The 516,485-nt window shown below is 43.1% G+C and overlaps 4 protein-coding genes, 1 non-coding gene and 4 pseudogenes across 18 annotated transcripts; 6 read left to right on the forward strand and 3 right to left on the reverse strand.

Annotated features, from left to right (window-relative positions):
- Nucleotides 1-324: 324 nt before the first annotated feature.
- On the forward strand, nt 325-85,988 carry KDM5B (lysine demethylase 5B). Of its 2 annotated transcripts, XM_074385022.1 has the most exons (29): nt 411-711; nt 30,649-30,726; nt 32,552-32,674; nt 34,036-34,206; nt 39,767-39,901; nt 40,950-40,975; nt 42,819-42,900; nt 43,287-43,383; nt 44,649-44,758; nt 47,050-47,208; nt 49,061-49,180; nt 51,635-51,793; nt 52,672-52,853; nt 55,514-55,676; nt 63,348-63,467; nt 65,167-65,361; nt 68,848-69,029; nt 69,190-69,314; nt 71,232-71,382; nt 71,535-71,649; nt 72,362-72,717; nt 73,282-73,420; nt 76,034-76,213; nt 77,154-77,312; nt 79,008-79,493; nt 80,929-81,040; nt 82,008-82,162; nt 83,354-83,674; nt 84,205-85,988. In XM_074385022.1, exons 1-29 carry the CDS (start codon nt 508-510, stop codon nt 84,340-84,342), a joined length of 4,743 nt encoding a protein of 1,580 aa, XP_074241123.1. In that variant the 5' UTR covers nt 411-507; the 3' UTR covers nt 84,343-85,988. The 2 variants fall into 2 exon arrangements, with proteins under 2 accessions (XP_003938338.1, XP_074241123.1); XM_003938289.3 differs by lacking the exons at nt 40,950-40,975; nt 42,819-42,900 and having other exon boundaries at nt 325-711.
- On the forward strand, nt 34,213-37,346 carry LOC120362725 (mitochondrial import inner membrane translocase subunit TIM14 pseudogene; annotated as a pseudogene).
- Nucleotides 85,989-102,355: 16,367 nt separating the features above from the next.
- On the forward strand, nt 102,356-224,326 carry SYT2 (synaptotagmin 2). 2 transcript variants are annotated; one of them, XM_074385032.1, is made up of 9 exons: nt 102,356-102,618; nt 207,345-207,545; nt 210,091-210,257; nt 211,848-211,967; nt 212,419-212,586; nt 212,920-213,087; nt 214,500-214,617; nt 215,604-215,737; nt 218,013-224,326. In XM_074385032.1, the coding sequence occupies exons 2-9, from the start codon at nt 207,362-207,364 to the stop codon at nt 218,217-218,219; spliced, it is 1,266 nt and encodes a 421-aa protein (XP_074241133.1). In that variant the 5' UTR covers nt 102,356-102,618; nt 207,345-207,361; the 3' UTR covers nt 218,220-224,326. The 2 variants fall into 2 exon arrangements, with proteins under 2 accessions (XP_074241133.1, XP_010347187.1); XM_010348885.3 differs by lacking the exon at nt 102,356-102,618 and adding an exon at nt 173,266-173,856.
- A 1,968-nt stretch (nt 224,327-226,294) lies between these two features.
- PPP1R12B (protein phosphatase 1 regulatory subunit 12B) lies at nt 226,295-483,060 on the reverse strand. 12 transcript variants are annotated; one of them, XM_074385027.1, is made up of 28 exons: nt 482,611-482,699; nt 462,494-462,594; nt 426,329-426,412; nt 422,410-422,540; nt 413,352-413,470; nt 409,801-409,960; nt 408,356-408,500; nt 406,496-406,570; nt 403,540-403,619; nt 402,739-402,878; nt 399,548-399,660; nt 395,624-395,827; nt 392,139-392,221; nt 390,363-390,488; nt 387,398-387,580; nt 383,103-383,285; nt 330,423-330,513; nt 325,245-325,451; nt 322,420-322,615; nt 322,219-322,331; nt 320,551-320,592; nt 256,037-256,053; nt 252,357-252,501; nt 250,737-250,841; nt 247,136-247,189; nt 245,769-245,819; nt 240,163-240,343; nt 234,092-234,179 (listed from the first exon to the last, which is right to left on the reverse strand). In XM_074385027.1, exons 4-27 carry the CDS (start codon nt 422,514-422,516, stop codon nt 240,209-240,211), a joined length of 2,874 nt encoding a protein of 957 aa, XP_074241128.1. In that variant the 5' UTR covers nt 422,517-422,540; nt 426,329-426,412; nt 462,494-462,594; nt 482,611-482,699; the 3' UTR covers nt 234,092-234,179; nt 240,163-240,208. The 12 variants fall into 12 exon arrangements, with proteins under 12 accessions (XP_074241124.1, XP_074241126.1, XP_010347184.1 ...); XM_074385026.1 differs by lacking the exon at nt 426,329-426,412; XM_074385028.1 differs by lacking the exon at nt 462,494-462,594 and having other exon boundaries at nt 482,611-482,675.
- On the forward strand, nt 289,878-289,996 carry LOC120362881 (small nucleolar RNA SNORA70; annotated as a pseudogene).
- LOC104652929 (peptidyl-prolyl cis-trans isomerase FKBP8 pseudogene) lies at nt 393,767-395,612 on the reverse strand (annotated as a pseudogene).
- LOC141581063 (HIG1 domain family member 1A, mitochondrial pseudogene) lies at nt 414,824-422,395 on the reverse strand (annotated as a pseudogene).
- Nucleotides 429,771-429,874, forward strand: LOC120362851 (U6 spliceosomal RNA). Its single transcript, XR_005578651.1, has one exon. It is a non-coding gene; the product is annotated as a U6 spliceosomal RNA (small nuclear RNA).
- A 12,183-nt stretch (nt 483,061-495,243) lies between the features above and the next one.
- Nucleotides 495,244-505,444, forward strand: UBE2T (ubiquitin conjugating enzyme E2 T). The gene is made up of 7 exons (XM_003938286.3): nt 495,244-495,308; nt 501,554-501,726; nt 502,315-502,384; nt 503,878-503,983; nt 504,083-504,181; nt 504,329-504,412; nt 505,142-505,444. Exons 2-7 carry the CDS (start codon nt 501,618-501,620, stop codon nt 505,262-505,264), a joined length of 591 nt encoding a protein of 196 aa, XP_003938335.1. The 5' UTR covers nt 495,244-495,308; nt 501,554-501,617; the 3' UTR covers nt 505,265-505,444.
- Nucleotides 505,445-516,485: the final 11,041 nt, after the last annotated feature.

Raw genomic sequence — 516,485 nt, forward strand, 5'->3', positions numbered from 1 at the left:
GGAAAATTCTTCTCCATTTCTAATACTCTTTCCAAAACCCCCTCCTGGGTTTTACTGCACCCACCACTGTGTACTGACATGATTGAATGATTGGCTTATGGGACTGAGCCTTTCTACCAGACTTAACTTCTTCAGGGCCGGAACTCTGAAACGTAGAACGTGTCCAATAAAAGTTGGCTCAGCTGAAACCCTAAGGATAAACTCCAGCCACGGCGAAAGGCGCGGCCCCGCCCGATTCGGGGGCGGGGCGGGGAGCCCTGCGCGGAGGGTGGGCGGCTGGGGGTGGGGTGGGACTCTTTTTCCTCGCCGTGGCGGCGGAGGCGCACGGCGTGGGCTTGCGGCGAGACGGCGTCGTCGGAGGCTGAAAAAGCCCGAGGTGCTGCCGTTGCCCGTACAACTCGGACGAGCTGTCGCCCGAGCTGCGTCTGCACGGGTCTCGGGCCGAGCGGAGCCCGCAGCCTCGGTCCCAGAGCCCACCCTGCCCTCGGTCCTGCCCAGCCTGCGGTGATGGAGCCGGCCACCGCGCTGCACCCGGGCCCGCGCCCGGCGCTGCCCCTCGGGGGCCCGGGCCCGCTGGGCGAGTTCTTGCCTCCCCCCGAGTGCCCGGTCTTCGAGCCCAGCTGGGAAGAGTTCGCGGACCCCTTCGCTTTCATCCACAAGATCCGGCCCATAGCCGAGCAGACTGGGATCTGTAAGGTGCGGCCGCCGCCGGTGAGTCACGCCAGCACCCCGGATCCAGCTCGCGGCTGGGGGAGGGAGCGGGGACGCGCGGGGCCGGGGAGGCCCGAGGCGCGGGGGTGGGGGAGCCGGTCGCCCCGCCGGCCTGGTCAAGTTTGGGGCTGCCTAGAAGGTCGCATTTGAGGCCGGGGGAGGAAGACGGGGGCTTCTCCAGGGTCGGAGATGAGGAGCGTGGGAGAACCAGGAGCTTCGGCGGTGCGGCTGGAGGGCCGGGTCGCCGCGGGGCTCTGGCGGCCGGGAGCACGGCCGGGGCCGGGAATTCGGGTTCGGTTCCGGATAGAGTGATGGCAGGAGCCGGGGGTGGTCGCGGGGGAGTTCCCTCACGGAGCCCGGCGGAGGCGCGGGCTGGAGGGGAGGACTGTGGGCCCGGCGAGGCTCGGCAGGCTGGTCCTCGCCTCCGCTCCCGGGGTGCGGGGGTGTGTGATGGGGTGGGGGTGGGGGTGGGGGACTTGCGAGTTGTCGTGCGAGGAGGAAAGTTTTCAATATGGCGGCGGGAGCCCCTGGTCCTTTGTGTGGTGGCGGCGTCGGCCCGGAGCGGCCCTCACCTGGGCGCCCCACCCTCCAGACCAGGGCACCCCTCCACCGCCTGGTCCCTGGGCCTCCAGGTGTCCCCCGGGCCGGGGTCAAGAAGGGGGCGGCCATCGCTGGCTGGGGGCGGGGAGGAGCCGCGGGTCCGGCCCTGGAGCGGATGTGTTGTGGGGGGCGTTAGTGTCTGGGGGACACTTTTGGGGCGGCGGTGGGCCCCATGCCCGCCCGCGCTCCGGAACGCACACACACCCAGCTTCTTCTGGCCCAGCCGCTGGGCTCCCCGGGGAGGCCTGGGCTGCGCTGGTGGGGACGGGGTCGGGGCGAGGCCGTGTTTGTAGGGGAATGTCAGACCGAGAGACCTCCGAAGATTTCGTGCTCGTTTCGCCCGGCCCTCAGCCGCCTGGCGCTGAAAGGCAGCCACCCACCGCGGCCCTTCCAGCCCTGTCTGCCGCGACTCGGACCTGGGGGCCGTGAGTGAGGGGTGGGTGCTGCCGAAACCATCCCTAACGGCTCCAACGTTCGCTGAGCAGAGCCCGGCCAACTCCTTCCCCCGTGGCCGGAACTGGGTGCGCTCCTGCACCTCTGGTGTTTGCCCACCTTTCGGGATGGTCTGAGTCCGAGTTGGCCTAAGCGGCGGTTGGACGGGCTGGGGCCGTTGGGAAGGGGGTTTAACTGCCTTTCCTACTCTTTAAGAGTCTTCTCCCCACTCTCCTCCCCCCGCCCCCCTCTCCTAAGTGGAGGAAGACCCCCTCCCATCCCTCTCTCCCTTAAGCATGGTCTTTGTAATGACATTTTGAGTTGTAGGGATTCGGTTTGTAATCGTTGTGTTTTGGAAAGCTGTTTTTAAGGGAGATCCCTGAAAATAAGGCTGCTTATCCCAACCCTTCCCCACCCCACATTAAAACATGGACACCTACTTTAGTTTTTCTTAAGCAAGTTTGAAAATGGAGGTGAAATATATGCTTCAGAAAATAACTGGCCAGGGAATATGAGGGAAACATTTGAAAATAGATCAATTTCTTACAGTGAAGTGGGCAAGGTTGATTCTTGCTGCTTGCGGGAAGTACGTTTTTTTTAGTGTAAAGAGGCCTGCAGAAGTTTTAACAGGGCTGGTTGGAGCTAAGGTTTTAATTCTTGAGTAATAGGTCATGTTTCACACAGTAGCAATGTTGCTTTAGGTCACAGGCTAGGTAAGGGTGAATATGAATATTGCACATTTGCATTAATAGGATTTTATTCAGAATTTGGGTAACTTGACTAAGTTCTTAGTAACCAAAATGAGGGGAGTCAGGTTCCTGGGAGGTGTCCTCCATGTTGGTATTGTGGTGTACCAGGGCTGGGGTAAATCCTTTATCTTGCTTTCTTGTTCTTTGCCTTTTAGAGGGCCCTTTTCCTGAAAAGATAGTATTGCTCTGGTTAGGCTTGGCTACCCATTTCCTCATCTTGGCTAGAATATTAATGGTGATCTTTGCAAAACGTGTAATTGAATTGCCTTTTTCCCACTCTGAATGTCAGACAGACATGATGGCCACCATTTTGTATTGAGAGCACTACATAGTACAGCCTGAGGAAAGGGGTTAAAGAGGCACCAAGAATCTACAGATACAACCAGTGCTCTGTTTTGGAGACCTCCTTTGTGTGGAGGGGGCTTGCTTCCTCCTTTGTTTAACAAACTCCTGTGCCAAATGGAAAGAGTTTGGGAGTATTTGTTGTTGATAAAACCACAAAAAGGGAAATCTTTCCAGAAGTTGTGCTCTTGAAGAGGGGTCTTGTTGGAACAAAGGCTTCTTAAGAGATGTAAACAGTCTTTGTTTTAGAAACTGTTTTGTTTTTAGGAAAGCTAACTGTGAACAAGTGGTTTCATATAGTTGATATATAGCAACAACAACAAAAAACGATGTGAAATATTTTCCATGGTGATAGCTGTATAATGTCTGCATTTCTGGAGGATTTTTGTTAACTGAGTTTTTGGAACACAAATGGTTATATTAGAAGGGGAATTGGGACTATTGGTATTTTACTTGTTAGAAGCTAAGGGGGAGCATAAAACATTTCTGTCTCCTTTTGTTCTTACCTTTGTAGCTTTACTAATGGTACTTAGTATAGCTTCAGTTTATAGCTGCTTTCTCAGTGAGGCTCCCAAAGTGCTTGGCTTCTGAAAACTTAGGGTGCTTACATTATTTCATTCGTGACAGCTTAGGGATTCTCAGAAATTTGAAAATAGAGTAAGCTAAATGTGAGAAAACGTAATTAAGTCAAGAAGACTATACCAACTCTGAGTTTGAAGTTTAATACAAACCTTTGTTTTAAATTATGTCAACTATGTAGGATAACTAGGCTTGTTTTCTGGACTGAGACCTTAAATTTACAATTAATCTGGCTTCTGGTTTTGTCATCTTTAAAACGCAAATTTTATTTGCTTCCGCAATACTGTACTTAAGATGTCTGTTTAAGGACAAATGATATTTTCCATATCACTTTGTGTTATTTGGAGATGAATAATTTTAAATGTGTAACTGTTAGGCAGAAAAATAGTTGGCTGCTCAGTAAATACTTAGTCTCTCAAATTTTGATAGGAATATGACTTTATCTTGCTTTCAAATGTCTAACATTTGGCCACAAATTCCACAGATTTCTTCATTGTGTCCAGAAAAGGTTTAAATCAAACCCCAGAGGGCACAAGAGACAAAAATTTTTCAGCTTTAACTTCTTGTAGTTACTAGTTTGACTCCTTCATCTTTATAGCTAAGTAAAAAACTGCCCTTAAATGTTTCAATAAGGTCAGCATCTTTGAGTGAGCCTATTGATTCCATTCTTAGAGAAGAGGGAGGAAGTTACTTCTTTGTGCTGTAGAAGTGTTAATGATACAGAGCTCATTTACTCCCATTCCAGCATATCATTCTCCCTAACTTTGGGTTTGATTGACTTAGGCCTAACCCTCTCTGTGTTTTCCCAATTTCTTTGGTGTCATGAAATCTTTCCCTCGTTGTGTTATCTTTGGCTACTTTAAAGTTTTAACGTTTGGAGAAAAGGCTTGGTAGAAACATCCTCGAGCAAAGGAAGAACTTATCACTCCTTAAGAAAAAATCACTTTGAAATATAATTCAAATACCGTACAGTTCACCAATTAATGATGTGCAATTTAGTGTTTTTTGATATTTTCAGTCACACAACCATCTCCACAATCAATTGTAGAACATTTTGTTCTCCCTCAAAAGAAACCCTGAACTCACTTGTAACTACTTTTTAAGGCAAATTTAGGACTATACTGCCCAGGAGAAAAACTTGGTAGGAGGTTGGATTAAGTCCTGCAGTTCCAGGTCACAAACATCTACCTTAATCAAAGCAAAAACAAACTTTATTTGTTGTAGTTATTGAATGGGTGTTTAGCTAATTTGACTTTGCCAGTGATTGGGCACATCAGTAGCCACAAATGTATCTACCCACATATAATTCTTAGTGAACTAATCAACAAAACTTGTAGACTTTAAAAATGGAACCTGAATGATATTGCAAATATATGAGTTGACAAAAGATTCAAGTCCCCTATCCTATCCCTGTTGGAAAAAAAGCCTTCCCTTATAGGATATGGTTTTAAACAGGCAATCTAAACTTTTTTTTTCTTTTTTTTTTTGAGACAGAGTCTCACTCTGTTGCCCAGGCTAGAGTGCAGTGGTGCGATCTTGGCTCACTGAAACCTCTGCCTCCTAGGTTCAGGTGATTCTTCTGCCTAGCCTCCCTAGTAGCTGGGACTACAGGCACATGCCACCACGCCCAGCTAGTTTTGTGTTTTTTTGTTTTTTTTTTTTGGTATAGATGGGGTTTTACCATCTTGGCCAGGCTGGTCTTGAACTCCTGACCTCATGATCCACCTGTGTTTGCCTCTCAAAGTGCTGGGATTACAGGCGTGAGCCACCAAGCCTGGCCCAATCTAAACTTTTGAAAGAGGGGGAAATGAACAGAGAATTACCTTTGAAAAACATTAATAAATGTTATCTATTAAAAGCCAGGGCTTGAAATTTCCTTTTTTTTTTTTTTGAGACGGAGTTTCGCTCTTGTTACCCAGGCTAGAGTGCAATGGTACGATCTCGGCTCACCACAACTTCCGCCTCCTGGGTTCAGGCAATTCTCCTGCCTCAGCCTCCTGAGTAGCTGGGATTATAGGCACGCGCCACCATGCCCAGCTAATTTTTTGTATTTTTAGTAGAGACGGGGTTTCACCATGTTGACCAGGATGGTCTCGATCTCTTGACCTCGTGATCCACCTGCCTCGGCCTCCCAAAGTGCTGGGATTACAGGCTTCAGCCACCGCGCCTGGCCTGAAATTTCCTTTTTTAAAAAAATTTCACTCTTGTCACCCAGGCTGGCATGCAGTGTTGCAATCAAGGCTCACTGCAGCTTCCACTTCTTGGGCCCAAGTGCTCCTCCCTCCTTAGCCTCCAAAAATTTTTAAATTTTTTGTCAGGACGGGGTTCCTTACTCTGTTTTTCGGGCTGGTCTTGAACTCCTGGCTTCAAGCAGTTCTCCTGCTTTGGCCTCCCAAATTGCTGGTATTGTAGGCATGAGCCAGCGCACCTGGTCTGAATTCTTTTGTTGAGATAACGATGAGAAAAATTAAAGAAAATAACCCCTGATGTTATTCTTTCTGTTTCTAGAGTAATTTTCTTTATGACCTGTTGTGCCTAGCCTTGGAGTATTAGAGTATTTCAGGTTGATAGATTAGTGAAAAATGGTATTATTGGTTTAAATTTATAAGTGGGTAGGAATCTGATAGGGAATTTTCTCTTAGATAAAAAATACAGGGCCAGGCACAGTGGCTCATGCCTGTAATCACAGCACTTCTGGATACCTAGGTGGGGAGATCGCTTGAGGTTAGGAGTTCGAGACCAGCCTGACCAACATGGTGAAATCCTGCCTCTACTAAACATACAAAAATTAGCTGGGCGTGGGGGCAGGCGCCTGTAATCTGTAATTCCAGCTACTCCAGAGGCTGAGGCAGGCAGAGACAGGTTGCAGTAGGCGGAGATGGCTCCTTTGCACTGCAGCCTGGGCGACACAGTGAAACTACATTAAGAAAAAAAAAAAAAAGAGGCCAGGTGCACTGGCTCATTCATGCCTGTAAGCCCAGCATTTTGGGAGGCCGAGGCGGGTGGATCATGAGGTTAGGAGTTTGAGAGCAGCCTGACCAACATGGTGAAACCCTGTCTCTACTAAAAATACAAAAATTAGCTGGGTGTGGTGGCGCACCTGTAGTCCCAGCTACTTGGGAGGCTGAGGCAGGCGAATTGCTTGAACCCAGGAGGCGGACGTTGCGGGACGCCATTGCCCTCCAGCCTGGGTAACAGAAGCGAAACTCTCTCTCAAAAAAACAAAAAACAAAAAACAAAAATTAGCCAGGCTTGGTGTCATGTGCCTGTAGGAGGCTGTGGCAGGAGAATTGCTTGAACCTGGGAGGCAGAGGTTGCAGTGAGCCAAAGATCACACCATTGCACTCTAGCCTGGACGACAGAGCAAGACTGTCTCAAACAAACCAAAAAATAAAAAAAGATCCTGTAAACTATTTGATTTAAAAAAAAAAAAAAGAATCCTGTTTAAATGCTGTAATGGGACCTTTTTGTAGACTTTTGTAACCTTTCATTGTTGCCCTAATTGGACCCCATTAAGGTTGTCTATAGAAAAGGATAAGGGAAAGCCCATGCCCCTAAAATGAAAGTGTCAATTAGGTCTCTGGTGTTTAGGGTTTTTGAAGCATGTGCATGTACTTCTTTCCAAATGCCATCTATAGGTTTGAAAAACCACTAACCGCCAGGCCGGGTGGCTCATCTCTGTAATCCCAGCACTTTGGGAGGCTGAGGCAGGCAGATCATGAGGTCAAAGATCGAGACCATCCTGGCCAACATGGTGAAACCTTGTATCCACTAAAATTATAGAAATTAGCTGTGCCTGGTGGCACGTGGTTGTAGTCCAGCTTCTCGGGAGGCTGAGGCAGGAGAATTACTTGAACCCAGAGGCGGAGGTTGCAGTGAGCTGAGATTGCACCACTGCACTCCAGGTTGTCTCAAAAAAAAAAAGCGACAACAACAACAAAAACCAACAAACAAAAAAAACCCCACTAACCTCGGAATACCTTGCTTTCATCGTTGGATAGTCCTCTCAGCTTCGTTTATGTTGAGATTGTGCGATTTTTTTTTTTTTTTCTAAGAGAATTAGATACTCTCTAATAAACCTGTTATAGTGCAGATCAGTGCCAGCCTCAAAAAATAAATAAAATTAGTTGGAATGAAGGTTGGGAACTGGAAGGCTACCCATTCTCAAATTTAAGTTTGGGTCTCTTTAAGGGGACTCACCCGAGGCATACTGACAGATGCCTTTGGGGTGAGTAGGTGGATGAGTTGATACCTTGGGGAAGCCATGTTCTTGGGCTGCTGCCATTAACTTTTGGTTAACGTTTGAGATACTAATAACTGGATTTATAAAATCCAGATTGTGAGAAACTTGTTTTAGACATGAGAATTGTATGCTATTGAGAAGTTTATAAGTATTTATTAATTGCCGTGTCCTTGGAAATGAGGTGACTTTTGTATACCTCCACAAATTCTTCAGAACTTTTTCTTTTTCTGTCATTATTGGATGAGTTCTTTGGTGAATTTGCTTTTTACAACCAAGTTTATGAACCAGACTAATGAAGAAAAGATGTGTCTAGGACAGTGAGGCATTTCAGTTCCATTATTGTAGGATGTTTGGAACAAAGATGCAGAATTTGACCGAATGCATTATTATTATTTTTTTCTTTTTCTTTTTCTCTCTTTCTTTCTTTTTTTTTTTTTTTTTTTTTTTAATCTGAGACGGAGTTTCGCTCTTATTACCCAGGCTGGAGTGCAGTGGTGCGATCTCGGCTCACTGCAACCTCCGCCTCCTGGGTTCAGGCAATTCTCCCGCCTCAGCCTCCTGAGTAGCTGGGATTACAGGCACGCGCCACCATGCCCAGCTAATTTTTTGTATATTTAGTAGAGACGGGGTTTCACCATGTTGACCAGGATGGTCTCGATCTCTTGACCTCGTGATCCACCCGCCTTGGCCTCCCAAAGTGCTGGGATTACAGCTGTGAGCCACTGCACCTGGCCTTGAATGCATTATTTTAAGTCCTTTCTCCACCACCATGATTTAAGACTCTCAAATCTTTTTTTTTTTTTTTTTTCCTGAGACAGAGTTTCACTCTTGTTACCCAGGCTGGAGTGCAATGGCGCGATCTCGGCTCACCGCAACCTCCGCCTCCTGGGTTCAGGCAATTCTCCTGCCTCAGCCTCCTGAGTAGCTGGGATTACAGGCACGTGCCACCATGCCCAGCTAATTTTTTGTATTTATAGTAGAGACAGGGTTTCACCATGTTGACCAGGATGGTCTCGATCTCTCGACCTTGTGATCCACCCGCCTCGGCCTCCCAAAGCGCTGGGATTACAAGCTTGAGCCACTGCGCCCGGCCAGACACTCAAATCTTTAACTGTAGACCATTCTTCTTAAAGCACCATCAGCATATATCTTGACATGCATGGCCTTAGAGTCATCCCATCTGTGCTGCTGATTTTTTTAAGCATTTAAGCTTTCTTTCTGATATTTCCTAATCATTTTGTTCTGCTAGAGCCATCACTTCCAGGGATTAAATAAAAAAATTTTATTATGAAAAATGTCAGCATACACAAAAGTGTAAAGAATAGTTACTTTAGTTATTTTCCTAGACAGAATAGCAGAAAGGGGGCCAGGCACAGTGGCTCACACCTGTAGCCCCAGTGCTTTAGAAGGCCTACAGGTGGATCACAAGGTCAAGAGATGGAGACCATCCTGGCCAACGTGGTGAAACCCTTGTCTACTAAAAATACAAAAATTAGCTGGGCGTAGTGGCACATGCCTGTAGTCCCAGCTACTTGGGAAGCTGAGGCAGGAGCATCACTTGAACCCGGGAGGCAGAGGTTGCAGTGAGCCAAGATTGTGCCATTGCACTCTAGCCTTGAGACAGAGCAAGACTGTATCTCCAAAAAAAAAAAAAAAAAAAAAAAGCAGAAAATGGAGTAGCAATATTGGGACTGAGAGAAAACTTGGAAAATTGATTTGTAAAAAAACAGGTTGGCTTGGCTTTTTTTCCTATGCAGGTTATAAGTGACATTTGCGCAATTAGGAGTGAGTTTTCTAGCCTTCAGTTCAGTGATGGTCACTTTGCCCAATTAGAATGGGGATAGTATTTCTCACTTTTAGTCAATGGCTTTGTTGCTTTGTTACACATTGTTAGGACCTGTCAAGTAACTTGACCAGCCCCAGGCCTATTCTTGGAACATGGTGGTGTGGGAGTCAGTTGGTGGGTGGAGGGCAGTCTCTGTTAACATCACTCCATTCTCTATCTTGTTGACATCACTCCATTCTCTATCTGTTCATTTTTGTATTGGCCAGACTTTATCTCAACTTTCCTTTCTTAGGAAGGGGCCTTCTGGCCAGAGTAAGTATTTAGCCTGACAGAACAGAACTGAGATCAGTAGTAACCAAGAAATAGAATGACGTTCTCAGGCATGGTGGCTCTCACCTGTAATCCCAGCATTTTGGGAGACTCGAGGCAGGAGGATCGCTTGAGGTCAGGAGTTTGAGATCAGCCTGGAAAACACAGTGAGACCCTATCTCTACAAGACAAAAAATTAGCTGAGAATGGTGCTGCACCTGTAGTCTCAGTTACTCGGGAGGCTGAGGTGGGAGGATGGCTTGAGCTCAGAAGTCCCAGGTTGCGGTAAGCCCTGATCATGCCATTGTACTTCAGCCTGGGCAGCAGAGCAAGACTTCGTTTCAAAAACAAAACAAAACAAAAGTCCCTTCCTGGAAAAGCAGTTTTAGGGAAATGAGAATTCGAAGAGTCTAATGAATTAATTACTGCTTAGATTTTAAGGTTCAATTAAAAAATTAGGTCATTGGAAAATATTTTTTACTAATAATTCCTTAAAATCTAAAGACTTCTCCCCGCTTCCCTGAAATAATAACTTCATTTTTCAGATAGGAGATGCCAGCAGACAGAAGGTCACATAATGAATGACCTTTTATAGCTTGTTGATTCCATTTCACATGGTAATCTCTTGTAAAATGCTGTGAAATTTAACTTACTCTGCAGAGATAAAAATGAGGTTTATCAAGGGGACTATGTGTATGTATATTTTTATTTATCACTGTTTTTTTTCTTTTAAATTAGTTTTCAAAAGTCAGTTCCTCTATTATGTAAAAAAGGACAGGAGAGGTATTTTCTAGGTTTTAAAAAATAGGTGTGTAGAGTCTTCAGTCTAATTACATCGTGACCTTGGACAAAGTCATTTTACTGCAACATATGCTTGTCATCTGCTATAAGGGGATCTGACACTGACCTAGGGCTGCTGTCCAGACTAATTAATTGATGGATTGCAAGGAGCTTAAATCCCAAAGCTTTATTTTCTCATTGCTAAGAAGAGTCTGGGGACAGATTTAGTGAGGCAAGGGTTAGTGCCAAATACACATCTCTCATTTTCCCATATAGTGAAGGGATTTCCCCACTCCCCCCGAAGGAGAGAATCTTGCTCTGTTGCCCAGGCTGGAGTGCAGTGGTGCAATCACAGCTCATTGTAGCCTTGACCTCCTGGGCTCAAGCTGTTCTCTTACCCTCAGCCTCCTGAATAGCTGGGACCACAGGTATATGTCTCCACACCCAGAATTATTATTTTTTATTTTTAGGGACAGGGTCTTGCTATGTTGCTCAGGCTGGTTCAAACTCCTGGCCTTAAGTAATCCTCCCACCTCAGCTTCCCAAAAGTGCTGGGAGCCACTGTACCTGGCTGTGAAGGGCTTTTTTTTTTTTTTTTTTTCTTGTTCTGTTGCCCAAACTGGAATGCAGTGGCACAATCACAGGTTCCTGCAGCCTTGTACTCCTGGGCTCAAGTGATACCACCACAGCCTCCCATTTAGTTGAGATTACAGGCATGCAACTCCATGCCTGGCTAATTTTTGAAATTTTTTTGTAGAGATGGTATCTCACTATGTTAGCCAGGCTGGCCATGAAGAGATGTTTTATTATTATTTTTTAAAGACGATTTCACCATGTTGGTTAGGCTAGTCTTGAACTCCCAACCTCAGGTGATCCGCCCACCTTGGCCTCCAAAGTGCTTGGATTACAGGCTTGGGCCACCACGCCCGGCTAGAAGAAATGTTTTGAAAGTGAAACTCTAAAAAGCAAAAGCCCATAAAACTAGAATATAACCAGCAAAGTGGCTCATGTCTGTAATCCCAGTGCTTGGGGAGGCGCAGGTGGGAGGATTGCTTGAGCACAGGAATTTGAGACCGGCCCAGGCAATGAGACCCTGTCTGTACAAAAGAAAAAAGCCCATGAAAAATAAAAACCAACTGAACAAAAAACCCTAGACTATATAGACTATAATCATTCTATTGGTTTTCTGTTCCTGAATCTTTCTCTTTTTTTAATATATATACATTTTTTTTTTTTACAGACGGTGTTTCACCATGTTGGTCAGGCTGATCTTGAACTCCTGACCTCAGGTGATCCACCTGCCTTGACCTCCAAAGTGCTTGGATTACAGGCATGAGCCATTATGCCCGGCCTTTTCTTTTTTCTTTTTTCTTTTTTTTTTTTTTAATAGAGATTGGGTTTCACCGTCTTGGCCAGGCTGGTCTTGAACTCCTGACCTCGTGATCCACCCATCTCGGCCTCCCAAAGTGGTAAGATTACAGGCATGAGCCACCACGCCTGGCTATTTTCCTTCCCTCTTTCTTTCTTTTTTTTTTTTTTTTTTTTTTTTTTGAGACAGAGTTTCGCTGTTGTTACCCAGGCTGGAGTGCAATGGCACGATCTCGGCTCACCGCAACCTCCGCCTCCTGGGTTCAAGCAATTCTCCTGCCTCAGCCTCCCGAGTAGCTGGGACTACAGGCACATGCCACCATGCCCAGCTAATTTTTGTATTTTTAGTAGAGACAGGGTTTCACCATGCTGACCAGGATAGTCTCGATCTCTTGACCTCGTGATCCACCTGCCTCAGCCTTCCAAAGTGCTGGGATTATAGGCGTGAGCCACCGCGCCCGGCCCCTCTTTCTTTCTTTTTCTTTCTTTCTCTCTCTCTCTCTCTCTTCCCCCCCCCCCCACCTTTCTTTTTTTTGAGACGGAGTCTGGCTCAGTCACCCAGGCTGGAGTGCAGTGGTGCAATCTCGGCTCACTGCAACTTCTGCCTCCCTGGTTCAAGCAATTCTCCTGCCTCAGCCTCTTGAGTAGCTGGGATTACAGGCACGCACCACCACGCCCAGCTAATTTTTGTATTTTCAGTAGAGATGGGGTATCACCATGTTGGCCAGGCTGGTCTCAAATTCCTGACCTCATGATCTGCCCGCTTCGGCCTCCCAAAGTGCTGGGACTACAGGCATGAACAATCCCGCTCAGCCTATTCAGGGTCTCCCTGTGTTGCCAGGTTGGAGTGCAATGTGATGTGATCTTGGCTCACTGCAACCTCTGCCTCCTGGGCTCAAGCCATACTTTCACCTCAGCCTCCCAAGTTGCTGGGACTACAGGTGTGCACTGTCATGTGCAGTTGTTTTTTGTATTCATTTTAATAGAGATGGGATTTCACCATTGTTGCCTAGGCTGGTCTTGAACTCTGGAGCTCAAGCAGTCCATCTGCATAGGCCTCCCAATGTGCTGGGATTACAGGCACAAGCCACCACGCTTGGCCTGTCCCTAAACAGATAAGTGAGATTAACATTTTTTAAAGGTAGAGCTGTTAAAAAGCGTTTCAGAAAATTTACAGATGCATCTGTATGTCTTGTGCAGTGTGTGTATATAGGCAGGAATTTTGTTTGGTGAGATTTGTGTTAAGGGTTTACAAGGATTTAAATTTCCCCTAATATGGGATGACCGATGTTGTGGAAGCCATGCAAATAGAAGGATATTGTACTTATCTAACATAATTTAAATAATCTCAATTAATATCTGACAGAAGCAGTCAATAGATGGAGTCTAAAAATTTTGTAATTATCCTACTTATAAAGTGGGGAGAAAAGTAGAAGAGGTGGCAGGAAAAATGTTTACTTAGATCTTTTAAGAAAATATCTTAGGACAAGAGCGAGCCCTCATATTTTATGCTTTCATTTAATTTATTAATTTTTGAGGTGTGGACTTAGGGAATTAACAGAGGTGGGGAGAAACTAGACCAGGTCCCAGGATTTCTTGGCTCCTTGAGGCAGGCCCAGCTACAGCAAACACAGGGAAACACAGTGGAGGGGCAGATAGCAGATTTGGTCTTATTTCAAATCATCAAATGTTTACGTATTTTAGTTAGGAGCAGACAGCCAGGCTTAGATTTATTTTACTTGCTATGTTCTTTATGTGCCCATAGGCAGATTTTTGTGCATTCTTGAGTTAATTTTTCCCACCTCACTAGCTTGACCAAATTGTAATGTTCAGAGAACTAAAGTCTAAACTTAGTGTGTCTCAAGCACTTGATTGGAATTTTTCATTAAGCACATATTCTTTTTTTTTTTTTTCTTTGAGACGGAGTTTCGCTCTTGTTACCCAGGCTGGAGTGCAATGGCGCGATCTCGGCTCACCGCAACCTCCGCCTCCTGGGTTCAGGCAATTCTCCTGCCTCAGCCTCCTGAGTAGCTGGGATTACAGGCACATGCCACCATGCCCAGCTAATTTTTTGTATTTTTAGTAGAGATGGGGTTTCACCATGTTGACCAGGATGGTCTCGATCTCTTGACCTCGTGATCCACCCGCCTCGGCCTCCCAAAGTGCTGGGATTACAGGCTTGAGCCACCGCGCCCGGCAGCACATATTCTTATAAGGCATTCATACTACAGGCTACAGATACTGAAATGTATTACTCTAATCACATTTCCCTAGAAACAAAGAACAAATCCCTATCAAACCCACATAATTATAAAGTCTTTAAGGCAGGATCCTCCCAGTTTTCTGTGGTTATACTAACTCATCATTTGGTGATATTTAAACCAGATGGTAATATCTTATTCTTACTAGGCTTTAACTTGGAAGAGATGGGAGGTAGGAGCGCTTAGCATTTGTATTCTGGGCCTGGCGTGGTGGCTCACGCCTGTAATCCCAGCACTTTGGGAGGCTGAGATGGGTGGATCACGAGGTCAAGAGATTGAGACTATCCTGGCCAACATGGTGAAACCCCTTCTCTACTAAAAACACAAAAAAATTAGCTGGGCATGGTGGTGTGTGCCTATAATCCCAACTGCTTGGGAGGCTGAGGCAGGAGAATCTCTGAACTAAGGTTACGGAGGTTGCAGTGAGCTGAGATCATGCCAGTGCACTACAGCCTGGTGACTGAGTGAGACTCCATCTCCAAAAAAAAAAAAATTTGTATTCTATTATTTTATGGGACAGTGGGGAAGGGATGGTTATAAGCATAGTTTATTATACAGAGAAATTTGAGTCTTACCTCCACTTTGTAAAATTCTAGGTCTTTAAACTTTTCCCTCTCTTAGAGAGGCTCTCATCCAATATGATGCATTTTGGACAAATTGAGAACACCCACCAGGTTTTCCAGTGGGAGGCTGGCTTCAGAAATTTGTAGTAGCGTAGGGTTTGGGGTCTTAAAAATTTTTACTTTGTTGCAGCTCATACTTCTGGGTTCCTCTATAGCTACTTTTTTTCTCTGCTAACATGGCTTTTCCCATCTTCCATTTCTAAAATATATTTTTCATTTACAGAATATATAATTGCTCATCAAGATTTTTTTGACAAGAACAAAGTTTAGAATTTGATTTAGGATTCTAAGATAGTTTGGTTTTGAGGGGTGACATTTGCCAGCTGGGAAATTAAAATTTTAAGGGAATAGAGCTTTTGTGGAAAGAATACTACTGTAGGAATTGAAACGTTGGGTTTATGGCATGTGTTCCATTATTTACATGTTATCCTTGAGCTCCTAACCTTAAGAGGGTCATGACTATTTTCAGAGCTTTATTCTGTTAACCTGCCTATTAAATGGACAACTTAAGATGTCAACCCTTCTTTACATAGTGAGGCCTAAAGAGGTAAGAAAACTTGCCCAAATCCTGGTGGAGCCAGGTTTGAACCTAGGCTGTGCAGTTCCTCAATTACTGCTCTTTTTTTTTTTTGGCCTTTTTTTTTTTTTTCCTTTTTGTGGAGAATGGGATCTTGCTATATTGCCCAGGCAGGTCTCGAACTCCTGGGCTCAAGCTATCCTCCTGCTTCTGCCTCCCTAAGAGCTTGGATTACAGGCGTGAGCCACAGCATCTGGCAGATCACTGCTCTTAACTACTGTATTGCCTCTTATATAACCATAGTAATGATACAGTTATGATTTTATGAGATTAATGGGAAATGATGATCTATTATTTTGGCTTATATACTTTCTATCCTGGTAGGTTCAGCAAAACAAAAACAACATATGTGTTAGTTTTTGCCGCTAAAGCAGATCCATTTTATAGAAAAGGAAACAAACTGAGCCTGAGAGAAGTGACTTTCCTAAGGTGACACAGCCTTGAGAGGACAAATCAGATGTTGCAAACTATGGCTCTTTATTCCCAAGTTCAGTGTTCTTCCTTCTAATTTCGTATATCATGGCTCTCTTCATAGATCACAGAAATTATCCTGCTTCTCTCTCTCATCTCCCCTTACAGTCTTTTTGAGTGCAGTCTTCTCTCTTCCTTCTGGCCACCCAAACTTAACTGCATTAATAAAAATAGTAAGCTGCATGTATAAAGTTATCAAAGTGCCATTTAGATTTGTGTGTTTTATCTACTTAACAGTATTTACGAGCTTATCCCATTCATGTGCTGTTTTTTTTTTTTTTTTTTTGAGGGTGGTAATTTCTTTATTGATTTTTTTTTTCTTAAATCAATTAATATCCATTATAAGACTTTAAACATACAGTAGGGTAAAAATAATATGTATAAAAACTCCTTTGCACTCCCCTCATTTAGTTCTGCTCCATAGAATTAACAATTGTTAATATTTTCTTGTTTATCCTTACATAATTCCATTTATTGGTAAGAATGGTGTCATAAAACTAGCCAGGTACAATGGCTCCTGCTTGTACCCACAGCATTTCTGGAGGCCAACGTGGGAAGACTGCTTGAGGGCAGGAGTTCAGGACCAGCCTCGGCAACACAGAGACCCCATCGCATATGTTTTTTCTTACGCTTTCTATTGGACATTTCTTTATTATATTTCTTCCTCCTTTTATAGAACCACTGACTTATCTGCTTATGTGTCATGCCAAATTCAAATGAGAGTGATAGACGCTCTTGTATTGTGGGGCACCTGTTTAACTTAAACTTTGCCCGGAGAGTGTCCGTGAGGGATTTGCTGGCAATCTTGTCTTGGGATACTGTTTCTGTTTTCTCATTTTCCGTTTTCCTTTTTTTTTTTTCCTGTTCATTGTCCAGGTCTTTTTCGATTTCCTCCTCTTTTTCTTGCTCTTCTTTCCGCCAGCTTCTCCTCCTCCTCTTGATTTCTGCTTTCCCTTTTGTTCATCTCCACTGTAATTTCCATTTGATTGTTCAGGATTTTGATCCCAGGGCATAGCTTGTTGTTTCTGTATAAAAAGATTTGAATCATCAGGGGCTTCTGAAATATCAGGATCTCTCTCCATGTTAAAAAAGTAGATTCTCCCACTTCCTGGACACCATCCCTTCCTGGGCCTGAGTCAGTGGCTGCTCTTTCAAAGCTTTCTTTCTTGTTCCTCTTTCCCCTACTGTTTTCTTTCTGACCCTGTGGTCTTTGAATCCTCATGTACTGTTAGTTGGTTGGCTCATTTATATCTAAATTCCTGGCTCATCAACTCCAGTGACCACTCAGCTTCACATTGGAAGAGTATTTAGGACTGGGCTCCCTATGTAAATGTACGTCTGCTTGCCATCTAAAGTCATTCTGGGGTTCATCCCAGGATAACTGAATTAGAATCTCACGTGGGCCTAAGTGTTTGAATTTTAAAAAGCTCCTTTGGGGCCGGGTGCGGTGGCTCACACCTATAATCCCAGCACTTTGGGAGGCCCAGGCGGGTAGATCACGAGGTCAAGAGATCGAGACCATCCTGGTCAACATGGTGAAACCCCATCTCTACTAAACATACAAAAAATTAGCTGGGCATGGTGGCGCGCACCTGTAGTGCCAGCTACTTGGGAGGCTGAGGCAGGAGAATTGCTTGAACCCAGGAGGCGGAGGTTGCGGTGAGCCGAGATTGCGCCATTGCACTCCCGCCTGGGTAACAAGAGCGAAACTCTGTCTCAAAAAAAAAAAAAGCTCCTTTGGTCATTATAAAGCTCTGCTAGGTTTGAGACCCACTGGTTTTTAGGTAATTTTATGACAGATTTAGGCAGCTAATATAAGCAATTCTCAAAAAAAAAAAATATATATATATATATAAGCCAAAATCTCCTCAAATATAGAAAACAATAAAAATAAAGAAAAAATTAAGGAATTATCTTACCTGTTGACTTCAAATTAATCAGAAATTTCTAAGTTCTACTACAGAAAACTAGGCAATTCTTTTTATCAGCTCTGTTGAATGAAGAAATGAATGGAGTCCTTGGCAGTGGTTGTAGGCTCAATTCAGTTCTTATTATTGATATGTCAGTAAGTGCATTGTGTTAAAGTTCTAGGGTTTCAGAAATAAACAGCTTTGACTTTAAAGGAACTCACCTCAAGTGATCTGCCCACTTCTGCCTCCCAAGGTGCTGGGATTACAGGTGTGAGCCATGGTGCCCGATCTGATTTTTGTTTGAAATATTTTTTGTAGAGACGAGGTTTTACCACGTTGCCCAGGCTGGTCTCAAACTTTCAGGATCAAGCAGTCCTCTTGGTTGGCCTCCCAAAGACCTGGGATTACAAACTTGAGCCACTGCACTTGGCCTGCCTTTCTTTTTATTATTTTATAGAGACGAGGTCTTGCTGTGTTGCCCAGGCGAGTGAGGTGGCGCCATTGTAGCTCACTGCAGTAACTGGGACTACAGGCATATGCCAGTATGCCTGGCTAACGTTTTAATATTTTGTAGAGATGGTATCTCACTGTGTTGCTCAGGCTTGCTTCTCTCTGTCTGTCTGTCTTCAGCCACCCAGGTAGCTGGAACTATAGGTGCATGCTACCATGCCTAACTAGTTAAAAAAAAATTATTTCTGTAGGATCTCGACATAGTGCCCAGGCTGGTCTTGAATTTGCCTTCCTTTCCTTTCCCTTCCCGTTTTCCCCTCCCCTTGACTTCCTTCCTCTTCCCCTCCCCTTCCCCTCCCCCTCTTCCCCTACTCTTTACAATACCTTCAACCTTCCCCTCCCTCTCCCCTCTCCCCCTCCCTTCCCTTCCTCCAGCCTCCTCCCCCTTCCCCCTCCTCTTGGATTCCCCCCTTTCCCTTCTCTTCCCTTCCCTTTCTATTCTTTTTCTCCTTTTTCCTTCCTTTTTCCTTTTTCTTTCCTTTCCCCTTTTCCCTTCCTCTCTTCTCCACGCCTTCCCCCCCTTTCCCTTTCCACTTCCCCTTCCCCCGCCCCCTTTCCTTTCCCCTTTCCCCTTTGCTTTCCCTTCCTTTCCTTTTCCTGCTCTCTCCTTTCCTTTCCTTTTCCTTTTCTTCTCTGTAACCCAGACTGGAGTACAGGGACGCCGTCTCAGCTCATTTCTTCTCCTTCCCCTACCTCCTCCCCATTCCCTTCCCTTCACTTCCCTTCCCTTCCCCTCCCTTCCCCTCACCTCCCCACTTTCCCTTCCCTTCCCTTTCTCTTTTTTTCCTTCTCTTCCCTTCCCTTTCCCTTTCCCTTTCTCCTTTCCTTTTCAATGGCCTCTCACTCTGTCAGCCAGGCTAGAGTGCAGTGGTACCATCTCAGCTCACTTGTCTTGGCTTACTTTGCAACCTCTGCCTCCTGGGCTCAAGTGATTAGCTGGGATTACAGCCGCCCACCACCGCACCCTGCTAATTTTTGTGTTTTCAGTAGAGATGGGGTTTCACCATGTTGGTCCAGGCTGGTCTCAAACTCCCGACCTCAAGTGATCCATCTGCCTTGGCCTCTCAGAGTGCTGGGCCTACTGACAATGAGCCATGTGCCCGGCCCTTCTTTCTGTCTTTCTTTTTTGAGACAGAGTCTCACTCTGTCGCCAGCCTGGAGTACAGTGGCGAAGTTTCAGCTCACTGTAACCTCAGCGTCCTGGCTTCAAGCTATTCTCCTGCCTCAGCCTCCCGAGTAGCTGCGATTACAGGCACTTGCCACTATACCCAGCTAATTTTTGCATTTTTAGTAGAGAAGGGGTTTCACAATGTTGGTCAGCTTGGTCTCAAACTCCTGACCTTGTGATCCACCCCACACCCAGCCCTTCTTAAATACAGTTGCAAATGTGTCATCTTTAGATGGGACATTGGCATAACAAAGATTTTGCGATCTTGTAGTATCTTCAGACTGATTTTTAGTCTCACTGCTGTTTTCTGACCCTGATGTTGAATATCCAGGAGTGATGACTAGTTTATACAGTTTATAAAGTTCTAAAGGTGCATGTGTTTACTGATTTAACAAGGCCTTAAAGTTAGGATGTGGAACGTTTACTCTGCCCTTGGTGCCCAGGTAGGTTTGGGTGTTGCTCAAGCAAGGTTGGGGGCAGAATCCAACCTGTTTCCTAAATCCCTTCTCCTGACAGACAAATCATTTTTGGAATCTTTTTAAAGTATGTATTTTTTGGAATCTTTTTAAGGTAATCTTTTCTTAACCTTGGCAGCCTCAGTTTTCTGCCAGAAATTTTTTCTTGCTGGGATTCTAGGTATGGAAAAAACACAGTCAAAACTACTTACTAAAGAATCTACTTGGGAAAAATGGTGACATTATATCTACTTGATTACAGCATGGCTTCATATAGGCATGCTGAAGTAATATGTGCACCAATTATAATTATGTAGGGAGAAAGATCTGAAGTGTCTTCTGATCCCATTCATTGACTGAAAGATCATAAAATGCCTGTGAATGACATGAAAGAAATAACGCTTTCCTGTTTAGAGGACATACAAATAAAGATTATTATTATTGCCAAGTTTTATTGAAAGTGGTGAAAGAGGAATTTGATGGGACTAATGCTTAAAAAGTAAATACCATGGTATATCCCTTTATTATTATTGTAATTTTATTTACTAATAGTCCATAGAAAAAGTGCTTTGCATTCCCAAATATTTAATATTCAGAAGCTAAAATAATCTTTGAAACACGATCTTTAAAACTGATAGCTTTCACCATGGCCTATCTGTAAAAGTCATAATTTTAATACAAGTTCTCATTCCTTGGTACTTATTTTTTTTTTTTTTTTTTTTTTGAGACAGAGTTTTACTCTTGTTACCCAGGCTGGAGTGCAATGGCGCGATGTCAGCTCACCGCAACCTCCGCCTCCTGGGTTCAGGCAATTCTCCTGCCTCAGCCTCCTGAGTAGCTGGGATTACAGGCACACGCCACCATGCCCAGCTCATTTTTTGTATTTTTAGTAGAGGCGGGGTTTCACCATGTTGACCAGGATGGTCTCGATCTCTCGACCTTGTGATCCACCTGCCTCGGCCTCCCAAAGTGCTGGGATTACAAGCTTGAGCCACCGTGCCCGGCCGGTACTTATTTTTAATAATGACTATTAAAAGTCCACAAATGATTGCGTTGGTATTTTCAGGGTCTTTTTGGTGATAGGACTTTAGGGAAGACTGGGTCGACCCAGGTGTAACTTTAATGTTGACATTGTACAAAAAGGTGGTCAGTAAATCACTATAAATGAATGGAGAATACACTGGAAGGGCTGTGTTTTAAATCTGGATGGACAGAGTTCTTTGGAAGGACTGATTGTATGGGGTGATCTGAAGGGCATCCACTAGGGCAGTTGTTTCAGGACCCTTGGAGGGTTCCCAAGACCCTTTCAGTGAGTCCAGGAGAACTTATCCCTTTCAAATAAATGTCGTGTGAGACCAGATTTACTTCACATTCTTTTAACCAAAACAATATACCACACCTGATTGCAGAAGAAATTAAAATCCAGTTTATTTATATTAAACCAGTCATTAGAGATTTTGCAAAATAATACAGTGCATTACAGATTAAAGACATAATTCATTTTAGAGATGTATCAGTTTTAATTTCTAATGTGATAAAAATCTATAGATACAATTTATGTAAATTAGCATTCTTTGAGGTCCTCAATTTTTAAGATTTTAAAGGAGTCCTAAGGCCAAAACGTTGAGTTACTGCAGTATTAAAAAGGAAAACTTGGTTGGGTGGGTGGCTCACAGCTGTAATCTTAGCACTTTGGGAGGTCAAGATTGGAGTATCCCTTGAGCCCAACAGTTTGAGACCAACTTAGGCAACATAGCAAGACCCTGACTCTACAAAAATTTGAAAATAAAAAATTAGCCTGATGTCGTGGCATGCATGTGTACTCAGAAGGCTGAGGTGGAGAATTGTATTAGCCTGGGAGTTTGAGGCTGCAGTGAGCTATGATTGTGCCACTGCACTCCAGCCTGGGGGACAGAGCAAAATCCTGTTTCAAAGAGAAAAATTAAAAAAAAAAAAAAAAAAAAGGAGGTGGGGGAAACTTGGTTCCACAAAGGCTTGACTCAGTAGGAGTAGAGCTAGGATCTGTAAGTGGTTTCTTCATGCTTATTTTTTGAAGAGGCCGTTGAAAAACCAGTAACAAGTTCAGCAAAACTTCAGTTATTCTTCATTCTTCACCAGTTTGTTGCTTCTATGAAATGATAATTTTAAAGTGTTTTCTAAAGGGGAAACAGTATCCCCATATAACCAATAGGAACCTAAGAACCAAAATATTGAAGTGGACTTTATTCTTTTTGAGACAGGCCAGGAGTTCAAGACCAGTCTAGGCAACATGGCAAGACCTCATCTCTACAAAAAAAACCCAATTAATCTTACATTAGTATGACACATTGGTTACAGTTATATTTCTTTTTTTTTTTTGAGACGGAGTTTCGCTCTTGTTATCCAGGCTGGAGTGCAATGGCGCGATCTTGGCTCACCGCAACCTCCGCCTCCTGGGTTCAGGCAATCCTCCTGCCTCAGCCTCCTGAGTAGCTGGGATTACAGGCACGCGCCACCATGCCCAGCTAATTTTTTGTATTTTGAGTAGAGACGGGGTTTCACTATGTTGACCAGGTTGGTTTCGATCTCTCGACCTTGTGATCCACCCGCCTCAACCTCCCAAAGTGCTGGGATTACAGGCTTGAGCCACCGCGCCTGGCCTAGTTATATTTCTTTTTCTGTTTTTTTTGGGGGAGGGGGCAGAGTCTTGTTCTTGTCACCCGGGCTGGAGTGCAGTGGCAGGATGTCAGCTCACTGCAGCCACTGCCTCCTGGGTTCAAGCAATTGTCCTGCCTCAGCCTCCTGAGTAGTTAGGATTATAGTTGCTTAGCTTTTGCCCCAATAAGAGAACATGCAGTCAAGAAGTTTTGTGTAGTAGGCACACAGGAAATGGCATGGTATTGGGTTGGTGCAAAAGAAATCATGGTTTTCCCACTTTTGCTTTTAATGGCAAAAACCACAGTTACTTTTGCACCAACCTAATAAATGTGAAATACTGCTGTTAAGGAACTATACATAGGTTTGCTAGCTACAGTAGTAACTTTTACTGTATGCAAGTTCAATTCCATTGCCGTCTGAGCAGCTCTACTCTCAGCATTGCTGTCTGCCTTTCCCCCTAACTGTATATCTAAAAAAAAAAAAAATCTTAGCTTCTTAAGCATGGAAATCTAACAGAATATGCTCTTATTTTAAACAGCAAGGTTGGGCTGGGTGTGGTGGCTCATACCTGTAATCCCAGCACTCTGGGAGGCCAAAGTGGGAGGATTGCTTGAGGCCAGGAGTTCGAGACCAACCTGTGCAACATAGTGAGACTCCATCTCTAAAACAAACAAAAAAAATTAGCTGGCCGTGGTAGTGTGCACCTGTAGTCCCAGGTACTCCGGAGGCTGAAGTGGGAGGATTACTTGAGCCCAGGAGATCAAGACTGCAAGTGAGCCAAGTTTATGCCACTGCGCTCTAGGCTGGATGACCTTGTCTCTTAACAGAAAAGCAAAGCAAAAACAAGCCTGGGCTAGACTTCTTGGAAACTAAAGCTTTGCAACATGAGTATTTTCCTAAGAAAAACCAACACTTTTTTTTTTGAAGGCGGGGGAAACAGAGTCTCGCTTTGTTGCCCAGGCTGGAGTGCAGTGGTGCAATCTCAGCCCACTGCAACCTCCACCTCCTGGGTTCAAGCATTTCTCATGCTCTGCCTCCTGAGTAGCTGAAACTACAGGCATGTACCACCACACCCAGCTAATTTTTGTATTTTTAGTAGAGACTGGGTTTCTCCATGTTGGCTAGGCTGGTCTTGAATTCCTGACCTCATGATATGCCTGCCTCGGCCTCCCAAAGTGCTGAGATTACAGGCCTGAGCCACCACACCTGGCCAAAACAAATATATTTTGACCATTTACTTAAATACAGTTAAGTCAATGCCAGGCACTTGTCTAAGGGGTTCTACCTGTATTATTTTACTTAAGCCTCACAGTTACCCCTTTATTCACATATGTAAGTTTCAAGGAACTTAACCTGGTACAAAGCCACACAGTAGTACCTGGATTTGCACTCACGCAGTGTGACTTGATAATTTATCCTCTTTGACAACTATTTTGATATACGAGGTAAAGGTAAATGGCATCACTGTGTTTTAAAAATGACCACTGAAGAAATAACAATGGGGAAATACAGAGGAACCCTTTAACCTGTGTTACAGTGGCTATGATAAAAAGTGCTAGTTGACAATTACATGCCAACTAGGGTTAGGTTGGAAGGATAGGTTCCTTAACGGCAAGGTTTAGAGGTCAGATGCTCCTTGAAAGTTGAGGTAGCAGCACTTTCTGTAGAGGAAAATTAATATTTTCAGAATTTAACAGTTATAATTGTTACTTTACAATTTAATGAAAAACCTTTATAATTGTAAAATCAAATATCACCATAGTCCTAAAAGGTAGCTTGCTTGCTTGCTTGCCTCCTTCCTTCCTTCCATCCCTCCATCCATCCGTCTTGACAGGATCATACTTTGTCATTTAGACTAGAGTGCAGTAGCGGAATCTCGGCTCACTGCAAACTCTGCCTCCTAGGTTCAAGCAGTTCTTGTGCCTCAGCCTCCTTAGCAGCTAGGATCACAGGTGTGCACCACAATTCCCAGCCAATTCTTGTATTTTTTATAGAGACTGGGTTTTGCCATGTTGGCCTGGCTGGTCTTTAACTCCTAGCCTCAAGGCCTGCCTGGGCCTCCCAGAGTGCTGGGATTACAGGCATGAGCCACTGTGCCTGGCCATATTTGGAAGATCTCGAATGCAATTCTTTGTATTACAGTTTTTCTGATAGACACCTATCAGTGAGTGGCAATTAGACTCCCTCAGAAGCTCATTGATAGTAACTCCTGCTTTTCTTTTTTAGGAGGAGTTTATAACGCTTGTGATATACCTGGTTCTACCTTTTGCATTCGTGCAGTTGTTTTAAGGGCATATAACTGACCTAAAACCATTCACTTGATGAGAAAGCAGTCTTGGCCAGGCATGGTGGCTCATGCCTGTAATCCCAGTAGATTGGGAGGCCGAGGTGGGCAGATCACAAGGTCAGGAGTTCGAGACTAGCCTGACCAACATAGTGAAACCTTCTCTTTACTAAAAATACAAAAATTAGCTGGGTGTGGTGGCACATGCCTGTAATCCCAGATACTCAGGAGGCTGAGGCAAGAGAATCCCCTGAACCCAGGAGGCGGAGGCTGCAGTGTACCAAGATCAGGCCACTGCACTCCAGGCTGCGCAACAGAGCAAGACTACCTATCGAGAAAAAAAAAAAGGAAAATCTTTGCAATCTATCCATCTGACAAAGGACTAATATTCAGAATTTATAAGGAACTTAAACAAATTTACAAGAAGAAAACCCTATCAAAAAGTGGGTGAAGGATATGAACAGACATTTCTCAAAAGACATTTATGCGGCCAACAAACATGAAAAAAAGCTAATTATCACTGGGCATTAGAGAAATGCAAATCAAAACCACAATGACATACCATCTCACACTGGTTAGAATGGCTATCATTAAAAAGTTGGGAGACAAGAGATGCTGTAGAGGATGTGGAGAAATAGAGCTTTTATACTGTTGGTGGGAGTGTAAATTAGTTCAACCATTGTGGAAGACAGCATGGCAATTCCTCAAGGATCTAGAACCAGAAATACCATTTGACCCAGCAATCCCATTACTGGGTATATACCCAAAGGATTATAAATCATTCTCCTGTAAAGACACATACATACATTTATTGCAGCACTGTTCACAGTAGCAAAGACTTGGAACAAAGCCAAAGGGCCATCAATGATAGACTGGATAAAGAAAGTATGGCACATATACACCATGGAATACTATGCAGCCATAAAAAAGAATGAATTCATGTCCTTTGCAGGGACATGGATGAAGCTGGAAACCATCATTCTCAGCAAACTAACACAGGAACAGGAAGCCAAACACCACATGTGGGAGTTGAACAATAAGAACACATGGACACAGGGATGGAAACATCACATACTGGGGCCTATGGGGGCGGGGTGGGAAGGCTATGGAAGGGATAGCTTTAGGAGAAATACCTAATGTAGAAGGCAGGTTGATGGGTACAGAAACCACCGTGGCACGTGTATACCTATGTAACAAACTTGCACGTTCTGCACATGTGTCCCAGAACTTAAAGTATATACTTACGTGTGTGTGTGTGTGTGTGTGTGTGTCTGTGTGTGTGTATGAAGAATAATAAAAAAGCTTTGTAAGAATCTAAAAAAAAATACATATCACATTTTCAGGCAGTTTTGAAAGTATGTTAAGTCAGCTGGGCACAGTGGCTCATGGGCGCCTGTAATCCCAGCACTTTGGGAGGCCGAGGTGGGCAGATCACCTGAGGTCAGGAGCTCGACCAGCCTGACCAATATGGTGAAACCCCATCTTAAAAAAAACAGAAAAAAGAAAGTACGTTAAGTCTAAATATTTGAACATTTACTTCTATATTCTGACACATTATTTTTGATATGCTTTTGATCTCAACTTAACCCAGATCAATTCATTTCTGAAAGCCAACAGCTTTTATAACATATTAGAAGCAAAGCTCTGAGCAATATAAAGGCTTCCGTTACCTTACTATAGAATATCAAGAAGCACTGTGAGTTCCTTTTGCTAGGTTGTGTTCTGTACAATTAAACAAACTACTTTAGCTTTTAGTTATTGAGCTAAACAAAAATAAATGGACTACTCTTTTCACTTGATAGGGGTAGTTTTTTTTAACTCTAGCAAAGTATAGTATGTTTTTAACTGACATTTTGAACATTAAACATAAAAAGGCAGTATAACTATGTTAAACACTTTAAGCCCTTACCCATAATTGCCTTTGCTTTTTAGCTTAACATTTTATCTTTCATTCCTAATGAGCATTTTTACTGAAGTCGTTGCTATCACTAAAAGAAACAAAATTTCATTTATATATTTATTTTAGAGCTAGGGTTGTGCTCTGATGCCCAGGCAGGAGTGCAGTGGCATAATCATAGCTCATTGTAAACTTGAATTCCTGGGCTTAAGTCATCCTCCTGCCATAGCTTCCTGAGTAGCTAGGACTACAGGTTTGTACCACTATGCCTTATTTTTAAATTTTTTGGCAGAGATAGGATAGAGACTGGTCTCAAACTGCTAGCTTCAAGTGATCCTCCTGCTGCTGCCTCCCAAAGTGCTGGGATTATAGGCATGAGCCACTGTGCCTGGCTGTCATTTTAATTCTAAACTAAAAGCAGTCTATAATGTTAAGTTCCAACAGTATAAAGTTGAAATGTTAAAAAGCCTCTTTTCTCTTATTATTGTGATATTATTTAAAATCTGCATATGTAAAACTGAACACAATATTGTTAGGTGGGAGCAAATGTAATTGTGGTTTTTGCCATACATGTGTATGTATGTAATGGCAAAGTTATGGCTTTTGCCATTACATACATACGTGTGTGTGTATATATATATTTTTTAGGAGTAGGAAAAGCTGCAATTATGTTTGCACCAACCTAATATATGTTTTTGTTCTAGTTTTTTTTTACTAATTGAAGCTTGGGTATCTTTCCGTATTTAGAACATCTAGATTTTTTTTTTTGAGATGGAGTCTCCTGTGCCAGGCTGGAGTACAGCGCTGCCATCTCAGCTCACTGCAACCTCTGACTCCCTGGATCAAACAATCGATCCTCCTGCCTCAGCTTCCCAAGTAGCTGGGATTACAGGCATGCGCCACCACGCCTGGCTAACTTTTGTATTTTTAGTAGAGATGAGGTTTTACCATGTTGGCCAGGATGGTCTCAATTTCCTGACCTTGTGATCCAGCGGCCTCAGCCTCCCAAAGTGCTGGGGTGACAGGCATGATCCACCGTGCCTGGCCAGATCTAAATATTTTTTATTAAAGCTTATTGGCATTTTATTGTTGGTTATAGATATACCAACATTTATTTAGCTTATTCTCTACTAATAGATACTTAAATTTTAATTTCAATCAATTTTTTTTTTTTTTTTTTTTTTTTTTGAGACGGAGTTTCGCTCTTGTTACCCAGGCTGGAGTGCAATGGCACGATCTCGGCTCACCGCAACCTCCGCCTCCCGGGTTCAGGCAATTCTCCTGCCTCAGCCTCCTGAGTAGCTGGGATTACAGGCACGCGCCACCATGCCCAGCTAATTTTTTTGGGTTTTTTAGTAGAGACGGGGTTTCACCATGTTGACCAGGATGGTCTCGATCTCTTGACCTTGTGATCCACCCGCCTCGGCCTCCCAAAGTGCTGGGATTACAAGCTTGAGCCACCGCGCCCGGCAATTTCAATCAATTTTGCAGTGAATTTCCTTTTGCCTATTTGTAAATTCCTGTCAGAAAATTGCTGGGTCACAGGGCATGCACTGTTAATCTGATAGGTAAAACAATGGGAGTTTGTATATTTCTTGAATTTTGAGTGAAGTTGGGCACCAGTGTTACGATTTGCCATTTTTCCCTTTTGGCTGTTAATACTATTTGCCCATTTTTCTGTAAGGTTATTATTATTGATTGGTATGAGCTGTTTATAAATCTAGCACTTTTAAATGCTATACAATATTCAGTATTGCTATAATACCATAATATACATTTCTAACATAATGCTAATTTCATTAATGTATTTTTTCCTTTATTTTATTATTTATTTACTTATTTATTTTTGAGATGGAGTCTCACTCTGTTGCCCAGGCTGGAGTGCAGTCATGTGATCTCGACACTGCAACCTTGGTCTACTGGGTTCAAGTGATTCTCCTGCCTCAGCCTCCCAAGTAGCTGGGTCTACAAGCATGTATCACCACGTCCAGTTAATTTTTTTTTGTATTTTTAGTAGAGACCGGGTTTCGCCATGTTGGCCAGTCTGGTCTCCTGACCTCAGGTGATCTGCCCACCTTGGCCTCCCAAAGTGCTGGGATTACAGTAGTGAGCCACTGCCCCTGGCCATTCATGTATTTTGTTAACTGTGGTTGAATTGTTTTCTTAGAATAAACTTGATATAAAATGGGTTTAAAGGCTGTGAATTTTCTCTTACTAATATAGTCACACAATCTGAAATAATTACATTTATTATTTAATAAATATTTAATCTATTTCAGATTACATTTAAAACAGGCAAGGATGCAAAAATTGCTTACAACCCAACCACTAAGGACAGCCTCCATTGTGAGCCCTTTTGCTCTAAATATCTTTCTAGTGTTTTATTTTTTTATTGTAAAGCCTATTTTCCCCCTCCTCTTAACATACATAGGGAAAATCTCCCCACATTAATAGAAATCTATATTACAGGGTACACTTTTCCTTTTTTGCTTTTTTCATTGAAAATGTACATAACATTAAATTTTTGCCATTGTAAACCTTTTTAAGGGTACAGTTCAGTGACATTGGGTACATTTACATTGTCGTACAACCATCACCATTGTTCACCTTCAGACCCTTTCATCATCCCAGACTGAAAACCTAGTAACTTATAATTTTTATACCTTTAGCTGGTCTCTTGTTGTGGACACTTGTTTCCAGTTTTCTCCCTTTATAGGTAACAATTCATTTATATATATATGATAGCAGTTCTTCCATGATAGAAAAATTGTCTAGAGAACAGTTGTCTATATGAGTACACACATTAAGGATGTTGTTGTTGTTTTTTGAGACAGAGTCTTGATCTGTTGCCCAGACTCGAGTGCAATGGTGCATTCTTGGCTCACTGCAACCTCTGCCTCCGAGGTTCAAGCGATTCTCCTGTCTCAGCCTCCTGAGTACTGGGACTACAGGCGCCCAACACCACACCTGGCTAATTTTTGTGCTTTTAGTAGAGATGGAGTTTCACCATATTTGTCAGACTGGTCTTACACTCCTGACCTCAGGTGATCACCCACCTCGGCCTTCTAAAATGCTGGGACTATAGGTGTGAGACACCGCACCTGGCCAAGGATGATTTTTAAGATTGGATTTGGATATCAGTTTTTCTCCCCCTGACACCACTGAAGAATTTACCCTCAATTTTAATTTATTTCTTTTTTTTCATTTTTTCATGTTTACCCTCAATTTTATAATAAAAGTTAATGTGGGTCAGGCTCGGTGGCTCACACCTGTAATCTCAGCACTTTGCGGGAGGCAAAGGTGGCAGAATTGCTTGAGCCCTAGAATTCAAGACTGATTTGGGCCATACGTGAACCTAGGCCTCGTCTCTAATAAAAAAACCTTTAAAAATTAGATGAATGTGGTCGTGTTCATCTGTGGTCCCAGATACTCAGGAGGCTGAGGTGGAAGATGGCTTGAGTTCAGAAGGCAGAGGTTGCCACAAGCTGTGATTGCGCCACCATACTTAAGCCTGGGCAACAGAGTGAGACCCTGTCCCAAAGAAAAAAAGAATTTAAAGAGTTAGTGTGACTGGAAAGTTAAATGTATTTTTAAAAATTATAGATAATATAGCTGTTAAATAAAAAATGAGATACTTCTGTGGTAATAAAGAAGTCAAAGTGTCTTTTGCCTAAGTCAGTGTTTTTTTTTTTTTTTTAAACAGTCTCAGTGACATTGCTCAGTGGGAAGGTTTGTGGGGAGAGGTGTATGTGTGATATATCATTTATTTGGGAAAGAGTGTTCATACGTATTTTGTTGCTTTCATGGACAAAAGATTGAGAAACTGCTACTCTATGTTCTATTTTGTTTGATTGGTTAGAATCAGATTTACCTAACTTGGGTTTTAATTTTAAAACAAATTTTTAAATGTCAAATACTTGTAAGTTATTCTAATAAGAGCCTTTGCTTTCTGCTAGGATTGGCAGCCACCATTTGCATGTGATGTTGATAAACTTCATTTTACGCCACGTATCCAGAGACTGAATGAATTGGAGGTAAGTGTTCTGTTTGCCTGTATTCCAGGGGAACCCTTTTTGAAATTACTAGGATGTATTAAAATTGTTATAGAATCACCAATATAAATCTGTTTTTAGATTTGTATTTGAGTAAATAAGAAAATTTCTTTGAATAGAGAGCAGGTCTTTAAAATACTGAATTGGCTAGGCATGGTGGCTCACACTTGTAATCTCAGCACTTTGGGAGGCTGAGGCAGGACGGTTGGCCTGGGCAACAAAGCAAGACCCCGTTTCTACCAAATAATAATTTAAAAAATTAGCTAAGTGTGGTGGCATGTGCCTGTAGTTCCAGCTACTCGGGAGGCTGAGGTGGGTGGATTGCTTCAGACTGGGAGGTCAAGACTATAGAGCCATGGTTGTGCCACTGCACTTGGCACTCCAGCCTGGGCAACAATATATATGTATTTACATATGTGAAGATACACACACACACACATACACACACACAATTCATACAATTGTATTTTTTTTGTAGGGATAAGTCTCCCTATGTTGCCTGGGCTGATCAAACTCCTGGACTCATTCAGTCCTCCTGCCTCCTCTGACTTCCAAAGCTGGGCATATAAAATTTGTTTACTTGCCATATAATTTTTTTTTTTTTTTTTTTTTTTTTTTGAGACGGAGCTTCGCTTGTTACCCAGGCTGGAGTGCAATGGCGCGATCTCGGCTCACCGCAACCTCTGCCTCCCGGTTTCAGGCAATTCTCCTGCCTCAGCCTCCTGAGTAGCTGGGATTACAGGCACGCGCCACCATGCCCAGCTAATTTTTTTGGGTTTTTTAGTAGAGACGGGGTTTCACCATGTTGACCAGGATGGTCTCGATCTCTTGACCTTGTGATCCACCCGCCTCGGCCTCCCAAAGTGCTGGGATTACAGGCTTGAGCCACCGCACCCGGCTACTTGCCATATAATTTTAAACAATGATAGGGAATTGTGCTTATAGCACTACTTAAGCTCCTTTCAGAGTTACTACTTACGTTGCAGCAAGGTATACTACTGAGTGTTTAACTACCTGTCTGTCATGTGGTAGGGACTGAATCAAATTTAAGTCAACTAAAATTTTAATTTTTTTGATACAGAGTCTCACTCTGTCACCAGGCTGTAGTGCAGCTGTACAATCCTGGCTCTCTGCAACCTCTGCCTCTTGGGTTCAAGTGATTTTCCTGCCTCAGCCTCCCAAGTAGCTGGGATTACAAGTGTATGCCATCAAACCTGGCTAATTTTTTGGTATTTTTAGTAGAGATGGGGTTCCACCGTTTTGCCTAGGCTGGTCTTCAACTCTTGACCTCATTATTATTTTTTGAGATGGAGTCTTGCTCTCTTGTCCAGGCTGGAATACAGTGACATGATCTTGGCTCACTGCAGCCTCTGCCTCCTCGGTTCAAGGGATTCTTCAGCCTCAGCCTCCTGAGTAGCTGGGTTTACAGGTGCACCCCACCCCACCTGGCTGAGTTTTATATTTTTAGTAGATAGGGAGTTTCACCATGTTGGCCAGGCTGGTCTCAAACTCCTGACCTCAGGTGATCTGCCCCCCTCGGCCTCCCAAAGTGCTGGGATTACAGGCATGAGCCATTGCACCTGGCCGGCCATGTATACTTATTTAACCAGCTTTATTTTGTGTATTTTTGGCTGTTTCTCATTGAATTTAGAAAGTGGTATTGTATGATTCTGCCGAAAGCATTGCATTTAAAAAGAAGTTTTTAAATGGTATTGTAATTAAATATTCTAAGAAAGAAAATATCACATGGGCAGGTAATAGGAACTTTAAGCTAAATGAGATGAAAACGCAATTCATTGTCTTTTAGGCTCAAACTCGTGTAAAATTGAATTTCTTGGACCAGATTGCAAAGTACTGGGAGTTACAGGGAAGTACTCTGAAAATTCCACATGTGGAGAGGAAGATCTTGGACTTATTTCAGCTTAATAAGGTAAAGGACTAATGACCATCTTACTCATTTAATAATCTTACTGACAGAATGAATTTGGTCTTCTTTGCCTTAAAAACAAACTTAGTGCTCAGCAAGGTGGCTTGCGCCTGTAATCTTAGCACTTTGGGAGGTTGAGATGGGAGGATTGCTTGAGCCCAGGAGTTTGGGAAACGTGGGTAAACCCTGTCTTGACAAAATACATTAGCCAGGCATGTTGGCATGTGCCTGTGGTACCAGCTTCCTAGGCGGCTAAGGTGGCAGGATCACTTGAGCCCAGGAGGTGGAGGCTGCAGTGAGCTGTGATTGCACTCCAGCCTGGGTAACTGAGTGAGACCCTGTTTCAAAAAAAAAAAGAGAAAACAAACTTGTTTTTTGAGATGTGTGAAATGAGATTCTCAAGTCAGTTGAGTGATGATGATCTGCTTCCCATGTCGTGAAGCCTTGTGGAATATTTTGCTGCCACCTGTTTTCGCAATTTTTGAACTTTACAAAAAGTCTGCACACTGTTTCTTTTTATTACAGATAAGGAAACTGAGGTTCAGGGTGATAAAGAAAAAGCTAAAAAAGCTGAACCATGGCCAGGCGTGGTGGTTCATGCTTATAATCCCAGCACTTTGGGAGGCAGAAGCGGGTGGATCACCTGAGGTTAGGAGTTTGAGACCAGCCTAACCAACATGAAGAAACCCCATCTCTACAAAAAATACAAAATTAGCCAGGCATGGTGGTGTATGCCTGTGATTCCAACTACTCGAAAGGCTGAGGCAGAGGAATCGCTTAAACCGGCAAGGCAGGGGTCGCAGTGAGCGGAGATCACGCCATTGTACTTCAGCCTAGGCAACAAGAGCAAAACTCTGTCTCAGGAAAAAATAAATAAATAAAATCTGAGCCATAATTCAATACCAGGCCCATTTAATTCTGAAATTTACATTATTTCCGTCAAACATGCTGGCATGCATCCTAGTCTTTAGTCTCTAGAGATTTATTTAAGAGTCCAAAGTAAGACCAAGTATTACAGCCCCTTCTTTGGTTAGAGATTTAGTTTTAGGTAATGTGGTTCTTTCCACATGATTGCTTTGAGGATGTGAGAAGTAGCTTAGAGGGGACAAAATGTTTATGGACCATGCTGTCAAGAGAGATGTTTAAATTTTCTAGTTTAAAATTAATTTTGTGTGTGTGTGTGTGTGTATGTGTTTGTGTTTGACTGGCCAAACTTTTTTTTTTTTTTTTGACCTTGATTTTGCAACCAAAAACATGTTTTTAAAAGGTAACCATAACCAAGAATATTTCCCTCTTGGAGTCATACTTAGGTGCGATTAGAGGTGACTTCCATATAGTTGTTTCTAATTTTGCTATTTTAACAGTTAGTTGCAGAAGAAGGTGGATTTGCAGTTGTTTGCAAGGATAGAAAATGGACCAAAATTGCTACCAAGATGGGGTTTGCTCCTGGCAAAGCAGTGGGCTCACATATCCGAGGACATTATGAACGAATCCTCAACCCCTACAACTTATTCCTGTCTGGAGACAGCTTAAGGGTGAGTTTGGAGACTAGTTTTATTTTACCACTTGTTGGTACATTGTCTTTCCAGGGAAATGATAAGGCATTGATTGTGTTTGGAAGACCTTCTTTTAGAAGACCTTTTTTTAGCGGGGCATGGTGGCTCATGCCTGTAATCCCAGCACTTTGGGAGGCCAAGGCGGGTAGATGACCTGAGGTCAGGAGTTTGAGACCAGCCTGGCCAACATGGAGAAACCCCGTCTGTACTAAAAATACAAAAAATAGCTGGGCATGGTGGTGGGTGCCTGTAATCCCAGCTACTTGGTAGGCTGAGGCAGGAGAATCGCTTGAACCTAGAAGGCGGAGGTTGCAGTGAGCTGAGATCACGTCACTTTACTCCAGCCTGGGCGAAACAGCAAGACTCCAAGACTCTCGTCTCCAAAAAAAAAATGAAGACCTGGCTCTGCTCCCGGCGTGCGGGCGGCAGCCGCGGCCTCTGCGCGGGAATGAGCCAGGCTCGCGGCAGAGGCCATGGCCAGTACAATGGTAGCAGTTGGACTGACCATTGCAGCTGCAGGATTTGCAGGCCGTTATGTTTTGCAAGCCGTGAAGCATATGGAGCCTCAAGTAAAACAAGTTTTTCAAAGTCTACCAAAATCTGCCTTCAGTGGTGGCTATTACAGAGGTGGGGTTGAACCCAAAATGACAAAACGGGAAGCAGCATTAATACTAGGTGTAAGCCCTACTGCCAATAAAGGGAAAATAAGAGATGCTCATCGACGAATTATGCTTTTAAATCATCCTGACAAAGGAGGATCTCCTTATATAGCAGCCAAAATAAATGAAGCTAAGGATCTACTAGAAGGTCAAGCTAAAAAATGAAGTAAATGTATCATGAATTTTAAGTACATATTACTTTATGTATATGAGTAATAACTTTTTATAATAAAATGCCTTAGAGTTACAGTTAAAAAAAAAAAAAAAAAGTGAAGACCTTGTTTTGTGGGGTTTTTTCTCCAGTGTTTTTGTTCTGCTTTGAGAGCCACTATACTTAGAAGTTTGTTTCTGGAATGAGTAAGATTCTGGAGGAAATTTTTTTTATTGTCAGAGCTGAAATTTTTATCAACTTCACTACAGGTGGTTTTTCTTTACAACAAGGAGTTATTATGTACTTGTTACAACTTTGCATTCACTTTAAATTTAAAGAATTTAAAGTATTTCTGGCTGTCATATGAAGGTATAAGCTGTGAAATAACTTGCCTACCTATTCTCTTTTCCAGCTAAGATTTCTAAGGAGATTGTCAGAATGTTGACACTGATAAAAGACAGGGGGTTTTATAATGTCACATAGCTAATGGTTTTCTTCCAGTAGTTCCTGTGTAGCCATGTTCATTTCCTGACGAAAATGGTATTTGTGAAATCCTTCACGTAAAAACTTTTAGATAAAACAATCCTATAAAAACTTCCATTTATTTTCAGGCCTTAGTAGAAAGAAGAGGGGTGTCATTATCCATTCATACCCTTTGAGTTATTCTAGGACTTACAGCAATGAGCCCTATAATTTAAGAATTGTTTTCTATGCTATAGAGAGGTAGGAACAGAATAACATAGTTTCTGAGGGGTAAATCACTAATCAAAGTCCAGTCCTAATATTACAGACAGACAGACAGACATACACAAAAACACACGTGCGCGCGCATGTGCGTGCGCGCACACACACCCACACCCACACACACACCCACACCATCGGTAATGCTTAAATCTGGCAGATGTTGTTTTTCTTCCCTCTCTCCCTTATTGATTCCAGGTGAATTTTCTTTTTAGCCTGGAAGAAAGTGGCTAATCTGACATTCAAAACCTTTTTTAAATTGTATTTTTTAATTTTTTTTTTTTAGTACATTGTATGAATGTTTAGTGACCCATGGATGAAATTGTTTAGAATATTGAATGTGGAACCTTTTTCCCTCTTATAGTCAAAGCTAGATAGAGTTGCCCATAGTAGATTAATTTTCTTTTCTTGAACTCTTTGTAAGTTCAAGAGGAAGTTACAGAGAAGAGAGAGAGAGGCCCTTTACTGCTGCTGTGCGGGCTGTAACCTTTAGAAATGTGACACTTATTATTTTTTTTTTTTGAGACGGAGTTTCGCTCTTGTTACCCAGGCTGGAGTGCAATGGCGCAGTCTCTGCTCACCGCAACCTCCGCCTCCTGGGTTCAAGCAATTCTCCTACCTCAGCCTCCGGAGTAGCTGCGATTACAGGCACGAGCCACCATGCCCAGCTAATTTTTGTATTTTTAGTAGAGACGGGGTTTGACCATGTTGACCAGGATGGTCTCGATCTCTTGACCTTGTGATCAACCCGCCTTGGCCTCCCAAAGTGCTGGGATTACAGGCGTGAGCCACCGCGCCCGGCCTAGAAATGTGTCACATACATACTTAAAAAGGCAATGTAGTTTTATAGTTAAAAAGCACTTAAGCATTTATACAAAGAGTCTGAATGGAATAAGTATTTAAAGGTACCCTTTTGTAACCATTGCATCTACAATATAGGTAAATATTTGTTGAGGGACTTAACTGTGTACCAGGGATGTTTTAGGAAGTGATACACATTCATTGCAGAAAGTTTAAAAACACCAGAGGAAAGTATGGCAAAAATAAAATCACTCGCAATACTTCTACCTGTTATTTCTCTTAGGGCTATTTTTATGCATACGTTTACAAATTGGAAGTGTACTTTTCACATACATCATTGCATCTTGGGTTTTTTTTACTTAACATATCATGAGCATTTGCTATATCATTGAATATTTTTTGAAGACATGATTTCTAATGACTGCAATCCATTTTTTATAGCTGGACTTTATTTTCAGTTATTCAATTGTTGAATGTTTAGTTCGGTTCTAGTTTTGTATTATAATATTATGATGAACATTCTTTGTATGTAAATTTTTATACCTGTTTCTGGTTTTTGAGATACTTAGTAGGGCAAGAATTGGAGAACATATAGTTATGAAAAACAGAGGTGTGCAGTGAAGGAGTTGTTGCAAAAGGGTGAACTGGAGTGTAAGTTAAATTTTGGGAAGCGGCTGGGCATGGTGGCTCACGCCTGTAATCCCAGCACTTTGGGAGGCCAAGGCTGGCAGATCACAAAGTCAAGAGATCGACACCATCCTGGCCAACATAGTGAAACCCCGTCTCTACTAAAAATACAAAAAATTAGCTGGGTGTGGTGGTATGTGTGCCTGTAGTCCCAGCTACTCAGGAGGGTGAGGCAGGAGAATTACTTGAACCCAGGAGGTGGAGGTTGCAGTGAGCCGTCCCACCTGGCGCTTGATGACAGAGCTCTGTCTCAAAAAAAAAAATTTTGGGGGGGAAGCTTAAGAAAAGTTGATACATTGTTATAATGGAACAGAGGCCTCAATCTTACATCATCATGTTTTCTGAATGTCTTAAGGGATTGCTCTGTCTTTGTGGGATGATGTGTTTATGGCATGATGATGATATTAATCGCTTCTAAGTCCTAGATTGTGCCTAGGACTAGTTTCTTGAGTAAAGGTTAAAATTAATGTCTGTGTATTAATAACATTAGATATAAAACTAACATATCATGTATTTTGAATTGTGGTTTAGAACAAAATATTAAAGCTCTTTGTATTTCTTCTAAAAAACTACAGGGTGTGATTTTCTTAGGTCTCCAGAAACCTTACAGAACCAAGCAGACCACAGATGGAAACACTGAGACTAACTAGTAGGAGATAGGAACCACATATATAGTATCTGTATTTGTGATCATCCACTTAACAGAATTTATGTGATTCAGCTCCGTTAGTATTTTCCTAATCTCTCATACCTTTGTGTCTCCAATAGAAAGTACATTGAATACATAGAGGGGATCAACTTAGATGATGAACTGGTTTTATTCCCCTCTGCATAATTTCATTAAACATACTCTAAATGCTCTATTGAAGACTTTTTACAGAAAAGAAGGCAATGTTCTATACTAATTTTTTTAAAAAATTAAATATTTATTTCAACTGTTATTAGTATTTAATTTGTCTCATAACTTTTTTGTTTTTGTTTTTGTTTTGAGACAGAGTCTTGCTCTGTCACCAAGGCTGAAGTGCATTGACACATTCTTGCTTCACTGCAACCTGCACCTCCCAATTTCAAGCAATTCTCCTTCATCAGCCTCCAGAGTAGCTGTGATTATGGCACGTGCCACTATGCTCAGATAATTTTTGTATTTTTTTAATTTCACCATGTTGCTTGGCTAAGCTAGTCTCAAACTCCTGACCTCAAGTGATCTACCTGCCTTAGCCTCCCAAAGTGCTGGTATTACAGGCATGAGCCACTGAGGCTGACCCAACTTTTTTCAGAATGTAAATGTTTTAACTGTTAGGAATATAATAGTTAACTTTTCTGTATCAAATCAAAGTGTAGGTTTAAGTAGAATGAGCAGAATATTTAATATTTATAGGATGCTGTTACCAGTGGTATATTTATTACTTGTTAACAAGTAATGAGTCAATATTTTTTGATAGTATATTTCTCAACTATTAGAAATAAACTTTATCCTTTTGTTGCTTTGTATGTTGTTCATCCCCCAATGTCTGTATTTCTGCAAATGTGAGAGAGAAAGGAGCCAGATCTTAGTAGTGAGATTTTAGGGTAGTAATGGTGCCCATAGTGTCAGTACTTTAGGAAGGTTATTATTTCCATGTATTTCTTTCCAAATATAGCTGCTGTAACACATCCCAGAGGGTTACTTTAGAACTTGCTTTTAAAAAGGTTTTTCATGATGTTGTGGGTCATCTTATGAAAGAGTAGTATTTAACTGAAATTCATATTGGCTCTAGTGGCAATATGTTTGTTGTGGTAATGTTATGTTGGCCTTGAATGTCCTCTAGCTTAGAATTAAACTAAAAAGAAAAACCAAAGCAAGAATAGATGCATTTCTGATCAGAACCAAAGTTATTACTCTGGGCTGCCAGTTGATCTTTGCCTTTTTAGTTAGACTTTGTTAGGGATATGCTGTAGTAAATGGAAACCCTAATGAGGGAGAATACTTCAGTCAAAAGACCTGTGTTTTCAATTCAGGCGGTATCTCTAGATGACAACTTTGCTAGTTACTATACAGTTATCTAGCAAACATATTGGATTCCCTATTTTTTAATTCCAAACACTTTTTTAAAATGAGATATTTTTAATATGGAAAACTGTTCTGGGAGCTTATAAGGGGCCTTTCTAACAATTTAGACCTATTAACTGACAATTGCAAGCAAAAAAATTCCGAATGGTTCAATGGGAATGCCTTGAGACTGCTATGGCCTGTTGTAACCTGATGATGTCAGCAATGAAAAGTCAAAGCAACACTACCTGTTAACATTTTTAAAAATCTTTTTTTTTTTTTTTTACCTGTATATGTGCACGTATGTGGTTGGTAACTGCAGACTTGTCTTTATTTTTATTTAGATTTTTTTAAATTGTAGGCTTGTTATGTTATCTACATAAATAGTTGTAAAATATACCTTAAAAATTCCACTGAATCTCTCCAAGATTAAAAAAAGAGGGAATTAATCAGTACAGTTGTTATTTCCAGTGTTTACAGAAGCCAAATCTGACCACAGACACCAAGGACAAGGAGTACAAACCCCATGATATTCCCCAGAGACAGTCTGTGCAGCCCTCGGAAACATGCCCCCCAGCCCGACGAGCAAAACGCATGAGAGCAGAGGTAAGAGCTTCGTGAGTTTGATGAGAAAGAATTCTCAAGCCCTAATACTAATGGCTGTCTGACGCTGGATTTCTCTTATGTGTATGTACTTTGTAGTTTTGAACCTTGTTAATCTCACAAAGGGATGCTGTTTGTATTCCAGCTTTTACACTTGGGTGAATTGTACCATCAAAGGGGTAAGGAATTGAAGAAATCTTTCAAAGTTTATGCTGCCGGGACAGATAGCTCCTTGTTATTAGTCAAGGCCTTAGGAAGAATTGGTGTTCTTGTCTTCTTACTTGGATTGCCCATTACCCTTACAAAGTTGGGTGATGTTTAATGAAGATTAAGGCTAGAAAGCCCGAAGATGAGGAGTTTTTTTAAACAGAGTGGTTAGAAGACAGTTAAAGCCACTTTTCTCATACTTCCTTTGTTTTTTTTTTTTTGGAAAGAGATAGAGGCTCACTCTATTGCACAGGCTGGAGTGCAGTGGTGTGATCTTGGTTGACTGCAACCTCTTTCTCCCAGGTTCAAGCAATTCTCCTGCCTCAGCCTCCGGAGTAGCTGGGACTACAGGCGCACGCTGCCATGCCCAGCTAATTTTTTTTTTATTTTAGTAGAGACAAGGTTTCACCATGTTGCCCAGCTTGGTCTCGAACCCCTGAGCTCAGGCGGTCTGCCCACCTTGTCCTCCCAAAGTGCTAGGATTATAGGCGTGAATCACCATGCCCGACCCACTTTTCTCAGACTTTTTATGGAATCAGTGGCACATATTTATGCTAAGCTGAAGAATTGGGCAGCCTCAGGGGGCACTGAATAAATAGGATGAGATAAAAGAGACACATGAGGGAAAGTCAGTAGGGAAAGATTGATAAGAAAGGATTTTATTTTCTTCTTCCTCTTCTTCATTTTAGAGATGTTCTTGCTACGTCTCCTAGTGTGGAGGGCCAATGGCATGATCTCACTGTAAGCTTCTAGGTTCAGATGATCCTGCCACCTCAGCCTCCTGAGTAGCTGGGACTACAGATGTATGCCACATGTGCCTACTTAATTAAAAGATTTTAGATAGAGACAAGATCTCACTGTGTTTCCCAGGCTGGAGAAGGATTATTTGCTTTAAGACTTTTCTGCAGCCGGGTGTGGTGATTCATGCCTGTAATTCCAGCACTTTGGGAGGCCCAGGTGGGTGGATCACCTGAGGTCAGGAGTTCAAAACCACCCTGACCAACAAAGTGAAACCTTGTCTCTTAAAAAAAAAACACTTTTCTGCTCTGAGAAGTTTTCCCTGGGAATGAAAGAATATTTTTCTAGTTATCTTGTTCCCATACCAGAGGTATAAAGATTTTGAGTTGGGCACTGCGGCTCATGCCTGTAATCCCAGCACTTTGGGAGGCCGAGGCGGGTGGATCACGAGGTCAAGAGATCGAGACCATCCTGGTCAACATGGTGAAACCCCGTCTCTACTAAAAATACAAAAATTAGCTGGGCATGGTTGCACACGCCTGTAGTCCCAGCTACTCGGGAGGCTGAGGCAGGAGAATTGCCTGAACCCAGGAGGCGGAGGTTGCGGTGAGCCGAGATTGCGCCATTGCACTCCAGCCTGGGTAACAACAGCGAAACTCCGTCTCCAAAAAAAAAAAAAAAAAGATTTTGGATTCCTGCCTAGCCTGATGGACATGTGAGTTTTAGGACTCAGTGATCACATATAGGTAACTGTTCAGAGCTGGGAAGCGTCATATTGCATTAATCATAGTAAATCAGTCACTGGTTTTTGATGATTATCAAAAATTTTAAAAAATCAGCCATTTTGTTTTCTGAAGAAATAAATAAGAATTGTTTTTCACTTGGTAAGTTGAGATAGGAAAAAAACATAGTGACTCCTTTTTTCTTAAGGAAGAAGACTGCCCAGAATAAGGAAAATATGGTTATTTGAAGCCCATAAGCATGTTTAAGAGTCATTAATCTATGAATCAGTTCTTTTTTGAGCATATTCTTGATCTTATAAATATATATGTAAGACGTGCCCCAGTGCTGTGGATGCCTGTGTCTGCCTCGATGACACCTGACAGTAATGATATTGCTCATGGAAGAAACTCTTTTTAGCAGTGGACATCCTTAATATGTATGAAGAAACAGGGGCAAAGTGAGAAAGTATAGTTCCTCAAATATTTCAGCATTACAGACCACTAAAAAATGGCTTTGTTTGCTTTACCAATAAGTATCAACACTTTAAGAAATAATAGAGATTGGCTTATACATTCTCAATGAGGAAGGAGTCCTTAACAGTTTAGTGATGTTAGAAGTGTAGTTTATAATAATAGTTTATTAAAATAATTTATGGAAAGTTATTGTGGAAGCCAAATTTTCTATAATTACTGGCAGACCTTGGAAGAGGTCAGCAAACTTTTAGAGGCTAATGGAATTGTGACATTTATATAACTACTTAGTGCCATTTGGCTTAGTGCGACAATTGAATAAAGCATTAAACAAATAGATAAGAACCAAGAACCTTCTAGGAGGAAAATAAGAGTTGTCCTGATTTTGAATAGAAACACTTCTCTCTCTCTCTTTTTTTTTTTTTGAGACAGAGACTGGCTCTTGTTGCCGAGGCTGAAGTGTAGTGGCATGATCTTGGCTTACTGTAACCTCTGCCTCCTGGTTCAAGCAATTCTCGTGCTTCAGCCTCCTGAGTAGCTGGGACCACAGGTGTGCGCCACAACACCTGGCTGATTTTTGTATTTTTAGTAGAGACAGGGTTTCACCATGATGGCCAGGCTGATCTCAAACTCCTGGTGTCAAGTGATCTGCCCACCTCAGCCTCCCAAATTGCTGGGATTATAGGTATGGGCCGTCTTGCCCAGCCACAATTTGTTCTTGATCCTTTGACTTTTTCCTACTTTTTTTTTTTTTTTTGACAGAGTCTTGCTCTGTCATCCAGGCTAGAGTGCAGTGGCACAATCTTGGCTCACTGCAACCTCCGTTTCCCAGGTTCAAGCGATTCTCCTGCCTTAGCCTCCCAAGTAGCTGGGATTACAGGTGTATGCCACCATGCCCAGCTAATTTTTTTTTTATTTTATTTTAGTAGAGACAAGGTTTCATTGTTGGCCAGGCTGATCTTGAATTTTGTCTGACCTCAAATGATCTGCCTGCCTCGGTCTCCCAAAGTGTTTCTATTACAGGTGTGAGTCACTGTGCCTGGCCAACTTTTCCCTATTTTGAAATTTCTCATCCATGCCTTAATAGTAGTTTCAAAGGTGAACTCTCTTCCCTAGAAAGAGAGAGATGTTTTGAATACCCTGTTAATAGAGACAATTTGTAGGATATAGTCACCTTGAGATTCCAGTTGGATTTTTAAAGAATATTTCTTCTTAAAGGAAATATTCATGTATATGACAATTTTTTTTAGGCCATGAATATTAAAATAGAACCCGAAGAGACAACAGAAGCCAGAACTCACAACCTGAGACGTCGAATGGGTTGTCCAACTCCAAAATTTGAAAGTGGTAAGAAAATTTATCCATGAATAGGAAAGTAAAAGTAAATAAAGTAAAATTAATTATTCGTAAAGTAAACATTATAAGCTGAAAAAGTCAATAGAAAAAAATTTAAAAGTAAAATATTAGCACAGCTATTGCATAGTAGCCACTGGGTTGGGCTTTGAGAAATAAAATCTTAATATATCAACAATGTCCTTGTTCTCATAATTAACTGACTAGTGGAAGAGAGAAACAGATGCTGTATGTATGCGTATTGGAAGTGTGGATGACTTTCTCACCTGTAGTGAGTTGCTACTTTGAAGTTTGAATCAATACAGTCATTGAAAAGAAGTAATTTGTGAAAAATACAGGTGTCTTTGACTAAATGTCTAATAGATCTATTTCAGTCAAGGCAAACAGACATGCTTCCTAAATCTGAATTGTAGTTAATTGCTTGCCTGGCTATGACTTGATGTAAGCCACTGAGAGGTGAATTTGAGATTCTTTTAAGAGAAATCTTATATCCTACATAGGAGGCACATACAAATTAAGAAGTTACTAAAATTTGCTCCACTTAAGCATTTGTGAGCTAGTGGAAAGGCAGCATAATGCAGTGGAAAGTAATAGAGATACAATATAAAGTAATACAGTAATCTTCGCCCAACTGCTGACTAGCTATTGTGACCTTAGAGGTATTTCTTGACTTACTTTAACATGAGTTTTCTTACCTTTGAAATGGGTTTGTTGTGAAGGATTAAATACTTTATGGAAAACATTTAGCCCACAACACCTACCACATGATAGTTCATTAATTGATAGCCAGTGTTTTAGCCAAACTTCTCAGGCTTCAGAATCAGGAATTTGGAGACCAGGAGGATGACCAGGAAGTCATCTTAGATCATGGAGAGATAATGTGTGATGAGCAGGTATAGTTGGTGAATTGTTGGTCTCTTACAGTCATGGCCAAGAGGAACTTTTTTTATGAGTATATATTATGTCTTAGTCTTAAGAAAACTCTAGCTCCTATTTTGAAAGCATACAAACTTGAGAGACGTCTCCAGACATAAACTAAATCTTGAAATTTAAATGACACAAGAGTTTGCACTTTTTCCAAGTAGTCAACATTTGAGCCCTTGAATAAAGTATACTGGGTGCTATTGCTACAAAAATGAAAACACACATGAAATGATGTTTGTGTACAGTGTGTGCATTGGGAGGGAGATGCTGAGGTGAGGGAGGAAGTGGAGAAAAGCATCATACAGAAATAGTTAATTTTGAATTGCCTCCTACAGAGAAAGAAACGAAGAGTAGCATCAAGCAAGAACCCATTGAGAGGAAAGATTATATTGTGGAAAATGAGAAGGAAAAGCCCAAGAGTCGATCTAAAAAAGCCACCAATGCTGTGAGTGACATCTCCCTTTCTCCTTTTTATTTTTTCCTTCTCTTCTCCTTTTTCTTCTTTTCCTTCTCCTTTCTTTAATCTACTTTACCCCCCAGTTTAAACTTTTGTGCCTTAAATAAGACTGTTTAATTTAGTGTTCGATAATAAAAAGATATTTTGAAGTCAGTTTCTAGTATTAGTTAATAAATGAAGAAATACATGATCCTATTATAAAGATGGTAGTAACATCTAGGGGGCATTGACTGCCATTTTTCTGCAATGCTTTTACTTTAGCACTAAATAATAATGAACTGTAATCTAGCTCATTATACATGGAATTGCTCGTAAATCACTAGCTCACTTCTACATGAGCTTAAGACTAGATCAAAAAATCCAAGTTAGGCCGGGCATGGTGGCTCACATCTGTAATCCTAGCACTTTGGGAGGCCGAGGCAGGCGGATCACCTGAAGTCAGGAGTTCAAGACCAGCCTGACCAACATGGTGAAACCCTGTCTCTTGAAAAAAAAAAAAAAAAAAAAAAAGTTAGTGTTTTTCAACTCTCCAGCTAGCAAAGGGAAGGAAGGAAATCAAAAGAAGGAATAAAAAAGGAAGAAGGAAGAGGAAGGAAGGAATGAAAGGAAAGTAGAGAAGGAAGGAAGACAAAAAGAACAAAGGAAAGCAGTTGTCGGGGGTAGGGAGGAGGACATGGCAGAGTTAGAGGGCTGGGAGCTGTTTACTTGTGGAAAACTTTTATTGAAAGTAAAGCCCGATGGCATTAGAAGGGATCTGGTGGTTCTTCTCTGCCACCTTCCGAGAGCCTGAAACAGTATTTTCTTTCTTGAAACTAGAAATTATTCTAATTGAATGTTCTCTCCATAAATATCATCCTCTGCCCTACCCTCTCTCCCGAATACAATCAGGAAACTGACAGAGCTAGATTTTTATTTACTACAATAAATAGACTGAAACAGTTAGACTCCCTGTTTAGTTGAATGTTCAGCTTTTCTAGTATTGAGTAATGTATTAGTTTGCTAGGGCTGCCATAAGGATGTGCCACAGACTGAGTGGCTTAAACAACAGAAATTTATTTTTTCACAGTTGTATAGGCTGGGAAATTTGAGATCAAGGTGTTGGCAGGGTTGATTTCTTCTGAGCCCTCTTTCCTTGGCTGTAGATGGCTGTTTTTCACATGGTCTTTCCTCTGTACATATCTTTGTCCTTATAAGGACACCAGTCATATTGGATGATTACCTCTTAAAGGAGTCATTTCCAAATATGGTCGCATTCTGAGGTACTGAGGGTTAGGACTTCAACATGTGAGTTTTGGGGGGCATACAGGGTACTCCATAACAAATAATAATATGCATTATCACTGGGCATTAGAGGAACTTCTTAACCATGGCCCCTTAATTAGAATTAAAAGTGGTAATTTATTTTAATTTTTTTAGAGATAGGGTCTCTGTCACCCAGGCTGGAGTACAGTGATGCAATCATAGCTACGGAGACCTTGAACTCCTGGGCTCCAGGGATCCTCTTGCCCCAGCCTCTTAAGTAGGTGGGACTATGGGTGTGCACCACCATGCCCAGCTAATTTTTTTTTTTTTTAATTTCTTGTAGAGACAATGTCTCACCAGATTGCCCAGCCTGGTCTCAAGTGCTGGCTTCAAGCAATCCTGCCAGGGCCTCCAGAAGTATTGGGATTATAAGCTTAAGCCACCGTGCCCGGCCTAAATTGGTAGTTTAATGTGGTTAATTGACTTTAAAACTGTTTTGTTTAAAATATGAAAAAATTGTATTTTTTCCTTCATAAATTCTACTTTTGGTTAGGTTGGTAATTTATTACTTATTATCTGGTATCTTTTTTTTTTTTTTCTGAGACGGTCTCTGTCACCCAGGCTAGAATGCAATGGTGTAATAAGGGCTCACTGCAACCTTGGCTTAGCAGGCTCAAGTGATCCTCCTGTCTCAACTCCCCAGGTGGCTGGGACTGTAGGCGTGCACTGCCATGCTTGGCATCTTGTTGTTTTAGAACCTGCTAAAAACTAGATCTTTAAATAACAAACTTTAAATGCGTGACAGTTGAGAAAGCTAGGAAGTTACACTTTAGATTTGGGTATGCATGAGGTATTGTGAAATATCCCTCATAGAAAGTGAAGCATTTTTATTTAAAATATTCCTTTTAGAGGTTGAAGCATTTGAAGCAGGATGAAGAGACTAGATTATGCCTCAGATTCATTTCATTCCTAGAATTTTAGAAAATCAGATAACAGCTCATAATTCCGTTGTTCTATACCCATTTTTACTGCTACAGGTGGACCTCTATGTCTGCCTCTTATGTGGCAGTGGCAATGATGAAGACCGGCTACTGTTGTGTGATGGCTGTGATGACAGTTACCATACCTTTTGCTTGATCCCACCTCTCCATGATGTTCCCAAGGGAGACTGGAGGTGTCCTAAGTGTTTGGCTCAGGTAAGAATTAATGGTAGAAGTAACATTAGAATTTTCTATAGGACATTTTTCTTTGCCTTTGAGTTTCAGGGACTCACTTTGTTGCCCAGGCTGGAGTGCGGTGGTACAAACACAGCTTACTGCAGACTCAATCTCCCTGGCTCAAGTGATTCTCCCACCTCAGCTCCCCAAGTAGCTGAGACTACAGGCCTATGCCATGACGCCTGGCTAGTTTTTGTATTTTTTTGTACAGAGGGGGTTTCACCATGTTGCTGGTTTCGAACTCCTGAATTCAAACAATCCTCCTGCCTCAGCCTTCCAGAGTGCTGGGATTATAGGCCTGAGCCACCTCACTTGGCCTGCCTTTGAGTTTTAGATTTGGCAATCGACAGTAGTGAAGCCTGTGAAGAAAACTGGGCTGGCCCTGAATAGGAAAGAGTTCTTAGAAGTGAGTTCCACAATATATATAGGTAGTTAAGAGACAGAAAATAATTTTTAATAACTATCTTATTGTTTATTTTTAAAATTTTCTTATAAAAAGGTCACATGCTCTTTGCAAGAATTACTAAAACACTGAACAACTTAAATGGTAAGGCTGTGATTTCACAAGGCATACATAACCACTGTTAATTTCTTGGTGTATAGTCATTCGGACTTTTTTCTATTTTAAGCAAATGGAGTTACATTATATAAGTAATTTTAGTAATTTGCTTATTTCATTTATAGAGACATTTTTATGTACCACTGGGATTACTGATGTTTTTAATTGTGCATGCTGTCATTGGCAAAATCTGAAAAGGATCTACCACTACCTTCATGAGGATTATTTATTTAGAGACAGGATCTCACTCTGTCACCCAGGCTGGAGTTCAGTGGTGTCATCTCAGCTCACTGCAACCTCCGCCTCCTGGGCTCAAGTGATCCTCCCCTCTCAGCCTCCTGGGCAGCTGGGACTACAGGCTTGTACTACCATTCCTGGCTAGTTTTTGTATTTTTAGTAGAAAAAGTGTTTGCCATGTTGTCCAGGCTGGTCTCAAATTCCTGAGGTCACACGATCCGCCTGCCTCAGCCTCCCAAAGTGCCAGGATTGCAGGTGTAAGCCACCATGCCCAGCCCTGAGGATTATTTTGTATTAATATTATGAAGCAGTCAGTCTATTACCCTTGTTAGGGTTGGATTATAATATAATAGTAAGAAGGTTTATGGATATAAAGTTTTGAGTGCTTTTCCATGTAGCTGTGTTACAACATAAGGGTATCTCCATCAATGGGAGGTTATTAGGCATGAGACAGGGCAGGGGGCCATGGGTGTTAGATGAATTATTTAGTACCTTGTAATAGAGATGACCTTATCAGTGGGTCTGGAATATTTAAGTCTGTTGGCTCACAAAGATCTAGGACAGCTTATATTGCCCCTGTTACCTTCCAGTATTAGGTTATAATAAAATATTGCTGGCCTCAAAGCCATTCTGTTTCCATCAAGTAGTTTATCTCTATTTTGATCTATTGTGTATTGATTTTATAGTTTTAACTCCCAAGATAACATTATTTCTCTCATTTATAGTATTGAAAACATTATTCGATTCTGAAGGAAGTCGAGTCTTTAGGTTGCCTCTTTATAAATACATAAATGTATCCAAGTTGTGGTTGTTAAAATTGACATTTTATTTGCTCATTAGCAAATGAATAAAATGTGTTTCATTGGCTTATTAAAACAACCACATTTTTCAGGCAGGTTTATTTTTATAATACAGACCTAGCATAGAAGTAAAATAAACAAAGTCTTGTTTTTTATCTGCCAGCTTGATGATTGATCAGGTATACTTGATATTTTCAAGTGTCATCTAGAACATAATTTTATTTTTTATTTTCAGGAATGTAGTAAGCCACAAGAAGCATTTGGCTTTGAACAAGCAGCCAGGGACTATACTCTCCGTACTTTTGGGGAAATGGCAGATGCATTCAAATCTGATTACTTCAACATGCCAGTCCATGTATGTACATATATACTGTTTTGACTTAGGATTCTAATAACTTTTGGAGAAAGTGTATCTGAAAACAGATTTTTAGTTGAGGCTCACTCTGGTAGGCATTATCACACAGAATGAAATCTTTAATTTGTTTTGTGGTATTTAAAATTTCACAACACTTTAAAAAGCATTCTAATTTTTTATTTGAAGATTTCTCTAAAGTTACCTCTTCCACACAGATCATACAGCAGAAGTAATAGAATACTAACAAAAAAAATCACCAGCAATGGTTTTGGCCCAACAAGTACGTATCCAATGGCTGCTGTGTGCCAAGGAGTGTACTGTGCATTGGGAACACATTTGTAGTTTATTACATAATCAATCATTAGTATTATAAAATTTCAGGATGAGTCAATTTTTAATTCCCCTTTATTCACTTTGAAGCATAAGCATGCTCCATTCAGCATTTAATACTCCATCAAATGAGTACACCAAAATGAAATGCTTTAATTCTGGATATTTAAGCTGTGATTTTTCTCACTACTAATAAAGCACTACAGCAAACCCTTCGTGCATGTAGAACTCTTTAGTTGGATTATTTTCTTGGGATAATTATTAAGGCCAGATGACAGTCATTCTTCCTCATTCCATCTCAGTCGCTATGTCAATTTATGGATCCCAGCATTATATGAGTGAACTTGCTTTTCCCTAACACCTCTAACATCAGCTATTAGTTACTTACAATATTTGCTTATATGTGGAATTAAATTTATACCTCATTTGAATTTTCAGTTTTCCTGACTTCCTTATGTGTTATAACATTTGCCCATACGTTTGCTTAACTGATCCTGGTGACTTGCATATAACCTCTTCTGTGGTTAATTTTACATTTTGATATAATATTAGATGGGGACATTGAGGGTTAGACATTTAAATGTTACCTGCCTCTGGATTTACACCAGATTAACAACAGATTGACATTTAGTCTGGTGACTCTTTATTCTAAGGGTGTGCTGCTACAAACTGCTCATATCCTGTATATTGGTGGTCCCCAACGTGTCTCTCCTCCCTCAGCCAAGGACAGATAGCAATCTGTGGCTTCTTAGGAACGGGGCGCATAGCAGGAGGTAATTGGTGGGCAAACATTACCACCTGAGCTCTGCCTCCTGTCAGATCAGCAGCAGCATTAGATTCTCATAGGAGTGCAAACTATTATTGTGAACTGCCCATGCAAGGCATCTAGGTTACATTTCTTATGAGAATGTAATCCCCCTCCCCACCAGCCCTCATGCCCTACCCTTCCCCATCCATGGAAAATTGCCTTCCATGAAACCCATCCCTGGTGCCAAAAACACAGGGACATTAGGGATCATTGCTATATACTCTCTCTCTCTCTCTCTCTTTTTTGAGACAGTTTTGCAGTGTCTCAGGGCTGGAGTGCAATGCCACGATCTCGGCTCGCTGCAACCTCCGCCTCCAGAGTTCAAGTAATTCTCTTGCCTCAGCCTCCTGAGTACCTGGGATTACCAGCACCCGGTACCACACCTGGCTAATTTTTTGTATTTTTAGTAGAGATGGCGTTTCTCCATGTTGGTCAGGCTGGTCTGGAACTCCCGACCTCAGGTGATCTGCCCACCTTGGCCTCCCAAAGTGCTGGGATTACAGGCGTGACCACCACACCTGGCCTATACTCTCTTTTTTTGTGTCGGTTGCCTACGTTACTCTCAGACATGTCCAGTGAAAAGAATGAAAGGATGGACTTAGGAAATATATTTGAATGCACCTCAGAGTATACAACATCATTGAAACAACAAACCATTATTATTATTTTTTTTTTTTTTGAGACGGAGTTTCGCCCTTGTTACCCAGGCTGGAGTGCAATGGCGCCATCTCGGCTCACTGCAACCTCCGCCTCCTGGGTTCCGGCAATTCTCCTGCCTCAGCCTCCTGAGTAGCTGGGATTACAGGCACATGCCACCATGCCCAGCTAATTTTTTGCACTTTTAGTAGAGACGGGGTTTCACCATGTTGACCAGGATGGTCTCGATCTCTCGACCTCGTGATCCACCCGCCTCGGCCTCCCAAAGTGCTGGGATTACAGGCTTGAGCCACCGCGCCCGGCAACAAACCATTATTATTACTATGCAGTTGTCAACTGTACAGTACAATATGTTATTCAAACACAACTAACCGTTATTACTATACAATTTATGTTACATATTTTGAAATACAAAAATATCTCCAGGTCATAAATAATTGCTTTCCTTGGCTCCCTTTTTACAGTTGTGTCCTGGCTGGTGATAGAGGAACATGAATTCCTTCTAGACTAGAGGTTTCCTGAATTGCCTAGGATCAGTTATAGAGCATTATAGATACAATTTTTCCTTAGGTTGCTCTTCTTTGATTCCCATCACTGAGCTTATCTAGTCAGGTTGGTCACAGACAATTTGTGAGGAAACTAATTTTTTCTATTTCCAGATGGTTCCCACAGAGCTTGTTGAAAAAGAATTTTGGAGACTGGTAAGCACTATTGAGGAGGATGTCACAGTGGAATATGGAGCTGACATTGCCTCAAAGGAATTTGGCAGTGGCTTTCCTGTCCGAGATGGGAAGATCAAACTCTCACCCGAGGAAGAGGTAGGCATATGAGTGGCTTGGAAATTGAGGTATTTATTGAAATTCTTTTTGGTTGGTTTGAAGTAACTTATTATTGCTTTTAGCAGATCCTTAATGACCAGATTTTTAGTGATTTCAAGAAAAGTAGAAAGCCTACAGAAGTGTGTCACTATATTGTGGTGATGGGGGAAAATTACTTGCCACCGTTTCTCTTTAGATTTTGTAACCTTGGTTTCTCCTTAAGAAAACCTAAAGGACTGGGACTAGGTCTATTTATTTTTGAACTTTAATGTTTTTGAGTATTCTTTTCCATACTAGCAAACTCCTATGAAGAGTTCTATTTCTATTTTGGTAGAGAAGTCCCTTTTTTTTTTTTTTTACTTGTTGGTGATTTTCTTTGGAAATACTACATATATTCAGAAAAGTACATAGTTATATGTATACAGCTTGAAGAATTTTCACAAACTGAACACACCCATGTAACCAGCACTAACTAAAACAAGAAATGGGACATTCCCAGCACCCCAGAAGCTCCTTTTTTGCCTGCTCTCCTTCACTACTTTCCTCTTTTAGGACAAGCTCTATGCCCTCAGGATAATCACTATCCTGACTTCTAACACTATAGATTTGTTTGACTGTTTTGAACTTTATACAAGTGGACTCATGGCTTATGTTCCTCTACATATGTTTTTAAAGACAGATACAAAACGATATACTGTATGAGTCCATTTATACAAAGCTCAAAACTGGACAAAACGAATCTTTGGGCATTCTAGAAGGTCAGTATGGTGGCCCCTCCTCTTTCACATTTCTTTTTTTATTCTGAGGGAAAATATTTTTAGCTGGCTTTTTGAAACGTATAGCTAAACCTTTATTCTCTTTTGTCTTCTTATTTTTAGGAGTATCTTGATAGTGGCTGGAATTTGAACAACATGCCAGTGATGGAGCAGTCTGTCCTTGCACATATTACTGCTGATATATGTGGCATGAAACTTCCTTGGTTGTATGTGGGAATGTGCTTTTCTTCATTCTGTTGGCATATTGAAGACCACTGGAGCTATTCAATTAACTACTTGCATTGGTGAGAAGTTCCAAAAAAAAAAAAAAAACCCCATGAATAGTATGCAAGCTGGATAGGTAAACTTTCCATTTCAGCGCCAATGTGTCTTAACTGTGTCTAAAGAGTAATGAGCTACTTTTTTCCTTTTTCAGCGCCAATGTGTCTTAACTGTGTCTAAAGAGTAATGAGCTACTTTTTTCCTTAAGATTTTTCACTTCTGTTAGAACAGGCATTCCTGACAAGTAAGACAGTGGTTCTTTTTTTTTTTTTTTTTTTTTTTTTTTGAGACGGAGTTTCCCTCTTGTTACCCAGGCTGGAGTGGAGTGCAATGGCGTGATCTCGGCTCACTGCAACCTCCGCCTCCTGGGTTCAGGCAATTCTCCTGCCTCAGCCTCCTGAGTAGCTGGGATTACAGGCACGCGCCACCATACCCAGCTATTTTTTTTGTATTTTTAGTAGAGACGGGGTTTCACCATGTTGACCAGGATGGTCTCGATCTCTTGACCTTGTGATCCACCCGCCTCGGCCTCCCAAAGTGCTGGGATTACAGGCATGAGCCATCGTGCCCGGCCAAGACAGTGGTTCTTAAGATTCCTAGAGTATCCATGAATTCCCTGAAATTGCGCGCATACACACACACACACACACACACACACACACACACACACACACCACACACTACTTTGCAAGAACAAAGTATTTCTGGGGGAAAAGGTAGCTTTTATCTGAAGTAAGGAAGTCTTTACTTAGGCCAGGCATGGTGGCTCATGCCTGTAATCCCAGCACTTTTGGGAGGCCAAGGTGGGCAGATCACCTGAGGTCAGGAGTTCCAGACCAGCCTGGTCACCGTGGTGAAACCCCATCTCTCCTGAAAATATAAAAATTAGCTGGGTGTGGTGGTGGGCGCCTGTAATTCCAGCTACTTGGGAGGCTGAGGGAGAACTGCTTACACCTGGAAGGCACAGGTTGCACTGAGCTGAGAGACTGCACCATTGCACTCCAGCCTGGGCAACAGAGTGAAACTCTGCCTCAAAACAAACACATAAAAGTAAGTCTTTACTTAGAGAAAAAGCGTACTCTAAGAAAAAGTTACTTTTACAATGGAAAATCTCATTTGGTGGCAGTGGTAGCTCGGATACCCCTTAAGGAGAAGTGTAAAGTACACTATAGTAGGTACCACAGTGTCCTCTAAGTCTGTGTGACTACCAGTCTTTCTTTTGTTGTGCTGATTCAAGTATCACTGCACAAAGTAGTGTGAGCCTTATCTTTGTGTGTGCATTGAGGGGGCAAGGCAAGAGGCATCTGCAGATAATTTAGGCTTCTTTACTTTTTAAACTCTTCAAGCCATTTCTCCACATCTGTTTTCTTCTCCTCTGCTTTTTTCTAAGTACAAAAATACTTGAAGATCTGTAACTCACTCAAATCCTCACACAAGGAATTTGAGGATGTACCACAATATAGAGAATTGGCGCATATATATATATATATATATATATATATATATATATATGTATGTAAAATTCTGCTTCTCTAGGCAATTGCTCCCAGCTGTAATCAAGATTGTATTTATCATACCTCAAAGGGATGTTACAAATTGTTTGATAATTTAAAGTGCTTTGAAGAATAAGAATTATTTAGAAATGCTAAATGCCATTCTTATTAGTGTTTAATTTAACCTCATCTGCCAGAATGGGCAAGGGAAAAGAAAACTGGTGAGTTCCCTTCCCTTGTCCATTGCTTTAGGAAACTGTGATAACAACATATCCTGAAGCGACTATGATACACCTTATATTCTTATAAATTCTATATATCGGCTGGGTATGGTGGCTTACGCCTGTAATTCCAGCACTTTGGGAGGCCGAAGCGGGCATATCACAAGGTCAGAAGTTCGAGACCAACCTGGTGAACATGGTGAAACCCCATCTCTACTAGAATACAAACATTAACCAGGTATCGTGGTGTACACCTGTAATCCCAGCTACTCAGGAGCCCGAGGCAGGAGAATTGCTTGAACCTGGGAGACAGAGGTTGCAGTGAGCTAAGATCACGCCATTGCCCTCCAGCCTGGGCAACACTCAGTCTCCAAAAAAACGGAGGGGAGAAATTCTAGATATCTGCATATCTGCATTTTCTAAAGAGTCAGATACAAATGGGAGGGGGAGAGGGACCTCAGATGCTGTTCATTCATACCTGAAGCGGGAAATGCGTTACATATGTCCATCACATTTTTAAAATTTATTTTTATTTTTTTTGAGATGGAATCTTGCTCTTGTTGCCTAGGATGGCATGCAATGGTGTGATCTCGGCTCACTGCAACCTCTGCTTCCTGGGTTCAGGCGAATCTTCTGCCACAGCCTCCCAAGTAGCTGGAATTCCAGGCACCTGCCACCATGCCTGGATAATTTTTGTATTTTTAGTAGTGATGGGGTTTCGCTATGTTGGCCAAGCTGGTTTCAAACTTGCTGACCTCGTGATATGCCAGCCTCAGCCTCCCAAAGGGCTGGGATTACAGGCGTGAGCCACCATGGCTGGCTCACATCATATTTCTAATGGTACTTCATCAGTTTGCACATTCTTTTGTAGTGTAGTCTTACAAAGCAGAGTCTGAAAAATATGAATTGATAACCCATTTTGTTTGTGTTGATATTGCAGATTGATTTACTTTTACAATCTGTTTCCAGGGGTGAGCCAAAAACTTGGTATGGAGTCCCAGGGTATGCTGCTGAGCAGCTAGAAAATGTCATGAAGAAACTAGCTCCAGAGCTCTTTGTGTCGCAGCCGGATCTCCTCCATCAGCTGGTGACCATTATGAACCCCAACACCCTGATGACTCATGAAGTGCCTGTATGTTCTGGGTTAATCCTCCTGCCACTAAAGCTTAATTCACCACTTCTCTTTTTCCCTTTTATTCACTTTTTTATGATGTTGATTTGGTTCTGTGTTTCCATAGCATAACTTGATAGCAGAAACGGCTGTTTTGTTGTGGTACTATGTATTTACTCAGTGGGACTGGATCCTCAGATACCATAAACACTAATTTGTTGCAGCTAATAACTAGATTGCCAAACAGCCTGGCATTGCAAGTAGTAATTACAATTCACTGGTTTTAGTACGTTTGTAAGTGAAAATTTATTTCAAGGACTTGAGTTTGTATTTTAGGGTTCCAGTCTAGACTGAAAAGTCTAGAGGTTGATCAATGAAATGGCAACTATACAGTTGTGGGACACCTAATGACAGGGATATGTTCTCAGAAATGCATTGTTAGGTGATTTCATTGTCATGTGAACTTTATGTACTTACACAGATCTAGATGTAGTTACGTACACACCTAAGCTATATGGTATAACCTCTTGCTGTTGGGCTACAAACCTGTACAGCATGTTACTGTACTGAATACCTTAGATAGATGAATGAACTCCTTGTGCATTTAGGAATTCATAATTGAAGGTAAAAGATAATGTTTATACACATAATGGAAGGGTCATTTGGTTTGACAGTGGTGCCAACTATGAGACTGATCTAATAACTTTACTGCGAATCAGAAAGGGCTTATAAATGAGATGACATCTGTAGTAGGAGCTGTAACTCTGATAAATTATCACGTTTGGCAGAGTTGGGGAAGGAGGAGGTATTCCAGGTACAAGAGATGGTGTTCCTGTGATGGGTAGTAGTCTTTAGACAGAACCCTGAAGACTGTATTACCACACAGATGGCTGGGCTCCACCTCCAGAATTTCTGATGCTGTTATTTTATTAGTCTGAGTGGGGCTTGAGAATTTACATTTCCAGCAAGTTCCTAGTGGGTGTTGATGCTCTTGTTCTAGGGGACCATACGCTGGGGAAGCATTAGTGTAGAGATATAGAGGCTTGAAAAGGAATCTAATATTACTATATAATAATAAGCTCAGTATAACAGTTTGTGTGCCTAGAGCAATATAGGTACTTTTGGCGTGATGGAGGTGGTAGGAAGAAGGGAATGATTGGAGCTAAGTTTGAGGTCCAAAATGAGGAAGAGTTCTGTATGTTATGAGATTCTTGAAATAGAGTGGTATTTCTTTAATTGGTGGTAAAAAGTACTATTTGGGGAGTAATAATATGTTAGGTTTTTTTTTTTTTTTTTTTTGAGACGGAGTTTCGCTCTTGGTTACCCAGGCTGGAGTGCAATGGCACGATCTTGGCTCACCACAACCTCCACCTCCTGGGTTCAGGCAATTCTCCTGCCTCAGCCTCCTGAGTAGCTGGGATTACAGGCACATGCCACCATGCCCAGCTAATTTTCTGTATTTTTAGTAGAGACGGGGTTTCACCATGTTGACCAGGATGGTCTCGATCTCTTGGCCTTGTGATCCGCCCGCCTCGGCCTCCCAAAGTGCTGGGATTACAGGCGTGAGCCACCGCGCCCGGCCATATTAGGATATTCTTAATTATAGCTGTATTTAAAAGTTGTACCTGATGGCTGATTAGGAGCAGCTCTGGATTCCAGCTCCCAGTGAGAGTGCAGAGGCCACTGCAGGTGATCCCTAGGCAAGCAGGGCCTGGAGTAGACCTCCAGCAGTCCTACAGCAGAGGGGCCTGACTGTTGGAAAACTAAGAAACAGAAAGAAATAACTTCATCATCAACAAATTGGACGACCACTTAGAGACCCCATCTGAAAGTCACCAACTACAAAAACCACAGGTAAATAAATTCACAAAGATGGGAAGAAACCAGCACAAAAAGGTTGAAAACACCGTAAACCAGAATGCCTCACCAGCAAGGGAACAAGCCTGGATGGAGAATGAATCTGATGAATTGACAGAAACAGACTTCAGAAGATGGGTAATAAGAAACTTCTGGGCCAGGCGCAGTGGCTCACGCCTGTAATCCCAGCACTTTGGGTGACCGAGGCGGGTGGATCACGAGGTCAAGAGATCGAGACCATTCTGGTCAACATGGTGAAACCCCATCTCTACCAAAAATACAAAAAATTAGCTGGGCATGGTGGCGCATGCCTGTAATCCCAGCTACTCAGGAGGCTGAGGCAGGAGAATTGCCTGAACCCAGGAGGTGGAGGTTGCGGTGAGCCGAGATCGCGCCATTGCACTCCAGCCTGGATAACAAGAGCGAAACTCCGTCTCAAAAAAAAAAAAAAGAAAAGAAAAGAAACTTCTGAGCTAAAAGAACATGTTCTAACCCAGTGCAAAGATACTAAGAACCTTGAAAAAAGGTCTGACAAAATGCTAACGAGAATAAACAGCTTAGAGAGGAATATAAATGAATAGATGGAGCTGAAAAACACAACACAAGAACTTCACAAAACATACACAAGTTTCAACAGCCGAATTGACCAAGCAGAAGAAAGGATATCAGAGGTCGAAGATCAACTCAATGAAACAAAACAAGAAGGCAAGATAAGAGTCAAAAGAAATGAACAAAGCCTCCAAGAAATATGGGACTATGTGAAAAGACCTAATCTACGTTTGATAGGTGTACCTGAATATGACGGAGAGAATGAATCCAAGCTGGAAAATACTCTTCAGGATATTATCCAGGAAAACTTCCCCAGCCTGTCAAGGAAGGCCAATATTCAAGTTCAGGAAATACAGAGAACACCACAAAGATATTCCTCAAGAAGAGCAACCCCAAGGCACATAATCGTCAGATTCACCAGGGTTGAAATGAAGGAGAAAATGCTAAGGGCAGCCAGAGAGAAAGAAAGGGAAGCCCACCAGACTCACAGCAGATCTCCCAGCAGAAACCCTACAAGATAGAAGAGAGTGGGGGCCAATATTCAGCATCTTTAAAGAAAAGAACTTTCAACCTAGAATTTCATATCCAGCCAAACTTAAGTTTCATAAGCGAAGGAGAAATAAAATTCTTTACGAACAAGCAATTACTCAGAGATTTAATCACCAGCAGGCCTGCTTTACAAGAGCTTCTGAAAGAAGCACTAAACATAGAAAGGAACAACCAGTACCAGCCACTCCAAAAACATAACAAATAGTAAAGAGCATAAACACAATGAAGAAACTGCATCAACTAATGGGCAAAAGAACCAGCTAGCATCAAAATGGCAGGATCAAATTCACACATAACAGTATTAACCCTAAATGTAAATAAATGTGCTAAAGGCCCCAGTCAAAAAGACACAGACTGGCAAATTGGATAAAAAGCCAAAACCTATCCGTGTGCTGTATCCAGGAAACCCATCTCACATGCAAGGATACACATAGGCTCAAAATAAAGGGTTGGAGAAAGATTTACCAAGCAAATGGAGAGTAAAAAAAAAGCAGAAGTTGAAATCCTAGTCTCTGATAAAATAGACTTTACACCAACAAAGATCAAAAGAGACAAAGAAGGCCATTATATAATGGTAAAAGGATCAATGCAACAAGAAGAGCTAACGATCCTAAATATATACGCACCCAATACAGGAGCACCCAGATACATAAAGCAAGTTCTTAATGACTTACAAAGACACTTAGACTCTTACACACAATAATAGTGGGAGACTATAACACTCCACTGTCAGTATTAGACAGATCAATGAGACAGAAAATTAACAAAGATATCCAGGACTTGAACTCAGACCTAGACCAAGCAAACCTAATGGACATTTACAGAACTCTCCACCCCAAATCCACAGAATATACATTATTCTAAGCACTACATCACACCTACTCTAAGATTGACCACATAATTGGAAGTAAACCACTCCTCAGCAAATGCAAAAGAACAGAAATCATAACAAATAGTCTCTCAGACCACAGTGCAATCAAGGTAGAACTCAGAATTCAGAAACTTAACTCAGAACCGCACAGCTTCATGGAAACTGAACAACTGGCTGTTGAATGTTGACTGGATAAACAATGAAATGAAGGCAGAAATAAAGATGTTCTTCTAAACCAGTGAGAACGAAGACACAACATACCAGAATCTCTGGGACACATTTAAAGCAGTGTCTAGAGGAAAATATATAGCAATAAATGCCCACATGAGAAGCAAGGAAAGATCTAAAATTGACACCCTATCGTAAAAATTGAAAGGGGTAGAGGAGCAAGATCAAAAAAACTCAAAACCTAGCAGAAGACAAGAAATAACTAAGATCAGAGCAGAACTGAAAGAGATAGAGACACAAAAAGCTCTTCAACAAAATCAATAAATCCAGGAGCTGGTTTCTTGAAAAGATCAATAAAATAGACTACTAGCCAGATTAATAAAAGAGAAAAGAGAGAATAATCGAATAAATGCAATAAAAAACAATAAAGGGGATATCACCACAGATTGCACAGAAATTCAAACCATCATCAGAGATTATTACAAACAGCTCTATGTACATAAACTAGTAAACCTGGAAGAAATGGATAAATTCCTGGACACTTGCATCCTCCCAAGCCTAAACCAGGAAGAAGTCGAAACCCTGAATAGACCAATAACAAGGGCTGAAGTTGAGACCACAATTAACAGCCTACCAACCAAAAAAAGCCTAGGTCCAGATGGATTCAGAGCCAAATTCTACCATACATACAAAGAGGAGCTGGTACCATTCCTTCTGAAACTATTCCAAACAATCCAAAAAGAGGGAATCCTTCCCAACTCATTTTATGAGACCATCATCATCCTGATACCAAAACCTGGCAGAGACTCAGCAAGAAAAAAAAAACTTCAGGCCAATATCCATTATGAACATAGATGCAAAAATATTCAATGAAATACTGGCAAACCAATTGCAACAGCACATCAAAAAGCTTATCCACCATGACCAAGTAGGCTTCATCCCAGGATGCAAGGCTGGTTCAACATACACACGTCTATAACCATAATTCACCACGTAAACAGAACCAAAGACAAAAACCACGATTATCTCAATGCAGAGAAGGCCTTTGACAAAATTCAACAGCCCTTTATGCTAAAAACTCTTAATAAACTAGGTATTGACAGAATGTATCTCAAAATAATAACTGTTTACAACAAACCCACAGCTAATATCATACTGAATGGGCAAAAACTGGAAGCATTCTCTTTGAAATGGGGCACTAGACAAGGATGCCCTCTCACCACTCCTATTCAATATAGTATTGGAAGTTCTAGCCAGAGCAACCAGGCAAGAAAAAGAAATAAAGGGTATTCAGTTAGGAAAGGAGGAAGTCAAATTGTCTCTATTTGTAGATGACATGATTGTGTTTAGAAGACCACATCGTCTCAGCCCAAAATCTCCCGAAACTGATAAGCAACGTCAGCAAAGTCTCAGGATACAAAAATCAATGTGCAAAAGTCACAAGCATTCCTATACACCAATAACAGACTTAAAGAGAGCCAAATCAAGAACAAACTGCTAGGCCAGGCATGGTGGCTCACACCTGTAATCTCAGCACTTTGGGAGGCCGAGGCAGGCGGATCACCTGAGGTCAGGAGTTCAAGACCAGCCTGGCCAATGTGGTGAAACCCTGTCTTTTAAAAAAAGAAACGAATTGCTATTCACAATTGCTACAAAGGGAATAAAGTACGTAGGAATACAACTAACAAAGGATGTAAAGGACCTCTTCAAGGAGAACTACAAACCACTGCTCAATGAAATAAGAGAGGACACAAACAGATGGAGAAACATTCCATGCTCATGGTTAGGAAGAATCAATATTGTGAAAATGGCCATACTGCCCTAAGTAATTTATGAATTCAACACTATGCCCGTCAAGCTACCAATGACCTTCTTCGCAGAACTGGAAAAAACCACCTTAAATCTCATGTGGAACCAAAAGAGAGTCCGCATAGCCAAGTAAATTCTAAGCAAAAAGAACAAAGCTGGAGGCCTCACACTACCTGACTTCAAACTATACTGCAAGGCTACAGTAATCAAAACAGCATGGTACTGGTACCAAAACAGAGATATAGACCAATGGAACAGAACAGAGGCCTCGGAGGCAACGCCACACATCTACAACCATCGGATCTTTGACGAACCTGACAAAAACAAGCAATGGGGAAAGGATTCCCTTTTTAATAAATGGTGTTGGGGAAAACTGGCTAGCCATGTGCAGAAAGCAGAAACTGGACCCCTCCCTGACACCTTACACTAAAATTAACTCCAGGTGGATTGAAGACCTAACACCATAAAAACCCTAGAATAAAACCTAGGCAAAACCATTAAGGACATAGGCATAGGCAAGGACTTCATGACTAAAACACCAAAAGCATTGGCAACAAAAGCCAAAATAGACAAATGGGACCTAATCAAACTCCAGAGCTTCTACACAGCAAAAGAAACAGTCATTAGAGTGAATTGGCAACCAAAAGAATGGGAAAAATTTTTTGCAATCTATACACATCTGACAAAGGGCTAATATCCAGAATCTACAAAGAACTAAAACAGATTTACAAGAATAAAACAAGCTCATTTAAAAGTGGGCAAAGGATATGAACAGACACTTTACAAAAGAAGACACGTATGAGGCCAAGAAACATATGAAAAACTGCTCATCATCACTGGTCATTAGAGAAATGCAAATCAAAACTACATTGAGATACCATCTCATGCCAGTTAGAATGACGATCATTAAAAACCCTGGAGACAACAGATGCTGGAGAGGATGTGGGGAAATAGGAACACTTTTACACTGTTGGTGGGAGTGTAAATTAGTTCTCAATCATTGTGGAAGACAGTGTGGCGATTCCTCAAGGACCTAGAAATAGAAATTCCATTTGACCCAGCAATTCCATTACTGGGTATATATCCAAAGGATTATAAATCATTCTGTTATAAGGACACATGCACACATATGTTCATTGCAGCACTGTTTATAATAGCAAAGACTTGGAACCAACCCAAATGCTCATCGATGATAGACTGGACAGGGAAAGTGTGGCACATATACACCATGGAATACTATGCAGCCATAAAAAACGATGAGTTCATGTCCTTTGTAGGGACATGGATGAACCTGGAAACCACCATTCTCAGCAAACTGCCACAAGAATAGAAAATCAAACGCCCCATGTTCTCACTTATAGGCGGGTGTTGAATAATGAGAACACATGGACACAGGGAGAGGAGCATCACACACTGGGGTCTGCCGGGGGGAACTAGGGGAGGGACAGTGCGGGGTAGGGAGTTGGGGAGGGATAACATGGGGAGAAATGCCAGCTGTAGGTGACGGGGAGGAAGGCAGCAAACCACACTGCCAGGTATGTACCTATGCAACAATCTTGCATGTTCTTCACATGTACCCCAAAACTTTAGTTGCATTAAAATATGTATTAATAAAAATAAAAGTTGTACCTTGTACCTTCATATGGCCAAATTTTTGTTTTGTGTTCAGATACTAATTAACTTTAATAGTCTGGGATACTGTTCCATCTTGTGACAGACATTAGTGTCTCGTCTCTAGGTGATATTCTACAGTAATTCGTTTTTTTGTGGCTCAATTTCAGAAAGCCGCCTTTTTGGGAAAATTATCTAATAGTCTATGTCCAGATTGTCTTTAGTAACAATGTCACTCTTTGAGAAATTCAAAAAATCTTCAATTTCTGTCTCTTTAGGTTTACCGAACTAATCAGTGTGCTGGAGAGTTTGTGATTACATTTCCAAGAGCCTACCACAGTGGTTTTAACCAGGGTTTTAATTTCGCTGAGGCTGTTAATTTCTGCACGGTTGATTGGGTATGTAATTACAATTTAGTGAGCCTTTTCAAATTTATTGTTTTTCTTGAGGAAATGGAATATAATGTTTTAAAATGTCATGTGGGCTGGGCGCAGTGGCTCACATGTGTAATCCCAGCACTTTGGGAGGCTGGGGCAGGTGGATCACCTGAAGTCAGGAGTTCGAGACCAGCTTGGACAGCATGGTGAAACCTTGTCTCTACTAAAAATACAAAAATTAGTCAGCCATGGTGATGGGTGCCTGTAATCCCAACTATACTTGGGACACTGAGGCGGGAGAATTGCTTAAACCCAGGAGGTGGAGGTTGCAGTAAGCCAAGGTCGTGCCATTGCACTCCAGCCTGGGTAACAGAGTGAGACTTTGTCTAAAAAAATAAATAAATGTCAAATGGATAGTTGCCTTGACCCATTCATTTCTGCTCAACTGGTCAGTCTGCAAATTGTTTACCAGTCCACAGAGGGATAAAGCACTTGTACCACAGTGTAACTCAACCATGAATTACCTAAGCGTACTGCTTAGTTCAGCTGACGTTTCTTCCTTTGTAGCAACACTTTCTTGATGAAGAAAGGACTGTTGATTTACATTCTGGCTGGGGCTCAGCATCTCATTGCAAACTGATAAATAATTCCAGGAAAAGTCTATACTTTGTATAGTACCAGCTTAAATTGTCTACAGTACAGCAATTTAAGGACACATTTCAGTTAGCTGTAAAGTTTTTTATAATTGTATTAATACTTTTCGTTTACCTAAAAAGATCTAGGTTAAGTGGTATTAAATCTGATCAATAATAATTTTGTTGCAATGATAATTGCTATATCTATATTTATTTCCCATTATGTAGTTTTTGGAGTATTATTCCCTGAAGTAGGTTGATCATACCAGTTCAGCACAATTATTTCAGAAAATATATAAGTTCATACTTCTAATTAGATTCTGCATTGTTGTAGATATTAATACATTGTTAATATATTGGGCCTTTAAAAAAAAAAAAAAAAAAAAAAAACACTTTTTGGCTGGGTGCAGTGGCTCACACCTGTAATGCTAGCACTTTGGGAGGCCGAGGTGGGTGGATCACCTGAGGTCAGGAGTTCAAGAACAGCCTGGCCATCATGGTGAAACCCCATCTTTAAAAAACAAAACAAAACAAAACAAAAAAACACTTCTTAATTAAGATATGTAACATGCCAGATCTTTGGGTTGCAAAGATAATTAAGTCCTAGGTCATAGGCTAAGAATCCTAATAGTCTGGAATTTTGTTTGTTTATTTTTTATTTTTGTTTAATTTTTTGAGACAGAGTCTCACTCTGTTACCCAGGCTGGAGTGCAGTAGTGCAGTTGTTGACCTTGCAACCTTGACCTCCCAGGCTCAAGCAGTCCTTCCACATCAGCCTCCTGAGTAGCTGGGACTACGGATGTGCACCACCACACCTGACTAATTTTTAAATTTTTTTGTAGAGATGGGATTTTACCATACTGCAGGCTGGTCTCCAATTCCTAGACTCAGGCAAGGCTGGACCTCCCAAAGTGTTGGAATTACAGGTGTGAGCCACCTGCCTGGCACAGAGTCTGGTTTTAGGGTTGGTAAATGATGTGTGTTATGACCCACAGTGTGTTTGGTAATTTGATAGTATGGGTCAGAAGTGTTTGGAAATATAAGAAAGAAGAATGTTATATGTTTATTTCTATCTTTTGATACAGCTGCCGTTAGGCCGACAGTGTGTGGAGCATTATCGCTTGCTTCATCGATATTGTGTGTTTTCCCACGATGAGATGATCTGCAAGATGGCTTCCAAGGCTGATGTACTAGATGTTGTAGTGGCTTCAACTGTTCAAAAAGACATGGCCATTATGATTGAGGATGAGAAAGCTTTAAGGGAAACTGTCCGTAAATTGGTAAGGCTTATGAAAATCCAACTGCATGTTGTCATTAGGTGTTAGTAAAATTCTTACACACTTTAATATCATTTTAAGCAGTCTTGTTAAAGCCTACTTTTTTTTAGGCCGTTTTAATAGATGTATAGTAGCATTTCGTGGCTTTAATTTTTATTCACTGTCTTATTTGCCACCTGTCGTCTGTCTCTTTGAAGTAGCTGTTAAATGTTTTGCCCTTTTAAAAAAAATGTTTTGTAGAGACAGGTTCTGACTGTGTTGCCCAGGCTAGTCTCAAACTCCTGGGTTCAAGCTACTCATCCCATTGTGCTGAGATTACAGGCGTGAGCCATAACACCTGGCTTGCCCTTTATTTTTTAAAAAGTTGAATTGTTTTAATAATTCTGTATGTATTCTGGATACCAGTTTTTTTTTTTTTTTTGAGGTGGAGTTTCACTCTTGTTACCCAGGCTGGAGTGCAATGGCGTGATCTTGGCTCACCGCAACCTCCACCTCCTGGGTTCAGGCAATTCTCCTGCCTCAGCCTCCTGAGTAGCTGGGATTACAGGCACGCGCCACCATGCCCGGCTAATTTTTTGTATTTTTAGTAGAGATGGGGTTTCACTGTGTTGACCAGGATGGTCTCGATCTCTTGACCTCGTGATCCACCCGCCTCGGCCTCCCAAAATGCTGGGATTACAGGCTTGAACCACCACGCCCGGCCCTACCAGTTTGTTTTTTAATCAGATAGGGGTTTTATTTTCTCCCAGTTTGTGGCTTGTCTTTGATTCTCCTACCAGTGTCTTTCAGCAAGCAGAAGTTTTTTATTTTGATGAAGTCCAGTTTGTTAATTATTTTCTTTTTGTTTTTTTGTTTTGTTTTTTTTTGAGACAGCGTTTCACTTTTGTTATGCAGGCTGGAGTGCAATGGCACGATCTCGGCTCACTGCAACCTCCGCCTCCTGGGTTCAGGCAATTCTCCTGCCTCAGCCTCCTGAGTAGCTGGGATTACAGGCACGCGCCACCATGCTCAGCTAATTTTTTGTATTTTTAGTGGAGATGGGGTTTCACCATGTTGACCAGGATGGTCTCGATCTCTTGACCTGGTGATCCACCCGCCTCAGCCTCCCAAAGTGCTGGGATTACAGGCTTGAGCCACCGTGCCCTTCCTTGTTAATTATTTTCTTGTGTGAATCATGTTTTTTTGGTTTCCTATTTAAGAAATCTTGCTTAATCCAAAGTTACAAAGATTTTCTCCTACAAAGTCATCTAGAATTTCTTAGTTCCACATTTTATATTTAAGTCTTTCAACTATTTCAAGTAATTTTTGTTTTTCAAAGTATGAGTCAAGGTTAATTTTTTTTGCATGTGGATATCTAGTTCTTCCAGTTTTTTCTTCAGAAAACTGTCTTTTCTTCATTAAATTGCTTTGGCACCTTTGTTGAAAATCAATTCACCCCATATGTATGGTCTATTTCTGGACTCTGTTGTATTCCGTTGATCTGTGCATCTAATTATCTTGCTAATACCAAATGTTTTTGATTGCTGTAGCTTTTTAAGAAGTCTTGAAATTAGGTAGTATGAGTCTTCCAACTTTGTTCTTTTTCAAAATTGTTTTGTCTCTTTTACTTTTTCATGTAAATTTTAGAATCAGCTTATTGATTTCTACCAAATCAGTTCCTGTTGGGGTTTTGATTGAGACTGCATTATGGTCTGGGGGATGATTGATATTTAATATTGAGTCGGCTGGGCGAAGTGGCTCACGCCTATAATCCCAGCACTTTGGGGGGCCAAGGTGGGCAGATCACGAGGTCAAGAGATTGAGACCATCCTAACCAACCTGGTGAAACGCTGTCTCTACTAAAAATACAAAAATTAGCTAGGTGTGGCAGCACGTGCCCATAATCCCAGCTACTTGGGAGGCTGAGGCAGGAGAATCCCTTGAACCTAGGATGCGGAGGCTACAGTGAGCCGAGATCATGCCGTTGCACTCTAGCCTGGGTGACAGAGCTAGACTCTATCTCAAAAAAAAAAAAAAAAAATTTGAGTCTTCCAGTTCTTAAACGTAGTATAATTTTATATTGCATGGTTTTTGGCACTGTTATAAATTGTACTTTTAAAACTTTGAATTTCCAATTGTTTATTGCTAGTATTTAAAGAGACAATTGACTTGTATATTGACCTTGTCTCCTGAGACCTTGCTAGAAAATACTTAATTTCCGCTAGCCTTTTCATGGATTCTTTTGGAATAACAGTATCTGCAAATAGTCGTACTAATTTTTTTTTTTTTAAATGTGCCTCTTTGGGGGCAGAATCCTAGAATATTGGCTCTCTGCAGCCCATTATAGTTTAACAGCAGGTCATCTACCTTCCCCTCTTATATTTTACAGTTGGGGAAAATAGTGCCCAGAGGATTTATGTGACTTACCGAAGTCTTACATCAAAAATAGTAGATCATTTTTAGAACTCTGTGACTAAATTTTTTTTCCAGATATGAAATTTACAAATTAAAATTGGGTATGAAGTACATGATTCATTGTCAAATCCATAGAGTTGGTCCTTAATCTTATTTTAAACAAAAATTTAAATCTCTCCATCCATGAAGTCCTTTTTAATGACCAATTCCAGAATAAAACCAGAATCTACTAATTAGCAATTTCCTTACCTTCCTCATCTTTGTTGGTCCATATAATGGACCAATGGAAATAGTTAAAATGTTAAAATACAGGATAAGAGAATAAAACAAGCCCAGTGGTTCATAAACTGACTGGCATTCTCAAAGTTGGATTAGGATCCAGTTTTAGATAAGGAAAAAAGGTGATAGAAGTTTGGTCTTTGAATGACAAAAGGTATATCCAAGTAGGGTTTCCTAGATGTATGGTGGTACAGATGATGTTGAAATTTACTGGTTCAAGACCTTATTTTTCCTGACAGTCTTTTAGTTAGGAAATGTTTTATTATGACTTTAGTCTTTCTTTCTATTGCACAAATTTTCTAACTATTCAGGTAATGACATCCTTTTAGATAACTTCCTGTAAAAAGCTGAGACCACTCAGCATCTTTCCAAACTCAGCAATTTCTGCATGAGTCTTTTCCACTTGTCCCATCGTCTTCCGTTTCATTTTTGTCCTTTTAATAGATTCTCTGTATTTCCTCAGAAGTAGGAAGCATATTCCTTTCTTTTGCTCTTATTTATACCAAAATGTGGACAAGGCTAGTTTGGAGTAGAGTAGACTGCTAACCTCAGTAGTTTTAGAGTCCTGTGATGTTCATACTGAGATCAAAATGGCCAAACCTAAGGACCTGCCTTGTGTAAAAAGGAGATCTCCCTAGACAAATGAAATTGCCTATATTTCCTAGGTCATTTGTTACCTTGTATGCCACACATTTTAAATGATGCATCCGTATTTTGGTAAGTTTTTTTTTTGAAACTCAAGTACTACTGCATGCTCATCTTGGGCTGGTGGATTATATTACCCTTTGGAGGTCTCTAAAGTACACTTTGTTTTAGGGCGTGATTGATTCAGAAAGAATGGATTTTGAGCTATTGCCAGATGATGAACGTCAGTGTGTAAAATGCAAAACTACATGCTTCATGTCTGCCATCTCCTGTTCTTGTAAACCTGGCCTGCTTGTTTGCCTGCATCATGTAAAAGAATTGTGTTCCTGTCCTCCTTATAAATATAAATTGCGGTAAGTAAGAATGATTTTTTTTGCCCCTATGGAAAACAGTTGATCCTTACTAAAATGCTCAATGACACCTAGTTCTAAGGCTGAAATGTTAAGTCTAAAACATCTAGTTTTTTTCCAAAGCTACACATGTCAAAGCTAAGTCTGGTGGTATTATTTCCAGGTATAGATACACACTGGATGATCTCTACCCTATGATGAATGCATTGAAACTTCGAGCAGAATCTTACAACGAATGGGCCTTGAATGTGAATGACGCTTTGGAGGCAAAGATCAACAAGAAGAAAAGTATGTGAAGCAGAAAGTGACTTGGTGATTGGCAAATTGGGGCTTATTGTGATGCAGTCAAATTAAAGTCAACAAAACATTGCTTTAAACAGCCTGACCTCGTCCTTAGCCCCTCTATACAGCCAGGTTTACAGAGCACTAGCAGAGAAAGTTTAAAATCATCAGTGGATAAGGCAGATAGATGCCCTTGCATCACAGTGAAATTTTGGTATATGAGTTGTGCAACATTGCTTATTTAACAAAAATAGTAGTGTTAGGAAACCTTTATTTTTGTCTCAGAAAAAGAAATTTCACATTTCATACAAAGCATTTGAAAGCTTCTTTTTAAAAAAACAAGACAAAACATCTGTGACATAGGCAGCGTGACACTAAATCGGAGTCTGAAATGATGGTTTATTACTACTTAGTTCTAATTAAGGTTAAGGTCCCTGGTACTTGTCAATACCTTTGAAAGTCACTGCTATCCTTTTTATCTCTCTTTATCTCTTATAAAAATAGAGTTGTTTTTTGTTTTTTGTTTATTTTAAGTTCAGGGGTACGTGAGCAGATTTGTTACATAGGGAAACTTGTGTCATGGGTGTTTTGTTGTACACATTATTTCATCACCCAGATATTAAGCTTAGTACCCATTATTTATTTTTCTGGATCCTCTTCCTTCCTCCTGCCCACCCTCCAATAGGCCCTACTGTCTGTTTTTCCCCTGTATGTGTCTATGAGTCTAGTGTGCTCTAGTAACTGAGCACACTAGTTACTCACTAACTGCAGAATAAAGTGCAGGACGAAGAAGTGGTTCAAGCCACAGTAAGATTTATATTTGCTTTTCTTTCTTTTTTTTTTAAGACAGGGTCTTGCTCTGTGACCTTGACTGGAGTTCGATGGCATGATCATGGCTCACTACATCCTTGAACTCCTGGGGTTTTTTTTTTTTTGAGATGGAGTTTCGCTCTCGTTACCCAGGCTGGAGTGCAATGGCGCCATCTCGGCTCACTGCAACCTCCGCCTCCTGGGTTCAGGCAATTCTCCTGCCTCAGCCTCCTGAGTAGCTGGGATTACAGGCACGCGCCACCATGCCCAGCTAATTTTTTGTATTTTTAGTAGAGACGGGGTTTCACCATGTTGACCAGGATGGTCTCGATCTCTTGACCTCGTGATCCACCCGCCTCGGCCTCCCAAAGTGCTGGGATTACAGGCTTGAGCCACCGCGCCTGGCCGAACTCCTGGGTTTAAGTGATCCTCTGTTTTAGACTTTCCAATAATTGGGACTACAGTTGTGTGCCATCACGCCTGGCTAAGGTCTTTAATTTTGTAGAGATGGGATCTTGCTGTGCTGACTGGGTACATAGGCATGAGCCACTGTACCCAGCCTAAAAACATGTGAGATCTTAATGTTTCCATATTTAAGTTCAACTTTAGGTACTCATTTAAAGAACTCCATGCTCAGCTGGGCTTGGTGGCTCATGCCTGTAACCCCAGCACTTTGGGAGGCCGAGGCAGGTGGATTACGAGGTCAGGGGTTTGAAACCAGCCTGGCCAACATAGTGAAACCTTTCTCTACTAAAAATACAAAAAGAAAATTGGCTGGGCCTGGTGGCAGATGCCTGTAGTCCTGGCTACTCTGGAGGCTGAGGCAGGAGAATTGTTTGAACCCAGGAGATGGAGGTTGCAGTGAGCTGAGGTAGCGCCCAGGTGACAGTGTGAGACTCCATCTCAAAAAAAAAAAAAAAAAAAAAATCTCCATGCTCAGCCCCAACCCCGCAAAAATCAAATCAACAAATTTATTAATAATTTAAAACATTGCAAGAATGTGTAAGTTACATTTCTAGACCAGAACTGGCAAAAGCAGTCTCCTCTGAATTTCATACCAGTAGTAATGATCGTAATGATTACAGAAAAGATGACTTTTTTCTTTATTCCTAGGCCTTGTCAGCTTCAAGGCTTTAATTGAAGAATCTGAAATGAAGAAATTCCCAGACAATGATCTTTTGCGACACCTTCGCTTAGTCACACAGGATGCAGAGAAGTGTGCCTCTGTTGCACAGCAATTGCTTAATGGCAAAAGGCAAACTAGGTATGTGCTTCTGACTGCATGAGTTTGGATTCCTTGGCACCTAGGTTTGGAAACCTGTTGTGACTCCTTCTGTCTTGAATTTCTGTGACCACCTGGGTGTGGTGGACATATATATGCTCTTATATGGCTTTCTTGGGCCTTTGTCTTTATAGATATCGATCTGGTGGAGGGAAATCCCAAACTCAGTTGACAGTGAATGAGCTTCGGCAGTTTGTAACACAGTTGTATGCTCTTCCATGTGTCCTCAGTCAAACACCATTGCTAAAGGTAACCATAGAGGGATGTGTGGGAGAATACTTGGGAAATCCTGTATTTTGTATATAAACTTGATTGACACTACTAAGTAATCTCCTTTGATGATTACTATGTACATTTATCTGCAGATGCTTTTAATAACACATTGAGTGGTATGTGTATAGAAAGAGATTATAGTAGGCCCACAGAGGGGAAATAAAGTTGGAAATTTTTTTTTTTTTTGAGACGGAGTTTCGCTCTTGTTACCCAGGCTGGAGTGCAATCGCGCGATCTCGGCTCACTGCAAACTCCGCCTCCTGGGTTCAGGCAATTCTCCTGCCTCAGCCTCCTGAGTAGCTGGGATTACAGGCATGTACCACCATGCCCAGCTGATTTTTTGTATTTTTAGTAGAGACGGGGTTTCACCATGTTGACCAGGATGGTCTCGATCTCTTGACCTGGTGATCCACCCGCCTCGGCCTCCCAAAGTGCTGGGATTACAGGCGTGAGCCACCGTGCCCGGCCAGGATGTTGGAAATTTTTACTTTGAAAGTGACCTCAGCTAGTTCAAGTTGGGATAAGCTCTCTGTTATAGTCACTTAGTGTTTGCTGTCAGTTGGCTTATGTATTAGAATTAAATGGGATGGTAAAGGATCTCATTGAATATGAGTTTAAGATTCTAAGTTTTAAAGAAGCCAATTACTGAGATTACTGTTTTGATGCAACAACCTGTATGTTTTTTTAGGATCTCTTGAATCGTGTAGAAGATTTTCAACAGCATAGTCAGAAACTACTCTCTGAGGAAATGCCTAGTGCTGCGGAGCTGCAGGACTTGCTAGATGTCAGCTTTGAATTTGATGTTGAACTTCCACAGCTTGCTGAGATGCGTATCCGTTTGGAACAGGCCCGTTGGCTGGAAGAGGTGCAGCAAGCTTGCCTTGACCCCAGCTCCCTTACTTTAGATGATATGAGACGTCTCATAGACCTAGGGGTAGGGCTGGCCCCATATTCAGCAGTGGAGAAGGCTATGGCCCGGCTGCAGGAACTGCTCACAGTGTCCGAGCACTGGGATGACAAAGCCAAGGGTCTCCTCAAGGCCAGGTAAAAAAGCAAACATTTCTCCTTCTTTGGGAAGGTTGGACAGTTATCTCCACCTTAAAAGCATAGAGCACAGTGATTGGTATATGGCAAGTGCTCGGTAGCTGTAGTTACTATGCATGCGGAAGATACGTAGAAATAGATGAGATACTTGGAGCTGCTTTGGGACCTGAATAAAATAATGTTAATTTTTTTTTTTTTTAATTTTACTGATTAGAAAATGAATAATTCAATTGGACACACCTTTTCTAGAGTTGGTTTAATGAAATTTCCCTGGATCCTGTTAAAATCCTGTCTTTGGGAGAGGAAAATATTTACAAATATGTGAAGCTTTTTAAACTCACAGCGTATATGGTTCCAAAGAGTCTTAAAGAGAAATGTCTGAGAGTTAATAGGAACTGTTCTGTAAGAAAACAGTGCAGATAATTTTCAACAAGAACAGACAATGTCATTTGAAAAAATTTATTTGCCATACTGAATTTTCTTTGACATGCTATCTTTTTGGTAACCATAAGAAAAATGAACCATCATATAAAATGCTTAGAAGGCTGTGTTTGCATTTTGTAGGCCACGGCATTCATTGAATAGCCTTGCTACGGCAGTAAAGGAGATTGAGGAGATCCCCGCCTATCTGCCCAATGGTGCAGCTCTGAAAGACTCAGTGCAGAGAGCCAGAGACTGGCTTCAGGATGTAGAGGCCCTGCAGGTTGGTTTAAAAAAGTATATATGGAATGTGTAAGTGCATCCATAAAGAGCAATATTGGAAAGTTGTGAAGAATATGTTGGATTTCACTGCACAGATTCAATATTTTAGGGGTTGACCAGAAGACTAATTCTATTCATACTTATTTGGATGTATTTACCAGCTATTATCCTGACCAGTTGTCTCAAATATTTAAAGCTTAGGTAATGTAACCAACTTTTTCTGGGATCTGGGGAGTCTTTCATAACAAACTTGAGTACTTGACTGCAGATTGAGGTCAAAGAGCTAACAATGAAAGCCGTGAGAGAAAGAGTCGTTTTCTGCTTTTTGATGTGTATTATTACCTCTTATTGGCTTGTCCACAACTTTGGAGTTCAAACAATCAGTAATAGCAGATTCAGTGAATCTAGTTATATGATTAAATGCCCAAACTAAAACCCAAGACCCAGAATTTTCATGAAGTAGTGACTTATATGTACCCTCCCAACCCTACAAAAGAAATAAATCCTACCCCGTTCCAAAGTAATGATCCAAAGTCATTTCCACCAAGTATTTATGGTCGTATTATACTAGATGTTATACTTATTGACCTGTATGTAAGTTTTTTTAAAAATTAACTTAACTTATGCCATTGTTAAGATACAAAAATAATGCAGTCTGTAATATGATTTTCCCAGTTTTCAGATGACTGGCTGAATGACTTAATTTGAAAAGTGTTTGACGGGGAATGTCTTCCTTTATCTTTCTTGTCCTCATAAACAAATAGGTCTTACTGACCTGTTGAGAAAAAAAAAGGCTCAAGTTCTGTTTTGTTGAAGCCTTCAGATTTTAGGCATAAAATACTATCTGTCTTTCTGAATATTTGGGTAATTTTAAGTGGTGCTAATTGGCTAGTCACTAACAAGAAGTACCAAACAGGACAATTCTAGACAAATATTTGCAACAAAACATCTGGGCATCTGTTCTTGTTAATAGGGAAAAAACATACCTTGTTTAAGGAAGTTGCATAATTAAGGACTGACTCCAGCAAGCCAAAGAAAAAAACCAAGAAAGTATTAACTATGGACATAAACTTCCTTAATGAGAGTGCTTGTCTGGTAGTTGGTTACTTCGTGATTGGTAGCAGCCAAAAGGTGTGGTCATGGCAATAAGGAGAGGCTGGCATATAAAATCAGAAAGCAAGGGCATGCTTCTAATGGGTTTATTTCCTTCATATTTTATATGTATATGCTACTTACTATGCTTGCAACAGTGCCATTAAGGGCAAAAGGCAAGTTTTGCTTCATTCCTGAAAAAGTAGCTTACATTTTTTTGCATGATATATTTAAGGACTAATAGACATGACTAACAACAAGGAACTACTTCATATTTAGTGGATTATTTATTTTTAAATGTTATACAGTATTCTGTTTTACGCATAGGAAGTACTCTGATATTTAAATTAAATATAGGAATAGCATGTAATTTATGAGTCACATTCTTAAGTGTCAATCAGAATATTTATGCCCTAACAGTTTGAATCCTGTAAGAATAAATATCAAAGGCAGTGAAGTAGCAACCTACCCCATCTTCCATAGTTGTCCCTAAAATGTCCCTTTATGGCTGTTTGTCTAATCCAGGAACGCACGTTGCACCTAATTGGCATCTCGTTAAGTTTCTTTTAATCTTGCAGTGTTTTCCTCCCCACCCCACTTTTTCTCATGTCACTGACAGTTATCCTATGGTATGCTCCACCTTCTGGGTTTGTCTGGTTGTTTCTTTGTGGAGTGTTCTATTCTCTGTATTTCCTATAAATTGGAAGTTAGTTTTAAAGCCCTGACATATCCAAGTTAAACATTTTTTAATGGAATGAATTAAAATGTCAGGTAGTATTGTATATTCTATATTGTGTCACAACAGGAGACATATTTGGATGACCCACCATTGGTGATGCTAAGTTTTACATTGTACTGGAGCAACACCAATCCATTTCATCCTCTCTACTCTCCTTCTAGTTTGGCTAGCTCTTTCTCAAAATATAGTTCCCAGACCAGCAGTATTAGCATTGGCAATAGCAGCTTCACCTGGGAACTTGTTAGAAGTGCAAATTTATGGATCTTCCTCTAACCTACTGACTTAGAATATTTGGGCATGGGACTAAGGAAACTGTCTTTAAATAAGGCTTCCAGATAATTCTTATGCATGCTAAAGTTTGAGAACCACTGGGCTGTCTCAACTCATATTTTAGTTTCCTGAATAATTTGTGTTGAGTTGCTTTAGTTCATCATTGGTGAGTGGATTGGAGTAAAATATTGTTTTGTTGCTTTTTATTTGTGTAATTCAGTGTGAAAGTCTTGAGTTAGTACAAACCTTCATTTCTGTTGAATTCCATCTTAAAAAAGAATAAAAACCACCACCAACAACAACAATAAAAAAAACCTCAAACTAGGTTATCTGAAGTATTTGTGTAATAAAGGAAAAAATGTCACTTCTACCCCCAACATCATTGGTCAGTTGGCAGTTTATTTAACATTTCTGAATTTAGCATGCTAAGATCATGAACCAATCTGAATTATGCCTTTTCTATTTTTCATAGAGGTATTCTTTTTTCCAAACTAGTGTAATTTTTCTTACTAGGCTGGAGGACGTGTGCCAGTGTTAGACACACTCATAGATCTTGTTACACGAGGCCGATCTATCCCGGTACATCTGAATTCTTTGCCAAGACTGGAATCCCTAGTAGCTGAGGTTCAGGCATGGAAAGAATGTGCTGTTAATACATTCTTGACTGAGAATTCTCCATATTCTCTCTTAGAGGTAAGTTTATAACCAGCTCATCTCCTAGTTTGGTAAAACATGCAGTTCATCATGTACAAAGATGACATCATAGATTAATCTATATTCTGTGAGTTGTTATTCCAGTAAAGCCAGGGTGATTCTTCTAATCTTCTGGTGAAGCAACCTTTAAATGTTTTCTTGATTCATTTAGGATAGCAGTTAGAATCCAAAGAAGAAAACCTTTTCCTGTTGGGTTAAATTCCTCTGTGTTGAAATTGGACTCTTAAACTTGGCCATGCTTCACCCACCTGAATTTAGTAAGCCTGATAAATGATCTCCCCCATCTTTTAAAAGTGCTTTAGGCCAGGCACAATGGCTCACGCCTGTAATCCTAGCACTTTGGGGAGGCCAAGGTGGGTGGATCACAAGGTCAGGAGTTCGAGACCAGCCTGGCCAATATGCTGAAGCCCTGTCTCTACTAAAAATAAAAAAATTAGCTGGGCATGGTGGTGTATGCCTGTAGTCCCAGCTACTCGGGAGGCTGAGGCAGAAGAATCACTTGAACCCAGGAGGGGGAGGTTGCAGTGAGCTGAGATCGTGTCACTGCACTCCAGCCTGGCGACAGAGTGAGACTCCATCTCCAAAAAAAAAAAAATGTGCTTTAGATGGACTTTTTGTATTTTCTGTAAGCTGTTGCTTGTGCATCATGACTGGGATCAGTCAGTCTATATCACATTTTTTTACTTGTTAATTGAATCAGGAATCAGTGGATCTTTCATGCACCTTCTTCCATCTTCCTTTTGTAAAGGAGAGTCTCAGCGTTGACTCCTGAGTCTCTTAGGAGAAGATGTTCTAAAGAGAATGTTCAGTACTAAGAAATGCACATCCTTTTTACTGCTTAGGCTTTTATTTTGGGACTTCTACCTAATGCTTTATCTGAAATTTATTTTACCATTGGTTGTGCTCTGTCCCACATTAGGTGCTGTGTCCTCGATGTGATATTGGCCTTTTGGGATTGAAAAGGAAGCAGAGAAAGTTAAAGGAGCCCTTGCCAAATGGAAAGAAAAAAAGCACCAAATTAGAGAGTCTGAGTGACCTGGAGAGAGCTTTAACTGAAAGCAAGGAGACTGCTTCAGCTGTATGTAGGGGTTTTTTCTTCTCCCTTCTGCATTGTAGAGGAGAATGATTTTTTCTGGTTTATAGGAATTTAGAGAAGGCAAGTAGAGTAACTTGGAAGTGCTCAGTTTTAATGAAAAGACTTTTCTGAAAATTGTCAAGTATAAGAGTTTTGAATGGTAAGATGCATAGATGTGTGAAAATTTCAGGATAGGCTTCCCAGTCAGTGTCTTGCAAGTGCAGAAACAGTCTTGTCAGTGCCTGTGGATTGATCCAGGAATGCTGACTAAAGATATTGGGCTAATATTAATAGACATACGGAACTGCAGTACCAATTTATTAATTTACAGTAAAGAAGGACATTGAAAAGTTTGCTGGATACTTTGATACTCCTCTCGAAGACCTTAACATCTCTGACCTGTGTTTAGTAAATAGTGTTCATTCAAAGATGATAGTTTCAAGACGATGAAGCAATGTGTAACCAATGTTACACATTGAACACCTTATCAGGATGAAAGAGGGATAGCTATGTGATGCTTTAAAAAAAAAAAAACCCCAACATGGGGTTTCACCATGTTGGTCAGGCTGGTCTTGAACTCCTGACCTCTGGTGATCCGCCTGCCTTGGCCTCCAAAGTGCTTGGATTACAAGCGTGAGCCACCACGCCTGGCCTATGTGATGCTTTTAATGGCACAAAGCATTGACCGTCCTACAGTGGGAATGTATACCGAATGGGTTCATCCTTGGATCCAGGCATCTTCTCCCATTGATTTTTTTTTGTAGCTGCCAAACCTCTTGTGAGAGACATTGGTTGCCTTGATTTATTTATGTATTTTGACACAGATGTTCTTTGGTGTATATTTGTATATTTGGTTGGGTTCTAGACAAATTTCTGCCATCAAAGGTCCTCCATTACATCTCTGGTTCATTTTTATAAAGACTAACTGAAAGTTACAGTCTCTCTCTCCCGAGATGTATATATGTGAGTTTGAAACTTTATATGCAGTATCTTTCATAGATTTAGTCTGTGCCCATCTTGTCTTTAGACCCCTGGTTTAAGAATTCTTCCTACACATGTTCTGTTAATTTGTGGTAGAACTCAAAGGTTAGTCATTTGCTTTCCATCTCTAAGCTGTGAGAAGTTACCTTGTTATCATATAATCCACACATATTACCTGTGTATTATATTTACAAAATTAAGTGGATTTTAAAAAAATTTTGTCCACAATGTTGTTCGTCTTTTTTTTTTTTTTTTAATATACCAAAGGTCTTTGGCTTTTAGGTTTTTTTGTTTGTTTGTTTTTTTAAGCGATAATGGAGAGTTTATTCTGGCCTTGTAAGGGTGCTTCATCTGGTGAATCGTGATGGATCTGAAAGTGGATAGATGTGATCATTAGAAACGGTTTAACTATGACACTTTTTTTTTTTTTTGAGAACTTGTCTACTATGTTTCAGGCAAAGTGCCCTTAACTTGTCATCTCAGTCCTGTGAGGTGTGCACTGTTACCACCTCTGTTTTACACATGCAGACATAAGAAATTTAGCCACAGTGGAATATGTAGCCCCAGGTCACTCACACAGCTTAGTACGAGGCAGAGTCAGGATTTGAATACAGTTAATCTACTCAGGATCCTATGCTCTTAACCACTGGGACTTTGACTTTTAGGGAAAGGCTGAGTTCTCTATGACATCATCCTTGATTGTTAACTCTTTTTCAGATGGCAACTCTTGGGGAAGCTCGCTTAAGGGAAATGGAAGCCTTGCAGTCTCTCAGACTTGCCAATGAAAGGAAATTGCTCTCGCCTGTCCACGATGTGGATATAAAAATCTGCCTATGTCAGAAGGCCCCAGCTGCCCCTATGATCCAGTGTGAACTCTGCAGGGATGCTTTCCACACCAGTTGTGTGGCGGTACCCAGTATTTCACAGGGCCCCCGAATCTGGCTTTGTCCCCATTGTCGGAGGTCAGAGAAACCTCCATTAGAGAAAATTCTGCCCCTGCTCGCCTCCCTGCAGCGTATCCGAGTTCGTCTTCCTGAGGGAGATGCACTTCGATATATGATTGAAAGAACCGTGAACTGGCAGCACAGAGCCCAGCAACTACTTTCATCAGGGAATCTTAAATTTGTGCAAGATCGAGTGGGCTCAGGACTGTTACATAGCAGATGGCAAGCCTCAGCAGGACAGGTGTCAGACACAAACAAGGTGAATCTGGACTTTTCTTGTTGGGTTATTGAAATTTTTGTAAAGCTCTGTACCTTTCTCTTGAACCTATAGCTTTGGTGTTGCTATTCCCTTGGTGATCACTTTACTGTTAGCAGCACCCACTTTACCTGTAGCTTCCCACTGCAAGAGCATACAGGTATCCCATATTGTTTTAGTGTCCTCTGCTCCTAATAGAAGTTGTTTCTCAGGCATTCTGTTTTTATAGAACACATCTTTACCTTTTCACAGATACAAATAATTTTTTCGTTAATATGTGTGCTGACCCATATATATTCTACATATACATATATGATGTATCTTTAAATATTTGCCTGACTAAAAAGTTTTTTTTCCTGCTTCTTCTCATGTAAGTAAATTAGTAGAAAGGGAAAGTGCTTCCTGCCTCTTACCTCTTTTTGGAAGATAAATTTTTGGAAGAAGTGTTTGAGCACTATGTTATTTCAGAGGAGAACTGGGTTTCACACCATTTGCAATCTTTCTGTTTTGACCATCACTGGATGGATAGAGTTTTCTATCATCCTCCTTAGGTGGCTGCCGTAAAAGAATGTGAAGACAACAAAAAAGAACAATCAGGAAGGCAGTATTCAATTTTTTTTAATAAGGTTAATCTGATGTTTTTTAATTTGATACATATTTTCATACCAGAGATATCACAACTCTCTTGTGCCGTATGAGCAGACACACATGGATTATATGAGTTAAATTGTTGCTAAGATCAGAGATGAGGACCGGAAAAAATAGTCTCTCTGTCCTGTTTGTTTCCTTGGTTTTTTATTTCTTTGCAGGCTTCCGAAATATAGTGCCTGACACATCGCAGATGATGAATCAAATATTTGTTGCATAGATGAGTTGTGGCATCTATACACACTCCCATAGTGGAGTCATTGGTGTTCTTTACCCAGGATGTGCTAGGAATTTACCTTTCTTTTTAAAGGGAAAGGACACAACTATTAATTATTAATTCGTGTTCAAAGAAGTGTTTCCCCAGCTCCTTTAAGAAAACACTAAGGAAGACAGGGAAGTGGTGATGGATGATTTCTGACAGGTCCTCATTTGGTTTACTCAGGGGGATACATATGTGTTCATTGTATTTTAATCTTCAATAAGGAGAATCAGAAAAAGATTAAAAGACTGTATGATTTGTTCTCACCCTGAGAAAATGGCTTATTTCCCAGTTGTCTTTATATCTCTGAAATCAGTCCAAGTAAAACTGGAAAGATTAAAGGCTTGGTCTTTGGGAGGATATGAGTTGATCTGGCCAGTTCTGAAATGCCAGGAGACTCTTCAGTAGGGGAAAATCAAGTTTTTTTTTCCCCGGTTGCCTGCCTGGGTAATGCAAGCTAGTGTCATTGGAGTAATGGGAGTATTTTTAATCCTGAAGAGATTTTATTATAAAACCTTTTCCCTCTATTAGGTATCTCAGCCCTCTGGCACAACATCATTTTCCTTGCCTGATGACTGGGACAACAGAACCTCATATTTGCACTCTCCCTTCTCTACTGGATGGAGTTGTATCCCCCTCCACGGTTTGTATTTTGTTATTATTATATTGAGGGCTGGATAGTAATGAGTTATCTTGTATTACTAGATTTTTGTTATAGATGATCATAAAAAAGGACTTTATGGCCAGGCATGGTGGCTCATGCCTAATCCTAGCACTTTGGGAGGCCAAGGTGGGTGTATCATCTGAGGTCAAGAGTTCAAGACCAGCCTGGCTGTCATGGTGAAACCCCATCTTTAAAAGCAAAAAAAAAAAAAAAAGGACTTTATGGTGAAATGCAGGATATATAGGCTATTATGTATTTGCAGAATAGGGAAGGGATCCTATTTGAAGGCTTCTAAATGGATAAATGGAAAGGAAAAGAGAGGAAGGCTTTATATCCATTGTCCTCAGGGATTAAAGGGTTCATGCCACACCAACTGATAATTAGACACTGGTGTCTAAGTCACAGGCTCCCTTGTTGCTTCATTACTTGGGAGGCTTGTGGAGAATCTTAGGGATAATCCACATTTGCTTGAGTCCTGATCCTTAGTCACAGCATCTCATTGTGTGTCTAGTAATGTGGTTAGAGCTCCTCAGTCTACTCAGACTTTTCATGCTGTGGGCCATCAGTTTGTTTCTATGCTTTTTTTTTTTTTTTCCTTTTTCTTTTTTGATGGCCTATAGACTTAAGTATCATCTGATGTTTCTATGCTTTCTATTAGAAGCCATCAAGGCAGAAGTACAATTTCTTCATTAGCAATAAGTTACATGAGAAGGGGATTTAGTGTAGAATTAATACTAGTAATCAGAAGACTTAGGAAATCTAGTTTTGGTTCTGTTTATTGTGGTTTTAGGCACATTAAGTAAACCTCACGTAAACTGAAGGTAATTTGCAATTTAAGGAGAGGGTAGTAGTATGAGGGGCAGTCCTTCTGTTTGTCCCATAGATCCAAATGTGAATGTGAAACACCCTTTGTTGTTAACATTTTGATTTGGTCTGTCTTTAACAGGCGTTAGTCCAGACGTGAATGAACTATTGATGGAAGCCCAGCTGCTCCAGGTATCCCTTCCTGAAATTCAGGAACTTTACCAGACTTTACTTGCAAAGCCAAGCCCTGCTCAGCAGACTGACAGAAGCTCACCAGTGAGACCCAGCAGTGAAAAGGTAAGTGTCTGAGAGGCTTCTGGGAAAGGCACAGTCTGGGGTGGAGGTATGCTTTTTAGTGTCATTCTATCTAAATAGTTTGGTGAATGAGATGGTATCTTTGATCCAGAAAAGGATGCAGACTCTGTACCTCACATTTCTGCTCCTAAAGCTGTCGGTGAGAAGGTAGGTGCTGGGTGTCATCTGCTACAGTTTGGGCATGCAACCTGGATTTTGTTCCTGTTTTAAGTCACTGTGTGAATATTTACTTTCTTTTTAGCAAATGCCTCCTCATCATTCCCAAGTGGTAATGGTGAGAAGCAGGGTTATTTTTCCCCTATAAGAGAAATAACTGTAAAGATGATTGGAAAGGCATTTTGGGATAAACTCTTAGAATCAAAGATATTCCTAGAGTCAACATTTTAACATGCTTTCTTGTACTCCTCCCAACCTAACAAGACAGCTGGTGTGAGGACTGGGTAATTAGACTGACCCATTTTGAATGCTGACTTACTTGAAGGATATTCCTTAATATTCTGTTTCTTAACATAGTTAAGGATACTGCTGCTGCCACTTCCTTCTAGTGAACTGACTGACCTATCACATTTAAGGCCCCTGAGAATACTACTGGGAAGCCTGAAGCTAAATTAGGGAAGAACTTCTCTAAAGATAGCATGAGGGCTAGTGTTGGCATTTAGAATTTCATTTTTCATTATGATACCAAGTAGTATGGCATGATCGTTGAATGTATTCAGTTAATACACCTTACTCCTATAAGGTGTGAAGGTATACATCCTTAAAGAAGGAAGATATCAGTGTGGTTCCTCAGGAGCCTGTAGGTCAAAGGATAGACTTAAACACCTAGACAGAAACGATAGTTAGTCATTCAGGGATTTAGTGAAAGGAAGACTTGGTGGCCCCCTCTCCATCTTCTGCCATTGGTTGGCTAATTTGAAGGCTGATCACGTCTTTAACATTCCTTTTCCCAGGGATCCTTTGTTAGCACTAACAGTGACAGGGGAAGGAAGTATGTTACACCCAAACTAGTTAAGACTGGGAGGGGAGTGGTTAAGATGCAGTTTTTTTTTTTTTTTTTTCTGTGTAGAGTGGGGGATCATCTGATTTCTAATTTACATGTCCTCTTTAGCTTCACTAGTTTTAGTAATAGGTGAACCATAGGCTAAAATTGAACTTTTCCTGTCTTCCATCCAGAATGACTGTTGCCGAGGGAAGCGAGATGGAATTAACAGTCTTGAGAGAAAACTGAAGAGACGCCTGGAAAGAGAGGGCCTCTCCAGTGAGCGGTGGGAACGAGTTAAGAAAATGCGGACCCCCAAAAAGAAGAAAATCAAACTGAGCCACCCCAAGGACATGAACAATTTCAAATTAGAGAGAGAGCGTAGCTATGAATTAGTTCGTTCTGCCGAAACTCATTCCCTGCCCTCAGACACATCCTATTCCGAACAGGAGGACTCTGAGGATGAAGATGCCATCTGCCCAGCTGTGAGCTGCCTGCAGCCAGAAGGAGATGAGGTCAGTGAGGTTTGGGCCATAGAGGACGTGCTTTCCCTTAACTCAGAAACCCTGTAAGCTAGACCTCATCTCGCTGGGTCTTTCTCTTCTGCTTATCTGCTTTGAGCTGATCTGAATGGATTGCTCAGCCCTCCCCCCACTGATATCTGTGCTCTTACCATCGTTCCTGGGTCTCCTCCCTTTTCTTGAAGAAACTCTTGTTCTTCCCTTTTTCCTTTTCTTGCTCTTCCAGCTTTCACCTTCCCGGCGCTAAGAAGGTGGGAGGGATGCTGATGTAATGCCCTTTGGCTTATCACAGGGCAGCGCTGTCTTTACCCCAAAGCAGACACGACTTGAAGAATGACTTTGACTCGGTTGCTTTGGCTAGGGGGCCAGCTACACTCATTTGGCTTAGCTGTTGTGCCAGAGGTCCCAGTGGTGCGACAGTGGCCGTTATTGGCTAACGGCCTGAATTTCTTGAGGCTGGACTGCCCACTTTTGAATCCATTTTTTTCCTCTGAAAACCCCATCTTCCTGCTCTTTGTAACCAGGTGGACTGGGTCCAGTGTGATGGCAGCTGCAATCAGTGGTTTCATCAGGTCTGTGTTGGTGTCTCCCCAGAGATGGCAGAGAAAGAAGACTACATCTGTGTGCGCTGTACTGTGAAGGACGCACCAAGCCGAAAGTAAAAACACAAAAACAGATACCCCCCCCCCACTACTTAATGTAATTCAGGACTCCAACCAAGAGGATTTCTTCAAATCTCAGCAAAGCTACAGGACTGGTACTCAAGCCAGCCTGTAAACGGTGCTATTTCTATTCCTTATGGGATCATTTTTCCAGGACTCTTTGAAGAAAAGAAAAAACAACTAAAAAAATTTTTGACACTTTTTGTATTTTTTCCTTAAGAGCTGTTTGTGGTTGTTGAGGTTTGAAAAGCTGACTGTTTTTTGCAGGGGTTCCCACCAATTTGGAAGGCATTGAAGCTTGCACCTTTTCATGTACAGCATTAAAATTTTACCTCTGTCTGGGATTTACCAGCTTAAGAGTCCAACTCACTTCCAGGGCCCAGAAGGGCGCCCACCGGAAATTCCAGTAAATCCTCATTTGAGGAGGCTCTCCCTTGTTTACTCCTTTACCAGATTGGGGACATTTTTAAGTTTTTCACTTTGGGGGGTTTTGTTTGTTTCTTCTTTTTCTTTATCCACTTTTCTTTTTCCTGATAGACTAGGTTTATTTATCTGAGCAATAACTTCCGTGTTGGTTTCCGTGGCTGGAATTAAAACAAAACAAAACAAACTTCCAAACAGTGTGTTGGTGCTTTAGCAACTGGTTGATGTACAGAACACAAATGTCTAGTTTCTAGTGTCACTGATGAACTAGTGATGTAGAAAAGAGACTTCTCTGTAAGTAATTGCCACAGCTGTATTTTGGCTTTCTCCCTGCCCCTTTCTTCTGCCCCTATTTTTTGGTAGCTTGTATCAAATGTTACAGTTTATATTGTGGAATAAATCCTTCATCCTAACATAACACTAAATGCTGATTATTTAGAGCCATTAGAGCATAGCTTCTTCTGCCCCTCTCCAGTATGGGCTTACACAGCCAGAAGGGGTTGCTTGCTTTTGCTTCTGCCCAACCGAGTTGCAGTGGCAGTGGATGTTAGCCTGCAAACAACATTAGGGGATTCTTCTTTTGTGTCCTGCTCTGTTTGGTGGACCATAGGCCTACAGCCCTCACTAACAAAGAACCCCTCTGTCTTTAAGGACTAGAACCTGTCTTTAAAGCCGTGCTCCTTTTGCTAAAGCTTTCTCAGAATGTTGGCAAATCACTTCAATCCTCAAATCAGTGCTCCTTGTGTAATGATGCCATTATTATATTTGAATTGACAGGAGAACTTGGTTTTAGGGTTAAGACGTTGGAAGGAAATCTAAGGAACATTAATCTTCGTAGAGTTCCAGGTTTAGTATATGTCTTGAGAGGAGACTTGTGAATTCCCAGGCTTTGCCTCCTGGTTCTCTTTCTCATTTCTTTCTAACCAGCTGTCATTACTGGCTATGGATAGCCTATAGCTATTTTCCTTGCTTTTCTTTTTTAAAGGGCTCTGTTCTGCAGTGGAGAAGACATTCCGGTGAACAGAACAGACTTTTGCTTACTTTTTCCTATTCTGTTGCCAATATTTGTTTTCCCCACATTCTACAGCCATAAACCTGAAGATGAGTAAATTGGTGGGTCTTTAATAAAACAACAACAAAAACAGCAGTTTGTGATATAGCAGAGATTTAAATGTACTCTCCCCTTTTATGCACTTCAAAAAATTAAATCTCTTTAAGAATGATTTCTAGTTGTCTGCAGTTTTCTGCAGTTGTTGTGATGTTTCTCCTCGTCTGATGGGGGTTCTGGGGCCAATAGTCTCCAGTCTGGAGAATAGTCTCCAGAGTACAATCTGGAATCATCGTGGTTTGGCCTTGTTAGTATTCAAATTCTTAGAACCTCCTTCCTCACCCCCAGCATTGAGATATGATGATCCCAACTGTCCCAATCCTTTCTTCTATTGAGAAATTAAGTTTAAAACAAGACTCTGCTGCCAGTATGAAGCCACTGCTTACTTAGAGAGCTTCTGCCATCTAGTACGCACAACCTCTGCCCCCATCCCCACTAGTTTGTCGTCTTCACCTGTGAGTGGTACACAGTCCCTGACAATAGCATCCTTGAGAAGATGGGATCTTTGTACCTCTGAGTGAGGCAGAAAAGGTAGGCATGTGTATATTTGAACCACGCCCTTGCTGGATGAGAACCACTGACCATTACATGTGATGATGCTGAAGTTAAAGAGAATGTCAGTTGCCCAAAGCTATACAACTAGTAAACAACGAAACCTGGGTTTTTTGTCTTCCAGTTCTCCTACAGTGTTGGTCCTACCTTGTACACCATCACACCATCAGTGAACACAGAGATACATTTACTTTCCAGTTTATGCCTTCTGTTTGTTTTGTTGTATCCCTAAAATAACTACAGACTGATGCTGTGATCTGAAAACCATGTTTCATTGTGTGTTAGCTCTGAAGCTGGCCTGTACCAGAGAAACCTCTGAATTTGTAGGGCAACATGATAAAATGCACACAGAAACTGACATTTCAGCTTCCATGTCAGTAGTCCTGCAGGTATGTAAGGTGGGAGAGGGGAAGGGCTGTGTTAAGTTAGAGCCTGAGCCAGGAGGAGGGTCAGTGGGTAAAGAGAATCTGGTGAACTCTGCACCAAAGGGTAGAGAAAGATTATGTAATTTGGACTAGCTTTACAGAAAGTTGACATCTTTACAGCTTCATTTCAGTATCCTGGGAGGTGGGATTCATTTTTCTATCTCAAGGGTAACATAAAGGAGAGATGCCACTGGTGGAGGTTGGTAAAAACCTGAATCTCCCTGCTTCCTTCTCCAGTGCAGAGCTTTAAGAAAATGACAATAAAGATCTTGAGGCTTTGGGTATTTTGGCAAAGTGTCTGAAATGTACCTGATTTTGCCATTATACCCACCATCAAAAGCAACGTGGCTCTTTGGGTGTTGGCGTAAGATTAGCCTGAGAATAGAGTAGATGTCTACCTGGAAGAGGGTGAAACATGGCTCTACCAATGCAGGTGGTACTCTGAAGGCCCTTTGTAATGGCTTTCCGCCTGTTTTTATTCCACTTAAAAATCTTGACAGATATTTGGCAGTCTGTTAAGACCTGCTTCTGGCTTAGAGCAGGCATTGATTGTTATTTAGTACCCGTGGGTGTTTTTCTGGGTTCAGTCTTGCCTATGTTTCTTGCCATATAGCACAGACCGGAATGGATTCCAGATGCTATATACCTGTACCAGGAGACAGAATTGGACAACAAGGATTTTAAGAGTCATTGCCCATTGTGATGCATTAAGCCAGAGCTGATTATTCATCATCAGACTAACTACATGCTAGTCCATGCTAGTGTCAGCCTATATTAAGAGTAGTCTTTCCTTGCCATAGAGCTGCAGAAAACACAATCCCTTCTGATGAAAAGTTGCTTCTTGGGAAGAAGAGGTGAGGAAAGCAATGAAGATCCAGTGTTGGCCTTTATTGAGCTATGTAAGAGGGTCGGGGGTCCCTCAATTCCTAGTTGACTATGAGGCAGCCGAGTGCTGGCTTCGCCCTCTTTGCCCCTCTCACCAGTCCTTTGCATGTGGCTCTCTTAAGCCTCTCAGCTTTCTCTTGGGAGGCTTCATGTGTAACTTATAACAAATGTTACTGAAAAGCTGCCTAAACAAACAAAATGTATATAGTAGGAATTTACATAAAGTAATACTGTTGTAAATCCTGTCTGAGGGTGTAAAGAATCAATTTGTAAAGTGTATATTTTCACTTCTCCCTTCAAGTTTGTATGAACAAGTTTTCGTGTTTCAATATTGCTTATATAGGAATGTACCTTACGTTTTTATCAGTATAAACAGAACATTTAAAGCCAGTCAACAGCAGCAGATAATCCAGCTCCCTGTTTGTGTTCTGGGTTAATTGTACAAGGATGAAGAAAGTGGTGAGTTTGGGTGAGTTTCTTATTTTCAGGATAACCGGCTGCATCGCAGTAATAGAATGGAATGCTCAGGTCATTTGACTTGTTCCAGGTGAGTGGAGGCCAAAGAATATTCTTTCTGCCTCCCTTGGATGGGAAAATTGAGAAATTTACAAGTTGCCCTAAAAAAAAAGTTGTCTTCCTGAGGAAACAAAAGTTATTTTCTCTATTTAATATAAATGTCGAAAGGCACCCCCTAAACACCAAAACTTTTAGCTCCTGGCAAACTTACCTAGCTAGAAGTTGGAGAGGAGTATAGTTGCAAACACTGCCTCCTTTCTGCCCCTGTCAGTACTTTTTCACTGACCATTATTCTACTGCGAACCCACACACTCAAAAGTTCCTTTTGTATATGATCAGGACGAGTAGTTCAACAGTTAATTAAAAAGTTAAATTAATGGATGAGAAAAATACATTTAACTTAAATCTTATGTATATTAGAGTTCTCAAACTCAAAAATTGAGAAAAATTACAGTTTGGGCATGAGGGACTTCATTCATAATAGGCAAAATGCATTAGCTATGATTTCAGCTTGTGCTTCTTAAAAATTATTTTTAAAGAATTTGCACAACAAAAGAATTTTTTTTTTTTTTGGTGACAGAGTTTCACCCTTGCCCAGGCTGGGGTACAGTGGCTCTATGTCAACTCACTGCAACCTCTGCCGACCAGGTTCAAGTGATTCTCCTGCCTTAGCTTCCCAAGTAGCTGGGATTACAGGCATGTGCCACTACGTCTGGCTAATTTTGTATTTTTATACAGACAGGGTTTCACCATGTTGACTAGGCTGATTTCAAACTCCTGACCTCAAGTGATCCACCTGCCCCAGCCTTCCAAAGTGAGCCACCATGCCTAGCCTACGAATTTGATTTTAGAATTCTAAATATTTACTCATTTTCTCTAATCTTTTGTAAGAATTCCACCCACCTAAACTGACAGTTTTACAAGTAAGTAACTCAATTTGGTTTTTATAAAAACAACTTCACACTCAAATTTCATTGGTTTACGTAATAGTCAATTAAAACATAGTTGATACAACAAGTTGACTAGTATGATTAGGAACGAATACTATGCGATGAGAATAAAAGAGAGCAGGCCACAGGTGTTCAGCAGGCTAAGACCATGAGTACATTTTACAGAAGGAATGTAGAGGAAGAGCGTAGGTTGATCCAAGTTGCTTAAGAGAGTATCAGTATCGTGTGTGGGGTATTGAGGGGCGACAGTTGGTTTTGGTTTTTTTTGAGACAGGGTCTTGCTCTTTCACCCAGTTTGGAGTACAGTGGCGTCATCACAGCTCACTGCAGCTTCCACCTCCCATGCTTCAAGTGATCCCCCCACCTCAGCCTCATAGGTAGCTGGGACTAGTGTGGGCTACCAAGCCTGGCTAATTCTTTTTAAAAACTTTTTTTTATAAAGACAGGGTCTCACTATGTTGTTTAGGTGGGTCTCAAACTCCTGGGCTCAGTGGGGGGATCATCCTGCCTCGGCCTCCTAAAGGCAAGAGAGTGTTTTAAAATCACTTGAGGCCGGGCGCGGTGGCTCAGGCCTGTAATCCCTGCACTCTGGGAGGCCGAGGCGGGTGGATCACGAGGTCAAGAGATCGAGACCATCCTGGCCAACATGGTGAAACCCGATCTCTACTAAAAAATACAAAAAAATTTAGCTGAGCATGGTAGCACACGCCTATAGTCCCAGCTACTTGGGAGGCTGAGGCAGGAGAATTGCCTGAACCTAGGAGGCAGAGGTTGCGGTGAGCCGAGATCACACCATTGCACTCCAGCCTGGCGTCTGGTGACAGAGTGAGACTCTTGTCTCAAAAAAAAAAAATAAATAAATAAAATCACTTGATCTGTCTCTTGCAAGACTTCTCTTTTTTAGACAAGTCTCACTCTGTTTCTGAGGCTGGAGTGCAGTGGCAAGATCTTGGCTCACTGCAACCTCCGCCTCCCGGGTTCAATTGATTCTCCTGCCTCAGCCTCTGGAATAGCTGGGATTACAGGTGCCCACCACCACACCCAGCTAATTTTTGTACTTTTAGTAGAGATAGGCCTGGCCTCGAACTCCTGACCCCAAGTGATCTGCCCACCTCGTCCTCCCAAAGTGCTGGGATTACAGACGTAAGCCACTGCACCTGGCCTCTTGCAAGACTTTCTAAGCTCCTAGATGGTTGCTATTTAAGATGCTCCATAGTTTCTGAAGCCATCCTAATTCACTGGCCAGTTATAGTACACTTGGAATTTTGTTCTTTTAATGCTGTGATCACCCATCATAGTCACTGTTCCTATTTCACAGGTGTGACAGATTAAGCAACACTTACCCAAGCCAGTAAGAGTATTGGCCCTGGAACTGGGGAACCTCCTTTGTCTCTGTTGCTGTCCCCACATTCCTTCTTGCTCCCAGCCAGCAGGGAATAGAGTAGGAAAATGTAGCTTAGGGTTTGACCTCTAGTCCCTGATTTTTTTTTTTTTTTTTTTTTTTTTTTTTTGTAGCCCTGGTTGTGAAGTAGTCTTATTTTTTAGAGATGTCTTGAAATCTAGCAGCCATGTTTAGCCTTGAAGTGGCCACCCTCAAATGGGCCAAAATGCCTCAAATGATTCTTTTCCTTTTCCCTCTTGAGACTGAGAACCCGTTGTCCTTAACATGGTGTGTTCCACAGACACCTCTGTATATTCACAGGCAATGTCACAGGAGGAGGGAGATCCTGGGCATAGGCTTTTGGACGTTGGCATGCCTTGGAAGGTTAGCAGAGGACATGGTGGACATGAGTGCCCACAGCCTGTTTCTATGCTCTCTTCATTTTCATACCACCCCACATTCCACTCAAACCCTCCAAGGAGCAAGAATGTACAACTTAAGTAGGTCTTAATGGATCAAGGAAAAGAATGTCCAGAAAGTTAAGCAGAGGGGAATTTGAAGGAAGAATAAGGCAGTATGACTGAATATGCAAGCACTTAGCTCCATATCCTTCCTTCCCATTGATTTCATTCAATATGTGTCCTTTGAACCACTGCTAAACTTAGGGCAACTCTGGCTGCCACTTCAGCTTGGCCACCAGATAGCACCATTTGGTTTCCATAAGTGCCATGTGTTCTTGCCATATTGATGGTTTGTCCTGGTGGACAGCAGGAGAGAAAAACATGACACTGAGTATAATAATTTTCAATGAGGTAAGGGTTGGGGACAGGATCGACAGGTATGATTACTGAAAGCTTTCTATGAGTCCAGAACGATGGGGTCCTTAGGGAAGCAGACATAGGAAGGGATCATTATCTTCTTTGCTAGCTGGCCTGTAGACTGAGCAATGAGGAATCAGTTGTGGAGGAGGTGTGACTTAAAACTGGGATATGGGTAGAAGTAGCTGAGCCAGACTCCAATCAATCTAACGTCCTTTTAATACCGTGACCTCTGTCACATCACTGACTTTAAAAAACAAAATACTTGTATAGCACTACCTAAGGTACTGTTCTTAAGGCTGGGTTTTTTTGGTTTTTTGTTTTGTTTTGTTTTGAGACAGTCTCTCTCTGTCCCCCAGGCTAGAGTGCAGTGGCATGATCTCTGCTTACTCTAACCTCCACCTCCCAGATTCCAACAATTCTCGTGCTTCAGCCTCCCGAGTAGCTGGGATTACAGGCATGTAACACCATGCTGGTTAATTTTTTTTTTTTTTTTGAGACAGAGTTTTGCTCGTTACCCAGGCTGGAGTGCAATGGCGCGATCTCGGCTCACCGCAGCCTTCGCCTCCTGGGTTCAGGCAATTCTCCTGCCTCAGCCTCCTGCTGGTTAATTTTTGTATTTTAGTAGAGATAGAATTTCACCTGGTCATGCTGATCTTGAACTCCTGGCCAACTCCTGACCTCAAGCGAATCCACTCCCCATGGCCTCCCAAAGTGCTGGGATTACGGGCATGAGCCACTGCGCCTGGTTGTCTTAGGGCTTCACATGTATTATTTAATCCTTGTAACACAGGTAATATTTCCCTGTGGGTGAGCGTGGAAGGCTGGAATTTGGATGCGAAATTGTGCCCTCACTTATAAGCTTAAAAAAAAAAATCTGCCTCAGGCCGGGCGCGGTGGCTCAAGCCTGTAATCCCAGCACTTTGGGAGGCCGAGGCGGGTGGATCACAAGGTCGAGAGATCGAGACCAACCTGGTCAACATGGTGAAACCCCGTCTCTACTAAAAATACAAAAAATTAGCTGGGCATGGTGGCGTGTGCCTGTAATCCCAGCTACTCAGGAGGCTGAGGCAGGAGAATTGCCTGAACCCAGGAGGCGGAGGTTGCGGTGAGCCGAGATCGCGCCATTGCACTCCAGCCTGGGTAACAAGAGCGAAACTCCGTCTCAAAAAAAAAAAAAAAAAAATCTGCCTCTATAGAATAATTTGTTAGCTTTAGAGTTCAAAATAGGAGCATGCTCCGTATCTACCAGATCTTTGGAGATAGGGGCAACTCCAGTGTTCTGAAAAGGAAGTCTGTGCCCAAGTCTGCTGCTCTTTTGCTCAGGAAAATAAATTAGTAGCCCAGTCTGAACTAATGGCAATCACAGTTATCTTTCTTGCTTCTAATATCAATTCCCTAATATACTGAAACCATAGGGTAGGGCAGGTTTTTGGAGAGGAACAGGATATTGGATAGGATATTGGAAAGGAAGTGGGTGTTTTCCAGGCCCTTCAGGACAAGCCAGCAGGAGCTTCTAATAAGCAACAGAAGAGGGCAGCAGAGGACCAGGATTGGGCTGCTTTCTCCTCCTAGTTCCCCACTCTGGGACCAGGTCCACGGGAGGGGAAGCAGTGGTGGAAAGATTTAAATATCCAAGGCAACCCTCCATTCCTTTTCTGGTCTGCAACTTGCTGTAAAGTTACACATCAGGATCTAATCTGCAGTGTTTTACCTCTCACAAAATTCTTTAGTTAGTTGTCTATGTCTGCTTCCTGTTTGAAGATTAAGTTGTAGATTTAATGTATTTTTTTAAAGTTTTTACTCTTTTTTCTGTTTGTTTTTTTTTAAATAAAGATAAGGTCTCACTATATTGCCCAGCCTGGTCTTTAACTCTTAGGCTCAATCTGTCTTCCTGCCTCAGCCTCCGAAAGTGCTGGGATTACAGGTGTGAGCCACCATGCCCAGCCTAATTTTTATCTTTTTAGTGATGGAGTCTTGCAGTTGCCCAGGCTGGACCGGGCTGTAGACCTAAGACTGAAGATCAGGCTTTGGATTCGCATTCTAACCTGAGGTGGAGCCAATTCCTAAGCCAGTGGTGATCCCAGTTATGTGCCTAGCATGCTAACCACCTCCTGCATTCTCAGCCCTGGACTAGGTTTCATAGCTTTATATAGAACATGGACACTACACTGTACCCAAGGAGCTTGAAATTTAATATAGATGGGAACTAAGTGAAAAAATGTTCCAAGTTTCTTGTTACAGTGTTCATGCACATTGTGATGGGGCTAGAGAAGAAGGCGCAGGGCTTAGGAAAGGTGAAAATTTGAGGTGACAATTGAACTAAGGTTATTGCCAAACTGGCCATGTGGCCTTGCCGAGGATGGAGGCTTGATATATTTAAAATAAGACTGGTTTACAAGGTCCCTAGGGTTACTTTGTCCTTACCTGCCCCTCCTCTCATAAGTCTGGTTTGACTGCAGCTCCCTAAATCACCACCTAAGGTAAGTCAGGGGCATTGGCTGCAAATTGTTCCAGTAATGGTTCTCTGACTAGGGACAGGCCTTGACTCAGTGGTTTCCTTTAATACTGAGGCTCGGTACATATTCTCTGGCTGCGTGAATGGAGAAGAACCACAGAAAAGCTCCCAGGAGTGCTCTGCACTTTCAGGGACCTCTGTGTGGCCAGAACAAGACGTACATCTAGGGCAAGCTGAGGAAGAAGGCATTTTTCATTAGCACACTTCATTATGAGAAATAATAAAAGCTAACCCAGCACTTAGTACGATGCCTGGCATTGCTCTGGATGCTTTGCACGTATTCACTCATTTCATCTTCACAATATCCCAGTGATATCAATACTATCGTGCCCATTGTACAGATGAGGAAATTGGGCTCCAGAGGTACATAGACATTCAGCTGGTATGTAGACATCCAGGATGCACCCAGACAGTCTGGCTCCTGAGGCTGAGCCCTGTAAACAGGATGAAGGCCTCTGAGTACTCTTGAGCTGCCGCTCAGATGTGTGGTTCCGCAAAGCAGTAAACCATTCCTAATGACTCCCCAACATAGCTGCTGATGGATGCCCAAAGGCTGTGGTTCTTCTCCCACAAGTAGTTGGGTGAGACTTATAGAAGCCTTCTTTTAGAGAACTGAGTGAACAATCTGTTTTTCCTAAACTGGTTTGGGTAATTCAGTCAAGTCAGAAATGCATTTCAGCTGCCTCTTTAAGGCTATGGTAACTGCTGCCCTCAGGGGCCTGCTGGGGGGTGGGTGGCAGCTCTACCATGGTACTCAGCTATCCCCAACTCCTCCACCCACCATCTGCAAAGTCACCTCAGTTGGGACCAAGGCCAGGAATATTGCGTTCCTGGCAACCACAGCAAATCTGTACAAGAAGACTTTAGTGATGGGGAACTGCATAAGCAAATGTATGAAAACTCTTAAGGTGCCTGGCCTGATGAGGGAAAGGAAACCATGGCATTAGGCACGTTGGACCCAAGGTAAGTTGCCCTTGGGAACAGCAGAACATTTTCAGCCAGAAGCTCCTAAAACCCAGATAAAAGACGCAACAATGCCGGGCACGTGGTTCACGTGTGTAATCCCAGCACTTTGGGAGGCCAAGGCAGGTGGATCACCTTAGGTCAGGAGTTCAAGACCAGTCTGGCCAACATGGTGAAACTCCATCTCTACTAAAAATACAAAAATTAGCCGGGCATAGTAGGAGGCACCTATAATCCCAGCTACTCAGGAGGCTGAAGTTGCTTGAACCCAGGAGGTGGAGGTTGCAGTGAGCTGAGATTGCACTGCTATACTCCAGCCGGGGCAACAGAGCAAGACTCAATCTCAAATAAGAAAAAGGACCCAACAAGCATGTGTTGCTTGTAGGTCTTACCATGTACACACATAGCTTCTTGAGTCTAGAGACCATGTACAATCAACGCCCCACAGCCAGGGTTTGGGGTGGTGAGGAACAGGATCTAACAAAGGCTGTTCAATCCTCGTTTTTAAACCTTTCTCAAGCCAGGCCCTAGACAGTAGGAGGAGGTAGGCAGCTATCCCGTGGCTTCTAGACTCACTGGGCTTCCTTGGGAAAGTCGTTCAACCTTTCTGGAACAAACAATGTGGAGAATCATCATTAGGCTTGCTGCCCTCTGGAGCCAGAAATAAGAGTTACTTAATATGCACTGAGCTCTGACTGGGCATCAGGTACTGTGCTAAGTATCAGATAACCTTAGCTGACTCTCACCACGCTGCTATGAAATGAAGTCACAACTCATGGCCTCTGAGAGGGGAGCTGAGATTGGAACTCAGGAAGTCTGGCTCCAGAATCCAAACTAGTGAGCACGACAGAACATTGTATGTGGCCTCCTTTGAGAAGTCAGCAAGGGAAGGGAACTTACAGGCCCTCTAACCCAACTCCAGCTGTGAGTGGTTTTTCTAAAGCATAAAATGGATCAAGTTGCTCCCATACTTAAGATTCCTTCAATGCTTTTCATTACCTTCTGAAGAAAATCCACACAGCTGGTCTACAGAATGTCATGAGCTTGCCTTCGCCTCTCATCTTTCCCTTCTCCCCAAACCTACCCCATACTCTAGATCCACTGTGCCCTTTTCATTTCCCTACGCCACATCATAGTAGCTACCTATTTTGTTAAGGCCCTGCTCACTGTTGATCACCATTATACTACTTAATCTTCACAACAATCCCTCAAAGTAGGTGGTGAGGTCTTCATTTAACAAATAAGGAAACTGAGGCTTTACAGCAGACACACAGCTTTCTGACTCCAACGCTTAAGCTCTTCAGTGAGTGCACAGTATACTTTTATCCCACTACTGCTGTCTTTGCCTGGAATGCCTTTTTCTTCATTGCCTCCCTAGAGAAGCAGTTCTTCCTTCAGAGATAGCTGAAAGGTTATTTCCTACCAGGTTGAGTTAGCGGTCTCCTCTTTGGTTCCCACAGCATCTTCTACTTTTCTTTTGGTACATGTATCTCACTCCCTGCATCAAGGAGGCTGTGAAGTCCTTCAAGTGTGTAAGTGTTCCCCTCCACGTTGCCTGCCCCTTATAGGGCTCCTGACAGATAATACCCTAGGTGGTGGTATTGGCACTCCTGCCGGGGCAGTTGGGTTTTTTTCTTTTCTTTTTGGGACAGAATTTTGCTCTTGTCGCCCAGGATGTGGTACAATCTCAGCTCACTGCAACCTTTGCCTTCCGGATTCAAGTGATTCTCCTGCCTCAGCCTCCCAAGTAGCTGAGATTATAGGTGCTCGCCACCGTGCCCAGCTAATTTTTCTATTTTTAGTAGAGACGGGTTTTCACCATGTTGGTCAGGCTGGTCTCAAACACCTGATCTCAAGTGATCCACCCGCCTCAACCTCCCAAGGTGCTGGGATTACAGGCTTGAGCCACCAGACTCAGCCGTAGTAAATGTTATTGGGATAGATGATGGGCACATGGACAAATATGAAGCTTAAGAGACTTGTTCCAGATTTGCTCCTGAGCTACAGAGAAGAGTGGCAGATGGACTTGGGATACCAAAGAAAGGACCGTATCAATCCTAGAGCTTCTTCCCCGCAGGTCTCTGCTGTGGCTTCTTGTGCTTCGGTGCTTGCCTTCCACACCTAGGGCACACCTCAAGGGCAGTTCTGTGACACAACTCCGATTTAGGGAGAGTTTTAATGGACACAGGGATATTAAAGCACCAGGGTTAATTATTCAGAAAATGTTTCAACTGATTTGCTTTTCATCTTCCCCCTGATGGGCAGCTTCAAAGCCTACAGTTGCCCTCTGGTAAGGAGAGACATCCTGCCCTTGTGTGATTAGTAGTCTGAGCCATTTGCTCTTCACATTCCACAAGGCAAGCACCTCAGAAGAACCTCCTCCTCTATGAGAGGGGTGAAAACTGAGGCTCAGCGAAACTTACCTGGGACATAGAACTGTGACGGGTGCTTCATTGCAGAAGGAAGAAGGGTCTGCTCTGGTGTTGTAGATTATTATTCCCTTTGAATCTGAGAAGGAAGAACAATCATTGTCACTATATGAAAAGACAAGGTCCTCATGATATTCTTTAGGATCTGAAAAAATTCTGTGGTTATTATTTGCATCCTAATGACTTTCTTCCATATGCCAGGTATGATCTTGAAACTTAAAAAAGTTTCTCCTCTAGGAGTGTAATATTATAGATCAGTAGTCCTCTGTCTTCCCTATTCTGTTGTATTTCAAAGTTTTATTTGAACTCAGTTGTTTTTTATTTTGTTCATTGAATAGAGAAATAATTATAGTCTACTTAAACAGCTTTCTGGAAGAGTTGGTCTTCACTGCCTGTTAGGAGACTAGGGTTTTTCTTTTTTAATTAAAACCTAGGATATCATGTAGATTACATGATATATGATAGTTATATTTATTTTGCTCATGTTTGATTTCTTTCCCGACATCTGATCAGTTCATGTCTTCCATACTGAAAGCATTTGAAGGTCAGGCTCAGTGCCTCGTGCTTCTTATCCCAGCACTTTGGGAGGCCGAAGTGGGAGAATCGCTTAAAGCCCAGGAATTCAAAACCAGCCTGGGCAACATAGGAAGTCCCTGTCTCTACACAGAATTAAAAAATAAGCAGGGCATGGTGGTGCATGCCTGTAGTCCCTGTTACTTGGGAGGCTGAGGCAGGAGGATCACTTGAGCCTCAAGGCTGCAGTGAGCCCTGATTGTGCCACTGCACTTGAAACTGAGTGACAGTGGCTGGGTGCAGTGGCTCACACCTGTAATTCTAGCACTTTGGGAAGCCAAGGTGGGCTGAGGTCAGGAGTTTAAGACCAGCCTGGCCATCATGGTGAAACCCCATTTAAAAAAAAAAAAAAACTGAGTGACAAAGCAAAACCCCCATCTCAAAAAAAGAAAAAAAGGAGGCCGGGTGCGGGGGCTCAAGCCTGTAATCCCAGCACTTTGGGAGGCCGAGGCGGGTGGATCACGAGGTCAAGAGATCAAGACCATCCCGGTCAACATGGTGAAACCCCATCTCTACTAATACAAAAAATTAGCTGGGCATGGTGGCACGTGCCTGTAATCCCAGCTACTGAGGAGGCTGAGGCAGGAGAATTGCCTGAACCCAGGAGGCGGAGGTTGCGGTGAGCCGAGATCGCGCCATTGCACTCCAGCCTGGGTAACAAGAGCGAAACTCCGTCTCAAAAAAAGAAAAAAAGGAAAGCATTTTATGAGATATCTAAGTTTGACTATTGTATAAAATACGTCACCGGGCGTTGTGGCTCATGCCTGTAATCCAAGCACTTTGGAGGCCAAGGTGGGCGGATCACCTGAGGTCGGGAGTTCAAGACCAGCCTGACCAACATGGTGAAACCCCGTCTTTATAAAATAAATAAATAAATAAAATATGTAATTGTTATTATTTGAGATGGAGTTTCACTCTTGCTGTCAGGCTAGAGTACAATAGTGAAATCTTGGCTCACTGCAACCCCCACCTCCGCCGGGCAAACGATTCTCCTGCCATGGCCTCCTGAGTAGCTTGGATTACAGGCGGCTGCCACTATGCCTGGCTAATTTTTGTATTTCTAGCAGAGACAAGGTTTCACCATGTTGACCAGGCTGGTCGCCCACCTCAGCCTCCTAAAGTGCTGGGATTACAGGTGTTAGCCACCATGCCTGGCCAGAAACATACTATCGAAGATTAAGTACTATAATGGCTATAAACACTGAGCAGGGCCTTAGCAAAATAGGTAGCCACTACTATTATGTGGCTTAGGGAAATGAAAATAGCTCAGTGGAGCTAGAGTATAGGGTAGTATAGGGTAACTTACATAAAAGATAAAATACATTTAAGCTTGGTTATGTCTACAAAATCAGATTAGAAGAAGAAAACCAAGACCTTTAGTGATAGGAATTGCATGTAAGTTTTAAAAACCATTTACTCAATTACAACCAGCAAAGCAGGCGTGTTTCAGAGGAGAATTTGGTCATTGTTTGCTTAATTGTCAGGAACAATATGAACTGCTCAGGAAGAATAATATGGGTATGCGAAGGAGGTGGGAGGACAGAACAACAGCTTTCTGAAGGAGGGTTTGTTTCTGTGTGTGTCAAGACAAAGCAGGAAATGGGAGCGAGCCAGAGCCAGCAGTGATAAAGACTCGCTCTCCTGTCCCAGCTCGTTTCTGTTTGCTCTAAGGAAGACAGTAGAGCTTGGAACCACTTTGCAAGGACGAAAACCTGACCAGCAGCAGCAGGGGAACAATCCATGCGTGAGGTAGTACAAGTGGACCTAGGATCAAGGATGGACGAAAATGGAATTCTTCAAGCAGAAGGCGGGTGGCAGGCAGGAAAAAGGTAGAGGGGCTGCTTTCAGTCCCCAGGGAAAGCTGTGATAGGGACAAGATGCTGCAGTTCCCTGCTCTGTCCTCTCTCCTCCCTAAAAGAAACAGAAAATGAAACCACCAGGAAGCACACTATTCAGCAGAAAGTGGTAAAACAATGTAATTGAGGGAGTTGTAGACTTCCTGAATAACTCTCAGTGTTAGCCCTCCCCTACCTTTTGTGGGTTCAAAATGATCTTGCTTGGAAACAGAGGGATTGCCCTGATGGCCCTGGATGGGCATGCAATTTAGTGATGTTGGTCTAAGATACTAGAGCCTCACTTTCTTTCTTTTTCTTTTTTTGAGACGGAGTTTCGCTGTTGTTACCCAGACTGGAGTGCAATGGCACGATCTCGGCTCACCGCAACCTCCGCCTCCTGGGTTCAAGCAATTCTCCTGACTAGAGGCTCACTTTCTACAATGATGAACAGTTGAAAAGCAAAGTATCTAATAATAGGCGGGGTGTGGAGGGGGTGGATGTCTTTTCCATTCTTTCCTCTTCCAGCTCCTGAAGCCTGGGGGAATAAGGGAATAAGCAAGAGGGATGCTGAGCTACTGATTAGGTTTGTAACCCAGACACCACTGGTCCTGATGAATTAAAAGAACATTAAGGCCGTAGCCAGGGACACCACATTTTTCATTTAACCAAATTGATTGCAGCATTGACTCTCCTAATAGCCTAGGAAGACAGGCTGGCTTCCTCTGATGTGCTCCGGAGAAGTTGGGGCCGCAGATTGACACAGGGCTTTAATCAGAACACTAAACAGCTAAGTCTGCTGCCTTGGAAGAGTTGAAGCGCATCAGGCCAGTTCCATAAGCTTGATTTTGTTCGAGGAGGCTGCAGCCCTCTCTCTGGCTGGAGTCCTGCAGATACTCGTTGTCAGTATGGGGAGCAGGACGGAGCGAATAGAGTAGAGCCAGCCCCTTTGGGGAAGCAACAAGTCCTGGAGCACACCTGGCTAAGGGTGGGGGCGGTGGGTACCCTCTTTGAATGTGAAGGTCTCATTCCTAGTCCATTGTAACTTGGCTCCCCACTTTCTCCACTGCCGTTGTTAGGGCAGCTCCACAGGAGAGGGGAAAGAACGTCTCTGCCTCAGGGGCTACGGGCACAGCTTCAGTGTCATTGAGGACTCCCCAGAGGTCTTCCCAGACCTCTTTTGTAACATCCACTCAGGTAGCAACCACTTGCCGCCTTGCTCTGAGGCGAGCCAAACTGGGAATAGTCTCCAGCTGGGGATGGTCTGCCAGTAGCACCTTCTATTATTGGCACAGTGATCTTGAAAAGCGCCCTCCACTGCCTCTTGTCTCTCCCAAGCTGGAATCCCACCTGTTCTTTGCATCTCTTCGTAATACATTCATTCCACCTCTCACTCACTCAGCAAGTATGTGTTGAAGACTGACCTCAGGTCATGTACGGTTTTGTACCCAAAAGAGAGGCAGGATGCTACAGTGCTATTATAAAAGTTAACTCCAGGCCAGGTGCAGTGGCTCACGCCTGTAATCCCAGCACTTTGAGAGGCTGAGGCAAGTGGATCCCTTGAGGTCAGGAGTTCGAGACCAGCCTGGCCAAACGGCGAAACCCCATCTCTACTAAGAATACAAAAATTAGGCCGGGTGTGGTGGTGCGTGTCTGTAATCCCAGCTGCTCTGGAGGCTGAGGCAGGAGAATCGCTTGAACCTAGAGGGCAGAGGTTGCGGTGAGCCGAGAGCATGTCACTGCACACTGCACTCCAGCCTGGGAAAGGGAGTGAGACTCATCTCAACAAAACAAAACAAGAACAAAGTTAACTCCAAAAGAGTTAAAGTGGATATTCAAATTGTGCTGTAAGGAAGTCCTGCTGCTGCCCTGGCAGCGCCTGGGTAGGTTAGGAAGGCCTCCACTTTGCCCTTGCCACCCTTCTCTTTCTCCCAGGCTCTTCCGAAATGCCACCACTTACTGTCTGCAGCTCCTTGGCCCAACGCACCATTCAGGGACTGTTTCCCCACCTGCAAACTGCCCAGCCATAATGCCCACCTTAAAGGGATGTCTCACACATTAAGCAAACGAATACATGTGAACGCCCTGACTTTAACAACCAGCGGCGCCCTCCTTTCCTTCCCACCGCCCTCCAGCTCTTCTCTCCTCGCCACCCTGCACTTCTTCCTCTCCCCTCCGCCGCTCTATTTCCAAAGGCCTCAGGCGCCATCTCCCAAGCATCCTCCTCTTTCTCACCCATCCTTTAGGCTCGGAAGCCCCCATTACCCAGGTGGCCACTCTAGGTAGCGGTGACCTAAGTGGGAAGGGGAGGAGGGGAGGCTAGGGGCTCAGGGCTCCCAAAATGGCTATGGGGGCGGGGGGGCTCCTGAGCCCGGTAATTTAATCTTGAGCTGCAGTGGGTTCGGGAAGTTGGGGAAAAGGTGGCTCGAAAGGAGACCGGCCCTCTGGGGTAGGGAGGATGGAGCCTCTTTCCAGTCCGCCTTCCTGCCGGGGAAGCCGCCTCCTTGACCTTGAATAGGAGGCGGGGGCGCCGAGCGCCGGGGGGCTGCGCAGAGAGGGCCCGTCCCGGGGGGCAGGCCCGCCCACGCCTCCTCGGGGCCGCCTCCGCCTTGGTTCCCGCCCTCCCGCGCCGCTCGGTCTCCTCCCCTCACTGCAGCGCTCGCCGCGCGCGCCCATCGATCAGGCCCCCTCCCTCCGCCGCCTCGGCGCAGACTGCTAAGCTCAGCAAGTCTTGCGGCAAAGGCACTTCGGAGCCGAGTTGGGGCAGCGGCGGAGCGGGGACTCCGCGCCCCAGGGGAACGGGCGCCCCTGCGAAGCCGTCGCCAGCGCCGCGTCCTTGCGGCCCGACGCCCCCTCAGCTCGGGGACCCCGGGTCTCTCCTGCCTCCTTCGGGTCGCCCTCCGGTAAGTCCACAGCCCCGCCGGTGGGGGCACGGACCTCCCTCCAAAGTTTCTCCTCTGCTGCCGCTGCGTCGAGGGCCACCGGGTGGTCCGGCTCCCGGGAGGTGAGCGGGGCTGGGGAAGTTTGAGGACGAGGGGCCGGGAGTCCGCACCGTCCTTTGGGGGAGTTTGGACGCGTCCAGAAGGAAGGTTCGTCCGGGGGAGCCGGACCTGAGGGGCGGGGAGCTCCTCTGCGGGACTGGGACTGGGGGTGGGGTGCAGATTTCCTTCCGCCGTCTCCCCGCGAGTTGCTGCAGAGAGGGGCGGGCCACGCGTCCCCCGCACCCGCCGGCTGTGCGCCCCCGCCCCTCTCTCCTGTCCCTGGGACGCCCCCACTCGCGTCTAGTCCAGCCCCCCGCCCGCCCCATTGGTCTCCAAGAAGGTTCTTTTGCCCCAGTCTCAAGCTGCGGGACTCCTGGCACCGCCGTCGTGGGAGGTTGGGGTGACGGGTGGTCTGGGCGCTGGGAGCCGGAGACCATGGGTCAGGGAGAGGTTGGGGAGACAGACCGCAGGGGCCATCTGGAGGCGAGGGGTACGAGGAGCTGGGGCCCTGGCCCGAGAGGGGGATGGAGGCGCCCCTCTTCTCTCTCCAAATCTCATGACTCAGCACGACCTAGGACGCCCCGTCCCTGCTTCAGCTCTGTCCCCAGGGCTGGGCTGGCAGCCTGGCGGGTGCTCACAGCCCGACTCCCCTTTCTAGACTCTTCCATGTAGCTTTCCCATTTGGGGTTCCCCTTTCCCTGCCTATGTTTCTTTCCCCACCTCTGGGGCACAGAGCTTTTAATTTTCAACTAAAAAGAGGAGCTTTATCGTTTCCCATCCCACTAAGCCAGGCCCCCTCCGCCTGCCTCCTCCTCGATTTTCATCTCCACATTCCACAGGTGCCTCCAGCATACCCCTAGCCCCCAGCTCGTGTGGGCTCTCTCCTGGCAGCGCAGCGTCCTCCCCCCTACCCCTAGCCGAGCTGGTGGTGTAGGTCCTCTCCCCGCAGCAGCGGGAGGAAGGGAGTACAAGGGCAGAGGAGGCCTGGCCCAGGAGGGGCCGCCGCAGTGGGGAGGGCAGGGCAGACGCCCCGGTGAGCAGGTAGCCCAGGTTGGGTTGGGGTACGAGGAGGAGGAAGTCCTTAGGATCTGGGGGCGCCGGGGAAGCCAGAAAGGCAAACTGGGGTCTGACTTGGAAAGCAGGAGTGCCCTTCTCTCTCCCCTACTGCTGCCGCCCTGAGAGGCCTCTCCCAGGTGGAGTAGATTGTTCTCCAACCAATCCAGCCAGCTCTCCATCACCTGGCACTTCATTAGAGGGGTTGACAGTGAGAAGCAGGGAAGCCCTGAATCCTTTCAACCATCTCTCCCTACTCAGGACCAAGTCCAGTTTTGGGGCTGCTTGAAACATCTCTGTGACCAGCAGAGATGCTGAAAAAAAAAAAAAAAATCACCGTGCCCAATGACCCTAGGCAGGCCGAGGGGTAGGTGGGAGGGGGCAGGGTGGCTCTGATGCAGTGGGACGTGCCTGGCGTCCTGGTCCTTTGGAACAAGAGCGGTGGCCTGGCAGGCACTGCAAGCTGCAGTGTGTGTCAGGGCCCTGGGGGTGAGTCAGCGTCAGGGGTCCAGCCAGACACACTGCGCCTAGGGAGTCCAGCTTCAACCCAGCTCCTCTCATGCCCCTGGGGAATGGCCAGTGCCCACTGAACCCCGACTCCTGGGCTCCTTTCCCTCTGGGTGGCCGCCTCTGCTCTGCTTGGCCGCCAGGCAGAAGCCTGGCTTCACCCTCTAGGACTCCCCCGAGACGGCTGGCTTTTTCTGGGGACTTCCTGGGCTTCATCCTTACCTTCTCCCCCCTTGTCTTGCCAAAGGAGAAGTTAGGGAGCTTGGGGAAAGCTGAGGAGAGGGAGGCAGAGGAAAGTGTCTAGGTTATAGTCTCACAGAGACCTGGCCCACCGTACCCTGGAGGAAGAGAGGCCAGACCACTCTGCCGTGAGTCCGTTTCGTTCTGCAGTCCGGGAGCTTGTGTCCAGGCAGCTTGGGTTTTCTTTCTGGGGAACGGGTGATTATGCAAGAACATTTCTTTTGCAGCTTTGGGGTCTGACATCTGCAGAACAGGACCAGGGAAAGCGTTGGTGTTTGTAAACATTGACCTTTTGCCCAGAGAAACTTGCCGCTGGCTTCGATTTGGGACTGAAGCTGGTTTCACCCTGGGCAAAGCATGTACCTTGCTGAAGACCTCACAGGGCCGGGGAAACCCTTTCTGGAGCTGGGTCTGGGCTGTCCTGCCCTCACACTGCAGCTAGAGCTCGTTCTTCCTCAGGCAACTTCCAGGCAGGTGTGACAGGGCTGTCCCTGATACGGCAGAGACCTGGGGGTGGGTGGGCTTTGGAGGTGGTTGGAGAAGCCTCTTCCCTGCCCTCCCCAACCCCAGGGGACCAGGCCACCCCAGTGTTCCCCAGCCCCTAGGCAAGCCTGACCTCTAGTCATTCTTTCTGCCTCCATCTGAACTTTGTCCTATCTCAATGGGGTCTCCTTTTTCTTCCCAGTCGGGCCTGTGCAGCCCTCTCAGGGGAGAGTAGATAAAAGGGCAGTGAGGGCACTGGAAGCAGGGGGACAGGGCAATAAAGACAGAGTGGGAGGAGGCTGGGGTTCATTTGGCTGGAAGAACGGCCATCATTCCCTTCCCTAGACAGAAACATCCTCATGGATAAATTAAGGCTGCAGATGAATAGAAACACGACTTCACTTGGGATTCACTCTGCGTACTTTCCTGATCTAGGCAAGTTCGAGCTGGAGCCAGACATCACTGAAGGTCCAGCTGGGGTGGTGGGGATACTCTTAAAGAACTGGAACGGCAAGCCAGAGGGAGCAGTAGGGGGCATTTCTTCAGTGCAGTGGTTAAATACGAAGCACCAAAGAACGGAGGCCGGGAGCTAGACAGGCCTGGGTTCAAATCCCAGGGCTGCTAAGTACAAAGTGTGAGACCTGATTTGCAACAAGTATTTTATTAGTGAGTACCTACCGTGTGCCACTGTTGTAGTCTCTGTGGGTGGGGAAGTGAGCACAGCGGTAGGTCCTACACGTTACTGAGCCACTCAGCATCTGTTCCGCATTTTGAGAATCTACTAGGCAATGGAGATTCAGGTGGCAACAAAATAGACCTGCTTCCTGCCCTCGTGGCACTTACGATCTAGTGAATACCACACAATTACAAAAAGAATTCATTATAACTAACAAGAGTTACGAAGGTATGTAGGATGCCTCAAGAGCACGTGACGGGATGACCTGGCAATGTCTGCAGAGTTGTCTCTATGAAACAGATAATGGTGCTTAACTCTCAGGGTAGCGTTGTAGAAGTGATAACTATTCGTGTTATTTTAGAAATGGTCCCCGGCCCATCGGACAGATGCAATTCTAAATTCCCCATGTGAATAATCCATCCATAGGCAACAAGTTGATTCTTCATCTTCTACTCGGTAAGAGAAGCTGGGATTCAGTTATGGGTTCTCCTGGGCTCCAGAAACCTGCGATGAATAATATAGTTTCGTTGGAGAAACATCAAGTCAGATTTTTTTCTAAGAGGCAGCATGGTGACTATAGCCAGATTGCCAGGGTTCATCCTGGTTCTGCCACTTGCTCTGATTCTGGGCAAGTTCATCATACTTTGTTTCTCAGTCTTCCCATCTGTAAAATGGAGCTAAAATTCGTATCTATGACATAGGTGGTTCTTGGTGAGGATGAAATGCATTAATTCCTGCAAAGGGTGTAGAACAGTGCCTGGCACAGGAGGAGTGCCACGTGAGTGCTTTCTGTTCTTGTGTGGCCTGTGGCTCCTTTCCTGCCTACACACAGAATGATGTCTTGGGTTCTCCAGCTGGAAGGAGCATTGTCCACCTTTGATGTTCTTAAAACTCAAGGGAAGGAGCTGCCATCACTCCACTGGTGGTCATTCCCGCATTTCACCCCTCTAACTTGGAGGCAGTTCTTCTTGATGCCTAACGAGTTGTTTCTTGCCAAAGCTTGGTTTCAGGGAAGGATTTGTCCCAGCAATCCTTCATTTTCATCCATGGAACTGACAGTTCAAGGAAGCAGCCAGAGCGATGGGTGAATTTGGACCCAGGCCTAGAGGGACCTGACAGTCACTGTGAGTCTGGAGAGCAGTTGAGCACCTAGTTGCCAGCCCCCTCCCCTAAAGAGGCTGGGTCTAAAATTAAACATCAAGAAGGAGGCCCCAGGCCAGGTGCGGTGGCTCACGCCTGTAATCCCAGCATTGTGGGAGGCTGAGGCGGGAGGATCATTTGAGCTCAGGAATTCCAGACTAGCCTGGACAATGTACAGAGACCCTGTCTCTATAAAAAAATGTAAAAATTAGCTGGACATGGTGGCACACCGGGCTAAGCAGGAGGATCGCGTGAGCCCAGGAGGTTGAGGCTGCAGTGAGCTATGGTCACTCCACTTCACTCCAGCCGGGAAGACAGTAAGACCTGGCCTCAAAACAAACAAACAAACAAAAAAGACTCCCAAATCCAGGACAAGATAACCGAGATCTTGCAGAAGCTTCCTCCTTGGATAATTTTCAGATGAGGATAAAGTTCCCCTGGCTGAGTGCCAGCGAGGAGGTTAGATTCGGAAGACGCCTCACACTTAGGGAAGTAGGATGTGAGTAGCTGGGTCCGTTAAAAGGCCAAGCAGTCCCCAGATCTGAAAGAAAGGGGAGTTACCTGCTGCTGTAAAGTCAGGAGAGGCCCTTGTTTGGTCACTTTAGCTGGGGACCTCAGGATTTCAGCTTTTACTGTCAGTAACACTAAGTGTCAGGTATAAGAAAGGGCAAAGCCAGCGTGCATCCTGCACAACCAGGAACCTGGGGCTCCCCGTTATGTGCCTCCCCGTGTGCCTCCGGGATAGAGCGGCTCACAAGGGTTGTCAGTCTCATCACTGCAGTCCTCTTGCTGCGCCATTGCTGTCCCCACTTGACAATGAAGGGCAAAGGCCCAGAGAAGTTATGTGGTTGCTCAGAATCCCCAGATCCTAGGCGCTTTGGGGAGCCTTGCAGGCCACAGCAGCTGAGTGGCCAGAACCCTTCCCCTTCTCCTTGCCCCTTCTCACCAGCTCTACGTATAGCACGAAGAGCCCAAGAATGCAGGTGTGGGTCCTTGGGATGAGGTCACTAGCGCACTGAGTAGAAGCAGGAGGCTGGGTGATTGAAGTCAGGCAGCAGCCTTTACAAAAATTAGGCAGTGATTCATTGGAGGAATTGAATCAGCTCTTCCTCCCTGGTATTGGGTTTCCTTGGGCTTCCGTGAGGGCTCTGGCACCTCCTTCAGGAACACCAGCTCTGAGGCAAGGAGGGAGGCCCCAGGGTGAGCAGACTTGAGTGCATGATGGGACACTCTGCTGAATCCGGACCTGCACCAGCCTCAGCACCCCTGTCTGTGATGGCATGCCGATGTCATCAGCACCAAAAGCCCCTGCAGGTTCCCAACTCGGCACTTAAACCGCTCCTCCGAAGCCCGGCAGCGGTGTGTGTATTGAGGGTTCTATGGGTGGGCTGGGGAGGAGAGCTCCTTGCAAAGGCAGGAGGAATGGGAGTTAGTTGGTGTGTGACTGCTTTTCTGCTTTGAAGACGCCAGATCTGAGAAGTCAGATCCCTGTGGAACTTACAGCCCAAAAGTCAATGCTTGTATGTAGGTGCAGCCAGAGTCTAAATTCAGCCTGAGCCAGAGCACCCCGTTCCTTCCTGATTTCCTACCTTCCTCCCCCTTTTCCTCTGCGTTCCACTCCGATGCGCTAAGCACCTACTCTGTAAAAGGTACCCGGGATCGTAAAGGGGAACTCAAAATAACCGTGTCTCCTCTCTCAGTCTGGGTGCTCCCCAGGGCCGGGACATGTGGTTCCTCCTCCTCTCCTGGGTCTCCCCAGCCCCCAAAGGAGAGCTCTGCAGCTGGGAGCATTGGTGGTGGCTGGTGCAGAGTGACAGGGCTCCCAGATGCTCTCCAACCCCAGGATAGCTGCCCGTCAGCACAAGGCTTTCCTCAGTCATGAAGCTTTCTTCACTTTCTCCCTCCCCCTGCAGAGAAACTAGAAGCCCAAGGGCCTCATCACTGGACACACTGGGACCAGGGGAGGACAGCAGCTGGGAGGGATGTCAGGAAGGTTCCCTCGAGGCATTTGTGAGGACCAGGTGCCTCTCAGTAAAGCAGGGAGTCCTCAGACCATGGAGAACTCTGGCAGGACTTCCCAAATTGGGTTGATACGGTGGCTCTGGAATTTAGTAATTAGGAAATACTGCAATTAGAGACGGAATTGACCCATTACTATTCCATGCATCTTAATACAGGGTGTAAGTGTAACTATGAGCTTGGCACTAGGGAGATGGGAAAATAGAAGTGAATGGAGAAATGGGATGAGGGAGGGAAGGGATGGGAGGAGCTTAACCCTTTCCATACCCAAGTAGACTGAAGGAACAGTCTGTGGGTGATGCCGGGTTGGGACGAGCCCAGCAGCATTTGTAAGAGGTGACCTAGGCAAAAATCACAGCCTCTTTCTGGGCCTTCTGCTTCTTTATCTCACATAGGATCAGATGCGGGACTTGGCAGGGGTTGGGAGAGTGGTAATGGAGAGCAAGAGAAAGAGGCTGCAGGGGAGAAGGGCTCTTCTCCCAGTTTCCTGCTCAGCTGTGGAGAAGCAGAAGAGGGTTGTAACCACCTGCAGTAGTGTGCGTGTGAGAGGAGAGGGTGCCTTGTACCTCATCTTCCCCTCCCCACGTGTTGCCCCCCGCTTCTTTTTACTCCCCTTTCTCCTGCTTTTAGCTTCATTTTCCTCTGAAGTCAAATGAGGCATTTGTGTTAGTGCAGGGCCGAGCTGGGTAGGGCTATGTGTATGGTTGGGGGGAGGTGTCAAAGGAGTGGTGGTAATTTCTTCACTTCCAGAGCAGAAATGGCTTCCCCAAGGCCAGCCAGTGCTCTGAGCTCCAAAGACCTTCCCAGAGAACCTCTGCTCCCTAAGGGCTGGATGGTGTGAGAGAAATCTCTTTTCCTCACCGTTAATTCCAGTCTGAACTAATGGTCCACATGCACTGGGCACGTCCTTCCTCTTCTGCAAAGTGACTGGGGAAGCAGCTTTTATGCTGTTTATAGAAAGGAAGCATTTTCTGGAGTGGGACTGCCCCTGCTTCTGCTACACCTTAACTCTCTAAAGGAGAGGAGAGCTGGGAAGGGGGCTTGGGCTGGTGGGGGTCTCTAAGGACCCTCCTTGTTTTCTGCCTCCTGTGCTTATTTGGAGAAAAGCTCTTTTAACAAATGTACAATTTTTTTTTTTAAGATGGAGCCTCCCTCTGTTGCCCAAGCTGGAGTCCAGTGGCACAATCTCAGCTTGCTGCAACCTCCGTCTCCCAGGTTCAAGTGATTCTCCTGTCCCAGCCTCCCAAGTAGCTGGGACTACAGGCGCACACCGCCATGGCTGGCTAATTTTTGTGTTTTTCGTAGAGACAGGGTTTCACTATGTTGGCCAGGCTGGTCTTGAACTCCTGACCTTGTGATCTGTCCACCTCAGCCTCTTGAAGTGCTCAGGTTACAGGCATGAGCCACCACTCCCAGCCAAATGCACAGTTCTTTACCTCTACCCCTTTTGGGGCTGTCTGGCCTCCCATTTTCATTGTTTGCCATGGATCTTTCATTGTACCAACTCAGATGGACCAAGTGACCAGCCCAGTCACGGGACCTGAGATGGGATATTAGGAGAGTGGGGTGGAGACCTGCAGCCAGGAGAGGGGATCACCTGCACCACACACTCCGAGTGCAGGAAGGATGAACAAGAACCTATTGGTTAAGGGCTCTGGGGTCTTGGAGGGAAGCAGACCTAGGGCTTAAATCATCCTCACCACTAGGAGCCAAGAGTTACAGGTAAGCCGGGCGCGGTGGCTCAAGCCTGTAATCCCAGCACTTTGGGAGGCCGAGGCGGGTGGATCACGAGGTCAAGAGATCGAGACCATCCCGGTCAACATAGTGAAACCCCGTCTCTACTAAAAATACAAAAAATTAGCTGGGCATGGTGGCACGTGCCTGTAATCCCAGCTACTCAGGAGGCTGAGGCAGGAGAATTGCCTGAACCCAGGAGGCGGAGGTTGCGATGAGCCGAGATCGCGCCATTGCACTCCAGCCTGGGTAACAAGAGCAAAACTCTGTCTCAAAAAAAAAAAAAAAAAAAAAAAAAGAGTTACAGGTAAACCCCAGGTCGGCTGTGGCTAGGATCAGTGTTAGCGGGAAGCATGGAGTTAATTGGCTGTGGGAGGGTTCCCTCTCTCAGTTTGACTCTCCCAGGAGGAGAAAAAGGCTTCACTTTAATAAGCTGTCCTGGTTTCAAATCAACCCTGGCATTGCAGGAGGCGAAGGGGGAAGCACAGCTGAGAAATTGGATTAGCTCTTTGATGCTGGGAACTGTGCTGGCGGCAGCGGCTGCTGCAGGAGGCAGGGAAGCATCGAGAACTGAGCCTGCCATTGGCAAACCAGTCCCAGATGTCTAAGGCTTCCCAGGGAGGCGTGCTCCGCCCCTATCAGGTTTCCTACTGGCAGAAGGCGGCAGGTGTGCCCTGGAGTGACAGTAATAGAAGGCCAGGTCACTACCACTGCAAGTCTCGAAGGTGTCTTCGGGCTTCCCCTGGAGTAGAGAATGAGCCCCAAAGACCTCAGGAGGTGAGACAGTGGGGAAAGGGGAGAGGAGAGGCCCTCACAGTCGCATGTTCTATAAAGCATAGCGGAACAGCTTGTGTGTGGCCGGGAGTCAGAGGGCCTAGGTTCAAACCAAGACTGCTACTTCATGCCCGCGTGTCCTTGGGAACAAGTTACTTAAACTTTCCTTTTCTTTTTCTTTCTTTCTTTCTTTCTTTTTTTTTTTTTTGAGACGGAGTTTTGCTCTTGTTGCCCAGGCTGGAGTGCAATAGTGGGATTTCACCTCACCACAACCTCTGCCTCCCAGGTTCAAGCAATTCTCCAGCCTCAGCCTCCTGAAGTAGGTGGGACTACAGGCATGTGCCACCATGCCCGGCTACTTTTGTATTTTAGACAGGGTTTCTCCATGTTGATCAGGCTGGTCTCGAACTGCAGACCTCAGGTGATCTGCCCACCTCGGCCTCCCATAGTGTTGGGATTACAGGCATGAGCCACTGCGCCTGGCCAAGTTAAACTTTCTGAACTTTGGAGTCCTCATCTGAAAATAGAGACAGTAACACACAGGGAACAGACCCTTGTGAAGGTTACATTACAGCGGTTCTCAAGGTGCAGGCCACAGGTCCCTGAGAGTCCCTAAGAATTTTCAGGGGGGGTCCATAAGGTCAGCGGTTTTCACAGTAGCACTAAAGTTATGTGCCATTCCCATGTTTGAGACTGATGGTGCTAAAGCAATGGCGGGCGAAGCTGCTGGCACCTTAGCATGAATCAAGATAATGGCATCACACTGTAACAGTCTGTGTTCTTCTACACCACATACCCGCTAAACAGAGTAATTGGTAAATGACAAAATGCCAGTTTCACTTAAGAATGTCTTTTTTTCGTGAAGCAGCTAAGATTATAATTGTATTGAACCTTGATTCTGGAGTGCGTATCTTTGTAATATTCTCTGTGATGGAATGAAAAGCACTTCTGCTTGTGGAAACACTGCACGATAGCTTCTCAAACAAGCAAGTGAACACCGCCAGTCTCCCTGTGCATCTGTTTGAGTTGCAGGCTGAACTAGCCATTTTTTCATGGGATACCATTTTATCTAAAAGCAACCGACAAACTCCTGTTATTCAAACTTGAGCGCTGAGCAGACATTTTTGCAAAAATGAATGAAGTGAGCTTATCACTTCCAGTAAAACAACTGACGGTATTTGTGGCCAATGAAAAAAGTCAAACTTTCAAGAAAAAATTAGAATTTTGGAAAACTCACACGTTACTATGAAAAGGACTTTTGTGATAGGATCGTTGGGAATATTAATAGGTGTGATTTGTTAATATTGTTTAATGAAATTCATCAATATTTGAAAGATTTGTACAACTCGGCAAGCTAGTCTCTTACAAATGATGAATGAATGATGTAACAAAATCCTGCAGAGAGGTGAACCTGCATTCTGAGAGTAAGGTTTCAGATTCCCTGCTGCAACTGATCTTGAAGAAAATACCACTTGTTGAGTGCTGATGTCATATCAAGGAAAAATATCCACAGTGATCCGAAAAGGCTTTATTAAATACCCCTCCCCTTTCCAGTTACGTATCTGAGGGTGGATTTTCTTTCATCTTTCAATGAAAGTAACGTATTGCAGACAGACCGAACACAGACGTTGATATAAGCCTTCAGCTACCTTCTAGTAAACCACACATTAAAGAGATTTGCAAAGATGTGAAACAAGGCGTTCTTCCTTCTTACTAGATATTTTACTAGAGAAACATCTAGATTTTTGTTGTCTTGGAAAACATAGTTGCTTCTTATTAAAATATGTTGTGTTAACACAGGCGTCCCCAAACTTTTTACACAGGGGGCCAGTTCACTGTCCCTCAGACCGTTGGAGGGCCACCACATACTGTGCTTCTCTCACTGACTGCCAATGAAAGAGGTGCCCCTTCCTGAAGTGCTGTGGGGGGCCGGATAAATGGCCTCAGGGGGCCACATGCGGCCCTTGGGCCGTAGTTTGGGGATGCCTGTGTTAACATGTAATGAGTTACTATTTTAAGCTGATAATTTAGAAATTTCTCAGTTTTAATTTTGAATATGGTAACTATGGATGGATCTAACTTACAGGAGCAGATGCTCTTGGAGGGTCCTCAATAAACAGGTCTTAGAACCAAAGGTTTGAGAACTGCTGTCCTAGGTGAAGCCCAGCCCAGAGCTGGGCACACAGTAAGTGCTTGGTAAGGACCGCATGCTCCCCCAGAGTGCCGGGCTTCCCAGGGTTTGGCGTCACAGGGCAGAACCTGGGGGGCATTCTCTGTATCTCAGAAGTCCAGGGTCAGCCTGGCAACCTTGCTGGGCAGGCTGCATGGAAGAGCCCGGCCCAGAGCTGCCCAGGATGGAGGGAGCCCAGGGAGCACCTAGCTCTTGGCTTCCATCCAGGTGGCCTCTGGCGATGAGGTTCCTTCCAGGGCTGCCTGGGGAGGGGAGCTTTTCTTGGAGAAAAGTTGGGAGAGAGGAGTATCCAGGGAGAGTGCCTCTCAACTGCGCCAACCCCTGCCTTCACCAGAGCAACCCTGTATTTATCTGCTTTGCGTATTGAGGTTCTTATACTGGAATTCTCTTAAGCTTCTGTTTAAAGGAAAGGGTTTGAGGCTTCCCAAAGATTTCAAAACTGTGTAGTCCAGGTCTTTATTTTAAAGACAAGGCCCAGAGAGGGAATGTGAGTTCTCAAAGAATAAATGGCAAGCAATCAACTCAACAGTGATCAAGGCAAAACTGACATGTGAGAGACCATGCTTGATGGAGCCTCTCAGCTGGTAGAGCCCAGTGCCCGTGCAGCAGCAACTCAGCAGATACTCATATGGATACAAAAGCTTCCTGTGTAGTCTCTCCTTTTATCTTTATAACAAGCCTGAGCTTTGTTGAGGTATAATTTTTATTTTTCGAGATGGAGTCTTGCTTTGTCGCCCAGACTGGAGTACAGTGGCATGATCTTGGCTCACTACAACCTCTACCTCCCTGGTTCAAGCAGTTCCCCTGCCTCAGCCTCCTGAGTAGCTGGGACTACAGGCGTGTGCCACGACACCTGGCTAAGTTTTTTGGATTTTTAGTAGAGACGGATGGGGTTTCACCACGTTGGCCAGGCTGGTCTCAAACTCCTGACCTCAGACAATCCGCCTGCCTCGGCCTCCCAAAGTGCTGAGATTACAGGCGTGAGCCACTGTGCCTGGCCTATTGAGGTATAATTTATAGATCATAATATTCACCTGGTTTAAGTGTACAATCCAGTGATTTTTTAGTAAATTTGCAATATTGGACAACTATCACTACGATCCAGTTTTAGAGCATGTGATATATTACCTCTATTTACAGGGAAAAATTGTCCCAGAAAGGTAAATAAACGTCCCCAAGGTTACACTGCTATTGGGTGGCAGAATCAACATCCAGATTCAAGTTTATCTTTCCCAGTGCCACACTCGCCTCATTCTGCACACTGTAAAGAAGGGAGTCAGGTGGTCCACTGCTTGGGAACCGTGGACAAATGCCCCAATGCAGGCTGGCATTCGTGGGACTCTCTCTAGAGCTGGTTGTGCCAGTCCAAATTTGGGCACTGGAGGCTGGGTGCAGTGGCTCACATCTGTAATCCCAGCACTCTGAGAGGCCAAGGCAGGAGGATGACTTGAGCCCAGGAGTTCAAGACCAGTCTGGGCAACATAGCAAGACCTCCATCTCTACAAATAATAATAAAAAAAGAAGGTGGACATGGTGGCATGCTTATATTCGCAGCTGCATGGGAGGCTGAGGTGAGAGGATCTCTTGAGCCCAGGAAGTGGAGGCTGCAGTGAGCCGAGGTCATGCCACTGCACTGTACTCCAGCCTGGGCAACAGAGCAAGACCCTGTGTCTCAAAAAAAAAAAAAGAAAAAGACAATTTGGTTACTGGCTCTATCCACACAGCTCTGGATGCAGAGGAAACCTGGATCCCAGCCCCCTCAGGACTTCAGTCCCCCACAAATGGGTCACCTGAGGTGCTTCCCTTAGCCTCTCTTTCCCAGGGGACCTAAAGCTCCTCACTAAGCAGGCCATCTAAGGGTTGCCTCCTGGGAAGTACAATCTCTAGGAAGTAAAATCAGTCCTTAACACTGGTGACCTCTAACTGTGAGGAAGTTCTTCCTTGTGTCTAGCCACATTCCTCTTGCTGTACTGAGTCCCTGTTTCCTGTCTTGCCTGGTGAGTCTGGGGATCGATTTCCTAGTTCAGAGACCACAGAGAAATGCTGAGAGCTGGATAGAGAGTCACAGACTGCCTGTCTGGACAATTGCCTGCTGTAGCTAACATTTAGCACCCTGATCTCCAAGGATGACTGCTCTTTTCTTTTTCTTTTTCTTTTTTTTTGAGACAGTCTTGCTCTGTCCCCCAAGCTGGAGTGCAGTGGTGATCTCAGCTCACTGCAACCTCTGCCTCCCAGGTTCAAGCAATTCTCCTGCCCTAGCCTCTCAAGTAGCTGGGATTACAGGCACGTGCCACCAGGCCTAGCTAATTTTTTCTATTTTTAGTAGAGAGGAGGTTTCACAGTGTTAGGTCTCCTGACCTCATGATCTGCCCGCCTCGGCCTCCCAAAGTGCTGGGATTACAGGTGTGAACCACTGCGCCCAGCAAGGATGACTGCTCTTTTCACAGGAAGGCCAGGCAGTCTTCATGTCTCTTCTGTGACTTTCATGGCTATGGCACTGAGAGAATGTGGTCAGTTCTTCCTGGGAGGATGAGTGTAGTGAAGGGCAGGGAGGCTCTGCAGGATGGTGGAAGAGCCACCTTCAGACGAGGTCAGGTGTCTACCCAGGCATACCTGGCATCTCTCTGTTCTTCAGCAGGCACAGGACTGGGTAATTGATTGCCCTGGCACGTGGCTCCTTCTCCAACTTGGCCAACCTTGAGTGTCCTGCTGTGCAGGCACCTCTCTGTAGGGGCTGCTTCTAGTGCCCATTTTGAACTAGGCCTGGGGAAAGACCCAGACATGGAAAAAGATGAAGGGGAGGGTATTCCCTGTGATGAGAGGGTTCACTTGAGCAGATTGAACTTTCCTTGGGGAGGGGTGGTGAGACTTTGGACGCTGCCCTGTGGAGGTCATCCAGCCAACACAGAAACCAGGACCCTGATCCTTCAGCCTCCCAGCACCCCTGCCGTGTTTTCTTTCCCTCTGGCTCCTCCTGTCCCTACCAAGGAGCTGTATTGCAGACAGACCCTGGGCCTGGCAGCTATCAGCAAGAAGAAATCAATAGCAAATGCAGAGGCAGGCTGGAGCAGTCTCTCTAGGGTAGGGTTTCTTTTTGTAATTTTAACATTTTATTTTTTCTAGCTCTATTGAGGTATAATGGACAAAAATGGTGTATATTTAAGATGTACAGGGTAATGATCTGACATACATATACCTTATGTGGTGATTATCACAGTCAAATTAATCAACATACCCATCAGCACACATAGGGGTGGGTGGGTGTGTATCAATGGTGAGGACACCTAAAGCAGATTGAGACCCCTGGGACTCTGAGTCCTGGGACACAGGCTCTGACTCTTTTCCTCTCCCAAATAAACTAGACAGCTTCCCCAAAAAGCCCCTTCCAGGGTCTTGTCCATTGGCCTGCTTTCAGAGAGCATTTCCTTCATGTGTGAGGTTCTCAGCGTGTTGGGACATTGGGCTGAGAGTAGGGAAGACTTGTACCTTTACACAAATTCATGCATAGATGCAAACAGACCTCACACACGGCTCTTGGCAGGTTGCCCGTGGGCAGAGGTGCCTCCCTCTCACATTCCTTGGAAAGTGAGGGTGAAATTGAACCTGAGGCCTTCTCTCCCAGAAGGAGACTGCCCAGGTGACACTGGCCCCCTCTCCTAGCCCGTGTGCCACTTCCTGGCGGGGCTCAGGACTGCTCTGGGTGGGATCCTAGGCTGGGTTCTGGCGTAGTGCCTTGTAGTTGCGTGGTTTGCTTGCAGACTTTGGACCTGTGGCTTCCCGCAACCATTGCTGCCTTTCCAGACCCTGTGGCTACTGCCATCTGCCATCAGGAGCCAGTGCTCTCAGTGAAGCTTGCTCAGCTGTGGCTGTTAGTGGAAGCCTTTCTGCAGTCAGCATTGGTTGGAGTTGTGGTCCTCGAAAGCAGGGGCTTGGTGGAAAGGTGAATGAGACCATGTGTCTGCAACCAAAACTTGGGACTCAGGTCACTGCCCTAACGACAGAGGTGGGGGAGAGGGTGATAAGGAAGAAAGGCATGGATGAAAGTAAACTCATTAAATCCTTGCACCAACATGAAGAGCTCATCTGATCCCCTCGCTTCAAATACATCCCATAGTGCTAAGATGCCTTTTTGTGTCCAAGGTGCTGTAGAGAAGGAAAATTCATGACATTACCTCTATTCCCTCCTCAATGTTGGGTCCAGGACTGGAAACTGGGACCTCCCGGCCTTGTAGCTTCTCATCTATGTGACACTGGCCAGGCCCCCGTGTGCCCCAGGACCACTCTTCCCCCGACTCCCACTTACTCATTCATCCAAGAAACACACATTTGTGGAGCAAGCACTCTGTGCAGACTGCAACCGTGATGAAGACAACAGACAGTTCCTACCCTCATGCCTCTTACAGGCAGAGGGAAGCAAGACATTAAACAAAAGAATAGCACAATTGTTTATTTAATTACAATTATGATCATTGGCATCAAGTCAAAAGTGCTTAATCCTCTGAGGGTTCATAATGGGGGCTTAGCAGGGCAGGGAACGTGGTGGGTGCATGACCACCATGATGCCTGGGCTGTGGGGGCACCTGGCATAGGCATCCTGGGTCTTTTCATGGAGTGTCAGTTCCACACTCTGGCACTGCCAGGGGTGTGTGCACCTGATACATGTGTTACATCACCCCTGGAAGGGCACGGTCAATAGGAAGAGTTCTGTGCTGGGAGGCAGGATTTGGGTTGTAAAAGGGACTGGAATTTCTGGCTCTGCCTCTAGTTCCCTAGGTGACCGTGAACTTGTCACTTTCCCTCCTTCCTCTGTTCCATCCTTTGTAAAATGAGCTTTGACTAGAAAAATCCCTGAAGTCCCTTCCCAGAGTCTTGGAAAAGCATTAGAGGTTTCCAAAGGCAAACTATAGTTTTTCCACTGGAGACTGAGAAAGGAATTTAGGAACAGGGCTGAAAACGCCACTCACTCCAGAGAACAGGAGGGAAGAGAAGAACAAGCCCAGAGTCAGGGGACCGTGGGGTCACAAATGGAGGAGCGCACATGGCAGATGCATCCCCAGGGAGTCTGGACTCGGGGATGGTCACATGGAGACTCAGGAGAAGGCTGTTGTCATTGCACTGAAGGCGCAGCTAGAGCAATGGTTGGTTGGGAATTGCAACAAGAAGAGTTTAAATTCGCTATTAGGCAGCGCTTTCTTGCTTATAGCACTGAGACAACTGGCAGGTGATTTAAAGAGGTGTAAGGGAGAGTGTCATATAGATGTTCCAGAAAACCAGAGAAAGAGTCTTTGAGAGGGAGATGTTTTGCGTGGAGGCAGGGGCGATGGATGACCTTACAAGGTCTCTTCCTCAGACAAGTCCATGAATCTCTTCTCCTCACGTTGCCACTGATGTCAGCGCTGTCTGGATGTCTGCGAGAGGAAGATGTCAGGTCCCCTTGGAAATGAATTTTTGACCATAAACTATCCCCAGTTCACATCTCCCGATGACACATGCGGCTAACTGTGCCGTTGTCACACTCAATCAAATCGAGTTCAGTAACACCTTTGCTCTCTTGTCCTGCTGTGAGATAAATATAGCTCTGAGAAGTGTATTAGTTGCTGACAGTATGGGAGCTGGGGAGGCTGAGTTTGGAGGCCAAGGGAGGCCATGGAGTTCATGTTTCAGACCTAGAAACAAGATCTGGAGATGGGTTCCTTGAGAGTGTGGGATTGGGCTGCTGTGAAGCCATTTTCTCAGGAGGCCCTGAGGCAGTTAATATCTCTAGATCAGAGGGATGGGTCAGACGCCCTCTGAAGGGTCTTTTGTGTCCTTGGACTTTTTGTTGTTACCAGTGGTTGCAGGTTTTCCCTGTGTGGGTGGAGGTGGGGGCATGTATTGCATTAATGTGATTACATTAATTTGCAGATTACAAAAGGTCCGGTGACACCTTGCTTCCCATTTCTACTGAAGAAGATGCTCTACACCTTCAAACAGTGGTTTACAGTGTCACAAAGGCATAGGATTAACCCATAACATGAAGGATTTTAGGTAGATATAAGGAGGAATTTTCAAACACTAAATATGGTTAGATATTACAACAGAAGACCAAGCAGGTGGCAAGACCCCCCTCAAAGAAAAGAGGAGTCTGGGATAGGATAAACATTGAGAAAAGATAAATCGACCATCAAGATTCCTTCCAGCCAAGGGTTTATATGTGTGTGGGTATAGACATATTGGAGAGAGGAATGTGTGCACAGTTGTCAACCAGTTAACTTAATATAAATGTATTACAGTGTCAGAGGAGAAGAGAAGGAGGAGGAGGAAAGGAAGGAGGAAGGGAGAGGAGAGAGGGAATAGAGGAAGAAGAGGAAAAAGGTGCAAAGAGAAAAAGGAGGAGGGGAAGGAAGAGGAGGTAGTGATGGTGAATAATGCTGGACATAATAGGGCTTAGCAGGGTGGAACCCCTTCCTTTATCAGTGCCATGATGTTATTGCTGGAGTCAGGGATGGTGTGTGGCTGTGTGTGTGTGTAAATTCATCGTCAGGAGACTTCAGTTATGATAGTCAAGCCTGCAGTAGGACAGGCAGGTGCCCCTAACCATGTGGGCAGGCTGCCCATTTAAATTCAGGATTCTGTGCATAGCCTACTAAAACAGCTCCTTTGTATGTGGTCTGTTTACACATGCTGAACATTTGCCCTGCCAGCAAGCCACAATCATCCACCCTCAATATTGAAGAGAGAGTGAAGAGTGCGAGCCTTGTGAAGAATGCAGCTTCTGTTCTTTCAGCGGGAATGCCAGTCTTGGGCTCAGGATAGACTCAGCTCCTTTTTTTCTAACACAAATCTGATATCATGGGGTATCTAAGGGTCTACACTAGAAAATGCATAAACCTCTGATATGGTTCGCATGCTTATCCCCTCCGTATCACTTGTTGAAATGTGATCCCCAATGTTGGAATTGTGGCCTGGGAGGTGTTTGGGTAATGGGGGCAGATCTCTCATGAATGGCTTGGTGTCTTCCTCATGGTAATGAGCGAGTTCTTGCTCTGAATTCATGCGAGATCTGGATGTTTAAAAGTGTGTGGTTCCAACCCCCACCTCGCTCCAGCTCTTGCCATGTGATGTGCCTGCTTCCCCTTCACCTTCCAGCATGACTGTGGGCTTCCTGAAGTCCTCACCAGAAGCAGATGCTGGTGCAATGCTTCCTATACAGCCTGAAGAACCATGAGCCAATTAAACCTTTTTAAAAAGTAACCTACCAGCCTCAGGCATTTCTTTATAGCAATGCAAAAATGAACTAACACAATCTCACCAATGGAGGAAGAATGGGCAGTACATCTATTTTTTTGATTCTGTCCCAAACTTGACTCCAGGGACGCACAGGAGGGTCACAGTCATGGTTCTGGACTTTGGAGGATGACCTTGAAAGATCTTAATTCCAAACCTCCAGCCTCTTGGCAGGACCAATCTAAATCACCCCAAATCCTGTTACATATGCTCCAAATTTCTCTTGGCCTTCCCTTTCAGTGGCTTCCTTCTCAGAAAGTTTCCCCTTTGGCTGTTTCAGTCATCAGTTTTTTTTTTCAGTCATCAGTCATGCTGTTTTCTCATATTCAGCTTCTCTGAAAGGACCTGTATCTCAGTTCCTGAGGGTCAGGTGGTCATGCTCAGATCAAGGTGATGAGTAGAAGTGAGAGGCTTACTTGAAGGATACCTGTCTTGAAACACGGTCTGCCTATTTACCTCTTTGGAGTTAGTCTTCGCCACCTTTACTTAAATGGTCTCTTGGATTGTGTTATCAATTTGCCCCTGAGTCCTCCGTAGCACCCTTGAAATTCTGGAAACCCCAACAGTATTTAGAAGTGCAAGCCATGGCTGCTCCAGATGGGGAGGTTCAGCACCACGGACAGAGCTCGGTGCTGCCCTCCTGCTGCTCACAGACAGGAGGGTTTAAAGCTTGAGTTGTCCTTTCAGCGGTGGCTCACGCCTGCAATCCCAGCATTTTGGGAGGCTGAGGTGGGTGGATCACGAGACAGTGAAGAGTGCGAGCCTTGTGAAGAACGCAGCTTCTATTCTTTCAGCGAGAATGCCAGTCTCGGGCTCAGGATAGACTCAGCTCCTTTTTTTCTAACACAAATCTGATATCACTACACATGTATCCCAGGGGTATCTAAGGATCTACACTAGAAAATGCATAAACCGCCGGGCGCGGTGGCTCAAGCCTGTAATCCCCGCACTTTGGAAGGCCGAGGCGGGTGGATCACGAGGTCGAGAGATCGAGACCATCCTGGTCAACGTGGTGAAACCCCGTCTCTACTAAAAATACAAAAAATTAGCTGGGCATGGTGGTGCGTGCCTGTAGTCCCAGCTACTCAGGAGGCTGAGGCAGGAGAATTGCCTGAACCCAGGAGGCGGAGGTTGCGGTGAGCCGAGATCGTGCCATTGCACTCCAGCCTGGGTAACAAGAGCGACACTCTGTCTCAAAAAAAAAAAAAAAAAAAAAAAAGAAAATGCATAAACCAGGCCGGGCACGGTGGCTCACGCCTGTAATCCCAGCACTTTGGGAGGCCGAGGCGGGTAGATCACGAGGTCAAGAGATCGAGACCATTCTGGTCAACATGGTGAAACCCCGTCTCTACTAAAAATACAAAAAATTAGTGAGCATGGTGGTGCACTCCTGTAGTCCCAGCTACTCGGGAGGCTGAGGCAGGAGACTTGCTTGAACCTAGGAGGTGGAGGTTGCGGTGAGCCGAGATCGTGCCATTGCACTCCAGCCTGGGTAAGAAGAGCGAAACTCCGTCTCAAATAAATAAATAAAAATAATAAAATGCATAAACCTCTGATATGGTTTGCATGCTTATCCCCTCCATATCGCTTGTTGAAATGTGATCCCCAATATTGGAATTGTGGCCTGGGGGTCGAGACCAGCCTGGCCAACATAATGAAACCCTATCTCTACTAAAAATATTTAAAAATTAGCCTGGCGTGGTGGTGGGCTCTTGTAATCCCAGCTACTTGGGAGGCTGAGGCAGAAGAATCGCTTGAACCCGGGAGGCAGAGATTGCAGTGAGCCAAGATTGTGCCACTGCACTCAAGCTCGGGCGACAGAGCAATACTCTGTCTCAAAAAAACAAAACAAAACAAAAACCCAAAGAATGGAATCCTCGGGTGATGGATGCATCAATGTCTCAGAAATCACCACAAAAGAACTTATTCTTGTGACCAAACACCACCTGTTCACCCAAAACCTATCGAAATTAAAAAAAAATTTAAGCTGAGTCCTATTAACTTCCCCCCCCACCCGCCTCCTGTCCGAATTAATTTTCCTCCTCCTCTTTCTTTTTCAGTAATATTTTGTAAACTTTTTTATGGAGAGAAGGTTTCACTATTTGCTCAGGCTGGTCTTGAACTCCTGGGCTCAAGTCATCTTCCCACTTCGGCCTCCCAAAATGCTGGGATTACAGGTGTGAGCCACTGTACCCAGCCCTAACTTTCCAATTTTGGAGGTAGAAGCTAGCTGGGAAGAAGACCAGTGTTGTATAACATTGTTTCTGCCCTTTAAGGATCTTAGCTAGGCCACCTCCTCTCTACAGGCCCCACTTTTTCATCTGTAAAATGAGAAGAATGAACTCTAAGCTCAATCACACTATGAGCCTGAGTGCCCATGATTGCCTTTCCCAGAAAGTCTTTAAAAGTAATCTCAACCTGCAAGGCCTGAGTTAGAGTGGGGCCAGTTTAACTTGTAGGTGATAGGAAGCCATGACCTCAGGTCCTGCAGTCTGGCAGTGTTCTCCCAAAGTCAGTGCCTTGCATCTTTCTCCAGCTTGTTGAAATGTTTAGAGCAGGCGACTCTTCCGTGTAATGTTTATTATCCCAGATACCTCATTGCCTCCCTCACTCACAGGCAAAATGCAGCCGGTCTTGGTGGGCTAGGCAGATTTTTGTGATGGGTAGTAGGTACGTGAGCTTAACTGGAGATAGACCTCCAAATAAGGCTGGAGTGCCTAGAGGGAAGCAACCTACATAGGAGTTAGAGGGGAGAACCAAGGCTTCTCTGTGTCAAGTCAGAGCAGGGTACCGAGCAGAGTACTGTGCTGGGCTCTCCCTCCCTCACTCTGTCGCAGTGACACCACCTCAGTAGGAGTGCTAGGCTGCAGTGGGAGCAGTCTGCAGTGGGAGGAGGAGGCATGGCTGGATAGAATGGCATGGAGCCAGATGTGAGTGGAGTGCTGGGCGGAGACTGGCAGTTCTCCAGAGCTCCGAGGGCTAGGGGTGCTTGATGGTGGGAGAGAGAATGGAGTGCCAGACGGCGGTTGTGTCCTTGAGTGCCTGTCACAGGGCTGCACCACATTTCTGGCCTCTTGGTTCATCTGAATAGGGTCATCCTCTGCTTCTAGGCTCCAGGAAACCTGCAGGGAGGAGGGAGATCTTCTCTGTCCTCTAGCTCTTTCTCTTCCCATTCATCTCTCTCTCCCTCTCTCTTTCTTCTCTCCTCCCTCTCCTCCCTCCGTCCCCCCTTCCCCCTCCCCCTGACAGGGTCTTGCTCTATTGCCCAAGCTGGAGTGTAGTGGCATGGTATCAGCTCACTGCAACCTCGACCTCCTGGGCTCAAGTGATCCTCCTGCCTTAGCCTCCCAATGAGCTGGAACTGCAGGTGCACGCCAATGCACTTGGCTAATTTTTAAAATGTTTCGTAGAGACAGGATCTCACTGTGTTGCCCAGGTCTGATCTTAAAATCCTGGGCTCAAGCGATCCTCCTGCTTTGGCCTCCCAAAGTGCTGGGACAGGTGTGAGTCACTGTGCCTGGCCGATCTGCATGTCTTCACCATGCCTCTCACCAACTGAAAATCCAAGCCTTTGTTGTTTTCTGGTGCAGGGCACTTAGCATGGGGCAGAAGGTGTAACTGTCATCCCTTTGGTCATAGAAAAGCCAACCCAGGCTCTGTATACTGAGTGGGATCACTTGAAATGCTCCACAACCTCTCAACACAAAAGGGGAAATTTTAGGCAATATTTGAGTTACCTCCTATCTCCCCTTTTGGAGAGAAGCTCCTGCTCTTAAGCTCCCCCCAGAAATGCCAAGTGCCCAGTTCTTGGGGGGTTGGGGACTCTGGACAAAGTGGAGGCAGATCCTTGCTTAGGAGAAGACTGTTGTGTGCATGTGTGAGTATGGGGAGAACTGGGGGCTTTAACCTCTAATACCAGGGATATCCACTAGTCAAGTCTAGCCCTGAAAATGATTGCCCAGACATGGGGACAATTCTGGGGCACAAGGCGAGCCCAGGGGAGCAAGCTGGTTCTACAGTCTTACTGCAGTGAGCCCAAAGCTTTGGGTCTTAGAGAGAATCTTACCTTCTACTAGGTCAAGGGAGCACAAGTTACAGGGAGACTGTTAGAATTGCCTTCCTTCACTCTTAGGAAGACAATTCTAACAGAGCAAGAACTTAGTCTGTTTTAGTTGTAAACCCAGTGCCTTATTCAGTACCTAGCACTTGGAAGCTACTTAGTAAATGGCTATTGAATGAATGTTGAAGAATTAGAACTGTCCAGACTCGGTGGCTTGCTGTAGGAGGGGTGAGCGCCTTGTCCTTGGGCAAGTCTCGGTAGAGGCCAAGGATCATTAAACTGTTAGGTTGTTGGAGGGACTCATGCAGCACTGATGGCTTGTGGGCTTGAGGCCTGTTTCCCTTTGACTCTGAGAAGCTATGTTCCTGTGACCTCTTTTGAAGAAAGGAGACCTCTAGAATGGAGCTGGATCAGGGCTGGCAGTGGGCATCTTACTCGGAGACATGCAGCCCAGTACTTTTTTGCCCAGCCACCTCTGCTACATCAATCTGCTGCCTGCCACGCGTGCTTGTCAAACTTGATAAAGAGAGCATGTCTATTTCCCTCTACTTGGAAATCTTGATTGTGAGGCTTCTATGTCCCCGGCTCAGCTTGGCCTGTGGCTTGTGATGGCCATCTGTTCAGTGGGGTGGTATCCATCTGATGACTGCATACACTTTTCAGAGGTGGGCGCTCAGTAGGACCCTGGGCGGGTAGGGTGTAGGAGAGATTGTTGGTTGCCTTCAGGGGGAGTGGAGGCAGAGTGGGTGTGGGTCTCAGCTCCAGCTGTTCCTTTGCTGAGTCCCCGGCTCTGGCCCTGATGGAGATGAATAATTGATGGTGACTAATGGATCATTGCTCCTATATGAAATATTCAGAAGGGACTGTGGCAGGTTTGTGTAATCAGATGTTTCATGCTGCCCTCCTGGTAGGTGTGGGACTCCTGAGTTTCCCTGACTCTCAGAGCTGTGGGGTGTTAGAGGGCCACTTCCCTAGAGAGAATTGGGTTTCCGGCAGGGGCAGCCTTCTCAGGTTGTACTTTACAGAGTTGAGGAGGGGCAAGGCCTTTAATTATGGGGACCTGACTTACCTACCTTGTTGAGGGTATCTACACAGCCCTGAGGAACTACCAGGAGGGATCACTAGTAGTAAAGGAGCAGCCTGCAGCCCTGGGATGTCTGAAGAGGGTCAGGAGGATGCTGATGTTGGACAGAGAACGTGTTAACCCGCTCCCCGACCATGGTTACTGTCCCTGGGCACTCAAAATAACCGTGTAGAACAGCCTCATTAAGCAGATGAGGAAGGGGAGCTCAGAGGGTTTAAATGACTTGCCTGAAGTCACACAGCTAGTGAGTTGTGGAACTGGACTCTTCCCCCAAGGCCACTCCACAGAGCTGTCTGTGAAGACAGTCCCTTGGTCTCTTCTTCCCAGTCCATGCCCATCTCATCCCCTCCTCACCTTCCCCACTGACTCTGTGGGAATGATGTTATGGGATCCCAGGATAGAATTGCAGCCACGAGCAGCCGTGTGCTTGATAGAGCTGGCTGGTCCGTGATGGGAACATCTCTGTGTGTGTGTGTGTGTGTGTGTGCATGCACGCGTGTGTGCACGTGCATGTGTGCACACGTGTTTGTGTTGAGGGAGGGTCTGAGGCTCATCCTTGCACCTGTGAGGTGGTGGGCTCAAGATGTGTGCTCAGGGGTATGTGTGCTAGTCTTCTTCCCTTCCTCAGGGGGTAGGGGCTAAGAGTGGTTCAGCCACACCAGCCCCTGCCTTTCCTGATCACAGCTCAGCAGGGAGGAGAGTGATCCCCTCCCTCATGGATCAGACCCAGGAATTCGGGGGTCTTAGGAGATTCAGTTTGGGGGCTGGTTCCTCACGGGGGTTGAAAGTTTCTTCCCTTGCTGGGGCTGCTCTGTGAGCTGTTAACCTTCCATGGATCTGCAGGCCACACACAGAACACCACGTCCTGACTCCCCGTTTGGATCTTTCCCCCACCACACTGTTTTCATGACTCCCGTCACTATCCGGGGCTGGGTGAGGAAGCTGCCCAGGGACATCTCCACTTTAGGGATGAACAGCTCAACTCAGACCATGCTTACCAGTTCTGAAAGACCCCACGGAAAGGGCCGGTGCCCTCAACCATCCCTTTCAGCATTTCACAAGCTCCTTCCACCATCAGGAAGTTCTTTCTACTCTCTAGTCAGAGACTTTCTTGCTGCAAACAAGTATGTCCTCTTGTTCCTTGGGCTGCAGATCTCTCTCTTCAAGGTCTCATGTAACATCGCAGGCGTGGGAGATGGATGAGTAATGCTTGCTTAACAGAGAGGAAAATGCAATTCAGGATTTTGGATTTAGAGCCAAATCCCTCTGTAGCTATCTCTCACCTCCAACTTGACACATTTCTCCACTCAATACCTGATTGCTGTCCAGGGGACTGAATTGGAGCATCCTTGCAGGGGGAACAGGGAGGACCTGCTGCTGTCCCCTGCCTCGTGCAGTCCCAGCCTGTTCCAGAGTCTCCACTGTGCCACCCTTGGGGGCAGGACAGAGCATAATGACAGGGCCGTCCCTGCTTAGGAATGAATAAAAACCTTAGTGAGCTTTCCCTATTTCCTCGCATTTCACCCTTCTGGGCTGGAGGAGAAAGACTGAGCCGCTATGGGAGGTCCCATTAGCCCATTTTGCAGATGAAGAAGCTGAAACTCAGAGATGAAAGGGGTGTGCCAGAGTTCACGTTGCAGAGTGGAGTATGAGAGGGTTTTGGGTCCTGTCCTGAAAGCTAGCCCCTGAGGATGGGGGGTGATAGTGACCAGAAAGCCAGAGTTTTCCTCACAAATGGGGTCTCTGCTCTTCTTCTCTGCCACAGGAGGGGCTGTGCTGACCAGATGGGCTGCAGCATGACAGAGGCCCATGCTGTCATCCAGGCCACCGCCTCCATCCCCTTAATGTGTCCTCAGAGTTGTGGTGACATTGTGAAAAGACATTTTTTTTTCCTTGCTTATTTCAGCTTCAGTTCAGTGTTAGGTACAAAGAACTTGGCAGATAGGAAGAGACAGGAGGAGAAAAAGGGTGGCTTTTATGTCTCAGATTCCCAAAGGGAAAAATTAGCAGAGGATCTATTCTTCAACAAAAACAAGGCTTTTCTTGAAGAATCCTTTAGATCCCCCCAGTCTGAGCCACATATGTGGTTGGCTATACCATTTATAAGGCTCCTTCTTTTTTTTTTTTTTTTTTTTTGAGACGGACTTTCACTCTTGTCACCCAGGCGGTAGTGCAATGGCGTGATCTCGGCTCATTGCAGTCTCCGTATAAGGCTCTTTCTCTCCAGCGTCTGGTCAAAGGGAGGTCTTCTCCCGCAGAGCTGCCTCTTCTATCCAACAGTCATGCCGTTTTCATGCTCAGCTGAAGGTCGACCACACATCCCACCCAGGACTAGGTTCTGCGGGGAGGAAGAGAACGGCCCCACGGAGTCAAGGCGCTGCTCTGTCTTTGAGCAGCATGCTAGAGATTGAGAGTAAGTCGTGTGGAGATGAAGAAAGTGTGGGGAGGCAGCAACACAAACCTGCCACAGGGATGGCGCACTTGGGGCCAGGTGGGGCCAGTTCACCCAAGGTGGGCTTTTGGAGTTCAGTGATGAAAAAAACAAGGGCTGGGCAGATGGGGGGAGGAGGCCCAGACAGGAGGGCTCTTGAGCTGGGCAAACACCGCAGTGACGCCTGTGAGAGTTCAGCCCTTCATTTAGAAAACATTTTATGGAGTACACACCTGGGGGGCAGGTATTTTGCTAAGTTATAGTGATATAAAAATACTTAAGACACAGCCCCTTCCCTCCACAAACTCACAGTCCAAGCACGTCACCAGGTCGTTTGAATCCAGATGAATAAGTGTGAAGATAAATTGACAGGCTGCAGCTCAGTGAGCGGGGAAGCTGTCAGTTCCACCCAAGGGAACCAGAGAAGACTTCACAGAGCAGGAGCTTGAGCTGGTGTTTGAAGAAAGAGTGGGCATTTTCCAGATGGACAAAGGGAAGAACATTGTTTCAAGCACAGGGAATGATGAGAATGAGGACACAGAAGTGTGACGCTCCCTGGTGGGCTTTGAAGAGCTGGAGAGGAAAGCAAACATGGGCGGAGGGGCATGCATTTGGCAGGGCATGAACAGTGATTTGGAGGGTGGTGTTAGGAAGAGGCAGGGAGCATCAGGGCCTGTTTGGGATGAAGCCGTAGGAGAGACGGAGGGTGGGAACTGGTCAGAGCAGTGGCTGTTCTCCACCCAGGGCCAGAGGTGCAGGGGAGGGATTTCAGGATGACTAGGATGATTTGTTCTTGGCCCCTCAGGAAGACCTGAGAGTGGGAAGCCCCCCGGCCCCCCACTATCATGCTACTTCTCTCCCAGGCCAGTGGGATGTAGGCACCAGGGATCCATCTTCTAGAAGGAAAGAGAAGCTGTGAGCTCAGTGCTTTCCTTGAGACCTTGTCTGTCTGTCTGAGGTTAAGACAGAAGATAGACATGACATGAAGGCAGACGGAGGCAAGAAGGTGACAGCAAGGACCCTGGACCAACGTGCCAAGAGGGTTGTATTAGGCCATTCTTAGGTTGTTATAAAGAAGTATCTGCCCTGGGTAGTTTATGAGAAAAGAGGTTTCATTGGCTCACGGTTTGGCAGGCTATACAGGAAGCATGGAGACAGCATCAGCTTCTGGCAAGGGCCTCAGAAAGCTTCCAATCATGGTGGAAGGCGAAGGGGGACCCCCACAGGGTGACCCGAGCACCTCCCACCAGGCCCCATCTCCAACATTGGGAATTACATTTCAACGTAAGGTTTGGGTGGGGCAGATATCCAAACCGTATCAGGGGCCCAGGGTCATGTCCTCTCAGGCTGACCCTCTCTCTGGTAGATGTGCTTGGCCCTGCCCTGGGGGCTTCCTGGCAGGAACACTCCTCCCCAGGAGTGTAGAGGGTGAGAGCTCCTGCATCCACACACCCCCATGCCCCAGACCCTCTGAGACTGTGTCCTGATGATCTCACTCCCTTGCCTTGCTTGCAGGAAACAAGCCTTCTAGCAATGTGAGCCTGTTTCCCTAGTTAATGGAGCTGGGGAAATGTGCACTCATTTTTCCCCTGAGCTATGACAGGCAATAGGAAATTTGCCCTGAAATATGCTTTAGTGTGGATTGAAATAAAACATTCGGTATAGTTTGCAACAGAGCATTAAAAAGGAATAATACAGGCATTTCACCCAACACCAGCTCCCAAGGATAACATTTCCCTCAAACTTTTCTTTTCCTCCCCACCCAAGCTCCCTTCATGTGGTGAGGTGGGGTGATGTGGTGAATTACCTGGGAAAGAAGCTGGGTCAAGGAAGGGCTGATGACAGTGTGCCCATGCTGAGAGACACTAGGAGACCTGAGACGTTCTATTTTCAAAATAATGGTGACTTTAGAATTCTGGGTTCATTTAAAAGCCCCTGATGCCTGGACTTGAATAATTAAACTCAATTGATTCTCCACATTGATAATGGGATTCTGCTGGTGTGAGCAATGGAGGTGACAGGATGGGGCCCTTGAATAGCAGGTGGTGGTGGGGGGGGGCACTGGTGCACATCTGGTTCCTCTAAGCACCACCCCATTCTATTTCTCATAACCTGTAACTGAACTCTGCCCAGAGAATGATTAATGCCAGCCAGGTGAGTGGGAAATGGCTCTATTTTAGTTTATTTTACTCCTTAGGAGGAAATGCGCTGTTTGTTCAGTTGGCCACTTCATCAGCAGGTTTGCCAGGACAGGGCTGAACTCCCAGACTTCCGCTCACCGGCAACCACTGGGTCTGACCTCTCCCTTCCCAGCTTCTGTGTCCTCCTCTGCATGCTGCTGCCGTCGTCCTAGTTTAGGCTGGTCACTGCCCCAACCCTGCCCATAGCCCACTGCTGCACAGATATTCCTGGGATACCCTTTGAGCACATCATCCCTCCCTGCTGTGTCCTGGAGGGCCTCAGGTGCCAGAGAGAGGGGTTGGGTGCCAATGCTGGCAGTCAGTGAGTTAGAGATGGATCCATTAGGATAGGGCACTTCATCAGAACATCGTGGCCTGTGGGGACAGAAGATAGGCTTCACAACATGCTGAGCAACATGGTAGGTCAGAATGGAGGGACCAAAGGAAGTAACTCACTAACCAAATACACCACGTGTGAAGGGCACGTTGGAGCGGACACACCCAGAGACAAAGTCCTGTGGACGTGGTTCTACACGTGCTCCCTTTTTAGCGGGTAGAGGCACCTGCGCACCCATGCTCATGGCAGCGCAACTCACAATAGCCAAGATACGGAAACAACCTGAGTTCATTGACAGATGAATGGATAAAGAAAATGTGGTGCGTGTACATGACGGAATGTTACTTAGCTGTTTAAAAAAGGAGATGCTGCTTTTTGTGACCACATGGATGAACCCAGAGGACATTATGTTAACTGAAATAAGCCAGATGTAAATTCTGTATAGTCTCACTTATAGGTGGCATTGCAAAAAAAAAAAAAAAAACCTGAATAAGATGGGAGAAGGGGGTCGAAGGGTACAGCATGCAGCTCTGCAGGATGAGCAAGCCTAGAGAGCTTATCCACAGCAGGAAGACTGCAGTTAATTATATTGAATCACAAGCTGAAAATTTGTGAAGAGCAAAGATAACTATGGAAGGCGACAGGTAGGCTAATCTGCTTACCGGTAGTAATGATTTCACTATCTATATATATATCAAAATGTCACAGTATACACCTAAATATATACTACAAAAATACATTAAAATTACTTGCTGAAATATATTTCAATAAAATATATAATGTATAATATATAACATAAATATATGGCATATACACAGAAAAGTGCACAAATCCTAAGTGTTGATAGTTGGATGAATATATACAAACTGAACACACCTGTGTAACCTGCAGCCAGACCAAGAAATGGAACATTCCCAGCACTCTAGAGTGGAAATGATCCAGTGAATGGGAAGTGCCTCAGTTTCCCCAAGCATGGCTCCTGGCCCTATATATAAGGTTTGCCTGTTTTTGAACTAGAGTAGTATAGCATGCACTCTTTTTTTTTTTTTTTGAAACAGGGTCTCACTCTTTCACCCATGCTGGAGTGCAGTGGCACCATCATGGCTTACCGAAGCCTTGACCTCCCAGCTTAAGCAATCCTTCCACCTCAGCCTCCCAAGTAGCTAGGACCACAGGCTTGCACCACCACGTTCAGCTTTGTTTCATTTTTTGTACAGATGGGGTCTTGCTGTATTGCCCAGGCTGGTCTCAAATCCCTAGGCTCAAGCAATCCTCCTGCTTCCACCTCCCCAAAATGGTGAGATTATAGGCGAGAGCTACCACACTTGCCAGTATATACTATTTTGTGACTGGCTTCTTCCCCTACGTGATGTTTGTGACAGTCACCTGTTGCATGTAGTTATAGTTTATCCACACTGATGTGTCTTATTTCCTTGTGTCAATGTGCCTCAACTGTTTGTCCATCCCACTGTTAATGACATTTGCAATTTTCAGTCTGGGGCTGTTATGACGTGCTGCTGTGAACATACTTGTCATGCCTTTTGGGAAGCGCATTTCTCTAGCTGGGTCCTGGGGTGTGTATTGTTTGGTCATTGCAGGGTATGCATTTTCCAAAATGCTTTTGCCAACTTACCCTCCTGCCAGCAGTGATGGCGAATTCCTGCTGCTCCATGTTCTCGATATTCTCTGTCTTTTTACCTTAGCCATTCTGGTGGGTGTACATGGCATCTCTGTTCCATTTCAGCATGCACTTCCCTGATGACTAAAAGAATTGAGCCCCTTTCCAAATGCTTATTGGCCATTTGCCTATCATTTACTGAAGTTACTGTTTAGGTCCTCTGCTCATGTTTCTACTAGGTCATCTGTCTTTGTCTTTTTCTTTTTTTCTGAGACAGAGTCTCGCTCTGGTGCCAGGCACCAGGCTGGAGTGCAGTGGCATGATCTCGGCTTGCTGCAACCTCCGCCTCCCAGATTCAAGCAATTCTCCTGCCTCAGCCTCCCAAGTAGCTGGGACTACAGGCGCATGCCACCAAATCCAGCTAATTTTTGTATTTTTAGTAGAGACCAGGTTTCACCATGTTGACCAGGATGGTCTCTATCTCTTGACCTCATGATCGGCCTGCCGCGGCCTCCCAAAGTGCTGGGATTACAGGCATAAGCCACCGCACCTGGGCATCTGTCTTTTTCTTATGGGTTTGTGGGCATGATTGCCGCCTCTCTTGCAGGCCTAGGCACTGATCCTTCACTTGTGAGTTTCCTCCTAAAGCAGAAGGGCTGGGTTCCTAGCTAATTGCATCCCTGTTCCAGCCATCAGCTGCCTACTGGGTCAGGTCCGCTCGGCATCTAGCGTATAGGCTAGTCCATGGTCAGCTCCATGCTAGCTCCGCGGCCTTGACTGTCCGTTGTCCCCACCCTCAGCCTAAGCCTTGGTCAGATGGAAGGACACCCAGGCCCGAATCCGCTCTGTGCTTTGCCACTCCACGCCTGTGTCCAGCTGTGTTCTTCGCCTGGAAATCTCTCCAGGAGACTTTCAGCTTATTTAAGTCACCCCCTTTAAGGTTCAGATTAAAGCCCACCTCTTCCTTGAAGCTTTCCTAACTCAGATCATGGTCTCCTCCTCCCTGACCCCTGCCATTGTTGTCCATCTGCCTCCTTTCACAATGAACTGTATTCTGCCTTGTGACAGTTTTGTGTTCCCGGCTTAGCTTGTCATTTAACCTTTTGTGTTTATGGCTATATAGATAGTACCTCTGTGTTTCCCACTGTGGGTGCACGTTTGCGCCAGGCAGGGGAGGGGCAGCCAGAAGTCATGCACAGTCATCCAACCCTGTCATGCTCTGCCACCCCCTCATCAGGTTGCTCAGTCAACCAATGTGCTCCCCTGTGCACCCCCATGTGCCTGGCTCCCAGCTGGCAGCTGGGGAGAAATGCGGCAGGGAATGGTACCCAACCTCTGAGAGGTCAGGCTCACTGGCAAGGCAGGGCAGGGACCCAGGGAGCCACAGAGGTGGTGTTAGAGCCAGTGTGGGCTGGGTTGGCTCTGGGCAGAGTGGTCTGGGAGGCTGGATTTCAGAGGAGTAGGAAGGTTGTAGCTCACTGGCCGCTGTGGCCCTGGTCTCATCAGGTGGAGCTGGTAGCAGCTTCACCGTTGGCTTTTTGAAGGGGTAGCTGATGAAGTCATGATCTCGGATCTGATCCCTGCAGAGGCTCATAATTGCTCTCAAGCAAGCAGCATTGCTCACCTCTGCTCCAGGCACCCCGGGTCCTGCCTCACTGGCCAAGTAGTACTGGGAGACATGAATCCTTCCCTCCCCTGACTGCTCAGCTGGTTTGTTGGCGCTGCTAGACCAGGCTGGTGGGGGAGTGGGGGTGCTTGGTGCCGCCCACGCCCACTGTGGGGAGTCATCCAAGCAGCCATCTGAGGTCCCGTTGTCTCCTTACCCGGAGGACAACGTCCCTGCCCACAGATCGTTAGGCTAGTCCCACTCTCTGCTCCCTTTTGAGTCTGGGCCAAGCTCAGGCCTTTGCCCTTGGGGCTCAAGATTGTGCATTCTGGTCTGAAGCTTTTTATCAGCTCAAGGATGAAGGGCTTTCAGTGGGGAGCCTCTTAGAGGTTTCACTTAACATTTTCTGAGTGCTCCCTGCTGCCAGCGGGCGCCATGGTGGGAGAAATTAAGGACCCTGCCCTGGGGATTTCTCCAGTTAAATAAGATGAGACACCAGTGGGGAGGTGGAGGCTTCTCTGCAGCTGCTGGCTGTCACTTTTCATTTCCTGGGCTCTGACCCCAGGGCTTATCCCTCTAACTTTCCCTCTTACCTCTGGGGTTGTTTGGATGGAGGGAGGATCCCTTGTGCAGCTTTCAGGGAGGGCAGTGGGAAGGGTGGCTTCCACGAGGGTGAGAGGGTTGCAGGAAGGTGAGCTTCCGATGGCTTGGCTATGACTGGGGGCAGGAGGAGGGGGTGTGGCTTGATCCAGGTGAGACCAGGAGTCAGGATGGGGCCAGGGATGGGAGGATCTGGCCATTCAGAATGATCTCACACCTCACTGAGGCATTAGCTGGACTGCATTTGAGGGAGGGCTTGGACAGAGACCCATGTCAGAGGCATCACGGTGGCCTCAGGCAGCAGCAGTGACGGGGAAACAGTGTTTTTGTCAAGGGTTCTTCTCTTGTTCCTCAAATCACCTGCCAGCTTAGCCCAGCCCTATTTTCCCAGGGCCTACAATAAGCAGTGGGGTTAGTGGAAATCCACATGCAAGCTCTGGAATGATGGGATCACACCACCACTCTTATGTCCCTTTGTCTTCAGGAATTTGCTTGTTGGACAGCCCCACAGGTGTTTGACAGGGGTAAGGGCTTCAACTCTCTGGGAATGTTTTTAGATGGAGAAAAGCAGAGAGGGGCAAGGAAGAAGCTGGGAATGAATGGGAATAATGCCAGTTGCGTGGTTAAGTAGGATTTGGGGTAACTCTCTCCCCTTGGGCACTTCTCATTCCCTTCCCATCTTCTTGCCCCATTATTTGTAACAGTGATGATGTTGTGGATTTTTTTGAGACAGGGTCTCACTTTGTTGCCCAGGATGGAGTGCAGTGGTGTGATCATAGCTCACTTCAGCTTCATCTGCTTGGGCTCAAGCCATCCTCCTGCTTTGGCCTCCCGAAGTGCTGGCATTGTGGGTGTGAGCCACCACACCTGGCCAACAGTGGCAAATTTAATCACCAAAAGGTTCTATGTATGAGAGAAAGAATTAGTCACAAAGATTCCATAGGTAGGTTCAATTTGCCATGGCTCCTCGGGGCAGAAACTGGTATGTTCTAGTTCCCTATTTCAGCACCAATTACATCATGGCCTATATTAATTTGAATACTCTGAATTTTCATGTTTGATTTTAGGAATCTCCATATTTAGGCAAAACGTATGGAGTCCCAACTAAGTGCAGGCCCGTGCTGGGCTCTGGGATATAGAAACAAATAGCTATGGCCCCTCCTTTCAGAGTGTGTATCCTGGGGAACTGACATGAAACTGTTAGTTCAGTACAGTGACATGGTGTTCGGGAGGATGGAACACTGGTCATGCTAAGGACCAGTGGACTTCCAGAGGAGATGACATTTGATAGATGTTTTGACAGAGGAGTAGAGGTCATTTGATGAATAGAGGGCATTCTAGGCAGAGAAAGTAACATGGCGGACAGTAGAAAGGTGGGGCGCAGCGCTGAGGGCTTAAGGAAGCCTGGAATCTGAGTGAGGGCCTGGGAGGGGTTGAAGCTAGAAAGGAGGGTGGAAGCCAGATCATGAAGGGCCTTGAATGCTGGGCTAAAGAGTTTGGATTTTTTTCCACTGAAGGATATTAAGCAGGGATGCGGTATGACCAGATGTGCCTTTTAGAAAGTTCAGTCTGGCGGACATGTGACTCCTGGTTTGAAGGGGAGTGGCGCAGACAGTGGGGGAAAGAGTTAAGAAATAATTGTGGAATCTAGGTGAGAAATGATGAGGGCCTGGACCTCTGGGACATGAAGTCTGCATTTGAGAGCTAATTAGGAAGAGTCATGCACCAAACTTGCTAACCAATTATAAGTGGGAGATAAAGCAAAAAGAAACCGTGATGATTTCTAAGCCTCCAAGCCAGACAACTGAGTCAATGATGGTGCCTGGAGCTGGGAAAGGAAATACGGAGCGAGAGTAGGCTAAGGAGTTTAGTTTGGATATGGGGAGTTTGAGGTACCTTTGGATAATTACCAATAAGTGGGGGGCGGGGGGTGCTGGTGCTCAGGGGAGGCCCAGGCCCTAGGAGAAGAGAAGGAGTCTTCCCTGTCAAGGCAGCTATAGGAGGAGAACAGGAGACAGAGAAGAGAGTGGGCAGAGAGCCCTGGGGGATGTTCATACCAGTGGGACCAGCGTCTCCTACTCAGCAGCCGAGGAGGAGAAGCTGAGTTGAAGGAAGGAGCCGTAGGAGGGCAGCAGGAGATAGGCATCATCCCAGAGCAAGGGAGAGAGGGCAGAAGGGGTGCGGTCCTTGGCAAATGCCTGCATGGCCAAGCTAGACAGGGGCAGAAGTGTCCCTGAGAACCGGCATTTCAGAGGCCACTGGGGACCTCTGTGAAAGCTGTTTCATTGGTTAAGAAGGGCCAGGGTCAGAATGTAGGGCAATGTGTCAGAATGTAGGGCGTTGGGTCAGTAGTTGTGGGGGAGTGGAGACTCTGAATGTGGCAGCAGGAAACAGCCACGCGTCTGTATCAGGAAGAAGAGATACATGTCGGTAGCTGAAGGTCATGTGTGTTTTAATTTATAAATGGTAAAAACCTGAGCTTATCCGTAGGCAGGAGAGGCAAAGTAAGTTGAAGGCAGAAGGAAGTTTGGGGACGGTTGGCGAGCAGGATCCTAGCAGAGGCAGGACAGACTTCACTTTACAGTGAAGGGACTGACCTTGTAAAGGACGAAGGACAGTCCTTCCTGAGCCCTACAGGAAGCGGGGAACGCCCCAGAGAAAGAGACCGAATACAGATTTCAGGGAGGGACATGAACATTAAGGGAGCTGTATTAAAACAGGATCTCAGAGGGAGGGGTACTGGGTGAGCTTCGGAATGAAAAGATGAAAGAAGAGGTGGAGATTTGGAGAGATGTTGAAAGAAAACAGACGCAGTCTCCAAATCAGAGAGACTCAATCTGATTTTACTTCAACCATGGAATCTTTGCAGTGCCATATTTTAAAACAAAATTTAGAAAGGTAACAGTGCAAAGCTGGGAGCAGTGGCTCAAGCCTGTCATCCCAGCACTTTGGGAGGCCGAGGCGGGTGGATCACGAGGTCAAGAGATCGAGACCATCCTGGTCAACATGGTGAAACCCCGTCTCTACTAAAAATACAAAAAATTAGCTGGGCGTGGTGGTGCATGCCTGTAATCCCAGCTACTCAGGAGGCTGAGGCAGGAGAATTGCCTGAACCCAGGAGGCGGAGGTTGTGGTGAGCCGAGATCGTGCCATTGCACTCCAGCCTGGGTAACAAGAGCGAAACTCCGTCTCAAAAAAAGAAAAAAAAAAAGAAAGGTAACAGAGCAGAAAAGTACAACAAGCATCCATTTTATTTTATTTTATTAGTTTTTCTTTTGAAACAGAGTCTTGCTCTGTCACCCAGGCTGGAGTGCAGTGGCATGATCTCAGCTTACTGCAATCTCTGCCTTCCATGTTCAAATGATTGTTGTGCCTCAGCCTCCCAAGTAGCTGGGATCACAGAGGCCTGCCACCACACCTGGCTAATTTTTGTATTTTTAGTACAGACAGAGTTTTGCCATGTTGGCCAGGCTGATCTTGAACTCCTGACCTCAAGCGATTTGCCCATCTTGGCCTCTCAAAGCACTAGGATTACAGGCGTGAGCCACCACTCCTGGCCACAAGCAACCATTTTCACAGAATTAATAAATATTAATGTTGGTCAGTCTGTTTTCCTAGATAGTTAAGAACAAGACAAATAATATATATACACATTCTTCCTTATGAAAATGTAGATATGTATGCAAGCCATCACAGGTAGAACTAAAATCCCTCTTGGAGATTTTACTCCTTACCCACTTCCTCAGAAGCACCCAAGATGATTTTACTTTCATATTTCATAAATTGTAGAGTGTTGGGTTTACCTGATAATGTCTGATGAATCACCTCATAATAAACCTTCTCAAATTAGTGGCCTAAAACAAAAACAGTCATTTACTTTACTCAGAAATCTGCAATTGGAGCAGGGATCAGCAGGTTCATCTCTGCTCCACATGGTGTCAGTTTCCTTGGGTCCCTGGAGGATCTGCTTTGAACATAGCTCATTCACATGGCGAGTTGGGGCTGGCCATCAGCTGGGAATTCAGTGGGGGCTGTGGGCCAGGGCTTTCTGTTCCTTTCCATATGGAACCCTCCATAGGCTTCTTGACCTTCCTCAGTATGGTGGCTGGGCTCTGAGAATAAGCGCCTAAGAGAACAAGGTAGAAATTCACTATATTTTCATTATGTAGCCTTAGTCATGTAGTATAACTTCTGCCATGATTTACTAGTCAAAGCAGTAACAAAATATATCAAATTTCAAGGAGAGGGTATATAGACCCTGTCTCTCAACATCAGACTCACGTTATCAGAAGAATATGTGGGATGGGAGATGAGAATCTGCCACATGCGCATTTAAAACCTGTATTTGTCTGTTCTCACACTGCTGTAAAGAACTACGTGAGACTGGGTAATTTATGAAGAAAAGAGGTTTAATCACGTCACAGATCCATAGGCTGTACAGTAGGTACGGCTGGGAGGCCTCAGGAAACCTACTATCATGGCGGAAAGTGACGGAGAAGCAGGCACTGTATTCACATGGCCGGAGCATGAGAGAGAGAGAGAGAGAGAGAGAGAGAAAGTAAGTGCTACATCTTTCACAGAACCAGATCTTGTGAGAACTCTACCATGAGAATGGCAAGTCTGCCCCTGTGATTCAAACACCTCTTACCAGGCCTCTCCTTTAACATGTGAGGATTATAATTAGACATGAGATTTGGGTGGGGATACAGAGCCAAACCATAGCAAAGCTTTTAACATAAGCACTATTTTATAGTGTGTGTGTATATATATACACACACACACATATATATATATATACACACATATATATACACACATATATATATATACATATATATATATATATTTTTTTTTTGAGGCAGAGTCTTACTCTGTCACTAGGCTGGAGTGCAGTGGCATGATCTTGGCTCATCACAACCACCCTCTGCCTCCTGGGTTCAACTGCTTCTCCTGCCTCAGCCTCCTGGTAGCTGGGACTACAGGTGCATGCCACCACGCCCAGCTAAGTTTTGTATTTTTTTAGTAGAGATGGGGTTTTACCATGTTGGCCAAGATGGTCTCGATTTCTTGACTTCATGATCTGCCCACCTCGGCCTCCCAAAATGCTGGGATTCCAGGTGAGAGCCACCACGTGCCCGGCCAGTCTATGTTCTTTAACTTTCTTTTTCTCACTCAGCACTATGTTTATGAAATTTAGAGCTGAACTTACTTTTTTATACCTGTCATGGCTGGTGTTGAAGTCCAGGGAGTGAGGAGGAGCTGTTAGCAATATCATGAATTTGCTTTCGGTATAGCCTTCTATTATTAAAGCCAAAATGCTGGCCTGGGAAAGGCTTCTCTTTTGATCAGCACTATTATATCCAAAAAGCTGAGCCTGGTTTGATGTGAAATGCAAGGTTCGTGCCAATTGTTTAAGCAGGAGCTTCAGCAAGAAAGGTAAAGAGGAATGGAATCAGTATGAATTGACTGAGGGTCTGTGTGCTAGGTGTCGTAAGCAGAGAGACAGACAGACACCCATGGATGGGGAGAAGGTTTGTAAGCTGAGTAGAGGAGTTCAGAGAGGGTGGGATAGGATGGTGTTGAGATAAGAGCTGGCTTCGGGAAGGATTCTCTGCTCCGTGGGCTCCTCTAGGCCAGGATGGCATCTTATCTATCTCTCTGTCCCCAACTCCCTGGAGGGCGTCTGGCTCAATCAATGTTGTTGAATATGGGAAGTGGGACTTGAGCAGACTGAATTGTGTTGGGAGAAGGGAGGAAGGTGGGCATTCTGTAGCTGGGTCCACAGCCTGAGTACCCTGGGCTGTAGCAACAGTGAGACATCCAACTGGCTGCAGGCATGGAAAAGGCAGTGGCCTTGGTGAGACTGGCTTTTGAAGTGAGTAGGGTTGACACTGAACCTGGTTTGCCAATTACTGATGGCTTGCCAATTACTGTGATGACCAGAGGGACAAGTTATCAGTTTCTCATCTGTAAAATAGACATAGTAATGCCTGCCTAAACTGGCTGTGAGGAAAGTGTTTAGCACAGTGTAATGCACCTAACACATGGTAAATGCTCAAGAGAGGTTAGAAATGATTACTATTCAAGCTAGGGTCAACTGACAGGCGGCTTGACCCCTAAGCTGGAGAGCTTTAATTCGGTCCTCTAGACGTTGTTTCAGGTTTATTAGCCTGGCTGCTAAGACTGGTTAGAGGAAATGGGGTAAGGTGAAAGGGGACCAGCCAGCAGCTCATGCAAGACATCCATTTGTGTATCAGTAAATGAGTATGTACCATCCTTGAAGACTGGGATTCTTCCTGCTTGGTTTCCAAGGAGCTCTAGTGATGACATTTGCAAGTGCATATATCCACATGTGGGTTAGAAACTGCAAAGCCAGCCTTTCTCTGAGTCACTGCAGCCCTCAGAATGACTCCAGCCCCTTGGGAAAGCCTTTGCTGAGTGCCCATCTCAACCACATCCCCTGGTCAGATACTCTCATGGCTTTCTGTGCTTTGCATTCATAGTCTTCACATAATTTTTGATTGTGTGTGTGTGTGTGTGTGTGTGTGTGTGTATAATTATTTAGTGTATGTCTTTCCCACAAGACTATAAGCTCGGTGAGAGCAGGGCCTATTGGTGTGTTTGGCACACACTTAGTTGTAAGCAATTTGTTGAATGAATGACTGCACATTAAATATATGGTCGCACAGACTCATTCTGATTCATGTGCCCAACATGCTCAGTATTTACCGCATCTTATTCTTCCTTAGTAGACATCATATTGCACATATGATGTCTACAATTTTCATCCAACAGCTACTCCTAGGCCCTCCTGGGCACCCACCACTGTCCATGGGTGGGTGAGAAAGCCATAATAAAGAAGGCCATGGCCCTCTCTGGGCCCCTGACATTTTCTTGAGAGGTATGGACAGACAATAAATAAAGTAAGTTCTGAACAAGATAATTTCAGATGGTAGAAAGTGCTCTGAAGGAAGTGAAGCAGGCTGAGATCATGAGCGACCTCTCATGAAGAGGAGACACTGAGATTGGTGTGAAATGCCCAAGGCAGAGCGTGCTGGGCCATGTGGGAGGGGACCAGCTAGTCTGAGAGTGCATGGAGGGGTCATGGGAGGCCAGTGTGCCCAGAGCAGTGTGTGAAGGTGAGAGAGCAGAGCTGCGGCAGTGAGGTGACAGGTCCAGAATGTCAAGGTCAGATTAAACAGTTGAGGTTTCATACCAAGTGCAATGGGAGTCCTTGGAAAATTTTAAGCTGAGAAGTGATTTGGTTTACCATTGAAAAAGAATCCTCAGGCTGATAACAGATCATATGCCCATCAGTCATACAGATATGGATGAGTGATTGAGCCCGAATAATCTCACCAAGTACATGCAGCCATTTGTCAAAGCTCATATTTCTATATTCACACATGTATACATATCACATCATATTACACAAACTTTCACATCCTTCTACATGGATGTTTATATGCTCAAATGGACCATGCTAACACTGGGAGATATGCATAATTAAAAACACATAGGCCAGGAGCGGTGGCTCACACCTGTAATCCCAGCACTTTGGGAGGCTGAGGTGGGCGGATCACCTGAGATCAGGAGTTCCAGGCCAGCCTGGTCAATATGGTGAAACCCCTACTAAAAATACAAAAATTAGCAGCGTGTGGTGGTAATGCCTGTAATCCCAGCTACTGGGAAGGCTGAGGCATGAGAATTGCTTGAACCTGGGAGGCAGAGGTTGCAGTGAGCCAAGATCACGCCACTGCACCCCAGCCTGGATGACAGAGTCTCAAAAAAACAAATAAAATAAATATGCCTGTGCCATCATGTTCAGAAATTCACACACATACTCACACAAGGATACTCACACATTAAAAAAATACATCGACCTGCCACACAGGCTTCATGTGTTACAAATATCACATGTATGTAACGGTATGTGCACATATGCACTCCTATCCAGAACCAGCTGACTCTCACTGCCCATCAGCCAGGCAATCTCATTCAGGCTTCTAACAGCAAATGAGCTCAGAACTCTATGAGGAATTGTCCTCTCTGTTGAGCATAAATGTGCTAAATAAATCTCCCTGCCTCAAATAAATCTTGTAAGATGTAGAAAATGCATTAAAGCTAAGAAACTAGAGGTGGCTGGAGACAGCCATGGGAACTGAGTAGTAAATCTGCAAGGGGCGTGCCAGCAGCCAGGGCTGTCCAGGGCAAGGAAAGGAGCTGGGCATGGGGGTGCGTCTTCCTGGAGGTCACCCCAAGGTAACCATCGCCTTGTTTCTTGGGTAATGTGTCCCTTCAACTGGAGCCGTTGGGACCCCCACCTAAGGATGTGGGTGAGCATCGATCTTTGTGACACACAAACATCCATATGGTGACAAAACATTGATGATAGGTTTTTGGTTTGTTTGGGCCTGATTTAGACGTGAATTGCTGATTCTTTCCTGCAATGTAACTGAGGTTCCAGACCCCTGATTTTATTATATTGTTTGCTCCATTTTCACTTACCTTTCAACTTACATGTTCCAATACTGAAGCTGACCCACCACACAGGTTCTTGCTGTTTATTCTAGAAAACTTAATGGTACTTATAGTTTAGACACTTTCCCCTTTTCAGATGATTTATTAAAATGTTCGGTAAACCCAAGCCCACCATCTACACTTGGGGGTTGGCTAGTATGTTATTTTCTTCTGTTTTCCATCTTTAAAATTTTCTTGGAACTCCCCATACACCATCCATAAGCCCAGATTTCTGGGCAAGAAGTGAAAAATGTCTTCATTCAGTTTATATACTAGCAAATGTTTGGATATTGTGAGACAGCTGGAGCCTGTATTGCCCTCCTGGCTGCCAGTTTGGTTATTTTGGCTCTACATTTTTAAGATTTTTCTTTAGTTTTCTGCAGTTTTCCTACCACATGTCTAGACGTGAATTTCTTTTTATTTTTTAAATTTTTTTGCTGCTTGGGATTTGTTTCGTTTCTTGAATCTGTGGGTTGATGTCTTTTATCAGCTCTGGGTGTCGTCTTCTGCCCTTCTCTCCTCAAGTGTTGCCTTAGCTCCTGTCTCTGTCTCTTTCTCTCTCATTTCCCCCCTGTAATTCCAGTGAAATGTCTGTTTTCTTCTCACCCTCTTTTACCCTTTATTCTGCTTCTACCAAGTTGTTACCACTGTGTTCTGGATCATTTCTTCTGATCTCTTTTCCAGTTCATTAATGTTGTCTTCAGCTGTGTTGAACTTGAGGTTATATCTGTTCGTTGAACTTGTATTTTCAGTTATTGTATGTAAATACAATAACATACAATCTTACCATCTAAGTCTGCACCAGCCGCCAAAATGAAATGCCATAGACCGGCGGGCTTAAACAACAGACATTTATTTCTCACATTTCTGGAGACTGGAAGTCTAAGATCAAGGTGCTGGCAGATTTGGTTCTGGGCAAGGGCCCTCTTCCTGGCATGTAGATGTCTGCCTTCTGGCTAAATCCTTTTCCCGTGGCAGAGGACCCCCATTTCATGGCCTCATCTGGATCTAATTCTCTCCCAAAGGTCCCACTTCGAAATACCATCATGTTGGCTGTTAACGAATTTCAGCATGTAAATTTTGGGGTGACACAAACATTCAGTCCATAACACTGCATTTGTCAATTATAAGCTTTATATTTTGTTTTCAAACTATTATATGACATGTTTAATAGTTTCTGGCTCCTTGCTGAGATTTTTGATGTTGGCTTTTTATTTATGTGACACTGAAAACATAGTTGTTTTGTAATCACTATCTGCCATTCCTCTATCTGGAGTCCCTGTGGGTCTATTTCTGTTATCTGTTGTTCCTGCCAGTTGGTTCTCAAGGTGTCTTGTTTCCTTGTGTGCCTGAGTTCCTTTAATTAGGTGCTAAGCACTGTTCTTGACAAATCATTTGCTATCTTCCCCCAGAGAGAAATTTTTCTCTTTCCTTTAAATTGTTATTCTCTCTTTCATTCAGAGAGAATCTTTGCTTCTGCAGTGTGCCTGGGGGGCATTCCTAGGGCAGGACACCTTAATTCAAATTCAGGGCTTAAGTTTTCATAGCAAGAGAGTGAAGTCAGCTTAGAACGCATGTAAGGGATGAGCCCCTTTGGGGTTGACTCTAAAGCTTGGTGGACCCTGGACATTGACTTTAGTTCCTCTAGCCCTGGGAGGCTGCCCAAAGTGCAGCCCTGCCAAGCTGAATTTCTCAGCAGTTTCCTCCTGATGGACAAATGGCCTCCAGGCAAAAGCGGCTTCCAGCTCTGAGTTTTTGTTGTCTTCTAGATTTGGGCCCAGCATTTCCTCACTATCTTGTCTTTTATGCTGTTTAGGTGCTTTTTGCATTTCATCAAGGTTTTTTCCTCAGTAGGAGGGTCAATCTTGACGGCCTAACTTTCCTCACTAAAAATGGGTCTCTCCGCCTTGCCCTGTGCACACCCGGCCACCCACGGCCCTGGTGCCATGCTGGGGACTGGCCCCGCAGCTGTGAGCTTGTCTCAGGCAGGCAGGAGTGGTAGCACTTCCCTCTAGCTCCAGCTCCAAGACCTTCACACATCAGGGGCTGCATCTGGTTCTCATGCTTTCCCCAATCCTCTCTGAGTTCTTTTTTCAAAGGTGGGAAAGGCTGATTGTGACTTTTTCTAAAAGGAGGGGCTCCGCCTTCTTGCCCCTCACCTGGGTTGAAGGCTCGTGCAGGCGATGAGAGTTTTGCTGGTCTGGCTGCTTCATTAGGTCAGCTGACCACTGCTGGGAGTGATGGGCTGTGATCACAAGGGATTGGTTCTTTGGCCTCTGTATCAACCCTGACTAGGTGAACAGACTCAGGCCCGGCTGACCTGGCAGAGATCACGGGTGGCCTTGGGGTGGTGAACGTTTAGGATCCAGCCCCATCCACAGGTCATTGAGTCAGTTGGTCCCCTTGTTTTATCAATGATACCGATGGCTGTGTATGATTAGTCAGAGTCCATATTGATCAAAACAGACTGGGACAAATAAAAGATGAATTTTAATACAGAGCAGTGACCCAAGACTGTCGGGAGCACCTTCCTTTCATGCTGTGCCCTTGACAGCTGCTTTCAAACATTAGGTGTGGAGAGGGCTAAGTCACCCATCTCGCCCACCCGTGTCGTTCCAACCAGACTTGGCCATTACAAATGGTCATGTCCACATTATGCTCACAGCTCCCAGGGAGTGCAGTAATTAATCCTGGCGATAACTTCATTAATCTTGATTTAGCGCCCAATGGAGCTGTGCTCTTCTTCCTCCTTCCCCTTCATTTTTCTACACATTTAATGAGTGAAGGAAGAATATGAGTTCCCAGGGGGAGCTAACAGGAGTTAGGGGATTCTGTGGCTCTTTGGCTCCTTGGAACTTAAGGATCCTCAATACAGTTTTCAGCCAGTAGCTCCTTGGGTGCCAAAGGAAATTCAGCAATACAGGGGTTAAAGGGTTAAGTGCCCGATGCTCCCACTTCTCTGCGACCCTGCAATCCTATGCTGTCTTGGCCTGGGTTCCTGAGCTTCTGGAATAACAGAATCTTCTTAGTTCCTTCTCCTTCTACTGCCAGTGCTCTTGTGAGGCCGGGTCACTCATAGGATCTCACAAACTGCAGAGAGGGTAAATTCTAACATTGCAGCATCGCTCTTAACACTGAAAACGCCTCTTTTAGGACCCCTGGCTCATAGCATTTGCGGTGTTCTCTGAGTCCTTCTCCCTCTTGGGTTGCCACAAGCCCTCCTTCCTCACGAGTGCTGGCATGTATCAGTGAGTACAGGTGTGCTGATGAAGGTCGTCGTGTGGTGACACCATCGTTCAGTGGATCTGGACCTGTAAGCTTTGTACTCATCAGGCGCTTTGCTTCTACACCAACAAGGATAAGCTATCTCCAGGCACATGGTAGTACGTCAGTTATTCCCAGATCTGAAAGGCCAGGCTCCTAGGTGGGTTGACTGAGTGAGAGACGTGTTTCATGTCTGTCTTTCTACCCAACTATGGTCTTGAAATGTATTAAAGATAAGAATTTTGGGGTGGGTTTTTTTTTTTTTGTTTGTTTGTTTTTGAGATGGAGTTTTGCTCTGGTTACCCAGGCTGGAGTGCAATGGTGCGATCTTGGCTCACTGTAACCTCTGCCTCAGCCTCCTGAGTAGCTGGGATTACAGGCAGGCACCACCATGCCCAGCTGATTTTTTTTTTTTTTTGTATTTTTAGTAGAGATGGGGTTTCACCATGTTGACCAGGATGGTCTCGATCACTTGACCTCGTGATCCACCCACCTTAGCCTCCCAAAGTGTTGGGATTACAGGTGTGAGCCACCGCACCCGGCCTTTTTTTTTTTTTTTTTTTTTGAGACAGGGTCTCACTCTATCACCCAGGCTGGAGTTCAGTGGCATGATCATGTCTCACTGCAGCATTGACCTCCTGGGCTCAAGTGATCCTCCCACATCAGCCTCTGAGTAGCTGGGACCACAGGCGTCCACCACCAGGCCCAGTTAATTTTTAACTTTTTTTTTTTTGAGACATAGTTTTGCACTGTTGCCCAGGCTGGAGTGGAATGGCGTGATCTCAGCTCACTGCAACCTCCACCTCCCAGGTTCAAGTGATTCTCCTGCCTCAGCTTTCTGAGTAGCTGGGATTACAGGTGTCTGCTACCACACCTGGCTAATTTTTTGTATTTTTAGTAGAGACAAGGTTTCACTGTGTTGGCCAGGCTGGTTTTGAACTCCTGACCTCATGATCCACTCTCCTTGGCCTCCCAAAGTGCTGGGATTACAGGCATGAGCCACCATGCCCAGCCTAAACTATTTTTTTTTGTAGAGACTAGTTCTTGCTATGTTGCCCAGGTTGGTCTCAATCACCTGAGCTCAAGTGATCCTCCTGCCTCAGCCTCCCAAAGTGCTGGGATTACAGGTGTGAGCCACTGTGCCTGTACTAAAGAATTAAACATTACTTAGTATTTCTAAACAATATTTTAGTGCACAGTTTAATGCAAGATGTAAAGAGATGCAAAAACTTTGTCTAGTTATGTGACTCAAAATATCTCACTGTGTGTTAGTAGCTGCTTAGCCTCACTGATATTTTCATGGCTTGTGTGGAATTAATGCATGCTTGTTTTATTAGCTCTACCCTAGACTTTCAGAAACATCAACAGGTCCCCATATTCCTGAAGACTTGACATAAATGAGATATAGACCAAGATTCCTCTACTCAGCCAATCATTTCTAACTGATTGAACAAGCCTCCTTCGGCTTCTACTTCAAGAAATACATGTGGCTTCAACACAAAGGTCGTCGAGCTGCCCAGGGGCCACTGGGTCAGTGCCCAGACGCCCCGTCTTTGAGGAGATGCCTTATGCAGTGGTGGGTGGGGCTTGGAGTCAGACAGATTCAAACCCAAATCCCAGCTCTGTCCCTTGGTGGCCATGAGCTCTTATGCAACTTACCTGCTTTTCCTCTGGAAAATGGACAGAGTAACACCTGCCTTTAAGAAATACTTCAAGGCAAGGAATTATTATTCTCCTTAGAAGAATAATGCACATAAAATGGTTAGCACAGGTCTGGCATGTAGTAAGCACTTGATAAATGAGTGTTGTCATTATGTTCTCCTCCCTAAATAAAGGATTTCTAGCTATTTGCCCGAGTCTTTAAACCCTGTGGACCTCACAGTAATTCTACCTATAACCTTCTCTGGCAGTTTTCACTCTTAACAAACTACAGAATGAAAGTGTAATCCTGATGATATTTTTGCATTTATTTGAGTAATGTGCTATCAACTTTATAAAGCACACATGTACCGTTCTATTTATCTCCCACATCACACCTGAGAGGTTTAGACCATAATGGAAAAAAAAAAAAAAAAAAAAAAAGACTCGAAGCAGACGTGTGTCTTAACCAGTTTATCCGAGTGTGTCTGAGTATACGAACGGATGTGGATGAGCGCATGAGAGATGAGTGAGCCCATGTCTCCACGTGTCTGTGACTAGAGTGTGGGAGCCCTACGATATGGTCAATGAGTTTATATTCCGGGGGGCTGCAGCTCTTCTGCCTCTGTTCTGTTCACCAAAATGTCCTTCTCCATTTGTTTGTGTGCTGTTGAGCTGCTACATAGGCTTCGATGGTGCTGAGAGGGAGGATTGCCTGAAAGTACTGGAGAGGCCTACTGTGGGCTCATTCCGTTACTCTCATGGGACTTAGGTATTGACATCATAGCTTTATCTTGCCGGCTGTAGACTATCCGAAGATTTACTGATTGATGTAAGCCTCACTGTTACACATAGCAATGGGGTTTGTTTAGAATGACCACTATAAAATAAAGTATCCACATCTCTTATAACATCCACACAGGAAGACACATGCACACACACACACACACACACACATACACACACACACACACTCTTTCTCTCTCTCACTCTCTTGCTCCCTCGCTTGGCTGGTCACTTGCCTGTTTGTCCTTAGATCATTTCCTCTGCTTGGCAAACTACATTTCCCAAGCTTCCTTGACAACTGGATTCTGGGTAGCTTCAGCCACAGGTAGGCGTTGGTAGATACTGGAGGGCAGGAGGTGGGAGAATCTCTTTGTCTTTTTGCCTCAAGTGGCCTTTCTGGCACTAGTTGTGTTTCCTCTATGGATCTAGTTTTTAATAGAAGGCCCCAGATTCTGGGTCCTGTGAATCCCACCTCCTCCTTTTTTTCCTTCCAGGCCTAGGCGTGGTAGTGGCTCTCTAATACTGTTTTCCTTTGGGTTCAGTCTTTTTCCCATCTGACTTCTCAGTTCTCTGTCACCTGTCAATTACTATAAGATTCACAAGGTTTAAAGACTCTAGGACAAATAGAGAGAAATCCTCTATATGGGGAAGAGAACATAATGACAGTCTTTTGGGTTTTTGTTTATTTCTTTGTTTTGTTTTTTTGAGACAGAGTCTTATTCTGTCGCCCAGGCTGGAGTGCAGTGGTTTGATCTTGGCTCACTACAACCTCCACATCTTGAGTTCAAGTGATTCTCCTGCCTCAGCCTCCTGAGTACCTGGGATTACAGGTGCCTGCCATCACATCCAGCTAATTTTTGTATTTTAAGTAGGGACGGGGTTTCACCATGTTGGACAGGCTGCTCTCAAACTCCTGACCTCATGTGATCCACCTGCATCGGCCTCCCAAAATGCTGGGATTACAGGCATGAGCCACCGTGCCCGGCCTTCTAGGTCTTTCAGACAGTGAATTTAATAAGAGGATTGGGGGCCAGGCACTCTGACTCACCATGGTAAGCACATTGATCCTGGAGTGTCTCAATAGACCAATAGAGACATTCACTTTGGGCTGTGTCTGTTGCATACTTCTGAAATGGTAGGTATTTATCATGGAGAAACTGTTCTCTTCTCCTGCCCTACCCCAGCATCCCCAGTATTCAGCCTTCAAACCCTCTTCTCTCTGTACATTATGTGTGGGGCTTAAAGAAGATGCAGAATTTGGGGCTTGGCGCAGTGGCTCATGACTGTAATCCCAGCACTTTGTGAGGCTGAGGCGGGTGAATCATGAGGTCAGGAGTTTGAGACAAGCCTGGCCAACATGGTGAAACCCCGTCTCTACAAAAAATACAAAAAAATTAGCTGGGCAAAGTGATGGGCACCTGTAATCCCAGGTGCTCAGGAGGCTGAGGCAGGAGAATCACTTGAACCCGAGAGGTGGAGGTCGCAGTGAGATGAGATCGTGGCACTGCACTCCAGCCCAAGCGACAGAGTGAGACTCCGTCTCAAAAAAAAAGAAGATGCAGAATTCTGGGCCCTCTGCATTCCAGGTTTGCTCTGTGGGACGTTGGTCTGTCCCGATTTCCTGGATGGGAATCTTCTCTGAGGGAAGAGCGTACTACCATGTTCACCAGCAGGCTGGATCTAGATTCCGATGAAACAGCCAGTCAAGCTGTCAGATCACTGGGGAAATTTAAGTGAAATTAATTGTTTGGCATCATGAGGACCAGGGACTAGATAATCCTTTTTTCCTAATGAGAGCTGCTTATAAAACTAACTTATTTTAGTTAGCTTTTTAAGGAAAGAAATTTGTGGCCATTTATCTGCTTCTTAAATTAGAAATCATGGTCACAAAATTCCACTTAATAAACAACAAAGCAAGTGTAAACGTTGCACTGATGACCACTGAATGTGGGAAGGTGGGCAAGGAACAAATGAGTGAGGGGAGCGAGAGACATATGCGGGGGAGGCAGAGAAGAGCAAGCGGGGAGGAGGGGGAGGTGCAGTGAGGCCCTCCCGAGAGATCCTGGTGTACAGAAGATGGGGAAGTGTAGAAGGAGACCTATAATTCATGAAGCAGTGCCCCTACTCTTTTGGCCTTGCAGGATGTCACAGCTGAGGACTCAAAGTAGCTTTATCTGGCTGGCTACAGACTATCTGAAGGCCCACGAGGCAGAGCTCCAGACTTTTCCCTTGGTCGCTTTGGTCCAGAAGGAACACCAGGCATCACGTATTCATCTGCCTGCCTCCCTGACAAGGGCCTTGAGGTCAGGCGCCTTGTCATAGGTACTTAGCGCAGGACTTAGTAAGTGCTCATCATTTTTTGATGAATGTCACTGAAGGGGAATCAGAAAACTAAGAAGGATTATAAGAAGTTACTTGGTTCATCCTCTCCCTAAACAAGACATACCTAAGTACCTCTGACTTTGCTTTACGCAAGAGGTGACAGCAAAAACTGTCCTGTTGTGGTGGCGGTTGCCCTTTTCCTCCTCATTACTTTCATCCCAGGAACAAGTTCATTATCCTTTTAGAATGCAGCGGAGCTTCTTAGGGCAGAAAACTGTAGGAAGAATAAGAGCAGAATGTACATAAATAAATTACTTTAAATTGAAATTAAAAACTTTAGGCACACCATTGAATGGCATACTATATTCAGTAATAAAAAGAATGAAGTCTTAACTGTAACAACATGAATGAATCTTGGAATAATTATGCTGAGAAGCCTGGGTGCAGTGTCTCTAGCCTGTAATCCCAGTACTTTGGGAGGCCGAGGCAGGCAGATCATCTGAGGTCCGGAGTTTGAGACCAGTGAAACCTTGTCTTTAATAAAAGTACAAAGATTAGCTGGGCATGCTGGTGGGTGCCTGTAATCCCAGCTACTCAGGATGCTGAGGCAGGAGAATCACTTGAACCCAGGTGGCAGAGGTTTTAGTGAGCCGAGATCACGTCATTACACTCCAGCCTGGGTGACAGAGCGAGACTCTCTCTCTCAAAAAAAAAAAAAAAAAAAAAAAAGAATATGCTGAGTGAAAGGAGGCATCCCAGAAGAGTGCATCCTGTAACGATTCCATTCATATAAGCCTTTCAAACAAGTAAACTTGACGATGTACCAAATCAGAGGTTACCTGGGGCTGGGGATGATGGGGGCTGAGTGCAGAGAGGCACAGGAAATGCTTTGAGGTGATGGAAATATGCTGTATCTTGATTGGGGTGGTGATAAAGTGCGTATACACTTAACAGAATTCATCAAACTGCATACTTAAAATGAGTATATTCAATGAAGTTGATTGGCAAACATAAAAGGGGGCAGCGATGGAGTTTGGGGCCTTGTGCTGTTGCGTGGGTGCAGGAAACCCAAGTGGGACGCAGTGAGCCACCTTCCTCCTCGCTAAGGATGAACCGGAATGAGAGGCGTGAGCTTAGACTTCACGGGAGCCTTGTGGACTGCTAGAAGGAGGGCCTTGGAATCTCTTTCCTCCCCGTACATGGAAAGGTCCTCCCTCTACCTCCTCAACGTTCATATTCTCTGTGCGGGGAAGCTAGGGTTCAGGCAGTGGGTGAGCCTGCCTTTCCCTACCTGCGTTGCAGAGGAGAGACAACGACTTGAATGTAGAAGAGCTTGCAGCCCGGCAGCTGACATCCCAATGATGCTCGTTGCAGATTCCAGAGGGCACTGTGCTTGTGGAATCCTGGAGTTTCGTAACCTGGCTGACCTTACATCCAGGGAAGGAACTTCCTGGATCCTAAGCCCATCTGAAAGTTAGTGCAAACACAGAGAAAGGAGCCTCCATTCTTCTAAGAGCCCAGCAGGCAGAGCACCCCAGGCACAGCGAGTGCATCCGGAGCTGCCCTGTGATCTTCCTGCCCGGTCTCCCACAGCCCTGCAGCTCGAGTGCAGGTCCCTTAGCCAGCTGCAGAGGAGATGATGTCTTCAATTGCTTTAAAATACTCTGGAAGAAAAAGTGTGAGGGGGAAGAGGTAAAGGGAGATTGTAGAATATTCTTTAAAATGGAAGTTGGGTGATGAGCAGATGGGACATACTATACTCACTTTTGAGACTCTGTAAATTTGAGGATGTATTCACAATAAAACGTCTTTTTAAAAAGTTACCACTGAACTTTTGAAGTGTAGTGAACAGAAACACAGTGGTGCTATGAACAGACACAGGTGATTCAGGAAAAGGAGCCAGTTTGGAGGCAAAGGTTTTTGGAGTTTTCTTGGGGACGTATTGTGGATAGGGTACAGACGGTGGCACCCAGCAAACTGGAAAGAAGAGGCCAGAGCTGGGAGCAAGGCTGAACTGCGGTGTGGTATCTGAATGTCCATGCTAGAATGTCTGCTGATAAAACGTGTGATCCCAGAGCCCTTCTTAATGCTGTGAATAATGGCCTGAGTATCCCTTGGTTCTCCCTCAGAAAATTGAATGCCCTGCTGTCCCTGGGGCGAAGGTGGCTTGAATTCGCTTGGAAGCCATGAAAGGACCTCCCAGTGCTGGGCTGATACCTCGATTGCTGTTCCTTATCCCACATGCCCATAATCCCAGGAAAACTTCCAGAAAAGAGGATTCATGATGATACCAAGAGAGGTTAAGTGACTGATGACAGTTTACACAGCTAAGCATATTCCAAGGAGTTAGTACTGCAGCCTGCTACTGCTTCCTCCTCTGGGAAAGAATGAGCTCATTTCCCCTTCCAAGCCCCAGTCCTTTCTCCATTATTACTACCGACAATTTACTGTGGGCCAGGGAACTGGCCAACCAATTCCATACACATTATTTTTAATCCTCAACAACATTATTAGGTGGATATTAGTAACCCTCTTTTACAGGTGATGATCCTGTGGCCCAGAGAGGTTACCTGACTTGTGCAGGGCTACTCAGATAGTAAAGGCTCAGCTAATGATGGGGCCAAGCTTTGTGTAATGCCAAAGCCCGTATCTGTAACCATAACACACAGTGTCTCTTAATGAGCCTGGCACGTGCCCAGAGAAGTTGGGGACATGTGCACTCACCTAGAGAGGATGGAGACGTAGGGTCTTTCCACCCACCCAGCTCCATGCCTCGCCCCTCTGTTAATGACGTACCTGAGCAGGTGGAAGGGTAGCACTTGGCCCTGCCAGTACCTTCGCTCTCATAGTCCTAGTAGACTCTGGAGGAGCCCTTGGCCTCAGCAAGTTTTACTAATTGATGCTCTGTCTTCCAGATGCTGCCCTGAGCATTGTTACTAATTACAGGGTTAACTTTTGCCTTGAATGTACAGGGCTCTGCCCCAGGCAGGGGGATCAATGAGTGTAATCTCTGCATCTTTAGGAAGCAGTGAGGCTGCAGAGGCAGGGGAAAAACACTGGGATCTGAAGATCTGGGCATGGTTCCAATTCTGCCACCAACTCACATATACCATGCCTCTTGCCACTTCCTGGTCTTTGCCCATGGTGTGTCCTCTGCCTGGGATGCCTTTCTTATACCATGTGTTTGGGTAATTCCTATTCTTCTCCCAACAGAAATGCTGCTTAGAGGGCCCCCTGGCTCCCGGACCGGGTTGGCACCTCCTGTGTGTTCCCACCGCACCAATTATCATATGTTTTACATTGCACGGTGATCACGTGTGTGCCTCCTCATTGGAGGGTGGGCCTCTTGTGATCAGGAACCACAGCTTGTCATCCTTATGTGTCTAGTCACTAGCACAGCCCTGGTACCTGGTGGACTCTCAAGGTGTCTGACAAGTGAACTAATTAATGGGTAAAAGCATGCATGAATGAAGTAAATGTGCTACGTTCGTGACCAACTTTGAGCAAATTATAGTCCCACTCTGAGCCTCCGTTACTCCACTAACAAAATGTGGGGATTGGATTCGATTAATTTCAAAGGCCCTTCGCGCTTTAGAAACACTCCCGCAGGGGTGGAGGGAGAGGGCCAGCACCTGCAGAGTGTTCTCTCTGAACACCTGCCCCCTTGGAGCAGAGACTGGAGTTGGCAGGCCGGTGATGGATGCAGGACTGGCATGAAAAATTGAGGCCACGGGCTGAGCTCCCTCTGCCAGGCGGTGCGAAGGCTGCCGAGTGGCACAGGGCAACCACGAGGGAATGTTATCGATGACCTGACACTATGTTTGGGGGATTAGCCCGTCCTCACATGTAATTATGAGGCATAGGATCATGCAAAGAGACAAGGCTGCGTCGGAGAAAAAAGAAAGACCTTGTACTCAGCGGTGGCGATGAGTGAGCTGGGGAGGAAGGCCACGCTGTCCATCTTCTAGGCTGCCTCTGCTTGGCCTAGCCAGTAGGTGGCCTCAGTAGGTGCCACCCAGTAGGTGACAAGTGGCAGCTGGCTGGACCCTGCCCTCTGGCTTGGGATTTGGAACTGAGGGTTCCCAGGGGCAGGTCTGTGGTCCTAAGGGCTATCTCTTCCACGGCCCTTTTCTGACAGGAGCTTAGCATCCAGCACAGTGCCCAGGAGGAGTCGGCACTCCACGGTATTGATTGAACCAGTGAATACACGAATTATATGGTCCATGAGGGCAAAGATTTTTGTCTCATCCAGTGCTCTGTCTCCAGCCCCTGGAACCATATCTGGAGTGCAATAGCTGTTCAATAAGCATGTGCTAAATGATTACGTGTCTCGAGGAAAGGGGGTACAGAAGTATGATACTGTGGCAGAAGCAAAGCACTAGAGAGTCCTTCGGTCCAGACAGAAGAAAGGCTTGGGGAGAGGAAGCTTGCAACGTGCTGCAAGCATAGGGGCCTGCATCCAACCACCCAGGAGCGATGGACTCGGAACCATCTCTCCTTTCCTCTGGGGAAGTGCTTCTCAAAATGTGATCCGCCGACAGCGTGCAGTGGCTTATACCTGTAATCCCACCACTTTGGGAGGCTGAAGCGGGAGGATTGCTTGAGCTCAGGAGTTCAAGACCAGCCTGGGCAAAATAGACCCTATCTCTACAAAAATATTTTTTTTAATTAAATTTTTTTTTTTTTTTTTGAGATGGAGTTTCGCTCTTGTTACCCAGGCCGGAGTGCAATGGTGAGATCTCGGCTCACCACAACCTCCGCCTCCTGGGTTCAGGCAATTCTCCTGTCTCAGCCTCCTGAGTAGCTGGGATTACAGGCACACACAACCATGCCCAGCTAATTTTTTGCATTTTTAGAAGAGACGGGGTTTCACCTTGTTGACCAGGATGGTCTTGATCTCTTGACCTCGTGATCCACCTGCCTCGGCCTCCCAAAGTGCTGGGATTACAGGCTTGAGCCACCGCACCTGGCAAATTTTTTTTTTTAATAAAAAAATAAAGGTGGTCCATGGACCACCGTGTCCGAATCTCCTGGGGTACCTGAACTGAGCTTGCCGAATTGAGATCTCTGGAGTTGGGCCTGGGAATCTGAACTTTATGGAAGCTTCCAGGAGATTTTTAATGCACATTGAAGTCTAGAAGCTATCTGGTGAAGGCTGCTGCGGAATGATTCCTGTCTTTCTCACGTGCTATGCTGGGGTAGTAGCAGTAACAGAAGTAATAGCCACCATTAGCTGGGGGTATATATGCACTGTCATGTGATCCTCCCAGCAGCCTTATGAAATATTACTTTCTCTCTTACAGATGAGGAAACTGAGGCTCTGACAAGTTATTGAACTTGCCCCATGTCATGCAGCGAGAAGGTAGCCTAGTCAGGACCGAAGTCCAGCTCATGCGTGTTACACTGTCCTGCCCCACTAGCTCCTTCCGCTTTCTTGCTGAGATGTTCCCCCTTGTGGCTAACTCAGGCCACCTTTACTGTCCTTAGAGCCCAGCCCCTTGTTCTGACTTCAGGAGGAGAGAACTGTCACCTCAGCTGGCAGTGGGCATGTGCTCTAGCCTGTGTTTTGATGGAAATACATGAAGCAAAGTGGACAGAGATTCTTGGACAGAGAATCAGTTTGTTTTCATTGAAGGACCTCTGTGCCAAGCTCGGTCCTGGAGGCACCTCCTGCCCAGACCTAGGGGGTTTAATGGCAGGGGGGAGAGGTCCTGCAAGTAGTGACTCTGACCCTACCAGCCCAGCTCCCCACCCCTCACCCCCAACTTACATGTCAGCAGCTGTCACCTGCTCGACAGATGGGCCGACTGGCAGCACCTCTCCCTGGGCTGTACCCAGATTGGCTCGACTGTGCCCTGGCTGCCCCTAAGCTAGAACCATCTGTGCCCAAGAGAGACCCAACATTAGAGGAGAAGGGCAGACGGAGCTCTCATAGCCCCTCCAGGTCATGGGGAGAGAGCATAGGACCTTGCGCTCACCACCTGCTGTGCCCAAATCGGGCACCCGAGAGCCAGGACAGAGACTGCAGGAGCAGCTCCCCCTTCTCTGCAAGGGCCTTTCAGAGTCCTTTCCAAGGCTAAAATGCCGCTAACTGGCCAAATGCTGCCAGCCTGACCACACTTCTAAGCTATCTCTTTTTGCCGCGCTCTATCAGCAGAGAGCCCCCGGTGTCACTCCACAGCAATTGGAGTCCCAGGAATCCCTCTGCTTGGTGGAAGGGAGACCCCGAGCTGGCAGGGATAGGTCTGCCCCTGGGTCCATTCAGCCCTTCTGGATTTATTTTCACAGCTGATTGAACTCATCACTTTTTTAATGGGGAAAGCAGAGCTGGACTAAAAAGTTCCCTTAAATTGAAACCCAAGATCCAGAAGAACAGGGACAGAGGCAGCATGTGTGCAGAATTCGTTTGCTATGCATTGGGAAAGGGGAGGGGTCCCTTCTACCAGGGAAGGAGATAGGGTGGTCAATTTCATGCCCTTCCGAGAATGCTGCAACAGATTTGGTATTTGATACCCCAAAGTGGGAGGGGTGTTGTCATCCTCCCTCCATCCCTCAAAAAACTCATTCAGAAAGGGAGACACACACAGAGAGATTTTCTTGAGTCTGAAGGCATCTCTGCCTCTATGTGAAGGAGCCTTAAGCCAGAACCCCTAGGGACTGGGAAATTGAGAAGTGCTCCAATCTGGCAAGTGTTTACGTTCAATCAGTCTGTGTCCCAGCTTTTAGGAAGGGAAAATCAGCCACTTCATACTCCTTCTACCTAGACCTCCTGACTTCACCATGAGCAGGGCTCAGGGGGCCACACACTGGCAGGGGTAAGAGGTGGGTGCCAGCACCCTGAATCGGCTGGGGTTGACACATTTTGAGGCAGTCTGGCCGCTCCTTTTTTAAAGCATTTGGCTGCACATTTCCCTAGGAAATGAGAAGTTTTAGGGAAAAAAAAACTAAAAAAAAAAAAAAATCCGACCACTGCATTGCAGTGCCTCTGAGATTGGTGCAGGCTGCTCAGCTGCTGTCTGAGGCACACACATACCACATGTGCTCACCAGCCCGCACCTAGACCCCTAGTCTTCTTACTTCTCTAGTGGCTGCTGTCATAGCCTGGGGGCCAGAGGCTGGGAGGCAGGGGACGTCAGCCATCCTGTCACCCAGCTCTGGACTGGCCCAGGGCAGGACCTAAGAGGCATCAGTAAAGGCAAAGGTGGGTATTTCTGACCCAGGGAGGGGACACGGTGGCCAAGCCTGGCTGGCTTCCTGGGCTGTGGCTCTGCTGCCTCTCTTGCCCTTGCCACATGCTCTGGTTATTGCCACCATCCTGCGCACTTTTAGCTGAAATCTGCAGTCCCATTTCTGGCACCATCCAGTGCGAGATGCCCTCATCATTTTCTCCTTTTTCTCACTAAAAAAGGGGCAGGCAGCTTTGTTATCCACCCACCTCCAGTCTCTCAGCTCACAGAACTCTGGGATATCAGAGCTGAAAGGGCCCTAAGAGATCACCTAGTCCAATTCTTTTAGTTTCTTAATAAGGAACCTGAGACTCAGGAAAGGTGACTTGCCCAAGGTCACTCGGTGAGCTGGGGGCAGAGCTGATCCTGCAACGTGGGCCCAGAGGTAGCACAGAAAGTGCTTTGAAACATGCGGAGTGAACCCAAGTGAGAGGGTCCCCAGGAAGGGGCTGGTGACTTCCTGCTGATTGAGTAACGAATTCATTGGTTAGCTGCTCAAGGCAGTCAAGGAGGAGATACAGGATCAGCATTACGTCCCCACCAAACACACCCTGAGCTCCCTCCAGGGCCCTGGCCCCGCTGTAGCCCTCTGCTTTCACTGTTTACCCATCTGCTGGCTTCCAGTGCTTGTCAAAGACAATGAAGGGATCCCAGGGCTGTTGTCTGTGCTGCCTGTGCTCAGTTTCGGGACCCAGGTATCAGGGAAGGGGGAGGCCAAGCAAGGGGGGTCTCTTACATCTCTCACCTCAGGAGCCAGGGTCCCCAAGGCAATCTCACAGCTCTCCAGTGTGAAGGAGGAGAGGGGAAATGCAGTGACCACACACCAACATTTTTCAGCTCACATAGCTGTCTGACTGCTCCCTCCCAGACTTCTCCCAGAGCCCTGTGGTAGTTCCCAGTTACTGCCTGCCTTGGGTTGAAATGTTTAAGAAGCCAGGAGCAGCTTCTGTCCAGGGTCCTGACCCGACCTCCCCGGGAAATAGGCTTCAGCTTTCACTGGGAGGAGGGAGTCGTGGGTGGAGAAAGAGTTCTGCTTTGGGACTTGGGTATCTCTTCTACAGGCTGCCCTTGGGACTCTTCTGGTGGGCTCCTTTAAAGACCGTGATGAGCGTGGCTCTTCTGTGGGTGTGTTTGGACTGGCTGTACCAGAGACTGGACCCAATGAAAAGGCTTCTGTACCATGACCATAATGTTGCTCAGCCTCTGTCGAACCTGGAATTTGGACAGTTGGCTTTTATGTAGGGTGTGCTATACTTCTCTGGACATCCTATTTTAAAAAGGACACAGGCAGACAGCCTTGCCTGGACGAATTGGCCAGGAGGGCAGAGGCAATGGAAAACACTGGAACAAGGGTGGAAAGAACAGTTTGTGTTAGACAAAGGCACCCAGGGAAGCGATGGTGGCCGCTTCCAGAGAGCTGGAGAGTGGTCCTGTCTTTTGAAGGGCTGGATTGTCTGGCAGTGGAAGCCACAGGGAGAGAGATTTTAGTTCAAGATAAGGAAGTCCAATGTAACTCTTAAAGATGTCCAAACAGTGGCAAGAGCATAATGTGGTGGGTTGCCTGTTGCTAGAATGTTCTAGCAAAGGCTGATTAGGAAATTCATGCATGAAGCAGGAGGTTGGGCTGGGGAGAGCTAAGTGGAAATACAACGGAAACTTACCTATGTCATGGCTGTGGCACGGAGTTGGGCCCTCTCCATATGTGTGGTATGTTGAACTTAACTGTGGTCCAGCTCATCTAAGCTTCACACCATCCTTGCCAAAAAATACATTATTTCCTGCTTTTTTTTTTGAGACGGAGTTTCACTCTTGTTACCTAGGCTGGAGTGCAATGGCACGATCTTGGCTCACCGCAACCTCCGCCTCCTGGGTTCAGGCAATTCTGCCTCAGCCTCTTGAGTAGCAGGGATTACAGGCACGCGCCACCATGCCCAGCTAATTTTTCATATTTTTAGTAGAGATGGAGTTTCACCATGTTGACCAGGATGGTCTCAATCTCTTGACCTTGTGATCCACCCGCCTCGGCCTCCCAAAGTGCTGGGATTACAGGCTTGAGCCACTGCACCCGGCCTATTTCCTGCTTTTATAGATGACACAATGAGCCTTAGAGAGGTTAAAGACACTTCCCTAAGACTGTCTACTTGGAAAGCAGCTGCTGGGACTTGAACCCAGGTCTGTCTGGCTCCTGATCCCTTGGTCTTTGCACTCTATCATTCTTGGCTCCAAGTTTCAGGCTCTTGGCGCCCTGGGATAAATGCCCAGACAGAGGCTTCTACCACTGCTGCTGTTAGTCTAGAATTGAGAGCAGCAAAATCAAGACGACAAGGGAGCCAAAGCCTTCTGGGGCTGAGGATCTGGAGTCTCGGGGAAATTTCTGTTTACCTTGGAGTCCAATAGTAGTGACCAGCAGGGGACCCCAGAGTTCAGCCTCTGAGTTACCCGGACCAGGCCGATGCTCCTGACTGTTCTGATTGGAGCGTGTGAGTGTGTGTGCCTGTGTGCATGTGTGCACGTGTGCCTATGTGCACTCGTGTGTGTGTTTTAAAGCCTGCTTTTCCCACCAGTGCCACATGTTCACTCTTACCCCCTTTCTCACAGGCATGACCTGCTGTTCGTTCACACCCTCCTCTCTGCACACAAGAAGCCACACTTTCTTGGCCTGGGGTCACACCTGCTACTGCTCAGACAGGGAAGCCCCCCTCTCCTAGCTGGCTCGGCACTTTCTGCCCCAAGCAAGCCCACTCCCTTCATGTCACCTCACGTGTGATCACCCTTCCCTGTGTTCTCCCTGCCAGCATCACTGTGCAGCCGTGGACCAGTGGGAGGACATCAGAGATCCACATCTTTTGGTCTTTGCCACCCATGGCACAGATGACAGGTGACTGGCACTCCTGGGGTCCCTCAGATCCTCCCTCAGCCCTGCAAGTGCACACCCGTTTCTTTTGGAGAGACAGCACCTGGAAGTGAGAATGTGTCAGGCAGGCCCGTGCAACCCCTGCCACTTACTGTGGGACCCTAGGGACACTGCTTAACTTCTCTGAGCCCCAGTTTCCTGTTCTGGAAAACAAGGACAGGAACACCTCTCCCACAAGGGCCACATAAGTTAGGCGTGTAAAGACCCAGCACAGTGCGTAGCTAAACGGTGGTGTTCTCTTGTGCCTGAATTAATGGCAGTGTTCCCTTGTCCCTGAAGACTCTCGGGCACTTGATCAGCTAGCTGTCGGCTCAACAGTAGATAAAGAAAATGGAAGGAACTTAAATGACTCTGAGATTAAAAGAGAAAAAAAAGCTGAACAAAATGACATTGTAAAAATGAGGTATGTTTCAAGTCTGCTAGGGATGAGCCTGCAGTGAATAATTCTGGGCTCTCTCAAGGCCTGTCCTGGGCTCTCATCTCCTGCCATCCGAAATGGCCACACCCTTCAGCTTCAGCTTCCTCCCCTAAGCAGATGACTCACAAATGTGAATCTTCAGCCCAGCCCCTCCCCTAAACTCTCTTGCTCACCTGCCTGCATGTTCAGCGTCTCTGCTTTGACACTTCTAAGGCATCTCAACACCCAACTCATGCTCTTACCCTCTTGTTCACAACTGGTCTGACTCCATGGAATTTTATTGCAGTGAGTGACACCCCTATTCAACCCACAGTACAACCCAGGAGCTTAGAAGTTACTCCTTATTTTATTTTATTTTTTGAGATGGAGTTTCGCTCTTGTTACCCAGGCTGGAGTGCAATGGCGCGATCTCGGCTCACCGCAGCCTCCGCCTCCTGAGTTCAGGCAATTCTCCTGCCTCAGCCTCCTGAGTAGCTGGGATTACAGGCACGCGCCACCATGCCCAGCTGATTTTTGTATTTTTGGTAGAGACGGGGTTTCACCGTGTTGACCAGGATGGTCTCGATCTCTTGACCTCGTGATCCACCCGCCTCGGCCTCCCAAAGTGCAGGAGTTACTCTTAATGCCCTTTGTCGTCTCCCCTCACACCCTACCCAATACCAAAGCCAGTCACTTTTTTCTCTTCTTTCTTGAACCCTCTACCTCTTGTCATCTCCAGCAGCCTGGGCCAGCCATGAGCATCTCTCACCTGGATTATGCAGAAGCTGGTCGCTCTGTCTGGAATGCACTGCTGTCTTTGCTGCCTAGTTAATTTTGGCCTAGCTTTCAAGCCTCGGTTCAAGGGCCACTTCCTCTAGGAAGCTGTTCTTGAGCTCCCTGAGAGGTCTGAATCTATCCCACACCCCAGAGTGCTGGTTGTAAGACAGACCTGCTGTATGTGTGTGTGTGTGTGTGTGTGGGTAGGGGCAGGGGGTCAACGATCGGTGTCACCTCTCCAAGTAGGACGAACGCCCCACAAGGGAACAACCTTGTCTGCTTTTGCTCATCATTAACTCCCCGATGCTGGGAACAGCATTCGACACATGAAGCAGGCAAGTTACAAAAGATTGTTGAATGGATGAATGAATTGGCAGGAGTGAGTCTGGAGTCAGGTTTTGCACTTGGGCAGAGAGGCTGGAGGGAGGCGTACTGGTGCCTTCAGAGAAACAGGGCTGGCCTAAGTGCAGGTGCTGCGGGTGGAGGCAGCTATCACAGGCTCGGCAGAAAGCGGGTCTGCCGGGGAGAGCCGGCAGCAGAGTTGCAGTGGAGAATGTGCCTTCTTGGGTCACGTGACTATGAAACTATTAGTCCTCGGGAGCAATTAGTTAAGTTAATTAGCTCATCCATTTAAGCAGCAGCTAAAGCAACGGTGCCCGAAGACCGTTTGGGGAAAGACACTCAATTATTTGCGCCAATGTCACCCTAATTTCCCCAGTAAGCTCAGCTGTAGCTGGGCAAGGGGAGAGACTTGAACACTCAATTAATTTCCTCTGTTTGGGGCCTGGAGTGGGATGGGTAGAGAGACCTAGGGAGGAGGGCTGGCTGAAAGCAGGCTGCCAGGGCCCTTGAAGCCCCAATGGCCACGTTAAGACTTTGCATCTCTCATTGACCCTTCTGATCAAGACATAAGGTTTTCCGACCCCTGACATGTCATTCCAGAGAGCGGATAACTTAGTAAAGGTCACACAGCAAGTTAGTTCTAGAGACAGACCCAGAACCCAGGCTCCCAGCCTCCTTGACCAGGACCTCCTCTTCAAGGAAAGAAAAGAAGAGATGCACAAATCACTGTGGTGACCCACAGAGGTCCAGTGGGTTGTGGCAATGTAGCCGCACAGCATAGCTCTCCTAGAGAAGCATGCAGCGGTACCTTGCCTCCACTGTGAGACTTCAGTGCCCAGTCTCTGTTCCCTGTCTGGAAAATGAGGCCAGAGTTTGTGGGAAGTGGGCTTGGAGATACCGCATTCCCTGTTCCCAGTCTCTGGGGATGGTCTGTGGGCACACAGGTTCTGGTCTGTTTCTGACCCCCATAGGAGGTCAGCAGTTAAGCGTCTGCCATGTACCCAGACTGTACTAGATGCTTGGTGGGGGGATGGGTAACTGCCAAGGTATGCGACAAGCAAAGTGACTGGAGAACAGTACCAGCCAGGCATAGTGACATGTTGAGCTGTGTGTCTGTGAGGACAAATCAGTGAAAACTGAGTTGATGAGTGAGGAGATGGATTTAGGGGGCTTTGAGGGAGAACTGAAGACTGGGTAAGTGTGTGAACCTGTATGGGGAAGTATGAATCTATGCAGGAAGATGAGGATGCGGATGGGTTGGAGGGTTCAGGAGAGTCCGTGTTGGGGGCAGAGGCGTGAGAGTTGGAGTGATCAGGTGGGGCCATTTGGAGAAGGGCCTTTTGTCTGGGTGCAGCTGGAAACGGGTGATGATCAAGATTTTCTGTGAAAACAGTGGCATTGAGATGTCAATCATCTCATGCAAAAGGACAGGGAAAAACTTATGCCATCAGGGAGGGGCACATTTTCCATGGGCTGCTGAGCTGGGGGACTTGCATGCCAGGCTAGGTTTGGAGGAAATCCAAATTCTAAGAGGGGGGTGGGTGGTGGGAAGGAAAATGATATGCATCAAAGGCCAACGCAGGCTCTAGGCACTGTGCTTTAAATGGGTTATCTTAGGTGAAATGATGATGAATGTTTCTTAAGAAAACGTAACTGGAGCTCAGAGAGTTTAAGTGATTAATCCAAGTCACACAGTTAGCACAAGGCAGAGCCACGATTCTGGGCCTGATTTTGAAGCCGGGGTCTTTCCACTGAAGCAGTCCTCTCACCCTTGGCTACATGGAAAACGACTGATGCTGGACCCCTCCCAGGATAACTGAACTGGAATATCTGGGAGACTGGGCTTGAGCACCTTTCCTTGAAGCGCCTCAAGTGACTGTCCTGGGCAGAGAAGTTGAGAGGGCCTAGCAGCAAGCTGCCTCCTGCTTTGGTCCCCAGGTTCTAGCCATTGCATCACAGGGGACTGGCTGCTGTCACTGTGCACTAACTCCATTGCTGTCAAGGATGCAGGAGGTAGGGAAGACACATTGGTGCACTAAAGTTGGTCTGGGACAGGCCTTCTGCAGAAAGGCAGGTGCCCGAAATTCAGAGGGGGAGGTGAGAGACGAAAAGCTTAGGGAGTCTGCATGGTGGGTCCTTGGAGAACAGGGAAGACAGAAGCTGAACCCACTGACCCCTCCTTGTCACCCCCACCCTGGATCCATGCATGACCCAGGAGTTCCTCTTCTGCCATCACCACAGCCCTTGACATATGTTTATTTCTCCCCAGGAAGCCATCCTCAGATGCCACTCACCCAAGGCAAAGGGGTGATGGCTGTTCCCTCAACAGATGTGCACGCGGCTCCTTGGGCCCTTCCACTGGCATCAGCCACCACCCACTCTCCCAGAGATAGTTGAATGGTTGGCTGTGATAGTGTTTCAGACTTGCTGTGTGACTTGTTTAAACATATTCTTCAGCTTTCCAATTCCGTAAACTGGCTAGAATAATATCTGACTGGAAACGTATACCTGAAAGCTTTAGGAAAAAGATATTATTTAAAAGCATTTTATAGCTTTTTAGCTGTGAGATAATAACTATTGATAGGAACGTGCTGAGGTGGAAAGAATGAACCAGCATTTGAGTCCAATAGTTTGGAATCAAATGCAGTCACTGCCATGTGTCAGGTTCTTAACATCTTCAGAGCAAGTTTTCCTGTGTGATTTATGAGTCAGTGAATTCCATGTCTTCTGTCCAGCCTCCTTTTTGAGCTCCAGGCACACATTTCTAGGGGCCTCCTGGACGTTTCCTCCTGAATATGGCACAGGCTCCCAAACTGAGCACATCCCAGGCTGAACTCCCCGCTCCCACCCGCCGTTTCACAAGCCAGAGATCCAGAAGTCATCCTGGACTCCTCCCTCTTCCTCACCCCCACCTCCTGTTAGCCACCCAGTGTGGAGTCTTGCTTCTAGATGAGCAAATCCACCCCTTCCCTCCTGCTCCCATGGTGCCTCGGTGGTGCAGACCGGTATCAGCTTTCCCTTAACCTATTGCAACAGCCCTCTTCTCACTGCCTCCCCTGCCTGTGTGGGCAAAAGTCCCACCCCCTTAGCCCTGCATGCAAGACGCTTCGCATCCAGGCACCAATGCCTCTCCTGCCCCACTCCTGGCCCCTCCTTCCCACTCTGCCCAGTGCTTCCAGGCGACATGCCCAGTGTCCTCCTGCTTCCACGCTGGAGCACTTAATACTCCCTTTGCCCAGAACACCCACCTCTCCTCAGGATCAGATCAGAAGCGTACTTCAGGAGCCACTCAGAAGCCGTCTTCTCTGGCTGCGCCTTCATCCCCACCCCCATGGAGGCCCCCAGGGCTCTGGCTCCACAGTCCTGTGTGCACACCTGCTCTTTCCCCCATGCTGCACTGTTATCTGCCTATGTGCCTGTCCTCCCCAGCAAACTTCCAAACTTTTGTGGGCAGGGATTGTGTCCTAGAGCACGCTGTATCCAGGGCCAGGCAGAGCGCAGGGCACATAGTATATATTCAATAAAAGCCTATCATAGCCAGGTATGGTGTCAGGTGCCTGTAATCCCAGCTACTCATGAGGCTGAGGCAGGAGAATCACTTGAACCTGGGAGGCAGGGATTGCAATGAGCCAAGAATGTGCCATTGCACTCCAGCCTGGGCGACAGAGCAAAACTATGTCAAAAAATAAATAAATAAAAAGCATATGAGATGAATGTTTGACAGAGATCTTTGCTAGATCCTCTCTCCCCCAAAACCCCAGCTACTCTGGAAGGAACACACAGGCTGTGCCCCTTATATATGCACCCAGCCAGTAGGTGGCAATAGAAGTGTCACTGTGTGCAAGCACATGGCCCTTTCTGGGGTCCTCTCAGCTAGGCTAGAAACCCCGGTTCACAGGTGGGCAGGTGTACCTGGAACATGGGGCTCACCCAGATAGAGCTCCTCAGACTGCAGTCTGCATACCCGTAGATAGGGGAGGTGATTATTTTGGCCCATTGGGTCCTCTGGGAAGATCCTCTGGGCCCAACCCCAATTCGCTTTTCCTCTTCCGGGGCCCTCTGCCAAACATCTGTTCTTAGAGGGCTTACATGTCTGGCTTGAGTCTAGAGAGAACTTGGAATCGCTTCCCATGTCCAGGAAAAGCCCTTATGGAGGGGATGGAGAAGCTCTGTGCTTTTGTACAGGGAAGACTGAAGCTGGATTCACAGCAGGCCGGGAGACTAAGGTAGCCCTGTGGTCTTGGGCAGGTCACATCACTCCCCAGAAGGTGGATGGGTTTTAGTGCCCCAAAGACCAGCGCTTGAATACTGGCTCTGGCACTTCCCAGCTATGCAGACTTGGGCAAGGCATTTGCGTTCTGGTAGTCTGTTTTCCCAGCTGTGACATGGGAACAAACACCAATTTCATAAAGTAGTTACAGGGATGAGGTAGGATCCAAGTGTCTGCCACGCTGTTCAGTTTATACCGAGGAAGGAGGGCCTCTGTGTCAGTTGGCAAGGCGTGTGGCACGGGTCTGGAGTGTGGCCTCAGGCGGTGATGCTCAGGTTCACATCCTGCATCTTCCTGTTTCTAACTGTGTGACCTTGGACAAGTTATTTTACCTCTCTTTACCTCAGTTTTCCCCTCTCGAAAATAGAAATAAGAATAATCCTCTCTCCTAGGCTCATTATAAGTATGAAGTAAATAAATTCATGTGAAACCCTTAACATAGTACCTGGCACGTAGTAAGCATGAACGTGTGCTTCCTGTCACCATTGCCATCAACCTCATCAATACCATCATCTCAACACCTGAATCTCATGAACTCCAAGAACCTACTTGCTCTTGCGGGAAATCTTGTCTCCCCCAGATCTGCTTCATCCCAGCATATGATCTGGGAGGACCCTAAAGCTCATGTACACACCCTTATAGGGGCTAGGCGGCCACTCGATGCAGGTTTCAATATCTCTAGTTCCTCCGGCAGCACCACTGTCCGGAATTGCTGCGTGGCCTCTGATGCCTGGGCCCTGCTCCTCCTGCTGATGTGCCTGTCTGTCAGGGCTTTCAGTCTTCCACAACCTTAGCTGCGCAGCGGCTTCTTTCAAAGAGAGAATGAGAACAGTCCCTCCCTGGGTGATATGATCATTGGAGGGGCAGAGTCTCACAGCAGGTTGCTTGGGCCTTGAAGTGTTAGATTTAGTGAGCTTGCTCTCGAGACAGCTCGTTCAGTCTACACACAGCCACTTCTCTTCCCAGGACCACTGGGTCAGACAAGGTCAAGAGCCAGCCACTCTGCCCAGGCGGGAGGGTCTCTCTGTCTGACCTCAAGCCCTGTTGTGCAGTCTCGCTTGTTTTGTCAGTTTAATTCTTTCTTTTTGACCATAACCCCTACTTAACCACTGTCCCAAACCTCTCTATATGTCTGGAGCCTGGCTGTGAACACAGTTCAAGTTTTTTTTCCCAGAGAACTCCTCTTTGACCCCCTGGTAACCCAGTGGATGCAAATCCATACTCCGGAAGATGGATGCCAGCAGATGCCTGGGCTTTGAGGGGTGCATCTCAGTCTCAGCTGCAGCCCATCCTGGATGCCTTGCCCCTTGCGACATATATGAACTGCCTAGTACATAGCAGGCCCTAAAAAACCAGTAGGTATTTTTTTATCAGTTTTCTCATCTGCAAAGCAGAGATAATATAAAAACAACAGCTATAGCTCACACCTGTAATCCAGTACTTTGAAAGTCCAGGGTGTATGGATCACTTGAGGTCAGGAGTTCAGCCTGGCCAACATGATGAAACCCCATCTCTACTAGAAAATACAAAAATTACCCAGGCATGATGGTGCATGCCTGTAGTCCCAGCTATTTGGAAGACTGAGGCATGAGAATTGCTTGAACCTAGAAGGCGGAGGTTCCAGTGAGCTGAGATTGCACCATTGCACTCCAGCCTTTGCAACAGAGTGAGCCTGTCTCAAAGATGCAAACGATCAGAACAGGTAACATTTACTGTGCCCTTATGTCCAGGCGGTGTTCTAAGTTTTTTAAATGTATTAACTCATGCGATATTCACAATGATTGCATGAGGTAAAACTTTTTGTTCCATTTTACGGATGAGGAATAGAGTGCTAAGTGCCTTAGCCAAGGTCACACAGCTGCTAAGTGGTTAGAACCAGGATTCTGCTCCCAGCAGTCTGGCTTCGGAGCCTGTATGTTAATCATCATGGGGTCCATGCTAATGCTAAGGATTGCTGTGAGAGCCAATGATTCTATGTCTTAGGGATCTATACTAGCACTAAGAGCTGCTGCTCTGATGGCTCAGTGATTTGGAGGGGGAGGAGGGACAGGGAGAGGGTCTCTCTTAGCACTAGTGATGGTCATGGTACTGACTGCAGAATTTAGAGGCTCTTTGCAGAAATCTAGTTGCTGTGTTTCTGGAAGGGAATAACAGAGCCATGATTTTGTTTGGACAGGTCTGAAGTGGGGAGGGAACTCGGTCAAGGTGAAGAACTACATCAGCTTCTCGAGCATCCTCTTCTCTCACTTCCCCTCTTCCTCCCTCGCTCCTTTCAAAGAGAGAATGAGAACAGTCCCTCCCTGGGTGATATGGGCCTGGGGGCAGGGGTGGGGTTTCTAGCAAGGCTGCCTTCACACTGCCCAGGCAGGCAGCCTCAGCTGCTTTTGCAGGGTTCCAGTTTGGGGGGTGCTCATGGAGTGTGGCTCGAGGGAAGGGACTGTCAGACTCCCAAGCAGCAGCCTTCACTAAGGCCTAGATCGCTCAGAGAGAAAGGAGGACACCTGAACAGCCACAGAAAGCCAGCCCAGGAGACTGCAAAGTCCTCTTTGAGGCACCTCTTCCTGACATGACCCTTCCCTCTACGGGCCCTGGAAACATACGGGCAACAGGAGCCTGATCCTGCCGGCCTGGCTTAGAGCCCAGAGTTCCGGGGCAGCTCCAGCGTTTCTGTAGAGGAGGGACTTAGGAGTTGCCATCTCATTGGAAGGGAGGTAAGGGGCCTTTATTTTAGTCTGTGGACTTATTTGGAGGTGACTTTGGGAGGATGCTGATAGAGATTGGGAAGGAGGCTGAAGTCTCCCCAATCCTACCCTGGCCACCGTGGCTCTGCCAATGCCTGCTCCCGCAGCTCCACGCCTGGGGTTCATTTGTGCTGACACCTGAGGCCAACCCAGGGACAGTGCAGAGTCCTGTGCTTGGGCCGCAGACTGGAGAGGCAGTCTGGTTGGGGAGGAGCTGGCTGCAGCTGCTGTCTACCTTGTCCAGGAAGCCTAGAGGGAGACGTTAGGATTTCAGGAGCCACTAAGTGAAGGGGGTGCTGCGGAGGAGAGAGAGTTGGGGGTCAGGGAGAGGAGGGATAGTTAGAACCCTGGGGAGAAGGCTGAGGCTGGAGTAATAGGCTCCTTCCTTTATTCCTTCAGCCTTTCGGTCTTCCCCAGCCACGCTAACACTGCTATGCCAAGAACGGCACTGCGCTGGTCTCTGTACATACATGATCCTGTTAATCCTTATGAAAAGTCCGTTTTATAATCAAAATCCTCATGTCGCAGGAGAGAAAGTTGAGGCTTAGGGAAGTTATGAAATTTGCCCGTAGTCACACAGCATACAGAGGCAGCACGAGGATTTGAGGCTGCAGGATTCGAGGTGTTTGCTGAGTGCCTACTGCGGGCCAGTAGGCTAGATGAGCAGGGGTCCTTGCCCTCCTGGAGCTTACAGTCTAGTGCTGGGGGGGAGACTAGAATAAGGAAGGATGAGGGCGATGAGGGCTGCAGAGGAGACGCACGGGACACAGAGGAGAGGTCAGGGCACTGGGACTGTCAGGGTGGAGGAGGCTGGCATGGTGCATTGGGGCACGGAGGACAGAATGGGTAAAGGCTCTGCAGCAGGAAGGAGCATTGCCCTTCTGGACCCTGGGAGTGGGCAGCGCCAGGTCAAGCTGGAGGATTGGTAAGGGCCACATCTAGAGATACTGGTGCAGGAAGCCTGAAAGGAGAGGACAGGGGAGGATTGACAGTCAGGACCTAAGGAGCACCTGGGGAGGAGGGCGGCGCTCGAGATATGCACCCAGCCCACACAGGCTCACAAGACCCAGCTCCACGCCCTAACCCACCTCAGGACCTTAGGTGAGTCAGCCTCCCTTTGGGGACTCCCTGTGCCTCAATGGAGTGAAGGATTATCCCTTCCTCGCTCTGCTGCCTCCGGGGAAAGTTGATAAGAATCAAGTGAAATTAAGACTGTCAGGCTGTCATTGTCATCCCTATCAGGGGAAGGGTCCTCTTCGGCCTGAGGGGGCTCTGAGTGAAGCACAGCTGTGTTTCCTCTGGGGACCCACCTTGTTCCCATCCCTCCCCCATTTTAGCCCAGCCACTGCCTGTGCAAATGTCACCCGATCCTTTCACACTCCATCAGAATTCCACTTCCGCCCAAGAGGTGAAAGGACATACTGGAGGCAGCATAGACATTAAACACGGTATTTTCAGAAGGAGCAGACATGACCTTACAGAAGTGCTTTATTTTCTGTAATTAGACTTTATTTTGCTGGAGGCAGCTTTGCGTAAGACTCAGGCGTCTCTTGGTCCATTTTATCAGAAGGGACCGTGGGAGTCATTTCACCCATCCCTTTTCATCTAAGCAGCACGGCATTCCAATCATGAAGGCACAAGCTTTCCCTGTCACACCGGATGCTGCCCCAGACCCTTAGCATCAGGAAATCCCAAAGTCGAACCTGAATCCAGCCTGCTGAATGAAATTTCAGCCCCATCCTCCCTCCTCCTAGCAAAAGAAGCGCTGGGGGAGATTGCAAAAAAGAAGCCCTTCTCTCCCCAGGGAGAAACCGAAGAGGAGCAGCCGGTACTGCTCTTCAGCCCAAACACCCATCTCGGGTGACAGGTCCCCTCCTCAGTGTGGGGTGGCGTGGTGGGGGTAGGTTACAGGAGTGTAGCAGTGTTGGGGGAAAAGCCCTGGTGCCCTCCTGAGATTCTGACCTTGAGTCCTTTACCCCAGGTCCCCTTTTCCATCTGAAGAACAGTAAGGGGTCAGCAGACCTGTCTAGAGGGTCTCAGGCATGGGTCATCTCCCCCAGCCCGTACGTGAGCACATGCACACACCCTTCCCAACACCCAGGTATGCACACTCCCCCACAGGACCAGCAGCCTGGAAATTCCCGAATCAGCTTTTTCTGCAGTCCAGGGTCTGTGACAAGCGAACTGCTGCGTTCTGAAGAGAGGCTCCATCCAGCCAGGAGCAGCGGCTGCAGCAGCACTGCAGACCCTGCTTGGGCTTCGGAAGTGAGGTCTAGGTCCTGGGACAGGGGACGCCTGGGGGAGGGAGGATGAGGGCGATTCACGGCGGGTATTGGGAATTTCCCAGTTCCCCAGACTCTGTGGGCATGAGAAGCCCTGGAAAGCCCTGAATGACTGCCCACCCCACAACACACATGCACACAGGATTTTACGGGGGGTGGGGGGCGGTGAGGAATGTCACTTCCTGGGTCAAACACCAAACGAGTCCTGGCTGTGCCTGTGCAGAGCGGAAGCAAATAGAAGGAGAGGCTGAGGGAAGAGGGCTGGGGTGGGGTGGCGCTGGGAAGGTCGGGGGTGGTTAATGGCTGGACAGCGGCAGAAATTTCCACCTGGGGAGTCTTGGCCCCGAGGCCTTATCGGATGGGGTTGGGGGTTGAGGGTGAGGACCAAGCGTGAGACTGAGGCACAGGTGGGGTGCCCAAGCTCTCGGTCCTCCCTGCCCGTCCTGGTCCTCCTGGTGCTCGCGGCAGGTGTCAGCCTCGCATTTCCCAAGTGAGAGAAAGCAGAGCTGCAGAGGTAGGCGGTGCTGGGTCCATGGCAGAGCGCTTCTGCTGGACTCCTACCTGGGGGACCTTCTGCTGGAGTCCTATCTGGGGGACCTTCTGCTGGAGTCCTATCTGGGAGCAGGCACAGGGTCCTGTGGCAGCTGATGCTCCCTCCTCTCCCCGCACCCCGTACTCCTCCATCCCCCCATTCTCCCTCTCCAGGGGGCCTGTGAAGAGCCCCGACCTCACCCTCTGGGACGGACTGAGGCTGGGGACCGACCGTGGGCTGCCGGAGCCCTCAGGGCGAACTCCCCAGCTCCCCTTCCCCTGCAGCATCTTCCTTTTGTTCCATCTCTCTTCTCCCTCCCTTCTCTCCCTCCACTCAGGAAAACCTTCATCCGTATCTCCTGAAGCAAATCGTTTCCCTCACACCCCCGCCCGCCGCACACACGCTGTTCCCTGCAGCCAGGGGGTCCCCTCCCCGCCCACTTCCCCAGCCAATCTCCTCACCCGAGAGGCTGTAAACTCGGGGCTGGCAGGTGGGGTGGGGAGTGTCGCAGGAGTGCACGGAGCGGGGCGGGGACTCCTCCGCAGAGTCAGGGAGCCTACGAGGCCCCGGGGGTGGGAAGCCGGCCCCGCCCTCCCCAAACTTCTGTAGGACGCGCCAGTTTAAACCCCTCTTCCCCCAGCGCAGCCCCTCCTCCACACGCCGCCGCTTCCCAGGTCGCCCGTTTCCCACCCGTTGGCTGTCCCGACCGGAGAAGGGGGGCGTGGGCTTGCGAGACGGTCTGTTGGCCTCGGGGATTGCCTGGGGCGGGGGCCCTGCGTCGAGGTTTGCCCTCGGAGGGGCCGCACGCGCTGTGTACTGGCAGATGTGAGGAGCATCTCAATTGGCGGGCGGGGGAAGCAGGATCAGGTTGTTACTACTGCAGAGAGAGAGAGAGCGAGAGAGAGCGAGAGAGAGCGAGAGAGAGCGAGAGAGAGCGAGAGAGAGCGAGAGAGAGAGAGCGCGCGAGCCAGCCGAGAGCTAGCGAGCGCGGGGAGCAGGGAGCCGGCGGGTGCGCGTAGAGCCGCAGCGGCGGGCCGGCGGGGACGTGGGAAGCGGGACCTGGACTTCGGGACCCCAGCTGTCCCTGCCCCGCCCCGCCCCGCCCCGCCCTCACCACCAGCTCTGGCAGAACGGTCCGGAACATCCCAGGGTAAGAGGGAACCCCAGGAGGGGTGCCCCACGAGGGCAGCCCGTAGTCCCAAATGAAGCAGTGCCTCCACCGACAGTGGCCACCCCTAGGGAGCGGACGGACCAGGGGTCTCCGAATGGGGACACTCGGACTTTTGGGGCTTGGTGCTCACCGCGGGGAGAACTAAGTGAGAACTGTGCCCGCGGTGGGGACTGTAATCCGGAAATTCACGGGCGTCGGAATTACCCGGCTATTCTCAGGGGAGGTGTCCTGAATTATCTCGGGATCCCCTCACCCCCAACCTGTTTCTCCCCGTGGAGATCCCAGGTCCGACTCGGGAGAGAAGGCGAGAGAAGCCGCGGTGCCTCTGCGCTGGGACTGGGGACCTGCTGGGAAGCGAAGGCGCTCGCTGCAGAGAAGCTGTGGGAAGGGCGTGGGGAGGTGCATGAAGTGGGCGTGCAGGGAGAAGTGGGTGCGGGGCGCGTGGGACCCCGCTGCACCTGCTTCGTTGAGGAGGAGCTGGAAGACCACGCGCGCGTGACGCTGGGGAGCCCCTGGCACAGAGTGGGGTGTGTTGGGGGCACCGGTGGTGTGTGGGGCTGGCTGCCTTTCTTAACCCCTGCCAACCCGCCTTGCCGCAGCCATCCAGGGTTGGGATGTGTGGCTGCATTTTCCACCCGTTCCTCTCCCAGGAACTTTCACACACTTTAACACAAGCCTCGGCTCTGTGCATTGGAGGAAGTAGGCTCCTGGGGATCCTGGCAAGCTTGCAGATACCCGGGTGGGCGATGGGAGGAGGCAGCTGGGCAGTGGGAACCAGCGCCCAACTCAGTTTGCTGTGTGACCTTGGACAAGCCACTGTACCTCTCTGAATCTAAGGATGATGGAGGCGCGTGGTGCCCAAGACTGGAATGGGGACAAGGTGGGGGAGGGTGTGCGGGGGAACAAGCTCCCGGGCAAGCCTGCCCCAGCCTGCCTGGGAATTACGGCCTTTGGTCACTGGCCTCTCTTAAGTGAGTTCAGTGCTCACTTCCGGGGCAGGGGGTGGCTAGGTGGAGCTGTGAACCCAGTGCCCCAGGGAGAGTCCGAAAGCTTCCTTTCTGATCTGTCCCATGACCTTGGGCAACTCACTGACCCGATGTGGGCCTCAGTATCTTCATCTGGAAAACGGGGTTTGGAATTTAAGGTATCAGGTTTCTCCCAGTCCCAACACCCTACAGGTGCCGCCCACTGAAAGCATGGAGGTGGGGTGCAGCTGGGTAGAATGACCTAGCCTCTGGGAAGATGGTAGCTCCCTCCTGCACCCCCATGCCAAAGCAGCAGGCCTGTGGCACCCTCAAAGGTTCGCTGGTCATCTGTCCCCACTGTCAGAATCCAGCTGATGGGGAGAAAGGCCTGCTTTCCAGCATTACACATCCTCTTTGCAGACAGCAGATTCTTCCCTGGGGAAAGGTTCCCAGTGACAGATAGATGACCATTGGTTAAAGGGTGATGTCACAGACCTCACAAGGTCATGCAGTCTGCTCTCTACCTCCAGACAGGGCTGCATCCACCTCAGATAAGGAAGATCTGAAGGAATCCTCTCGTTTTTAGGAAGATGTCCACTCCAGTGGCCTAGAACTCCCCATTGTGCAATGTGACAGTCCTTGGCACAGCAAAGTCTAATCTAACTCCTTTTCGGGATGAACTCTGCTCCTGTCTTCAGTTAAGATGAAACAATAGCTTCTTACTGGGCTTTCGGGTGTTGTGGATGAGTCCTGGTTTGAGACATGAAAACTGAGTTTAATTTACAGGCTGTGCTTCCAATTTGTGTGACTTTCTGTGACCTTGGGCAAGGCTCTTTCTTGCTTTCCTCCCATGTACATTGAGAAGGTAGAACTAGATAACTACTCAGGCCCTCGCAACCTCACAATTCTGTGGCTGCAGTTCGGGGCTGGTGTCTGAGTAGCAGGAAGTGGGCTTGGCTGGATGACAGGAGCAGGTGGTCTCCAGTAATTCCCAAAGCATGGCCCTCCCACTTCTGTCACCAGAGTCGAGACAACTTGAGAGAAAATACTGTGCGTGAATTACAAAGGCCAGCACACCCCTGGAGGGAGTCCCCAGGAGACCTTGGCTCTCCTGGTTATTAGCTGTGTGACCTTGAGCAAATTACTTTATATCTTTGAGCTTCAGTTACTCAGTAGTCAAAACAAAATGAGAAGAGTGGTGGCATTTTAGGGTTTTTATGAGGATTAAACAAGAAGCATATGTAAATACTTGGTCCAGTGCCGAGTTAAATCCTCAGTGAGTGGTAGCTATTGTTAATAATAATACCTTGCCGTGGAGCCAGCAGGCGATAGGGCAGCTGTGAGCAGTGGCCACGGGGAGCAGGGAAAGATTGTGGGCTTGCAGTGTGATCTTCCCCTACCATCTTCAAAGCTTCCCTACAAAATGGTAACATCAGCTCGCTCGCTCTGTCTCTCTCTGTGACCGTTAGGACCATCTGCAGCAGAAACTTCATGAGAAACAGAGAGACTGCTTGGCTTTCCCGTAATCCCACACCTGTTTTCCTTTGGTTCTCCCTTCCCCACGCTCTGCCACACCTCTGTGATTATGACAAAAGGGGCCTTTTACTCCCTTCCCCAAACCTTCTAGGAATGGACCAACTGAGAACCAGAGAGGGGTAAGGCCAGATGTCCCTGGAGTGAGTGGCCGAAGGCGTGCCTACAGCCTGGTGGAAGGAGTGGCGAAGGGACGGGCTCAACTTGGAGGAAACTCCCAGGACCCCAGGGCCAGGACTGAGGTTTACCCCAGATGTGCTATGTGACCTTAGGCAAAGCGGACTCCACTGTGGACCTCAGTTTTCTCATATGTGAAGTGCAAGCTTGGTTTAGATGACCCAAAGTCCTTTTGGTTCTGCCGATCCATGGCCTGGCTGGCTCTGCCTTTGCCGAGGCAGGGTGGGGTGGGGTGGGGGGTTTGTTGGAGCCGTTCAGACTTTGGGTGTTCCCTGCCCCTTCAGTCCAGTCCTGTAAGTCAGCTTGGGGAGAGACGATGATCTCCCTTCTTAGTAAGAGTGCTGATGGTTAAGAGCAAAGCCTTTGCCGATGTCTGCAGCCAGGTGGAAGGAGTGGCAGAGGGACAGGCTTAACCTGGAGGGGGAGTCCCAGGACCCCAGGGCCAGGACTGAGGTTTACCCCAGACCTGCTATGTCTAGGTTCCCATCTTGGCTCGCTCCTTAATATCCATGTGGATTTAGGCAAATTATCAACCTCTGAGCCTCAATGATCTCATCTGTGAAGTGGGAATATTACTTACCTAGAGTAGGAAGTCCCTAGTGTGATACTGACCGGTGTACAAGGAACGGGTTTTTGAGGTTCTGTGTTTTCACAGAGAGGGCTCAAGTTAGAAGAGGAGCAGGGTTACAGTTCACAGTCCTGCAGTTGTCACCATGTACACGCTGCCCCCAAATGCCCCAGTGTCTCCTGTGGCCTCCTGATACGTACTGGCCACAGGCTCCAGGAGTTTGCATGCTCTGGTCTCCATCATAGGGCCCGGAGAGAGGAAGAGCTCAGCCACAGAGGCCAAAGGCCAAGCAAGCGTGAGTCTGAGAGCAGTGTGCTAACAAAAGCCTCCTGATGATGAGGGAACACGAGCCAGCGGTGTGGCACCCCTCCATTCAAGGTTAGTCATGAGGAAGGGCTGTGAGATGCAGCCTTGGAGAAAAGGCTGAAGGAGCGGGGCACTCCGCCGTCCACAGGGATGTGCAGATGAGTGGCATGGCAGGGCCAGGCACTGAGAGGGGCTGTGGGATCATCTCATGCAATCCTCAGATTTTGATTATGGGGAAACTGAGTCTTAGAGAGGGGGAGCTCCTTGCCCAGGACCAGACAGCACATTAGCACCCCACAATGGAGCTTGCTGGCCCTCGTAGACCCTCAGTCCATGCTCCTTCCTTCCTCCCTGTTATGCACCGAGCAGTTATTTTCCATCTTTTCTAAAATCAGAGCACAAGGTAAAATGCCTTGACTGCAGCAGAAAGGACGTGGGTCCAGATAGGAAGGAACTTCCTGATCTACATACTGAGATCATGGTGTCCAATCTTCCCATTTTGTAGAACAGAACACAGAAGCCCAAGAAAATAAAAGAACTAGTTTAAGGTGACCCTTAATTCTCAGACACTTGAATTCCCAGGCCTGAGCTCTCTCAGTTACGCCTTGAGCCACACTGCTGCTCTTGAGCCAGACAGGGCAGCAGGATAGCCAAACGTGAAAAAAATAAACCCAGATGGGCTTGGGGAAGGGCGGGGGGACAGAAAGACAAAAGACCGAAAGACAGAAATATTACTTCCAAAACCACGCTTTTCTTCCTCGGCTTGTCTCAGTTGGCCCCTGCTCAGCTGTGGAGGCTGACAGCCTGCTTTGCCCTCTGAGAGCAGAGAGGAGGGAGACAATAGCCAGCCCCACTGGTCTCACTTCCATTGACAAGGCTGAGTGAAAGAATGTCAGTATTTGCCCAGTGGCAAAGGACAAGGAGTAAGTCTGACTTGGGATGGGGCGGGGTAGGGGCTTGCAGGGTTAGGTGGTGGGGGGTGATTCTGAAAGGAAAGGCTGCAGTGTGTCGGGCCTCGGGTGTGAGCACTTGACTTCTAAGGGAACCTTTGGATTTTCCGCATTAAATAACCCTTTGTATCTCGGAGTGCATCCGGCCCCATTCGCAGGCGCCCTCCTCCTGGAAGCCCTGATCCCTAATAAATTTTCCATATTGTTTGGAGCTGACACCTCCCCAGCTTTCAGCTCCCTGGAGAAATGGAACTTTTAGAAGCTTTTGCGGAAAGGCGTTGGAGCAGATGGCCCATCAAGCAGGTCTCGGGCAGAAGCTGCAGCAGCTGCGAGAAATGCTTGCTTCCTTATCTGGGAAAAGTCCTTGGCAGGTCAGGAAAGGCTGTGAATATTTTTTTTTTCCTGCCTTTGTTTTGTTATCTTTCCATTTTTCTTCTCTGCATCCTGCTCCCCTTTTCTCCATGTCCTGAGACTGGAGAGGGCTGGAGGGGAGGAGGGGCAAAGCCCATAGCCTTTCCCCAACTGCAATGGAATTCTTGAACCCTGTAGCAGCTGCCGGCTCCTTCAGTGGCTTTTGTGATTGCTGTATTGTTCTTGGAATCACATCTTAGCAATTTAACAAAGGGTGCATTTGGAAGCAGAAGGGTTTCTAGTAGAAGGTAATGGGGCTATACTGCAGCAGGAAGGGTTCATGTGAGGTACAAGGAAGGAATTCCTACCAGGGGAATCGCCCACTGTTGGCGAATCTTCTTAGGTGGACAACCATGTGAGTTGATCTACTGGACTCCCTTACTCTCTTGGGGATGAGCCAGGTTTGTTACCTGCTCCTGAAAGGGGCCACAGTGACATTCCTGGAGGTCAGTGCTGCCACCCGAGACTAAACCTGGTCCCACAGTCACAAATTGATCATCCGGGCTGGCAATCTCTGGAGACCAGAAAGCCAGAGGGGCTTCCTAAGCCCTTAGTTTGGCCTCGGGCTTCGGGAGGCTTGGCAGAGTGACTGAGGGAGGGACAGAGGGTGAAAGGGGGAAGGAGGGCCCTCAGCCTGGCCTCAGCCCAGCCAACCCTGCAGCCAGGAGAGATACTGCAGCACCTATGAGCAGCCGGCAGGAGAGTCTCTCAAAGCTGCTGCTCACAGCGGGGCAGGCCTCACCTGCCAGCTCCAAGCCTGTCTTCAACCTGCTCCCCACTGCTCAGCTGGGCTGGGACTTGAGGGCAGCCGGCTGCTCAGAGACAGATTGCAGCCTGTCCGGCATTCCCGCCCCCAGCACATGGCACCTGGGCGAGAGCACAGCCCAGCTCCTGGACTTATGTGGACTTGCTGCATCATACTTTGTCCTGAGCTGACTTGTGGGACCCTAGTCCATGGTTTTTGGTTCTGGTTTTCTGTTTTTTTGAGACAAGGTCTCGCTCTGACACCCAGGCTAGAGTGCAGTGGTGTGATCACAGCTCACTGCAGCCTCAACCTCCCCAGGCTCAGATGATCCTCCCACCTCAGCATCCTGCAAAGCCAGGACTACAGGTGTGCACCAACCACCACGCCCAGATAATTTTTGTTTTGGGAGGTTTTTCTTTTTTTTTTTTTTTTTTTTTTGTAGGGGGGTGGGCAGAGATGGGATTTCACCATGTTGCCCAGGCTGGGCTCAAACTCCTGGGCTCAAGTGATCCTCCTACCTCAGCCTGCAAAAAGTGCCGGGATTACAGGCGTGAACCACCATGCCCGGGCCCTAGTTCATGTTTTAGTGAGACTTGGACTTATGCAGAGCCTGGGATTCATATGTGCTTGGCACTGATGTGGAGTGGTTAAACCTCAGATGCTGGGGCTGGGGTGTTCAAATCCCAGCTCCTCTAGTTTTTTATCTGTGGAACTTTGGCTAAGTTATTCAAATACTTGTTAGCTCAGTTTTCTCATCTGTAAAATGGAAATGAAATAGCTTGCCATCGGGTTGGCATGAGGATTTGATATATGACTATTTACATATAGTTCTAAGAATAGGCAGTAGCTAACACATGGTGCTATAAAGGTTTCACTATAAAGTGCTCTAAAGAGTGTTGTTATGGTGTTTCTGAAAACTGAACAGGGACATTGTATAGATAAACGTAGCGGCAGAGCTGGGAGTGGGGCAAAGCAAGGATATGACTGGTTTTGATGAGAAGGATCTAAAATCCGGTGAACCCACTATTAAGTTACTGCACATGGCCCCAGGCAAATGATCTATCTCTTGGACCTCAGTTGTCTCCATTAGAAAATGTGGAGAGGGATGCCTGTCTTCCTCACTTCTCCCAAGATGTCCCGGGATCCAATGAGGCGGCTGATGGTCTGAAAAAGCCAGTGAGCCTAGCGGATGCACAGGCTGGCCTCTTCCTGTCCCTGCTCTGGAGCACATGCTGGCTTCCTGGCAGAGGCCCTGGCATGTTTCTACCAATGGCATCAAACCCAGTGGGCTGCTCTCCCAGTGAGGCCACTTGGACTCTGGGTGGCTCTGGGCTGAATCCAGCCCTTCTCATTTTCTGTTCTTCCTTATTTCCCCTGGAAAAAGGATGGTGGTTTTGTATCTCTGAAGGCTCCTTAGCAAGGGAGAAGGAGTGTTTCTGAATGCTGTCTTTAGTTGTACAAGCAGAGAAGAGGGCAAGAGAACCTCTCCTTGGAGCTGGGACACCCTGGCCATGAGCCCCAGACAGACTGAGGTGATACCTTCTCGGGGGTATCAAAAGTGGGAGCTCCTTCCCCTTACCACCCGCAACCAGACTATCCGCAGTGCAGGGAGGCAGGCAGGGGGCTGAACAGACGCAGGGCATTGAGTCAGTGTCACAGTCAGCATCTTTCCTGCTACGTAAGACAAGGACCCTGGCTCTCAGTGCCCTTGTGGCTTCCTCCTCCTCCTCCTTCCTGGGTGGGAGGCAGAGCCAACCCGACCTGCTTACAGTATTGGACTGATGGTTAGATTAGGGCCTCATGGATTGGTCCTGGTATCCTCTCCCAAGAACCACGGAGGTGACCAGGCTATGTATTCCCAAGCCAGCAACCAAGTGATGCCCACTGCCCTACAGACTTCCCACCTGGTCATCTGGGGTGGGTTGTAAGTATGGAGAGGGAAGGCCACTTGATTTTAGAGATACTCAGGGCCTTAGAAATGCCTGCTTCTGGAATTGTCCTCAGAGCCTTTTCCTGAATATCATTTTACCAAGAGCCCCAGAGATGAGGTTTCTTGGCCAGAGTCACCCCCAAAATCAACCGTGAGCTCATGGCTTGAAGTCCACTATATTTCCTCTGCCCCATTCCCCAGGCTTCCCTAAAGAAGACATCCAGCACTGGCTAGAAATGTAGGCTTCCCGTCAGGTGCCTGGCTCCTGTGACCCCGCTTCTAACCTCAAATCCCCCTGAACATCGTCCATTGTAAGCTGGATAGGTTTGGTTGGCTTAGAAGCAGGAAGAACTTCTTGAGTGACTTCATTGGGACAGGGAACGGAGGCTTTCCCCAGGATACATAAGGAATGACCCTGGTCTCCATGGAGCAAGTCTTAGGAGCTTCAGGAATTCAAAACAAAGTCCAAAATCAGGCCCGCAACCTGCTCGCCGTGGGACTTTGGGCAAGCTGCTGACTCTGTCTCAGCCTTATCATTAAATTAGAATGGATGTGACTTACTATCTTATTTATAGAAGTTTATAAATATATATTTACTTTTAAAACAGCTTTACTGAGATATAATTCACATATTACACAGTTCACCCATTTAAGTGCACGATTCAATAGTTTTTAATATATTCACAGAATTGCACAACCATCACCGCAATCTAATTTCAGAACATTTTTTCACCCCTAAAAAGGAACTCCATACATATTAACAGTCACCCTCGATTCTTCCATTCCTCCCAGGGCTTAACCAACTAACAATCTACTTTCTGACTCTGTGAAATTGGACCTTCTGGATATTTTATTTAGATGGAATTATGCAATACCTGGTCTTCTGTGACTGGCTTCCTTCACTCACATATGCTTTCAAGGTTTAGCCATGTTGAAGCGTGTACCGGTACTTTATTTCTTTTTATTGCCAAATAACATTCCGTTGTGGGATATACTACACTTTGTTTCTGCATTCATCAGTTGATGGATATTTGGTTGGTTGATTCCACTTTTCAGCTACTCTGAATAATGCTGCTGTAAACACTTGTGTAAGGGTTTTCATGAGGATGTGTATTTTCATTTCTCTTGGGTATATGCCTGGGATTGGAAGGATTGTCAAATGGTATACTTATGTTTAAAAGGTATATTTATATTATTAGGCTCTGTTCTAAGTATTTTATGTGGATAATCTCCTTTCATTACCACAATACTCTACAAAGTAGGAACCATTATGAATCCCTGTCTGATAAAGTGAAGAAATGGAGGCATCGTTTGAGGGCCATCAAGGGACTTGTCCAAGGATACTCATCTAAGAGCCAGGATTTGGATCCTGGCATCTGGCCCTTTGCTCTTCCACCACCTAACTTCCACATGTGAAGCTGAAGTGGGACAATGTCTGAAAGTGCTCCCAGCCTGGCTGTCGTAGGTGCTCAAGAAATGTTTGATGGATGCTGGGAAAGGACCAGACACCCTGCATTTCGCTGTCTGACTCACCATGTGGCTTTAGGGAATTTGTGTCCCTTTGAGCCTCAGTTAAATTTCCCCGATACAGAAAGCTTCAACATGGCATTTCATAAGAGACAGAGCTAGAAGGGAGGTACAATATCATGCAGAGAGCCCTGGATTCTAGCTCTGGCTCTCTCACTGGCTTGAAAGAAACAATTTTCTTTCTCTGTCTCTTGCTTTCCCAGCTGTTCAGTTAGAGGCTGGAACAATTGACCCTAAGTTTCCTTCCAGCTCACCCGTCCTATATAAGTTCTGTGTTCTTCCTCAGCAACTGGAGCCCCCCCAGGGACCTAAGCTGGGAAGGGGGGCCAGGGCCTCAGGTCACTGCTGTGCTCAGCGACACTTCTCCCACCCAGTGTGTTAGAAGACCAGGTAGGGCTAAGTGGGATGAAGATGGGGAGAGGGGAGAATCCCCCTAAGCCTCCCTCCCTTGGTGTGGGCTGGGGACCTTCTGTTCTCTAAGCCAGAAAAGAGCCACCTCACCTATACGTCCTGTCTTCCCTGGCTCCCCTTCTCTTGAGTCCTGCTCCTCTGGAGTCCTGCTCCTCTGGAGTCACTGCAGCCTTCATTCCAATGAACTACCCAGCCGCCTTCAGAGGCTCGGCCTCGCTCCTGGTTTGGGATCACTTATGGGAAAGTGCCAAGCAGCCACTGGGTGCCCAGCGTGTGTCAGTTGACTTACATGGGGGTCAGCATTTGAGCGAGTGGCTTCCCCTAGGTCATGATTCCCCAGTTCACTTTTCCCCATCCTTTGTTAGCAAGAGCATTCACTGCATTCTGTAAACGCAACCCGGCAGCACCAAGCAGGTGCGTCTGCATCTTCCCCCTGCACAGCCACATCCCGCAGACTGTTCCTGGGCCCTCCCTCTGGTCCGTCTTCCTTACTTCCTGCACACCACCACTCAGAGCTCCTCCTGCATCCCAGGTCCCGCGCCAGGCGAGAAACATACAGGAGAGTGCATTTACCCCTCTGTGGCGGGAATTTGCCATGTCTCTGTGGAAGAAGAAGCACGTCCAGGACAGGGAAATGACTTCTCCAAGGTCACCAAGCCAGTAGGTAGCGGTGGAAGGATTTGAGCAAAGGCAGCCTGGTGCCAAAGCCTGGGTCACTCGACTGAAAGGAAAGGTGGCATCAAGGGCTTTTAAGGGGGTGCCCAGACCCAGGGAAATCGGGTGGAGCGTGTCCGGGCAGGTGGGCTGTGGACCCCTCCAGGGCAGGTCCACGTCTCTGTGTCTTATCTCTTACACTGTGTGGAGAACAGCTGAGCCTGGGAACGCCCTCTTCTGGGCTTAGTCTTCGCATCTGCAGAACAGGGTCTGAGATTTCCAGCAGGCCTGTGCTCCGAGCTTTCCTGGAGGTCTGGCGATGGCCCCGTAGCCTGCCTTCCGCTGGTTATAGAGTCAGTTTCCCCTGGGTTTGCTCTTGCCTCCAGTGTGATGAGCCGGAGTTGCATCCCAGCTCCCCTCCCCCAGTGCCTGCCTGTCTCACTATTTTTAAGCTTCGTGGGCTTAATGAGCTGCCTGCTATGACACGTCAACATTCACCTTTTCCTCTAACGAACCTCAGAGAGCTAGGTTGGGCTGCTTTTACCCTTAACAGTCCCCCACCCCAGTCAGGAGGGCGGAGCTGGGCTGTTTCCCTTCTGGGCCCAGACGGGGCTTCCTGAGACCCCTGCTGCGGTGTGCCCCGCAAGTTACCTAGCATTGACAACGCTGCAGATTCCAGGCCCCCGGGAGCTGGCCCCGTCTCTGGTGCTGCCTTCTGTCCTGTTTCTCCCCTCCTACCCCACCTCAGCCCCTTCCCGCAGAGTGGTGATGTCATAAAGGGAACTCCTGTGCTCCCCACATAATCTAATTGGTGGCTACTTCTCCTTGAGGACAAACTGCCTGGCGCACCAGCAGGGCCTGGTGAACGAGGCCAGTCAGCAGCAAGGGCTGGGATGGAGATGTCAGATTTAGATGCTCTCAGGGTTGGAAGAAGGACCTCAGATTTTATCTAGGCCAATGCCGTGTCCCCTTATTGGAGTCCTGTCTATAATATCCTTCCCAATAGTGGGCTAACCTCAGCTTGAATGCTCCCAATGATGGAGCGCTCATTACCTCCTGGGACCACCACCCCATCAATGGGGTGGTGCTGACTGTGCAAAAATCCTCCTTCATTTTGAGCCTAAAGCTATTTTCCTACATGAAGAGAGGAGACCAGCCAGTGGGTTCATCCATCTTCTGCCTCTAGCCCTCACTGCTGCAAAGGAGGAGCCCAATTCACTCTTCATGAGGAAGCATGCATGTGTCTTGGGAAGGGCAGAGGTGCCGCTGACCCACAAAGATGTGATGTGATTCCTTCCTCTCAGGGGACTTCGTTGGGGCGAGGGGCCACTGGGAAGAGCTGAGAAGCTGCCAGAAAAAACTGAAGTCCTTCCTGCTCCTCAAGTGGGAAGCGAACCTGCAGCAGAAAATCAAACACTGAGGCGGGCTAGCTCTGTCTATGGGGACGGTTATATGCCGGCTTTCTGTTGCCAGCTCCATGGAGTCAGGGTCTGACAGGAGCCATCCCAGGAATTCCAATTCCAACCAGGGGTCATCTGCAGGGTGACTGAAACTCCCTGCGGTTCCAGAGAGCCACAGATGTCTCTCACCCATGCCGGCTTTGGTAGGCAGGCAGCTCATTAAGCCTCTCCAAGGCTCAGGATCTTGCTAGCTTGGAAGAGCACTGGATTGGGAGGCAGGCTCCTTACCCTGTCACTTGGGACAAGTCCCTTCCTCTTTCTGACTGTCAGTGTCCTCAGCTGTGATCTGTGCTGTGCGTGGACCTTCAGAAATGATGCGGGGCTGGGTGCTGCAGCTGCTGAATGTTGTGTGTGTGGCTGGAGGTGCTTCATCCTGGGCCGTGCTCTGCAGGGCACAGTGTTTGTCACCAGTGGTCATATGAAGGGGACAGTCCTCTGCCAACCTCTGTTCCCCCCTCTCCACTGGCCCAGAGCAGGGAGGCCAAAGCCCTGTGTATTTCACTGCTAAGCAGGGCAAGGGCCCATTCACAAATGTTTGCTGGGGCCCCGGGTGTGGAGCGATGCCTCCGCTCTGGCGAGGGAAAGTCTCGGGGCCTTGGTGTCCTGGGTCAGGCTCTGTGGAGAGGGTCCCACATGATGGCATCTCTGGAGCCAGGGGTGTGGCCGTGTCATCACCTTCCCAAGTCAGCTGTCATCTCTGCACTTTCCAGGGTGGTGGCTGTGAGGGGCCCATCGTGGTTTGTGGTTGTCGGACACCCACCCAGGCGGATGTCTCTTCCTGGAACTGGCCACCCTCTTCCAGGCAAACTGTATCTCCTCCTAAACCTTGGCTTCGTGCTGCTCTTCCAGGAAGCCTTTCTCAGTGGCACCCTGGTTCTTGGTTCCTTTGCCTGTGGTTCTCAGCAGACGCACCTGCGATCGTGGGAAAGCCGGTTGGTGATGTGATACACTTTCCTCTATTAGGGTGTGCGTTTCCTCTCCCCGGGGTGTCCTCTAGCACCTGGTCAAGCCAGAGTGTGTGGGAGCCGGGCCTGCAGCACTGCCCTGGGTCAGCCCGCAGCGCTTTCTCTCTGCACATTCGGTTTTCTTTTTGATGGAGTTATGGTTTAGATGCAGCAAAGTGCAGGACTTAAGGGCATATGCACCTCTATAATCACCAAAGAAATTCCTCAGAAGGATCCCTGTCCCCGCCCTGCCTGCCCCTCAAATGGGACCGCTCTATCACCAGGGAGTCATTTTCTGTTCTTCAGAGCTTTCCTCCCATCCCTGGTTGTTCCTCAATTTCCCTGCCTTTCCTCTTTCTCTGCAAATCCTCCAAATACTGATATTACTAGAAACCCATCTCTGGCTTTCTTCTTATGCCCACACCCTCCCCGGGGGATTATTCTTTCATACTAGTGACTTTTGGAGCCACTTCTGAGCAACATGCACCTACCCCCCCAGCTGCCTGCTGGGGATGGCCCTCACCTACTGTCAAACTCCTGGGCCCCAGTGATTCTCCCACCTCAGCCTCCTGAGTACCTGGGACTACAGGCACACGCCACCATGCCTGGCTAATTTTTAAATTTTTTGTAAAGACAAGGTTTCATTGTGCTGTGCAGGCTGGCCTCGACCTCCCAAAGTGTCTGGATTACAGGCATGAGCCGCCATGCTAGGGGTGGGTTTCGGCTGGGACATCGTTGGGGAGTCTGGGCAACCTTTCCCCTTCACACCCCAGTGTTGTCATCTCTAGAGTGGGAGTGGCAGTGAGAGGAAGAACAGCTAGACTCTGCTGACTCCTGAGAGGAGGACGCGGTCAGGTACCCACAAATGAGAACTTGAAAACTTGAGCAAGCAAAACGGAGCCTCGGCAGCCACCGTTGGAGAGGCCGTGGCTGCTGAGAGAGGCCTGAGTATCGGGGAAGGCGGACTGGGGGTGGGGGGAAAGGCATGGCAGTATCTGGGCACAGGGGCAGGAAAGCAGCCAGGGCTAGTGCATGGCTCAGAAGAGAGGACTTGGCCCGGAGCTGGGCCTCAAGAAGGCTGTCTGGGCTGGAGCTAAAGGCATGGGTAGAAGGAGAACCATTTATTAAGAGGCCTGAATTATCCCAGGAAGTAAAACAAAGGGTGTTGGCTTAACCTGGTCCTTCTTAGGGGTTAGCAGGGACGCCACCCCACCTCTCCGCTGGAGCCATCCCCACGTGCTCCTCACAGGCCTGTGCCAGCCTGGCTCAGGAGCCAGCCGTGGGCGTAACCCCATGCTTTACATGCGGTGCTCCTGAGCCTTACAGCCCTGAGTGGCAGCTTCCAGTATCATTCCCATTTTGCAGATGGAGTGCTGAGGCCCAGAGAGGTTAAGCAACCTGCCCAAGTTCCCTTGGCTAAAAACGGCAGAGCCGAGACTCCAATCTGGGTCAGCCTGCCCAGAGCCCAGGTGCTAATGCACCCCACGTGGCCACACCTGTGTCTCACTTGGCTCCTCCTCCTCAGCAGAGCTATCTTCTAGGTTTGGATCCATGTAGAATTCCAAGTTGAGACTTTCCAATTTGGAATTCTCCCCCCATGCTCCCCTCGTCCCGCCCGTGGGTGTTTTGAGGCCAGGGTTCATCCCTCCTGGCTCCTGTCTCCCGTGTACGCCCGGCCCGGGGTCAGGCAGGAGAGAGCGGGCCTCTTCTGAGAACCTAATTGTGCCCCCGGGACTTGCGTGCTCCACTGTAGTTTCCGGAGACCACAAGCTGTCAGATGTGTTGGTGAAAATGGACATCTCTGTCTGAAGAGTGATGGGCACAGCTCCGTCCCTGGGGCCTGGCCAGCATCTGGAAGGACGGAGGCGCTCTTGGAAATGGGAGGAACAGACTGCACCTTCCTAGGCTGACTCCCTGCCTGGGGTGCCAGCTCCCAGCTCCTACCGAAAGCAGGCTGGGCTCCCCAGACGTCTCCTGACCTCTCCCAGGTTCCAGCATGGCCCACAGCGAGCTACTCTGCTACCTGGGAGTACAGCCCGTCCTTGGGGTAAAGGTGCTGTGGGCAAGCGACCTGTTTCATTCCTCACTCAGGCTGTTTCCTCAGTTACAAAATGGGCATCACAGTCCCCATCTCACAGGGCTGCGGATGGAATGGAATGCAGCGCTGGCACGGAGCGGGCACGGTGCTGGTCTCCCTTCCTGCCCCTGGCACCCGCCTCTGGGTCCAGTGCCTTCGTGATCTTCCCGTTAGACCTGCCTTCCCAGAGCTTGAGGAGCTTGTCGGGGGCTGTTTGTTGGGAAGGAAAGAGCCCCAGGCTGGGTGCTAGGAAGTTTGGGTTCAAGCGCACTGTGAGGTCTCGGGCAGTTGACCTCTGAGCCTTAGTTGTCTGCTCTGTCAAGGGCAGAGCCATATCTGCTGCACCTCCCGAAGGCTCCCTGTGAGCTGCGTCAGGATGGGGCTGGGTTTTCTTCGTCTTGTATTCCCAGCACTTAGCATGGAGCCTGCCACAGGATTTGGAAGAAACAAAGTGAGGATCAGATGAAAGAGTGGATTTTTAAGCAATTAAAAATGCTAGGGGGTATTTTCAAGGTTGAGTGAGGCAGACAGCCCCTGGTCGGCCCCTCAGTAACCAGGGAATTGCTCGTCCTGCCGTTCCTTTGCACATTAGTCTCTGGAGAACCTGAGCTGCTTGGGACCCCCTTTCCCCGCAGGGAGCCACGGGCCTGCCTGCCTACAGGCTGCCCTCGCATCTCCCCCTGGTGGAGCCCCGCAAGGCTGCGCGCCTGCTCGTCCACACCCCACCCGCGACCACTCGGGGCCCTGGGTGTCAGGGCGTGACCTAGACAAGGTGCCTCTTCTGGCTTCGGGGTTTCCCATCTCTCCTTTGGCTTGATGGGATGGAGGTTGGTTGCCAGAGTTGGGGGGCAGTGCCTGGTGAGATCCTCCGCCGCCTCTGATACCTGCTACCCGGCTCAGCAATCACGCCGCTCCTCTGGGACCTGGCAGGGAAGGCAGCGGTAAACAAGACACGTTCCCACCTCGCAGCCCTAGAGGTCCTCTGGGAGCTGAGCTGCTTATGCAAGTACCTTTGACACCACGCAGAAGTGATGCAGTTTCTGCGAGAGGAACACACAGAGCCAGGGAGAATTCTGGGGCTCAGGCTCCGCAGCTGCACAGCCTCTGCAGCAACCCTTGCCCTCCTGGACACAGCCGGGGCTGGCTCAATCCCTAGCTTGGTGAGCGCTGCAGGCCTCGTTGTGGGGAACACGAGGTGTGTCCTTGAGTCCATGGTCAGCGTGGACTCGGCCTAGCCCTGCTGAAAGGAGAGCCGGGGAAAGGAAATGAGGATTTATTTAGGGTCCACTTAGTGCCAGCACACGTGGCCTGTTCAGTCCTTATCCCTGTGAGGCAAGCACCTGACCCCCGGTTTGTAGCTAAGAAATGATCCCAGAGAAATGAGCTCATCTCCCAGGCTGTGGAGCTGCTAAGCGTCACGTTGGAAAGCAGCCCTGGCTGCTCTAAAGCCCGTAATCTCTCACGACCCCTCCCCACTTTGTGCCGCTCACTTTCAGGTGGAGCCAGGTCTTAAAAGCTGAGAGGCGATCTAGGCCGCGTGCGGTGGTTCAGGCCTGTAATCTCAGTAGGTGAACTGCTTGAGCCCAGGAGCAGGAGACCAGCCTGGGAAACATAGTGAGACCCCTTCTCTACAAAAAATAGCCGGGCATGGTGGTGCACCTGTAGTCCCAGCTACTTGTCAGGGTTGAGGCAGGAGGATCATTTGAACCTGTGAGGTCCAGGCTGCAGTGAGCTGTGATTGCGCCACTGACTCCAGCTTGGGCAACAGAGTGAGACCCTGTCTCAAAAAAATAAAAATGAAAGCTGAGGGGCTGTCTTGGGAGATGCTAAGCCACTTTCCAAAGCATGGAAAGAAGGGGAGAGAAACCAGGTCTCCTGGAACCTCGTTCAGGTCCCAGACCTCAGGTCCCCTTTGGAGACAGAGGGTCTGGCAGGAGGTGCCGCTGCAGGAGTGGCGGGCTGGTGACCCTGTGGTCTCTTCCAACCCTGAGGCTGTAAGGTGACCCGCACCCTAGTCCACCACCTCTCATTACCCAAGTGCACGGTCTGTAGCTATCACCCTGGCTTCCTGGACAAGGGGTGTGGCCTGAGACCCCCAGCTCGCCCTTCCTTGGGACTTCTTACATTCCCGCATATGGCAGTGTAACGCACGTGCACACACACACACGTTTGCATACATGTTCACAGCCAGTTCATGCATGTTTATACATTCATACCTGGTGTTCATACACATGGTTTTCAGGTGCACACACATACACAGCCTTTCTGGCGTTCTCTGCCGTGTCTCAAGGCTGCTGTCACTCATCTCAGCTGGGCCTGAGAGATGGAGACAGGCCTCCTCTCCCGGTGCTGCTGGCTGGCCGATGCCACGGTGCTGATGGAGCCTCCCTCTGCCTCCAGCCTCCCACCAGCGGCCCACCTCCTCCTTTCCAGGGTGTGAATATTGACTGGGGGCCTGGGAGGCAGTGAGCCTGGCTGGGGTGCCCGGTTGTGTGCGGAGGGTGTGGGCGTGGGCCTGGGGTGCAGATGGGGCTGGAGGTAGACGGCAGCCTCCTGGACGGACAGCAGGGGGCACCAATAGGTCTCCTCGCCCGGCGCAGGGAGGAAGAAGGGATGGGAGGAGGCTGCGGTGGCTCCAGCTTCTCTCCCTCAGCTTGAGCCTGGTGGGGCACCTGCCAGCCAGCCCCGGCTCTTGCCCTGCCCACTGACAACACCCCCTCCCCTTACACTCCCTGCCCACGCTACACACACACCCTACTGCCAAACACACATGCCATACTACACACCACACACACCCTACTACACACCACACACATCCTACTACACACCACACACACATGCCATACTACACACCACACACACCCTACTAACACCATACACACATCCTTCTACACAGCACACACACATGCCATACTACACACCACACACACCCTACTACACACCACACACACCCTACTAACACCACACACACATGCCATACTACACACCACACACACCCTACTACACACCACACACACATCCTACTACACACCACACACACCCTACTACACACCACACACACCCTACTACACACTACACACATCCTACTACACACCACACACACATGCCATACTACACACCACGCACACCCTACTACACACCACACACACCCTACTAACACCACACACACATGCCATACTACACACCACACACACCCTACTACACACCACACACACATCCTACTACACACCACACACATCCTACTACACACCACACACACCCTACTACACACCACACACACATCCTACTACACACCACACACATCCTACTACACACCACACACACCCTACTACACACCACACACGCCATACTACACACCACACACACCCTACTACACACCACAAACATGCCATACTACACACCACACACACCCTACTACACACCACACACATCCTACTACACACCACACACATCCTACTACACACCACACACACCCTACTACACACCACACACATCCTACTACACACCACACACACCCTACTACATACCACACACACGCCATACTACACACCACACACACCCTACTACACACCACACACACCCTACTACACACCACAGACATGCCATACTACACACCACACACATCCTACTACACACCACACACACCCTACTACACACCACACACACCCTACTACACACCACACATCCTACTACACACCACACACATGCCATACTACACACCACACACACACCCTACTACACACCACACACACCCTACTACACACCACACACACATCCTACTACACACCACACACACCCTACTACACACCAAACACGCCCTACTACACACCACACACGCCCTACTACACACCACACACATCCTTCTACACACCACACACACATGCCATACTACACACCACACACACCCTACTACACACCACACACACCCTACTACACACCACACACATCCTTCTACACACCACACACACATGCCATATTACACACCACACACACCCTACTACACACCACACACACCCTACTAACACCACACACACATGCCATACTACACACCACACACACCCTACTACACACCACACACACATCCTACTACACACCACAGACGCCCTACTACACACCACACACACCCTACTACACACCACACACGCCATACTACACACCACACACACCCTACTACACACCACAAACATGACATACTACACACCACACACACCCTACTACACACCACACACATCCTACTACACAACACACACACCCTACTACACACCACACACATCCTACTACACACCACACACACCCTACTACACACCACACACATCCTACTATACACCACACACACCCTACTACATACCACACACACGCCATACTACACACCACACACATCCTACTAGACACCACACACGCCATACTACACACCACACACACCCTACTACACACCACACACACCCTACTACACACCACAAACATGCCATACTACACACCACACACATCCTACTACACACCACACACACCCTACTACACACCACACACATCCTTCTACACACCACACACACATGCCATACTACACACCACACACACCCTACTACACACCACACACACCCTACTAACACCACACACACATGCCATACTACACACCACACACACCCTACTACACACCACACACACATCCTACTACACACCACACATGCCATACTACACACCACACACACCCTACTACACACCACACACACATCCTACTACACACCACACACACCCTACTACACACCACACACACCCTACTAACACCACACACACATGCCATACTACACACCACACACACCCTACTACACACCACACACACATCCTACTACACACCACACACACCCTACTACACACCACACACACCCTACTACACACCACACACATCCTTCTACACACCACACACACATGCCATACTACACACCACACACACCCTACTACACACCACACACACCCTACTAACACCACACACACATGCCATACTACACACCACACACACCCTACTACACACCACACACACCCTACTACACACCACACACACATCCTACTACACACCACACACACCCTACTACACAGCACACACACCCTACTACACACCACACACGCCATACTACACACCACACACACCCTACTACACACCACAAACATGCCATACTACACACCACACACACCCTACTACACACCACACACACATGCCATACTACACACCACACACACATGCCATACTATACACCACACACATGCCATACTGCACACCCCCCACACACATACACCACACAGACACACACCATGCACACCCTACTACACATCACACACAAACATATCCTACTACGTAGCACACAGACCACAAACACCCCACACAGACACACATTACACACCACACACATCACACAGATACCATATACCATACAGATACACACTTCCTACTACACACCACACACACTCTACTGCATGCCACACACCCTACTACACACCACAGACTACACAGACACACACACCACAGACACACACCACACACAAATGCCTTACTACATGCCACAGACACCATACACGACTACATGCCACACACCACACACACACCACAGACACCACAACACCACACTCTACAGACACCGTACTACATGCCACGCATACCATACACACCACACACACCCTACTAAACACCACACAGACACACACCACACACACACTCTACTACATGCCACACACCACACATACCCTACTGTCATGCCACACATACCACACAGACACCACACACACCCTACTACACACCACATACCCTACTATACACCACACATACTACACATACACACCCTACTACATACCACACCCACACACCACACAGACACCATACACACTCTACTACACACTACATACCACACACACACACACACACACACCCTACTACATACCACACCCACACACTACACAGACACCATACACACCCTACTACACACCACACATACCACACACACCCTACTACACACCACACAGTCACACACCACACACACATCCTACTACACACCATAGAGACACCATGCACACCCTTACTACACACCACACACAGTCTTCTATACACCACACACCACACACACACACCACACCACACACACCCTACTACACACCACACACAAAACATACTGCTACATACCACACACACCACACAAACACATACACACACCCCACACATATACACACCACACAGACACCAAACACACTACACACACACACCACACATCACAAACATCATACACACCCTACTGCACACCCCACACACCACAGACACACCCTACTACATATCACACACACCACACAGACCTTACTGTAGTACACAACACACATCATACCACACACCACACACACATCCTATTACACACCACACACTATACACACACACTACACATAGCACATACGTGCTGCTATACACCACACACCATACAAACATACTCCACACACACTACACCAAACACACCACACAGACACACATAACACTCATCACACACACCAAATACACCCAACTACACACCACACACACATCCTACTACACACCCCACACACCATACACACCCTGCTATACACCACACACATACTACTACACACCCCACACAGCACACACACCCTCCTACATACCACACACATCATACACACCACACACACACCCTACTACACATTACACGCCATACGCACACACCACACACAGTGCACACTGCTACACAGCACACACACCACACAGACACACTGCTACACACCACACAGATCACACACATACCCTACTACACATCAAACACACCACACAGACACATACCATACTCATCACACACACCATACATACCCAACTACACAACACACAAACCACACACCCTACTACACATCCCACACAGCACATACCCTACTACACACCATACACACCACACACCCTACTATACACCACACACACATCACATGCACTACACACCCCCCAACTACACGCCACATACCACATACCCTACTACACACCACACACACTACTAAACACCGCACATACCACAGACACACATACATACTACACACCACACACACTACTACACATTACATACACCACATGACACACAACAGACACACCCACACACATCCTACTACATACCACATACATACCTCACTGCACACAAGACACCACAACACATACCCATATTAGACACATCACAGACTCACTGACACACACATCACACACAAACTCACTATACCCGCATACCACACATACATACACACCACACACATGCCACTACCCACATACTCCCCAACACCCCACTATAGCCTTGAGCCCATCCCACCCCCACACATCATACACACCTCTCACTCACACCATATACGCACACCCCACTGTCCCCCACACCCTAGCATCTACATTACACACTCACGACACATGCAGCACACACATCCTACACACACACCACACCACATACACCCCTGCCCACCACACACATGCACATACCACATAGGCACACTCATACCACACACACCACCACACTTATGCACTCCTATTAAAAGGCTTTTGCTTTCGTGCCAAACCTCAACCCTGTCCCTTAGAGGGGTGGTGCTCCGCCGAGCTAGTGTGTTTAAACCTTGTAACATTTAGTCAGAAAGAAAATGTATCAATTTTTAATGGTTTGTAGGCGAAAATGAAGATGTGCGTCTGGCGTGAAGGATGGCAGGACTGTGCTGGAAGGCGCTGTGTGTCTTGTGAGGCAGAGTGGCTCACACTGTGGCCAAGGATCTGTCAGCTGTGTGGGTTAATCACTGCTAAGCCACAGGAGCACCCCTCTCCCCTGGTGAGCCCTCCCTTACCTGGGAGTTGCCCACATGCTCTGCAGAAAGCAGTGCCTCTCGGGAGCATGACCAGTACAGACCCCCGTGGTCCCACCTGTCCTCCTTCACACTCATATGGGCACACCAGGCCGCCTGGGGCCCACGGTGCAACCCCCCACCCCACACACACTTTCCATATCCTAAACTGAGCAGCCCAGGGCCTGCTGGTCCCCAAACCTCCATCTGTCCCCACTCTATCACCCATTCGGGGTCCCCTACCCTTCTCCGCCTGCTCCCAAGCATCTTGACACCCAGCCAGTGGAAGACCCTCTCCTCTGCCCCAGGACAGCTGCCTATGGGTTTGGGAGATGTGGGGTGCTGGGGACTGGGGAGCCCGGGAGGTCCAGGATTCCGAGTCTTTGGAGAAGGAGGTGGGAAGGCAGCCCATTTGGGGGCCAGAGGCAGCCCCCTGGGCTGGGAGCAGCTGGGGGCCCCGCAGGCGGCTCAGGGCTGGCTAGGTGGCTGGGCTGTGACTCAGCAGCTTCTCTGCCTTGGCTAGAGTGCGCGTGCTGCAGTAGTGACGCCCTCTCCAGGGAGCCTGGACTCCAGCTCCTCTCCCAAGGGGATGGCCGGCTCCTCTGTCCTGTTTCCAGTTGTGATCCTGGCCGGGATGGCAGAGAGGAGGGCATGCTGAGGGGCTTGGCCTGGCCGGGGCATCCCTCTGCCCCTTCATCACTGCTACCCATGCACTTTACAAGACTTAGCCAAGGATCAAATGGAGCAATCCTCATTTTCCTTCTCTGGCACCTACACTGAGATCAGCAAATCTCAGGCCACCTGACGGGAACCTCAGAATCCAGTGGCTGCGGATTGAGCCCTTCCTGCAGCAATCTTGGGCTGGCCTGTTAGCCTCCCTGGGCTTGTGCGTCTGGGCTCCCAGGGCTTGGTGGGGTATCCTAAGGGGTGACAAAGGCCTGGAATCCAGGAATTGACAGCTCAGGCAGCACTGCCAGCCGTGTTGTTTGTGTGATGGAGGTAAGTCACCTCCCTTTGGGGTCTCAGTTTCTTCATTTTTGAAACGAGGCTGGGGACTGTGTGGTCTGTAAGATCCCCAGCCCTCACAGGCTGGGCTTTATTAATATTTGCGTGCGATTTAAGGACATCCACGCCTGGGGTCTAGGTTCAGAGAGAAATAATCCGAGGCAGGTGTGAGGTGCCGCAGCTTACAGAGCCTTACTCGGGAGCCTTCACCTTTGATCATGGAAGCCGTCCTTAAGGCAGGCAGGGCAGGGATGCTTAACGCTCACTCACGGACAGACGTGCAAGCAAGCCCAGGGAGCCCAAGATTGCTGCAGGAAGGGCTCAATCCTCAGCCTTTGGATTCTGAGGCTCCCATCAGGTGGCCTAGGATTTGCTGATCTCAGCGTAGATGCAAGAGAAGGAACATAAGCGTTGCTGCAGCAGGAGAGATTGAAGTTAGACACTGGAAGGACCTTCCAACTGTCAGGGACCCGGGAGTTGTTGCTTCCCCAGGGCCAGTCGGGAGCAGACTCTGCTTCTGTGTGTACGGAACGGCAGCCTCGCTGCCAGGTGGAGGGTGTGCGTGGACTGACCAAGAAGGCTCATCAGGCCTCGGTACACAAGGAGCTCAAGGAAATGGGTAATTTATTTTCAGAATGAGCTGGAAAATTAATTCATTAAAACTTTATCCTCAGCCTCCCAGGACCAAATGTTGGACCGAAGCATTGGTGCAAAACATAAAGACATACATTTCTCCTGAAGTATTGATCTTCGTAGCCTGCTGGCTTCTGGGAGAGGCATCTTGCTGCTCAGCCTTTTTCCATCTCATTACGTTGGCTTCTGCAAATACAATGCTAGGAAAGATTAAACACTGTAAGCTGTATCCGGTCAGCTCTCCATGATCTGCCTTAATCGAGGCCAGCACAGAGTGGGGTAATCCACAGAAGTGCCCAGTCCCCAGGTTATATTTAATTGGTTTGGGGTGGCAGCTGATGGTGAGTGAGTTTGTGTGTGTGTGTGTGTGTGTGTGTGTGTGTGTGTGTGTGTGTACATGTGCACACACACAATGCTTTTGGTGAGGGTGAGGATCGAACTTACTCATCTTTGATGTGGCATCAGGATCCCATTTTAGAGGAGTCTCATTTGGGGGCACACCAAGGGAGCCCAGAAGCTGGCTGGAAGAGACAGCAGGGCTTGCGGTCTCCGGATGCTTTGTAGGGAAGAGGAGAAGCAAGGTGAGGGAGAAGGTGGCCTCTGAGGGTGAGGGGACAGTCCTGGTGGCACTCTCCCTGCAGCATGCCTCCCCACTGGAGCAGGTCCAGCGATTCCTGGATGAGCTACACAAACCCACTCGCTGGTTCTCTCTCTTGGTCAGGTGCAGTGGCTCATGCCTGTAATCCCAGCACTTTGGGAGGCTAAAGTGGGAAAATTGTGTGAGGCCAGGAGTTCAAGACCAGCCTGGGCAACATAGTGGTGCCCTGTCTCTATAAAACATTTTAAAAACTAGCCAGGCATGGTGGTGCACATTTGTAGTCCTAGCTCCTTGGGAAGCTGAGGTGGGAGGATTGCGTGGGCCCAGGAGTTTGAAGGCTGCAGTGAGTTATGATCACGCCCTTGTACTCCAGCCTGAGCCACAGAGTGAGACACTGTCTCTAAAAAATAAAATGAAATATACAAACCCCCATCACTTGTTTTCTCTTTCACAAGGCTGAGGGTCCAGCTCCAGGGTTCTGAAGTACCAGAGGGTGGAAGAGACAGGCAGATATTTGTGGGGTTCAACATTTTAAAGATACAGAAAGATACACAGTGAAAGATTTTTCAGCTCCTCGGTTTCCAACTCCCCTCCCCAGAAGCGACCACAACTAATGTCATCCTTATGCACCTTTCCGGAGCCGTGCTGTGAACATAGCATGCATATGCTCCTCCCCCACCCTTTACGCAGGTGTCACGCTCACTCCTCTGCACACCAGTTCTTTGACTATCTCCCTTGGAGATCATTCCCTATTTGCCCACACAGAGCAAAGCTCCAGGGCATTGGGGCTTTCTGTGATATTCCCACGTGGGCTGACCATGGGCGGAGTGAAGACCCTCAAAGCAGCACATCCTAGAACTACTGAGAGTGTGAGTGTGAGAGTGTGCGAGGTCGTCTCACCCCACTTTTCTCCTTCAACCTCGCTCCCCATCCCTCCTACTCAACCCGATTGTCAATCAAGTCTCCCTCGAGTTTAGGTACAGGAATGCGGCTGAGCTCTGAGCACGTCTGGGCGTTTGGAGTTGAGGAAAGAGAGAGGCTCCGGACAGGTGTTGTTTCTGCTTGTTATAGGAGGGCTCATAACGAGGGGAGCGACAGCGGCACTCCCATCCTCCTGCGCTCCCGTCCCGGAGTATCCCTAGGCTCTCTGTTCATGCATTCTTGATACTCACCTGAAGTCCTGCGTTCTGCATGACATTTTTCTCTCCATATGACAGAGATGGAAAAAAGGATAGGATAAAGGATAAGCCAACCAGGTTGTCACCCGCTCCCCAACTCCTCACCCATTCTAGGCCAAATGTGGCTGTTCTCCCTAGCAAAGGGAGCCAGAGGCAGTTAATAGGTGCTCTGAGACCCCAGTGTGTTCTTGGGTCTGCACAGGGACTCAGACCATGCATGCCTGAGCCTGGTTCCTCCTGGACCACTGCTCCCAGCCCTGGGGCCACTTGCAGAGGCCTGAGTGCTTGAGACTGACACTGTCACAGAGGCCAAGTTGCCATCTTGGGCAGACAGACAAAAGGACAGCAGCCAGTGGACTGAGAGAAGGGAATTCCTGAGTGGATTCGGTTTCGTGACCTCGCTTCTGGTCTACCCCTGCTTCTCCAGCATCATTTCCCACTATTGGAGACTCCCGCTTCCTGAGCTTTCCCTGAGGACCGGGCCCCTACCTTGCCCCTGAACAGGAGACCTGGCCTCAGTCAAATTTAGACCCATATCTTGACTCTGACCAACTGTGACCTTGGGGAGGTCACTTGCCTGTCTGAGCAGCGTTTGCCTTATCTTTGAATGATGCCAGTCATTGCGTCCTCCTCTTGGGTGGGTTAGATGAGTGAACGTCTGTGTGCTCACTAAACAGTGATCGAACCTGTTGCTGCCCGCAGTGTCCTCCTGCCCACCCCACCCTGATGCAGCCTTTCCCGGATGTGGGGTGGAGAGCACCTTCCAGGTCCGCAGAGCCTTTGAGGCTTATTTTATTTCCAGCAACTGGGCTTGGGCTTTGACCTGTCTGGCAAGACTTTCTGAATTACTTAGAACTTTGTGTTTTCAGTGTGGTGCCCAGATCACCTGCCTCAGAGGAAACGGGTGCTTTTTACAATGCAGATCCCTGGGTACGCTCCAGTCCACTGAGTTATCTGAGTTAGGCTCTAGGGTATAGGGAGCAAGGGCAGGGGGTCTGCATTTTAACAAACTCCCCAGGGGGTCTTGATGTAGGCCAAGGCCAAGAGGGCCTTCTTCAGTTCCTTCCCTTGTATATCTTCTCCCATGATGTGGCCTCCCAGGCCCTCGATCTTGAGACCTTGCCCTGTGGCCCAGCAGGCTGGGCGTAAGCCTCTCTCCCCATGTCCAGCTTCCATCCTGACAGCTGCAGCCTTCACCTAATGGCCCCATTTCATGCTTTCCCGCTCGGGTGATTCTGACCAGACAGAGGAGTTCACTCTGTCCTGGGAAGCCCTGGCACCTGATACATTTATCATCCTCAAGTCTTCTGGCCGGCTGCTCTCCCTGGGGACCGCAGCTCCCAGCCGTGCGGGAGGCGGGGCAGCTGTGAGTCCCCGAGGATCTGGCTCTCCCTCACACCATTCTCGCCTCCATTCCTCCCCAGCCACGGCAGCCCTGCCTCCTAGAGTGGGGGAAATAGTCCTGGAGGCAGAGGGGGCCGCTGGGCTGTGGAAGGAAGCACTGGACTAGAGGTCCAGGGACTTAGATTCTTCCTGCACCAAATGCCTGTGAGATCTTAGATGACTGGCTTCATTTCTCTGGGCCTCCAGGAGTCTTGGGTGGGACGGGGAGTGTGAAAGGGGTCGGGCTGCTTTCCCTCTTTTTACTTTGTTTTGTTTTGTTTTTACTTCTCTGACTCTAGAAAGGACAGCAGAGCTAGGTGATAAGGGGCCACATCAGAGGGAGAATCTGCCGAGGGAATCTTGGTCTCTCAGCTACTGGAGCGTCTCCCAGGGAAAATGGAAATGCAACCCAAGGGCAGCCTTGGAAAAATCAGCAGTAGTTCTCTACATGCTGGGCAGGTTCTGGGCTGTGGGAAGGGCATGCGGTCTCCCTGCATGCAACATCTCATTTAATCCCAGCCTCAACTCGAGGGTTCAGGAATAAAAGTGGCATTCAAATAGTTAAGAAGTCTGATGCTCAGAGAGGTGAGAGAAACCACCCAAGGTGAAATGGCTCATAACGGGGTACGCCTGACTCTCTATGGTACCAGACTTGCTGCAAGAGGAGAGGAAGGGTGGGCGGTTCCCAGAGCCATGTGCAATGCCCCCACTTCCCATGCCAGCTTTAGGGTCTCACTGTACACACACACACATACACACACACACACACACACACACACACACACACACGCACTATTAGAACAAAGATTTCAGGCTGGGCAAGGTGGCTCATGCCTGTAATCCCAGCACTTTGGGAGGCGGAGGCAGGCAGATCACCTGAGGTCAGGAGTTCAAGACCAGCCTGGCCAACGTGGTGAAAACCCCATCTCTGCTAAAACTATAAAAATTAGCCAGGCATGGTGGCATATGTCTGCAATCCCAGCTACTCAGAAGGCTGAGGCACCCAGGAGGTGGGGGTTGCAGTGTGCCAACATCATACTACTGTTCTCCAGCTTGAGTGATAGAGTGAGACTTTGTCTCAGAAAAAAACCAAAAAACCAAAAAGCAAAAGAGTTTGGCAATGTGGCAGGGTACAAGACAGATATAAAAATCTGTTATATTTCTATACACTAGCAATGAACAATCTGAGAGTGAAATTAAGAAAATAATTCCATTTATAATGGCATCAAAAAGAATAAGATAGGAACAAAAGAAATGTAAGATGTATATGTTGAAAACTACAAAACAATCTTGAAAGAAATTAAGATCTAAATAAATGGAAAAATAGTGTAAAAACACTCAATATTGTTACGATCCCTGAGCTGATCTACAGATTCAACACAATGCCTCCAAAAATTCCAGCTATTTTATAGCAATTCAGAAGCTGGTCCTAAAATTCACATGGAAATTCAAGGAATCCAGAATAGCCAAAACAATCCTGATTAAAGAACAGGGCCGGGTGCAGTGGTTCATGCCTGCAGTCCCAGCACTTTGGGAGGCCAAGGCGGGTGGATTGCTTAAGCCCAGGAGTTAGACCAGCCTGGGCAGCATAGTGAAACCCTGTCTCTACAAAAATATAAAAATTAGCCAGTTGTGGTGGCATGGGGCTGTAGTCCCAGCTACTCAGAAGGCTGAGAGGGGAGGATTGATTGAGCCCGGAGGTCAAGGTTGCAGTGAACCTTGTTCACACCACTGTACTCCAGCCTGGGTGACAGAGTGAGACTCTGTCTCAAACCACTTCCCCTACCCCCCCAAAAAACAGCAAGTTGGAAGACCCATACTGCCTAATTTCAAAACTTACTACAAAGCTATGGTAATCAAGACAGTGTGGTCAATGGCAGGAAGGTGCTATTACAAAAAGGAAGTTCAGTACTGCCGTGAGGTTAGACATACAGATAGAATTGAGAATCCAAAAATAAACCCTCATATTTATGGTCAGTTAATATTTTACAAGGGAACCAAGACAATTGGATGGGGGCAAGGATAGTCTTTTCAACAAATGTTACTGTATCAAATGGATATCCACATACAAATGAATGAATTTGAACCCCTTCCTTACACCGTACTCAAAGTGGTTTGTAGCAATGCAGTAGAACCTCATTTCTAGAAGAAAATTTAAAATTAGCCAGGTGTAATGACACATGGCTGTAGTTCTAGCTACTTTGGAAGCTGAAGCTGGAGGATTGCTTGAGCTCAGGAGGCCAAGGTTGCGGTGAGCCATGATCACGCCACTGCACTTCAGCCTGGGTGACAGAGTGAGACCCTGTCTCAAAAAATAAGTGGGTTGTAGACTTGAATGGGAGAGCTAAAACTATACAACTCCCTTAAGAAAACATAGGAGCAAATCTTGGTGTCCTTGGGTTTATTGATGGTTTCTTGGATATAGCACCAAAAATACGGCAACAAAAGAAATAGTTAAATTGGACATCATCAAAATTAAAAGCTTTTGCTTCAAAGGACACCATTAAAAATAAAAAATATGACCAGGTGCAGTGGCTCATGCCTGTAATCTCAGCACTTTGGCGGACTGAGGAGGGCAGATCAACTGAGGTTTGAGGAGTTTGAGACCAGCCTAGCTAGCATGGTGAAACTCTGTACTAAAAATACGAAAATTAGTGGTGCTTGGTGGTGAGTGCCTGTAATCCCAGCTACTTGGGAGGCTGAGGCAGGAGAATCCCTTCAACCCGGGAAGCAGAGGTTGCAGTGAGCCAAGATTGCCCCACTGCACTCCAGCCTGGATGACGAACAAAACTCCATCTCAAACACACACACACGAAAATATGACCCTAGAATGGGAAAAAATATTTGCAAATCATATATGCAATAAGGAACTGGTATCCAGAATATACAAAAATTCCTACAACTCAGTAATAAAAAGACGAATATCTTAAAATGGCCAAAGGATTTCAATAGGTATTTTTCTATGGAAGACACTCAAATGACCAATAATCACGTGTAAAGATGTGTAGCAGCATTAGTCATCAGGGAAATGCAAATCAAAACTATAGTGAAATGCCACTTCACCTCTGCTAGGATTCCAATGAACAAAAAGACATCATATGAAGTGTTATCTGGGATGTGGAAAACTTAAAACCCTCATACATTGCTGGTGGGCGCATAAATTGGTGCCAGCACCTTAAAATGTCAATCCCAGTTATGACCCAGCAATCCTGTACTTAAATATCTACCCAAGAGAAATACATCCGCATATGTCCACACAAAAACTTATACATGGATGTTCATAGCAGCATCATTCATCATATCTCACAAGTAAGATATTATTAGCTATATTTAGTTACAAATAGCCAAAATGGAAATAACCCAAATGTTTATAAATGGATGAAGGGATAAATATATGTTTTAGGTAAGGTGCAGTGGCTAATACCTGTAATGCCAACACTTCAGGAGGCTGAAGTGGGAGGATTGCTTGAGGCCAGGAACTTAAGACCAGCCTGGGTAATATAGGGAGACCCCATATCTACAAAAAAATTTAAAAATTAGCCTGCATGATAGCATGCAGCTGTAGTCCCAGCTGCTCAGGAAGCTGAGGTGGGGAATCACTTGAGCCCTGGAGGTGGAGGCTGTAATAAGCCATGGTTGCACCACTGCACGCCAGTCTCACTCTGCCTCAAAAAAAAAAAAAAAAAGTGTTCTACCTACATAGTGGAATATTACACAATAAAAAGGGAATGAGATACTGATACATGCTACAACATGGATGAACCTCGAAAACATCATACTGAATGAAAGAAGCCAGTCACAAAGACAACATATTTCATAATTCCAATGATATGAAATGTTTGGGATAGACAAATCTGTAGAGACAGAAAGTAGACGATTGGTTGCTGGAGCTGGGAAGAGGATGAGAATGGAGAGTGACTGCTAATGGGACCCAGTTTCTTTTTGAGGTGGCGAAAATCTTCCAAATGAGACTGTACTAATTGTTGTACAAACTAACTATGTGAATACAATAAAAAGCACTGAACTGTACAGTTTAATGGGTGACTTGTATATGAATTACATCTCAAAGCTGCTTTAAAAAAAAGTCACAGAGTCCTAGACACTTTGGTGGAAGTGAGGGGAAATGGACATGGCGAAGTCTGGACACTCCTCTTGATCCCCCGGTGTGGTTCCTTGCAGTTCTCATCAAACTTGATCCATCTCTCTGCCCCCAGAGGGGAAGTCCAGTGGACCTTGGTTTTTCATTTCAAAACCAGTTTTGGGGTCAAGGCTATTTCAACATGTCATGTAGTAAGAGTTTAATAAATGCTTGGTGAATGAACATGCATTGAATCAATGTACAGGTCATCAGAAGTACTTAAGGCTGGAGCAGTCTCCAGGGCTGGGAAGGGGATCTCAGCAGGTTTTTAAAGGAAGGGACAGAACTTCAGGGCTCCTAAAACATTCCTTCAAAAGAAGTCTGAGTCCGGAGGAGAGATGACTCATCCCTAACATGCAGTGAGAAAAGTCTCATGTTTTTTTTAAATTCTTGTGCTGTATGCATCCCACTCTATATTTTCAGCTTGTTTTAATTTGAAAATACTGTAAACTGCCATTCAGTAAAATGGATGCTTCAGCGAGTTGTGCTGTATATCCTTGCATCCTAGAATATCTGTGGGTGTACACTGCTACGTTCCCTCAGAGGAGCTCAGTCAACAAATACCTCCTGAGTGCCCGCTGTGTGCTTGGCATGAGGGGTGCTGTTGCCAACACAGGATCTGCCCTCATGGGACTTCAGTTGAAAAATGAGTGCATAGACCCAAGGAGCAAAGAGCTTGGTGGAGAGGACAGAATTGCAGTGGGCAGAGTTTGGAAGCTCATAAGAACATTACCTTGAATGAAGAACACAGTGTGTGCTCGGTATTTTACTAGCAAAAAGTTGAAAACTGCCTAAATGTCTAATAGTGAAATGGCTAAACAAACTATGGTGTTACCATGTAGTAGCTATTTCATAATAAAGAAAAAATTTAACGAAAAGACTTACAATGAAATTTTATGTAAAATAATCTTCAAAAAAAAAAAACCCTATATATAGTATGGTCTCATCATGTAAAACATACTCAGAAAAATACCAGCATAGACTGCCCCAAAAGCTAGTTGTCTCTGATGATAGAATTAAGAGGGATTTCTCTCTCTCTCCCCCCAAACTTTTGACAGTAAGTCTGGGTTGTGTTATTAATAAACATGGCGTCTTTGATGCAGGAAGGCTAGTGTGCAGGTGCGTGTGGGGCAGGGCTAGAGATGGACCTGGAGCAGGGGCTACGGAGTAGACCAGGGGAGGAAGGGCTAGAGATGGAGATGTGGGTGCTGTCTTCCTAGAGGAGAGGTCAAAACAAACCCCGAGTGAGCACGGAGGGAGCCAGTGAAGAAGGCGCGGAGGGCTGAGGAGAGAGTCTTGGAGGGTAGGAGGAGGACTTGGAGTCTGGGATGATGAGAGTTCAAGTGTCATGGAGATAGGCAGAGAATCTAGACAGAGCAATGTCTGAAAATCCTTGGAAGTCAAGGAGAGAGGCTGAAAGAGGAGCTCTCAGTGCAAAACCTTGTCTCCTTCCTAGAGTTGTGACGTTAGATTTAAATGAGAGATACAGGAGATGCAGGCTCTGGAGTTGGGCAGACTAGTTCAAAGCTCAGTTTCAGAACTTACAGCTAAGTGACCTTGGAAAAACTGTCTAGCCTCTCTGAATCTGTTTTCCCATCTGTTAAATGGAAACAACAAAAACCATTAGGTGGTTGTTTGGATTAGATGAACAATGCATGGAAAGTGCTTTGCATAGTGCCTGACACATAATGTACTATTTATTTATTTATTTATTTTTAAGAGACAGAATCTTACTTAGTTACCCATAGCTCATGTAACTAACCTCAAACTCCTGGACTCAAGTGATCCTCTGTCACTTCAGCCTCCACCATGCCTAATTTAAAAAAAAAAAAAAGTTCAAATGTTCTTGCTATGCTGCCCAGGCTGACTGTGTACTAACTGGATGATGTCTATTACTATTGTTTTACTACAGTTGTTCATATTGTGCAAAACATCTTCGATCTATAAAGAGCGTCTCCTGGTCCTTTGGGTAGGGCTTTCTGAGGGGAAGATGACCTCTGGGATGTTCATCCTGCCCTCTTCCCCTCTCATTCCCCAGCTGTCCCCTCTGCCACCATGAGGAACATTTTCAAGAGGAACCAGGAGCCCATTGTGGCTCCTGCCACCACCACCGCCACGATGCCCATTGGACCCGTGGACAACTCCAACGCCACTGAGAGCGGGGGTGCTGGGGAGAGCCAGGAGGACATGTTTGCCAAACTGAAGGAGAAGTTTTTCAATGAGATCAACAAGATTCCCTGTGAGTGTCCCTGGCGGCTGCGAAGGTGGGGTAAGGCTAGAGTCTGGGAGGGGTGAGAGAGGGTGGGGATACCACTGGGACGTGATTGGCTGTGCTCTTGCCTAATGCTCAGATTTCAGGCAGGATTTTTGGAGACCCCGTGTAGGAATGGGGGAGGGGGAAGTAGGGTCTGCCATTAATGTAGCAAACAAGGGGGTTTATGTGCTTCAACTTCTCAGGGGAAGAAAAGTTCTTATAATTTAAAAAACTGTCCAAAGATGAAACCAAAAGGAGACGAAAAATTATGAAACAGAAGTCACTGTTCAAGTTTGCCAATAACACATTGAAATTTATTTTGGAAGACAGAAAATAAAAGCCACAGCTGCTTTTGAATTCCTGGCAGAGGCTGTATAGGAGACACCAGAGATGCAGTTTAATGTGGAGCAGCCACACTGGTGGGAGACGGTGCTTCAGAACCACGGAGAGCAGCCCAGAGCCCGTCCCCAGACAGTCGGGTTTTGCAAAGCCCAGCAGTGGTCTAGGTCCAGACTCAATTTTAAGGAGCTTGGCCTATCAGGCTATGCATCAGCCCTCTCAAGACTTGGCACAAGGGATGGAGGCCAAGGAACCGATAAGCATCATCCCATCCTCTCCAGTATGAGCCGCTCCTCCGTAGATTACACTAGTCAAACTCAGTAGAGCTAAACTGATATTCTTTCATGCATACAGCTGGTTGCTACCTCTCAGGCAGCAGGCTATGCCAACAAGGGCACTAGGGAAAAAAGCACAGCATTAGTGAAAAGGCATGCAAGGTATATGCAACCTACATGCAAATCAGTCATGGGTGTGGGTTGTTTTTTTTTTTTTAAGTGTTAAGTATAGACTTTATTTTTTTAAAAAGTCTTTTGAGAACTACAAATTACAAAGTAATAGATCACTACGTAGAAATCTAGTGAATACATTTTGCCTGTGCGTGAAAACTTTATCAGTTATTCATTTAACGAATTCACCCCATTCACAATATTCAGTTACTATGTTCTTTTCAAGGTTACTATACCTTTATTTCAAATTATATTACATGTTATTCCCTCAAAATGAACTTTTAAACAACAAACTTTTGGCTCATAAGAATGGCACCTTCAAAAGGGGCGATTTCCACACAGTCTCTGGTGGCATTATTCCAGGCTAATTTCTTTCACCAGTTAAAAACCTTCAAAATGGCCGGGTGCGGTGGCTCATGCCTGTAATCCCAGCACTTTGGGAGGCCAAGGCGGGCGGATCACGAGGTCGAGAGATCGAGACCATCCTGGTCAACATGGTGAAACCCTGTCTCTACTAAAAATATAAAAAATTAGCTGGGCATGGTGGTGCATGCCTGTAATCCCAGCTACTCAGGAGGCTGAGGCAGGAGAATTGCTTGAACCCAGGAGGCGGAGGTTGCAGTGAGCCGAGATCGCACCATTGCACTCCAGCCTGGGTAACAAGAGCGAAACTCTGTCTCAAAAAAAAAAAACAAACCTTCAAAATGTTCACTTTTAACATAAAATCTTTCCATAAAAAAATGTAGCTACATTTCTCCCCCGCTCCATGACTACATACATAGATGGGCAGCAGCAAGAAAAGATGAGAATAAAAATGCAGCCATTAAAATAAATGATCAATTGTATACAAGAAATATTTGGCTCATGGCAATTAAAAATTTGGCAACTAGGGTATGTTAATAGCCAGAGGCTTGAGTTATTACTGAATGTTAAGAGAATGAAGCCAGTCCAGTATGACCAAGTAGCAATATATAATTGTCATTGCACTTCATTTGTTATAGAAAATACTTGAATCCAATAGGAAATCTAAGCTATATCTAGATTCCCAATTAGAACATAAAATTGTTTGCAAATTAAACTGTAAAAGTATCCAGAGTCTCAAAAGGTGATGATTTGTGTGATGATATGGCATGCCCGGAGCCCTACTCATCAATTAAAAATCCATATGTAATAATGGAATTCATTTAACATGAATCTTGAATATGAGGACCATTGCTTGCATGGTTTTTGTTTTGTTTGTTTGTTTGCATTTTTAACTCCAGGTGTCCTAAAGCTCAATTGTTTGCTCTCTGGTTTACATCCTTAGAGAAGCCTTGGAGAACAGACTTGAAAAGTTTAGGAAATCATAACGTGGCAGAGGTGGGAAGATGAAAGTTGAGCTTTTTCCCCTTGAGAAACTTCTGCATTTATTTGTATTTTTCCAGGCAAAACAAATGGGTATTCTTTTCATACAGCCATTTTCATATAAACCTTAGAAAAGTCTTATTTAAGGTATTTTATGCACAGAATACACTTAGATTGATAGGAAAGAAGTCGTAAAGGAGTTTGAGTAAAGAAAATGACTGATGTACTTACTTAGCCCAGTAAAAATTGTTAAAAATGTTAAAGGGTGTGTGGTTTTTAAAATGTGGGGTGTGGGCATTGTGGGAGGGCAGTCCTATTCCTGATCCATTTTTGCCAATGCTGTGGGGTCCTGGGCTACAAGGCACGGCGCTGCTGACCCTGAGTCTTCTCTGTGTGGGCAGTACCCCCCTGGGCCCTGATCGCCATTGCTGTGGTTGCTGGGCTCTTGCTCCTTACCTGCTGCTTCTGCATCTGCAAGAAGTGCTGCTGCAAGAAGAAGAAGAACAAGAAGGAGAAGGGCAAAGGCATGAAGAACGCCATGAACATGAAGGACATGAAAGGGGGTCAGGTAGGGCACACTGGTTGTGAGCGGGACTGGAAGGGGCTTAGCCCAGGCTTTCCTGATGCTGAAAGGGGAAGCAGAGGCTCCTGGTCTTCCACAGCCAAACCAGCTCCCCTCCTTAAAACTCGATTCTCTCAGGCCAGGCGTGGTGGCTCATGCCCATAATCCCAGCACTTTGGGAGGCTGAGGCAGGCAGATCACCTGAGGTCAGGAGTCCGAGACCAGCCCGGCTAACATGGAGAAACCTCGTCTCTACTAAAATACAAAATTAGCCGGGCATGGTAGTGCATGCCTGTAATCTCAGCTACTGGGGAAGCTGAGGCAGGAGAATCACCTGAACCCAGGAGGCAGAGGTTGCAGTGAACCAAGATCTTGCCATTGCACTCCAGCCTGGGCAACAAGAGCAAAACTTAAAAAAAAAAAAAAAAAAGAATAAAAGAGAAAAAAACCTCAGCTCTCTCGATTACGTCTCTAGTGTAACACCATTTACCTGGAGGCCCCTGAGAAGTGGAAACGTTATTCCTATGTTAGCATGAACTCAAAAGACAGTGAAGGAGAACAATACATCGATCCCCCCCAATGAGGCTACTGGGACAAAATGTTGGAAAGAGACACCCCCCACCAGCAGGACACCATCGGGTCACCCTGTGTTTTCCTGCCAGAGAGGCTAAAGGATGCTCTCTCATGGGGGGGCAGGAATCAAATGAGGCAGAAAAGTGGCCCCAAGGCACCCAGACAGAGCCAAGTGGAATCCATCATTAATTATATGATGATTTCATTTATTTTCCCGTCTTTTGATGTTGGTCAGCCTAGAAAGCTCCTTTTCTTCTTTTAAGTTTGCAGAGGCCGCTGTGTGCTTCCCTTTTTCCCATGTTTGTTTTGGCGGTGACTAGGAGGAATCTCTTTCTCAAGGAATCCATATGGAGGATGGAGAGAAGGGCCTGATCTCAAGAAGCCGGGGATCTAAGTGGCCTTTGAGTGTGTGTGTGTGTGTCCAGAAGGAACCTGCAGTGTGTGCTAGTGTGTGTGGGGAGGGGTTCCAGGATGACTTGGGTGTAGCCCAGCCTGGCCTCGCTGAGTGGCTGTGGTGGCTTCAGGGGCTGGTTTGACCTGCGGGATTTTATCTTACATCACTTTCTTCTTTCTGTCTCTGCCTCTGTGGGCTCACTCTGCTCCTGTCTGCCTGGACCGTACTTCTGGTATGTCTTGCCCAGGATGCGTGGGGCCTGAGCTGGGGAAAGTGTTGGGGAGAGGGCTTACAAGGGAAGCAAATCCCACTCCCACCCCTGCCTCCAGAAGCTGTGGAGCACTTGGCACAGGGCCTGGTCCCTTAGCGCACTGTGCCTCACAGGGAGGAGAGCCGTGCCCAAACCAGAGCCATGTCTCAAACACAGGGCTGGGGTAGCGCGGCTGCCTGGGGTTCTGATGGGCGTGAAGGAGGGTCCCACAGCAGGGCCACATTCCCTCTGACCCCCACCACACACAGCTCTGAGTCAGGGGCTGGCACAGAGGGGCTGGCTTCCCGTCACCCTGTGCCAAGCCAGGCCGCTCTGTTCTCCCCTTTAACTTGTTCTCTCTCCCCCTCAGTGCCCACAGGATGACGACGATGCAGAGACAGGCCTGACTGAGGGGGAAGGGGAAGGAGAGGAGGAGAAAGAGCCAGAGAACCTGGGCAAACTGCAGTTTTCCCTGGACTATGATTTCCAGGCTAATCAGGTATGCAGGGCTGTTTGGGCAGAGTGGGGAACCGGGAGGCTTGGGAGTCGGGTGGAAGGGGGACGGAAACAGCTCCCTCCGCGGTGTGTGTGGGCTGCTCCTTTTCATAGAGTGAGGCAGGCTGGAAACTGCAGGGCCTATAGCTCTCTCTGGACATTGATTCTGGGGTGGCCACCAGCCTGCTTTGGGCAAGATTCCAGGTTGATTATGCTATTAGCCTGCCCACCAACCTTGGGCAAAGCAATTTCTCTTTCAACTTCCGAAATGCCATGGTTCCTTAAATGCCATTCCAAATTCCTTGGGATGGAAATGGAGACCAATCTTCCCCTCTAGCACCAGCCTCCCCTGATCCCGTGCCCCAACTGCCCTCTGGGAAGGAAGTGGTGGGAGCTGGGTCTGGGTTGGAGCAGTCCTGAGGCTCAGGCCCCCTTCTCCCCATCTCTCTCCACAGCTTACTGTGGGCGTTCTGCAGGCTGCTGAACTGCCTGCCCTGGACATGGGAGGCACCTCAGACCCTTACGTCAAGGTCTTCCTCCTTCCAGACAAGAAGAAGAAATATGAGACCAAAGTCCATCGGAAGACATTGAACCCTGCCTTCAATGAAACCTTCACCTTCAAGGTGATGAGGGCTGGGAGGGTGACTCCAGCTCCCTCCCTGGTACTAGTTCTCTGCTGAGTTCTACAGACCTTTCCTTGGTCCGTAGCCAGGGCTCAGCCTGGAACAATGGCAGCCTGGACTGCAGAACTTCCCCAGCCTCTTTGGAGAATCAGGATCTCTCCCAGCACCCCCTCTCATTCTGCTCCCCAAAAGCCCTGGGTCTCTCTCTGCCTCCACACACTAACTGGAACCCTGTGGGCTGGAATAGAGGCCCCTGCCCAGGGACCTGCCCACAGCACCCTTGGAGGCGCATGAGTCACTCCAGTCCCCTCTGATTCTGCTTGTGCCTTGCAGGTGCCATACCAGGAGCTCGGGGGCAAAACTCTGGTGATGGCCATCTACGACTTTGACCGCTTCTCCAAACATGACATCATTGGAGAGGTCAAGGTGCCTATGAACACAGTGGACCTTGGCCAGCCCATCGAGGAGTGGAGAGACCTGCAAGGTGGGGAGAAGGAGGAGGTAAGAGCAGAGATGAGGCCACATTGGGCAGAAGGACGAATGTAGAGGTGGGCTTTTTCCTCTTGCCACGTTGGAAATAGGGTGGGCTTCGGAGGCAGGTGACCTGTGTCAGGACCCCAGCTCCACACGGCCTGGCTGTGTGACCCTGTGCAAGCTGCTTACACTCTTTGGATGCAGGTTCCCTCCTTTTAGTCTTTTTTACAGATGAGGATTCACTACTTATATAAAAAGTGCCTAGCTTAGCAACTGGTATTACGGTAGGTACTCAGATAAATTAAAAATGCCGTTATTGTTACTCCTAAGCTTCTGCTATTACCTAAGGCCAGTGAGTCATGCCTCTGCCTCAGTTTACCCATAAGGAAAGCTCATGTTTGTTCTAAAGGATACTCAGCAGGGGGCTTGTCTTCCCAGAACTGCTACAGCGTCCATCCGTGGACTCACTAAATATTTGCTGAGCAATTGCTGTGTACCTAAAACTCCATTGTGGCCATTCCTCCTTCTGGGCATCAATCATTTGTCTTGGCCAAGGCCCTGCCACCCAGCACACTGTAGGCAGTGATGGAAAGCTGAGTGGAGACGCTTAGGACATCTTTTTGTCCCTTTTGTCCCCTGCGCCTTGAAGGAGGTTCAGCACACCTGAACAGGACCTGTGTGATATGGTCAGTCTCAGGCTGGGTGGCTTTGACTCTGAGCAGTTTTGACTGCAGTGTGGTGCTGGCCTAGGAATTAGGAGGCCTGGGTCCTCAGCCTGCCCGCAGTGCTAAATTGTTGCGTGACTTTAAGCAAACCGTCCACCTCTGGGAACCTCAGTTTCTCATTGGTTACAAAGAATTCTTGTCTTGTTTACATGAAAGAGCTGCAGTAATAGTAACAAAAGAAGGGATGCAAATTGCTCTGAAAACCACAAATCACTCTGCAAGTGGAATGGTTCAAAAGGAGAGACCCTGGTGGGTGGGGGTGATGAAGGAAAGAGGCACCCGAGACATTCAGCCCCCCAGGGCCCTTGGCGATGGACAGGTGGCTAACGCGCCCGCTTCTCACACCCCTTCCCACCTTACCAGGGCCTGGGGTAGGAGCACAAACATACTGCCAACCTCCCAGATCCCAGATCCACCCAGGGATCCCTTCCTCGGTCCTGCTACTGCAGCTGTCCTCTACCCCCTCATCTGTCAGCATCCTCCACCCACGGCCCCCAAAGTCCCAGCCCGTCACTTTCAGGGGTTTTGTTGCACGCATCTACGGGCCCCAAGGTCAGATGCTGGAAGACCTTCTCGGCCATCACAGATATGGGGACTGACAAGGGAGGCAGGAACACACCACTGCCTTGCTAACTTTGGCAAGAAACAGGTCAACCACAAGAGAGGCACTAGGATGGCTGAGATGACCCAAGTCTTGCTTTCCGCCCTGGACAGCCAGAGAAGCTGGGCGACATCTGCACCTCCCTGCGCTACGTGCCCACGGCTGGGAAGCTCACCGTCTGCATCCTGGAGGCCAAGAACCTCAAGAAGATGGACGTGGGTGGCCTTTCAGGTACGCGCAGAGCTTCTGGCTGCCATTGGGTGGCACCAGCGAGCCAGTCAGTCAGCACTGAGTCCCAGAGTTTGTGCACTCCAGAGAGGAGGAACACTTTGCTGCCCTGAGACCAAGATGTCTCCTCAAGGAGCAGGGGAGCCCTCGCTTCCCAGCCCCTCCTTTTCTCCAAGGGCCCATTGTCCCCATCGGAGCTGCCTTCCCAGTACTCTCTAGCCATGCACTGTGGGCTATGGAGAAAAGGGTCAGAGAAATTTCATCCCCAGATGAGTTAGTGGATTAAGATTTTACTTCTCCCAGGGAGGTGGGCAGGGCTTTGCCCAAAGTGAGACACGTTTCTAGAAGAGGCCGTAGGCTCTGCTCTCTCTGCCCTGGAAAGGGGAGGGGGAGGGAAGGCGGTGGAAGATGCTCTGAATATCACATTTACCTGGGAGTGAAGAGGGCTGGCCCATGGCACAGGGGTCTAGGGGGTGAAGCCTGCTGCCTCAGCCACCTTCCCGGAGAATCAGCACTGGGCACAGGCTCCAACCAGCATATTTCAGTGCCAGTCCTGGCTCTGCCACTGACCCGCTGTGTGACCTTGAGCAGGTCATTTCCGTTCTTTGGCCTCAGTTTCTCATCTGTAAGATTAGGAGGATTGGACTGAGATCATGACCCCGCAGATGTGTCCTGACTTCAGTACTCCCCGCCCCTCCCTAGTACAGGATCACAGGCCAATCCCCACACTCTTCCTCACAACGCCTTACCTACACTCAGAAATGTCCCCCACCCAATGCTTCAGGAAGCCACCAACTGGTCAGAGTTGGTCCTTGAGGTGAAGCTTTTTGCTGCCTTTGAACTGGATGGCGTGACTCAGGGCTGAGGGCCTGGTCTCAGCAGAATGAAGAGCCCATCTTGACTGATGCTCTGGGCGGAACTTGGTGCATTCTGCAGGAGGGCGGGGGGCTAAGGGGAACCTCTCTGGGGCTGGGCTTCTCCCTCCGCAGACCCCTATGTGAAGATCCACCTGATGCAGAATGGCAAGCGGCTCAAGAAGAAGAAGACAACCGTGAAGAAGAAGACCCTGAACCCGTACTTCAACGAGTCCTTCAGCTTCGAGATCCCCTTTGAGCAGATTCAGGTGCTGGAGCCCTCGGGTCCTGGGCATGGAGCAGGGGTTGGGGAGGCAAACATGTATGGGGGCGCTGAAGACAGGGGACTCACCGGAGACCACAGAACAGCCTTGCTCGGGTGGGGAGAGGCTTGAGGTCTAATGGTGCCCGGCTGGGGCCTCCTGCCCAAGTGCTGCTTCTGGAGATTCCCCTTTTCTGAGGAGAAAAACATGAATTAATTCAAAAATTCTGCACATCATTCCTTTAGGACTCTGAGGACCGTGGTCATGCGCACAGGTGTATGGGGGTACAGCAAAGGTGCCAGAAGGGTCTGGAGCTGGCCGGGAGAGTGGGAGTGGCTGCAACCTCCTCCATCCTCTCCAGCCACACCCTGCCTTGGCCGTCCCTGCCCTGCGCCCGCTGCTGTCTAGGTCCTTCCCATCTGCCCATCTGACCTGCTCCTCTCCTCTTTCCCTCCACCCTTCCAGCCTTCTCTGCTCTTCCTTCCTTCTCACCAGCAAGTTCTGTAAATGTTGGAGATGAGGTCTGGTTTTCAGCATTTCTCGGTATGAGTGCGATCTGGACATGGTAGGACAAGAGACCCACCCGCCCCCCATTTGGGTGGGAAGTCAGGTGCAGCTGAAGGCTTGCAGAGTGGTGGATTCTCATGGAGTCTTGGTCTCTCCTTCTTTGTAGTAGAAGCTGATCCCACCTTCTCTCCTCCCCCAAGGAGGGCTTGGGGCGCAAGGGTGCAGGAGAATCTTCAGAGTCGGTACTGTCATCTATGGAGATGCGTATGATGCTACTGATGGAGTACTTAAGCGAACATTGGGCAGCTCAGTGATAATGTTCATCCAGGAGAAGTCCCCGTTACGGAGACTTAGCTCTAGCGCACCCTTGCCCAGGCATCTCAATGCCTAAAACCAATGTGATGTTCTTTTCCCCACCTCTTCCCAGACAAGCCTGTTTCATCTGAATTCTGTTCTCAGTGAATGGCCCCAGAATCCATCATCTACCTAGTGGCCCAGATAAGCCTGTGTCATCTGAATTCTGTTTTTAGTGAGTGGCCCCAGAATCCATCATCCACCTAGTGGCCCAAGTCGGAAACCTGGGCATCACTTTAGATGTGCAATTTCCTTTTTCCTTTCCCACTTATCCAACATACTTTACCTAGCATTTTCTAAGTGCCAGGCACTTGCTAAGGGATGGGGAATTAAGTGTGCAATAGACATAGTCGTTGCTCTCAAGGACCTCACAGCAGGAAGGCACCAGTAAACAGTCCAGTAAAGCACAGTGAGCTGACAGCTTCAATGTGCATGAAGTAGAGCACTGTAAGCAACTCAGATGAGGCTTCCCAGAGAAATCTTGGTCCTGAAGGGCAAAGCTGAGTTGGCTGGAGTCACAGGGGAAAAAGGCATCAACCATTGAGCAAATTCAGCTGACATCAGGTGCTCTTGATTCTCTCCCTGAATACCTGTCCAACCTGGGTTTGACTTCCCATCCCCACTGTCCCTGTCTTGGTTCTGGTATTTGGGATCCATCCTCCCAGAACCTCCAGCATCCCCCAGTGGGTCTCCTCCCTGCCCTCGGGCCCACTCCTCTTCCAGTTAATCTTCCACCTCAAGACCAGGGCTCGCTTGCTGTCTCTCTCAGATGCCCACAACACTCCTTTTCTTAGTCTTCAGGCATCCCCTACTGCTTGCCTAAAAGACAAAACACAAACTCCTTGGCTAACCCCAACACACTCTGCCAGCTTCATTTCCTGCCTCATCGCTCCTTACCCTGTACCTCAGTGACTGAATGTCTAATGTTTCTCAGATGCAAATGCACTCTCAGGTCTCTGCCTTTACCCAAGCTAATCTGTTTTCCTGGAGTCCTCTTCCCCCTTTTCTCGTCCTAGAGAAGTTCTCAGACTTCACGTCCTGGTCACCTCTGTGAAGCCTTTTCTGCTTGGCTCCAGCAGGACTGTCACCTCCTCTGAGTTTCCACAGTACCTTGTGCCTCTATCTCTCTAGCATAACCTTTATCACTTCACGTTGTTAGTTTTCAATTATGTGTTTGTTGATCTCATTGAGGTGAAATTCACCTTTTCATTTTTCCTTCCCTCTTCTCTCCATACAAGTGCTTAACATGGTGTCTAGAACACAGTACATCCTTAATAAATTACCCAGTGGTAGAAACAAAGGCTGCCAAAGGGGTGGCCTCTGCCTCCTGATCATTTGGCGTAGAGCTGATGGAGAAATTTGGTCACGGGATCCCATGTCTCAGCCTGTCAACTCCCTCCCTCGTTTGTTTTTCTCGCAGAAAGTCCAGGTAGTGGTCACTGTGCTGGACTATGACAAGCTGGGTAAGAACGAAGCCATAGGTAAGATCTTCGTGGGCAGCAATGCCACGGGCACAGAGCTGCGGCACTGGTCCGACATGCTGGCCAACCCCCGGAGGCCCATCGCCCAGTGGCACTCGCTCAAGCCTGAGGAGGAGGTGGATGCACTCCTGGGCAAGAACAAGTAGACAGCAGCGGCTGGGACCCCACACCTTCCGCGGACACTGACGAGATCCAGAGCTATCAATACCTCAGTTATGCGACCCTAGAGGTTTTCTTTCTCCTTTAATTTGTTGGCGGTTGCGTCCTTGTTTTTCCTTGTTTTTCTCTTTTTAAAGACCAGCTTCCCTTTGGTGGCTGTGTGAGGAGAGTCCCCTAAGAGGTGAAAGACAAGCCTGGCTCTGTTCATGGTCCCAGGAGCTGCCCTTGCTGCATGCCCCGTCACAGTTTCCCCTACTCTTTCAAAGCTTCGCATCTGCCTCACCCCAAGCGAGGCCCTCTACTGGCACAAACTTGCAGCACTTCCTGTTTTTTGAGCCTTTTGGACCAACAAAATGGCGGCACATCCTGCTTCCTGACAGGGAAGGCATCACAGTGGCCAATGATCCGTGTGTGTGTGTGTGTGTGTGTGTGTGTGTGCGTGCGTGCGCGTGCGTGCGTGTGCGCGTGTGTCTTTGAGCATCTCTCTTCATTCCTGGAATGAGCCATGGACAGTGAAGTGTGGGAAAAGAAGGCTCTTTGGGGACCCTGACATGAAGGAAGTCCACTAAGTGGGAGATCTCCTCTCATCTATGGCAAAGTCTCAGGATCCTGCTCAGATGCCGGAGCTTTCATACTCCTGTTCATGGCTATTTGGGAGGCAGCAAGATGTGAAGACTGGATGTGTCCAGAACTAGGACCAAACCCCTGACGCCATCAAAGACTTCCTCCTGCCAGTCATGGGTTCCCCAGAAGTGTGGTTCCTGGGACATTCATGGATATGAGCTATTCACTAATTTGGTCAGACTCTGGCAGGGACTGTCAGTCCCAAAATCTCACTCTTATTGACAGTAAATATCGAACCTTGAAGAAACAGAAGTCCCATGACCAGAAAGACTAAAATTAAACTCCTGGATCTTCATCCCATCCAGTGGGAAACACAGATGCTTTCTCCTTTTCCAGAATATAAGCAGTCCGGTTCATTTGCATTTATTCCCCATTGCGCTTTTGCTTCTGTCTCTCTTTTAAGTGGAGCAGCACTCTCTGAAGACACGTTATCTGTGCAGAGCCATAGGACTTTGAAAGGAAAGTTTAAATGTTCTTAGTTGCCCTGAGGTCCAGGTAAGAAGGGGGTGATAAGAAGAGGATGGGGGACAGATGTCTAAGATTTCCTGGGATGAGATATAGGAGAGCACTGGAATTCCCCCAAACTCCCACTCCTTGCTTCCTGGGCCCTCTGCCCTCCACGCTGGAGAGCTGATAGGTAGCTGGAGTGGCCCAGGGAGACCTATGGGGAGGCCCTGTCCTACCACTGGGGGCTTCTCTCTATGAAAGCTAAAAAACAAAAGGCATCCATTCCAAATGAGTAGCAGAGGAGACCTGCCAGGGTTTCTGCCCATGCTCAGTTGTAGCCCATTCCCTGTTCACCTTTTGTCCCCAGCACTGATATAAAAGCCATATATATATTAGTCAGGTTTGCACTGAGTCTTCTTCCAAACCTTCAGCCTGGACAAGAGAGTGAGGTCCCCTTGTGGCCAGAGGCCAGCCCTCTTTGCCTCCCTTCCTTTGGCCTCTCTCTTCCATCCATGAAGCCCTTAGGCCCTTGCCATTTTTTCACCACAGAAGACTCACGGCTTCTCCAGAAGCCTGAGTATCTCTCTTTCCCAGCACAAATGGCAGCATTTCCATCCTGCCACATCTGGGCCACTTCAGCTTCCTGTAGACACCTGAGACAGATGGATGGTGTTGAGGGAATCAGGCTTTGAGGGCCCAGCATGAAAAAGGTGCAGAGTGTCTTTTTATTTTATTTTAAAAATAGGGAAGGGGCTTTTGGTTTTGCTTTGTTTTTTGGCTGAAGGAGTGAGGGAAGTGAGGGAATACCCTCACCAGAAACAGCCTGAGAAGCCTGCCTGTCTCTCGGAGATCCTTCTTTGTCTTGTTAGTGGTACATGGAAGTTACATTTTTACTGGTGTGTGTGTGTGTGTGTGTGTGTGTGTGTGTGTGTGTGTACACGTGTGTATTTAATGATCAGGATTATGAGCTGTGGTCCTTGGGACCAAAGGTTTGGTCATGGTAGAGAGTTGTAGGACAATCGGGTGCTTTCAGAAGCTGGGTGGCCACAGAGTGGGATTTCTTGATATGGACATCAGAAATCACTGGACTCTTCTCCCATCCCCAGAGTTGTGGGATTTTGGTGCTTTCTCAGGGTCTCTCCCCAGACTCATTTTCCTTACCCATATCCCACAGATTCACTCATGGAGACCCCTTTGCCAATATCCCCTCTACCATTATTCCTTTCCCAACCCACCTTCTACCACCTGAGATTCTTTTCCACTCATGAGTTTCATTCAGCCCTTCCAAAGCCCAAGATTTGCACTTCCTTAACCAGGAGGAAAGGCAATGGTAGGAGCCTCTGATGGTCTGGGTGTCCATGTGCCTGGTGACCAGGGCTGGATTTTATTACTCTGAGTCCACTGTTAGTGAGCAGCCTTGAGGGGTGGGGACAGGTTGCTGAGTGACTTTGAATCTTGGCACCAGTGTGGAGCCAGTGTGGGTGTGGGGAGCAGTGCCTTCCCCAGGTCCCAGCTGGTCCTGACGTGCCACCTAGCGGATGACATCTGTCTTGGTCCATGGGCTTGGTGGGACCATGCTTCTGCTTGTAGTTTTCTGCACCTGAGGGCTGATGTAGCTCAAACCACAGGGCACCATGCCAAACACTCCCTGCCAGGCTGGTTTATTTCTGGGGATGTCAGGGTACTGGGGTGTAGGCACTAAGCAGGATCTAGAGTTAGGGTGTCTGGCTAGCAATGAGTTCTGGACGCCTCTGGGGCTATGAGTTTTCATCTCAAGGTCTGTTCCAGAGAGAGGAAAGTAGCATAGAGTGATTTTTAGAGAGGCTGAGACCATGAAAACCCAAACCTAATTCCCACCCAGAAACTGGGGTAAGGTCTGAAAGCTTGTTTTCTTCTTCCTTCCTGAATAATTGTTCCAGAAAGGTCACCCCTCTAGCCAGTGCTAGAGGCAGATTTTTGGACTTTGGAAGTGGAAGCTGAGGCCTGGGGGAGGCTGGGTAAAGAATGCTGGGGCAATCCTAGACAGTAGGCAGATACTTGGCATGAATGTGAAGTGACTTTTCTGGAGTCCCTCAGCTGAAGGATGAGGCAGCAGGGATTAGGCCACAGCCTCAGATCCTGATCTTTTTTTCTTCCTAGGAAAGCATACATAACTTTTGTCTCTGCGGAATCAGTGTGGCATGGTTTTGCTGGCCCAAGGCTTCAGCGAGAGGGAGAAGATGGGTCGCTACAGCCCTCCTGCGGGTAAAACCAGCTCTCTTAGAAACCTGTCTCCATGCAGTGGGGTGGGGGCAAGGGTGGGTGATAGCAAAGAGATTGAGAAAACTCCCTGGGATTGGGGAGTGAGAGCTTCCGTGTTCCCTTAATGTCCTAGGCTAATTCATATGGCATCTAAGTCCTGGGTCTCACCCAACCTCAGAGAGAGAAAGCCTGTCCCTGATGGTATCCCCTCCCCCTCAAAGATAGAGATTGAGCCAGGAACTGCCCTCACATCCTCTCCTCTGCCCCTTCCCTTCCCTCTCCTCTGCCCCTCCCACCTAAAGCTGTTTGGGGTGCTTTCTCAGAGCCCTGGGTGGTGGCAGGCAGGGAGGAGTCCCAAGTACTGATCCTGGTGGCCCAGAGCCCCATACTGTGGTTGCCAGATTTGGCAAATAAAAATACAGGATGGCCAGTTACATTTGAATTTCAGATAAACAATGAACAATTTTTAAGTGTAAGTATGTCCTAGGCAATAGTTGGGGCATATTATACTAAAATATAATTGGTTGTTTATCTGAAATTCAGCTGGTCATCCTGCATTGTGTCTGGGGATGCTACCCTATGACTTTTCCCCTCTCCCTTCGGTCCCAGGGGGCCAGGGACCCCAAGGATTTGACTTAACCAGTTTTTTGAACTGCAATATTGAGAAGGGGACACTGTGACTTGAAGACACATGAATTTATTTTTTAAGCGACAAGATAAGAACCTTCTGAAGCCATTTGAGCCTCATCTGCCCCCTCCATGTGTATTTAATTATATATAAAAGAAGATAATTACCTAGAAACATATGAAGAGAATCTTGTTTAATCAAGATGCATGTCTACAACTTTCTGTAAATAGCCGCATGGCAATGCTGAGAGTCCCCTTGACCCCCCAACCGCAAACCTGTTTTACAGAACTGGTTGAGGCTGTTTCTTTGATTTTATGTTGTGTAAAGTCTTTGTCCCCTAGCCCCACCCCTGTCTTCTCCCATTGGGAAACCCCCCATGGGAGCCATCAGCAGGCGGGAGTCGGTGCCAGCTCCCGTCCAGTGCTGCCACAGGAGATGCTGGAGGACCCTGTCGCCCTGAAGGCCTGTTTGCTGCACATCTGTCTGCAGAGCCAACCTCGGGGCCCGGTGCAGTGTCCAGCCTGGTATCTGGCATCCCAGTAGCTTCTGTGTCCTGTGTATGTGTGTGGTGTGCCCCTTCCTCCCACTGTCTGAATTCACTGAAAAGCCATAAAGGGGGTCTCCTGCTGGAGACTGGGCCTCCCTAGGCTCCTCCCAGGAGCCCCCATGTCCCTTTGACTGGCTCCCCACAGAACACTTGTGAAGGGCTTACCTGTTGTCGCCCCCTTCTGCTCCCTCAGCCCTGTGTCAGGAGAATGGACAGTGTCTAGGGCTTCCAGTGGGGCCTTAGGAGATGCCCATGCTGGCCCTGCCCGAGCTGGCGTCCTCAGCTTGGCTTCACGGTTAGCTCCATTTCTACTCTGGGTGAGGCAGCAGTGGGACTCCCTGGTTCTGGATACCTTTCCTGGGGCCCCTGGGGAGGTAACCAGGACTTTCAGGAGCCGCCAGTCAGTGGCCCAGCCACGGGTGACAGAATCATCCCTGCTTACTCTCCTCTGTGGTTTCAGGGTCCATGGGTGGTGATGGAGGAGGGACTCAGGGAGAAGCCGGTGAACACAGGGGCTGATGCTCTGCCTTCACACGTCTTCCTGCGGCCTGACAGAAGCAGCCCAATAGCGGGGCGACCTCAGGGCTACCAGGGCTCCTCTGAGAGTGGGGTAGGCAGGTTCAGCTGTGAGGGAGGGTCAGAGGCTTGGGCAGAGCAGGTGTGAACTCAGCTCCCTGGCCTTCACACCTGCTCCCCAGAGTAGCCCCAGCCAGTTGCACCAAGTAGCAGAGAGGAGAGTAGAGAGGCCTGGGAGCTTCTGAGGCCCCAGGTCATCCTGTTGAACTGAGAGGGATAGGTAGCCCCACTGCCTGCAGCCCCTGGCCCCACGAGTGCCTGAGGGCAGTAATGCATGGGAAGATCCCAGGACACCTTAGGCTTGGCAACTGTGATGAGTATGAGGAAGGAGAGAGAACAGGAGGGGAGTCAGGCAGGGCACATTCGATGAGGCCAGAAGTGGCGAGGTGGGCTTGCCCTTCACAAACCACACCTTGTGAGCACACAGAAGTCCCAGGGACCTTTGTGCTGGAACATCAAAGAGTGGGGAAGGTGGAGGGGACCCTTTCAGAACAGGCTGGAATCAGATGCTTGGATGAGTGAAGACATGTCTTGCTTCCTCCAGCTCTCTCTGGGGCCCTCCCACTCTCCATACCCACAGCAGAGACAGAAATTGAGACAAGAGTTGAGAGCGTCTGTATGGCGAGGTGATGGGAGCAGTGTGCATGGGGTGCCAAGAGTTCCTCCATCCCACCTGCCTTAGAGATCAGGACTTTAGGGGGGCCTCTTCAAAGATGCTGACCCTTCCGCCCTGAATACTGCCCATCTAAGGACTTGATTTGCTGCTTTCTGAAAACCCTAGGGCTGGAAACTTCAAAACCAGGGCCTGGCAGAGCCTACCTTCACCCAGATCACCCCACCAGGAGCCCTGCCTTTGTCTCCATAGGAAGGACACATGTACAGTCCTCACCCTCCCCATTCCCCACCTCTGCTTGGCAATGCTCTCCATCCCCCTTATGTGGACTCTGTTGTTCTTGTCTGATCTCTTGTCAAATTGTTATTTTGTAATGAGCTGCGCCTCCTTATTAAAGAAATGAGCTGAAAGAAACCTGGGGGTGGGGGGTGTCTCTGGTTGTTTTTGCTGCGCTGAGGTGGGGGTGAGGGAGTGGGAGCTGCCTGTGAGGGTCAGTATGGTGAGTGAGGGTGATGAGATGGTCCTGAGGCTCTGGCCTCTAGCCACAATCTCCCTTCAGGGAAGCAGCAAAAGGGGCTGAGGTGCCTCTCTCCTGGAGGTGGATGAAGACCAGACTGGCTCTCTGGCGGTTGCTGGGGCCCACACATCTCCTGACTGAGGACACATGCCAGGCCTGTGGAATTGCGGGGAGCATGGTGGTGCCGAGGAACATTGAGAAACTGAGTGGGGCAGGGTGGTGGTGGGGACTATACTCTTGAATTCCCTGAGGGAACAGCCACAGTCTGAGTCCAGTGACAAGAGGGAGGCTGGCCCTGGGAAATGGGAGTTTGAAAAGAATTTCTACAAAGTCCTCAATTGTCTCTTTGCAAAGAACTTGAAATGTCTTTAACTTCTGAAGCAAAGATGTTAGGGACCAGGGATAAGGCTTCAGAATTTTTAAGGAAATGGAAGAAAACACTGCCCCAAAGACCAGGGAAGAGTAAAACTCCTCCTTCAGTTCCCACTTCCATCTGTCTCTTCTTGAGGAACCACCAGCAGCTACCATTTTGTCAGTTTACACCAGCACTTGTCCCCTGGGAACACCATTGGCTAGGCTAGACTTGTGCTTGTCCATCAGGTTCAACAGCATGAGAGGTAGTGAAGGCAAGCCAGGGACGGGAGCTGCCCACCTGGAGGAGCGTGAGCCCAGATCCTTTGCCATCTAGCTTGTCTTGCTGCTTCAGTGCCTGAGGCTGGGTAGGGTGGGCAGCCTGAGTTAGGTGAGGGGCATGAGCCTTTCAGCAGGACTGGGATTTATCACCTGAGGGTCTCCTGGCTGAGAATGTGAGCTTTTTACTCTGCTAATGCGGAGGCTGTGGCCTCCTTTGCCTCCAAGAAGGCTGGACCACATGATGGCTAGGTGATACTGTCTCTGCAGACCTTACCACAACCAGAGGGGGACAGAAAGAGAAATATTTATTTGCAGTCTAGGAATCCTTTACATCAGTCATGGTTCTTTGCCTCCGTTTTGGGCCCCAGGACAGGACTGAATTCTTCAACCATGACATCAAGTGTGTTTGTTCTGCTGCTGCTTGGGCTACAAACAGCTGGGTGACAGCAGAGGAAAAGAATCTTTCCTCCCTGACCTCTCCCCAAGTCAGTGACCAGGGATTTCCGCTTGGCAGAAAACACGGCTGAGCAAAGCCAGAGGCAGGGCTTGCTGGAGAAACCAGACCTGAATCTTGGCTGCCTGGGGTCAGACCTGGCCACCCACGTACAAACCCTGCCAGTGAGCCTGAACAGCCCCTCTCTGGGTATGGCTCCTTCATTTTGAGTTTGGATTTAACCTTCAATAACTCCCAAATAACTTCTGTAGTTTGGAGCTGCAGAATAGTTTTGGATCTCCCGAATTAAATAGTGACCTCACGAGGACTGTTATGTACATAACAGATGACTAAGGGTGATGCCAGGAGACTTCCATGAGCCCCAGGGAATCACCACCTCCCTAGACCTCAGCTTTCCCATGTACTACAGTATGCTGGTGTCTACCTGGACAGGCTCAACACCCTTGTCACTTGGCCCTGCTGTCTTCCAAGAAATAACCATACTCTTACTTACTTGAAGCTTGAAGCCTTCTTATCTTCATATGGTTCTTTTGAACTCCAATCTAGGCTTCTCCTTGGCCTGACTCCCTTTAGGAAATTCCTTGATGCCACCAGAGACCCTTATCTCAGTGGCCATGACTCACTTGTAGCTGTCCCTGGGGAAGGGGCCTCTTTGTGGACAGGAGCTGCAGGAGGCTGGTGGGTGAGGCCCTCACCAATGGTAAAGAGGATGTAAAATCAGAAGAGGCTGCCCTAGATGTGAAATTCTATACATTCCATGCCCTGAACTGTGGAGACAGTCACAAAGTTAAAACACAATTTTATTTACTCATTTATAAATACTGTTGTGTTTACAGGCATCATATAGATGTGAATATTATTCCCAAACTTTCAAACAAACATGGAATACTCAATACTATATAATAACAACCAGTAAAACAAAATCGTCTTAGGGTTGAAAGGCCACTCAAAATTGCATAAAAATACATTCAGTTCACAAAGCAAGTCTGGCTTCCTCTTCCTAAACACTCCCAACCCCGCCCCACCCCAGGTGTATTTACAGTGGACTGAAGTTAATCAATCATACAACTCAGCTGAAAAAGTTACATCTGATGTGTTAACCTTAGTGGAACTCAGGTGAGGGGTGAAGGGTGGAGGAAAGACACAAAATGCTACTACTAAAATGGGAGGGCATGGAGACACCAGGGTGGTTCTTTTCACCCCTGTTGGTCAAGGTCAAGGTAAAGACAAGAATGAAGTTGAGTGGTTCACACCAAAGTCTGAGCATGAACCACTCAACTGAGCACAGGCTGCATCTTCTCCAAGAAGAATGCAAGGGTGAAACATTTCTTCCTCCTTCAGGGAAATCATTGCCCTGGTGTGCCAGCCAGTGGTAGACCCAACCTTTCAGAAGTTCAAGGGATGCTGGCTAGAAAAGGAGGTATTCTGGATTGCCGCATCCTCTCAGAACCCTCTCCAGCCCCACAGCCTGTCTCCTGGTATCTTTTCCTCCAAACTCTCTACCTGGCCTCTCTCCATTAGAAGGCAAGTGGGAATCAGTTCCAGGTTCAGCAGAATGGGAGAAAGAACAGGCGAAGGCACAGATACTTAGGCGAGAGTCAAGCTGCTTCTGGCCCTAGCATGTCCCTTGTTCAAGATCTGCATTCTGACTCTTAACTCTAGTTTTAGGAGAAGATTAGAGGTTCTTAAGAGGCTCCCCACTATCAGTGTGCCCTTCCTAAATCCTTGGTCTTTGAATGGGCTGAGCTGTTGCCACCAGATGCACTGACAAGAGTTTGTGCTGGGAAGACACACTTCTGTTTTAAGCTATAAGTCTCAGGACAGAGTAAACCAGACATGGCTACCCCATGGTCTCCTTGCCCAGGACATGGAGGAGTCATACAGGCCTACAAGTCAAACCTCATCTCTGAGGGGCTATTAGCATAGCCGGGGAGCTTTGAAACTGGAAGAGGGGGCAATGGTTGGTATATTCAACTTCTCCAGGAATCTTGGCTGATTCATGGAAAACCACCTCTCTAAAGCACCCTTGGCTTCAAGTGAGGAAAACAAGGAATTAAGAATGTGGAGGGGTGAAGTGTATGTTTATTCTAGAAGGACATAAGAGCATCCTGATGTCACCTTAAGGGGCCACCCAAGTAAATCTTTATTGGAAACATCAGGGAAAAATCTGGGGGAGAAATAACAGAAAATATCACTCTGGCAGATTCACAGTCCAAAATGATAAGCAGATGAATTGGGGAACGGTTCAAATGGGTCCTTTGGGGGATTAGAAGGGAGGGGGGAAAACGAAAGATAGGATTTAGTAGAATAATATACTTGGATACAATTAGTTTCTGAGTTTTCATTTCTAATCAAGTATATGCCAGACCTCATTTTAAAAGCTCTGGGTTCACAAATGTGCACGTGAACACACGTAAGCGAGAAGCAAGAGTTATCCCCAAACTGCTAAACCTTTTTAGGTAAGGCCAGAACATTCATTAATGGTATTGTCTTTAGACACACCCACCTCTTACAGTTCTCCACAAGGAGAGCTTCCGGGACACTGGATTGTAAGCCATACCCGGGTTCTGTTTGCCCTCAACCCCAACTCTCAAAGGAGAATTGAATGCACCTTCTTTTACCATGCAGCTTGCTGGCTGCTGGTCAAGATTCTCTGTTTTTTCTCAGCCCTCAGAAATCACCTCATTCCTAGTAGCTGTGACCAACAGTTCCTGGACTACAATGAAGTTGATCTATTTTCCAATCTAATCAGAACACAAAAGATCAATAGCTGTCTCTGATAGGGTCTACTGCTTCCCAAGCAGTGTCAATACCCATTAAGGAAGCTGATTAAAATCTCTGCTTAGCTGGAAGCTGAGGGATGAAGTCACCAGTGAGACAGAACTCACCTCTGTGTGCCAAAGCTTTGCTTCTGTGAAATCCTTCCCAGTGCTTGCAGCTTCACCCTACTCTTTGTCCAAAGCCCCTGGGCCTTCTGCCTTCTTCCCATCGCAGCTTCCAGGGTCTCTGCCCTTTCACTCCAATTATACCCAGTCCTGTAGGAAGCCTGCAAAGGCCAAGTGCTGTTCTGTGCAATGCAGTTGTGTGGACTCGGTCTGTGAACACTTACTGCTTTGGTAGTCTCCTCTTCAGACCTGCTTTGAAGGAAAGACCATCTTGAACAGTACCAGAACCTCCTACTTCTGATAGTCCAGAATCCAGAGGAGGAGCTCAGTGGAACTAAAGATTGAGGTTTTTTATCGAGGAAAATTATCTTGCTGCTGTAAGGCAGAGTTCAAGGCAATGAACCAGATGGCGCTGAGCAGAAAAACTTAGTCTGCTATTTGGGTGTGAAGAGCCAATGTAAATCCCATTTTGAGAAAGCTGAGGAAAGGTGGTTGAGGAAACCTATGAAGCAGCAGGTCTATTTCCTATTAGAACAACTTGTCCTAAGGCTGCTTGCAACAAATTGGTTTCTATCCATTTCCCCATAAGCTCCAATTTCCACCTCTGCAGGCTTTAATAATCTTACCAAGCCATTAGGAGGGAAAGCCACTGCAACACCATTCAATTACCCACAATATTAAATTCACTTCCCAACAAGGATGAGAAGTCAGCCTTGATGTGCTCATGTTAAACAGTTTTAAACCCAAAAGAAAACAACAATTTTTGCACTTCGATTTTTGAGGTTAGAATTTTTTAAGCAGAAATCCCAAGAAATGTTCTGATCTTTCTAAGTATGAATAAATCATGGAATTCTAAGCCAATAGGAAAGGGCACATAAAAATTATCCAGTCCAACCTCATTTTACAGTGAGGGCGACCTGCTCAAAGTCACATGGCTAAAAGAAGGGATGACTTTGGAATACAGATGTTCTAAGACCTTATTTTTTATGTTGCCTTTTTCTGTCCTCAAAGCTGCCTTGCTTATTGGGTCGGAAGAGCTCACATCTTATGAGGGGTTAGACCCTGCCTTGAAAATCAATATGATGGGCTGGACATGGTACCTTGTGTCTGTAATCCTGCCACTTTGGGAGGCCCAGCCAGGTGGATCACTTGAGCCCAGCAGTTCGAGACCAACCTGGGCAACATGGCAAAACCCCGTCTCTACAAAAAAACACAAAAATTATCTGGGCATGGTGGTGCAGACCTGCGGTCCTAGCTGCTAGAGAGGCTGAGGTGAGAGGATTGCTTGAGCCTGGGAGGCGGAGGTTGCAGTGAGCTGCAGATACTGCACTCCAGCCTGGGTGATGGAGTACGGTGACTGACATCTGTAGTAATCACTGGGCCTAGATTTAGGCCAATTACGCCACCTCTGACTGATAACTCTGTGCTTAAAGTGCCATGCGGGCATAAACAATGGGGTTTGAGGACCCCTGATGATATCTCTGAGGGAAGGACACCAGGCCTCCTGCAGTGTTACTTCACTGATAAGTGCCAGTGGAACCAGTGCCTCATCTGGCAGAGTTTCCCTTCCCTTTTTGCTTAAATTCTGAATCCTTTATGCTTCCTTTTTCCTTTCTTTACCTTTTGAGATGTAAAGCCGCCTGGAAGCCGAATAACTGGTGACACTTTCAATAGTTCTCTCTTCTCCAGGCTTCTTCTGCTTACCCCATGCCCACTTCATGATTGCCAACACGCACCAGTAGCCTGGACCGAAACACTGGCCTTTTTCTGAGGGGAGACAGTGTCTGTCTGTGGCTACAAGAGGCTGCAAAGAGGACAAAAATCCAGACACCTAACAAAGTACATGGCTTTGAGGTTTGTTCTTCCATCATCTTTGGCTCAATGAAATGCCCCTAGTAGAGAAACAGTAATTCACATACACTTCTGTGGGATCCACAGACTATTGAGTTTTAGTTTTCTTGCCTCCTGAGTGGAACCATCTAATAAGCACACGGTTTGGAGAAGGGAAATGGGTAAAATGTTGCAAAACACAGATCTGAAATCTCACTAGTGGCCTCAGATAGCAATAAATGAATCTGAGTGTTCTTAAACCTGGGGTGGGAACTAGGACAAAAACCAGGGAAAGCCCAGAAGAGAAGCAAACACATCCTACAGCTGGAAGACACAGCGGTTCTAGGGACCATCAAGTGACAATGGCCCACTAGAGAATCAAGTGCACTGAGTAAGCCCAAAGCATGTCTATTCTTTATCAGGCGTCCCCAGACTACGGCCCGCGGGCCACAGGCGGCCCCCTGAGGCCATTTATCCGGGCCCCCCGTCGCACTTCAGGAAGGGGCACCTCTTTCATTGGTGGTCAGTGAGAGGAGCACAGTATGTGGCGGCCCTCCAACAGTCTGAGGGACAGTGAACTGGCCCCCTGTGTAAAAAGTTTGAGGACGCCTGCTTTAGATTCCAACACCCTGAGATTCACATAAACCTTTCACTACAGACTGGGATGGGGCTAGGGGTCATAATACTTTGGAGCTATCTGGAAAAGGGTCAGCAGCCCTGGAAAGACAAACAGGTGAACTTTAACAACAGAATCTCTGGAATGGCCAAATCATTACTTCCAAAGGTGTGACTCAGTTTTTGAAAAATAACAAATTAATGAAAACAGAGGGTGTAAAGCTGTACCAAGAACATTCTCTTTCCCATTCTGATACTTCATGTAAAGACTCTAAGTGATAGGCCTGAGCTCATGTTGTTGGCCAGATCTGCAGCTATTCATTCAGCTTGAGCTGCCTGGGGTGCTCATGAGTATCCAAACCAGCAGGTGAGGACTGAGGATTGTGGCCACTGAAGAGGCTGGCGGTAGGTACCTGTCTAAGCAGCACAAGACAAGGGAGACCTGCTGATGCCAGTATCCAGAGAGAACTGCTGGCTAGTAGAAGGCCTATAACTACCACCTTATGGGGCTTCCAGACAATACAGTTGAGAAAGTATGGTACTTTATCTCTGGAGACAGACCAGAAGTCAGTTCATCTAAAATTAATTGCATAAGACAAAGTACCTGAAATCATCTACGAGAGCTTACATTTTCATGGGTTCTTGGCCATAGAATCCAGTATTCCTGAGATTGAAAAGCTTGCAAATTTCTCGTCACAAGGAAAAGTTTTTGGCAAGAAAAGTGAGCTTTAACATGAAAGGGCCGTGTGAAGTGGCAGGGGTACAACACCAATCTAAAGAGTTTTGAGAACCTGCCCCCTCTACTTTTGAAAGGCACAAACAGATCTGAGGGGACTCTTTGTAACCCCTTTCCCTGGTCTATTGAGTGGAAAAGGGTCAAGATGTAGTCCTAATAATCCAATTTTCCTAAGAAGTATGATCTTCCTTCCCCAATATTCAAAATGTGCCAGGATAATTAATTAGTCAACACCCTGTGTTGATTTCCTCTCCCAGAATGAAGGAAATGCTTATAGTGAAAGATACAAAACTTACTACTCTAATTTAGCATTCCCTGAGAACTGAACTTACAGTATTCCCATGATAATACAAAGTCCCGAGAGAGGAGCTTCTCTTGAAAAATGGTTGGAAATGGAAGACAGAATTTTATATACTCTAAAAATGGGGTTTTGTCAGAGGAAACATATCTCCTGTTCTGGAATTGGGATCTTGAATTACAGCTCCTAAAGAGCATATGACGATTCAGACAGAGGGCCATAGAGAGCTACACGTCACGTCAGGAAAGGAATTAACAGAGGTAGTATATGTTAAGGAAATGAACCACTCTAAACACTGAATATCATTGGCCACCCTAAAATGATGAGGATTTAATGACCTGCACACTCAAATGAACCAAAGGATAAAACTCCTAAAAAAGGAAAATACTGTAAGTATTAATGCTACATTATCATCAAGAACTAATGGTTTAATTTTGCACTGGATTTGTGGTGTATTCTCTCCAGGCCTGGGCATGATATTTTTAAAGGCTGGTTTTGTCTAGAGGAGGATGTGACAGGTAAGAAAAGCATGCCATATGAGGAATGACTGAAAGCACTAGGGTAACAGCAGCTCAAAGTAAGACTGAGGGGAGACCACCCACTGTACATATCTGAAGGGCTGTTAAAAGAGCTGCAGATCGATCTGGACTACAAGGAGAATCCACAGGCAGACTTCAACATGTATTAGGAAAAACTCTCTCATTATTAGAGTTGCCCAACTTTTAAGTAATAATTGCATAGCCACCAGAGGCTACCTGACCATGCCCATGAGTCAAAGCTGCGGTAGCAGGGATCCCTGTGACAGAATCATAGAAAGCTGGACCTACTGACCTCTGGGCCTTGCCACTCTAAACTTCCATGACTCTTGTCAATGGGTTGAAAAGTACTGCATTCCATTAAACCCCTATTAAGTGCCGTCTGCCCTATTAATTTCTAAGAAAGTAAATCGCTCCCCTAAATCTAACCACTGGAAATAATCAAATTCACCATGATTCTCACAACCTAATGGGCTGCTATCATACATCTTCTTTCTCACAATGTTGCAAGTGGCCTCAGATATTTGACTTTGCCGTACGTGTCTTTCCAGCCTACTTCCTAGTCCATCTCCCAACCATCGCTCCTCCTCACTTCTCATTCCTCCTTGCACTGACTTCATTTCTCATTAGAAGCAGGTGTCAGAGTGAAGAGAGGAAAACAAGGTCAAGAAAGGGCGGCAGAATGGGGTATTCAGAGCCCAGATTTTTTTTACAAAGAAAATCACTTTGCAGGGGGAAGATAAGTAGGAGATGAAAACAATGACCTGACACTTATGCCATGGTCTGGCTTTTAGGGAGGGGGCAGTGGTGCTGCCACCAAGGCACCAGAGTGATGATTTTCTTGTCTCCAGAATAATGATTTCCCACAATGGACAAGGACAACTGAAGTCAGGTGCTCTGTCCTAGCTTTTACACCATTGAGTGAGGGGGTGGGAGAGTGAGAAAAAAAAAAAAAAAAAAAAAAAAAGGATAGAAAGGAAAGGAATAAATGAAGCCAGGGCCATTTGAGCCTTGGAGAAAGGACTAGGTATGTGGGAGAAATAAGGGTTAAAATTAGTGAGGGAGTTACTGGGATGTTGATAGAAAAAATACAATTAAGTCAGTTCCTGAGAGGTGAAGAATAGAACGCCTCGATGCAGCCACTGTCACCTTGGACTCTAACAGCTCCAGAGACCATCCAATGATCAATTCAACATCCTGCTGTTTCTCTTGGCACCTCAATCAGGATCCTGGAGTGGCTACCACAAGAATCACCTATATTAGAGGACACTGAGTCAATGTTAAAAGCTGAAGGATACTGATTTGGCTGAAGGATACTGATTTGGGTAGAAGCCTTACATGTTTGGACCAAATCCAATGTGGACAAAGTAGCTGAGCAGCAGGAAGTTGAGGGGTCCACAGCCAAGCCTGGTGTACTCCCCAGAGCACTCTCCAGATGGCTCGAATGTTCACAATCATGCTTCAATTAAAACTGTCATCAAACTTGGGATAGGGGTGTTGGAAGAACAGCGCATTGAGAGTGCAGAGAAAATGTAGAGTGTACAGAGGTGACTGAAGAGGGTGTTAGAAGTGTCCTTCCACCAAAACATCCATTTCGTTTGGTTGGAAGGCAAGGACTGGAAAGAGGGGTGGAGGCAGCAAATGCTGTCCTTTTCCTCCCTCCTAATTCTGGAGCCTAGCCTATTTGGACAGTTTGCTGATGACTCTGATGAGGGCACCATTTTCATCTTTCAGCCTCTGGTTGTCGGATTTCAGTTCTGTTAACACCTGTAGGGTGACAGAGGGAAAAGTGAGTTAGAGCCTGGCAGGATCTCCTCCTTTGCCCTCCTTGACCAGACCAGGCCAGCCTGGTGAGCAGGGCCTTCTGAGACATTGTGTCTAATAAACTCTCATGGTCCCTTCTCCCAGGGATGACATTCCCGTCAATCTTCCTATTTACTGAGTTGGTAATGTTAATCTTTAGGGAGACTATAGCCCCTCCATCTTTTGAGCTGGCAGATTTAGCAGTAATATCTTATTTCTTCATATGCAGACCTCCTGTTTCACACTGTATATCCATCCTTTCATTCTATTGAGTCAGTAACCACTTTCAATTTCTCCTGCCCTTGAACTCAGCCCTAGTCTAAAGAAATTGGGGAGAAAGCCAAAATGGGCTGGTGAGGACATAGGGAAAGAATTCAGAAAGGGGGTGGTGGTCAACTAGAAAAGTTAGAGGAGGATACTGCTTCACATCTCATCAAAAACAAGAATGCAGGCCAGAGAGGCAGCACTCGGCTTTCCTGCCATATGCACAAGATGATTTAACGTCCACTGTGCCTTTGGTGAATAATCCACCAAATTCTCGCTAGTCATACTACACACATCCACTTTCGGCCATTAAAACTCAGAAAACTTACAGTCACAGAGCTGTGAGGCACATTGAACACTAGGTATGTATTTAATCCTCCCCAGAGCTCCCCACTGATAGTCACCAAAGGATACTCAGAGGCCTTATCAGCAGTTTTAGGGGATGACATTGTAATTCACAGAAATAGATGCTTGTAGGGCAGGGGACGGAGTGGAAACTCAATTTTGTCAGTTCTGCCATCTTGGAACATTACACATACTGTTGTCTTCTTGTGAAACAAAGGAAAACGAATAACCTCAAGTTCCGTCCTGGAAGTCCAAGTCTTTGTTACATGATCAGGCACTTTTTTTTTTTTTTTTTTTTTTTTTTGAGACAGAGTTATGCTCTTGTTACCCAGGTTGGAGTGCAATGGCGCGATCTTGGCTCACTGCAACCTCCGCCTCCTGGGTTTAGGCAATTCTCCTGCCTCAGCCTCCTGAGTAGCTGGAATCACAGGCATGCCCCATCATGCTCAGCTAACTTTTTGTATTTTTAGTAGAGATGGGGTTTCACCATGTTGACCAGGATGGTCTCGATCTCTTGAACTTGTGATCCGCCCGCCTTGGCCTCCCAAAGTGCTGGGATTACAGGCTTGAGCCACCGCGCCTGGCTGATCAGGCACTTTTGACAGGTACACTGTGCATCTGAAAAATCCTAATGGGATGTTGATAAGGGTGCAGTTGATATGTGGGTCCCACTGGCAGCAAGAGCGATTTAGGATAGAAGGTTAAGTACACTGCCACTCTGCAGGCTACAGAAATCTATATCTGTATCTGTTCAATACAGGTGTCCTTTGACTAGTCATTTAAACCTACAGGACCCCAGAGGCAGGTAATGCCCCCAGTAAAGGGTGACCTGGGCTGAGGTATTATGAGGCCTATTTAGTTCTAGCTCTGGCTCTGCTACTAACCACTTGGGAGATCTAACTGTGCCTTAAGGAATATAATCTGTTTCCTTGATCTCTCAGGGAATATAGGTTAAATTATATAAATATATGTGTACGTACACATATATGCATCACAGATACCTAAATAATTTGTATCAGGGAAATAAAAGGAAAATCACTGAATATCTATAATGTGGACAGCACTGTGCTAGAGGGTCTCCCTAGTGCCATGAGACTATGATACAGTTGTTACCCTGATTTCTACAAATGGGGAAATGAAAAGTCCCATAACTAGTCCAAGGCACCCAGCAAAGCTAATATTGAACCCCAATGTGCCTGACTCCAAAGATCATTCTTTTATTACACGTGGGATGGAAAACAAAACATCAAAAATGTTTGAAGAAATGGAAATTCCAGCATTATCTTGTCTTTGCCACGACTGATCTATTACTTTAGGCAAATCACTCATCTTCTCTGCTTCTATTTTTGTACCTCTATAAGAACAATAGTCCCTGTCTTACTCTGTCATATGATAGGGACTCTGCGAGGCTCACAGGAGGTAACAGATGTGGAAGTATGTTGACATACATAATCAGCTTTGCGATACTGAGTATTCCTACAATCACTGTGAGTTTTCTCATGACTATGGGAGGGCAGGCAAATAATCTGCAAACTTTATTAAGAAGACTTTAATCCAGAAAATATCAAAATAAAGTTGCAGTCCTTTAACCCTGGTCTCCCGCCTCTGATTTAATCAAAGCAGCTCTGGCTGCCCTCTCCTTCATTCCTCTATCCCTGTAGCCCTGTACCTGACTCAGTGCTTGGAAACTCATTTCAATAAGATTTTTAGAAAAAGCCCAGGGTGGCCTCATGTTTCCATGTTCCCTCTGCTCTTTAATGCCCCATCCTGGGGCTGCAGCTTGGGTATAAGTGAGAGTGTGAAAGCCACATTTCCATAATAGGATTCCATAGGTAGGAAGAAGCTATATATGGCAATGGATTACATTTCACTGTTTAACAGCTCATCAAATCTAAGCTGCCTTTAAAAAAATGTATAAACAACTTGTAGAGTCTTGTAGAGTTTTGGTGATTTACTTCCACATTAAGAACTAAATTCCTTGAAAAAAAAAAATTTGGACAAGGCAGTTTTGCAGCTGCAACATGCTATAATTGACATCTAGAGGGAGTGGCAAAAAGTGTAAGAAGTGGAATGTAGAAATCAAGGGGGGAAAAAGCCTCACAAATGTCAAGTTCAGAAGAGAGAGAGGGAAATGAACAGTGTTATCCGATAGCCACTTGAAGGTAAAGAATGGTTAAATAAGAGCATATGTGAAAGTACGACATAAATATGAAGTTTAACAAAGCTTTATCATTTTAACTCTCTGGATCTTAGTTTCTTAATTTTTAAGTTCCCAGCTTATCACAGTTTGGTGTTAAAGATATCCTGGGCACCTAAATAGCAGATGCGCAGAGTAGATTTACATGTTCCAATTCCTCTTACGGCAATACTGCCTTCACAGTTATTAACCACATCCAAATAGTGAAGGCCATCCTGTCACTTCCGTGGCTGGCCCCAGGGCTACCACTGGCATTCCTGAGACTCTCCCGGCTCCACTTATGTCTAATACTAGAGAATGGTAACTAAGACTTCTGTGCATTTGAAGGTTGTTGGAAAGTTACAGGTTCATTTTAGAAAGAAAGCTGTTCTTGACAGCACTTGATACCTCTCTCCCATGTAAACTATTTTCCTAGATCTCAACTAAAATCCCTTACTTCACAAAAGATTGTGTTGTGCTGAAATGGTGCTCTTATAGTATTGGCTTATTAAAAGCAAAAAAGAAACCTAGTAAGAAAAAAAAAAAAAAAAGATATCCTGGGCAAATACAATTAAGTACAATTTTCTCAACTATTACTTCTTACAGTCTTTTATGGGGATTGTGTTTAAGAGGAAGAGGCTATAGGGGTCTTAAAGCTTCCGAGACCTAGGGGAAGGCTATCTGTAGGTTAAGAGGGACTCAGGATGAGTCTTGCATGAGCTGTCTTGCTTCTAACTACAAGGAAAGTGGGAAGGGAATCCCCGCTGGTATTCTGTTGGTAAGTGGCTGGCTATACATGCTGAGATAAGATGATTTTTCCTGGAACTATTAAAAAAACAAAACAGGTAGAGAAAAATCTCTTGATCACACTGCCAGTTTGGCTTAGTTATCCTTCCTTCTGGCAAGAATCGGCAAGGTTTTTCTGTAAAACACCAGACAATAAGTATCTTAGGGTTTGCGGGTCAAATAGTCTCTGTGGCTACTCCTCAGCTCTGCATTTATAGCACAAAAGCACCCGTAGACATATGATAATGTGTAAACAAATGAGTACGGTTCAGTTCCAATAAAACTTTTATTTTGGACATTGAAATTTGAATTCCATATAACGTTCATGTTAATATGTCATAAAATGTTACTCTTTTTTTGATTTCTTTTTTGACTATCTGTATGGCTTATGAGCTATATTGGTGGGTCACAGTTCACCAACTCGCTATGGTCATATACTAGGCAATGGCTTTATTTACAGTAGCAGAATCTTTTGGTAGGTAAATGGCTCTTTAGAAGTTAGGCTTTAAGAAGGAAGTCACAGCGCTGAGAAAGCAGAGTGCTGCCCTTCCTCCCTCAGCTGCAATGCTGGGGCACAGTGTGGTTGCTTAATAGACCCTTCTTGCATTGTTTGGGCCATATGCTTAAGAAACAGTGAAAACTGTGCCAAATATGCAGACAGCTTATATTAGAGTGGTGAAAAGTTTGCACTCTAGAACCTGATATATTTGGTTTGAATTTTGGTTCTACCACTTACTCTGAGAGTAACCTTGGGCAAGTTACTTAATCTGTGACTCAGTTTTTTTTCGTTTGTACAATGATTGTTTTGGGGAATAAATGAGAAAAACTATATAAAGCATTCAGCACAGGCCTTAATAAATGACAACTGTTAAGGTTATTAACTATTAAAAGCATGAGATCTAGTTTTGCCCCAGATCCTATTCTATCTTGCAACAATAAATATAACTGGATATCTTTTGGCGGTGGCGGGGGGTGGGGGGACCCTAGTTTACCCTAAGTAAAATTCTCCAGGAATGTTGACACTAACTTTAAAGCATGGAGTCTGGACCTAACAGTAGCTTCTTGCAGCAAGGTCACAGTAGGACTTCCCTTTCAATCTTTTTTCTGTCTGTGTTAGCATCTGCAGCAGGATATTAGCTCAGCCCTATGATAATTTGGGTGATTCAGTTCTAGTGGATATTAGCTGCCAGCTACTAACCCTGAAGGTAAAAGCAAAATAGGCTAAAAGAAAGAACAGGCCCTGGTCAGGACTAATTAGATTGCTGCTGACAATTAAAAATTCATCTCAGCAGAGTGGTGACCCCATCATACCATCTTGAGATAGAAAAACCAGGTGTCTTGTGAGCTTGTCTTTCAGATCCAGAGCCAGGGAAAGGCTCCAGTTTGTCAAGCACATTTTTGGTTCTCAGTTGAAAATAAATCCCTGTTCTCGGCTCCACTGCCTGCCATCTCCTTTGCAAAGTTGGCCCCATTAGGGAGGGCCTGGCTCCATGAGGGTCTCATTTATATAGGCTGTGTTCTGCTTCACAGCCCACACACTAAGGGCAGGGAGGGCCACATCCCTAGGGCCCAGAGATTTGTAACGGGAATGAGAGAGATGCCTACTAAGGAGGGAGAAGAAAGCAAACACTTCTGAAAGAAGAAGGCAAAGAATGCTTATCCAATTCTGCTTGAATAGTGGGATGGAGAGTGTTTTTGCTGGTAGTGGAGCTGGGCAGGCATAGCTCCAACCCTGAGTTTTAGTCCTCTCCGTCGGTAATGCTGTAATGAGGACTGCCTGGTATCCAAAGGGCTGTGGTTCTTAACCACAGTTGTATAGAAGAAAGCAAGAGAGCTTTGAAAAAATACTGATGCCTGAGTCTCAACCCAGACCATCTGAAGATGGACCCAGACACTGGTATATGTTAAAAGCTCCCAGATGTTTCTTGCAGCCAAGATTGAGAGCCTCTGCCCTCGGTTACGCAAGGCCCAACCCTAATTGCTCCAGGGGAGTGGGTTGCCCTTGGGTTGCTATTGGCTAAGAAAGACTGATCTCCATTTGGTAACGACCCCACCAATGAAATATGTGTATGTGTATGTACACAGGTGTATGCACGTACATGTGTATACCTATGTGTAGCTGAGTGGACAAATTCATATTCAGTCTCTAGGGAAACAGATGTAATGTGGTGATCTTACCAAATGAATGTACTGGTAGCCCAGTTGAGGTCTCTCTCGCTGCCTCCCTTGACCTAGGCTAGTGTGTCCCATTCTATGACCTCAGTCCTGGCTGCTTCCATCTGCAGATAACCAAGCTTTACAGGAACCTGCATATGGAGGCTCTGATGGAGGGAATGAGCACAGAGCTGCTGGGACCAACAAGAAGACTGAACCTGCCTGGAGTAGTGGAGGAGGGAAGTGAGGTGAAGAGGAGGGGCAAGAACTAGAGCTCCTGGGTGTCCGAGGACTCGATGGACTCCGAGAGTCTGGCCACCACTCGGGTCAGGGCCCTGTTCTCAGCCTGCAGTTGCTCGTTCATCTGCTTCAAGGTTTGAATCTGTTTTAGCTGGTGGAGGTTCTGTAGAGAGTGAGACATGAAAAGGACAGACAGACAAGACAGAGAGAGACAAGACAGACCAGAGGAGAGAAAAGTAGGACAAAGAAATCACGTGACTTTTTGTTTTTGTTTTTAGTTTGCATGCAAGAAAGGAAATGAGAAATGCAGGAGTCATGGAGCAAATGGGGGGCAGGCAGAAGGATGATGGAGAAAAGCACCAGGGAGGGAGAGCTGTGTCTGATTCTTGGCTAACATCTAAATATGCCATATGCACATAACCACCAGGCTCTCAAAAAGCACATGTGGATTGCTTTTGGGAATGAAAGCCCAGCATGTGGTCTGGGGCCTTCTGAACCAAATTAACATGGTTGAGACATAGCTTCAGGGACCCTTCATCCTGACTGAGATTAGAGCTGACGGCTTGGTGTATTCCTAAATCTAGCTGCTGCCCTTTTCTCTCTCCCTTCCTCTAATCTTCCCCCAATACTCAACTCCCTACCCTCACTTTGTTTATTTATCTGAGACAGGATTTGACTCTGTCACCTGGGCTGGAGTGCAGTGGCACAAAACTGAAACACCTGCCTCCCAGGGTCAAGCCATCTTCCCACCTCAGCCTCCCAAGTCTCTGGGACTACAGGCATGCACCACCATATCTGGCTAATTTTTATATTTTTTGTAGAGACAGGATTTTGCCATGTAGCCCAAGCTGGCCTCAAACTCCTGAGCTCAAGCAATCCTCCGGCCTCAGCCTCCCAAAGTGCTGGGATTACAGGTGTGGGCCGCTGCACCTGGCCTCATTTATTTAAAAAAACAAAACAAGGAAAATAAAAGAGAGTCCTATTATTTAAGTATTTTTTGGTATGGGGCACGTATTGTTTAGAAGGTTGAAGTGAAACATACCAAAATAAGAAATAACTGTCAGCTCTCTGGGTGGTCCTCTAGCCTGCTTTGTACGAAGTTTCATTAACCCTGTTCTCCTCTGCAGTCCAGAGAGACTGTTCCAGGATCCAAAAACTGCTCACCTGTCTCTGACCTGCTATGTGATTATAGGCATCACTAAACTCACAGCTAACCGTGCTTTCTTTGTTTCAGTTCATGCAGTTTGAGAGCTGCTTAAAGGTGCTCAAAAACAGACTCATACTCTGGAAATTATAGCTGTGCACGAAAGCTGGAGAAACCATAAATGCCCACTGATAATGAAACTAGCTGGACCAATGTGCTAGTCCAGCTTTCTGTCTGTCAGTGTCACAAGTGAACAACATAACCAGCTGACATTCTTCCTAATACCATATATGCCATAAGACATTTAAAGACTTTAATAGATGGAATGATATCAAAGGCCTGCCGACTCTGCTACTGTCCTTCCTAAGTAGTCATCTGAACTGCCCCTGAAACTAAGACCATCAGTTCTTTGGGAGGAGAATGATTTTTTATGCGAATGGGGTTTCATAGATGAGGATGGAGAATCTTGTGGGTTATAATGACTATAAAAAGGTGGCCAGGTATCAGAGAAAAGTCTCTCAAATCTCTATGATGAGAAGGATAGAAATGAAAGATGAGTGCAGTTATAGTTGTTTGGGAGTAAAGAAGCAAGAAAATGAAATGGAGCATGAAGGGGGAAAACAGTGAAAAGGAAAAACAAGCAGAGACAAACTGCTGAATCTCTCTTTTCCCAAAGAGAGAGAATGACCTCCTTGGAAAAAAGGTAGGCTAGCCAAACTGTCCCGTGTAGCCATTGGAGGGTGAGGACTGGCCAATCTTCTTTGCCCACTGTAAGCATCTTGGCCATGGAGAGGACAAAGGAGGGAGATCATGGTACAGCACATGGAAAAGATTAAGGCAACGGGCAGGGACCAAATTTAAAAACCAATGGAAAGTCCTGGCTCTCACCCTTCTTTGGTGTTGACATTGGACCAAAGTTTTCAATATAATCATTGCCAAATAACTGTCATTGTATGAAGTGGTACTTGCCTCCCAGGGAATAACATTAAAGACATGAATGATGGAAGTGACTCAATCTAACAAGTGAGTATAAGCAGATCAAGGTGAAAGAATTTGGAAGTTATCAAAATGAGGGAGAGAGGCAGGAAACAACAAGGCAAGGCAAGGAGGAGAGGATAGCAGGGCCCAGCGCAGGATGGGCAAGGGCAGGGCTAAGGAGCAGGGTCAGCTAGTAACCTTTCCAGAGAAAAATAAAACTTCCAGGACCAATCTAAAAGGTAATTCGTTGCTGGGTCCCTCTCATGCAAGCACCTAAGAAAGGAAGGGGAGAAGGTCGGGCAAGGAGGCTGATGCTGAATGGAGGATGCAGTAGAAAAGTAATCACATCTGATGTGGGCCAAGACCAGGTGCAGGCCTGGCACAGCTCATACTGACATGCACACCTGTCAGAAGTTGGCATATAATCCTACTCCAATCCAGGATCTGGGTGGAGTTTCTCCTGGGGAGAATTCATAAATACTTACCTTTCCAATAAAAAGCCAGAAAGGCACAACACATCTCATAACCACAGAGCCACATATACATCTCGGTTAGCCCATCTCATGGTTCCCCCATTTCACCTGGTCTTTGTACTTTTATTTACTAGAGTTAGAAAAATAGGACTGAAGTCACTTTCTTTTCTTGAGTAACCTACTGAATTTTTAAGGGTTTACTGGAGATCAGCCCCCTCCACTGTTCCCTACAGATTGCTCCAAAGAGATCTGAGCATCTGTACAAAATAAATATGCAACAAACATGATCAGCTGGCCCCAAGCTCTACTGGGTCCCCATCCAGCAAGACAGTTACCTGTACCTTTGGCCAGTTATCTAGTACAGAGAGATTTTAGCCACTGATTACTCTAGCAATGTTGGTCATCATAAACCATAGTCTGAATGAAGAGCCTGAAAGCTAAACAAGCATTTTCTTAGACTCCTTTAGGGCCACCAGTCATATCCATTTTATCATTTTTATGTATCTGTATATTTGAAGTTTTCACCTTCAAGTAGGTACAGACAGAAACATAAAACTAGTGAGACTGCAGAGGTGCAGACGCTGCTCCCCCTTAGTCCGCTGGGGGTGCTGGATGATTTGCAAATCTGGTATTGGGCTTTGACTTGAGCACACGGTGTTTAGGGGCTTTAGAGTTTACAGACATTTCTTCATTTGGCTTTGTAATTGATAATAGAGAATAATGGACAACAGGCTGAATGAGTGAATGTTTTAACTAAAAAAAAAAAAAAATCAGTCTCAACACAGCTTACCTATTGGTTTGGGGACTAAACAGTCATGATCTGGCTCCACTTGGTAATTTAAACAACTGACTTTAGAGTTGCTGGCAATGGCTTATGGTTGGGGAGAACAAACACTTTCATATCTTACAATCTCTATTGAGGAAAGAAAATAACTCATGACCTAGTTTTGGAAATCGTAGACTGATAGTATAAAAAGACAGAGAAAAAATGTAAGCGCTGTCTCAACCTATAGAATTGACAGCAACTAGAACCACTGAAGGGGCTTTCATAATTCCCAATTTAGAATTGGAACAGAAATAAGAAAGGGCCTCAATTTCTCTATTTGACCACTTTCTGGGTATTCATGTGTGGGCCTGTTTGGATGTGAGACAAAGCCCCATGACTGTGGGTGGAGGATGGCTTTGGGCTCCGAGGTAATCCTTGGAAGGTTCCAGCTTTGGCCTTAATAACATGCTCTAGATCAGCATTTAGGCCATTTCTTGATAAGCAACACTGACAGCTGCCAACAGCAGAGCTCATATGGTATAACTCAGGAGGTGTCAAAAATGGAGGAGCCTCCATGCAACAAGGAGCTGCAGATATTCATTCATCAAGAAATGGTTAGCTCAACTGGGTGTGGTGGCCTGTGTAGTCCCAGCTAATTGGGGGGATGAGAGGCAAGGATCGTTTGAGCCCAGGAGTTCAAGTCCAGGGCAATATAGGTGAGACTCCATCTCTTAAAAATAAAAAAGGAACTGGTCATCTCTAATAACTCATTGCTCTAAGTGGGAGAGAATACTTCTGTGTGGTAGTAAGGTGCATTTGAAAAAAATCAGAAGATGGAGAAGTTTAGGTGTTACGGCTTACTGTTCTACCATCTCAGGAGAATCAATTATTCATGATTTCTATTTCTTGCTGCTTTGAATCAACTTGGAAGATTTAAAGTGTTTGAGATATAAGCAGGTATTGCTTAAAATTCTATGTGAATATTAAAGTTACAGCCTTGGATGGTGGTAAGAAATGCAGGAGCAAGGCTCGGCATTTCCCCTTCATTCTGGAATTACAGAGTAACAGGATGGATTACGAGCACCAGATCTGGTGTAAATTAAAACTGCAACAGATCTTAAAATTTTTTTTTCCCAGTAAATAACCAACCCCTTCAGGCCACTGGAACAATAAATGTCTCTCCCAAATTGCATATTAGGGATGCCTACTCATAGAAACACATTTGGGGATATGCCTAATACTATCCCAGTGCTTTGGCTTCCCGGACAAAGAAACCTGTCTCACCAAAAGAGACATCATATATCTGGTAAAATAAGATCCTTGAAGAAAGAAAAAAGCTGAGCAGGTGCTAAGTAACTGTGGGCACGTGGCATCATGCATTGCAGGAATCAGATGTTCCAAAGTCATCTCCATGTGGCTACCCTGACCAGCAGTATGTTCACTCAGCTCTCTATCTACCTTCCCCTTTTCACTGTCTTCCTCTCCCCCGATCCCACTGTCTTCCATGGCAGCAAATTGACTCCTTAGGGTATATTTCCAGTTCTTAGCACTCAAAACTGCCCAGGATGACAGTTGTCTATTAAAGTGGCTAATGGAGGTGATGGTCACAGCAGGTCATGGTGAGGAGAGAAAGGAAAGTAGTGAGCTGTGAAGTGTATCCGGTGGCATGAGCTTATTCTAGTGGGAGAGTGCCAAGCATCCTTGAATATTTCAGAGGAAATGGACTGGGACAGGAAATCAATATGTGAATACATTGTTATTCTGCGGCAGAATGATTCAATATGTATTCTTCCCAGCAAAGGGATGGGTTGAGGGGGACACCAGGGAGGAAAGCCTATGCCCACGCTCAGGCTTTCCTAGGCACCTAAAGCGAGGCTACCAAAGCTGGAAAACGTGTTCCAGCCTTCTCATTTACCTTCTAGAGGTGAAGATATTGCTTGAAAAGCCTTAAAAGTTCAATTCAAGTTTGTTTCCAGCCTGCCAAAATCTCTCCTTAAACCAAAGGCAGCATTTTTTCCTAGGAGGCCCTTAAGGTGGCCTCAATGTATATTGTGTGAGCTGAGACAGCCTAGGAAATGGTTGAGGAGAGATACTCAGTTTTTTACACATCATTTCTTATAGGTATGGAGTTTGTAGTGAAATCCGGAGGGGCGCCTATGCTCAAATATGAAGTCTTGGCAGGTATTCAGAGAACAGACATACAAAGAGAAAGAAAATCTCTTCATACCTTCATTTCTTCCTCCATTTCTGACATTTTGCGCTCCAAGGCTCGCCTCTCCTGCATAGGAATAATGAGACTGTTAAACATTTATTGAATTCAGAAGGGAGTAAAAATGCTGCCTTTCAGCTGCTGTGTGATCAGCAGATTCATGGTCAAAGGGTTCATCTACTGACGAACCTTACTCAGGAGATTTGAGCACTATCTGATCCTGCCACTTGTGGGATGGAGCTACCTCACTGATAAAAATCACATTATCAAAATCTCCTATCATAAAATTAGTAGATAATGGAGAAGCAACTTGCTAATATGCAAATGGACCAGGACACTCAGTTATTCTGTGCAGGTTGAAGATTTCATAGAATTTCAAATGTCTGCAAGTGACTAGGGCCCCTGCTCTCAATTTTCAAAAAAGCATCATTATCTTCAGTAACATTCTTCCTAAATTCCTAGGAAACTGCTTCTCTCATGATGGGGAGCAGATGGTGAGCTGGGAAGTAGACATTATTGTCTAAGAAACAGCATCTCTCCTCTTGGTTTTTTCCTTCCCCCTGTAGTACTCCTCTCCCACTCCATTTTTCTTTCCCAGCGTCTGACTCTTGGTTTAGCCTGAACCCAATGAGGAGTTTTTGATTAGATGGGATACCAAGGAGGTTTGGTTACAGGCCAAAGGAATAAAATGTAAAACTTAGCTGCTTTCCAAATTAAACAGATAACAACAGGACAGATGGGAACATATTATATCCCTAGGGTCGAATCAAAGCTAGGGTCCATCAATAAATCTAATTGAATCTTCCCAATCCAAGAATGTAAAATCCCAGAATAATATTCTGAGTACAGTTGGAAGTAAGTCAGCAACTGAACCAAAAATCCTCCCCTCAGTCAAAATGAGTGAAAGACTGTGTTGGCTCACGTTTCAAGTTGTAAGATCTAAATCAATGGCAGAGGGTCCCACTGAAAGCTTCCATTTTGTTCAAGGCGATAAAAAGGGTAGAGAGACCTTGCTCTCTCCTCTCTCTCTCTCTCTCTCTCTGTGTGTGTGTGTGTGTGTGTGTGCAATACAGTAAACCAAAAATGTTATGGGTTGTGTGTATATGCAGTTCTGCCCACGGTCAGAACATTGTATGAGGTGACCTTCCAAGGACCCTTCCCCACCTTAAGACTGAATATATGGAAAGTACTGACATCTGAGGAAATCAAAAGGACTAGCAATCAAATTACTGCCCAGAGTCAGACAAAAAGAATTTATCATCAAGCTGGGAATGGAATGTGGCAGAACTCCCTCCTTCTTAAGATGGACTTTTTCCATTGGCATGAACAACAAAGTTAGAGTCAGAAAGAAGAGCTGAAATGGGGGAAAACAGACGTGCACATACCCGTTTCTCCATCTCCAGCACTGATGACCGGTCAGAGGTCTTTTCTTGTTTTTGCTGGTGCAAATGGAAGAAAAACAGTTGTTACTTAAGTTGTCTCAGGGCCAGCAGAACGCCCAGTCTAGTTCAGCTTCACTACTGGACATCTAGAAATAAACAGTAAAGCTTTGGATTTCCCCTATAGCAGGAACCCCCAGCAAACAGGTTCTGATAGATCTCTAAGCCTAACATTATCACCTCTCTGAAGTTTGCAGGATTCCCTCTGAGGAGGAGAAGGCAGTAGTAGTATTCCCTGAAATTACAAAGACATTACTCACAATACACAATCTCTCTCTCTTCCACTAGGTTTTCAATGCTAATTATAGTCTTATATCTCACCATTCTTCTCCCCTCTTCATTCTATGAATAATATCACAGCCCAGAGGAAATTTTTAAAAAAAGGCTTTTCTTTAAAAGGCTGGTAGCTCCTGAGCTTGAATGTCTAAGGCCAATGGCACTTGTCTAAATAATCGCCTTTCCCCTATTCTTTCTGTTTTGGGAATTAATACCATTTTTCTTTTAAAGCAGTGGTTTTCCTATGTGGATGGGCTTGTAGGGGTTCTTAGGAGCCCACTCATGGCATCTGCCTTGCTTTGAACAGAGGCACTCCACTTTCATCTGTCTTAATATTCAGCTTTCAGATAAGGTAATTTTATTTGAATAAAAGATTTAGAATGTTTACTTTAGATCATCTTTGACTTAAATTTTGCAGAGGGGCTGAAAAGACTTAGCCTCATGGCTAAAAACCAGAATAACCTCAGATAATAACCCTTTCTTAAAAAGGGAATGAGAAACCCTTAAGTCCCTTTTGGCTGTAGGGTCACAGAACGCAGCAGAATTTCTAACATTCAGTAGACATTTAACAACTGCTGGGTGATTATTTTTATTTTGCTTAGTGTCATGCAGAGACAACATTTAAATAAATACAGAAATTATGCTGGTCAGCCAGCTGCAGTGGCTCACACCTGTAATCCCAGCACTTTGGGAGGCCGAGGCAGGCAGATCACGAGGTCAGGAGATCGAGACTATCCTGGCCAACATAGTGAAACCCCGCCTCTACTAACAATACAAAAATTAGCTGGGCATGGTGGTGGATGCCTGTAATCTCAGCTACTCTGGAGGCTGAGGCAGGAGAATCGCCTGAACCTGGGAGGTGGAAGTTGCAGGGAGCTGAGATCGCGCCATTGCACTCTAGCCTGGTGACAGAGTGAGACTTTGTCTCAAAAAAAGAGAAAGAAATTATGCTGGTCTTGTAGTAGTTTTTCTTTTTCTTTTTCTTTTAATTAAGGAATGGCCAGAACTAACAGTAAAACTCAGAATTCTGTCTCCTGTTCCGGGCTTTCACCTTCAGTTCAGAAGGGCATGGCCATCTGCCTTTATGCTGCATCTACTATGAAGCAGAAGGGAAAGAAAACAATGCAGAAATAGATTCAACAGCTTGTCCATATTCTCATAAGTCTTTCTTTCCTAAGCCTAAGGAGCTGTAGAAGCTGTGATGATTTCATGATTTTCAAGGTTTATATATACAAATAACTAGTTTTTTGTTTGTTCTGTTTCAAATGTTGACTCCTTTAGAGTATGAGTGGATCGTTTATATAAAAATATTGTGTATGCTCATATGGTAACTGTCTCCATACAAATGTGTGAGGCTGACAAGCCCTCCCTTCACTGTCCTGCCAAACAACTCCATTTTTGGTAAACAGCAGAGACTTAGTTTGCAGCAGCACCATTTCTTCTGAATTTCAATAACTTGTATTTGGCAAAACTAAGTATATTCTGACACACCCAGCAAAGCAGTTGGCCGGAGAGTAAATGCTTTTCTCCAGCAACTGGAAAGGCTGATTTTATTTTCAATGCCCTCTGTGCAAGTCAATGTCAGCAGCTTGTTAGACTGCTCACTGTTATAAGGCACGGGCTGGTGGAAATGCTGAGAACCCCTAAAGGTCAAGACATATGCTGTCAGAAGCTTCTGCTGAGGAAAGTGGGGAGCAGGTGAAACTGCTCTTCCTGTGGTTCCTCACATGACTGCATGACTGCTCCTTAATTTTCTGTGAAACAATCCTAGTAATAACTGATGAGAACTAGCATAAGATCTGTATTTACAAACCACTGCCAATATGTGGCACCATTCAGAATAAAAATTAGTCCCAGATTTCTTCTGAGGGTCTACTGTGAATGAGACATTTTTTTTTTTTGGTCTGGCTTAATAATGCTGGAGTGAGAAGAGACCTTAAGATTTATTCTGTCCACCCACCTGCCTTAGGGCAGGGTTATAACTATGTGTGTATATTTTTTTCTTTTAGATTTAGAAACCTACTTTTCTTATTCCATGAAATCACTTTAAGCCTAGTTATTATCTATCTGTGCTGCAGTAGGTCTCAGGAATTTCCAGTAGAGCCATGTGGGGCTACTATAATCAGGAAGAAGAGGGTGGCTCTTCTAAGCTGACAGGCAGTTCACAGGACAGGCCAACCATTTTGTACCTGGGCAAGCCCTGCTCCAGAAAGTGAGCATCCTGGCTGTCTTGCTGGGGTTCTACGCAGCTCTGTGGGGGTGTCTTGCAAGTGTTGGCACCCTCCTGCTCATCCAATTCCAGAGGGGTCACAATAGGATGATTAGAGGGTACTCAGCCACCCTTGCCCTCCAAACTCCATGTACTTGGTACTGTACAACCCTAGCATTTTAGTCTTTGCTTTTTTATAGCCAGTCATATTGCCAGAATGACTAGCCACCTCTGGTTTTCATTTCAAGCCTTCCTGGTAAAGAATCATTTAACTTCAGCTTTCAAATTCTGAGTCCCCAGGCATTCTAGGAGGGAAATAACTCAATGGGCTTCCTGTTAACTCAGCAATAACCTAAGGCAGTGCTTGCTTTAGCTTTCAGCAGTTTGTTTCACTGGTGATGAGGTTATGACCTCCAGCATCCTCTAAAGCATCATCTAATTAAATCAGACCTGGCAGTGAGAGGATATAGGTTATTAGTCTTTCTGCCACTAATATTCCTTATTTGTAGGCTGAAAAAGAGTAGCGGCTTGGGGAGATAACATGCTACAGAATATTTGCTTTGGGACTTAATCCTATGTTGTGGCACCACCTTTGCCTTTGATTTGTTATATGGCATAAGCAAACCACTTATTTATCTGGGCTTACTTTATTACCTCTCTGCCCTAGGTTTAATAGTGTCTTGCTTGTCTCTCTACCAGTGGTGATGTGTAGATAAACTGAACTGAAACATAATGAACAAGACAAGAGAAACTGTCTAGGACTAGCTTTGTAGTTCTGGTTTATACTTTTCTACTAAGAAAGAAGTAGATGACGATCTATAGTATTAATAATTAGAATTCAGACCATCGGGAATTGTTCACTGAATTATTAATTTTCCATTTTAAGTTAAACATTGACTGAAACCTAAAATCAAATTAGAATCTAAGAAGCTTCCATGTCATTGCCCCTGAGAAGGCCCAATCTTGACTCTGTCTCACTTCCCGACCCTTACAGCCCTAGTCCAATTTGCTTCCTTACATCAACCCTTGGTTCCCATCTTTTTTCTTCTTCTTCCCTCTTACCTGGGCCACCTTCTCAAGCTTGGATTTTATATCTGCTAGCTCTAGCTGGGCCTCCTGAAGTTTTGTTTTCAGTTTTTGATTTTCAGTCAGGGCACTCTCATAGAGCTAGAGGAGGGCAAAAAAGAGGATCAGAGCTCACATTAGAATTCACACCATTTTGTCACTTGAGAACGCCCAGGGCTCTGCGCCCCAAGCCACCACTGTATGGTAGATAGAGAAGATGAAGGAAGTGTAGGGAGCAGAGCACATGCAGCCAACTGGTCTGTTGCTTTTTCAAAGTGATGAACACAAAGAGAATGATGGTGCTCCAACTTCGATAATGTTAATCTCCGGGGAAAAAACAGTCATTCCATTTTATCCTATGGGACATTTTCACTGCTCAAAAAAACAATGAAAAAGAGAATTATTTTTTTGGAACCAGCTTAGCGTGTATATTGATTTTAGTCAAGTTCTGCTTCACAAAACATTAACAGAACAGGAACTCTTTATTCCCTTTTGAGACAGGGTCTCACTCTGTCACCTAGGCTGGAAGGCAGTGGCATGACACCTCACTGTAGCCTTGATGTCCCAGGCTCAAGCAATCCTCCTACCTTAACCTCCTGAGTAGCTGGGACTACAGGCATGAGCCACCATGCCCAGCTAATTTTTCAATATTTTGTAGAGATGGGGGTCCTACTATGTTGCCCAGGCTGGTCTTGAACTCCTGGGCTCAAGTGATCATCCCACCTCACCCTCCCAACATGCTGTGATTACAGGTATGAGCCACCATGCCTGTCCTAAACTTTTCTTAACAAAAATATTTTTTCCTGGTATCTCAAACACCTGAAAGGGAAAGTTTTGAAGTCTACTCTTAGAGCTAGGTACTACTCTATAAGAACAAAGGAAATAAACTGTAAAGTGATGATCATTTTCTTTTTTCTTTTTTTAACTAACACAAAGTAGTATTTAGTTGATATTCACAGGACCTTATTAGAAGCACATGTTTGTTAAAAATAACAGTCTACCACGTGATTCTCAGGGACTCAGAAAGACAGCATTAGGTTTTTAAAATTCCTTTTATATTCTTAATTTCTTACACTTCCAAATATCTGATTCTAACTATGTATTTACTGCACTAAAAACAATATATAGCTGGGCATGGTGGCTCATGTCTGTAATCCTGGCACTTTGGGAGGCTGAGGTGGGAGGACTGCTTGTTGCCAGGAATTCAAGGCCAGCCTGGGCAACACAGTGAGACCCAATCTCCACAGAAAAATAAAAAATTTAGCCATGTGTGGTGGTGCATGGCTGTAGTTCTAGCTACTCAGCAGGCTGTGGCAGGAGGATCCCATAAACCCAGGAGTTCGAGAGTGCAGTTAGTTATGATTGCACCACTGCACACGGCCTGGGTAACAGGGTGAGACCCTGTCTCAAAAACAAACAAACAAACAAAACACACCTCAATATATGAAGGGGTCCTTAGCTTTTTGGAGAGGAGAAGTAAACCCAGAAAACTGCAAGGAATTATTATTACTTTTCTTCTGATTATTCAAAACTACAGTAATTTTTCTGGGTGCAGTGGGAAATGGCTGAGAGGTTTATATGTCACCCAAGAACTGGAAAATTGAATAAAGAGCCTACTTTTTTATAATCTCTGTTGCTGTCTTCTTCTACACGGCTGGTCAGGGTGGCTAGACGGGCCTCCCGGGCCTCCCGACGGGCTCTTGCTGAAGCCCGGTCACCATAAGAATCACTGGTTGTAGGATTACTACCTCCTGATTCCAACCTGTGGGAGATAATATTAAAGGTAAAAATTGGTTTTGAGAACAAAGTGGTGGCGGGCGGGGGAAGGTAATGCTCAAGGGGAGTTTGAGCCTTTGCTAAGTATTTCAGAGCCCTGGCCAGAAACAACTCATAACATTCTTTCCTTCAATCCTCTGCCAGCATTCCCAGACCTCAGGGCTAAACTGCACAAGCTTGGAGAGGGAGGCCGACCATCATTTGCCAAGAATGAAGCTTATCAAAAAACTAGTGGTTTGGACCTATGTGCTGACTTAAATCTTAAGAGCTTTTCAAATTAGTTTAGGATTGAACAGCTTCCCTCAAAAGTGTGCTTTTAAAAGTAAAGGTTTCTTGAATTTCAGTGGCTCTTGGAAAAATGATTACAATGAAATGTCAATGAATCAGAAACATACGGACTTAGAGATCTGAGTTGGAGGTTGAATAGGAAAGAAACAGCCGCTAAGGGCATGGTACATACATCTTTTAGGTGCTCTACAGGTTTTCTGGAATCCCAAACATTTTAGGGATGCTAACACAGTGCCCAATGAGCTAGTTTTCTACCACTTTATCTATACTCCACATCAAGACTGCTGTGCCTGTGATTAGATTTTCTATGTATTTTAGCAACTGAGCTCTTAGAGTTGATAGCAGTTTTATTTCCAGTATTGGTAAGTTCATTAAGAGAAGGATCTCTCAGTTGATTACCTGTTTAAGTATATAACTATCACCCTAATCCTTAACACTGGTTTATATTTTTCTCAGACTTTGCTCTTTACAAATTAAAAGGCAGCACTTATGAAACTGAAATCAGCCCTGCAGAGTGCTACATCCTAAACTGGGATGGTCTGAAGAGTTGCAAATGTGAAACTTGCATCTGATTTGTCTGTCCTGTGGTAGCTACGAAGATTAAGTAAGTACTAGAAGAGGTAGAAGAGCAATAGGGAAGACAGAGACGGTAGAGGCAAAGTAATTACCTCCTAATGACAATAGTGGCCACTTTTCATTTACAGAGATGCTAAGTCCCACATTCTTCAAAACATTTTTTCTTTTTTTTGTTAATAGAAATCTCTTTATTGAGTTTCCTGATATAAAAGCCACATATGCTTGTAGAAAAAGTTAATACTGAAGCATGTAAAGTAGTAAGTGAAAGGGTCACCCCATAATCCTACCTAAGAAATAACCCCTTTTGGCCAGGCATGGTAGCAAGCTGAAGCTCCTGCCTCAGCTTCCCCAGTAGCTGGGATTACAGGCGCATGCCACCCTGCCTGGTTAATTTTTGTATTATTTAGTAGAGATGGGGTTTCACCATATTGGCCAGACTGTTCTCGACCTTCTGACTTCATGATCCTCCCACCTTAGCCTCCCAAAGTGCTGGGATTACAGGCGTTGAGCCACTGTGCCTAGCTAATATTTTAAAATCATTATGAATGATCACTATCCTTGGTTACTTATATTTGTTTGTTTGTTTGTTTCTGAACTGCCAATTCATAGCCTTTGCTCGGTAGGGTAATCATCTTTTTCTTCTTATAGTGGGGAAGCCTCCTATATAGTAGGGCTTTTAAAACTAATATAGGCTGCAAATATTTTTTTCTCACTTCACTTTTTGTCTCTGTTTATGGTGTCTTTTACTTAGAAATTTTAAATTTTAGATAATTAAATTTGATGATTTTTATCTTTATGGTATTGTTAGAGGCATATGAACCAGAGCAACTCCATCTTGAATAGGGATTGGGTAAAATGAGGTTGAGACCTATTGGGCTGCATTCCCAGACGGTTAAGGCATTCTAAGTCAGAGGATGAGAGAGGAGGTTGACATAAGATAGAGGTCATAAAGACCTTGCTAACAAAGCCAGTTGCAGGGTTGCAGTAAAAAGGCCGGCTAAAACCCACCAAAAGCAAGATGGCGACAAGGGTGACCTCTGGTTGTCCTGACTGCTACACTCCCACCAGTGCCATGACAGTTTACAAATGCCATGGCAATATCAGGAAGTTACCCTGTAGGGTCTAAAAAGGGGAGGCATGAATAATCCATCCCTCGTTTAGCCATAAAATGGGCAACCAGTAGCCCTTGAGGCTGCTCTGTCTATGGAGTAGCCATTCTTTATTCTTTTACTTTCCTAATAAACTTGCTTTCACTTTACGGATTCTCCCTGATTTTTTTCTTGAATGAGATTCAAGAACTCTCTCTTCGGGTCTGAATTGGGACCCATTTCCAGTAATGGTATTACACTTAAAAAGGCTTTTCCTATATAAAGATTATAAAATATTCTCTTCTGCTAACTTTTATGATAAAACACTTTTCTCTTACAAATTGTAATCCATCTGAAATCCATTTGTTTGTTTTTTGGTATGGCTGAAGGGAAGGATATATTTGGTCAAACAGATAGTCAACTGTCCTAATGATCACTTACTGAATAATTATTTCCTCATTGAGATGAAGTCACCTTATACATGTGGTTTTTTTGAGGGCTATGGATTGTATTCCACAGGACTCTTTGTTTATTCTTGAACTAGTGCTTCACTGTTTTAATCAATAATTTCATAGCATACTTTGAAGTCTGTGAGGAAAAGTTTCCTTTCACAAATCACCATTACAAATACAAGAGAGTTCACAAAAGATTAACTACAGTAAAGTAACACTCTCCAACAATTTTGCAAAACTAAGTAATTTTCTGCTAGGTTAGAAGTAAATGATTTGTCTTCAGCTGCTGCCTGGTGAGAGGACAAGCAGAGGAAAAAACGTATGTAAAATTTAGACAATATTAATAAGGCAGAACCGGCTCAAGACCAAAGTATAAGGAAACTCATTTGCCCTATGCTCCCATAACCATATCTTCCCCCAATTTCTTAATTTACCCATCAGAGGAACAGTAGAAAAAGAAAGATTCCAACTTTTGGCTCTGTAGTCTATTATTTTTTATTTAGATTCTTCTTTCAGAAGATCAGTTTTGTAAACTTAGATACTAGGTGAAAAACTGCAAAGGGTCATTCCCCAACTTTTGATATCTTTTCTTAATTTTCAGCAATTGCAAAAGAGGTCTTTAGTTCCTTCATTCAACAAACTACTAATGAGCACCATCTAGGCACAAGGTATTTTGTTGGATCCACTATTAAATAACAGTATCTAAGCTCAATCTGAACCACCAAATCAGGTTAATTGCTCTTCCTTGTGCTCAGAATACCTGTCGTACCTTTAATGGGCACTGATTAAGTTCTATTGAAATGATCTGTCTCTCTAGTGGCTCATTAGCTAATTGAAGGTTAAGGATACTGTCTTATTCACGTTGTTTCCCTAATACCTAGCATGGTGCCTGGTACACTGGTGCTTTAAAAAAATTAATCTAGTGGAAGTATACAGGGTGAATTGAAAAGAGGAGAATCTGGAGGTAGGAAGGTAAATTATTGGGATGGCTGTGGAAATGAAAAGGAAGGAAAGGATGTGAGAAACATTACTGAATGATTACATACAGCTAGGTTTAATTAGACATGCATTCACTCACAAGCATTAAGCATGCATATAAAACAGGCTGAGTTCTTACCTAGAAAGTCTTTCATGCTAGAGAAAGGAGACAAAAACAAAAACAAAAAAAGAAAAAAGAAAAGAAACAGCATTAGCAAGAGACTGATTTGTATTATTTCCATCTATAAATGCACTTTTCAAATCAGATGGCTGAACTTCACAGCTGGAAATGGGGGTGCCATTTAAGAAAAGCAATCAAATTGACTACACAAAAGGTGACAGCCCTAGTTCACACTTCTTTGTATGCCATGACTTACTAGATTTGAGGCATTAGGGCTAGCACTGTTATAAACTGGAAGTTAGCAAAATGTAAAATGATTAAAAATTTCTCCCCTCCCCTCCTGCTCCCAACTAACTAGCCAGGCTTGTGTTCTAGGAGGGACTCACTGACTTTCTATGTGACATTTGGCCTCTCTGGATCTCAAAATTCATTCTATTAATTTCCTTCAGTTCACAAACTCCCAACCTTGCCCTGAGTGAATACTGCAACTACAAATATTAAAACTCAAGAGACTTCCTCAGTTTCTCCCAGGTTGCTAGTGAAAGTAGAAGAGTAAGGGAGAGGGGAGAAAGTCCCATCCTAGTCCCTAGGATGCTGGTAAAAAGAAAGTACTCTGAGGTCTCAAAAGAAAGGAGTTTTACAGATACAGCCGGTAAGCTTGGTCACTGTAAAACAAATCAAACTTACAAAAAGTGCTTATGTCTGTGTTTGATATTTATTTTTACTGTAGATGAACTTTACCCTCCTATCCCTTCATTCCTTTTTTTTTTTTTTAAGAACTCTGGCAAATAAAAATTCAATTGATTTAAATCCATTTAATTATTTTTTTTTTGAATTGTTAAAATCTTCAAGACAGACAAGAGGAGGAAGAGAAACAAAGGTCCAGTAATCTACAAAATGGATAATGAATCCTTGAACTTTTGAGGAGTTGCTTAATGACACTTCTTTGCATTAAACAGTCCCTGGAAGCCACTGGTTTGTCAAATAACACAGCAGGACAACCCAATACACCACACCCTACAGCTGTCCAGGAGAAGTATACAGTGACAGCACATCTGACTAAAAAGGACTGAATAGAGTCACCTTGATACAAGATGGCATTTCTTAATGCAATCTCTCTTTAAATTAGGGGTTGTACTCATCAGAATAATCTTGCACACTTTTGCAAAAGCCTCAATATTGGAGATTCTGTTTCAGTAGGTCTAGAATGCAGCCTTCCTATATGTATTTTTAAAAAGTACCCCAGTGATTCTGGTGTACAGCCCTGGATAAATACCACTGTACTAAATGAAAGGTTTTTTTGTTTTGTTTTGTTTTTTAACATGGAGACATGCCTCTCTTTGAGGTTGGAGAATCATAGTATATTCTCATACATTGAGTTGAGAATACTGAAAGTTGGAAATCTAAACTTCAGGACAATTCCAGGCATATTTGAGGTTGGAGAATCATGGTATATTCTCATACATTGAGTTGAGAATACTGAAAGTTGGAAATCTAAAATTCAGGACAATTCCAGGCATTTTTCCTGTCCCACATTTATATACCTAATCTCCAGTGGCACTCATATGTATGCCCCACACTATCAAAGCCTACTTTCTCAACTTTACCTAAAGTTGTTTTTTTTGAAGCCTTTTTTCAAAAAAGAAACTAAATTTTAATCACCTCTCAAGAACTAACATATATATTGGGCTGGGTGCAGTGGCTCACGCCTGTAATTCCAGGACTTTGGTAGGCTGAGGCAGGAGGATCACTTGAGCCCAGGAATTCAAGACCAGTCTGGGCAACATGGTGAGACCCCATTTCTACAAAATAATTTTTAAAAAGTTAGCTGGGCATGATGGTGTGCACCTGTGATCCCTGCTACATTGAAAGCTGAGGCAGGAGGATCACTTGTGCACAAGAGGTTGAGGTTGCAATGAGCCGTGTTCATGCCACTGCACTCCAGTCTGGATGACAGAGTGAGTCCTTGTCTCAAAAAAAAAAAAAAAAAAAAAAAAAAGCATGCAAGTGAAGTTGGGATCCTGGGCTATGGGCTAAGTCACTCATCAGCTTTGTGAGAAGACCCAGCATCTAGGTGAATTAAAATTCATAGTCCAGGAAAACTAGTTATTGTGACATGTCAAATACTTGTTAATAATTGAGACTGAACTCCACACCAGCAAATGCAAAGCATCTATTTTATTTAAGACCCCATTCTGTGCAGAGCCCTGTAGAGGAGGCCCTGAGGAAGAAGTAGAACAAGTTTCACCACAGAACCAGGAGAGCACTGTGAACATAATTGACAAGTTTGCCTGAAGCAATGTAGGAAACAACATGAGAATATGTGCTATGGAGATAACAGTGGTAACCCATTGGCTCCAACTAAGAAAACCTAAAAGATATGAGTTTTGGGATGATCATAGTAGAGAAACACATACAAACTCACATTTTTTTTTTCCTGGTAACAAAGACCCAGAAGAGATACATACATTTAAAAATAAGCCAAAAACATATTGTTATGGAGGGAAAGTTTCCCTAAAATTCCATCTTATTCCTATATTTTTAGTACCTACAGGGCCAGAGCACAATAGGTGTTCAATAAACACTCACTGAACTGAATTGTTAATGCTTCTGAGAAGTGACCTGAGTTCAAATTTCTGCTCTGACATCTAGCAATGCGACCTTGGCAAGTTACCACTTACTGTAACAGTAAGAATTAACTATGATAACTACAAGGAAGTGGACTCTTAAAATGTCAGCTTCCCCCCACCATTCCTCTGCTTTCATTTTTTAATGTAAGAATATTAAGAATATATTAGGCCAGGTGCAGTGGCTCACGCCTGTAATACCAGCACTTTGGGAGGCTGAGGTGGGCCGCTCACTTGAGGTCAGTAGTCCGAGACTAGCCTGGCCAACATGGCAAAACCTGCCTCTACTAAAAATACAAAAAATTAGCTGGGTATGGTAGCACATGCCTATAGACCCAGCTACTTGAGAGGTTTAGACATGAGAATTGCTTCAGCCCAGGAGGTGGAGGTTGCAGTGAGTAGAGATAGTGCCACTGCACTCCAGCCTGGGAGACACAGTGAGACTCTGTCTCAAAAAAAAAAAAAAAGAATATATTGGCTATTGATGCTGGTTAGAGTAACAAGGTATGAGGTAACAAAGCTTCAAACCTTTGTTTAAGGGAACTGGGTCCACATGCAACCAAATAAAACAATAATTTAGAAGGCCATTTAGTTTCTCTCAGTGCTTCTGGGTAGAATGGCCTTCAAACTATACCCTTCATATGGGAGTAGAATTCTTGACACTCTCCAAAGATGGACTTTCCACACCCTCTTAGCTATGGAAAAATGACCCATTTACAATCAAACTGGTCCCTTGGGTTTTCTTTTTCTTCCTCCTATTGAACTGTGATCCCATGTCTGCATGGTGTGCACAGACTGAAGCCTAACTTTCTGACAATTAAATCATGCTTATTTGCTGACTTTTCCTTGAAATGTGAAACCTAACTTGAATTTTTTTTAAATTTCTTTTTTGTAAATATATTTGTTGGGTAATATTTTACTGTATCTTTAGCTTTAAATTCTTCTGTGTAGACTGGTAACTACCTCTATGATGAAGAAATGAGTGTTTTTTTGTTTTTTCCATTAAAACAGGAAAATTAGGATTTTGTCAAGCATCAATCTTAGCTATTATCTATACATCAAATGCTAATAATTTCCATTGCTTTATTTTTTAAATGACATGTAATTAATTCTTTTCATTTAGAATGTTCTGGAAGCACAATTAAGCCAAGAAAGTTCTCAGACAGACATGTGACTGTATAGTATGGCTGTGTATACTGCATGAACTTCACTGAGGAGGCTGACATAAAATACAAACACTTAAAAATTAAAAAAACAGAAAAAATAGGTTAGCACTATCAAGCAGCAATCAGAAAAAGCCCGCAGGGTTCCTGCATATGAAAAGGCAGATCCCAGAGGGTTTTCAAGAGACCTGAATTAATTTTTCCACCAAAGAGAGCTCATGGAAGAAGGCGATGAAAATGGTGCTCACACTTGTGATTGCCACATCAGTTTTTGTCCATACTTACTGTAGGAGTAAGGAGGTATTCCCTACAGCCACCTAGGAAGTTGATGACTGACACTCTTACATCTACTTGCTAGGAGTAACTAAAAGCAAACATCAGAGTCTGTTGCTTATTAGCTTTTAAAGGCTTGTTAAGATTCCTTGTTAAAAATTTCTTTTTGGGTAACCTTTTATAAGATGCATAGGTGATGAGTGATCCAGCAGACAAGGCAGTAGACAATTTACCTAGATCCAGATATTAGAGAAAACAGAGTTTGCAAGTTAATCCTCGATCTTTCCTCACTACCTCTAACATTTCCTCCAGCTTTTACTTGATTTTTGGAGCTACATAGAATCCTTGTTGTTACTGTTGTTGTTTTTAAATATTATTGTCTTCAGGGTCTAGCCTTAGCAATGTCCTGGGAAAGTCAACCCTACCAATTATAGGAGAGCATATAAATCTCCTAAAACCTCAGAGATTAGTGAGATTTGGATGCAGTAGAGGTAACACAGTTACCTTGATACAAACAATATTATTAAGGAAGAAAACTGAACTTCTAAGGGTGAATTATTCTCACTGTAATAGAAATGGTTTCCTTTCAGGTTTCTAGCCTAAAAAGAGTAAGGCAAGATAGCTTAAAAGTATATAGGGTTTAATGTTTAATTCCCCCAATTCTGATAAAATGGCTTAGGTTTATAGATCACACTTCCTTACTAATTTTCACTGGTGGAATACCTCTAGAAACTATTGTTTTGCTTGGCTTCTTGATACCCTGAATAATCTGGGGTTTGATGAAAAATACTAGTTGGATTTAGGGAAAGAGAAGTTGGAGTTTCTTGGGTAAAGAGGCAGAGTGGCTGGATTTATGCAGAAGATTTAACTTTAATTTTTCTTCTTCATCCTGCTGTCATTCAAACTAAGCACAGATCAAATCAACTGTTAGGCTGACATGACTGCCAACCCTGCAGGGAGACTACTGAGTAAATCTAGGGAGCAGGAGGTAAGACAAAGTGAGAGTTTTGCCTAAGTGATCTCAGGGGAATAGTGAGCCAGGAAGTGACATCAGAAGAGGCAAGCAGAACATAGGGTAGGGAAAGAACACTGAAGCTTCTCCCAGAGAAGAGGTCAGCCAAGTGGGCAGCAACTAACGGGAAGTCCTAGAACACAGGGCTTAGGGACTCCAGCCAAATCGATGATCCTTCAGAGGCTAGGAATGTGGAATGTCTACGCTCTGGGAATGGTCCCATCCTTCCATCGTCTCACCTCTGTACACTCCCTCTCTCTCAAAAACAAGTTATTCTACTCTGTAAGTAGAGTCTGAATAGCTTATCTGCACATGATGATATCATATATTTTAGAAAAGGCACGAATCTTTTATCCGATTGATACGTTAATTTACAAATTTATTATGTTGTATGCTCCAATCTGGAAGTCTTAGAACTTCTATAAATGTTTTTGTTAAAGATTGTTTTGCTCTACCTTCTATTGAAGACAAATGATGGCAACTAAAATGAGACTCTCTGGTGTGTCTGAACTAGATAGAAACTGTTCAAAGAAGGAATTACTTTCACAGCTTTTATGTCCCAACTGGGGGCAATAGATAATGTGCATGAGACTCTGGAGGAGAAGAGTCTAAAAGCTGCTCAGAAACCAGTATGAACACAGAGAGTAGAGGTAAAAAGAATGATTAGCTAGATAGACCACAGTTTAAAAAATGTCCCAAAACTAAGAAGCAGGCTTCTTCCTTTCATACCTCTTGAAATTCTCCCATAATAATCTCATTGCTTGGGCCTGTTTCTAATAAAAGAACAGCATGAAGATCACCATTAATTCAGATGGCAATCCTAGAAAGGGACAGAAACCGGACTGGTTTTGATTTGTGAAATGTGTAGTCCCTCAAAACACCAGAGACTGGCTTAGAAAAATCCCTACAAAAGCTTTAACTTGAAAGTTATAAGGAGTTCAGGAAGGCACATAATTAAAACCAAACTCCTTCTACCAAGTTTAAAATAAAATTGTGGCTCAGGAAAGCTGGGCCCAAGGGAAAGGAATGAGACCAAGTCACATGTCTGCTGCCAAGGCTGAAACTGGTTTAACTCATGTTCCTTTTGGAGTCATGGCTTGACCCCACAGCGATGGGAAAAAACTCCTATTTACATTTTCCCCGATGAGGGACTAAGCAGAAGGAACATTTTATATTATGTTCTTGTGTACTGGCTGAGCCAGGAGAAACAATTCGAGCTATTCTGGGATGGCCTACAGAAAACCATTTTCTTTCCCTTCAGTGTTCTCAGAATATTGCCTGATGATGAACAAGCTAATAATGTGAGTGTGGCTGCAGCAAGGACCCTTCAAATTTTCAGAGGTACCACAAACCTCATGATGGTCTGAGTTAATTGCAAAATAGTATAATTTTGTAATTTTTGAGTTTAAGAATCATTCTGGTTTCATAAATATGTCCAAGAAAGACAAAAGTTTTCCAGCCTTCTATCTTTTTTTTTTTTTAGACAGAGTCTCGTTCTGTCGCTCAGGCAGGAGTGCAGTGGCAGGATCTCAGCTCACTGCAATCTCCGCCTCCCAGGCTCAAGCAATTCCCCTTGCCTCAGCCTCCTGAGTAGATGGTACTACAGGTGCACACCACCATACCCGGCTTATTTTTTGTATTTTAGTAAAGACGGCTTTTACCACATTGGCCAGGATAGTCTCAATCTCCTGACCTCGTGATCCGCCCACCACAGCCTCCCAAAGTGCTGTGATTACAGGCGTGAGCCTCCATACCTGGCCCCAGCCTTCTATCTTAAGCGAAGAGAACTCTTCACAATTTAAACAGACAAGATTCTTAGGAAACTTGAAATAAGGAGAGTCTACCAGTCTCTGACTTTGAAGTGGAGCCTGCATTGTTCCAGTAATCTATATGGGGATCCTGAACAACCTGGAAATAAATGTGAGGGTAGAACAAGAATTTCCAAGATTTATGCAAAGATGTGATAGTAGAAGACAATGACAATGAGGCCGACGCTGGTTATTTTTGTATTAAAAAAATTAATACTTCCTTAATATCATCCAATTTTCAATTTCATGGTTTTCTTTCTTTCTTTCTTTCTTTTTTAATAAAAGATGGGGTTTCACCATGATGGCCAGGCTGGTCTTGAAATCCTAACCTCAGGTGATCCACCCACCTCGGCCTCCCAAAGTGCTAGGATTACAGGCGTGAGCCACCGTACCGGGCAATTTCATTGTTTTCTATTGCTGCCAAAACAAAATTTAGTGGCTTGAAAATCCATATATTACCTCACAGTTTTGTAGGTCAGAAGTCTACACAACTCTGCTAGGTTCCCACCTCAAGTTCTCAGTGGTCTGAAATCAAGGAGTCTGCTGCTGGCTTTGATCAGGAGTATCTGGGGAAAGATCTGCTTCAAGATCATCCAGGCTGTTGGCAGAAATCTAGTCCTATGTGGTTTCAGGTACCCACTGCCTTGCAGGGTGGTGGCTGCTTACTGCTTGTAGAAGCTCCTATATTCCTTTTCACACAGCCCCTCTGGTTTTCAAACCAGCAATGAAGCACTGAGTTCTTTTCACACTTTACATTTCTCTGGCTTCCCCTTCCATTGTCTGCTGAGAAGGCTCTAGGCCTTTACAGACTCCATGTGATTAGCTCAGGCCCACTCAGAAAAAAACCTCCCTAATTTAAGGTCAACTGTGCTATGTAACATAACAATCATGGGAGAACTATCTTGTCATACACGTGGGGTCTACAGATTAGGCGAGGACATTTAGGGGAGGCATTTTAGAAATTCCAACTATCACAAGGATCCCCCCTAAAAAAAAAAAAAAAGGTCTAATTTATCTGTAATATCCTAAAAGAAACATCCATAGTACATGGCCTCTCATGTGCATTGGGTGATTACATACATTCAGAATCAGAGCAGTACCAAAAGCACTGTCTTACGCAGGGAAAAAAACAGGCATCCATGTGACCTGGTATACGTATGTATAAAAGAGCATACTTCCAAGGGAAAATTAGCTTTTCAAAGCAGGTATTAAATCACATATGTCTTCATCATAAGTCTTGATACACAACTACTTAATACATACAGAACTACTTAATATATACAGAACAAAAACAGTTAAGTATAATCAAATACAGTACTTATATTCAGTTCATATTATAAATATTTCTGAAAAATCTCATATGGCAGATTGTGACTACCCTATCAATTTAAGGCATGTAAAAATGATATCATGTAATGTCACCTCACATATTGCCATATACTTCACTATATTTTAAAAGAAAAACCATTAAATTCATTGCATGATAGAAACAGACTCATCTTTTGTTGTCTCTATTGTGCTACCTAATATTACTAGAATTTTAAAGCTCTTAGCGTCTCTATGCAGGTGTGTACCTCCCCTTTGTGAATATTCCCAGGTTCTGAAGAATTTCTGGATCTTTTGGGAACTCACATTATGGAAGGAAATATATGGATATACTGAGGCCTCCATAAAATATGTAAGGCAAGCCATTTTATAATTCATAAACTCTTGTGATTCATAAATGCATTTGCAGGCTCAGGCATATTCTCCATCTAGACTTTCACATGCTGTGTACCACATGTGATGAAAATGACCAACAAGGGAATGAGGAGCTCTAAAACTTGTGTGGCTTTAGCACATGGGTCACATTTCTCACATTTAATATCTATTTTTACTTTCCTCATGGCTTGGAGTTTTAGGTTCACACAGATGTGTGCGGCCATCTGAAACTATGAAATATATTCAGATGATTAAAAAAAACCAGCTTCAACAACATATGAGAAAAGAAGGCTGACCAGTTCCCCCAAAAAGAGTCTAATAATACAGCATAGAGCATATCATAAATTTTAAAAATCCTTACTTAGGCCTTAATCCCCCTGTTTGAGTTTCACTCCATTTCTCTAATGAGATTCGAGGTCTCTCCCCACTAGTCTGTCAAGGCTCTTCAATAGATGATGTTACTGACCACCATTATACCTCTTTAGGAAGTAAGTTTTCCATGAAGCCTGAGAAGAGATAGGTTTTTTCATATGGTAAATGTCATCATCCAGCAGCCTGTTTGGGTAACAGTCATTTTAATTTTATTTGGACTAGGCTGTGAACCAAAACTTTTGCAAAGGAATTAGTGAGGCTATCCAGACCTCACATTTCGTGAGAAAATAAATATTAATACTTGGGACCTAAGTAACATAAGGTAGAACTTTTTATTTCTAAGTAGATTCCACAGGAGGTCAGAGTCTTTGTTTGTCCTTGGCTTTTTCTCTTTCGATTCTCACAAAAGCCAAAATATTAACTCACATATTTTAGAGCGACAGATATACTAGCAAATTGCAATAAACAGGAATCTGAATTGACTTGGGCAGACTTATGGTTATCCTTCATATGAGAAGTAAGATTCTCAAATGTGTGGCCTCTGAATGCTTTCCAGATGGCTAAATGGGATAGGAGCTGAGAGATCAAATCTCAGGCAGCAGCATTCATTCTTTGCATTTACATTAAGTACCTGTGTGTGCCCGGCCTTGTAAGTAGTACTTAGAGCAGGCGTCCCCAAACTTTTTACACAGGGGGCCAGTTCACTGGCCCTCAGACCGTTGGAGGGCCGCCACATACTGTGCTCCTCTCACTGCCCACCAGTGAGAGGTGCCCCTTCCTGAACTGCAGCGGGGGGCCAGATAAATGGCCTCAGGGGGCCGCATGCAGCCCGTGGGCCGTAGTTTGGGGACACCTGACTTAGAGGAATAAAATGGACAATTACAGAATATAAGACATGGTTCTTTGATCTCAAAGAGCTCTTCTTTGAAGAGGAAAGATAAGCACACCCATAAAACAATTAGAGTAATGCAAGAAAGTAATTGATTGAATGGAATCAAATGTTAGATCTTCTAGTACATATAGTAAATAAAAAGGGGTAGTTAGGAAAGAGAGAGACCAATACTGACTAGACATTTTTGTCAAGGCAATAATGGAAGGAACAAGCCTAGTGGATACATCAGCCTGAAGTTTGAAACTGGGTAATTGATTGAATGGAATCAAATGTTAGATCTTCTAGTACATATAGTAAATAAAAAGGGGTAGTTAGGAAAGAGAGAGACCAATACTGACTAGACATTTTTGTCAAGGCAATAATGGAAGGAGCAAGCCTAGTGGATACATCAGCCTGAAGTTTGAAACTGGGTGGCCAAATGACACTGTTATGTGTGACTTGTAAGTAATCTTACATAAGTTGGGGTTGTGCAAGAGCCACAGTTATCTCAAAGTGCTACTCTGCCTTGAAAGACAAAGTTCAGAAGGATAAATTTGATTCTTCCACTTTCATACCCCCAACAGGGAACTTGAGTCTTCAGATGCACAAAGTTCTTAGGATTTCCCAGAGCAGAACATGTATTTTAAAATGTATACTTTGGAACATGGGATGCTTTTGTGGTTTATTTTCTTGGTTTTGGCAGGGAAGGGTCTCCTCAGATGAGAAAAACCTTAGTAATTCAGGCCCTACTCATTCAGAACTTGTTATAATTTAACAGGTCCTGACTTTTATCATAGATACTTATAAGTACTAAAATGATACATATATATATTTTATATATGATATATGAAAGAGAGAGAAAGAGATTCTCCTCTGTTGAAGTGTACTGGCGTGATCATGGCTCACTGCAACCTCAACTTCCTTGGTTCAAAGTGATCTTTCTGCCTCAGCCTTCTGAGTAGCTGGGACTAAAGGCATGCACCACTACATCTATTTTAAAATGATGTAAAATTCTGACTTTAGCTGGGCGCAGTGGCTCATACCTGTAAGTAAGCCCAGCACCTTGGGAGGCTAAGGCAGGAGGATCACTTGAGCTCGGGAGCTTGAAACCAGCTTTGTCAACAGGTTAGTGAGGCCCTAGCATACATGTAGTCCCAGCTATTAGGGAGGCAGAAGCAAGAGACTTGCTTAAGGCCAAGAGTTCAAGGCTGCAGTGAGCTGTGATGGTGATACTTCATCCCAGTCTTGGTGACAGACTGAGACACTGTCTTAAGAAAAAAAAAAAAATTCTGACTTTTTACTAATCTAGGTTTATCTGTTCCTGTTATTCTGTTACATTTTTCCTTCTTTAAGATAGCTTTTGTTGTCACCATCTCTCTTTCCAAGTCAGATTTAGTAGTCAGGGATACTGGTAATAATTTAGGGGCTATTTAACGAAGAGACAGTAGTTCCACTGGAACGCCTACACATCTTACTGGTTAACACTGAGGCTCTTGATCCATACTGCTGGCTCCAGCATTTACTAAGTTATGCGATCTTACATGATTACTTAACTTCTCTGTCTCAGTGTCCTTGTCACTAAAATGAGATAATGGTACTTGGTGTTTATAGTTATTGAATATATTAAATGAGACAATAAATGTAAGTGTTTGGTACAGCACTGACATAGAGTAAATGTTCAATAAATGTTAGCTATTGATATTACTACAGTTTTCCCTGCTTTTTTTTTTTTTCTATTTTCTCTCTTGTCCCACTTTGGTCTTTTGGTTCTCCCAATTCTTGCTGGCTGCAAGAGGAATAAGCTCAAATAAATTTCTCGGCACTCAAGTAAAGGGTTTTGATTATTTGTAGATTTTGATTATCCAGGCTAATTCCTACTTCCCTTTCTAATCTACACACATGTAAGGTCATTATTTTACTGTCTGGATGGATATATGTCCTCTCAGACAACCAACCATGTAAAGTTGATTTTGGAAATCAATGCAAAACATTTTTGAAAATGCTATAATAGAGTCTCATCTATTTTATACTTTTATTTAAATCTAGAATATTTAACTTTTCATACAAATAACTTTTAAAATAGTCACTTGCAATTTTATATGCAACTCCTATATGAAAATATTGCTTTCACAATGAACTATGAAGAGGCTGAAGTCCAGACACACTTTTGGAATCTTTACCTCATCATGTCCATTGGTAGAACTCTCTGCATGCTGTGTAACCAAAAAAGGCTGTTGGGTTTTGGAACTGTTATGAGAACTAACACCCCAGTTGTGAATAACCATCACCCACTGCATGATAACCAAGTCAATAATAGAATTAAAAATAAGCTTACAAGAAGTAAAAAGCTGATGAAAGCCAACTCTGATTGTTTCCCTGTGGTCTTCTTACTGTAATGAACTGCCAGCTCACCCAAATATTATCAGATTAAGAAAAGAAATTAAGGCCAGGCGCGGTGGCTCACACCTGTAATCCCAGCACTTTGGGAGGCCGAGGTGGGTGGATCACGAGGTCAAGAGATCGAGACCATCCTGGTCAACATGGTGAAACCCCGTCTCTACTAAAAATACAAAAATTTGGCTGGGCGTGGTGGCGCGTGCCTGTAGTCCCAGCTACTCAGGAGGCCGAGGCAGGAGAATTGCCTGAACCCAGGAGACGGAGGTTGCGGTGAGCCGAGATCGCACCATTGCACTCCAGCCTGGGTAACAAGAGCAAAACTCCATCTCAAAAAAAAAAAAAAGAAAAGAAATTAAAGCCGGACACGGTGGCTCAAGCCTGTAATTCCAGCACTTTGGGAGGCCGAGGCAGGTGGATCATGAGGTCAAGAGATCGAGACTATCCTGGTCAACACGGTGAAACCCCATCTCTACTAAAAATACAAAAATTAGCTGGGCAGGGTGATGTGTGCCTGTAATCCCAGCTACTCAGGAGGCTGAGGCAGGAGAACTGCCTGAACCCAGGAGGCAGAGGTTGCGATGAGCCGAGATCGCGCCATTGCACTCCAGCCTCGGTAACAAGAGTGAAACTCCGTCTCAAAAAAAAAAAAAGAAAAGAAATGAAAAACAAACGCTGAATAGTCTGGGAACTTTTCCAAACTTTACAAAATACTACCTTGTTACACAGCTAGTTGTGTACTGAAAACAAAACTAGAATCCAACATAAAACTTATAACCAACTGACCATTAACTAAATTTCTGGATCCTTTAAGAACTGAAATTTATCACTGTAATGTAAGTTTGACCACAATACCTCTGAACAAAGAAACCAGATACAAGACCTGCTGTCTTCCTGCATGTGATTCCAGTGGTGATGGAATAAGAAAGAGCCATTAGAAAAAGAACCTCTTATCTGCTTGTGGTTACTTCTCTCAAGGTTTATACCCTCAGCCCTTCCTTATGCTACATCTACTCCTTAGGCAAGCTCACCACTCTTATGGCTTCAAGCGTAAATAGCAGCATTTTTAGCTCATGATTTTCTCCTAAGTGTCAGACCAAATACTTTCTGGAAATCACTATGTGAATGTCTGAAAGTACCTCAAATTCAACATAATCCAAAAGTGAAACCATTTCCTCACTCAACAGCCTTCAGCCTCCTGTGTTTCCCAACTCAATTTTGTCATACTATATACATACATATATATATATATATATATATATATATATATATATATATATATATTTTTTTTTTTTTTTTTAAGACAGGGTCTTATTCTGTCACCCAGGCTGGAGAGCAGTGGTGCAGTCATGGCTCACTGAAACCTCGACCTCTTCAGCTCAAGCTATCCTCCCACTTCAGCCTCCCAAGTAGCTAAGAGTATAGGCCTGTGCCACGATACCTGGCTAGTTTTACAATTTTTTGGAGAGACAGGTGTTACTCCATTGCCCAGGCTGGTATCAAACTCTTGGGCTCAAGCAATCCTCTCACCTCTGTCTCCCAAAGTGCTGGAATTACAGATGTGAGCCCCTGCACCTGGCCCTTATCATACCATTTTCTACCCAGTCACCTAAACCAGAGACCTGGTAGTCACACCTGACTCTGCCCTCTCTCACGCTCATCCTTACCTCTATTCTATCAGTCCATGTCTTGTCAATTCTATCTTCTAAACAACTGAATGCTTCTCTGTACTTCGAAGAAAAAATATCTCTTCCCAGGCCCGTAACATTTCTCACCCGGAATATTGCAATCAAGGGCCAGTGACCTGATCACGTCCTGACTTTCCCTCCCAATCCAGCTTCCACAGCTGCCAAAGTTATTTCTCTAATATGCAATTCCGAGCACAGCAACTTTACTTCAAATCTTCATTCCTTTATTCTTTATCCACAGGATTATTCCCCAAATCCTCAAAATTAAATACTAAGCCTCACATGACCTGGGTTTGCTAAGCCTCCTGCCTCATTTCTTATTACACTTCTAAATATATCGTTCATTCTAGCCACACCAATATGCATCTCTCAGAATAATGCCATTATATTCTCATATTCTTTTTCTACCTTTGTGATGTACTGTTTCCTCCTTCTTTGTCCATCTAGCTTGTATTGTTCTCCAAACATCAGGCTAATGTATTAACCACTGGCTGATCTAAAACACCCTGAACCTATGTCTTTATTAGAAAATTCACCCCCCTGGTGTTCTAATTCTTGATTTTCTTTATCTCCGCAATTAGACTGCCAGTTCTCTGAGGGCAGGAAATGTGTCTTTCATTTATGAATTCCAGTGTCCAATACAAAGCCTACTACAAAGAAGATGCTCATAAAATGTTGTGGGAGGATTCAAAATAGGGCAGGTGGCTTTGATACATATTTATCATGAAAATAAAATTAGAGTAGAAGGGCAGGACATCGCTTGCAGGAAAGGAGCTGATGCCTTTGAAGCTCTCAGTCTCTCTGGTCAACGAACTAAGACTTCAGATGCCATATCCTTCAGCTCTACATAGGACATGAATTAACTAGGCCAGTCTCTACTTAGAATTAACGTAAGGCTCCAAATGGGAAAGCTACTTTTACTGCACAGGTTTTACTGTTCTAGGACGATTCCTTGGGCTGAACAATTACTGCTATTGATTTTCCTTGAGTGGAATAAGAAACCCCAAAAACGAATACACCAGTGGTTTTAATTAGGCAGAAAAAAATGGTTAACAGATTGTACCTTAATTAGCATTGTTCATCCAAGTGTTTCTCATTCCATGACAATGGATTATAAAGTGAAGTAAAAATGGATTCCAGATTGGTAGTGCCTCAGAGGTAGTGTTGGATGTACAGAGGATATGATAATATACTAAAGAACTGCTTGGTGCTTGTCAGAGGAGGGCATAAAGCACATGCAAAAAATAATTATCAATACTGACAGTCTGGAAGGCAAAGAGGCAGAATGCCCCTGGTCTGCTAACCAAAGTCGTTATGTAGACAAGCTGTCATGAAGCCAACAACACTTCATCATCCAATTATTTATCAAATGTACCCTAATTAGTTCGTAGGACTGGTTATAAAACAAAGCTAATTGATTAAATGCTCTGCTTATATACATTAATGGCTGAGTGAAAAATATTATGTAAAATCTTTGTATTTGTTTGTTTTCTGTCATTGTTTTAAATTGAGATGTTAGAACTGAAGGAATAGCAATCCAGATTAAATGGGAAAATGCTACTGATCTTGGTTTATAAATGCAGGTCAAATCCTATTACAACAAATAACAATTCAATGAAAAGCTGCCTAATTAAAAGATTCCCAGGGTTCAGTTGATGACCCACTTCAAGATTTATTCAATAAATAAATATCAGATAAGCACTACAATTTGGACATCCTCTAGTATTTATTTCCTTTAAATATATCCTGTACCGAAACAATTTTAAATTAGCAAATAATAATTTGAGAATATTGACCAAAGATTACCTGGCTCTTACTTTTAGGATAATTTTAAAACGCTAAACCATCTAAATTGAGTAGTTCCCAATTTATAGAATTTATAAATGTTAGACCCAATAATATACATAGTGATTAAAAATCGAGAGCTAGAAGTGTCTAATGTATTTGTAGCTTAGAATTTTTCCTTTAACTACAAAGACTCAGAAGAAGAATATATTTTTTTAATGTTGGAAAATTACTATCAAAAGAAAGTTATACTACTAATTGTATGAACCCAGCATCTTATATTAGGGTTGTTTCATGGTATGTGAAAGGAGACTGAGTTTTCAAATTCTTATCAATACCTATGTGGTATGGTTCCTATTAGAAATGCAAGTGAATCTGGAAGTTATTCCGCTTTTCCTGAGTAACAAATCAGAGATGATCAGAGCTGTTACTCAGGGAACTCCTCAACTTTTAAACACAAAAAAGATGCTGAACTAATGGAAACTTCGTATGAAAGCCAAAAGGCAGTTAAAAATTTATTTCATTATTCAGGGTCAACAGAGACCAAAACAGCAATATTAGAAGCATACCACTTATAACAGTCATTCTTAGTGACAGTAGGAACAAGTGGGGGCATGCCAAAAGGATGGATGAAATTTTCTCTAGTGAGGAAGAGGGATGTGTTTATTTATTTATTTATTTATTTATAGACAGAGTTTTGCTCTTGTTGCCCAGGCTGGAGTGCAATGGTGCAATCTCGGCTCACTGCAATCCCCACCTACCAAGTTGAAGTGATTCTCCTGCCTCAACCTCCCAAAAAGCTGGGATAACAGGTGTCCACCACCATGCCCAGCTAAGTTTTTGTATTTTTAGTCGAGACAAGGTTTTACCATGTTGACCAGGATGGTCTCGAACTCCTCACCTCATGATCAACCTGCTTTAGCCTCCCAAAGTGCTGGGATTACAGACATGAGCCACTGTGCCCAGTCTGGATGTATATTTTAATTTTTTTTTTTTATTATTTTTTAAAGATGGGGTTTCACCATGTTGGTCAGGGTGGTCTTGAACTCCCGACTTCAGGTGATCTTCCCGCCTTGGCCTCCAAAGTGCCTGGATTACAGTCGTGAGCCACCACGCCCGGCCGTGGATATATATTTTTAAAAGCCATGTTTAATAGCATAATTTTGTGTTCAGAGAATTAAAAATATTATTTTCAAAATACAAACTAGAGAAGGTAAGCAAAACTCTTCTTAGCTGGTGAGGACTATCTTCTACATACAAGTGATTTTTCATTAGGGATTATATTGGTATACTCCCTATACATAATCTCAAGGCAAGCATTAGATTTTTATATTATTTTAAAGGGTTATAGGCATACTGAGTATACAAACACTGAACTGTGAAAAGTACCAGCTGCTGTTAGGAGTTTAAAGGTAAAGGTATATGATAAAAGTTTGTTTTCTAGTCACAGAAAAATCATCCTGCCTTTTGTTTCCTCAAGTTAAAAATAATGACTTAAGTTTGAGTTATAGTTTATAGTTTGCCTTTACTACTTCTTGAACATTAGAGGAAGGGTACGGTGTCCAAAATATTCTCTCCATGTCAATAGCTATTATTTTAAAATTCTGGGGATATTTTCCTTATATGGGGGCATTTACTATTTAGCCCTGTTAACAACACTCAAAAAAGAATCAAACTTTTAAATGCTGGCTGAAATTTCAATCCTCTGTTTTCAAGAATGTTGGATTAGGGGCTGTCCCTCTGTAACTCTGTGCCATCTCTAGAAGAAACTGTATGTATGTATACAAGTCTCAAAGAAGTTTGGAAGAGGACAGTAGGAGAGCTGTCCTGACTTTAACTGTGAAATGCACACAGAAACTTCCCAGTATCTTTACTGTAAAGACTCAAGCATTTCCACTATTAAGAGAAATATGAAGGCCCTGAAGCCCACAAGGTCTCAGGCTCTGTGGGGTCCATGGTCCCAGAGAGTATGACTGGGATTTGAGAACCAGGCACAGGAGATTCAGTTATGGCCTGTCAATTCCCTCCCTTGGCCTATAAATACAGCTTTCCTCCTTCCTGCAATTTCGGTTTCCTGTGTCTCCATCAAGGATAAATTTTGGACTCTCACAGCTACTTAAGCTTTTAACTGTCATCTTTGCCTGTTAGCATATTCTTAAACTTGACCTTCAAATATATTTGAGACATACTCCAATGTTGCTGGGAATACGGGGTTTTAGAGTCAGAGAGCTCAGAGGTTTTTTTTTTTTTTTTGAGACGAAGTCTCACTCTGTCACCAGGCTGGAGTGTGGTGGCACGATCTCAGCTCACTGCAACCTCCACCTCCCGGGTTCAAGAGATTCTACTGCTTCAGCCTCCTGAGTAGCTGGGACTACAGGTGTGCGCCATCACGCCTGGCTAATTTTTATATTTTCAGTAGAGATGGGGTTTCACCATGTTGGCCAGGATGGTCTCGATCTCTTGACCTGGTGATCTGCCCACCTCAGCCTCCCAAAGTTCTGGGATTACAGGCATTAGCCACCATGCCCAGCCCAAGAGCTCAGAGTTTTAATCAAAGCTCTGCTGCTTACTAGCTGAATAACACCGGGCAAGCCACTACTCTTCTATGCATCTCAGTTTCCTCATATGTAAAATGGGGATGGCAATACCCACCTTTCAGGGTAGCTGAGGATTAGCCAGTTACAATCGGGCATCAAAAGGCATATGAGCACAAGAACAGCATCACAAAACCAGTTGTTAAAGAACACTCAAAACCAGTTTTTAAAGAGTACCCTAATTAGCTGGACATGAGAGAAAATGAACTAGGCTAAGGGAGATCTTGAGATGAAATCTGGGCTGGGTGCAGTGGCTCACGCCTGTAATCCAAACACTTTGGGAGGCCGAGGCGAGTGGATCACGAGGTCAAGAGATCGAGACCATCCTGGTCAACATGGTGAAACCCCGTCTCTACTAAAAATACAAAAAATTAGCTGGGCATGGTGGTGCATGCCTGTAATCCCAGCTACTTAGGAGGCTGAGGCAGGAGAATTGCCTGAACCCAGGAGGCGGAGGTTGTGGTGAGCCGAGATCGCGCCATTGCACTCAAGCCTGAGTAACAAGAATGAAACTCGGCCTCAAAAAAAAAAAAAAGAGAGAGATGAAATCTTCATTTTATAACCAGTCCTTAGTGTCAGCAGCCTCCAAATGAGTCTTGCATATCTTTTACTCTGACATTAAACACATAAGGAGCATAATGGAATATGAGTGGCATATGAAAATCAGCATTCTCTTTATCACAGTCTCAAGCCATTTAGACATTGTAAGTTGGTTAGAGTAAGTTGATATTATTGTAGGAATCCACAGACACTGACCACTAAAATTGGGAAGCAGTCTCTTATTAAGCCATCTATATTTTGGCTTCCTGTAATTAAGATTTTCTCCCGCTGTGACCTCTGTCTAAAAGGCAGGGATGAGGGGTGGTGAAACAAGGGTAGGGAGGGTAGTAGCAGCTATTAGAAGTGAGACAAGATGAAAGCAGTACCTAACTCTAAGGAAGCAAAGGAAAAACAGAAAGGAGAAACAGGGGAAGGTCACCAAACAGGTAATTGTTGACTGCTCACCACATTGCTCCATGAGCTATGGTTATAGTGGTGAACAGACATTAGTAAGGGGTTCTTTACAACTAAAGGTACTACTAAGTATGATCAAAGGGAAGGAAGCAAAGATAAACACCAATTGAAGTCAGGTGTTCAGTTTTGTAGACCTCGATTGGTGGCCACCAAAAAATTCCCAACAGCTAGTGGGGAGAAAGCATTCTGTGGCTCCTTCGGAAAAAAAGGTACCAGTCTATGTGTTGAAGAGACATTCCTGGAACTCAATGACAGTAACATATACATTGCAGCCCCTCTTGGTGCTCTTACTAAAACTTGTGAATAAAAGCAACAATATTCTTTTGGTATTCTCATCCCTAGCTGAGGTCTTAGACCAACATGCCATATATCAAATTCTACTACATGGTAATTTATACTGTAAGAAAGACATTGAAAATAGATACAAAATAATTGGAAAATAAAAATCACACCAGTCTATTAAGGCTTCTTGCAGATTTTTTCCCTATAGCCTCCTAAATAAGAAAAATAAGAAGGAAAATCCTCCTTCTTACTCTGTATATACAGCAAAGCACAATCTAGTTCCTACAAAAGGAACTACTATACTGCCTGCTACCTAATATGCCCATCAGAGTTTCTCACCACTTGCTATTGGTAGCAGTTCTTGCTTTTATCAGCTTTCCACAGAGGAAGACACTAAATTAGATGCAAATGCCCATATGTAAATCACTTCATTGAGACATTCAACAGACAAAATGGAGGAAAGTCTCAAATGGTTCTGCCTAGAACATCATAAACACCTCTATACAGCTGGTTGTCAATGGCCAAGAGTTAGTTCTTTGGCTTTTAAGCATGAAATTTCCTGAAGGTATGTATTTGGTGATTAAGGAGTAAAGTTCCAAGTGGCCATAACTCCTTGCTCATTTTGGTCTTTCTCACAAACAGACATACAAAATAGGCAAAGGCATACTCTACCTCACATACATACATACATACACAAATGCACATGAAGAACTCACACAACTGAAGCTTAATGTATATAGTTTCATGGCCATTTCAGAGCTGTTTTCTCTTGAAACATAGCATTGACCAATAAAACACAAGAAAGGCAGTAACTAAAATAGCCATAGAAATTAAGAAAAGCCTCATAAGATAAGGTGATAAGGACTGCAAAATCTTACTGTTAAGCAGTTTATAACTGATGATTAAAAGCTAAAAGGCAGAAACTGTAGTCTGACATATTTGTCTGCTTTTACTTAAGACTATATTAAGTACTACGAACCATAACCTCTTGTAGAGAAGCTTACGGGGTCTTTACTTGCAAATTTTCTTTTTTCCTCTACTGATTCCCACATGCTCTGAAATCCCTTTGCTCTAAACCTAACCCGCCAAGTTATATATATACACATACACACACATTCTCTACCTTTGACACAGCTATGAACATACGTAAATAAAAAATGCTGCTTACTCGGAGCGTCTTGGCAGTCGGGGAGGGAGATGCTGGGGGAGAATCAGACTGAGATTTCCTATTCCGAGTGAATTCTTTACTTCGGGTATATAAAGAGGACATGGTTCCTTAGGATGTAGACAGACACTCAACCACTGGATTCTTCGCACAAAGCTGAGAAATTTCCCCTGTAGGTTACCCTCACAGAATCTCTCCTTTTAAGTTGACGCAAGATGACTTTGGATAGAACTAAATAAAGGATAAAAGCAGCCCTGTAAATTATAGTCTTGAGCTCTGAACCAGTCCCCAGTTACACAGAGTCTCAAAGGCGTGTTCCATCAATATTTTCAATTCAGTTTCAACCACAGGTTCTCAGGACTGGTAGCTTACCGTACGTAGAGGATATTGTGCTGAGCAACACCTTTTATGCCTAGATTGGGTCCTTGATACTCCTCAAAGCACACTTCTTATTGAAGCTGGCTCTCCAATAAAGCCTGAGTCTAGGTTCACGATGACACCAGATTAAATCCCAGAGGAAAGACGACCTTGGATCCTGCCGGCAGTGAGTCTGGGAACAACTACTATCACTTTATCCAGAGGGAAGAAATACAAATCCGGTGGAAATCATGCTGTCTTTCCTCAGCTTGACTCCACTGGGCTGTAAGGCATTTGGAACTACTATGATAAATTCAGGTCAAACAACTTAAAAACCAAACCAAAAAAACAATAAATAAGGAACCAAGAGTTTATAAGAAGGAAGCAGTCTGAGGAAGTCAAGTTTCCCTAAGTCCTCCCAGATGAAGCTGCTTTTACATATAAACACTCACAGTCATACACACATCTTTTCCCCTCCCCTCTTCTATTTTCTGACATTCCAAATCCCTATTCGCTCACTGAGGAATGCTGGAGAGAAGCCAAGGGCAAAGATTCACTTTCAACTCAGAATTCGGGTTGCCACTTGTAGGAGGAAAAGAAAGCCTGCCAGCTTCTAGGAATAAAGGGAGGCTCTTTGGGGGCATGCCCAGGGGCAAACCCCACCAACCTTCCAGTGTTCCCTGCCTCAGAGTAGGCAGCAGTCTCTAAGATGACTGCTCTGAATATGAGAGGGGGGATTTTTCAACTTCTAGACCTCTTAAGTTACAATGCCCAGACAGAAACATTAGTCAAAGCACCTTTATGCCTTTATGTTCAATTTTAATGAGATGTCATTCCTGTTGCACCATGAGGAAGCAAACTGAAGCTCTGGATCACTAGAAAGAAAGCTCTCTGTACATTACAGACCTTACTGGCTGGATCTGCAAGTGTAAAGCTTACCAGAGTTTCCTAAGATGCCAAAATCAGGGAAGATGACAATGGAAAGGGGTATAAATTTGAGGGACAATAAAGAAGGGTCAGAAATGAAGAGAGAAAACAGACAGTAGTGCAACTGCAAGGCTGCAGGACTCAGTAGTACAGGGAAAATGAAATTAAAAAGAGAGGAATTTATCTGCATGGTGTTGAAGGATTTTGGATTTGACCTTGAAGAAACATCCAAAATTTAATCTTTTGCACTCTGTTGTTACCACTACACTAACCAAAACGTCTAGGCCAAATGCCTTCTAAGCTGAAGGGTTTATCCCCAAAGCAACAAATCTATTCTCTCTGGACTCTTGGAAACTCTATCCTGCTTTCCCTTTTTCCACATGAAATTTACACTTTCACTTCAGACTTTCTCAACATGCCTTTCCCTCTAACTGCCTTGACAACTTCTTTATTCCTGTGATCAATTTTGTGAAATTAAATCAAGGGAAGTGATCAGCTGCTTGGAAGTTGGTCTGAAGAATATAGGTTGAAAAGAGTTTCATAAACTCATTCTTTTAGATTGAGAATGAATCAAAACCCCTTTATTAGGGGTCCTGGAAATTAGTCAGTCTTCCTTAAGAAGACTGATCAATTCTATCATGAACCAGAATATACTGTGTCTCAAAGGCCAATTGTCTAAGGCTCGGTGGCTCACGTCTGTAATTCCAGGACTTTGGGAGGCTGAGGCGGGTGGATCACCTGAGGTCAGGAGTTTGAGATCAGCCTGACCAACATGGTGAAACTCTGTCTCTATTAAAAATATAAAAAGTTAGCCGGGCATCATGGGGAACACCTGTAGTCCCAGCTACTCAGGAGGCTGAGTCAGAAGAATTTCTTGAAACCAGGAGGCAGAGGTTGTAGTGAGCCAAGATTGTGCCATTGCATTCCAGCCTAGGCAAAAAGAACAAAACTATGCCTCAAAAAAAAAAAAAAAAAAAAAAAAGCTAATTATCTTTGGAATTCAGATCTTCTATAATGTATATTATGCATACAGATTATATAGTTATTCTCATCTGATAAGAGTGAGTCTCCACTTAATCTTTTTGCTTAAAGAAATACTGATGTAAACCTAAATACTAACATTCCCATTCTCGGTAGCTTGACTGGCTAGGGACAAGTTAGTGACACTTTTTTTAAATTTTTTATTTTATTGCATTTTAGGTTTTAGGGTACATGTGAAGAACATGCAAATTGTTGCATAGGCACACACATGGCAGTGTGGTTTGCTGTCTTCCTTCCCCTCACCTGTATCTGTCATTTCTCCCCATGCTATCTCTTCCCACCTCCCCACCGCCCCGTTCCTCCCCCATTTCCACCCAACGGACCCCAGTGTGTAGTGCTCCCCTCCCTGTGTCCATGTGTTCTCATTGTTCAACACCCGCCTATGAGCGAGAATATGCGGTGTTTGATTTTCTGCTCTTGTGTCAGTTTGCTGAGAATGATGGTTTCCAGGTTCATCCATGTCCCTACAAAGGATGCGAACTCATCGTTTTTGATGGCTGCGTAATATTCCATGGTGCATACGTACCACACTTTCCCTATCCAGTCTATCATCAATGGGCATTTGGGTTGGTTCCAGGTCTTTGCCATTGCAAACAGTGCTGCAATGAATGTTCGTGTGCATGGTGATACTTTTTTAATATGTTGAATAAAAGTCACCAGTTTACATTATTCCTTAAAGGCATGGTAAGAACAACTTAATCAGACACAGTTTCCTGACCTGTTTCTGTAAGGTTCATACAGTGATTTCATCTCATTGGTGATTAGAGAGGGAACGTAAACCTCTTTTACTTCAAACTGGCCTCTTTTTACTTCTATCTTATGTCCACTTCTAGGAAGTAATAACAATGACAAACTCTTTTATATTTTGTAAAGTGTTTTAACATATATTATCTCACCTGATCCTCTCAACCACACTGAAAAGTGTATCACTATACAGTCATACCCTGCATAACTGACGTTTCCGTCAACAAACCACGTATATGATGGTGGTTGCATAAGACTATAATGGAACTGAAAAATTCCTATCACCTGGTATTTACCATACTATATTTTTAGTCATTGTTTTAGAGTGTACTTCTCCTTCTATTTTACAGTTAACTTTTGTAAAAAAGTTAACTGTAAAATCACCTCAGGCAGGTTCTTCAGGAGATATTCTGAAGAAGGCATTGTTATGATAGGTGACAGCTCCATGCATGAAGAAGACCTTCCAGTGGAATAAGATGTGGAAGTGAAAGACAGTATATTGATGATTCTGACCCTGTGTAGGTCTAAGCTAAGGTGTGTGTGTCCCAGTTTTTAACAAGAAAGTTTTTAAGTTAAAAAAATAAAAATAGATAAAAGTTTATAGATTAAGGATATAAAGAAATATTTTTGTACAGCTGTATAATGTATTTGTGTTTTAAGCTAAGTATTACTGCAAAAGGGTCAAAACATTAAAAATATTTTTTAAATGTATAAAGTAAAAAAAAAATTATAGTAAGCTAAGGTTATTTTTTATTGAAGAAACACTCACCACATGCTCACCAGCTCACCCCAAGCAACTTCTAGTCCTGTAAGGTGCATTCATGGTAAGTGCCCTATACAGGTATATCATTTTTTAATCTTTTATACAACATTTTTACAATATCTTTTCTAGGTTTAGACACACAAATACTTATCATGTTCCAGCTCTACAGAATTCAATATAGTAACATGCTGTTCAGGTTTGTAGCCTAGGAGCAACAGGCTATACCATGTAGCCTAGGTGTGTAGTAGGCTGTACCATCTGGGTTTGTATTAAATTCACTCTGTGACATGTGCTCAGGGATGAAATTGCCTAACAATGCAGAATGCATTCCTGTCGTTAAGGGATTCCTGACTGTACTACTATCTTACAGAACAAGAAAGTGAAGTTCTTGGCCAAAGACATAGAGCCAGTAAGAGGGAAGCAAAACGCAACTGCCTGAAGAATAAGCTTTGGTTGATTAAAGTAAAGTAAAAACAGATCTGAAAAGATCTAACAATTCAAATCCTTCAGTAAAATTCTGAGTATTTGAGACACTTGCAGGAACACATCAGATAAATAGAGAAACAGAACTAAATTCTCCAGAAAGTGAAATGTAAGCTCTTTCTTTCTTTCTTCACTTGTCCTTTTGTAGATTTAATTTTTTTCAGCCCAGCCAACAAGCATTTATTGTTTCTTTCTGACTGAAAATACATTAATTCCCCTATGAAAATAAGAATGGAATGGAAATATTCTTGACCACAGACTTCTACAGGATGAGCTTTGCAAACCACCACTTCTTTAGAAAAGAACTCATTCCAGATAAGCAGATTGGATGTTGAGTTCATCTATCTTATTTCTTGTAGGTAAAAAATAGGGATAAAAAAAGTCTATAAACGTTAGGGTGTTGTTATAACTGAATTAAGAGCCCCAGGTAGTCAGCTCAATAGAGTTTCCAACAAACATAAGAATTATCAAATAGAGGAATTGCATGTGTTTATTTTTGAGATGCAACACATCAAATGTGTGAATAAGCCAATAAAATGCCTCATGATGTGAATCCTAATCACCAACTCTCATTGACTCAATTCTCCCAAAAGTTAGTAAAGGAAGAAACTAACGAACCAGTTGAGTAATTTCTACTTTTTCCTCTTTTTATTTTTTAAATTGAAAAAACCTAAATGGCATGGTTTAAGGGTGATGTTTGGTAAAATGCTCCCCAGTGATGATTCCCAATGCTAGTAACATACTGCAGTGCTGTACACATGGTTTGGGAAGGATGTGGATTTGAGGTCAGATATCCTGGGTTGAAATTCTAACCCCTGCTTAACTGCCTGATATGATTAAGTTCTTCAGCTTCATTGAATCTCATTTGGTTCACCCCCTAAATAGTGATAATGATGCTTATTTACAGAGTTGTTATATGGTTTAGGGGACACACACACACACACAAACACACAAACACACACACACACACACACACACACACACACACACACGTCATCATCATCATCATCATCATCATCATCCATCACAGCACCTAGCATGTGGTCATGCTGAATACGTGGTCATTATCACAAAAAAGTGCTTGGTTAATATACACACATGCATTTATAAAATATATGTAAGAACCTAAATGAAAATCTGAAGCAAAGAGCTTAAATATAAGTTTTTATATTCTATGGACTTATTTTCCTTGTGATTATGTAAAAGGTTACTATACTAGAAAGAGATGACAGAATCTCCTTTTCAAGTGCTTTAAGAAAATATTTATCTCTACCTATCTTCCACCTTCCCTCTTCCCAACTTTCCTTATTTCTTACAAGGCGAAACCCTGGCAATAAGAGGAGGGTACAGTGGTGAGGTTGTAGCCTGGTTTTCTTAGGGGATTGGCTTTATACAAGGGATTGAGCAAATAAGTACACATACTGAAAATGGCAACTAAGTTTCTCATTGTTGGAGAAGCCAGGCATAAATACCAAAAAAAAGGGGAAAGCTAGAAAGAATCCTGTGTTGGTATGTAGGAATTGAAGGTATTAGTATGAAATCATGATTTTCAATATAGATAGATAAAAAAATAAAGATGTAAATGTATGTGTATATGTAAGCAAATGCATCCATTTTATATCCTTCCTAGCTCTGTCCACTGAAAGAGGCCAGGGAAAAGCAACACTCTAGCAGCATTTAGCACACCTAGTGCCCAGATCATTGTTTCTAAATGCCACTTTCTACTAAAAGGAACAGGCCTCCCTGGAGAAATGACTAATTCCAAAGCTGGGGTAAGGAAAAAAAAAATGAGCCTGATCTCTTGTGCTAGAAGGTAAAAAAGTGCTTAAACACTTAAATGACATGACATAAGGATACAGAAGCTTGCTTAAAAAGCCAAACCTGGGATAATATAAGCATCAAAATAAATAATGATAGCAATGAATTATAACCCACTAACTAGGAACCCATGAGTAGACACTGATATAAATAAATGAATGAAAAAATAAATGGGGAGGAGAAAAGGTTCTTGCTTACAATAGAATGCCTACTAATAAATGTAGGAGTAATGAAGTTAGAAAAATTACTATTTGGCAATCATGACTGCAAAACCAATCCAAGAAAGAAGTATTAATGGATGTCCAAAGTAGTAGGTAAAAGCAGAGGAGAAACTGGAGTTTACATAATCTCAAAGTATCGTGTTAGAAAACATTTATTTATCACAAAGGAGGAAAAACGAACTTTACCATGGAGAAATCTGGCAGATGTCATCTCAATCCCGTGATCAAAGATAAGACCACTAGTAACATGACAAACTAATAGGATGACATGAGAAGAGTACACTATCACTTCTATGACATTGTAGCCAAAAACGCATATACTGGGTCTAACCATGAGAAAACATTGGATAAACCTAAACTGAGGGACATGTGTGACTGGCCAGCTATCTTTAAAAATATCAAGGTCGACCAGGCGTGGTGGCTCATGCCTGTAATCTCAGTACTTTGGGAGGCTAAGGAGGATGAATCACTTGAGCCCAGGGGTTCAATATTAGCCTGGGCAATGTCACAAAACCCCAACTCTACCAAAACCAAACCAAACCAAACCAAACCAAAACACACCAAAATTAGCCAGGCATGGTGGCATGGTGGCGCCTACCTGCAGTCCCAGTGACTCAAGATGGCGAGGTGGAAGAATCCTCAGAGCCCAAGAGCCAGAGGATGCAGTGAGCTAAGATCATACTACTGCACTTCAGCCTGGGCAGCAAGACCCTATCTCAACAACAACAACAACAACAACAACAACAACAACAACAACAACAACAAAAACAAAACCAAGGTCATATAAGTCAAGGCAAGTCTAACTAGAGACATACAAAAATTGGGTAAAAATACCAATCCTGGACTGGATCTTTCTGCTCCACTAAACTTTATTAGGACAACTGGTAAAAATGTGAATGTGGTCTCTACATAAAGGGTATATGGTAATTCTTTAACCTATTCTTGAAATATTTCTGCATGTTTAACATTCTTTTAAAAAAAGTTTTTTGTGCTTAGCATACATCCAAGCCAAAGGGAAAAAAAAAAACGAGTTTTTTCATCTCACTCTAGTGAGAAAGGGGGACAAAGAAGTGACTTTTCTTTTTGAATTCTTGAGAACTTTGAAAGATAGTCTCTCATTACAGAGGACTCTAAGTTTATATGTTCACCAAAGAATTGGGTTTGCTAATGGAAGCAGCAAGTCACTAGGGCTGAAGATACAATGATTGCAAGCTGAGACTCATTAGTAGGTTATGAATCAATTTAGTGGCCATAACCAGATCAATAAAAAGTGAATCAACAGAATAGCAAATGTTGGAATGCATTACACACAGTCAACTAAGGTATAGGTATGTTTTTGTCAAAGATGTTTGAACCAGAGGGACTCCACCTTGAATAAAGCCTGGGTAAATAAGGCTAAGACCTACTGGGCTGCACTACCAATAGGTTAAGGCATTCTCAGTCACAGGATGAGACAGGAGGTCAGCACAAGATACAGGTCACAAAGACCTTGCTGATAAAAGAGGCTGCGATAAAGAAGCCAGCCAAAACCCAAATACTGTATATTGTACCTACTCAGTTTATAAACTAACCTACCAAAAAATTGATTTGAGGAAGAGGCAGAGGCATTTTTGAAAGACTAGGTAATGTCTACCTAACTACCGATCTCCTTTAAAACCAAGATGGCAATGACAGTGACATCTGGTTGTCCTTGTGACTCATTATACGCTAATTATAATACGTAGCATGCTAAAAGACACTCCCACCAGTGACATGGTGGCTTACAAATGTCATGGCAACATCAGGAAGTTATTCAATATAACCTAAAAAGGGGAGAAACCCTCAGTTGCAAGGGAGTGGGGGCAGGAATTGCCCACCCCTTTCCTGGAAAACTCATGAATAATCCACCCCTTGTTTAGCATATAATCAAGAAATAACCATAAAACCAGCAGCCCTTGGGGCTGCTCTGTCTATGGAGTAGTCATTCTTTTATTCCTTCACTTCCTAAATCAATTTGGTTTCATCACTTTACTTTATGGACTTGCTCTGAATTCTGCTGCACGAGATCTAAGAACCCTTTCTCGGGGTCCAGATCAAACTTTTTCTGGTAACAAAACTACAAGATCCTTCAAGGCCCAAAGGAGATCAGTAGTTAGGTAGACATTACCTAGTATTTCAAAAATATCTCTGCCTCTTCCTCAAATCAATTTTTTGGTAGGTTTATAAACTTCTGAGTAGGTACAATATACAGTATTTTAGTTCAGATTTAGGTAAGAAGGTGATGAGTCAAGTATTACCAGTTAAGAAGTATAGTTTAAGATCTCTGTTCCTCCTTTTGGAATGGGGTAGTCATTTTCAGGCCATTTATGAATATAAGATGCAAAGAAAATATTTTCATTTTTATTTTCAACTGATACTTTTCTTCCATCCACTAACAACTATTAAGTTCATATTCTATACAAGGTACTTTTTAGGGATAGGGATATACAAAGTAAGACATGATTCATGTCTTCAAAGAGATTATAGGAAATCTCAAAATTCATATCATGACAAAGATCTCCATACTGTTAATATTAATATTAAGCCCTACTCTTCCATATAATTTTATATAATTTCTGATCTCATACTAAACAATTTGTTTTTAAAGGAGACCATCAATAGCACACAGCCAAGTCAGAAGACACTCAAGAATTTATAACAGCTTCATTTACTATTCTATACTTTTATAGTGACATTTTATTACTGGGTACTTAGAACGGCCACAAATATTACTTGGGGGCAAGAGATAAATAAGAATTTCCAAAGGAAATAGGAGGTCCTTTGTCACTTCTTTCTTCTGATTTTTTCACCTCAATCCTGTTTATGTCACGTGACAATCCTCCCCGTCTGCAGGGGATAGAAAAGATAAATAATGATAACTCACATTTAATGTTGACTCCTGCACAGATGCTCCTGAGTAAGGGAGACATATTAGGGACTTTACCACAAAATGAATCACTTACCATCACTTCTCCTTTGAAATAAATCATTTTAGAATAGTCAGCCTTCATTCCACATATAAAGAAATGCAGAACAAAAAAATGTCATGTAATTCTTTCAGAATAATAAAAGGCCTTTGACACGTGTTTTTTGTGAACAAGCAATAAAAGCTAAAATCAGACCAACAAAATATATCCACTAACAGCTTATGCATACTCTAGTGAGTTGCTGGGAGTAGCGGGAGGAGATGGGGCTATTTTGGAATACAAGGCAGCAACAGAGAGGCAAAGCAAGACAGGATCTACAAGTTGCACAGCATGGAGCTCACAATAACTTTACTAGCCAACAAAACGTTCCAATCTTGCTCTCATATATTTAAATAATCGTGCCCTAGGGTTACGAATGTTTAAGTCTCAGAAACTCATTTAAGGGTAAGATATTATAAAAGCCGTTTAAGAAAATCATTCTTAAGGTCAAATCTTTCTCCCGTGATCTGGATTAAAAAAAAGAAAGACAATTATTCTACAAACCTGTCCTAGAATTGGTTCAGGAGTTAATACTTTGCAATTAAATTTCAGTTTAGCAATGGCTTACAAAGGAAAACAGAAGTGAAACCTACCTCTTAAATGTAAACATAACTTTTCCCCCTTCACACTTTTTTTTTTCACACTTTTTCTAGCCTTCACACATAGGCTAGAAACATCAATAAAGGTAGAAGGGGCAGAGGTCTTTCATGGGGAGCGGAAGGGGCAACACTTACCACAAGAGCTTTTGAAAATAGGTGGGCACACTTGTTGTCACAATGATTGGAAGGTGCTATTGGCATTTCAAATGCCAGGATCAGGGATGCTGAATGCTTTCTATGCTGGAAACAGACCCACATAGTGAAGAATTACCCTGCCAAATGCTCATAGCACCTTGATGAGAAAAAAAAAAAAAATGCCAAACTGATCAGAAGCACTAAAAGAGTATATTACTTTTTTTTTTGATTCGCTTAAAAGTAGCAAAAGGGCTCTATATAGTGTTAGTTAAACACTGAATAGGTAGCTTTAAAGCATATGATTTATCTGAAATTTTTGTTAAGACTATAGTTAAGAGTTAGGGAGAACTGGGGAGACAGTTTCCTCAAATTCTTCAGATACTACAATTTAAATATGTACAGTTGTACAGAAATTTAATGTCAAGAAAAGTGTTTTAAAAATTTAGGGAGAAAAGTACGGAATTAATTTCAGAATAACTTTTAAAATAAATAAGTCCATTTAGTTCTCAAAGAATCTGTGATAGTTAAGTTGTGCTTATAATCTGTATAAACATATTACCACCTGGTAGCAACATACTTAAATTTAAGCTCACATGTTTGATAACAATGAGTTTCTGGAAAATCTCACCTATAACTTTAAGAAGGTTCAGAAAGTCTATGGAGACAAAGTTTTGCTCTGTTGCCCAGGCTGGAGTGCAGTAGTGCCATCACAGTTCACCACAACCTCCACCTTTAGGTTCAAGTGATTCTCCTGCTTTAGCATCCCGAGTAGCTGGGACTACAGGCACATGCCCCCATGCCTGGCTAATTTTTGTACTTTTAGGAAAGATGGGGTTTCACTATATTGGCTAGACTGGTCTTGAACTCCTGACCTTGTAATTTGCCCACTTCAGCCTCCCAAAGTGCTGGGATTACAGGTGTGAGCCACCGTGCCAGCATAAGTTTTTAAACTGTCATCAATTTGATTTTTTAAAAATATCTTGTTAGTTTTCTTTAAAACCTATAAATGAGGCTGAATGGTCCACCAGGTGCTAAGAAAAAATAATTATTTCCCATTTTTAGTTAACTGCAGAGTTTTAAGGAAAAGGCCCTAAGAAAAGCAATCTATTTATGATTCATCTAGAAATTTAAATACTTCAACTAGTCTTCATAGTTGTGAATTTACAGTTGATCCAGAAATAAAGGCTACACTGTTCATCTGGGTTTACTAAAAATACTCCCTCCCAACTACTTTTTTAAAAATAATATCAGAGATCCTGGAAGAGTATAGGAAAGACTCTTCCTAGTTAACAATGAACGGGCATGCACCTTTTGCTTTGCAGATATTTCTGACATATACAGTGTCAATGTTTGTTCACCTGTTAGTTGTATATTTGCCATCTATATACACATTATCTCAGGTAAAAATACTTTAAAATAGTTGAAGATGAAAGATGCCATTGTACTACTAGGTTTATCCTCTCACTTCCTTTATTCTCAACTATTTTCTTTGGTGGCAACTGAATCCTCCAGATATCTAACTAATCCTTTTTATGCCTTTCACATTTCCACTGAAGATCATCTTGTCCCCTTCATTAGGGCTCTGTCAGGAGAGGTTTAAGCTTTGGTTCTTTCTATAAAATATGGCTGTAGCTCTGAGGATGACAAAAAAGTTTCTCCCTATGCCTAAGATTTCGAATATATGTATACATTTGAAAGAGCATTATTTTTTGGCCAGATTATTTTTGCTCATGGCAGGTAAAAAAACAATTTGTGCATATGTATGGAAAAAAAAAAAAAAACAACCTTTCGATCCCCATATAATAAAGAAATAAAGTTCCTTCAGCCAGCTATGGGGATGGGGGAAACAATTCCCAGGGTACACACGTTAATGGTCCTGTCAACTCTGCCATTCTCACATTGTAATGCCAACGCAATTCCACATAAACACAATTATGCTGAGGCAAACACTGTTGCAGAGTACAAGAACTACATATGCACTGCTCTAAGAAATACAACTTGTGAGGTTCATGAGGCATGACAGTGTTTGTGGCAAACAGGACCAATGTAAGAATCAAATTAATTAGATTCTTAGTGTCTACTGCTTAGCAGCAATACAGTAACAACTAAGCTCCAGGATGACAACAACCACAAATTGTTCTCTTTGAGCACAAAGGACATGTAAGAGCCAATAGCTGAGGGTCCCAGGCATGGTTCTAAGCCATTTGTATGATGTTAGTAACTAGGCTGGTCAATTTGAGTGGTGATAACAGTGTGCTGCTAAAGTCACAGATTCAACCTCTATATAACTTAGCATCATATTAAAACAACCCAAAATTTTTTTCTATGCCACAGACTGTTGGTGACCTAGCTATCTTACAAATACATGCTGTTGGTCATAATACAGACCAAGAGTATCCAAAACTTACCATTACAATTGGAATCAAAGAAGAAAGCAGGTCCACACAGAAAGTCAAAGTTCCAATCCTTAAAACCTATGCCACTACGTATAATCAAATGTCTTTCTAGTGCTGTTTGTGGGAAGTATTCAGACTTTACTTTTGTCCTTTTTACCCCAGTTCTTAGCCTCTTTTTGTTGTTACTAAACAAGTTGGAGCCAAGACAATCTAGCGTAGATTCTAGCTTCCCTCTTTTTATTCTCTGAAACAGTTTATATAAGACAAGTATTATTGTTCCTTGACAGTTTGATAAAATTCATCCTCCAAACTACTCTAGGCTTGGTGTCTTTAGCAGGAGGTTGGGGAGGTGGTGGTTAAATATGACTAAATTTCTTTAAAGTTTATTGGACTCCTTTGTTTTGCCATTTCTTCCTAAGATATTTTGATATTTTATGTTTTACCAGAAGAGTGTCCACTTAAATTTTCAAGTTTATTGTTATAAAGTTGCTCAAAATAATGTCTTGTATTTTAAATATAAGACATTATATTTTATATAATTTATTATGACATTATTTTTTATTAATTTTGTCTCTATTTTTCTTCCTAATATTATTTGTTTACACCTATAGTTTTTCTCTAGATCAGCTTGTCAAAGGTTTACTGCATTTTCACCTCCCTGATGAGGCTTAGGGTGCAGTGGCTGGAAAAAGCAAGATTCCCTGGTTATGCATGCAGCTCAACTGTCATATGTGTTGCTTTAAGGGACCTTGAAGACATTTCCCTGTCCCTACTGTTGGCCAAATGACTGCCTCTGGTCTGTTTTTGTTTGCATCCCAGGCCCCAGATGAGCATGTAAGATCCCTTTAAGTCCTTAGAACACTGTAGTCAAGGTGGACACTGGAAAGTAAAAAGGCTTATTGAATTTTGTATCTTTTCAAAGAATAGCTTCTGGTATTAACACTGATTTCTACTGCTATTCTGTTTTCTGTTCATTAATTTCTGCTTTTATCTTTATTTTACTTAATTTGAGCTTACTCTGTTTTCAGCTTCTTGAGTTGAAAGCTTAGCTCATTTATTTTCATTCTTTCTAATTTTTTAACCTTAAACATTTATTTAAGGTTATAACTTTCTCTCTTTAGCTACTCTACAGGATCAAATGTGAAGTAATTTCACTGTTGTTCAGCTCTAAGTATTTTGTAATTCTCATTATAATTACCTCCTTACCCATGCAGTATCTACAAGGAAGCTTATACTTTTCAAAAGTCTTTTCTTCTCCAGCTAACTTTTTGTTGGCATTACAAAAAAATTATAACCCCTCCATAATCTCAATTCTGTATCTCTACATCCTATCTTTCCAGCTTATTCTTTCTACTAGGGTGACCCCGAACTATCCTTCAACCTCATGGAATTTCCAAGGTCACTCATGCTCTTGATGTCCCTTCACTCTCCTCTTTAGCTTACATTCCATGAGTTATCATTATCATCATCACTTTCCCTCTCTCTCTTCCTAGTGCTTGGTAAAACTATAACCTTGTTTAAATCCAGTTTTCTACCTACTCCACACCTGCACCTGTGCAACTAAATGTGGCTGGAAAAAAAATACAACCATGCTCATTGGTCTCAATTTAAATCCAGTTTTGAACCACTAGTGGACTCTAATGTACACACAGATACTTCCCTTGTCTATGTACTTTCCTAGATAAATACTTCACCACTTTCCCTTTTAAATCAAAACCCAACACTTCCCTCCCTCATGTTTTTCCTTGGCTGCTGGTCTTGCTTTCTATTTCACTAAGAAAACTGAAGCAATCAGAAAAGAACTTCCACAGACTATCACCACATTTAACCACCATTTACCATCTTCTCACCTGTTAGCACTGATGAACCTAACATGCATCTATTTGAAACCAAATCCTTCAACTTGTGCCCTAGACCCTACTGAAGGACCTCATTAGAGCAGTTCTCCATTCTTCCTTCATCATCTTTTTGTTGCTGTTCTCCACTGAGATAATTCTCATGAGCAAACATGCAGCTTTAAAAAACACCCTTTTCCAGCTAGGTGTGGTGGCTCATGCCTGTAATTCCAGCACTTTGGGAGGCCAGGGAAGGAGGGTCACCTGAGGCCAGGAGTTTGAGACCAGCATGGGCAACATGGCTAAAAACACAAAAAATTAGCCAGATATGGTGGTGAGAACCTGTAATCCTAGCTACTCGGGAAGCTAAGGCAGAAGAATCACTTGAACCTGGGAGGCTGCAGTGAGTCGAGATCACGCCATTGTACTCCAGCCTGGGCGACAAGAGTGAAACTCCATCTCAAAAACAAAAACAAAAAACAAAAACACCCACCCTTTTCCTGACTCTATCTCCCCAAAAGCTGCCACTCCATTTCCTTGCCAGCCCCTTCATGAAAAAACTTATCTCTAAAAAAAATTAACTTTCTCAATGTTTCCAATTCCTCTCTTCTCAATGTGGCTTGAAATTACTTCAATCAGGCTTTCTGTCCCACTAACTATTCCAACAAAACCACTCTTATCAAGGTCACAATGTTATAAAAATCAATGGTCAGTTCTGTTTTTTTTTTTGAGACAGTGTCTCACTCTGTCGCCAGGCTGGAGTGCAGTGGCGCCGTCTTGGCTCACTGCAACCTCTGCCTCCCAGGTTCAAGCAATTCTCCTGCCTCAGCCTCCTGAGTAGCTGGGACTACAGGTGCACACCACCACACCCAGCTAAATTTTGTATTTTAGCAGAGACGGGGTTTCACCATGCTGGCCAGGATGGTCTAGATCTCTTGACCTTGTGATCCACCCACCTTGGTCTCCCAAAGTGCTGGGATTACAGGCGTGAGTCACCGGGCCCGGCCAATGGTCGGTTCTTAGTCTTCCTCTTACATGACCTATCAGCAACATTTAACACTGTTGATAACTACCTCTTTCTTCATATGGTTTTTTTTTTCACTCACACTGGAAAGGACACTAGATACTTCTTGGGCCCTCTTCCCTTTTCTATATTGTCTTTCTGTTATCTGATACAGTCTCGTTGCTTTAAATATCATCTAAATGCTCCACAGCATTTTGGCAGATCTGTATAACCAAACTACCAAAATTTCCAGTTGGATATCTAATAGATATCTGAAACCAACATATCTAAAATTAGATTCCAGCCAGGTGCAGTGGCTCACACCTGTAATTTCAGCACTTTGGGAGGCCAAGGTGGGCTAATCACTTGAGGTCAGGAGTTCTAGACCAGCCTGGCCAAAATGGTGAAACCCTGACTCTACTAAAAATATAAAAATTAGCCAGGTGTGGTGGCAGGTGCCTATAATTCCAGCTATTTAGGAGGCTGAGGAAAGAGAATTGCTTGAACCCAGGAGGTGGAGTTTGCAGTAAGCCAATATCGTGCCACTGCACTCCAACCTGGGTGACAGAGTGAGACTCCATCCAAAAAATAAAAAAATAAAATTGTATTCCTAAGAAGTCATTATACAAAAAAAAAAAAAAAAATACTTGCACATGCATGATTATAGCAGCACAATCTGCAACTGCAAAAATTTGAAACTAGCCCAAACGCCCATCAGTCAACGAGTGGATAAAGAAATTGCGTAGGCCGGGGGCGGTGGCTCACACCTGTAATCCCAGCACTTTGGGAAGCCGAGGTGGGTGGATCACGAGGTCAAAAGATCGAGACCATCCTGGTCAACATGGTGAAACCCCATCTCTACTAAAAATACAAAAGTTAGCTGGGCGTGGTGGTGCACACCTGTAGTCCCAGCTACTTGGGAGGCTGAGGCAGGAGAATTGCTTGAACCCAGGAGACGGAGGTTGCGGTGAGCCGAGATCGCGCCATTGCACTCCAGCCTGGGTAACAAGAGCGAAACTCCTTCTCAAAAAAAAAAAAAAGAAATTGTGTAATGAATACCCACACATGCACACACACACACACACACACACCCATGGGATACTCCTCAGCCATAAAAAAGGAATGAAATAATGGCATTTGCAGTGACCTGGATGGAACTGGAGACCATTATTCTAAGTGAAGTAACTCAAGAACTGAAAACTAAACATTGTATGTTCTCACTCGTAAGAGGGAGCTAAGCCATGGGATGCAAAGGCATAAGAATGATACAATGGGCTGGGAGCAGTGGCTCACACCTGTAATCCCAGCACTTTGGGAGGCCGAGGCAGGCAGATCACGAGGTCAAGAGATGGAGACCATCCTGGCCAACATAGTAAAACTCCGTCTCTACTAAAAAATACAAAAATTAGCTGGGTGTGATGGTGCACGCCTGTAGTCCCAGCTACTTGGGAGGCTGAGGCAGGAGAATTGCTTAAACCTGGGAGGCAGAGGTTGCAGTAAGCCAAGATCGCACCATTGCACTCCAGCCTGGTGCGTGGTGACAGATCAAGACTCTGTCTCAAAAAAAAAAAAAAAAAAAAAAAAGAATGATACAATGGATTTTGGGGACTTGGGGGAACAGGTGGAAGGAGAGTAAGAGGTACATTAGGTACAGTGTACACTGCTCAGATGATGGGTGCACAAAATCTCAGAAATCACCACTAAAGAACTTATTCATATAACCAAAGATTACCTGTTCCCCAAAAACCTGTGGAAATAATAAATAAATAAATAAGATTGGCTTCCTAGTTTCTTCCCAACCTGCTTCATTTGTAGCCTCCCCCATGTCAGTTGACAGCAACTCTATCCTTCCAGTTGCTTTGGCGAAAAACCTTGCAATCATCTAAAATTCCTCATACTTTCTGTCACATCCCACACGCCCCTCCAGGAAATGTTGGCTATACCTTCAAATATACCCAGAATCTTACCAGCTTTCAACAATTCTATTGCTACCATGTGATCCAAACCCCTATCATCATTTCTTGCCTGGATTACTGTAATAGCCTCTCAGCTGCTAGCTTTGTCTCAAGTCTAATCTCAATATAACAGCTTGAATGATTCTTTTAAAACTTAAGTCTGATCACATCACTCCTCTACTCAGCTCATTTTGTGCATAGTAAGTGACAAAGGCCTATGATGCTCTATATGCAGATTATCTGAGTTTCTTCCCTGCTACTCTCACCCGTCATTTCTTTCATGTGCCAGTACTCCGACCGTATGGCCTTTGCTGTAGCTGTACCCTCTGCTAGAGAACCTCACTACAGTACATGTGAAGAAATGTTCTTCCTTCAGATATCTCTGTGGCTAACTCCTTTAGCTTCTTCAAATCTCAACCTGTCAATAAGATTTACTCAGACCCACTGTTTATATTACAACCTATACTTTCTTTACCCAATCCTTTTTTTTTTTTTTTTGAGACGGAGTTTCGCTCTTGTTACCCAGGCTGGAGTGCAATGGCACGATCTCGGCTCACCGCAGCCTCTGCCTCCTGGGTTCAGGCAATTCTCCTGCCTCAGCCTCCTGAGTAGCTGGGATTACAGGCACGCACCACCATGCCCAGCTAATTTTTTGTATTTTTAGTAGAGACGGGGTTTCACCATGTTGACCAGGATGGTCTCGATCTCTTGACCTCGTGATCCACCTGCCTCGGCCTCCCAAAGTGCTGGGATTACAGGCTTGAGCCACCGCGCCCAGCCTACCCAATCCTCTTTAAAGCAATTCTCCTTTCTAGTTTTTTTCTCTTAACTGCATCAGTGTCTAACATATCATATACTTTATTATGTTTACTGTTTACTGTCTGCCTTTCCATCTTACTCCCATCTTATTGTTTATTGTCTGCCTTTTCATCTTACTCCTTTTATCTTTGTCTATATTGTTGACTAAAGGATTCCAAGAGCCTCGAATAATATCTGGCAAATATTGGACAAATAAATATTTCTTGAATGAATGAGTGAATACTGATTTTTCACTTAGCATGGTCACAATACACATGTCGTACGTGCGCTGTATATCTGTTAGATTAGGCTGGTTAATTATGTTGTTAAAATCCTTTATGTTCTTGAGTATTTTTGTCTGATATATTGGTTTCTAAGAGAGGTGTGTTAAAATCTGCAGCACTGACTGTGGATATGTTATTTCTTCTTAATTCTGTTAGTTTTTTTTTTCTTTTTTTCTTTTAAGGACGAGAGAGAAAGAGAGAATTCTGTTTTTGTTTTATATATTTTCAGTATCTAGAGTAATTGTATATCATCTCCATGAATTGTTCCCTACTGAGATGTATATTTCTATAATTTGACGATTTTAAGCAAAAACAAGTTCATGTTTCAAATGATGTTCATGTTGCCAGTTTTCACTTAGTGGTAACCAAAAGAAAAATTATCCCATATTTTTATTTTTTTGTCTTTCAGTGTTATTTTGAAAATAGCATATGGAAGGATAATCTGAGTATCTCTCTGGCTTTATAGATTATATTATGATTATCTATATATTTTATTTTGTATTTCCTACTTCCATGTTTTTCCTTTGCTTCTTTTTATCTTCTTTCCTGCCCTCTACTGAATGGAGCGAAAGTATTTTAAAAATTACCTATCTTTTCTCTTTCCACTACTGATTGAGGAGTTGCACCTTCTATTTCTATATTTCTATTACTGTACTAGATACCCTTATACTTAACATACTTAATTTTTTATTTAAAAGTCCATAAAATTAATCTGTATCTTCTCCTCTCAAAACAAGGGCTTTAGTATACATTTATAGCTTCAATACCATCTTGTTATTGCCAAGATTCAGTTCTAGCTTTAGAAGCATATTAGCTTTGTCTCATATTTTAACATTTTTTGCTTTTGTATTCTACTTCCTTCTGCATTTTTCTCTTTGCTGAAGAACATCCTTTAGTTCTTTTATCATCAAGAGTTTGTGAGTTGAAAACTTAGCTCTGTGTATCTGAAGATGTCTTTACTTTGCCCACACTTTGTATATAAACCACTGTATAAAACTGTAAGCTCACATTTATTTTTCTACAGCACTTTGAAGACATTAGTCCATTTTGTGGTGTCTACTGTTGCCAGACCTACTGCTAATTTGACTAGCATTCCATTATTCAGAATTTTTTGTTATATCTGTAGTCAGAATTTCAGATTTTCTCTTCATCATTAATTTCCTACAATTTTATTATCATGTATGTAGTTGTGGGTTTATTTATCCTGTGTTACACATGGTAGGCATTTTCTATTTTGAAGATTCAGATTCATATCAGAAAAAATTCTTAGCTGCAATTACTGTTGTTCTTATTGCCACTTTTTCATTCATTATTTTTTCTCCTTTGCAACTCCTAGAAGATGTATGTTAGAGCTCCTCAGGTCATTTTTCATGCCCATTTTTCATGCCTCTTTCATTTTCTTTCAACTCTCTCTAAACTGCATTCTGAAAGATTTTCTCAGTTCTATTTCCTAATTCTCTAACTATTCTCTTAAGCTATAAAAAGTATGTACAGTCTAACTGTTCTTTTAATTCAATATTGTATTTTTACATTCCAATATAATATTTTTCACTTCAAGATGTCTAAATGCTTCTTTCTTACAGCTTTCTCTTGTTTCATTATCTGTTCTTGATTCTGTATAATCTAATTTCTTACATACATTGGGAATTTTAACATACTTTTAAATTCTCTTCAGATTGTTTTTTCTCAGGTATAAAATCTCTCATTTCTTGGGTTTTCTTGACTGCTTTTTCATGATCTTAGATTTTATTGGGTTCTTTGTAATGTTTTGGGGGCTCAATTTTTATAACCAAAAAAAGTAAGTACCTGTATCTATAGGGCAGTTTTAAGTTGCTTTGGCTTAAATCCGATCATGTGCCAATCTTGAACCAGACCTTAAGTTGGTAGCTCTGGGTTTTCTTTCCTCCTAGGTAGCCCAGTTCTGAATTTTTAGCCAAAAAGTATTTTGGATCTATCTTAAGTGGTTTCCTGTGCTTGTTTGTGCCTGCCAATTCTTCTTTACTTCTGGTCAGGAACAAGCAGCTTATTCCTGGCTATGACATTGCTGGGATGAGCCAGACTAACCCAGTTCCCATTTGCAGTGTGCTCTTGGGTCCTGGGTTCATGCACAGACAGGATCATCGCAAAAACAAACAAACAAAACAAAACAAAACAAAACCTGGTCCCAATTGCCCATATCCATTCATAGCATCCCCCTCCCTGCCATCACAGTGGCTTTTCTATTACAGGTCCAAAGAGACTTTTCTTTCTTATTTTTAAGAATAACTATTGTAATAAGATTCAGGAGTATTTAGAAGTCCCAGAGTAGCTTTCACTTTTGAAATAACAGCAGTTCAATTTTCCTGACCTCACCAGTCTGTAAACATTAGCATATATAACGAAATTTCAAACTCGAATAAGCTGTAGTAGAGACAAATTTCCATTATTTGGAATTTGTTTACATAGAAATAAATAAGAGTTGTACTAGGAAATCAGAAATGTAAGGAAGATGACTTTTAAAAAGTTAAGAAACTTGGAACAGAAGTAGACTTTACTGTAAACCTTATGTACAAACTCCATCATTGCTTCCCATAAATGGAATCAGACTAAGCAAAGAAGAGGGTACTTTCCACAGCACCAGGAAGAGCCACTGCAGCCAGCAGAGTCCTTTAATAAGCACCAACCTTCACTACTGCACCTGGAAGACAGCCATCAGCTTAGTGGAAAGAATGCTGAACTGGGAACTCAGAAACGTTCTAGTTCATTTTCTACCACTATGTCATTGTACAGCTTAGGCTAAGCCAGGTCCTCTTTTGGGCCCCAGGTTTTCCATCTGCAAAATAAAAGAGTTGGGCTAGAACAACTTCTAATGTACCTTCCAGAAATAATTTTCTGTGACCTTAACAGTTTGGCACTTTATAAGTAGGCTTAGTCCTCCATTCTTCAGCTTGCTCAGTAATAATCTACCACGTAAAAGAAGAAAACTACGCATTTCTGAAATCAGTCTTCAAATAATGAGAGAATCACTAGATGCACGGTTTTGTTTGATCACCACTCTGCAAGGGAACAGCCTGGTAGCTGAAGTTTCTGTGTGGGTGTACACACAATCTAAGTTTTAAATAGAAAAAGCAAACCAACCTAGACCAAAACAAAAACCCTCCACACAAGCTCCAGACACAACAAATGTTAAGAGCTCTTTTCTACAAACATGTCTGTTTTCAATAGCTGAGAAGACGAAAAAAGAAAAAAAAGTATCAAACTGACCAGATACAAGTGTAGATAAAGATAAAACTAAGCAGCATGCATTAAAGGATATGAGAGATCTGACTCTGCACACTGCAAAGTCTATACAATTAGAAATTTCACGTGAACAGATATGTACAGAAGAGAATGAGAGGACGGGCGCGGTGGCTCAAGCCTGTAATCCTAGCACTTTGGGAGGCTGAGGCGGGTGGATCACGAGGTCAGGAGATCGAGACCATCCTAGTCAACACGGTGAAACCCCGTCTCTACTAAAAATACAAAAAATTAGCTGGGCATGGTGGCACGTGCCTGTAATCCCAGCTACTCAGGAGGCTGAGGCAGGAGAATTGCTTGAACCCAGGAGGCGGAGGTTGCGGTGAGCCGAGATCGCGCCATTGCACTCCAGCCTGGGTAACAAGAGCGAAACTCCGTCTCAAAAAAAAAAAAAAAAAAAAAAAAAAAGAAGAGAATGAGAAAGGAAAAGATAAAAGTAGAGTTCCACTAAACGAAAGGAAGAATGGATTAAGAATTTTTAGTCACGCCTATAATCCCAGCACTGTGGGAGGCCCAGGCAGGTGGATCACAAGGTCAAGAGATCAAGATCATTCTGGTCAATATGGTGAAACCCCCGTCTCTACTAAAAATACAAAAATTAGCTGGGCATGGTGGTGCGCGCCTGTAGTCCCAGCTACTTGGGAGGCTGAGGCAGGAGAATTGCTTGAACCCGGGAGATGGGTGTTGTGGTGAGCCGAGATCACGTCAATGCACTCCAGTCTGGGTAAAGAGAGGGAAACTCTGCCTCAAAAAAAAAAGAATTTTTTAGATTGAGGCCAGACCCAGTGGTTCACACCTGTAATCTCAGCACTCTGGGAGGCAGAGGCGGGCAGATCACTTGAGGACAGGAGCTTGAGACCCAGCCTGGCCAACATAGCAAAATCCCATCTTTACTAAAAATACAATTTAAAAAATTAGCTAGGTGTAGTGGTGCACACGTATAATCCTAGCTACTCAGGAGGTGGAAGCATGAAAATCGCCTGAACTCTGGAGTTAGAGATTACAGTGAGCCAAGATCACACAACTGCACTCTAGCCCCAGTGACAGCATGAGACCCTATTTCAAAAGAAAAAGAAAAAAAAATTAAATTGGGTTGAAGTGGCAAGGAAAACTCAAGATTAAACCTCAGAGCTTCCTAGAGCCATGACTATTGGCCACAATAAAAATTTATGTGAATTGTTTAATTTCACAATGCAGTAAAAAACAAACAAACAAAAAACCTGATTTAGACTTTATAGGTCTGAAGGATGGAAAGTTGGCACACAGCTAGACATAATCCCAAGTCTTCAGATAACATACTAAAGCCATACTGTTTTCTAAAAAAAAAAAAACCAACAAAAAGCATCTTATCATCTACATTACTATATGTAAGGTACAGCGTATTGCATTGACATTGCTATGTATGTATAGACAGACTATATTAAGGGTGGGTGTCCAGCAGGTTTCTATCCACCATTCCATACTTCCATCATAGCTGAAGCAGGCAATCAGTCCAAAGAGCGAGATAAAGTTCTCTGACAAAATTCCCACTCAGTTCACAAAACAGCCACTGAGCAGTCTTCACTTTCATGCAAACTTTTTGTAAGTGTGTTACCAAAGCATTTAAGGGGTAAAAAAATTACACAAGTAACAAGGCCTCATTAAAGAAAATTTGGGAAATAAAGAAAGGTAGAAAAAAAGTTACATTTAGTCTCATCACAGAAATAGAACCACTGTTAACACTTTGCTCACTTTCTCCTTTTTTCTTTACCTGGGCCTGAGTATCTGCTACACCCTTATGTGCTACTCCCTAATCACACAACATATACAATTGTGTATCTAGTTCATTTATTAATATTTTATTGTAAGCATGTATCCAAGTTATTATACTATCTTTGTAACTCATTTTTAAATGGCTGCCTTATATTTTACTCTATTTTAAGGAAACTCCCCTAAATGGCTAGCTGGTGGGAAATGGTAAAGCAAACTATGATTCACAGTGTTCCATTAGATGGATGAATCACAGTTTACTTAACTGCTGCCAGAATACTGGACATTAGGCTGTTTCCAATATTTCTGCTATTATAAATAGCTAAATGAGCTAAGTCTGTTTTGTTCAATAGTGCCTAAGAGCCTTCCACATACTAGGCACTCAAGTATTTGTTGAATAAATGTTTATAGAGCTGCCTACATATAACATACCTTATGGTAACAATTTCTGTGCATAAAATCCCCCTCCCTCCCATGTTTAGTACTGTTTCCCAGAGATACATTTTTATAGGGGGCTATACTGGGTCAAACTGGAACTTCTGTCAATCTGGCCATTTGCTTCTCAGAAAAGAATGACTAATTTGCATTCACAACAGTAAAATATGGGAAGGTCCATTTCACTATATTCTTAGCTAAATTAGGCATTACCTTTTCAAAGTCTTTGCCTTTATAATTGATTTTTAAACAAATGTTACTTGGCCAGGTGTGGTGGCTCATGCCTGTAATCTCAGTACTTTGGGAGGCTGAGGCAGGTGGATCACCTGAGGTCAGGAGTTTGGGATCAGCCTTGCCAATATGGTGAAACCCCATCTCTACTAAAAATAGAAAAATTAGCAGGGTGTGGTGGCGGGCACCTGTAATCCCAGCTTCTTGAGAGGCTGAGGCAGGAAGAATTTCTTGAACCCAGGAGGCAGAGGTTGCAGTAAGCTGAGATCACGCCATGGCACTCCATTCTGGGTGACAGAGCAAGACTCCGTCTCAAAAAAAATAAAGTTACTTGATTACAATTTTAATTTATAGCTTTCAACACCAGTAAGGTTACACACTTTTTCTTATGCTTAATTATTACTTGCCTATTTTGAAATAGCATTCTAATAATCACTACCTAATCTAATTTATTCCTGGAAGGTCAGTTGTGGACCCAATATTTTTAGGAAGTAAATTCTGGAAGGAACTTTAAGGAACTATCGTAAACACGTAGCTGAGACAGCTTATTCACAAAGCAAGTCTGAAACACCGCAATATGCTTTTATTAATGATAAAATTGGAAGCCAGAGTTCTCAGTTCCTGATTTTTTCTTCATATTTATCTGTTATATAGTTTTGTTTTATTTGTGATATTTGTCTGGGGTGCTGCTATAATTTGGGAGGGGAGAGCTGGGAGTAAAAGATTTCTTTAATAATAATTCTAAAACTTTTATTTTAGGAAGTCATTCTAGATTAACCCAGAAACTCTTAAGAGCTGTTTCCCACAACTGTACTCTGTGAAAACTTCTTACCCAAGATAATCTTGGGGTGGCTTAGCGGAACTTTGTCAACCCTGAATTATGGTTTCTCTCTGAAAGCATTCTGTAAACAAGTAAGCTAGACACAGAAAAGGCAGAAGCACAGTCAGAGAAAAAATGTAGGTCTGGGCAACATTACCAGTAATGAGAACCTGATGAAGACTGATAAGCACACCTCACTAATCCAATAACTAGCTCTTTTCATAACTGTTAGCATAACATGTAGAAAATGCTCTTCTGCAGCAGAAGTATAATTGCCTTTTATTCCTTCAAGATACTCTTGCAGGAGTAGGCAAGAATGTTGATCTGCTATCTATCTCAACAAGGAGAGAAAGCAGAAATGTGGACTAAGGATTGTTAGGGGGAAGCAATTTAGATGAAATCAGGTACTGCAATGTACCAAATGATATGACAATTAGATCTGTTTGAACACTGTTTCAGCCTTCATGAGGTTTTTTTTTTTTTTTTTTTTAATGGCAAACTATCTTGGAGCTCTGCCCTCAAAGCAAATGGCTACTAACCAAAGGTTATTAAATTCCAGAAAATCCTTCAAAATCGTTACATGCAGATGAGTCACAAAGAGAATTCATTATCCTTCCATGCTCCGCACTCTACCAAACGGCTCTCACAAGTCAGCAACATCTCCTTACTGGTAAACCTACAAAATATTCTTCAGTTCTCAAACTACTGGATGTGATTACACAGGACTATTGGTAGCTATAATTTATGTTTCCAACCCTTTATTTCTCTTCTTTTGATAACAGAATCCCTTTAAATGACCCTGTCCTAGCCCTACCCCTTTAACAAATGGTAGCTGCTACTCGTTTCTTCTTCATCACTATAACCACCACTATTGTTATCATTATCAAAATCACAGTGGCTAAGATTTATCTATCATTTACTATGTGCCAGACACTGTTCTGTTCACTTTATATGTGTTACCTCATTTAAAGAAATGACCTATGTGATAGGTACTATGAATTCTCTCATTTTAAAGTTGTGAAAACTGAGACCCAGCGAGTATGTAATTTGGTCAAGGTTAAAAGTAAGTAGCAGAGCAGGGACTTGAATTCAACTTGGTTTCAGAGTTCAGGCTTCACTGCCTCTCTGGCTAAATTTCATCTAATTTCTGGCTATAGAAATTGGTTCAGGGAAGTTCATCTGATCCAGGAAAGGTCAATCAGATATATGAACACCAGGAGGCCAGGTGGGGTGATGCACACCTGTAATCCCAACATTATGAAGGTCAAGGTGGGAGGACAAAGTGAGTCCAGGAGTTTGAGACCAGCCTAGGCAACATAGTGAGACTCCATCTCTAGAAAAAATTAAAAAGAATTATCAGGGAAGGGTAGCACATGCCTGTAGTCTCAGCTACTTGGGAGGCTGAGGTAGGAGGATCACTTGAACCTAGGAGGTAAAGGCTGCAGTAATTTGTGATCATGCCATGCACTCCAGCCTGGACAACAGGCTAGGCATAGTGGCCTGTAATCCCAGCACTTTGGGAGGCCGAGGCAGGCGGATCACCTGAGCTCAGGAGTTCAAGATCAGCCTGGCCAACACAGTAAAACCCCATCTCTACTAAAAATACAAAATTTAGTCAGGTGTGGTGGCAGGTGCCTGTAGTTCTAGCTACTTGGGAGGTTAAGGCAGTAGAATTGCTGGAACCTGGGAGGTGGAGGTTGCAGTGACATAAGATCACGCCACTGCACTCCAGCACGGGCTTTGGAGTGAGACTCCATCTCAAAAAAAGAAAAAGAAAAGAAAAAAAAGGAAAAGAAACAGACCCTGCCTTCAAAGAGTTCCGTTAGTTGGCAAATACAATATAGTATGATTACCACTACATATTAAATATAAATTCACAGTGCTGGAGGAAACCTAGTCAAAGGAAGGCTTAATCTAAAACATGAATATATATATGTATTTTTTTTTTTTTTTTGAGACGGAGTTTCGCTCTTGTTACCCAGGCTGGAGTGCAATGGCGCAATCTCGGCTCACCGCAACCTCCGCCTCCTGGGTTCAGGCAATTCTCCTGCCTCAGCCACCTGAGTAGCTGGGATTACAGGCACGTGCCACCATGCCCAGCTAATGTTTTGTATTTTTAGTAGAGATGGGGTTTCACCATGTTGACCAGGATGGTCTCGATCTCTTGACCTCGTGATCCACCCGCCTCGGCCTCCCAAAGTGCTGGGATTACAGGCTTGAGCCACCGCGCCCGGCCCTTGAATGTATTTTTTAAAAGTGGAGTAGGGAGAAGAAGAGGCAGTAAAGTAAGAGAAAGAGAATTCTAGGGAATGGAAATAACATGTATGAAAGCTTAAAGATGGGAGATGGGGAGACTGGTGAAATACTATCATATGAGCTGCCTTTATTTATTTAAAAATTTGCCAAAGGTAGGCACTGTGCTAAACACTTTATATACATTATTACTGCTATTCCTTAAGCCTACAAAACAAGAATAATAATCTTATTTTTCCAGACTAAAGAACTTGCAGAGCTCAGAGAAGTTAAATTACTTTTCCAAGACCACACAGCTAATATGAAATGGAACCAGGTTCACTAGGTCTCGTGGCTCCAAAGCTGATTCCACGCATCCTCCCACATACCTTGGGACTGCTCTTTATGCTTTTATCATCCACATCTAGTAAAACATCTAATCCTGCTGAGTTTTCCTATTTCTTACATTGCTGCATTCTCTCCATACCTACCATTAGAAACTTAGCTCATTATCTTTCATCTGGACCCTAAGCTGTAATTGCTTTCTAGGTATAAAGGGGTACGTGTGTACATATCACAGTAAGTCCGATCAGCATGATCTCACTTTCACAATAAGAGATTCACCAAGTTAATCTGTATATGTACTGTGGAAGAAATATTCCTGCTCTTCTCTAAGGCCAGCCCTGGAATATTCTAGAGCCTAGTCAGGTGCCTTCTTTTCTGCTTTAATTATGCTTGTTGATGATCTCGCCCAGTCTTCTGACTCTAAATACCATCACTAATGCAGTAAGTTCCACATCTGTATTTCTCCAGCTTTAATATCTCCCATAAAGTCCAAATTCCTACTTGACCATTGCCTACATTTGACATCTCAACTTGGATGTCTAATAGAACTATCCCCTGCCCCACTAAAATGTGAGTATTATGAGGTCAGGAATTTTGTCTACCTTGTACATTTTGTATCCCTAATGCATAGTGCCTAACACATAGTGGATCATCAATAAATATATGATTGACTAAATAAACACATGCTGCTATGAGAGCAAAACACTTCCCAAATGGGACTGAATTGTCCTAGAGGGCCTTTGAGAATTTGATACTCTGGGTTAAACGTGTATTTCTGGAGGACAGAAAGGAGTAGAAGTTCGCTCTAAGCTCCTTTAGTGTGCTACAGTTAATCCTACGCTTTAATGATTGACCTACCTGGGATGTTAGCAATCATTAAACATTATACCTCTAAGAACACTATCTGTCAGACTTGCCTATTAAGAATCACTTTGGGGCCGGGCGCGGTGGCTCAAGCCTGTAATCCCAGCACTTTGGGAGGCCGAGGCGGGTGGATCACAAGGTCAAGAGATCGAGACCATCTTGGTCAACATGGTGAAACCCCGTCTCTACTAAAAATACAAAAAAAATAGCTGGGCATGGTGGTGCGTGCCTGTAATCCCAGCTACTCAGGAGGCTGAGGCAGGAGAATTGCCTGAACCCAGGAGGCGGAGGTTGCGGTGAGCCGAGATCGCGCCATTGCACTCCAGCCTGGGTAACAAGAGCGAAACTCCGTCTAAAAAAAAAAAAAAGAATCACTTTGGAAGACCTTTACAATATAGATTTCCAGGACTTCCACACTCTACCACCATGTCACCTCCCTATCCAGAATCTCAAGGGGAGATGTCTAAAAACCTACATTGTAAACAAATGACCCCAGTGATTGTTATTGACAGGATTGAGGGAGACTAATACAGAAGCTTTACCCATTACGTTGTCACTGCAAATGGCTCAGCTTGCTGGATATCAGTATCTACACATGCCCTTAGCTTTAAGTCAAGCACTCCAGAAATGATTTATAAACTGCCCAAATAATACTTCATTCGTTTTATTCCAAAGTACTAGAGGTCACCAGTGACCTAAGAGAGGCCTTCTCAGATAATAGTATCACATATGGAGTACACCTTTATTCTCAAGAAAGGATCTGATTTAGTTTATTTGGCACAAGATTAATTATGCCAACCCATGCTCAATTCCCACACTTTATATGAGTCTTTACTGTGACGTATTAATGTCAGTTTTCATCACTTTTTCCCTTAAAATTGTTAAAAATCAGGATTTCAGCTTCTCTTCCCTCAAATCCATTCCTCTTAACTCTCATTTCAAGCAAGCACAGGGTCATCACTTTGAAGAGTTCTGTTACCCCTTCCACAAATCCCCAAAATGTTTTTCCTGCACATAGTCAGTAGACTAAGGGTTGGCAAGGCAAAAAGACTAGTAAACTTCATAATTTACTCCTAACGAAGAAATTCAAATGACAAGCAATTAAAGTGAATGACAGCAATTAACAATCTTCTGACAGGCCCTCTTCCAAGAATCTGTGAGCCTTCAAAGCAAACTGACTTATGGTCATAGTCTACAAAAGCTGAATTTCAAGTATTAACTGATTTATATTCCCAGCTGTAACCTTAGCTAACCTCAAAGACTAGTCCTTGGGAAGTAAGAAGTAGTATCAGATGAGAAAAACAGATAGGAAGAACACACTGGGAGAACACTTTCAGAATTTCTCCTCAAAAGGTAATTAACTCAAACAACAGAGAGACTATATTTAAAATGACATGGAAGCAACTCCCCATTTTTCCTTCACTTTCTCATTCAGGAAGCTTTACAGCTTGCTTCCTGCTGCATGACCAAAACTCATGAGTGCTGTCCCAAACACCTATCCCTCCAAACAGATGACGTCTCCCACAAGCTGTTGCTGATAGCAAAGAATCAGGCAAATTGGCACAATGCAGAGTTACCAGAGAAGTGCTTGGATGAGAGAAAATCAACATTTGGAGTCATGTTGACATTAGCAAACACTTTCTATATCAGTAACGTAGAGCAGAGGCCAGCAAACTGCAGTGTGGCCTGCAGGCCAAATCCAGTCTACCAGCCTGCTTTTGTAAATAAAGTTTTACTGGACATAGTCACTCCCATTTATTTACATATTGTCTACAGCTGCTTTCCCATTATCACTGTGGAGTTGAGTCGTTGCAACAGAATACCAACAGATTACGTGGTCAGCAAAGTAGAAAATATTTACTACCGGGCCCTTTTCATAAAAAGTTTGCTGACCCCATGACCTAGAGCATCACATACCAAAGATGAAGTGAGGCTGCTGCCACTGTCCCACCCCCAACATGTACTGCTGGAGAATAGATATAAACAGCTGCTCTCCCTATCAGCCTCAGAAAAGACAGTGTTGACTCTTCACAACAGCCAACAAGTAGCTAGACCAGACATTTGGAGAAATGAGAAATAACAGCATTCAGTCATCATAAACAGCCCCATGTTTCACCCACTTGGCATACCACTTTTGAAAGCCCCACAACTCCTAAGTAAAATGTCATCTTTAAGTTTACAATGTTGGGCCGGGCGCAGTGGCTCACGCCTATAATCCCAGCACTTTGGGAGGCCGAGGCGGGTGGATCATGAGGTCAAGAGATCGAGACCATCCTGGTCAACATGGTGAAACCCCGTCTCTACTAAAAATACAAAAATTAGCTGGGCATGGTGGCATATGCCTGTAATCCCAGCTACTCGGGAGGCTGAGGCAGGAGAATTGCTTGAACCCAGGAGGCAGAGGTTGCAGAGGTTGCGCTGAGCCGAGGTCGCGCCATTGCACTCCAGCCTGGGTAACAAGAACGAAACTCGGTTTCAATAAAAAAAAAGTATACAATGTTTTATTTGATGATGTAATATTAAAACATGTTGTTTTCCTCTTAAAATGCTTCTGTTACCCAAAAAAATTTTTCAGAAACATGACAAGAGCTACAAGCTCCAAGGCCATAAGTACTTGTATTATGTATTATGCTATGTATTAATTTGCCAATGGATTTTTAAAACTTTTCTGATTTCCTCTCAGTAGTCAGAAACACTGACAGAGTTTAAGGTGTAAGAGTTCAGGTTATAATAAAACATTTTTAAAAATTTAAAGTATTAAAAAGTAAAAAAAAAATTTTTTTTAAGTACATATTCTATTAAGGGACATCTGTGTGAACATTTATGTACCTTAAAGGATCATATTAGGTTACAAAACTATGGTTTGTCTTTGAAGATATTCATGTCACTAAATGGCTGGTATCTGATTCTTGAACTTGCTTAACTGAAGACTGAGACAGTATGGAGAAAAATTTAAACTGGGAGGTTGTAACCATTCATCTTTACATTTTTACAAGCTTCATTCAGGAAGCTTTACAGCTTGGGATAGGTAGTCCAACTATCCTACCTTTGAGATTCTACCAAAACGACCCTTTTAAAGGTAACGTCTGTTAATGCCTTAAGTTCAACGTTCCTGCTGGGGCAAACCTATAAACACTCTATTCGCTGAAAAAGGACTTCAAATCCCACATTAAGCTTTCTACCTCAATCATGGGGCTAGAACGCTAACATTTTCCAAGCCTAAGCCATGGTTAAGGCTCTCCAGCTATGTTATCAACAGGAGAAATGAATACTTCTGTAACCAAGGTAACCCTTAGACTCCAACTGAAAGAGAAACAATTATTCCTGGAGGCTCTCTATGATCAAAGCCATCATAGAACTACTTTGATAAAAGAGTTGAACCCAAGTGCTTTGAAGACAACATTGTAAAATTGTCATCATAGTAATGATGGGGTCCCAGGAATGTTCCATCTGACAATGATCCTTTTTGAAAGAATGTCATTAGTTGGTTTTGAGTAAGTTTTTTAAAAAGAAAAACTCTGGAAAAATACCAGCAGGAAATTCACTAAAATGTTAGTAGTTTCTTCTGAAAAGTATGGTTCTGGATGGATATGGACAATTTTTTCTTAGCCTTTATAGCTGAACCAATCCCTTTCCATAACAAATATTTTTAACACCCCCTTACTATCCTGAAATAAAAATCACTGATATAAAACTTAGCTAAAATCATTAAAAAATAATATTTATTTTTAAATAAACATCATTAATATGAAGAATAAAAGCAATTTTCTCTATAATATGTATTTTAATGTGTTAATGCTTGGGCCAGTAAACTAGAAGAAATAAAGAAGCAGTCAGAGATTTGCATACATCACAGAATCATCATGAAGGCAGAGGTTAAATGAAGATCTACAGAATGTGTAGCATGATGTACTCATTATATAAGTGGCACTGCTGTCAAGGATAAATAAAACTAAGTGCAGTTTCTCCTCATTTACATGAAGGTTGAATTTTTAGAACTGTCTTCCTCCCCCCCTCAAAATTGAGTTCATACATAAAATCAAGTTTGGTTTTAGACTCAGATAATTGATAGGTTTTCATCAACGACTATCAAGGGAGACAGTCAAAAGTCAAGCAAGCTTCAGGATACTTGTTTGAAGTGGGGTATTTTAGGATAACTAGTATCTCTGGCCCTTTCCATTTAATGCATGTAGAACATACCCCATATCACTGTGTTCCCTGAAAGTATCGCTATGAATTTTTACAATCTCCTCTAGCAATCCTCCTGCTGCTTTTGAGAGCTACTGCTTTATATTTTTCTATACTTCATGAATTTTCTTTAACGAAATTTACTAAGTTTTATAATCATTTTTTTAAAAAGCTCCAGCAGAGTTGTAAGTTCATCTGCGTTCCTCTAATAAAAAGACATAAGGTCACAAGTCACTAACACAAAGTAATATCTTGAAAGCAGTTGGAGGCAGAAGAAGAAATCGGAAAAAGAAAAGGTCAAGAAGTTAACTATACCATCCTTAGTAGCTGGATAAACCTTTCACATCTTTGAATGAGAGGTTTGAGAGAAGTCCAAACAGATACCTCAAAGATCAATTTATTCTACCTTAAAAAAGATTTGTGATTAAAGTAGAATTCACTGATGTAATCGGACACTAGGTCCAAAAATTACAGGGTCTCAAAGGAATACATGTGAGCTTTGATTACTGAGATTTCCTGGGCAACAGCATAACCTAAAATTAATAAAGTCCATAAAAGGAAGATGCCAAAAGAAACTTTGTTCTTAAGATGGTTTATACAGCTTGGGCTACAGCAAGGCACAACCCATATATAGAAAATCACAGCATCTGCAGTATTTTAAGAAACTATAGTTGCAAAGCAAGAGCAAATGTACAGTGAGAGGAAAGATCCTTCAAGGCCAATGTGGAGTCAACCATTAGAGAAGATTCTTCAGTGCATGCTGGATAACAGGCAGCTTCCCACATACAGTTTTGGTTGGCTGTCATTTCTCAATCTCTTTTTCCCTGGGACTGCCCATTGTCATCAATTGCAGAAATCCAGGACAGCTTGCTTTTCTACATGTGGAATGCCTGCCAGTTCCCAGAGGCTGGCTACCACAGGACAGTTTATAATAGCCATTGCTTATTAAATTTATCCTTACTTTTATGTCCTTATGAACATTATCAAGCTATCAAATTTCTCAGACTTCTCAAAACCCTCTCCTTCTGGGGACAAGGATCTTTTCCATTTTGTAAAAAAAAAAAATCTGCCTAAAGCGGTTGAGAGGAGAAAAATCTATATTTTATTATCTCTTTAAGTGTTAAAAGCAACAGAGGCATGCTTAAAAAATAGACTTCGGTTGTTATGTAATACACTACAAAAAATATTACTTTACTACATAAATAACTATTAGATAGCTCATCTTTCCATGTCTTTAAACTTAGTCAAACTGTTGTTCTATCTCCACAGTGCAATCTTGTCTGGGAAATACCTTACCATATTAGGCAATCAGGCACCAGAGAGAGAGTTAAACAAAACAGACTCAGGATTTTACCTAAAAGGAGAATGGCAAAAATACTGCCTGGTGGTGGAGAGTGGACAGAAAGTTGCTGGACACCCTCCAGCAGATAAAGGGGCTTCACAAGATTAAGTAAGAAGATTAAAAAATTCTGCTCGAGAGAAAGAATCCAGCAAATAGCCAGAAGCAATGTTGTAAAAATTTGGCGAAAAAAGCCTGCTATTTACTCAAAGAAAGAAGGTAGAAAAGAATAGTAAAGATCTCTGAAACTAGGATTGTTGGAAGCACTAGCAAAGCAGCATAAATGAGATGGGTTATTTAGGGATAAAAATTAAAGCCTGCTTACTTGACAGAGAAGCTGCACGGACTTGACAGGTGCTCAACAAGTTTCAAACACAATCTGAAACATTTAGTCCTTGTTCCTTTCCTTTCTACTCAATTCTTTTCTCCTACTTCAGCAATCTCCTTTAAAACTTATTCCTCAAAATTCTTCAGTTACGTGTCAGAACACATGTTAGAGTAATAGAGGACTTGGGGCTGCTTCTCTGACTCTTCAAATAATCCATTCTTTAAGGATAAACTAATAAATAAGTTCAAAATCATATGATTCTAAGGCCAATAAAAGTACTCTGAAAGCCTTCCTCTCATCCAGATGTAGGAACTTAGAGATTTGGAAAATAATTTACATGGATCGTAATCATCTCTATTTAAATGTATTAGCTCATTTTCATTTCACAACTCTAAGAGGTAGACTATTATTATCCAGACTTTACAGATGAGGAAACTGAGGCATAGAAAGATTAAACTATCCAAAGTAATTAAATGGTGAAGCTGGGGTTAAACACTGGGAGTCTAGCTCCTGGGTCTATACTCTTAACTATTATGCTATATTACTTGTCATAACAGTATGTGGTATGATGTAAGAGATATAACAGGTATAAAGATACAAATTTTGAAGACAGTGCAACAGCTGTGCAACTAGAACTACAACTATGTGATACCGGCAAGGTACTTAATTTCCTGGGCCTCAGCTGTTAACTTTAAAGTGAAAGTGTTAACTAGGGAGCCTTTAAAAGTATTTTTTAGCTTTAAATTTCATCTGTAACAATCATTCTAACCACCAGAGAGCTATTAATAAATCAAATTTTAATATACAGTAACATCTTCTAGGTGTTAGGTGTTTTATTTCTAATAAAAGTTTTTTCCAAGAGTCTTCTTTTTGTGGGGGACAAGGTCTCACTCTGTTGCCCAGGCTGGAGTGCAGTGGTGTGATGTTGGCTCACTGCAACCTCCACCTCCTGGGTTCCAGTAATTCTCATGCCTCAGCCTCCTGAGTAGCTGGGATTACAAGTGGGTGCCACCACACTCAGCTAATTTTTGTACTTTTAGAAGAGACGAGGTTTCACTATGTTGGCCAGACTGGTCTTGGAACTCCTAACCTCAAGTGATACGTCCATCTTGACCTCCCAAAGTGCTGGGATTATAAGCGTGAGTCACCGCGCATAGCCCCAAGAGTCTTAATTGAAATTGAAGTGACAGTTGTTAAAAGATGTAATAAAACTGAGAAAAATTTGACAAAGGGGACTAAGAGGTAAGTTAACAGATCAGCTGTAGACATGGTAATCAACAGAATCCCTCTGATGTAGTAAGAAGAATCTTCTGACATCGCTGGACTTCAAAGGCCTCTAGACAAGGTTGCAAAAAGGAAGCAATTTCTATTTCAAAAGATGCCAGAAGATGCTCTGGAATGTCCAACTGTCCTACACCATTGCATGGCGCATTTATAAATAGACTCAGCAGATTTCATGGGAAATAGCCCTATACAGTATGAATTTTTTTAAAAAGGTAAAATAAGAACAATAATAAACCTGCCTATTGTTCCATGTGTTTTGTTTGATTTTGTTTTGAGAAAAGGGGGAAACTGCACCCATATTGTCAGGGTCAAGTGCTAGGATTGCCCAGTTTCCTTTGCTGATTCTTCCCTTCTCCTCACTTTGAATTTCAGAGTGCTCCAGGGCTCTGTCTTTGGGCTTCTTCTCTGTCTACATTCATTCTCTTGGTCACATTCAATCTCATCTATAGGTTTACTGATATCCAAGATTTAGTTCCAGCCTGGCCCTTAAACCTGAATTCCAGATTTCTACAACTAACTATCCTCTTGACATTTCCATGTGGAAATATGTCAATCAGATCTATTAGATTAATAATTCTAAAACCATACCAAATGCCTACTTTTCCCCCACCAAATCTACTCTTCCTGTAGTATTCTCCATCTCAGTTAATAAAATTCCATGTTTTCAGTTGCCTTAGCTAAAAAGTCTTAGTATCAACCTTTACCTTCTGTTTTATCCAAGAAAACAGCAAATCGCATTGGTTCTAACTTCAAAATATATTCTGAATACGACAACTTCTCAGCATCTTTACTGCCTGCTATTATCCTGGTACAAACCACCATCAGTTTTCCCCTGGATTGTTGTATTATAATGGCCTCCTAACTGATGTCCTTGCTTCCACTAATGTCCTCTCAGAGTACTTTCTCCAAAACAATAGGCAGTGACTCTTTAAAATAAGTATAATAGGCCAGGCGTGGTGGCTCAAGCCTGTAATCCCAGCACTTTGGGAGGCCGAGGTGGGTGGATCACAAGGTCAAGAGATCAACACCATCCTGGTCAATATGGTGAAACCCCGTCTCTACTAAAAAAAAATACAAAACATTAGCTGGGCATGGTGGCGCGTGCCTGTTATCCCAGCTACTCAGGAGGTTGAGGCAGGAGAACTGCCTGAACCCAGGAGGCGGAGGTTGCAGTGAGCCGAGATCGCGCCATTGCACTCCAGCCTGGGTAACAAGAGCGAAACTCCGTCTCACAAAAAAAAAAAAAAAATATATATATATATATATATATATATATATATATATATAATCATGTCACTCTTCTGCTCAAAACTACAAAAGCCAAAGTTCTTATAATAACTTACCTTATAATAACTTATCAGTTTATGTCATTTGGCCTTTTTGCACATTCCACTTAAGCCACACTGATTTATTTTAACCTGTCTACAAGCATGCCAGACACCTGTCTTAGGGTATTTGCAAATGCTGTTCCCTCTGCCCATAACACTCTACCCCCATTGTCCACATGGTTTCCCACCTTGCTTCTTTTAAGTCTACGCTTAAATCACATTTTCTCAGTAAAGCTTATCCTGACCTCCCTACTTTTAATGTCAACTTCCTTCCATGTTGGCACTTCTAATTTCTCCTTAGCCTACTCTATGTGGTTTTTCCATAGCATATATCACCTTTTAACATAATATTTACTTTACTCTTTTTTTTTTTTTTTTTTTTTTTTTTGAGATGGAGTCTCGCTCTGTTGCCCAGGGTGGAATGCAGTGGCACAATCTTGGCTCACTGTAACCTCCGTCTCCCGGGTAACTGGGATTACAGGCGTGCACCACCACGCCCAACTAATTTTTGCATTTTTGTTAGTAGAGATGGGGTTTCACCATCTTGGTCAGGCTGATCTGGTACTCCTGACCTCATGATCCACCTGCCTTGGCTCTCAAAGTGCCGGGATTACAGGGGTGAGCCACTGTGCCTGGCCCTATTTACTTTACATATTTATTTATCGTCTGTCTCCCCAACTAGAATGTAAATTCCATAAAAGCAGGGCTTTGTGTTCATTGTTGCATCCGAGAATCTAGACAAGTACTTGATCATAATAGGCACTTAGGAGCACTTACTGAATAAATAAATGAGAAGATGCTTATAAAAGCAAAGGCAGGCCGGGTGCAGTGGCTCACACCTGTAATCCCAGCACTTTGGGAGGTTGAGGTGGGCGGAAAGAACACCAGGTCAGGAGATGGAGACCATCCTGGCCAACATGGTGAAACCCTGTCTCCACTAAAAATACAAAAATTAGCTGGGCATGGTGGCATGTGCCTGTAGTCCCAGCTGCTCAGGAGGCTGAAGCAGGAGAAGAATCGCTTGAACCCAGCAGGTGGAGGCTGCAGTGGGCTGAGACCATGCCACTGCACTCCAGCCTGGGTGACAGAGCGAAAATGTCTTAAAAAAAAAAAAAAAAATCGGCCGGGCGCGGTGGCTCAAGCCTGTAATCCCAGCACTTTGGGAGGCCGAGGCGGGTGGCTCACAAGGTCAAGAGATCGAGACCATCCTGGTCAACATGGTGAAACCCAGTCTCTACTAAAAATACAAAAAAGTAGCTGGGCATGGTGGCACATGCCTGTAATCCCAGCTACTCAGGAGGCTGAGGCAGGAGAATTGCCTGAACCCAGGAGGCGGAGGTTGCGGTGAGCCGAGATCGCGCCATTGCACTCCAGCCTGGGTAACAAGAGCAAAACTCCGTCTCAAAAAGAAAAAAAAAAAAAAATTGAAGGCAGGATAAAATGAAAAATGTATTTAGTGGCTTTGGTACATTTCTAGGGCATTTATTTTCTGTAAAAGTTCAAAACTCAGCTCTGCTAGCAAATTCTAATTGTGTTCTTTCATTTAGTTTGAAAACCTTGCATTTAATTGCTTACCTCTTTTAGAACACTTTTACCAGCAGATCTCTCCACCAGCATACCCCCAGTTATCTAAGGTAGAAAGCTTGATATCTATGATTTAGTAATTTTTAAATAGTATCTCCTTTACTGATAAGTTTTGAGGGATGACTAGTAATCCAGACCTACTGACTGCATTCTGGATGGGGACAGCTACATTGCTAACTTTGAGGGTAAGGTTTCAGTGATTTTGTTCAGATTGAGTACCACCTGATTTATCTAAAAGTGACAGAGATTCTAGGAGAAAATAAAATTATGAAAAGTCTTACTTCCTGACATACATAACTACCCACCTATATCAAGGACAGCAGAAGAATGCTGATGCTCTACCCACTCAATCTTGATACTCTGAGTAGGTTTTTAAGTTGTCTTTCAAGAAGACATTCCTTCACTCAAGGAGGTGAGATGCTACTAGCAAGTCAATTCAAATATGTAACCTGCTGAGTAAAAAAACCAAATGGATTAATAGAGAATAGAAAAGGATGTAAACCCTAATTTCAGGTTTGCTTCACTACAGTCAAACAAAGAGGTTCCCTGAAAAAAGGTACAGGTTGCTCACCTAGCAGAGATGTCATATTCCCAAATTCTTAATTTCTCTGGGCCTCAGTTTTCTTAAATGTAAAATGAGGTTCCTAACCCCAAATATCTCTAGATTATCCTCCAATCCTATGATAGCAGAAGCTGAGAGGTAAATACCTTTACTGCATCGAACTGAGTCCTTCAACAATTCCTTTAAAACAAAAGCAGTTTGTCTTCTGCTCAGCTTTTTTAGGGCACCATTCTGCCTGTTCACCAACATCTTTTCTGTTGAACACTTGTGCCCTCTAGTGATAAATTCAATTATATAACAGGATTGGCTTGGAAAACAGCTCCAGAGAAAACAGGGAAAATAGTAAGAAAGCAATAGATAAAACTCAATGTAAAGAAAATGGAATGCAGGCCAAAGACGCAGGTAAAAAAAGATGGAAACAATCCAAATGGTCATTACCTTCTGTGATGTACCTATGCTTGTTCGCTCCAGGGCAAACATTCTGTGTGATTACTACTATAGTAAAGAAAACAGCAAACACACTCCTGAACATAAAAGCATTTTCAGATAGAATTAGAATAATCCTAGTCCTCAAATTAAAATGCAGATTAAGTTTCTTTTTCATTTAGAAAGACAAAAGATCTATTAAGATTCTCAGAGACTATCTGTCCTATACCTAATGTGGATAAATAAAAAAGAATTATTTTTAAACACAACTTTCAAGGAGGTGCTAAGATGTCAATTTTATATATTCACTGTTAGTTTCACTGGTTCATGGATTTACCAATGGGGATGGGTTTGGAATAAAACTATGTACTATGTTGGGCTTAAGCAGGGTCCCCAGCCTTCTAAGCATGCTCCTTGCTGTCCTTAGCAGAGCAATGCATGACTAGTCTATCACTCTCTCTTTAAAAATTTTAAGTTGACACATTATAGTAGTACATATTTATGTGGTACAAAGTGATATTTCAATACATATATGCAATATGTAATGATCAAATCAAGGTAATCAGCATATCTATCACCAAAAATAATTTATGTTGAGAACATTCAAAATCCTCTCTTCCAGCTATATGAAAATATACAATAAATCATCATTAACTATATTCACCCTTCAGTGCTACAGAACACTAGAACTTATCCCTCCTACCTGTAATCTTATATCTGTTAACCAAACTCTCACTATCCCCCTTTTCCAGACTCCAGTAACCACAATTCTATTGTCTACTTCTATGAGCTCAACTTTTTAAGATCCTACATACGAGTGAGAACATGTGGTATTTATTTTTCTGTGACTGACTTATTTCACCTAACATAATGGCTTCCAGGAGCATTAATATTGCTGTAAATGACATAATTTCATTCTTTTTAATGCTAAATAGTATTCCACCATGTACATATTACCACATTTATCTATTCATCTGTTAATGGACACTTAGGTTGATTCCATATCCTGGATATTGTGAATAGTGCTGCAATAAACATAGGGGTGCAGATATTTCTTTGAGAGAGAGAAAGAGAGAGAGAGAGAGAGAGCGCGCGCGCACGAGAGAGAGAGAGCACTGAATCCTAACCACTAGACCACCAGGGAGCAGTTTTCCTTTCTTCTGGATAAATACCCAGTAGTGGAACTGCTGAATCATATGGTAGTTCTATTTTTAGTTTTTGAGGAGCCTCCATACTGTTTGCCACAATGGCTACACTTATTTATATTCCCACCAACAGTGTATTAAGAGTGTCTTTTTCTTTACATCCTCATCAGCTTTTGTTTTTTTTTTTTTTTTGTCTTTTTGATAATAGCTATTCTAACAGATGAAATGAGCTATTTCAGTGTGGTTTTGATTTTCATTTCCCTGATCAAATATTCTCTTGATAGCAAACATTATGGTCATTCCTGGCCATAAATCTTATCTGTATATAAATGTTGGTTACATTTTTCTTGATATATAAAAAAGGAAATGAACTTCAATGATGTCAACAGAAATTTAGTTTAAACAATAGAAAGGTCTTCTAAACCACACAGTTTTTACTGTTATATAAGTGAGGTATCAATCTTCTTTTGAAATCTTTAAGAAGAGGGGGGAAAACCCATAGATATTTTGAATCATTTAGCTCTAACTCTGACTGGAAGCATGAGATAAAATAAGCATTGAAGTTTCCTTTCTACCATTAAAATTAAATATTATTGGCTGGGCACTGTGGTTCATGCCTATAATCCCAACATTTTGGGAGGCTCAGGCAAGAGGATTGTTTGAGCCCAGTAGTTCGAAACCAGCCTGGACAACATGGCGAAACCCCATCCCTAGAAAAACTCCAAAAATTAGCTGGGCATGGTGGCTTGTGCCTGTAGACCCAGCTACTTGGGATGATGAGATAGAAGGATCACTTGAGCTTAGGAGGTTGACGCCACAGTGAACAATGACTGCACCACTGCACTCCAGGCTGGGCAACAGAGCAAGACCCTGTCTCAAAAAAAAAAAAAGTTAAATATTATTGCTGGACGATTTCTATCTTTTCCATTCAATTCCCTGTCCTGAGAGGCAAGCCCTCTTCTGATTTCTATCACCATGAATTAGTATTGCTTATTCTTGAGCGTTAATGATGAAATGTTTTAAGGTGATAGAAAAGTTCTATATCTTGATTTGGGTAGTAGTTATACTGGTACATACTCAGCAAACAGTATATTTAAAATCTATGCATTAATTGTAAATTATATTTCAGTTAAACAAGATATTAGAGTCTTGGGAAGAGATAATTTAAAAAATAATAGATACTATCACCCTTAAAAAGTGGGCTAGGGAAGAGAAGGAAGCCAACAAGACCTCAATAGCAGATACAGTTTTATTGAACTAAAAACCAAGAAAGGAAAGAACTGCCCTGGCTTCTCAACTACTTCCATGCTGATTAGCTAACAGTACCATTTCAATAGAATGCCCCCTGCTTTGACTGGCTCATTTGTTGTTGCAGAGCTGAGTCAACTTTACTGCCTGATGGATGAAAATGGAAATGGGGTAGAAAGATGGTCATTAAGATACTACTAGATTGTCTTGAAGTAGAAGTGCAGCAATTTACATTGGTCCATGACCAGGCATGTTGCTCTGTAGGCCCATATGGATAATGGCATCATGCCTGCTAGCATTAGGAAAGAGTGCTCAAGGGAGAAAAACAGTTAAGAATTTCACTGAAATAAATGAAACAAGAAAATATAAGACTTTTACAAAAAGGATGCCTTATCCTATGCTGATTCATCATCAGCCTTTCTTTCTGCACCATTGGTGAGGCTGGAGATTGGCACCTGGAATATACTTCTTATAGCAACCCCAGCTTACCTGCATAAATTCAAAGTTACCAGTCCAGAGATAATGAGCTGTTTACTCTTTTTGATTCACATTGTTGTTTTCTTGATACATGGTAAAAACTAATAAGATACCTTAGGCAATTGGACGAGTATTTTTTTGTCTGACAATGTCTTTCACATGAAACTGCAACAGTCTCTGCTTTTCCTCATAATTTTAAGTCAACAGTCCTAAATTAAAATTCTCTAGGAATTACTACATCAAGATCATCTTAATTTTCCTTACTTGGTACCCTCTAGCCTAGGATTTTCTAGTGCCAAGAAGTTTAGAAGAGTAGAGAACAGAATTTTCATTGGCAAAATTGTCATTCTTATGACAACAAATCCTTCCTTTCTGCAATTCCCTGGATTTAAATGTCCTATGTAATTCTGTACGGATAATGTTCCATTTCAGTGCTCTATAATCTATAACTCAGATCCTCTGAGTTATATTTCCTGAGTTATATATTCTCTGAGTAATAATTCCCCAAAGGAACATTCCTATATTCACTCTTATCTTCAAAAGCCTTTCCAAGCCCCTTGAAGAAACTAAGAGTTGCTGTTATTTATACACATACACACATGCACACACTCTTGCTCCAAGAAACGTATATACTATTTCCACACCACACAGCTTGTCTTTATTAAGTAGCCCCAGCTTCAACCAAGAGCAGCCAATTCTCACCTATGTCACCATTAGTCATTACAGACACTGCTTTTTGGAAGCCTGCTATTGTCTGTTTTGGATCTAGACTAAAATATAGGCAAGTCAATGACATTATAATATTTATATCTTCTCTACTAAAAGTTAGTTGTTAATTTTCACTACAGGTTATTAAATATACTCTGAGAACATACTTATAATAACTTGTAGGATACAAAAAGGTCACCTTTTTACATAATTTTAATAGAAAAGCACATGATTTCAATTAATTTAGTTAAAACCAAATTCCTTCCTTCTTGGAAAACAGTACCAAAAAGAACACCACCACTAATCGTGTCTGAGTGGTTTATAGGAGCCTGGAGTATCTTCAGAAAAGCTGAACTTAGGCCTTTCACTGCAGGGAAGAGTTGGATGTCAGGCCTTAAAGGGTCAGAGTTATATAAGATGCCAGATGTTTAATCTTATTTCAAAGTCAAATATAAATGACTCTGGGACCGTCTAATGTTTTACATTCTCCACATTTATGTTCTTCTCTATTAGTGTAGATCAAAAAGGAACTGGTATCACTCTTCACTTTTAATTCAAATATTTCAAAGTACTTCACATAATACAATAACATACTCACAAGAGAGAAAATGACGGATCCTATAACAATGTGAAAGATTGGCAGCAGTCATAGAAAAATGTAGGAAACTGGTTCAAGGACATGGGCATTGTTACACCACACGATAAAACAGTACCACAGACTAACACCTGCCGCACCTTTTAGAGGAATGTCTATCTCCAATCTCCCTCTCAGCTAAAATCTTCTTAAAGTCTTGCCCTTTCTTCTATTAAAATTACTTACAAGAGCAAGACTGTGCTCTCAAGAGACATGCCTCACTAGGTTGTCACTTACCCATGCTGCTTTGACCTCTTCGGAGACATCAGTTTCATCCTCCTGTAAAAGAAAACAGAAGAAAATCAAGAGGCTCATCGTCACAGACATCCTTGAAAGCAACAAGGTCAGATTCCATCAATTATGCATCCTGGCATTTCAAACATGGGCAATGAGAATTGACTGCCAAGTGATGCTCTGTTACTGCTACTTTTCACAGCCATCACAGACAGGCAACTTAGAAATTTCTGTCACCTGTAGTCTAAAAAGTTAAATTGACTACAGCTGGAAAAGGGATATCTTTAAGACAGATAGACTTAATTATTATCTTTGTCAAAACTTATCAGTTTAATCTGTCTTATAACAATGAAGTACTTTTTTCTAAAAAATAATTTCTTTTTTTCTTTTTCTTTCTTTTTTTTTAAGATGGGGTTTCACCATGATGGCCAGGCTGGTTTTGAACTCCTGACCTCAGGTGATCCACCCACCTCAGCCTCCCAAAGTGCTAGGATTACAAGCATGAGCCACCGCGCCTAGCCTCTAAAAAATAATCTCTAATAGATGACTATTACTGTCTAATTTCTTGCCTCACTGAGTAAGTATGTCCAATTTTCAAATGAGTTACTGGTAAGCAGGGTGCTCTTTTCCAAGTTATTGGTCACTTGTTCTTTAAAATGCCAATAACAAGGTTGAATGAGAAGGGTACAGAACAAGATATAGAAGAGGATGAATTAAACTACTGAATGTTAATGGTGTCCAGCTTGGAAATAATATTTTACAAAATTTAAAAAATAAAATACTGGGCCGGGCGCGGTGGCTCAAGCCTGTAATCCCAGCACTTTGGGAGGCCGAGGCGGGTGGATCACAAGGTCGAGAGATCGAGACCAACCTGGTCAACATGGTGAAACCCCGTCTCTACTAAAAATACAAAAAATTAGCTGGGCATGGTGGCGCATGCCTATAATCCCAGCTACTCGGGAGGCTGAGGCAGGAGAATTGCCTGAACCCGGGAGGCGGAGGTTGCGGTGAGCCGAGATCGTGCCATTGCACTCCAGCCTGGGTAACAAGAGCGAAACTCCGTCTCAAAAAAAAAAAAAAAAAAAAAAAATACTGAATGTGTATTTGTAGTTAGTAAGCATTGGCATATCTGTCTTTATTTTAAAGCCAGAGTTAATCTATTTTATGTTATTTGTTCCTTTTTTTCTCCAAAAGAGTAAATCTAAGTGAACTTGTATTACTGAGAGATTTTAAGTTCCTTGAAATTCTTGTAGCACTCCTACAATATTTAGTTAGAATCTCTGCTCATATGTGGCACTAAGATATTGTTGACTTCACTACATGACATTCAGGGAATATTAGGAAGGACTACTAAAACTTGACAAGCTTATTCACTTGTTAAATTGGTTTATATGGCTGTTGTATATTTCCAGTTTTTAAATTATTTGCCAATTTACTGAGTGCCCACCATGTGCTTACATGTGCTTATCACTGTATTAGATATCAGGAATCTAGCAGGAACATACAAATGAGTCCCATACTAGTTAGATCTCTCTTCTCTTTTCCTCAGTAATACTTCCTGAGAATCTGCAGAATTCATGGCACCATGCAGGACTCTTTATTTTAAACTCAAATGAAAGGATGGTGGCCAAGAGTAATATGATATGCCTCAGCACAGACCAATCCACTTACATCCTTTGTCCAGAAATTGATGCCTGTGCCTCTTCGCCGTTCCTTGGGCCGCCTCCTCTCTCGGATGGACAGCCTCTTAGAGGACTGCTCATCCAAATCTGCTTCTTCATTCTCTGGCCAGAGATAAAATAAAGTATGGACTTTAAGAATCTGGGGGATGTGCACTGTGGAGGGGCCTGTGTCTTTTGAAGCTCCACATACCATTTTTGTCCATTTCCTTTGCAGTTGTAGTGTTTGTGGTAGTCTTTGAACTCTCAGAATCAGGGTCTGAGAATCTATTTGTCCGTAGCAGGTGGGAACTGGAACTGGTGTAGAGTGAGGGTCTTGATGTAGAAGGAGATGTTGGCGTGGTGGGTTTGTCTGGCTGAGTTGGACACCTCAGGCGACGACAGATAGGCTGGAAATAATCCACACACAAGATATTAGAAGTCAAGTCCAAAATGTTTTTGTGGGTAGAGATGGCCAGGGAGAGACCTATGTTGATTCCAGCTAAACAACTGTAAGCTTGCTTGACTCAGAGCACACTGAAGTTTATACACTGAACTAAACTACATCATTGATGCAGTTAATTAGAAATCAAGTGGCAACAGAAGGCCTAAGGTAAAGACCATCCAAGAGCGCGGTAATACCAGGGAACACCTCAGGGTGGTTGCAGAGCAAGGAATGCTGCTCTGGTCTCACAAATGCCTTCTCAACATGGAAACTGTATAAGAGCCTCATAAAGAGGGCTTATGCAAAGATCTCTGAGAAGGGAGGCGACCTGCGCTCACAAGATCCGGGAGGGTCTTTGCAGATGGGAGCTGGCAAGGAGGAGAAAAGCCTTGCAGCGCAGAGATCATGGAACACCTCAGGATTTTAATTGCTCTATGTCCTCAATGCTCAGTAGATAAAAGCCCCTTGTTGCACTGGGTGTGGTCAGACTGGGTAGTTCCTCATCTGCTATACTGCTGATGCAGCCGCACCCTGATGACAATCTGTGATAAACTCAGAGTACTAGTTTAGCATGTCTTAGAAGGATTTCAAATGCTGTTAAATGCTCAGAGCACTAGTTCAGCATGTCTTAGAAGGATCTCAAGTGCTCTCCACCCAGCTCTTACCTACTCCTTTACCCTCCCCTTCCACGCCCATAAGATCAATGAGATTATACACATAATAAAACTGTTTGGAGCCCAGAGCTCGCGGCCAATGCGTTTTCCACTCTTGCGTTGGTCCCCTGGACCCATGCTGTAAATTCTACTCTTGTGTCTCTGTCTTTATTTCCTTTTCTCAATCCCTCATCACTGCCGCGACTAAGGGCACCCACGTACGGGGTTGGGCTGGTTCTCAACAGTTTTTTTTTTCATATTGAGAGGCTTATGAGTAGATGATGATCAATATTGAGTACCTGGTAATAGGCACTCAATAAATGAACTAGACAGCAAAACCCAGCTGCTGGACTCCTACTCTGAGAATCCCGTCATGTTGAGAGCAGTCCAAGTAAATTATTCATAAATTGACCAAAGGGTACTAGATAGCGTTAACCATGTAAATAAAAATTCCTTTGATCTTGGAATGAAAATAAGAATGATGGCCTTTTTTAAGATAGAGTGCTGAAAGGCAAGGTTTATGTAGGGTAATAAAAAGCTCAGGAGCATGAAGCAGCAAAATGTAGGAATTGTCTGAGAACGGAAAACAAATGTGAGTATCCTACCAAGTTCTGAACACTCTACCAGCTTGCCATAACTAGGCTTTCTAAAGTTTCCATGTTCATTTTGTAGTGTTTTTGTTTTTGTTTCTTTCCTGAGAGTTAGGACAGATAGAGCCTAACAATAAGCCTTAACTTGGTTTATGGAAGACTCAGAGAGAGATAAATTCTTACTATAAATTTATGGCATAGCGATTGTACAAATTTTTGTGATTTATAAAGACAGATACAATAAAATGTAGTAAACTTGGAGTCCGACAGATCTTTGTTCAAATTCTAGCTTCAGCACTTACTAGCTGTGTGACCTTGAATAAGATACTTAGCTTTTCTGAGCCATAACATCCTCATCTATAAAACAGAGATAACACCTTCTTCAGAGAGGATTATGAGGATTAAATAAGAAAATGTGCATTAGGTGCTGAGAAGAATACCTGGTAATAGGTGCTCAATAAATAGTAGCATATAAAATAAACAAAATACAAAATAGAACTTCAGTTTATGGAATCTAGCCATTCAGAGTCAAAGCAAGAAGGAGATTCCTTTCTTCTATAACCACAGTGACCATAACATTTATCAGCTCAAACTTTTGAGAGTGCAAAGGAGTGGTAATGATAATTACACAAAGACAACAGTTATACTTGGAACCACCTTAAGTAAACCAGGAGTTATGTTCACCCTAAATATAAACTTAAATCTTTGATTACCAACTCCACTAGAGCAATGAAACATAAATCAAAATGTCCCTCCCAATAGTGACATCCACGAGTGCTTTGTAAGCCCTTAGGTTTGCAAGAGTTTGAAAAACAATACACTAGTGGTTAAGAGAGCAAGTCAGACTGCCTATGTTCAAACTCTGGCTTAACCCCTTCTTAGCTGTGTGAAATGTTGGGCTTAAATGTCCTTAACCTCTGTGATTCAGTTTCCTCACATATAAAATAGAAATAGTAATGTTTACCTCAGAGGGTTGTTATGAGAATTAAATGAATTAATACATATGAAGAACTTAAAATAGTGCCTGGCATAAAGTAAGCATGTATTGAGTAAAGTAAACATTCAATACAGGCTTATATTTTTATCTGCATTTTGTTATACTATGACTTCTCTTTTTAGAATAGGACATTTACTCAAAAGCATCAGTGAACTCTCAGAAGAAAAAAATGATCATTTAAGGACTGACATCCTCTAAATTTTTGTCACACAGGTTTGCCAACTAAAGACAGGCATATGGAGTGAGTTTCCACTGCAAGGCAGAACATAGCCTTTGAGCTATCAGTGAAGAAGATACTTCCCAGACTAATTACCCTGCTTTTATCACAGTACGTGCCAGCAAAAATGAGCTCACCTCTTCATCCAGACTCCTGCCCCAGGGCTGCTGGCCCTCCCCAGCTTCCGTTGCTGGGACTGCTGAGGGCTCATGCTTCTCAGGGCTCCCCTCAAGCCCCCCTTCAGTGTCTGTGGGCTTCTCACAAGGCTGCTCCTGAGCTTTCCTCTCTGCCCTCGACCGGCTGAAAGTCCTTTCTGCTTCTTGAAGATCTGTTAGGGTGACACCCTGGGAAAATACCACAAGATCAGGGCTGTTTCATACCAACCATGGACTAACTCTTGATGATTGAGCAGGAGTATTCCCAAAAAGATCAAATAGTTATCAGATCCCAAAATGAAGCCCCCAAAATGGATAACGAGGCCATTTCAAGCAATGTATGCTTAAAATAAGCACCTCAGTGTACAAAGAACCCAGGCCTGAGTCTAGGTACATTTGAATGTAATACTTTGGTTTTTCTGGTTTGATCTCCAGAAAATAGGTCAACATTGATGTCTGCCTGTTATAGATGTACTTTTTCCATACCAAATAGTTCTCAGTATCTTTACTTGAAAGGTCCCTACCCTCCCAAGATCAACTGGTTACCAACAGAGATTCTCTAAACAGCAGATACTGGGGAAAAAAAATTTACTTAAAAAAAGAAAAACCTGGTTCAACAAGATGAAAATTCAGAGCTAGACTAGAATAACAACAACAAAACCTCTTAAAACTCTTACACTAGCTTTTTTTTTTTTTTAATACACCCATTTCCTGACAAGACTAGCTTTTCTCTAACATCAATTCCCAAGTAACTCTAGGAATCATATAGGGATATTCCAACAATTAATGTTCCCCCCACCAGGGTCATAGGAGCAGCAAGAGAGAAGAAAGGCAAATGAAGACACAACTACAGAAGGGAGAAAAGGAGTTTAGAAAGAGTGTTAGCTGATTCCAACTCAAGTAGTTATATGCATGAGTCCTCAGAAGAAGAAAGCTCTAAAGCTAGAAGGTAGTTGATCAGGTACTGTACCACAATCTGCTTCCCCTCCCACCCCCTGCTTTTTTACTATTCATTCATTCACTCAATCATTCTGTTAATAAAGAATTAAGTGCCGGGCGCAGTGGCTCACACCTGTAATCCCAGGACTTTGGGAGGCCGAGGCGGGTGGATCATAAGGTCAAGCGATCGAGACCATCCTGGTCAATATGATGAAATCCCGTCTCTATTAAAAATACAAAAAATTAGCTGGGCATGGTGGCGCGTGCCTGTAATCCCAGCTACTCAGGAGGCTGAGGCAGGAGAATTGCCTGAACCCAGGAGACGGAGGTTGCGGTGAGCTGAGATCACGCCATTGCACTCCAGCCTGGGTAACAAGAGTGAAACTCCTTCTCAAAAAAAAAAAAAAAAAAAAAAAAAAAAAGAATTAAGTAACTTTAGGCACTAGAACTATAAAGACAAATCAAATGATTACTGTCAAGAACCTTTTAGTGTACCAGAAAAGGCATAAGAAAACAGGCAAGTATAATGAGAGAACATAAGTATTAAAACAGAAAAACAGGAGTATGTAAGAGGAAAACCTAACGCTGAGTTTTAAAGAGTGAAAAGAATGTGTGTAGGGGGAGGGAGAAAAGGAATTATAGGTAGAAGCATATACAAAGATAGAGAAACAAGAGAGGCCATGGATGACTTAGGAATCTGTAGGTAACTTAGCAAAGATGAAGCCCGCAACAAAGGGAAAGTTGGAGGAAAGAGGGAGAATGAGGATAGCTGATTTTAGGAAAGCAGGCAGAGGCTAGGCCATGACACATTTTGTAAGCTATGCTAAGAAGCTTAGATTTTACTTTCTTTGGGAGTCAGTGGTCCCCTTGAGAATCTCATGATGACTACTGAGAAGCTAATAAAATCTCCTAAAAAATTATGTACACATTTCAAGGAGTTCAAAGATCTATTCAAGTTTTGTCACTCCCTCTCTACTGAATCTTTTTCTCTAAAACGTTTCTATGTTTCTGTCTCTCCCACCTTCAATTCTATGCCCCTCTCCAGCAACTTTCCTATCTTTTCCCATTCCTTCATAAACAAACTTGAAATCATTCCAGAGCAATTTCTCTTTCCCTATGATTTCTCACTCATTTATTTATTCAATAAGTATATATTGATTTATTTATAGTATGCTGGTACAAAAAATGAGCAAAAGTATAGTCAGTCTTCCTTTTCACACCCATTAGGAAGGTTATTATCAAAAAAACAGACTGGGCATGGTGGCTCACACCTGTTAATTCCAGCACTTTGGGAGGCCAAGATGGGCAGATCACTTGAGGTCAGGAGTTCGAGACCAGCCTGGCCAACATGGTAAAACTCCGTCTCTACCAAAAATACAAAAATAATTAACCAGGTGTGGTAATGGGCACCTATAATCCCAGCTACTTGGCAGGCTGAGGCAGGAGAATCGCTTGAACCCTGGAGGCAGAGGTTGCAGTGAGCCAAGATCATGCCATTGTGCCCTGGAACTCCATCTCATAAAAACAAACAAACAAACAAACAAACAAACAAACATTGGTGAGGATGAGGAGAAATTAGAACCCTTGTGCACTGCTGATGGGAAATAAAATATTACAGCCGCTATGGAAAACAGTGTGGCAGTTCCTCAGAAAATTAAAAATTGAATTACCATATGATCCAGCAAATTCCATTCCTCAGTATATACCCAAAACAATTGAAAGCAGGGTTTCAGGGAGATATCTGTATAGCCATTCTCATAGCAGCATAAAATATCCAAAAGGGAAGCAACCCAATGTCCATTGACAGTTCCTTTAAAAGGAAGGAACTCTGACACATGCTGCAATATGGATGAACCTTCATAACTATGCCAAGTAAAATACGACACAAAAGAACAAATACTGTATGATTCTACTTATTTGAGGTTCCTCGCATAGTCAAGTTCATAGAAAGTGGAAGGGGAGATGCCAGAGGGAAATGAGGAGTAATTATTTAATAGATACAGAGTTTCAGTTTGGGAACAGGAAGAAAGCTCTAGAGATGAATGGTGGTGATAATTATACAACAGTATGAATGTACTTTGTGCCATTAAACGGTAAACTTAAAAATGGTAAAACTGGTAAGTTTTATGTTAAGTATTTTTCACCACAATAAAACAAAACTAAAAACAGTCAGTCTTGATCCTCATGGGGGTTACATTCTAATGGAGGAAACAGACAAATAATCATCAAGTAAAAATAAAGGAAGAATACATGACCTACTTTGGGAGAGTCAAGGAAGACAACAAGGGTGTTTTTGCTGCCATATATGATGTTTCATTTCCAGTGATCGGATTTCCTACTTGATCTCTGTAGTGAGTTCGAGATCATCCTGGCCAACACAGTGAAACCCCATCTCTATTAAAAATACAAAAATTAGCTGGGCACTGTGGCAGGCTCCTGTAATCCCAGATACTCGGGAGGTTGAGGCAGGAGAATCGCTTCAACCCAGGAGGTGGAGGTTGTGGTGAGCCGAGATTGCACCGTTGCAATTCAGCCTGGGCAACAAGAGCAAAACTCCGTCTCAAAAAACAAAACAAAACAAACAAAAACAACTATGGAACTTCTCCTTTCCACTGGAAATGGACTTTTTACTCACTTCCAGGCTGCTACTATTTTCTGATTTTCTTTTCACCTCTCTTGCTGCTTCTTTTCATTCTGTTTCATGGGCTAATCTTTCTCTGCTTCTTTAAATAACAAATTCATAGACTTCTCTCCATTCTCATTACCATTACAACTTGATTTCATACCCTTGTAATCTGGGGACTACAATACAGCTTCCCAGCAAGTCTTCTTGCTTCTAGGCTTGGCAAACACACCTCTACCTACCATTCCCATCAGTTCTCTGCATGGTGATTTTTCTAACACACACACACACACACACACACACACACACACACACACACACAATGTAGACTATATCATATTCCCTTAAACTGCTTCAATGACTCCCTCAGGGATTTCTTTTTTAACATCTTTATTAAAATACAATTCATATACCATAAAACTCACCAACTGAAAGTATACAATTCCTTGGTTTTTAGTTTATTCACAGAGTTATAAAATTATCATATCTAATTTCATAAAATTTTCATCACCCCAAAAAGAGACCACACACTCATTATTAGTCCCTCCCCATTCAGCCTTCACCCCAACCCTGGCACTCATCTAATTTGTCTGTTTGAATTTGCCTATTTGGGACATTTCATATAAATGAAATCATAATATATGGAGTGTTTTATGTCTGGCTTCTTTCACATAGCATAATGTTTTCTCAAGGTTCATCCATGTTGTAGCATGGAGCAGTACTTCATTCTTTTTATTGCCAAGTAATATTCCATTAGCTATTATGAATGCTGTTATAAACACCTACACACAAATTTTTATATGGACATATGTTTTCATTTCTCTTGAGTAGAACTGCTGAGTCAAATGGTAACTCTTTAAAATTTTGAGGAATTGCTAAACTCTTTTTCCTTAAAGATTCTTAAAACGTAGTGGGATATAGGGATGTATAGGGATTCTTAAGGTCTTTGAGCACAAGTGGAATAATTAATCTTGTGAAGGAAAAGAGAAATCTGTTCTAAGCCCGGAGGAATATTGGTGAGAATGGGTAGATGTAGCTGTAAATTCATTTGATTCTAAGTAGTTTAAGATTCAACACAGTGAAAACTTTTAAGACTGTGGCTGGAATAGGGCAGTCATTTTCATGTGTGTGTTTTGTTTTGTTTTTTCAAGACGGAGTCTCACTCTGTTGTCCAGGAGGGCAGTGGTGCAATCTTGGCTCACTGCAACCTCCACCTCACAGGTTCAAGCAATTCTCCCACCTCATCCTCCCAAGTGCCTGAGATTACAGGCACTTGCCACCATGCCTGGCTAATTTTCATATTTTTACTAGAGACACGGGGTTTCACCATGTTGACCAGGCTGGTCCTGACCTCAAGTCATGAGTCCTCCTGGTCTCAACTCCTTGGCCTCCCAAATTGCTGGAATGACAGGCATGAGTCACCACACCAAGCCGTGTGTGTGTGTGTGTGTGTGTGTGTGTGTGTGTGTGTGTGTGTGTCTGTGTGTGTGTGTGTGTGTGTGTGTAAATCAGCAGTTGAAAATGGATATTTTAGTTTTGACTGTACCTCCAACAGAAGGGTAGATAGACAAAATGACATTTTAAAAAGCCACACTCACTTGAGTAGACCTTCGTGTCTGCCGAGCTTGTCTGGAGCGTGCTTTCCGTAAAGACTCTGCTTCTTCATCCCGTACAGGAGTCAGATAGGACCTGCAGAGAAAGAAAAGTAATAGCCAAAAAAAACAAAAACAAAAACAAAAACAAACAAAAAAAACTTTGATCTTTGCTGCATATACTTGAGGAATGACAAAATGCTTCCACATACTCCTGCTTCCACATACTAAAGAGATTTCTACACTCTAGGAATGAACTAGGCAAAGTCAAAATGACAGAAATGCTGTCAACCATCAGTAAACATTAGAGAATCCAAGTCATTACAGTAGTTCCCCCTTAACTGTGGTTTTGCTTTCTGTGATTTTAGTAGCCCATGGTAAACTGTGGTCTGAAAATACTAAATGAAAACTCTCACCAATACACAATTCATAAATTTTCAATTGTGCACTGTTCTGAATAGTGTGGTCAAATTTCGTGCTGTTCTATTCTGTCCCTCCTGAGATGCAAATCATGCACTGTTGTGGTTATCACAGTGCTTATGTTCAAGTAATCTTTATTCTACTTAATAATGGCCCCAAAGTGCAAGAATAGTGATGCTGGCATTTTGTGGTATCTATTTTATTATTAGTTATTAATATTATTGTTAATCTCTTATTGTGCCTAATTCATAAATTAAACTTTAGCATAGATATGTATTTGTAGGAAAAAACATAGTATTTACACAGGGTTTTGTACTATCTGTAGGTTCAGGCATCCACTGGAAGTCTTGAAATATATTGCGAGGTGGTTCATGCCTGTAATTATAGCACTTTGGGAGGCCAAGGCAGGCAGATCACCTGAGGTCAGCAGTCCAAGACCAGGCTGACCAACATGGCGAAACATCACCTCTACTAAAAATACAAAAATTAGCCAGGCATGGTGGCAGGCACCTGTAATCCCAGCTACTCAGGAGGCTGAGACTGGAAAGTCACTTGAACCCTGGAGGCAGAGGTTGCAGTGAGCTGAGATCATGCCACTGCCCCCCAGTCTGGGTGACAAGAATGAAACTCCATCTCAAAAAGAAAAAATGTATCTCCCATGGATAATGGAGGTCTATTGTGTTTATAAATGTTCACACAGAATCATGTAATCTGTAAAATGAGAATTTTATTTATTCTTTCCAATTTTCACTGTTTTATTTCTTTTTTCTTTTCTTTTTTTTTTTTTTTTTGAGATGGAGTTTTCCTCGTTACCCAGGCTGGTGTGCAATGGCGCGATCTCGGCTCACCGCAACTTCCGCCTCCTGGGCTCAGGCAATCCTCCTGCCTCAGCCTCCTGAGTAGCTGGGATTACAGGCACGTGCCACCATGCCCAGCTAATTTTTTGTATTTTTAGTAGAGATGGGGTTTCACCATGTTGACCAGGATGGTCTCGATCTCTTGACCTCATGATCCACCCACCTCGGCCTCCCAAAGTTCTGGGATTACAGGCTTGAGCCACCACGCCCGGCCTTATTTATTTTCTTGCCTTAATGCTCTGGCTAGAATCTCCAGGACACACTGAAAAGCGGTGATAATAGTAAGTTTTTATTGTCTGTAACCCTGCCATTAAAGAGAATGCTTTCAGTATTTTATCATTAAGTGTAATGTTTGTTGTTAAGATTTATGCAGATACCACTCATCAAATTAAAGCAGGTTTCCTATAGAAAACAGGCTACAAGGGTTTCTGGTTGTTGTTTTTAATCATTAGTATGTGTTGAACTTTATCACATGCTATTCTTCCCTGTATATTGAGATGACCACTTTTCTCCTTTTTTCTAATTAGTAAGGTGAATTACATTAAATAATTTTTGAATGATAAAACAACATTGAATTCTTGGGAAAAACTCAATTTGGTCAAGATGTACCATCTTTTTATATAGTTTTTAAACATATTCACTATTATTTAGTTTAGAATTTCTACCATGTTCATGAAATAAATTGGCTTATAATTTTCCCTTCTTGTAATATGCTGGTCGCCTTTGTGAATTCGGGTTATATGAATTGCAAATATTCTCTACCCGTCTATTTCTGTAAGAATTTGTGTAAGATTTGGGTTATTTCCTCCTTAAATAATTGGAAGAGTTCACCAATCAAGTCATCTGGGTTTATGGTGCTCCTGGTGGGAAGGTTTTATTTTTTATTTTTGTTTTTCATTTTTGAGACAGAGTCTTACTTTGTTGCCCAGGCTGGAGTACAGTGGCACAGTCATAGCTCACTATAGCCTTGATCTCTTGGACTCAGGCAATGTTCCCACCTCAGCCTTGCAAGTAGCTGGGACTACAGGTGCAAACCATCACACCTAATTTTTTTTATTTTTAGTAGAGATAAGGTCTTGCTATATTGCCTGGGCTGATCTTGAACTCCTGAGCTCAAGCAATCCTCCCACCTTGACTTCCCACAGTGCTGGTATTATAGGTGTGAGCCACTGTACCCAGGCCTTAAGGGAAAATTTTAAATAAAGGGTTCGGGGCCGGGCGCGGTGGCTCAAGCCTGTAATCCCAGCACTTTGGGAGGCCGAGGCGGGTGGATCACAAGGTCAAGAGATCGAGACCATCTTGGTCAACATGGTGAAACCCCGTCTCTACTAAAAATACAAAAAAAAATAGCTGGGCATGGTGGTGCGTGCCTATAATCCCAGCTACTCAGGAGGCTGAGGCAGGAGAATTGCCTGAACCCAGGAGGCGGAGGTTGCGGTGAGCCGAGATCGCGCCATTGCACTCCAGCCTGGGTAACAAGAGCGAAACTCCGTCTCAAAAAAAAATAAAATAAAATAAAAAATAAAGGGTTCAATTTCTTTTTCCTTTTTTTTTTTTCTTTTTTTTGAGACAGAGTTTCGCTCTTGTTACCCAGGCTGGAGTGTAATGGCGCGATGTCGGCTCACCGCAACCTCCGCCTCCTGGGTTCAGGCAATTCTCCTGCCTCAGCTTCCTGAGTAGCTGGGACTACAGGCACGCGCCACCATGCCCAGCTCATTTTTGTATTTTTAGTAGAGATGGGGTTTCACCATGTTGACGAGGATGGTCTCGATCTCTTGACCTCATGATCCACCCACCGCAGCCTCCCAAAGTGCTGGGATTATAGGCGTGAGCCACCACGCCTGGCCAGAGTTCAATTTCTTTAATAGAATTAGGCTTATTCCAATTTTGTTTTGGTAATTGTTTAAGGAATTTTTCATTTTGTCTATGTTATAACATTTAGTGGCATAAGTTGTGAAAAATATTCTTAGAATATATTAAATTGTTATTTTAATATCTAGAGCAGTGATTCTCAAACTGTTTTGGTCTCAGGATCCTTTAATATTTTTTAAAATTATTGAGAACCCCAGTGAACTTTTGTTTATATGGGGATTAATATTTATCTTAATAAAAATAAAATTAAAAATTTTTTAAATGTATTAATCCCTTTAAAAATAATAGCAGCCATGAGCAGTGGCTCATGCCTATAATCCCAGCACTCTGAGAGGCCCAGGTGGGCAGATGGCTTGAGCCCAGGAATTTGAGACCAACCTGGGCAACATGGCAAAACCATGTCTCTACAAAAGATACAAAAATTAGCCAGGCACAGTGGCACATTCCTATAGTCCCACCTACTATAGTGAGACTGAGATGGGAGGACGGCTTGAGCCTGAGTGGCAGAGGTTATAGTGAGCTGAGATTGCACCACTGCACTTAAGCCTGGGCGACAGAGCCAGACCCTGTCTCAATAATAATAATAATAATAATAATAATAATAATAAAGCCCTATATAAGATGGAGTGATGTCAGCAGGATGGCCAAATTGAGTTATCTAAAGCCCATCTTCTCCACTAAAAGGGCCCAAAACAATGAATAAACAACTATATTTCAACTAAAATGACCAAAGTACTCTGGAGAGCACCAGGGGAGCAGCAAAATCCCTGTGGAGGACAAAAGCCCAGGGTGGCATCATAGAGAGGGGAGCAAGGCATTCTGCTTCTGCCACACTGTCTCCCCAGCCAGGATCAGCCTGGAGCCAGGGAAGCCTTCTTAAGAAGAAAGAGTAAGCTGGAGATCACCAGTATCCCTACTGCTACCACAAATGCCAGAAATTCTTGCTACAGGAGAGTCCCCCAGTCCTCACTGAATCCAGTTTGAAGAGTAGTCAGGAGTTCATGCAGTTAAAAGCTCCTAGAAGGGGCCGGGCGCGGTGGCTCAAGCCTGTAATCCCAGCACTTTGGGAGGCCGAGGCAGGTAGATCACGAGGTCGAGAGATCGAGACCATCCTGGTCAACATAGTGAAACCCCGTCTCTACTAAAAACACAAAAAAGTAGCTGGGCATGGTGGTGCGTGCATGTAATCCCAGCTACTCAGGAGGTTGAGGCAGAAGAATTGCTTGAACCCAGGAGGCGGAGGTTGCAGTTAGCCGAGATCGCGCCATTGCACTCCAGCCTGGGTAACAAGAGCGAAACTCCGTCTCAAAAAAATAAAAATAAAAATAAAAAAAATAAAAGCTCCTAGAGTAGGAGCCCACCTTGAACATCCCCTCCCCCAACCCTCACAACCTAAGCTGCTGCTACTCAGTGCCATCCTAAAACTGGACCTATTACTAGAGTGTACCCTTCTCTGTGGTCCAGTAGCCATCGACTTTCTCTATTCCTATAGCCCTGCCATCATTCCACATCATGCCATGATGCCACAGGGGCCTGAAGCGTAGGCCAGATGGAACAACTGAGATCTCTACGTTTGAACCCACGTGGCACACTATCCTCCCAACCCCAGGAACAGCCAAACCTGCACAGGGGGAAACTGCCTAACTGCTGGCCAGTCCCTTCAAAGGTACACATCTTCACTGCACAGCCAGATGGCCAGCTGAACCCATGCACACCCACACCCAGCCCAACAACCAACCTACAGAGGTTCCACCTCTCAGACCACTGCAGAACCACCCAACCCTGCTGTGGCCACACACCACTGTGCCCAACAGTCAGTTTAGCAACAGCCCTGCCCCCAAAACAGATCACTACAGGGTTGTGTGGTCCTGCTGTACCCATGCTTGGCCTAATAATTGGTCAAGCAAGGCCGGGCGTGGTGGCTCACACCTGTAATCCAAGCACTTTGGAGGCCAAGGCGGGTGGATCACCTGAGGTCGGGAGTTCAAGACCAGCCTGACCAACATGGTGAAACTCTATCTTTAAAAAAGAAAGAAAAAAAGAAAAAATAATTGGTCAAGCAGCAGCCCTGTCCCCCTGGATTTCTCAGGAAAAATCTTGTAGGCCAGGAGAGAGGAAGATGATATATTCAGAGTTTTGGGGGAAAAAAAACAAACGTGTCAGCCAAGAATACTGTATCCAGCAGAACTATCATTCACCAATGAAGGAAAAATAAAGACCTTCCCAGAGAAGCAAAAGCTGAGAAAATACATTGCCACTAGACCAGCCTTACAAGAAACACTTAAGAGAGTGGCATAACTGGAAATAAAAAGATTATAAGTATGTTCATTAAGTGTGAAAATACGAAACTCACCAGTAGAGGTAAATTCATAAATCAAATTCAGACTAGCCCAGTGATGTAATGATGCTATGTAAGTATCTCAGTCCTCTAGTACAAAGGTTTAAAGTCAAATGGTCAAAACCCATGACAGTTATAAGCAGTATCTAAGGAAAACAATAAGAGTAAAGTACAGCATCAAAAGAGAGAAGTCTAGAGTATTTTAATGCAACCAAAGTTAAGTTGCTATCAGCTTAAAACATTCTATTATAAGAGTCCTAACGTTAGCCCGATGGTAGTCACAAAGAAAGAAATTACTGCAGAGACACAAACAGGAAAGAGAAAGGAAACAAGGCTGAGCACCATAGAAAACCACCAAACCACAGAAGTAAATAAAAGAGCAAGCAGGAAAGAAAGGATCTATAAAACCACCAGAGAAAAATTAACAAAATGGCAGGAGTAAGGCCTTCTCTATCAATAATAACCTTCAATACAAATTGATTAAATTATCCAATTAAAAAATACAGAGTGGCTGAATGGATTAAAGAAGACCCAATTATATACTGCCTACAACAGACTCACCTAATCGTTAAAGACAAACATAGGCTAGAAGTCAAGAAAGGGAAAAAGATATTCCACATAAATGGAAACTAAGTGAGCAGGAGTAACCATGTCAGATAAAAAAGACTTTAAGTCAAAAACTGTGAAAAAAGACAAAGAAGGTCATTATACAATGATAAAGCCTTCAAGTCAACAAGAGGATATAGAAACTATGAATACATACATGTATCTAACAACAGAGAACCCAGATATATAAAGTAAATATTATTAGAGGTAAAGGGAGAGACAGACTGCAATATAATAACAGGAGGGGACTTCAATGCTCCACTTTTAACTATGGAATGATTATCTAGACCAAACTTGCCCAACCTCATTGAGGTGCAATGATGTACCTCAAGGAATGCATGAGGCCTGTGGGCCGCATGTGCCCAAGATGGTTTTGAATGTGACCCAACACAAATTCATAAACATTCTTAAAACATTATGAGACTTTTTTGAGATTAAAAAAAAAATCTCATCAGCTATTGTTTACGTATTTTATGTGCGGCCCAAGACAATTCTTCCAGTGTGGCCCAGGGAAGCCAAAAGATTGGACACCCCTAATCTAGACAAACAAAAAAACAAAACAAAACAAAAAACAAAGAAACATCACACATAAACTGTATCACAGACTAAATGAAAACCTAACAGACATTTACAGAATATTCTACCCAACAGCTGCAGAATACACATACTTCTTAACTACAAATGGAACATTCTCCAGCAGAAATCACATTAGGCTATAAAACCAGTCTCTACAAATCTAAGAATATAGATCACATCAAGTCTATTTTTCTGACCACAATAGTATAAAACTAGAAGTCAACAAGGAAAACTTTGAAAATTTTACAAATACATGGAAATTAAGCAAAATGCTCCCAAACAAGCGTCAATGAAGAAATATAAAGATATATTTAAAATCTCCTTGAGACAAGCAAGAATGGACAGATATCATACCAAAACCTGTGAGACACAGTAAATGTAATTTTAAAGGAAATACTATAGGAATAAATGCCTACATCAAAAAAGAAGAAAGATATTGCTTTACTCCAGAAGGAGAAGGAGAAGGAGGAGGCGGAGGCGGAGGCGGAGGCGGAGGCGGAGGCGGAGGCGGAGGCGGAGGCGGAGGCGGAGGCGGAGGCGGAGGCGGAGGAGGAGGAGGAGGCGGAGGAGGAGGAAGGAGAAGGAAGGAGAAGGAAGGAGAAGGAAGGAGAAGAAGGAAGGAGAAGAAGGAAGGAGAAGAAGGAAGGAGAAGAAGGAAGGAGAAGAAGGAAGGAGAAGGAAGGAGAAGGAAGGAGAAGGAAGGAGAAGGAAGGAGAAGGAAGGAAGGAGAAGGAAGGAGAAGGAAGGAGAAGGAAGGAGAAGGAAGGAGAAGGAAGGAGAAGGAAGGAGAAGGAAGGAGAAGGAGAAGGAAGGAGAAGGAAGGAGAAGGAAGGAGAAGGAAGGAGAAGGAAGGAGAAGGAAGGAGAAGGAAGGAGAAGGAAGGAGAAGGAAGGAGAAGGAAGGAGAAGGAAGGAGAAGGAAGGAGAAGGAAGAAGAAGGAAGAAGAAGGAAGAAGAAGAAAGAAGAAAGAAGAAAGAAGAAGAAGAAGAAGAAGAAGAAGAAGAAGAAGAAGAAGAAGAAGAAGAAGAAGAAGAAGAAGAAGAAGAAAGATTTCTAGTAAACCACCCAACAATGCATTTTAAGGAACTAGAAAAACAGAACGAAACTAAATCTAATATTGGTAGAAAGAAGGAAATATTAAAGCTCAAAGCAGAAATAAAATAAAGACTATAAAAACAATTCAAGAGGTCAAAAAATTAGTTGGTTTTTTGAAAAGACAAAACTGACAAATCTTTAGCTATAACTAAGGAAAAAAGAAGTCTCAAAATCATAGATGAAAAAGGAGACATTACAACTGATACCAGAGAAATACAAAAGATCATAAGAGACTTATGAACAAGTATAAATCAACAAACTTGATAACAGAAAAACAAATTCCTGGACACATATCATCTACCAAGATTAAATTATGAGGAAACAGAAAATCTGAACAGATTAAATCAGAAAACTGAATCAGTAATAAAAAGTCTTTGGCCAAGCACAGTGGCTGACCCCTGTAATCTCAGCAATTTGGGAAGCTAAGGTGGGAGGATCACTTGAGCCCAGGAGTTTGAGACCAGCCTAGGTAACATAGGGAAGCCTCAACTCTACAAAATATAGAAAAATTAGCCAGGCATGGCGGCACATGCCAGTGGTCCTGGCTACTTAGGAGGCTGAAGTAGGAGGGAGGGTCGCTTGACCCTGGGAGATCAAGGGTACAGTGAGCTGTGGTCATGCCACTGCCCTCCAGTATAGGTGACAGAGTGAGATCTTCCCCCCGCCAACCAAGATGAAGTTGTGCTCTGTTGCACAGGCTGGAGCACAACGGTGTGATCTCAGGTCACTGCAACCTCGGTCTCCTGGGTTCAAGCAATTCTCCTGTCACAGCCTCCCAAGTAGCTGGGATTACAGGCACGCACTACCACACCCAGCTAATTTTTGTATTTTTAGTAGAGTTGGGGTTTCACCATATTGGCCAGGCTGGTCTCGAACTGATACCGTGATCCACCCACCTCAGCCTCCCAAAGTGCTGGGATTACAGGCATGAGCCACCATGCCTGGCCTGACAGAGTGAGATATTATCTCAAATAAAAAAAAAAAAAAAAAAAGCTTTCCATCAGAAAAACCCAGGACCTGATGGCTTCACTATTAAGTCTACCAAACATTTAAAGAATAACTAATGCCAAGTCTCCTCAAATACAAATTCTTCCTCTCCTAAAGACGAGGGAATACTTCCAAACTCAATTTATGAGGTCAGTATTACCCTGATTCCAAAATGTTTTTTGTCACTGGCAATTTTCCAGTCCAACTGAGTGATGCCAGAATCCAATGGCGTACAACTTGTCTTGCCTAGGTTTGGCTCTCCATACAGCAGAACTTCTCCATCTGGAATACCATAGTCAGACCTGGTCTGAGGCTCAGATAGTTAATTACAGGCCCCACAAACCTAGGGCATATTCCTAGAATGGAAAGTGGGGCAGGGGAGAAGGTCTGGGTACTGAGGGCATTGTTCCAGTCTCAGCCATGTGGCCAGCCATTACCTTCTGTAAGATTGCTGTGCTTAGAGGCCCTTCTCAGGGAGTTTATTCTCCTGCAGGAGTTTTATGGTCAGGCCTATGTTAATTGAACTCTTGCTAGGGAATATTGGCATCACTGGCCTAGTTCTTCAGGGACACACTGGTACAGGACCACTAAGTCCAGCAGTCCCCATGTCCTTATGGTAATCAAAGAGGACATTAGACAGTGAGGGTATAACCATGACACCAGTAAGCATGATTAAACCTGGCACACGGTAGAGCCCAGAAGATGATCACGCATCTGGGGCACAAGGAAACTGTAAGGTGCTGTAATTGGGGGACACCCCAGGGCTAGCAGTTACAAGGAACAACCAGAGATGCAGGGATCCCTGTGTTCAATTTCAGATGGGTGCTGTTCTTTCCAAGGCAAAATCACCCTTAAAGTGTATCCTGGATAACTGGGACCAACTTGACCCACAATCTTTGAAGAAGTGGCTCATTTTTTTTCCCCTGCCAAACAGCATGGCAGCATTACCCTCTGCTGAGTGGAGAAATCTGGCCTCCTAAGGGAAGTATAAATTATAACATCCTTCTACAATTAGACCTGTTCTCTAAGAGGGAAGGTAAATGAACTGAGGTCCCCTATGTACAAGTTTTTCTTTACTCTAAGGGATAATCCTCAGCTATGTAAGGCTTGTAACCTATGCCCTACTGGCCCCTCCTCAGGACTACCTCCATATTTAGGACTCCCTATGGCACGTCCCTCCACTGATACTGACCAGGTCTCCTCAGCTTTTATAACCCAAGAGAAGTCGGGGAAGGCCAAAACGGCCACGGCACTTCAGGCTACTAGGATGTCCCAACTCTGCCCCCTACAGGCAGTAGGAGGAGAATTTGGCCCAACCAAAGTACATATTCCCTTTTTATTTTCTGACTTAAAGCAAATCAAGACAGACTTAGGAGAATTTTCAGATGACCGGACAAATACATAAATGTTCTGCAGGGCCTGGGTCAGTCCTTGGAATTGGAAAGATATCATGTTATTGCTTAGACCCTAACCAGCGATGAGAGAGAGGCTGCTCTAGCAGTGTCTCAAGAGTTCAGAGACACCTGATACCTTAGTCAAGTAAATGACCAAATGACATCAGAGGAGAAAGATAGATTCTCTACAGGTAGACAGGCAGTCCCTAGCACTGACCTTCACTGGGATCCTAATTCAGAACATGGGGACTGGAGTCATAGGCACCTATTGACCTACATACTTGAGGGACTAAAGTAAACCAGAAAAAAGCCCATGAGCTATGCAATGTTATCCACCGTAACTCGGGAAAAGGAAGAAAACCCAACAGCCTTCCTTGAGCAGCTAAGGGAGGCCTTAAGAAAGTATACTCCCCTGTCACCAGACTCCACTGAGGGTCAGCTAATACTAAAAGACAAATTTATCATGCAATTAGCAGTAGACATTAGGAGAAAATTCCAGAAGCTGGCCCTAGGGCCAGAACAGAGTCTAGAATCATTACTAAATCTAGCAACCTTGGTGTTCTGTAACAGAGACCAGGAGGAACAGGCTGAAAGGGACAAGGAGGACAAGAGAAAGGCCGCAGCCCTAGTCATGGCCTTCAGGCAAGCAGACCCAAGGGGCTCAGAAGAGGGAAAGGCTTGGGTTAGCCGCCAGTCTGGCAGAGCTTGCTACCACTGCGGCCTACCAGGACACTTTAAGAAAGATTGTCCCCAGAGGATGGACCACCTCCTCATCCTCGCCCACTGTGCCAAGGGGATTGCTGGAAAGCACTGTCCCAGGGGACAAAGGTTCCCAGGGCCTGAGGTGGCGAACCAGATGACCCAACAGCAAGACTGACAGTTCCAGGGGCAAGTGCCAGCACAAGCCATCACCCTCACGGAGCCCCTGGTAAAGCTAACCACAGAGGGCCAGGAGGTCAATCTCCTGGATACTGGTGCGGCCTTCTCAGTTTTACTTTTCTGTCCTGGACACTTGTCCTCCAAGTCTGTAACTGTCCAAGGAGTCCTAGGACAAGCAGTATCCTGATATTTCTCCCAACCCCTAAGCTGTAACTGGGGAGATAGGCTCTTCTCCCATGCCTTCCTCATCATGCCAGAAAGTCCCACTCCCTTACTATGGCAGGACCTATTAGCCAGAGCAGGAACCATTATCTATATGAACATCATCAGGGAGGAAACCCCTCTCTGCTGCCCATTATTTAAAGAAGGGATTAATCCCAATGTTTGGGCAATGGAGGGACTATTTGGGCAGGCAAAGAATGCCTGCCCAATTCAAATAAGGCTAAAGGATCCCACCTCTTTTCCTTACCAAAGACAGTACCCCCTAAGACCATAAGCCAAAAAGGGGCTACAAAATATTGTAAGGAACTTAAAAGCTCAGGGTCTGTAACAGCCCTTGTAATACTCCAATTTTAGGAGTACAAAAACCTAATGGACAATGGAGGCTAGTGCAAGACCTCAAGCTTATTAATGAAGCTGTAATCCCTTTATACCCAGCCATACCCAACCCATACACCTTGCTCTCTCAAATACCAGGAGAAGCACAATGGTTTAATGTCCTAGACCTTAAGGATGCCTTTTTCTGTGTTCCATTACATCCTGACTCCCAGTTTCTGTTTGCCTTTAAAGACCTTTAGACCAAAATTCTCAGCTCACCTAGACAGTGTTACCCCAGGGCTTTTGAGATAGCACCCACCTGTTTGGCCAGGCTCTAGCTTAGGACCTTAGCCACTTTTCACATCCAGGTACCCTGGTTTTTCAATATATGGATGACTTACTTTTAACTGGTAACTCAGAAACCCAGTGTCGGCAGGCCACGCAGGACCTCTTAAACTTTCTAGCCACCTGTGGATATAAGCTTTGCAAATCAAAAGCCCAACTTTGTAGGCAAGAGGTAAAATACCTAGGGCTTGCCTAAGGGCACACAGGCCCTTGATGGAGAATGTCTCCAACCCATACTGGCCTTCCCCCATCCAAAAACTTTAAAACAGTTGCTTAGGAATAACTGGTTTTTGCCCATTGTGGATTCCCAGGTGTGGTGAAACAGCCAAACCCCTATACGCTGATTAAGGAAACCCAAAAAGCTCACACCCATCTAATACAATGGGACCCTACAGCGGAGGCAGCCTTTCAGACCCTAAAGCAGGCACTCCCGCAGGCTCCAGCTCTAAGCCTTCCTATAGGGAACGACTTCTCCCTGTATGTTAAGAAAAAGTTAGGAGTGGCACGGGGGGTTCTCACCCAGACTTGGGGGATGATGCCACAACCAGTGGCATACCTAAGCAAGGAAATTGATGCAGTAGCAAAAGACTGGCCACACTGCTTGTGGGTTGTAGCTGCAGTTGCTATATTGGTCTCAGAAGCTGTTAAAATAGTGCAGGGGAAGATCTAACTGTATGGACTTCACATGATGTAGCTGGAATTCTGGCCTCTAAAGGAGGCCTATGGCTCTCTGACAACCACTTATTCAACTATCAGGTCTTAATGCTCGAAGGGCCTGTACCTCAGCTGCGTACATGGCAGCCCTCAATCCAGCTACTTTTCTTCCTGAGGAAGGGGCAGATAGAGAAACATAACTGTCAGCAGGTTATAGCCCAGAACTACGCAGTTTGAGAGAATCTCTTAGAAACTCCTCTACCCAATCCTAACCTTAAGCTATACACTGACGGAAGTTCATTTATGGAAAACGGAGTTCGGAAAGCAGGATACACTGTAGTCAGTGATCGAACAATGCCTGAAAGTAGTTCCCTTCCTCCTGGAAGTAGTGCCCAACTGGCAGAACTAGTAGCCTTCACTTGAGCTCTAAAATTAGGAAAAGGAAAGAGAATGGACGTATACACAGATTCCACGTATGCTTACATGGTTCTCCATGCTCATGCGGCCATATGGAAGGAAAGAGAGTTCCTAACCTCGGCAGGAACTCCCATTAAATATCATAAGGAAATTTTAGACTTATTACAAGCTGTCCAAGAACCCAAACAGGTAGCAGTCTTACACTGCCGAGGTCACCAGAAAGCAGATGAGAAGGAAGCAGAGGGCAATTGCTGAGCTGACGTAGAGGCAAAAAGGGCAGCTAGACAAGAATCTATAGGATCTTAAATATGGGAAAACCCCCTCCAAGGAACTAGACCTCAATACTCATCAGAAGAAGTAGAGTGGGCAATCTCCCAGGGACATAATCTTCTTCCTTCAGGGTGGCTAGCTACTGAGGAAGGAAAAGTACTCCTACCAGCTGCCAGCCAGTGGAAAGTACTTAAAACTCTACATCAAACCTTCCATACAGATATAGAGAATACATATCGAATGGCCAAATCTATATTTACAGAAAAAGGTCTCTTTAAGGCTGTCCAACAAATAGTCAAAGGATGTGAAATATGCCAGAAAAATAATCCTTTGGCACATCGCAAACTTCCTTCTGGGGAACAACAGCAAACCTGTGATTATCCCAGGTGAGGACTAGCAAGTGGACTTTACCCATATGCCTAAGTGTCAGGGATATCAGTATCTGTTAGTATATGTAGATACCTACACAAACTGGGTTGAGGCTTTCCCCTGTAGAACAGAAAAAGCCCAAGAGGTAATAAAAGTCCTATTAAGGAAATAATCCCTAGATTTGGACTCCCTTGCTGTCTTCAAAGGGATAATGGCTCTGCCTTCAAAGCTGCAGTGACCAAAGGAATTTCCAAAGTGTTAGGAATACAGTATCATCTCTATGAGGACGGTGCTTGGAAGCCTCAGTCTTCAGGGAAAGTGAAAAAAAATGAATGAAATTCTTAAGAGACACCTAAAGAAACTGGCACAGGAAACCCATCTCCCATGGCCTTCTCTATTACCAATAACATTCCTTTTTTTTTTTTTTTTTGAGACGGAGTTTTGCTCGTTACCCAGGCTGGAGTGCAATGGCGCGATCTCGGCTCACCGCAACCTCCGCCTCCTGGGTTCAGGCAATTCTCCTGCCTCAGCCACCTGAGTAGCTGGGATTACAGGCACGCGCCACCATGCCCAGCTAATTTTTTGTATTTTTAGTAGAGACGGGGTTTCACTATGTTGACCAGGATGGTCTCGATCCCTTGACCTCGTGATCCACCCGCCTCGGCCTCCCAAAGTGCTGGGATTACAGGCTTGAGCCACCGTGCCCGGCCCCTAATAACATTCTTAAGGGCTTGAAACTCTCCTCAGAAAATAGGACTCAACCCCTATGAGATGCATTATGGACGGTGCTTTCTTACTAATGATCTCTTATTAGACAAGGAAACAGTAGATCTAATAAAGGATATAACCTCCTTGGCTAAGTTACCAACAGGCTCTTAGGACCTTACCTGAAGGTCACTCTAGGGAAAAAGGGAAAGAGTTGTTCTGCCTGGAGACTTAGTGCCTGTTAAGTGTCTCCCCTAAGACTCTCCCTCTCTAGGCCCATCTTGGGAAGGACCATTTTTGGTTATTCTGTCTACCTCAACAGCAGTTAAGGTGGTGGGAATTAACTCGTAGATTCATCAGTCAGGTGAAGCCTTGGACACCTCCTGAAGAAAATCATAGGCCCTCCACTCCACACCCTGAAGTTCCAGGAGATGACCCTTCATCCACCTGTGAGCCTTTAGAGGACCTACATTGCTCTGATGAGATGCCCAGGAGAGTAACTAATCATGAGTCTTACATCCTGGCATTAACAGGACTATCACTCTTGACTTTACTATTTGTGGACTCTATGCAATCGCCCCTATGGACTGGCCTACCTCTTATAAAATCTCCCTCAAATCATATGGGGCTTAAAGGCCCCTTGGTCACCAATCTACAAATTCCATCTACCTCAAACTTCGCTTGTGTGAATTCTACTAACAACTCCAATACTTCCCTATGCCAAAGCTGGGTTGCCTTACCTCCAAGCCTCAACTGCCTAGCACCAGACTTATTCTTTGTTTGTGGCACCTCAGCTTGCTGTTGCCTGAACAAGATCCCTGGGGAAATATGCTTCTTCTCCTTCCTAGTGTCCCCCTTCATGACGATTTACACCGACTGTCAGGTGCAGAGTCTTCTCTTGGCAAGGCCATGCCATACTCGAACACCAATTATTCCTTTCATAGTGGGGGCTGGAATCATAGAAAAACTTGGTACTGGCACTGGAGGAATTACTACCTCTACTCAGTTTTACTAAAAGCAATCTCAGGAGTTAAATAATAACATGGAAAAGGTTGCTAGTTCTCTCCTAACTCTGCAGAAGCAGCTTAACTCTTTAGTTGCTGTGGTTCTTTAAAATAAAAGGGCCCTGGATCTGCCAACAGCTGACAGAGGAGGAACCTATCTCTTTTTAGGAGAATGCTGCTACTTAACTCAGTTTAAGACAATACCAATCAGGTATTGTCTTAAACAAAGTTAAAGAACCCAGGGACCAATAGAACACAGAGCTAAAGACCTTCAAGAAACAGGATCCCGGAGCTTGTTTAACTACTGGCTGTCCTGGCTCTACCCTTTTACAACCATTCTATCATTGCTGGCCTTCGGGCCTCTCATCTTTAACCTTCTTGTCAAATTCGTTTCTTCTAGAATTAAAGCCATGAGGCTATAAATGGTCCTGCAAATGGAACCCTGGATGTTCCTGGCTCATGAGTTCTATTGCGGACCTCTGGATCAACCTGAACCTCTAGAAGACTCCCCTGTGGAGGAAACCTCAACTGCAGGGCCCCTTCTACTCCCCAATTCAGCAGGAAGTAGTTAGAGAGTGATCAACACCCCCCTCTTCCTGTTCAGAGCGGGCGCTGAGGGACTGTGTTAAAAAAACTTCTCTTCCTGGGTCTGCGAGGGGCGTGGTTTCAAAGGCAGAAATTTCCCATCTCCACACCTCCATCTGGGGACCAGAGAGGTTTCAAATGTAAAGCTGTTTGTCTGGGTTTCTGGTGCGTGGGCCAGGTAGGGGAAGCCAGGTGGGGCTCCTTTGTCCCAGAAACATCCCTCCAAAAGCTCGGGGAGGAGGAGGCTTTGTAAATCAGGGCTGTGGATCAAGCAGCCAATCCAGAATTAGAGTCAAAGATTAATCACTCTAGAGGAAGTTTGAAAGAACTCCTCTCATTGGATGAGAACATGAATGGGAAGCGAGTAACTCGAGGGTTAAAACTTCAGCTGCTCCTTACCTGAATGTATATCCCTCTCTGGATTCCCCTCCCACAACAGCATGGGAGCGGGCTCTCTCTCCTTCTCTGTCTGTCTAATAAATCCCTCTTCTGCAAAACTCTTTGGGGCCACAATATTTATTTGAATGGCAAACTCACCGTGCCTCTGGGTCCCCTTTCCCCATGCCTCAGGGTTAGAGAGGCCAAGAACCTCTTTGGAACTCGAAGCTGGGTATGCTCCCCTGGCTAAACTTATTCTTGTGTTTTTTCATTGTGTCTAGTGCAATGCCATAAACCCTGAATTAACAACCATGGGACCAACACAAAGTGCCACAAGTGATACTCCCAAGAAGCAGAGAAAAGCCATGACATTACAAGAAAGAACTGAATTGAATTTCTCTGTATGTTCTGTAGATTGATGTCTGTAGCTGCAATTGCTTGTCATTTCAGACAATCTTGTAAACAGATGACATAAACTTTTGGTATTGATAAGTATAGTATTGTAAATTTATTTTCTCTTATGATTTTCTCAATATTTCTTTTCTCTACCTTACTTTAGTAAGGCTTCTCTTCAACAGTAGGCTATTGGGAGTCAAAAGTTATATGTGGATTTTTGACTACATGGGGGATTGGCAACCTTAACTCCTACATTGTTCAAAGGTCAACTTTATACAGAAAACTTAAAAGATACCACCAAAAACTGTTTGGACAAATATAGTTGCAGGACACAAAGTCAACATATAAAAATCAGTAGTATTTCTCTACACCAAAAAGAACTATCTGAAAAATAAAACAATTTCATTTACAATAGCAAACAAACAAAAACTAGGAATAAACTTAACCAAAGAGGTGAAATATCTCTACATTTAAAACTGTAAAATTTTGACAAAAGAAACTGAAGAGGACACAAATAAAGGGAAAGACATCCCATGTTCACAGACTGGAAAACATAATATTGTTAAAATCGCCACACTAAACAACTGGGAGGTCAAGGTAGGCAGAATGCTTGAGGTCAGGGGTTACAGACCAGTCTGGCCAACATGGTGAAAACCCGTTTCCACTAAAAACATAAAAATTAGCCAGGTGTGGTGGCAGGCACCTGTAATCCCAGCTGCACAGGAGACTGAGGCAGGCAGAGGAATCACTTGAACCTGGGAAGTGGTTGCAGTGAGCCAAGATTGCACAACTGCACTCTGGCCTGGGGGACAGAGCAAGATTCTGTCTAAAAAAAACAAACAAAAAAAAAAACAAATTCACACACACACACACAACAAATCAATGGTGTTCTTCATAGAAATAAAATCCTAAAATTCATATGAAACCAGAAAAAAAAATGAATAACCAAAGCAATTCTGAGTGGAAAGCTGCAGGCATCCCACTACATGACTTTAAAATATACTACAAATGTATAATAATAAAATCAGAATGATGCTGGCATAAAAATGACACATAGACTAATGAAACAGAATAGAAAGTCCAGAAATAAATTCACACACCTAAAGCCAACTGACTTTTGACAAAGATCCCAAGAACACACATTAGGGTAGAAACTGTTTCTTCAATAAATGCTGTTGGGAAAGTAGAACAACCACATGCAAAAGAATGAGACTAAATCCCTACCTCTTACCACATAAGTAATCAATTTAAAGTAGATTAAAGACTTACATGGAAACCAAAAACTATGGAACTACTAGAAGATAACATAGGAGAAATGCTTCATGACATTGGGCTAAGCTAGGATTCTTTTTTTTTAAAGACAGGGTTTTGCCATGTTGGTCAGGCTGATCTTGAACTCCCGAACTCAGGTGATCTGCCTGCCTTGGCCTCCAAAGTGCTTGGATTACAGGCGTGAGCCACCACGCCCGGCAAGCTAGGATATTATAAATAAGACCTAAAAAGCACAGGCAACAAAAGCAAAAATAGACAAATGAGTTTGCAACAAACTAAAAAACTTTTGCATGCCAAAGGAAACTATTAAACATAGTAAACAGACAAACTACAGGATGGGAAAGAAAATCTGGAAACTATACATCTGACAAGGGGTTAATATCCGGAATATATAAGGAACTTAACAGCAAACAAAACAAAACAAAACAAAAACCCAATTTTAAAAATGGACAAAAGAACTTAATAGACATTTACTTCTCAAAAGTAGTCATACAAATGGCTAATGGGTATATGAAAAAATGGTCAACATCCCGAAGGACAGAAAAATGCAAATCAAAATCACAATGAGATACCATTTCACAGTACTTAGAATGATCATTATCAAAAAGACAAAAGGAAACAAGTTTTGCTAGGGATGTGAAGAAAAGGGAACACTTACACACGCTGGGGGGATTGTAAACTAGTACAGCCATTGTGGAAAACAGTATGGAAGTTCCTTTAAAAATTTAAAATAGAACTACCGTGTGATTCAGCAACCCCACTACTGTGTATACATCCAAAGGAAAGGAAATCAGTATATTGAAGTATACTGAAGTATATTGAAGTATATTGAAATCTGCACTACCATGTTTATGGCAGCACTATTGACACTAACAAAAATATGGAATTGAGTCCTAAAAAATGGAAGAATTGGTAAAGAAAACATATATATCCAGAATGGAACAGTATCCATCCATTAAAAAAAAAGAATGAAATCTTATCATTTGCCCTGGATGAACTTGGAGGATATCAGGTTAAGTGAAATAAGTCAGACACAGAAAGACAAATACTGCATGATCTCACTAATATGTGCAATCTAAAAAAAGACGGGGCAAGTTAATATCATAAAATCAGAGAGCAGAACAGTGGTTACCAGAGACTGGGGAGGGAAGGGGTGAGAGAAGGATGGGGAGAGGTTGGTTCATGGTTCAAAGTTATAATTAGATAGGAGGAATAAATTCTGATGTTCTGTTGCACAGTAAGGTGATGATGGTTAACAGCACAATATTGTATATTACAAAACAGGTAGAAGAGATGCTTTTGAATGTTCTTATCACAAGGAAATGATATATGCATGGATGGTGAATATATTAACTACTCTGATTACATCATTATACAACATAGGTATGCATCAAAACATTAAACTGTACCTTCATAAATATGTAGTTATGTGTCAAATAAATTTAAAAATAATAGCCCTAGTACATTTTAACATCAATATTATTTTTTATATAAAAAACCTATATCTTCCAAAACAAAAAATTAGAAGAGTGGCATTGCTTTACATTTTTGAAATTTCTTTAATGTTGGCTTAACAGAAGATAGTGGGATACTCTTATCTGCTTATGCAATCAATATATTATTTTGGTTAAAATACATGAATATCTAGTCTTGCACAAATATATAGTTGGAAAAGCAAGTATTGTGATAGCTTTCTCAGATAACTGGGAGATATTTTTCTTTGATGCTACACCAAAACACAAGTGGTAGTTAGTTACAATGTGTACTCTAAAACAGGGGTCCCCAACCACCAGGCCACAGACCAGTACCAACCTATGGTCTGTTAGAAACTAGCTGTACAGCAGGACGTAGGCGAGTGAGCATTAATGCCTGAGCTCCACCCTCTGTCAGATCAGCCGCGGCATTAGATTCTCAGAAGGATGTGAACCCTATTGTAAGCTGCACATGCCAGGAATCTAAGTTGTGCACGCCTTATGAGAATCTAACTTATGCCTGATGATCTGAAGTAGAACAGTTTTATCCCCAAAGCATCACCATCCCCCATCCCTCATGCCCCCACCAGTCCATGGAAAAATTGTCTTTCACAAAACCAATCCCTGGTGCCAAAAATTGGGGAATGCTGCTCTAAAACATATTAATATATTTTTCATATTCTGTTACATTGAAATCCTGTGGTCTATCTTGTGCTTCTTAGTCATGCATGATTATGCAGATCTTCCCAATATTGACATATTATATAATAATAGTAAAAATAAATTATTTAACATCAGCTTTGATGTTAAAACAGTCTTCAAATACTGGGAAGCTATCAATATTACCTAACAATGGCATATAAGTTTTCTAAAATTCTAATTTCTGCTTGAAAGTTTAAATTTTTTTTTCAAGGTGCTGTTTAAAAAAGTTAAAGATTTTTAATTGGCAACAAATACTCAATGGGTAGACTTTATTTTCAAGAAAATGCATGCCAAATTACTCAGGTGTGAATAACCATTGTTTGACCATCAGTAATGTTTTGAAGTAAAAAACTGTGTCCCATGAACAATGCAGCTAGTTCCTGTCTTCTTTTGAGACTCCAATCACTTATGTTAGACCTTTCTGGCCATGTTCCACTGATTTATCATACTTTTTCTGTATTTTCCATCCTTTTATTTCTCTGTGCTTCATTCTGGATATTTTCCACTGTCCAGCCTTTCAGTTCACCAATCCTTTCTTTAGCTGGTCTACTACTGCAAACTCACCAACTGAGTTTTTTGATTTCAATTATGTTTCAGTTCTAGAATTTCCACTTGATTGTTTTTAATAGACTGCAGTTCTCTGGTGAAAATCTCCACCTCTTATCTATTTTCTTGAACATATTAATGGCAATTATTTTAAAGTCCATGTCTGATAATATCAGTATCTGGACTTGTCTATTGTCCATTTTTTCTTTTGGTCTTTTGGCAACTCTTATTTCTTGGTATGCATGCTAATTTTTAAATTAACATCAGGCATATTTAATAAAAGAATGTAGTGAGTGATAACTCATGACTATTGTTGCCATCCTTCAGAGAGGATATTCTTTCCCCTGGCAGTTAGGCTAAGGAAGTGGTTCTAAAACTTTCACTTTGATCAGAAGCACTTCAAGGGCTTATGAAATACAAATTTCTGAGTACCACACCACCAGAGGTCCTGATTCAGCAGGTCTGGTATAGGGGTCTAAGAATTTGCATTTCTAATTAGTTCAGATGATACTGCTGATCTGAGGACCACACCTTAAGAACCAGGGGGCTAAGGCAATACCTTAATCCACTTTGAGACTGAGCTAGGCTTCAGTCCTTTTCAAGGGCTGGTCTATTTCTGGTAAGCCCTTAGAATGTAGTCCTTAAGTGGTTCTAGAGGAAAGTCTGGGGTATCTGCTGGGCTCTCTTTCTAAACTCCAGTTGTTCCCTGAGTCCCGTGAGACTACCAAAGTCTTGTCTAGTTTCTCAGGCTCACAGTCACTGCTTTACTAATCAGCAAATACCTTGAGGGGAAAAGCAGAACCAAACATTGGGTTCACCCTTTTAATGTTTCCTTCTCTCCAGGATCTTGATCCCTCAAGTTCTCACTTGCTTCATAACTGTCCAGTACCTTCAAAAACTTTTTTCTTATATTTATTCAGTTTTTTTAGTTATTCTCAGTGGGAGACTTTGCATAAAATAAAATATGCCATAGCCTGAAGCAGAGGTCCCCAGCAAGGCAATGTTTTTAATACTCATATTTTTTCCCTCAATGTAAATTAGTAAATTGGATTCCAATACATGTGTCAATACACTATAGTTCGGTAGGTTTGCATATTTTCTTAATATATTCCTCTCCTCACCGAGGACTGTGAGCCTGTTCAGCCTCCCCACGGTGAGCGGGACTGCCTGTCCTTTGGATTCTGTGAGATGCTGCACCTAATGGACTACTGCCAGCTGTCCACTGTCCAGACCCAGTGCTGCCACTCGTGCCCTCCGCCCAGCCATGGCAATACCTCCCGAGGCCATCAGCAGGTCGCCCACCGCTGATCACGTCAGGATGCACAGATCAACAGAGACCTCAGCGCCCACCATGGGCTGTGGCACAGCTCCCACTCCCTGTGCCCTAAAGGTGCTAACCCCCTCTCCCCACCCAGCAGCAGGCTGGGGACCTCCTCCTCCTCCTCAGAAAAGGTATTTTCTTATTTTAACAGTGTGTGTAACATTTACTATTATTTTACACGAGCATCTACCATTCCAAAGTCTATATATATTCATATATACATACATACATATTTCTCTCCTCTGAGTAAACTAAAAAAATTAAGTCCCAAAACTAAAGCTGTAGTCCGATATTGGAATTGGTGGCAACTAATTTCCCATGGAGTCCTGTCTGAATTACCAGCAAACCTACTAATACGCCATTTCTACCTGCAAAACATACAGCATCACTATTATACTGAAGTCTTGACTATTACCTCTTCTTTGCATACAGGATAGAAGGCACAGTGAAAGAAAAAAGGTTCAAGCTCCCTTATCCTACTTCCTGCTCTAGAGAGGTTTTTTTCTTTTTTTGAATGAGAGAAACAGAACTAGTAAAAACCTGGTAGGTAAGATCAGGAAGATTTTACCTGACTTGGAATCTTAAATATTTGAAATAACACATGTGAAATCACACTACTTTTTTTTCTTGGGGAAAAAAACAGACAAAAATGTGAAAACAAAAATCAACTAAAATTCCACCACATGGAGATAATCCCATTTTTATTTTACTGCATATATGTCCAGATTTTATGTCTATATACAATACAAACTATATATAGCTTTTATATACTATAAAACTACATACTACGAATATCACACATACTATTCTGTAACCTGTGTCAATATGAGAGTTTTATTAATTAACAAAATACATATAAAAATAAAACCCATAAATTCCAGTACTTGAATTGTAAATGTTTTTCAAGGAACATTTTTTTCTTTATCTCAGATGGGCATTCCAAGGCTCACGGAAGTAATGTGCCTAACTCATAGCTGTGTTGAGGACATATTACCTTTTCAGTAGAGACTAGGTCCTTCTGTAACACTTTCTAAATTCTAGACCAGCTGGTCAGCAAACCATGATCTTGGGCCAAATCTGGCCTGCAACATTTTTGTAAATAAAGTTTTATTGGAATCACAGAGCAGAGTTTAGTAATTACAACAGAGACAACATGGCCTGCAAAGGTCAAAATATTCACTAACTGTCCCTTTATAGAAAAATATTGCTGACCCCTAGGTAGAGCAAGCCCACACTCCATACTCCTTAATTTTTCTGAGAAGCACTGCAGCCTTCCATGAACCTGAATGCTACAGGATTCTTCATTGCTATGCAAAGAGGAGAGATACAGTCTCACGAAACAGAAGTAAAAACTAAAACAATAATGGAGGCCATGGCTTCTCATCTATCCCCTGGCCTTCTGGCATCCAGATAAAACTAGGCTAACACTCGCAGTTCAGTAGCATGAGAAGGAATTCAGATGCCAAAGTCCTTTTATTACCATATCTAACTACTATGTTTCCTAGAAGGCAGGAAGAATTTTTCTTTGTATTTGTTATGATATTGAGATTACACAATCAGTGGCATTCGAGTAATTGATTACAGAGAATTAAGCATGACTTCATAGATATACTTTGTACTCTTTGCCTCTAAAGTTTATACTGCCCATTCACACACTATAAATGGACAAATTTTGTCTCAAGAAGTTGTGTTGGGAGAATTGCTTAAGCCCAGAAGTCAAGACTGCAGTGAGCCATGACTGCATCACTGCACTCCAGCCCGGGGTGACAGAGGGAGAGCCTGTCTCAAAACAAAACAAAACAACAACAAAAAAGTTGTGCAAAATATCCAGCAAATAACCAGTGAATATTTTGAAAGTCACAATAAATAACAATAGAAGACCTAAACTATCTTTTGACAGGTAAAGTGCAGTGATAAAGTACGCTGGCATAAAAATCGTACTGCCTGGGTTTGCACCACAGCTCCTCAACTTACTCACTAGGTGATCATGGATATTATTTTGGCACTCTAAACCTAAGTTTCTTATATAATGAAGATATTAGCAGTTGTAATAGATATATACAGATATATTAACAGAGTTGTGAAGATTAAATGCAAACCTATGTAAGGTACTTAGAATAGAACCTGGCACACGTTTGCTGCTACTACCCTGACCAGAACTACTACCATCACTACTAACACTCTTACTACTACATTATTCTCATTGTCATATTAAAAGCTCATCAGTAATAATTTGGAAAATAAAGGATAGGTGTGCTACAATATTCATCATATCCTAAAGACTTCCCCTTAATTATTTTTACCAGGTATGGATAACTCATTTGGAAGAGGTCTTAATTCCCTTGAAATATTCTCCATGAAGGTTCATAGGGTTACCTAAGTAAAATAAAACTACTCCAAGTAGAAGAATGAAAAAGAAATAACCATAATTTCCAAGGAGAGAATAATGCTGCTTGCTCTAGAATGGTAACAAAATAAATTTTGTCTGGAATCCAATAGGAAATTGGGTCTTGAAGTAGCTTTAGAGTCCTATCCTATACCTCAAATCTGTTGAGGAGAGAATGGTATTTAAACATGTTCACGCCAAAGAGGAAAGGAACTAAGTTGAGTATATACATAGCTTTTATAGATGTCTCTTATAGTATATGTCTTTTTTTTTTAATTTTTAAAATTTATTTATTTTTGAAACAGAGTCTTGTCCTGTCACCCAGGCTGGAGTGCAGTGGTGCCATCTCAGCTCACTGCAACCTCCACCTCCCAGGTTCAAGTGATTCTGCCTCAGCCTCCCAAGTAGCTGGGACTACAGGTATATGCCATGAAGCCCAGCTAATTTTGGCATTTTAAGTAGAGATGGGATTTCCACCATGTTGGCCAGGCTGGTGTCAAACTCCTGACCTCAAGTGATTTGCCCGCCTTAGCTTCCCCAAAGTGAAGGAATTACAGGTGTGAGTCACCACAGCCTGGCCATAAAAATTACTATATTTATATATTATATAGCTTATAATATATAAAAAATATATATAATCAAATACATACTATGTAAATATTTTATAGCATATGTCTAACACTGACCACCAAGGATGCTGTGGTCATTAATTACAGAATATCTAATGGTCCTATAAGATAGTTTACCATTCATTGAACTATGTCCCTTTTTTTTTTTTTTTTTTTTTTTGGAGACACGAGTCTCACTCTTTGCCCACGCTGGAGTGCAGTTGCGCGATCTTGGCTCAGTGCAACCTCTGCCTCCTGGGTTCAAGCAATCCTCCTGACTCAGCCTCCCTCGTAACTGGGAATATAGGTACATGCCACCATATCCAGCTAATTTTTGCATTTTTGAGTAGAGAAGACAGAGTTTCACCATGTTGGTGAGGTTGGTCTCAAACCCCTGCCGTCAGGTGATGTGCCTGCCTTGGCCTCTCAAAGCGTTAGGATTACAGGCATAAGCCACCATGCCCAGCCAATGTACTATGCCTTAACATAAGATTATGTTGACAAAAGTTCTTCAGAGATCCCCAAAAAACATTTGATACCAACCTGGAAGCATATATGGACAGCTACTGGGGGTGGGGGCAGGGGGGCAGACTTAGGGGAATAATGGGAATCATAGACCTATGTCTACAGATTTTATAACTTCAAGATGTCATTTGATCTAATTCTAAGACTTCAGATAGACACAAAAAATATATTCCTATTTTACAGATGACTCAATCAAAGCCTAAGGAGATATTAAAATACCCAAGGTAACATTGTTATATACCTAAAGGGATTATAATCATGTTCTCCCGCTTTGAGTATAGCTTTTCTTATACTGCACCAAATAAAAACTTTTCTCCACCCAGTACCATGGTATTCTGGCTATGTAGATTTATGTAGCAAGACATTTCTTCTTCCAAATCCAGCAATATCGGGAACTAATGGATAACAATGTCATGCATTAAACTTCTCCTAGCATCCCCTGACATTTCCCAAAAGTTTGTCATAATCAACACACCAGTCTTGGGAAAGTATGATTTTTATGTTTCCAGAAGTTTCCATCAACATGCTATAAGACTGTCATGAAAAATCTATAAACGTCAAAAACATTAGGGATAAATTCTTCTTTGGAGGATGCAGTTGACTCTATAGTTGCTAGGACCCTGTGAGGCAAATTTTAGTTCAAATTTTCCCTGCTGTTCCTAATTGGGAAGGTGAGGCTAATACTATGGTGCAATAGAAAGAAGAGGTATCTGGGTTCTAGTTTTAGCTATGTCATTAATTACTTGTTTGATCTTAAGAGAATCACTTAATCTCTTGGGACCCTTGTTTCTTCATCTGTAAAATAAGGGGGTAAATCTGTAATTTTAAAGATCCCATTTAGCTTTAAACCATGGTGAATCCATATTTATGCTGATTCTGGACAAATGGCCTCTAAGTCTCCTCCCTAAAATGCCTATTCATCAGTCTGGCCAAATACTAAATTTCTTATATTTCATAGGTTACTTTCTTTAGTACTGTCCAACAGAACTTTGTGTGATAATGAAAATGTTGTACACCTGCACAGCCCAATATGGTTGCCACTAGTCACATGTGGTCACTGAGCACTTAAAGGAGAAACTTAATTTTAAATTTAGTGTTAATTATTTAAGTAGCCACACATGGCTACTGATTACCATACCGAACATCACAGCTCTAGAAGTCCCAAGAATCCAATTAAAAGACATTATCAAGCCCTCTTCTCAAACCTGAAAACCAGATCCAACTCATAAAACATAAATTAAAGAAAATTTTGTCAAGAATGCAATTTGTGGCTGGGCAGGGTGGCTCACGCCTATAATTCCAGCACTTGGGGAGGCAGAGGCAGGCGGACCACCTGAGGCCAGGAGTTCAAGATCATCCTGGCCAATACCATGAAACCCTGTCTCTACTAAAATAGAAAAAAATTGCTTGGTGGCCTACACCTGTAATCCTAGCTACTTGGGAGGCTGAGGCACAAGAATCACTTGAACCTGAAAGGCAGAGGTTGCAGTGAGATCGCATGACTGTGCTCCAGCCTCAGCCACAGAGTGAGACTCTATCTAAAAAAAATAAATAAATAAATAAGAAGAAGAATGCAATCTGTTAGTCAGCTAAGTTTAAAAGCAATTGATTCCATTTTCTTCTCAAAGTTCTCATTTTTCTCTTATGCTTCCTAAAGGCAGTATTACACTAATCTTACATTTTTATATGTGGTCCTTTAAGTAGTATGATATAGTGCTGGGGTTCCCACCTTTACAACAGTTCTATAGATATAGCAAATAGGAACAAGCTCACAGATACAGCACAGTTTAGAGCTACTTTTTCCCAACTGCAGCATTTACATCTGCTGTCTCCGTATGCCTTACCCTGTACCACCCTAGTTTCCCTCTGCCCCCTTTGACAAAGAGAGCTCCAAGAAAACAGGCGTTACCTCCTCGAGCAGGCCTGCATAGCAGAATGAAGGTCAAGAGATGCGTGGAAATGAATAGCAAGAAAGGTAAGTGGCTGCTGGGAAAGACTGCAGTCTCAGCACCCGGTCTCCCTTGGAAACTGGAAAAGGCTTGCACTGCCACTGCTATACAGCAAGCCAGAGGCAAAGCTTGTAATTTGCTAACAAGCTGCTACTAAGGAGGAGGAGAAGGAAGGGGAGGAGAAAAGGAAAAGAAGGCAAAATCTTGAGCCTCGGCAGAGCCAATGCTGCTAATAGTTCCCAAAATAACATTCCATTAGATGCATGTTTTATACACCGTACCAAATCCATCAATACTACTTCTCATTTGACAGGGAGGGGAGAGAAAGAAATTCTTCCTCATGTGAAAGAAGACAGCGCAAAAAGAAATGCAGCATTCTCATTGTGGATCCTATTTCATCTGCCCTTGAGCTACCCTAGTTGCTGCATCTATCCAAGTCAGCTGTAAATATTGCCTAACTTGAGGCTCAGGCAGAGTGAGCTGGCAAATGCCAACAGTAGTGAAGAGACAGATAAAAAAGGAACACCTGACACCCAGAGAAATGCAGGAACAAATTTCTCATCTGCTATAAATGGGTTAAACCTACCTAGAGACAGAGTGTACATACCACTCAATTTGATAAGCTAGCTACATACCAGGAATATTTCTAGATCTAATATGTGTCACATATCAAAATATGAGCTGATTTCATAGTTTAGGACAACTGCATTCAAATGCTCATGTGTCATTTTTGGCCTCTCTAATTGGACACTGAGATCAGAACTGATGTTTAAGCAAGGAATCAAAGCTAAAATTCCATTAAGAATTTTTTTTAAAAAGAATTTCCCTCAGCCAAACTAAGCATTTCTTGAATCTAGACCTATAATTAACTGGCCCTAAATGTCAAGAGTGCTGAGTTTGCAGGGGTTGAAGTCAGCAAATTTTGTCTGTAAGGGGCCAGAGAGTAAATCTTTTAGGCAGGCATCCCCAAACTTTTTACACAGGGGGCCAGTTCACTGTCCCTCAGACCACTGGAGGGCCACCACATACTGTGCTCCTCTCACTGACCACCAATGAAAGAGGTGCCCCTTCCTGAAGTGCGGCAGGGGGGCGGATAAATGGCCTCGGGGGCCACATGTGGCCCCCAGGCTGTAGTTTGGGGATGCCTGCTTTTAGGTTTTGCAGGCCTACTCAACAGCTCTGCTGTGAGGCCAAAGCAGTCACAGACAACACAGAAACGAATGGGTAAGGCTGTGTGACTACTGCTTGCCGTGCTACACCAGCAGAAGAGAGCAGCTGCAACAGAAACCATGTGGCTTGAAAAGTCTAAAATATTTACTATCTGGTCCTTTGCAGAAAAAGTTTGCTGATCCCTGCTCTAGATCCTAAGTTACCTATCACCAAGGTATGGCTCAGAGAAGTCCTTTTGCTTTAGAGAAAGTGTGAGTCTGGTGTTTCTGTGACCTACCTTCGATAAGTACTATATCATCTTGAATTCTTTTCCATCTGAACATTTGTTCCATTAGAAACATGCCAGCCTCAAGTGCCAAAGCCACTTTCACAATGACAATGTTTTACTTATGTAGGTCACTCTACAGTTAGTTCATTGGTCAGAACAAGTGTTACTGATGTAAGCATGGCAGATTCAAGCACCCACGGGGCCAGTGCATGCTGCTTTATTTCATACACATTGGCTATACCAGCTGGACCTGGCCAACTGTCTCAAGTATTTATCCTTTACTACAAAGCAGACCAAGACAAACTGAGTACCACCAATTTTTTTTTTTAATAAGATAGCCCAAGAAAGTCAACACACAAATGTGTATGGCAATAACCTATGTTTCAAACAATAAGGGGAATGGTTAAATAAATTAAGGAACATTCATATGATAAAATTACAGATATCAAAAGACAAACTAAAAAGTACTACAGATATATAAGCTCCAAAATATTTGTTTCTGGAACATATAAAAAAAACTTTTACCCATTTTTTAAAAAAGAACCAACCTAATGGCAACAATAAAATCAACAAAATATGTAATCAGGAAATTCATGAAAAACGAAACCAGAAAAGTTAAGAGAAAATGTTGTTTCACTAGTAATCAAAAAAATGCAAATTAAAATGACAGATGATTTCATCTTCTTTAGATTACCGAAACAGCAACAAAAAAAAAATTTCAAGTCTAACCTAGTTGTAAAGAATTAGAAACTCACATACACTGCTGGTGAGAGTGTAAACAGGAGAACAAGCAGGCAGTGTCCAGTGAAGATGCACTTATCCTATAGACCCAGAAATTCCATTTGGAAATAAATACTGTTGAGAAACTCTTGGATGTTTGTGTCAAGAAACATGAACAAGAATGTAAACCGCAGCATCATTAGTATTAGGGGTGAAAAAGACCTAAATACCTGAACGTCCATCAGCACAGGACAAAACCAAAAACAAACTGTGGTATAATTACACAATTGGCTAAAATAAGCATTTACAATTAACAAACAGAATGCTAAGTGACAAGAGCAAGTTTCAGAATGATGTGTGCAGATTATATCATTTACATAAAGTATTAAAACATGTAAAAGAATTATATAAGTATGCAAATGAATAATAGTAATACAAATTTGAGAATGATAAACAGCAAATTCAGGATAGTGATTACCTTTAGGGACAGAGTCAAGGGATGAGACTGAGGAGAGATACACAGGGGCTTAACTATATTTTATTCTTAACAACTGAAGCAAATATTGCAAAACACTGGGATTTGATCAGATCAGAAGATGGATAGATTGGGGGTCTGTAATATTTTTTTTTTTTGCTTATTTTTGAGATGGATTCTCACACTGTCACCCAGGCAGGAGTGCAGTGGTGTGATCTCAGCTCACTGCAACCTCCACCTCCCGTTTTCAAGTGGTTCTCATGCTTCAGCCTCCTGAGTAGCTGGGATTACAGGTGCCTGCCACCATGCCCAGCTAACTTTTTGCATTATTAGTAGAGATGGGGTTTCACTATGTTTGTCAGGCTGGTCTTGAATTCCTGGCCTTGTGATCCGCCCACCTTGGCCTCACAAAGTGCTGGGGATTACAGGTGTGAGCCACCACACCTCACCTGGTGTCTGTAATATTTAATAACTTTTTCTTTCCTTTTATTTGAGACAAGGTCTTGCTCTGTCACCCAGGCTGAAGTAGTTGACACAATCATAGCTCACTACAGCTTAAACCTCCTGGACTCAAGTGATCCTCCTACCTCAGCCACTTGAGGTAGCTGGGATTACAGGGACAGGCTACCACGCTTGGCTAATTTTCTTTTTTTCTTTTCAAAATTCTCTGTAGAGATGAGGTCTCACTATGTTGCCCAGGATGGTCTTGAACTCCTGAGTGCAAGTGATCCTCCTGCCTCTGCCTCCCAAAGTGCTAATATTATAGGCATGAGCCACCACACCTGGGAATGATTTTTTAGAAGAAAAAACCATATACAGCATGACCTCAAAATAAATAAAATATATAAAGATATTAGCAGTGATATTGTTGATGGTGAGAATATGGGCAATTTTTAATTTCTATTTAAAATACAGTTATTGTGAAAACTTTTGTAAACTTTTTAAAAGTTAAGGTTAAAAACTTTTAACTTTGAAAAATGATCATTAATATTTAAAGGACTGTTCCAAACAGTAAGCTATACATAAAAGAGATGTATTGTATTTCACACTTTTTTATTACCATAGTTGATAGTAATATAGAAAGACAGGTACTCTCCAGGATATACTAAATACTAAAGGAAGTTAAATATGCCAGAAAAAAATTGGTTGGCCACAGTGGGCAAAGAGAGAGCTTAGAGGTCAGACGTGGTAGAAGGAGGAGTTCTAGCTTATGTAAGTAGGCCATCAGGAAAGGACCTGTATTAGCACAGGCAGATTCTCTGTATTACGACAAGCAGATTCACGGACTCCTCTACTCTCACCAACTCCTAGAAATCGATCTCCAGCTCCTGTAATCACTAGGATGGCCTCCAGTAGGGAAAAAGAGAGGGTACCTGGGGAAGCAGGTTCTTAACCTTTATTGAAATCGAATCAATCTTTAACAATCAGATAAGAACTGTAATCTCCTACCCCTAAAAAGCACTTACGTATATACAAAATTTGGCTGACAATTTCAGGGATTTCTGAACTTTCCATTAGCTCAGATTATGAAGGAAAGAATCTAGAAAAGAAGAACTCCCTAAAAGATCTAAATCAGATTCACCTTCAGAGAAAACCTCTAAAAGAAGTCTATTATTTTCGCTTTCCACTTACCCTACTTTGTAGATGAATCAAATTGATTTAAGACTCAGTGGCATTTTTTTTTTCTTTTTTTGAGTCAGGTTTCCTGAGGTAAGTTTACATATGGTAAAATTTCCCCATTTTAGTATATAGGTCTGCGAGTTTTGACAAATGCACTGAGTCCCATAATCATCACCGTAATCAAGATACAAAACCAGGCCGGGCGCGGTGGCTCAAGCCTGTAATCCCAGCACTTTGGGAGGCCGAGGCGGGTGGATCACGAGGTCAAGAGATCGAGACCATCCTCGTCAACATGGTGAAACCCCGTCTCTACTAAAAGTGCAAAAAATTAGCTGGACATGGTGGCGCGTGCCTATAATCCCAGCTACTCAGGAGGCTGAGGCAGGAGAATTGCCTGAGCCCAGGAGGCGGAGGTTGCAGTGAGCCGAGATCGCGCCATTGCACTCCAGCCTGGGTAACAAGAGCGAAACTCCGTCTCAAAAAAAAAAAAAAAAAAAAAAGATACAAAACCAGTTCTGTCACCCTCCAAAGCTCACCCCAGTCCGAGCATAAGGAAATTTTTTTAAACTTTTATTTTAGGTTCAGGGGCACATGTGCACATTTGTTTATAGGTGAACTTGTGTCACAGAGGTTTGTTGTACAGATTACTTTATCATCCAGCTACTAACTCTAGTACCCAACAGTTATTTTTAAAACTCTCTGCTGAAGAAACACATTGGACTTTTTCTCACGCTAGAAAGTAACATATAAACCAACAACTGCCTTCCCTCATTAAGTTAGATGTTGGCCGCTATACTAAACTGTAGATTATAATAAAAAAAAGATCTCTTCTACCCACAACTAATCACAATTCTTGAAGTTCTAAGAAGGTAGGGGGTACTCTCTCTTTAAATTTAGCACAGTGCCTGCCTTTTATTAGGTACTCTAAAACAATTATTTAACTGAATTAAGGTTACGGATGAAATTCAGAATCTGAGCTATTCAGTTCTGTTTTAGGGTTGACCCTAATTTACCATTGTTAAAATTTGGTCAATAGTATATTGGTTCATGCACTAATTTTGTTCATTCTATTCAACCATTTTCCCACTTTATCTTTTTTTTTTTTTTTTTTTTTTTTTGACACAGAGTCTTGCTCTGTCTCCCAGGCTGCAGTGCAATGGCACGACCTCAGCTTACTGCAACCTCCGCCTCCTGGGTTCAAATGATTCTTGTGTCTCAGCCTCCCAAGTAGCTAGAACTACAGGGAATCACCACCATGCCTGGCTAATTTTTTGTATTTTTAGTAGAAACGGGGTTTTGCCATGTTGGCTAGGCTGGTCTCAAACTCCTGTCCTCAGGTGATCTGCCCGCCTCAGCCTCCCAAAGTGCTGGGATTAGAGGTAGGAGCCACCGCGCCCAGCCCCCACTTTATTTTTCTTTACCCATTTCAGACACTACATATGAAAATGAATGTCTGTTCTGAAGCAAGATTTTGTAAGGGAGTTGGACATATAATTAAAATTTAAGACAAAAAAAAAGCCACAAAGAGATAGCTCTGGAGAGGAAACCTGAGGACTATCAGGAATAAAATGTTGCAGGGGGGTGATATGGGCAGAATCTAAAGAGAATAAGAGACTTCCTAGAAAATGAGGGAGGACAACATTGCTTGCAGGATCATTCTCAGATTTCAAGCAGGAGAGAGTGACTGGATCAGATTTGCATATTAGAAAGATCACTAATGCTGCACTGCAGATGGTGGAATGGTGGGGTGTGGCAGGGGAGAGGAAGGTCAAGGGTCCAAGTTAGGAGAGGCTGAGTTAACAGAGGGCAATGCAGATGGAGAGGAGAGGATGCACTTGAAAGATTCTTAGGGAGAATGACAGACAGGACTTGGTGACAGACTAAATGAGAAGAAAAAAAATAAAAAACCTTCCAGTTTGATTTCCAAGTCCTCAGTTGGATGACATGTAAGACCATTAGCAAAGAGATTTTTAAAAAATAAATGAGAATGGGCCAGGTGCAGTGGCTCATGCCTGTAATCCCAGCAGTTTGGGAGGCCAAGGCGGGCGGATCACAAAGTCAGGAGATCAAGACCATCCTGGCCAACATGGTGAAACCCCATCTCTACTAAAAATACAAAAAATTAGCCGGGTATGGTGGTAGGCACCTGTAGTCCCAGCTACTCCAGAGGCTGAGGCAGGGGAATAACTTGAACTGGGGAGGCGGAGGTTGAAGTGAGCTGAGATCATGGCACTGCACTGCAGCTTGGTGACAAAGCAAGACTCCGAGACACACACACACACACACACACACACACACAGTTTTTCTTTCTTTTTTTTTTTTGAGACAGAGTTTCGCTCTTGTTACCCAGGTTGGAGTGCAATGGCGCAATCTCGGCTCACCGCAACCTCCACCTCCTGGGTTCAGGCAATTCTCCTGCCTCAGCCACCTGAGTAGCTGGGATTACAGGCACGCGCCACCATGCCCAGCTAATTTTTTGTATTTTTAGTAGAGATGGGGTTTCACCATGTTGACCAGGATGGTCTCGATCTCTTGACCTCGTGATCCACCCGCCTCGGCCTCCCAAAGTGCTGGGATTACAGGCTTGAGCCACCGCGCCCAGCCCACACACACAGTTTTTAAGGCTAGAGGAAAGAACTGTTTGGTTTACCTGTTTGCTTATTCCCTCTTTCTAAAGAGGACTTGAGAACACTTACAGAAATACATGCCTATAACAATACTTTAAATAGATAAAGGGAAAAGGAAATAAGAAATAAGGAGATAAAGCAACAGCCAGAAATGGCTATTGTTATGGAGTGCCTACAAGAAGTCAGGTACTGTCCTAAGTAAGTCCTTTACATGAGTATAATGAAGTTCTGCAAAGAAGGCTGAGTTGGAAAGAGAGATCTGAGTGCTAGCTGTAGCAACTGGAGTGGATGAGGTCAGCTAGAAGAGTCCTAAGGAAAGAAAAGAAGGAAGTCTAAGGAACAATACCTAAGGTGTTTACAGAAAAAAAAAGGGCTAAAAAGAACACAAAAAAGGAGCAAACAGAAAAGGTAGAAGTGAGCCAGGAAAGAATAATTGTGGGCTTAGCTGAAGAGTAAACTAGGTATCTGTCTTGCAACCCAGGGAACTTTATCACAAAGGTTATGGTAGAATAAAAATTTAGGAAGGCGTCGGGCGCGGTGGCTCAAGCCTGTAATACCAGCACTTTGGGAGGCCGAGGCGGGTGGATCACGAGGTCGAGAGATCGAGACCATCCCGGTCAACATAGTGAAACCCCGTCTCTACTAAAAATACAAAAAATTAGCTGGACATGGTGGCGCGTGCCTGTAATCCCAGCTACTCAGGAGGCTGAGGCAGGAGAATTGCCTGAGCCCAGGAGGCGGAGGTTGCGGTGAGCCGAGATCGCGCCATTGCACTCCAGCCTGGGTAACAAGAGCGAAACTCCGTCTCAAAAAAAAAAAAAAAAAAATTTAGGAAGGCAATAGTCAACATTATAAATTGCTGCCATGATTCAAGGTAAAAGATGAAGTGACTAAGGAATCCAGTAATTAGGAAGTTTACAGGGCCCTTTGCCAGAAAAAAATTCACTGGATTGGGGCGTGGGGCAGAATTTCTATTTCAATAGGTTGAACAATGAATAGAAGGCCAGGAAATGGATAAAGTGAAATTAGAAGACTGTTTCAAGATTAACAGTGAAGGGAAGAGTGAGATATGGTAACCCTAGAGAACAGTGCAGGGCCAAAGGTTGAATCCTATTATGACAGGAAAAACAAGCATCTATCAAGGACAAATAAAATAATTGTGCAGGTGTATTTTTGTCATAGATAGAGCTAAGCTTGCAGTTTTGCTTCCCAATGTTTATGAATTTTGTATGCTAAGGGTTCTTTTAAACGCTGTCAGTTTCATTACAAAGAAATTTAGTTCTAAAAGGATACTTGAGCAATTACTATATTTTATTTACATGTCAATGATCAATGAGCCATTTTCAGCACAAGTGTAAAAGGATTGTGAATCATCCTCTAGTTGCCTTTATCAGGTCAGAAGACTAGATTTTCTCAGAAAAAATAAATTTAAAAGCTAAGTCAGTATACCATCCAGTATTATCTAAGAAACTCTGAGGAAGAGGAAGAAAAATCATTGTTTAAAGGAGTATCAGAAACAAGCCTTCAGATAATTGCTGTCACCAATTCCATTTTAAAAAATACTTCTTAAAATAGAAATATGCCTGCCCAACGCTCTGGAACTGTCCCAAAGATAAACTTCTTATACTCAGCATCCTCACCCCACCCTGGACAAGCCAGGTGACCCAAAAGACAACCTCTTACTGGGTTCTCAAAACAAAAACAAAAACAAAAAAACCCTATTTCCCATATAGATTTCAGAGAGGCTAGAAAATTTTCAGTTTGCTTCACTTTCAGAAGTAATATATCCCTATACGATGACTCATTTCCTAGAAGTTCTACCTCCACTTCAAATAAATATCAAGAGATTCCAACCACTATGCTTATATTGCCAAGCTCATGGTATACGAAGGGCCAATGAAGACTGACCCCTTGGACACATTTTCTCGAAGGTGTAGAAGAGCAAGCATGGGCCTCAAAGTCCAAAAGACCTGGTGTTGAATTCTGGCTTTTCATTACAAATTCTGTGACTGTGGACAGATTCCTTAATCTATCTGAGCCTTAATCCATTCTCTTATGTGTATTAAGAATATTACTTAACTGATCAAGTTACAAAGATTAAATGCATCTAGCAGGGTACTTAGCATATACTAAGTTTTCAAAAACAATAATTCTCAGGAGAGAGATCCAAGATGGCTGATCACTAGCAGCTCGGGATTGTAGCTCCCAGTGAAAACGCAAAGAACGAGAGGACGTCACACCTTCACATGAATTCTTGTTGCTCACGCACCAGGAGATTCCCAGCGGAGGAGCCCCACGGGTCGCCAGCGCGACTCTTGTGACCGGCGAGGCGGTTTTGCCGGCGCCTCGGAGCGTCGGTTCTTGGTGCAGAGTCAGAAAAGCACCATCAATCTTAATGCCGCTGATTGAGTCGGCACAGTGGGTTGCTCAGATTTCGGCGGTGAGAATCAATAAGTTGGACGTCCACTTAGAAACCCAATTACAAAGATGGTAATTATAAAGACCACAGATGAATAAATCCACAACGAAGGGAAGAAAACAGTCAAAAAAGGCTGAGAATACCCAAGATCAGAATGCCTCTCCCTTAGCAGGGGATCCCAGTTCCTCATCAGCAACGAAACAAGGCTTGATGGAGAACGAGTGTGTTCCAATTACAGAAGCAGGCTTCAAAACGTGGATAATAAGAAACTTCTGTGAATTAAAAGAACTTGTTCTAACACAATCTAAAGAAACTAAGAACTTTGAAAAAAGGTTTGACAAAATGTCAACAAGAATACAAAATTTAGAGAGGAGAATAAGTGAATTGATGGAGCTGAAAAACACAATACGAGAACTACATGAAGTATGCACGAGTTTTAACAGCCGAATTGATCAAGCAGAAGAAAGGATATCAGAGGTCGAAGACCAACTCAATGAAATAAAACTAGAAGACAAGATTAGAGAAAAAAGGATAAAAAGGAACGAGCAAAGTCTCCAAGAAATATGGGACTATGTGAAAAGACCTAATCTACGCTTGATAGGTGTACCTGAATGTGACGAAGAGAATGAATCCAAGCTGGAAAATACGCTTCAGGATATTATTCAGGAAAATTTTCCCAACCTAGTAAGGCAGGATAATATTCAACTCCAGGTAATACAGAGAACACCACAAAGATATTCCTCAAGAAGAGCAACTCTAAGGCACATAATCGTCAGATTCACCAGGGTTGAAATGAAGGAGAAAATATTAAGGGCTGCCAGAGAGAAAGGTGAGGTTACCCACAAAGGGAAGCCTATCAGACTTACAGCAGATTTCTCAGCAGAAACCCTACAAGCCAGAAGAGAGTGGGGACCAATATTCAACATCCTTAAAGAAAAGAACTTTCAACCAAGAATTTCACATCCAGCCAAACTAAGTGAAGGAAAAATAAAGTTTTTTGTGAACAAGCAAGCACTCAGAGAATTCACCACCACCAGGCCTGATTTACAAGAGCGTCTGAAAGAACCACTACACATAGAAAGGAACAAACAGTATCAGCCTTTCTAAAAAATACCAAAAAGTAAAGAACATCAATATAATGAAGAATTTACATCAACTAATGGGCAAAATAGCCAGCTAATATTAAATGGCAGTATTAAACTCACATATATCATTATTAATTCTAAATTTAAATTGACTAAATTCCCCAATTCAAAGACAGACGGGCAATTTGGACAAAAAACTAAAACCCATCGGTATGCTGCATCCAGACCCATCTCACAGTCAAGGATACACAAAGACTCAAAACAAGGGATGGAGAGAGATTTACCAACCAACCAGAGAGCAAAAATAAATAAATAAAAAGCAGAAGTTACCATTTTTGCCTCTGATAAAATAGTCTTTAAAGCAACAAAGATCAAAAGAAGCAAAGAAGGACATTATATAATGATAAAAGAATCAACGCAACAACAAGAAGAGTTAAAGATCCTAAATATATATGCACCCAAAACAGGAATACCCAGACATACAAGACTTATAAAGAGACTTAGACTCCCACACAATAATAGTGGGAGACTTCAAAATTAATATTAGACAGATCAATGAGACAGAAAATTAACAATGATATCCAGGACTTGAACTCAGATCTGGAACAAGTAAACGTAATTAACATTTATAGAACTCTCTACTTTAAATACACAAAATATACACTCTTATCAGTACCACATCATATCAACTTAGAAGTTTAAACGAAATGTTGGTTGGCTCCTTGTTTGTTATTCTCTTCCCTCATTTTCTTTTATGTCTTCATTATTAAGGACAATTATAGGCATACCCATATTTAGACTGCATTCTTGCCCGGGTAATAAAGCAATACCGCCATCCTCTCTCCCTCTTCCTCTTTCTCTTTCTTCCTCTTCTTTCTTCTTTTTTTTATTATTAAAAAAAAAAAATCTAATCTCCTTTCCTTCTGCCCCACCTTTCCTCCCCATTCTCTCTTCTTATAAAAAATTTAAAACAAAACAAAAAAAAACATTAATTCTCTTACAGCATTTAAACCTTTCATATGCTTAAAGGCCAACTCAATCTCCTCTGGCTCCATTTGAAGCTCTTTTTGACCACTCCATCCTACACCATGCATCTTCCCTGAACTCTTAATATACCTACCTAAACACAATTTTGCTCTCAAGGATATATTATTCCTTAATATACACTCACGCTTACTATGTGTACATTTGATGTCTTGTATCATGTGAGCACCTTGGGCATGTACCTTTTTATGATATTCACAGTTCTTAAAACAATATTGGGTACATAACTAAGACAGTCACTGATGACTTAGAATGCTATTATTTTATAATCTAATATTCCCTATAGTTCTCCTAACTCTACCAATTAGCTGATTAAAAAACTGAACAAGAGGCCGGGCGTGGTGGCTCACACCTGTAATCCAAGCACTTTGGAGGCCAAGGAGGGTGGATACCTTAAGTCAGGAGTTCAAGACCAGCCTGACCAACATGATGAAACCCCGTCTTTGAAATAAGATATAAAAATTTACTTTAAAAAAAGAAAGAAAGAAAGAAAGAAAGAAACTGAACAAGAGAAGTTAAATGGCTTGCCTGAGAAGGCATAAACTGTGGGCTTAGCTGAAGAGTAAACTAGGTATCCTGTCTTGCAACCCAGGGAACTTTATACCTTGGACCTGCTGCTCTTGTGTGAAGGAGTGCCAGAGTGGAAGTGCACAAAGGGACTTCAGGTGCCAAAAGAATATCTGCATTCTCTATATTAAAACATTTAAATGGAATGGGATAGATAGGCTCATTTACAAACTGATCCAAACACAAAACAGGGTCTTTGGTAGCTTTACACTCAAGTAGATCAACAGACATTCTTCTGCTGCCCTCTTATGGGCATAGTAGATCACTACATGAGCTTATTTTCATTTGAGAAATAATTTTATTCAATAAACATTTACCCATCATCTATGTATTAGGCTCTGTGGTGTGAAGAAAACCCAATTTAAAAGCACCCTCAAAAAGCTCACAATGTAGTAATGAAAAACAACAACATATCATTTAATTAATTAGTAAACAGATCCTAAAACGGTGTTACAAAAAAAAAAAAAAAATGAAGACAGAATACTAGTTTTAGCCTGGGGCTCAGGTGTAGCAGGGTAGTCCCGCAGTAGATTTAATTTGCAGGAGTTCTTACCGTACGAATACCATTTTGTTAGGCAGAGAAGGTGAGAAAAAGCTATACCAGAAAGAAGGTCACTCGTGGACAAGGGAAGAGGGTCATGAAAGTAAAACGTACAGGAAATAGGCCTGATCTTTCTACCTGAGTAAAGTGACGTAATTACCAAGAAGAAGAGTTGAGAGAAAGGGATAAGAAAAATAGAAAAATATAGTCCTGGGTAGGCTGAATTCAGAGTTTGGTGAGTACTCTCTCTACAGGACTAAAATAAACTAATGATCAGCAGGATTTTCTATATTGCCTGACTCAGTATATGTTTGAATTCTGTCCGGAAATTGGTCCTCTGAACAAGATCAATTAGAAAACTTCTCATATACATGGAAAAACATTAAATTCCATTAATATTCAATCTGATTGTACAGTGTGTAGTAAACAACTTTTACCCATACCTGATCGAACTAGTCTCTTCATTTTGTAATTTCAAAAGCCAACTCAAGTTGTAATCTGCCCCTTCACCTATGTAAATCAGCTTCTTTCTGTAATTGCCCTAAATACCCAATAATGCTTTTTTCTGTTTTACTTATTAAAACATGTATTATGTAATATTTAAGGCAAACAAAAAAGATATAAAGAATAATAGAACCATCACCTGCATCTTACCATCCAACTTAAGAATAATAGTGCCAATTCCAGTTTTTTTTTTTTTCTTTTTTTTTTTTTTTAATTAAGACAGGGTTTCACCATGTTGGTCAGGCTGGTCTTGAACTCCCGACCTCAGGTGATCTGCCCGCCTTGGCCTCCAAAGTGCTTGGATTAGAGGCATGAGCCATCACGCCCGGCCCAGTTTCTTCTCAAAAAGGGAAGCATATGCTAGGCGCAGTGGCTCATGCCTGTAATCCCAGCACTCTGGGAGGCTGAGGTGGGCAGATCACCAGGTCAGGAGTTTGAAACCAGCCTGACCAACATGGTGAAACCCCGTTTCTACTAAAAATACAAAAATTAGCCAGGCATGGTGGCAGGCACCTGTAATCCCAGCTACTCGGGAGCCTGAGGCAGGAGAATTGCTTGAACCCTGGAGGCAGAGGTTGCAGTGAGCTGAAATCGTGCCACCACATTCCAGCTTGGGGAACAGAGCAAGACCCTGCCTCAAAAAAAAAAAAAAAAAAAAAAAGACAGAGAAGCATGTTTCTACTTCTTGAAACTCTTAATTGTCCCCTGCTACCCTAATTTTCTGGTACCCTGATCTTTATTAGTCAGTGCACATGTTTAAATTCACTAGGAATATGAATAAATGATATTTCTAGAGAAGTTCCAAACTGGTTATATCTTATTCTTACCACTTGCCTTCTCCCCCTTTTCAAAGCATACCACCAAATCAATGTATGCAACCAAGCCAGTTTCCCAAAGAAGCATGCAACTAGGACATTAAAGCTGTCAAAGGAAGAAATTTTACCTGCTGCTTCTGACATTCCATGCCCAGCACTTGCTGATGTCTCAACTCAGCACACCGGAGTTAGCCTCCAAACACAGAGAATGCTAGTAAACTACAGCAGAGGCTTGTCTCAATACCTCAGAACACCCAGATCAACTTCCTGTGCCTCTGATTTCCATAAAACCAGGAATAGCAAGGAACTCTACTGCCAGATCAAATCATTCCAGGTGAGAGGAAGTCAAGCTACCTCAGACACACCTTGCCACACACCTGTGCAGCAACTTTCCCAGAAGCCTAATTTTCAACCAACAGGTGGCCACTCCTCTGGCTGGCCTTCCCTAGTAAACACCGGAGCCCATTTTATGAGATTGTACCAGCAACTGTCTTTTTCTAACATTGGAAAATCAACTGCTAAAAGAGAAGGGAAGGTTGAATGAGGGCTCAAAATTCTGGTCCCTCCTACATGTCACCAATACTCACAGCTCTGAAAAAAGAAGCACTTTATCAGAAGATTAACCGCAAAAACATGGCTGATAAGGGCTTTGAGTAGCAGGTGTTAGGTGACTGTGTTTTCACTCTAAGTGGCTGGGAATTGGGATAGAACTACCAGAGGTTCTGCTACATAAGGAAATAACATTCTTGTCCTTTCTTCTAAATGCACGTGTCCTGAGGCGGAGGACGAAACACTCCTGAACTGTTAAGTGGTGGGCTGAGAAACTGCATGGCGAATGCCCTTGTCTCTGGAAAATGAAGTGAGATGGTGTTGGCAACAGCCATGTTTAGCAACAGAAATAGGGAAAAAGGAAAATAGACTCTTTTATTCAAGGCTCTAAATCTCATTGCTTTAACTCTTAGTAGACACTATCCAGGCCTTCCTTTCCAGAACTGTTTGGGGGAGCTAAATAGTACTAATGTTATTTTTAAACACCTTTATTGAGACATAATTCATATATCCATTAGATGTATCATTTAAAGATTTTGAGTATATTCTTGAGTATATTCAGAGTTATGCGCTTATCACTATAACTGATTTTAAAACATGCTCAACCTAGTATCAAAAGTATCCACTACTGCATAGTATGAAGTGTACTTGTTTGAGAGACAACAGAAATTGACCTCACTAACTTAGCCAGGAAAGGAATCTGTGGGAGGATATTACTAGTATTTTTAACATAAAGGATATCACTGGGATAGGAAGCCCAGGCTCTAACTCTCCTGCAAGGGTCAACTGCTACCATTATCACATTTAGCTCACTAGTTGTGGCCTCAAATAAATGTTCAAGTGCTTAGATTCCTGGACACCACTTGGGGAGGGGAGAAAAGGCATAAGAAGGTACCTGTGTATGGCTGCCACTTACTATGTCACCACAGTGGAGATTTTCCCTTAGAGCTGCAGAAAATAATGTATGGCATTGTAAATAATTGGTAAAGAGATCAGAGGCAGGACAAGTGAGCTTACATTTAAAAATTAAGTCTCCTAAACTTGAGATATGGAATCCATATAGTATATAGGTTTTAAAAATTAAATAAACAACCTAAAATCTAAAATGGCATTAATATTTAGCATTTTAGGGTAGAACTTATTTCCAAATGTGTATTAGCTCTGAAGAAGCATGGATCTTAATGAAAGTCATAAAAGCATTTCACTGGTAATGACATAAATAATTGTCACATACATCTCTAAGTTGTTTTGTAGTTTGCAAAGTACTTTCACATAGTCTGTCTCATTGGATCCTCATAATAGCTCCATTAGATAGGTTTGGGAAAATCAAGGTTACTCACAAGTTATTTTTAATCCTCATATACATACAAACAAGGTAAGCATTACCCCTTTTTTACATCTGAGGAAAGAGTCAGAAAGGGAACTCACACACACAAAAATCACACAAATAAGAGGCTGAACTGGATTCTTTTTCTTCTTCTTCTTTTTTTTTTTAAAGAGCTGGGAGTCTCACTACATGACCCAGGCTGGTCTTGAGTTCCTGGCGTCAAGTGATCCTCCTGCCTCAGCCTCCTGAGTAGCTGGGATTACAGGTGTCAACCACCATGCCCCATTTGAACTGAAACTCAGAAATCAATCCTGTGCATTTTCCACTAAGTCCAGCCATTCACAGTTATCTAGGGGTAGCCTCGTCTCTTAGGCAGCAACATATCATCATTATTGTTTCAAAGAGAAATATTCTGAAAAAAAAATTACATAGAGGTGCCATATGACACTGAAAACTGTTTGTAAGGTATATTCAGTCTGTCATTCTCTTGTCATTCTGCTACCTAAGGATTACGGCCAAAGCACTAAAAAGTGCTTTGGCCCTAATCCAGAATTGTTCAGAGTCCCATAGCATAATCCTAATTATATAAGCAATCCAGAGACCTCCAGAATGGTAATATAGTAGAAAATGTACCTACTATTACATACGTTTCACTTTCTTCCTGTTCAGTGTTCATATAGGAAGAAAGAGCTTATTTACATCAGTAGAGAAAAAACTTGCGAGGGGCAGCATGGCTGCAGACTTTTAGATAACTAATCACTTTAGAACAAAAATGGAGAAAGATTGGAGTAATCTGTGGAACCTCTTTTCTAGAGTACCTTTTTGAATTGACAACTATCAGTCTTTAGCTTGGACAGAGAGGAACAAATCAAATGACTTTTAAAAACCGTAACTCAGAGTTTAAATTCTTGATTTAAATTTTGAACATTCCAAAGATGATGCCAAGTTAATCTGCTGACAGCTTCACATTAGTAGGTATAACTACCTAGCTTATAAAGACTCCAAGGGACCGAAGAAGGCCGGTAAGTGTGGTATATATGACTCAGCCAGTACTCACTGTATGTGACCAAGCAAAGCAGAGTCATATGTAATGTGAGCTATTTGGGAGAGACAATTTTAGCTTATTGTGGAGAAAAATTATTTTTAACCATTTCTAAAAGAAAAGAACACTCATAAAAAAGATGTAAAATTCAGGGTTGGGTAAGAGAGAAAAAGCTAAAAATTCAGGGTTGGGTGAGAGAGAAAAAGCTAAAGGAGCAAAAAGAGAATCAAAGGCAGACACTATCAGACTCTAATATTAGCAATGGGCATTGTTTACATTTTGTTGCTAAGGAAAACTTGGAGCTTTGGAAAATGAACCCAACCACTACACTATTGTGACAGCTGCTGTCTGGCCCTGGTATTCCTGCAGAGCTATGTGCCAACAGCTTGCCACTTGTCATTTCTATCCTGTCAAATCAGTCTCTTTATAATCAGATGACCTTGTTGGTTTCTACAGTTCTCACAAGCAATCCAAAGACTGAATAGCAGTTATCAAAATGCCATGAAGATAGAGACTGTTGCGTTCTGAGCTGTGGCTAGCCCCCGAATCAAAACCTTTATTCTGAATGAATAATACTTAAATTCAAAAGAATAGTCAGTGAATTCAACAAGGAGAAAAAGAAGGCCTAGGTGATGGTCTGCATTTTACCTCTGACTCAAAGTGTCATATTAAGCAAATGACTCTATGCTCTTAGGGCCTCAGCATTCCTATTTATAAGATAGAGAGCATATGTTCTACTCCTTTCCATCATGTAAAGAGAATACATTTAAACACAATTGAGCTTTTCAGTGGGGGGAAACAGGAACTTCACAAATCCAAGATTATGCCCTTCTTAAAAGGAATAAACTGTTTTAGAAGTTCTGTCCTGAGTTATGTATGCAAAACCATAAATTATCTAGAATCCTGTAAACCTTGAATCTCTATTATATTTACTTTTCAATGATCAGGCCTTCTTCACAGACTTATATCCTAAGAAAGACTGTTGTCACTATAATTAATTTTCCTTCATGCCCTCCTGCTCCCTCTGCCCCATTATAACAGTAATCCTTTATTATTCTGGAACTTTGGAAAATACAAAAATAAAAATAAAAAGTATCCATGATACTCCCCAAAATCCAATATTAACATTCCCATGTTTATTACTATTTGGCATCACATTGTATTCTTTTATATCTAGCTTTGTTCATTTAGCAACATATGTGTAGTTAACAAACTGAGTAAAGAACTGTTAGCACAAGGGTGTAAAGCTGAGACTGATCACTGGCCAATTGGTATGTACATATCCACTTATCCTCACTTAAGATAAAACATTCTCAGAAAAGGAGAGCCAGCTGTGCAATTTAATGGTAAGACCCACTCCCCAATTGAAGTGCTCTAATTACACTGCAGATGGAGATTATTTCTGAGAGAGAACCTTCTACTACACTTAGGTCTTGCTGTGGCCAGTTTTAAAGCCCCATTTATCCCAATGCTCACTAATTGTTTAAAATTGGACCTGTGAACACAGGCTTCAGGCTTTTATCAAAGTTTCCCAGTAGGAGTCAAAATGCTTCCATAAAGAGCTGATTACAGAGAAAGCTGCAGCTTCAAGAGAATTAGCATCCAGCATGCTCTTTCAGAAGGAAAATTTAGCTGTTTTCAAAACATGTTTTTTTTTTTTCTTTCAGTTTATGCTTGTCTAGCCAGAGAAACTAAATGGCTTTAATTCTGTAAAGGCTTAAATGATATGTTTTATTTGATCAAGTCATTCCCCTGCTGAAAATCCCTCAATTGTATTCTACAGCTTCGAGAATAGAAATTCAAATTTCTTAGCGTAGCACAGACAAAAATCTACACAATTTGGTTCCTGCCTACCTCTCTAGCTTGACAATTTCCAGAGTTTCTCCAGTGGAATACCAGTCTTGGGTTTCTTTGAAAAACAAAACAAAACTACTAGATGGACTACGAAATTTGGAAAATGATGCAAATCTCCTAACCACTCCCATGTTCTACTCCACCTCATGCCCCAGAGAAGGCCTCTGAGTGATCCTATTTAATTTTGTTTAATCCATTGTGCCCAAATTCATTTGGCCACAGAATATTCTTTTTCCTTCATCTAAATCTATTCCACAAAAGACACTTTCAGAAATGCTAGGTTGGCCACTTCTGCTCCCAGCTTCAGGCATTCTGAACTTGTTTGTTTCCTGAATTTCTCATGTTTCTTCTCAAATACCATCCGCCTATTACTACTTAGTTAGCTTCCAGTTGCCTTTCAAAACTCAACTCTTCACCTCCTCTGGTAAGCCTTCCTTGTCACCCTATTCAATCTAATTTAGATTCGTCTCCTTTATGCTTTCATAGCAATCTATACATATCTTTACCACATAACTTAACAAATGTACTATATGATGTACTTGTTTGCCTTCCCATAATAGTTACAGTATATCCTCAAGGGCAGAAAAAAATGTTTGGTCTTATATCCTTAATGCCTCTGTGCCTGGCACATGGCAGTCTCTCAATAAATGGTTGTTAGGTGCTTTATATATGTGAGTTTCCACTTAAACAAGATTCTATATAGATAATACTATTTTGCAAAATCTTATATTTTAAAAACCATTCCTGATTCATTTACCTAACTGTTCCTATATGTGTTTCTATCTGCAGTACAGCTGGTCAACTGTAATTCTTGTTATCTATTCTAACAATAGTTTGAAGTTTCTTTCTGCAATAAAGTTTTATTAAGTTTTATTACATGTTAGTCTGCATCTATGAGTTTATCTTAGAACTCTCCCTCATGATGACCTTCAGTGTTTGTTTTATGAGTTCATCTTTGTTGGAAACTGTTTTTGTAGTTTAGTCTTTTACTCTGGGTTGCAGATGTGTTCCTTCAAGGTGGTTTTGAATTTACTTGTGTCAGGGCCCCAGAGTTTCAAGAGTACAGATCCAGTTTCTGTATTAAATCTTTGGCTTGGGATTTCCAAACTATATGAATAGTGAAAATTTCTCACAAATGAGTTGTCTATCCCAACCCACACCCTTGTATACATTTTCTCCCTTGCTACTTCTTTGAGCTATGGGCTCAGAAACCTTTATATGAATTGGGCAGTCCTTTGAGATTTCTAGCTTAATATAGTTTTTTAGTTACAGCTTGTAGCCTTAGTAGGTCCAGAGCATGTTTTCTACACACACATGGCATTAAAATCTGAGCATCCAGACCTTATGGTCTACATATAGTTCTGACACCAACATTGGGCCAAACTATTCTGGCTTTTGAATACTCTTCACTTTTGTCATCTGGGAGTTCCCTACTATTTTTCTGAATTCAACTGTGAATTTCTGTTCATAATGGGCAAGGGAGCCTTATAAGTTCCATCTATCACATTGGAATCATCTTCCTAAACATTATTTTGAAACCATTCACTTTTTTTTTTTTTTTTTTGAGATGGAGTCTTGCTCTGTTGCCTAATTTGGACTGCACTGGCATGATCTCGGCTCAATGCAACCTCTGCCTTCCAGGTTCAAACGATTCTACTGCCTCAACCTCCCAAGTAGCTGGGATTACAGGTGTGTGTGACCACTCCCAGCTAATTTTTGCATTTTTAGTAGGAACGGGATTTTACTGTGTAGACCAAGAGGTAGAACTCCTGACCTCAAGTGATCCACCCTCCTCAGCCTCCCAAAGTGCTGGGATTACAGACATGAGTCACTGTGCCTGGTCAAGATCATTTACTTTTGTCTAACTCTTCTACCATTATCTCAGTGCAAGCCACTGCTCCCTCTCACGATCCTTTCTTCTGCAATGGTTTCCTTACTGGTCATCTCACATCCATTCTTGTCTATTTTTCCTTGTCCAATTCATATGTAATACTGGAGCCACATTTTAAAAGCCAGAACTTTAAAAACTCTAGGTCAGATCATGCTACTTTTTGCTTAAAATCTTCTAATGGCACATGACCCAGAAATTCTATTCTTAGGTATATAACCAAGAGAAATGAAACCAGATGTCCACGCAAAAACTTCTACACAAATGCTCATGGTAAAATTATTCACAGTAACTAAAAGGTGGAAACAACTCAAGTGTCCATCAACTTATGAATGGACAAACAAAATGTGGCATTATCTATATGATGAGTATTATTCACCTGTTTAAAGGAATAAAGTACTGATACATGCAATCAGGGATGAATCTTGAAAACGTTCTATTAAGTAGAAGAAGTCAGTCACTAAAGACCATATTTTTATTCCATTTATACAAAATGTCCAAAATAAGTAAGTCTATAGATAAAAAGTAGATCAGTGTTTGCTTAGGCCTAGGGGAAATAAGGAGACTGTTGGAATAGCTACAGGGTACAGGATTTCTCTTGAAGGTGATGAAAATGTTCTGTAAGTTACTGTGATGATGGTTGCACATATCTGTGAATATACTAAAAACCACTGCATTGTACACTTTAAATTGGTGAATTGTATGGTATGTGAATTCTTTCTCTCTACATATATATGTATATGATATATATATATATATATATATATATATATATATATATATATGTATATAGCTCCTACCCACTCCTCAAGCTTCATCCTAGACCTCTCTTTCTCTACTCTTAGTCACAATGCCTTCTCTCAGGTTTTCCAAAAGATCAAGAACCCTTCCACCTTAGTGTCTTTTCAATTGCCAGACCTTTTGTTTGGAATCCCCATTCCCTTCTCTTCATGTAACTATTACTTAACCAGCAGATCTCAGTTCGGGCAGTATCACATCCTCATGAGAACCTTCTTTTATCTTCCAGGAGAAGACAAATCTTTTTTTTTTTTTTTAAGAGACAGGGTCATGCTCCGTGGTTGAGGCTGGACTACAGAGGTGTTATCATAGTTCATGGTAGTCTCACACTCCCGGACTCAAGAGCTCTTCTGGTCTCAGGCTCTTAAGCAGCTGGGAGTGTGTGCCACCACCCAGTTAATTTCTTTTATTTTTTTGTCTTGCTATGTTGTGTAGGCTAGTCTTGAGCTCCTGGTCTCAAGTGATCCTCCCAACTTGGCCTCCCAAAGTGCCGGGATGTGAGCCACCATACCTGACCAATAAGGGAAGTCTGTCGGCAGATCTTCGGTAAGACACCATTATAACAACTCATACTACTTCTTTATATTGCACAAATATTCATAATAACTAAAAGGTGGAAACATTTAACATTTGTCTTTTTCACTAGCATATTTGTTTCACAAGGGCTCACATCATATTTGTCTGGTTCACTGATATATCACCTGGGCTTCTCATAGCATCTGGCAACAGGTACTTCAAAATATTCAATAATTATTTTGAAGATGAATGAATGCTAGAGCATATCCAGTAAATGAGTCCAACAGCTCTACATCTAACATCTCCCTACTAATTTATCTTGTGCCATTCCTAAAATGCACTTATCTTGACCTGTACTTGATGTACCACATTCAACTAATAATTCACTAATATTTTGATTTAACTATTTGATTCATATATCTGGTCTCTGCAGCTGGTACTATTATTGATTGTAGGTTACAACATTTCCAGAAGGCAGTAAAACTAAGTTTCCCAAATAACAGTTCATGCAACTAGGTATTTAATAATGCAGTTTGATAAAGAATCTGATTTCCCCACTCTTTCTGGGATCATACTCTTAATGAGGAATTTACCTCATTTTACTTCTCTCAGCTCAGAAAGACTTTTTTAAAGAGAGTTTTTGTCAGCTAATGAAAAGATTACTTTTGCATTTAGTTTCTAGGTGAAACTAACAGTATCTAAATTACATTTGAGCTATTAAGTATACAAGCATTTTCTATTCAAGACTGATTTATTACTATTTCCTTGGCTGGAGACCAATTTTAAAAAGACAGTAATTGGCTCTGAAACCTGTTAGCCCAGAAAATTAGTTTCCTTCCCTTTTATGCAAAGAAATAAAAAAAAAAAAAAGGAAGAAGAAAAACACTATTTTTCAACTCAACATCTCCTTTAACTTCCTTCTCAAAATGTGTCTTTATATAAAAAAAGTTTATTTATAACAGACACATAAGAGCTGTCCTTATAATAAGCAAACATAAAAAGTTTAATTTGTATTGTATCTTGTAGATAAGACTTTTATACTTACTACATGTCCATACACACTCACATGGGACCTGATGGCTTCACTGCTGAATTTTACCAAACACTTAAGAATTAGTACCAACCTTACTCAAACTATTCTGAAAAACAGAAAATAAAGGAATACTTCCAACTCATCCGTTAAGACCAGCATTACCTTGATACCAGTCAGACAAAAACACATCAAAACAAAAAAAAAAGAAAACTATAGCCAATACCAGCAAACCAAGTTCAACAACACATTACAAAGATAATTCACCATGACCAAGTAGGATTTATCCCAGGGATGCAAGGATGCTTCAAAGATATACAAATCAATCAATGTGATACAACATATTGACAGAATAAAGGATTAAAAACCTTATGATCATTTCAACTGATGCTAAAATAGCATTTGATAACAGTCAGCACCCTTTCATGATAAAAACCCTCAAAAAACTGGGTATAGAAGGAACATATTTCCACACATTAAATGCCACATATGACAAACCCATAGTTATTATACTGAATGAGGAAAACCTGAAAGCCTTTCCTCTAAGATTTGAAATAAGAGAAGGATGTACACTTTCAACCACTGTTATTCAATATAGTGCTGGAAGTCCTACCTAGAGCAATCAGACAAGATAAAGTAATAGGCTGGGCACAGTGGCTCATGCCTGTAATCCTAGCATTTTGGAAGGCCGAGGTGGGAAAATGGATTGAGCCCAGGAGTCTGAGACTAGCTTGGGCAACACAGTGAAATCCCACCTCTATTAAAAAAAAAGAGGGGGAGAGAGAGAGAGAGAGAGAGAGAGAGAGAAAATAATAAGTGACATCCAAATTGGAACGGAAGAAGTCAAATTACCCTTGTTTGCAGATAATATGATCTTACATTTGGAAAAACCTAAAGACTTGTCCAAAAAAAAAAAAAAAAAACAATTAGAACTGAAAAATTCAGTAAAGTTGCAGAATTCAAAATCAACATAGAAAAGTCAGTAGCATTTTTATCTGCCAACAATGAACAACCTGAAAAAGAAATCAAGAAAGTAAACCCATTTACAATAGTTACAAATAAAACAAAATACCTAGGAATTAATCAAAGAACTAAAAGATCTTTACAACAAAACTATAAAACACTGATGTAAGAAACTAAAGAGCATACAAAAAAAGGATATTCCATGTTCATGGACTGGAAGAATCAATATTGTTAAAATGTCCATACTACCCAAAGCAATCTACAGATTAAATGCAATCCCTATCAAAATACCAACGATATTCTTCACAGAAATAGAGAAAATAATCCTAAAATTCATATGGAACAACAAAAGACTCAGAATAGTGAAGCCACCCTAAGCAAAAAGAACAAAAGAATAACATTATCTGACTTCAAATTATACTACAAAGCTATTATAACCAAAGCAACATAGTACTGACATAAAAACAGACACATAGACCAATAGAACAGAGTATAGAAATCAGAAATAAATCCATACATCTACAGTGAACTCATTTTTGACAAAGGTGCCAAGAACATACATTGGAAAAAAAACAATCTCTTAATACACACAAAATATTAAAGTGCCTTCCTTCGGATATTCAAAATAATATGAAGTCAAACTGAAATCTAAATTTCGATAAGATTTCACCTTGTCTAATCTTAACAAGGGATAACTACAGACTTAGTTTTTAAGTACATTTGAAACTTCCAAATGGAGTACATTCTATTTTTTAATACTTCCTCAAGTAGGAGAAAAGGGCCCATTCTTGCTTGGTCACATTTTCCAAGGTTTCTTAACCCTGACAATCAAAAAGTTTTTCTTAGCTTCCACCTTACATGTCTTTTATGTCAATTCACAATGTTCTCTCATACCTTCTCTCTAAAGAAATTACAGAATAACTAGTCACTTTTCTTTTACCATATCATCACATACTATTCATTTCCTTTTCTGGTATTCTACTCAAATTAATCAAAACTTTATATCCTTCTATTTCTTTGAGCCTTGTGTCATACTGTTACTTTTCTTTGCTGCCAGAGAAGTCAACATAGACTATCCATGAACAAAACAAAAGATCCTTCTCTGTGCTTCACTTCACAAGTTCTCCATCACAAAATGGAGAAATAATGCCTAAAAACTATCTCTATCACAAGACAAACAAAAAAAGATATGCCTAAATCCATAGCAGTGTAAGTGTCTATGCTAAATAATCAGAAACAGTTGAGGTCTCCACCAAAAACCGATTGCTCAGAGGCAAAAGACAGAACATAATATATATTTTCATAAATGTATTTGAAATTGGGAAAAACACTTTATGCCCATTCTTTTATCTTCTACCTGAAGCAGAGCCCCACAAATGAAATTAGTAACCCAACATACCTCCTCTTCTCCCTGGCTTCCACAGAGGAGTCTGTTCCAGTAATGGAGAGCACAGGAGTAGTTGTAACCCCATTGGCAGTGCTTGGCAGAGGGTGATTGGTGATCACACAAAGCGGGGTGCTAGAAGAGACATTGTCTGCTGTTTTCTCTGCTGTGGAGTCAGCCTGGGATTTGTGAGGAATCCTGAAATCAAAAAAGATACAAGCAGAGAGGAAATGGTAAGTCATGCCATACAACAAAGCACTGGTACAGAGACAGAGGATTAAATAGAGGTTCAAATAGGAAATCTTGCTCTGATTTTGTTTTTTAATTTTGAGCTCTTACAGCTTGGAATAGTATAATTACACATTTAGTCTGACATCCTTTGCCTGAGGAGTTACATTTTATGAGACTTGTATGTGTACGTGTGTGCCTGAGATTTTATTTTAACAAAAATCATTAGCTATGGCACAAGGCGAGATAGTGACATATGCAAGAGTGCTTTAAATGACTCCCCGGTAGCATCTGGTCTCCACACACGCACACGGAGACAGGGCCTCTCTACACAAGAAAAAGACACTAAAGTCACTTACGATATTAGTCCCCACCTGTTCCTTAATTCTTGGCAGTCGGAGTCTTTGTGGTAGTCCTCAGCCTAGATTTGATAACCATCTTCTTGAATTATCCAGAGACAACTGATACTCTAAAAACCTTGGTATGCTTAGTTCTCCCTTACCTAGTTTAGCAACTGTTCTTTCTTTCCATTTAACCAAATGCCTAATTGTCTATATTCACAACTGCAAAAGTGAGAAATTGAAACAAAAACCAAATCGGATTCTATAAGTAACCTTAACTACAGACTTTTCAACAGCAAGCTGTATAATTAAACTCATTTACATGAAAACAAGATCTTTGTTTCTTAACAAAGAGTTGGAAGCAACCATTGGCTCTCCACCCAAAAAGCTATCATTTGTGATGTCACAGCTGTTGCTGGGGTAACAGAGATCCAAAATTGATACAGAGATGGAGAAAGCAATGAAAAGCACAAATACTAAAAATCTATTTTTTTACCTACTCACAATTATTACCTGTAAAATGTTCACAGGTAGCTCTAAGCTTACTTCCAAATAATCACATTACGAGCTTGAAAAAAATAATCAAAATGTAAAAACCTAAACATGGTACCTAGATGCAAATATAAAAACAGAATATTTTAAAAGATAGAGGTAGTATCTAAAAAACACAAGCTACTCTTACAGAAGCAATTAATAACTAAGAAAAAAGGTGAAATTTTATAATCATTTTATTTTTTATAGTAATTTTTTAAATTAAAAAGGCAAAAAATTCCTCGGACTTACCAGATATGAGTCTATAGGAAGTACTAATAAATAAGCTAGACACACAGCTATAAAAAATTACACTTAACCAAACCTTACCTGAAGTTCTTTTTAGGTTAATAACATGTTTTGGTCTCATTGTAATTTCTTATGCTGTTGAAATGCCCAGGATTTAATTTTATTAAATTACATAATAGGACTTTTACTATACTTTAATATGCAGTATAATTTTATAAGTAGATTGTTAGAATAAGAACAGTCCTAGAGCAGAGATCAGAGGATATACAATGGAGTAGAATAAATATGGGCTTTGGAAATACTTGGGGCTACATTTAAGCAAATGTACCTTCTCTGATCTCTTCTTCATTGATAAAATAGAGATAATGGCACCTTAAAATACAGGGTTCTTGTAATGATTAAATAATGTCTGTAAAACACCTAAAATAGTGCCTGGAATAAAATATAAACTCAGCAGAAACAAACAGTGACAAAATAGATAAGAGTTTTGAAATGGACAAATCTAGGTTCAAATCCTACCTCAGTTCCTCACTAGCTACGTGACCTTCAGCAGATGATTAACCTTTTGGCCTGAGTTTCCCCATCTATAAAATAATACTTCATATAATAGGGGGCTCATTATAAGACAATAAATGATATATGTATGCATGAGACAGGTAGTTGTCTAACCCATATCCATTGTCCCTCTTCTTTATGAAATGAATGCCTATTTATTGAGGGTAGCAATGTACCCAGTTAAAAATCCACACTTCTCGGCTGGGTGTGGTGGCTCACACCTATAATCCCAGCACTCTGGGAGGCTGAGGTGGGTGGGTCACCTGAGGTTGGGAGTTCGAGACCAGCCTAACCAACATGGAGAAACCCTGTCTCTACTAAAAATACAAAAATTAGCTGGGCATGGTGGTGCAGGCCTGTAATTCCAGGTACTCAGGTAGCTGAGGCAGGAGAATCGCTTGAACCTGGGAGGCAGAGGCTGCACTGAGCCAAGATCTGCCACTACACTCTAGCTTGGGCAACAAGAGTGAAACTCTGTCTTAAAAGAAAAAAAAAAATCCAAAAAACAAAAACAAAAAAACCCATACTTCTCAGTCTCCTGGCCACTAGAGGTATGCAATGAGACATATGCAGGCAAGTAGTACTGCTGGGAAAATTCTCAGTTCAGCAGCCTTCTTTTTTTATCTGCTTTTCCCTTTCCTCCTTCTTCCTTAGAGTACAGCCATGATGGCTAGAGGTCCAGGAGTTATTCTGGACCATGGGGCAACCCATGGAAATGGCAGCCATGATGCAAGACTTGTGGAGCAGAAAGAACCTGGGTCCTTTAATGACTGTGGAGCTACTGAGCCAGCTCTGCATATTTCTGGATTCTCTTAAGTGCAAAAATAATAATAATAATAATAATAATAACCTTTAACTTATTTAAGCCACTACTATTTAGATTTATCATTACATATGAGCAAACTAAACCCCAATATAATTTTTATATAATACCTAACCAAATGCCTGTCACATAATAGGGTCCAACAAATGGCAGCTGGAATTATTTTCTCTCGGTTGCAGCTTTTTTTTCCCCCCAGACAGAGTTTCACTCTGTCTTCCAGGCTGGAGTGCAGTGACACAATCTCGGCTCACTACAACCTCTGCCTCCCGGGTTCAAGCGATTCTCCTGACTCAGCCTCCTGGGTAGCTGGGATTACAAGCACCTGCCACTGTGCCCGGCCAGTTTTTTTGTATTTTTAGTAGAGGTGGGGTTTCACCATCTCAGTCAGGCTGGTCTTGAACTCCTGACCTTGTGATCCACTCACCTTGGCCTCCCAAAGTGCTAGGATTACAAGAGTGAGCCAACGCGTCCAGCCCAGTTGCAGCTCTTAATACTTATAGTAATATATATATATATAAAATTATGAGACTTGTAATATATATAATTACATATATATTATATATATAATTACATATATAATGTATATTATATGTCAAATATAATAGTAATATAATATAGTAACAATAACCTTTCTGTGTTTCTTCATCTATGGTGATAATAATTAACATGTCTATGCAACTGGATTATTACAGGACCTAATAAATTAACCCATAATTATACAGTATTATTAATAATCCATCATAAACCCTTCCCTCCTGGCTGAATTAATGATCATCACTTATTTTAGGGAAAGAAATCTAGTAAACTGACAAATATCAATCAAGCAGCACCAACACTGGCATTCTTGCAACAACACTATCATTAAGATTTTTTTCATTTTCTTTATCAGTTGTAGACACAGACCCAAGAAAAGGAGACCCTTTGCCACCACACAGAAAGGATTAAAAGCCACAGTTAAAACGACAGTCAAAGTCCTAACATCCTTTCACAGTTACTCTCTACCATGGTATCCCTTAGATGAACTAGAAACCAGAAAGATACTGCCCCCAGAACACAGTTTAGACAAGCACAAATCTCTCCCTTCTTACAGGGTGTCCAGCAAAATGTTGTCGTTGGCTGGGAGTTTTCAGAAGGCTATCACAGGCTTTTGGAAAATGAGCTAGCTTTCTTTCTGATTTAGGTTTGTATGCCATTTAAAAGACTAAATACAAGAGATTCCTATTACAATTACTGGAAAATTAATAGAAGTAAAATATGAAAATATTTTCAATATTTAATTTACCACAATGGTATGACCCTTAAATTGGAATCACAACTGGTAAGGTTGTTGAGAGATGAAATTAGTCATCTTAAGCTGATGTCCAAACACCAAGTACAATTATACATACCCTTTAATTATTCAATATGCAACTGTTGACTGGCTAATAAAAGTCAAAGCAAAAACATCCTCATTAAATTTCAGATTTTTCTCAGGAATTCTAACTTCTTTCTATAGTGATAACGTCTCTTTGTTTCAAATTTCATGTGTTTTCAGAGGCATTAACTTTGATGAATGCAACTCAAATGGCTCGAAGAAGCCTTACCTGCCATGATGTACAGATGCAGTAGTGTTTGCACTGATTGGTGCAGGGCAAGAAGAGGCAGGTTGCCACTGGCTGCCCCGAGAGGTAGATGAACCAATGGTAATGGGTGAGGTAGCAGGAGATGAATTGCGATTGGCTGAAATGTAGGGACTTGTGGGGTCACTACTTCTACCAAATGAAGCACTGCAAAACAGCACACAGTCACTTTCTTCAGGACATGCTGCTCACCCACCATTTCCCAGCACCACCTTCCCACCCAGATTGTGCACTTAAAAGGAATATAGACTAAAGAAAGGGTATGACAACTGGGAAGTGAAGTGATCAACTCCAGCTAGAGCTGAGTCACTGGCAGCAGCAAGTAGGCAATCATCAAAAGAATGAAGGAATCATCACTCTTTGAAGGATGGTCATTTTGGTCAATCATCCAAAAGAGTGAAGGAACATGGAGGAAGAAAGATGATCCTGAATGAGGGAAAGCAGGAACGTAGATTTTATGGTAAGAGGAGAGGCTAAGCAAGGGAATAATAGGAAATAGAATAATTTTATTAGAGCAAATAATTCGCAACAAACCCAAGGCAAATAATCATGCAAACCCAAATGTCTACCTGATATAGAATTAGCACTGTAAAAGCTAAAGTAAGACCAGAGAATTTGGAGAGGTTGTGGAGTAGAAATTTAAATTTTACAAGTGGAAAAGAGTAAAGAAGCTCTGAAAAAAAATGACTTTGAGAACTGCAGTTATTCAGCCTAAAGCAAAATTGCCTTTGGGAGGATTTAAAGTTTTAATTCTAGAAAATAATAATGTATGAGCAATAAAAGGCAACTTTTATTTGTTTCAACTGAAGACAGGTAAGAACCATCTCACTTGCAGCAAAAAATTATTTGGGTCCAAATTTTAAAAATATTTATTAGGCCGGGGGCAGTGGCTCACACCTGTAATCCCAGCACTTTGGGAGGCCGAGACGGGTGGATCACAAGGTCAAGAGATTGAGACCATCCTGGTCAACATGGGTGAAACCCCGTCTCTACTAAAAATGCAAAAATTAGCTGGGCATGGTGGTGCATGCCTGTAATCCCAGCTACTCGGGAGGCTGAGGCAGGAGAATCACTTGAACCCAGGAGGCGGAGGTTGCGGTGAGCCGAGACTGTGCCATTGCACTCCAGCCTGGGTAACAAGAGTGAAACTCCGTCTCAAAAAAAAAAAAAATTTATTGACTATAATAGAAATGAGACACTTGAGGGGATAACCAAAAAAAGCTATAAAGCTATCCTTGGAAAAGAAGTATTTTAATATGGGCCACGTGAAAGGAATTTCTGCCTAGACACAAGAGATGAACTAGAAAACGGAATGTGTATGAAGGTTTGGCATAGCTGGGAAATGACAAATTTCTCCTCACACTTGCTCTTTTAAATGGTGATGGCATATAATTCTTTCCTTTTAAAAAGATCACAAGATAGGCTTTTATAAAATTAAGAAGTGCTTTAGGGTTACAGGAGAAGAGCTTTGGAAATCCAAGGTATGAAGCAAGTTGTAGATCTTTTCCTCAAAAAGTGCTCACATCATTAAGCATGGTTTTGATCCTAAATAGAGGCAACCCTTCCCTTCACTGTTCACCATAACTTTGCCAAACTACATCTATCAAACCAAATGCCTCTCAACCAATTTGCTGATTATTTGGATCAAAAAAATCAACAACCTCATCACAGAATAACTCCATGCCTGGAAATTAAATGCCAGCTTTCTCCCTTCCCTTGATCTAGAACATTATTTTCTTAGAAAAGTTTTCTTGATCTTGGATCCAACCATAAGAAATAATAATGCATCTAGGAAGACCAAGGCCTTAGCCATTAAGACAAATAGGTGACAGCCTCCTCATAAAGCAAGAAACACCTCTTTTGTATAATGAAGCATCAGTGAGATTATCAAACTTTCATACTTCCAAAGTTGAGCCCTTTCTTATAGAATGTATCTAAAGAACTGAAGAACATTAAAAGGCAACAGTGGCTGTGTGTTTTATAGCTATTTCCCACATTCCCACACTGACAAGTCTTCCTGTCAAGTGGAAATAAGTGTTGATTCCAAAGAGTTAATGTGCGAATCTAGTCTACGGCCAGGGCCTGTTTCTAAGGTAGCAAACCAACCATCTAAAAAACCTAAGGCTATGGTGTGAGGATACAGTGGGAGGGGTTAAGTGGAAGTGAAGAAAGAATTCAAAGGAAGCAATAAAAAACAGATTCTTCCACATTAGCAGCGAAGTTCAAATTAAAATATTAATTAAGTATATTTTACAGCTTAATGGCTCTGGCAGAGGTGCTTGGTTTGCTGGCTAGTATGTGGCAAAGAAAATAATTGCAGAAAAGGGAATATAGATGAGAAAAGAAGGAAACCCATGTACCTTCTCTGCACCAAACTTGCGAGTTTCACATCTTGATGGATCTGAGGGCCATTAAAGTCATAAGAAAAAAAAACAACTCAAGTCCCTAAATTAACAGGCTTTAGTATGAAACTTCTTTAATGCAATAGAAAACTGTCCCCATTTCCCACCCCTGACCACCCTATAGTGTCCCTCCCTTCCTCCCCCCAAAAATATCACATGGGATGAGAACTACTCTACTTCAGAAAAGGGGGGAACCAGCTACAGAACAAGGATAACTTAAATTCACTCTTGCTCAGAGATTACTGAAAGTCCCTCCTGACTGAAAATTTTAATAAGACAGAGAGGATGAAATATAAAGCCAGATCTATAGTAAGAACCTGAAATTAGCTTACTTTAATTCAATTATTAAGAGAATAAATTAATTTTATTTTTAAATTATTCAAGACGTTAATTCTAAGAAATCTAAAAGTAATTCATTTTGATTCATTTCTATGGTGTTAATTGGACATAAAAAGGCATGCAATTATTACCCATATTCCCATGGTTAGAGTGAAAGAAACATCTCCCACCCTCTTTGAGCCTGGTACCTTTTCAAGTAGGTTGATACATAGGTGGAGGGAGCAATTGTCTGTGGGGTTTCATGTCCCTTTGCTTCATCCCTCCATAGCTGCCGGGTATAGGAGCCACTCCTCACTAGATTAACAGCTGATTCTCTGTAGAAGCATGAAAGAAAAACAAAACATTGATTCCTACCACTAGTTTCTGTTCATGATACAATACAGAGAGAGAAGAGCAAGACAGGCAAACTGTAACATGGCTAATAGACACATTTTTCACGTGATTCTGTTTTATATACCTGTTTTCTGTACAGAATAGAAGTATTACTGTCTGCTTTCTTTTATCAACTTTGAACCAATTAATTTCAACAGGTACCAAAGTCCTCATGCCAAAGGTCTCTAATCCTTTTGCAATGAGAAGTCACTTTTGATCCTTATTTAAAAAGTACTTTGCAGCTGGGCATAGTAGTTCACAATTCCAGCATTTTGAGAGGCCGAGGCAGGCAGATCACTTGAGCTCAGGAGTTTGAGACCAGCCTGGCCAACATGGTGAAACCCCATCTCTACCAAAAATGCAAAAAAATTAGCCAGGCATGGCGGCACATGCTTGTACTTGGGAAGCTGAGGCATGAGAATCGCTTGAACCCAGGAAGCAGAGGCTGCAACAAGCTGAGATCATGCCACTGCACTCTAGCCTGGGTGACAGAGTAAGACTGTTTCAAAAAATAAAGGACAAAAAGTGTATTGCAATCTGTCCCAGTGTAGGTGGCTTTTAAGTTAAGCAGAAAAGGAAATGATGGGGGAAGATGAAGAAGTCTGTTACCAAGAAAAAAGTTTACTGCAGAAGGGGAAAGGGAAGGAAGACTTGCTGGAAGCCTCTTTAGCATTATAAATGAAAAGGTATCCAGGAAAGTGCTGCAGTAGGATTTTTGATCCACAATTGGTAACTCAGGGTCTTTGTTACAAAAGCTATGGGTCTCCATGCTTCACAAGGTTCTCTAGCACAATCCTTCTCAAACATTAATTGTATTAATATTTCAATAACCCAGGAAATTTCATTAAAATGCAGATTCTAATTCTGTAGGTCTGGAGTAGGACCTGAGATTCTGCAGTCCTAACAAGCACCCAGGCTAAGAGCAGTGGTTCATGGCTACAATCCCAGCACTTTGAGAGGGCAAGTCAGGAGGACTGCTTGAGGCCTGGAGTTTGAGACCACCCTGGGAAACAATAGCAAAACCTTGTTACTATTTAAAACTTTTTTTTATTTTAATAAAAATAAAATGTACCTGGGTGATACCAATGCTGCTGGCTAAGGTTTAAGATCACATTTTGCCCTAAGATGCAGCAATACTTCAAAATCCCTATATTTATTTTAACTAATTAGGAAGACTTTAATTTTACCTTCTGACAAATTAGAATTTGGTCAATTTAATTAAATAACATTATTTTAGTGTTTACTATGTGTGAGGCACTGTGCTAGGAACTAGGGGTCCTTGAGAAACCAGACAGACACAGATCCTACCTTTACAGAGCCTGTTGGAGGATTAAAACTAATCTATGTACGGAAAAATTGGGGAAGACTTCCTAAAGACAGTAATGTCTAAGCTGGAGTTAGAATTTGAAGAATAAAGAACTGGCATAGCAAGGATATAAGAGTTGAGAGGCGTTCTAAGCAGAAGGAACAAACAATTCATAATGTGGTAAGGCCACCTGAGGGAAAAAATCGGAAGAGTAATGGCCAGGAGATGACTATAATGAGCAGACCTAAGAGGACGAGAACCATCTTTTGCCCAACGTTAGTATTACCTGTTCTCCTTTTCTTCAATGTCACTTGTGCTATTGAGCTTCCGGGGTGCTAGTGAACTAATATAGCTTTTGTTTTCTCTCTCCTGTAAAATAAAAACAAGTAAAGCACAAGAAAGGTACAATACTGGCACAGTGTAAAACATTTTGAGTAAAAAAGCAGAACTTAATATACCTATATAATTTTATTTCTGGATCCAACATTAATTCTATTTTGAGTGGTATTTACAAAAGGTTAGCTTTCAAAAGCTTATTCCTAACTTTCTTCCATTAAAAAAACAGTATGAAGGGAAATAATTCTCATGGGAAAGTCAGGATGAGCAAATAAATAAAAGAGCAGCACAAATTATACAAAGCAGCAGCTATGCCAAGAGAGGAGGAGAGCCTCTGAAAAGCCACAAACAGAAAGCTCCACTCTAATATTCCTGACGAAATAAGATTTATGTAGTCTCCAGTAGTCCCCAGTACATCTTCTCCTTGAAATACAGCTTCCTTAGGACTATGTACAATAAGTATGCTGCAGAGTTAATGCAACCAATGTGCCTCATCTCTTTGAGTAGTCTCCAGAAATATCAAGCAAGAGGACTGTGATTACAAGATGTGATCCCAAAGAAAAGCACTAAGAGAATCCTATAAAATCTGGAACTAAAAAGGGGAGAAAATAAAAATTTACTTTTTTTTTTTTTTTTTTTGAGACAGAGTTTCGCTCTTGTTACCCAGGCTGGAGTGCAATGGCACAATCTCGGCTCACCGCAACCTCCGCCTCCTGGGTTCAGGCAATTCTCCTGCCTCAGCCTCCTAAGTAGCTGGGATTACAGGCACGCGCCACCATGCCCAGCTAATTTTTTGTATTTTTAGTAGAGACGGGGTTTCACCATGTTGACCAGGATGGTATCGATCTCTTGACGTTGTGATCCACCCGCCTCAGCCTCCCAAAGTGCTGGGATTACAGGCTTGAGCCACCGCGCCCAGCAAAATTTACTTATCTTGAATGAATATACAAACTATTTGGGAAGTTGGCTTAACCATATTTTCCATATTAATGAAAGGATGACAAGTTAAAAGATTTTTTTCTAAGTACTAATTTGCCTGAGCTTTATTTGGATTCAAAGCCCAGGTAAGGGAGCTTTGCTTCTAAACATCAGAAGAAGTTTCTTTCAGGAGAACATCTTAGGCCATATTAAAATTTTTTTTTTTGAGACAGGGTCTCACTCTGTCACCCAGGCTGGAGTGCAATGGCCTGGTCTTGGCTCACTGAAACTTCTGTCTCCCCAGGTTCAAGTGATTCTTGTGCCTGAGTAGCTGGGATTACAGGCACATGCCACCATGCCTGGCTAGTTTTTGTATTTTTACTAGAGACGGACTTCCACCGTGTTGACCAGGCTGGTTTCAAACTCCTGACCTCAAGTAATTCACCCACCTCAGCCTCCCAAAGTGCTGGGATTTTTTTTTTTTTCAGGGTGGGAGGCTTTATTTCACTGTGGTGAGGAGGGAGCCTATGCAGGGCAGGTGGGGCAGGTGAGGCAGGTGGGGCAGGTGGGGCAGGTGGGGTAGGTGGGGCAGGTGGGGCAGGTGGGGTGGGGGGGCAGGGGGGGCAGGGGGGGCAGGTGGGACAGGTGGGACAGGTGGGACAGGCAGGGCAGGAGGGCCTGCCCCCAAGCCTACTGAGGAGAAACTGAGGCCAGCCCCAGCAGAGACCTAGCCCAGAGGGAGGAGGGCTGGGAGGAACCTGGGTCTGGAGGAATGAGGGCCCCTTTCCTCTAGGCTTTCCTCCTAGAGGGCCTCAGTCCCTCCTCTGGTTGAGGAGAAGGAGGCCAGATCAGAGAGGGCAGTGGACAGAGAGTCTGGGGGAGTCAGGGAGCACAGGGCAGGGTCCATGGTGTGCAGAGGGGGTGGCGTCCACCTGGGCAGTCAATTTCCGGCAGCGATGACCACAGAGAACGCCACACCCCCTAAGGCAACAGCAGTCACCCCAAATAGCCACTTCCACGAGACTGACCAGGCACCCTTGCCGGGGCACTTGGTGGGCAGCCAGCTGAGGTCGCCCAGCATTTTCCAGTATAGGGCAGTCTCCGTGCTCCACTGTGCCACGTGCTTCTTCACCAGTTTCAAGAGCTCTGCGTGGATCATCTTGTTGGAAGGTTCCAGCTTCAGGGCTGCCCTCAGGATGGGGATGGCCTCACTACACTCGCCCTGCTAGGCCTTTGTAAAAGAGAGCCTTGATGTTGTCTAGACAGTGTTCCAGCACGAGGCTGCAGGAGTGCAGGGCTATGCGGTAGTGGTCAAGGTTCAGCTGCGAGGCCACCAGGTTGTTGAGATGCTTCACCTTCAGCCGCAGAAGCTGCTCCTCCTCTTCGAACGTCATGTCCACTTTGGCACTAGAGGTGATAGTCTTGATGGCGAGGTCATAGGAGTTGGTGGCCAGAAAAAGTCCTCCCGCTGATAGTGGGCGCTGCTGCACTCCCACTTCTGGCTGGCCAGGGCCATGCACTCCTGCCCCGTGAGCATCTCCAGGTCAGGCCCGTCTGTGGCCGTCTTCGGGGTCACCTCCAGGCACAGGGCTGTGTATCTATGGGCTCCTGCCCTGGGGGCCATAGCAGTACTTGGAATCAGCAGAGACCATGGCCCTCTCCCCTACGTCCCTGAATGAGACACTAAGATCCAGGGCCTGGATGACTTCACAGTCACTCAGGGAACACCAGCTCTGGCTTCTCCTGCACCAGTGTGCTGTTCTCTCATGATATGCAAATGCATGGTCACCACCTGGCCCTTGACTGGGCAGCTGGAACCCGGCAGCCCTGGGACCAGTGTCTTCTTCCTAACAGCGGGTTCCTTAGGATGTCCAGCCACTCTTCCGGGACAGGAGAAGGGGCAGGCTCAGGCTCCATGGCAGTGAGGACTCTCAGGTCGGGGGCCCTAGGCTGCTCAGCCTCCTCTACCAAGGGCTGTCCCATATCCTCCAGCAATAGCAGCTCACTCAGGTCATCTTCCTCCTCCTCTTCCTCACCCTCTCCCCAACCCCTCCCAGCACCACGAAGTCCTCAAGCAGTGGGACCGAGGTGGGAGGCGGGGGGCGGGGTGGGGAGTGGGGGGTGCTCAGAGGGTTCAGCACAGGATGCCATGCTGCTGGGGGTATGAGAATTGGCCCTCTGGCTCCAGGACGCGGTCCTTCCTGCACCCTCCTCCACCATATTAAAATTTTTATGTTTCTGATCCACTTTTTGCTTTAGGTAAGAGAGCAAGGAAGAATGGACAAACCAAAAGGAAAAGCTATTTTTAAAGCTTTTTTTTTTCTTTTTTGGCCAAGCAAATAATAGCAACCAAATAGCTAATTGATTAAACTATCAGTGTCTCTGTCTCCCTTTAAAGGCTTTGCATTTCCAAAATCAAATTAAGGACTAGAAAATATTTTCATTTTTCCTAAGACTGAATTTTCATTGGGAAAAAAAAGTGCCTTGGAATTCCCCCTTACCCTACCCAAACTGCACCTTATCTTTGTTGTCCAGCAGAGCAGAAATCCGAGGGCTTGAAGAAGAGCGGTAGACGGAAGAGCCTCGGTCCCTTAGAGGTTCCCTGGAATTGGCCACCTCACTCAGCATGTTGTGGCTGCCAGTTTTTCTCAGTCCCAATCTCCATGAAGAAGGAGATTCATCTTTGGGCTCTTCCAGCTTGTTAAAAAGGCCAGAAGAGAACTATGAAAGAAGCAAATAAAAGAAAAGAAAAAGAAAGGCTCTGATGATTCTTTCTTAGCCTATTTGCCTTTTCCACACTTAACTAAGTTCAGAGAGGCAACACAGGATAGCTAGGAAGAACAAATACATGGCAGGCTTTCTGCCAGTGTTCCCTTCCTCACCCAGCAAACCCTAATAACCTCTCCAGGCTCTTTCTTCCTAAGCCAAAAATACCCTCTGATTCTCCACACAGTGCTCCTACGTGACAAAGTTGTTCTGAGAAATTAAACATCATTTGCTATGCCTGTGCAATTAATACTGACATGGAACACCAGGAGATTGTATTCTAGTAATATACCTTCTTCTAACTCACTGTGGGCCGGGCGTGGTGGCTCATGACTGAAATCCAAGCACTTTGGAGGCCAAGGCAGGTGGATCACCTGAGGTCAGGAGTTCAAGACCAGCCTGACCAACATGGTGAAACCCTGTCTTTAAACAATAAATAAATAAAATAAAATAAAAAACTCACTGTGGAACTGAAAATAAGATACTTTACTTCTCTAGGTTTCAACATGCTCATCTGTAAAATAACAATAATGAGCTTAATCCCTCCTTATAATATGTGGAGACCGGAAAAAATTAGACCAGCTAATTTATCTTTTCTTTTTTTCTTTTTGAAGTAGGGTCTCACTCTGTCACCCAGGCTGGAAGGCAGTGGCCTAATCAGGGCTCACTGCAGCCTTGACCACCTGGGCTCAAGTGATCCTCCCACCTCAGCCCACTGAGTAGCTGGGACTACCAGCATGCACCACTGTGCCCAGTTAATTTTCTCTAAATTTTAGTAGAGACGAGCTCTCCCTATATTGCCTAGGCTGGTCTCAAACTCCTAAACGCAAGCAATCCTCCCACCTCAGCTTCCCAAAGTGCTGTGATTACAGGCATGAGCCCATGCTCAGCCAGGAACAAGCTAATTTATAAATACATTTTAAGGTACTATGATAAAATGATTTAAGTTAACACTGATAAAAATTCTAGAAGCCACTCCACTCAAATTCAAGAAAATTTATTTGCTCTAGAGTAGCAGTTCAGAGAACTTTAGATTTCACTGACCAGGGGGAAAAAAAAAAAAAAAGAGGTCAAAGGGTTGCTATGTTTTTATCTTTTAAATTAAATTTTGCCAAAAGAGAACAATATTCTGAAAGATGTTTTCTTTTTGAACAACTCATCATCACCACTATTTTCTTAAAAAAATAAAATTTTAACATCAGAAAAGAAAGCTTTATGGAAAGCTTACATTGTCCTTAATTATCTTATTTTGCCATAAACTAGGGAAACATCATAGACTAGCATTAGGCCAAGGACCTGCACTTTCGGGTACAACTAGTCTTTGGAACACAAGCCAACAGACCTTTCCTGAGGTCCAGGGCCTTTTCAAGAAGACTTAGGCCTTTCTTCTAATACGAGGCTACCTTCACTGCCTGATATAGTGAAACATCAATAAAAATATTAAAACACTCATCTTGAACTCACATATAGATTTTCTCTTTTCATCAGTCATCTGAAGGTACACATTTATGTATTCCTTCCAGCTTTAGGGCTTCAATAATGTCAGCTTTTTACAAGCTACCTGATTCTAAGGGGGAAAATGCCTTTCCCAGCATCATTTAAGTGAAGTTGAGAGTGAGAGATAGAGCGCACGTGCACGCGCGCGCGCGCGCGCGCGTGTGTGTGTGTGTGTGTGTGTATGTTTTGAGACAGGGTCTCACTCTATCGCCCAGGCTGAAGTGCAGTGGAACAATCACAGCTCACTGAAGCCTTGACCTCCTAGGGTCAAGTGATTCTCCTACTTCAGCTTCACAGTCCCAAGTTGCTGGGACTACAGGTGTGTGCCACCATGCCTGGCTAATTTTTTTACCGTTTTTGTTTGTTTGTTTGTTGTTTGTTTGTTTTTAAATAAAGACGGGGTTTCACCATGTTGGTTAGGCTGGTCTTGAATTCCTGGCCTCAGGCGATCCACCTGCCTTGGCCTCCAAAGTGCTTGGATTACAAGCGTGAGCCACCACGCCCAGCCTACTGTTTGTAAAGATGAGGTTTTCCCATGTTGCCCAAACTGGCCCCAAACTCCTGAGTTCAAGTGATTTGCCCATGTTGGCCTCCCAAAGTGCTGAGATTATATGTGTAGCCACTGTACCCTGTCTAATTTAGTATTTTTCTATTGAAAACAGTAGTAAAGCTAGGCATCCTTAGAAGCAGTGACAGTATATGAGGTACAACTAAATGACTGAATAATGAGTGAGAATTATATTTATTCAAAACCTCTTTAATTATTCACAATGAAGCTTCTAGGGATAAGTAGTCAGACCTTTGTTCTCTCATTTCCACAAGAATACCATAAGCCCAACTTTCCAATTCATAAAGTGCTAAGAAGATCAGTAAGTTCATACCTATATAACCATAGGGCTTTTTCAATAGCTTCATTCCAAAGAACTCAAATCAAATTCTTAACCTCAAAAGGAATTTTATACTTTGTAGAGCAGGGCCATTCAACTCAGTCTCACCGACTAGAAGCCTACAGATTCTCAAAGGCCTGCACAAAGTTACAGAAGGAGGTGCCTCTGGTATTTCAACAAATTATTTCTATATCTGCCGTCTACTCATCATAAGGTATAAAGACTTTACTCATGAAAGTAAAGTCTTGCCCCTGCCAGGGGGTATTAAAAAATAAATTAAATTAAAAAATAAAAAAAGAAAGTAAAGTCTTAAAAGAGAATTAGAAAAAGAAGAATAACCAATAAAACAATGAATGTTGGATGCTAGATATCTTCCAGCCCAGCCCACACTTTACATGTAGGCATCTTAACTTTAGATACAAAGAAAATAGGCAAATGTCAAAATCTCTTTGGTCTCAGACTACTCTCTCTTACATTATCTTTTTTTTTTTTTTTTTGAGACGGAGTTTCGCTCTTGTTACCCAGGCTGGAGTGCGATGGCGCGATCTCGGCTCACCGCAACCTCCGCCTCCTGGGTTCAGGCAATTCTCCTGCCTCAGCCTCCTGAGTAGCTGGGATTACAGGCATGTGCCACCATGCCCAGCTAATTTCTTGTATTTTTAGTAGAGACGGGGTTTCACTATGTTGACCGGGATGGTCTCGATCTCTTGACCTCGTGATCCACCCGCCTCGGCCTCCCAAAGTGCTGGGATTACAGGCTTGAGCCACCGCGCCCGGCTTCTTACATTATCTTAACACATGGTAGCCAAATTTGATCTTACAGATTTTTGGGGGCAATGTTATAGGTTGAAAGTTCGTGTCCTCCCAAAAGTCATATATTGAAGCACTAATTCCCAATGTGACTGTATTTGGAAATAGGGTCTGTGAGAAGTAGTTTAAACGAGGTCAAAAGGGTGGGGCCCTAATCCAATAGGGCTGGCTGGTTACCTTATAAGAAGAGAGACACCAGATCTCCTTCTCTCTGCCACGTTAGGACATAGTGAGAAGGTGGTTATATTCATGTCAGGAAGAGGGCCCTCACCAGGAACTGAATTGGCTGGTACCTTAATCTGAGACTTCCCAGCCTCTAGAACTGTGAGAAATACATTTCTGGTGTTTAAGCCACCCAGCCTGTGTTTTTTGCTATGAGAGCAGACTACGACAGGCAAGAATGTACATTTAAGGCCATTCTAGGTGTGTGCTACTGCAATAGGATGAAATATGATTCCCAAATTAAGTCAAAAATACTCACCCTCCTAGCAGAAGAGGAAGAGAAGGTATTTTGAGCTGGTGCTGGTATCTGCTCCGTGATACTACTCTTGTTTTCAGAGTTGGAATGGTTGACAAAGGCTTCCGTCTTTTTATCTGTTATTTAAGACAAGAGAAGTAACAAGTACTACTATAAACATCTTACCTTTGTGTCTATGTCCTTTTCTGCTAATAGAAAAGGTTTGCCCATTATCCAAATAGATTAAGGCCTTGTAATGCTTGGATGTAAACTAGCATAAGACCTCTTGCAACTGTTGGCAGAAGAAAATAAGCTCAATGTTATTTCCATCTTGGTAGGTTCCAAGTCCAACTTTCAGACAAAAACTGAAAACTATCTCCACTTATTATATCATATACAAAATCTATCTATAGGGATCTCATCCTTTTCTATAGTTTTACCTTTCATTTCTTTTTTTTTTTTTTGAGACGGAGTTTCGCTCTTGTTATCCAGGCTGGAGTGCAATGGCGCGATCTCGGCTCACTGCAACCTCCGCCTCCTGGGTTCAGGCAATTCTCCTGCCTCAGCCTCCTGAGTAGCTGGGATTACAGGCACGCGCCGCCATGCCCAGCTAATTTTTTTGTATTTTTAGTAGAGACGGGGTTTCACCATGTTGACCAGGATGGTCTCGATCTCTTGACCTTGTGATCCACCCGCCTTGGCCTCCCAAAGTTCTGGGATTACAGGCTTGAGCCACCGCGCCCAGCCCATGTGACATGTATTTTATTCATGTATACTCCTTTCTATTCCCTGACTAGATATATCAACAAAAAATATTTAATAAATGTGAATGTCTGTTATGTTCCAGGCATTGAGCTGAGACCTGGGAGTTCAATAATAAACCCAGAGTTCCCAGACAAAATGATGAGTGCTACAGCAGAGTTAAGTAGGCAGTGCTAGGATAGAAGAACAGTGAGGTGGCCCATTTCCTTTCAGCTTCCTGCACCAGAACAACTTTTTCAATCTGCTGGATCCTACAGTCCTACAGAAATCACTCAACAAGCACTGATGGCCTGAAATGAATTTAGGTATAAATCGTACAAACAAATGTTTGGGAGCAGGAAAGCTCGGGGCATGTTTGAGGAAATTAAGCAGTCCAGCTTGGCCAAAATATGTCCTTATCTATGTACAGCATTGGAAAGGTCAGCTGGAGCTAGATTATGAAAAGTCCTGAAGGCCAGAGCAGGAGGCTTGGGGTTTATTTACTCTGCAGGCAAAGGCAGAGTAAGGGAGGTAGTCACAGGTTTAAATAGAGGTGTAGCATAATCAAAAGGGTACTGTGAGTGTTTATACCAATAGCAATGTGAAAATGGACAACAGAGAACAAGAGATCTGAGGCAAGGGTACACATCACAAAGTAATGACAGTAGTTCAGGCAGCTCCCTCCCATTTTTCTCATACCTTAGCCACTAACAAAAGTGATCTAGCATAGCGCAAGTTCAGATATTTGTTCCAAATAGTTGAAGGCTAGAATATGTAAGTTTTCAATAAATAATCAAATATCAAAAAGATGCACATTTATAAATTCTGACAGGTATTATAATGGCATTTCCAGAGCAAACTGTGAAGACTAACAATAGAAGTTCAAGTCTCAATGAAGAAAAGGTCATCTCGTACACTGTAAACTTAGCTGTTGCCTATCTTCTCTATAGAACTGATGGTTCTCTAACTTCCTTTGGTGACTGACATTCAAGGAGCCTCAGAGATTGAGACAGTAAGAAGGGTAGTATTCTCCCATAATGGAGACAAATCATATCAGCAAAGCCAGACCGCATCAGGAGCTGGTGCCCAGACAACAGAGTAAGTTAAATATCTTCATTATGGGTAGGTCAGCCATGGCAAAGTTCAGAGGAAAGCACAGACTCCATTATAAACTCAATGTGTGACCTCTTCCCCTCTATCAGAAACATTTCATCTTATCATGGACTCCAGTTTGGAGGAATAATATGGTAGTGAATGTGGGGCATAGGTACACTGTAATATCTCAGTTTACCATTGGCTTCCAATTATCTAAGGAGAACTATTTCTGTCGCAGTTGAACCTCTATTCAGTAAAAGCCAATATTCTTTTCTCAGTGTTTACCTGACTATAAATCAAAACCTGTGGATTATTTTATAGCTTCTTGGTCTGACCACATTCAGCACTTCACTTTCACTGTTAAGATTTCTGTCTTGTCAAACAATAAACTTAAGAAGCTCTAGGGCTAGGCATGGTGGCTCACGCCTGTAATCCTAGCACTTTGGGAGGCTGAGACAGATGGATCATTTGCGGTCAGGAGTTTGAGACCAGCCTAGACAACACAGTAAAACCCTGTCTCTACTAAAAATACTAAAATTAACTGGGTGTGATGGCATGCCCCTGTAGTCCCAGCTACTGGGGCAGAGCTGAGGCACGGGGATAGTTTGAGCATGGGAGGTGGAGGTTGCAGTGAGCTAAGATCATACCACTGCACTCCAGCCCGGGCAACAGAGTGAGACTCTGTCTCAGAAAAAAAACAAAAAACAAAAAACCTCTCTATATGAGGTATATGTTATCAGTAGCCATAAAGGTAAATGTGATTTTGTTACTTCCTCATTCCCCAACTCAAATAATGAGGGGGAAAAAGATTTTAGAATTCTATTTAGGGACTCACACAAACCTGAGAATTAAATGCAAGTATTTACCAGTTGGTTTGACCCTAAGAGCTTCTGCAAGAGCTCATCTTCTTTGCCTCTCAGCACACTGACATTTTGGAATCTGGCCTCTATGCCATCTACCAAACTGAGGAAAGGACAGGTGGATCCCTCACTTAAGTATTATTATTTTTTTCTTTTTTAATTTTTTTGTAGAGGAAGGGTCTTGCTATGTTGCCCAAGCTGGTCTTGAACTCCTGACTTCAAGCAAGCCACCCTGCTTGGCCTCCCAAAGTGTTGAGGCACTGTACTTGGCCTTCACCTAAGAATTCTTTGTGTGCCTTATTATATGGCGACACAGGAATCAGCAGATATAGTCTAACATAGCTCACAGTTTTTGTATCAGCTGGTCAGCAGCAATTTGATCTCGTATCCTTGAAAACTAAACTTCAAGCTCTTTTTGGAGTCCTGTGAGGTGCTCCAAAGGTGCTAGCTCTCTGACAAGGAGTAATCTCCTTCTACTATGGAGATAGAGGATCTTTACTATGAACATGTTTGTATTACCTGCCTCCTTCTCAGTTTCTGACTCAGAAGCTTCATCTTCACCTTCCTCCTCCTCTGAGCTGGAGCTACTAGATTCTTTGTTTTCTTCCCCCGTTTCTTGGGACTTAGAAGTCTCCTCCTCATAGAGTATCTTCTCTTTGCTAAATTAAAGATGACAAATTGGGTATAATTCAGAAGTGATAATCAGGTTATAATAAAGGGAACAAGTCTATAAACCTATATGTGGAAACAATAACAGAAACACATTCAAATTCTTCTTTACATCTTTGTGTTCTTCTGAACCGTTCATTTTTGTAGACTAAGATTTAGTAATTGACTACAGAGTGTGACTCAAGGAAATCTGGCTTGTTTAACACACAGAAAACAAGAAGAGCTATGAATTTTGATGATGGTGGATACATATTCAAAAAAATCATTTAACAAATGTTTACTGAGTACTTATTACATGCCAGGAATCATGCTAGGCACTGGTATAGTCATAAACAAAATAGACACTGTCTCTTGAGTTCATGAAATTTATAGTAAGTAAAGGCAGAAGCTGAGACTAAGAACACCTAAGCCAGGATTTTAAAATAGTGCACACAGTCTCAATTAATTTTGAAGTTTAAAACACAGTCAACCATCCTTATTATCCCCCTCACATATCAATGCCACTCTCTTGCCCCACAAACTTTCCCACAAGTTTATAGATCATTTGGCTAAATACAAACACAGAGTTTCTTCACTTTATACATTCTGAAGTTAAGTATGCAAAGGACACAGAGCAAAGCTCATCCCATTCCTTAAACCTAAAATTCTTACTTTTTAAAGAGCCCACTCTGCATCTTGCGGTTCAGGTCTGACTCAATGAGTTTATTCCGTGTCTCCTTTTCACTTCGAAGCTGGAAATGGAGAAAACAGAGAGAAAAGGGAAGAAGTTGACTACTGGTGAAAAATCATCAGTATTGAGAACCAAAATGGTACTGTCATTCTGAAGAAAACAGGACCAACACCAAAGAGGTAGAGGGGAACCTAAGAAAAAGAGAAACATATCAGCTGGGTCTCCTTAGATGACAGAACTCATCCAAGATAGAATAGAAAAGCCATGGTGTTAAGAGCTTCAATAAAACTGCTCCTATCAAATATCCTAACCCAATCTTCAATAAAAGCCTACATTCTGAAGGATAAAAAGCCAGAAGGAACCTGAAAGAATTCTTTATGATTCATATACTGAAATAAGTTGGCAACATTTCTAAAGAAAACACAGGTACTAAATGGGAAAGAAGCCCTTAGAGAAAATGGTCTGCTATAGATGCATGCTCTAGACAAGATGTATTTATATCCCTGGAACTCCAAGTTATGCAGAGGGCAAAGATAAGTACCATTCCCACTGGTTTAGAAATATTATTTCATGAATAATACTATTGATGTTCAAAAACCTAACCATGCTAGGTAGAGAATACACAGGAACTCTCTATTTTTGCCAATTCCATGTGAGTCTAAACTTATTTCAGAATAAAAAGTTTTAAAAATTACAAGAACCTAACTGTGCAAAGTATACATCTTATAATTAGGAAGGCTGTTGCTGCTAAATAACAGCGTTGACACTGTATTTGAAAACCCTGGTTTCAGTGCTCCTGATTGCTCAACAAAGAGAACAAAATGAACTTTAAGTTGTGTTTGTCTGAGCTTTACATACGTGACTTCCCCACTGAGCCTTAAAATAACTGGAATCTTCACTTCACCATTCCAGACATAATGCTGAACACAACAGAGGTTAGATATGGTTGATCTGTCCCATCACTGAGCTATGCAGTTCTTTGATTCAGAACTTCTGTTTCCCACATCTGTCCTAAACTTTAGTTTACATTACCTGAGTGACAGCAAGCACAAAAGAAAAAAAAAATGCCATTGACTTTTTTGCCCCTAATGTCCCACCCTAATATCATTGATCTTTATTACCCTCAAATTATTCATCTACTTTATGAGTAAAAAATACGGCTTATTCACTTTTCATCTGTATATCAGGTGGGTTTTCCATTCTGCAGTTTAAACACAAATACCATACTTAAATAGTTCTCTTGCATAGCACTAATTAAGCCAAAGGCATGCAGGACCAAACAATAAAAGATTTAAAATGAAGAGCAGAGAAGGGAGGACTGAATTCTGGATCTTTCATAAAACTGGAATAAGTATGAATCACTGACCAAATACTTCCCTATATCAAATGATGGTTTTAGTATTGTGTGTTTCCTTATTTTTTAAGAAAGAAATATATTATTCTCTGTAATCAATGTACTTAAATAAAGATAGCCTTTTAGTCAACAACAAAAAAAGTCATGAGGTGTCCTCCACTCTGGTACTTTCTATTTCGAAAAACCTCTGATTTAAGCATATCACATTCATTTTCTAGAACTCAAGGGTAATTCTTAGTTTTTTTGTTGCTATTTTAACTTTCTTTTTTTTTTTTTAGACGGAGTTTCGCTCTTGTTACCCAGGCTGGAGTGCAATGGCGCGATCTTGGCTCACTGCAACCTCCGCCTCCTGGGTTCAAGCAATTCTCCTGCCTCAGCCTCCTGAGTAGCTGGGATTACAGGCACGTGCCACCATGTCCAGCTAATTTTTTGTATTTTTAGTAGAGACGGGGTTTCACCATGTTGACCAGGATGGTCTCGATCTCTCGACCTCATGATCCACCCGCCTCTGCCTCCCAAAGTGCTGGGATTACAGGCTTGAGCCACCGCGCCTGGCCTGCTATTTTAACTTTCAACTCCTTGAAGGCCATCTTATAACGAGCAAAAAATCTGAACAATAATGGTTTCTGGGATACATTCTTCCAACAGACTGTTTATGTTACTGAAGGAAACAATGAACATATCTGTAAGGCAGATATGTCCATTTCAACTCTCAGCAGACATAACTGAAACAAACAAGTGATTAAGATACTTGGTGTGAACTGCAAACTATTAGAAAAGTTTTCTGACTCTGCACCAAGTAGACTTAATGAACATTTATAGAACTCTCCACTTTAAATACACAAAATATACACTCTTATCACATCACACCTATTTACAGGTTTAAATGAAACACTGTTTGGCTGCTTGTTAGTTATTTTCTTCCCTCATTTTTTTCTTGTCTCTAATATTAAGCACAATTATAGGCATACCCATTTTTAGACTGCATTCTAGCCCAGGCAATAAAACAACACCCCCGTTCTCTCTCCCTCTTCCTCTTCCTCTTTCTTCCTCTCCTTCATTCTTTTTTTTTTTTTTAATTCTTTCTTTCTTCTTTAAAAAAAAAAAAAAAAGAGGTTTTATTGACTCACAGTTCTGCATGGCTGGGGAGGCCTCAGGAAACTTACGGCTATGGCAGAAGGTGAAGGGGAAGCAAATCACCTTCTTCACAAGGTGGCAGGAAGACATGCCAAGCCAAGGGGGAAAAGCCCCTTATAAAACCAACAGATCTCGTGAGAACTCACTATCACAAGAACAACATGGGGGGAACCACCCTCATAATCCAATTATCCTCCACCTGGTGTCTCCCTTGACACGCGTCTCAGGCAGTTCTTTATAGCAGTAAGAGATTATAATTTGGCGGGGCGTGGTGGCTCACGCCTGTAATCCAAGCACTTTGGAGGCCAAGACAGGTGGATCACCTGAGGTGGGGAGTTCAAGACCAGCCTGACCAACATGGTGAAACCCTGGTCTTTTAAAACTGAATAAATAAATAAAATTAAATTAAAAAAAAAAAGTTTTGAAAGCACCAATCAAAGACTTACCACATTCTGCTTCTTCTGGAGCATCTCCAAATGTTCCACAAGACCCTCATCAGCTACATCAAATGGTGTCTGGCCCTGGCAGAGAAAAGGGACACAATGACTGATAGAAAACAGAAGAAGCAATAACATGACTTTATCAAGGAACTATTCAATACTCACTTTTTGCCTTTGACTCCAATAATAGCCACTTCCTAAACTAATCTACCACGCATTATGATAACAGCTCATCTATCACAGAGGACACATAACAAGAAACACCAAATTCTTTAAATACACAGTTTGTACAACAGTATTGAGGAAATAGCACCATTTCTTTCTTTTTTTTTTTTTTTAGACGGAGTTTCACTCTTGTTACCCAGGCTGGAGTGCAATGGCGCGATCTTGGCTCACCACAACCTCCGCCTCCTGGGTTCAGGCAATTCTCCTGCCTCAGCCTCCTGAGTAGCTGGGATTACAGGCACGCACCACCATGCCCAGCTAATTTTTTGTATTTTTTAGTAGAGGCGAGGTTTCACCATGTTGACCAGGATGGTCTCGATCTTTTGACCTCGTGATCCACCCGCCTCGGCCTCCCAAAGTGCTGGGATTACAGGTGTGAGCCACCACACCCAGCTGAATCATCTTCCTTTAAGTGAGAGGAGGACTGACAAGAAAGTTACCTCTATTAGGAGCCATCAGCACAATTAATAACCCTGACCCATAGTCTGAGAATGAAACATGGGTTCAGGAAAGATGTGAAGCCAGTAAGAATATCTACTAATTAGGCTGGGCGCGGTGGCTCAAGCCTGTAATCCCAGCACTTTGGGAGGCCGAGGCAGATGGATCACGAGGTCAAGAGATCGAGACCATCCTGGTCAACAAGGTGAAACCCCGTCTCTACTAAAAACACAAAAAATTAGTTGGGCATGGTGGCGCGTGCCTGTGATCCCAGCTACTCAGGAGGCTGAGGCAGGAGAATTGCCTGAACCCGGGAGGCGGAGGTTGCGGTGAGCCAAGATCGCGCCATTGCACTCCAGCCTGGGTAACGAGCGAAACTCTGCCTCAAAAAAAAAAAAAAAAAAAAAAAGAATATCTACTAATTAAAAGAAAGGCTGTATCTCTGCACTCCTTGCACAGTGGCTCACACCTGTAATCCCAACACTTTGGGATTACTCAGCTCAATATTCACTTTTTGCCTTTAATTTCAATAATAGCTGCTTCCCTAACTAGTCTACCATACATTATGATAATACCTTTATCTATCACAGACAACACATAACAAAAAACACCAAATCCTTTAAACACAGAGTTTGGGATTACAAGTGGCAAGGCAGGGGAATAACTTGAGCCCAGGAGTTTGGGACCAGCTGGGAAACCGGTGAGACCCCATGTCTACAAAAATAAATTTCTAATTTTAATTAAAATAAAATCAGTAGATATAGGGGATAGGAGTTCCAGAGCTTCTAAGTTGTTTGAAGTGAGGCTGAATAACACTATTTTCTGTCAAACTCAAGGATCTGTCATTATAACATTTTAATGACTCATATAAAAACAGTAACAATAAATCTTTCATACCTCACCACAGACAGTAACATTAGGCTCCTCAAAGCTCATTTTTTGCCAAGAACAAATATATTTTTTTTCCTGTTTTAGAGGCTTGAACATAAAATCAGAAGGTCCATGGGGTTTTATTTTGAATAACAAACATAACTCTGTGTTAATAGGGCCAGAGGCAGGGTGGTAGAAGGTAACATCATAGCTACCAATGATGTATATTTCACCAGAACAGTCAGGCTGCCATCGAATAGAGATGCTAAGCCTTTTATTCTAGAAACCCAGCCACCAATCTCATCATTCTTTTAAAGGTTCAGGCTCACTAACCAGTTTGTTTCGAATATCCATGTCACAGAGTGCTTCTGCCAGGATGGAGCAAGCCTCCTTCACTCCCCAGTGTGCAGCAGCATGGAGAGGAGTCCAGCCATCATAATCCTGAACATTGAGTTCATAGCCAGCCTGAATTAAAAGTCTAAAAAGAAAACCCAAAACAAGACATGTATCTCCTTTATATTACAGTTCTCTGGCAAGTAAACTATTACCTAATTGATATTTCAGGTTTTGGCCCTGAACCACAGGGGTCTTAATGATTACTTCTGCCCTCTAAGGCACAGTTTGGGTTTCATAGTTACTACTTTGTGTACCAATCATAGATAACCTTTACCAATCTTCTCAAAAAAGTCATATTTCCTAGGCATATCCATGTTACACCGCACAAGGGGAGTATACAGAAAGGTATGTACCTAAGATTAACCAAAGCGTAATTCAATTAGCCAAATCACATAACTCTTAAAGGTACATTTTCCATTTTCCAGTGCAGGGAGGAAGTAACATATAAAAATGAAGACTCTAATAGGCTGCGGTCATTCTATCTATCTGTAATAGTGACAACAATAAAAATAAAGTTTAAAAAAATAAAATAAAATAAAGAGTCAACTCTCTTCAGGGTATTTTCCCGACTAGCTTTCTGGTTGTCTTCCTAGGATACTGTATTTATTATAAACCCACATGCCTCCAATTTCTTGTTAACTATAAAGCTATAATTTAACTTGTATGCACGGAAGAGAAAATATTTGACTCCAGAAGACCCAAACTACATTGGGCCCTTATGGATAGCACTCTCAGGCAGAAATGGAGCACCAAAACACTGCTATGCCTACTACAAACCCCCTATTAGGTGAAATATAAAATACTACAGGAGTCCAGTTAACAACTGCACATATAATGCCTTTGGCAGCCCATGTATTTGGGAACGCCTGTCAACATTAAGTACCAATAGCTATCTAAAGCATGTACGGATGTAAGGAAAAATGGAACAGAAAGTAGTAGAGTCCAAATCCATCATATACGTTTGACTATCCTGTGCCAGCTGGACACTGCATACTCAAGATTTATATAATTAATCTAACGACACCAAAGAAATTATATAAGTCAAAAGGGAACAAATGATCACAAGTATTATAGGTCACAAGAAGAGGTAGTTGCAGGGATATTAATGACAAATCATAGAACTGGAAGAAGTCACCTCCTAGGACAGTGTACCTCAACTCTGTTTCACATCATATATGTCAGTGAGAAGCTAGAGGAATGGTAGGAGGGAGGGATACAACCCATGGATGAATACCAGCAAAATGTGAGAAAAGTCTGCACAGTGAGGAAACCAACAAAAAAGGAAACACACCATAGCAGAAAATTTAGTTCAGCCTCTGCTTCTAAAAGCCATTTCATCTTCTCCCAGTGAACCACTCCTGATTGATATAAATGGACAATACCTGAGGACTTCAGAGTAGCCCTTGGCAGCAGCCACATGAAGGGCTGTAGCCCCTGAGCGAGCCTGCCTCACATCCTCTATTTTCCCACTGTTGAGCCACTGGCGGGCATCCTGCAACATCTGCTGCTCTTCTTCTTTTCTTGACTGCTCTAGATCAACTCCTACAGAAACCAGATACCAGACAGCCAGGATTACTAAAGCTCCACTTAAGTGTGACGGGTTATTTTCCTTAGATTACAGCACATCATAAATATAAATACAAATAACAGCCATCAAGTTGGTAATTATCAAATTTAGAAGATCAATGGCATTTGTACACATATTAAGGGTCTTACCAGAGTTAAATCATCAGGTTAAATAATATATGATACTGATCCATTAAGGGAATGCACCTAAAGTTGTTTTCAACAGAACATAAAGACACAGGGGACATTATTTTTACATTATAATATTTGTACAAAGCTATAAACTTCCAAGTCTCTAAAAATTTTAGTTTTCCAACAATCTTTCAAGGTATATATAATACACAATCCCCATTTAACAGATGAGGAAACAAAAATAGAAAGGTTAGACATCTTGCTCAAACTCACAAAACACATTAGTGACAGAGCTTGCCACTAGAACTCTGATATCCTGGGTTCCTCTTTGTCATGCTTCTTCTGGGTCCCTGTCCACTCACTATACCATAGGATTAGTATCCAAAATCTTGGTTTCAGGTATTGATATACTTTAAAAATTGAACTATCTCTAAAGTTCATTTCCATATACAGGTAAATACACTGATTTGAAGATATATAATCTAGAACAGATTAGTAGGTGATCTGCAGTTTAAAAACTTGTCTGCTTTCAAGGGAACGCAGATTTTGTTTCCCTTAAAAACATTATGAAAGAACTCTAAGAGTTCCTCCCGTTAGCCAGTAACTCTCCAATATCTGTGCCAATGAAAAGGGGTTAGGGTGGGGCATACCCCATTATACAAAATAATAAAATGTCTCAAATACAAATATATCCATTCAAAAAGTTTTACACTCATTAGCAGCCTTTGTGCTTGATCTGCTCCCTTTCAGCTCTTAAAAGAGAATCTGCCAGGCACAGTGGCTGACACCTATAATCCCAGCACTTTGGGAAGCCAAGGTGGGTGGATCACCTGAGGTCTCAGGAGTTCGAGACCAGCCTGACCAACATGGTGAAACCCCATCTCTACTAAAAATACAAAAATTAGCTGGGCATAGTGGTGAGTGCCTGTAATCCCAGCTACTCAGGAGGCTGAAGCACCAGAACTGCTTGAACCTGGGAGGCATAGGTTGTAATGAGCCGAGATTACGCCACTGCATTCCAGCCTGGAGACAGAGCGAGACTCTGTCTCAAAAAAACAAATAAAAAAAGGAGAACCTGTCAACTACCTAAGTATTATCTGTGTGATTTTGGGAGATGAATGGGGTGAAGAAGTGACCAATTTAGAACAGATCAGTACTCCAAACACAAAGAAGTGTTAGCAGTGCTACAAAGTTAAGCATATACATAAATACTGCTTTCTTTATTTTTAAATTAATTATTTTTTTATTTTACTTTAAGTTCAGGGGTCCATGTGCAGATCCTGCAGGACTGTTACATAGGTATACACACGCCATGGTGGTTTGCTGCCTCCAACCCCCAGCCACCTACATTAGGTATTTCTCCTAATGTTATCTCTCGCCAATCTCCCCAACCCCTGCTATCTCTCCCCGAGACCCTCATCCCCCAACAGACTTCAGTGTGTGATGTTCCCCTCCCTGTGTCCATGTGTTCTCATTGTTCAACACCCACTTATGAGTGAGAACATGCAGTGTTTGGTTTTCTGTTCTTGTGTCAGTTTGCTGAGAATGATGGTTTCCAGATTCATCCACGTCCCTGCAAAGGACATGAATTCTTCCTTTTTTATGGCTGCATAGTATTCCATGGTGTATATGTGCCACATTTTCTTAATCCAGTCTATCTTTGATGGACATTTGGGTTGGTCCCAAGTCTTTGCTGTTGTAAATAGTGCCAAAATGAACATACATATGCATGTGTCTTTATAATAGATCGATTTATAATCCTTTGGGTATATACCCAGTGATGGGATTGCTGGGTCAAATGGATAAATATCTCTTTCAATAGAGTATGCTCCTTAACTGAAGAGTCAGCAATCAAAATAGAATAAGTGGTTTCTCCAATCAAAACTATTTTTTAAAACTTGATTTTTTAAAAAGTTGTTTGTACATTTTAAAGCAAATCTTAGGAGATAAAACTGAGTGAAAACGGAGGTTAAGCTAAGCACAAAATTCTTCAATTCAATAGTGCACAAAACCACACACTATAGCTCATGCCTGTAATCTAAGCACTTTGGGAGGCTGAGGCGGGCAGGTCACTTGAGGTTAGGAGTTTAAGGCCAGCCTGGCCAACATGGTGAAACCCTGTCTCTACCAAAAAATACAAAAATTAGCCAGGCATGGTGGTGCACACCTATAGTCCCAGCTACTCGGGAGGCTGAGGCAGGAGAATCACTTGAACCTGGCAGGCAGAGGTTGCAGTGAGCCAAGATGGCACCACTGCACTCCAGCCTGGGCAAGAGACCCTGTCTCAAAAAAAAAAGGACACAAAAACTATACATGGAAGGCAGCAAAAGCAAGTAGTTACTGACCTAGAAACATCATTATATTAAGGTGAGATCAGCATACTTTCTCTAAAAAGCCAAATATGAAATATTTTCAAGTTTGTGATTCATCCAATCTATCACAACTACTCAACTCTGCTGTTGTAGTACAAAAGCAGTTTTGGATAATACGTAAACAATGCACAAAGCAAGAATTGGCCCTGACTGTTCTAAAAGTTCCTATTGGGAAAGACCACTGGAACTAAATCCTCTGGGATGAACTGCAGATTGTGAGTAAGGTAGTTTAGCCGAAGGACTGAAAAAAAAAAAAACTCACTACAAATCTTGTCCACAGAGTTTTATGATAGAAAAATAATCCAGGGACTTCCAGGGAGAAGAATTACATCCTATTCTGTGAAATCGATTCTTTTAAAACTATAAAATAGGCATTTTGAGAATACATTATTCTAAATTAGTGTCCTCACTTTAACAAATTATCATAATAATTTTCATGATTAGTTACAATAAATATCTTTAGCCACACCACTTTTAGCTCTCATCAAGGGAAAAGATGCAAAGTTACAAACTGAATTTGGTTAATACTCAGATTTACACTGTATCCCAACACCTTGCACACCCACAGTAAGAAACATTCACACTTCTCATCAGGTCACTCTTAACTGTATGATGGGTATGCAACCTCTGAATGGCAAAAAAAAAAAAACCGGAATGACTGGTCATCCTTTTGGCATCTGGCCTATTTTTGTGTGAGTCATTATGAGGATAAGTGATGCTGGATTAATGATTAATGCAGTACAGATAGATCAAATCCTCTCCTGTCATATGATAGTGAAACACTCTACACAACAAATGGATTATTTTCTGTAAATGGCAGTGTTTGAGAATCTTTCCTGGCCCCCTCCAATCCATGAGGTTACCTTGCTTCTTTACTTGCTCCAGAAGAAGATCCTTCATGGCTAGCTCTTCTGCAAGGTCAGAGGGAACTTCACCTTCACTATTGACAATACCTACACTGGCTCCGTGGTTAATGAAATACCTGCATAGACAAGATACAGGATCAGTATTATCTGCCAATCTAATGTAAATTTATACTCATGCATCTGACATTCAATACACAGTAAAGTATCTATTTTGAGTTTAAAATATTGTCCCAGTTAAGATCTTCCATTATTAATTTATATGTGCCTTAAACTTCAATAATTAAGACCGAGGGCTTCCCCATTTCCTAATTAGAGCAATGCAAACAAACAGGGTTTCTTTCACACTCATATTACTAACTATCAGCCTCTTACTCCCAGTGGATGGCAAGAGGATTTCTAAGTAACATAAACAAGGCATGCAGCCTTAAACATTCCCAATACCAAACTGGAGCTTATTAAGTAGTGTTGGGGGTGTGAAAACAGAAGAATAAAGCATGCATTAAAATGTGCATAAATCTGCCTTAATTATGCCTCCACAAGACTCTCCTATCAACCAACCATCCACATGAAATCTTTCTCTACTCTAAGGTGAAACTAAATTACTTAAGAAGAAACATTAGGTTGGGCGCAGTGGCTCACACCTGTAATCCTAGCACTTTGGGAGGCTGAGGCAGGTGGATCATGAGGTCAGGAGTTTGATACCAGCCTGACCAACATGGTGAAACCCCATCTCTACTAAAAACACACACACAAAAAGTAGCCAGGCATGGTGGCACATGCCTGTAATCCCAGCTACTTGGGAGGCTAAGACAGGAGAATTGCTTGAACCCAGGAGGCAGAGGCTGTGGTGTGCTGAGATCACGCCATTGCACTCTAGCCTGGGCAACAAGAGCATAACTCCATCTAAAAAGAAAAAAGAAAAAAGAAAGAAGAAGAAGAAAAGAAGAAGAAAGAAGAAGAAAGAAGAAAGAAGAAAGAAGAAAGAAGAAAGAAGAAGAAGAAGAAGGAAGAAGAAGAAGAAGAAGAAGAAGAAGAAGAAGAAGAAGAAGAAGAAGGAAGAAGAAGAAGAAGAAGAAGAAGAAGAAGAAGAAGAAGAAGAAGAAGAAGAAGAAATATTAAAATGTTAAAATAATTAAATTATAAATCTGAATAGAATACTTGATTCTGAAGAAGAAAGTTCTGATAATTTCAGTACCTTACATAGAGCTTTTCTGATTTTCAAAGTGCCTTCACATAAAATTATATCATAAGTCTTAGGCAACATTTTTTTTTTTAATGGGTCGCTTACTTTAATAACAATACATATACCATGTTATCACGATGGAATGTAAATTCAGTTTAGACAAGAGAATTTCACAAGTGTGATGGCATTCCGTACTATATAAAAGTTTGGGTATACTGTCTGGCCAAACCAGCTTGCTCATAAGTCATTAATCAAATCCATTATAGGTCATCTGTTCAGTTAAATGTTTATAATTCTTTTTTTTTTTTTTTTTTTTTTTTTTGAGACGGAGTTTCAATCTTGTTATCCAGGCTGGAGTGCAATGGCGCGATCTCGGCTCACCGCAACCTCCATCTCCTGAGTTCAAGCAATTCTCCTGCCTCAGCCTCCCGAGTAGCTGGGACTACAGGCGTGCACCACCATGCCCAGCTAATTTTTGTATTTTTAGTAGAGATGGGGTTTCACCATGTTGACCAGGATGGTCTCGATCTCTTGACCTCGTGATCCACTCGCCTCAGCCTCCCAAAGTGCTGGGATTACAGGCTTGAGCCACCGTGCCCGGCAAATGTTTATAATTCTTATGGAAAAAATAAGCAATGCACACATTTAAAAAGTGTTCATTTACTTTGCTATGAGTACTTAAAATACATATTTCTATTTCAAGATGACATTCAAAATTTATTCTAATATAACAGCAGCAAAAATATAATTTGCAGTTACACAAGAACTGAACTAGAATCTGTAAGTTATTCTCATGTTTATGACTGAGAGTCTTTAATAAATACTACCATTATGCAGCTCTACTCTAAGCTTTCTACATTTGGTTTAAACACATGCACATATACATACTGTTAGTTGTGGAAAGCTTTACAAGTTATATTCCATGAACTTTTTGGACAGAGTTCTAAAAGGGCCACCCAGTCCACAAAACAGGCAGAAAAAAGTTAAATTGACTGGGGCAAGTAGGACTCTTATATAACATCCAAAACATCTGAGATTCTGCAGCAAACTGGGAGTACTTCAGGGTTGGCCTGTTATTTTCTTTAGAACTAAGTTCAGCGGGACAGTTTAAGAAGGTGAACATTTCGGCCGGGCGCGGTGGCTCAAGCCTGTAATCCCAGCACTTTGGGAGGCCGAGGCGGGTGGATCACGAGGTCAAGAGATCGAAACCATCCTGGTCAACATGGTGAAACCCCGTCTCTACTAAAAATACAAAAAAACTAGCTGGGCGTGGTGGTGCATGCCTGTAATCCCAGCTACTTAGGAGGCTGAGGCAGGAGAATTGCCTGAGCCCAGGAGGCGGAGGTTGCGGTGAGCCGAGATCGCGCCATTGCACTCCAGCCTGGGTAACAAGAGCGAAACTCCGTCTCAAAAAAAAAAAAAAAAAAAAGAAGGTGAACATTTCAACATCATCAAGTGCATTTAGGTGACATGTTTCTTTCAAGTTAACTTGACTTCCTTGAATGACCTAGTTAGTAAACTAGCCACTAGTAATGAGGTCACAACAGGCAAATCAAGCCTGCAAGAAAGGAAGCCAATACTCAAAATGCCATTTTACCATCTAAACCCATACAAATTAGTTTATTTTCAACAATATGTAACTTCAATAAAGAGATGTCTAACTAAAGTAAGCTCCTCCAACAAGACCAAGACAGCATCTCTTCTTCTAAGGCTTAGGTTTTGCCCAGTATTCCTGATACACAGAATCGCCCATACCAACAGTCACTGCTCCTACAACAAAGCCCTGGGATGCCACATGCATGTGGATCAGATGAACAGACATTTTAGTATTTCCGCTGCTCTTCAATTTGTATAACCCATATGCAACGATTGCTGCAAAACCTGCCATTCCAATGGGGACGAATGGTGCCTCTTTAGCTTTTCGAATAAGTTTGGATCCCTAATCTCCATCATATGAAGAATGGGAAATATCTGGGTCTGCTGACATAGTGGTTTCTTGAAGAATCTCCCTGAGAATTTTCTATGAGGTTCTAGAGCAAGAAAACCTCTCACATGCCAACACGCTGCTGATTCCTGCATGCATGCCCAGTCCCGCAGCTTCTTAGGCAACATTTTGAAGTAGGCAATGTGGGTATTATTACCATGACTTTAAGAAATTGAGGTCCATATATATAAAGCAATTTTCTCAAAATCACATAGCTGGCAAATGGCAGAGGGTCCAGCCCCAGTCTTGACTCAAATCTAGTTCATCATTTCTCTAGATCAAGTCACTTTTGGGCCAGTGAGAACTCTAATAATGCTAGGAGCTCTCTCAAATACTCAGAAGTATTTAAAGAATAAAGAAAAATTATTCAGATTAGACTACAAGCCATTCAACAATTCTGTAAGGTCTTTTAGGCCGACTGACCATGCCATGGATGGCATGGTGACCTCTGCGACCTGCACGTACACTCTAGATGAGTTCCTGGAACTAGAAAGTCTGAAGTAACTATAAATCTACAAAAGGAGAAGAAATGATCAACCCCTGTGGCACCTAATTAACTTTTAGACATTCTTCTATTGTTCCTTATTTCTGCCTCAACTGATAAGGCAACTGGACTTTGTAACTGGCCTTGGTCAACCTTGTGACTCCAGACCCTACGACCCCCTCCCAGCTTGCAAAAGCTGCCCTGACCTGTAACTTATATAACTTTCTACTGCCTACCCCAAACCTATAAAACCAACTCCTATCCCACCTCCCTGAGCTGACTCTCTTTTTGGACTCAGCCCACCTGCACCTGGGTAAATAAAGAGCCACGTTGCTCACAAAAACCCTGTTTGGGGAATCTCTTCATTCAAAGCGCATGTTTAACAAATGCAATAAATATTTACTGGTCCCCTACCATATTCAAGGAATCACATTTTAGACACCGCAGAAGATTTAAAAAAAAAAAAAAATTTCCAGGCTTAACTTGCTCAGCCCACTAAAAAAAAAAAAAAAGATAATCAATATGTGCCCACTGGCCACTGCATTCAAAGAACTGGCAGAGGGGGCCAGGCGCAGTGGCCGACCCCTATAATCCCAGGCAGGCAGATCACTTGAGGCCAGGAGTTTGAGACAAACCTGACCAACATGGTGAAACCCTGTCTCTACTAAAAATACAAAACTTAGCCAGGCATGGTAGCAGGTACCTGTAGTCTCAGTTACTCAGGAGGCTGAAGCACAAGAATTGCTTGAACCCAGGAGGTGGAGGTTGCAACAAGCCAAGATCAGCCTGGGTGACAGAGCAAGACTCTGTCTAAAAACAAAATTATAAAATTAAAAAGTTGGCAGAGGGAAAAGAATCAATAGAGATTAGATTAAGACCATGTTTTTGCTTTCTCAGTGCCTACTACTTGGTATAATAGGGCCTCAATAAATATTTGTTAATTTATGGATCAAACTCACATGTCTAAAGCTCAAAGGCCTTCACAATTCACCTGACTTTCAACCATCTCCTTCATTCCCTTATAGTCTCAGAGGAAGACAGACCTTATTCGATGGCAAAACTAACTCTATTTTTATTCTTAATTCTATCAAGTCCCAGTTTTCTTTTCATAAATTACCCCTTCATTTCCACATATTCAATAGCTCTTTTCTTCTTATTCCTCTCCCTTAGGCCAAAGAAATATTTAGCTACATCTCCCTCACCCTGAAATATCAAAATACAAATAATACACATGGTAGGCACTCAATAAATGCTTGCTGGATTGAAGCGTACCCAATCTATACTCTATAATCAAACTAAACCACTTACTGTTCCCAAACACATCAACTCTTACCCAGCTCTCTTCCACAGCTTGTTTCTTTCAAATAGGTGGGACACTTTTCTTTCTCTTTTCCCATGTAGAAACCTTTCACTTCTTTCAAAGTTCATTTAAAATGCTTTTGCCTTCATGAATTCTTTCCTGTTCTCACAAACTGAATTCCCTCTTGCCTTCCTTTAACCCCATTCTTCCTCTTCTCCTCCCCAATGAACACTAATTCTAGACCTGTCATGACTTAACACTGTACCTCAATGCAACCATTCCATCAGATTGAAAGCTACTTGAATGCAACGTGAAAGGAAAATAAAAACTTGGGACCCTAATTTCACTATGCCAAAAGAAAAAAAAATAAGCTGAAAGCTGAGTCATGCAAGAAGCTGCCTTACCTTCTGTTCTTAAGCAGATAGCTACAGATAAAAAGTTAAATATCTCTTTAGGTTCTATGTTTACCTCTACATTCACCTTATCTTACGTAAAGTGCTGATTTACTAAGCGTGAGATGAATACTTGACTATTCCCCTACCAGCTCTTTTCCTATTGCATGTGAATTCAGGAATGTGACCATGCCCTCCCCATTCCCCCTCCAGGCTGCTTTTCCCTTTTAAGTACTGAAGCTCTCAAAATCATCTTTGGAGAAAGGCACAGATCTGTCTCCTGGGCACACGTCCTTATCTTTGGTAAAATAAACTTCTAAATTGATTGAGACCTGTCTCAGATACTTTTTAGTTTACAGCAACAACTGGGTCTTCCTCACTATTATCATCGCCATGGCATCTAACCCTTGCTTTTTTCTCTTGGCATTCCATAAATATTGCTTGAATTACATGAAATATCTTAACCACTCTGCTCTGATGTCTATTTCATCCCTACTGGATCAGGCATAATGTCACTTGGGTATACAGGACCCTGCTTTTCCCATGTTCTACAATCAAGAACATGGGAAATGTTCCAGTAGAAAGTAATTGGGCTCTCTGTTTTTCTATTTTCTATAGTTTTTTGGGGAGAAAGCTAAAAACCTTTTTAGTTTTACTTTTACCTGGACAAGAATAATTATCAACCTATAATTTTTTTTTTAATGGGGTTTCACCATGTTGGTTAGGCAGGTCTTGAACTCTGGACCTCAGGTGATCCGCCTGCCTTGGCCTCCAAAGTGCTTGGATTACAGGCGTGAGCCACCACGCCCGGCCCTATAAAGTAATTTCTACTTTATCTCTGAAAATCCTTACAGTTGCCCAAAGGCTCACAAACAGCCACTAGCTCAATATGCCCCTAGAAAATAAAGCCGCCTTCTTCCTAACTCATCACCAATACAAGGTCTTTATGCTACTATTCTAAGGGAGGAAGAAAGGAAATAGAATATGTTGAAAAACTGAGACTAAATTAGCATCTCAAAAAACTATAAAGGTAAATGCTGTACCTTTGGGTCAATCAGCTGCTCCTAAGTTAAACATTTATTCATAATAAAAATGTAAAAAACACTCAGCATTAAGCCTGAACTCATTTTAAAATGAGGAAAAAAGCCTCTGAAGCTCCCTCCTTTGATGAAACATACTGAGACAAAAGATCATCATGAAACATGAAATAGAACGTACTTGTATTGTTCCCAGAAAGCTAGTATGCCTTGATTCAGTTCTACTCCCTTGAAAGTTAGAGTTCCTAATGATTCTGGGAATAAGAGTATAAAATCTAAGATCTTTAAATGACAAAAATAAAAACGATGAGATGATCAGGGACTGATCTTATTTAAAATATTCTCCATTGGCCCTGAGGTAAAGCAACCAAAATGAATAGTACAAACAATGTGTTTTTTTCCATTGTATAAAAAAAATGCTGCATACTGCAAATAAAGAAATGACAGTCAAGTCAAAACCTGTCTAATAATGATATACATAAAATAAAATAAAGGCCATCTCTACCACCACCCCACCTCTGCAATGGACCTGGTCTAGATCACCTTTCTCCTGGTCAGACTTCCATGTCTAATTTGTAATAATTTGTCTTAGGAAACAGTAACTCCCACAAATTTATTTCATTCAAGGTAATATTTGTTTGAGCTAGAGACTGTTACATTTTGAACTTACTTCCAAAAGAACTATATTCATTCATAAAGATGAATTAAAGAAATCACTGTAAAAAATGCAATTACAATCATTCTCTGTACTTAGCTTCACACAACAGAAGGATGAAACCCCATCTCTACTAAAAATACAAAAAAAAATTAGCTGGGCATGGTGGCACGTGCCTGTAATCCCAGCTACTCAGGAGGCTGAGGCAAGAGAATTGCCTGAGCCCAGGAGGCGGAGGTTGCGGTGAGCCAAGATCGTGCCATTGCACTCCAGCCTGGGTAACAAGAGCGAAACTCCGTCCCCCCCACCCCAAAAAAAAAAAAAGAGTTTGAGACGAGCCTGACCAATGTGATGAAACCCTGTCTCTACTAAAAATACTAAAGTTAGTTAGGCATGGACTACTAGTGCAAGCCTGTAGTCCCAGCTACTCAGGAGGCTGAGACAGGAGAATTGCTTGAACCCAGGAGGCAGAGGTTGCAGTGAGCCGAGATCGCGCCATTGCACTCCAACCTGAATGACAGAATGAGACTCCATCTCAAAAAAAAAAAGAAAGAAAGAAAAAAAAAAAAAACGGGAAAAAATGGAATCCTTGAATGTAATGAGATTTGGTAGCTCGAATATCAATCACAAACACCCACCTGAACAAATAGCAATCAAAAGGCCAACATGTTCTATAAATGTTTCTTAAATAAATCTTTTAAGTAAAATCACTTTAACTCTTGGGCATCAGCATTCTGGCGTTACTGGATAAGATTAAGAATAAGAGCCCTCCTTATTAGACTCTGAAAACAGGCAGCCTAGAGGATGAAAAGGTTACTGACTTTTATTGGAACAGAGGGAGGAATCGAGAGTGAAGAAAACCGCATTGTTGACTTCTGTTGGCTTTGGGGCCAATACAGTCATCTACTTTTTAGAACAAGCAGCCCAGTCAAACATCAGTGCTGCTGCCTAAAGTTTCTCTGGCTCTGACTCTCCCTTTGTTTAAATTCTCCCACTGACCATCCCTGGGTCAGCAGCAAACCTAGTAACTCAGGCTCTCCCTTAGGAAACCTGGGCAAATGAGACTCTGTGGGAAGTCATTCTCAGGCCTCTACAGAGCTGCCAACATAATTCTCCCTGCTGTTTGCTGAACAGGAGAAATGTAATGGAGCTCTAATCATATTATTGAAAAAGTCCCTCAAACAAGCAATGTGATTTTCAAAGGAGCATAGAATATCATGATTTTATTTAGGGAATTTACCTTAACAATATAAATTTACCCTCATCTATAATACACTCAAATGCCTCATTTTAAAGATATTTCAACTGCCAAAGTCTCTTCCTTGTTTAAAAATAAACTCCCCGATCATTCCTTCATACAACAGATATTTATTCAGTGCCTCTTACATCTCAGGTACCACATGGTCAGGATTCTTCTGCCCAACAGAAGAACAACTAGTTGTCCCGAAGATTAGTAGCTACTAATGTAGCTTATTAAACATTCCCACTCAACTAATGTGGAGAACACATGCCAGTGCCCACCTTCCCTTTATTCCACATGTTTAGGCTCATTCTTCTGCTATTAACTACATGAGTGCTGTGACTGGTATGCTAGGCATTTTTAAATCAGTGCTTCATTTGTACTAAGCACTGATTTAAAACAAACAAACAAAAAACAATAAAACAGGTTTACAAAGAATCCAGAAAAAAATCCCCAGGTCTGCCTATATTCATGCCCAGCGATAGTTGTTCAGAAAGTGAACCCAGACAATCCAACAGCCACCTCTGCATATCCCAGCAAATACAAATTACCTGAAAATAGAAGCAAACAAAAAGAGTTTCAACAAAAAAACTATGGGTTTAGCAGCTTTATAAAACATTGTATCAGCTATTCCTTAAACATAATTCAACTTTCTGCTTTTGTAATCTGTAATAAAGAGAGATTAAAACAATTTATAAAATTAGAATTACTAAGAGTAGAGGAGTAATGAAGCCTATTTCTACAAATACTGCAAAGCCACACACACAGAGACTCACTCACTCTGCTATGTTGAGATAGCCACAGGAAGCTGCTGCATGAAGGGGTGTCCAGCCCTCGTTGTCTTGCTGATTTACATTGGCTCTGTTCTCCACCAGAAACTTCACCATGTCCAAATTTTCATCAATACAGGCCTAAAAAGAAAAGTCCATTCATTCACTCAACAAGTATTCACTGAGTTCTACTATGTGCCAGACACTACTCTGGGCAGTAATAATGCCCAGCCATTCTAAAATACATTAATTTCTATTTCTTCCATACTGTGTCCAGAGCATGACTTCTAGGCTTTATGATCTTATGCAAGCCCCTTAATGTCCCATGCCTTAATATCTCAACTGTGAAACACGTATAATGATACTTAATCTAATTTATAGTACTATTAGTATTAATTGTGAAACTGATTTCTAAAGAGCTATAAATGAGTAAGCTGTTACATCATTAAATTATAAAAAGGAAAGCATGTTACAAAACACTGATTTGTATATGAACTTTACTTCATCGCCACCTATTTGTCCCAGATGCTTATTAATTTTAAAAGAATATAATCAGAGGATCGCCTAAGGCCAAGAGTTTGAGACCAGCCTGGGTAACACAGTGAGACCCAATCTCTATCATAAAAAAATTCATTCATCCATTCATTTAAACAAAGAAAAAAAATCACACAGGATCAAATGCTTTTTTTCTCAGTGGGAAGTTGTAGTTTAAGGCTCAAGAATTGCTAAACAACCCCTACTTTGGTTTGAAAGCGTAGGGTGATCATTTCAAACAGAAAAAATGTATTTTTGTGTATTTCTGAATGGCTTCAAACACTATGGCAAAGTATGCTTGCAGTTATGGATGGTTAGGGATTCTCATCTGCTCATTTCATGGCAGAAATTAGGAGAAAGCAGAGAAGCTTTTTGAATAAAGGCTTTAGGATTACCATAAGACTAAAAGATATAGTCACGAACAGCAATAAGATCTAAAAAAAACCAAAAGGTTGTCTTGACATAGTTACAGAATAAAAAATGTGGTAGAAGGCCCAATGTGAAAACGGTAATCATTATCAAGGCTTGGATGGTTACAAAACCATTGGGATAATTCAGGACCAAGAAACAAATGAGACTCCCTTTTCAAAACTTGCCTTTTAATCCCCTCTCCTTTTTTATTTTTTTCATGATTCTTGACAAGGAGTACTTTAAGATAATCCCCTCCTTTAAAAAACAAGGCTAAAACTTCAGCTAAGGAAGAATTATCCAAATCAAAAAAATTTCATAATATTATTTCTTGCATTTTTATTGTGTTGACATTTACAATAATGATGCAAAAGCAACGGTGAGTAAAACTGCTGGTGTCTTACCACAAAGCAAGACAATCGCATCAAAAAATACCAGCAGGTACTGTATTCTTCCTTATCACATTCTCACAGTTAAAAAAATAAAAAAAAGGCCTGGCGCGGTGGCTCAAGCCTGTAATCCCAGCACTTTGGGAGGCCAAGGCGGGTGGATCACGAGGTCAAGAGATCGAAACCATCCTGGTCAACATGGTGAAACCCCGTCTCTACTAAAAAATACTAAAAATTAGCTGGGCATGGTGGTGTGTGCCTGTAATCCCAGCTACTCAGGAGGCTGAGGCAGGAGAATTGCCTGAACCCAGGAGGCGGAGGTTATGGTGAGCTGAGATTGCGCCATTGCACTCCAACCTGGGCAACAAGAGCGAAACTCCGTCTCAAATAAAAAAATAAAAATAAAAATAAAAAAAGAAAAAAAAGAGCCGGGCGCGGTGGCTCAAGCCTGTAATCCCAGCACTTTGGGAGGCCGAGGCGGGTGGATCACGAGGTCGAGAGATCGAGACCATCCTGGTCAACATGGTGAAACCCCGTCTCTACTAAAAACACAAAAAAGTAGAAGGGCATGGTGGCGCTTGCCTGTAATCCCCGCTACTCAGGAGGCTGAGGCAGGAGAATTGCTTGAACCCAGGAGGCGGAGGTTGCGGTGAGCCGAGATCGCGCCATTGCACTCCAGCCTGGGTAACAAGAGCGAAACTCCGTCTCAAAAAAAAATAATAAAAAAATAATAATAATAATAAAAAATAAAAAATAAAAAAAAGAAAGCCAATTTCACTGAAGAATAACTTTGAAGATGCAGTAGAAATTTTTTTTAAATATTCTGTGTGAGAAAATGTAAAGTATATCTAAAGTACTTCTGCTGCATTTTGAAGTACGATGGTTGATTCTAGGAAAAAGCACCTCAGGCCAGGTGTGGTAACTCAGGCCTATAATCCCAATACTTTGAGAGGCTGAGGCGGTAGGACTGCTTGAGCCCAGGAGTTCAACACCTGCCTGAGCAACATAGACCCCATCTCTACAAAAAATTTAAAAATTAGCCAGGCATGGTGGCATGCACCTGCAGGCCCACCTACTCAGGAGGATAAGGTAGGAGGATGGCTTAAGCCTAGGAGGTCAAGGTTGGGTGAAAGAGCAAGACCCTGTCTCAAAAACAAAAACAAAAATAAAAACACACCATTTGTGCATCTGCTTCAGTTATGAGATGAACTAGACACTTTTTTAAAAATAACACTTTTTATTCAAAAGAATAACCAACAAATTATGATTATTCAGACTTGAAAATGAACAAAGTAAGCTTGTCACACCAGAGAAAATAATCAGCATGTGCTGCAATAAAATTTGACCATCCAAGTGAAAAGAAGAATTCTGGGAAACAGTTACCACCATGAGCTGACAACTTCCCAGTATTCACTTTTCTGATAAGATCTGTTTGACTATATAATGAAATGTATTTACATTTTTGTAAGTCAATGAACCTTTATTTTCCAAATAAACAAATACATGGTGTTAGAAAATCACACATGAAGTAAAAGATTCATTCAAAGTACAAGTTAAACCAATGGGTTTTAATGTAACAGAGTAAAAAAAGTCCATTGACATGGTTTCAGTTTCCACACTGCACAAACATTTAAGAAAGTCATGTCTTAAACTACCATTTCTAAAACTTACATTTAAAAAACTGTCAGGTTGGGTGCAATGGCTCATGCCTATAATCCCAACTCTTTGGGAGGTGGATCACCTGAGGTCAGGAGACCAGCCTGAGATCACCTGAGACCAGCCTGGCCAACATGGTGAAACACTGTCTCTATTAAAAATACAAAAACTAGACAGGTATGGTGGTGCACACCTGTAATCCTAACTACTCAGGAGACTGAGGCACAAGAATCGCTTGAACCCAAGAGGTAGAGGTTGCAGTGAGTCAGGATTGCGCCACTGCACTCTAGCCTGGGCCACAGAAACTCTGTCTCAAAAAAAGAAACAAACAAACCATCACTTGTTGGAATTTGGTATAATATCCAAGAAAAACAACTACAATTGTCTGAACAGACTATTAAAATGTTCCTCCCTTTTCCAAATATATACTTTTGAGAGGCCAGATTTTACATACTTTCCTCAAGATAATATATCACAACAGTGAATACAGATATTAAAAGAAATTTGTAAAAATGTAAAACAGTATCATTATTTTTAATTAAAATGTCATTTATATTAACATGTAATCAGGGTCATCGTTGCTTTAGATTACTTAATAACTACATATTTTAAAAATTTCTCAGTAACATATAATAACCAATACAAACAAAGTTCTCTTAAATTTTAGGAGTCCTTAATGAATACATTTTTTAATATATAAATTTTTTATTGCACTTTAGGTTCTAGAGTACATGTGTAGAACATGCAGGGTTGTTGCATAGGTACATACATGGCAATGTGGTTTGCTGCCTCCATCCCCCCGTAATCTATATCTGGCATTTCTCCCCATGTTATCCCTCCCCAACCTCCCTACCCACTGCTGTCCTGTATTCCCCCACAACAGACCCCAGTGTGCAATGCTCCCCTCCTTGTTTCCATGTGTTCTCACTGTTCAACACCCACCTATGAATGAGAACATGCGGTGTTTTTTTTCTGTTCTTGGTGTCAGTTTGCTGAGAATGATGGTTTCCAGATTCATCCATGTCCCTACAAAGGACACGAACTCATTGTTTTTTATGGCTGCATGGATTTTTAGGCATAAAGGAATCCTGAGATCAGTTTAATAACCACTGTCTTCAATCAAATATACCAAAAGATATTTCATGGTGATAATGAACACTATTTAAACAGGAAAAGTTACTATAGAAAGAATTAAAGTTAGAACTCTAGAGGACCCTTGTAACTACAGGACTTAAGTAGCACATATCATACCAAGAGAACTTACAGGAACTCCCTTCAGAGATCAGAGATAAACCTCCTATCAATCCTGCCTAGAAAGGGATGAATGAAAAAAGGTTGATTTCATTTAGATGAAAATTTAATTAGGTAACTTGGTTACAAAAAAGCATCTTTGTTATTTTTTCCCAAAATAAATGATACTCCTTTTACAGTTACTGAGATTAGCTAAAAATATCCATCTATGTTTGATTTGATGCTATATATTTCTCCAATCTGACCTTCTGGCCAATCTGACTGTTATATGTTATAGCCAATACTCACAATGGTCTCCTTTTCAATAGCAGCTCCAGAAATTACATTTCTTCTATGATGTTTTCTTAGATTTATCAACTTCCACAAGCATACCCCATTCTTCACCATGTAAAATGTTTCATAATTATTTATCATATTTACACATAGTTCATAAGTATGTCTATCAATAAATTGGTCATACAGTGTATGTCTGCGTTTGCAATACCATATGGCAAGGTCTGGCCAACTCATTACAGAGTATCTCAATAAAAACTGTAAATAAACACTTTTATTTTTCTTTTTTGTAAATAAACATTTTTAAGTAAAAGGATGGAAGGGGACACTTTCAAAAAGGTACTGAAGTTCAAGAAGAAAAAGGTATTTTAAAGGTTGTACTAAAACACTCTTTGCCCTTAATAATAACTCCTATATCAAGAAGGTCAAATGTGCTGTCTAAACCTGTGTAGGCCAGGACAGCTGGGTCAACTGCTTCTTGCTGGGTTGCAAAATTTCTTTGGCTCAGAAAGAACAATCTAAATGCTTAGCTCTAATGTTCACACCACCGTCAAGCAGACTTTTAGAAGCTAATGTTTTCAAGATCATTCTTTGGCCTTTAAAGACGACAGCAGCCACATTCCAGAGGCTCTAAAATAAGCCCAGCTAGTCCAGGTATCAAATGGGAGAAAAATTATCTTTTCTCTTTCCTCCCCCTTACTTCTCCTCTTTCTTAATCTCCTTCACCCCATCACTACTTCAGTTCTCTTCTTTTAAATTTTGTGATATTGTATCTATATATCTCAAATCCTTGATACAAAAAAAATTTTAAGACTAGGCCTTGCTATGTTGCCGGGGCTTGTCTTGAACTCTTGGGCTCAAAAAGCCTCTTGCCTCAGCCTTCCAAGTAGCTGAGACTACAGGTACGTACATGCCACTACAGCCAGTCTGATACAAAATTTTTATGAGAATGACAATCTAAGAAAGTTTGAGAGAACAACAACAAAACTAGCCTAATCCAAAAATGTAATGTGGTGATCATCAATCTGTGAAGAACCATCTTGGAGAAAATAAAGGATGCCAACTGTTTAAATCATTCCCCATACCCTCCACAAAATGAAGAACAATATTGTTGCAAACACCAGTTTTGGCCAGGCATTGCGGCTCACACTTGTAGTTCCAGCACTTTGGGAGGCCAAGGTGGGAGAAGTCTGTGCAACATATTGAGACTCAATTTCTATTTATAAAATAAATAAAAACATCAGCTTTGGAGTCAGACAGACCAGGGCTTGCATACCTGCTCTACGGATATGTACAACCTAGAGTGGGGTATTTAACCTACATTTTAAGTGTATATACTCATCTATAGCATTGAGAATACCACCTACTTCCTAAGGTTTTGTAAAGATTTAAGGAGATAAGCCCTTGGAATAGTTCCTGACTTTGTTATTGTTAAGGCAACAGTTTAACATACAGCAACTGCCTCAAGGGGGAAAAAAAACACAAAAAGTACTTATTTCTCACTGATCACAGCCCTCCCCACCCCCAGTACCTTACAGGAGGAAAGCTGTTTGGTTAAAAATGTCATTGAACTAACAAGATTCTGGAGCTTGTTTTTAAGTCTAACTGCAGAAAAGTCCCTGTCTAATGTTCAGAATCTCATGGGTTCTTAAATTCAGGAGCTATATGAATAAAATTGTTGCACCTGGTTAAGGTGGAAGAGCATCATTGTTGTAGATGAGACCAATTAACAGAGTGGTAGGACACTCTCATGAAGCACCTTGGAGTGACTGTTCTCTTACTCTCTTTCTCTCTCTCTCTTTTTCTTTTTTGCCTCTAGAAGAAGGAATATGACTAAAGCATGGATGAGAGACGCACAGTTCCTGAAAACCTTCTCAAGTGAATAACGACTAAATTTAGATGCCCTTCTGCCCACTCCATCTGCAGCTGTGCTGCTGACTCATTCACGACTGAAGCATGGTAGATGAGCAGATTCGCCCACTTATAAAACTATGTCCAGGGACATGAACTTCAACACCATGCCTCTACACAGAGCTATGCTAAACCTTCCAGAGAGATAGGTCTTTCCTTTTCTTGGGAAGCAGGCTAAACAAGTTTTTGATGTTACCCAAGATAATGGGGAAATTCTTTGCATTTGGCCCAGATTCCTTCTGATGCAGTTTAAGTCCATTTCCTCCTATTTTGTATTCCTGAAGACACATCAAATTTTACTAAAGTAACAACGTGTTCTAAGCTCCTTAAGAAATAGAGATATGACTTAATTACTAGTCTGAAGGAACTGTTTAGAAAAACTGCTGGGTAACAAATTAAAGCTTCCTAATGTCAGCATGTCATATTTGTCTGGCAATGATAATCTCCAAGGAAAAATACTTGATTTTACCAATAATCTGGGGAAAGAGCACTGTGATCTCACTACTGTACCTGATATTGCTCTCTCCATATCAAAGGCAAAAGTGGCTGATGATCAATCAGTGCCAGGGTTAAATCTGGGAGTACAGAGAAGGCCTTACAAAACAAAGCCTCCTCGGTTCCCAAAATAGCCTGCAACTGTCGCCACCAGCAAGTGCCAGCTTTCAGAGCTGACCTTGCTGTTGTGTCTCAGAATACCACTAACACTACCTGCCTTGGCCTCAGAGCAACTCTCTTCCCCATAAAACCCAGCTCCAAGTGTCTGGGCATATGTTAGACTAGAAGCTGGGCTTAGTGCAGCCTAACACCTACTTAATTTGGATTTTTCAGCCCACACTTTCCTTGATTTCAACAAATCATGCGGACAAAATTATTGAGGAAGTATATCAAAAAACACCACCAAAAGAGTAAAAACGCAGTCCACAGAGTGGGAGAAAATATTAGCACATCAGTGCTCACTTCAGCAGTACATACACTAAAATTGCAACGATATAGAGATTAGCATGGCCCCTACGTAAGGATGACAAGCAAATTCATGAAGGATTCCATACTTTTATAAGCAAAAATATATGTACATAATAAATTTTTAAATGTCAAATTATATATCTGTTGAGGGATTAATATCCAGAGTATATCAAGAACTCCTAAAACTCAACAACAAAAAACAATCAACCTGATTGGAAAATGGGCAAAAACAAATGGACATGTCTCCAAAGATATACAAATGACCAATAAGCATATGAAAAAATGCTCAATGTCACTAATCATTAGGGAAATGCAAATCAAAACTACAATGAGATGCCACCTCATTCTTATTAAGATGGCTATTATCAAAAAAACAAAATAGGCCTGTAGTCCCAGTTACTTGGGAGGCTGAGACAGGAGGACCACTTGAGCCCAGGAGATTGAGGCTGCAATCAGCTATGACAACACTGCTGCACTCAAGCCTGGGCAACACGCAAGACCCCATTTCTAAAAATAAATAACAAAATATAAAAATAAAATTTTAGCAGGCATGGAAATTTTTCAGAAGTATTGGCAAGGCTGTAGAGAAATTAAAACCCTTGTGCACTGTTCAGGGGAATGTAAACTAGTATAGCCTCTATGGAAAACAGTATGGAACTTCCTCAAAAAGTTAAAAATAGAATTTCTATTCTATTCAAAAATAGAATTTTAAGTTCAGAAGAATTCTGGGTATATACTCAAAATAACTGAGGCTGAGCATGGTGGTTCATGCCTGTAATCCTAGCACTTTGGGAGGCTGAGGTGGGTGGATTGCCTTAGCTCAGGAGTTCAAGACCAGCCTGGGCAACATGGTGAAACCCTGTCTCTACCAAAATACAAAAAATTAGCTGGGCATGGTGGCACACGCCTGTAATCCCAGCTACTCAGGAGGCTAAGGCACGAGAATTCCTTGAAGCTGGGAGGTGGAGTTGCCAGTGAATGGAGACTGCGCTACTGTACTCCATCCTGGGTGACAGAATGACACACTGTTTAAAAAAAAAAAAAAGAAAAGAAAGAAAGAAAAGAAAAGAGATAATAATAATTGAAAACAGGGTCTCAAAGAGATATGCGTATACCCATGTTCACAGCAGCCTTATTCACAGTAGCTTCAATGCGGAAGCAATGGAAGAGCCCATTGATGGGTGAATGGATAAGTGAAATACAGTATACACATATAATGTGTATATACCAGAGGGAATGTGGCCCTGATGACACCTTGATTTTAAACTTCTGGCCTCCAGAACTGTGAGAGAATAATTGACTAATTTTGTTTTAGGCTACCAAGTTTGTGTTAATTTGTTACAGAAGCCACAGGAAACTAATAAAGTTGCCATAGAATAGGGAATCAGAACCTAGACAGTCTGCCATATCCTCAATACTAGTAACTGAAAATCACAGCTGTAACTGATCCCTTCTTTGACAGATCAATAAATTTATCATACAACTTTTTAAAAGACAACTACATTAAATAGGAACTTTTTTTTTTTTTTTCTGAGATGGAGTTTCGCTCTTGTTACCCAGGCTGGAGTGCAATGGCGTGATCTCGGCTCACCGCAACCTCCGCCTCCTGGGTTCGGGCAATTCTCCTGCCTCAGCCTCCTGAAATAGAAACTTCTTTTTTTTTTTTTTTTTTTTTTTTTTTTTTTTTTTTTTTTTGAGACGGAGTTTCGCTCTTGTTACCCAGGCTGGAGTGCAATGGCGCGATCTCGGCTCACCGCAACCTCCGCCTCCCGGGCTCAGGCAATTCTCCTGCCTCAGCCTCCTAAGTAGCTGGGATTACAGGCACGCGCCACCATGCCCAGCTAATTTTTTGTATTTTTAGTAGAGACGGGGTTTCACCATGTTGACCAGGATGGTCTCGATCTCTCGACCTCGTGATCCACCCGCCTCGGCCTCCCAAAGTGCTGGGATTACAGGCTTGAGCCACCGCGCCCGGCTACTTCTTTTTTTTTTTTGAGACGGAGTTTCGCTCTTGTTACCCAGGCTGGAGTGCAATGGTGTGATCTTGGCTCACCGCAACCTCCGCCTCCTGGGTTCAGGCAATTCTCCTGCCTCAGCCTCCTGAGCTGGGATAACAGGCAGGTGCCACCACGCCCCGCTAATTTTTGTAGTTTTAGTAGAGACGGGGTTTCACCATGTTGACCAGGATGGTCTCAATCTCTTGACCTCGTGATCCGCCTGCCTCAGCCTCCCAAAGTGCTGGGATTACAGGCGTGAGCCACCGCGCCCTGCCTGAAATAGAAACTTTTAAACCAATCTCTAGCTCAAATAGCAAAACCCTGAAAGAATTAATCATGGTTCTCACATGAAGCATTGTACTGAAGGTATTCTGGCTAAGGACTGAAACGGGGATAGAAATACTGATTGATGAGGTCCCTGTGAAACCCAGCATTTCTAAGCTCAAAGTCCCCTTGCCCCAACTAGTCAGCCAAGGAATCATACGCCAAGAAACTATACAGCTGTCCCTCAGTATCCATGGGAGACTGGTTGCAAGACCCCCTGCAGATACCCAAATCCACTGAGGGTCAAGTTCCTTAAATAAAAAGGCATAGTATTTGCACATAACCTATGCACATCCTTTCTGATACTTTAAATTATCTCTAGATTACTTAAAATGCCCAATACACTATAAATACTACATAGTTATTATACTGTACTGTGTGTTTGTATTATTTTCATTAATATTAAATTTTTATTTTTCCTAAATATTTTCAATCTGCAGTTGGTTGAATCCATGGATGCAGAACCCGTGGATATGAAGGGCCAGTAGTACAAATAAATTAAAGGTGATAAACAACTCAGTAAATTTGGCAATCTCCACCATCAGGAGATCTTTACTACAGGAGGGCTTTAACATATTAGTAGTTAAGATTGACTGATCCAGAGCTTGAATCAATCCTCCCAAGTACCTGTCTCTCCATTCCAATCATGATATAATGTAACTACTGCTTCAGTGGGAATCATCACAGCAGTCTGCTCCAACATGACAGGTGACCCCAGCAACTGTCTGCCCTGTGTGAGAGACTCATAACCCTTTTGGCAGAGACAGTTTGGCACTCAAATGGTGAGAATTACATCTGATTATGTACTTAGTGGTCAGGCAGGCTCTGGACATAGATCTGTACGCTTTCAAGAGAGACAGCCAAGAGAGAGCAGAAGTAAAGAATTTTCCATGAAGTAACATACTTATTAAGATTTTGTTCTCAGTAAACTGGCATATTACCTCAAGACTGCAAATGTTTACAAGTTAGGACCAGAGAACATCTTCCTTCAATTAAGAACATGTATCATATTGCCTAAGGGTTAACAGTACTTAAATTTCAAAAATGTGTTCGTTTTGTATTCTAACAAGCCCTTCCCTTGTTTCCCTCAATCTTCTCTATTCCCCATGCTTTTATTCACCTAAATGAAGAAAACTTATTAGGCTGTCTTACAACATGGCAACATTTGCACTACACTTGGTTATACATGTCTGAGCTCTTGTCATCAAGCCATGTTTTTATTTTTAAGTTGAGAAGAAAGAAGATGAAGGGCTGAGAAAATGAAATCTGCATTTTTCTCAAAGCTCATGAGTCATATTCAAACAGAAGTTGTATAGTCCCAATCTCTAAATCTCTACTTTGTTACTCTCTGATAATTCTAATTTTAAGGAACAATAAATGTGGCCTACTAATTGTGATAAAAATCTCAAGTATGATTTTCTTTCAGATCAAAGGTGTCTACATAGCTAAGTAACTCTGACACTTACATGTAAGTAAGAAAGTTCTGTTGAAATTGCCTTCTTACAAATTCTGCAAATAAAAGCTGAGACACACTAAGTAATGGAATGATACACCTTAACAAACTTGATCAAAGAGATTATTTGCAAAAAGTCTATTATAATAAAGTAGTAAAGGAAGAAAAGAATGTGGAAGCTGGGGCAATAAGCATTAGTACTTTTCATGTTACAAATGAAGACACAGCCTTAGAAAAGTTAAATGATTCTCATTTAAGGTCACATATTCAGTCACAGAACCACCTAGATGCTTTCTACCTACCAATTTAGACATGTCTGAAATAGAGCTCATGGCCAGAGTCAAGAAACTACTTGGTTCATGGAACATTTTCAATGCTTGATACCATCTACCTAAATATAGCTTCATTTTAGTATATACAGTGTACACTGATACTAGTCTAGCCCTCCACTGATTTTTTATAAGGAATGTGGCCAATTGGTCAACTTGAGTTGGCTACTCTTAACTAAACTACATGCAAAACACAAAGATCTCATTAAAGTGTTTTGGTTACAACTCTGTTTATTAGCATGAGTCTGGATTAGAGACCTCCTTCATATCTTGGCTACCTGTCTTAACCACAGCCCCCAATGGTCTACCCTGCTGCCAAGTTGGCATGTAGAGTAAATTGTTGTCCCATGGAGAAGGATGTTTCTATTTAACTCCAGATCACTCTGTGCCCATAAACAAGTGTTTCACAAGCCACAAGAGCACAGTCTGAAAGCTATGGCATGGGCAATGCTCCATAGCTATCAAGCAAGCCTGAGGAAAAGAAGGCAGGCAATTCTGGGATCTGAATTGAGTAAGGAGTGAATGCCACAAAGAAATTACAGGCAGTTTAAATCTGCAGAAACTATAAATCAGCACACCAAATATTACCCCTAAAAGGAGATATTAAGTAAAAGATTATTTTCCCAGCATATTTTCATCAAGAGTTTTACACAGCAAAAGCGAATATTAGTCCATATCACTTATTGTCATGTCCCCCTACATGTAGAGTACTACATGGTAAAAGATACAAGAGAAAGCAGTTTTATATCCCCACCCAGCATAGCATACAGTTAAGACTTCCTGAATTCAAATCCCAGGTCTACCAGTTAAGTAGTTTTGTGTTCTTGGAACAAGTTATTTCTGTCTGCTTCAGGTTCCTCATCTGTTAAGTTATCATACCAATCATAAGAACTACTTCATGAAGTTACAATTAGGATTAAATGAGCTAATGTATATAAAAACACTTCGTTCCCGGCACATAGTAAAATGTTATGTGTTAGCTGCTATTATTATATTTTCCTTGCATAGTCTTTAGAGTTAACAAAGCACCATCCTTTCTACACAAGAGGAAAAATGATATACTTAAACATAAATATAGTTCTATGTAATGTTATATTTAAATATAAATATAAGCTCTATGTAAGTTCCTGTACATGTGAACAGATCACATGGTTTCATTCATAAGGGACGAAAGTTAATTAAAGTCAGGATTAGAGCAAAGGAAAAACAATGGGCCAGGGCTCCAATGCTGACTCCTATAGCTGGTAAAGAAAGTTGAGGGGCTTTAGACTGTGTTTTACCATAACAGAGTCACTGGCTGCTGAGGGTCCACCAAGTCTAATTTTAGCACAAGCAGAGAATCTAAGAAGATAGATTTAAGTTCTGGATCAGACGCTGACTCACATTACCAAAGAATAGGTTAAGAATTTGTCTCAGTAATCAGTGTTGCCCGACTGTAATATGCATTTCCATTTATTCATGTAACAAATACTTACTAAGGCCTGTACCACATTAGACATGGTCCTCAGACAGAGATGTAGGACTAAAAAATGATTCAGACTTTACCATTTAGTGGTGGAAAGAGACATGTAAATGATATAATGCAACAGAAATCATCTCTAATATAAAATGAGAGGAAAGTACAAAGTGTTGCAGTGCATAGTAAGTAGTTAGTAATGGTCCAGGGGTGAGAGAAAATACCTCCCAGAATAAACATTATTTACTTGAGTTACAAAAAAGAAAGGGAGCACTGAAACAGCAGCAATGAAAAGAATCTAAAGCAAAGAGAATAACATAAGCAAAGGTTTGGAAGAGGGAGAAAATGACTGTTTTTTGGCATAATGTGAATTTGGTATGTATAGACTAAGAAAGGGGTGGAGATATGCACAGAAATTTAAGTAGGGCTTCATTTGCTATACTGAGAAATTGAAACTTTACCCTAGGCTAGTGGAAAATAGAAGGAAGTGGCTGGTAGGGTACATTGACAGCCATGAAGTTTCCTCTATCCTGTCCCATGATAAAGAGTTTGAAGCTAGAAACCCTCCATTCCTTGTTCCAGCCTCCTGAATCAAGACCAATACATTTGTTTTGGTGAGCCACCATGTCCGGCCAACCATTTCTTGATGTATTCATGACAAACACTTAAGACGCTGCTGTAGGCCAGGTGTGGTGCCTCACGCCTGTAGTTCCAGTACTTTGGGCGACCGAGGTAGGTGGATCACGAGGTCAGGAGTTCAAGACCATCCTGGCCAACACAGTGAAACCCCATCTCTACTAAAATACAAAAAAATTAGCCGGGCATGATGGTGTGTGCCTGTAATCCCAGCTACTCGGGAGGCAGAGGCAGGGGAATCACTTGAAACTGAGAGGTAGAGGTTGCAGTAAGTTGAGATCGCGCCACTGCACTTCAGCCTGGGTGACAGAGCAAGACTCCGTCTCAAAAAAAAAAAAAAAAAAAAGACACTGCTGTATTTTAGATGGATCAAACCTACTTAATTTTTAATCCTAAAGTAGAGAGATGCAATTGGGGGCCTTCCATGTAGAAAGTGGGGTCAGGAGGCCAAGAAAGGGAATATGAATGTATATCCAAGTCACTCAGGAACTTTTATGCAGGTGCTAGAAACTTATGTCAAAGTGGCCACAAGATTGTTTAATAGGAGACGAACGAATGTAACTCCATGTTTACTGCTAGAAACCAAAGCTTTGTGTAAAATCTTGAATTTATGGGAGGGAGGGTAGGAAAGCCTGTACCTGTCTGTTCTTTTCCTGATCCCTTTCCCTCATTCCTAAACTGCAGGAGATTGAGCCCCTTTGGGCTTTGGTGACCCCATCACTGGGGTGTGTTTATTTGATGGTTGATTTTGCTGTACTGGGTATTTCCTTTCCAATTTTCTAATCATTTATTAACACATGCTGACTCTTCCCTTCCCTTCTCCTTTCCCTGGGAAAATACAATGAATAAATAAAGACTTATTGGTACTCAAAAAAAAAAAAAAAAAAAAAAAAGAGTTTGACCTGAGGCAACAGGGAGGTATTTCAGTTTTTAAACTAGAGTGATACTATCAGAATTGTATCTTAGAATGATAATTGCAGTGGGAACATGAAGATTGAACTGCTGGGAGGGAAAACTCATGAGAGATATCAGTGAGGAAATTGGAACCCAGGCTAAAAGAGGATGAGGTCTTGAAATAAGGTACTGGCAGCTAAGGCATTGCGAAGGACAAGGATTTGAGAAGTACCCCTGAGGTAGAATGAACAAAACAGAGTCACTTAGAATGTCAGTGGTGAGAAAGGATAACATGGAGATTAAAAGCTTAGGACCATGGGTGAATTGTGACATCACTTAGACAAAACAGGGAATATAAGGAAGTCTTAGAAGTCTTTTCTGTTTCTGATTCCCAACTAGTGCTAATTTCCCTTAAAGCCTAAGTGACTAACATCCAGGAACTATATTTAAGCAGCAAGCTAACATGTACTGTTGCCCTTTGCATATTAAATAATCCTAAAGTGAGCCTAGAGAAATCAGTGGCAACCAGCCTAGTCTCACAGCTGTTCCCTGCCCCACAGCAAAGTCCTGGTTGGGTCAGTGTCATGAATACCATGGCATAGGCCTGGCAAGGCATTATTGTACAGCAGCCTTGTACAACAGGGGAACTGAGGTTACAGTATAAGGTCTCAGCTATGGCTGAAATCTCTTTAAAGGCATGTGTTAGTGATAACAATGGTAACTTTATAATTCAAGAGGACACCCCTAATTTATTCTCAAAAACTGAAATCTTTAGAATAGAAAATGAGTTGGTAAATTAAATATATTGTTTGGCTCATATGGTATTTTAAAAATAAAAATTTTTTATAACTATCAAGCCAAAAAAAAAAAGAAAAATTTTTTGTACACGAAAGTTCTATATTTGAAACTCCTTTTTTTTTTTTTTTTTTTAAAGAGACAGGGTGTTGCTATGTTGCCCAGGCTGGAGTGCAGTTGCTATTCACAGGCGTGATCCCACTACTGATCAGCACGGGATTTTGACCTGCTCTGTTTCCAACCTGGGCCAGTTCACCCCTCCTTAGGCAACCTGGTGGTCCCCTGCTCCAGGGAGGTCACCATATTGATGCCAAACTTAGTGCGGACACCCGATCGGCATAGCACACTACAGACCAAAACTCCTGGGCTCAAGTGATCCTCCCACTTCAGCCTCCCAAGTAGCAGAGACTGAAGGCATGTGCCACTGTGCCCGGCTGAAATTCCTTTTTAAAAATTAGATTACCTTACAACACTGGGGCCAGATTCCCACAAAGTAACAACTGGTTGGAGTTGAGTAGCAGCTGCCTTCTTTAGGCATAACATGTGTTTCTCAGTACCCCAGGCCGCACCTCTCTCTACTATATTATACCAAACCTGCTTTATTAATTTACATTACATGCCCATACCCTTTACTTTATTTTTCCAAAAAATTTTATTATGAAGATGTTCAAACACACAGAAAAGTTGAAAGAATCACAATGAACACTCATATACCCAAACAAGTCCACCATTATGCACTTGCTTTATCATGTACATTCCTTCATCCCTTGCTTCATCATCCCATCCCTTCATCATTCATCCCATTTCAGACGTTAGTAATAATTTCTCCAAAGATTTCACTATAAACTAGAGTTCAATACCTCTTTACAGTACTATTTTTCTTTTCAAGTAAAATTTACATACAGTAAAAAGCACAAATCTTAAGTATACATTCACTAAGTTTTGACAAATGTCTGTATCTGCTACCCATCATTGTGTTTTGCATCTCTCAGGCATCTGGCCCCTTGGACAGAGAATTGTTTTTCTACATTACTCTAACCTCAGCACTGTCCAAGGCCAAGGAAATGCTAGCTATGAGTAGAAACATAGTTGATCTCTCTTAAAGCTACATCTTGTTTCTGCTAGGCCTTAACAGTCCAAATCTGGGTATAATCAATTTTGTGTATCTGATAATATAAATTCACTACTGAGGCTGAAAACAGAAGACACACTAGAAATTAAGACTTTAGAAACCTAAATAACTTAGTTTTTTCCTGAAAGCATGAAGCACGATGATACAAAAAAACAAGCATGGCCTATAGTTCAAACTTCAGACTGCTATGTCCTAGAAAAAGGGAATTAGAATGAAAAATACAAACCAATAAATAACACGAACATCCCTTGAGATCACACATGGAAGGGTTAGATTCTACTCTCCCTGACTAGATTAGTGGTAGTACCAAGTTAACAAGAAAAGCTTCTGTGATTTGGTTGGTAAGACAAGGCATTCCTAAGCCCAGGAAAAGATCAAGAATAGCAAAAATGTAGAAACCTCATGTTCCAAAAATAGAATATAGATAGGCAAAAACATAAAAGAGGATTCAAGATTTATTGTTAAGGCAAAGACTTTCCATATAGCCTGGCAAAGCAGTGGCATCCTTTTATGGAAATGAAAATGAGAAACGTCCTGTCTCCTTTGATGATAAGGGCTTACTTATCTGCAATCAAATCCAAAACTCCTGGAGCACTTTGCTGGCAAGGTGCTCAGAATTAGGTGAAGCTTGCCAAGATGGAGAATTTCAGATGCTGTCCCAGAGGCACCAAAGGTTAGGCAAAGAGTGTGTGTTACCTTGCTTTCAATCTGTCTCAACTGTCTCATTCATAGAGTGGCCTCAAGCCCAAACTCTGAACAACTGTGTATGTAGGACAGAGATAGAGGAGAAATTTCAGAACAGAATGGAGGACATTACAAGATGCTGTATTGGTAAAAGAGTCTAACTTTAATGTCACAGCCCATCCTAATCTTTCCACAGCTAAGTTTCCTAGCTATACAAGAGAAACACTAAACTTAACCTTTTTTTTAATTTCAGGGTTGATGTGAGGGCATAAGATGACAAATATGAAAACAGACTTTGTAAAGAGCCAAATAGAAAGTACTTTACTTGGGAGACCAAGGTGCATAATTGCTTGAGGCCAAAGGTTCAAGAACAGCCTGGGCAACACTGTGAAACCCTATCTCTACAAAAATTTAAAATTAGCCAGGCATGGTGGTACACAACTGTAGTCCTAGCTATTTAGGAGGCTGAGATCAGAGAATTGCTTAAGCCCAGGAAGTCAAAACTGTACTGAGGTATGATCATGCCATTATACTCCAGCATGGGTGACAGAGCCTGACACTGTCTCTAAAAAAAAAACAAGAAAAAAAGAGAAAAAAGAAAGAAGTACTTCACACTTTGAAGATCATAGTCTCTTGCAAACATTGTGATAAGTTTCACATATCATAAAATAATTTACTTCTTTTTCATTTTTTCAGCTAATTAAAAATGCAAAAACTATTTTTAGCTTATAAGCTGTACAAAAACAGGTAGTGTGCTGGATTTGCCCATGAGCTATAGTTTGCTAACCCCTGATTTAGAGCATTGGCCAGAAAGGTTGGATTCAAAAGTCAGCTGAGGAACTTAATAGCTATAAGACCTTGTATAAGTTACTTAACTTCTTTCTGCCTCAGTTACCCCATCTTTAAAATGGGAATAACAGTAATATTTACTTCTTAGTATTATTATGAAGATTACATGACTTTATATGGGCATAGCAGTTAGAACAGTGTCTGGCACAACTTAACTACTCATGCATATTCCTGTTAGCTATTAAAAACCATTTCCTCTAACAATTCTGCAAGTGTGCCATACTTTCACATGCCTCCATACATTCACACATGCTGCTTCCTCTGCCTGGAATGCATTTTCTTGTTTAGAGCTTCTATATGGTCTGAAAGACTTAGTTTAAACATAACCTTCTCTATGAAGCCTGCCTTGACTGTTATCCTAGCAGACACTAGCCACTACCACCAGTTTCCCATTACCTATTGTAGTATATTGGATTTTATTGTAGTTATCTTTGATAGCTCAAATTCTCAGCAAGATTCCTTGTATGCAGAGTCTATGACTTACTAATTGTGTCCCCAGGGCATAAAATAGTGCTTTACACACACAAAGCATGTATTCACTTAATATATTAATAATACAGAAAGCAAGCTAATAGATTAATAACGAGGATACTAGTTATGAGCCATAAAAAAGAAGAAAATCATATCCTTTCCAGCAACATGGATGCAACTGGAGGCCATTATCCTAAGTAAATTAACACAGGAACAGAAAACCAAATTCTGCATGTTCTCATTTATAAGTAGGAGCTAAACATTGGATATTCATGGATATAAAGATGCAATAGTAGACACTGGAACTACTAGATCAGAAAGGGAGGGAAGAGAAAGGGAGAGGGACCAGGGATGAAAAACTAACTACTGGGTACTACACTCACTAAATGGGTGATGGGATCAATCATACCCCAAACTTCAGCATCATATGATCTACTCATGTAACAAATGTATACATGTACCTCCTGAATCTAAAATAAAAGTTGAAATTATAAAAAATAAATAAAATAAGATCTTTTTAATCTATCATGAAAAAAAAGAAATCAGGCCCGGTGCGGTGGCTCATACCTGTAATCCCAGCACTTTAGGAGGGTCAGAAGGGAGGATTATTTGAGACCAGCCTGGATAACAAAATGAGATCTCATCTCTACAAAAAATTTTAAAATTCACTGGGCATACTAACACATGTCTGTGGACCCAGCTACACATGAGGCTAAGGCAGGAGGGATCACTTAGGCCCAGGAGAACGAGGCAATGAGGTTGCAGTGAGCCATGTACACATCACTACACTCCAGCCCTAGGGGACAGAGTGAGACCCTGTCTCAAAAAAAAAAAAAAAAAAAAAGAAAGAAAAGAAAAGAAAAGAAATCACCTAGTTATATGACAAATGTGAATATAATTAAATATGAAAATAATTTCTAACCTCCTATTTTAAGTAAAATTGGCCATGTTAATATTCATCCCCAGGCATATCCAGTGAGCATCCACAAGTTGTCTTGGTGCTATCAGTTGGTAGCAGGTATCTTAGAATCCACACATTGATAATCACAATACTAGCTTTTAGAGATTCAAAAGCCCATCTCCCACCTCAATTTACAAAAAAATGTGTTTGTAGTGAGGGGAAAAGGAAATAAAATAATGAAACGTAAAATTTCCACCAATAAAACAATGTATATAGCAAAAAGCAAGAAGTTAACAGAATGAAAGCCCTTTTCTGAGCCTGCTCTTAAACTCTGAAGGAAATAGTCAATCATCAAAAGGCTTCACCAAGGCCACTGAGAAAAGTATGCTTTCTCAGTTTGTCAGGATTCTAACTAAAACAGAGTTACTTGGGCAACATAAGACATTACCCTTGCTACTCTCAACCTGCCAAGGGTGTTGTACCCCTCTACTTAGACTTCTGCCAGGCAAGCTATGATACTGTGCCCAAATGATCCTGTGCCAGACGCAACAATCCCTCTAACAGAAAGTTCCTTGTGTCTACTAATACTAGGCTAACCAGCATGCCTGGCATACAGTCTCTTAAAAAAAAATCAAAGCTGTTTTGGGAGAACAGGTTAAAGGAGGAAGGGACTCCAACAACTAAATAGTGAATATTTTCCAAAAGGCAATTTAATATCATCAAAATAAATTGAATGCTATAATAATGAAGACAGTCCAGTGAAGATTCAGATCGAAGCCCCCAGGTGACACTAACATGACAGTGAGGATGAGGATGAAGAAGGAGCTTTCCATTTGCTAAGTTTCCTAAGTTAATGTCACATATGTAAAAATCCCAGCTGTTTGCTGTGGAAATAATAACATTAGAATCTGTCTGTCCTTGGGCTTTTGTTTTTGCTTCTTTTATTTAACGTGTTTGTGCATGTATGTGTAATGTACTGGTTGAGAATCATCCATTTTTTCAAAGGTCTATTTCCCTCTTTCAGAGCAGGAGATCATATACTCTGAGAATGTGCCAAATTTAAGAAATTTGGCATACTGTCTCCTAAAAAAATAAAATATATAGAAAATCCTTTTTAGCTGGGCATAATGGCACACACCTGTATTATTCCCAGCTACTTAGGAAGCTGAGATGGGAAAATCGCTTGAATCCCAAGACTGCACCACTGCACTTCAGCCTGGGTGACAGGGCTCCATCTCAAAAGTAAAAAAGAAAATAATTCTGTTAAGACTATGCTGTATTCTTGCCAGTGCCATTGTTATTACTACTACTGTTGCTGTCATGATTTTCTAGGGTGCCACAAAAGCTTCATGTATAGTATTTGATTATTGATTAATTTGGACTCTCTCAGAATTGCTAACTCATGAGACAGTAACGTTAGACACACTATTATCAACAACTTTTTTTCTTCCGATATATTACTTTCATCTGATGAAAAGTATTCAGCTTTCTTACAATTTAGAGCTAGATTAATTTCAATGGGATAATAAAAATAAGTTATAATGCTATCCTCTTTTCCAAAAAACTCAAATTTTAAACATATTCCCATGGGTCTTCCCAAAAGTCCTCTAAGGAAGGGAAAGGTTGAGGAATGTGATAATAACAGTGATAGCAGCCAATATTTTTTCTGGTCTATTTGAAGCTGGGCATGTGGACAAGAGCTGGCAAGAGAGTAGAGTGAAAAAGACAGCCTACCACCAAGCTATGAGAAATTCTGGCATTTAAAAACCATGTAGGAAAGGATGAGTGAGCAAAAATGGTATAAACCAGAGAAGAGAAAAGAAAAAGAAATTTCATTTTCTTGGAAGCCATAGAATGAAAGGCAATTTAATATCAATTTATTATCATGGAAGCCATAGGATGAAAGGGTTTCAAGAAAGAGTGGTTGATGTTGGTAACAGTCAAGTAAGCTGAAGAATGGTCACAGAGGACCTGAGCTTGAAGTGTTTCAGTCCAGTAATGGGGCAAAAGCAAGATAAGAATGGAATAAAGAGTGAAAGGAAATGAGAGCATTGATAAGTCTTGAAAAATGACTAAGAAAGGGAGGAAAGAGACAGAGTGATAGCTGAAGGCCAGGGAGGAGCCATAAAATGTTATTGTAAAATAAAAGAAACTTGAGCATATTTAATTACATTTGGGAGCATTCACATGAAAAGAAAAGGTTGGAGAATAAGATTGGATAGTGTGAGATTAAAGAGAAAGGCTCCAAAAGACAGAAGGATTAGCCTTAAATGGGAAAAATTTGGCCACTGCAATAGGAGGGAAGGAAAAAGAGAATGAATGCCTCAGACATAGGTAGAGTGGTTTAAAGATAAAACTTGAGGTTGGGGGCAGTGGCTCACACCTGTAATCCCAGCACCTTGGGATGCCGAGGTGGGTGGATCACCATGGTCAGGAGTTAGAGATTAGCCTGGCCAACACGGTAAAACCATGTCTCTACTAAAAATACAAAAATGAGCCAGGCATGTTGGTGCACACCTGTAATCCCAGCTACCTGGGAGGCTGAAGCATGAGAATCACTTGAGCCTGGGAGGAGGAGGTTGCAGTGAGCCAAGATCGTGCCACTACACTCCAGTCTGGGTGACAGAGTAAAACTCTTATCTAGAGAAAAAAAAAAAAAATGAGCCTGGGTAACATGGTGAAACTCCATCTCTACAAAAAAATACAAAAATCAGCCAGGTATGATGGTGCACACCTATATAGCTAGTGCTCGACTTACGACCATGATTAGTTCCGACAGACCGATCGTAACACAATTTGGTCGTAAGTTGAGTAGCCTATATGTACAGTACTGTGAAATGATGTTATAAAAATCTTTAAGTCAGATATTTAAGCCTTCTTGGCAGGCTGAGGTGTAGACAAAGACAATTTCCTCTTGGTAGACATCTTGGGAGGGTTTTGATGAAAAATATCCAAGACACAAAACACAAATTGCTGTACCGAGTCTGGGATAACAGTTGAAATGGTGCACGCGGAGATGGTAGTGATGCCGGAAGCTGGTCCACACTGTCGTACACCCAGCTGGGCAACGTCTGCGCTGCCAGACGCGGAGCAGTCGTGGCTAGTGATTGTGATCGTAAAGTCGGATGGTCGTAAGTTGCATAGGTCGTAAGTCGATCAATACCTGTAGTCCCAGCTACTTGGGAGGCTAGGAGGATCACTTAAGCCCTGAAGGCATTGCACTTCAGCCTGGGCAACAAAGAGAGACTCTGTACCCAGGCTAGAATGGACTTGCAAGATCTCAGCTCACTGCAAGTGATGCCTTCTGGACCCAAATGATCCTCCCACCCCAACCTCTCGAGTAGCTGGGACTACAGGTGTGTGCCACTGTACCTGGCTACTTTTTAAAATTTTTTGTAGAGGTGATATCCTGCCCCAAGCTGGTCTTAAACTCCAGGACTCAAGTGATCTACCTGGTTTCTCAACCGTGTCCTTTCCAGCACTTTAAAGCTTTTAGGCCAGGAGTGGTGGTGGCTCATGCCTGTAATCCCAACATTTTGGGAGGATAAGGTGGGAGGATCAGCTGAGGCCAAGAGGTTGAGACCAGCCTGGACTACATAGCAAGACCCCATCTCTCCAAAAAAAGAAAAAAAGAAAAAAAATTAGCTGGGTGTGATGTCACACACCTGCAGTCTCTGTTACTTGGGAGGTTAAGGTTGGAAGATCACTAGAGCCCAGGAGTTCAAGGTTACAGTGGGCCATGATTGCACCACTGCACTCCAGCCTGGGCAACATAGTGAGACCCTGTCTCTTAAAAATAAATGAATAAAGCTTTTAATTTTTATAAATTCAAATTATTTTTTCTTTTGTTGCTCATGCTACAGTGACTTATCTAAGAATCCTTTGCTGAATCCAAGGTCATGAATCCAATTTGATAGCTCATCAGTAAAATTCAATCAATTAATCAATAAATCAATCTGAGGTCAAGGAAAACATTACTGCTTTGTTTTCATCTAAGAGATTATTTAGCTTTCACATTTAGGTCTTTGATCTATTTTGAGTTAATTTTTGTATGGTGTGAGGTAAGAGTCCAACTTCATTCTTTTGCATGTTATCCAGCTGTCTTCAGTACCATTTGTTCAAAAGACTATTCTTTCCACAGTGAATGGTCTTGGCACCTTTGTCATATATCAGTTGACCATAATTGCATGGGTTTATATCTAGACTCAATTCTATTCCATTGATGTACATGTCTACCTTTGTGCTGATACCAGACTGTCTTCGTTACCATTGCTTTGTAGTAAGTTTTAAAATCAGGAAGTGTGAGCCCTCCTACTTTGTTCTTTTCAGGATTGTCTTGGCTATTCTGGGTCCCTTGCAATTCCATGTGGATATTATCTCATACGTTTATTAACCACATAAACTACTTCCCATTCATAGTCTTTCTTCATTTTTTTCCAGATGGTTAAATTTCTTAAATTGTTTAAAGAGCTCATTACTCTAGATATTAATCCTTGATCACAAAATATTTTTCCTAGTCCGTCATTTGCCTTTCAGCTTTTTTTTAGGATGTTTTTTGTCACAGAAAAGTTCTGAGTTTTATTTTGCTAGGGAAGCCTTCTCCATCCCACCTCTTCCTTGCTTCCTAGTTATAAAAATATTCACCTATATTTTCTTTTTTTTTTTTTTTTGAGACGGAGTTTCACTCTTGTTACCCAGGCTGGAGTGCAATGGCGCGATCTCGGCTCACCGCAACCTCCGCCTCCTGGGTTCAAGCAATTCTCCCGCCTCAGCCTCCTGAGTAGCTGGGATTACAGGCACGTGCCACCATGCCCAGCTAATTTTTTGTATTTTTAGTAGAGACCGGGTTTCACCATGTTGACGAGGATGGTCTCGATCTCTCGACCTCGTGATCCACCCGCCTCAGCCTCCCAAAGTGCTGGGATTACAGGCTTGAGCCACCGCGCCCGGCCTATTTTCTTATAAAAGTTATATAAGGATTTGATTCCTTAGAACTTATTTTTGTGGATGGTGAGTTAGGGGGTATGATTTATTTTCCCCAAGTAGAGAGCCAACATTTGAGCTGAGCACAGTGGCTCATACCTGTAATCCCAGCAGTTTGGGAGGCCAAGGCAGGCAGGTAATAAGGTCAAGAAATCGAGACCATCCTGGCCAACATGATAAAAGCCTGTCTCTACTAAAAAATATAAAAATCAGCTGGGTGTGGTGGCATGCACCTGTAGTCACAGCTACTTCAGAGGCTGAGGCAGGGGAATCACTTGAACCCAGGAGGCAGAAGTTGCAGTGAGCAGAGATCAAGCCACTTCACTGCAGCCTGGTGACACAGTGAGACTGTGTCTCAAAAAAAAAAAAAAAAGAGAGAGAGAGAAGAAAATTCTGATGTGGTAGTTGAAAAGAATTTACGATAATTCAATTGATACATTGGATGCTAACTGGGAGCCTGTACTAAATTTTTCCCCAAATGTTCAAATGTAACATTTTTAATTTTAGTGGTAACATCTAAGATCTGAGAAAGCCACAATCCAGGCAATAAATCATGGCTTGCAGCCACGATCCAAATGGAATCTGATAAAACTGCCTTACTATGGGATTGAACAGATGCAAAAGTAGAATTTTCCAGAAACATTAGCACAAATACATTAAATCAGAATTAATAAGGGAAACATGGAATTCCCCACACCGGTCCAACAAGTTATCAAGAAAATGTAACAGCCAGGCCAGGCAGTGGCTTACTCCTATAATCCTAGCACTTTGCAAGGCCAAGGCGGGCAGATCACTTGAGGTCAGGAGTTCAAGGCCAGCTTGGCCAAAACAGTGAAACCCAGTCTCTACTAAAACTACAAAAATTAGCTGGGCTTGGTGGTGCACACCTGTAGTCCCAGCTACTAGGGACACTAAGGCAGAAGAATAGCTTGAAACCAGGAGGCAGAGTTGCAGTGAGCTGAGACCACACCACTGCACTCTAGCCTGGAGGACACAGAGAGGCTGTCTCAAAAAAAAACAAAAGAAAGAAAAGAAAATGTAACAGCCAACCAAGATTTCCAATCACAGTTCAGATTTAGTCACGGTTCTCCAAGTACATGACTACTAGATTTGGGGGAAGGTATTTCTTCAACCTGTTAAGTTTAGCCCCACAAAAAGGTAATGGGATGATTTCCCTCCTCAGTTGTAATCAGAGAAATTAGATGAAGTTTTTCTCTCAAACCAGCTAGACTCTCCATTGATTTGTTTCCCCAAGTATTTCATTAGAAAAAAATATTACGATTTCCCAGCCTGGCCAACAAGGTGAAACCCCATCTCTACTAAAATACAAAAAATTAGCCAGGCATGATGGCAGGCACCTATAGTCCCAGCTACTCGGGAGGGTGAGGCAGGGGAATCGCTTGAACTCAAGCAGCAGAGGTTGCAGTGAGCCGAGATTGTACCACTGCACTCCAGCTTGGCAACAGAGCAAGACTCCATCTTAAAAAAAAAAAAAAAATATATATATATATATATATGTGTGTGTGTGTGTGTGTGTACATATGTGTATATATATATATGTGTGTGTATACATATGTGTATATATATGTGTGTGTGTATATATATATATATATATATATATACACACACATATATATATACACACATATGATTTCTCAGATTAAAGGGTCCTAGCAGATTTTAACCCTTGCCTTCATGAATCTTAACAATCTCTTCCAAATAGTTGAGGTGGTCCTATCTCCAAGATCTTTTTAATAATTCATTTTAGAAAACTGGAGTCTAACTTTATCTGACCTGTAGCTAACTGGAACTTACATCCTTAGGGAATGATTAAAAAAAAAAATACATTTGATCCCCTGTAGTGGTTGGCTATTCAGGACAAGGTTATAGCTAAGTATTGCCTTCTCTCCTCTAAGAGATTAAGATAACCAACTAGTAATCCCAGCACTTTGAAATACAAAATATTAGCCAGGCATGGTGGCACAAGCCTGTAGTCCCAGCTACTCCGGATTTTGAGGTAGGAGAATCGCCTGAACCTAGGAGGCAGAGGTTGCAGTGAGCAGAGATGGTGCCACTGCACTCCAGCCTGGGCGACAGAGAAAAGCAAACAAACAAACAAAAAAGATAAACAACTAGGACAGGGGAGGAAGAAGCTCAATTCCAAACCTCATCAGAGATAAAAACAAGTTTTTTGTGGTAGATTAAAATTTAGATTTTTTTTGTTTTTCTATTTTACATACAAATAGACATTCAAGTTCTCTAAACAATATTTCTTGGCTGGGTGCAGTGGTTCACGCCTGTAATCCCAGCACTTTGGGAGGCCAAGGCAGGTGAATCACTTGAGGCCAGGAGTTCGAGACTAGCCTGGCCAACATGGTGAAACCCTGTCCCTTAAAAAAAAAAAAAAAAAAGAATATTTCTTGTTTCCTAGAAAGTGCCTAACATATAGTAAATATTTAATAAATATGTACATTTTTAAGTAAATGGATGAATGACTGGATGAACAAGTGAACAGTGAACAAACTCTCCTTCCTTAAGCTTCCATGATAAACCAACTAGTCCTTCAGCTTCTCCCTCTGATCACTCCTTATTTTTCCTCTTTATATTCCAAAATATGTAATTTCCCCAAGGGTCAGACCTCAGTCTTCTGCTTGTCTCAACAATGAGAGCGCATCTTTCATAATTTTTAACATTGGTTCATTCATTCAAACAGTGTGCTGGGCACTGAGAAGAAAAAGATGATTGAGAAAATCATGCTTCCTGTCATCAGGAACTCACACTATAGCATAAGAAAAGTCAAACATAAATTTGTGTAAGATAATATCACCTGTGGTTTGCTAAACCAGCAACAAGAACAATGTGTTATGAGAACAAGAAGGAAGGATGAATAAATTCTGACAGGGTAAACTTCACAGAGGAAGTGACACCTGAGTCAAGCCTTGAAGTGATTAGGAGGGTTTTACTGTAAGCAAAGAGAACAGCATCAACAGAAAGTTCATGAGAAGTGCTCAGGCGATGGCAAATAATAAACATGAAGGTATGTTAGTGAGGTTGAGGAGTGGAAGGGAAAACAACTGGTAGGACAGGTTGAAAGCATTTTAGATGCTTTTTTAATCTGCATGTGAATAGCCTCAAAATGCAAAATTGCATCAGAATCTCTGAGATACCTGGTAAAAATACAGATTCCTGTGCTCTACTCCAGGTCTACTAAATGGAAATTTCCAGAGTTGGGGCTGAGGCACCAGTATTTTTCTTTAATTCTCTCCATTCTTAAAGAGATAGAATCTGTATTTAATGAGTATTCTGATGTATAACCAGGCTTGAAAGCCATTGCTGGATTGTTTTTTGAAGAAAAGTTATATTATTAGATCAGAATTTTAAAAATAACAAGGTACTACTAGAAATAGACGGTAAAGATATAAAATTAGGGGACAAAAATAGACCTATGGCAGTCTATGGTAATGATGCATTCATTTATTCAACAGGAAGTTTTAAATTACCTGCTATGTAACTACAAGTTTGCATAAGGATGACATTCTCAACTAGAATACTAGCAGTGTAAATGGAGACAAGAAGACAGAGTTAGCCGGGCGCGGTGGCTCAAGCCTGTAATCCCAGCACTTTGGGAGGCCGAGGCGGGTGGATCACGAGGTCGAGAGATCGAGACCAACCTGGTCAACATGGTGAAACCCCGTCTCTACTAAAAATACAAAAAATTAGCTGGGCATGGTGGCGCGTGCCTGTAATCCCAGCTACTTAGGAGGCTGAGGCAGGAGAATTGCCTGAACCCAGGAGGCGGAGGTTGCGGTGAGCCGAGATCGCGCCATTGCACTCCAGCCTGGGTAACAAGAGCGAAACTCCGTCTCAAAAAAAAAAAAAAAAAAAAAAAAAAAAAAAAAAAGAAGACAGAGTTAAGAAACATTACACAGAACTGAACTGACACAACTTGGTAATTCAGTAGACGGTGGAGACGGGGACGCAGGGAGCAAATCCCAGTTTTCATCAGTGATTTCCAAACTTGAATAAGCATCTGAATAAAAGACTCCTGGGTCCTACCACAGACCTAATGAATCAGGCTCTTTGAAGGATACAGTTCAGCAGTCTCTATTTTTAACATGTGCCTCCAGGTGATTCTCATGCAGTCAGAGGGGACTCAACTGTGGGACTGTCAATTGGGAATCAATGCCTTAAATGACTGAGTGGCTGATAATACCTCAAGAAGAGAAAACAAGAGGAGGAGCAACAGATTTTGTGATAGGATGAGAACAATTTTTCTCTGGAAATACTGTGACGGAGAGAAACCTGTAAGACATCTATATCAAGATGTCTAATGGGTAGCATTTCTAATGGAAATGCAAATCTGGAGTCCAGGAAAAAGGTCAATTCTAAACAGGTCAGGGTCAGACAGATCTCGACATCATTAGTACGTAAGTGATGGATGAGGTTATGGGAGTGCGTAAGGTTGCAAAGAAAGAAAGAATATAGAGAAAGTGGGTTGGAGATAGAGATCTGGGTAAACAGTGGGCAATGGAAGAAGAATAGTGAGCAGAAGAGTGATTCAGAAGGTAAGAAGAGGATCTGGGGGGGAAAAGCATAGTTTTGGAAGAAAAAGAATAAGAGTTTTCATTCATAAGGAGATCAAGTAGACAAAATATTATAAAATGCTCCAAAAGGATAAGAATTAAGATGGCCAGGTAAGGTGTCTCAAGTCTGTAATCCCAGTACTTTAGGAGGCTGAGGCAGGCGGATCACAGCCAACATGGTGAAACCCCATCTCTATTAAAAATACAAAAATTGGCCAGGCATGTTGGTGCATTCCTGTAATCCCAGCTACTCGGGAGGCTGAGGCAGGAGAATCACTTGAACTTTCGAGAGGCGGAGGTTGCAGTAAGCTGAGATCGTGCCATTGTACTCCAGCCTGGGTGACAGAGTGAGACTCCGTCTCAAAAAAAATAAAATAAATAAAATAAAATAGAATTAGAAGAATGATAAAGTATGGCATTTAGGAAGTCTGTCGTGACCTTTGAGGAAGCAGTTTCAGTATAATGGGGCAAAGTAGAATAGTGGGTTTACACTACTACTTAAAGAGAACTTGAAGAAAAAGAAAAGAGATAGGTCAGTGATTTTGCAAGACAGTTAAGACTGAAAGAAAGTTCTTTTGGTGGCCATTTTTATTATTAAGAATGAAGACCCAAAAAAAAAAAAAAAAAATGAAGACATACTGAGGCAAGGAAAAGAGGAGAGCAGGAGAGAAGAGAGTAAAGATATAAATGAAGAGATAATTGGTCTACTATCCTAGAAGAGGCAGAAAGGATGGCATTAGCCTGTAAAAGGAGGAATGATAACAAGGATAATCTGGAGGTGGAGAGGAAAGTGCTGAATGTGTGTCTTTTTTTTTTTTTTTTTTTTTGAGAAATAGATGATTAGGTCGGCGGTTAATAGGAAAGAAGTAAAGATGTGACTGGAAGCATGAAAATGGGAAACAGAACCACTAGGAATGATTAAAACATTGGCGGGAGACAATAAAGACCAGGATGAGAGTATTTTATATAACAAAAACACGTGTAAGTACTTACTTTATGTAAGGAAGTATTCTGAGCACTTTTTATACATGAATACAATTACTTCTCATAATAATTCTATGAGTTTGGAACTCTAATAATCTTCATTTTACCTATGAAGAAACTAAAGCACAAAGAGATTAAATATCTGCCCTAGCTAGTAAGTAACAGAACCAGAATTCAAATTCAGGTGGTCTGGCTCCAGAGTCTGTGCTCTTAACCACTCTACGGTGCTGCTTTTTTAATACAAAAATCAAGTCAGTTGTTATGAAGCCAATAAGAAATATTATTTAATTTTTTTTCTTTCCAAGACAGAGTCTCACTCTGTTGCCCAGGCTGGAGTGCAGTGGCACAATCTCAGCTCACTGCAACTTCCACCTCCTGGGTTCAAGCGATTCTCATGCCTCAGCCTCCCAGTAGCTGGGATTACAGGCATGCAGCACCACGTCTGGCTAAATTTTGTGTTTTCCTAGTAGAGACGAGGTTTTGCCATGTTGACCAGGCTAGTCTGGAACTCCTGGCCTCAAGTGATCCACCCACCTCAGCTTCCCAAAGTGCTGGGATTACAGGCATGAGCCACCATACCACTGCGAAGTTTAGGAGAGCAAGACTAGGAAAAGGCAAAGTTCACTGAACACAAACTAAAGGAAGCTAAGGGCACTTACGAAAGGAGAGCTGTAATGACTAATAGATTGAAAATCCAGCTGATTCTGACTTCAAAATCTATCTTTGGCCCTAAACTTTTTTCTAAATTCCAATAGTTCACTGCACATTAGCAGTTTAGTATTTCACAATCTTATCTCCAATTATAAGTGTCTAAAACTAAGCTCTACTCTCACATCAGCTTCCTTTCTTGCCATCCCCCTTTGCATTCACATTATAATGTAGAATGAAAGCTATATGAAAAAAGGACCATCTTCCTCACCCTTCACCATTTTTTCCCCAGGCACCTAACTTAGTTCAGTATCCAGCACAGAATGGATGCTTAATAAATACTTGTTAAATACCAATATTGTTGTCAAAATCTTAAAATTGTCTTTGACCTTTCTTTCCCCTGCTTCCCATAGCCAGTAAGTCTCAATATCCTTTATTTTTCTTAAATGCCTATTCATATCTTACTTTACTGTTCTCCTAGATGCCTTTTGCTATTGCCCTAGAAGCTAATACACTACTGTGCATCTTAACTCATCCCTCCTTTCTCCAATCAATCCATCCAACACAGTCTTATCAAATTAATCAGGTAAAATATTACCCTTCTCACATTACTACTCTACTCCAAAATATTCAATCTGTTTATTTAATAAGCAGTTATGAGATACCCAACCTGCCAGGAACCATGCCTTTCGCAATTGAAAATAACCTCTATCTTCTCAGAACATCTACACTAATTAGCCAGTCTATTCATCCCATAATTATCCCTCCTTAAACAGCTAGTTGTCACTGTTTTCATGTAACTGTGACTTTGCTCACCAAATGGTGTAACAGGGGTAGCCAATCTTTTGGCTTCCCTGGGCCACACTGAAAGAACTGTCCTGGGCCATACATAAAATACACTAATACTAATGATAGCTGATAAACAAAAACAAACAAACAAAAACACCAAAAAAAAACTCATAATGTTTTGGTTTTTTTTTTTTTTTTTGAAACGGAGTTTCGCTCTTGTTACCCAGGCTGGAGTGCAATGGCGCGATCTCGGCTCACCGCAACCTCCGCCTCCTGGGTTCAGGCAATTCTCCTGCCTCAGCCTCCTGAGTAGCTAGGATTACAGGCACGTGCCACCATGCCCAGCTAATTTTTTATGTTTTTAGTAGAGATGGGGCTTCACCATGTTGACCAGGATGGTCTCGATCTCTTGACCTTGTGACCCACCCGCCTGGGCCTCCCAAAGTGCTGGGATTACAGGCTTGAGCCACCGCGCCCAGCTCTCATAATGTTTTAAGAAAGTAGGCCGGGCGCGGTGGCTCAAGCTTGTAATCCCAGCACTTTGGGAGGCCGAGGCGGGTGGATCACGAGGTCGAGAGATCGAGACCATCCTGGTCAACATGGTGAAACCTCGTCTCTACTAAAAATACAAAATATTAGCTGGGCACGGTGGCACGTGCCTGTAATCCCAGCTACTCAGGAGGCTGAGGCAGGAGAATTGCCTGAACCCAGGAGGCGGAGGTTGCGGTGAGCCGAGATCGCACCATTGCACTCCAGCCTGGGTTAACAAGAGCAAAACTCCGTCTCAAAAAAAAAAAAAAAAAAAAAAGAAAGTTTATGAATTTGTGTTGGGCCACATTCAAAGCCATCCTGGGCTGCATATGGCCTCTGGGGACATGGGTTGGACAAGCTTGGTGTAAAAGGTTCATCTCCCAGCATTCAAAAAGAATAAAAAGCTATAAGGTTAAAAAAAAAAGTCTCTCATGAACTCTGGTTGGTCCACTATCCTATTATTTAATACTTACATTATATTGAAAAAAAGTTTAATGATCCTTCCCATATTCCCTTACTACAAATAACAACTTCCAGGGTAATTGTTACATCAAATAAATGATTAATTTTATTTAATATGTAACTTATAAAAGAATGTAGTCTTTATATAAAAGACTGTATTTACATACCAATCCCGAAACTATGTTTTTAAAAATTTTATTCTCACTACCATTCACATTTCTATCTATCCATTCAATTTATGCTTTCCATTTGCTTCCAGCTGATTTCAAAGCTATAATACCTATGACATAGCAAATTGTCTAAATTTTGCAAGAACTTTTCAACATCAGAGGCACTTACTCCTAACAGTTGCACTCTTCACATTAATACACTCCCTGAAGGTCAAGGATCTCAATTCTGTAATATTTTTAGCATCTAAAATCCTGGTTTATGCTCTCCTTCTAGTTCTCTTGGTCTTTAAAAGACATAAGAACATGCTATCCAATTCCTAATTCCCTGTTAACCCCTAACCAACCGAAGTTTAATAAAAAAACTAAAACAAGAATCAATTAAGAAAGAAAATCAAATATTTTTAAGCAAAAGCAGTTACAAGGTTTGAAATACAAACTCTGATTATTCCAACTCATTATTATCAACTGGAACACCTCACTGCTCTTTTCTTACTGCCCCCTTCTTCCTCTGCTTAGTTCATTCATTGAACAAATATTTATTCCTAATGTCTAAGACTTAACAGATACTGTGGCAGATGCAATTAACATAATAGTGACTAAATTAGGCAGTTCCTCCCTTCCCAGAGTCTAAAGTGTATTGACCATAAGATAATATGACAAACTATAAGACTATATGACAAGTTACGACAGGTAAACTATAAGAAACAAAGTGGGGGCTGGGTGCCATGGCTCATGCCAGCATTTTGGGAGTCTGAGGTGGGAGGATTGCTTGAAGTCAGGTGTTTGAGACCAGCCTGGGCAATACTGCATGACCTTGTCTCTACAAATAAAGATTAAAAAATTAGTCAAACATGGTAGTCCTATCTACTTGGGAGGCTCCCTTGATCCCAGGAGTTTGAAGTTATAGTGAGCTATGATTACACCACTGCACTCCAGCCTGGGCAACATAGTGAGATCTTATGTCTTAAACAAACAAAAGGTATAAAGGGAAAGCATAGTATGGGTTACGCCATGGACTCCTTAGAGGCACGGATGTTGAACCTGAGACCTGTAAAATTGGTAGGCAAAGGAGAGAGACAATAAGGATTTCAGAAGCAGGGGAAGGAAATGTAGTAAAACCTGGAGATGAGAAAATGATATAATTGGGAAAGTGAAAAACAATCAGTGTGGTTGAAGTACAGAAGTCAAAAATAGGAACAAGAAGTAAGACTGGAGAACATGGCAATGACAACCACTGAAAGATTTTAAGACAGGTGTGAAATATTCAGGTGTTCCCAGCTGAAGCACAGAAAATAATTGGAGAGGCCAGGTGCAGTGGCTCACAGCTGTAATCCTGTGGATTGCCTCAGCTCAGGAGTTTGAGACCAGACTGGGCAACAGGGTGAAACCCCATCTCTACTAAAAATGCAAAAAAATTAACTGGGCATGGCAGCATGTGCCTACAGTCCCAGACACTTGGGAGGCTGAGGCAGAAGAACTGCTTGAACCTGGGAGGCAGAGGTTGCAGTGAGCCGAGATTGCACCACTGCACTCCACCCCGGGCAACAGAGCAAGACTCTGTTTCAAAAAAAAAGAGACAAATGAAAGAAGATGGATTTGATAGACATATTCCTATATGAATATGTTATGATCCATAGGACTTGGTGGCTATAAGTTCATGAAAGGACCACCATGAGAGGTCCATGTCTCTTTTATTCCCTACTATATTCCCAGTGCTAAGTCTCTAGCACATAGTAACTGCTGGTCAAAATTGCTGAACGAATAACAAGAAAAAACAAGTTATCACAGATGTTACCTAGGTTTCTGGCCTAATGACTGAGAACAGGGAGGTGCCCTTTACTGAGACAGGAAACAGAGGAGAAGCAGTTCATATAAAATATACTGAGTGTGAGGTACCTGCAAGCTTCCCAAGGAAAGATAGAGAATCCAGTTGGATATATAGTTATAAAGCTCAGGAGAAAATGTAAAATAATAGCAGTCTCAGTGCCTCAGTTAAAGCTAAGCTGATAACTGTCACTTTTTTTTTTTTTTTTTTTTTTTTTTTGAGACAGAGTTTTGCTCTTGTTACCCAGGCTGGAGTGCAATGGCGCAATCTCGGCTCACCGCAACCTCCGCCTCCTGGGTTCAGGCAATTCTCCTGCCTCAGCCTCCTGAGTAGCTGGGATTACAGGCACGCGCCACCATGCCCAGCTAATTTTTGTATTTTTAGTAGAGACAGGGTTTCACTATGTTGACCAGAATGGTCTCGATCTCTTGACCTCGTGATCCACCCGCCTCGGCCTCCCAAAGTGCTGGGATTACAGGCTTGAGCCACCGAACTGTCACTTTTAAAGCATGCTATGTGAGACATCATCCCAACAATCTTTTAAAATTTTTCAGGGTTATTAACAGCTTTATAATCAAGGGTATAAAAAAAATTAATACACCTTTTTGATCTTAAAATCATTAGAAATATTTTATTTCTTGACCAAGTTGGTGGTAACTCAAACCTTTGCTTTATGTGTTTTATGTACACTTTTCTGTGTGTGAAATTTTACAATAAAAAGGGGATTTTATTTAAACCTTCATAAACTAGAAATAAAATTCCTTAATCAAAGAAGCTATTGGAAACTAAACAAGATTCTTTTTTTTTTTTTTTTGAGACGGAGTTTTGCTCTTGTTGTCCAGGCTGGAGTGCAATGGCACGATCTTGGCTCCCCACAACCTCCACCTCCCAGGTTCAAGCGATTCTCCTGCCTCAACCTCCCGAGTAGCTGGGATTACAGGCATGCACCACTACACCCAACTAATTTTTGTATTTTTTGTAGAGACAGGGTTTCTCCATGTTGCTCCAGTTGATCTCGAACTCCTGACCTCAGGTGATCTGCCCACCTCAGCCTCCCAAAGTGCTGGGAGTACAGGCATGAGCCACCATGCCCAGCTAACACCATCTTTCTAATAGAAACACTAGAGACATTCTCATGAAAGGGGGAAAAAAAACCAGACAAAGACATGCTCTGTCACAATTATTAATAGTGTTCTAAATGTTCTGGTTAAAAATGAAGACCAGAAAAAAAAAATGAAGGTATAAACATTGGGGTCTTTGGGGTCTTTTTAACAATGGTGCTGGGACAACTGGATAGCTACATGCAAAAGAATAAACTTGGATTCCCTACCTCACACCATATATAAAAATTAACTCAAAATGTATCAAAGACCCAAGTGTGAGAGCTAAAACTATACAACTCTAAGAGAAAATGCAGGTATAAATCTTTGTGACTTGAGAACAGGCAATAGTTTCTTAGATATGACACTAAAAGTACAACCAACAAAAGAAAAACTAGACATTATCAAAATTAAAACCTTTATAGTGTCAAAGATATAAACTTTTGGGGCAAAAACAAAAAGAAATCAGTGGCCAGGTGCAGTGGTTCCCACCTGTAATCCCAGCACTTTGGCAGGCCGAGGCAGAAAGATCACTTGAAGTCAGGAGTTCAAGACTAGCCTGACCAACATGGCAAAACCCTGTATCACCAAAAATACAAAAATTAGCCAGGCATGGTGATGTGTGCCTGTAGTCCCAGCTACTCAGGAGGCTGAGGCATGAGAATCACTTGAACCAGAGAGGTGAAGCCTCGGTCTTACAAAAAAAAAAAAGAAAAGATGGCCAGGCACGGTGGCGCATGCCTGTAACCAGCACTTTGTGAGGCCAAGACAGGCGGATCATGAGGTCAAGAGATCGAGACCATCCTGACCAATATGATGAAACCCCATCTCTACTAAAAATACAAAAATTAGCTGAGCGTGGTGGTGTGTGCCTGTAGTCTCAGCTACTCGGGAGGCTGAGGCAGGAGAATCGCTTGAGCCAGGAAGGCGGAGGTTGCAGTGAGCTGAGATCGTGCCACTGCACTCCAGCCTGGCAACACAGTGAGACTCCATCTAAAGAACAAAAAAAAGAAAAAAAATATATCATCATGATTAATAAATCCTAATATATAATTGAAAAAATCAGAATTTGAGAAAACTAATAAATAACATAGTTCAGTAAGAAAACCAGATAAGGCCGGGTGTGGTGGCTCATGCCTGTAATCCCAGTACTTGGGAGGCCAAGGCAGGTGGATCAACAGGTCAGGAGTTTGAGAATAGCCTGACCAACATGGTAAAACCCTGTCTCTAATAAAAATACAAAAATTAGCCAGGCATGGTCACGCTCGCCTACAGTCTGAGCTACTCAGGAGGCTGAGGCAGGTGAATCACTTGAACATGGGTGGCAAAGGTTACAGTGAGCTGAGATTGCGCCACTGCACTCCAGCCTAGGCGACAGAGCAAGACTCCATCTCAAAAAAAAAAAAAAAAAAAAAAAAAAAAAAAACTGGCTCATGCCTGTAATCCCAGCAGTTTGGGAGGCCAAGGCAGGCAGATCACAAGGTCAGGAGTTCAAGACCAGTCTGGCCAACATAGTGAATCCCCATCTCTACTAAAAATACAAAAAATTAGCTGGGTGTGGTGGTATGAGCCTGTAATCCCAGCTACTCAGGAGGTTGAGGCAGTAGAATTGTGTGAACCCAGGAGGCGGACGTTGCAGTGAGCTGAGAATTTGCTGTTGCACTCCAGCCCAGGTGACAATGTAAGACTCCGTCTCAAAAAGAAAAAAGAAAAAAATCAAATGAATACTACTACTTTTTTTTTTTTTTTTTTTTTGAGTTAGAGCCTTACTCTGTTGCCCAGGCTAAAGTGCAGCAGCACAATCACAGTTCACTGCAGACCTGAATTCCCAGGCCCAAGTGGTCCTCCTACCTCACAGGCATGCCCCACCATGTCCAGCTATTTTTTCTTTTTCTTTATTCTTTTTTTTTGAGACAGTCTCGCTCTGTCCCCCAGGCTGGAGTGCAGTGACACAATCTCAGCTCACTGCAACTTTTGCCTCCCAGGTTCAAGCAATTCTCTGCCTCAGCCTCCTGAGTAGCTGGGATTAAAGGTGCCCGCCACCATGCCTGGCTAATTTTTGTATTTTTAGTAGAGACAGCATTTCACAATCTTGGCCAGGCTGGTCTTGAACTCTTGACCTTGTGACCCACCTGCCTCCACCTTCCAAAGAGGGATTACAGGTGTGAGCTACCGTGACCAGCTCAGCTAATTTGTTTGTTTGTTTGTTTGTTTTGTAGAGACAGCGTCTCCCTATGTTGCTCAGCCTCCCAAAGTGCTGAGATTACAGGTGTAAGCCACCTTGTCCTGGCAAAATTGCTTCTTTTTTTTTTTTTTTAAAGACAGAATCTCACTCTGTCACCCAGGCTGGAGTGCAGTGGTAATCTTGGCAGAAGACAGGTCAGACCACTGAATTATCTCATACAGATGCCAATGATAACACAGGCATCACTGAGGGGAGAGACACTCAGGGAGTATCTGCAGAATCCCAAGAAATACATCCCTGGAACAATAAATATCTTTGCCAGCACTAAGAAGGCAGAAAGGGCAGACTTGATACCTTATCTCAGAAAAGCTAATAATGAGTAATAATTGACCAGATGACTTTTTTATGTATATGCAATTTATTTATTTAGTTTAAATTTTTTACTTTGGCTTGGATGTATGCTAAACACAGTATACACAATTTAATAGCTAATTCAGATGATGAATAATTCACAGAATATTTTTGTTGAGCAGTCCTGATTTAACTAAGACTAATCTGGGGTTAAATGAATACTTTTTTTTTTTTTTTAATTTTAGTAGTAATTCTGATTCAGTAAATGGTATCACTGTTTCCCCCTTCTAAAGCTATGATTGGACTTAATCAGCAGTGTTCAACTTTTCACAAAGATGGCAAATGCCATTTTAAAACCGATTGGACGGCCGGGCGCGGTGGCTCAAGCCTGTAATCCCAGCACTTTGGGAGGCCGAGGCGGGTGGATCCCGAAGTCGAGAGATCGAGACCATCCTGGTCAACATGGTGAAACCCTGTCTCTACTAAAAATACAAAAAATTAGCTGGGCATGGTGGCACGTGCCTGTAATCCCAGCTACTCAGGAGGCTGAGGCAGGAGAATTGCCTGAACCCAGGAGGCGGAGGTTGCGGTGAGCCGAGATCGCGCCATTGCACTCCAGCCTGGGTAACAAGAGTGAAACTCCGTCTCAAAAAAAAAAAAAAAAAAAAAAAAAAAAAAAAAACCGATTGGAGATTGGCTTTATATTCAGATTTATATAACTGGCTATATGAATAGATTTAAATACTGGGGAAATGTCTTCACTGTCTCAGAACCAAGCAAGACCCACCTGTGTTCTGTGTTCACATGCCTCTTAAAGACAAAGACTGAAGATAAGGTAGCAATGTCTACTTTATATTTCTGGTCTTAACTATGTCAATCTAGTTAGAATTCTCTGCATCTAAAATGCTTCCTCGGCATGGTGGTTCATGCCTGTAATCACAGCACTTTGTTGGGGCTGAAGTGGGAGGATTGCTTGAGGCCACAAGTTGGCCCACATAAACAAGACCTTGTCTCTACAAAAAATAAAAATAGCTGGGCATGGTGGTACATTCCTGTAGTCCCAGCTACTCAGGAGACTGAGGTGGAAGAATGGCTTGAGCCCAGGAGCTCAAGGTTGCAGTAAGCCATGATTGTGCCATTGCACTCCAGCCTGTGTGACAGAACAAGCCCCCATCTCAAAATAAAATGGTTCTTTTAACTTACTGAAAGGCATTTTATATGGCTATATATAAAATATTAAATAAAGAATAGTTAATATTTCTTGAAAAAAGAAAAATAACAGCCAAAACTAATTCTAGAATGATAGAAATTGTTAACAGTGGTGGCCTGGGGGAGGATGGAGGGGTGTGGGCAGAACTTTCAAAGCAGACAAAAATGTCCTATTCCGGCCGGGCGCGGTGGCTCAGCCTGTAATCCCAGCACTTTGGGAGGCCGAGGCGGGTGGATCACGAGGTCGAGAGATCGAGACCATCCTGGTCAACATAGTGAAAACCCGTCTCTACTAAAAATACAAAAAAAAAAAAACTAGCTGGGCGTGGTGGCGCGTGCCTGTAATCCCAGCTACTTAGGAGGCTGAGGCAGGAGAATTGCCTGAGCCCAGGAGGCGGAGGTTGCGGTGAGCCGAGATCGCGCCATGGCACTCCAGCCTGGGTAACGAGAGCGAAACTCCGTCTCAAAAAAAAAAAAAAAAAATGTCCTATTCCTTGATTTGGGTGACGGTTACTATATTAGGCTATTCTTGCATTGCTATAAAGAAATACTTGAGGCTGACTAGTTTATAAAGAAAAGAAATGTAATTGTCTCATAGTTCTGCAGGCTGTTCAAGCATGGCACTAACTTCTGACTGGCTTCTCAGGAGGCCTCAGGGAGCTTTCACTCACGGTGGAGGGTGAAGTGGAGCAGGCACATCACAGGGTAAGAATGGGAACAAGGTTGGCGGGGGTGGTGCCACATACTTTTAAATGACCAGATCTCCTGAGACAGCACTCACTATCCCTCCCCTGTTGACCTACACACTTCCCATCAGGCCCCACCTTCAACATTGGGGATTACGTCTCAACATGAGATTTGGGTGGGACAAATATCCAAACCATATTGGTTACATGGTTGTATACATTGTCAAAATCCATCAAACTGTAGATTTAAATTCTATGCATTTTACTATATGTAAAATTTACCTCAATTTTTAAAAATGAGAAGGTGAGGAAAGTTCATCTGAAATTTTTAGATACGATGGCCAGGAAGTGCTTCACTGCAAAGATGACATTTGAGTAAAGACCTGTAGAAAGTAAAAAAGCAAGCCATGTGTGTATCTGATGGAATAGCATTCCAGGCAGAAGGAAAAACAGATACGAGACCCTTAAGTATCTATTCCTAGCAACTAGAGTTTTTTAGAAACACGGAGGACACTAATGTGACTGAAATGGGTTGAACAAGGGAAAGACAAGTTCTGAGAGCTAAGGGGGGATCAGATCATACAGTGTCTGGTAGGTCACAGTAAGACTCATCAAAGATTTTTATCTTCATCTTAGTTTAAAAGAAAATTACCTAAATGCCTACTAAGAATAAGGCACTGTGTACAGACAGCTTACATAAAGCTTATGTAAGTAGCAAAACCAGAATTAGAAACTAAGTATGTCTGATTCCAAAGCTCATAATCTTAACCACTTTGTTTTACTAACTCAACATAATAATAGTCAATATTTACTAACTGCTTACTATCAATAAGGGCTTTATATCAGATTTTCCCAATCATTTATTGTTTTAAAATGGCTTATAAGTGTAATGTAAACATCTTCTGAAGGAAATTCTGTATTGTATTAAAAATTTTTTGCGACCAACTAAAAATCAAGACAGGTAAAGTTATATTTAATTCATATGGTTCTCTACATAAACTTTCTAATTATAATTTTGGTACAGAAAACTATGCACGTGACTCCACTATATGGAACCACTTACGTACCATAGTTTTGGTACATAAAACTATGCATATGGCACAGTACACTGACTCCATGAAATAGCTCCTTCTCTTGATCTTTCTGTTGAATCGTTTTAGTCTATATTTTTATTTTAGTCTACATTGTTTAACATCAATGAGGTTCTACGTTTTGCACACATATGTAAAAGATGTTTTCTATTTAATTTGCTCTAATCTCTCCACAATTTCTCTATGTATGTTTGTCATTAATAGTATTATAATAATCAACATCACCATTACTAATAAATACATCTGGTATTATTAGGCGTTCCTAAATAAAACAATTTTCAGGCCCGGTGTGGAGGCTCACGCCTATAATCTCAGCACTTTGGTAGGGCAAGGTGGGCAGATCATGAGGTCAGGAGATAGAGACCATCCTGGCTAACACGGTAAAACCCCGTCTCTCCTAAACACACAAAGATTAGCTGGATGTGGTGGCATGCGCCTGTAGTCCCAGCTACTCGGGAGGCTGAGGCAGAAGAATCACTTGAATCTGGGAGGCAGAGGTTGCAGTGAGCCAAGATCATGCCACTGCATTCCAGCCTGGTGACAGAATGAGACTCTGTCTCAAAAAAATAAACAAGCATAATTTTATAGTTTCTTGATTGTTACTTCTTAATCTATTGTTCAGATATTTTTCTTCTATTCCTCAATGTCTGATTTTTAATGCATTTTCTTATCATGACTGTATTAAGAGAACAGGATGGGGCTGGGTGCGGTGGCTCACGCCTGTAATCCCAGCAGTTTGGGAGGCCGAGGCGGGTGGATCACGAGGTCAAGAGATCAAGACCATCCTGGTCAACATGGTGAAACCCCGTCTCTACTAAAAATACAAAAAAAAAAATTAGCTGGGCATGGTGGTGCGTGCCTGTAATCCCAGCTACTCAGGAGGTGAGGCAGGAGAATTGCCTGAACCCAGGAGGCGGACGTTGCAGTGAGCCGAGATCGCGCCATTGCACTCCAGCCTGGGTAACAAGAGCAAAACTCCGTCTCAAAAAAAAAGTAAAAAGAAAAAACAAAACAGGATGGATTTTCGTTGTTGTTGTTGTTGTTGTTTAGACGGAGTCTCGCTCTCTTAGCCAGGCTGGAGTGCAGTGGTATGTTCTCGGCTCGCTGTTAACTTCCGCCTCCCAGTTCAAGCAATTCTCCCATCACAACCCTCCGAGTAGCTGAGATTACAGGTATGTGCCTGTAATGTTGGCTAATAATTGTGTTTTTGGTAGAAACGGAGTTTTGCCATGTTAGCCAGGCTGGTCTCAGACTCCTGATCTCAAGTGATCCGCCCGCCTCAGTCTGCCAAAGTGCTGGGATTACAGGCATGAGCCACCACACCCAGCCACAATGAATTTTTATATCAAATTGACAAATAGCCTCTAATTTACCAGGCATGTCACACAAATGTCATTTTCTGTGTACACTATGACATGAAGGAGGTAGGAAAGCAATGCTTTAGCTATTATTTCATACTGAGCAGGTACAGAATTCTGATAACATAAAAATCTCGTTAGCAATGGAATGCTAAAAGAAACTGACCTCTATAAAACTATGTCTCTAAGAGGTTTTTTGTTTTGTTTTGTTTTGAGACAGGGTCTTACTTTGTCACCTAGGCTGGAGTGTCGTGGTACAATCACAATTCACTGCAGCCCCAAACTCCCAGGCTCAGGTGATCCTTCCAGCTCAGCCTCCTGAGTAGCAGGGACTACAGGGATATGCTACCATTCCCAGGTAATTTTTGTATTTTTTGTAGAGATAGGGTTTTGCTATCTTGCCCAGGCTAGTCTTGAACTCCTGAGATCAAGCAATCCTTCTGCCTCAGCCTCCAAAAGTGCTGGTGAGCCAGGATTTCAGAAAACAAGCACAACCTAGGTAGAAGACTAAAAGCTTCTGAGTCAGACAGATCTGAGTTTAAATACCGCATGACCTGTGAGCCCTAGGTTAGGACAAATTACCTTCTCTGATTCTTCTTTCTCATCACTAAATGGAATAAACCACCTATTTAGTAGAGCTGTTGATGTAAATATAATGCTTAAAAAGCAAAGTGCATAGCAACACTTGGTATAAAGTGCACTCAGTAAACAGTATTTTTTTTTCTTTTTTAGAGACAGTTTCACTCTGTTACCCAGTCTGGGATGCAGTGGTGCAATCTTGGCCAACCACCAGGGCACAAGCAATTCTCCTGCCTCAGCCTCCTGAGTAGCCACAACTACGAGAGACAACACTTGACTTTTTTCAGACAAAAGATTTCCCTATGTCTAAAAATGCCCAGGCTGGTCTCAATTTCCTCACCTCAAAGTGATCCGCCCACCTTGGCATCCCAAGGTGCTGAAATTACAAGCAAGAGCCACTACACCTGGACACAGTACTTAGGATAATTGTAACACACCATGAGTTCAACTATGTTAAAATATTTGCAAAAACTAAGATAGCCTTAAAAAGAACAAAGAAAAAAACTTAAATGTTAGGGTGGTATCTGTACTAATTGTTTTTTGTTTTAAAGAATTTTGCTGGCCAGGCGCAGTGGCTCATGCCTATAATCCCAGCACTTTGGGAGGGTGAGATGGAAGGACTGCTTGAGCCCAGGAGTTGAAGACCTGCCTGGGCAACACAGTGAGACTTCATCTCTATAAAAAAAAAACTCAAAAAAATGAAGTGGGAGGAATGGAAGTCAAGGCTGTAGTGAGCCATGATTGTGCCACTGTACTCTCACCTGGGTGACAAGAGTAAGGCCCTGTAATGTTATCATGTTGCTTAGTAGTAGATATAGAGATGAGTAAGTCAAATGTAAAACCAATTCTTAATAGAATCAATAGATTAATTCTCTTGGAACACGAATAATTACCCCCGATGGTTCTATTACTTGTAAATTTTTAAAAGAGAAATACAACTATCTGGTATTATCCTTCTTCAAAAGAATTTAGAGCACATTGTACCTCTTCTCAAAGTACTAACAATTGGCAAATAACTACATTTCCATAGATAGAAAAAAACATCAAAGCAGATATTTGATAAATAGAACACTTCTTTTTTTTTTTTTTTTTTTTTTGAGATGGAGTCTCACTGTCACCCAGGCTGGAGTGAAGTGGCATGATCTCAGCTCACTGCAACCTCTGCCTCCTGGGTTTAAGCAATTCTCTGCCTCAGCCTCCTGAGTAGCTAGGATTACAGGCAACTGACACCAGGCCCAGCTAATTTTTGTATTTTTAGTAGAGACTAGGTTTCACCATCTTGGCCAGGCTGGTTTTAAAATCCTGACCTCGTGATCTACTTGCTTCAGCCTCCCAAAGTGCTGGGATTACAGGCGTGAACCACCATGCCCAGCCTTAGAATATTGCATTATATCTTATTTCTGTAACATGCTTAAGGTATTCCATTAGCTTTTTTCTAGGCCTCATATTTCTCATTTGTATTAATAAAATGGGCCAGGTACAGTGGCTCATACCTGTAATCCCAGCACTTAGGGAGGACAAGGCAGGCAGATCACTTGAGGAAAAAAGTTCAAGGTCTTGATTATCTTAAAATACACGAAGGTAAATGTGAAGTTAATGATCAATACCTTTTTCTCCACTTTTACTATGAACAGATTAATAATAAATAGAATCACCATGAAGTACAAAAATATAGACCAGAATATATCTTTAAATTGATGAGTTTGTCAGTAACCCTGGGATGCCTGAGAGCAAAGCACAGTTGCATGCCATCTCTGTATCCCAGTATACTACAATATCTGGCATCCAGGAAGTGCTCAATACAAATGTGCCCCCCAGATTAATAAGAGACCATTTGACTGTTAAAAGATTTAAACTACAGGCTGGGTGTGGTGGCTCACGCCTGCAATCCCAACACTTTGGGAGGCCAAGATGGGTGGATCACTTGAAGCCAGGAGTTCGAGATCAGCCTGACCAACATGGTAAACCCTGTCTCTACTAAAAATACAAAAATTAGCCGCGCATGGTGGCGCACCCCTGTAATCCCAGCTACTCAGGAGTCTGAGGCACGAGAATCGCCCCAGCCCAGGAGGCAGAGGTTGCAGTGAGCTGAGATGGTGCCACTGCATTCCAGCCTGGGTGACAGAGGGAAGCTCTGTCTCAAAATTAAATAAATAAGACATTCAAACTACAGAAGTGCATTATAGAGATGGGACAGAAAGAACACTTCTCTTAAGAAGAATGAAGATAAGCTTCTTGCAATAATTTAGGTAATAGCAGAAAAATTAAATTCATAATTTTTCAAAGTTATTTCCTTATAAAAAAAAAAAAAAAAAAAAAAAAACCTTGAGCCTTGATGATCCTGTCATGGACTGGCTATAGTACACACAGAGCTGAAGCAAGGCAAACAGTCTCCACTCTAAACTGAAAACTGGTGCCAGTCATAAATATGTTGCCTGCTTTAAAAAATATCTATTAAGGCTGGGCGCGGTGGCTCAAGCCTGTAATCCCAGCACTTTGGGAGGCCGAGGCGGGTGGATCATGAGGTCAAGAGATCGAGACCATCCCGGTCAACACAGTGAAACCCCGTCTCTACTAAAAATACAAAAAATTAGCTGGGCATGGTGGCGCGTGCCTGTAATCCCAGCTACTCAGGAGGCTGAGGCAGGAGAATTGCCTAAACCCAGGAGGCGGAGGTTGCAGTGAGCCGAGATCGTGCCATTGCACTCCAGCCTGGGCAACAGGAGCGGAACTCCGTCTCAAAAAAAAAATAAATAAATAAATAAATAAATAATCTATTAAGCACTTAGATTTCCAGCAGTCAAATTCTCCTAATACTAGCCCTCTATGGCAATTGTGAAGTATGAATAAATGGGGCTCCTCACTAGAGTGCTATAGGAACTCTCCAACAGGTGAAATGATTCTCAACAGATGGAGGGCAGCTTGATCATCCTTCAAAATTACTTTCCATTACCCCTAGTGATTTACAATGAGGTGAGTTATTCTTTTGACCTCATTTTTCATGCTATTTACTGTCAAGGAGGAACAATTTAAACATGGGGAGGAAAATCAATACAAGAGGCATAATTATAAAACAGTGAAGCTACATCCACAGGACCCAAACACAATCTGTTTTGGCATTTTAAAGTCACATTTCATAGCTAGCCCAAGCAAATTCTAAAAAATAAAAATCACTAACTAAAAAAAGAAACCTGGCAAAAATGTTGCCAAGTAGCAGAAAAAAAAGTAACCTGCCTCCCCTGAAAGGCCCACATATAAATAAAACAGTTCATAAAACTGTACATCTCACTGTGAAATTCACATTCAATTGGAAGGGCTAATTTCTCTTAGGCCTCAAAGAGCACAACAAAAGCCAGCCAGCCCAAATCTCCATACGAATGCCCTAATGTCACTTTCATTTTCTAAGACAAGCACCTCATTTTTCCACAGTGGACTACCCAAAACTAATGTAGCTAGAATGGACACTCTTCCTATCTTCTCCCTTATAAAGCAGGTCTCTTTATTCTCCTTATGCTGCCACGTTACTTTCTATTTCTTTAGTTTTCTTTGGAGCCTTCCCTTTGAAGTTCTCTTTCATAATGGACCTCAAGGGCTGGCAGTTTTGTCTTAGGGAACAAGAAACCATATTACTGAACCGGAATTCTGAAAAATACTTTAAAATAAGGGCAATGATATGGTTTGGATATTTTTCCCCTCCAAATTTCATGTTGAAATGTGATCCCCAATGTTGGGAATGTGGCCTGGTGGAAAATGTTTGAGTTACAGGGGCAGATCCCTCATGAATGGCTTGGTGTCCTCTCCATGGCAATGAGAGGTTCTTGCTCTGGTAATTCACATGAGAGCTGATTGTATAGCGTATGGTACCTCCCACCTCTCTCTCTTTTTCCTGCTCTATGTGATGCGCCTTCTCCCCGTTTGCCTTTTGCAATGATTTTAAGTTTCCCCAGGCCCTCACCAGGAGTAGATGCTGGCATCATGCTTCCTGTATAGCCTGCAGAAACTGTGAGCCAATTAAACCTCTTTTCTTTATAAATTATCCAGTCTCGGGTATTCCTTTATAGCAACAAAAACAGACTAATACAGGGAACTTCAGTTAAGAGTTAATGGTAAAGATATAAAATGACAGTAGAGAAAGTGTTTCTCCATTGCCAAGCACTGAAAATATTTACATATGGAGAGTATTATTAATTTAAACATTGGGCACCTTGTCAAGCCTTGCAACAGTCAATACACTCAACCTATGTTAACCATTTTTTTTTTTTTTTTTTTTTGAGACGGAGTTTCGCTCTTGTTACCCAGGCTGGAGTGCAATGGCGCGATATCGGCTCACCGCAACCTCCGCCTCCTGGGTTCAGGCAATTCTCCTGCCTCAGCCTCCTGAGTAGCTGGGATTACAGGCACGCGCCACCATGCCCAGCTAATTTTTTGTATTTTCAGTAGAGACGGGGTTTCACCATGTTGACCAGGTTGGTATTGATCTCTCGACCTCGTGATCCACCCGCCTCGGCCTCCCAAAGTGCTGGGATTACAGGCTTGAGCCACCGCACCCGGCCCTATGTTAACCATTTTATTCAAAATTTATTTTTATTTATTTTTTGAGACAGAGTTTCACTCTTGTTGTCCAGGCTGGAGTGCAATGGCGCAATCTCAGCTCACTGGAACCTCCATCTCCCGGGTCCAAACAATTCTCCTGCTTCCCAAATATCTGGAGTTATAGGTGCCTGTCACCATGCCCAGCTAATTTTTGTATTTTTAGTAGAGACAGGGTTTCACCATGTTGGCCAGGCTGGTCTTGAACAACAGATCTCAGCTGATCCATCCACTTGAGCCTCCCAAAGTGCTGTGATTACAGGTGTAAGCCACTGTGCCCGGCCAATTTAAGTTTTTTAAGCTGATCACTGGTAAACCAATTAGAAGCTCAACACAAGGATGTGATGATAATTTGAATAATTAACTAATTAATTAATAGAATTCAGGTCTAGTCAAGACTGGCTTGAAAGTTCAAAATTTTTGCAGACACTTAATGGCCACTAAATCAGAGAGAGAGAGATAACCTGACATTATTTGCCTCCTCATGGAAGTACATACCACCACTTATGATGTACTTCTACCAAAAAATTTGAACCTGATTCAGATCTAATCTTTAATTACAAGTTTATGGAAAAGACGTGGGTCAAAAGAACGTATTAATACCACAAGCAAGCAGTCAGAAAAGTCTAGGTTGTAAAGAAATTCTAAAGTACAAACAACCTAGTTTTTCAACAAATAAGGTAAGAGGAGAAAATGAGGAAGAAACCAAAGATTAAAATACATATTAATCAAAACAGATCTTATTTGAATCATGACTTGAATAAGCCAACTATTAAACACACACACACACCTGTGAACAATCAGGGAAATTTAAACACTATTAAAATATAATTTTAAGGAACAAGATTTTGACTTCTAGGTATACTAATGAAATTGTGAATTATTATTATTTTTTTAAAGAGACGGGGTCTTGCTATGTTGCCCGGGCTGGACTACAGTGGCTATTCACAGGCACGCTCCCACTACTGAGCAGCACAGGAGTTTTGACCTGCCCCACTTCCAACCTAGGCTGGTTCACCCCTCCTTAGGCAACCTGGTGGGCCCCCGCTCCCAGGAGGTCACCATATTGATGCCGAACTCAGTGTGGACACCCTCATAGCACACTACAGCCCAGAACTCCTGGATTCAAGCTATCCTCCAGCCTCAGCCTCCCAAGTAGCTGGGACTACAGGCACACACCACCACACCAAGCGAAACTGTGAATTATTATTATTATTATCATTTTTTTTTTTTTTTTGAGATGGAGTCTCGGTCTGTCAGCCAGGCGGGAGTCTAGTGGTGCAATCTCGGCTCAATGCAACCTCTGCCTCCCAGGTTCAAGCGATTCTCCTGCCTCAGCCTCCCAAGTAACTGGGATTATAGCCATGCACCACCTAGCCTGGCTCATTTTTTGTATTTTTAGTGAAGACAGGATTTCACCATGTTGGCCAGGTTGGTCTGGAACTCATGACATCAGGTGATCCACCCACCAGACTCCCCAAAGTGCTGGGATTACAGGCATGAACCACCATGCCCAGCTGGCTGATTGTTTTTATTTAAATTTCTACCTTTTAGAGATACATATTGAAATATTTACAAATAAAACATAAGCTGGGCACAGTGGCTCATGCCTGTAATCCCAACACTTTGGGAGGCTGAGGTGGGTAGATCACCTGAGGTCAGGAGTTTGAGACCAGCCTGGCCAAAATGTGAAACCTTGTTTCTACTAAAAATACAAAATTAGCCGGGCATGGTGGCACATCCCAGCTATTTGGGAGACAAAGACACACTGGGAGGCAGAGGTTGCAGTAGGCTGAGATCATGCCATTGCACTCCAGCCTGGCCAACAACAGTGAAACTCAGTCTAAAAAAAAAGCGGGGGGGTGGGGGGAGCAGTCGGGTTGGGCACAGTGGCTCACGCTTGTAATCCCAACACTTTGGAAGCCCAAGGCAGGTGGATCACGAGGTCAGGAGTTTGAGACTAGTCTGACCAACATGGTGAAATCCTGTCTCTACTAAAAATAAAAAAATAAAAAATAAAAAAAATAGCAGGGTGGTGCACACCTTTAATCCCAGCTACTCAGAAGGCTGAGGCAGGAGAATCACCTCAACCCAGGAGGTGGAGGTTGCAGTGAGCCGAGATCACGCCACTGTATTCCAGCCTGGGCAACACAGTGAGACTCTGTCTTAAGAAAAATATATATATATATGTGATGTCTAGGACTGGCTACAAAATAATCCAGTATACTTTAGATGAGTTTCTATAAATGAAGTGAGATTTGCCATAAGTTGATTACTTTTGAGAATTCATTATACCATTCTCTACTTTTTTATCTTCCATTTTGAAATATTTCATAATAAAAAGCTTTTAAGAAAAAAAGGGTCACTACACCAATAATTCATATAGAAAAGCCAGGGTTCATGCCAGATATATCATGAATATTTAGAGCATGGCACCATAAAATGCTTCCCAAAATTTGCATTAGATTAATATTCTAACAGATTATCATTGTGTTATAACATTTAAGCATACTAAATATAAAATATTTTCTAAATTTTTATAAAAACCTATTCCATAACTACAACGAAGTAGAATATTTCATTAAAAACCACATGCAAGTCAATTTCTAATACTGAAAACTAAAGCTTCAGTTTTCCTTTCTTTCTTTTTTTTTTTTTTTTTTGAGATGGGAGTCTTGCTCTGTTGCCCAGGCTGGCATGCAGTGGCATGATCTCGGCTCACTGTAACCTCTGCCTTTGGGGTTCAAGCGATTCTCCTGCCTCAGCCTCTCAAGTAGCTGATACTACAGGCGCATGCCACCACACCTGGCTAATTTTTTGTATGTTTAGTAGAGACAGGATTTCACCATGTTAGCCAGGATGGTCTTGATCTCCTAATCTCATGATCTGCCCCCCTTGGCCTCTCAAAGTGCTGGGATTACAGGTATGAGCCACCACACCTGCCCAAAGCTTCAGTTTTTCAACTGAATCACATAATGAAACAAACACTCTGCATGCCTGATAAAACTTTAAGCCCCCAAAATCTACTCAAACTGTTTACAATCTCAGATCAGAAGTTTAAGAAACAATTTTTTAAAATTACACTTCAAAAGCAGGAAAAACCCCAACATATTCACAGACAAAAACAACAACATCAACTAATTGGGCAAGCATTCAATTAGCAATCCAAATAAAGCTTTGGTCTTTGTCCTATATAGCATTCTGGGCCAAGATCTTAATCTGTATTTATTAATTACTATGTTGAACCATTAAAGATTTATCAGACATCCCAAACCTCCTTCTTTCACCATCTTAGAGAAGGTATCAATGTAATTCTCATCCATAAGCATAAAATAGTCTCAAATATTGATAAACATAGTATTCCCCTGACATCCCTCAAGAGCCAGAATGCTGGAACAGAAAATCACTATGTATCCAACTTCCTATTATAAGTGATAATAGTAACCAACTATTCTGGAGACCATTCCCAAAATTCAATTTAGTTTCTAAAGTGTATCTACTGCTAAGAAAAAGTAACAAAAAGCACAGAATCAGATAAACAGTAGACACTCTACTCTTTATTGGTACTAACCTCCCTATCACTATTCTCCCAAGGCTGCCTTCCAGTCAAAGTGCTAATGAGTGGGAAATGGGCCAAACTAGACTGAGAAGTAAAATAACTTAAACTAGAGAATCAGCCACCAGTAATAGGGACATAACCTTCTTGCCCCCACTGTCAGGTTTAATATCCTAAAATATTCTTAACTCACGAATAATGACACCACCTGAACTAGTCAGAAATCAGCTTTTAAAGTGTCTTATCATATATTTTGGGCCCCTCATTTAAATGACAATCATATTGATGGAAAATCTATATTTTTTATCCAAAAAGTCAACAGAAAGACAAGTTATCCTTAATACAAAAAAACTGCATATAACCTCCACAAAAGTCTTTAAAAATATCTCTACTGAAATTGCTCTTTCAAAGTTTAAATGATCAAATCCAACAGTCTTTTTACAGGCCTTCTCCTCAATTTCCTTTTACACCATTTACCATCCATTCCTTGAAATACCTCAATATCACTGTTTGTCGGTTCTCTCCGTATTAGTTTCCCATTGCTGCTGTACTAAATTACCATAAACTTAGTCACTTAAAACAACACAAATTTATTATCATAGCATTCTGGAGGTCAGAAGTCTGAACTCAGGGCCTGGCACAGTGGCTCACGCCTGTAAACCCAGCACTTTGGGAGGGCAGGGCGGGTGGATCACTTGAGGTCAAGAGTTTGAGACCAGCCTGGCCAACAAGGCAAAATCCCATCTCTACCAAAAATACAAATATTAGCTGATTGTGGTGGCAGGCGCCTATAATCCCAACTACTCAGGAGGCTGAGGCAGGAGAATCACTTGAAGCCAGGAGGCATCGGTTGCAGTGAGCCAAGATCACACCACTGCACTCTGGCCTGGGCGTCAAGAGCAAAACTCAGTCTCAAAAAAAAAAAAAAAAAAAAAAAAAAAAAAAAAAGTCTAAGTCTCATTGAGCTGAGTAGTCAAATTGCTGGCAGGCCTGGTTCCTTATGTGGAGGATCTGAGAGAAGAACCTACTTCCTTGCCTTTTTCAGCTTCTAGGGTCTACCTGCATTCCTTGGCTCACAGGCTCTTCCTGGAAATCTGCCAATCTCTTGCTTCCTTCATCATATCTCCTATTCTGATTCTGCTCTCTTGCCTCCCTCTTTTTATTTTTTATTTTATTTTTTTTAGAGATGGGGTGTCACCATGTTGGCCAGGCTGGTCTCGAACTCCTGACCTCAGGTGATCCACCCATCTCAGCCTCCCAAAGTGTTGGGATTACAGGCATGAGCCACTGCACCGGCCTTTCGCCTCCCTCTTAAATGAATGCTTATATTGGGCTCAGCTGGATAACCCAGGCTAATCTCCTTATCTCAAGATCCTTAAATTAATCACATCTGCACAGTCCCTTTTACCATGTAAGGTAACATATTTACATGTTCTGGGGATTAGAACTTAGACATCTGTGGGGCACCATTAGTCAACCCACCACATCCAATGGTTCTAACTTGAATTTCTGCATTCTCTGCCTACCAGCTACTTGTATTTTCTGTTCTTCTCTATATATTTTCTCCCCCTCCTCTTTCACTCATTACTTCAACTCTCACCTTCATGCTAAAATCAAGTGTCTTGTGTGTCGCAAATATGAGAAAACTGGAGCATAGAGAGGAAAGTGACTAGCTTTCAGTCACATAGATGTCAATAGGATATTTACTTATTTGTTTATTTGAGACAGTCTTGCTCTGTCACCAGGCTGGAGTGCAGTGGTGTGAACGCAGCTCATTACAGCTTCAACCTCCTAGGCTCAAGTGATCCTCCCACCTCAGCCTCCCATGTAACTGGGGCCACATGTATGCACCACCATACCTGGCTAATTTTTTTTTTCAGGGCTGGTGGGGAGTGGGTTGGAGAGATAGATTCTCACCACATTGCCAAGGCTGGTCTACTCCTGGTCTCTAGCAATCCTCCTACCTTGGCCTCCCAAAGTGCTGGGATTACACACATGAGCCACCATGCCCAGTGCCCACAGGAGATTTCTACATGTATGTCTTCAGAGTACCTCAGTCTAATCATTGACTGAATACTACTTTTACCTGAATAACACAATTCTTTCAGACTCACAAGCTAGAATTGTACTACACTTTTTTCTCATTTCCATTCACTCAGCTGGTACTCTCAACTCTGTCTCTCCATTCATTCAGAAATCCAAGCGATGCTTCAGAATCCCAAAATACTGCCTTGTTGGGTAGCGACCCTGCTCAAACCCACAAAAAGTCTCTACTAAGGAATCCATCAAGCCTCCTTAGCCAGATGTTTGATGTTCAGAGCCCTCTAGAATGTCACCCTCACTCTCCCTTATCTCTAACCCTTCAAACACATCCAGTATGATTTCCCAGTGTCCTCTGCCTACACAACACACTCAGTCCTATTAATTTGCCCATGCTGCTCTACCATCCTGGACTGCCTTCCTTTGTCCTTCCACTTAGAACAAATCCTTTCCAGGGTATTACAGAATTTAGAATGCTAAAAGTAATCATTTTTTAATCTGTCTCCAAATCTGACTGTTAGTTCCTTGAGGGCAGAAACTACACCACATATATACCCTAGTACAGGCTTACAATCTACCATTTAGACGTTCAATATTAGTTGTTAATTAAGAATCCAAGAAAACCTCTAAAGAGAAAAATATAGGACACATGTAAATAACGGCATATTATTCAAATATCAAAAACTTTACTCTAGGCCGGGCATGGTGGCTCGTTTGTTTAGAGACAGGGTCTTGCTCTGTCGTCCCCACTGGGATGCAGTGGCATGATCATGGCCCACTGCAGCCTCCAACTCCTGGACTCAAGCTATCCTCCTGCCTCAGCCTCCCAAGTAGCTGCAACTACAGATATGTACCACCGTGCCTGGCTAATTTTATTTTTTTGTAAAGACAGGTTTTGCTATGTTGTCCAGGCCGGTCTCAAACTCCTGAGATCAAATGATCCCCCTGCCTCAGCTTCCATCTCTTGTGATTATAGAGACAAAATAACTGATGAATGACTGTCATGGGCTGAGTGTGGAGGGACTGTCTACATAGGAGTACAAAAAATCTTGAGGGTAATGGTAACGTTCTACATCTTGATTATAGTGGTGGTTTCACAACTGTATGCATTTGTCAAAACTCATGGGATGCTATACTATAAAAAGTGAATTTTACTGTATATAAAGTATATCTTTATTTTAAAATGTGTAAAAAGAAAAAAATAAACAACTTAATTTTATTTCACCAAGAAAATAGGTCCAATGCCTTACCTTCGACAGAACGGCGCTTAATCCACATACATTGACAGGTTGCCTATTTCAAAATACTCACAGAGAAGAAGATTCTAAAAGTCCAAATGGTGATATACAGTTATTCTGCAGGAATTTAAGAACTGGGAAAAGGGCAGGCATGGTGGCTCCCACTTATAATTCGAGTACTTTGGGAGGCCAAGTGGGCAGAACTGTAGCCCAGGAGTTCAAGATCAGCCCTGGCAACATAGTGAGACCCCTGGTCTACAAAAAATTTTAAAAATTAGCTGGGTGTGATGGGGTGTGCCTGTAGTCTCATTTACTATGGAGGCTGAGGTGGGAGGATCACTTGAGCCTGAGAGTTTGAGGCTGCAGTGATCCATGGTCATACCACCACACTCCAGTCTGGGCAACAGAGAGAGACCCTATCACCAAAAAGAAAAGAAAAGAGGAAAAAGAAGAAGAAAGAAGTAGAAGAAGAAGAAAGAAGAAGAAGAAAGACGAAGAAGAAGAAGAAGAGGAGGAGGAGGAGGAGGAGGAGGAGGAAGAAGAAGAAGGAGAAGAAGAAGAATGGGAAACAAATTTGGTGGAACAAATGAAAGTCATTTTTATCTATACTTTCAAAAAGAACACACAAAGAGCTAAATTTCCTAACATGGCTTTGAGGTCCAATATGGTCTGATGCAACATATTAATTAATTTGAAGAGGTAAGCTACCAAAATGACTCAGGATAGATGACTATTCTAGATGGACTGTAATAAAAGAGCAAACAGGATTTTCTGAATCCTATGTTGCCATGGGTCCTGACACTAAGCAGAATTCATCAACATTGAGGGCAAGGCAAAAGTAACTTCACTGATGGAACTACGAGAGGAATGAGTAATAAACTCAGAATAAAAGAAAAGATTAAAAGCACAAGCTCTATTTTACCATATGTTAGCACACAAAATATACTATTTTATATTGAAATGAACACTTAGTCATCTTGGTCATCTTCTGTCTCAGTCTGAATATAAATTGCTCAGCCTATCCTCCTCCCCATACTTGTCCCTATGTCCATCTCTCTTCCTGAGAAATATGTGATTTTAGCCTCCCTGAGGCTACAGGGTCAGACTGAGGCAACTCCAGAATGACAAAGGCTTATTCAGCTACAAATTAAATTCTAGTCTGGGGTGACTCTAAGGGTCCAAATTTGGACCCTATACATTATAAAGCCAGTCTGAATTTCTTTCTTTTTTTAATTTTTTTGAGATGGAGTCTTGCTCTGATGCCCAGGCTGGAGTGCAGTGATATGATCTCTGCTCACTGCAGCCTCCACCGGGATTCTCCTGCCTCAGCCTCTCCGAGTAGCTGGGACTACAGGCTCATGCCACCACGCCCAGCTAATTTTTGTATTCTTAGAAGAGACGAGATTTCACTATGTTGGCCAGGCTGGTCTTGAACTCCTAACCTTGTGGTCTGCCCACCTCAGCCTCCCAAAGTGCTGGGATTACAGGTATGAGCCAGCATGCCTGGCCACCACTCTGAATTTCTGAATCAAGCGTGGAATTATTCTAATCTCCTTGGTAGCCCTCCAAATAAAGACTGATTAGACTGCACTAAGAAACAAGACCTATGGTGAGTGACATCCAGTATCCCTCACCACACTCAGCACAGATTTAAGAGTCAATATAATAAATAAGCATTCATTTTGATGAATCCTAGAAAAATCCCTTTTCTGGTCTGGCACAGTGGCTCATATCTGTAATTCCAGCAATTTGGGAGAGTGAGGCAGGCAGATCATGAGGGCAAGAAATCGAGACCATCCGGGTCAACATAGTAAAACCCCGTCTTTACTAAAATACAAAAATTAGCTGGACATAGTGGCGTGCGCCTGTAGTCCCAGCTACTTGGGAGGCTGAGGCAGAATTGCTTGAACCCAGGAGGTGGAGGATGCAGTGAGCGGAGATTGGCCACTGCACTCCAGCCTAGCAATAGAGCAAGACTCTGTCTCAAAAGAAAAATCTCTTTTCTGAAAGCAAGCACTTGCCTCTTACAACAACAATAATTTGGTGGATATAGTTTTTAAGCGCATGTATCTAGGCCTAGAGTACCTAAGATTATAAAGCTAAGGATACCAATATAGGTGCTAATAGTCAAACTTAATAAATAAATAAAAGTTTTAAAGTACTAGAGCACATAGAATTATTAACAGATATGCCTGGCCTTACAATGTGTATACGCAAATGAAACAGAAATTCCTTTGTGAGCAAACACGTGCTTTCAAGGGTTCTACAATCAGATTAATACCTTGTTCATTAAGGACTCTAGGACACCACGTGCATACACACCAAATCTTAATTTAGTCACGGAAATTTAGCCTGTATCAGTTTCCAAGGCTTTCACCAGAGTTGGTCTAACCTTTGAGATACTTCTTATCCCAGTCTAATTCAAGTATTATTAATAGGCTCCCCGGAGCTTGTTATCTTTGACTCAAGCACCTCGTGGTCTCAGCAAAGGCTGCCAAGAAAAAAGGTCTCTAAGTCAAAAGAAACATCAAGGCACCACAAGCTGCAATGCAAATTATCTACTGTGTCGCTGTAGGATGAGAAGAAAAATTGTCCCCCAGTATTATCTGGGGGCTTCTTCTAACAAGCCAAGACAATAATCCACAGTTGGTCAAGTGGCCATGGCCAAAGGAGAGAAAAGAAGCAATTATCCAGATAATTTATATCATGCTTGTATAAAAGATGGACATTTTAAATAAATAATTCAGATAATTGTACCACTCACTCTCCATTTCACAGAAGGTGAATCAGTTGTAGAGTAGGTGGTTCAGCTACCAACAGCTCCAGTCTCACATTTGAAAATAGGTTGGCCAGGCACGGTGGCTCATGCCTGTAATCCCAGCACTTCAGGAGGCAGATCATTTGAGGCCGGGAGTTTGAGACCAGCCTTGCCAACATGGCAAAACCACATCTCTACTGAAAATATAAAAAATAGCCAGGCATGGTGGTGGACACCTGTAGTCCCAGCTACTTGGGAGGCTGAGGCACAAGCAGTGCTTGAACTTGGGAAATGGAGGTTGCAGTGAGCCGAGATTATACCACCGTACTCCAGCCTGGGAGACAGAGTGAGACTCTGACTCGCAACAAAACAAAAGAAAACAAACAAACAAAACAAAACAAAAAACTTCTCAAAGTCATAACTCTTTGGAAACTGACTTGCAATGTTCTGAAACCAATAAAGGCCCACTGTCTTGATTCAAAGATAGTTTCTCAACAGAAGATCTTAAATCTTTAAGCAGCTTAATTCTTAGCTGAATTTGTCTAGGCTTGAGTATACCTGTTCAATTCAACTCGTCAGCCCTGTAAGTGGAAATGAATGCTTATATTGTGTTTACAGACGCTAAAAAAAAAAGTCTATAGCTGTCATCCCCTTCTTATTTCAAGAAATTACTAGGCCAGGCACGGTGGCTCACACCTGTAATCACAGCACTTTAGGAGGCTGAGGTGGGCAGATCACCTGAGGTCAGGATCACCTGAGGTCAGGATCACCTGAGGTCAGGATCACCTGAGGTCAGGAGTTGGTCAGAGCCTCGATAACACGGTGAAACCCCGTCTCTATTAAGAATACAAAAATTAGCTGAGTGTGGTAGCACACACCTACAATCCCAGCTACTCAGGAGCCTGAGGCAGGGGAATCACTTGAACCTGGGAGGCAGAGGTTGCAGTGAGCCGAGATCAGGCCACTGCACTTCAGCCTGGGGGACAGAGTAAGACTTCATCTCAAAAATAAATAAACAAACAAATAAATAAATAAATAAAAATATTACTGACTGTGAAGAGTATATAATTGAGAGATGTTGCACTTCACAATCTGGGGTGATAGTAAGAGAGAAGGAAAGGAACCAAGGTGGTTAGTCTTGAGAGAAGGTCTCAGAAAAATGGTTACCTGGTATGGAAAGGAGATCTACCACGAGTGATCTCAAAGAAGATGCTTTTCTCACAGTGATGTTAAAATGTACATGGTAAGAACCAAACTCAGCTAGCAGCGTCACCTTAAAAGAAACAAGGCTACAGAGTTACACTAAGAAAACCATGCTTTGATAGAAGAGTGATTCAAAAAAGGAACACATAGACTAGAAAGCTGGACTGTATTTCTTTATCCTCTATAAACCCATGAAATGATTTCTTCCAGAATCCAGATCTCGATCGCCTTTATATCCCAAATACATCTGAAAAATAAGAATTCAGCCGGTGCAGTGGCTCATGCCTGTAATCTCAGCACTTTGGGAGACCAAGGTGGGCGGATTGTCTGAGGTCGAGAGTTCAAGACCAGCCTAGCTAACATGGTGAAACCCTGTTTCTACTGAAATAACAAAAATTAGCGGGGAGTGGTGGCAGGCGCCTATAATCCTAGCTACTCAGGAAGCTGAGGCAGGAGAATCACTTGAACCAGGAAGTCAGAGGTTGCAGTGAGCCAAGATCGCGCCATTGTACTCCAGCCTGGGAAACAGAGTGAGACTCCATCCCAAAACATAAAAAGAAAATAATTCACCTACCCAAAGAGTTCAGAAATTGGAGGTTTAAAATTTAATGTGTTCTCTTAGATTTTATCTTATTTTACATTCAGCTCTTTATTAAGTGGGACATAAAGCTCTGGTGATTTAAATCTGAAAAAGCCATGCTTGTGGGCCACTTCTTTACTTTCTAACTTTGCACAAAGAATTTTCCTGAGCTTCAGTTTCCTCATCTGTAAAATGAGAATAACAACAGTACCTGCCACACCTGCTTCAAAGGATCACTAATTCAAACAGCAAAGCACTCTACAATTATTGGTTGCTACCTCAGGTGGTGAAATATTCTGAGCAGAAAAAAAAAGATGAATACAAAATAGGGTGAAAAAGTTTCTTCTACCTGAGAGAGAAGGGTTGCAAATATAGTGAGAAGTAACTTTAAGCTACTGGCTAAATATATTTAGGGAAGAGGTCTGACATAAAGTTATTACTTGGAAGTGGATTCTCATGCCAACACATCCACTTTGCACAGACGGCAGAAGAAGAAAAATAAGAAAGATTAAGAGTGGGTGTCCGGCTCTCAGCTCACCAAAATAACTGATGAACTTCCATTCGAGGAGAGAGGGTGTCGTTAGTCATGACAGTCAGTAGATAGGGAATACTGTTGCATTAGGTGACAGAAGTAAAGGTGTTACCAAGCACAGATCATCCACAATCCAGATAGTAAAGCTATGTATAGGGCATGGGATTTCCAGAGCCCTTTAGAAAAAATGAGGAATAGAAAGGCTATTCCATAAGTATCAAACAGAGGTAATTCAATAACTTAGTTCTCCACAGGAAGCTCTCAGGGAGGTAGCATTGCTGAGAAGAAAGTTAAAACACCTGTAACAACGAGGTCGGGGCGTTCTAGGAGCTATAGCTTAGAGGCGACACAAACTGTTTTGAAGTACTACAAATCAACAAAACAAGAGTGTAGTTTGAGATCTGATTGTCTTTACCCAGTAAAAGGCTTTCCTCTCTAAGTGATCTAAGATATTCTATAATGGGAACACACAAGAGAACTGAATTTTCTGAAAGGGCAACAGATGACAGACACTGTGCCTATGAATGACACGGTGTGCAAGCACGCCAACCAGACATAAGTGAAGATAACTCATCTACAGGGATAGAAGCAGGGACAAAATCATCGGTAACCATGACAACACAAGCAGGTGGAGGGAAATACAAACACTGACCAGGCAGCGGGGTGACACTATTCCTAAAGATAGAGACCCTGGGGTCGGAAAAAGACTTGGTTAGTGGAGGACGCTGGCCAAGATGAAACCGACTAGCCCAAAAGGGCAGTGTCCGTGCAGGAAGACTCGGTGGCAACACTGATACTCCCCACGAGACGGCTCGCAGGGTCAAGGGCTCATCTGCAGGAGACTGGACGCCTCTAAGACCGAGACGGGAGTTACCTGGTGCAGGGCTGTCAAGCCGTCCACGTTGACCGTGTTGATATCGGCACCTCTTGCCAGAAGCTTTTTCACCTCGTCGGTGTCCCCGCTAGAGCAGGCGGCCAGGAAGACAGCACCGTCTTCGAAGCGGACCCTGGGGCTCCCGCGCCTGGTCAGCGGCTGCCGCCCCGTGCCTCGTCGCTCCGCAGGCTCCTGCTCTGTCAGGGAGCCCCGCCAGCGCCGAAGCTGCTCTGCCCGCCGCATTCGCGCCGACTCTGCCCGCTTCCCTCCTATATGCTCCAGCTCCGCCATTGCTCCGGCCTCGGCAGCTGCTGCCGAAACTACCAACACTAAATTACTGTTGAGGCTCGGGTTGCCGCTGCCACCTCCCTCAGAGAGCTTCAGCCGGGAGCAGAGGGCGGAGACCCACGCGCCGCCATCTTTACTCCTCCCGCCACTAGCACCGCCCGCACGCTCCCTAGGCTTCAATACGCAGGCACTGCCCGAGCTCGGGTCATCACGGGACTTGTAGTAAGAGGCCTGCCCTAAGGGCACTTGATGGCGGTAAGGGAACTACAAATCCCTGGATGCATCAGAAAAGAGGCGAGGACCGGCGGCGCTCTCTTTAGCCACTGGACCCAGCGGGGTCACCTTTGCCCTAAAGCTGGAACTGTCTTCTGGACTGGCGTCAGCCTCTTCCTTTGGGCATTTTGGGAGTTGTAGTTTATTCTTGTTATGACTAGTAACTAATCTTAGCTCGCTAATTATCTCATCAATCCCTTCGAGTGGAAAAGGGGGCGGTAATTATGCCTATTTTCTGGAGGGGAGAACTAAACATTAAGTACCTAAACGACTGGAATCTAGGTCCTAGTTCTAATTCTAGAGTTTTATTAACGTGTATTAATCACAGTAAATGTGAATGTGCGTGGGGAGGAGGAGCATACATACACAGTATTACATGTTTTACATAAATACTGTCAGCATGAACACTTATTTTAGGCCCGGAAAAGATCTTGAAAATGATGCATTCAGAAGTAGTGAAAAGAGCTTAAGCTTTGAATTTAAATTGAATTCACAGCCGTAGACAAATTACTTGACTTCTCTGAGCCAGTTTTCTTATGTGTAAATAAGAATAATAATACCCTAAATAATATTATTTAGGGTAGTGGTGTGGATCAAATGAAATAATACATGCAAGGATGCCTAGTACTATCTTTGGCACATATTAGATCCCAATAAATAATTTCTCTAACTTCTCCCTCCTCCTCTTCTACTCTTTTCATATATCTTAAATTCCTACAAGACAGATGTCTTGTCTTCCATGATTTTTATTAAATTTCTTTTCTTTTGATATTGTCTAAGTCTCACTCAAGCCGAGTGCAATGGCACATCATGGCTCACTGCAGACTCAACCTCCTGAGCTCAAGTGATCCTCCCACCTCAGCCTCCTAAGTAGCTAGGACTACAGGTGCCCACCCCCACACCCATTATTTTTAAAATTTTTTTGTAGAGTCAGGGTCTCACCATGTTGCCCAGGCTGGTCTGGAACTCCTGGACACAAGCGATCCTCCTGCCTCAACCTCTCAAAGTGGTGGGATTACAGCCCTAAGCCACTGTACCTGGCCCATGATATTTTTTTCAAAGCTAGAGAAAGATATTATCAAGCATACTAAATTCCTAAGGTAGCGAATAGGACATTTTTATATTCACCAAGACTGGGTTGTAAAAACATATATCTGTCTGATTGTTTTGTTTAAGACAGGGTCTTACTCTGTCACCCAGAGTGGGGGGCAGGGGCATGTTCATGGATCACTGCAGCCTCAACCTCACAGGCTCAAGCCATCCTCCCACCTCAGCCCCCAAGTAACTGGGACTACAGGCCTGCGCCACTATGCCTGGCTAACTTTTGTATTTTTTGTAGAGACAGTTTTGCCATGTTGCCCAGGATAGTCTTGAGCTCCTCGGCTCAAGAGATCTACCCACCTCAGTCTCCCAAAGTGTTGGGATTACAGGCATGAGCCACTGCATACAGCCAGTCGGACTGATTTAATAACTATAACCTCCAGTGCTCTACCCCTGAACATAATATAATTAAATGTGTTACCCAGAATGAAAGAGTACCTATACAATTATTATTTAAACTTTTCTATATGTTTAAATTTTTTTATTAAAAAAGGTTTCAAAATGATTGGGGTATTGTAAAGGGGAATTTTATTATATTCTGTCATGTGAAAGTTTGCCTGTTCCTTAATTTCCCCAATTTCCCCTGAAATGAAGTGTAAATCACACATTAAGGAAACAATTATTAAATTGAAAGCCTCAAATGAAAAGTGACATATAAATGTAAAAATTATTATGTTTAATAATACTGTGTTGGCTGGGTGTGATGGCTCACGCCTGTAATCCCAGCACTTTGGGAGGCCGTGGTGGGCGGATCATGATGTCGGAAGATCAAGACAATCCTGGCCAACATGGTGAAAATCCATCTCTACTAAAATACAAAAAAAACAAAATTGGCTGGGCATGGCGGCAAACGCTTGTAGTCCCAACTACTCGGGAGGCTGAGGCAGGGAAATTGCTTGAACCTGGGAAGCGGAGGTTGCAGTGAGACGAGATCGTGCCACTGCACTCTAGCCTGGCGACACAGCAAGATTTCGTATCAATAAAATAATAATAATAATACCGTGTCTACCTGCCATATGATTTAGTTGGGTATTCTTAAATACATTATAAATACTAATTAAGCCTCATGTCACATCTGTGTACTATGAATAACAATGTACAAAAAGATAATCAAGGTATAATAATGCATACATTATATAACTTCATTTTCCTTACTACATGCATTTATTTATGGTCACCATAGAACTTGTCATGTCTCATCATTTACCGCAATTAAAAATTTTTGGCCAGACGTGGTGGCTTATGCCTGTAATCCCAGCACTTTGGGAGGCCAAAGTGGGCAGATCACTTGAGGTCAGGAGTTTGAGACCAGCCTGGCCAACATGGTGAAACCCCATCTCTACTAAAAATACAAAAATTAGCTGGTGATAGTGATGGGTGCCTGTAATCTCAACTACATAGGAGGCTGAGGCAGGACAGTTGCTTGAGCCCAGGAGGCGGAGATTGCAATGAGCCAAGATCATGCCCTGCATTTCAGCCTGGGTGACACAGCAAGATTCTGTCTAAAAAAAAAAAAAAATATATATATATATATATATATATATATATATATATATTTTATATATTTTTTTTATATTTTATATATATATAAAATTCATGAGAGTTACTTTGTAACATGTCACAATGAGACCTCCTCTTATTCCAATTCAGCCTCTTGCTGATAATTAATCTGCCCACAAGCTCCCAAATAGAACTCTCCCTAAAGAATAAAAGAAAAATTGGCCGGCACGGTGGCTCAAGCCTGTAATCCCAGCACTTTGGGAGGCCGAGGTGGGTGGATCATGAGGTCAAGAAATCGAGACCATCCTGGTCAACATGGTGAAACCCCGTCTCTACTGAAGAAAATACAAAAAAAAATTAGCTGGGCATGGCGGTGCGTGCCTGTAATCCCAGCTAATCAGGAGGCTGGATCCAAGATGGCTGATCACTAGCAGCTCGGGATTGTAGCTCCCACTGAAAATGCAAAGAACGAGAGGACGCCACACCTTCACATGAATTCTTGTTGCTCACGCACCAGGAGATTCCCAGCGGAGGAGCCCCACGGGTCGCCAGCGCGACTCTTGTGACCGGCGAGGCGGTTTTGCTGGCGCCTCAGAGCGTCGGTTCTTGGTGTAGAGTCAGAAAAGCACCATCAATCTTAACGCCGCTGATTTGGTCAGCGCAGTGGGTTGCTCAGATTTCGGCGCTGAGAATCAATAAGTTGGACGTCCACTCAGAAACCCAATTACAAAGACGGTAATTATAAAGACCACAGATGGATAAATCTACAACGAAGGGAAGAAAACAGCCAAAAAAGGCTGAGAATACCCAAGATCATAACGCCTCTCCCTCAGCAGGGGATCCCAATTCCTCATCAGCAACTAAACAAGGCTTGATGGAGAACGAGTGTGTTCCAATTACAGAAGCAGGCTTCAAAACGTGGATAATAAGAAACTTCTGTGAATTAAAAAAACTTGTTCTAATACAATCTAAAGAAACTAAGAACTTTGAAAAAAGGTTTGACGAAATGTCAACAAGAATACAAAATTTAGAGAGGAAAATAAGTGAATTGATGGAACTGAAAAACACAATACGAGAACTACGTGAAGTATGCACGAGTTTTAACAGCCAAATTGATCAAGCAGAAGAAAGGATATCAGAGGTCGAAGACCAACTCAATGAAATAAAACAAGAAGACAAGATTAGAGAAAAAAGGATAAAAAGGAACGAGCAAAGTCTCCAAGAAATATGGGACTATGTGAAAAGACCTAATCTACGCTTGATAGGTGTACCTGAATGTGACGAAGAGAATGAATCCAACCTGGAAAATATGCTTCAGGATATTATTCAGGAAAATTTTCCCAACTTAGTAAGGCAGGATAATATTCAACTCCAGGTAATACAGAGAACACCACAAAGATATTCCTCAAGAAGAGCAACTCCAAGGCACATAATCGTCAGATTCACCAGGGTTGAAATGAAGGAGAAAATACTAAGGGCAGCCAGACAGAAAGGTCAGGTTACCCACAAAGGGAAGCCTATCAGACTCACAGAAGATCTCTCAGCAGAAACCCTACAAGCCAGAAGAGAGTGGGGACCAATATTTAACATCCTTAAAGAAAAGAACTTTCAACCAAGAATTTCACATCCAGCCAAACTAAGCTTCAAAAGTGAAGGAAAAATAAAGTTTTTTGTGAACAAGCAAGCACTCAGAGAATTCATCACCACCAGGCCTGCTTTACAAGAGCTTCTGAAAGAACCACTACACATAGAAAGGAACAAACAGTATCAGCCTTTCTAAAAAATACCAAAAAGTAAAAAACATCAATATAATGAAGAGTTTACATCAACTAATGGGCAAAATGGCCAGCTAATATTAAATGACAGTATTAAACTCACATATATCATTATTAATTCTAAATTTAAATTGACTAAATTCCTCAATTCAAAGACAGGCAATTTGGACAAAAAACTAAAACTGTATGCTGCATCCAGACCCATCTCACATTCAAGGATACACAAAGACTCAAAACAAGGGATGGAGAGAGACTTACTAACCAATCAGAGAGCAAAAATAAATAAATAAAAAGCAGAAGTTACAATTTTTGCCTCTGATAAAATAGTATTTAAAGCAACAAAGATCAAAAGAAGCAAAGAAGGACATTATATAATGATAAAAGAATCAATGCAACAACAAGAAGAGTTAAAGATCCTAAATATACACGCACCCAATACAGGAATACCCAGATATACAAGACTTATAAAGAGACTTAGACTCCCACACAATAATAGTGGGAGACTTCAACATTAATACTAGACAGATCAATGAGACAGAAAATTAACAACGATATCCAGGACTCGAACTCAGATCTGGAACAAGTAAACGTAATTAACATTTATAGAACTCTCCACTTTACACAAAATATACACTCTTATCAGTACCACATCATATCAACTTAGAAGTTTAAACGAAATGTTGGTTGGCTCCTTGTTAGTTACTCTCTTCCCTCATTTTTTTTTCATGTCTTCATTATTAAGGACAATTATAGGCATACCCATATTTAGACTGCATTCTAGCCTGGGCAGCAAAGCAATACCCCCATTCTCTCTCCCTCTTCCTCTTTCTCTTTCTTCCTCTTCTTTAAAAAAAAAAAAAAAGAAAGAAAAAGAAATAAACATAGCAAATACATAGCATGCCAAATAATTCCATATTAATTACAAAAACCCCCACATATGTTGTATATCTGAAATTTGACAGTAATACATAGAACGTTAAGAAAAACAGGCAGAAACACTCAAGACATTTTGGGAAAGGATAAATAATAAGTAAATAAACAAATAAGAGGTTTACAATTACTAAAAAGGAGAGAGACAAAGTTTTTTTTGTTGTTTTTTTTTTTTTGCATATGACATGATCGTATATACAGGAAGTCCAAGAGGATCAGCTGACTATTAGTAACATTAAGAAATTTCTACAAGCCCTACTAGACATTTAAAAAAAAAAAAAAAATCAGGAGGCTGAGGCAGGAGAATTGCCTGAACCCAGGAGGCGGAGGTTGCGGTGAGCCGAGATCGCGTCATTGCACTCCAGCCTGGGTAACAAGAGCGAAACTCCATCTCAAAAAAAAAAAAAAAAGAACAAAAGAAAAATTGATATTAAATCAAATAGGTAAGAATACTCAAAGATCATTTCAATATTATGTTTCTAGTATATGATAGCTTCTCAATTTATATATATATTATATATATAAAATCTTTATTAGAGGATCAGTATGCCAGTAAAACATAAAGTTATATATAATACAGTTTTACCGGCATACTGGTATTCTAATAAGGATTTTTAAACTGGAGTAAATTTTTCAGGGATCAATAATTTTTTTTTTTGGCTGCATTCTTTTTGTATTCAGAATTAGGGAGCAAAAAAATACCTGGTTCCAATTCTTTAAATAAGCTAAAATTGACCCACTCCAAGTTAAATCCTTACTTTCCCAAGAGATATGAGCTTAAATTTCATTCTTTCTTTTTTGGAGACAGAGTCATCCAGGCTAGAGCGCAATAGTGCCAACATAACTCACTGCAGGCTCAAACTCTTAGGCTCAAGCGATCCTCCTCCCTCTACCTCCTGAGTAGCTGCGACTATAGGCACATGCCACCATGCAGTCTAAAATTATTTTATTTTATTTTTATTACTATTATTTTTTTAAGTAGATATGGGTCTTGCTATTTTGCCCAGGCTGGTCTTGAACTCCTGGTCTCAAGCAGTCCTCTTGCCTCAACCTCCCAAAGTACTGAGATTTTAGGTGTGAGCCACCATGCCCAGCCTGAGCTTAAATTTCAGCAAGAATTTAGTCTAGAAATAAAGAATTTCTGGGAAGCCAGAAGTACTTTCTTACTATACCTATTTTATTTGCTTCTTTCCTTCTTTTTTTTTCCTGTGGGAGTAAGAGTGTAATACCTTCTTTGAAGATTTCACAGAAAAGTGTAAATAGTTAAATTCCTTGGATAGTTTAAGTGCATATCTGCTTGGAGAGAGAGAAATACACCTTCTGGCAAGTAGTAATAATTTTTTTTTTAAAGACGGAGTACGCAGGCTGGAGTGCAATGGCATGATCTCAGCTTACCACAACCTCCACCTCCTGGGTTCAAGCAATTCTCCTGCCTCAGCCTCCCAAGTAGCTGGGACTACAGGCACATGCCACCATGCCCAGCTAATTTTTGTATTTTTAGTAGAGACGGGGTTTCACCATGTTGACCAGGATGGTCTTGATTTCTTACCTCATGATCCACCCGCCTGGGCCTCCCAAAGTGCTGGGATTACAGGTGTGAGCCACCGTGCTGGGCCCGAAAGTAGTAATAATTACTATAATCTAATTAATTTTAAAGGCTCAGCCAAAACAAATGCCATGAAGACATTCATCTACCTATAATGACTTGAAATGTTTTTTCAAATCAAAATCATATTTTTCTAAAACATCTTTCCCAACTGGGGCTTTCTGAGAATAACTTACATAATCACTTCATTAAACAAGTATGGCCCCTCAGGGAGGCCCAGGTGACTCTGGCCACAGCCTCGGCCTCCGTCGCTCTGCGAGCTGCGGGCATCGCATGATTCGCAGCTAAGACTCCGCGACACTCTGAAGCCCAGAAATGAGAAGTGATTTACTTAGAGAAAGAGAAAAAGGAGATGAAAAGCTTCCATGAAGAGTGTGGAAGGGGACCCCAGAGGTCTTTCCTCCAGAGAGGAAAGACAGCTTCCACAAACGGAGTGTGAAAGGGGACCCAAGTAGGGAATCCAGGAGAGGAAAAGCAGCTTCCACAAGTGTGTAAGGGGACCCCAGAGAGGTCCTCCAGCAGAAATAAAGGCATTCCATAATTCTTTTCTCTTTGGGAGAGACCATCTCCATCAGCTGTAAACAAACAAAAAAACCCCAAAAACCCTCTTTTTTGACAAGTTTGTAAAGCCTGTCCATCTGTGTCTATAATAATCCTCAAAGCCTTAAGCTACGCCCCTTAATTCAGCCAGTTCAGCAAGAAGAAACCCACCCAGCTGCTTGAGAGGGTTTCAGAGGCAGAATTGCTTGAACCTGGGAGGTGGAGGTTGTGGTGAGCAAAGATAATGCCATTGCACTCCAGCCTGGGCAACAAAAGTGTAACTCCATCTCAAAAAAAGAAAAATCATTTTTCTTTCCAAATGATGGCATAATTGTGAAATATTAAAAAGGCATAATTGGTATCTGTATAAATAGTAACTAACTCCCTGGTTCTTATTCTAGGGCTCTGATCCGGACTATGTGCTCTAGACTGGTGAGCTGAAGTTCCCAGAGATAGTTTTATAGACAAACGATTTGGAAGGCAACTGTAAGGTACTAGGCAAAACTGAGAAACAGACACAAAGAAAACTAATATAGAGTGAAATAATTGAGAAATTTGTATTAGAAAGGCAATTAAATCATAGTATACTGCTTGCATTTGTAGTAAATATTTGATTAATCCCATTATAGCATTTGCTGACTACAGGTTAAGGTAAAAATTATGCTATATTCTGAACTGCTGGAGGGGTGAATGGTGACCAAATTGCAGATGATGGGCTCAGGTTGCTCCCTGATGGGCTGTGTTCTTCCAGGCCCTTGGTCCCTCACTCACCCAAGAATGGGGGAGAGGACCTTGCCAGATTTAGTAGGCTCTTAAGTAAATATTGAATCCCAAAGAATTTTGCAGAAAGTGATTTATTTAGGCAGAGAGAGAGAGAAAAAGGAGAAAGAAAAGCAGCTTCCATGTCTTCCCCCGTGCGTGAAAGTTAAAGACCTCTAAGCTCCCTGATGGGAGAAGTGGGCAGAGGCATGATACTGGGAATTTCTTGCCTTTGAAACCAAGCCCCCTCGTGAACCTGAAGAGAATACATTCTCTCAGAAGGACAGCTGAAGGAAAGGGTGTTCCCCAGTACATGTCAGTATCAAAGGGCAATTTTTCTAGAGTTTATATAGTTCAGGAAGTATTTCTCCTTTATGTATCATATTTTGTACATTTGCATGCACACACACATAACAAAAATGTATCAATTGGTTGAATTTTCTTATATTTTTACTAAGAATGGGCGAAGACAATTATTTTGTTTGAAGAGGGTACTTACTGTAATAAAGAGTGTTTCCTCTGGAGTCAAAGTTGCCTGTGTTTTAAAACTGGCTCCATTATTGTGACCAAGTAATTTTTCTCTGTGGCTCTGTTTCTTTCTCTGTAAAATAAGGACAATAATAATATTAATAAAATGTGTAAAAAGCTGAATTTCATTAATACATGCTTTAATACAGAAGTATCTTTTCAGTAAATAAAATTTTCAGCCAATAAAAAAAAACAAGTATGGTAATTTAAATTTCCTAAATAAGTACTCTATTCTTTTATTATAGTGGGTCAATTTTAGCTTATTATTCTTTTATTATTTATATTTGAGACAGGGTCTCACTCTGGATTTGCCATGGCACAATCACAGCTCACTGCAACCTCGACCTCCTGGGCTCAAGCTATCATCTTACCTCAGCTTCCCAAGTACCTCAGACTATACGAATGTACCACCATGCCTGAGCAATTTTTGTATTTTTTGGTAGAAATGGGGTTTTGCCATGTTATTCAAGCTGGTCTCCAACTTGTGGACTCAAGCGATCTGCCCACTGAGGCCTCCCCAAATGCTGGGATTACAGGCATGACCCACTGCACCTGGCTATATATATATTGAGTCTCACTCTGTCACCTGGGCTGGAGTGCAGTAATGCGATCTCAGCTCACCGCAACCTCTGCTGCAGGTTCAAGCAATTCTCCTGCCTCAGCCTCCTGAGTAGCTGAGATTACAGGCACCTGTCACCGGGCCCAGCTAACTTTTGTATTTTTAGTAGAGATGGGGTTTCACCATCTTGGTCATTCTGGTCTTTAACTCCTAACCTCATGATCCACCTGCCTCAGCCTCCCAAAATGCTGGGATTACAGGCATGAGCCACTCCGCCCAACTAAGTATGCTATTCTAAAGAAAATATAAGCCTGGCCAACGTGGTGAAATCCTGTCTCTACTACAAATACAAAAATTAGCCGGACACGGTGTCGGGTGCATGTAGTCCCAGCTACCAGGGAGGCTGAGACAGGAGAAGCGCTTGAATCTAGGAAGTGGTGGTTGCAGTGAGCCAAGGTCGTATCACTGCACTCCAGCCTGGGGGACAGAGTGAGACCCTGTCTCAAAAAAATAAAAAATGAAAATAAAGGAAATATTTTTCATATACTAGTAAGTAAATCCTGACAAATAATACTGTGAACAAATAAAATACAATTTTTATACTTTTATAAGTACTAAGTAAGCCTGCAATGATGTGTTGTTAAAAGTGAAGAAACCTTTATAAAATAATAATTTTCATATCTCCTCTACACTTAAAGAAATTATAACATTACAATGCTCCATTTTAAAAAACAATGACACCTGTAAAAAGTTTATGAAACTTTTTTAGCCTGGCCTGTATTCCAAACAGTTAACATACCCCCCTCTAGTGGACAAATGGAAATTGTACACTAAGTGTATGGAGTTCCTTTTTTTTTTCTTTCCCTTCGTTTTCTTCTTCCCTCTCTGCCTCCTTTTCTTCTTTCCTCTTTTTCCTTCTACCCTTTTTCTTTCCTCTTGTTGCCAAAATTATAGGGACTTACTTATTTTATCAAAGCATCTCTCTTTTCCACCAGACTCAATACGGTTCTTGCTTTTCCTAAAAGACATTGTTAAGACCTAGTTCTCAAAGAACCACCAAAGGAATTAATCAATTTCAGTTCTGAAGACAGAACTGTAATAGAGATACAATTACAGCAGGGGCCAGAATAAAATAAAGACAGGTTTGGAAAGGACTAAAACAGAAAACATCGGTAGTAAAATAAGGAGCAACTCAACTGTGACAGAAAACACTTCATTAAATGCTGAGTAAATGCTAACAATAAATGCAAAACCCCAACAGCAGACTGGAAATTAGACTGGACAAGAACGGGATTCCTTATGTTTGTTTTACAACTTCATAATAATTAATAAACTACTGTAGTTGGCTTATTCCTATAACTAAACTAAGGTGAGCAACCCCAGGGAAGCATCACAGAGTCCTAGTGAACATGTGGGTCTCCAGAGAAAACACACCACACAATGGTCATAGGGAGCCAGTTGCCACTTAACACCAATTTTGACTAGATGTAGACATCACTAAGTGGTCAAAATTATACTGGTTTACAAGTTTAGAAAGAGACCGATTACTCCATTACCAATAATAGTAATAAATAGTATAATCACAGTAATAGTAATAAGTTACTATTATTGCCCCCTTTGTTCCAAAGCTACATAAGGAGCTGAGAGCAGTCAGATGAGGGTTGGCTTTTTGCGTGTTTTTCCACCCACAGCATTCCCAAAGGCTACTCAAGTTCCAGACTAGTCCTTTAGATTAAGTCAGGTCTGCGCCATCCTTCAGCGCTCATTGGCCTCCAGCAGAGGCAGCTCTGAGAAGTTAAGGTTAGCTTAATTATAAACAGGTTCTTCCTTGTTCAGAAAGTATACCATGCATCTCGAGTTGGAAGACGGTTTAAAAGCCATCTATTCAAACTGCCACCCAGTGCAAGGATCCCCTTTTCTGCACTGTCCCTAACAAGTGATGATCTAACTGCCACTTGAACATTTCCAGTGATGAAGGAATTCACTACCCCTTACGTTTACCTATTTGTCCTTCAGAGTTCTAATTGATAGAATGCTTTATTTATTTATTTATTTATTTATTTATTTATTTATTTTTGAGACGGAATTTCGCTCTTGTTATCCAGGCTGGAGTGCAATGGCGCGATCTCGGCTCACCGAAACCTCTCCTGCCTCAGCCTCCCAAGTAGCTGGGATTACAGGCACGCGCCACCATGCCCAGCTAATTTTTGTATTTTTAGTAGAGACGGGGTTTCACCATGTTGACCAGGATGGTCTCGATCTCTCGACCTCGTGATCCACCCGCCTCGGCCTCCCAAAGTGCTGGGATTACAGGCTTGAGCCACCGCGCCCGGCTAGAATGTTTTATTGAACTACGTTCTGCTTCTCTTATTCTTTCATCCGTTGTCCTTAAATGTGTCCTCTGAAGTAGTAAAATCTCCCATATGAAAAATATTTAAAATACAGGAAGACAGCTATTACGTATTCTCTTCTCCAGATTAAATATTTCTGGTTCCTTTCATTGCTTTTCCTAAGAAACGATTTCCAGCTCCTTCCTTGGTCTGACGGAGCCCGCGTTGTAACCGAACTCGGACCGCCTGCTGACGTCTCAGGGCTGAACCTCAGGGTGTGGGAAGCTGAGTGGCGTCGCCCGGCCCGCGTTCTCATTTGAATGCGTGGGTATTCAGAGCGCTGGCCAATAGAGAGAAGCGCTGGCTGCGCTTCTTTCCCGGGGGATTACTGTGGGCCAATCACAATCCTCTCAGACAAGGGGCGGAGCCACGCCAACCGTCCGAGGTCGCGCAGGCGCAGGTATCCAGTTGGTCCGCTCGTTGCTGCGTGGTGAGGGCTGTCCGCCAAGGTAAGCAAGGAGAGTATTCCGGCTCCCCATCTGTAAGAACGTACCCCGGAGGAGGCCACTGAGTCTTGGGGGGAAGGAGTCCTGTTTCCGCTTAACCTGGGAGTTTTCGCCTCCTCTGAAAGCAGAGCCTGACAAAAGCCGCTGTTGAGCGGAGGATCTCCCCGTATCTGCAGGAAATCGTGGCCGGAGCTCCCCTGAGCCTTCCTCCTGCCCCTGGGAAGGACCTAACAGCCCACTACTCGGCGCGGGTTGTGCACTGGCTGCTCTGCCTTCTTCAACGTCTGGTCCAAACTCACGTTTCGGTCGTTAATTATCCAAATTTACTGCAGACTTGATACAAAAAAGGACTAGGGACCTGCCCTCAAGGAATTCACCCTAAGGGGAAGAAACTGTCAGGGGAATTAGAATACGATGCAAATTGATGTGGACGCGAAGAGGGTGACGTTGGGAAGGTGTGAGGGGCGGGGATGCATTACTAGGGAAGGAGTTGTTATTTCATATGTACATATCTATAGGTGTGAAAGAATAAGACTTTTTTATGGGCAGCAGGAATAGGGCAGTATGGCTGAAGCATGAGTTTGTGGAGAGTAGATACTAGATATAAGGCGGGATGTAAGGGTTAGCTTGCAAAGAACCTTTATACCCAGACAAATGGGCAGTTATTCGTGGCATTTGAGCCAAAGAATGGCATATGCCAATTTTGGTTAATATAGTGAGACTGGAGTCTGGTTGCTCCCTTGGGAGAAATCGTCTTGCTTGTTCTAATCCTTTTACCATGGCTTTGTACTGTTTTCATTTTATATTTATACTGCGTATCCATAAGGGATGGTTCCAGGACATCCTGCAGATACCATATCCATCAAAAGTCAAGTCCCAGTTATAAAATGGTGTCGTTTTTGCATATAACCTATGAATGTCCTCGCATATACTTTATATTTAAACTATGCATGTCCTCCCCATATAGTTTATATTTAAGAGACAAGAGCCTTTGTTGCTCAGGCTGGTTATTTATTTATTTATTTTTGAAGCAGAGTCTCGCTCTGCCACCCAGGCTGGAGTGCACTGGCATGATCTTGGCTCACTGCAACCTCTGCCTCCCACGTTGAAGCAGTTATCCTGCCTCAGCCTCCCGAGTAGCTGGGATTACAGGCATGAGCCACCTTGCTGGCCAGTTTGGTTTTCTTTTGTTTTTGAGACAGCATCTTGCTCTGTCGCCCAGGCTGGAGTTCAGTGGCATGATCTCAGCTCACTGCAGCCAACTCCTGGGTTCAAGTCTTTCTCCTGCCTCAACCTCTTGAGTAGCTGGGATTACAGGCCTCTCCTACAGCACCCCCCCGCCCCAAAAAAAACCCCTAAACTCATAAACAACAAGGATCTCACAAGAAACTATAGCCTGGGCGACAGTGCAAGACTCCGTCTAGATCTTGGCTCACTGCAACCTCCTCCTCCTGGTTCAAGCAGTCTTATCTTATTGAATTTCTACCCTTTTCCCAATTTGATTTAGATGATCTGTGACTTTCAAAGAAGTAGAGAGACAGGTGATTGTGGGATAAAATTTAGGTCCACAGTAACCACAATTTTGGAAGGTGTAAATGGGCTAAGTTTTGTATTTTTAGTAGAGACGGGATTTCCCCATGTCTGCCAGGCTGGTCTTGAACTCCTGACCTCGAGTGATCCACCCACCTCAGCCTCCCAGACTGCTGGGATTACAGGCAAGAGCCAGTGCACCAGGCCTCATAGGCTGTTCTTGAACCCCTGCATGTCCTCCCATATACTTTATTTATTTTAGAGATGGGGGTCTCCTTTGTTGCACAGGCTGGTCTTGAATCCCTGGCCTCAAGTGATCCTTCTGCCTTGGTCTCCCAAAGTGCTGCAGTTACAGGTGTGAGCCACCGTGTCAAGCCCTGCCCCATATACTTTGGATCATTTCTTAATTACTTATAATAACTAATAAAATGCTGAGTAAATAGTTGTTACACTGTATTGTTTAGGGAATAATGACAAGACAAAATGTACAGTACCTGTTCGGATGAAATTTTTTTAATTTTTTTTTTTTTTTTTTTTTTTTTTGAGACAGTCTTACTCTATTACCCAGGCTGGAATTCAGTGGCACAATCTCGAACTACAAAACACTTCTAGCAAAAAATCTTTATTTTTAAGAAAAAAGTATTTTTTCTCATTTTCTATTTTTGTCATAAATTTTTATTCTTTCCAAAATATCAGAACCAAAACTTGAACTTCCTTTTGGTTGATACATGCCCAGCAAGACTGATCAAAGAAAAGATGGCACAGATAAACAGTGTTAGAAATGAAAATGGAAACAAAACCATAGATAACTACAGAGATTAAAACGATAAAACATTATACAAATAAATTTAAAGTTGCATGAAATAGATAAATTTGTGGGAAAATTTAACTTGCCAAAATTGATGCAAGAAGAAATAAAGAATTTAAATAACATTAAAATAAATTGGATTTGTAGTTTAAAATTTTCTTAAAATGAAAACACCAGGACCAGATAGAGTTCTTCCAGACAACCTAGTAACAAATTATCTCTTGGACTAATCCACAGTGTGTCAAAAAAAGGAGGCAGCATTCCCTAACTCATTTTAGGAGGCTAGCATAACCTTAATACCTAATAAAGACAAAATTAGAAAGGACAATTATAGGCCAATCTTACTGATTAGCATAGTGTTAAAAGTTTTCCCTTTAAGGTTAGAAATCTGACAATACTAACTATCAGCTTTTCTTGCTTGCTTGCTATTTGTTGTTGTTGTTGTTGAGAGAGGGTCTCACTCTGCCACCCAGGCTGGAGTACAGTACAGTGGCACAATCATGGCTCACTGCAGCCTCCATCTCCCCAGGCTTGGGTCATCCTCCCACCTCAGCCTCCTGGGTAGAGGTTCATGCCACCATACTTGGCCCAGCTATCAGCTTTTCAGGCTGATGCCACCATACCTGGTCCAGCTATCAGCTTTTCTATTCAACATTGTACTGGAAGTTACTGCCAGAATAGAAGGCAGGGAAAGGATTAGAAGGGAAAAATAAACTGATTATATGAGGATGATATGATTGGCAGTATAGAATTATTCCCAGACCGCTCTTCACCCCAAATAGCATTATTAAGCATCATTAGCATTATTAAGGCTTTGGTTAAAAATCAATTCAATTTATATGTCCCCGTAAGAAATGGGTGGATAATAGTGTTTTTGAAAATATAGCAAAAATAGGCCGGGCGCAGTGGCTCAAGCCTGTAATCCCAGCACTTTGGGAGACCGAGGCGGGTGGATCACGAGGTCGAGAGATCAAGACCATCCTGGTCAACATGGTGAAACCCCGTCTCTACTAAAAATACAAAAAATTAGCTGGGCATGGTGGTGTGTGCCTGTAATCCCAGCTACTCAGGAGGCTGAGGCAGGAGAATTGCCTGAACCCAGGAGGCGGAGGTTGCGGTGAGCCGAGATCGCGCCATTGCACTCCAGCCTGGGTAACAAGAGCGAAACTCCGTCTCAAAAAAAAAAAAAAGAAAATATAGCAAAAATATAAAGTACTTAGAAATTAATCAAACAAAAATTAGGTAAAGCTTTGTGGAGAAAATTACAAAACCTTTGGAAAGCATCAAAAAAGACTGAAACAGCATGTTCATAGATCTTAGAATTCAACATCATAAAGATATCAGTTCTCTTCAGTTTGGTCCATAATATCAATAAAATTACAATCCAAATCACAGAACCCTGTTATGATTTGGATTATAATTTCATATATACATATGTATGTATTTATGGACTTATGAACTGATTCTCAAATCTATATGGAAGAGTAAAGAGCCAAGAATAATCAAGTCATTCCTGAAGAAAAAGACCAGGTGAATAAGGTATCATAAAGCATCATGTTGTACACCTTAAATATATACAGTTTGTCTCAGGGAGGATCCGTACACAGAATAAAAAAATATATATATATATGTGTATATATATATATATATATATATATATATATACACACACACATATATATGTATGTATATATATATACACACACACACATATAATTTGTATTTGCCAGTTATACCTCAGTAAAGTTGGGAAACAATTTAAATAAATAATAATAAGTGAATAAGCCATGGTAATTGAAACAGTGGAGTATTGTCTCAGAAATAATCCAGTTGGTCAATGGAACAAATTTAAGAGTCCCAAAACAAATCCACATATACAGAAATTTAATTTATAGTAATAGCAGGGACTTATTCAATAAATGGTGTTAGAATGATTGGCTGTTCATATGGGGGAAAATTTGTAAATTGGACCCCTACCTCACTCACTGTACATAAAATTCAATTCCTAGTGGATTAAATATTTAAATTTGAAAAGCAAAATTATAAAATATTTGAAGACTATATAGAAATATCTCTACATTTGAGGATAAGGAAAAAATTCATACACAAAGTATAAATGTAAAGAAAAAATAATTTTTTTTTTTTGAGATGGAATTTCGCTCTTGTTACCCAGGCTGGAGTGCAATGGCACAATCTTGGCTCACAGCAACCTCCACCTCCTGCCTGAGCCTCTCAAGTAGCTGGGATTACGGGTGTGCACCACCACAACAGCTAATTTTGTATTTTTAGTAGAGACGAGGTTTCTTCCATGTTGGTCAGGGTGGTCTCAAACTCCTGACCTCAGATGAGCTGCCCACCTCAGCCTCCCAAAATGCTGGGATTACAGGTGTGAGCCACTGCACCCAGCCAGGAAAAGATTTTAAGATTGATCACGTTAAGAGTACGTGTTCATTGAAAGACACCATGGATAACATGGAAAGATAAGTGCAAACTGGGGGATATTTGTAACACATATTGAAGAATTGGTGTCCTTTGCTTGGTTAGTAGAGGGAGAACTAGATTTGAAAAGAGTGTTGGGTGAGTATGTGTGTGGGTGTTGGTTTTAGGTGAGAGAGATTTTGAGCATATTTGCATATTGAGGGTGAGAAAGATGGAATAATTGATGGACTGGTATCCCTGAAGATTGGGAACATAACACATGGAGACAACCTCAGCCATTTAACATTTGCTTGTATCTCAGAATGTGACTGTCTCTACCACTCTTGCTCTCACAAAGCATATGTAGACTTCCTCACAACAGCTAATATTTGTCAAGTCCCTTACTGGCAGGCATGCTAAGGCTACAGTAGTAAGCAAAATCAGACCCAGGCATGGCCTCATGAGTTTATAATTTATCAGTGGAAACACCCACTATTTAAAACCTTTAGTGTTTTTATTTTTTGTAGAACTTTTTACAAATTTTTTTTTTTTTTTTGAGATGGAGTTTTGCTCTTGTTACCCAGGCTGGAGTGCAATGGTGCGATCTTGGCTCACCGCAACCTCCGCCTCCCGGGTTCAGGCAATTCTGCCTCAGCCTCCTGAGTAGCTGGGATTACAGGCACGCGCCACCATGCCCAGCTAATTTTTTGTATTTTTAGTAGAGACGGGGTTTCACCATGTTGACCAGGATGGTCTCAATTCTCGACCTCGTGATCCACCCGCCTCGGCCTCCCAAAGTGCTGGGATTACAAGCTTGAGCCACCGCGCCCGGCCACAATTTTAATTCTTTATTTAAAATATATATTTGCTTGAGTAGATAAACGTTCACAAGAAGGGAATAGAAAAAACTCAGATTCCCTTGTCAGAATAGAGATAAGAAGAAGAATCTTGGCTGGCCGTGGTAGCATATGCTTGTACTTCCAGCTACATGGGAGGCTGAGATGGGAGGATTGCTTGAGCCCAGCAGGTGGAGGTTGCAGTGAGCTGAGATTGTACCACTGCACTCCAGCCTGGGTGACAGAGCAAGACCCTATGCTGGGTGCATTGGCTTAAGCTTCTAATCCCAGCACTTGGGGAGGCCAAGGAAGGTAGATGACTCACCCGAAGTCAGGTGTCTGAGACTAGCCTGGCCAACATGGCAAAACCTTGTCTCTAATAAAAATAAAAAAACTAACTGGGCGTGGTGGTGCACACCTGTAATTCTGGCTACTCTGGAGGCTGAGGCATGAGAATTTCTCAAACTCTGAAGGTGGAGGTTGCAGTGAGCTGAGATGCTGCCACTGCCCTTCAGCCTGGGTGACAGAGTGAAACTGTTTGTTTAAAAAAAAAAAAGAGGAATCTGTCCCCCACCGTCACTACTTTGAAGCTGTTTGCTGAAAACTTCATAGTCATTATTGCTGATGATTTCATGGTTGCCTCTTTCCTCCTCCAGTGCATCCCAGCCAGCTCTTAGTGTGGAGCAGTGACCTGTGTGTGGTTCCTTCTACTTGGGGATTATGCAGAGAGCTTCACGTCTGAAGAGAGAGCTGCACATGCTGGCCACAGAACCACCCCCAGGCATCACATGTTGGCAAGATAAAGACCAAATGGATGTTCTGCGAGCTCGTAGGTATCAAGTTATGTATATGGTGAAAGTCATGACCCTATTGAAGATTGTGCTGAAATCAAACATTTTGTATATTCTAAAGTAAGGAGCAGTTATAAGGTTAGAGTGCCCTACCATCTTTCTACCCAAATGTGTTCACATTTATAAAAGGTTTGCTTCACATTTCTTGCTTCTTTGACTTTTTATTATACCTTTGGCTGATTTATAGCCAAGATTTAAAGCAGTGAAGCAGTGTTTAGATCAAAGATAACCATCTCAAATATCTGTCAGGCCAGATGGGAAACATACCTGATTAGAATATTGCAGTCCAAACAAAACAAATCTGTAGGTTTTATTTGGTCTTGTGGCGAGCATTTTGCAGCTTCTGCTTTAGATTTTGTATATGTCCTTTGCTTGACACCATCAACTTTTTGAGTATATTAGCATTGTGGCATGTTGCATGAGGACTTGTTAAAGTCCCGAGAGAGAATTATTGTCCTAGGCCTAGTTTCTCTGTTAGGACCATAGACCTCATTAGCTCCACATGGTGGTAATTCGAGTGATCTGAATGCCCATTAACTTTTTCTTTCTTTCTTTTTTCTTTTAAGAAATATTAGGTGGAGCCAACACACCTTATGAGAAAGGTGTTTTTAAACTAGAAGTTACCATTCCTGAGAGGTTAGTATGAATCAACTTCTCAACCTAGATGGTAAAGTACATTTATTGGAAAACAGAGCAATGTAGTAGATGGAGCATTAAACGTAGGGGTTAAAGTACTAGGTTTTAATCCTGGCCTTATCATGACTTAATGTGACCTTGACCAAGTTATTTTATCTCTCTAGAGTTCAGTTTCCTTCTCAAGAATAATGAGCCAGATCCCATCAAAGTCCTCCTCACTTTTTAAATTGTGGTAAAATATGCATAACATACAGTTGACCATTCTTAAGTGTATAGTTCAGTGGTATTAAATACATTCACCTTGTTGTGCAACCATCACCAACATCTATCTCCAGAACTTTTCATCTTCCTCAACTGAAACTTCGTAGCCATTAAACTATAACTCCCCATTTTTCCCTGCTCTCAGCCCCTGGCAACCACTATTGTGCTTTCTTAATATTAAGGTTCCCCCCTGCCTTTTTTTTAGCTTTTAGGTTCAGGGGTACATGTGTAAGTTTTTGTTTTGTTTTGTTTTGTTTTGTTTTTTACACTCCCCACCCCCTGCCGAAAGTTTTTTATATAGGTAAACTCATGTCATTGGGATTTGTTGTACAGATTATTTTTGTCACCCAGGTACCAGACCTAGTATCCAATAGTTTTGCTCTTCTCCCTCCTCCCACCTTCCACTCTCAGGTAGGCCCCAGTGTCTTTTGTTCCCCTCTTTGCATCCATGTGTTCTCATCATTTAGCTCCCACTTATAAATGAGAGCATGTGGTATTTGGCTTTCTGTTCCTGCAAGGCCATGATCTCATTCTTTTTTATTGTTAAGGCCTCTTTTAATTCAAGTCTCCTTTAAGGCTCTCATCAGGTAAGTTATAGTTACAGATTTATACAGAATAGGGAAGAGAAGAAGTGAATATCTAACAGTTGAAGCATAGACTTGTAATCACTAGGTCAGATCATGGCCAAACTTGTTCAAGTCTTGAGAGAATGGCCTAATAATCATGCAGTGCATCAGTTTTTAAAATAGACTGGAAACTGCAAGGTCTGTGTCTCACTAAAGATACATAATAACTAAATGAAATGTATAAACCTTAATTGAGTCCTGTTTTGAAAAACCCAGTTATAAATTTTTAAAAAAAAAAATTGGGGAGAACAATTGAAATCTGAAGAATAAGTGATATTAGGGAATTAGTTCTTAAATTTTTCATAGGTGTAATAGTATTGTAGTTATATAGGAGAATGTTCTCATTCTTAGAAGATATGCTCAAGAATTTAGAAGGTGAAGTGGCTTGAATCCCGGTGGTAGATATATGGATGTTTTCAGTACTGTTATTTCAAGATGATTGTAAATTTTCATAATGAAAGTTTAGGAGGAGAGAAAGTTTGCCTCCTAAAGGCTGTCTCCCTGACATTTCTGTAATACCAACATTTTGTGACCAAGAAACTATTTTAAATGTATTTAGAAGCAAAATTATTTAATGAAAATTATCTCTTGTCTGTTCTTTCATAGGTACCCATTTGAACCTCCTCAGATCCGATTTCTCACTCCAATTTATCATCCAAATATTGATTCTGCTGGAAGGATTTGTCTAGATGTTCTCAAATTGCCACCAAAAGTGAGTTGTGGGCAAACGGTTGACACTACAGCATTTTGTTTTCATCTATTAGAGTATCGTGTCTAATATGAAAGCAACTATTTATCTGTTTGTGTGTAGGGTGCTTGGAGACCGTCCCTCAACATCGCAACTGTGTTGACCTCTATTCAGCTCCTCATGTCAGAACCCAACCCTGATGACCCACTCATGGCTGACATAGTAAATATCCCCATTTCCCTCTGCGGCACATATCCTGCCTTGTCTCTACCACTAACTCCCCCTGTGTGAGGATAGCTGCAGCAGCTCTGACTGACTCCTGCAAATAATTTTTTTCTTCATTAACTCTTTTCTTTGATTTTATCTCAGTCCTCAGAATTTAAATATAATAAGCCAGTCTTCCTCAAGAATGCCAGGCAGTGGACAGAGAAGCATGCAAGACAGAAACAAAAGGTATGATGTTTGCTACTATTGTCAGTTAATTAAGTATATATAGTATATATATGTGCAAAGAATGTTTCTTAGATTTGCCAAATTCGTACTAAACTCTAGAATGACTAGGTGATCTTTTTCTCCTATTGCAGCCTTCTAAATAATCCAGCAAAATAGCCTAATAGCTCAACCCACCGTAGGTATTTCAGAACAGTTACCATATGTTGGCAACACTAGAGGGCAGGCAGCATCTGGTTAATTTCTTTTATACTGTGGGTAGCAGGGATAGCAGGGTGGTGTCTCAGATTCTTTTTTTCTAAATTGTCCTTTTAACACTGAGAAGAATCTATATTTGCAGGGACTAGTTGCAGAAATAGGGGGAAACTTACTTTTCTAATGGGACCATTCATGGAAGAAGTTTGAAGGAAAAACCTCAGGTCAATAGAATTTCCTCATTTAGCAAAATACAAATTACAGGAACATGGAAATTAGCACATCATAGTTCTTGCTGAGTTACACCATCCTTCAGATTGAGTTAAATGGCAGTTGTGTTACTTGTAAAAGGAAATAAAAGTTAAAACATAAAAAACAATTGAGGAGGATGTTTTTGAGAGAATATCATATGCACAATGCAATATATAAATCTTGCAACAAAGAAATACATGGAAATAATATTACAGAGCTTTATTTTTCTCCATCCTGTCATTTGTGTGAACCTTACTTTATTTCACCCTGTCTCTTCCTTTTTAGGCTGATGAGGAGATGCTTAATAATCTACCACATGCTTGTGACTCCAGAGTATACAACTCAACACAGAAAAGAAAGGCCAGTCAGCTAGTAGGCATAGAAAAGAAATTTCATCCTGATGTTTAGAGGATTTGTCCTGGTCCATCTTAGTTAATATGTTCTTTGCCAAGGTGATCTAAGTTACCTACCTTGAATTTTTTTTTTTAATATATTTGATGACATAATTTTTGTGTAGTTTATTTATCTTGTACATATGTATTTTGAAATCTTTTAAGCCTGGAAAATAAATAGTCATTTAATGTTGAATATGTGTTTATCCTGAATGTGTGTCTGGGAGTAAACTGGCCAGAGAGCTGTATAATTGGAATGTTAAAATATTTGGAATTGTTGTCCTTTCGTTTGCCGGCTTACCAGCATCACTAGGGACATTGAATATTTGACACAGATGTAAAATAGCTGTAGAAACAATTCAATTACCCTTACACTTTCAGGGATTATAGCTTTTCTGAGTTCTTAAAATAATGTGGGAAGAAGATAACAGACCCTTTTGCAAATTTTTTATTTTTTTGAAGCTTTTACTTTTTGTGATTTACATAGCTGACCAGAATTGCTGTGATAAAACTTTCATTTGTTCAACAAATACTCATTGAACACCTACTGTTTGCCAAGTAGTATGCTAGTGTTTGAGAATGAAATGTGAGAAAATCAGATGTGAGATTAACCAAATACTCATACAAATTTAAGTAGAGATTTACTCTCTCCAGCATCATTTTATGACAAGTACCATTCTGGACAATTTGGTACCAAACTTGAATTCCTTACTTACGATTTTACAATACACTTGACTTATCTTTATAATTCTATTTAAGTAACAGAGATAACAGATTTGAGCAGAAATCAGCTGAAGTAGGAAGAGGTCACCCAGGCCAAGTGAAGGCTTTTTGCGGAATGTATTATAGATGTTGGACCTTCCTAGGCAGGTGAATAAAGACCATAATGCCCTTGTCCATATCCCAGTGTAGCAGTGACGGGTTTTATCTAGGCTAGGCACCATGCATGTAAAATGCACCTCTGAAGAGGTAACTTTCATTCATCTGCCTATGAATTACCTTGTACTTTTTACTGAGCAGCAGCCTCCCATACTGCTCATGTGGCGTTTGGACTCAGGCAAAGAACAAGAAGTACGAATTTATGTAATCCATTAATGACAGGTCATGGCAAAAGCTAAAAATACACATTTCTAACCTCTACAGAATTTTTGAACCTACTTTTCAAAATCAGTTACTGGTCTCTTTTTAAAGCCCAGGAATTAATTTCATTCCAGGCTTGTCTCCTATGCTTACGCGTACTTAAGCCAGGTTTGGATTTCCAAACACCACATGAGCAGTATGGCAGGCTGCTGCTCAGTAAAGAGTACAAGGTAATTCATAGGCAGATGAATGAAAGTTGCCTCTTCAGAGGTGCATTTTACATGCATGGTGCCTAGCCTAGGTAAAAACCGTCACTGCTACACTGGGATATGGACAAGGGCATTACGGTCTGTATTCACCTGCCTAGGCAGGTCCAGTATCTATAATACATTCCACAGGTAGTATATCATTTAGGATACTTACAGTTGTGAGTGAAATTCAACTCAGACTGGCAATAATGAAGAAAGTTCAATTGCCTTAATAAATAGAAAGTCCAGGGGTAGAGTGAACATCTGGATTGGTGGATTCAAAGGTTCAACAATATCAATATCTTGGTCTCTTTCCTTCTGTCGTCCATAGTATCAGCTTTCTCTTGAGCTGTCTGTTCCTGAAGTTTCTTCCACTCCTAAGGTGACTACCAGCAGCAGTTGGGGTGATGTACTTTATTCAACAGGCCAGGAGGCTCTGCTTTCCATGAAGCAAAAGTCCCTGCAGACCACCTTGAAAGCAATCACTGGCCAGGGAAATGCCGTGTGCTGATTGCTCTGGGTTAATAAACCCAGAAATGAAGTGAGAGATGGACTTGGGGAGTAGTTGTAGGAAAAGAGTACCTCCTATAGGACGAAACCCCTTACCCTGCTATCACCATGTCTGGTCAGCTCTCCCAGCTACTTCTCCCTACCCGTACTTACAACGCTAGTTCAGCGGCCATCATCTCTCGCTTGCACGTTAGCCATAGCCTTCTAACTTGTTTCCTTGCCCCTGTTCTTGACCTTCGACCCACCATGCTCTTCACAAGAATAATCTTTTGACAATGTAAGTCGGATTTGGTTTCATTCCTCCAAGTGGCTTCATCTTGCAATTAAAAGCCTAGTCTCCTTCCCTGACCCATAAGACCCTGCATGATCTGGCACCTGCTTGCTTTATCTATCCATCCTCATTGCATACCCTCAACCGGCTTATACCTTATACAGACCTGCTTTCAATCTCTTGAACACACCTAGCTCATTCCTACTTCAGGGATTTCACATATGCTGTTTCCTCTGCCTCCTACATTCCTTCCCCAGGATAGTCTCAGCTTGAATGTAGCTGCCTCAGAAAGTACTTGTCTATCCCATCTAAAGGAGCCCTAGAGCCTCAGATACTCTCTGGTCCATAGCCTATTGCCCTAATTAATTTTCTTTATAGCATTTGTACCTACCTGGAAATGTGTTCATTTTTAAATGTATATATTGTCTCACTCTAAGTGCTGGGGATATAGTGGCTACAAGGAACTTTTCTCTCTAATCACAAGAAACACCAGAGCCAAAAGCTATTAGAAGTCATCCAACCATGTCTGCCCGAGGTACAGAGGACTGGGCTAGAGAACAGAAGTGACATGCTCGAGGATTTAAAAGCCCAGCTCCCTATTCCCACCTCAGGGGAGGATGGGAAAAGGCTAAAAGCATGGACTTAGGTCAAGAAGACCCAGTCTCAGCTCTGGCAGAGCTGCTTACAAGTTGTGTGACCTTAGCTTTCTATTCAGTCTTTCTATTTTTTCGGGTTTGCCTCTGTAAAAGGGATGATGCTGCTGCTTAAGACTCATGAGGTTGTTGTGAAGATTCAATGAGATGATGTATATAAAGCATCCAGTGCAGGGCCTGGCACAGTGTTGACATTTACCAAGTGCCTAACAGGGGACTGGGGGATGGAGACAGCCATCCAACCATAGGTGGGTCTTAAGGAGCTGCCCTGCCCACTGCCTGCTTGCCAATCTGCTCTGTTCCTAGGATAAGCAAGCTGAGCTGTTTCTCAACCCCAAACCCCTAATTAAAGAGAGATGACATCCATGACTGATCATATAAACATTGCAGATTCCAAGTTCCCCTCTCCTGCTACCCCCAACCCCCCTTTCCACCTCTCCCCAAAAACTATGTAAATAAGAACAGATTTTACCACCCACCTTGTGGGCAGACTCAGCTGAGGCTGGAACTTGCTATTTATCCTTCGGCTGCTGCGGGATTTCAACACATACAAATAAAGCTCCTTTTCCAGCCAAGTGTGTATTTTTCCATCAGCATGTGGCCCCCCTGCCCAGGTTGTCTTGTTTAGGTTGGGACAGCCTGAGGGAGGGAAGGACAAGGAAGGGGTGTGGGGCTGTGATTTCAGAACCTGCTCCCCAGGATGGCTGGCTGCAAGACATCTTACAGTCCTGGACCACACTGGGCTGCCAGCGAAGCCCGGGAGAGGTTGGGGTGATGGACACAGACATGCTACACACACAAACAACACATTCCACTTTCTCCTAGCTTCTTGGCAAGTCACCCCTGCCTCCTGCCAAGGCCCCCAGAGAGCGTCCATCCCTTTCTCCATCTCTTAGTTTATATGAGGGATGACAGGTTATCCAGAATGTCTCGATCATTCCACCCACCCTCCCACCCCTCTGCAGGGTTTCTCCCCTTCACCTGCCTGTTTTCCTTGCTCACCTTTTCCCTGATCCCACATCCCAATAGAGTGTGTCCCCTTTCTGACACTGTCTTCTTCCTTAAACTAGGACCCTGAAACGCTGTGCTTCAAAAATGTCGATTCTGACGGTTTCTTCTCTCCAACCTTCATCTCAGGCAACTTTTCTAGGGGGTGAGTTCTTAGTCTCTAGGTTGTCTCTAGGCCTGGGAGATACTGCCATGCACTAAGCTAAATCCTTCACTTGAATTTTTTTTTTTTTTTTTTTTTTTTTTTTTTGAGATGGAGTCTTGCTGTCACCCAGGCTAGAGTGCAAGGGCATGATCTTGGCTCACTGCAACCTCCACCTCCCGGGTTCAAGCGATTCTCCTGGCTCGCCTCCGCAGTAGCTGGGATTATAGGTGTACACCACCACGCCTGGCTCATTTTGTATTTTTAGTAGAGACAGGGTTTCACCATGATGGCCAGGCAGATCTTGAACTCCTGACCTCAGGTGATCCATCTGCCTCTGTCTCCCAAAGTACTGGGATTATAGGTGTGAGCCACTATGCCTGGCCTCATGAAAAATCTTTTGAAATTTTTTCAGCAACCTTCAGAGTTTAGATACTGTGATTATCCCCATTTTACTGATGATGAAACTGAGATTCAGAGAGGTTAATTAAAACCTAATGACAAATGGCTTTTAATGTTAAGTGTGGGATTCAAATCCAGGCCTGTATGACTCCAGAATCATACTTGTCAGCTGTATGGATTCTGTTCTAATTTCTTTTTTTTTTTTTTTTTTTTTTTTTTTTTTGAGACAAAATTTCACGCTCATCACCCAGACTGGAATCCAATGGCACCATCTTGGCTCACTGCAACCTCCACCTTCAAGTGATTCTCCTGCCTCAGCCTCCTGAGTAGCTGGAATTACAGGTGCCCACCACCACGCCCAGCTAATTTTTGTATTTTTAATAGAGACGGGGTTTCACCATATTGGCCAGGCTGGTTTCAAACTCCTGACTTCAGGTGATCCACTCACCTTGGCCTCCCAAAGTGCTGGGATTACAGATATGAACCACTATGCCTGGCCCTGTTCTAATATTTTTACGTCTATCTCCACAGAATAGCTGTGGGATAATGGGCAATTTTCTCCTCTATAAAATGTGGACATGGCTTGAATGCTCTCTGAGGTTTATCCCAAAGCTAACACTTGGCAGTTTGCAATTCTGAAACTTCCTGCATAACCCAGGGACCCAGGGCAGAGCCTGCCTGTGGATCTCTAGTTTAGTGATGAAGTAAATTAGGTTGGTCTGTTACCTTCTCATCTTCCCTTTTTATTACCTTTACTCCTTCAGCATTCTCTTGACTTAGGTTCCCTGCTAGGGATTTTCCACCCAGGCCCACTGTTAACCCATCCTGACAATACTTCTGTCTCATCAAATACTTTTGCTCATCAAAATTCCCATTTAGGCCAGGCATGGTGGCTCTTATCTATAATCCTAGGACCCTGGAAGGCCATGGCAGAAGGATCGCTTGTATTCAGAAGTTCGAGAGCAGAAGTTCGTGAGACCCCCATCTCTACTAAAAATTAAAAAAATTAGCAGGGTGTGGTGGTGTATGCCTGTGGTCCCAGCTACTCAGGAGGCTGAGGTGTAAGGATCGCTTGAGCCCAGGAGGTCAAGGCTGCAGGGAGCCATGATTGTACTACTGCGCTACAGCCTGGGTGACAAAGTAAGACACTTATATTTTTTTAGAAAAAATTTCATTCAATAACTGCCCTCTTCCACACTAATAGTTGAGAATAGGTCAGTGGGTTTACTCCTTGGCCATAGGTAGAAAGTGGTGCAGAGAGGGAGAAACCTATCTGGCGCTGGGCGCGGTGGCTCATGCCTGTAATCCCAGCACTTCGGGAGGCCAAGGTGGGTGGATCACGAGGTCAAGAGATCGAGACCATCCTGGTCAACATGGTGAAACCCCATCTCTACTAAAAATACAAAAAATTAGCTGGGCATGGTGTCGTGTGCCTGTAATTCCAGCTACTCAGGAGGCTGAGACAGGAGAATTGCCTGAACCCAGGAGGGGGAGGTTGCGGTGAGCCGAGATCGCGCCATTGCACTCCAGCCTGGGTAACAAGAACAAAAACTCCGTCTCAAAAAAAAAAAAAAAGAAAAGAAAAAGAAAGAAAGAAACCTATCTGGTTTCTTTTCCATGCAGGTGACAGAAATCTAACAATCTTACTTGAGCAAACGAAAAGTATTGGTCTACAACCTAAGTCCAAATGTGCTTTTAGGAACGGCTAGGTACAGATGCTCAAATAATGCCATCGGGATTCATTTCTCTCCAAGTGGCAAGACAGATACCAGCAGCTTTCTTCCCACCAGTCCAGCAACTCCAGTGAAATCGTACTTCTTTCCCATCAGCTCCAGCAAAGTTCCCAAGTTGGATCTCATTAGGAGGATTTGAGATGTAAACCCATCCTTGGACCAATCGCCGTGGCCAGGGATTAGAATAAGCTGATAGGGTCTGGGTTATATTCCCACCTCTGGAATCTGGCCTAGGGTCAACCCCACCTGAAAGGTATGCAGTAGAGAGCAGTGGAGGTAGTCGCCTGAAGGAAGGTCAAATTGATGTTACCAGAAGAAAGGAAGTGGCCATTTCCTTTCTTCTAAAGGAACAGATGCCCTGGGCAAAGGGCTGTATTCCTAACCTGAAGGAATAAGTAACTATGATGGTGGAATTTCAGCCTCCTTGGTAGCCAGGGAAGACGCTGTTATAAAGGAGAGGGTTGGGAAACTTGGTAGCCTTCAAATCTCACCATATAACTATCTTCCCATTCTGGGTTATTTGCATCTCCTGACCAGATGGCCCCTTTAGGTTGGAAAAGAGAATGATTTTTTTTTTCTTTTTTCAAATTATTATTATTATACTTTAAGTTCTGGGGTATATGTGCAGAGCATGCAGGTTTGTTACATAGGTGTGCACGTGCCATGGTGGTTTGCTGCATCCATCACTCCGTCATCTACATTAGGTATTTCTCCTAATGCTATCCCTCCCCTATCCCCTCACCCCCTGCTATCCCTCCCCTATCCCCCCACTCTCCAACAGGCCCTTGTGTGTGATGTTCCCTTCCCTGTGTCCATGTGTTTTCATTGTTCAACACCCACTTATGAGTACGAACATGAGGTAGGAAAACAGAATCTTTATGGATGTACTTGGATATATTAATTTCTTTTTTTTTTTCTTTGAGACAGGGTCTGGGTTTTCCCAAGGCTGGAGTGCAGTGGCATGATCTTGGCTTACTGCAACCTCCCAGGCCTCCCACTTCAGCCTTTCAAGTAGCTGAGACTACAGGTGCACGCCACCATGCCCAGCTAATTTTTGTATTTTTTTCAGAGATGGGGTTTCGCCATGTTGCCCAGGCTGGTCTCGAATTCCCAAGCTCAAGCGATCTGCCCACCTTGGCCTTCCAAAGTGCTGGGATTACAGTTGTGAGCCACCATGCCTAGCCTATTAATTTCTTAATAATTTTTTTCTACAGAAATTAATCGAGCACCTTTCTTGTGCTAGACCTCATGAAAAGGACTGAGGTTACAACAGTGAATGAGACCAGCATGATCCCTGCTTACTTGGAACTTTCCTGCTGTGCCTGCTGTCCATTCTGAGAGAGTAGCCCTGCCCACAGCCCTTCCCAAGGGAAGTCCTGAGCAGTTATATTTTGTCCAATATGACCCCACACAAATGTACCCATTCACACACTACAATTTAGTGAACCAGGACAGGTTCCTGGCCTCAGAGGAATCAACCTACTTGTTGGCCATTAACTTATGATTTGGCCTTTTGCAGAAAAGGAAGTTCGGCTAGTTCCATTCTCTCTCAATCTTTAGGGATATTACTCGTTTGAGTCTCTCTCAATTTTTCAGGATGTTATTTTGGGAAATTTAAAAAGGAAGACGACGAAGAAATTAGCCCAAGAATTGAAAGCTGAAAGGATGCATCCAGAGACCTTGAGGAAGGAGAGGAATCATAGTGAGGTACCCAGAAGCAGCAGTTACCCATAAACATAGGCTACGAGTCAAAGCAAACAATTCATTTGTGCAATAAATAATCATACCTTTTCTTTACCCCATTGCTGGGTCAAAAGAATTATTCTGTCTCCCTTATTGCTTCACATGTATCCTCTCAAAAATTATTCTTTTGACCCAGTAATTCCACTTCTGGGAATTTATCTTACAGATATACTTTCTTACACAGGTGCTAAATGACATTCATGCAAGGTTACTTGTTACAGTATTGCTTATAAATGCAAAAGAGTAAGCAACCCAAATGTCTGTCAGAAGGGGAGTGGTAAGATGAAATCATGATACATCTACATAACGGGCTATAACCCGCTTCAAAAACATTAGAATGCCTTCTTTACTGACGAGGAAATGTCTTTGAGCTATATTAGCAAGTTAAAGAAGCAGAAGCAGGACTGTGGTGTGCTACTTTGGTCAACAGGAAAAATAAGCATATATATGCATCTTGCTAGTTTATTTATTTATTTATTTATTTATTTATTTATTTATTTATTTTGAGACGGAGTTTCGCTCCTGTTACCCAGGCTGGAGTGCAATGGCGCGATCTCGGCTCACCGCAACCTCCGCCCCCTGGGTTCAGGCAATTCTCCTGCCTCAGCCTCCTGAGTAGCTGGGATTACAGGCACGTGCCACCATGCCCAGCTAATTTTTTGTATTTTTAGTAGAGACGGGGTTACACTATGTTGACCAGGATGGTCTCAATCTCTTGACCTCGTGATCCACCCGCCTCGGCCTCCCAAAGTGCTGGGATTACAGGCTTGAGCCACCGCGCCCGGCCTAGCTAGTATATTTATTTTCAAAACTCTGGAAGGCTATATAAGAAACTAATAACAGTGGTAACCAAGGAACCTTGGGAAGTAAGCAGATAGGGATGGAGATAGGAGGGAAACTGTTCAGAACATGTTATTTGAACCATGTGAATGTACTACTTATTCAAAAGTTAAATGCATGAAAAGCTTTTTAAACAAAAGGGGTGGGGTGACAGCAGCTGATCATGGTTGAGAAGCAGACAGACATAAAACAGGCCTCCAGAAAGCAGCTGAACTGGCTAATTGTGGGCACCACAGAGAATAATCACAGACTGAATCCAGAGTGGCCCTCTGGTTTCAGGTACTACAAGGCCCAGACCTACTGCTCTTTCTGGCCTTGGATTTATTTGCTGAGATTCTGCCTCCTTTACTGCCACACGTGGATCCTCTCAAAAGAAACGTACTTACTTGAGTTAACACCTGGGTTTCTGTCTCCTAATCCAGTCTAAGAAGAACAGCTGAGAAAATGGTCTTCCCTGTAGTTGAACCAGAAAGATAGAGGGTTTGAGGCTTGAAATATTCTGTTTTCTTTTCTTTTTTTGAGATGGAGTTTCACTCTATCGCCCAGGCTGGAGTGCAGTGGCGCCATCTCAGCTCACCGCAAACTCCGCCTCCCAGGTTCAAGTGATTCTCCTGCCTCAGCCTCCTGAGCAGCTGGGACTACAGGCACATGCCCCAATGCCCAGCTAATTTTTGTATTTTTAGTAGAGACAGGGTTTTACCGTGTTAGTCAGGCTGGTCTTGAACTCCTGACCTTGTGATCCACCTGCCTCGGCCTCTCAAAGTGCTGGGATTACAGGCGTGAGTCACCACACCCAGCCAAAATAATCTTTTTTCAAGAGTGGAGGGCAGGTGCTCATGAAGGCACCAGTTTTTCACTCAGAAGGGAGTCAGGCACTAGATCGGTAAAGCCCAAATACCATTCTGGGACTAGCACCTTGTCCCCATGATTGCAAGTTTTGTTGAACTCAATCTCCTCGCCTCCCTTGAGAAGGGGCCATTTGCTGTCTTGAGGGCATCATCCCACTCTGAAGCAAGGTGGCGGGGGGATTCCCAAAGCAGAGTGTGTGACAGCGTGCACTCACGGAGAGGAAGAACAAGCTGATTCTTTGGGGTTCACATTGTCAGGAAACCTCAGCATTAGGGTTGGGTCTGAGGAGGTGTTTAGGGTCTGAATATTGAAGGCCCAACCTGCTCACTGCTTCTTTAGATTATTCTATGTCTAATCCAGTGCCAACCACACAAAGGGCACTTTGATGTGGGTGAGGGGAATGGATTCTGATACCTCCAAACTTCAACCCTAAGCCTCCTTAGCTGTGCCAAGGAGCACCTAGGGCACTGGTTGCTCCAGAACTCAGAAGACAGGTAAAGGAAGAGCCTCGTCACGAGTCACTCCTCTCTCAAATACCTCTGGCCACTTCCATGGCTTCACCCGAGGCAGCAGAAAGGAGTTGAGGGACACATTTCGTACTTCACTTTCACTTTATTATACAGAAGAATCCAAATTCTTTTTTTTTTTTTTTTTTTTTTGAGACGGAGTTTCACTCTTGTTACCCAGGCTGGAGTGCAATGGCGCGATCTCGGCTCACCGCAACCTCCACCTCCTGGGCTCAGGCAATTCTCCTGCCTCAGCCTCCTGAGTAGCTGGGATTACAGGCACGCGCCACCACGCCCAGCTAGTTTTTTTGTATTTTTAGTAGAGACGGGGTTTCACCATGTTGACCAGGATGGTCTCGATCTCTCGACCTCGTGATCCACCCGCCTCGGCCTCCCAAAGTGCTGGGATTACAGGCTTGAGCCACCGCGCCCGGCCCAAGAATCCAAATTTTTAACAATCCTTATACTTAAAGCAACTGGAGAGTACACAGAACTGAAACTCAGAAGCGAGGTGGGGGTGGTGGGTGGAAGAACTTGCTAAAGCAGAGCAGAGGTAGTTAGAGAGATGGTGCCGGAGAGGATCAAGGGTTTTAGCTACTGTAGCTCTGATGTTGGCTTATGAAATAAGAAAAAAAAAAATTTTTATAAAAATGTTTCAAAAGGTAAAAAAAAAAATTAAAGAAAGAAGAACAAACAAAAACGTGTTCTAGCTACTTCCCGTTATCCTCACTCAGGCCTATTTATTGTCAGTTCTTCCTTTTTTTATTCCCCTACTCTTTAGACCTTTTATCCTTCCTGGAAAGGGAAACTAGAAGGATATTGGAGGCTAGAGGAGGAGAGAGGAAGGTAAGGAGAAGGCCAAGGTAGGGGCTCTGTCCATCCACAGCCTTCAAATCTCAGCTCTGCATTTTTGGGGATTTTACCATTGGTATGTTCAAGGGTGCTTATAAAAACCATTTCTGCCGTAACAGTTTCTCTTCCACAAGTCGGTCCGAGATGAGATTGTAGTTGGCACCAGTTACCAATGCACAGAGCACAGGGCACAGGGCAACGCACGTGGTCAGCGGTTCTCAACGTTGCCATTCCCGCAACCCTCTTGGACACATGCTTCCCCAGAGATACCATTTTGGAAGATTTCGTCAACCCAACAAAATGCATTTAGGTGCATTGAATAATTTGTTTTTTGATTTTGTGATCAAAGACTTACATAGTCTTCATAATCTTCTACAAATTGTAATGAAGATAACCAAAG

The sequence above is a fragment of the Saimiri boliviensis genome, chromosome 14 (assembly GCF_048565385.1).
Source record: "Saimiri boliviensis isolate mSaiBol1 chromosome 14, mSaiBol1.pri, whole genome shotgun sequence".
Lineage (NCBI taxonomy): Eukaryota > Metazoa > Chordata > Mammalia > Primates > Cebidae > Saimiri > Saimiri boliviensis.

Excerpts from the sequence above, each read along its gene's own strand:
- UBE2T (XM_003938286.3), top strand. The coding sequence starts at position 501,618 with ATGCAGAGAGCTTCACGTCTGAAGAGAGAGCTGCACATGCTGGCCACA. Across the intron at positions 501,727-502,314 it reads AATGGATGTTCTGCGAGCTC|AAATATTAGGTGGAGCCAAC; the intron begins GTAGGTATCAAG and ends TTTTCTTTTAAG. Across the intron at positions 503,984-504,082 it reads TTCTCAAATTGCCACCAAAA|GGTGCTTGGAGACCGTCCCT; the intron begins GTGAGTTGTGGG and ends GTTTGTGTGTAG.
- KDM5B (XM_074385022.1), top strand. The coding sequence starts at position 508 with ATGGAGCCGGCCACCGCGCTGCACCCGGGCCCGCGCCCGGCGCTGCCC. Across the intron at positions 39,902-40,949 it reads CAAAACGCATGAGAGCAGAG|AGACAAGATCTCACTGTGTT; the intron begins GTAAGAGCTTCG and ends GATTTTAGATAG. Across the intron at positions 65,362-68,847 it reads GGGAAACTGTCCGTAAATTG|GGCGTGATTGATTCAGAAAG; the intron begins GTAAGGCTTATG and ends ACTTTGTTTTAG.
- SYT2 (XM_074385032.1), top strand. The coding sequence starts at position 207,362 with ATGAGGAACATTTTCAAGAGGAACCAGGAGCCCATTGTGGCTCCTGCC. Across the intron at positions 213,088-214,499 it reads AAGGTGGGGAGAAGGAGGAG|CCAGAGAAGCTGGGCGACAT; the intron begins GTAAGAGCAGAG and ends CGCCCTGGACAG. Across the intron at positions 214,618-215,603 it reads GGACGTGGGTGGCCTTTCAG|ACCCCTATGTGAAGATCCAC; the intron begins GTACGCGCAGAG and ends CTCCCTCCGCAG.
- PPP1R12B (XM_010348875.2), bottom strand. The coding sequence starts at position 482,901 with ATGGCGGAGCTGGAGCATATAGGAGGGAAGCGGGCAGAGTCGGCGCGA. Across the intron at positions 399,661-402,738 it reads AGAAACTGAGAAGGAGGCAG|ATAAAAAGACGGAAGCCTTT; the intron begins GTAATACAAACA and ends CTTAAATAACAG. Across the intron at positions 330,514-383,102 it reads GAAGCCAGGGAGAAGAGGAG|GTCCTATCTGACTCCTGTAC; the intron begins GTATGTTGGGTT and ends CTTTCTCTGCAG.